General features: G+C 35.3%; 42 protein-coding genes, 3 long non-coding RNA genes, 1 other non-coding gene and 1 pseudogene across 86 annotated transcripts; 24 read left to right on the forward strand and 23 right to left on the reverse strand.

The window, feature by feature from the left end:
* Window positions 1–2491: 2491 nt before the first annotated feature.
* LOC143445362 (5'-deoxynucleotidase HDDC2-like) lies at window positions 2492–8242 on the forward strand. Of its 2 annotated transcripts, none has more exons than XM_076944413.1 (7): window positions 2492–2604; window positions 5088–5158; window positions 5558–5614; window positions 6533–6635; window positions 6874–6942; window positions 7720–7858; window positions 8011–8242. In XM_076944413.1, the coding sequence occupies exons 1-7, from the start codon at window positions 2563–2565 to the stop codon at window positions 8100–8102; spliced, it is 573 nt and encodes a 190-aa protein (XP_076800528.1). In that variant the 5' UTR covers window positions 2492–2562; the 3' UTR covers window positions 8103–8242. The 2 variants fall into 2 exon arrangements, with proteins under 2 accessions (XP_076800528.1, XP_076800529.1); XM_076944414.1 differs by lacking the exon at window positions 2492–2604 and adding an exon at window positions 2680–4483.
* A 7485-nt stretch (window positions 8243–15727) lies between these two features.
* Window positions 15728–24385, forward strand: LOC143445363 (rac GTPase-activating protein 1-like). Of its 4 annotated transcripts, none has more exons than XM_076944416.1 (17): window positions 15728–15872; window positions 16850–16944; window positions 17243–17350; window positions 17422–17522; window positions 17609–17786; window positions 17877–17933; window positions 18038–18176; window positions 18262–18338; window positions 18411–18485; window positions 18664–18804; window positions 18935–19123; window positions 19206–19319; window positions 19471–19668; window positions 20527–20677; window positions 22729–22782; window positions 23441–23537; window positions 23839–24385. In XM_076944416.1, the coding sequence occupies exons 1-17, from the start codon at window positions 15761–15763 to the stop codon at window positions 23894–23896; spliced, it is 1944 nt and encodes a 647-aa protein (XP_076800531.1). In that variant the 5' UTR covers window positions 15728–15760; the 3' UTR covers window positions 23897–24385. The 4 variants fall into 4 exon arrangements, with proteins under 4 accessions (XP_076800531.1, XP_076800530.1, XP_076800533.1 ...); XM_076944415.1 differs by lacking the exon at window positions 23839–24385 and adding an exon at window positions 23656–23832; XM_076944418.1 differs by lacking the exon at window positions 22729–22782.
* A 2228-nt stretch (window positions 24386–26613) lies between these two features.
* On the forward strand, window positions 26614–27495 carry LOC143444887 (heat shock 70 kDa protein cognate 4-like; annotated as a pseudogene).
* Window positions 27496–34560: 7065 nt separating this feature from the next.
* LOC143445965 (coiled-coil domain-containing protein 89-like) lies at window positions 34561–37591 on the forward strand. The gene is made up of 8 exons (XM_076945390.1): window positions 34561–34697; window positions 34830–34985; window positions 35199–35296; window positions 35437–35561; window positions 35646–35788; window positions 35938–36096; window positions 36281–36424; window positions 36987–37591. The coding sequence occupies exons 1-8, from the start codon at window positions 34617–34619 to the stop codon at window positions 37137–37139; spliced, it is 1059 nt and encodes a 352-aa protein (XP_076801505.1). The 5' UTR covers window positions 34561–34616; the 3' UTR covers window positions 37140–37591.
* A 4214-nt stretch (window positions 37592–41805) lies between these two features.
* Window positions 41806–51295, forward strand: LOC143446004 (dipeptidyl peptidase 9-like). Its single transcript, XM_076945441.1, has 20 exons — window positions 41806–42232; window positions 42377–42544; window positions 44295–44463; window positions 44588–44698; window positions 44826–44936; window positions 45198–45259; window positions 45346–45446; window positions 45581–45824; window positions 46818–46977; window positions 47143–47219; window positions 47295–47365; window positions 47601–47682; window positions 47818–47926; window positions 48028–48173; window positions 49025–49171; window positions 49553–49655; window positions 49775–49824; window positions 49960–50102; window positions 50189–50300; window positions 50426–51295. Exons 1-20 carry the CDS (start codon window positions 41855–41857, stop codon window positions 50516–50518), a joined length of 2637 nt encoding a protein of 878 aa, XP_076801556.1. The 5' UTR covers window positions 41806–41854; the 3' UTR covers window positions 50519–51295.
* Window positions 51296–58323: 7028 nt separating this feature from the next.
* On the forward strand, window positions 58324–78747 carry LOC143445360 (uncharacterized). Its single transcript, XM_076944410.1, has 26 exons — window positions 58324–58654; window positions 58739–58838; window positions 59004–59059; window positions 59533–59631; window positions 60426–60501; window positions 60785–60888; window positions 61036–61178; window positions 61532–61709; window positions 61856–61918; window positions 62948–62991; window positions 63115–63234; window positions 63388–63835; window positions 63927–64020; window positions 64124–64247; window positions 64354–64447; window positions 64545–64606; window positions 64723–64820; window positions 65636–65765; window positions 65912–65981; window positions 67881–68014; window positions 68198–68327; window positions 71391–71483; window positions 72201–72252; window positions 75140–75286; window positions 75357–75432; window positions 78117–78747. The coding sequence occupies exons 1-26, from the start codon at window positions 58375–58377 to the stop codon at window positions 78150–78152; spliced, it is 3051 nt and encodes a 1016-aa protein (XP_076800525.1). The 5' UTR covers window positions 58324–58374; the 3' UTR covers window positions 78153–78747.
* A 128-nt stretch (window positions 78748–78875) lies between these two features.
* Window positions 78876–80923, reverse strand: LOC143445361 (gremlin-1-like). Its single transcript, XM_076944411.1, has one exon. It carries the CDS (start codon window positions 80516–80518, stop codon window positions 79781–79783), a length of 738 nt encoding a protein of 245 aa, XP_076800526.1. The 5' UTR covers window positions 80519–80923; the 3' UTR covers window positions 78876–79780.
* A 3855-nt stretch (window positions 80924–84778) lies between these two features.
* On the forward strand, window positions 84779–95880 carry LOC143446183 (small G protein signaling modulator 3 homolog). 2 transcript variants are annotated; one of them, XM_076945710.1, is made up of 20 exons: window positions 84779–85036; window positions 85977–86043; window positions 87040–87146; window positions 88374–88475; window positions 88762–88943; window positions 89098–89167; window positions 90198–90393; window positions 90552–90697; window positions 91962–92057; window positions 92155–92265; window positions 93063–93117; window positions 93260–93393; window positions 93794–93949; window positions 94018–94122; window positions 94205–94263; window positions 94343–94507; window positions 94578–94626; window positions 94732–94817; window positions 94908–95091; window positions 95183–95880. In XM_076945710.1, exons 1-20 carry the CDS (start codon window positions 84932–84934, stop codon window positions 95252–95254), a joined length of 2247 nt encoding a protein of 748 aa, XP_076801825.1. In that variant the 5' UTR covers window positions 84779–84931; the 3' UTR covers window positions 95255–95880. The 2 variants fall into 2 exon arrangements, with proteins under 2 accessions (XP_076801825.1, XP_076801826.1); XM_076945711.1 differs by lacking the exon at window positions 95183–95880 and having other exon boundaries at window positions 94578–94630; window positions 94908–95050.
* Window positions 95881–96890: 1010 nt separating this feature from the next.
* Window positions 96891–108306, reverse strand: LOC143445093 (adenylate cyclase type 10-like). Its single transcript, XM_076943942.1, has 32 exons — window positions 107117–108306; window positions 106918–107037; window positions 106333–106608; window positions 106070–106150; window positions 105685–105918; window positions 105348–105581; window positions 104679–104826; window positions 103497–103577; window positions 103244–103369; window positions 102990–103099; window positions 102709–102781; window positions 102444–102612; window positions 102036–102258; window positions 101704–101807; window positions 101499–101622; window positions 101189–101320; window positions 100990–101058; window positions 100744–100875; window positions 100509–100599; window positions 100362–100416; window positions 100138–100286; window positions 99924–100055; window positions 99627–99775; window positions 99305–99409; window positions 99115–99221; window positions 98816–98957; window positions 98477–98671; window positions 98273–98384; window positions 97924–98145; window positions 97744–97832; window positions 97371–97508; window positions 96891–97269 (listed from the first exon to the last, which is right to left on the reverse strand). The coding sequence occupies exons 1-32, from the start codon at window positions 108257–108259 to the stop codon at window positions 96916–96918; spliced, it is 5619 nt and encodes a 1872-aa protein (XP_076800057.1). The 5' UTR covers window positions 108260–108306; the 3' UTR covers window positions 96891–96915.
* Window positions 108307–108474: 168 nt separating this feature from the next.
* On the forward strand, window positions 108475–109304 carry LOC143445095 (uncharacterized). Its single transcript, XR_013113791.1, has 2 exons — window positions 108475–108765; window positions 109170–109304. It is a non-coding gene; the product is annotated as an uncharacterized LOC143445095 (long non-coding RNA).
* Window positions 109305–112131: 2827 nt separating this feature from the next.
* LOC143445094 (histone deacetylase 4-like) lies at window positions 112132–129051 on the reverse strand. 4 transcript variants are annotated; one of them, XM_076943945.1, is made up of 23 exons: window positions 128850–129051; window positions 128551–128696; window positions 122818–122945; window positions 122242–122319; window positions 122004–122106; window positions 121779–121881; window positions 121365–121480; window positions 120992–121135; window positions 120695–120795; window positions 120484–120600; window positions 120142–120259; window positions 118847–118986; window positions 118579–118733; window positions 118152–118302; window positions 117648–117812; window positions 116901–117171; window positions 116684–116785; window positions 116170–116287; window positions 115747–115954; window positions 115247–115463; window positions 114870–115091; window positions 114586–114711; window positions 112132–114398 (listed from the first exon to the last, which is right to left on the reverse strand). In XM_076943945.1, the coding sequence occupies exons 3-23, from the start codon at window positions 122926–122928 to the stop codon at window positions 114091–114093; spliced, it is 3174 nt and encodes a 1057-aa protein (XP_076800060.1). In that variant the 5' UTR covers window positions 122929–122945; window positions 128551–128696; window positions 128850–129051; the 3' UTR covers window positions 112132–114090. The 4 variants fall into 4 exon arrangements, with proteins under 4 accessions (XP_076800060.1, XP_076800061.1, XP_076800062.1 ...); XM_076943946.1 differs by lacking the exon at window positions 128551–128696; XM_076943947.1 differs by having other exon boundaries at window positions 122242–122277; window positions 128551–129051.
* A 9191-nt stretch (window positions 129052–138242) lies between these two features.
* On the forward strand, window positions 138243–145678 carry LOC143446513 (serine/threonine-protein kinase 17A-like). Its single transcript, XM_076946170.1, has 7 exons — window positions 138243–138557; window positions 142007–142219; window positions 142680–142821; window positions 143407–143533; window positions 143724–143772; window positions 144234–144413; window positions 144579–145678. Exons 1-7 carry the CDS (start codon window positions 138448–138450, stop codon window positions 145252–145254), a joined length of 1497 nt encoding a protein of 498 aa, XP_076802285.1. The 5' UTR covers window positions 138243–138447; the 3' UTR covers window positions 145255–145678.
* Window positions 145679–148195: 2517 nt separating this feature from the next.
* LOC143445079 (amyloid beta A4 precursor protein-binding family B member 1-interacting protein-like) lies at window positions 148196–165863 on the reverse strand. Of its 2 annotated transcripts, XM_076943913.1 has the most exons (22): window positions 164718–165863; window positions 161020–164633; window positions 158283–158367; window positions 157175–157279; window positions 157021–157079; window positions 156718–156891; window positions 156267–156494; window positions 155580–155963; window positions 154069–154146; window positions 153110–153269; window positions 152897–153018; window positions 152734–152802; window positions 152470–152628; window positions 152125–152232; window positions 151939–152037; window positions 151482–151593; window positions 151256–151392; window positions 150990–151106; window positions 150219–150270; window positions 149463–150154; window positions 149252–149367; window positions 148196–148955 (listed from the first exon to the last, which is right to left on the reverse strand). In XM_076943913.1, the coding sequence occupies exons 2-22, from the start codon at window positions 161083–161085 to the stop codon at window positions 148871–148873; spliced, it is 3207 nt and encodes a 1068-aa protein (XP_076800028.1). In that variant the 5' UTR covers window positions 161086–164633; window positions 164718–165863; the 3' UTR covers window positions 148196–148870. The 2 variants fall into 2 exon arrangements, with proteins under 2 accessions (XP_076800028.1, XP_076800029.1); XM_076943914.1 differs by lacking the exons at window positions 155580–155963; window positions 156267–156494 and having other exon boundaries at window positions 164718–165854.
* Window positions 165864–170753: 4890 nt separating this feature from the next.
* LOC143445303 (uncharacterized) lies at window positions 170754–189205 on the reverse strand. 9 transcript variants are annotated; one of them, XM_076944323.1, is made up of 22 exons: window positions 189187–189205; window positions 182335–182440; window positions 182169–182256; window positions 181042–181179; window positions 180787–180891; window positions 180489–180575; window positions 180101–180250; window positions 179884–180009; window positions 179651–179776; window positions 178044–178169; window positions 177767–177922; window positions 177362–177453; window positions 177130–177255; window positions 176785–177050; window positions 176428–176534; window positions 176221–176287; window positions 175106–175996; window positions 174654–174773; window positions 174443–174533; window positions 174003–174098; window positions 173874–173907; window positions 170754–171582 (listed from the first exon to the last, which is right to left on the reverse strand). In XM_076944323.1, exons 2-22 carry the CDS (start codon window positions 182427–182429, stop codon window positions 171523–171525), a joined length of 3147 nt encoding a protein of 1048 aa, XP_076800438.1. In that variant the 5' UTR covers window positions 182430–182440; window positions 189187–189205; the 3' UTR covers window positions 170754–171522. The 9 variants fall into 9 exon arrangements, with proteins under 9 accessions (XP_076800438.1, XP_076800436.1, XP_076800437.1 ...); XM_076944321.1 differs by lacking the exon at window positions 189187–189205 and adding an exon at window positions 188412–188558; XM_076944322.1 differs by lacking the exon at window positions 189187–189205 and adding an exon at window positions 187793–187945.
* Window positions 189206–199080: 9875 nt separating this feature from the next.
* LOC143446334 (serine/arginine-rich splicing factor 2-like) lies at window positions 199081–202533 on the forward strand. 2 transcript variants are annotated; one of them, XR_013113916.1, is made up of 5 exons: window positions 199081–199353; window positions 199565–199780; window positions 201348–201500; window positions 201695–201844; window positions 202104–202533. XR_013113916.1 is itself a non-coding variant. In XM_076945927.1 (4 exons), exons 1-4 carry the CDS (start codon window positions 199205–199207, stop codon window positions 201762–201764), a joined length of 588 nt encoding a protein of 195 aa, XP_076802042.1. In that variant the 5' UTR covers window positions 199082–199204; the 3' UTR covers window positions 201765–202533. The 2 variants fall into 2 exon arrangements, 1 of the variants encoding a protein (XP_076802042.1); XM_076945927.1 differs by having other exon boundaries at window positions 199082–199353; window positions 201695–202533.
* Window positions 202534–205816: 3283 nt separating this feature from the next.
* LOC143446332 (uncharacterized) lies at window positions 205817–207834 on the forward strand. 2 transcript variants are annotated; one of them, XM_076945924.1, is made up of 2 exons: window positions 205817–206162; window positions 206310–207834. In XM_076945924.1, exons 1-2 carry the CDS (start codon window positions 205874–205876, stop codon window positions 206837–206839), a joined length of 819 nt encoding a protein of 272 aa, XP_076802039.1. In that variant the 5' UTR covers window positions 205817–205873; the 3' UTR covers window positions 206840–207834. The 2 variants fall into 2 exon arrangements, with proteins under 2 accessions (XP_076802039.1, XP_076802038.1); XM_076945923.1 differs by having other exon boundaries at window positions 205818–206783; window positions 206906–207834.
* Window positions 207137–211348, forward strand: LOC143446333 (progranulin-like). Its single transcript, XM_076945925.1, has 6 exons — window positions 207137–207264; window positions 209678–209793; window positions 209866–209954; window positions 210319–210422; window positions 210679–210796; window positions 210866–211348. The coding sequence occupies exons 2-6, from the start codon at window positions 209715–209717 to the stop codon at window positions 211085–211087; spliced, it is 612 nt and encodes a 203-aa protein (XP_076802040.1). The 5' UTR covers window positions 207137–207264; window positions 209678–209714; the 3' UTR covers window positions 211088–211348.
* Window positions 207896–209677, forward strand: LOC143446330 (ranBP-type and C3HC4-type zinc finger-containing protein 1-like). The gene is given in 2 exon segments (XM_076945922.1): window positions 207896–208686; window positions 208688–209677. Coding segments are annotated over 2 exon segments (1578 nt in total). The 3' UTR covers window positions 209475–209677.
* Window positions 211349–211430: 82 nt separating the features above from the next.
* Window positions 211431–221503, reverse strand: LOC143446335 (cytohesin-1-like). Its single transcript, XM_076945928.1, has 14 exons — window positions 221295–221503; window positions 218757–218830; window positions 216177–216241; window positions 216017–216083; window positions 215717–215835; window positions 215457–215537; window positions 215210–215322; window positions 214939–215087; window positions 214710–214821; window positions 213245–213321; window positions 213097–213168; window positions 212693–212780; window positions 212510–212579; window positions 211431–211906 (listed from the first exon to the last, which is right to left on the reverse strand). Exons 1-14 carry the CDS (start codon window positions 221317–221319, stop codon window positions 211819–211821), a joined length of 1200 nt encoding a protein of 399 aa, XP_076802043.1. The 5' UTR covers window positions 221320–221503; the 3' UTR covers window positions 211431–211818.
* Window positions 221504–226182: 4679 nt separating this feature from the next.
* Window positions 226183–230975, forward strand: LOC143445728 (beta-1,3-galactosyltransferase 1-like). 2 transcript variants are annotated; one of them, XM_076945018.1, is made up of 9 exons: window positions 226183–227046; window positions 227113–227289; window positions 227558–227730; window positions 227889–227999; window positions 229065–229185; window positions 229617–229703; window positions 230163–230278; window positions 230404–230543; window positions 230846–230975. In XM_076945018.1, exons 1-9 carry the CDS (start codon window positions 226970–226972, stop codon window positions 230894–230896), a joined length of 1053 nt encoding a protein of 350 aa, XP_076801133.1. In that variant the 5' UTR covers window positions 226183–226969; the 3' UTR covers window positions 230897–230975. The 2 variants fall into 2 exon arrangements, with proteins under 2 accessions (XP_076801133.1, XP_076801135.1); XM_076945020.1 differs by having other exon boundaries at window positions 226184–227046; window positions 230712–230848.
* LOC143445729 (centrosomal protein of 19 kDa-like) lies at window positions 230639–232338 on the reverse strand. 2 transcript variants are annotated; one of them, XM_076945022.1, is made up of 6 exons: window positions 232198–232338; window positions 232059–232121; window positions 231811–231927; window positions 231147–231235; window positions 230971–231057; window positions 230639–230885 (listed from the first exon to the last, which is right to left on the reverse strand). In XM_076945022.1, the coding sequence occupies exons 2-6, from the start codon at window positions 232117–232119 to the stop codon at window positions 230829–230831; spliced, it is 411 nt and encodes a 136-aa protein (XP_076801137.1). In that variant the 5' UTR covers window positions 232120–232121; window positions 232198–232338; the 3' UTR covers window positions 230639–230828. The 2 variants fall into 2 exon arrangements, with proteins under 2 accessions (XP_076801137.1, XP_076801136.1); XM_076945021.1 differs by having other exon boundaries at window positions 232059–232229.
* A 27-nt stretch (window positions 232339–232365) lies between these two features.
* Window positions 232366–238600, reverse strand: LOC143445727 (membrane-bound acylglycerophosphatidylinositol O-acyltransferase mboat7-like). Its single transcript, XM_076945017.1, has 10 exons — window positions 238482–238600; window positions 238209–238321; window positions 237991–238117; window positions 235324–235477; window positions 235024–235225; window positions 234357–234518; window positions 234127–234282; window positions 233892–234050; window positions 233704–233784; window positions 232366–233558 (listed from the first exon to the last, which is right to left on the reverse strand). The coding sequence occupies exons 1-10, from the start codon at window positions 238575–238577 to the stop codon at window positions 233429–233431; spliced, it is 1380 nt and encodes a 459-aa protein (XP_076801132.1). The 5' UTR covers window positions 238578–238600; the 3' UTR covers window positions 232366–233428.
* A 2870-nt stretch (window positions 238601–241470) lies between these two features.
* LOC143445374 (polycystin-1-like) lies at window positions 241471–284424 on the forward strand. The gene is made up of 92 exons (XM_076944430.1): window positions 241471–241627; window positions 241741–241880; window positions 242773–242844; window positions 242937–243008; window positions 243174–243245; window positions 243353–243522; window positions 243698–243837; window positions 244105–244230; window positions 244307–244384; window positions 244668–244834; window positions 245129–245289; window positions 245440–245629; window positions 246103–246247; window positions 246373–246457; window positions 246562–246677; window positions 246770–246914; window positions 247001–247122; window positions 247203–247334; window positions 247520–247653; window positions 247749–247908; window positions 248492–248756; window positions 248868–248995; window positions 249134–249256; window positions 249370–249501; window positions 254395–254535; window positions 254698–254877; window positions 255030–255149; window positions 255387–255594; window positions 255740–255978; window positions 256164–256264; window positions 256476–256629; window positions 256894–257068; window positions 260020–260136; window positions 260570–260712; window positions 261034–261249; window positions 261407–261514; window positions 261879–262116; window positions 262188–262381; window positions 262638–262836; window positions 262911–263101; window positions 264879–265022; window positions 265095–265235; window positions 265430–265537; window positions 265979–266191; window positions 266264–266356; window positions 266505–266642; window positions 266804–267034; window positions 267149–267280; window positions 267488–267673; window positions 267843–267980; window positions 268816–268953; window positions 269039–269200; window positions 269314–269438; window positions 269574–269703; window positions 270030–270127; window positions 270221–270368; window positions 270529–270678; window positions 270789–271008; window positions 271324–271501; window positions 271586–271709; window positions 271786–272034; window positions 272148–272304; window positions 273197–273320; window positions 273565–273682; window positions 275123–275263; window positions 275409–275604; window positions 275677–275847; window positions 275983–276129; window positions 276225–276396; window positions 276475–276619; window positions 276702–276860; window positions 277033–277151; window positions 277279–277401; window positions 277506–277660; window positions 277936–278159; window positions 278263–278370; window positions 278548–278819; window positions 278977–279116; window positions 279281–279446; window positions 279526–279696; window positions 279777–279900; window positions 280437–280597; window positions 280966–281101; window positions 281284–281418; window positions 281587–281768; window positions 281972–282116; window positions 282251–282374; window positions 282779–283008; window positions 283101–283203; window positions 283311–283365; window positions 283467–283616; window positions 283756–284424. Exons 1-92 carry the CDS (start codon window positions 241556–241558, stop codon window positions 283871–283873), a joined length of 13788 nt encoding a protein of 4595 aa, XP_076800545.1. The 5' UTR covers window positions 241471–241555; the 3' UTR covers window positions 283874–284424.
* A 3667-nt stretch (window positions 284425–288091) lies between these two features.
* Window positions 288092–298084, forward strand: LOC143445477 (DNA-directed RNA polymerase II subunit RPB2). The gene is made up of 24 exons (XM_076944599.1): window positions 288092–288248; window positions 289502–289577; window positions 290239–290389; window positions 290479–290576; window positions 290694–290928; window positions 291003–291161; window positions 291397–291561; window positions 291668–291864; window positions 292015–292198; window positions 292849–292971; window positions 293087–293230; window positions 293701–293840; window positions 293992–294112; window positions 294188–294330; window positions 294468–294666; window positions 294787–295052; window positions 295212–295360; window positions 295588–295736; window positions 296330–296467; window positions 296566–296667; window positions 296754–296873; window positions 297027–297187; window positions 297356–297560; window positions 297741–298084. The coding sequence occupies exons 1-24, from the start codon at window positions 288224–288226 to the stop codon at window positions 297819–297821; spliced, it is 3531 nt and encodes a 1176-aa protein (XP_076800714.1). The 5' UTR covers window positions 288092–288223; the 3' UTR covers window positions 297822–298084.
* Window positions 298085–298247: 163 nt separating this feature from the next.
* LOC143445478 (uncharacterized) lies at window positions 298248–300870 on the reverse strand. The gene is made up of 3 exons (XM_076944600.1): window positions 300469–300870; window positions 299843–300027; window positions 298248–299757 (listed from the first exon to the last, which is right to left on the reverse strand). The coding sequence occupies exons 1-3, from the start codon at window positions 300504–300506 to the stop codon at window positions 299354–299356; spliced, it is 627 nt and encodes a 208-aa protein (XP_076800715.1). The 5' UTR covers window positions 300507–300870; the 3' UTR covers window positions 298248–299353.
* Window positions 300871–302130: 1260 nt separating this feature from the next.
* LOC143445055 (uncharacterized) lies at window positions 302131–305373 on the forward strand. 2 transcript variants are annotated; one of them, XM_076943871.1, is made up of 5 exons: window positions 302131–302289; window positions 303608–303678; window positions 303823–303982; window positions 304070–304271; window positions 305132–305373. In XM_076943871.1, exons 1-5 carry the CDS (start codon window positions 302283–302285, stop codon window positions 305364–305366), a joined length of 675 nt encoding a protein of 224 aa, XP_076799986.1. In that variant the 5' UTR covers window positions 302131–302282; the 3' UTR covers window positions 305367–305373. The 2 variants fall into 2 exon arrangements, with proteins under 2 accessions (XP_076799986.1, XP_076799983.1); XM_076943868.1 differs by lacking the exon at window positions 302131–302289 and adding an exon at window positions 302533–302758.
* Window positions 305374–334261: 28888 nt separating this feature from the next.
* LOC143445056 (uncharacterized) lies at window positions 334262–346192 on the forward strand. Of its 2 annotated transcripts, none has more exons than XM_076943872.1 (13): window positions 334262–339759; window positions 339893–340003; window positions 340271–340393; window positions 340754–340879; window positions 341068–341181; window positions 341306–341473; window positions 341555–341637; window positions 341737–341878; window positions 342408–342584; window positions 342703–342879; window positions 343953–344153; window positions 344242–344397; window positions 346007–346192. In XM_076943872.1, exons 1-13 carry the CDS (start codon window positions 334275–334277, stop codon window positions 346021–346023), a joined length of 7080 nt encoding a protein of 2359 aa, XP_076799987.1. In that variant the 5' UTR covers window positions 334262–334274; the 3' UTR covers window positions 346024–346192. The 2 variants fall into 2 exon arrangements, with proteins under 2 accessions (XP_076799987.1, XP_076799988.1); XM_076943873.1 differs by having other exon boundaries at window positions 339896–340003.
* A 33-nt stretch (window positions 346193–346225) lies between these two features.
* On the reverse strand, window positions 346226–357145 carry LOC143445057 (pre-mRNA-processing factor 40 homolog A-like). 3 transcript variants are annotated; one of them, XM_076943876.1, is made up of 23 exons: window positions 356320–357145; window positions 354326–354387; window positions 354175–354244; window positions 353916–354031; window positions 352606–352686; window positions 352217–352445; window positions 352052–352132; window positions 351740–351987; window positions 351514–351653; window positions 351011–351220; window positions 350721–350879; window positions 350485–350599; window positions 350234–350384; window positions 349944–350077; window positions 349647–349853; window positions 349414–349530; window positions 347975–348112; window positions 347795–347893; window positions 347560–347664; window positions 347061–347148; window positions 346771–346823; window positions 346570–346629; window positions 346226–346502 (listed from the first exon to the last, which is right to left on the reverse strand). In XM_076943876.1, exons 2-23 carry the CDS (start codon window positions 354365–354367, stop codon window positions 346419–346421), a joined length of 2727 nt encoding a protein of 908 aa, XP_076799991.1. In that variant the 5' UTR covers window positions 354368–354387; window positions 356320–357145; the 3' UTR covers window positions 346226–346418. The 3 variants fall into 3 exon arrangements, with proteins under 3 accessions (XP_076799991.1, XP_076799990.1, XP_076799989.1); XM_076943875.1 differs by lacking the exon at window positions 356320–357145 and adding an exon at window positions 354723–354898 and having other exon boundaries at window positions 347560–347661; XM_076943874.1 differs by lacking the exon at window positions 356320–357145 and adding an exon at window positions 354723–354896.
* A 4631-nt stretch (window positions 357146–361776) lies between these two features.
* On the reverse strand, window positions 361777–362997 carry LOC143446852 (uncharacterized). Its single transcript, XM_076946694.1, has 4 exons — window positions 362806–362997; window positions 362468–362596; window positions 362216–362317; window positions 361777–362080 (listed from the first exon to the last, which is right to left on the reverse strand). Exons 1-4 carry the CDS (start codon window positions 362924–362926, stop codon window positions 361974–361976), a joined length of 459 nt encoding a protein of 152 aa, XP_076802809.1. The 5' UTR covers window positions 362927–362997; the 3' UTR covers window positions 361777–361973.
* Window positions 362998–366384: 3387 nt separating this feature from the next.
* On the reverse strand, window positions 366385–370172 carry LOC143446827 (uncharacterized). Of its 2 annotated transcripts, none has more exons than XM_076946645.1 (5): window positions 370014–370172; window positions 369621–369776; window positions 369331–369405; window positions 368910–369121; window positions 366385–367534 (listed from the first exon to the last, which is right to left on the reverse strand). In XM_076946645.1, the coding sequence occupies exons 1-5, from the start codon at window positions 370054–370056 to the stop codon at window positions 367457–367459; spliced, it is 564 nt and encodes a 187-aa protein (XP_076802760.1). In that variant the 5' UTR covers window positions 370057–370172; the 3' UTR covers window positions 366385–367456. The 2 variants fall into 2 exon arrangements, with proteins under 2 accessions (XP_076802760.1, XP_076802759.1); XM_076946644.1 differs by having other exon boundaries at window positions 369331–369483.
* Window positions 370173–370682: 510 nt separating this feature from the next.
* On the forward strand, window positions 370683–375411 carry LOC143446053 (uncharacterized). 4 transcript variants are annotated; one of them, XM_076945511.1, is made up of 5 exons: window positions 370683–371192; window positions 372043–372109; window positions 372241–372330; window positions 372399–374546; window positions 374645–375411. In XM_076945511.1, the coding sequence occupies exons 3-5, from the start codon at window positions 372273–372275 to the stop codon at window positions 374986–374988; spliced, it is 2550 nt and encodes an 849-aa protein (XP_076801626.1). In that variant the 5' UTR covers window positions 370683–371192; window positions 372043–372109; window positions 372241–372272; the 3' UTR covers window positions 374989–375411. The 4 variants fall into 4 exon arrangements, with proteins under 4 accessions (XP_076801626.1, XP_076801627.1, XP_076801625.1 ...); XM_076945510.1 differs by lacking the exon at window positions 370683–371192 and adding an exon at window positions 371744–371880; XM_076945512.1 differs by lacking the exon at window positions 372043–372109.
* Window positions 375412–375708: 297 nt separating this feature from the next.
* Window positions 375709–378928, reverse strand: LOC143446054 (uncharacterized). Its single transcript, XM_076945513.1, has 5 exons — window positions 378717–378928; window positions 377723–378042; window positions 377016–377205; window positions 376182–376333; window positions 375709–376106 (listed from the first exon to the last, which is right to left on the reverse strand). Exons 1-5 carry the CDS (start codon window positions 378717–378719, stop codon window positions 375962–375964), a joined length of 810 nt encoding a protein of 269 aa, XP_076801628.1. The 5' UTR covers window positions 378720–378928; the 3' UTR covers window positions 375709–375961.
* Window positions 378929–387143: 8215 nt separating this feature from the next.
* Window positions 387144–392224, forward strand: LOC143445379 (ER lumen protein-retaining receptor 2). The gene is made up of 6 exons (XM_076944439.1): window positions 387144–387303; window positions 387616–387716; window positions 387926–388084; window positions 390297–390411; window positions 390549–390686; window positions 391170–392224. The coding sequence occupies exons 1-6, from the start codon at window positions 387213–387215 to the stop codon at window positions 391202–391204; spliced, it is 639 nt and encodes a 212-aa protein (XP_076800554.1). The 5' UTR covers window positions 387144–387212; the 3' UTR covers window positions 391205–392224.
* Window positions 392225–392360: 136 nt separating this feature from the next.
* Window positions 392361–398606, reverse strand: LOC143445378 (muscarinic acetylcholine receptor M2-like). The gene is made up of 5 exons (XM_076944438.1): window positions 398183–398606; window positions 396564–396804; window positions 395772–395966; window positions 393211–393269; window positions 392361–393136 (listed from the first exon to the last, which is right to left on the reverse strand). Exons 1-5 carry the CDS (start codon window positions 398426–398428, stop codon window positions 392588–392590), a joined length of 1290 nt encoding a protein of 429 aa, XP_076800553.1. The 5' UTR covers window positions 398429–398606; the 3' UTR covers window positions 392361–392587.
* A 4693-nt stretch (window positions 398607–403299) lies between these two features.
* On the reverse strand, window positions 403300–415752 carry LOC143446033 (protein PHTF2-like). Of its 2 annotated transcripts, XM_076945479.1 has the most exons (16): window positions 415507–415751; window positions 415116–415248; window positions 407816–408021; window positions 406799–406938; window positions 406397–406491; window positions 406139–406227; window positions 405917–406033; window positions 405719–405853; window positions 405439–405543; window positions 405009–405173; window positions 404792–404878; window positions 404567–404698; window positions 404253–404426; window positions 404050–404127; window positions 403563–403688; window positions 403300–403482 (listed from the first exon to the last, which is right to left on the reverse strand). In XM_076945479.1, the coding sequence occupies exons 1-16, from the start codon at window positions 415537–415539 to the stop codon at window positions 403462–403464; spliced, it is 1836 nt and encodes a 611-aa protein (XP_076801594.1). In that variant the 5' UTR covers window positions 415540–415751; the 3' UTR covers window positions 403300–403461. The 2 variants fall into 2 exon arrangements, with proteins under 2 accessions (XP_076801594.1, XP_076801595.1); XM_076945480.1 differs by lacking the exon at window positions 405719–405853 and having other exon boundaries at window positions 415507–415752.
* Window positions 415753–423155: 7403 nt separating this feature from the next.
* LOC143446059 (uncharacterized) lies at window positions 423156–424594 on the forward strand. Its single transcript, XR_013113884.1, has 2 exons — window positions 423156–424261; window positions 424389–424594. It is a non-coding gene; the product is annotated as an uncharacterized LOC143446059 (long non-coding RNA).
* Window positions 424595–426546: 1952 nt separating this feature from the next.
* LOC143446061 (uncharacterized) lies at window positions 426547–428663 on the reverse strand. The gene is made up of 3 exons (XR_013113885.1): window positions 428432–428663; window positions 427501–427609; window positions 426547–426887 (listed from the first exon to the last, which is right to left on the reverse strand). It is a non-coding gene; the product is annotated as an uncharacterized LOC143446061 (long non-coding RNA).
* Window positions 428664–428991: 328 nt separating this feature from the next.
* On the reverse strand, window positions 428992–444011 carry LOC143446213 (integrin beta pat-3-like). Of its 3 annotated transcripts, none has more exons than XM_076945752.1 (20): window positions 443877–444011; window positions 438809–438938; window positions 438326–438486; window positions 438022–438191; window positions 437748–437809; window positions 437367–437556; window positions 435504–435635; window positions 435167–435316; window positions 434965–435054; window positions 434625–434765; window positions 433745–433853; window positions 433417–433618; window positions 432902–433014; window positions 432629–432822; window positions 432348–432473; window positions 432061–432182; window positions 431687–431817; window positions 430979–431145; window positions 430623–430695; window positions 428992–429816 (listed from the first exon to the last, which is right to left on the reverse strand). In XM_076945752.1, the coding sequence occupies exons 1-19, from the start codon at window positions 443953–443955 to the stop codon at window positions 430630–430632; spliced, it is 2535 nt and encodes an 844-aa protein (XP_076801867.1). In that variant the 5' UTR covers window positions 443956–444011; the 3' UTR covers window positions 428992–429816; window positions 430623–430629. The 3 variants fall into 3 exon arrangements, with proteins under 3 accessions (XP_076801867.1, XP_076801868.1, XP_076801866.1); XM_076945753.1 differs by having other exon boundaries at window positions 430618–430695; XM_076945751.1 differs by lacking the exon at window positions 430623–430695.
* A 7585-nt stretch (window positions 444012–451596) lies between these two features.
* LOC143446452 (pleckstrin homology domain-containing family F member 2-like) lies at window positions 451597–456282 on the forward strand. Of its 2 annotated transcripts, none has more exons than XM_076946083.1 (3): window positions 451597–451864; window positions 452025–452257; window positions 455059–456282. In XM_076946083.1, the coding sequence occupies exons 1-3, from the start codon at window positions 451647–451649 to the stop codon at window positions 455415–455417; spliced, it is 810 nt and encodes a 269-aa protein (XP_076802198.1). In that variant the 5' UTR covers window positions 451597–451646; the 3' UTR covers window positions 455418–456282. The 2 variants fall into 2 exon arrangements, with proteins under 2 accessions (XP_076802198.1, XP_076802200.1); XM_076946085.1 differs by having other exon boundaries at window positions 451598–451864; window positions 455062–456282.
* A 7014-nt stretch (window positions 456283–463296) lies between these two features.
* On the reverse strand, window positions 463297–484173 carry LOC143445812 (receptor-type tyrosine-protein phosphatase epsilon-like). The gene is made up of 19 exons (XM_076945138.1): window positions 483908–484173; window positions 483642–483717; window positions 482864–483051; window positions 476394–476655; window positions 474189–474300; window positions 473698–473796; window positions 473347–473505; window positions 473064–473171; window positions 472726–472875; window positions 469409–469538; window positions 468789–468946; window positions 468400–468500; window positions 466921–467054; window positions 466750–466826; window positions 465713–465842; window positions 465088–465230; window positions 464638–464806; window positions 464123–464292; window positions 463297–464028 (listed from the first exon to the last, which is right to left on the reverse strand). The coding sequence occupies exons 1-19, from the start codon at window positions 484002–484004 to the stop codon at window positions 463801–463803; spliced, it is 2691 nt and encodes an 896-aa protein (XP_076801253.1). The 5' UTR covers window positions 484005–484173; the 3' UTR covers window positions 463297–463800.
* A 2080-nt stretch (window positions 484174–486253) lies between these two features.
* On the reverse strand, window positions 486254–491067 carry LOC143445670 (male-specific lethal 1 homolog). 2 transcript variants are annotated; one of them, XM_076944930.1, is made up of 10 exons: window positions 490486–491051; window positions 489802–489882; window positions 489619–489731; window positions 488849–489411; window positions 488127–488273; window positions 487916–487986; window positions 487037–487104; window positions 486740–486852; window positions 486577–486649; window positions 486254–486472 (listed from the first exon to the last, which is right to left on the reverse strand). In XM_076944930.1, the coding sequence occupies exons 1-10, from the start codon at window positions 490891–490893 to the stop codon at window positions 486457–486459; spliced, it is 1653 nt and encodes a 550-aa protein (XP_076801045.1). In that variant the 5' UTR covers window positions 490894–491051; the 3' UTR covers window positions 486254–486456. The 2 variants fall into 2 exon arrangements, with proteins under 2 accessions (XP_076801045.1, XP_076801046.1); XM_076944931.1 differs by lacking the exons at window positions 487037–487104; window positions 487916–487986; window positions 488127–488273 and having other exon boundaries at window positions 490486–491067.
* Window positions 491068–504358: 13291 nt separating this feature from the next.
* LOC143446847 (serologically defined colon cancer antigen 8 homolog) lies at window positions 504359–510263 on the forward strand. 4 transcript variants are annotated; one of them, XM_076946685.1, is made up of 15 exons: window positions 504383–504399; window positions 504532–504603; window positions 505035–506264; window positions 506437–506624; window positions 506735–506774; window positions 506943–507068; window positions 507240–507334; window positions 507419–507563; window positions 507658–507804; window positions 507957–508134; window positions 508219–508292; window positions 508453–508581; window positions 509177–509309; window positions 509648–509822; window positions 509890–510263. In XM_076946685.1, exons 3-15 carry the CDS (start codon window positions 506121–506123, stop codon window positions 510167–510169), a joined length of 1854 nt encoding a protein of 617 aa, XP_076802800.1. In that variant the 5' UTR covers window positions 504383–504399; window positions 504532–504603; window positions 505035–506120; the 3' UTR covers window positions 510170–510263. The 4 variants fall into 4 exon arrangements, with proteins under 4 accessions (XP_076802801.1, XP_076802799.1, XP_076802798.1 ...); XM_076946686.1 differs by having other exon boundaries at window positions 504359–506264; window positions 509890–510091; window positions 510163–510263; XM_076946684.1 differs by having other exon boundaries at window positions 504359–504603.
* LOC143446848 (uncharacterized) lies at window positions 510086–512731 on the reverse strand. The gene is made up of 4 exons (XM_076946688.1): window positions 512466–512731; window positions 512200–512275; window positions 510748–511609; window positions 510086–510600 (listed from the first exon to the last, which is right to left on the reverse strand). The coding sequence occupies exons 1-3, from the start codon at window positions 512560–512562 to the stop codon at window positions 511408–511410; spliced, it is 375 nt and encodes a 124-aa protein (XP_076802803.1). The 5' UTR covers window positions 512563–512731; the 3' UTR covers window positions 510086–510600; window positions 510748–511407.
* Window positions 512732–514811: 2080 nt separating this feature from the next.
* Window positions 514812–518029, reverse strand: LOC143446235 (male-specific lethal 1 homolog). Its single transcript, XM_076945781.1, has 5 exons — window positions 516474–518029; window positions 515595–515662; window positions 515298–515410; window positions 515135–515207; window positions 514812–515030 (listed from the first exon to the last, which is right to left on the reverse strand). The coding sequence occupies exons 1-5, from the start codon at window positions 516477–516479 to the stop codon at window positions 515015–515017; spliced, it is 276 nt and encodes a 91-aa protein (XP_076801896.1). The 5' UTR covers window positions 516480–518029; the 3' UTR covers window positions 514812–515014.
* Window positions 518030–528735: 10706 nt separating this feature from the next.
* LOC143445655 (serologically defined colon cancer antigen 8 homolog) lies at window positions 528736–534641 on the forward strand. Of its 4 annotated transcripts, XM_076944911.1 has the most exons (15): window positions 528761–528777; window positions 528910–528981; window positions 529413–530642; window positions 530815–531002; window positions 531113–531152; window positions 531321–531446; window positions 531618–531712; window positions 531797–531941; window positions 532036–532182; window positions 532335–532512; window positions 532597–532670; window positions 532831–532959; window positions 533555–533687; window positions 534026–534200; window positions 534268–534641. In XM_076944911.1, exons 3-15 carry the CDS (start codon window positions 530499–530501, stop codon window positions 534545–534547), a joined length of 1854 nt encoding a protein of 617 aa, XP_076801026.1. In that variant the 5' UTR covers window positions 528761–528777; window positions 528910–528981; window positions 529413–530498; the 3' UTR covers window positions 534548–534641. The 4 variants fall into 4 exon arrangements, with proteins under 4 accessions (XP_076801027.1, XP_076801025.1, XP_076801024.1 ...); XM_076944912.1 differs by having other exon boundaries at window positions 528736–530642; window positions 534268–534469; window positions 534541–534641; XM_076944910.1 differs by having other exon boundaries at window positions 528737–528981.
* LOC143445654 (metastasis-associated protein MTA3-like) lies at window positions 534464–545750 on the reverse strand. Its single transcript, XM_076944908.1, has 17 exons — window positions 545215–545750; window positions 542455–542522; window positions 542285–542378; window positions 542003–542126; window positions 540826–540889; window positions 539958–540075; window positions 539447–539549; window positions 537448–537547; window positions 537177–537365; window positions 536919–537052; window positions 536749–536822; window positions 536516–536676; window positions 536193–536406; window positions 535913–536044; window positions 535612–535725; window positions 535126–535258; window positions 534464–534978 (listed from the first exon to the last, which is right to left on the reverse strand). The coding sequence occupies exons 1-17, from the start codon at window positions 545243–545245 to the stop codon at window positions 534822–534824; spliced, it is 2010 nt and encodes a 669-aa protein (XP_076801023.1). The 5' UTR covers window positions 545246–545750; the 3' UTR covers window positions 534464–534821.
* Trnar-ccu (transfer RNA arginine (anticodon CCU)) lies at window positions 538133–538205 on the reverse strand. The gene has a single exon. It is a non-coding gene; the product is annotated as a tRNA-Arg (tRNA).
* Window positions 545751–555798: the final 10048 nt, after the last annotated feature.

The raw sequence follows: 555798 nt of genomic DNA on the forward strand, positions 1-555798 counted from the left end.
TTTTTCTAAGCTCTTTTCCCACATTTTCGATATTAACTGCACAACCGCATACTTTCCGCAACCACACACCCATTTTGAAACACGGCAAACCTTTATCTGTAATTTTAACTTTAAAAGGTGGGCCAAATCAGCACCTTTGATCATAGTCAGATAATTGCAATCTGCACATTTTTTAGGAAAATCCAAATTGTTCCTCACTTTTCAGTCTGGTCTTCATCTGTCACAATTCCTCAGACTGAGAAAAGTGTTATAAGACTTAAATTCAGCGTTAATTTCTCGTTCTTGAGCTTCCGTACTACGAACCATGTTTGTGTGCATTTTATGATTCTTTTTTTAATTTGTCAATCACTTTGCCCGAATTTAAAATTATTCCCAGAAGTAAGGATCAGTACTGAACAGAGAGTAATCTTATAGCTTGACCAAGGAACAATAGTGCTGAGCTGTGTACTTGTATAGAACAAGGACTTTCACATCACTGTAAGTCCTCAGCAGTCCACTGCTCTGCTATCAAGGCGACAAAATATGTAAAATACAAATTACAAGTTGGTAAAACGTGTGTGGGTGGCAAAATGTGAAATTTCAAAAATCTGGAAATGCAGATTGGTTAAACAATAATTAGCCATACTCATTTTAAAACAAATATTTTGTTATGTGGAAAGTTAGTGTTTCAAGGTAATTTCATTTCAAATGACCATAAAAAAGTCAAAATGCAACCCAACAGATTAGATTTTTATGAAACTTGGCAGTCTTATAGATCTTTTTGCCCTGATCACACAAATTATTTTTGAAAATCGGACAATGTCTGAACAAAGCCAAAGTTACAGGTGTTTGAAAATTGTTAGCTTTGTGTTCAGTATGCTTAACAAAATCATCAATGTTCATTGTAAGCTAGTTTTCAAAACATTCTGTATCTTTGGCACATAACATAGTTTTGAAGTATAAGTTTTTACATATGATAGAAGATATTGTAGTCTACCGATTTGCTAAAATTTGACATCACAATTCATTCCCTTTGACCCAAGGTTAAAAAACAATAACCCTTATGATCACTTAAACATGACAATATTTTCAACAGCTAAATTTACTGTGATGCTCAGTTGGTAACATAGCGTGTGATACATCATCAGGAAAAACTTTTCAGGGAGGGTTCAAATCAAGGGCACTAAATTTAACAAATTTTTTTTTATGCAGGTAGTATTTAATATTTATGAGCATTGGTTTTACATAATCAGCTTCCAGTCTTCTAAAAATAAGCACTTTTGTTTACTTATGAGACATGGATAAGTGCAATATTGGTAAACATTTGGAGAAAGATTGCCACAATAAAAATTATAAACATCAAAAGCAAAGCCTACTTTTGATTGAACACGTTGCAGTGAATACCCTAAACTGTATTTAGTGGATGTCCTTGGGCCTAGCTATGTAAAAACGGGTGCCCCTCGAAAAAGTTAGATGCCCAATTCCGGCAAACTAAGCTTAATCTGTCAACAGACATAATCAAACATGTAATTTTTGAAGTCTATAATTTCATGAAAGCTCTGCTCTTTTCTCCCCAATAGTCTGGTCACAATTGCCATAGCCATTTCCTGCAAATACATCTTTTATTACAATCTCTTCATACTGTGCGCAAAGCATAGCTAGGCACAGATCACACCTTAAACAACAATTTTGAAAACATTTGCTCTAACTATAAGAAAAAATATTGAAGATATCAAAGTGAGTCATCTAGTACCAGTAGTACTGAACCAGGAGGTATTCAAGAAATGCTTGAAGCAGAGCAAGCAAAAACTAATATCTAGAATGTAATTCAGAGCTTGTGTAATATTGAAAGATCGCCAGTAAATCTTCACAGCATTGCTTCTTGTAACGAACAGCTTACAAAAAGCAAAAGTTAGCAAAAATTAATAACCTACTAAAGAAGAAAGTGATAAGGAAAAAGAAATTGGTGCATTATTAGAAAATGTGATCTACGTCAAAATATGATACTATATAGTGGAAAATAGAAACCGCATATTTTATAAAATCTTACCTTTCTTACACTGCAAGTGTGCACAAAGTATGTCCACCTACTCCGTATAGAAAATTTGCATTTTATTGTCGTGAAAATTGCATGCCCTTCAAAATTGTAAATTTGGATATCATTTTCCAAATCACAAGCTTTTTATGAGGTTGCTTAGGCAACAAACTGAAAAGTAGATTATTCCAGTTCAATTACAAATTTTTTGTAAAAAAGAAAATTTTTTTGTAGGTTGGTGTAAAATTGCTTCTGAGGTCTGAATTTATGTTTTACAAGCCTTAGTTTAAAATGCTGTTTGGCATTAAACAGCCATAATTCATGCCTTAAGTGTGTTTTTATATGTATATGTATATATATATATATATATATATATATATATACATACTACAAACTAACTAGGAAAAAATTGTGAAGCTGAACTGTGTATTATGTAAACATAGTCATAAGTCAATAAAATATTGATACTAACTATGATCTGTTATATTTAGGGACAGAATTCAAAACTATTTTACATTAGATTAGAATTAGTTGCTGAAGCTCTGAGTATGGAAATGTTAAAGTTCTTGACACTTGTTGGCAAGCTAAAGGTAAATAAGTGTTAAAAAATTGTATTATATGTGTAGTGTATTAATTTTATCGGCTATTAATTCAGTGCTATTGCAGGATGATTTTTTTAACTACATTTAAGTTTAAATCTGTTCAACCTTACTTAGTAACTGGCAAGAAGACTAAAAGTTTACTTTGTAAAGCCCAACTTGCTTTACTTGTACTTTCTAATTTTTGTGATATAAAGTGCCATGATTTCTTTGACTGATGCGATTTGAATAAATTGAAGGAAAATTTAGCAAAACAGAGTAGTTTCATGCATAGTTTGGGTATGCATTTATATACCAATAACAGAAAAGTTTTATAACTGGATGGACTTCAAAATAGCCCAAATAACTGTATTAAAAGCAGGGTTTGCATATCTTTTGTATAGTTAAGTCAATATTCTCTTGTAGCGGCCGTTGGTTGTCTGTTTGTTTAGTCGCTGGTTGGCGCCCTTACAATGCTCCCAGCACGAGTTGATTTCAGCACTGCTCGTTTGTTTTACCACCCATTCCGTTTTGCACCGCTTGTGCACAGGACGCAAGATTGAGTAAAGGTTAAACTCAGAACCTCGTGTTTATTTATTTAATATATGAGCGAAGGAGACAGTGAAAACAGCAACCTTCTGAGTCAGGAGTCAACAACGCAGCATCGAAACAGCAACTCAACATCGCAACAACGCCGCAACGCACCCAACCGACCTTCGCCATATATTCTGGTGAACCCGACGTGATGTTTGAAGATATGTCGTATCTACAACCTATGCAAGGTTTTGGCGTGTCTGAGCCACCGCAGGTCGATAGTGTGGTTGATGATACTTTAATTGACCCCGGATGCGAGGATGACGGCGAAACAGCGCACGCTGAACAATTCACCACACGTGGAAGGCCAGTCAAGAAACCTGCGCGGTATTCGGACACTCCGTGCTGATTTTGTCTATGCGGTTCTTTAATTATATAGCATTTCCATTTTGTTGTATATTTTTTCCCTCAAGCCTACAAAATGTAGCTTGAGTTTTACGTTTAACCTATAGCCTTACACTTCATGAGTCGTGTACTATCGCATAAATTTAAATTCTAACTAGTTCGACCTAGTCTCTTATTGCCCAGTTGTCATTTTGTCGTGCCTGTCAAAGGTTTATTATAACCTTTGACAATTATCGCTCACAATATGGTGTTACGTGTAATAGCGTTATATTGCCGATTGTGCTTATCTTAATGGCCCTAATTGCCACACTTACCGATGGCCTTAATTGCCATGCTCTCTGACGACGAACTCCTGCCGTGGAGAAATATTCCTTTGCGTTCTTTTGTTATGGTGTACACTGTACACATAGTGGCTGTTTTTGGAAAGGTGATGACCTACCCGCTGCTGACGCTACTACACTTGTTCTTGTTTTTGCACGATAGTTTGGCACACTGGCGCTGAGAAGGTACCTAAATTTGTAATATGTAAATTGTGCTTTGATAGTTCACATTATGTTGTTCCTCATCGCTTCCCGCCCCTCTTTTACTCTTGCTGGGGAAGGAAAGATGTATGTAGCGGGCGTTGGTTGTCTGTTTGTTTAGTCGCTGGTTGGTGCCCTTACAATGCTCCCAGCACGAGTTGATTTCAGCACTGCTCGTTTGTTTTACCACCCATTCCGTTTTGCACCGCTTGTGCACAGGACGCAAGATTGAGTAAAGGTTAAACTCAGAACCTCGTGTTCATTTATTTAATATATGAGCGAAGGAGACAGTGAAAACAGCAACCTTCTGAGTCAGGAGTCAACAACGCAGCATCGAAACAGCATCGCAACAACGCAACAACAGCAGCATCGTAACAGCACGACCTTCGCCATACTCTAATTCTTTTTTATTCAGTGAAGGAATTATTCAAGTAATTATGATTTTGTTCTGGCATAATTTTTTTTGCAGATAGAACTAATATAGGTTCTCATTAAATATATCATTTTCAAATGTTTTTTACAAACTGTTTTAAAGGTTATTGTGCACAGCTAAGTATCTTGTTATAGGTAGGCTATGGTATCAGAATATTTATCTTCCAGCTGTGGAAAGTCCTAGCAGGACTAAAACTCCAACTGGTCTTTCTACTACTCCAGCCAGCATCAGTTATCATTGGAGTTTTAATGTTTTGTGTTGTTGCCTGAGCTTCACCATGTAGCTACCAGAACTATTATATAGGAAAAATTGTTGTTAATAATGTCCTGTCCGATGCCTAGGACATGATAAGAACAGTATTGGGCAGCCAAGCATTGAGACTGGATTGCATAACTTTGGGTTTTTTTTTACATATGAGTACATTTGTACCCACCTGACAATGTATTCTACTGGTACTACTAATTTGTAGTCTGGTTCTCTGGCAGCGGAATAATTTCTGATAGTGCTTTGAGTAATGCAGTTTTTATTTGTCATGATACATACAGTATATAAACTATTATCATCAGCTTGTTGTGAATGCCCATGCTTTGTGTCAATTGCAGAGGACCAAAAGAAGTGGTTGGGTTGCTAATGGAATCAAAGATCCAGAATCTGTGAGTGACCACATGTATCGGTAAATATTGAAATCTTGTTTACTTTTTCATATTCTCTAGCTACCATATATGTGAGAATGTGCTAGTATACAATCCTTTTGAATGTAAATAGTTGATGATACAAAACAATTCCCAAGTTTAACTATTATATGGCAACTAGGAAAAATTATATTTTAATTGTCACATATACCATGGTAAATTTAATTTTCATGTTTGAGCTTATGTCATACAAATTCATGTTTCTTGTAACATGGAGCCTATTTTCACTATGAATTTTCTTGTACTAATGGATAGTTTTGTTTCTGACATGTGAAATTTTATACCAGGTACCAACCAATGTTTTTCTGCAAATTTTACATACTTTGTGGCCCAGTAGTACAGTGTGCCGAATTTCTAAACATTTGTTTTGCTTTATCAAGGATGTCCATCATGGCTTTGGTTCTTAATGATTCTTCTGGAAAGTTAAATAGAGATCAGTAAGTACGATAGTGTACTGGCATGAGAAGTTGTCTGTTATGGAAACACATGCAATAGTCAACCAACTAGTGTTTTGCTTGTTTACTCTTGAATTTTTTAGTTATTAATGAATTTTACATGTCATACTTTGTATAAATATTTTTACCGCTCCTCGCCACAGAGCAATGCATGATTGTTAGCTGCCCAGCCACTGATATAGTGGAAGCTCGTTTAATAAATTCTTTTTAAGTCCATATTTCTCATGCGAAAAATGATCTTCAATCCGACCCCGGCAAAATTCCCAGACTATGGTAATACTTAGAGCTGGGCACAAATGCGCTCCTTTTTTAGAAGCATGAGCAACGCTCTTTTTTCAAATTGGAAGCGTGAGTGGGAGAGCGCTCCTATTTTAGGACTAACCGCTAGTCGCTCTTCTTTTGCAAAAACAACACTATGAAAGCACAAAATAGAAAAAAATTTCATAAAAAAATTAAGTTAAATTGAAAATCTAAATTTTTTTCACTGCTTTGAGACTAATGTTATGCTGTGAATAAAGTAAAATTGCTTTGAGACTAACTTAAGGCAATAAACAAGTAACCACATGTGATGATGTTGATATAATAGGGCATATACCTATGATTTGCTAAACAGAGCGGGAGCGGCAAAAAGATGCGTTTTTTCAGCTAGGAGCATGAGCGACTCTCTTTTAAAGAGTGGTTGCCTAGGTATGATAGTAATGTTATCATAACAATTTACAGTATATACTGTACTTACAATTACATACTGCAGATACCTCAGATTTTGGATATCAGCTGAGTTCCGGCTATATTCTTATATTTTGTAGTTTTTTTGGAAACTGTATTTGATTTTATTTATTCATCAGTTAACACGTATAAATACTTTGGTGCATGTAAATTATCGACATTTTTTTCCTGCAGTTGTATCAAGCTTAGCCTAGTTCATGATTTGGCAGAGTGCATAGTCGGTGACATAACTCCTCATGACAATGTGCCACAGGAGGAAAAGCATAGAAGAGAAGTGGTATACATGCTTGCTAAATGTTACCTTGGACCAGAATAATGTTTGGTTTGACTATAAAACTTAAATACTCTAGTACTAAGAGTATTTTGTATGAAAACAGACTTAAAAATCCATTCATTGATAGATTACTCTATAGTTACAAAAAATGTAAGTTAACTTTTTATGAATTACAGGAATTTTTTATGTTTTGATGCTTTACATTAGAATCGAGGAGTTTGATTTCAAACTTTACATTTAGGGAGCAATGCAACACCTGGGAACACTGGTTGATAGGGATGTTGCAAAAGAACTACATGACTTATTTATGGTATGATAAAATATTGTCTATCAACATGCTGTAGTGATGATGTTGCAAGCAACATGAAATTTTCAGTGTAGTCGTTAATTTGACTCGGATTGTGTTTTCAAGTTACTTAACTTGATTCATTTGTCTGAAAAGATGTATACCGTACTAGAATCAAGTCAAATTTGTGTTTTGTATACAAATAGAGGTGGGCAGTCAGTACTTAAAAAGTACTATTGGCAAAAATGTACTGTTTCAAAAAATTAATTTGTTAATTTTTCTGTACTCTGTATAGGTACTTTTTGTAGTAGCAGATCCTGTTGCAAGTGCAATTTTTGCCCCTGTGACATCGCTACAGGTTACTCTAGGTCACAACAGGATCACTGGTACGTGACCTTATGGCTTTACCAGGTATTTATAGATTAAAAAAGAACAGTACAAAACCGCTAAAATTGGTAATAAAAATTTTAAAATTCAGTATTTTTTCAAAAGTACCGATAGTATCTACGTAGATACTAAAAAGTGCCGCAACAGGGTAATTTGGTACTATAGTACATGGTACTACCCACCTCTATAAAAACAGGATATTGCTTTCATGTATAATACCTAACTTCAACCTATTTTATGTGAGATAAGATTGTCACAGCATTGGTAGACAATGATACATTGCTTTTGGTGATGCTTTTTAACGTTAGGAATTAAACTAGGTTGACTTAACTTAAATCAGAAAAAAATGTTTTTGTTATGATTCTGGCTACATTATTAAGGTTGCACAACGAATAATGCTTATTGATAATGTAGGAGTATGAAAACCAAGACACACCAGAATCGCGGTTTGTTAAAGATCTAGATAGATTTGACATGGTTCTACAAGCCCATCATTATGAAGAAGAAGTTAATGACCATAAAAAATTAGAAGAATTTTTTCAATCTGTCAAAGGTAGATAGGGTTTGTATCCCTGGAATTCATCTTTTGATAAGCTTAGAAGTTGCTGTTCCATTAGAAGTACTTAGTTGGTGTTTATTGAGTGTCTTTTGTGTGATAATTATAAGTAATACTGTTACACGTAATGACAAATTAAATGGTTGCAGGTAAATTCACCACGGATGTAGTCAAAGATCTGTTTGAGAAGTTGTCTGAAAATCGAAATCTGAAACAATGTCCTCGTGAAAATTCGTTATGATGACACTCAAAATCAAATTATCATTTTGTCGATTGTGGTTTCTGTTCAGCTGCAATTTAACAAAATTTGCAAACCCTTAACACTGCCACATACTTTTTGAAATGGGAGAAATGTCATTTTTTTAAAATGTCGTGAATTTGTTCAAGCAGTTCATAGGTTTACAAATTGCAGTATAACCTAGCTACTGTATATCTAGGTCAGATATAACCGAGGTTGGAGCCATGTAACGACTTAAAGCAAATTAGGTGTATTAGGAATAAACAAGTCTGAAAAATCTCTAACACTATGAAACAATGTTTGTTACACAAAATACTGTGTTTTGTTTGCCTCAGTCCAAGTAAGCAGTAAAAATGCTCTTTTAGGGATCCTTTAACATAAAAAGCTGATCAACAGGAGAAGATTCTTCACTACAGTATAAAATAAACATTTACGTGGTTGAAGACAAAAGGGGGTATCGGTAGTAAAAAGTACTTTCCACCCATTAGCCTTATTCAAAACATTCTGCAGACTCCATGTTTCTGCTAACTCTTCTCATTTTCACCCCCGAATTTTTGCGATATTTTTAAGGAGTTAAGTTTTTTTTAATTTTTTTCAAAAGTACCGACGGTACCGGAATCGGTACTGAAAAAGTACCACGGTACAGTAACTTGGTACTATAGTACCGCGGTACTGCCCACCTATGGTTATCAGAACTGACGCACTGGGCGTTTTAGTAGGAATGAAGTAATTTGGAAGTAGTCAAAACCGGGTCGTGTATACTAAACACGGCTAAAATATACTACAGCGATTGTTGTTAAACACACGAAACAGAAGACAAATAACATTACATTATCATCAGATCTGCACGAGAATTCCGTAGAAATAAGGGCTAATTATAACAATTAGCACACGAATATATAGGTGGATATATTTCGGGAAAATACTTCTACAATCTCCAAACCAGTGTAAAAGACCGTCTGTTGTTGAACGCACTTAAAGATGATGTGAAGGAAGGGTCAATAGCATTTGAAAAAAAAATCGACAGAAAAATAGCGCTCCTGATCAAGAATGGCTTTGGGGAATCCAATCAATTTATTTAGACATGTTGAGAGATTTAGAAGTTTTTTCAGACAGCATGCAACAGAGAAAAGTGAAAAGATTTTTGTTGATGACCTTATCAACAAGGCATCGACTCTCTAATCCGTTTTTACTTGGCAACAGCATTTATTATAACGTAGCAAAAGGAGTTTTATTGGTTACACTTTCGTTAGAATTAAACAAAAATTCATCCTGGTATATGTGCATATTCATACTCCAGATTTATTACTCATAAAATGAATCCCAAAAAGAAAAATTCTATCCGTGATCTTCATAAAACTCTGACTCTAGGTCAGAGCTTTATTTCATCAATACCAAAGTAGCACATTATCTTGAATTTGTTTGTTACGCGTTAGCGTAGTTTTGCAAGGAGTTCACAATAATAATTGAAAACAAATTTATTAAAATTATTTTTCCAACCAAGTATGCCTTGTCATATTTAATATCAATCAAATCAAAATACATAGAGACAATTCATTTGCCTAAACCCGAATTTAATTATTTATGTATTGTTGTCTTCTCGTTTTAGGAAGTTGTTCATCATTTGGTTCTTGTGGGAGTTTATTTTTCAAAGCATGTACATTTCGTCTGATCTGCTTCAAAGATCGTTGTTGACAAATGAATTGCGCATTTGGGTGACCGCAACGTCGACCTGCCAAGCAGACACATTCTTTATTGGGAGCTAGCCAGCAAGTAGCCTACTGCATCATCAATAAAATAATACTAGTAAATAAAATAATTTCTAAGTATAGGCAGATTTCTGGTTTACCAATTGAACTCTGATGTCCAAAATGTCTCTCAAGGTAGTCCTGATTGATGCGACCCAATCATACAAACTTCATGTCAGTGTGGTATAGCAAATAAGTAACTAGACTGATCATTGAAGGGACAAGTATTTGAATGCCAGCATATGTTGGGTTAGCAATGAAGTTTTTTGGCATCTCAAGCAGCTTTCCATTAATACCAAATATACCAAGAAGTTTGATAACCGTGTGAGCCTTGTATTATTTATATCTTTAAACTCAAAAACACCGATTGATCTTCTAGAGTATTTTGTCTCTATGGTTAAACAAATAACAAAGTTTTGCAAGTCTTATTAAGCGGTTTCGATTATTTCGGTCTTGGCAATAAATGAGGGACCTCAGCTAAGAGTAGGCCTACAGCAAAGTTGTTTGTTTCATCATATTTTAATTCTACTCTTTCGTGTCTGATCATAGAATACTAATAACTAACAACAATTGTTATAAGTATTCTATGGTCTGACCCCTCCAATTTGCAAAGATTTCCGCCACTGGAGGTTAGCATATACTTTTCACCCCCGAGTCCCCACAGTCAAGAACGAAAAATAAACAATACAATAAAATGCCCTTGGGCAAGACATTAACGACGCTTGCTCCTGCTCAATGGACCGGGTGAACTGTTCTAGATTCGAGTAGGAAGGCATAAAATTAAACAAAAAAAAAACAAATACAAAAAATGTGTGGCAATCGGTACTTGCACATAGGCTAGCTCGGTAACCGGGGCTCGAACGGTGAGGAATCGTTTCCGGGTTTAAGTTGTGCATACTTTCTTCAATCCTAGGATAACGATCATCATACCATACAGCATACTATCAACCGCGTTCTGAGATACTGCATTCCTCTGTTTAGCCTGCACGTTGATTAGTTTTCAAGTATATTTCTATGACAACCTCGAATGAAACTAAGTGAAAATAATAGGGTATGACGTCATTGTCCGTGGCGGCTAAATTAAAATCCCTATACCAGCGTAAAGTGCATGGCTACTTCATTTATTCATTTTATTTTTCACCTTAAATGTGAGAGACAAAAAATTATGATGACGCAGATGGTTGCATACGTATTAGCAGTTACGATAATAGTTACCAGGAATTAGATCGGCAAATGCAGCAAGGCCTCGAGGGCAAAAACGTGCATTACGAATAGTATAGGCTAGCCTATAATAAACTAGTACGGAATGTAAATTTTCTTTGCACCGGACAGCATAATTTTAAAGACTGGTGCGCACCAGTAAGCAACAGAAGTGTGCACCGATAGGCCTATGCGATAGTGTGCACCAAATATCGCTGTTTGAACTTTGAAAACAACATTTGCTGTGCACTTAAGATATTCAAGATTGTCATTTTAATCAAACCATGTCACTTTTTATATTTATTTCGGCTATTAATGCCGTGTTTGTAATGCTAGGGAACATGTCCTCTACATTTTCCAACAATGTAGTTGTTTTGTTGTTTGTGTTATTTGGGCCTTAAATTTGTTAAAGTTAGGAATTATTTTGTGGGTTTGGTGGCCATGCTATCCTACCATCTTATAGCACAATTCTATTATTGCTATCTTGCATGTTTTAAGCCCTAAAATTTTGGCTCTTTTTGTTCGTTAAATGTTTGTGAGCATGTGTTTTATGATGTTATAATTACAATGATTAGCATCCTAACTTTTGCTCCGCACGATTAGTAGTGCTAGCATTGATTCTTTTCCCTATTTTTATCCTATAGGACTGTACTTTGCCTGCACAAACACCGGGCAGCCTTGGGCCACGAGTTGCAGTGCACACCAGAATTTTGCTTCTGTACACCCGAAATCTTGGCAAAAACTGCAGTACTACTCTACTAACTACTCTGCAGTCTGGTGCATATCCCTTACAGGAAAATTAATATGATGCAGAAATTTGGCCTTACTGGCTTATGCTCCAATTTTTCAGCGCAGGATTGCTTTTTTGCTCTCTATTCTAACCCAGGTATCTATCAGCCTAATAAGCTTTATCTTGGTGCGGCCTAAATTGTGGCATCACTGAAAGCAAACTTTCCAATAGGGTACATATCTAAAAGTAACATTGAACCTAAAAATCATGTGGGTCGGATCAATTTTCATCGATTCTTATTGAAGGGTTAAATGAGTTTAAAACATTTTTCAAAGTTTATCTATTGACTTTTTCACTGCTATGATTTTTTCCTTATTTTTTGTGCGAAGCGTTTTTGATAAAGAGAATCTTGCCCGCAAGAGTAACAGACAAATTTGCCTGGATATAATCTCTTATCCAGGGTAAATTTAGACTATCAAGCTGCCCTTTGTTTGGCCCTAAGTTAAAACTTATATTTAAAGTCTATTGTGTATAAATTGTATTTGAAAGTGATCTTTAATACCGCTACCACGAAATGCACATCAAACTTTCCATTTTTGAGCACACGATTTCTCGTTGTAAACTTCCATTGTTTCCACTTGGGGCAGAAAGTATAATAGGTTGCAATTCCATACAAACAAAAGACTGATACAAGGCGAATGCAGAAAGCCAATCAAACATCAATTTACAAAAGTATTTTTATTTATTAACTGTGCGAAAATAAAAATACGATGCTAATCCTTGTATAGCATTTAACACTAAAATTGTGCTTTTTTGTGCCAACTCTAAAATGCTTAATAATAATATAAATCTATAGCAAATGGTATTGTATTGACTATTTGACTTTTACAAAGTTGGGAAAGTGTGGGGAGCAAAGTGTCAAGTTAAGAGGCTAAAGTCTGAAAAACTATCTTTTTACTTCAGTTTCCAGTCTCCAGTCTTTCACCAAACAGCCTGGCAGCATTTGTCGCACGAGTCATTCCATGTATAATCAACCAATTTTTTTTAAATTTGTAACCACTACTCTTGGATTTTCATAATTTCAATTTCAAGTTATTCAAATTTGATTTTTTTTCGCCACACGATGGCGTTTGGTTAATGAGCACTGGTCACGCTTTATGATTTTCTTTAATACCTTTATTTCTGAAGGTAGAATAATGAAACAATTGTCGAATTCACCATTTTTGGGGTCAAGGAATTCATTTAAGCACATAAAAAACCTATATCACACCCTCTTCATGGAGTAAATTAAGTTTTTTTCATTAATGTCAAAGTTCAAGTTTACGATGCAATTACAAAAATAGCAATCGCATGGGAAACATAATTTTTGCACTTTTGTGTAGCATGGTTCATTTATTTTCATATATCCAAAAAATTGGAAACTTGTTTTTTGTGCTTTAGGAGTAAAGTTGGTTTTAACAGCAAGCACTATTTTTATGATATCAAGTTTGAGTCAACTTGATTTTGATGAAATGGCTTAGATATTTTTCTGCCAGTTAAAAATGATATAAGGGACCAATGAGCAATTTGGCTAGCCTATGGCAATCTGGCAAAACCTAATACTTTTAGTATATCAGTATTGCAATTGCCTGACCTTCAACAATCATTGGAAAATAGTTTAGAGTTTAGTTTAGTTTAACTAACAATACTCTGTTTAGATTTAGAATCATAATAAAGCATTTATCTGTTATAAATGGAGTGTTGTAGTATTGGTGTTTTGTTGCAGCAAGACTGCCATAAAACCTTATACACAGCAAAAATTGAATTGATACCTTTGGGAAGTTTATGTTCCGCAGACCGAGAGTTACTGTTATGGAGAACTGCTTTGAAAGACAAAACAGAGCAAGTAACTAATTTATGCATGCACCACAAAGAGATCTTTTTGGCGCCAAGATTTGAGCACAGGTTCTAAAATTGTTGTGACATTTATAAATCTCACAAGAAGAAAGCCAAAGGTAGCATTTTAATTACACTTGAAATTGCCAAAAAGATGGAAAAACTCTCAATCTGCGTTAAACCTGGATGGCGCGTTTGTGCGACATGCTACAAAAGATTTCAAACAGATTATAATTGTTTGGGTGATTCAGAAACAAGTTCAAATCCATCTACAAGTGATTCTGACAGCTTAAATTTCAGCTTTGATTGTGATCCAAAATCGCAGTTTCACCAAGATTTAGCAAAAGAAACGTTAAATGAAACTTTTCAATCTGTTGGCGTGTCTCCAGTTGGACCTTCACATAGTCTACCAAAACGACAGCATATTCTAAAAGCAAAAGATAAAGTATCAAAGGTGGCACAAAAATTAGAAAACTCTTTTGCAACTGTTATTGGCACAGAAGAAGAAAATATTACAATTCATGGAAACACTACCATCACTGCAAATGAGATCAAGTTGCTGCAGAAAAAAGCAAATGACCAAGATCTGTTAATGGAACATGTCAAAACAAAGATTGCTGGTGCAAGTTCATATAATGAAAAATTAATGCTCCTCACACTGAAACCCCAATCCTGGTCAATTAAGCAAGCTGCTGCCTATTTTGGTGAATCTGAGTATTTGATTAAACGAGCAATGAAAGAAAAAGAATCTGATGGGATTTTGTCCAAACCAACTATTCCAGGAAGAAACAAAATATCTGATGCCACAAAAGCTGCTGTTTCATCTATGTATGAAAATGATGAATTTACCCGTTTAATGCCTGGAATTAAAGATTATGTAAGTGTTTCCAAAAATGTTCATAAGCAAAAGAGGCTCATTTTGTGCAATTTGAAGGAATTATACGCCACATTTTGTGAAAAATATCCCGAGCTGAAGATTGGATTCTCAAAGTTTTGTTCACTCCGTCCCAAATGGTGTGTCCCCGTATCGTCCAAAGGCAGTCATTCTGTCTGTGTGTGCATCCAACATCAAAATGCAATCCTTCTGGTTGATGCTGCCAACAACAATGAAACATACACAACATATTAAATACATATGGAACTCAGCCAAGGCCCAAGTGTGTAATTAATTATTTATCATTATTGTCATTGTGGAAAGCATGGCACTGCATATCTAAACATTTTTGAATGGATGCTAATGTCAGTTTATTTAGCCCACAGCTGGTTCATCCTATTTTTGTCTGAATAGTAGCCTTCTGAGATTCTATGCTGGGGATCGGATATAGTAGACTTTGTTACTCATTTACCTTCATTTTCTTGTTTCATTCACACAAAACCCACTATCTAGTGTGCAAATAACCCATATTTAACCTGTGAGCGACATAAGTGGCTTATTTACAATATAGTGGAACTGGACCTTTGCTATACCCAAGTGCAGTAAAGCCTAAATATCTACAATATTATATCCATTCTTTTACTTGTTTGTTATATAATTGTTAATTTAATTTGTTGACATAGCCAGCCATTACTATCATTCTATTTTCATTTGAAGGCTTTTAGGTAGTAAAATCTATTAATATATCTATTTAAGTAAAGCAGTTGGGACATAGCACATGCATATCTATTTGCTTCAGTCTAACACTGGGGTCAGCGAGTTAGACTTTAATTCCACATAAATAACTTGTAAAGTAACAATTTTGAAGTTTAATGTCCACATGAAAAGAATTATTGCAGCTAGGGGTTTGCACGTAGAAAAAGATTGGACTAACAAATAAAGTTAGCTGTGCGCAACACCAAAGGAATGGCATATATTGCATAATCGTGTATACAATTTGCGTGTATACAATTTTTTTTTATTTTGGTTTTTAACTCGCACAACTGATTTTATGTAGTTTGTGTGGCTCATAAATCATAATCGAAGATAAATCGAATCTTCCCATAAATTTTGATTTCATTTCCACTGTTGAGTTTTTTCATCACATTATATCATATTTTTTATCATATTATTTGTTATTTGTGAAGTTAGATATAGTTATTGAAAGGTATCAGTTTAACTTGAAGTGTTAAATATGCCAAGAAGTTCATTGGATGAAGAAGCTTTTCGTAAGCTGTCATTGGTTCAACAATTTGATGAAGTTATTCGTACTTACAAAGTTCTCACTGAAAGTAGTTGCGAGAAAGGTATGTTTTTATAAGGTTTTTAGTTAGTTATGAGTTAATTATGCTGAACCATTCTATTGAATGTGAGTCATGCTCAAATCATTGAACAAGGGATTTTCAAAGACTTTAATGTCACATTTTTGTTATAGCATAGAGCTAATTATCCTTTGAAATTGTGTATTGTTTGTACATCAATTGCAAATGAAATTAAGTTGTTGTTGGCTGTTGGCTCGATTAGTTTTGTCCATTGGCAGAGAGCCTATGTATGAATTATATATGATTTCTACAATTGCTTGTTTTTACATCACTGTCTGAAAGCATTGCAAATGAAAAAACCCATGTCAAATGTCGGGAGAAATTTTTGTGGCTGTTATAAGCAACAAACCTTTGCCAAACGAACTTTTAAAAAAAATTTATTAGAAGCAATGTGCACAGTAGCAAAGTTTCCCAACAGCAAAAATTTTTTAGTTGAGAAAAAGTAGGTCATGATTTAACACTAATATCGCAAGAAGCCTGACGAAACTGGAAATAGGTTCTGGTAGTGTGCAGTGGAGGAACTGCATTACTCATAACCACAGAGAAGTCTGAGAAAAATGTTTAGGCTTTCAAATAAGGTAGAGTAAATCTGCATGGGCCGCACGACTTTTTAGTAGCCTGTAAAATTTTGCATAATAATTAGCATTCAAGCGCAGGTTTTTAGCTGCTTCCGCGGCCGCAAAAAATACATTGGTTGAGTGCGGCAATCTATTGAAGACATACTGCTACGACTCAATCGTGCTATCAGCTTTTGATATCGCATTGTGCAAAGATTAGAAGCAGGTCAAAGAAAGTGTAAGACTGCTGGTCTCGCCAGAATGCTTCGCCATGCAAGAGCGAATGTCAAACCGATTTGCGGGACGCACAAAATAATTTTGCGGACCGCATGTTCGTCACCTTTGGTTTACAATATAAGCAAAATTTGTAAGTTGTGTAAAACAAATAATGCTAAATTTTTACAGAATTTCTTCAATTTGCACAACATTTTGAGGCTTGCTGCAAGAAATGGAATTCCTCAGAGTATAAGTGTGCTGAATTACAGGAGAAGTTGACAAAGGTTTGGCCATAGTATTTAAGATAAAAATTTTAAATTGTAATTGAACTATGTATTGTGATTAATTGCAATTCATTAATTTTCTTCACATATGAGAGCATTTCTCAAAATATGAGTCATGACCCAAACTTTGGCTACTTGAATGTACAAATGGGTTGTTACTTGCGAGTGTGTTTTTTTATATGCGACCGTACTTGTTATAATAATTAAATGAGGTACATATATATCCTGTTTTACAAATGAGTTTGGTTTAAGAGCGATGACATACAGTAATCACAAACACACTGCTAACTTGTTTTAGAGCGAAGCGGAGAAGAACGCACTGATGATTAAGCTCAAGCATGCGAGAAGACAGATAGAGGTAGAAATGCGTGGGAGACAACAAGCAGAGCAGGACAGAGATGAACTTGTAAGTAATGTTAACATCTCGTTGCATTAATTTTCTCTTTAGTTGGTTTATTCCCAATGGATATATTTCAGAGTCAACAAATTGCATTGGTTCGTGAGTTGTTGCTTAGTGACACACCATCTGGAACTCTAAGTGAAGAGCAACAGAGAAAACTGGATTTTCTCAACGCAAGGTTTTTGGGGTTGTTATATCTTTTTGAAAACTGGCAATGGTGAATACAAGCAATCTAAATAACTTTTTTTCTGATTTATTTTCCAGTCGTTTTCAGTCACCGAGGGGCAGCTCAAGAGCAGCTCGTAGATTAGATCCAATAGATGAGACTGGTTCTATGTTATCGGACTATTCTGACATTTCTTTTGATGTAACTGAGGATGATCTAGATGGATCTCATTTGCGAAATGGCAAACGATGGAAGCGTGGAAGGCTGGCTGTCCGTGTTAGTACAAAGCATTTACAGTTTATTTGGAAAACTACTTACTGTTAACACAATGGCATAGAAATTAAAAATATGCATTTTGCATGACAGAGAGCATGTGTTGATGATGATCATGAAACTCTTCCCAAAAGAGTAAAAGCAGACATTGTGAGTCTTTAGTTTTAATAGGATATTTTTCATTTTGGCAACATCAATTTTCAGTTATGGCATGAGACATTTCTTTTTTAATCTTGCATCTTGTGTCCATCCAGGCTGCCCATGAATCACTTCATTGTACAGTTGACGGGCCTGCAACCATGTGTATAGAAAAGCTGGAGAAAAGCTTCACTAAACCGAATCCTCATCAAGGCAGACGAAGACCCTCCAGGGAACATCGACGTCGTAGTGCAAGTAAATAAATAACCAGATTTTTATCAAGAGGCGATTTATTTTGGAGCTAGTTAACAAGCTTTTTTTTGTTCATATTTTGTTTTAGCCACATCGGAATCTGAAACACAAAGTGAAGTTGAAACTTTTTGGCCGAAGGTTCCGACTCCTAGTATGAGAACAATGGTAAGAGTTTTTTTACTTTTATCAAGTCTAAAATGTCATTGCTTCCTGAATTATTTGTATTGTTATAAATAGCCAACATCAAGAAGTGCAAATGAACACAAATTACAAATGAAACCATGTGTGATCACAAAAGAAACCTGCAAACCGGTGAGCTGCTTGTAGCTTGGTTTATGAGTTAAAAGTCTGGTACGATACTTAATGTTCTTGATGAGTTGTCATATATCTAACCCTATCATATGGTATATGTATGTGTGTTTAGTATTTATTGTTGTTGCAAGTTGCAACCGACGGTAAAACTTTTTATTAAACAATAATTTATATTTAGTGCGGCAAACGTATTCAATTTGGAAAAAAAGCATTGAAATGTGTGGATTGTCGCTTAGTTGTTCACCCTGAATGTGAAGACAGTGCAAAGAGTTATGTTTGTAATCCTGCTCCAACATCTCCCTCTGCTGCATCTGAAAAGGTATATATCTTTCATGTTGCTGTTTTTCACACATTGGCATTTTACCTCTTCTGTACCAAGATTTTGCTTACTAACATATGTTTTTGATTGATTGCAAAAAAGAAAAGCAACAAATTTGCTTCTTTTGCAGAACACGCTGGAACAATTCTTGGCTTCAGATAAGGCTCCACAAATTCCTCCTATTGTTTACCACACCGTGCAAGAAATAGAACGAAGAGGATTAAATGAAACTGGCTTGTATCGCGTGCCTGGAATGCTTAAAACTGTCAAAGAACTGAGGGAGAAATTCAAAGGAAAATCTATTCCTAAATTAACAGAGGTGCTGTGGTATTTTTATCAATTAAAATAAAAGTATCAAAGTAAAATAGAACGGTTACTGCAGTTAATAGTTTACTTAACAGGTGGGAGACATCCACACATTATGCTCGTTAGTCAAAGACTTCTTAAGAGTTCAGCTGAAAGAGCCTATTCTAACCTTCGAACTTAGACCAAAATTCATTGAAGCTGCAAGAAAAGTACGATTTTCCAATTGTTAAAGGTTTTAGTTACAGTTTTGATCATATTCATAAATGTTAGTTAAGTGTGTCAACAGTGCTACTTCAAGCTGAAGTAACTCGTTGAAGTAGTACTGCTGAAGTAACTTCAGCTTTATTGATGTTTCTCAAGGAAATCGACACTGACATGTATTCAGCACTATATGAGTTGAAAGACGCAAATCGAGACACTCTCATGTTTATAATCCTTCACTTCCAACGCATTATTGCTACTCCTGAGACAAGAATGTCTGAAGAAGCACTGGCAAAAGCAGTTGGACCTTCTGTTGTTGGTTACGCATCAGCCGAACCTTCTTTGGATGATGTGCAAGTAACTATAGTGACCATTTTTATTCTTTAAGTCGTTTCTGTCATCTACTGATCAATTTGTCCCAAAAGTGAGCTATCGGCATATCTTTTTAGTATCTTTAAAGTCTGTTTCTTTAAAGCAGAGGTTCTTTCTTGAACTGGGAGGCGCATCCTTAATGGGGGGAGATGCATGAGGTTCATAGGAGGGGTGTGAAAAAAGACAAACTCTCTATGAGTTATGACTAAACAAGTAAACAAGCTTTCACAATCAAGCTGGACAGTCAATTGATGTCGGTTGTCAAATATTTGGTTTCCAAAAATAAACCACATCCTTCCCATTGATGAAAGTTATATTCAAATGAATTGTTGTTGTTCTGTTTAATAATTTTTATTTTGCAATAGGATGGGGCTCGAGTTTTTTTGACATCGTCAAGGGGGTTCATGTCTCAAAAAGTTTAAGAAACCCTGCTTTAAAGGATTTTAAGCTAATTTATATCACTAATTACTCATATTTTAGGATATATGTTTAACAAAAAATCCAACTCGGTTACTACTTATGAATTTTTTATTAACGCAAATTTTCTAATACCACATATTAAAATTGATGATTTATTAACATTTTCAGAAGTAATCTGTTATTTGCTTTATTTTTTTATAAGAAAGACAAGCCTAGTTTGGCCAGTTTGTACATGTATCGTACAAACTGGCCTACTGTCTAAACATGACTTGTGCATACTCGACTAGCCAGTCCCAATGAAGAATGTTTGTTCAAAGTTCTTGCATAACATGTTATTTTTCATGTTCTAGTCCCCTTAATTCCCTTTTCACCTTGGTTGTAAATGATTGAAGTGACTTGTCTTTTTATTTTCTTGTCTTACAGTCTGCTGCTGCTGATCAAGAACAGGTGTTGAGAAAGTTACTGCAACTACCAGCTGAATACTTCTCAAAAATGTTAGAAAAGGTTATGCTGGGTGATACAGGGACTCCAAGGGTTGAGAGGAAGTTGCAAGCAACACCAGACAGATATAGAAGTAAGATTTTGTGAATACTTTTATAGTTGCAGACAGAAAACCTTACCTTGGCTTTTAACAAAATAGGATTATATTATTAAAATTATTAGTAAAATATAATTGTACCAAGTTTCTATTTTCACTAAACTTAATTGCTTAAGGAGGCAAATGGGTTTCAAAAATTTCTGAGTCAAATGAGTCAATTTCTTAATGTAGTAAAATTATTAAAAATGTAATTACTTGAAAATCGCCCCATGTGGATCCCAGAAATTCTGCATGTGATATAAGCTTGCCTGATACTATCTCATACTGGAATATGGCAAAAATCACGTAACTCTACATCCCGTTACATAGGCTCAAAGTCAGAAGTGCATTTTTGGGCCTAAAAACACATATTTCCTACTTTTTCATTCCAATTTCTATCCGAGTTTTCCAGGCAACCTGGAACTTTGAAATGCACCAACTGCCAAGGGAATTCCCAGGCTAAAAAACAACTCCAGCCATGCTGCCCTCTGATTAATCCAATCAGAGCAGTTTTATTTTTGACCCATATACCTTCTTAACTTGCATAAACATCAATCAAACACAAAGTTTTTGCTTTAAGTCAAACTATGAATGAAGCTGTAGATAAAATATAATACTTTCAATGCAAAGCAATAAATTAGTGCAATGGTCGCAAAAGAAGCTACAGTAGGTATCTTATGAAGCATAATTACATTTCCTTATTGTTTTTTTTTATACTTGAAGCCATACCCATCCATTTATGCACCAGGCTTGGGGCAAATACAGCAAGAAAGTATTCGAATGCAAATACGAATACTTCCATTTTTTTCGAATACAAATACATTTATTTCAAATGCATTTGAATACGAATACTTTACCTACCGCTTTCATGAATACATTCATGAAAACACTGGGTATAAATCAACGTTAGAATTTCACAGTTAATGCTCTATCATATGGGTGTCCAACCTTTTTGGCCTAAGGGCCACATGCGATTTACGAATGATTACGCGGGCCACTTGAGTGTTTACTGCTAATTTCTAAGTAAAACCCTCACACCAAAATTCTAATCTTAGAAATAAAATTTGATGCAATAAAATTAACTTGAACAGTTGTCCACCCCTGCACTAGAGACTATATTATCTATCTATTGCTCTATTATCTATTGCTTTATAGTATAGAGCAATAGACAAAGAAAGCAAACAATAAATGCCAATTTCTCGGAATGTAAGTTCACCATAAATTACATAAGCGAGCCAGTTGATAATTTAAGGCATTTCGAAAAATACCGCGCGGGCCACTCAGAACCTACCCACGGGCTAAATGTGGCCCACGGGTTGGACACCCCTGCTCTATCACAATAGAATCTTGAATAACTAATACAGTACACTCGCATAGCCTATTATAACGGATGCGTGTATTAGGGATAACTTTTCCAGGCCCTTTGAGGAATAACAAGGTTAAATACCTCAGATTGTCACTATTTCACTGGAATAAATAGTACGTTGGAAGCTTCCGATTACTTTGGATACCACGGTCTTGAATATTACGGACCCATTACTTTTGCAAATAAATTGTTGACACTTAACAGCACTGTTGCTATTGAAATGGATTTCTGAAAGCATAATTTGCTGAATGCAAGTGCCCTTTGCTCCTGGCACAAACTCTGCAATTGTAGTACTTCCACTCTTGCATGGCGTAAATTCATATGCAGTAATAGCCTTTGAGATGTCACAGAATAGATGAAATTAAGGTCTACATTTTTTCACGCTTGATTCAATATTTCACCTCGGTGTTAAACAGTGTGGCGAAAAGAAAAGGCAGATCATACAAAGAAAAACTGAAAGTACTTTGTGAATGTATTCGAGTTCTTTGTCAATGTCTACTAATTCTTTACATTTTTACACAATGTTTATGAATACTCTTTAAACTGTATTCATTTGTATTCAAATACGAATGATGCAATATTCGAATACCCAAGCCTGTTATGCACATTGCATTATTGCAAGTGTGAATGTTGATTATATTTCTGCAATTTATTTCTCTTTTGATGTAATATATTAAATCAGAAAAAGATGCTAAAAAGAATACTATATATGGGTCAACATCTTCTCTACATAAAGGTAATTTCCTGCATGATGCAATACCTTTACAAATATTTTCATTTGGCACATGTACTTTAACATTTTTAAATGGCAGATTTTTTTAATTTTGAAATATTTCTGTCTTGTACAAACCATGTGACCACTAAGTTTTGTGCATGGTAGTGGAAATGAACATACAGTAATTTCATGAATCTCTTCTAAGGAATACACTTGCTGTATTATTATTTCTTTAAATGCTTTTTTGACAAATTCTGAAAAATAGATATATTTTCAATTAATTGTTATGCTGTCCCAGTAGTCATGCAGTACATGGCATATTTTCAAAACTATCTGTGGAAATTGCTTGTCCTACTTCATGTTACGCTATGTCATTGGTTTTACAGATCACTAAACCAGTATTATTAAGTGTTTTTGTCATTAACTTAACATCCTGCTTTAATTTTGCCTGCAAGAGCATTACATTCAGTAGGCTGGCAATGGATCACTATGCTTAGTTACTTGTAGTAATTTTTTTTTTTTTTTTATTTTCTTGCTTGGAAGAAAAGTTTTTTGTTTAAATCGTTCAAATGAAAACAGTTTGCATGTAGCTCATACTAACAACAAACATATTTCTGCAATTTTGCAATAAGACTTCAGCGAGAAATAACTTCAACATTAATTTTTTTTCCATTTGCAGCTCCAGAAAGTCTCCTTGGTCCAGTTGGATCTCCGGGAAAGACCCCTTCAAGCAGCTCGCTTGCAGAAAGAGCTAAAAAATATCTTGGTGGTACACCGTAAGTCAATTTATGGTTATCAGATAGTAGTTACTTTTACAGCATATAAGATTAAAATACTAAAATTATTGTAACCCGGTTTATATATATCGTATGTACTCACAATACCGCTTTGTAGAAGGGCGCAAAGCACTGCCAAGAGAGCCAACACAAAACGTTCCCCTATGACCAAACTTTTTGGGCCTATTGTTTAAACGTTGATTTTAACATTTTTCTCATCATCCTGTTGTGCTCATAACATACTACCACTTGCCCTTCCTGCATGAACCTATGTACTAACACTCGTTCTTTATTAATCAAGCTTTGGTCGGGGAAAGCGGAAGGATGCCTCCTACTTCGCTTCACCAAGCCTACACTGAACTCTGCTGATTTACTGGTCTACTTGTCTTCACGTCTTCCTGCATATCAGGCGTACTCTGTGTTTATGTGTGTAGTGTTAGAAATGCGTCTGTGCGTCAGCACTTACCTAGAAAACCAACGGCTAATAGAATAGCTTTTATTTGTTTGCCAAAACTAGATACGATACGCGCCTTGTGCACAGAAGCGACAACTTTTCGCTACAGCGTGCGCAAAGTATATTAGTCTGTTCTTGTCATACTGCCGTGTTTTATCTGTAATGAATTAGAAGCATAGATTTTAGTAACAGCCTATGACCTATACCATTAATTGTCTTGTGATTATATGATGTTAGAATTGCCGCATGCGCATGTCATACAGATACGCCATGTTACAACGATAAATTATTTACCTGGCCATGTTTGGTTTATTGCTTGTGTATTATCCTTGTGTAAACAACATGAAATTGTATATACTCCCCGATGTGTTTATTAAACGGCAAAAAAACTTGAGCATTCAAAATTATTTGGTTTTTATGTTGATATTAAAGTAGGCTTCGTACGCATTAAGCTATTTCCAAAGCAGAACAATACAAAAAGTAAAAGTTGCATATAGAACCCACTTTTGCGATTAATAGCTGGCCATCGCACTCTACTGGAATAGATAGCCAGCCACGGAAGCAAACAGACTTCACGGAAGGAAGGACTTGAAGTTTTATCATTCTGCCATACTCTGCTGTGAATTGAAACAACAACGCACGACAAAGGAAAACTTTTTAACGGATGTATGTAGACAGTTTTATTTATCCAGTGGAGAACAAAGAGTAATTTACTGACCTATTCAATCGTCCAATGCAGTGGTTCCCAACCGCGGCTCTTAGAGCCGCATGCGGCTCCAAGGTAGCTTTCTTGCGGCTCTCAATGACCCCTGAAAATCCCACAAAAAATAAAAAATCTATTTGCAACAATTAGGGCGATTATTTTTTGAGTTGTCAAAAATTGGTCAAAATTTATAGCGTTAGGTCAAAATTGTTTACAAATTTTACATCTTACAGTTACACCTTGTAGCCTACTTCATACTGCTGTGAATGGTCCATTGTCTACTTATTGTGAATCCTAAACCACAATTGCGCCTCGATTTGACAAAGTTGTTAAAGCTCAAAGCCAATGTCAAGTTGGACATTAAATTGATCTGTGTTATTTTTCTTGTTAGTGTTGCTATTCGTTGGTACATGATTTCATGCTTTAAAATTTTCGTTATAATTACTTGAGTCTTTTCATGCGGCTCCATACGTACTATGAAGTTTGAAATTCGGCCCCGACACCAAAAAAGGTTGGGAACCACTCCAATGTTTGTAACTTGCAGCATGGGTTTCCACGAGGATCCATTTTAGTTCTTCTACTTTCCTATTTTATGTAATTATTTTATAAAGTGCTTAATATGTACAAAAATTATTATGCTTGCTGATGATACAAATATTTTTTGCAGGGAAACTGTATTGACAAATTAACAAAAATTGCTAATTGTCCAGCAGTATACAAGTTACAGTAAATGAAAGTAACATGATTACTTTGCAGCACAGTCTCTCATTCGATATCGTATGTTTAGAATTATGGCCAACACACTTCAGCAAAACGTATACAAAAGACATACGACACCTTCTGTAATTAGAGTAATTTTGGGCGCGGCCTCCGACCATGAATCTGATTGCAGTATGCTTCGTATCTGGGAAATTAATTACCTGCTATGTTTTTTTTGAGGCGATCACATTCACGCATAAATATGAAAACAAATTTTTGCAACTTGTATTCAATAACCTTTATGAAACGAACATTTACACACACTCAATAAGGACTATAGAAAAAGAAGCAATCTTTTCCTGCCATAGCACTATTTGATAATAATATTCGATATAAATTTCTGGAGCTAAGCTTTTGCTTGTGCTCCCAGGATCATTAAAAGAATTTAAAACTACCATCAATTTACATGTGTTAAACTTACTTCCAAGTAAACTCCACAAAAAAAATTTCTGAATTACAATTTTACATCTTTCGTAAACTATTATTTCATCTATAACTTCGTAGCCTATTTACCCCTAAGGGAAGGGGTTAAAGGCAGTGGCCGATATCTGTGTAAATTATTGGGGGAACAGCAACAAAAGTACAAAAAGTTGATGTAAAAAATAGAATACAAATTGGCTGATTCCTGTTCTTTGCTACAAACGTCTTGCATTCCATCCACCACTATAGAAAACAAACGATTTTCTTTTTATTTTGAAGCCAAAGAACATAAAATCGAATGGCTAAACATTCTCATCATTTCCTCTTGTCCAAATATAAAATTTGTTGAGCCCTGCAGGTACTTTTCTAAATCTGGCGAGTCATGTGCTCGGAGGTTTAGAAGTTGTACGTGGTTACCATCTTCATCGGAGCAAAGAGATTTAAACACATGTGTAGAAACTTCGGTTTTGCGCATGACGTCATTTTTGTTTCTTTTATTGTCTTGGAGAATTTTCTACTTTCGACACGGTCACGGTTCCCTGCATAACAACAACTATGATGATGACGATAATGATTTTCAGATCTGTTTGCTACCGGAACAACGTCTTATTATTACGGAACGTCTTATTATTACGGTGCAGTTGTCGGGATCCAATGGATGTTAATTTGAAATTAATTTTTGAAATCAGGTGAGCGTTTTAGGTTCAGCAATTAGCTTAGTTTCAGTTCCGTGACCTTATAATGCTGCTATTTTGTCGCTTGGTGTTGTCAAAGATAAGTCGAAACCAAAAGTGAAGGTTGAAATAAAGGAGTGGAGAAAACATTTTCTCTCGAGGAAATCAGCTCGATGATTCTTCATCGAATGAAAGAAACGGCCGAAGCTGATCTTGGATAAATTGTCACTGATGCGATAATTACTGTACCGGCTTATTTTAACGACCGGCTACAAAAGATGCAGGAGCCATCGCTGGTTTGAACGTTCTTCGAATCATCAACGAACCCACCGCAGCCGCTATCGCATACGGCTTGGATAAGAAAACGGTTTCCGAAAAAAATGTTCTCATTTTTTATCTCAGAGGCGAAACGTTTGACGTGAGCGTCCTTACTATTGAGAGTGGACTATTCGAAGTGAAAGCGACGGCTGGAAACACTCACTTGGCAGGCGAAGAATTCGACAATCGCATGGTCAATCACTTTGTCTAGAAGTTTAAGCAAAAGTACAAGAAAGATATTAGCTCAAACAAGAGAGCTCTGTGACGTTTGAGGACAACTTGCGAAAGAGCTAAACGTACTTTGTCATCATCAGCTCAAGCAAATCTTGAAATTGACTCGCTTTGTGAAGGTATCGATTTTTACACGTCAATTACATGAGCACGTTTCGAAGAACGTACTTAACTCGGAATTATTCCGTTCTACTTTGGAACCAGTTGAAAAAGCTCTTGGAAACGCCAAGCTCGGAAAAGATCAGATCCATGAAATGGCGTTAGTTGAAGGATCTACTCATATCCCGAAGATCCAAAAAATGCTCCAAAAATTCTGCAATGGCAAAGAATTAAACATCAATCAATCCTGACAAAGCATTTGCTTATGGTTGGAAATATATCGGGATGTCTATTATCTAAAGAAAGAAATATACCAAGGAAAGTCGACCGGTGGTTGACAAGAAGTAACAAGCCCTATAATCAATATCAAAAAACTCTATATTACTTTAAAACAAAGATATTTTTTTCTATAGCTTGCCAGATATAACATGCTGTTTAAAACAAGAAAAAATTCACTACATTGAATAAAAAGATTCGCTAAAAATTGCCTCGTTGGCGTTGCAAAGTTACTGCAAATGAAGGGTAAAGGCTTTAAAGTATTACGCTTTTCAACCGGAGTTAATAAGCTTGTGTAAAGTAAATGATGGGTTATCAGCTTTGGATATTGAAACATTTTATCACATTCTACATACTAAAGCTTAATTTTTCGTTCATAAAACTTGCAAAGTAGGAGTTAAATTTGTTTCTACTTTTTAGCCTCAAGCATTTGTCAGTCTTCTATTTTGACATTTCACTTCAGTGTTTCGAAATGTGTAGACCATTGTGAATGAGAATTAATGTGTTTCACAGTTTAGTTTTGAAAACGCAGAAAGGCGTTGTATTGTTGAATGGATCTTGCGTTGATTATAATTTAGGTGTTAAGCATCTGTATTGCTTTCCGCATTTGTTCTGTTCTTCCAACATGTTCGTTAAAAACTAGGCTATATATAACATTTATAACTGTCCAACACCATGTTAACTAAACTTGATAGGCGACAGCTGTTGAGGTCAATGTGGCAAATGTTTCTTCATAGAAATGTTAAAATTTGTTCTGGGAAAACTTTTAAAACGCATAAAGCTGAAGCGTAAAGCGTTTTGTTTCTTCAGCACATAATACCTTATTTTCAAATAATAACTTTGTTAACATTGTTATTTTTTTCAGACTTACTTCAAGAACAACAACGTGAAGAAAAATGAAATCTAACGTTCGTTTAATTTTGCTGTAAAGTTTATTTGTGTTTACCTAAAGAAAATTTTAATAAATCGTACAGATTAATTTATTGTTCTTATAATTATAAACTACACAAACCATAGCATCAGTCGTTTTTTTAATTAGGAAATAACGTCATGTATCCAGAAATAGAATGCATATGAAGCGAACGTTGTGTAACTTGTGTTTATTATTACAATACGTACATAGGGAAATAAAAAGCGACAACTGTTTATTGTTATAAAACAACACCAGAACTCGAAAGAGGTCAAAACCAAAAAGCACTGTTTCGAAAAGATTTGTAACAACAATATTGACATGATATTAGCATATTTGTTAGAGTGTGCGACAAAAAAATAACAAAACACCACATAACAAGCTCGCCTTTCTCGTTATAGACAAGCAACAAACAATTAAATTGTTCCGATATCAAATTTATAGTCTTACCAAAAATGCGCAGGGAGACTTGCTTTTCATAAAAATGTTACTCGTTATATTAAAACGTTTGATAACTATGTATCTATCTACGCTTTTATAACGCCTTAACATTTACATTATACTTGTATGTACAGGGTGCGCAAGAAAAACTTACCACATTTGAAATTGTTACTGTGCCAAAGCTGTAGCAGTCTGACAGGAGGTTGAATTGAAATTTTGCAGCAAAGGACTTACCATTTGTGTTTCAGATTTTAGTTTTTAAGTTATAAGTAAATAATGTTTTGTGCAAATTTTTAAAATTTTGTATCTGTATGTAAAATGGCCTGGACTGGCAAACACCGTGCATTTATTGTGGAAGATTTCATTAGAAATGGGGAATCTGTTACTCGAACGCTAAGAAATTTTAAGACTCATTTCAAACTAAACCGTAAATATCCTGGTCTCAATCGAAAATCTGTAATGCTCTGGGTCAAAAATTTCAGAGCTACGGGTTCAGCACTAAAGCGAAAGCCACCTGGAAGGCCTCGAGGGCGCCATCTACATCTCGAGGGCGCCACCTACAGGATGTAATCATTAAAACATAAATACATCAAATGGTAACCTTTTGAGTTTGAGATGAGACAATAAATGTTTTGATTGCTTATAAATTTTGTCTCTTTTTCCTAGTTTGAAATGTGGTAGGTTTTTCTGGCCCACCCTGTATTACTACTTCAATGATAAATGTTTTTGTTGTATAGTTAGTAGACTACTGTTGATGTGAGCAGACTTTTTTATTTGCATACAACAACAATTTTGAAGGAACTTAACAACTTTTTAGTCGTTCTTCAATTTGAGTAGAAAATTAATTTTTTGGTCGCTAATAAGTGCTAAACATTTTCATGTTGTTTTAGTGCTATTTCCAATCATAATTTATTGAACAAACAATGATCTAATTCAACTCACTTTTATCAATTCAATTCAATTTTTATCATTCAACTCATTTTAAAAGTTTAAATCATAATTTGTTCGCATGTTCTTCTTAATTACGTTACGCTAAAACACACGACTAACACGTCAGCAATAACAAACAGACCTACAAGGTTAGTAAAAATTGCCGTATAAAATTCAACAAAAAACTTTTTCTTTAAGATTTAAGCGCTTCCTTTGAATGCAGTACGAAAAACCCATATCACAAGAAACCTATACTGTGCATCTTCTTACATATTTTAATAAGAACCGAGACTTCTTTTTAGCTTGGTCGTTAGTAGGGGCTAAATACTTTTATGAATATTATTTCTCTAGTCCTATATGTTACACCAGTATAGGTTACTAATCTCCAGTAGTGGCTTTGGGCTGAGATGAGCAAGGCTGTCGTCTTCTCCCCATCAAATAATGCCCACTCTGTTTGCGTATATGCGTTAAAAAAGAGCAAACATTGCATACGATATTATTGTTAATTATTCGCTGTAAAATCTTTGTAAAAACTTCTTCCGCTTTTACGATGAACACACTTCTCAGCTACGTCGCTGTCTCTTCAGTTCTGTGCGCAGCCACAGTCCCTGCCTTACCCTACTTCAAGTAAGATCATGTTTAAGTGCTTTTTCGAGTCGTAACGTTTGACTATTATAATCAGTAACTTAAACAAAGCTCTCTATTTTATTGGCAGGGCTTTTGATGCAAAGGTTTCCTTAGAAAGGAACGGTAAGTTGTTCTATGGTGCTGCATATTTTCTTTGCCAATTTTTTTGGCAATTTTGCTTAACATTTAGTTTGCCAAACACAAATATTTGTAAAATTGGTTGTAAGTAAAATAAGTAAAAAATGTTTAAAACTTACTAGTGTGTGTTAGTATATACTCACTCTTGGCGGCTTTAATAGGTATTTGTAGATTTAAAAAAACAACCGCTTAAATTGGCATTGATGTTTAATTAAAATGAATGTTTTAAAAAATATCCCTCATAAAATATTGAAATAATCACTTAAAAAGTACCGCGGTACTGACCACCTAAGCTGAAGATATACTCGAACAGTCGTTATTTAAAACTGGCAAAGCATTAATACAGTATTAGCAGGCTATTCAGCTAAACCAAAAAAATCTCTCTTTTACTCTAATTGAAGGAGCTGTGTAGCAACGGTGTTGAGTTAACTAACAGGTATAGGCTACAAGACCATTATGCCTATCAGAAGGCTTCGATTTGTGCTGAAATAAAACTTAAAGAGTTGATTGTCGGACTAATGCCTGAGTGTTATTACATTACATGTTTGCAATGTAATATGTATGATAACTGACAATAGATATTAATCAAATAAATTAAAGTTAATCTTTAAAAATCTACCAAAGATTTCTAACTACTGAGTACATTTGTGTTTTCTTGGTAATCTTTGGCGTCACCTTACGGGTGCAGTGGCCGTGCTAGTTGTTAAACGGCAATTATTACCCTGATTATTTGTTTTAAGTCTTTTCGGCTTTGTAAATTTTTCCCGTGTATTAGTACATTCTAATAGCAACTGGCTTGATTTTTTTGTCTCCACCACGCTTTTGACGAAAAATAAAATGATTGATGTTCAGCTTTTGTTTTGTTTATGAAATATCTATAAGCGTTTAATTCAAATAAGGGACTTTCCCTTTTATTTGCTTTGTTGTCAAGGTTATAATGGCAAAAACAAGCTGCATTTTCGTTTAAATTTGTAATAAAAGAGTAACTTTAGAGTAATTGAGAAACTGTATTGTTTACTAATTTAACTGTACCTGCAACTTTTACAATAATACTAGACAAGTGAATTTTGTGCTAGTTAACTCGTTCTTTCATTAACGTGGGATGTAAACTATGTGTCATGAACTTATGCTCAAATTGCTTAGTGCTCATTTTCATGTAGTGACTTCTGATCAAAATTTTGCGATATTAATGAATATGTCATTGATTAGGTAAATGGAATAAAAGCATTTTTTTTCTGTTTTTCGTTTAAAACTTTGCAGCATAACATTTTTTACCATTGCTATAGATGTAAATGCTCAGATTGTATACCTTGTAAGCCAGTGGTTCTCAACCGGGGGTCCGCGGACCCCCAAGGGTCCGCGAAACGTTTTCAGGGGGTCCGTGAGAACTTCGAAATTTGCAACATAAAGTACAAGTTTTTAAAAAGTTTTTGCTGTTTATCATTGCTGTTTGGAATAGGCTTGAACATTTGCTTAATTGCTTATTGTGATGGGACAATACAAAAGCTTATTGAGATTTATCACCCGCAGGGAAGGCCTATTGTGATGCAATAGATTGCGAATTATACGAGAAGACAGCTGGATACAGTGATTTTAAGTTGCTGGAGATTGCACATAATCGCTTTCTCAGTTTCTGCTCTCGTTCATATAAAATCGAAGGCACGTAACCAACTAAATGTTGAAGACGACATGCGACTATCGATTTCGAAAACACAACCCCGTATTTCAAGACTTGTTTCTAATATGCAACAGCAAAACTCCCATTAAGTGTATTCGCTTTGAAATAAATAAAAATATCCGCATAGTTTGATGTTATTTTGATTGAATAGCGCAGTTGTGCACCAAGACTATTAAGTAAAACTAAGCAAAGAAACATTTAAGTGCAGTCTCAGAACCCTTAGTTTGCTTAAACTTCAGGGGTCCGCCAACTGCTTTGACAGCACCAAAAGGGGTCCGCCAAGATCAGAAGGTTGAAAACCACTGTTGTAAGCTCTCATGGCCATTGGGCAAGATAAGATAGCCCTGCTGCTCTAGGTCAGGATATACCAGTATTACATCGATAATTAATTAATGAATGAATTAAGCTGCATAACTTAAAACGTCTGCATGTAATAATTACTAGTTTCTTGATTCTAATATTTTATATTCTTCAAATATCCTGCTGTTTCCAAAACTTTTTTAATAAACTCAAAATTTAGACAGAAACCATTGATGTGGTTAGCATATTGAAATAACACAAGTATGTTATCATGTTAAGCAGTAGTAGTAACAATATTTAAGGCACTTATTGTAAAATACAGTCCCTTTTAAGGTTTGACTGAGATTTCACCAAAGGATGCCATGTTTAGAGAACTATGGTGTTTAGTTTTCAGTATAAGGTTAACATGTTTGCTGGCTTGTTCATTACTTCTTTATTAGTTTTGTAGTTACAACAAAATGTAGTTGTAATGTTATCAATCATGTCAAAATGAGTTCATCGCAAGGAGCCTAGTTTCAATCATGTTACTTGTAGTCTGGTGACATAACACTTGCATTTCGGTTTAATACGTATGTGTCTTTAGAGACAATTATATGGAGTTTTGTGTTCTACATGGTCCAAGTTATCCATATTACTAGTGCTGGGAATTTAGCCGTTAGCTTGATGGCATTGGGTGTTAGCTGCCATAGTCATTAATGGCAAGTCACATTGTTAAATGCAGGGCAAAATTACTGTTTATTCTTTAAAAGCATGATGAAAAGTGTTGTATTAGCAGCTTATGTCTCCTTAGACACCAAAGTATATCAAAGAAACAAACTTTTAAAGCACTAAAATGATTAATGGAGCAGCACATTTCTAAAAATCGATGGATTTATTATCAAACTTTTTGTTCCCAATTCTCTCCTACATTTACGTTTTTGGCTAATGGCTAACAAACTGTTTAGTCATTGATTCTGAGCTCTGTTAATGGCTATAAGCCAAATAAATTTTCCCAGCCCTTATTATTACATGCTAATGTTTCCAGTGTTGAAAAGAAGTTAGCTGTAGAAATGTGCGATGTGCACACTACAAACCCTACGTATTTAGAGTTGGCTGTTTTTTTCTACTTTACATGTAGCAGTGACAGTTGTATTTAGTGTTATAACTTCCATAAGTTTAACCTTAATAAGAGTTCTGAACATGTTTAAGAAATTGCTGTGCATCAAACTTAAAATATACAAGAGTTTTTAACTATATGTTGAGCGAAAATTACACACAACGTTTAAGTGTGAAAGTGGGCTTGTTGTTGCGAATCCTATATGTGCTATATGTTGTCATAATCCAATTTTTTTCTTTTACTTTAGATCAGTGGTTCTCAAACTGTGGTACACATACCACTAGGGGTACGCGAGAGTTTTTCAAGTGGTACCGCGTACCGCTGAACATGATTTTCGCTGTGCCGTGAGTAATGTGCTGCCCCGGATAGACAAGCTTGTGCAGAAGAAATAGTTGCATCTATCAAATTAAATTGTGTTTTCTTGCTATTCATTGGTGTTATGGTATAGTAATAACGGTAATAACTATAAATACCGGTACATTTGAGTAAAATAAGTCGTTCAGGAGCCAGGTGGTATGCAGTGTAGTAACAAAAAGAAAGAGTGGTACGCAATCGCAAAAAGTTTGAAAAACACAGCTTTAGATCAACCAAACAACCATTTTAGAAAGTTTAATCATTTTTTGCGTAACTCTATTGATCCTGGTATAATTATACGGTCCTGTAGCATCTTTGATTATTGTGACCATCAGTATGGTCTGGTCACAAGGTGGTCATAATAAACGCAGTTTGCTGTACATGCACTGGATGCAAACGTCACAGTTTTTGATTTTGCTAAGCACTAATATTGCACCATCGCTCACTTTATATCAGGATAAATCCAGGCGGAAATTGTAGACTTGTTTGTGCACAATGCTCAATGATTGACGAATTTAAGCAACTGTATGAGTGGAGCAAACTGTTAATACTACTAGTCTGACTTGCCTATATCAGGAAAAATTAAAATTTTTTAACTTTGTGCATGACAGGTAGTGATTTTTTAGTACTGCTATGTTTGTTTAATTAAAGTAAACTAGTAACCATATTGTATGCTTGAATTTGATTTGGAAATGGCTTCTCCTACAAGAACTCCAAAAGATCTTCGTAACATTATACACACCAATAATGATGTATGTTTTATCTGTTAATATCATTATAAATATTTTAATAATATTAAAAATAAAATAATAAATATAATAATTTTCTTCAATGTGTTTGCTAAAATTTTCTACAAAGTTGATAACCGATTATACGAATGACAGGAAAGCTGTGGCGATGTGAGCAATATTGAGAAGCTTAAGGAGCTTTCATCTGATGATCATTCAGAAGCTGCTATGCTTAGATCTAGAATCGAAGAGCAGGGAAAATTGATATGTTTTCTTAAGCAAAGAGCTGATGAAAACTACAATCGAATGAAAGTACTGCAGCTTTATTTGTAATAATTTTAATTTTCTATTTGTGCAGAAGTATCGTAGAACGTAGGTGATGGATGAATTTTCTATATCGTTACAGAATGACCTAAAGTGCTCAAAATGTTTTCTTTTATTATAATAGAAGTGATCACAAAAACTATGAAATATCATCATGAAATTGTTAAGAGGGAAGTTTATATCTTTTTATAATTATTGCAGGTATTAGAGGAAATTAACAAAGAGTTAGAATTATTAAGAGCAAATGCACTTATGGAAAGCAAAGAAAAAACTAAAACCTGTCAAATGTTGGAGAAAAGGTTTAATTGTCCTTAATATGCTATATGGCAGTGAATAGTTAATTACTGTACTTGTTTTTGTAGTGTTCAATCTAGTAAACTGTTTCCTTTGTTACCAAGTGATTAAACTAATGTTATAGTGTTGTGCTCATACTATTCAGATTTGATGAACTTGCAGAAAATCATGAAGAAATGATAAAAATTAAAGATGAATATAAGCTTAGAAACCACCAACTTACAATGGAAAATAAAATGCTGAAGGAGGAAAATAAAAAACTTTTTTCAGGTTTTAAAAGCTAAACAGACAAAGCTATGTATTCTACTTTAAATGTATATTTGTTTGCATCTTTTATGATTTTTATCTCTTTAGCTGCCATTGAAGATAGAGACGCTGAAATATTGCAGCTTCTAGCCAAGTTAAAAGATCACGAGGAAAAGTTGGAACAGTCTTTGCAAAATAATTCTCATATGCAAGAAGAATTAAATTATTCAGAGCAAAGAAACGAAGTTAATGTACTTAAAATTTTTCTGTTGTGATAACGTTTCTTGAGCATTTATTGTCAAAACGATTTTAAAACTGAAAGTTATTTGGAACTCTCTTCTTGCGTTACAAAATAGTAAGGGAATGCCTTTTAAATTAAAAATAAAATTGATTGTAATAGGAAAAGAAACACATAAATGAAATGCATGAACTTCAGAGCAAGCTTGATCTTGCCTTATCTGATTTGAAAAGCCAGAGGTTTAACGACAATAAGAAGACGACAGACAGCATGAACGCACTTCAACAGCTCAAAAAGGAAAAAGATTCAATGCTCAGTCAGGTAAGTTTAGAAAAAAGCTAAAAAGATTACCTATGAAGAAATCTGAAGCATTTTTTACCTATTCTTACGTAGCTAACTTCACTGTTTGAACTTTATTGCTGCAACAAAAACTTGCGATTTGAGTACGAGAGCTTGGGCCGCTTTACTACAAGTAAGTAGATAATAATTTGTATCTGCTTAATAGGTCATGGAAAGAGGAAAGCTTTTACAAGAAAAGCAATCGGAAATAGAACAAATGAAAACAGAAATTGTAAATAAGGACAGGCAATACCACGACCTACAATCAGATTTCGCGCAAAAGCAAGATCGTGTTAACGCTAATCTGCGGGCAAGTAAACTGTATTACAGAATTTATGGTAAAGTTTTGTAGAAAACTTTTATATTTCTAAAGTTCCTGCACACAAACCGTGCATTAGTTACAAACATTTTATTTTGAACGTCACTTGTATTTGAAGTCTAAGTCCAAGGCAATAGAACAATATTGCTTCACCTTTTCCGATCCTAGCGCCCCTTTAAACAGGTTTGAACAGTTTAGCATCCTTTTGAGACAGGTTGCAGGGTTTGGTAGGTACACAATGGTAAAGTGCGACCTTCTAATTATTTGCTTTCTTCCAAAAAAATCAATCCAACGCCCGTCGGAGTTTAATACATTTACATTTATTAATGGGGAGTTAAAAACCTATTTGTTTAAATAATTTAATCTCCGCGGGCCTATGCATTTCATTCCGAGAATCTGACTTCTTTAGAAGTGGTGTGCTTTCGAGAAAGCACTTAGAAAAATTTGTATTAAAATTGGAGTAGGGTCGCCGACACACACACTTTAAACTGAATTAAGTAAAGTTTTCATACAAATTTTTAAATCATGTAACATTGGGATTCTGTCATTCCAGGTGCAACGCCTACAAGCGGAAAAAGATCGCATCGAAGCGGAAGTCTCGAAATTGAAGATTGAATTTGAAGCATTTCGAATTCATAGCAATAAATTACTAACGCAAGAAAGGGACCTTAACGCTAAGCTACGTAATAACGTATTCGTCGGCTGATGTTACCCCCTCCAATTACTAGTTATTATTATTATTATTTTTGTTGTTTAACTGAGCTGCTTATAGGTCTAATTGAGCAAAGATCGAGATCGATTAGAGATATCTCTGTATCAGAAATGGGATTACCTTGTTATTTCTTAAAATTCATCCTTTTTTACCTAGCACTGTTCAACCTAATTTTTACACAAAACTGCCTTAAATATTTCAAATTTTTTTCTTGCAATTGCAAAAGCCACAATCTTTCTCTTGTTTTACAAACAACAATCGTCCATGTCTTATGACAGCAAGGAATGAATTCCCGAATTTGCTGCTCGTTTCTTCAGGCTGGCAAGCTCGAGGTTATTCGTTTTTGTGACATTTTTTAATATTCGCATGTGTTGTCGCTCTTTGTGTCATATGGTGTTCTTTTTCCATATGTGAATTTTGAATATAATCGATATCATCAGTTACAACTGTGTCATACATCAACTCCACGTCTAAAAGAACCAGGAAAAGTGATAGGAATGTTGTGTAATTGCTGCAATTAAGATTTGGCTACATGTACTTGCCGTGACACTTACAGTCATTTAGATGTAGTGTAGGCTAATATTTACATATGTATTTATATAATATTAATATTTATTTGCTACACACACCCAAAAATAAATCATACAAATTCGTGAAGAATCACGATGTGCATAAAGAAGGGTTTCGGTTTAAATTTAAAAGAATTGTTGCCGGTACGGCGTAACGGTAAGAGTCTTTACCCCAAGGTGTCACAAGAATTGAGAAAACTTCTAAGCAAAATTACGCTACAGTTATCCCTTATCAGTTACATGAAATAAGTTATCGTAACATACAAACTTAATCCGGTACAAGCCTATGGCCTATGACTGGTTTGACATGCTTTGAATCATGGGTTTTCAATCCGAGGATCGCGAGACTTTTGTGAAGTTACTGATTTTTCTTAGAAAGTGTATTAATTTTCTTGAAAATATACACATTCCGAGCTAGAGAACACACAATCGCTTACTAAAACGCCAAAAAAATATAAATTATTACAATTTACTATTACATTCGCCATAATATACTGTAGCTCAGGTTCGGCAACCTTTTTCGCACTACGGTGTCCGGCTTATATCAGGCATTATTTTGCGGACCGGTTTTCAATAAAATAACAAATGTCCATTGCTACGACTACACATCCAATTATGATGATTAAGGCTGTTCACTTGAATTTTTTCGGCAACGGGCCCATGCTTATAAAACATTCTATCTGTGGTACTAATGTATTGTTTCTGCGCGGCTCAGAAAAAATTTCTCGCGGACGAGAATTGGGCCACGGACAGGTGGTGGCCGAGCCCTGTGTAGCTAACAGGTGAGCATCAGCGAAGTACAGTTTTTGACAGTGAAAGTGTAACGTAATAAATTTATTGTTCGATAAAGGATTTGACTCAGCAGAAAACGTGCCCCTATTTAGTGGCTGAATAGTATGATAACGTAACTTTTGCTAATGCATGTATGCTGGCAAACAAAATACCGCATACATGTCACAGATGTTTGCCTACTTCTGTCTGTAAGTTCTTTAGGCTACTTGTGTATAGAGCTTATTGTGTATTCAGTGAATTTATTACGTCACAAAAGGGGGCCAATACTTGGCTGGGGGTCACTATTTGGCACTACACCAGTAAGAAAATTATTCTACTTTCACCACTTCAGCTTACGCACGGATATTGTCAACTTGTATTAATTTTACAGATCTCACAAATCCGAATCCTGGTTGCAAATTTAGGTCGAACGTTTTATTTTACAAAATTTAACCAAAAAATTGCAAAACGTTAAAAATTCCACCTGTTTGGCTCACATTAGCAAAAGATAGAAAGTAAAATGTTTGAAAGTGGTTTTGTAATTCCAAAAACGCAAAAACCAAGTTAATTTCTATCATACACCAATAGCCTGTTTTACCCTATAGGCCTATACCTAGTTAGTCAGTTACACATAACTCGACGGCCAGTCAACTAGGCCTAATGTATTCGCAAGCGGAGGAAATAGGAAAAATGGTGTTCTTTTATATTTCTTCGATTAAGAGTATTTATTTGTACATATGTTCTTCATTCATTTATTTTTGTTCAAAAGCGCGGTGGGGATAAAAGATTAAGCCAGTTGTTACTAATACGCGCCAACGAACAGGAAAAAGTGAGAAAGCCGAAAAGGCTTAAAACGTGCTCAAGAAAAATAACGTTAGTAATTGTAGATATAGTACAGTAGTTAGATTATAGATAGCCTATATGCAGTGACAAAAATATGAATGCTGGCAGCCTAATGCTGAGCGTCTCAAACTTTTTAGTTCTGTGACCCCATTTTAGAAACAAAAAATCTATGCGACCCCTTGATGGGTAGCCTACACTTAAAAGATATTAAAACAATAAACGTCTAATTACAAACCTCAAGTTGTGTTTTTGTTTCTGGCAAAATCATACAAATGCACACAATCTAACAAAGTGCAGTAGCTGTAGCTTATCATAATAAAAGAACCACGTAATGGAAACAGCAAAGCGAATAAAAAATGAACAAAAGATAATTCAATTTATTAAAATTGAATTTGTTTCACGACCCCAAAATTCCATTTTGTGACATTTTGCTGGCCTAATGCACATTGGCTTGGTAGGCAATATTTAATTAGCTGGGTACAACTATTCTGTTATCTCAGGTCATGGGAAAATATCACATGTTCGAAGATTTTTTCAGAGTTTGTTGTTAACCCCAGTAGTAACCTAACCTAAATCTATAAACGTATGTAACCTAAATTCCAATTAAACCTTAAATAGATACCGAGCTTAAAGCCCATATTGGAAAGTGTGACACCTGCACGTATGACGTTCATCAACTTGAACCAAGCTTAATTATCTTTAGCCGATTTACAAAAACTGGTTGTTTGAGTGCCAATTTATAATAAAATAACAAATAATTGTGACTTCAATGTATGCAAAAATTGCATCTTTACACATGATATCTCGTTGAAAACTATCGTACTCTCCAATATCAGTAGTGTGACTTGTAGCCGAAGTCGTGTCGGGTGTGCGTTTGTAAGGAAGTTGCAGCCTTCATACCAGAAAAGGAAGAACAAAAGGTGGTTGATCTTCAGTTTTACAAACCGCTCTTTTCCCACTGAAGAACGGTCTCATAGTTTTAGCCTACGCTGGTTTGCCTGTGCCATATAATTTGTCATAGTGGAAACTCTGGTAGCTGCATGCGCTAAGGATATCAACATGCAAGACAAATTTTTTAATCTCCACACTGATTTATAATAAATAAAGAAAAACTGGTTATTAGAAAGTCAATTTATAATAAATAAACAAAGAATTGAGACTTTGCTGCAGGTCATCACGCCTAAATTTGATTTTTTGGTGGCCGCTTTTAGCGAATCAGTTTATGATGATATTTGTTGAAACAAGATATTTCAAGACTGATTTTGGTGCATCAGGAAGCTGCCAAAAACGAGAGCCCACAGGCTTTGCGTTTAGGCTAGTGTTAATTGCAGATTGCAAAATGCACCATTTTGCACACCAACTTTACCTGTCCTGCACCCGGTCACCCCGATTTTGGACATCCTGCAACCCGAGATCCCAATATTGGTGTAATTTTTGCCATTGTTGCTGTGATTTTACTTACTACTTTACACATATGCCTATAGTAAACTACAGTATAGTCGCATTAAACAATCATCCCAGTATCACGATTCACAACCACTTAAATAAGGTTTGAATTATCTCCAAACTTTGCCATATATAGCATTCTGTTTCACTAACACGACCATTTGAAAACTTTTCTGTGGATGGTCGACTTATTGTGATTTTACTATACATATAAAACATCGTTTTTGGTAGATGCACAGCAAAAATTAGTATGTTCAACATTATCCAAGATTACACTAAGATAGCGTGTCAGAAAAATAATTGTGAAAAAGTTTCCAAAAAAGGTTTATGTATTGCGAAGATACAAAGAATTGAATACCCCAAATGTTTCAGTTAATGCATTTAGTTGTTCTATTGTTAGTTGAACTGTTGTTGACAAAATTTAAGTATTTGCCTCCTCTTTCTTTTAATGTAATTGCGTATCTTAGATTAGATATAGGCTTAGATATAGCCTCACTATTAACACAATCACACGATAAGCTATGAAATCACGATCGAAAATGTGAAGTAATAATTGTGTTGTGCCATTTGAATGCTAACATGGGTTAAGAATAATTGTGGGCTGCTCTTTGTTTGATGATAGAGGTTAGGTTTACAAGTGTTTCTTTTCTTCACTTAATGTTGAAGTTAGTGCAAAATCAATTGCCTAATTCAAAAGAAGAATGTTTTGCCATGTTAGAAATATTTCAATTGTCGACATAGGCCAAATTTATTTGGTGTTATCATTAAATGTCTAACAAAGTTTAGTTTTTTTTACCAGTTGGTTACAATTGTATTGTCACTAATTGACTCGTTTTTTGCCCCTGGTGCGGTCCTCTGGCCGTCAATGAAAAGGTGTTTTTTGTCAGATATCTGATTATGTCTTCTATGAAAATTTGGCGTCTGTACACCCCTTCGTAAAAAAGCTTTTTAGATTTGTGAGGGCATAGAAACTGAGTAAATTGCAGAGATATAATTACATATATACACACTAAATTTAATAAAGTCAGTGCTTATACAAACAGGTGCTTGTAATTTAACATTGCATGTTTGGTCATTGTTATGGCATCTCTGCAGTTTGACAATCAAGGAAGCAATCTCATGGACGTCAAAGATACAAATAGTGCAGCAAACAACACTTCCACTTCTATTACTTTGAATAATCAACGTTCATCATGGCAAGACTTACGACGATCTGTTAGAACATCGAGAAAACTTCATGCCCAGTTTGCTAACAAGATACCGCATAACTTTACTTTTGTTCCTCGGAGTAATGGTGAAGGTGAATCTATTTCTGGCAATGAGTCAAGGGTGCTGTTTCTTGGAGTATTGCAAGGTCAGCGGGAGAATACATTGTTATACATCGATGTTCCAACGATGCACTCCCCAGAATTTTTGGACAAACCTGTTGAATGGAAATCAGCTTTGACATATTTTCAGGTAGAATTGCTGGCAGAAATTCTATTTCTTCTTTAACTGGAAGAAGTATTTATATCCGTTTATTTTAATATGTTGCACACATTTTATAAAATAATAAGAAGCCATATTTCATACCCAATTTTATTTAGAAACATCTTATTGCAGGCTTCTTCTCATTCTGAGAAGTACTCCAAGGAAGAGGAGCTTCTGCGAGAGCGGAAACGTCTTTCTGTTCATGGAATAACAAGTTATCAAGTTAGCACCGATAACAGTCGAGTGTTGTTCCCTGCAGCTGGAAGCTTATTTGTTGTTGATCTGGATCAAATAGGAAGGGTACAGAGAAAGTATTCAATTCGAACTGGAATATATTTAACGGTAGCCAGTTAAAACAAGTGTGGTCACATTCATGGCTACACATTCATTCATGTAGCAGGCTTGCTTTCACTAAGCTGATGCTCATTACCACATTATTCTTGTGAAACATCTTTTATTACTTCACCTTTTTGTTGGGGACCTAATGCAAAAACAAATTTATCAATGAGCACTATTTACTAAAAACTAGTCAAAGAATTTTGAACAAATTTTGAGTGTAGTTAGTAATTATTGGCAAAATATGTTGCAAATTAGATGGCCACTAGTTGGATTCAGCTGAAATTGCTACATCATGGAGCAGAGGTGGGCAAACTTTCTGACTCAAGGGCCACATTGGATGTTTAGTTGTAATAGGCTGGTCAGGTCATGAGCATTTATGGAATCATAATTAGTTTGTGACATCACGTTTCTCATGCCTGCATTGCCACGTCTAAACAAAATTCATTGGTAGCTAAGCTAAAACTTTACAGTAAAATTAAGACAAATCTTATCGTGTTCAGGTAATATGTTGGATATTAACCTTTTAATTGCAACATAAAATAACACAAAACATATGTACATAAAGTTTATAAACATGTTTCATCATGTCTTGCACTTTAAAAACAAAAAGCTTTATACTCCCAAATAAATTAATTCCTGTACTCTTAGATTGTTTAACAGTTATCATTGACCACTGCATAACTAAAAACAAGCATCTTATTGGTATAATAAAATTAACTTGGTTCTCGACATACGAAAGCAACTTGAAATAAACGTTTATGATATGTTATTTCACACATCCAATAATGTAAGGCTTATAAACACATCAATTGCGAGCAATACATGAAAATAAATGGTAACAAAGGCTTTGCATTTCTTATTTTATCTGTTTACAGGGAAAATAGTGTTATTGCTTTTTTCGACCATTATATGCAATACATGTATGCCTGCTACTGTATGTTTATTCTCTCAGTTTTTTCTAATGGATGTTATGCGTTGCTTATTACCGTTTTTGGTTGTCTGAATACCTAATTAAGCATGATCAGTTCTATTGTCTCAGTGCATCCAATGTGCAAGCCAAGCAAAACCTAAGTTCATCCTGAATTTCGGTTCATAGGTTTTTAAACTTGTCTGCTGGCGGCGACTTAGTTGATTGACGCTCATGGCTGAAGTCTAAACTTACATGAGATGGGTTTTTAACCACTACCTTTAATGACCTCTAACTTATTTTGGAGTGAGATCACTGGTGTATAGGACAAGTCATTTGTCCTGAACATTGCTGCAAAGTGTTTGTCACAACTTTGACATTTTATTCTTAGTATGCTGAGCCAACCTGCTCTTTCACCTCTCAACAATGTCCGTGTTAAGTTAATATGTATTATATGACTGAACTGGAACAAGATTATTGGGAAAAGCTCTTATCTTTAATTGTTAATTTCTTAAGGGAGTGTGATGTGTGTAGTTCATGTAAATAGTTACAAAAACACTTTCACAGTCATGATTATTTTATGTACATAACTCCTGATATTTATTAAACACAGTGTGTCAGTATCCATTTAAGCAATCTAGTAAACTTTGATATTTTGTTACATTTGATGCGTGGCTTTCTCATTTCAAACACTTATCCATATCCTAGTATTTATGTCACATGGCCACTATTAACTCACTGGATCATTATTCTGCCGCCTTGTGATTCACATCTGAATATTTGTATATTTCATATTTTTGTCAGTTTGATGGGGTTGAACCAACAGAAATATTATCACAATGCAAGGGAAGTAGAATGGATCCGAAAATGTCTCCTGAAAATCCTAAAGTTGTGGCATTTATCCATGAAAATGATATTTGGGTTACACACACAGAAAGTCACATGGAGAAAAGATTGACATACTCACATAAAGGTGGTACATTATCCAGTGAAGTGTTGAATTATTTTTTTAAACTTAAGCTCTGTTTTGTAACAGTTAAATAATGTCCGAACCGACCTGTAGTAAACTTATAATTATCGCTAATTATGATTTTCAGCTTGCAAAAACAGTATTGATGACACTTTTTCAAGTGGAATAGCATCATACATTGTGCAGGAAGAGTTTGATAGATATACTGGATACTGGTGGCAACCCAACAATCCCCCAGGTAATATAAAATCAAAAGCAATACTGCTAAAATTTATTTAATAAATATACAGTATAATACAATTACTATTACAAAATTAAAAATTATTACAATGAATTAATTATTGGTTACACTATTATGAGTTTAGATAAGCATCGGATTCTGTATGAACTGGTGGATGAAAGTGATGTGGAAGTGTTACACATCACCAATCCTCTTGCTCAGCCTGGCATAGATTCCTACAGATACCCTAAAGCAGGTAATCTGCATCGCTGCAATTTATTTCATGTATATTTTAATGAAAATGATAAACCTGCCACGATGGTAATCCATAATGTTTGCTATGGCATATATATAATGAATTCATTTGTAATTATGTATACATACTATTTAAAGTAAAGTCGTGTTGTAAACAAACAATCTGCCAAGATAGGAATCGAGAATGTTTTTTATGGCATATAATATCTAATGATTTCATATGTGATTATGTATACGTACTATTTTCGGTTAATGTTTGTAGGGACTCCAAATGCCAAGGTGTCTTTACGATTACTTGATTTCTCCACCACCAAAGATGGACAGGTACTACTTCTTTTACTAAAAGACGCTAGAACATTACAGAAATTTTTCAAGATGTGAACGTAAATGAACAGTTTTTCGTGTTATAGATTTGTGATGTGGTTACATGGAAATTATCTGAGTCACTTCATGACATGTTTCCGTGGATGGAGTACATTGTGAGAATTGACTGGCTTCCTAGTGGAAAGGGGTTTGTTTAGACTTTACAACATATCTGTCAAATCCATAAGCTTAGTCTTCTTTGTTGTCATTAAATTGTTTTCAATATGTTATATTACTAAATTTATTGTATATGTACTAAATTATTTTTATGCTGGGTTTTAGAATTTGGGCTCAGTTACTGGACAGGCTTCAGCAAAAAAGTATAATTGTGTACATACCGTTATCACAATTTGATCGTGTTGTGCCAAGCAATACACCAGATGATACCATATCTTGTCGAAATGGCAACGACGTTGAGATGAGTGCAGTAGATGATTGTGGTTCAAGCAGCACTTTACATTCATCATCAATTAGCCAAAATTCTGTGAAGATTCTTTATGAAGAAACCTCATCAGTTTGGATAAATGTGAGATATTTGCGAGTTGTATGCTTTTTTGGAAACTGGTCCTTTTCATGTGGCAAATTATATACCTGAGCTTTTTATGCTGTTGAGTATGGTATATTACTTATGCTGTGTGAGTATTCCTAGTTTGAAAAAATTGATAAGCTCAGTTACAACCTTTCTATGAATTTTATGGAATTTGACACGAGATTCCAACATTTTATACTCAACATAATGTGCCTAATGATTTATCGTAGGTTCTGTCTCTTCATTTGGGATATCCTTATTACAACTGTTTGCATATTTTGAGTAATTCTCGATTACTAAATTTCAGATACAGAATCTCAAACCAGAATTTCAAATAAGTATTGACAAAATAATGATCTTAGGTATATTGAACTCTTATAAAACCAAAATATGGGGCATCATTAATTGAATTTGAATGCCAAACCAAGTTATCAAAATACAGTAAATTCGTGTTGCAAACAACCAACTTGTTTTTTGTAAACTTTTCACCAATTTATGAAGAGAATCAAACCACTTTATAACCTTTTACATCTTTGTATAGAAATAAATTATGGGCTTATAGTATAACTAAATACATGTATGTGGTAATATATGTATTAACTAAAAGATGGTTTGAGAGTTTTGCATTTAATATAATAACGTTAATTACTTGCAGTCTCTAACTAAAAGTTACCTTTCTATTATTAAAATGAATAAGCTATAAAGTACAATCTACCACACCCTAACTGAGCTATCAACAAATCGGATTAAAATATTGATCAAATTGTGGTTACAATTGTACAAAATTAAAAAAAATTGTTTCAGGGCCCTGGCAATTAATGTTAATATGACGGCCAATTAATACTTTGTTACAAAATAACTGCTAAGGATGGTATGTGTGTTATTAATTTGATTTATGTCAAAATAAAGTTTACAAATGTATGGTGAAACCTGGCAAGTGGCCAAATAATTATTTTTTGCTTGGAAATAAACTTTCTGCTAACACTGCAGGTTCATGACACATTTTACTTTTTCCAAAACAATCCAATTGATGAGGTCAATTTTATCTGGGCTAGTGAGCAAACTGGCCATCGACATCTTTATCTAATTAATTGTTATCTGAAACGAGCAAATTGTTCAAAACGACTTAGTACTGGAGATTTGGTTGCAGGTAATGTCACTTGAGCAATCATAACTATTCATATGTAAATATATTTCTACCAACCTGTCATGATTCGATTTGCACATTTTGTGTGATTTCATTATTGTTAATATAACTACACATAATACGGCTATATAATTATTGAAGTTGCAGAAATAAACAACTTTTCTTCAGGTGAATCCAAATATTGCCTTAACACTGTCACTCCGTTAACTTCAGGTGATTGGGAAGTTTTGGAGCAAACTGATTCGGTAAGCAAGTTATTCTGTTTAGTCCAATGGTTTCATAAAACAATCATGATTAGAAAAGTTTATTACTTTTTTTAGCTGTGGGTGGATGAATCAAATCAGCAAATGTATTTCATGGCACTGAAAGACACACCTTTGGAAAGCCATTTGTATGTTTTTATACCCTTCTAATCATGTTATAATAATTGGGCAACTTTTTCTATTCTTGTCTGTTTTGATCGTCAATAATTTTCATACATAATGTAGGGCTGCATAAAGTAAATATGGCACTGCAACAAACACTTGGCTTTAACCTTTATTCTCACCATTTTGCCAATCGTTAAACATTTTTAAGACTTACGATTTTGAAAGTTGATAGTAATTGTTAGTTTGGAAACTTTTAAGGTACCAAGCATCTTATGCAAATCCGGGATCAACAGTACGCTTAACACATAGTTGTTCATCTCACAATGTAGCAATGAGCAAAGTAAGTGACAAAAATATGCATATTTTATGTATTATCAAAATCATTGTCTCTTTGAAAGACACGTATAAACTACCATGATAAACTCATAATGCAGTTACTTTTATTTGAAAATAATTTCACTTGAATGCTTTGCAGAATTGCCAGCAATTTATCACTGTATCAAGCAGTATAAATGAGTTGTACACCGTCAAGGTATATAATCTCTCACCTCGCCCTATAGCTGTTGTCAACATGATGGAGCCAAGTATGGTATTTGTGACTAACTAAAATATTGAAGAATATTTTGATTGTATATAGAACTTTCTTGATACTTTAGTCAATGATTCATAATCGTTATTTATGTAGGTATTTCTCCGGAATATGTTCCTCCAGAGCTTTTTTCTTTCACGAATAGTTCTGGTGATTTAATTCATGGAATTTATTACAAACCGCGTGACATTATACCAGAGAAGAAATACCCTACGGTCTTATTCGTATACGGTGGCCCTCACGTAAGTTGCTCATTTCTTCTACCTCTCGACTTGTCTAGCTGGATGCAAGGCCTTATTCTCAAAAGAATCTTCTAACAACAGCTATAATATGCTAATCTATGTAAAAAGTGGTTCGACTATGCTTTTTCTGAAGAAATTCATTTTCATTTTTGTCTATTTTAACAGCATTATACGGAGCCTTAAGGATGTACGTTGTAGCATAATTCAGTGGTTCCCAAAGTATGGCTCGCGACCCAAACAAGGGTCTCGAAGGCCAAAAAAAGGGTCGTGTTAAGTGGACCATACTACCACCGCTTGTCTGTATTTGTCTGTAGCGCAGGTACTTAAGAAAGGGGTAAATTGCTGACATTGAAAACGAACTTGGCAAGTTACTGCCAAAAATCATCTATACAATGGTTATTTTATGTGTTAAAATGTGCTATTTGAGGCATAGGTGGTGAAATGTTCATCAAACTCGGGTTTGGGTCGTGTTTAAAAAATTTTGGGAACCACTGACATAATGAGTCCTAAGAACAAATTCTCGAAATATCATGTTTTGTAAAACAGGATTCAGTTTCCTGTGAATAGTAAAGTGTTTTTTGTCTACAAGACATTTTTAACTATATTCCTAATTCATCTAATCCCAAATGGTTAGGAATTTTGTCGTATTGTGTTGGTTTGACAATTGTGATCTTACTTGAATCCACCATTAGTTTTTTAGTTCCATTTTAGACATCAAAGAAAATTACTTCAAGAACTTGAATAAGTTTTAAAACTACTCCACAGTTAAATACGATCCAAGAAATCTTGAATAATAATTGCATATTCTGTATTGTACTTTCCCAGCCATACACAACATTATTGCTTCTTAGGTACAGTTGGTGTCAAATTCCTTTAAAGGTTTGAGATATCAGCGGCTTTACACACTTTCATCCCTTGGATATGTTGTTATTGCAATCGATGGACGTGGATCAACACACAGGGGCTTACAGTTCGAAGGTCATCTGAAACACAAAATGGTAAACGTTTCAGCATTGTTTCCTTCAGTTTTGGAATATGTGGTTAAACAGATTAGTGCATTATGCGTGCATGAGATATACACACTCATGACTGATTGTATCTGCGGAATGCAAGATATAGTTTGAAGTATTATAGATTTGTTATTATTACCTTGCACAATGGTTCTTTAACTTGTTGAAGGAATGAAGGTACTGAACCTTGCAAGTTTTGCACATGTATTTGCCAAACCTTTTGTTAAAATCTTGAAACAAATATCACCCACACACACACTTGCATCCTGATCTCTGCTTAACCCTTGGAATTCAATGGAACACAGTTTAAGAACCATTGATCTTGTATGTAGGTACATATTTGTTAACAACACTTTTCTTTATTGATAGGGGCAGATTGAAATAAATGACCAGGTGGAAGGTATACTGAGTCTAGCCAAAAAGGTTGATTTTATTGATCTGGATCGAGTAGCTATTCATGGATGGTCATATGGTAACCTTGTTTAATAATACAAATATGTAGAATTGCACATACACAATATTCAACTAAATCTTGAGCTCTGAATTTTACCAATCATTCTCAATTTAAACTAACTGTTCACTTTATTTTAGGTGGTTATTTGTCTTTGATGGGACTTGCACAAAGGCCAGATATTTTTAAGGTGTGTAGTTTGAAAAATATACTTCATTTTGTCAGCAATAGCCGTATGTATTGTAATTGGGCCTGTGGAAACTGCGTGGTTAAGTGCTGTCTTTTTACTGCAGTTGTTTTCTTCTAACTAAATTGCCTTATGTAGGTTGCAGTTGCTGGTGCTCCAGTTGTGTGCTGGGAACATTACGATACAGGCTACACTGAAAGATACATGGGAACTCCTCAGTCAAATCCAGATGGTTATTTTGATGGCTCAGTGCTAAATTGTCTGAATAAGTTTCCCAATGAGTGAGTAGTTTCGCTCCGCATATGTCAGGTTCTAGTCTTGTGAAATTTCTGTGGTTACTATTTACACATCAAAGTTCTGTTCGCAGACCGAATCGTTTGCTGATTGTTCATGGACTAATTGACGAAAACGTGCATTTTGTACACACTGCGCATCTAGTGAACGCGTTTGTGAAGCATTGCAAGCCTTATCAACTTCAGGTAAGTTGAGATGCATGCTGCATTTTAGCGCAATTGTTAAGATTAAAGCGCTTGGAACTAAAATTAACACCCTTCCAGTGCTGCACAGAAGTTACTTTTCATTGACGTCTTTTTTAAACTTTCAGATATATCCTGGCGAAAGACACGGTATACGAAGTCCAGACAGCAATGAACATTTCGAAGTGGTCGTTATTTCATTTCTGCAACAGTATTTATGATTTTTATTCCCGTTAGTAGTCATCAGCCGCATTGCTCCGTTTTATCAAAGGCTCTGTTGGTGGAATAATGATCAGTTGTAATCGAAAAGAAGTTACTTGACATGTCTTTAATATCTCCCTTTCCAAAAAGATGTGATTAGATTTCATCCTATTTCTATAAGGTTATTATATTTTAATGAATTTCTTAGTTTTTAATTGGGAAAAACAATGCCATGCCAACTTCTTATCCCGTAAGTTGGCCGTTTATTTTATTTTACGCTGGTTCGCTTCAGTAAAAGGATAGTTTTGTTCTTGTCGTGTAATGCTATCGTGGTGTTTCGAAAATTTCTTAAGCAATTTATTTTGCAAAGTTTTAAGTTTTAAATAAGCCGTCTCGTATTACTGCTGAACACCACGATACCTCCACAGATTTTACGTAATATACTGGAGGCAGGCTGCACCGTAAGAGAATATTTATTAAAGTTCTATTTCTGTATCCAGAAGTGTTTTCATTCTCTTGTAAATGCTTGTTGCTCGTTCGTGTTGTGCGCATAGCAAACTATTCCCTGTGCTCAAAACTGTTGCGAGTTTTAAATCCCTTTTCTACTCAATCCTAACAGTATGCGGCAGTTACGTAGTTAAGTGACCTTGTATGTCTGTAATTGCATTTTAAGGAACAGTGTTGCCTATCGCGTTTAAGTTCAAAGAAATAATATGTCTCGTAATAGCGGTGTAAAAAATTGACAAGCACATGTTGCTTATCTTGCATTAAAATATAAATAAAGTGCTGACACATTATCGCGTTAAATTGGTGGGCTCTTTGATAAGCTGATTCGAGTCGATGCTGTGGTATGGAGCAGCTATTTTTTGTTTGCTCGAAATAGTTCTGTAGATGACGTCGTTGTTAAAAAGACCTTTGAGAAATGCGTGTGTTTTCTGATATAATTTCGTATCGCGTTAACTGCTTATTGATCTAGCCAATAGTTTTTAGTTGGTTTATATTGGTTGCGCGTTGTCAATTTTGGCAAAGACTTCTGGACTGATGTGCTTCATTTTTAACAATTCAATTTTCTGGTTAGGCCTACACTTACACCTAGGCTAGTGTATAGTGAGGTCAGGCGGGCCAATTGGCCCTTTCCTGCGAATCATTTCATTGTCAGGTCACCATAAATGGGTCATTTAGTTTGACACAGAAGTTAAAAGGTATCGTACAAAAAATACGAATTTATATGTCTAAATCGAGTATATTCCAGCGACGCCGTAGCTTTGGTCTCCATCTGGACGAGATGGAGCCCCTCTATTTGCGTTCTGGTTTGCATAGAAACTCATTTTGAAGTGTATGAAGAACACAAGGTTCAAATTTGAGTGGGGAAGCTTGACACTATAACCTGCATCTGCATGGTTTTACATTCATGTGAAGTCGATACAAATGAAACCAAAATCTAAAATTTTTTATTTAATCTGATTTTTTTAGTTACACCACGTTATTAACGTTAAATGTTATAAAAACGTCCTTAAAACAAAAATTTTGTGAAACGTTTGCAGTAAGTTATTTATATATAGCTACAGAAGTTTAGTCTTTGAGCAGAAAACGTAGAACCTTTCGATTTTTGTACGATTTTAGCTTGCGCTGGAACAAAGGCATTTTGATTAATGTCTGTATAATGTGTGAATTTATGGTGGTGCTGGCAACGGGTCGTTTACTGATTAGGCCTATGTATCTAAGAAGCCGTATATGCTGAAATTTTGCGTTATCCATGATTTTGTTGGACGTCTTACGTAATGATTAAGGAAGTGTGTTAGAATTAGACTATTCAGAGGCCAGCATTGCTGGTGTTGTTTTTCAATGCCGGGATTACCCTAGCAAACGGCGCGTTAAAAACTTGCAGGTCGCATGTTTAGGTTACCCTAAAATTCCTAAATTGTAGGTGAAATTTGAGTTTTTTGCCCAAAATTGCAGTCTTAACTTTAACATTCTATTGCAAGAGTTAGAGATATGTGATTTTATAAGAATTTCATGAAATAATAGCCTAAGGCATACAAAATTTCAGGGAGCCCCATGCGGGATTTTTCGATTAATTGCATTTTTAATAATTTCACATTATAATAAAATAAACAAAGCAATTAGACCTTTTCACAAGCATATACGGCGCCTTAAGAATTAGTAGCTTACCTATTTGTGCAAGAGCCCAAAGTTACTCGCCTGGGCCCGCATTGCGCTCTACACGTCCCAGCTTAGTGCTTACACCATTCCTGAAACAAGGCAACTCTGCGTAGCCTACTCATGAACATTATAGCACGATGCTTCCAGCGCAACTTGTTTAGTTTGGATACTTTGCGTTTGGAAAGCTAACATTCCAATCTAAGCAACCCTGAATTAATGCAAGTTTCAACACCTATAACCTCGTTTTGTGTAAATGCAACTTTTAGGGACTTACTCTCGAGTCACGGTTGAATGCTTCTAATATTTTTCAACGCTTAGGCTACCTCCAATGGAGACGTCACCTTGTATGTTAATAAGTTGTTTCTATTGGATGCTACCGAGTGTAGATTCCTTAAAACATTGGTGGATAGGCTGAGGTTATCGCAACATTTTTGTGATATAGGCTAGCCTAGTAGTAAAATTCGTTTAGTGACTCCCTCTTTTCTTCTATTTTATTGCAGGAGAAAAGCTAACCGTTACTAAACAAGCTCAGCTCGTTACAATATACAGTCGACTCCGCTTAATTCGGACACTTTGGTTCCGCTCACTTTTGGCCGAATTAAGCGGAGAAACGGCTTTGTCCGAATTAAGCGGAAAATCAATTGTTCGTTTCATGGTCATGCATAAAGGCAAAAAACGCATTTAAAATACTGTAGTGTTGCGTAATAAATGAATTGCAGCTGCGCTATACTGCAGTAACTGGCACTGATCGCATAAAACGTTTTCGTTTACTTTAGTGAGCAATTTCACTTTTTGTGCTAAACTTTTCTGTACAATTTTGTCCTACAAGATGGACGCAATTGTACCGAAGTAAAAGCGACTATGAAGCTGGCACGGCGTTATATGAGTTCATTGTCGATTGTTACTGCATCGATCGTCATTGTTTCACCATAATCACTCATAATGCAATTGAATCTTGTCTTAAAACGAACGAAGTGCTGTTTATTGTGTCATAACCTAACGATGGAATTGCGAACCTGTGTCCGAATTAAGCGGAGAATTGTCCGAATTAACAGGAGTTTTTTACGTTCAATTTTTACTTTTGTTCCGTTCCCGAGCATTTTGGCCGAATAAAGCGGTTGTCCGGGTTATCCGGTGTCCGAATTAAGCGGATTCGACTGTAGTTCTAATTGCGGAAATAATTAGCTTCGTAGTGATTGACAGGAAATTTCACCTGGCAATATAAATCTTTAATTTTCTTTAAAAAGAATTCTCTGGAAACTTTATCGGCTAAGCTTCTTTTTTAATTTGCACAAAAGTTAACGTTCGGATAAATCTAGGAGTAGAGCTCGGGTACGTTAGTGCACTTAAAATTAGTGAGGCTCGTGTTCGGCACATCTGAACTACATGTTTCGTGTTTCTACAGCAAAATTACCCCGATCAAGTTAACTTTAACAGAGACGTTATGATAATTTCTGGACAAGGTTCCTCCCATTTGGGAAAAGGTAAGTTTAAATGATAGCCTACTGCTTTAAAACAACAGTTAGGCATACTACAATCACAGTTAAACGATGAGTTCGTACGCCGTTGAAACGGTCGCCATATCTTCATGCAACGATCCGCCTATGTTACGCAATTTTTATGGTGGTATGGGATTGTTAGCTACTGTTTGTCGCGATAATCTTTATCCGGGGACTAAGGAAAGTCTTTTGCCAGACCTAAACCCGGCGATGAATCCTCATCGCTCGAGCCCTGGTTACCAATTTGTTAGTAATGTAACTTACATTGTAAGTTACATTACCCAACTTCAGGAAACTTTTATAAGTTTTCTTACATTGTGTAAACGTAGTCATCAAAGCCATCTGTTCTACGGAATCCTATCAAACAGTTTCTTAAATAACATAAGGCGGGATAATAAAAAACTACACGATGGCTATGTATAAAAATTGTGGATATCGGTTGAGGCTATCACGATTGGGGCTAATGGTAACTTAGTTGGTACTGTTAGATTTACTAACAGTAACAACACGGATTTAGGTATTTAGCAACATGTACTGAAATAAAACACAAGAAAACCTGCTGTGTAGATGGATCTTAATAAAAGAGCTTATTTGCTCAGCAAAAAGAAGAATGTACAAAAGACAAAAAAGATCCGATGCAATATACCGTAGCCTTATTTCTCTGTTGGTAGGTATAAGTACTCTGCCGCTATCTAGCGGCCAGTTTACAAACTCTGAAACATGTTCATTTAAATCAGGTCATTTCTGCGTTTACTGTAGTTGGCTATGTTTTCAGAATCGGTTTTGTTTGAAGAAAAAGCTGTGCCAGTTGATAATAGCTATCGCACGAGCAATTGTTTATGTTGTTCCCAGCCTAGGCTATATTAAAGGTTAGCTTAGCATGGATAAGAAAACAGAATTTGCAGAAACGCGAGCGAGCTTGCAACCGCGAGCTTGCACTCGTATTACAAGAAGCACAACATTGGTAGCCTATAGTGTGCCCTGATGCTATAGCTAACCCCTTGCCGTTAGCCTTTGTTAGTATTGTGGTAAAAGCTTCAATGCAGCTGAAGAATATTTTAAATCACGATCGATCTCAAGAAAATCAACCATAAACAGACAAGTTAAGTTAAATAATGTTTAAGATTTTTGTAAGCTTGGAATCGGCTAAATACTAAACAGCCAAACACAATTTTTTTGTTAATTTTATAGCCCATAGGCTAAAACCTCATACAAAAAGTATAGATTAATACGAAATTGGATTTCACAAAATGCCTGAAAACCTGAAAGAGCCTAAAAAACTGAAACAAAGAAAATATTGCAGAAGTGCACGTAACCTTGTGATGCATTTTTATACTAGACCCCAGCTACTCAAATTGTGACGTCATTTGCTGTGCACTTATGCACTAGACCCGAAAATAGACCTATAGTTGGAAAACACTGTTTTCAATTTCAGACCTTTCATGCTTTTAGTTGGTTTTATGAAATTTACCTGCACTTCGGTTCAAAGTATTCTAATACATAGCCTATATAGTATTAGCCCACACTTTCTGTATAGTGATATTACTTCAGTCTTGGTTTACTGCTTTAGGTGCGGTTCATGGTAACGAGTCATGCTTTTGCATATTTCTGAAATGATGATTTTTCATTTTTGACAGGAATTTCGGGTCAAAAAGAAACAAAACAACGATAACAAAAAGTAAAAAATCAAAAATTGTAATTGCAGTTTCCTCAGATGAAGGCGAAGCAAATCAATTCACGGAATTTGACATTAAATTGACAAAATACAGATATTACTCGCACACACCATTGTTAGTAATCGCCAGGCTAACCAGAGCTCACTGCGTCGCACCTCACAAAAACGCAGTTTTCGGCGTGTCGCTTTTGGTAGTCCGATTATCTAAGAAAGTAGCAGTGTTTTCTTTATTGCATCAATCAATCAATGTGACGAGTGAAATTGTTTGAATTCGCTAGTAGCAAGATCCGGAAGAAAGTTTGTTTTTGTCGCAACGAGTAAGTTTTTCAAGCTTGTATCCAGCAAGAGGTTTCTGCGAGCTGATTTTATTTGTTTCATTGCTGAGAAGGACTGCTCGCACATATACGTAGTGATGAACATGGATATAATTCGGTTCGTTTCTTTTTTCAAATATGGAAATTGCTCATGATTAAGTTCCTGCCAAAACTGCAAGACAGATGTACTATAATTATCATTGGTATCGCTTTTGGGGGCTTTGCTTTGCAGATTTTCGTCACACTGAAGTTGCAATAGTTCCAGTTGAAATTTAAATAAAGATGACCCCCTTAAAAGTAGCCCAAATAATAGCAATACTAGACTTCACGATGAAATGTGATGCAACAATGAGCCAAAATAAAAACTCTTGGCCCACATTTGGGCCGCGGCCCACAGTTTGCCGACCACTGATATTAAATATGTCTTTTTCTTTTAATCTGAAGATAGTTTTTAAAGATGATTGCGATTGATTGATCGGGTCCGGTGTACAAGTGCACAACCACAGGATGCCTTAGTATACTAGACCCCAGCTACGTAAATTGTGATGTCATCGGGTTGTGCACTTGTATACTAGACCCAATTGATGTATAAAATGTATTAGGATGCTGTTGATGTAGAAAATATGCGGAAAACCTAAATTTGTCTTTCCTGTGACGTGTTATAGACACACATAGATACAAGTATTTTGGCGTAGCAACTGTAGGTTACTTGCAACAGTTGTAGCTTGTACCTTTATAATTTTTCTCACTTAATTTTTTACCTAAATTTGCTTTAACCTTGTTATATAATTGCTATTAATTAGCTACTACCTTATAAAATTTAACTTAACTGTTCGCATTCCCCCCTAACCCAGCCAGCCAGTTCTCGAACAATGTAATCTGCCAGGAAATTCATCACCAATTCATCATATTTATTGAAAGGATCACAACTTGTCTTAAAAACTGTACAAGTGTTGCCTTCTACAGCAGCTTATATATTGCATTTTTACATACATTGGGTTGCCATCTGAGTAGAACAAAAAATAAGCATGCTGTTCTGCGATGACATTGTGATGGTCTCTTGTAAAAATTCTTTATTGCAAGCTTTTATGTATATAATGGTTTTTGCCAAATTCTTTGGTTTTAAACTTTCAATCTGCCACAGTTTAAAATGAAACACTTATAAAGGAGTTTCCTTCTGCTAAGCGTTTACAAGATTAGTCATGTTCAATAAAAAATTAACTAACAGAAAGTAAGTTTTACTTATTAATTTATTTGGTCAAAATAGTAACTAAATCGCTAATATTTTGCACCACCATCAGTGTAGCACTAAGCTGGCAGTTTACTTCACTACATTGCCATAATTAGAAGAGTACTTTGCTATACCAAATGTAAATAGATTGGTTATTACCAACAATCTATTGTTATTTTTGTGGTTGGTAGAATGCATTGTTTTATAACCTGATCAAAAGCCTGCCGTGAAAATTTTGAAAGCAACTTAGTAGCTTTTCAATCTTCGATCAAAGTAACCGAAATGATGAAAATATTTCAAGACAAATTAAGAACACAACTCAAAAATAATCACATTTCTTAGAAGCAAGCACGTTAATATTTTCTAAGACACTGCTTGAAAATAAGCACAAATCATAAAAATGAACAAGGAATGGTAAACCTTTGTATATTTTATATATATATATATATATATAGATATGTTTTCTTTGTCTTTGAGGCCCACTTAATGTTGTTTTTTGCACCCCTAGTATACCTTTCCACACACGCAGTTCAATTCTTTGCACGTCTGAATTTTTAAAGCTGCATACATCAGACCTTGTCAAGAATTACCATACCATCTAGTCTGACCTTGACCTGACTATCTCATTACCTAAAAATCCATACTGCCACTACATTCTATCTAGACATCATACTTAGTCTTTTAGTACATACAGCAGTTAACTTGCGTGTAGAGATTTTAATATCAACTGTAACTATGTGTAGTTATTTGCAAACTTTGCTATTATAACCATACTTTAAAAAAATTAGCAGAAATAAGTGTAGTTTAGTTTATGACAAACATTGTCTAATCAAAATATTAAATGATATATAATATATGAATAATATACTCTTTGTAACATGTTTATATAATTAAACTCTCATGATTGTTAAATGTATAAAAACAAGCTCAATTTAGTGAGTTGTTACAATCCTATTGTTTTGTTTTACAGTATTCCTATTCTGAAAAATCTGTCATGCATAATGAATATTTAGACTGTAATTACTGGTCAATTCCTTTGCCTGATATTTCTAAGGAACTTAGCAATTACAGTCATGAAACTAGCTGCAACTCTCAGCAAGGTAGTGTAGGTGTTAGCATAAGGATAGACCCTTCTTCATGCAACACTGCACTTCAACATATACCTGCAGAAAATGGATTGTTTATAGCAAAAGCATTTACGGCTCTTACTGCAATTCAACCAGAGAGGGATCAATATCGGTTGCCTTTTTCTTCCCTTCTTGCTCAAGACTGTGGTATGCCGATGTCTGCATAGCTGACTTCATTAATATTGATGATCTGAATTCCTTTAAAGCTGAGCTTGTACATTGTTGTTTTAGGCACAGATACAGGTTTAAACCGCATCAAAACGAGTGAGACTTTAACCAATGGGAAACTAAATGTATTGGAAGATATAAACTGGGATAAAAAGCATTCAAGGTGTGACTAGCTGTTGTTGATTATGGTCATTAGTTGAGTGTAGGGAGTTGAATTGTAGTAGGTGTAGAGCATGGTGATAATTTCTGGAGTTGCTTTGTATTTGTTCCGAAATGTATTCATAACCTTGCTTAGAGCAAATTAGTGATTCATTTTTTGCTTTTGTAGAATGGGCAATGGCGACAGCAAATCTTCAAAACATCACCAGAATTTTCATAACAATGGTAATAGGCAAAAACTACAGATGTATGCTACATGATAATTAGATATGATTAATAGTTTGTACAAACTGTGATGTAATCATACTGCCATACCGCTGGGTGATATTTTTAATAGTATCAATTGGCTGACTGTGTAAATTTGCAACTGCTGTGTATATTAACAACCTGTTTGATGTTTTACATTAGGAATAGAAGTATGAATGTTTAAGAGTGAAAATACTTTCCTAGTAAATATGTAACGTTTGGTGAACACAATTACATATATATATATATATATATATATTATTTTTTCATCAGATGTGTTCAAATATGGTTTAGCAATACAGTAGTAGATACGATAAATTTCTATGTAACAAGAATCATGACATGAGTTTTATTTATGTGGCATATTATGCTGCAACACTTCCCTTTTCACATTACGAAAAGAATATTTTTGCTCTTCTTGCGTTGTGAAATGCTATGACATATTTGTTTAGGTCATGGTAAGGAAGTGCAGTCAAAAGAGCTCACCAACCTTCCATCAAGTTGCAGTGCTTCAACAACAACGAAAGCATCTAGTAAATCAAAATTTGCAAGTATGCTTTAGCCGATTATTCCCTGTCATGTTTAAAAAGCTATATACTCTGTAGGCTTATACATCATTTTTAAAGAATGTTTGCATATGAATTGGTTTCATTGTCCAATACTGGTGTTTGTTTTTGAATGAGTTCTTTTTCACATCAAATACATAGAGCACTAAATGTGATATTAATCATGAGCCACACCTTAATATTTATGACTTGCTTAATCATCTGTCATCATTATTGTCATGGAAAGCTTCCTTGATGTATAGGCAGGGTTGCCATACCGTCCTTATTTCTAAGATTTGTCCTTATTTTGAAGGTCCTTGTCTTAGAAAATGTTTTTTTCCTTTTTTCTAAGAAATGTCCTTATTTTCACTTGCGTCCTTATTTTCGTCGTATTTTTAGGGCAGAGGTTCGTATTTTGGGCATTTTGACACCTTTAGTATACCATTTTGTACCAAAGAGATACAAAATTTAAAAATATGCAGATAGTGTCTCGTTTTTTTTTGTTAGGAACATTGGTTGCTTTCTCCTGTTGTGCATTTTTTAAGGTGATATTCGTCTTTCGTTTCCTAGTCGTGCTTATTTTTGAGTTGAGACCGATGGCAACCCTGTGTATAGGATAGGGATGTTAAATTAACCTATAGAAAGAACAACGTAGGTTTAGTAATGTATATAATTGTGTAATACTTACCAATAAGATTTACACAGTATTTATCGTGCCATGCTCTTACCATACTGTTGAATTAGGAAAATATTTTTAAATAATAAACATTTCTTTATATCAAAACTTCATTTAATTGCAGAAGAATCGCATCGCATAAAAAAGAAATCAGAAAAAAAATTGCAAGATGAACAGAAACCAAAGTCCACAACTCACAAGTATATAGCTGTTGTATTTTTCACCATTTTCATGTCTTAGTAAATAAAATGATAACTGTAGAACTTTTTGGGGCAAAGTGTTGGCAGTTACAACTTATACCCAAGACAAACACTAGTGCCAATTTTTTTACTGTCATGGCCATAGTGTTTATCCTGCCTATACAATTTTTGTTTTTTACTATGTCCATATATGTAAATCTGAAAATATGTGTACATATTCCTAAAAATATCAAAAAATTTATTTTTAACTAAGAATAAACTGCACTTGCTTCCATTTATTTAGAAGCCAATCAGCAACAGAAGGTATTGAAAGTAATGAAGTAGAGAAGTCTACACCGTCTTTGCTGAATTGTTTAGAAGATGTGGCATGTCTCCAAGAATTCACTGGTAACCTTCTAATAAAAATGCTTCAAGGAAACCAATCAAAAGGGTTGCTGGAATACTGAAACCCTTCATGTCATTTATGTAATTTTCTGCTAGATATCAAATTTTATACTATCATTATCAACTACAGTTATTTCTATTCGTTGGTAGGAAAATCATTGCTAACATGGTTAACCTGCGGAGTGGATTCTCAAAATCCTGACGTAAATACATTTATAAAAGAATTTTGTGGGTCACTGTTGAAGCTTGGCGTCCTGATAGAACATGATGACAGTGGAACAAATGATATTGAGGTAGAGCATGGGAATAGGGCAGAATGAACCTAATGCAATTGGATTCGCCAAATTACGGCCGAATGGCAAAATCTGCTTTAATAGAAATACATGGCTTTTGTTACAATCTGATCAAATAATAAACAAAGATTACTGATGATATAGTTTTTTTAGTATTGAAACAAATAGGTTTGGGATTTGTTTATCAGGATAGTTGATATCAGTTGATGTTTTTACATATGTTGTATTTCCCAGCAAATTCCCAGTAAACAATGACACAAGATTGCTCTATATTAACAGCATGCTAAGAGTTGATGTAGCAATTCTGTTATTCTATATGAATTTTACCATATTTTAATTTGACACAAACCCAGGCTAATTCCAGTTATTCCTGGCAAGATCCAAGTAAGTGGTACTCAAACTTACCAATCACTGGCAGCACTCAGGCTGATGCCAGACCACCAGTGCTGCCCATGTCCTCGTTTGACGGTGACGAAGACAGCACTATCATCACATTTCGTCCCCGGACAAGAAAAGGAACACGAGCAGCCAGTAATTCTTTATTATATTATATTTTTTATTCTGTTCGCACAGAAAAGGTAAAATTCCTAAAACGCTACAAAAATTGCTTTCCTTTTAATACTAAGGAAATATGAATAATGTCATTTGTTTTCAAGTTAGAAATAATTAATTTTTAGATAACAGGAAAGCTCAAGTTGATCAAACAGAAAAGAAGCCTTCCGAAATGGAGTCCTTTGACTGTAAATACAGTATATTAGTTTTTTTTCTTTATTATGGATACAATAATTCATTAATATATTTATATTAATATTTTTTTATTTGAATTCGGGTATCAGGTCCAGTTAAATTTGCATGCACATTGTGTTTATGCAAGTCATAATTTTTAACTTGTAATATGCATTATATATTAATATATGTGCTTTACCATAACCAAGAAACTGCATTTCTTTGAGTTGTTACTAAAAAACATTCTTTAGCATATTACAAATAATGTTATTTTTAGCATCAGCATATTCAGTTGTATTTGCTTTGCAATGTATTCAAACTGGGAGTTCATAATTCCAATGCACAGTTTAGGAAGCACAAAAATGAAAAATCGCAAATATGATCTTTTTTTCAGCCATAATCACAAAAGCGCTAGTTTGTGTAATGTAGTTTATATTTGTGACAGAATTATTGCATTTATTTTTGAATACAACTAAGAGAAATACTTTTGTCTTAGAAAATCATATTTTCAAAATTTCCAGTCTTTTAAAACACTTTTCTATAAAATTGTAATTGTGCGTATTTGTGTTATTGCAGAAGATTTATGATTTAGTAATACAGTGAAATCCACTTCATATGACCATTTTGGTCCGGTCCCGAATTTTACCATTATAGAATTCTCTGTTTATTGTGACCAGTTTTTGGAGATGATGACCATCTTTTTCAAGTTTTTCTCTCAATTTTTTGTTTTGATTGTTATGCATCATGACAGTGAAAATTGTGCCATGTGTATTCTTAATTCACCTACTAATATCGAATTTCATGTTGCTGCATGATGTTAATGAAATAGATGATGAAATCGATGTTTTTCCTCGTTTCGTGCCTAACTGTATCGATCCTGGTGTAGTTAAACGTTACTGTAGCAGCTGTGGTTATTGTGACTATTCAGATATTTCAACTAAATTGATCTGGTTCCAAGGTGGTCATAATAAGCGAAGTCGACTGTAGCCATTTTAACATTTAAACCAAATAATTATTTCATCAATATATATTTTAAATTTCAGATTGCGATTTGATACCTGAGAATGAACCTCCGTCACCAATTCTGGTATATAAAGTATACTACATATATTAAGTTATGAATACATAAAATATTATGATTGGTATTTTCTATATTTTATAATTTATTGTCATTCCTTTATTTCTCTCATAAACTCGGCTTGTTACGTAGGAAACAAATTTACAAGAACAACCAGATTTTCCATCAGAAAACACTTACTCTAATGCCATGAAAGCACTTCTGGCAAAAGATGTTGCAATCCAGACAACTCCACCTTCAGCAAGGACTACAGTATGTATTCCTAGTGGTTACTTTATGTTAATGCTTTTGAAAATTGTTGTGGTTACAGTAATAATTTTACTCTGTATGTAGTAAAATCTGTTATGAGGTTGCACTGTGAGAAATAATCACACCGAGATACATATAACTGTAGTTTTCATCCAGAGCATGCAAACCATCACATACGAGACAAGAGAGATGTCAGTGCAAACCATACCAGCTGCCAAGACATTAACAGCCTTTCAACCTTCGTCTGATCTTTCATCACATTTAGGCAATGGTGCCTCATTACATGGGGTATTACCTCCATTTGTAAAACACAAGAATTCAGAGAATAGTCAAACACCTCCTCCCCCGCCACCACCCCCACCTCTTGTATGTGTTCCACCATCTCCTCCTCCCTGCCCACCTGTACCCGGATGTCCTCCCCCTCCTCCTCCTCCTCCTTGCCCACCTGCACCGAGATGTCCTCCTCCTCCTCCTCCTTGCCCACCTGTACCGGGATGTCCTCCCCCTCCTCCTTGCCCACCTGCACCGGGATGTCCTCCTCCTCCTCCTGGGAATTTAATTTTATCAAAAAGGGCCTCGGGATTAGAATCGTCCAATCAGTCAGGTAAGAAATTTCTAGAAAAAGCGTTACTCTAATGCTTTTTGTATCAATTACAATGAGGTTTTACAAATTTATCAGTGGGAGATGTGTTTAGGGCTATCGAAAACAATCATTGAACCAGTAAAACCCATGAAACCATTGTACTGGACGAAGATAAAACTCAGTGCATCAGCTGCTATGCCAAAAAGGTTGTGGAAGTTAGCTGAAGTCTGTGGTTGACATTTCACGTACTTGTGTAAAGCTTTTCCTTCATATTGCTGTAATTGCTGAAGCCATTTGTGATATTTTTAGATTAATATGGGAAAATGTCGAAGAAAGTGACGTTAATATCACAGAATTAGTAGACTTATTTTGTAAGTTAAATGTCACAAAAAAGAAACCACTGAGCTCCACCCTTGGCAAGGCAACAAAAAAGGTAATTAGAATCAATCTTGCAGGAAAATTTTGCATAGGAAATTAACGTTTTGCATTTACCTTCTTTTTTATGTCATGCTGGCAATCCATTATTATTTTTCCACCAGAAAAAAGTAGCCAAGATACTGGACACAAAACGTTCTCAAGCAGTTGCCATCTTCACGTCCAGTTTGCATGTGGAGATAGACGATATAAAACAAGGTATAATATAATCACTTGTGATATTTTTCAACCTCAATTTACAAATGCGCACATTTTATTAAATATGATAAGACATCAACGATCCTATCTTTTGTAGCCATGCTAAACGTGGACACAAGTGTAGTAGATATCGAGACCATGGAAGCAATCTACGAACTAGTGAGTGAGATATATATATGTATACATTTTTAAAACCCTTTGTATTCATCATGCGATGGTATTATTTCTTGCAAAAGTCACTTTGACATTTAATGATCAAAACCCTTGACGCTCAGAGGCCACAATCTGGAGAAATGGAATCTATTGAAGCTCACGTAAAAAGGCAGGAAAAGTTGAATGATGAAAAAAAGGAGCCATTGGACAAACCAGAGGAGTAAGCTCTAACCACTTCAACTAATCTAGCTACATTCATTAAGATATTTTATATACACTCGTTTTACAAGTATAAAGTCAAGTTTCTGCCGAATTGACATATCTTAACTTAGTTAAAGCCCTACGTCCAATTTTGTGGTCAATTATTGTAATTGCCTGAAACTTCACTGCGTTAGGCGTCAATTTTATTCAAAAGAAGCTTTCTGATGCCGCACCGGTTTCCAGTTAATAACGCATTACATCACTTTTAGCCAACGATGGCGGTCGGTTGATTGAAAACTTAATTACTTATTACTTAAACGCTGTACTTGAACCTCTAGTGCTGCTAATCTTAGCCGTTGTCAAATTCCATAACGTTTGCATGCTGTGCTTAGCGTGGTTAACTATCAGCTGCTTTCTTAATGATGTAAGCTATTGTCAGTTACAGCGGCTGATCCGATTAAAATGTCGTTAGCCTGCCTTTTTATTAGCATGAAGATTTTTTGCCTTCTGTGAGTGGTGACCGCCCACATCGTTCTCTATTCTATTTTTCCCATTGCAACACACTCAAATATAATTGTACTACGGTAACCTTTCAATGATATATCTATGGCGTTTTGAAGGTTTTTTTGTGCTGATTCTTATCAAGATTTTCAGCACTACTGCGTGAGAATTATTTGTTACGTACGTTATTTTATTACGTCGTTTAAGTAAGCAAAGAAAAATATGTCAAAAACGTGCGATCAGTTTTATCTTACAATGCTTCACTGAACTATATTGCTTCATTTACGTTATTCTGCATTCTACAATATTAAATATATTGTTGTCTTGTTTCAGATTCCTATGGCGACTGTGGCAAATCCCTCACTTTTCAGACAGACTTTTCTGCATCACTTTCACAACACATTTGGAAGAGGATATAGGCGAAATAAATAAAATTTTGAAAGGCATTAACGGAACGTGCGAGGTTAGCTTACATGGTTTTACCGGTGTACGCGTCCGGTATAGTTGTTATCTCAATCAATAATTATAATATCAATAATTATCAATTATTAATATTATCAATTATCTCCTCCATTCATTTTTTACTATAATATTCATATCACTAAATAGACCCTACAAAGCAACTCGATGAAGAAACTCTTTGGTGTGATTCTTGCGCTTGGCAACTACATGAACGGAGGTGAGAATTACTAAATTTCCTCAATTAGGGCAATATGCAACTATAATGGTAGAATGCGGAAACAATAAAGCTGGTTTGCGGCTTAATTAAGGACAAGATTTCGATGCTTACTACCTACAGCCGATTCATATGTGAAATTTGCGACGATCATTTTTCTTCGTGCTAGTTTGCTGCAGTAAAGTGTGATTTCATCGCTTTCTTTTGAGTTATGTGTCAGTTAGCCGAGCGCAACCTATTTTTTGTCTTTGCCACTGTCATTCCATGTTTTGACCAAGAACCCACCAGGTGTGAATGTGTTGCCCAAATAGCTTATGTTTTGGCAGTAATGTTCGATGATATTTGTATGAGGTGATTATCGTCTGATGTCATGGCAATGTAATCGTTTTATGTCATGTGGCTCTCTATTATACCACGCTTGTATATTACGTGGTGTTGCACTTCTTTACTACTATTATGTTTGAAAAACAACATGCCACAGACAGTGTCACAATTCTTTACAAATATCAAATTATGCGGACATTCAGTAGTATAAAATAGCTCTCTGACCGTGTAGAACATTTTTCCACTTCCGTAAGGTGAATTTTTCTGTTTCTTACAACTAATATTTTCGCCTTTAATAATTTCACTTCTAAATATGATTCCAGCATTATTTCAGCAAAAACTTATCGTTGCTTAATGCCCACCCATCTTCGTAAGTCAGTTACGAGTAGATGGCGCTGTCGAGATGTAAGTAGATCTTTGCGAAGTTCCGTCAAGCGTTAGAGACAAATCTGTTATGATGAAGTTTAAATCAGTGTAAAATAGAACAACAACAAACACACAACACACCAAAACCATTCCCCCATACGAATGAAACTTTAAGCTATGTTAGACCCTATTTATGAAACTCATCCTAATGCAATACGGGTTCGTATCATGCTGCATTTCGACGTCACCTTGGAGTCCTTGTTTAGTTTTCTAATTTAGTCATAGGTTCAGACCGAAATTACACACAGATAACATCGGGTTGGCGCTAGACTGGAAAATTGCTTGTAATTACGCAAGGTTGCCTGAGCTTGCAAGTTGGAAAATTTGTTTGTTTGTTTTCAGTTACGACGACACATGAAAGTAGCAAACTGTTGTATAACCGTTTTTATTCCATTAAGGCCTCATTTCAGTCTCGTTTTCCATCGTGTTGGCGCCTGTAAGTTTCATTGTACACATGTGTTTCGCGCGAAATAATCGGCACCAACGCTATAGGTGGGCCACTGTTACTGAGGCTTGTTACGTTACCTCTTCACTTAAGTAAACAACCTACTCACAATACAGGACGACAATTTTCCATCTTTGGTCGTTTATAATAGATTCGAGAGGAGACACACAAGACCCCGTTAGTTGTAAATTGTTATAGTAAACTGCTCCTTTCAAAGTTGACTGACAGGGCACGTGCTATGCTCATTCCCGTTATACGAAGTACACGGCGTAGGCATAAGGCATTGTTTCTCTTCCTCGGCTGACAATTATTTTTTCAGACCCCTTTCTTTTGCCGATTCTTGAGACACAGAAAAAACACAGTACTCTTGTATGTGTATGGTGAGCTGTACAAATCCACCCAGAGAAAATATTTTTCGACAAAACAGTGACTTCGCTTTTCCTTAGCCTAAAATAAAAACCAGTTTGCGTTGTTGTTATTAAACACTACAGATGATTGACCGTGTCATTGAAGCTTTGATCGCGGATATCAATTTAAATTCTCCGCCAATGGGCCGCTGATTGACGTTTTGGGTCTGTTTTTTAGTTCTATAAACACCGCCGTTTGATTCCAATATGTTCCAATGTGGTTTCTCTCGGTGTGGTCTTGGTATAGAGCCGAATAACCACACTTGTTTATCTCAAATAACCGTGTTTATATCGTCACAGGGAACCGTACCCGGGGCCAGGCAGATGGCTTCGCTCTTGAAATTCTTTCGAAATTGAAGGACGTCAAAGCCAACATGGATAACCTTAACCTCCTTTCCTACGTCGCAAAAGTTTACATAAGGTCGTTTAATTGGGTAAGTATTCTTTTGCTTTGATTTCGCTGTCTGTCATTAACGATAATTGCCACGTCACCGGTAATCTTTAACGGAATGTACATGCTGTGTCGTGTTTCCGCACCCCCTTGGTTGCCTGACTCACGGCCGCCATATTTTCGCTAATGGGAACTATGTTTAACCATTTCCTCCATAAACATGCAGAAAGACGGCGCCGATATTCTAACGACCTGCCCATGCCCACTACCGTCCACCATTAGCGTCATGAGATCGTCCCAAGTCAACTTTGAAGATCTGCACAAAGATCTGAGGAAAATCACAATCAAGCTTAAAGGTAACCATGACAAGAATCGCACTGCTAAGTATTACAAAACAATGATTTTTATATTAAAAATAGTTTTTACGAGCCTGTGACGTGCACGATAGTTCGTGTATTTTTTCGTCATGATTTTCGTAAGGCTGTATATGACCAGTCAGCCATGTTGTTGTCTTTATGACATTTACTGTGGTTTCCAATGACTAAACGTAATGTAAGATGAACTATAACATCGTCGTCTTACGACAAGGGAACCCCAGACTTAGCAAAACCGTTCGAGGTGTTGTTTAATGGACAATAAACCGAGCAGTAACTGTTTTATATTGTCGATAAATATTTGATACATCGCTGGCAAATATTTGCTTATTCACGCCTTCAGCTCAAACATCGCACCTTAAAGGCACCCAGCAGACACCTGTGTTTTACCTGTGCTTGACCAAACAAAGTGGCATTAGGCTCGGCAAGCAATTTTAAGCTCACTTAATTGAGGCGTGGGTTTAAAAAACTTGCATATTTGGTTAAAATTATTTCAGCTCCAGTGCTAACAACAATGTATTTGTGAAATAATGAAGCCGATGTCGACCTATTTAGGAAAATACCTTGTTTTTGCCGTGGGAAATCTTGTTTTTTTCCAACGCTGTCTTTGTCCACCGTTATCAGCGTTTCGTCCCGGGAAAGCTTAGTCGTACAGAAAAATAACATTCGCCGCTTTGGCATTAGCATACATCGGCAGGTTTTATGAAATGTCTCGGCGCCTAATCGCAAAATTAGCGGCGTCATTCTTTATCGCTTCCATCATCAAATTATTTGCAAATGTATCCATCTGTCTATTCCCTCAGTAATTTCGCCTCAATTTTGAATCGATCTTCCAACGCGCCCTGACGTCATTTGTGTGTTTCTTAGATGTCTATCTCTTGTATATGATTTAATGTGATCTTATATTACGTTTTCACAGCACAGCCCCACCATTGCTTTGCAAAATCGCTGTGTCTGGTACCCTTCAGAAGTTGATAGATTTACCATTGAGTTATACGATGTTGTTGTGGTATAGCCTAAACCGAATTTGTCGATCAAGATTGCGCATCCCTTTTTGTTTTAGGGAACTGTTAAACATTACAATTAAGTATTGGCCCTGAAAAATCAACTTCTGCATACAAGCAATAATGGAATGAAATGAATGTAATGGTGTCAAGTCGGAAAAAGTTCCCAATATTAACTTTTTTCTGATGTTTATATTGATCGAACGCGAATATTGTTTCGTCGTGATTATTGAAGCAAATTTAATAACCCAACACTGTTTTCCTAGTCTAGTGAACGTGTAGAATTGCTTTGTAACGAAACGGTTTCGAAAATTTTTTATTGACAAAGTTTCTAATTCGAGTTTACCCTCACTTGGTATGGATTCGTCGTTTTGCAATACAAAATATGATGTACAGTCCTAATGGCCGTGTAAACACTGTTTTTCAAATGCTGTAATTATTTTCCCTTTAAAGGACTACTCAGCTATATCCGCTTTAAGAATTAAGATGTCGGTGATGATAAGATAGACGTTATCTGTATTTATATTCGTGAATGGTATTGGTAATATCAAAGCGCAGCCCCCGGCCGTTGAATTTTCGTGCTGTTGCTTTGTAATTTCGATTAGGTCGTTTTGTTTGGCCTTCCCGGTCGCCGTCACCCCTGTAAAAAAAGAAAAGAAATTGTAATTTTCAACAGACCAACATCATCACAAATATTTGTGCAAGTTAATGGTTGGTGAAAGTGGACTATAAGCAAGTGCCCAAGCACCCTTCATCTATTGATTATTATCGAGCGAATTTGGAATTGAGGAATGAAATTTCCAATCGAGCGTTCGCATCATGACGCCGGTAAACACACAAACGGCGACAGACTTGCTGTCTCAAGTTTTTGCCTTGTCTGACGCCAACACATTCTTCCGAAAAGCGTTTGCTGTTTTCCAAACTTTTAACGGTCCGTGTAAGATTTTTTTCGACCTTCATTTAGCAAGGCAATCACTTCTCATTCCACCAACAGCGACCGCGACATTGTGCATTACTCGTTCCCGTCGAAGCCAAGCCAATTGCTCGACAATGTTGCATTCAGCCGCCAATGTCATCAAAGGAGCATGCGGTGCCAACCCCCCGCCGAAATCCTTCATAATTTAGAAAAAAAATATGCCAAGGCGTCGTGATTAGTTTGTAAATATGTCGGCAAGCCCTTGATCTGTCTTCGTGCATCATTGCGCACATAACATGATCTGCTTTTTAAACCAAGAGCTTCAAACTCATCTCCAGATGACGTAGTCTGAGAGCGTTATGTGCATTTTTCAGATTCGTGGGAAAAAAGAGTTTAAATGTAAAGAGTCGAAATATAATCGATTAGGTCAACAGTCAACACTGGTCGGGGCCTCTCTGTTGTAGAAATCTGCGCTAAATGCAAGGTAACACGCGTCTGCCAAGTCACGCTGAGCACCGCAACACGGCCACATTTTAAGTCCTTGTTCGTGGATCTGTTGCCTGCCTGACGCGGATTTGTAGCAAAAACAAGCTTTGACAATCTGACTATACCGGACATTGTTGCAGTTGTCAGTTCAGCACTGTCAGAAATATACTCCGTGTCACAAAACTGCATGGCATTTGAGACAAATTCTTTGTCTTGAGTTTTACGAAAGACGTTGGTATCTCGGATGCAGCAAATCGCTAATCTTATCGCATCATGGTTGACTGTTTACCGCCGTCTTATCCTCTTTTACATGTTTTGCATCGCTACCTCGTTTGCCCAAAACTTCTATATCCTTCTCAAAAGTTATTATTTTGTTTACCTGTAATCCCCATTTGGACACGCGCCGCTTATCTACCACAAAGATATCTACCTGTATCTATCCAGCCAGACTATGGCCCGCTGTCACTTACACGCGCTGTGGGCTGATAGGATCTCTTTCACCAGACATCAACCAGCCAGCCGGCTTCGGCTTAATTCATTGCTAGAGTTTTGGTCGCGAATGTCGTGTCTTCGTTACATTTTTTACCTTGCAACCTTCTACGTTGTTGGATGGTTTATCTGAAATTGTGTTTGTTGTAGACTGCCAGCGACGCGTAAAAGTTATCCTGAAGAATGCAGAAGCCGAAGATGTGCAATCATTTCGACAGTTCATGGAGGAATTTCTTGATAAAGGTGAGTTGAATATCGATGATTCAACCAATATTTAATGGATTATGCCACCGGTTATCCTGGTCCCCAAAATACAAATTGTACCGCTTTGAACGGAATTTTTTGGTGGATAACAGTGCATTGTGTTCCAACCACCTCAAAGCTTTTACCTGTTTACTTTTCTTGTTTTTTCACGATACTGCGTTTGAAGTCTTAGTTTTACGGCAAGTTTTATTTACTCCCAGCAGCGTATGAATGCGATATATAAGGGGGCTCTGATCTGCAAATTAACTTTTAGAATATCAGATTAAGAAATTCACCGCCGATGGTGCACACTTTTATTTGATCGTGATTTTGCGGCAATGATGCCTCTTCTTGCCTGATTCCCATCTTCCTTATTCGGCCGTGCGCCTTATAATTGGCTAACTTTATTTTGATTATTATAATAATCGTCGTGTATGGATATATATACGATCGTAATTTGTATATATATCGTAATTGGACGAGTTTGAAATGATAAAGCGCCTCGGATAAGCTTGTAATATGAAGCATTATTGCCGATTAACGATGGTCCCCTTTGTGTATCTGCTTATTACAGACCTGTAGTCTATAACCGTTATTCTTTCACAGCGTTTGTCGTATCGGGTTTTGTAATTTGACCTTTGCTGACTGCCGATCATCGACATAAATACCTTCAATTAGTTACATCATGTATGTTTGAAATACTTTTCTATTTCACAGCCTTCTCCCAAACTGAAGACACTCAGAAGGCCATCGAGAAATCACAGAAATGGTATACCAAATATGTTCATATAGCCATACTTGTTATTTATTTGAAGCGCAATTACAAGTAAAGTTTAAAATTACGCGGTATCGTCACCTTTCGACCGCGAGCTTTGTTTATGGTTATTTTTTGTGTAAACAAATGTAGACGAGGAAAGTTAAAATACAACGTTGCGGACCTTGCTTTAAATGGTTATGTATATGCTTTTGTTTTAGGAATCAGTCTTGCAGTATCGGCAAATGGCTTTAATATAGCTGTTGCCGCTTGCCCGGCTATAAAGTTCTTTTTGCAGAGATGAAACGATTTCGTTTTCCATCTAATCTTTTCCATTTAAAGAGGCGCCTTGACTTCTGCTCTGTCTCCAATTAGCTACTATTATGAATACCACATAATACTAATCATCTGAATTACCCTCAAAAACATGCGTTTGTTGCTCGAGTTATGGCAGTAAACCCCGCTTTCATGCCCGTCCACAAATGTTTGCGGGCTCATTAAGAAAAATCGATTGAAGCACGTAATTTTACGTCGCGGTAACGTTTTCTCAGACAAAGTTTCGTAAAAAATACAAATGTTTTGCAAGTGGATGTTTTTGGTAAATTTGCAAGAATAATTTTCTCATTATTTGTATTTTACTTTACCGAAAGTAAATCGTATCCGTCGTTTTTAAAAAGCTGTCTGATGTGTTTTGTGTAATTAATTTCTGTCGCACGCCGTTACGTAACGATGTCATCTTAGCTGTTTCCACGAATTTGAAAAATTACCATTCACTCAATCGAGCACTGTTTATTGTTGTAGGGACGCGCCTAATCGACCAACTTTCGTAGTTTTACCGTTGGGGCATTAGTTTGTGCAAGTCTGAGTTAAGAAGCTTTCTGGTTCCGTTGGGCGCCGCAGGCCGAGTCTTTATCGGTTATTGCAGTAATTGTGGCGCCCAACATCGCTTCGCCTGACCCGTTAGTTTTATAACAAAACACGGACACTTTCGCTTGTATAATTTTTTCGTTTTCAAGCAAGTCGTTTTGTTCTATCGACGGTTGCGAAGAATGCCAGATATATCGATCGGCTTTTGGCAATGAAAATGGTGTTTTTCCGCAAAATTTACCTTTAGTCCCGATTTTTCTAATGCCATGGGACCTAATGTATTATACTGATTTGATTTAATAAGCATGAACCATCCGCCGATGCATTAGCATTACAACGCATTTCGTTATTTTTGTCTCTCGGGATCGCAAAATAATATGGGCGTATTGATTTTACGTTATTGCCATGCCATTACAGTAACATGTCGCCAACATGACATGCTTTACGTCTTTATCCAAATAACCATCTAGCTCCAATGCAATGTAAAAATATCGGCTCGTTTGTTTCGAAAATTGACTTTAATTTAAATCCCAGTCGGCGTCTTAAGGTCGAAATTCCTCTTTATCTTTACGTAAATCTAACAAGCGTAACCGTCAAAAAACGTCATTTAGCAAAATGACGAGCTATTTTTTTCCCTGTCGCCAATTGTAACAGCCCCTGTACTCGACTGACGATCGACTTGGAATATAATTTTAAGAGAATTTGGCTTCCAATTATGACAAGAGACGTATCCGTTTGCATTCAGTCACGAAGCTTTTTTATGATCTGTTTTGTCAAAACTATATTAAATTTATGGAGAGATCTTGCATAACGTTAATATAATATCATTAAGAGGTTGCAAGATAAACATGGCCAACGGCATATACAAGAACAAGAATTTGTCCAATACGTTAGTGACAGTATTTGAAACGATGCAAACACAACGACAAAACGATTTTGGGCGTAACTGCATGTGGCAAAGTTGCTGGCCTACATTGCAAGAATTAAAATTGACATTGCAAAGTTACCACCCGGACGTTGATATTGATCCCACTTACAGATCGACATGCCTTGACGCGATTATATGCTTACCACAATGTTAAGCATGTATGGTCGGTAGACGACTGTCGTGCATCTTCAGGAAAGCGATTAGTCGCAAGCCAATTGTCTCTGTAAGTGGGCTTACACTGGCGTCGGATTCTTGTTATCGAATACAATAAGTAAATAGTTAGGTTGTGTTTTATTGAGATTTTAACCTTAAGAACCGCCTTATTTATGCCCAAGCAAAAGAAAATGTCTCTTTAATGGCCCTGGCCTGAATATCGGTTGAACTTTGTATATAACAGTGTACGCAGATAAATAGATTTCCAGCGTTTTAGTAGATAACTTTCATGTGGAAGCCTGTTGATCTCTCGTTCTAGGCTATTTGAAATGCTGATATTTATTCGATTAACATTTTCCCGCACATTGAAGTAAAGTTAAAAGACATTTTACCTCCCGCAGTATATCCCTGACATCTCCGTTGTCGTGGTTATTATGTTTTTGATGGATCAAATCCGTTGTTGCGTAGTCGCCTGTTTTGGTGGAAGCATACTTAGTTGTGGTCAGCACGCTTCCAGTATTAGTTACCCACACACTGTTAAGGGTTTTTCCTCACGCTATACAGACTCTCTGTTGTGTTTTCCTTGTACGATATGTTCGGTCAAGTTGCTTACCTTGTCCTGAAGCAAGATTTACAACTTCAGCCAGCCGATAAGAATTATGAAAACAAACATTGTATTTTATTATCAGATATTCAACAGGCACTTGCAGGCTCCCTGGGTGTATCTTGTCCGCTATCGGAGCTAAGATATGGATATGTGTTTCGCGCGATAATATTTTTAGGAGCTTTATCACTCAAACGGGAGAAGCGGATTCGAAAAAAGCGTTAACAATTTCCATTCAATTTTCTTTTATTAATCCTGGTAAAACGGCACACGCCATGCTTTAGCGAGATGCGGAATCCTTTTGTGTTCTTTTTCTTCCATAAGCAGCCAAAGTTGTTTTTGTTATTTAGTTTCGAATCTACAGCGAACTACTTCAATGTAACAGGCAAGACTTCTAAGCCGGTTTCTCCGAAAGATTTTTTCTCCCTCTGGTTACCATTTACTGCTGATCTTAACCAGCTTTGGCCGATGCAGATCCGGAAAATCCTCCAGGAAATGTAAGTCTTGTCTTCGATTTGCCGTTCTGTATTTTTTGTAATTCTTTTATAATCCGAATGTTGTTGCCAGGAGTCTAGAGGCGAGGAAGGTGGTTGAAGAGAGACAAAAACCCCAGAAGATCAAAGTTCGGACTCAACAGAGTTTGGTAAAGCAAAAAACTTCCTTTTAAAGTTTCTAATCTTAATACATGCTTTGGTGGAGGAATCATTAACATCCATTATCCCTCTCTTGCTCTCTGGGAAGATGTCTCCCTATCTTTTAACCAGAATTGTCTAGGCGAGGGAGAAATTTCGATTTACTTTTAAAAAAGTCAGTTACTGTAAAATGTAGTCACGGGCACGTCGGGCGCCTATGTCTCATAGATAGAATAACGCCCCACAGTGCTGTCGTTGACACGTCGTCAGTTTGCAGGCGGAAGCACAACGTTGTATTTTATGTTTGCTTTTTCCATTTGTGGCACATGTGCGTCGGAATTACACGTGTAGGCGAAACCCTGAAATCAAATCGTGAGCAAGTGACCCGTGTTATCCTATCGTAACTTACCTAACTCGCTGTTATATAAATATGCTTGTACAATTATGTCAATCAAGGGTTTATGCGCCACTTGAGCACAGTAGCGACCATTTTGTGGGAACGTTAGGATGTTGTTGTCTATGCGTATTGGCAATCGACGCGTTGGCCCGTGGCTAGGTCCTGGTAAGATGAGGGTCGCTATAAACAGTCAACTTTCACCTCTGTGAGATTTGTTTATGTCACTTAACACGTAGTAGTGTGATCGCGCGCCGACAAGATGATAAGAGATAGCCGAGACTAAGCATTGTAGTAACCCGCGAACATCATCACAGGCGCCATCGTTGCTTTCCCATCTGTTCTAATTTCATTGACTGCGGTATGGGCCCTTTTGATGTAGCAACAACCGTACACGGAGTCGCTTTTGTCATGACAGGTTTTAGATTTCAACTTGCCTCGAGAAAGCGTCGTACGCTTCCCGCCCACAACGGCTGGCGTTCTCGGATATGATTGTGTTTCTTTCAATCGCAGCATATTGTGGGAAAATTAAAATTCGTTCAACGCGTATATCGCTATATGCCGTCCGAGAAACAAAATGACGTATTACAATGTTCGTTCTTTCCATCGCTTTGTGTCGCTTTAGTGTCCGTTCGCTGACTAATAGTTAACAGGGCGGCCGGGACTGTAATTGCTTACACGGAGTTAAGGCTATCGGGCCATTGAATGGGTAGTTAGACGCCGAAATTGGATCCTTGCAAATACGAGGAGACTCTGCGTCGTCAAACTTCTCCACTTCTGCGATCTGTACTCGGCAGGCGCCGTCATTGGATACTAAACTAATATGGATACGACACAAACAAAGATAGACAACCCAGTCAGCCTTTTCTTTAAGATCAAAAGCAAAATCTCAAACGTATGCCGGCATATGCACGGACGATTTTCTAAAATACAGATACAATAGAAAAGCAGCAAATACGTTTTATTCTTCCCAACGTGGGCTTATGTGCTGTATTAGTCGTACGATAACCGTTGGAACAATGTTTCAAAATCACCCGCGATTTCCGCTTTTGAACGATACAATGATGGACGTCAGGCGGCCTCAGCTGGACAAGTGAAAGGAATCAATTAGGTGGTAGTGATTTGCGGAAACAGAGAAATCAAACAGATTCTTTGTCGTCTAACAAACGTCGTTCCAAGTGTTATTTTAGGATCGACGTCTCTTTGAAAGGCGTGTCCTCGTCTGCGGTCGCGTTTTCGGGATCGTATTTCTGCAGGGAACGAAACCAACAAAATTGCATATTTTCCGCCCATCCATATATCTCGAAGTGACGAATTTAGCTGCGGTATCTTCTAAGATATTCGATACCTTATACCAACTCGTTCGCTGTTTGCCGCCAAGGATGAGCCTATTGTCTTGTTGACAGAATTTAAAAACAGGCGCCAGTAATGTCGTGGCATAAATAACGTCATATTGCGTTGACATCATTTCATTTACGTTCGTTTGTGTCTGTTGTCCTTTTAGTGGCGCAAACCTACCAACTCACAAATGAAGATGGATTTGGTTTTAATTCAGCGTTCACATGAAACAAGGTATCAAGCTGCGACCGTGTGCTTTCGTACAAGAAACCTGCATTAACTACTTCCTGACAGAGTTGTTTCCAAAAGCAGCCCTTGACAGCGACATAGAAAGCGAATTATCGAATTTTCTTACCGCACAAAATCGTCCGCATTAGGACTTTCATAGATGAAAGCGTATGGCGCCCAAAGCCAAGCAAACCACTTGGGAATTTCGTTTTTATTCGAATTTGCTGGCGAAGTAGTTCCACATACCACTCAAGTTCAGCGAAAATATTGAAGGCCACAAAAGTCTCCCAGTGAAGTATTTGTGGTATGCGGGTTGAAATAATGAAACATTCCGTGGGAATTTTTAAATCTTGAGCTTGGTAACTCTAAATTATTCAGTCATCAAGCGCACTATAATTATAGCTGATTGATTCAAACATTATTAGACTTGCCATTTATCTCGTCTTGCCATTCGACAACGAAGCGCTTAATTTGCGACACTGACTAATTTTAAGTTCACGATACTGGGCCCGAATTCAGTAGTTGCCACCAACGCCTTAATTCCAATGCTTTATATTTGTGTGAAGATTAACTATATCATGTATCTCACGCGCTTGGTATTTGCTAGTGACCACCGTTTAACTAGTACGTGATTTTCAAAGCGTATTTTCGCTTTTAAAGTTGGGTTAAGTGTTTTGCGGTAATGGTTTGCATTTGACAATTAAGCATCTAATGGTCGTTATATTATTTTTTCAGAAATCCCGTTTATCCCCGCAAGCTGCTTCTTGTTAAAATTGGAACAAGTTTTTAGCAAAGCCATACTGAAAAAATATTTAGTTTTATCTTCCTCAGATTTTGGTTGGCAATCACGGAAATCTGGATTTTTGCAAGCAAATGAAACACCAACCTTGTAGCGTTAAACTTTGAAGCACTTCATTGGTAGCATTGTTAAACTTTTGTAAAGACTATTCGTGTCGTAAATTCATAATTTATCGTAATCTCCAAATGGAAAATTCCATTCTTCCCTTCTAAATTTTTATGTGTCTTGTATTTTTCTCTAGTGCTTCTATTCTCATGCTTACACGCTATGCTTCCACGAGTAACTTATTTTATCATAATGCTGTACTATACCTTTCTGCTTTCATTTATGGTGGGTTATCTTTACAGTGATTCTGTATTAGTTTTATCTTATGTCTACCTTACCGGCACGTTATGCTGCTGATCTCGTTTCAAATGTACAGTGTTAATTGTAAAGCAGTTTTCTTATTTATCTGTCAGTTGCTGGTTCTGTTTTGCGCAATCATTTTTTATCATTTCCCGCGTGCTAAAAACTACCTATACTTTGCCCTTACTAACATTTCGCAAAAATATATTTTGTTTCCCTGAATCGGGTGGTTGATGGTGATCGTATAAGTGAATCTTTCCATATTTAATTATGTTCACCCTTTGGCCGTCTCAGCTATGCCACGAGCCTATCTTTTATTTATACTGCTTGGGACTGAATGATCCGTCATATTTGTAATATGAAATTGTATTGAGCAACATTTTGTGATAAAGAAACACATCGACAGTGAAATAAAGAAGAAACGATTTTTTAAAGTCTGTACAAATATTTACGCTTAAGAATTTCGTATACACAAAAAAATTACATCGGAACCTCACAAAATACCAAAACTTTCAAAGAGAAAAGCTCGAAAAAACATCTATTTGAAATTCTTTGTGAATTGCAACATTTAGATGTTACCGAATTTTGTAAAGAATAAGTTTCGCTGTGATAACTGCCGAGTTGATAGCTCATAATGTTGACCGCAAAAGTGCGGATGGGAATCAAAACGACATCGTAACCGCTTGCTAACTTACAAAACAACATAATATTTTACAATGTCCTAATTTTAGCATTGCATCATCGTTTAAGATTAACTTCTTTTATCCGATTACTTAGAGCCTTGTGGCTGCATTCAGCAATTTGTAAGTTGATTAGTTTCTGGAAGCACTTGAGTTTGGTGTTATTTTTTCACGGACACTTATAAAATCACTTGTAAATAGCAATTAAAGAAGTACAAAATACACGCATCCGTGTAAAACACCTTTAGAGAGATATTTCGTTTAAAATTGTAGGGAAGAGAGAATAAATAAGTTTGGTCGAGACAGAAATAACGAATTACAACATAATTTTACGCGACATGGAACTGATGTTCAAGCTTATCTTACTCGCTTGGCTTTAACGCCAAGTCTCAGGACAGACAAAGATGCTCGCGAAATTGTATTTGCGAACTAAACAACCCACTGTCCGTCGTCGGACTCCTGAGACTAGCATCTTCCTATCAACCTGCGTTAATCTCGCTTGGATCAATATAGAAGGTCTCTGGCGATTCCTGGACCTCCTGCTCCAGGAGCGTATCATCCAGCGACAGTTATCACTACCGATTGGAAGTGTATCTTGCCGCGATTGAAGTTGCGTTGATTTCGGGACCCGATGATGAGATTACTTCTGGAGATGGCTGCTGCGCCGTTGGAGTCGCGAATTTATCCAGATCTGGAACGGCAATGCACGTGCATCCCTTGACTCTCTTCACCTTCTTCGTGATGTGTTTCGACCGCTTTCTCCCTCTTCCACGTTGGCGCTTACATTTCAAGCGCACTGAGATCCACTCTTCTTTTTTCGGCTTGCAAAAAGAGCAGGATTTAAAGTACTGAGGAATCACGTTCTCTTCTCGTTCGTCAACCACGATGTCCTTCGGGATGTAGAATGAGTTGCACTGGCCGTAGCAGAATTGGTTTACGATGACACCGTGGCAATATTTGGTGCGAATGTGTTGTTTCACTGGTTGCGACTTGCACCAGTCGCTCTTCAAGTATCTCCTCTCGGTGACTATTTTTGCCTTTTCTCCAGTTTTAAGAATGTCTTGATTTCTTTGTCTCCCACCACGGCCTCTCTGGCCAGACTTGGCAGATGTCGCAGGGTTTTCATTTTCTCCCGCCGGATTTGGAGCGTTTGAAGCCTGGGCACTTTCTGCATTTAGGTTGGCATGCTTCTGGGGAGACGGAATTTTTGATTTTCTCCGTCCACCTCTGCTGCGATTGCGCCCGGCAGATGTTGTTGTGGTCAGATTTAAAAGAGCAACTGCACTTATCATAATCAACAATGATAACTTCATTTTAGCATTGATAATGATTCACTTTATAGCTTTTTCAATGTTCGATCCCAGGAACAAGTATAAATTTGAAACTCTCCTGCACTCGGTTCAGAAAACTCAGAGTTTCCTGTATTATGCTGACAGAATGCAACCAACACAGAACTTTTGATCGTGTAAAAAAACTTTGCGCTACGTATTTATAAACCTGCAGAAAATGTAAACTATTTAAATAACCTTATATTTCGTACAACAATAAATTTTTATCTTCATGCCTTTTTACTAATTAATACTTTCATGCAAAGGCTAAACGAAATGCCAGTCCGCATTAACATTCTAACCATAATTCTAATCGGTTATTAAACAGGAAAGCATGCTATACTTGGCTATAAGCGTCCAATGTCCTCATCTTAAGAGTGACCTCTTACAGCAAGTACAGCACTACAATGTCCGTTAAAAACCTTTCTGCCTCGGCTTATAAATACGCTAACAGGACGGCTTTTACGCTTAATAACTGACGTTTTATTTATTCGTCTTTCCTTGAAAGGAGGGAGAAAAAATCAACTGATTAGAGATGATTATTATTTCCAAATACATCTCTTTACCTTTTTCACATTTCCTAGCTAGCTCATTATACGCGAGAATCAACGAGCGTCACGGTGGCGCTCGAAAAACAAACGAATAAAGACGATTTAGACACGCGCCAGTCCGTCTTAAGGTTGACAGGCGACCTCAGGCCTCAGAACTGACGCCAGCGAGCTTGCTGCTGACTATTCATAAGCACAAGTGAACCCCGGGCGCTTTCTTCACAAACAAGGGGTTTGTTTAGACGGCCGACTCCCGAATTTTTTTACAAATAATGCTAAAGAGATTGCAAAAATAATCTGGCATTTTTACAAGAGCTTTAAAATGCCAAGCAAATTCCAAACAGTATCATACCAGGTGCAAAAACTAATAAACCAAACTCATTCAATTGTTGGGGTTGTTGTACTTTTGTCCATGTGTTGACGTTTTCGCAACCTTGCTAAATGCCTTAACTATTCTATTTCATATGTTATCAAAAGCCATGCTTTATTGTTTTATTTGTCTAAGGGTGGCTTAGTTACTTTCAAATATCGTCATTTAGTACACTTTTGATTTGAAACCTGTTTATTTGTTTCCTACAAATTGCATAAAATAACAGCAGCCTGACACTGTATATACCTATGCTGATTTCTCGTTAAAATCTTTTGCATACCACACTCAACATAGCAGCAATGGGAATGGTATACACCACAAAATACAAACCCGTTCATTATGTAACTAATTGCACTCTTTGCCATCGGTATTTTGGTAATGTTAATAGCCAAATAAACGCTTTTTAATTATCAAAAACGCGCTTGAAAACCTGACTAAAGTTCCTTATAAATTTTAATTGAAAAAATAGATATGTTTTAGATGTTTAGCGTGTGGTAGGTGAAACACCAATGACGTTTATTGTGCCTCTAATAACCATTTTCAGTTTTAATTGTATAGTATTCCATTCTGTTCGTAATGATTCGAAAAGAAACCTACACATTATCGCTCGTTCGACAAAGCACGTTTTTAACACGCAAAAGAACAATGTGTGGACTTCACGAAAAACCACATACGTGTTTGGTAAACCGCGTTCTACGATAGATCAGATAGAATCGGTGTTTGAAACTGGCTTGCTGCTGTGTAATAGCCTGCCGCCTTGAGCGTATGGTGGCGACAAAAAGGCTGATGGAACCTAAAATGAAAATATGAATTTAGCTAATGCTAATAACTTACATGAAAAAGGTTTTTGGGCGACTTTTACGTCGGAAAAATCGATTGCTTGTTATACGTTACTTTTTTTAAATCAATCCATAAAATAAATATTTTATGCGGTTGTCTAGACCTATACTGTTACTAATAGTTAATTTGAATTTTAAAAAATAAAATAACGTTTCCCTGTCTCACTAAGTATCAATCCATACTTTTGTATTTTTAATAACTTTTGATAAAAAAAACTCACAAAAACAGTATTTTTTTAGCTTGATATCTGCTGATTATCCCGCGAAGATGAAAACGTGGCAATTAAGATATTTTACTCGCAATTTACGTGCGTCGTATACTCACGTTTAGCGGCGCTTGACAATGCGCATGTTTGTAAAGCAAACCTGCATATAGATAAATAGGGCTTTATAAACGGTATCTTCGAAAAGGCATTTGCATGCATTAAATTATATCAAATTTTCTATTATATTATAATTTTCGATTTGTGTGTTCAATTACAGAATAAATCTCAGGTTGTCCTTGATTTTTACAGCTTGGGTTTTCATTGTTATGTTCATTTCATTTAAAAGTTGTGCTTTTTGTTTTATACGCATTTCACACGAAGCCGTAAATTCATCAAATTGTCTGATTTTATGATCCAGTGTCTTTGTTGTTTCCAATGTTTACATTTACCGATATTAGGCTGCTTGGCATCACCTAGCGGAGATTTAAATTTCTCTCAGTGTGAGATTATTTGAAATTACCCTAATTATGCATTCATTTACACTTCACAATAAACTTACGTTGACAGTGTGAGCGAAAAAAGAACTTTTTAAAGTTAATGCCAGTTTATTGCACCCTTTCTGAATCATCATCAAAGTTGTCATTTGGGTTTTATTACTTTGCTGTTTCAATCGATGAGTGTGTAAAACAACTTTAACTTCAAAGCCAGTCTTAACGTAACTCAGATTGTCTTCAGGATAAAGTTAAATCACGGAAAAAGCACGGGAGACACTGCTATACTGCTAACTGCAGACCTATTAGCAGGGCTGGTTTTAGGCCGATTTCATCGATTTTTTAATATATGGTCCCGCGCCAAAAGAAGTTCGCGTATTCACTCAGGTATAAAATGAAACGATTCTAGCTTGCCTTTTTTATCAGAAAACTTGATTGGTCCTCGAAAACCACATGATAAGCGAGTAATACGGCGTTTGAAAATTGCATGCCATGAATTGGGAAATTCCTTGTCTAGCTTGTTTAAATGAAGCAAGCAGGTTTTGGTTCGATTACATTAATCCAATTGGTTGAAACGTGGTGAAGTAAGATCTGAGCGTGTCATTTATTTTATGGTGTGTTATGGTGTAAGATACATTTGATTAGACGGGTCAAGTCAACACTATAGCTATAACATGTCAAGTGCCAACATAAAAACATATTATATTCGATTCCACCGAGTAAATTACGATCTGTCGAAGAAAAGTAATTTTATGAAATTTACCGTAGCCTACGTTTAAATACAAAAATTCATTTCGAGGCGTTTATAAGCAGTTTCTGGGGCGTAAAATTACAAAATGTTTGGACTACTCTCTTTAACGCAATCCTATCTAAGTTTTAAAGTTTAGCGCAGTGTTTTTCAAACGAGGGTCTATGGCCACCCTGGGGGTGGAGGGTTAAAGTGACCACGAGCAGATGCCTCACAAGTGAGCAACAGTGTAGTAGTAGGGGAAGATGAGACAAAGCGTAACAGAAGTTTCTCACGTTTTTGTGCGTGTGTTTGCTGTGTAAAATTAACGGCGCGAAGACTACTGCACACACAGTAGTGAAGTAAAAAGTGTTTTGCAATCAACAATCTACATTTTATTACTGAGCAGGTGGCCACAGATTTTAAGAGTCGCTGTAAGAGGCGCTACGATCCATGAAAGGTTGAGAACCACTGGTTTAGCGTATTACACTAAAGTAAGAATAGAATAAAACGCCAATCTTCTTCTATTCTAATGAGAGATGCAAGGTAAAATGCTTAAGAATTTGAGTGTAATCTGCGGCACGTTAAACAGGCTTATTTTGTTTGGCATTGGCAAGCAAAGTTTAAAATAATCAACTAAAAATAAACACAAACAGAATTACTACATTCACACGCACCGTAGGTATCAAGCATTTTACGTCGCATGCTTCTCTGACCAGGTATCCAGGCGTCATACCGAACAAGTCCAGTGGGTAGGATTCAAAATAAGAACTAGGCAATATATTTTCGAAATTTTTTCTTTATTGCGTAAAGGAATTCATATACTATTTACCTGAGCAAAATAGTTGCAATCAAAATCCCAGAGCGTTTGTAATTTAAAAAAGAATCAAAGTGGGACGAAAAAATTGGAGGCCGTTGCTCGGAAAAGGTCTATTGATAAAATATGGCTGTACAGTACATCTTATCTGATGCGATCCTTCATGCGTAGTTTCGTAATGGTATGATGTCTATAATTGTGGTTCCGTGATGGAAGCTTGGTGACTTGGTCCCACTTCACATTGACATCGTTACCATTTGCTTACAGACTTATAGGATTGTATAGGTTGGAGTTTTATCAAAATAAATGTGCTGATTTGCTTCTGCATAACGGTTTTATGGACAAGTTCAAACTAAGTTCGCAAAGATAGGTTGATTATCTGAACTTACGAAAGAAGAAAATGGATTTAAACCTTCATTGCGACGTTAATGTTTCAGTAGGTGGTCCATTATCTGCTCTTTTAACGTCTATCCGGCCAAAGTCTGTTTTGGACAAATTGGCACAGGTTCGTTGGGCTTCACCATTATGTCATTTTTTTATATGCTATACTTATATGCTAGAATTTAATAATAAAGTAAAAGCGTGAGAATTCATGTTCAATAGACCATTTCCGAGTTACCGTACTGTCTGGGTAGCAAGATCACCTATACTTAATAATAGAAATGATAGAAAAGAAAAACCCACTTTGATTGTTTTTTAACTTGCAAACGTTTCTACATCGGATTGCAACGATTTCGCTTCGAAGCTGAGTAGCATATGCATTCCTTTACGCAACAAAGAAAAAAATTTGAAAATATGTTGCTCAGTTCTTTTTTTTGCAGTGGTTTGAATCCTACGCATTGGACTTGTTCAATGTGACATCAGGATGCATGGTTAGCGAAGCATACGGCGTAAAATGCTTAAGAATTTGTGTGTTATCTGAGGCGCGTTATATAGGCTAATTTAGATTGGCATGTCGAGCAAAGTTTAGAATATCAACTAAAGGTAAATGAAAACTAAATTACTACATTCACATGTACCGCAGGTACCACGTAAACTTTTACGCATTTTATGTTGCATGCTTCACTGACCACGTATCCAGCCATCATGTATCAAACAGTGCGTAGGATTCAAACTGCCGTAAAATAAAAACTACGACATATTTTCAAAATTTTTTCTTCATTGCGTAAAAGAATTTATATGCTACTCAGATGAACGAAATCTTTACAACCTCATGCTCAAAACGCTTGTAATTTAAAAAAGAATTGAAGTGGTCCAACAATTTTCATTGTTAAGTATACGCGAACGAAAAAATCTTGCCACCAAAAAAAATGGTGTCTGTAACTCGGAAATGGTCTATTAAACCTGTAGCCTACATCACTCAGTTCAAATAACAGCATGTTTAGGTTTTACAGTGTGCAGCATCTGTAACCCATTTTGCTTACGTTTTATACTTTTTTTTGTAGACTGACAAGTCCTTTGAACAACTTGAATATCACTATAATGAGTTTGGGTTTCGGGTGGATAAAGAAGGTTTGTAACTGGGTGGCCTTCCTGCAGAATGCAGATTTGTGAAGTACCGTAGCGGCGTAGCCTATTTAAATTGATTTTCTATGGGCAACCCTACTAATTTATTTGGTAAAAGTTCAGACTAGCTGTAGACCCTAGTCTTATTTTCTTCTTTGATTTTTACTTTCCTGCCAATATTTGGCATAGTTTTGAACGTAAATGAATACATAATCAAAAAGACTTAGTTTTTTTGAATTTTCTGTTTTTAACAAGGTAGGTAAAATTTGCTACAACCTTAAAAATGTTCTGTTTACCAGTGCAATGCATTTTTTTTATATATCAACCTTTTTAAGGTTAAGAATTTTTGAGTTCATCCTAAAATTGCTGTTAATAGGCTGCACTTATCAGTCACTACATGTCCTTAATTAATATGTCCTTTTTTCTTAAATTAATTAATTATTTACCACATGTAGGCAAGTTCGTAAAGAAAACAGCTGAATTGTGTATTAATTGACCCTAGAATTGGTGAGATAAATCATTTATGTTATAACATACTGTAGTTTATATCTTATAAAATTATTCATGAACAGTAGAGTATAGATACTATTCAACCTTAATTAGATAAGTACCGGACCTTTCTACTTACCAAAATGTAGCTAACGTAGCTACTACATACCATAATCCACTAATTAATGCATGTACTATATTAGTTACATTTGCTACATTTTAGTATGTAGAATGGTCCGTAAGTACCTATGCTTCTTTATAAAACTGTAGGTAAAAGTGGTAAAGTAAAGGAATCCCCATATTTTGCAGTCTAAATGTTTGGCAGATCGAAAAATTTTGAAAGTTGTCACCTATGGTTGCTACTTTGCATGAAGCCATATCGTATCAAGAAAGATAGAGATGACAATAACATAGTCTGACCTTTCCGAGTTGGTTTATGGAATTTTATCAAATAGTCCCCAATACCGGGTTGTGATGATTCAACTTTTTGTTAAAATTATAACTTTTACCCAGATGGAGCAGAACCAGATAGCAATAAAATATTGGGTCAACCGTTTGTTGAAGATCACCAACAGAAATTGAAATGGCAAGCTCACCTGGAGTTTACTTGCAATTCTGAGGTAAATGTACTTTGCTGTTATGTGTTAGATGCTACATTAACTGCATATTTTAATAAAAACTCGATATTTGCATACTTTTGCTAATTAAACTGCTCTTACAAACATAAAAATTTCAAAAAAGCTTGCCTGGAATAGACTATCTACACCTTAATGCTGCACAGTTTGATGAAATTGGCAACTTCGGAAGATTTCAAAAAATGCTGTTTTTGTCTACAACAGCGTGGTCCAACTTCTTTTCGTCGCGGGCCAAAATCAGAAAATTTTTTTATTTTGCGGGCCAATGTTTTTAAATTAGAATTGAAGAAATGTGAAATTAGAACTGAAGAACAATGTGACATTGATATTAGAACTGAAAAAAGTTCTTTTTTTTTATTAAAACAACTGAAAATAGAATAGCTCAAAATTTAGCTATTAAATGCTGATCAATGTGACATTTGCGGTCGAGGTTCTTCCTCGACAATAGCGACTATAAAGCTGACAATCAGTTCGCGGGCCAAAAATCGGTGCTCGCGGGCCAACTTTGGCCCGCGGGCCTGCAGTTGGACCACGCTGGTCTACAATATAGAGTAGACAAAATACTGTGAACTATTACTGAAATATGCTTTAATGTTGTTGTCTGAAAGTGCTTTGCCACTAAACGTTATGGCTATTAAATTGTTACTTCAACAAAGGTATAATAAACTTAAAATTTTACAAACATTTCTCAAAATGGGAGAGGCGTTGAGATTATTGTTTTTTTTCTATATTTTTCCAAAATCGTTTAAGTCACACTTGGTTATATTTGTAAACCATTGATTGGGTTGTCTTGTCTGAATCCAATCTTTGATTGGATTGGATTGGCTTGTCAGTGAAATATTTCATACTTTTTGGGAATTGAAATGCATAAAACGTAGTGTTGCATTATTATTTGCATACTTGCGTTATATGCTATCGTATGTCAATTTAAAGCACTGATTCCTTTTGATCAAGAAAAGACTCCAATATGATTGTATGTATGATACATGTTATTCCTATATTAGCACTGCTGACAGATTTTGCAATTTCCACTATATTTTTTAGTTTTTAAGTCCTTTTCAATTTCTGATCATTGTAGCCAATATCTAAAATCTATTGCTAATTTTTAGGAGGTATGAGGTACGTATGATATCCTATACCTGTCTATCTATGATTAATAATGATACCTAAATAATACTTGAATGGTGTTGAAAACATCATATGTTATTAAAGGTGGAAGAACTTACTTGGGACAAAATTGGTCCATCAATTCCACGTTCAGATAAACTTTCACAGCTGGTCAAAGATGGAATTCCACACAGCATGAGAGCCCAGGTTTGTAAATTGTAAATATTAACTTTATTTATGTGTTTTGACAGAAATGGTTTTCAGGGCAAACTAGACTCCTCCAATTGATGCTGATTGTTTTGTTTCTAGTATGTATGCATTTTGTTTCTAGTATGGATATAAGATTGTTCTTTTGCTATATAATACAATATTGTCAATACACTCAAGATAAAGGAACTTAGAAACAAAATTTGTAACCTGCAGCTTAGAGTTATGCTTTTTACATTTTAACAAACCCATTATTGCCAAGTGTCATTATATATTATCTTTTCAGGTATGGATGAGGCTGTCTGGTGCTTTGCAGAAGAGAAACGGAAGCAAAATAACTTACAGTGAAGTTGTAAAAGCGAGCTCCAATACTAACCTTTCTGTGGCAAGAGCAATTGAAAAAGATCTTCTTCGTACCATGCCCAGTAACATTTGTTTTTCTAATTTGGATAGCCCAGGAATCCCAAGGTACTTCAGAATTAGAATGCAACATCTTATTGCAATTTACCAAGAAATGAACGTTTTTAGAAATGTATAGCGTGGCGGTTATCAGTTTAGCTTCCACCTTTAATTATATTGTAACTGGTCAGTTCTAAAAACGTAATTGTTTTGTTTGTTTCAGGCTTCGGCAAGTATTGAATGCTTTGGCTTGGTTTTATCCTGATAATGGCTATTGCCAGGGGACTGGAATGGTAAGACTTAAACTTGTTATTTGACCTTAGTTATAAGGTTTGGTGACACTTAATCACGCGACAATTAATCACGCGACGCTTAATCACCGACACATAATCACTAGGACATTTAATCACGCGACACATAATCACTAGGACATTTAACCACGCGACACATAATCACTAGGACATTTAATCACGCGACATTTAATCACACATTTACAATATTTTTTTACATTTACAATTTACAGCAATGTTATGCATGGAAAATGTAAGCAACTGCACGAAGATAGACTAAAATCTCGCTTGACAGACAACGGTCAACTGTGTTTTGCACGCGCAGTTTCAGTGCCTTGTACCGTATTGGAATAGAAGGTTGAGTACCAGCAATTCCTTGCAGAAACGTTGCACGTTGCATTTGAATGTCTTTTTCAATTCCCCGTATGAAAGTCCACATTGTCGGGTGGCTAAGTACGAGATTGTCTGTAGACTAGACTAGTCGTTATAGATACAAAGAGATGTGGCGGTCGTGATAGTAAATTGTAATAATTCATTCATTGGCATTGTTCCAGAGTTCCAAAACCGACGCTCTGACACAGTTTCAAGTAGCATTGTATTTTATGGTGTAACGTTTTGATGGTACTTTGGTCAAGAGCTTTGGTGACAATACAGTAGAATAATGTTAGATATTACATAGGTTATACTTTCGGACAATATAACAATTAGACTTTATGAAGCTGGTGTTGATTTAAAGAAACATTATAGAAAAAGCCGGCGCAACGGAGTCAAAACAATTGTCGGGGAGTTCTAAAAGAAAGACCAAGGAAGCCTTTGGCAGTCGCATCCAAGTGATTATGTGTCGCGTGATTAAATGTCGCGTGATTACGTATCCAAGTCGCGTGATTAAATGTCCTAGTGATTATGTGTCGGTGATTAAATGTCGCGTGATTAAGTGTCGGTACACCAGTTATAATGTGACCCCCTTTATCTTAAAATTTACCGTTCAAGAATTATAATTTTCTTAGATTAGTCATCCTATCTTATCCCACAGATCGTATCCCACCTGCTTCTCTTTATGGAAGAAGAGGACGTGTTTTGGATGATGTGTGCCATCATTGAAGACCTAATTCCTTCCACCTATTTTGGCCTTGACTTGCTTGGTGTGCACGTTGATCAAAGAGTTCTTCGACAGCTCACAATACAGTTCTTACCTTTTGTTGATAATCTGTTACAAAAGCATGAAATTGGTAAGTCATTTTTGGTAATGATTTTCTTATTGCAGTACTCAAACACATTCCTTCAATTTTTGTTTGTTTGATGTTTATTGCTTTGTTTTAACGTTTACTGTATTTTATTTCATTTCTTGCACTATGCTGTATGTTAACTTCATTGATATCTTTACCAGAAATATCACTTATCAGTTTACATTGGTTTATAACTTTGTATGCTGGTGTGCTACACACAAAGATACTGGTTCGTGTGTGGGACCAGTTTTTCATGGATGGTTCTATCGTTCTTTTTCAAGTTGCCATGGGCATGCTTAAAATGAAGGTAAATAAAGTTTGAAAGTTTCTTTTTGTACGTTTAGTAGGTTTTTATTTCAGTCTTTCTTGTTATTAACATCTTGGCTGCAATGGAGCAGCAGTTTTTAACCTTGGACTTACGGATCTCTTGGTGTCCGTGGAAAGTTTCAGGGGGTTCATAAATATCATAATGAACTTTCAGTAATTGTTAATTAAATAAAAAGTACTTTATCGAACCATGGTCATTATGCTAGTATAGTACATATCAACAATGTGTATTATTGCTTGAATGAATCTAATATATATATGTACATAAGATACAAAAGGGAGTTTGCACTGCAAAAGTAGCACATGACATTTGAATGTTTAAAAAGCTTATTAGGATTTGGCAAAACATTTTATGTAGTGCCCCAGCGATTCTGCATTACACTTACAAATGTGTGCATTTAATGAATTTTGGAATCCTGTATGTGGGAGTCCTATTACTTGAAAAAAAAAATTTTTATGCGGTTCATAGCCAAAAAAAGGTTGAACCACTGGCAGACCAGAGCGACCAGAGCGATTCTTGGACTGTCTTTTTTTAAAGATAGGTATGACTTTTAGCACCCCGGTAGTACAACTGGGATAAGGTTTGTAATCGGCCTCGGTATTGAATACCAGAAGTGCTGTTACATAGTGAACAGCTTCTTTTGTACTATTTTGCTCAGGAGTGAAATGCAGGCCAGGACAAGTGGATGAAGTGGCTTCTGAACATCAGGCGCCATAAACTAAACCCAGTCACAAACACAAATTTATAACCTCTTTCTGCAGTATTACAGGATAGCAGTCGCTATTTCAGGGTAGTAGTTTCAAATCGTCAATTACCAAGAGAATAGAAGTGAAAGAAAGTTACTATGAAAGTAAAAGTGATATCAAATAGTGACTTAGCAAACTATGTGTCTATTCTTTACAACTAACAGTTGCAGCTGATCACCAGTGTTACCAAAATTGAAAAGCAAAAATTGCAAAAGCAGTTGATCATTTTTCATCTAATTGCAGTGCAAATGAATTTGAAGAGATCAATTAAGGCTGGCTTATCTATAAGTGGTGAAGTTACTGTTAAATGTGAAGTTGTATTAATTTCATTGCCAAAATTATAATTCAGAACCCCATATTTGTACCGACGTATCAACTTAGATTGGTTTTGGTAATGTATTTAGGATTTAGAGCAAGTTCGAAAGTTATAAAGCATATTGAAAGAAAAAGTTAAATTGCAGTGGCAATGTTGCAGCAATTTTTTTTGTGTTGTGCAGGAGAACTTACTGACAGAATTGGACAACTCAGCAATGATTTTCAATGCACTTTCAGAAATTCCAACTTTGGTCGATGATGGTGATCAACTATTGAAGGTATGCTCCAGTGGTAAAAAAATCTTTGTTAACTTACAGAACACATTCAAATCTTCACTGTTACACATAACTAAGAACAAAAATCTTTCCTCTCCAGGCATCCAATGACACTGCTGGCTCACTATCAGCAGTAGTACTGGACACACACCGAGCTAAACATCAGGCTTATTTACTGGCTGAACATGGAAGGCATTCCAATGAATATATGGTTAGTGACTTACTGTTGTTTCACTGTTACTTTTCTTCGCAAGTTATATTTTATTGTGACCTAATCTAAGAACTAAAAAGTGTGACTTTGTTCTGTTTGCTGATGTTTGAATATACATATAATACACGCATAAGACCAGCAGCAGTAAAGCATTAACTATGTTGGAATAAAGTTCCGTTAGAAATTATAAAAAGTAATGGGTGGGCTTCTCCAATGGCAAGACTGGCATTTTTAGCCTCATCATACCATAACTGTTCTGGTAAAGAACTAGTGATGCTAGGACAAATAAATTGCTATCCCATGACTACAAATGCGACACGTACCTGTGGTTCGATGAATGTTCTCGTTTTTTCTCTCTTTCTACCTCACGATATTTCACAACGTCTGCCTTTTCAGCCAAAGGTTATCTCGTCATGGCTAGGTCAAGTCCAGGGATACCGATATAGCTAACAACGTTGGCTGTTGGCCTTTTCCGGCAATGTGACGAGTATGACTTGTTAGCAAGCCTTACCTGAAGCATTTTGATAGCATGGCCATGCAATTGAAATTGGAACCTCTCTATTCAATGTAGTTGGGACTCAACATAGAGAAATTTACTGATTCTGTAGCATTACACCCAGAACCCTTCTTTAAAATCCCATTTACCCACCCAGTTTCTAAACAAATTTTGTAAACAAAGTTTCCTCCAGCATAGCTCAAACATTATTGATGCATTCAAACTTCTCTGGTATGACAGGGCACTAGTCCACAATGGAGTGCATTACCTTTCTCTGGAATATTACTTTTTCTTTCTGTAGGCTCCCAGAAAGCAAATGGTTCGAAGACGTTCCTTCATCGGAAAGCTTTTCTCAGGTTGGTATAACTGAACAGAGGTTTATGGTTAACTGCTATGTATCAGAAATGATTACACCAAGTGATGGTTTTGCCTTACTATTTACATGACCAAACTATATTTAAGCGTATTGGGTTTTGTAATCACTCAAGTTTATCTTAGGATCAAGCATTGATGAAGGTTTTGAAAACTTAAAAGCAAAAAATATCAAACAAACCGAGTTAATCTCAGATCTGAAGTCAGCCATCCAGAACATAATCAATCACTTTCGAAAACTTGATCGTGTGAATGAAGCTGTAAGTATTGAAGTAAACCCTTGAACCAGCATGACAAATCCAAACTGAACCTCAAATTAATTTAAGCAGATAAGATACTAAACCAGAACCCAATATTTTAAAATTTTCTGAACCTGAACCATAAATCAGAAGAGGCAAGTCCAAACCCAAACCGGAGTCAAACCATCTTGATGTGTCTCCAATTATTACTTTTAATGAAATTTCCTGAATTAACCTGGAGTGCTACTGGGGCAGTGTAGTTGAATAGAATTATAACGGCAATTGCCTGAAAATGAATTTTTGGAAATCTCAAACTGGATATAAAACATTTTCAACTGGGATTTGATAACTTGCTTGGAACTTTCACAGTTGCATTTTTATGTATTAGACACCAGTAAGATATTAGTTTGTTGTTCAACAGGATTTGATACCAGACTATTCACCGGAAAGTCATATGAAAGACCACGATGATTACATGAATGTAAGCAGGCATAGACATCAGAGAGCAAAAGCAATTTTAGACTTTGAAAGAAACGATGATGACGAGCTTGGCTTCAAGAAAAATGACATCATAAGCGTAAGGACTCTGAAGACAGTTCTCTTAATCTTCTTAATAGTAGACTTAATTGTAACCATGTAATTCAGCTCATTAATATGAGAGATGAACATTGCTGGGTGGGGGAATTAAATGGGCTTCAGGGCTGGTTTCCTGCCAAATTTGTTGAACTCGTTGATGAAAGAAGCAAGACGGTGTGTCCCCTTAATTTTGTATTAATTCTAATACATTAGCTTTTATGGTCAGTTTATGTTTTTAAGAACGATTTTTTAACAGTATTCAACTGCCGGCGATGGATATGTTAACAGCTCAATTACAGACCTTGTTCGTGGAGGGTAAGCTTAATTTTTTGTGCCTTGCCACAATCGGAGAAATCAACTACTTTCCTATTGTAATTTGTAATATGTGGTTTAGGTTGTGTCCTGCTCTCGCTGCCATATTTGAGCATGGACTTCGCAGACCCATGCTGCTTGGAAATGCCTGCCATCCATGGCAGTTTATTGAAGAAGCTGCTACACATGAAGTTGAAAAGGATTTTGATTCCGTATTTTCTAGGCTTGTCCTTTGCAAAACCTTCCGGTGAAAACCGAGTTAAATATTCCTCAACGTTTGTAACGTTTTTGTTACTTCTCTGGTTTATGTGTTACAGACTAGATGAAGATGGAAAGGTGTTAACTCCAGAGGAACTTCTGTACCGTGTAGGTATACATAATTAATGTAGTCTGGTGTTTCCAGTATATTAATGTGTTTCAAGTTTGCCTGTCATGCTCACACGATCCCTCACTCATTAACTCAACGTTTAGTGCATCCAATCCGTCAACATGAGCCACAACAACGCTCACGCTCAGATGGACGTTAAACTTCGATCCCTTGTCTGCCATGGTCTAAAGTAAGCGGGATTTTAATGTTGATTTTTTAAAGCTTAAATTGTGTATTTCCTACGCTGTAAGCTAAATTTTCTAATCTTCATGTTTTCCAGTGAACAAGTACTTCATTTGTGGCTCGAAGCTCTCTGCTCATCACTGCCAATCGTACAGAAATGGTATCACCCGTGGTCCTATCTGCTCTCTCCCGGTTGGGTCCAAATTAAGTGCGAGTTGAGGTTACTGTCGAAATTCACTTTTTATTTACCGCCCGACGGAGAATTGCCAAAAAAGAATAGGGTGAGTCAATATTGTCGTCTCTGTTTCAGTGATGTGTTATCTCTGCCCACATTCTCAAGTCTTCACGACTTGTTTTCTTTTTTTTGTACAGTCGAAGGAAACGTTAAAGGAGGGAGTCCGCGATATGCTTGTCAAACATCATCTTTTTAGCTGGGATTTATAGAACGTCAAACTCGGCCGTTGATGAACGAATATGTGTTTACATGTGTTCCTGGCAATAGTGTGTGGAAACTATTGTTCTTTTTCCTTCATTGAAGTATCTGTAGTATATATTGCGCGAAATGAGTTATGGCATAGGTGTGCTAGATAAGATATTTAGCTAGTCTACGATGGTGGGTGTATTTTTCAAGTGCCCCAGCTACTATTTTGATTATATGGTTGCTGTAAATTCTTCAAGTCTTACGTTTTGTGTCGTTCTTTGTCGATATGTTGCAATTTTTCTCGTATCTTGCACAACATAAGTTTCAGCTTTATAAACAAGCCGCATCAACTTGAACCACATACTCAAAAGTATTTTAACGTTTTTGTGTTCGCAGTCATTGAAACTTGTTAATGTAAATGGTGGAATAACCTTTGAAATACGTCCTCGTTTTAAGCAGGTCGCTTCATCTTTTTGAATCGTGTGTTGAATGCTTTTGCACTATCCTTATTCCGAATATACTTTTTATTTTGCTGTCCGTTTTGTTTTACCACCTGGACCGAATATTAAAATTTTTATTTATATTAGTAGATGTGCAATTGTCTATAGTTTTCAAAAGTGTGTGCTACAATAAAGACGTAAAGACAAGATATCATCTTAAGTTTGTCTGGTGTCAATATCTGACACACATAGTTCCTTCATCAATGTTATTGCACATTGTTTTACGACTTCTTAGAAACGACAAAATAGGCTGTTCTTCATCAAACTAGATTCTGCTAGAAGATGATAAAATAATTAGCCCCGGAATATTAGCAAGCCCGACGACTAAAATCGAGACATCTAGTTATTTCAGTCGCACTGCGACTGTTAGATGAAGCCAACAACTTAGGCATACGGTATAAGTGGGTCTCGTTAGGCAGGCTACTCGTAGAACACAGAGCGGTAGGGAAATCATTAATCAACCCTGCACTTTTCATACCCGATGCAGACTCCCATTGCGTAAAAGGGCCTGTACGGCTTAAAACCAGTTTACATTAATCCTCGTTAGGAAATTTGTGCGCTTATTTGGTTTGCGTCCGACCCTCTTATGCACAGAATAAGAACCGAAATTTATGTGGTTGTTTTTAGCAGTGGTTTTTAGGAAATATATTAGCATCGATATAGTTAATACTTGATGTATAAATCATGAGTTCGCTTTTGAGGCTTTTTAGTGGTCGATGGGACGAATATCTTTCTCAAATTTGATCGAAGTCAGATATTCCGCCAGTAAAGCCACAACATCATGTGACCCTCACCAAGATCAGAACAACTACCAAAAGATCGCGGACGAATTTTTTCGCTGAGATTAACTTGTCTCCATGAGTGTAATAATTCATTACTTCACGATTTTTTTGGATCGGACTGTTAAGCCTTTCGCAGGACCAAGGCTATATACCCGTCGTTTGTGACTATTTTCAAAAACTGATAAGGCCAATATACACATTCCAGCCGTCCAGTAAGTTTATAAGTTGTTGTTGTTAGGATGTTTGCAATATTTTCATTAAGTACCTGAGTTTTTATAACTTAACCTAATTCCATGTCGGTAGGGATTTGTCGTTTATAGTTTTACCGATTTTCATCGAGAAGAATGTTGTACAGTACAAGCAGATTTTGTCGTCTGATCAATTGTTGTATTTAACTAAATGCTATGGAGTAAAAGAGACCGGTTTTAGGCTAAAACAGCGTTCAACGTGATCGTTATTGTTGGGCAATTCCCAATTGGGCATAGATTCACAATTATGTATCCAGTAGTCAGAATCCACTTTCGATGATGGCGAAACCCACAAAGCTTTGTTGTGGAAAGCCCATTGATAATCGACTAAATTTCCGCAGTACCTCGCTAAGTTTATGGCTCGGGTAATAAGTTCCTGGGCTTTCTGGGAATTACCCAGTAAAATTTGATAAAATCCAGTCAGCAGCAACGAACGTGGAGTGAACACAGGAAATTTCTTGCATAGTTTCTGGAGCTGATTGACTGCATCTTTGCAAAGAGTAGAGGCCTGTGAAATGTCATAGAAAAATAAACAAAAAGCACAACATGTAGGGAGTTGAACTAAAACTTTCAGAAAAAATAGGAAAATCTCCAGCTTCTATCCCTCACCAACAAAGTCTCTTTGTCACTGAGTCCATATGTTTCATGACTTTTCTTTAGAGCTAGCAACCTGGCCTCAAGTAACCGGGTGAACGCTCGTACCGCGAGAAAGTTGTCAAAGTGAGTAGGTTTAACCTCTGTGGAGAGCTGTATCAAGACGAATGCATAAGTTATTCGATTATATTGGGAAAAAATCAGTTGGATTTCTTTTTTCCAAATGAAACTTTCGGTTCCATATTGTACTAGAATCCTAGAGCGATTAATTATGGATGAAATTTAAATCTATTTGTTTTTGAAATGTGCACGAGTTGAAGTTGTGTTTGGCCAATCGCTACGTTCAAAAGAAAGTTATGAAAGAACGAGCTGATAAATGACTGCAAACCTTCAGCCAGGCTCTTCCTTTGTCCGCTTCATTTCTTCTGTAGCACCACACTGCCATACTCGTCCTTACGTAGAATCTAGAGATATCTCCTAAAAAAATATATTTTTGAAAAAGAAGCTAATGTCGACTTGTAGTTCGCGTAAAGGTCTGTATATAATACATCTGTCAAAGTTTACTTGCCGATATCAATTGTTTCAGTGCTTTGCATATACTCCACGCAACTTTGCGAGCCTTCCAATGCATACCCTGCGTCTAATATTAAGTCAAGGCAGGAGGAATAATAAGCTGAGATACCAGGTTCATCGGCGTTATGCTTTGAGACGTAAAGTAAAAAACTTAATACTTCAATACAGGCGCGTCCTCTGCCAGTCAACAGGTGAATTTGAACCAGCAAAGGAAGAACTGTGAAATAAACTGGCGTTAAATTGAATCAGACAATTAACGCTAACTTTTGTCATTACCGAAAACTTAGCAGTAGAGTCGTTCTTTCTTCTGTATAACAACTACACTTTCCATGCATACAACTCACCAATCAATTTAATATCCACATCTCCCAAAGTATCTGCAACTTTGTACGCCCGGTAACCAGCTGTTGTGGCATGTGATAACTTCCCCTGGCATAAGCGTACAGAACAGCTTACCTGGAAAGGAATTTTAGCGTAACTGATTGATTACCGTTACGTAAAGGATTTGATTTCTGGAAAAGTTTATAAAACTTGACATTACAATATACCAAATGCAAGTGGCCCGTTATGTACAGATCTGTGCTTGTAAGTTTCTTAGGCAGTTCAAGGCATCTTGCTATGGCTCTGTTCTCATAAAGAGCACTTTTATAAATATCCCCAGCCAGTTGATGAATTTGCATCATACAGGTGTACGCCGTGATCAACTCTCGTAAATCGTCGTCCGCTGCTTCGGCTCGATTTACCTTGGTTGAAATGAATACATTTATAACATAGATTATATAGACTGGTGGTTAGTTTTCATCAGCATCTGTCACAGTCTGTGCAGTGGATTTTTTTCATTCCATTATGTCGTAAAATTCAAATAATTTAATAAGTTTCGTATTTACTTGCATCATTGCCACCAGCTTCGATAACTTCATTCTGTTTGGCATGCATTTGAGATTATGCAGTATTTGCCAGACGTAAGATAGGCAGCGAACTTGCTCCACATACAAGTTGGCTTGACGGCTTCGTGCACTACCAATGTATCTAAAACAAAAACGATTTTTATGGTCAGAACTAGTTAAAACAAACCCACTGCATAGAGTCTGCGACGATTAAGTTGTTCTGCCACAATTTTAGCAAACGGTGTTAAGAAATGTTGAGGTGATATTATAAAGTGTAAACAGTGAACACCGCGCTGCACCTGCTTGGATTTTTAAGATGGAACTTCTGGCGTCTGCATTCAATCCAGGTCCTAAGTGTAATCAGAAAAGAATTTTGGGGCAATTTGCAGCGAAGTAACTTCAGCGCCTGAACGTAACAAATAATACGTAATTAGCGTAAAAAATATACTGGACTGTACAGATCTGGATATGTATAAAATTATTACCAACTTTTAGAAAATGGGTCAGCGACTGCTCTAGTTGGCCTTGTTGAAATAAAACTTGTCCCAATAAGCTTTGAATCTTCGCTTTAACATTTCTGCCAACTGATAAAACCTTAAACAAAGCAAATGAGTGCACATATAGCATATAATTAGGAAAATCTGTAAAATTGATATTTTTATACCGCGTTTATGCTAATACTGCAGTGCAACATCAAAGTTTGGTGCAACGATCGTGTTCAACAGTATATACGAGCGTTTAACTTTATTTTGTGTAATTTGTAAGAACTCGTTAACGTAAAGGTAAGTTTTCTTCATCAAAAAACGTCTACCTTTACGTCGTCCAAGTTAAGGTCGTCATCTTCTGTAAAGTTAGAAACAATATCAAGGCCTTTATCCAAATTATCAACGATTTCACTCGCTTGCTGAAGGTGTCGCAAAGCTGCCCCAAGATTTGAAATCGATATCAATGATTCCGATGCTATAAAGTTAAAAATATGGGTTTTGTTTCATGTTCATAATTTTCACACACATGCCAATTTATGCAATCTACACATTGAGTAACGGTTCATTAACTTAGGACGTTTTTGTAAATACTTATATCTCGTAAGCTAATCATGTTCACCAACCTTTCAGCAAAAATTCAATTGTTTTCTCCGTTTTAGCTGCTCTTCGCCAATGGTGTACCAGTTGGGTGTATAAAAGAGCAAGTATATCGTGGGTTTCAAATGGTGTTTTAAAGAGGTTGCCCGAAGTCAAATCTGCAAAGAACGGGTAGAAAACATCATACGCCTTCATTGTTTATTAGAATTTTAAATTCCCGGATAAGCAAAACCAAACTACCAGAAAGTTTTTTAGCAAGTTCCTCATTGTTAAACAGAACTTTTCCATATGCACCAGATACACCAATTTCCAGCGTCCAAAGGGATTCCAGGGTCATCCTGCGGGCGTCAGAATTACTACGCTGTTCAGCAGCAAATATTGTGGGCAATCTACACGTACATGCCATCATTATTTGTTAGTTTTGGGATATTAACATTCGATAAACTACGACATTTTCTTCTTACGTGGTTTGTTGATTGGGAAGAGAAAGTGCTGAGTCATCTCTATTTGTTTCAAAATCTTAGTAGAAATCAAAACAGGTTAACGGTATGGTAACAACCACTTTCTGTATAATCAATCGCCTATTACGAATAAGAATAATATGATATTACCAGATATAACGATTGCAGGTACAGTTAACGCCTGGGCAGAATTATTATCTGATTGTGAATTCCATTTCGTGTCGAGGGGCATAAGTTCGTCCTGAACTCAAAACAATTGTTAGAACCTTTGAAACTGGTATTGTACAAATTGCAAGTATATTAGCTCAGTATAACACCGTCATCACTCGCTATGAACTGTATTAGCGTTTTTGACTGACATATTAATTTTGTGCTCGTCTGCCACCTTAAATTGCAATGGCTGGTTGACAGACTTTCGAGAGCCAACGCTTTTCTGGGTCATCCGACCGATAACCGAACTGTAAGACAACCGTTGTTGATTGAACCTCGACGTCGTAAGTTCATTCGACGTTGATTTCTAAACAAATAAACATAGAATGATTTCAAGTTTCAACAACCAACGTTTGGTAAAATTCAAGAATACGAGGGGGATATTTGTGCTCAATTCCTTAAAATGCTTAAAGATGCTCACGTTTTTTTCAACTCCCACAGAGGTTGCGGATTCATTTTGCGGACCATCTTGGATGGACGGTACGGATTCCTGCAAAACATGCTGATAAAACGTCAGACTATAAAAGAACCGTTTATAAGCTTATAAACACTATACAAAAAATCATATTATAAAGCATACGACGAAATACAAAGCATTTTATTTTATTTACTTACGTTACCTCATTCCTTAAAACGGTGTAGCTTTTTTGAAACCCTGTAGAATTCGACAACAAGGACATATGTCTTTCCGCAAAACTTGACAAACGGAATTGCGTTGTTATGATGTCATCAGTAACTCCAGTAATTAAGACCTTAATAATAACATTATTTACATGCGTTCAATTTTTAATGGTTTGCGGATACCATTCAATCAGCAGGAACAGCCAAAAGCGTCAGCAATTTATCAAGACTACAAGACTACAAACTAAAATTACCAGACTATAACAGAAAAAAAGATATGGTTATACAGGCACTGGTTGTACACTCAACCTCGTTGATTTTTGCTTCAAGGAAACCAGCGCAGGTTTCATGCAGCGATCTGCATTGATCTTCCAACCAAAGTTTATAGGCAGTCTCTTGGACCAAAGAGTTATGGAAGCGAAACTGCTCACAACTAGAGGTGAGCCAACATATACCGGCTTCAGTAATAACGTTTTTGTTAGTGTTTAAAATTCAAATTAATTTCATAGCATACCCGGATGCAATGTCTTTCTCATTTACTGATGAGCTATATTCCTTAGTTTGCCTTACAATGTTTTTGGCACAATGGCAAGTCACACAAAATGAATGATCACCAATCTGCGTCAAAACATTTGACAAAAATATTAACGTAATATTGTCATAAAATTCTGATCATAGGTCTATATCTGATTGTAGAAAAAGAGATAGAAAAAATAATACTTAAACAAAAGTGACAGAAAAATGCTTCCCCACAGTCCAAAATGGTCAAGGTTATATAACTAAATAAAAAAGTTAGATTCAATTTAGGTTTATTGAGATTTGTCATATATCTAGTTCAGCACAGACCTTTTTTGTACTTTGCTTTTCGTGCAGCTCTCTTTTCTCTTCCATGCTTACCACAGAAGCGCATTCGAAAACTCGTGAAAGCATTAACTCGTAAATGGCTGCTTCAAATTTTTCTTCTTGAAATCCGGGAACAACGGTTTGGAGCATTTTACGAGACATATTCTCTCCTATTACTGCAGCACATTTCACAACAAGTTGTTCAAACGGTTTCATCCTATCCAACCTTGTTACATAATAAAAGTAATGCAAATTTAAATTACGTTTAAGCTAAGACAACGTCGTACAACGTACTGTAGCCTACTTGACTGCTTCACCGCACTATGCAAAACTCAACTTCGGCTACTATTAAAAATTAAGTAAAACCTAACTTAAACAGAGCAAAATATCTCCGAGAAAAGAGCTGTAAACCTTGCCAGGGCCATGCCACGTATGGAAGCCGGTACCGGGAATTTCCTGAGGTCAAAGTTCGGCTTAACGATACATTCCATTGGAATCTCATTATCTTCTGTGGCACTTTTACGTAATTGCAAGGACTCCTTGTCTGTAGCCGGAACTTGCTTTAAAAAGCTTCCAACCTCTGAAGGTATATATATACAAATATAATTCCAGGCAATACTTTTCAACCATATTCATTTTTACTAGAATTTTATTTCAAATCTGAATTTTCACAAACCTTGATGTTTATCCGTGTGCCACTTTATCCTGTTTGTCCAGGATGTCAAGACAGCTCCTTTGGAAGAAAGCTCCTGAACACATAAAAAATTTCACACGAGCATGTTTTTAAATAACGTACAAAAAATCTGATTTAAATTGACTGAGAAGTAAAATTTGTGAAAAGCATACGGGAACTGCAATTATAAAATTTGACAAGAAGGTTAATAAACCAAAAAGTTGAACTAAAAACACAATGAATAATGACTTTTTTTAATCATTGTCTCATATGAAGGGTTTTACCGTTGTTGGATTTTCCTTAATCGTGTCGTTATCAGAAACTTGAATGGTCTTTCTCGCATCCTTGTCGATTTCAGTATTCTCCTGGTCGTTATTCTTGTGTAATTTTGCAACTGCATAAGCAAGCTGATCTATTATACTTTATAAACTCATACTGGAGGCGGTCGCTAGGTGGAAAAATTCCCTTTTTACGCAGTTTTATTCTGTTTATAGCATTAATCGTATATAGGCCTTATAAACGGTTTATTGGTTTGTACCCTGATCTTGATTTGTTTCATAACCAACCGATGTTTTTCTTCTGGTGATGAAGCTTCGATCGACAACACCCACAGCGGGGGATTTCCGGAAAAGGTCACTACCGCTCTTTCGACCACCTCCTACGTCTAAAATAATACCAAGGTTGTGCAGAAAACAAACAACAACTCTTAAACTTGACAAAAATACTTTTTTTACACAAACAAATTGGTCATAATTGTTAAATCCTGGTTTTCAGGTCAGCCAACAGCTTACATTTCAAACCCCTGTCTGAGAGTGGTACAATGAGTAAGATTCCGGCACTCTGCATTTCACGGATAAACTGTTCACACCATACTGTAGACCATGGAATGACAAAGAAATAGTTAAATAAACGAAACAATTATATCTAATGTTTGCAAAATAGTACTAAACTAAAGTGTAGAATCTATGACAACTTACTGTTACAGCAAAACACGTTCACAAACCTTACACCGACATGTAGCTAGTTACCGGTTTTCTGGTTTTTATTCGGTCACTTATTTCCGGTTGAAGTTGATTACCGGTTCATTGATTACTTACGTAGTTACTTATTCAAAACGTGAAGTTGGTTACCGGTTTCGTGGTAATCTATTCGCAGTTATTGTTGTTACCCATAAAATCACTTTCTATGCTAATTAAAAAAGGAATGATTTAAAATATAATCGTAAAATTAAGGCTAATTTAAGTAAATTTATGGCAATTTATTCGGATTCATTTTAATTCATGTTAATAAAAAAAATTGAAACAAATATTTAAAAATCGCAATAAATCTCTATAAATTCTATCTGATTTATAACAAACCAAAGAACGGTTATAAAAATTGAAATGCGTTTAAAAACACTAAACTATATCAATATAAAATCAACAGAAAAAATTGCATTATAGTTCATTTACACTTGATATATACAATTCAGATAAACTGAGCTTGCCCCAAATATTCGGTAATAGGCCTTTTCGCCAAAGAATGAGTTTAAAAAAACGGCCTCAGCTAAAATTGTCGTTACGCAAAAACAACTTTTAATACTTTTATAACTCACTGGTTTATTTACAGGAAACGGCAGCCAACTAATCAAAATTTCTATGTAGCTAAATGGCTGATTTTCAAACCCATTAAACTGTCAAACTCAGGTTAATTATTATTATTCTCTGTTTATTAAATGTTTTAACTCGAATATTTTATTTCGAATATATTTTAGCTTTTTTAAAGTTATTTTGATTTTTTATATAGTTTTTTTCAATTAACACGAATTTTAATTAATAAAATCGGAATAAACTTATTCGATTTAACGTTAAATTTTATGCTGATTTTATTTTAAATCATGGCCTTTAAAAAAATTAGCAAGTGATTTTAAGGTAGGCCTAACTTTACACCATGTAGATACTTGGAATTTTTCAAAACGCGTTTATTAAACTTACGGGGTACATTATGGCTTCTTTCGATTAGAAGTTTTTCGAGTTCAAGGGGAATTCGCTCAACATGAAGTAGCTGGCAAGCAAGCGGAGTGAGGTGCTCCCTCATGAGCCCACGCAACATCACAAAAACTGTCTTCGGATGATAAACGACCTTCAAAACAACAAATATCGTTATAGTCTTTCCTCTAACCTTTTGCCGAGTCCTACTATTTTAAAAGTTTAAATTGCATTAAATGTTCAGAGTGTGTGGGTTTATACAACAGAAGCAGTGGTGGGATTCAAATATTTTAACATCCGGTTCTCTCACTAGCAGCATGCCATATTGACCCGGTGCTGATATACACATAGGTCTATACATATGCTTGTTTACAACTGGTTTACGAAGGTCATTCAAATTCCAAGAAACAGTTCACACGAACTGGTTCTTGGAATCCCACTACTGAAAAGAAGTTATTGAGCCTTGATGGGACCATGCAAAACATCTCAGCAAACAAATCGATGTCAATTGCTTTTACTTTCAATGCAGTACTTTAGAAGTTTCGAAAACTATACTAAAGAATAAAATCAGTTGAGTTTGAAACTCATTATACAGTCACGTTCCATACAAAAGTCTTGGAAAATATTTATTTGAAAGCTTTTATATGTCATCTACTGAAAATTGTTTTGCTGTACTTGTTTTGCAGAGTCACATGGAGGTTTTTCCGGACTAAATGGCCTCATGGTAAGCACGAGCAAGGCTCGGTAATCCTTGCTCAGGGTTGTCAGAAGAGCCCAAGAATCGTTGTCAATGTTCTGCGCATCATCAAGAGCAAAAAGAACGATTTGGTGAGAAGTAACTTTGTGAACTATTCGCACTAAAATTTCGTGGAGCGCTCTTGTTTGTTCGTCAGGTTCCATTTGCTTTACCTGTTAAACAAAATACAAGTTTCTTCTAGTGGAAAAATTTTAAATGTTATGTTACTGATAATTCAATCAATAGAAAACAAAACAACAAAATTCATTTTTATACCTTGAAAGACATAGGAAATTTTACTGTCATAATTTCATTTAATAGACAAAGATCTTCTGTTTCTTCCGAATCAAGAGCTGCCAACAATGCCTGTTCCTTTATTTTGTGATCCTGGCATTTTTCAATGGAGAGAAGGAGCTCAAGCAAACTTTTCACAGCAAAAAAAGGACTGTTGAAATCGTTGATAGAAAAAGTGAACGATGCAACACGCACCCCTTCGCAGGCTGCCCGCCACTGTAAACACAAATCGGTTAAAACGTCACGCATTGATATGAACGTAGATATGAACACTTACTTAAAACGTTAAATTATTATTTTTATAAAGCTCAGCCTATCGCAGGCAACAACAAGTAAGCTGTAAATTGTTGTTAACAACAACAGGCACCTGGATTTCTTTCATCAGTCGGGTTTTACCACAACCCGCTTCTCCTTCATACACGATCACTCTACGCTCATGACCAAAAGCCTGAATTTTTATACGAGGAGGAAAATATTAAAATCATAGATATAAGATATGTGTTTCAGAGTTGAACTATAATAGATAGGCCTACATCAGCCAACAATACAATGTATTCAGACAAACCTCACGGCAGGCCCTTAATACTCGTCCCTGTTTTTTGAATAATTGCCATAGGCCTATATGCGAACCTGTGAACTCTTCAGAGATCTAAGGTCATCCAGAAAGAGCTGAAGTTCTTCTTCTCGACCAATTAATGGATACTCGGGTTGATAAACGGTAGTTGTTCCGACTGGCTGTCTTTCGCCTTCCTTATAACCATACACAATAACATTGCCCACTCCTTTCATTGCTTGATGGGGCAATCTGGTGAACATGTCCTTGGATAGCTTGGAACTGTTGTAGGTTTCAAAATCGCAAGACACGATGTTTGGATAATGCATCATAAAACGCGCAGCGAGATTCACCTGGTACAGCATAAAAATTGTTCCAGAACTTTCTTCTAAACATGAGCACTGATTTTGATTGTAGACTATATATATGCAGTACACTGTAGCCGTAGGCCCACAGAAAACACAAGAAAACATACTGTACCGTGAACTTACGAAGCACTCACGTATAGGGCTATGGCGATGGAATAGACTGTCTGCTATGTATAGGCTTACGTCATTTGATTGTCATTTACCGATGAAACACAATGCATGCTATTTTTAATAAACATAGACATCGATTCACACAATAAAGATCGTAATCTACAATTTTTCTGTGCAACCAACCTTCTGACCAATAACTGTGTATTCATGTCTCTCTTCGTGCCCGATAACACCGCAGAAGACAGGTCCGGTGGTTACACCGAACGACGCTAATGTTAAAGTGGAAAGTTCTTTGTGCAACTCCTTTAAAAGGAAACGGTCATGAGTCCAGCAAGATCCTCACTAAAAATTTAAGAGCATTTAAACAATTGAAAAATGTTACCTGATATATCTTCCATGAGGCTTGGAGGGCATGTGCCGGCTCCTGCTCGTGCTTATCTCCTGGTAAACCAAAGATGATGAGAAAGGTGCAACCTTTGTCAAACATGAAGATCTTATTCAACGACCCTTGCATGTCTTTAGTGTTATTATAAACTATGGTAAAAGCGCTCTGCATGTTGATAGATTGCTTTTCGTGAAATCGCTTCTCCCGTTCGTTGAGATCAAAAGTCAAGTTGACGAACAATATCGAACATTGGCGCATTTCAGATAGGAACTTTAGAGGCTGATGGTCGTCTAATTTTCTTTGCACGACCGGAGTGACATACTTCCTCACCACTTTTTCTCGTTCATCATCTGGACGAATACCAAGAGCTACTCTCATGCTGTATTCCGCGTTTTTTGTGAATTTAAGACCTGAAGGAAAATCAATGTAATCTCTCCATTCTTTTCGGGGCTCACGACGTAAATACTTGACCAGAGCAAATCTTTCCGAAATCGGTTCGAGAATCAGCGCCTCTTTGTCCGATAGTTCTGTAGCATTTGGGGATAAAACTACTAACCCAGCCTGGCAGTATTTTTCAGCCGCATTGACTTCGCGCACCGGCCGACCGGCCATAACAAAATGACAACTTTCATTGTTTCCAACAAAAGTGGCATAAATTTTTCCAGCGCTAATTGCTATTTTTACTCGCAGTTTGACGCCGACGTCAGTGCTTTGGTTGTCGCATTTGTCCTGGATAGCCAAGCTGCATTTTGCTGCTTGGGATACTGCATGCGCAATATCCTGCCTTTCTTTCACTTTCCAAACTGCCAGAATGGCGTCTCCAGCAAATTTTAAAACGTCACCACCAGCTTGTAATATATTCTGTACAATTTTTCCGATGTAATCATTCAACGTTACTGTTAATGCGTCTGTTCCTTTTTCGCTGGACATGGTATACTTTTCTGTCAACGCTGTAAACCCGGAAACATCGGCAAAAAGCAAAACCCCGTCGAATTTGAGGACGTGAGGAATGTTAAAATAGTGTTTGTCAAACACAACCAGGTCTGGAACGTGAGACGTTAGCTTCTGTTCCACGCTTGCATGGATGATTGATCCACTCTCCACGGTCCTTATATGCCTGACAGGCTTAAAATCTTTCATCTTCGTTAAGGTGATGTTACATCTTTTCTTTTCTGTCCAGAATTGATTATTTTATCAAGCGAATTATTTCATAACCTCTGAAATTATGTCGGAATAATCTCAAAAACAAGGGAAAGACAAATCAGATATTATTATGTCATAATTGTTTACAAAAACTTGTTATCAAATACTGTAGAACTTATTTTGCCGAGCATCATCCTAGCACAGGGTTTCTCAACCTGTGGGCCATAGGGAATTTCTAATTGAGCCACAGACACGGATGAAAAATGTGTTGAAATATTGTATTTGTTTCGGTTAAAAATAATTTTTGTTGCATTACTTTGCCTACTCTAATTTAGTGACTGGAGTAGACTGTAGTTACTCAGTTTTGAATTGCCAATTGTGATTCAACAATAACGTTTATGATTTCATTTCGTAGAGTAAAGACGTGGCCTTGCACTATTGAACTAAGTAGGGTTTCTCAAACTTGTTTGTTCTGCGATCCCACTGCATTAACGTCACAAAAGGTGAGCTCGTTACAAGAATGACAATGAGTGGATAAAATAATGTGTTTTGCAGTTTTCGTGTTTTTAAAACCTATTTTGTAGTTTTTCTCTTGTACAATAAAGTTAATGGTTCATAGGCTTTTTCGTACAACGAAAACGGGCCACGTAAGCAAAAAGGTTGAGAACTACTGCTAGCAGTATTCACTTTTCAGTACAGTTAAGTTATAAGCTAATATAAACGGACAAACACCGAAAACCAATGTTGCAGTAAAGTTAACGTAGGGTCGTAGGCATTAGACGAAATGCCTCAAGTATGGCACACAATCCATTGATGTTTCCATCAAACTGATATAGATACAAATAACTTGTAATTTGTTTCCTTAGCAGGCTACAAGTTTTAATCATACTTTCAAGTTTTACTTTAGACAAAGACCCATTCTACAATAGCCTGATGAGCAAAGTTGGGCAATCAGCTAATGAGTATTGCGCGGCTGGCGCAGAGTTTCTGTGAAATTTGCATCACATGTATTTTTGGAGACATTAAAATAATATTTAACAGAGACTATATGCTATGTTTTCCACCAGGCATAATTTCAATAGCAAAAGATGTTCCTCTTGTGTGTGACTTCGTTATCATTTGCCAGCGATTCGCAGGCCCATGCGGACCAACTTCATCAGTGCAGAACAAAAAGTAGTACAGTAGGCTACTCACTGGCTTAATTACCAAGACAAGAGTATATATGATAGCACTCTAGGCAAAGAGTTAACTCGACACATAAGTCGATTTCGCAAATCGCAAGCATCAGCTTGATTCACCGGGTGACTGTAGTATAAGCAGGGTTGGAAGACGCTGTTTCCATTGTCTTCCAAGTTGTGTCGTTATAATTACATTTCTGTTATTTACCGCGCTATTACATAACGTCATAGGCTACTTGCCATAAGTTCAATCTCAGTTCACGGTATAATTGCAGACTTATCGAAGAATAGTTGATTGACAATCAGTTCCGTAAGCATGCTATATACCAGGGGTGGCCAGACCTGCTTCATGCTCGAGCCGCATATAACATATTCCAGTTTTAAAAGAGCCACAACAAAAACACAATAAAAACACGAATTTATTCACTCACAAAAAAGTGTAGCTATTGATTAACATTAGTGTTGCGTGGTGATACTATGACTATGAGTCTCCAACTGGGCTTCACCAACTCTTTTTGCAATTATTATTATAACCGTAACCAAGACTTAAAACTAGGTCAGCCCTGACGTACAGCTTCAATCTGACAGTTTACGTAACTACAGTGTACAAGTTAGCACACTTCTGTACAATAACGTACTTTTTGGAGTGTAATTTGATTATTACTAACAATGAGTCCATTGTTACTACGTGTGATAGAACGCATTGTTTCATATCTAATCAAACAACTCGTCTAGACCGGGAAAATGCATGTCTAATTCATCAACGCAAATTCATTAAAGAGCCGCAATCAAAGGCTCAAAGAGCCGCATGCGGCTCGAGAGCCGCAGTTTGGCCACCCCTGCTATATACATTGAACTTATTGCACTATGATAACCCCATACTTGTCACGCTATTTTGTAGGGATGTGCCGCGAGGACGATTATTCGGATTCGTGCGAAACCGAATATCATGAAGGTCGACACGAACGAATCCCGAATCTATTCGTATTAGAACCAAACAATAAAATTTCATCCAAAAGTTGTCAAGTCTTACTTGTAAAATGACGTAGGCCTAATCGATAAACAAATCGCTTTCTTTCGAAAAATAGTGTTTAAAAAACGATTGAAAAAGCAAAATCGTTAGGAAAACGACCTTCATTGTAAGTACTGCTGACTCTAATTTAGCTTTGTCGGGAAACTATATCATCATTTTTAACAAAATTCAGTAAATTTATCAGTAATATTGTATTCGGGTTCGCCATTGTTGGTATTCGTGTTCGCCCGAATCTTCCATAAAGGCGATATTCAGCGAATCTATTCGGGTTTGGGTTCGTATCGGCTCATCCCTACTATTTTGTAAACATGTTATTTACATTGCATTATGAGCTTGCCGAATTCGAAATAACCCTTATGTGATTGACAACTTAATTGGTAAAAATGATTATCTGCACGATTGATCTCGTATTAACAACATTGTTTTTCTAAAAATAGACAATGTTGATTGACATTTATTTCCCTTTATTGAAAATTCTCTTATTGGAATTATCACCTGACCTGTAAAAACTTCGAGTCTAAAAGTCCAAATCATTTCCTGTTATTGATAAACGCATTGCGCCTCAAGTTGAAATTCTTTTTCTTTATTATCTCCTTTAGTGTATAAATGTATCGTTGCATGCTATGTTTTTATTAGTATTACTTTTAGTTTAATATTAGTTCTTCAGTATTCAGTTTAGAGTTTTAAAAGTTCAATGAATGAGAAGTTATAGATCGTAATATCTCTGTGAACAATTCCTTAAGTCAATATGAAATGTAGAGTGATGTGCTTTGCTTGCTAATTGGTTCTTAAAATCCTTTTTATATAAATAGGCTAATTATATTGTTGAAATATTAGTGTTTGTTTGAAGTAATAATGAAGAGTATTAAAACCGATATTAATCAGATTCTCAGTGTTTAAAAATTATATAAACTATTCAACTGAAGTTTAGGAATTCTAAACAGAATTCGCAACCTTCTAATTGTTCTTAAGAGTCAGATTGCAAAATATTAAATATCCATGGTATGGTATTTACTGTATAAAACAGCAACCACCAGGGTTGCCATCGGTCTGGACTCAAAAATAAGGACGAACAGGAAGCAAAAGAAGAATACTACCTTAAGCAGTGCACAACAGGAGAAGGCAATGAATGTTCCAAAAATGAAAAAAACGAGATACTATTTGCATGTTCTCAATTTTTGTATCTCTTCGGTACAAAATGGTATACTAAAGGTGTCAAAATGCCCAAAATACAAACCTCTGTCCTAAAAATAAAACGAAAGTAAGGACACAAGTAAAACAAAGGACATTTCTTAGAAAAAAGGACAAAAAAATTTTCTAAGACACGGACCTTCAAAATAAGGACGGTATGGCAACCCTGAGTATAAGACTACGGTAAATGTTGTCTTGAACGTTGCTATACCACATCGCTTCGTTCAAGCAAATTGGATCAAAAACTGTTTTAAATGGAATGCCAAAGGATTTAGCATAGATTCGGAATGGGCCGATATTGGAATCTTTATAGCTATTTTACTATTACAAAAACTGGCAATTGGTGTTGGCGCAACTTTTATCATAATAATGGAATCATTTTAGGTATTTTGAACTTATTCCGGTGATGCTATTGGCTTGTTATATACTTGGGGAAACCTCACTTAATTCAGAGCACAAAAACATGGTTGAGATTTAGAAAAACATTTATTGGCAATAAGGTTTGATAAATGCGCGCAAAGATGACATTGAAATTGATGCTTTATATACATCACAACAGTCAAAAACATAAAATATTGGTTGCTGCGTTAAACACGTCGACTTGGTTTACACGCGCAGGAATGCAACAAAAACTGGTACGAAAAAAAATATAGGTACGAAAATGAAAGTGGCATATTTTTCCACCTGAACATGTTTTTTGCTTGTCACTACAAACGAAGCACAGCCAGATCCACAAACAACAAAACCGTAAACTAGAAACTAACGCGTAACGTTGACAAGAATTTCTGAAACAAACGTGAAAATTTTCCACAGACGTTATCCAAGTCAACGCTTACTACAAAATCATGATGGTGTTGTGTAAATTAAGCAGCAATTCCTGCTTTTTCCGCAACCAATCGCTAAAACAGTGAAAACGTGACATTCGCGAATGCAAGAGCTAAAAACTAGACGTACAGGAAAGTAGCAGCACTAATAAAAACCATCTACCGTTTTTCCATACAACAATATGCCGCCAAAGCGTATATTCTCTCTTTACAAAAAGAACTGGTGTTGGTGGATAAACAAAACGTAGTAATAGATCACGATGTTTTCAGTGTAATGTGCATTTAACTTACACAATCTTTAACAACTATTGTCACGGATCGCTCCGAAGGCATATGTATAAACGTTTGCTTCCATAGACGTAACAACTGTGTCCAACAAAAGCTCGTCGATGCAAAGCTAAACACGTTAAAGTGGCTCCCGTATTTCCATAGAGGCCTACATACGCATGACGCTTGTCATTGCAAGTCATTGTATACACCACTACTAAACGTGAATTGCAACAAAGTTTGGTGAATAGACCTGGAGACGCCTCCACAAAATTTCACCAGCTCAAAATTATATCAAAAACACAAAACTCTGATGTTAAATATGGTAATGGAAAGGCTCGGTTCGGCATAATACAGCACAGAAACCATGTAAGGTTTTGATCGGGACAAGTACGCAAACCAATAACTAAATTCATGCCAAATGGAGACATCCTAGAACAAATTGTACACGGAACATTTAGTAGGCTGATTTCACAGAAACTCATCATCATAAATGTAAAAGCATAACAGAACCGATGATGAATTCATAAACGGAACCTCGTATGAAAGAAACTAAATAAAACTCGAAAGCGTTATTTTATTGAGCTGAATATAATCAATAATCGGAAGAGGACTAAAAAGTGCAGGAAAATTTTTGCTGAGCAAAACAATGCCAAAATCTTGGCTTGCCAGTAAAAATTTCATCCAACATGTTTCAACATTTCATTTCTTATGTAGTAAAACTTTGCGAGGCTTCACGGTGCCACAGATTCAAAATGTGGTGTCGGTAATAAGTTCAAAGCACCTTTCAAACTTCGCATATTTTATGATGATAGGTAAAATGGAGAGGTACAACGCTTTAAATTGCGATCTGTTTAAATGGCCACGTCTGATTTCATCGAAACGCCGTAATATGCTTAGTGTTAATAACAAAAATCCTAGACAAGAGCTTATGTTGTGTTACAAAGCAAACCAATCCTCAAGCGCTTACCATTATTGTGCTGATTATGTTATGGTTGGCACTTAGAGAAGTCAAATCATACTGCAACTGTCCCACAAGCGAATTATATTCCATTGCATTGAAACAATAGCTCTTTGAGCTAACCGTGTGTATATGTTGGACGCTGATACTTGAAAATAAAGCATGCAGCCTTATCGAACACCGCCTGTTTGTGTCTCAATCTGATCTTCGGCGGTGTTTTTCGTAATAAACGTACCATGGAACGTATAAAAGAACCATGGACAGTTAGGTCGTGGTCCACTTCAATCTAAAATCAAAACTTAGGAAAAAATTTGCAGTTTGGAAGTAATACTGTGCGGGAACACGTAAGTTGTGGAATGCACTGAATTCAACTTTCATGATGCCTCCTTGCTCATGCATTCCTCTCTATTATTGCTGACGTCATCAATGATCTCATCAGTCCTGTTTAAGTTCGGAACTGAGCAAGGTGATGACGGGTTTGACGTCCCCACGACATCCAGTGGGGAAGATTCAGCGCTCATAGAAATATCTGACGGCGACTTCTCGTCAACGACGAGAACATTCTCATAAAGCGCTTTTGATGTTTCATTGTCTTTGGGAAAGCTTTCACCGCTGGTACCTTTGTCCATGGAGCACGTCCGATGTTCGGAATGCCAAGAGGTCATCCTTTCTCTCATGTTAACTAAAAAAAATATTGTATAATCTGGGCAACAAACTGGAATTGCTGCCTTAGAGCATAACTTGCACGCTGTAAGTAAAACCAAAAATTGGAAAAGGTGGGTAACAAAACACTTGACTAGAATGTAATGTCATGTAATTGTGATAATTAAAATAACTGCCTAATACCTATACAAGTTGCATTAATTTACCATTGTTTTGGGCTTTAACACTAAGAGAAGCCATTGCCCTGACGGTTTCATTCTCCCTGGCTAAACTGGTCCATTCCTGGTGGGACAAGTTCGCCAAACTAACGTCCAGCCATCTCCAATATTTTGCTAATTATTAAAGTATGGAACACGTAAGACGTAACTCAAAAATCGTTGTTTAAGTTGAAAATTAATAAAAAAAAATAAGCACGATGTGCAAGGTACTTAAAAACCAAAAAGAAAAACACTAACCGCTGTGTTAAGTGCAGACAACTTAACTTCCTTACCTTGAATACTTATCACTCTTCTAATAGCAGTCACTGCTAAATTATGAGGCTTTTGTGTAATTGACTCCTCAGGAAGAGATGCAAACTCTGAATCTCCCAACAAAACACGAACACACGCTTCGGAGCAATCACTTAGTGATTGAAGTTCAAATCCTCCCTCTAGTACCAAGACCAACCTTCCATTTGCAAGATGAGATAATGACTGGGTAAGGTAACCAAAACCTGGAAAAAACAAATAATAAAATTAGTCAGAAGATGTAAAGTAAACTGGAAGAAACTGACTACAATAATGTTAATACACTGGGGATATTATTTAAAAGTATTCTGTAAGGTATACAAATATATCTAATTTTCAAGACATTTAAAAATACCCTTACATTGGGGTGAGACTGTGTAGCCACCCAGGGCGGGTGGGTGACCTTTGGCGGCAGAAAAGCCAGATGAAACCAAGACAAAATCTGGGTCAAACTCTTGTGCAATTGGCAGTACAACAGCATGAAATGCTGCTAAATACTCCGCATCACCCATGGGCGGTTGAAGCCCACTATTAAAGGCAATGTTTACGTTGTAACCAACACCACGACCAGCTCCAACCTACAAAAGGTGATGCAAAAAAGGTGTTATCAACAGGATGAACAATGCAGATTGCACATGCATTAAAATTTTGTTGTTTCACTAAATTTTGCGATTAGAATACTTTGTGTGTCTTAGTTGTTCAGATCATGCAGCCTGCTAATTTAAGGTATCAGCTTCAGCTATATACAGTTATCAAATCACATGATTTGCACATCTTGAAGAAGATTTTGTACAATAATTGAAAAAATATTACTTGACTGACATGAGCAGACTGTAGTTTAGTGAGAAAATATTTACCAACCTCTTGTATTGCACCAGTACCAGGGAAGAATTTGCCGTCGTCATAGCGATGCAGAGATATAACCAGGACTGTAGCATCATGATAAAAAATATTTTGTGTTCCATTGCAGTGATGTATGTCCCAATCCACAATTAAGATTCTTCGCATTTTCGCCTCAGCCTGTAGTTTTCTTGCAGCCACAGCCACAGAATTGAAGTAACAGAATGCCCTGGCATAACATCAGTGCGTGTAATAGCAATACTAGGGTTGCCACCAGGCATAACCTACTAACCTACTTGGGTTAGCTTCGGATGATGAAGCTTTGCCCAGAAGCTAACCCAAATGGGTTAATGAAACGTTGGCAATGCATACATTTATAACAATAGTGTTTCACAGAGAAACAAACAAAATTCGAACCCCTGTACAATGCATGTATAAACTTACATTGCAAGACTTTTCTGAGCATGATGTCCAGGAGGTCGTACGAGGGCAAACCCATTTTTGAGCTTATTCTCAGCAACTAAAAGGGCAAGATCCACTGTACATCCGACTGCCATACGAGCTATGTTGAGTAACAACATAATGGTTAATGGAATGATATATCATTCGTGTCTAAACATAAACTAGTAAAATCTTAGTTAATGAGATGGTTATCGCGTAAAACAAATTAAGTAGAAGCATTCCACATTTCTGATCAAACAAAACCATAAAAACATTTTAAATGTAATTACTGAAATACTATTAAAGATATATACATAGTGATAATAAGGACAATAATAGCAGTGTCGTTTTAAAGTTTAAGGAGTGTGGGTATTAATCAGTTGGTTTGCATCCAGCGCAAAAACACAAACATGATGTGTTTATAACGTTTAACGGTTTATAAGGGTGATGTCCAATTCAAGATCTTGACCATATTTATGAAACAACTATCACAACAAATCTTAACATATGAATCCACCTGCATTGATTGTGTCCAGTTCATTCCAAACTGTTTCAATATCGATGCCATTGTCCACTCCCACCCCACCACATGGCAATACAATGAACTTACTACATAAATCTGTAACAAAAACATTGTGCTTGTAATTGTTTTGAGTTTTTAGCTCACAATGTAGCAAAGATCACTGTAATGCCTAGTACCTATATTGAGAAAATTTCACACCAAAAATCCTTACCTAGTTCCTTCCTAGCTAGAGACGTTGTTCCATATCTTAATGTGTGATCTTGTGTGTGGACAAGCTGAAGTTCGTCTGTTGTTGCTTTTCTGGCATCAATTAACTCACACATGCTTTCAGTGTGAGGTTTGTCAGAGACGAGGCCACATTTGGTTAACCTTTCCCAGATGGCTTGCAGTCGTCCTCCATTTTCTATATGGTCATCACCACATGCACAGCCATGTTTAAGCATCACAGGGCTGTAGGCAATGCCTGTAGTACACCGATATTGCTAGAAAAATAGTGTGTGTAATTATACAAAGGAAGTAAACATTCCAATGAAGGTGTGTAATTATAGGTTAATTGATAATTTTTAAATATGCACAATAACTCTGCTTCTGGCAGTTACTCTATGTATGCTTAGCAATGTTAGCATGTAGTATAACATGGGCTGTAATTTGGTACAAGTGATGTTATGTTTGTGGTAACAGAGTTTGCTAAAGAAAATATTACTTTAAAAACTATGGTATTGAACACACCATCTTTAAATTTAAGTATAGGCTCCACAATTCTACTACTCAATTGGAACTTATAGCCTACTTACCTACGGCTATCTTAGAAGAGTTGGTGAATGTTTACATTTAAAACTTTTAAGGTCATTTTGCTATGATTCATTTAAAATCTTAAATGATTTGTTAGAATACTTATGTCGGAGGCATTTAATGAATTTTATGGTAAATCATGATACAAGTAAACCTTCATACATACTTCTTGGCTGAGATCTTTTTTCATGAAAGATGTTACAGGTGAACTTTGAGTACGCAGCAGAGGTTTGTGAGAAAGCTCATGTATTCTTTTCACATATTTTGTTTCTGGAATAGTTTGAGGATAGGAGGAATTTTGAAGCAGATCTTCTTCTTGTACTGTTGAAGGCTACAGAAAAAATAAACCGATTGTCAAAAAGTATCATACTTTGGTGGTGGTCGGTCAATTCAACCCAAGGACTAAATAACCAGCATACAATTAATCCCAGGGCTATTCAACCCACAGATGTAGGTTGGGTCGTTCCAGGTTTAGGTGTCCTGAGTTAACTGGTGCTGGGTTGAATCAACCTAGAACCATACTTTAGTAATGGACAAACATCATACAAATATAAGAATTTTGGAAGACACTTCCTGTGAAACTCTACAAAATTAGTCATTACACGGTAAAATCATCCATCAATGAACATACAAATTGAAGCAGATGTATGGAAAAAATTATTTATCATACAAGGTCAGGTTTGATAAGAAGAGGTATTGGATGGGGAGCAAAATTCACACGATGAACAGAATCATTTCTAGGATAATGAACCTCAGCGTTCTCAGATGTGAATTTCTCTTCAGCAAGATCAGGAAATCGAGCAGAAGCCAAGCCTTTATATCTACAAAAGCAAAGAGATGCCATAAATAAAAAAAAACTTCAACTCAATTTGAACAAAATTTATGCATATTAATGTTTAAAGAGGCTAGTGAGTTGTACAAACAAAGATGAGCCAACATATTTGCATAAATCATAGTTGCAAATGTTTCAGTTTTCAATGAAAATATTTCATCTTACAGAAGAATATTACTTCATGTTGTCTTGTGTTGCAAAGTTATTAATTTAAATTTATTAAATCTATTTATTATCACAAGTGTACAAAACATAAACTAATTACGCTTGGTATTGTTTCAAGTACGATTCTTGTTTGTCATCATTTTCCAAATGAGTAGGAAGAAGATTTGGATATAGATGGGCAAATTCTGGCCGAGTGACATAGCCCAGGTTTTGCAGCAACTTCTGCTGTTGCTGGAGAATTCGTGCTTGTTTCCTCTGGAGAAAGTTTATTTAAGCAATTTAAAACTCCTTTGTGATGAAAATTTAACAAGTCATGGACATAGCCCGTGCATAAAACATAAACATATTTCACTTTAATATCAGTATACCTGCAGAATATGATGCTGCAACTGAGAAGCAGTGGTGGGAGCAGAATGGGTCCTTATTAGGGTCTTGTGGGGCCTGGTAAGATGGGAGGGTCTGATGGGCCCAGGTGGAGAGGAAATCTTTGACGGCGCACAGGATGGGCCTGAAATCCAATTAAAACCATAATCAACACTAACCTTGTTCGAAAAATCAATAGATAACTCTGCATTAAAAAGCTAATACTGTAATAGAAAGCTGCAGCATAGGTAAGAAAACAGAAAATGTGCACTATTTCGTCATTACACAAATATCGATGTCATTTTGAAATCAATTTAAACAAAGTTGTCTGTAAAACACAAACAGATATTTGTAAATGTTTGGTATGTACTGCATATATATGCACAATAATTTAGAATTTATAGATGTTAATCAACTAATACAAGAGTATATTCAAAAAAATCATAATCTACTGCTAAGAGTTTGTAAAATGTAGCGTACGAATAATGTGTTCACTAGTATACTGCTCATTGTTAGTTAACATCATCTATCCGTAACAGAATTATGATTTATATACTGACTAGCTATTATTATATTAACAACTTTGTAGTTTACAATAAAGTGACAAAACAAAACTTATGCTCAATAAGCAAACTAATCAACCTATTTGTTAACTCTAAACTTGGTATTTTAGATCTATACTAACCATGTGCACTTAATCTTAATATAAAATATATGTCACTGCTTTCTTGACAATTGTGTAATAATTAAGGACATACGTACAACCAAGACAACCATATCAAAATCAATAGTTATCATATCTAAACTAAGCTATTATAATATTTCTGATACATAACATGACTAACAACACAATTAACTAAGTATAAATTCAAAAATAGAATTGAATCATTACAAAATAACAATAAATAAATAACTGCTATTTGTATGCCAAACACCTAACCTTATAAGTGGTAGTCTACGTTGACAATGGATATATTACAACTAGTATACCTGCTAAATTTAACCTCTAATAACATACACCATGCAACTGGAATGCATAAAAGGACTTATCTTGTAATCACATAAAAACCTGTCTACCTTGTATTAGAAACTTCTCTATGGTATCTACTCAAAATTATGAATTCAAAATAAATAAAGAAAAAGCTAAACCGTCAAGATTCTTATAATCCAATTCCCATTGGATTTCTATACATAAACCTTAGTTCATGTACTGCCTACATCAAGAAACAGTACACAACAACATAGGCCTATAGCAGCATTCCATGAAAGCAGTGTAAAAGGAAACCAAACCACATCAAACCTGGTGGGGAGTAAGAAAGCCGTTTTGATGTGCTCTGCGTCAATGGTCCTGGCAATGAGGAGGTTCGTGACACCAGTGGACTGAGGTCATGATCTCGTAGCAAAAAAGCACCTTTTTCCTACAGTACATTACACTTTGCTTGAATTTATACTCTCCTTGTAATGTACGTAAATATGTAATCCTTGTAAATATGCATGGAAAGAAGATAACCTTCCCAAAAAACAATAAAAAAATGAGAATGTCATTGTAGGGGGTAAACTGTATTGAGAATTACAAACTATCAATAAGCAAACTAAATGAGTAATCAACTAACGCCACCCATACATGTGATTTCTAACTTACAGATCCGTGCTTTTGAGACATGCCTATTAATATGTTAGGAAGTGATGGAGATGTGTATAAGTCGCCACTGCTGCTCGGGTCCGAAGGTTTATGCAAGTTGAGGCCGTGCAGGTCAGCCTTAGAGAAATACTTTCGTTTTAATTTTTTCCAAACTCATACCATGAAAAAGAAATAAATACTGTGTAAGGTGCAAAGTATTTATCAAACTTACCTCAACATGAGGAATGGCAGAAAGCATAGGAATATCTGCATTAGGAGGGGAACTGGGGGTTGAATTCGGAGCACTATTGCAAGACTCACTGGTTTGGTTCACTAAACAACATTTAAAGACTACATACATCATCTAACCTTATTTACACAAACATTTTATGTGATTGGTATCCAGGCATATGAGAAATATAGCTCTGCTTACATTGGCTAAATGAAAAAAGTACAACTCAATTATATGGGATCCCTACATCATTACTTCACCCGTTGTGATGACCAATCAGCAAACGTCAAATTTTACCTAATTCAGGATTTATTCTCTTTCTTAATCGATTGGCCAAATCGGCTTTGACATCATTTCGTCGAGCAAGAAGCGGGGAGGACCTTTGATCAGTTGATAACTTCTGTTTTAAGCGAGATCTTACCTTCAGGTTTGGTTCAGAAGCTGTAACAAGGAAGCAGAAATTTAATGTATGAACTAATGATAATGATGGTCATCAGATACCAAAATTTCTCTTTTTTGACACAACAACAAACAAAGATGAGAAATATTTTATATATAGCTGTTAATGCAAATGTGTGAAACTAAATTATTAAAATGAATGATATACATTTACATAACAATACTACGCAATTTGATTTACTCAAGAGATATGTTTCAAGCAAAATGTAACCTGTTTTTCTTAATGGAAAGTCATCATATTTATTGTCATAAACACCAGCAGGATAAATGGCATCATGACTGTCTGTCCTCTCATCAAGTGAGGGTGCCCAATGAAGACCTCTTGGCCTTTAAATACAAAACAACAGCAGAGCTTAACATAGGCAGGAAAGAAAACATGCATACCACAATTTTTTAAGAAATGTGGGTTTCTTTTTTCCCTTACATCAAACTATACTTCAATTACTGAAAGGAAAGCGTATGTATTAAAGACATCATTTATAAATATATTTATAAATCATTCCCACAAAAAAGGCATTCGGATCAACAACAAGGAATATAAAATTGAAACAAAAACAAGTCATTTCTTAGTGGAGAACCTTTGCCAGCATCTGACTAATTGGATACAAAAAGACGAAAGACATACCTATCTAATAAACTGCTTGGGTAACTGTCAAGTATTTTCCCCTTCTGTCGGCCAATAACAAATTTCTGCAAATGTTTCTTAACAGCATTCGATGCAACAGCACCTAAAACAAAATATAACCAATTACAACATCACAAAATGGATGAATGAAACAAACATTTCCCAATTGCAATCAACCTCCAAGATTATTCACCAAGTACATGCTTATGCATGTTTGATACTTACTTTCCTTGTTCTTATCTTTGTTTTTAATGGAATTAATCAACTCATTTGTTTTGTTAGCAGCTTTCATTTGATCAGCTTCCTGTCTCTGCTGAGACAACACCATCTACAACAAAGGATGTGTGTAACTATATAAAGCTATAATTAAGTGGTTCTTTTTATAATACTGTTATGAAAAGTCTTCAAATATGACCAAACATCTTCTCAGTAAACATGTACATTAAAAAAGTTGAAATTTTACTTTAAAGTGTTCTTGCAGCTGATGTTCATGTTGTTGCTGTAAAGTAGAATTCTGGAATTGAAACTGCGCCAGTAAAACCTTAACGAACACACACATCAATAGGCTACTTGCTTGAATAAAAATGCAACAAAAATCTCGTAACACTAGCATTAACATCGAATATGAATCAACATTAACACCCATGATCTAATCAAGAATGTGAAGGAGAAGTTGTCCGGAGTCAAAGCAAAGGGAATAAATTATATCTGTTTCACAGTAACTACTGGTAGGTTATGAATATTTTTGGAATTAGTTTTGGGATATCCCTTTATCGCAATTTGATCTCCCTTATTTTCTAATGGGCAGCAACAAATAAATATTCACAGAAAAAGGCAATTTACTAGAATAAATTCATTTAATAAAAAATATAGAAGTCAAAATTAGTGGCACCATAAATAGAGAAGTCGGAGTCAAAGTTGAAAATTTTGTTCACTACCTCAGCAGCACAAACTTTAATTATATGCTAATTTTAGACTTCTCCTGGACAACGAGCATATACATAATGCAATCATTGTGACTGCAACTGTAAAACCATACCTGTCTATCAAGCTCATGCTGTTGTCTCCATGTATGAAATTTGTCGTCCATTTCAGGTGCACGTGATACAAAGTTAGAACTAGTCACAGTCAAATTACCTTCCAATGGCATCCTAAAATCACATTCATCTGCATAAAAACAATAACTTATAAAGTGTATGACACAAGGCAGCAGAAATGAATTGCAGAATGTAACACGCATTCTCACAATTGAGTTGGTTTGAGTGAAGCAAAAGTAAAAAATTCTTGATGAAATATGTCACTAAAAACCATGTTTATTATGGTTTTTGAATTCATATTTTTAATGAAAAATGCAGGAGTTAGGAACAAGTACAGTACCAGTTATCAAATTCTAGCCTAATTGCACAAGAAAACAGTGATTTATTATCGAATTATCACTAATCACTAGGCAACCTAGAATCTGCAAAATCTTTGGTGGCTATATACAGACACAACTGTGCAGTTTGAAACTGAAAGTATAGAATAATTACTTATGTTCTAACAGCTAGTCAAAATCGATCTTGTTGCCACTGTTAAGCATCATGTAACCAATGGCTAACTTCAAATTCCTTTGTTAGAATTTATTTATAGTAGGCATTAAGTAATTAATTTTCTATTTAAAGACTTGTGGAGTACACAATACTCTCAAATGTCAATTATGTGGTCATTTCCTTTAAAAAGCGTACAAACTGAAAGTAACAAAACCTTAGCTAAATAAAGAGGAATTTTATATACTTATGCCTTTCTTTGAGAACATTGCATGTGACAAGTACAGAATTTAAACTCATTTAGGCTTAAGCTTTAGGCTTATAAAAATCCTTCAAGGATTTTATTCATAACATAAGTACTGGTATGTACTGTGAATCCGCGTGGACGTTTTTATCATTATTACTATAATTATTGTAGCAGTGGTGCTATTAATTACCTTATAATCATATGAATAATACAGGCAAATTAATACCAACGCCATTTGATTTGTTTGACATAGCCTATTGAAAGACCACACCTTTTCACTGCCAAAATAAATTTAAAATCTGACTAACCGAAAAATAATATACAACTTATATCTATGTCATATTAATAGTAACAACATCTACAATTATTATTCGAATAACTTGACAATTTAAGCACCAAATTTAGAAAGGCTTTCACAAATGTAAAAAATAATTTTAATACATTTGAAACCGCTTAGCGCTCATGGTATAAGTTGCTAAAAGTACAGTAGTTATTGAACTATCCACAAAAAACATAAACACCTCTACTACCACTGGGAGGCCAAACTGAACAAAAAAGCATAAATATAAATGTAACAATCTGAACCTTCATTGATCAGGGCATTATGACATAAGTGGATTGTTGCAAATGAGGTATGACAACTTCCCTTCTAATTAAGGATAAACATGACATAGGTCTATGAACGGACATGCTGATTTCCGCTCAAAATAAATAATCTGATAACCTACGCTATCAAAGTATGTCCATAAACGTAGAAGTGTTGAACTGCATTATTCTACACAGGTGAGTAAATCCATTGGAATGATAGTTGTTAAAAACGGTACGATTGACGCAGTGAAATGCAACCAGGCCATAATAAAAGTACCTGTAGTTAATTTATTAAGTCTGCTAGACGCAGATACCGAAGCGGATTAAACTTACAAACGTACAGCGATCAACTTGCCCACTTATCGCAAATGGTGACGTTACAAAACGTGCCGCAAACACATTCGTACGCCGTAATATAACGCAATTTGTTTATGACTAGAGATTATAAAATAACGATCAGGTTGTTGATAGAAACAGACCGAAAAACGTAAGCGACCGAAAAGTGGTAAAGGATTACCTCAAATTAAGTGTGCAGCTGCTTTGTAAATGTGCCTCGAACATGCGCAAATGATGTCATTAGAATTGTAGCGTCTTGTTTTGAAATTGATCAATTTCATTGCAAGTTCTTTTGGAACTGCACCATAGCAGGCTTTCACGCTACAAGCGCCCAATATAGATAGCCTTTCTGGAAAGCGCGGCATGCCATTCACTGTAGCAGTTTTGATGTTGTTGCATAATTGAAAGTCCCAATAACCGGGCACTCATAAATGCAGGAAATGCTTAATGCGGCGACGACTTTCTCTGCGTTGCGCTCAACAATCTAGAATATTAATTTTATGATAATAAGCAATTTCGTTACATCAAGCCACACGCGACTGCTTAGCACAACCCGCCTTTTTATAGGTCATAAATAACCGTCTAATTGCAAACTATTAAACATCGTTACTCCGAGGCGCGTTGATAACGTGTGTTGAAGCAAAAATTCGACTACGGTGCAACAAAGGCAATACAAACATTAAAAATGCCATTCATTCATACTTACTAAAGTTCTAAAGTCAAAGAAAAGCGATGCTTTCATCGCCAATTGACGCTAAATATGGGTCGAAACCTTGTTCAAAAACATACGCAAACATTATTAATGCATACGCTTGTGAAATAAACAACGATTAAAAACACCCTATTTTCGAATTGAACAAGTGGGCGTATACATGTAAGAATGATTCTGCAAAATGGGAAGTAGGATCATCGAAATTCACTCTCCGCAATTTCACAATTGAGGTAGGCCTTGATTACAATGTTATAGACATTCATACAACTTTATTGTCATCTATGGGAGCAACGAACGTGAAAATAAACATAAACAATTGAACCCTATCTTGTATGAAAACCAATGCCGGGGAAACAATGAACTAAATGAAAAATACAAGCATGTGATTGTCCTCGCACCTTAAGTTTGCCGTTGGGCTCGTGCTGGCTAAATGCTCGAGTCAACTGCGTGGTGCTAAGTCAATCGCACTAAATGCATCAACCCCAGCAAGAGGTAACGAGCTCGTCCGTTTTAATAAGCGGGGAAGTGGATAGAGAGGTTCTTTTTTCGTTGAAGCGCGCGCGGCCTCCTTCGCTAGTTGACGTCACACAATTTGAGGGAAGATCGCAAAAAACTCAGCACAAGCCACAATAATACAGCTATGACGTCAATGGAATCTATTTATAGCAGCGACGCTGCCCATCACCAGGGTTGCCATATTGGCTCTTTTGACGCCAAATTCTTCGAAATTGGCTCTTTTTATTACTGTTTGGCTCCCAAAATTTTGTTTTGGCTCTTTGGCGTTTTTTGGCTCTTTTAATGAAAATTGAATTTAATTGCATAAATAATAATCCCTAATTTAGGAAGTGTGAAATAAATAATTATCTTATTATTTATAATATTCTTGTTGGTTATTTCTTTAGTAGCCAATTATTATTTTCAAACCTATCATAACAAACTTTACAACAATTTGGTTTTTTGATTTTAATATAGGTTTTACAGATGTTGAGAATATAGTGTTAAAGATGATGTACAGTTGACTCTATAGTGTTAGGTGTATATTTTGGCTTCGGAATTCATTATTTCTTGCTTTTAAACCCATCATCTAGGGTTGAATTGTAATTTTGTGGTTAGTAAAATTATTTGGCTCTTTTTGGCTCTTTTTTATTGTCATCTTGGCTTTATTTGATCACTGGGATCTGGCAACCCTGCCCATCACCTTTCAAAGCGGTTTATTTCTTTGCCGGAGCACATTTATAAACATCTTTTATGCCATTGCCCGTCCCTTATCAATCATAAACGTTTTCACTTGTATGCTACTGGAAAGACCTGCCTTTACAAAATAAATTTGCCTAAGGCAATAAAGACAGTTCAATTCATAACCTGCGCTGAGCGAGAAAAAAAATTAAAACAAATGTACTGCAAGCTTCAATTATATCTTCACAGAAGTGTCCCTTAACTTGTCCTGCTGAGTACTGTTAAATTTTTAACAGTACATCAAAGCAATGATTCAGAAAAGTTTAAATCTACAAAAAACAAAAAGTGATAAATTATATTCATTAGGGATTCGGCAAGTATGCAGAAAGAACTCTTCACACTTTGACTAAGAAAAGTTTTTTTTCTAGTTTGAATGATGATGGAAATACTGGTGGTGGAAAGGTTACAGATTTAGTTTTTTGGCTATATGTTAATCATTATTATTTTAAGTGTTACAAACACTCTTAGGAATTCCACCTAATGAGATGTACAAACCAAAGTTTCAATAATTCCCTATGGTAAACCACAGTGCATTATGTTTTTACAAAATTGTTAATTACTGTTTTAAAATTTGTCTCTAAAATATTGATTCAAACAACCAAGGATTTATGTATAAAATATTTGCAAAAATCTTTTGTTATGTGCAACCACTACGTGCAAATAGTCTATAATATGTTTAAAACTATTCCATTTCTCAACCGATGCAAATTCAAATTTATTGAGTACTGCGACGCATTATGTTCTAAAAATAACCCTTAACATGCTAATATTTGTTATTTTCTAATAAAGAGTTTGCTTGGAGTGTGTTGTCAAAAGAGTAAAATTTGAAAAAACAGAAAGCAACCAAATCATGCATGATCAAGTGCAAAGCTAGTGAATACAATGAACCAAGAAGGTAGACAGGTAGATGTAGGCCAACACAAGATATGGTATCACAACAATAACCCAATTGTGTCAAAGCTGATATACCTATGGTTGAGCCTTGGTCTAAACTCCCCTGGGTAATATCTAAATATAACTACGAGATAAATATATAAAAGGTATATATGTAACCATATTATATCAATAAATAACAATTAATAAATAGATATCAATCACTCAATTTCTATCTTTATTAGTTGGCACAAAAATACTAACAGCATTATTTATATTGTTACAAAAATATATTGAAACAAAAAACAAACATCACACAATTTCAACCACAGCTGTTTCAAGCTTCTTGCAAAACATGAATTTTTTGCCAAAAAAAGCGTTTCAAAATTTTACCAAGATTCGTTTTAAAAATATTTTCTTCATTAAGCACACACCATTTTGTCCCAAAAGCATTTCCCTGGAGTAAAGTTTATAAAAAACGTTTCACATAGTAAATATATTGAATACTGATTACTAAGAATGATAGCTAATTCACTACCACAGAGACCAGCTAACACCAAGAAGTATTTTGTAGCAAAGCCAATACGAAAAGAATTACTAACATCAGTGGAAGCAACCTATAACAAAAACAATCAAATGATGTAATAATTACTGACCAGTGACTACCACGTTGTGAAAAGATGTATGCATTTGGAAAAAACATCATACGCTACCAAATTTTTTTGACACACTCAGACTTTCTTTGGAACAGAAACATTTACTTTATGTAAGACATACAAACCTTTCTCTTTCTTAAGACACTGTTGAAAAACGTCTTCAAAGCCAAATAAGTTAGTCAATAATTTAATGCCAAAACTTTTGACAGTCATGGGAACAGTTGGGCTTGCTGATTTTTAATCACTTTAAATGGCGAGTCAACTGCAAAAGCTGCAGCAGACTATTCTTGAAACTGAACGACAACTAAACAGGCATTATTGTGTACAACAATATAAACTGAACATGGAAGTAAACCCATATGGCTTCATACTAAAAATATTGTGAAAACCACACGGCCTATTCTCTATGTTTTGTAGCACAAGAAGGCTAAATATATATAGCATTATTTATCTGTAATTTTTATAATCTGTAATTATTTTCTGTAATTGTTAAAAAACAATCCCAACAAAAGCTTGTCAATTTAAACTGGCTATCACTAAATATATCAACTAATTGGTCCCGACAAAATGTCAATTAAATTTAAGGTATCAAATATACCTGGCTCAGTGAGAAATCTCAGTAACACCAGCTTATGGTTAACTCAAGCGTTTTGTCTGCTCCAATCCATAGACAGTGCTCATTACCTCAAAATTTGTGAACAAAATCATTTATCATATCATCACAAAGTAGACTCAAATGTGCTGCTGTGCATATGAATATATTATTATGTTTACCATTTACCAATATAATGAAACTTTGCCACCAATGTCACCAACTTCAGATACCAGTAATTCAAACTTTGGCTAACTTAGAGTAAATAAATTAGTCCATTCAACTTTGGATTAATGAGTTCCCACCGTTTCGTGTTTATTCCTGTTCACACATACATCACTTCAAGAAATTAAATCATGCTTTCTGATCAAGTGTCCGGTCAATATCGCACAGATTTCAAACAGAACTTTGGCCTAATGACCAAATCCAATGCTTTGTACTTGTACACTTATACAATTTCTAATTACAAGAGATTCAACATGACCTGCTGGAACGTTGCAACCAAGTTAGTTTAACTGTTGGAATAATACATAAAACCATTAAATCCATTTGGTGTGTGCATGGTCAGAATGCCATGCACATAACATGATACATGAGATAACAAACCGAATAGACACAGTCAGAGATTAAAAGTTTCATGTCTAGACTACAAAAACAAGTAAGCAATGCTCATTTATCAATACCTTAACAAGCATAAACAATCAGCAAATGACACTTTGGAATTGTATACCTTTGAATGCCAGCATCATAACAGGAGGGATCCCTGACAAAAATTTTAATTATAAAATAAAAACCATCATTACATGATTTCAAAGCATGATTAAATTTTTCAAGTTAGATTACCTTTTCCAAAATCTAACGCAAGCTCTGCTATGTTATGCAAACACATATAGGTAGCCTATTTATACGCTATGTACACCTTATTCCTTATTCATATTTTTGGTGCTTGTAGTACAAGCCTTGTACGATCCAAACTATTTCGGTGTAGTCCCAGATTTTCACTTTGCAGTGTGTATGCAAAATAGCCCATAATTTATTTGGAAAATATGTTTGCCTATTAATAATCATTTAAACACACCAGCTCTTTAATACAGCATATATATTGTTAAGGTATTATGTTGATGTGGCCTAAATTTTGGTATTAAATTTGTTGGTGTATTAATCCAGCGCACTGAAAGCATACTTATCAGTCTGAATATTAGGAGTGGGTCAGGGGGGCTTTTTCTATAACATTACAATAGAACTACAACCTTACTAATATTTCATGTAAGAACACAATTTGGGTTTCTTTTACTTTTGTAATCCCACTCCAAACAATTACTGATTTCTTTCAAATTGATGTATTTGTTTAATTTAAAAAAATGGCAAATAATTTCTCTTTCTCCTATATCAGGACCTATTATTATTGAGAAATTATTATGTTATAATTTATTTTCTATTACCTCTTAACTCCTTACCATTGACGTTGGAGTTCAAAAATACAAAAATTTTTTTTTGTCAAATTGACATAGTGCACCTTAATTCGTGACTTAAGTATATTGCACTTGGTTTTGTATTGTGAAATCAAAATTTGTATGGTATAGTTAAAACTTTTGTTTTGGACTAAAGATAGTCTTTGCACGACTGAAACTCAGTGATAATTCCTCATCACTCAAGACCAGGTTAGTGAGCGATAGATGGCGTGCAAGTACCGTCACACACAAATTGCCAAATCACACATTTTATATTCTACATCACACATCATCTACAGCAGGGCTACTCAAACGGTGGATCACGATAATTTTAAATGTCATTATGAAAGCAGACATATTGGATTTGACGAAACGTATAAGTATGAAATTCCATTTCCCCAACCAGCAGAACAATAAATAACACTGACAATTTTTGTTAATAACTATATATTGATGTACCGGATTTTGTATATATATATATATATATATATATCTGTGTAGACTGCATTATATTCTCATTTCATCTTTTTGGTAGAAAAATCCAAGACATGTTATGCTATGCTTGCATGATTTCATGGGAATGACTGTCAGACTGGGCCTCGAAAAAGTTTGACTATTTAAACTGGACTTTTGCTTAAAACACTTGAGTAGCCCTGATCTACAGTCTGAGTAAAATATTTAATGTCTTGCTCAAGGCCATTACAATAGTAGTGCCAGTGATGGATATCAAACATGGGAAACATTTATAACTGCAAGCACAGCCCTTTAAATACTCGGCTACCAAATTGATTGCATGTGCCAATGAAAGCATTTAATTTTGAAATAAAATGGTTTCTATAAGATTCACAAAAAAAATTTGAGAAATGGAATGGAATCTTTTAAGATTGGTTTTTGTTTTAAGAAACTGTTTATAATTGTATAATCTGGATAACGTCAAGTATCCACTTCAGTCAGTACAGAAGTGTGGAAGTAACAACACTAATCCAAATTAGTACGGAAGTAACACTACAAAATTAATCTAAAACTAATTCCCACAAACTCCAACTCTCACTATTCATCACTAGGGTCTAGCATACAAAGACAACCTGTGGTTGTGCATTTGTACTAGACCCACCTAGCCTATTGACTGCAATGAGTGAACATTGATTACGTCTACACTTGGCAATAAAGAGTTAGGACTACGTTAAAGCGCTTAACGTTTCGGTTTAAAATATTTTGGGCCACTTTTACTCGAGCACTTGAAACAGGCTGGACAGACAAAGTTTTAAAGTGTTTGCATGATTTCACTGGGCCTATCACCGGTCACGTCGGTACAACACCGCTACGCTACCCTACCACGCTTATATTCTACAGGCTTATAGCGGCAATGCTAGGCCCAAAGGTACTAAAACTAATCCTAAGCTATGTTACAATAAGCTAACCGCTGATGTCTTACTAATTCTTACAGAATATATGACCTTAGCCTCTAACGGTCTAACCTATACTGAAAAACAGCAATAAGCTTACTTTCTGCACTACTACGGAGTATACAGCCTACTCACCGTTCAAGCCGACGATTTTATGGATTTTTTAAAAGCACCTCCTGATCTAAAAAATTTGGGCCTCGTAGTTTTCATACAAAAATACGATGGAAGTGCAGAACCATGTCGCAGTTAAAGTGGCAAGTGGTGATGTCACGATTATGGGGTAAACTGGCTCACTTTGGCACAGTGTGGCGGCCGTGAAGACTTTCTTATTAAACTGTAGGCTAGTCTATAGGGCAAGATATTTATTTTTTATAAGAAACTTTGGATTAAAGCTACATGAAAATCAAGTTTTAGTTGTTTAAGTTTGAACACAAAGTTTAGTATAGTATTATAGTTCAATGTACTGTAGTGTTGTGCCAACTTAAGTTTCTTTACAATTTTTTTTTAATTTATCAAGACATGAACTTGTTTTAAGCTAAAGTTTACGATGAGGAATTATCGTCATTAGAAACCATCGCTGAACGATGAGGAATTATCGCCAGGTTTAAAAAGTCGTGCAGACTTACGTCTATCCTTGGATAAAGATTATCATACTATAAACTATACCAGAGGTCGGCAACCTTTAGCATTAAAAGAGCCAATGTTCCCAAGTTTATTTAAATTAAGACCTATTCGGAGCCATAACATGTAACTGTCGAGTTGGCCACTAAAACAAAAGGTAATTATAGCCTACACTTCATGCAGAATTTCTTAAAATTTTTGCTTTGTACATGCGAATATTCTGTAATTTCAACAAACAAAACCCGACTATTAAACACAACACTTTCAAATAATCATTTATTCCACCCAGCTAATGCGATATTTGCTTCTGAATTTCACTGCACAGCACATCTACATTAGCTTGATAAGATGACACTTTGATTTTCATCTGGGACTGCAAGCTCTCATATGTTAGGCGTGAGCGTTGTTCATTTTTTAAGTAATAAGTAAGTAAGTAAGTTACGGGAGCCAGAGCAGAGGGCTGAAAGAGCCGCATGCGGCTCCGGAGCCGCAGGTTGCCGACCTCTGAACTATACCATTGTTGAGCAAAGGTCGAATTAGTCGTTTTGACTTAAGAAAGCAACAGAACTGGAGTTTATTGCAAAGTCTGAACATACAGTAGTCTATGGTTAGCCATGTGTGTCAGAAATCGCTTCTTTTAACGCATTCGTCAATTGCGAAGACGTTCACAAATTGGAATAAGGTACCTGTACCGAATAAGGCCCGGTCCCTAATAAGGCCCATTGCTCATATTTCGCAAACCCGTGCAAATAAATGAAAGATTTTGTCCCTACATAAAAACTAATATAAATTCATGATGGTTTACCAGATTTCATCCTTGTCACGTGATCAACCGATTCGCTAGAGCACAACAAAAATTTGATATTTGCAGTTAAGGTGGTTTTGTTAATTTAGAAAAAAAGTAAGTGAGAATTTGGCCGGTTAAATGAACTGTTGTCAGCCGGCTGAAGTTTTCATGTAACAACCAACTTAGTATTGAAAAGGATAATGCACTTTTTTTTGCTAAAATTTTTCTGATGATAAAAATGTGACATTTTTTTCGTGGATGCCACATGCGCCTAATAAGGCCCATACAAGATGCTTGGCTAATTGATGTCCAAACTTCAAGTGTGGTTCCAGTCATCAGTTGGCAAATTGTTGCAGTTACTTTGATGCGCCTAGTGGAATATTTTTAAATGTTTGTACAACTTAAAATGTGAAATTTCTAATAATGTTATATGTTGTCTATTACTATGTTTTGAATCAAAATACTCACAAAATTGGTGGGCCTTATTAGGAGCCTATGCTCCTAATAAGGCCCATTTTTTGGAATTTTTAATTTCTTTATAAAATTTTTTTGAGGGGTTGTCAGGTATTGTGGTTTTAATATGTTGTAGTCATATACCCTCAATAATAGAATACGATTTTTCAGTCTATTCTCATTTATGGTTCTTGAGTTATTTTCAAAAAAGTGTTAGGTGGGCCTTATTCGGTACAGGTACCTTAAAGCGAATTCTGACTCATATGGCTAACCATATACGCGCGTTGGGATATCGTTGTGCACTATATAATTAATTCAACCGAAAATTTGAGCGATTCGGCTAAGAAATCGAGCCGAGTGCCCCCACTTTTTTATTTACTCATATTAAAAACAACTTCTTTACCTTTGCGATGGTACCTTTAAAAGTTAGCTCCATCTATAGAAAAATGTATAAATCTGTAGTTATATAACAGCTACTCGATCAATTGTCATGCACTAGCACTACATGATATAATAGACCGTAATTATGAGCGATACCCCTAAGAAATCGAGCGGAGTGCCCCCACTTTTTGCTTCAAGGGATCCTGTCACGTAACGTGCAAAAATCAAGCCAAATCATAATTGAAATAGAAAGTAGTCGTATGTTAGTTTGTCGAAATATGGGAAATACTTGTTGGTTTAATTGTGTGGCGAGACTTATTTTTTTCTGGCGACGAGTGTTATGACTCTTCTTCTGTTTGAAACTGTAGAGGAGGATTCATAAGTAAATATATTGAAGAATATTTTATTCTTTCAGCTCAGAAATACTGTTGTTCGTGTGAAGATAAGCAGATAATAAACATAAAGTATGTAGAAAGATGTTTTTCAACGTCGGACAAGTATTTATTGCTGTTTTAGCTCGGCGAGACTTAATTACAAGGTCTCTCTGATAAAGTCGTAGTTCCACATAAACGGCTACAAATATTGCTACAACCAGATGTTACAAATTTCATATACGTTTCTGTGCTACTTTAGGCACGGTCAGGGTCGAAATCCTTACGCCACGTATATAATACACGACAAAAAAGTTATTGAGTGCAACGATAGTGTTGTGCGATGCACTGAGTATGATTTAATCCAGCAAAAGGTAGAACGTTTTAGTTACATCTTTTTTTATACGAAACTGGTAGCTAACCTCATTTTAGAAAGCGGTGACAGCAGTGGTGATGAATCGCAATAAGCGAAACCGCAGAAAGTCAGAGTTATAAAGAGACGGAAACGTCCTGCGCTAACTGTTCAACTTCCGGTTATGAAGGCGAAATTATGAATTATGAACGCGAAGGTTTTAATCAATGGAAAGAGCTGTCCAGGTCTATTAAAGTCTAATATTGTTCAGTTACTCATACCAACTGTAAACATGTCTGAGAAAGATGCTCAGACACAAAATTAAGGTTATCTTCATCGCCTTTATCTCCATTCTTCTCTGAGCAGTTAAAATTCTTTTATTAAAAAGTTAAACTTCGTAGATGAAAAGCTCGACGACGGATTTATACAAAATCTTACGAGCTACATTCGTAAAGCATTATGTGGTCAAGTTGTAAAAAGGACCACAAGGAACGCAATCATTTCCTCATTGTTCGTAATATATATTTTAAAAAGACTGTGTTTAGTTAAACGACAATAGTAATTTGGAAAATTATTTTGAAAATTATAAATTTAGTTGTAACGAATACTTCTTATTAGTAATGAATATGGAAACGTTCATTTATTATAGGCCTATAGTGCATACAAACAACATCGATTACGAAATAGAAGCTTCAAAGTTAATTTTTCTCTTATTACGTTTATTTGACCATCAATAGAAACAGGTTTTCTGCTAAAACCCTCGGTTTTATTAGAAAGCATGTAACAACTCGTAACTAATTGAAACAAATTATGCTTTTGTTATTTCAATCTGTTAAAAGAAAGTTACGTATAAAAGGGTTATGTTTCAAAAATATCAGGATTATTTCAACAATAACTTGAAAATGGGCTATCGTGTACCTACTCAAAAGTTAACGGATGGGTGTTTGAAATGATTGGGCCCAAAAGTTTGGAAAATGCTAAAAATAAAGAATTTGCCGTTAGGTTATACAATAATAAATATACATACTTTGAATTTTTTTTTATATTTCGATGCACAAGTGAGAGTTATGACTATAAATAATTTTCAATTTAATTTAACTGTAATTAAAGTAATAACAATAATGATGATAATAATTATAATAGAAATAATAACATTTTCCTTATACAACACGCTTCATAGATAATAATTCACTTTTAATACTTCCTCTGTTACTGTTCAATTAGTTTTTATTTGTGAATGCCTGAGCAATGTGTGATTTTGGTTGCGTTTCATGCTTTTTAACGAACCTCATTTTTGCAATGAAATCTGTAAATGTCTTTAAAATACAGTAATTTGCAAACCGCTGTATTCAAGCTAGTAGAATATCACGATACCGGGGGTTTCCCTAGCACAGTGAAATTTTTAAATGACTCCACCAAATGTTTCTTACTCCATATCATGGGTTCTCGGCGTTTGCTCTATATGTTGGTGTTAATTTATACGCGTAGTTACATCCTGCAGTTATCGTTATATCTACACCTTACTATGTGTGTGGCTACCATAGGGGATATATTATGCGCATGCCAATTGAATACGGTGATTGTCAATAAAATAAAAATGTTAAATTTAAATTTTTACTTAAATTCTATTAGCAAATATAATTGTACTCATTTTAATTTAACTTAATAAAGTCGGTCGCATTATAAAAAATATTCCACAAAAGGCTCTGAAAAACAGAAATCCTGAAATTTTGTTCCAAAATGTGTATATAGACAAAATAGAACCAGGTATAATATGCCTAGTTGGAAAGGTTCTGAAAAAAAACCTAACGATCAAAGGAGAATTGCCTCATGGGAAATTGGGCCTGGTTAGAAAATTGTCAAATGCAAAACAAAACCTTTCTAACAATCTTCTTAACTTCTTCAGGCTTGCAAAAGGTTTCAGTAGAATTAATGAATTTTCACATTTATATCGCTTTAACAAAGTGGTGAAACCTTCGCGTACTTGTTAAATAACTACAAATTTAGACATTTTCCTATGAATGGGGCCAAGTTCTAATAGTAGAATAACCTACAATCGCAATGGTGAGAAAATAATATGGGTAAATATATGGGTTCGTCTGCTTAATTTTCGCCTTTTCAACTTATGTTTTATGGATTTAACTAACTACAAGTTTAGTGACCATGCTAGTTGTTACCAGCCAATATTAACGTTATTTCTCTTGAGCACGTTTTAAGCGTTTTCTGCTTTGTCCCTTTATCCTGTTCATTGGTGCGTGTTAGTAACAACAGGCTTGATTTTTCGTCCTGTTCGTCTTGACGAAAAATAAAATGATTGATTGAAAAAGTGATTTATTGAAAGTTGAAAAAATTGAAAAGATTGAAAAAGTGAATCGCTGTAAATCGTTGCAGCAACGATATAAAGAACATGATGGGTTCAAGTTCTTTATATCGTTGGTTGCAGAATCGCTCAAAATTTTGGCAGATTTTATCATAGAGCGCTCGATGATATCTCGTCACGCAAATTGCGAAGCGAACTAGTATTTGTTAATTATTTTATGCAATGATTACGTTTATTTTAATACCAACAGTGTATATTTTTTTTATATAATTAGCAATTATTCCTTACAATTTTCGTTGTTTAGCTATAGTTCATGCTTTACCATTTGTTTGGATTCATTTCGGTTTTCATCCACAATTGTGCGCATCGCGTGGGTTTTTTGTTGTTTTAGGCTTTATGATCTTGTTAGGAATCTGCCAGAATGACAGTGGAAAAAATACTAAATTAGGTCAGGCCTACCCTACTAGGCTACGCTAATAGTAGTCTAGTACTCTAGTAGAGCGTTAGCAGAAGCCGTTCGCACAATCAGTGAAGCGCTGCAGCAAGTATTCGGACTCGCTGGAGTTAAGCCAAAGGTTACCGGCTTCTGGCTCAGGCTGTTTAGGTTCGAGTTCAGTCTTGTCCGTGCAGTAAGCCGGAGCTACTTGAGTACCGGTACTGCAATGAGCTAGCCTAGTAGACTTAAGTCACTCTAATTTAATGTTGCAGGTATGCAACGACTCGCCAAGTCATCAAGTGTGCACTTATTCAATCTTTTTGACATTGCATATCTAAGAATTACATAGAATTATCTACTCGGCTAGCCTATCAAAAAATCTTATGAGCCGGATAAATTTTCATGGACTTTTATTAAAATTTGGCCTATAGGCCTAATTAATTTTACTTTCATGCAATAAACTGTTGCGAGGTTTTGATCACTTGATTTTTTATTTAGCTTTTTGATCTTTTATATCGTATTTCCCAAATTTAGAACTGTCCACCAGGTTTACTGAGGAGGAGAATGCCTTGCCCAAGAGCATTACAACAGTATATAGTGCTCCTGGGTATCTCGCACTGAACATGAATCTAACAAGCAGACCTGTATGATGGCGATGATTGTACATAGGCCTACTTATTTTTTGATTTTATTGTGTTTTACATGAAAAAATACAATCGAATGATGCTACAATCTTTGTATCGATATAATTACAAAGTCATGAAATCACAGTATGCTTGTTTATAACAATATATATCTATAAATTATCACAACATATTCCAGCAAATGAATTTAGAAATATGTACATTAAACCTAAAGTTTGAATGATTTGTAATTCATTCCAAAAACAATTTAAAATGAAATCAAAGTGATTAGTATATTACTCTGGCGTAATTGCAAAGTAGTCCACTTGCTTCATGATTATTTACAAACCATGTGTCTGTTTTACCTCTAATATATTCGTTATTCAACATATGTTGCTACTTAGTTAAAATAACGCATTAATTGATGATGTTTGCATATACGTTACTGATTCAAATAAAACTGGAATTGGTTAATGTGAAAAAGGTTAATGTTATTATTCACGGAAACCCCAAATTATATTTTTTTCAGCATATCCCAATCACTGCTGAAATAGACACTTGACTTCCAAATTTGTGCAGGATGTGTTGTTTACTATGCACCAGGTTGATTTAACTGTTTAAAAAATGACTGCCAAACTTGCACTACTTTTTTGTTTAAATATTTGGCACTATTGAGTTTGCTTTCTTTTCTGGACTACCGGTATGTCAGTGCCATCACCTACAAAAAGATTAGGAAGTATATCTGATGTACAATCAATTATTCACAAAGAATCCTGGCAAGACCATTTTATTGTTGAAGATACAATTGGAAGGTGAGGGTATGGGTCATCTTGTTTTATTAAAGGTTTTATATTTTGCGACTAGTCAGTGCAAACTTATTATGATGCACGTTTACAATTTAAGCCCTATATAACTTCTGGATTTGACCAGAGCACATCTGTCAGCAGTCACCATACATGGAATTTTGCTTTTAACTTCATTTTTAGTTAAATTTTTAAAATTTAGTATTGCCAATTACACTGGTCATTTTTTATTTTATGCCTGAAGCATGGCTGTATGATATGATATAATTGTATAATAGCTTATGTATAGGTCATTTCATACAAAGTTTTTAGAACTTAATTTGATAAAACAGTGCTTCTTATGAAAAACTTATGATTTAAAGACAAATGTTTTAAAGTTTGAGTCTCAGCATGGGAAATCAAAATTTGTTTTGATTTGAATGTTTTATGTAGCTATTGTTTACTTCATTTATGGCTAAATACACCTTCTGATTGTCAATCTCAAACTCAGATATTTTTTAGTTGATTTTGTACCGATTGATCCATATAATAAAGTATTATATAGGCTATACAGTATGTATAATATTATATAGCATATCATTATATATTCAAAAGATATAAATACTCCTTGTCTTGAACAACAATTCAATGACTTTACATATAAAATCGATTAACTGTATAATATGATATGGCAACCTTAGTATTATGAAGGGTTTGGCTGTCATATTTCTCCTGAAAGTTTTTTGTTCTTTTTCCTTTGACTTTGAAATGAAATCTTCTCATATATTAGATTGATCAGCGTTCCAACTTCCAATCAGTTATTCAAGCCTTTGGTTTATAAATATAATTGTATTCAGTGAATTAAAAAATAGTTTTTTGCATATCACCACTGGAAGTTAATGTTGTTATTAAATGATTCTTTGGAAATCTTGATTTTCACATTCTGTTTTCCTGTAAGCGATTTGTTAACACATTCAATTGCCCGGTAAAGTCTTTAGGTTAATTCCATCATGATGTTCCAAAGTAGCAAAAATTGTATTAACAAAAATGACAATTAAATTATTTTTATATTAGAGTACACGCCTCTACCTTTCTGAAAAAAAAGCAATCTGTATTGTTATACTTTTTGTATTTAAAAGCATTTGTGTATCTGGTATGAGGTCTTTAAATAAAAATGTAAATTTCATCTTTTATAACTTAAATTTTTTCTAAGTAGTTCTTAGTACATAAAAAAATTAGTACTCTTTAGTTTTTTTGCACATATTATGGAAGTAAGTGTATGAAAAAAAACGTCCGCTTAGTTCTGTTGTCCTTTGTCTGGATACAAATTTAAGGTTAAAAAAATAAAAAAGCATTTGTCCCGTCAGTCACAAAAATAGTACATATAGTTTGACAAAAAATGCATTACTGATATTATTGTTTGTCTTTCCACTAGCTATCTTCTTCATTAAACAGGACATTCTCACAACTAAAAAATTTTGGCATATATCTTAACTTTCAATTTGTAGGTGAACAAGCATGATTAAATTTACCAAAATTACTTTCCTGTGTTTGTACAAAACCATTTGTTAAATAAAATTGTCAGTCAAACAAACGATATGCACTGTTTTTAAATATAACACCTGGACAAATTATTTCAGTCAATGTGGTCTTGCTAAGCTGGAGTTGTAGAGCAGCCTGCAGCTTGATAGCTCTTGTAATGGCAAAAAGTTGCGCAGAATGACATCGTCAAAGAAGAGAAAAGTTAAAACAAGAAGGTAAATATGAAGCTTTTAAAGAATACTAAAAGCAGGTTAAAAGACATTCAAGGGACAGAAAGAAGCAGAATACAGAGCCTGAAAAAAGAACTTGTGGTCGATACAACTTCCATGTACATGAAAAGGTCAGCTCTTAATCGTTCTTTGAAGAAGATGCAGAAAAGCTTGCCACAGAACCCACATAAAAGAAATTTAGTTGTAGAAAATTGACCTTGAAATTTGCTCCAGAATCCACAAAACCAGAAGCTAAAACTAAAATAATTCACGAATTATCGGAAGATTTAAAAAAAGCTGTTGAAAATTTCTATGCTCATGATGAAATGTCTAGCCAAGCACCAGGTATGACAGACTTTAAAATAATCCTTCAAAACAGAAAGAAAACCAAAGTTCACAAAAGGTACTTACGACTCACATTGAGAAAAGTGTATCGAGCTTTTAAAGCTGAATATGGTAATGTTAAAATTGTGTTGTCAAAATTTTATGAACTGAGACCACAGCATATCTGTCTTTGTGCTGATACACTAGAAAATTGACCTGCAAACAGTTAACTGCCCTTGTTGATATGTTATTTATAAACTGACTTTACTTGTGTATTGAAGTATCATTTTATCTGGTATGGATAAACTGGACGTTTTGCATGCTTTGTTTCTTTCCTGCTTATATACGACTATATATATACAGTATACACTCTGCAAAAACAACCACAAAAGGTCTTATTAACTTTAAAAATATTCATAAGAGGATGAAAAATGTAAAAAAAGTTGATGAAATGTTTTGTCTGTACATTTTCTTAGTTAGGCTCATTACTTTTCATACACCCCTCGTATTAAGTTCATATTTGAGATACTTTTAAATACTTTGGAAGCACAATGTTTTAGGTGTTCAAACAGGGCAGGTATTAAGCTAAGCTTGGCATACTAACAAAGAGCAATGAGATACAAACACTGGACATTTTGAAACACCACGTTGTTGTTTAGCTATTTGTTCCCTGTCTCTATACTTTTAAAGTTGCAAACGCCATTTAGGCTATTGTTTAAATCAGAGGTTCCCATATAGTGGGTCTTGGGTAGTGAGGCCGAGTCTTTCCTTCCACCTTCCACTTTGGTCGTGGGAAATTTTTGAACAGATTCAGCATGATCGCAAGTCTTTTATATGTTACCATTATACGTTATAGTATCTTCGTTCATCTGCTTATGATTATAATCAACCCTTATGGATCTAACACACTGACCTGACAATGGTGTTCAATTCAAACTACCGGTATTCTGTAAAAACACTCATGCTCACAAAAACGTTTTGGTCATGAAATTTAGCAGCCCCTTGGTTTAAATCAGTGGTTTTCAACCTGGGTGTCGCGACCCCCGGGTGGGTTGTTTGCCTTTTCTCTGGTGGTCGCAAAGACGACAATTAAATACCAACCACTATTATGAGAATTCTAATTAATAAATGAGTATTTTTTTCAACAGAATGGTATTCTAATTTATGTTATTTTTAATTCTATTTTTTTTGCTATTGCGCATACACAAATGTATTACATATGCCTGAATCAAAATTTTTGGAAGGAGGTCGTTAATTAAATTGGGTTGTTAAAATGGGTCGCGTATGAAAAATGTTGAAAACCACTGGTTTAAATCAATCCATAAATGGACAATACAAAGATGCTTCAATAAATGAACCACTATGTCGACCATTCATTATAATTGATTATAAATTTATTTCCAGAGGTAAATTTGCTGTTGTGAAGACGTGTATTGAAAAAGAAACTCAACGCCGATTTGCTGCTAAATGCATCCGGAAAAGGCGTCATTGCCGAGATTGCACTCAGGATATATTGCATGAAATTGCCGTTCTGGAGCTTAGTGAAAGTCATCCTCATTTAATTGATCTCCATCGTGTTTATGAGTCTGCTTCGGAATTTGTTCTCATATTAGAGTAGTAAGTAAAATGTGAATAAATTTAGCTTATCCAATAAACTTTCACAGCTGCAATCCACACAGTTAATCAATTAGTGTGTTAATCCATTACTTTTCTTGTGTGTTCCTTCTGGTCCTTATTGTAATTTAAAACTTTAGGCCTATAGTGCTATGGTCATATCCAAAAAAGGTTTTCGTTGTCTAACTACATTTTGTACTTAATGCCTTTTTCACAACAAAATACTTAGTTTAGCGTGATAAGTCATTGTTAGGTTTTGCCAAGTTATAAATGATAGTCATTTCATTAATTCCTCACGACCTATTTTTATGTAATTATCCTTACATATATGGTATATAGCTGACATCATACATATTTCAAGGAAGTACCTCTGCCTGTTGCCATTGAAACATTGCATGCAATCAGCTATTTATACTGTGTTTGCCTCATATTATGTGAAACATTACTCTGCTTTGTTGACTAGTGCTGCTGGTGGAGAGATATTTGATTACTGCATCGGTGTAAAAGATAAATTTTCAGAGGCAACAACTCGTCGTTTATTTCATCAAATTTTGCAAGCCGTGTCCTTCCTCCATTCAAACAATATCGCCCATCTTGATTTGAAGGTTGTTAAAACTTATTATAGTGTAGTATTAAATGGTATATCAATAATAATGGTATTAATAACAGCTTTGTGGTAATATGATACATGATTCATTTGGATTTCAACATATTAACGCTTTTTTAAGTTCTAATTTTAACAGCAAGCATAAATTTATAATCAAAAGAAGCACACATCACTCATATGAATAATATGCTATTCTTGAAGACGATGTAGTAATATTTTATATGAATCATTTACATTTCAACATACTTATGCCTGATTAAGTTCTAACTTCAGCAGCTAACCTTCAGTAATAGTCAAAAGAAGCACACATCACTCGTATAATACAAATTCATTTAATAGTACTTGTTCTTAAGAAAACTGCTTTCATAAAACGACTGGTGTATGGAAATTAAATTTAAGTACCGACCATTGCTTAAAAATTTTTTAGTTTTGACAATATTGTATTTTTGCTTATTCCATTCCAGTTTGTGTCTATTCTTAATTCAACAACCTGGTGCAGGATGCAGTTCTATATATTGTACAATTTCTGCTGTGATGCATTTGCTAATTAGCAGTTATTCACTTATAATGTTGCTTAACATAGCCACAAAACATCCTGCTGACAGAAGAAGGCATCGAAGGAGATATCAAAATTGTTGATTTTGGCTTGTCAAAGCACATTGCGAAAAACATAGAAATAAGAGAAATATTAGGAACACCAGATTATGTTGGTAAGTGAATGTTGATAAACATTTGTGCAATATATTGTTATAATATGATAAACTGTTTAGTTTAATTTTAAATATGCTACATTATTGTGAAACAACTACTATTTTTCCACATGTTTTGAATTTATTCATCACTAACTATATAAAAGAAAGGAAAGAGGAATGATAGGAAAGATAAATAATTTTTTTTTAGCACCGGAAGTATTGAATTTTGAACCCATCAATACATCAACTGACATATGGTAAGAAAACTTTCAATCAACACGTTTATATATGGAAAATTTTCATCAGGGGGTTAAGTTGTTAAGTTTAATCTCATGATTATAGATGAGAATGTAGCTCTTGCTTTTCACCTGACCAATTCATATGTCATGCTAATGCTTTGTGAATGGTTGAGTCTTATATCAATGTTGATGATAATGGTAATGATAAAGAAAACCAGAGATATACCTACACTGGAATAATCCCACCATACAAGAGATGTCAATTTAAAGATAGAAACTTGTTGATAATTCCTAAGTTTTTAGATAATATTGACAGTTTGGATTAGTTTTCAGGATATTATGGAAGTCTTTGCAAAAAGGTTTTAGTTTTGATTTTAATAATAGAGTTTAGGTTATTCCGGTGTTGAGATTAAGTTAGGGACTCAATAACAACTATACCAGTTTTTCATAGATTTTCTTAAATGTAATATTTATCATAGGTCATTGGGTGTGGTCTGTTATGTGATGCTAACAGGCGTGTCACCCTTTCTTGGAGAAACAAAGAATGAAACTTTGATGAACGTTACCACTGGTTCCATAGATTTTCCAGATGAGTTATTCAATGGCAAGCACTCTGCCTGCAAGGACATGATTTGGAAAATGCTGCAGCGTGAACCAACGTAATTTATCACACTCTGTTTTATGTAATATCTTGCTTCCTGTTTGGACAAAATACTATGGGGTAAATTCGATATGGTCAGGGATTTCCTGTCTTATGCGAGCTTGTGTAGTTTTTGTACTTCTATACAGGAACTTGTGTTTTTATATGCAGCTTTTTTGTTTAGTGAAAGAATCACGGCTGAAGAGATTTTAAAACATCCTTGGGTGTCTGGTCATGTGAGCCCCAAAACTAGTATTCGGTCGCCCGTTACCCCATGTCATCTAGAAAATGGTGATTCCGTTTTCTTTGAAAATAACTTTTTAACTTACGAAAAGGACGGCAGTGCTATTGAAAGCGCCAAATCCATTCACCTTGCGGAGAACGAAGTGAAACCAGAAACCGTTGTTAACGGGTTGCGCCTTGACGGTAAAAACAGCCAAACAAAAGAAAACCAAGAAACTATTGATATTAACGGAAACATATGCACCTCGCCTATGCCTATGACGAAAGCATCAACTGCACCCCCAGTTTCTTTGTTATCGCACCACTCAACATCAGAGAGTTCTCAGGTATCTGCGGTTGTAGCGCGCACCTCGGAAGACAAGGAAAACAGCAGCTTGAACTCGTCGCTGAATAGCGAAAAGAGTCGTTATGAAATTCGCGAGGAGGTTGGTTTATTCTGCAGCATGCACACGGTCGATTGCCGCCAGTGCGGTTGTAAGTTAGATGACATGCACATTGAAATAACTTCGTTGAGAAAACGTAGAAAATTCGACCCCACTTCCCATCATACTTCAACACATATCGAATATAACCTCGCGTGTGTTGATATACTTGAGCCCAAGAAAAAGTTGCCCTAAGTACACTGCCTTGGAAGTTTTTTATACTACTTATTTTTATTCCATTTTAAATCTTCAGTATTTCCCTCTATTTCTCGAACTATATTTCATAAATGTCTATCGGTTAAACTTAGTTCTATGTATACCGTAACGTTCGTAACCTTACTTGCACCGCGCATTTTTAGACCTATTTCCATGTCCTTTTTTTTAGTTGCATTCCAAACGTAATCAAACTTGTGCGTACATTTGCATAGTTATATAAACCAAATGAGCAGGGCTGTCGTTATTATAACAGGTACATTGTGTCACTGTTATTGTCTCTTTTATATCCTTGCTTGTGCCTATTGTAATGTTCTCACATTTAATGCCTATGATCAACTATTTAAGCGATTACGTGTGAACCTTAGCTACGTGTTTGTGTTTAATAAAAAACAAAAATGTTTAATATACCTGATTGTTTAGCCCAAGTGCAAATATTACCCTCACATAATACGACCACAGGCTTGGCAGCGACAACTATAACACGACGTCAAGGTTTGGCTCCGTACGCGGCACCTTGCTGCCCGGCCTTGTGTTTATCGAAGTACAGTAACAGCATTGAATGATAGGACGGTCAATGCTACTGTGTCGGGCTCCGCGCTGCTTAGCACCAAAAGAAAAAAAAAACAATTTACCTTAATTGTTTTGCGCAAATCACAGTGCTGTATTTGTTTTCGAAAGAGAGTGTTTTGGTGAAAATATGTCGCGAAGCACAGCTTTGATGGGAACTAATTTGCAAAGAGTTGATATTTGGTTTACAAGGTTATTGTTATTACTTAAAATCGGCAAGGTGCACGCCATCAGTTCTTGCGTTGGGCCCCACACTTGCCAAGACCGGCCCTGATAGCGTGATATCGAGACATTTATCCCCGCATTGTCATGATGTTGCACTTTTTAAAACACGATTCTGTTTCCAAAAGCACGGCACCCATATATTTTTGGATTATAACTTTGTTAGTTGTTTCACGCGCATGTGGATCACGATTCTAATGTTACAGCTGCCATGCTACTAAATCCAACAACCTGTTGACTCATTTTCTAGGGAAGATAACGTTTCACACAACCCGTTTGCTTGTAATGACTGTTGTCACGCAGGCAATAATATCTGCATGGAAGCGTTGTAACGCTTGGAGAAGCTTTAACATGCGTCAGGCGCCTACATACCACGTCAAATGTTTATCAAAGAAGTCATTGAATTAAAAGCTTCTCTCTCTTGCATAGTGCTTGGTTGTGAAGAGGGTAACACAGTTACCGGGAACAATCTAGGCCTTCAAAAATGCCGCGAAGAGTGACCGATGACAAAAGAACGACACCTCAGCCAATCCGACACTACACATCTGGACATAGACTTTATCAGCACATGCAACTTAATATAAAATATAATTAAGGTGTGGGGAGTTTCAGCATGAACGAATTCATCCACGAACTGTAGTCTTCAACGGTTAATGCACAGCTTACGCCGAACAAAAACTCACTCAATCTGGATTGCCTTGCAGATTCACCAATACCGACCACTTCCTGGGAAACAATAACTATATATCATTCAATGCTGTAATTGGATTACTCGGAATCATTACCAGGAACAGGAAATGACGTAACGACTCAACTTGAATCAAACTGAATTTCATTTTGGGCTGCACACCAGGCCAATTTATATCATGTAGATGTAATTATGGGCTATGTTGGCAATATGTTTTAAGCATTTCAAATAATAAAACTGTACTAAATTTTGTATGTTTAACTTAACTTACTCTCATAATCGATGCTAAGCGCGCATCAAAAAATTTAATTGAAATGAAACCGTTTCAGGTATATGCATGTTGGAATAGCATAATTTATAGATAAAACGTTTTCTTTCTCTCGTGTGGGATGTTGACCACCACAAAGTTTATTGCGTCGCAGTAGAAGCCAAAAATATAACGAACCTTCGTTGCAAACTACTCGGTTCTATTAAATGGAAACTAGTTAACTGGACTTCGGTTAATTCGAAATTTTGGGTAACTTCAAGCAACTTTGAGGGGGACCAAAGAATACCCTGGTTTGGTGATTTCCAGCAAGGCATAAATAGCGTCCGTTATGTTGAACGTGGTTAAATGTCATTCATTGTAACATAAATAAAATGTTGAATTGCTTGGATTACGCGTTAGAAACGCAGAACATTAATTTTTCAACATGGGCTACGAAGAGTAAGTTGTAAATTTAAGCACCAAAGTCGAGGATGTTACGAGCCTGATGTTAAAAGATTATACACCCACTGTATTCAGAAACAAGTGTTCCGCAAATAATTAAAGTAACTAAAACACAAAGTAGAAAATACAGTTACAGAAGCACTGCCAAAGGTCCTCCATGAAAGCGCGAGTTAACTGATTGCCAGAAACGCATCGTTTATCACGTTTTCACGGATGTATTTGCCGCTAATTTCATGAACTACGGATAACTCGAAGGAATCTGACCGGGTTCATCAACTTCAGTTACGAACCTCCACTGTTGGTATACGTTGGACGTAAATCAAGTTGTTCAGTAAAAGCGTCTTCACGAATAATTAATCCGTGATTCTCAAGAACCTTGAAATGGTGATGATCTTTATCAATCCACGTAATTATACTCCCGTTAACGATTTGGGTATTTGCGCGTCTAGCCCTTAAACCAATTAAAGAATACTAACGCATGTTGATTGCTGAGGTGACTTCGCGAAACCGAGCTCCTTATTTTGTTCATTCAAGTAAAGAAATTGACATTGGGCACCGGAACTTAGCCAATAATTTACCGATTCTCAAGACTGTAATTTTGGGCCAAAAAGTCCCATTTTAGCCTTACTTACGCATGCAACTTAAATTTTTTAACACGCCATTTTTAAATCACCATATTCAACATCGGTTGGGATCTTACAGTAGTAAAAAGTTAATAAAAATAAGACAACGTGTAGCAGGCGGTTTACAATTTCATTTACAACTTAAAACATGAAGGAACAATTGGGGCGAGTAACAATTGATTATACGTACAAGTACAAGTCGATGTGTAGGGCACATTGCACTCAGATTAATAAAATTACGACATGCAACGGTCAAATTTGTTTAGGCTTCAGAAACCTCCAAAAGCGACTGTTTAATGGAAAAAGTCAGAAAACTGCGAGTACATTTTCCAAAAATTACACGAGCAACACGAAATAAAAAGTGCAAGGCCATGCATATCAGATGTGAAGCGTAAAGGCTCACTAACGGAGGGCGAAATAAAGCGTACAAAAATATCTATACAATATATTTTTAAAAACACATGTTTTATGCTTATTGAATGCACCAATCGCTGTTGTTAATCTCTTGTTAGAGGGCACTGAGGCCAGCATTAATCGGTACAGTTAATGCTTTATTAGATAAAATACACAATTACACATGACCTCAAACATTCCTATCTACCAAATCGACTCTGCATCAATCATATCAGCATGATAAATACAAAATGATAAAAACACACATGTTAACAAAAATTCAATGTGATAGCTATATCGATATTCTGCGATGAAACACCCATCTTAAAATAAGCAATATCTCAGCAATGATAAAATATCTGACAACGAAAATCAAATCCTTCTTTGTTCATCTTAACGATGCTTGCCTGACAGGCGAGTTTGAGCGCTCCTTCGCGGTGGTGGTGGTATCCTTTTATTTACACTGCCATCGCGATCTCTGGATTAAACAATTACTTGTTTCCAGGCGGTTAGCTTTCAGAAGTAACAAGTTAAGGCCGTATGGGCAATAGAAAACGAAATAGCAGAAAACGCTGTACTACGTACTGCCAAACATTGCAGTCACAAACGAGAATAGCAGGGCATGCTCGTGCTCACACTACAAATATTCTCTGTGCGTTATGTTTTTACGGCTGAGCAAGAAGTATGTATCGGAAAAACAAATTTTTAAAAATTTGTCAAAATGTAATCTCATAAAATTTAAAACATAGAGAAAACCTGCCTAAATGTACCCACCCCTGAGTATTATTCGACTTGATGTAAGAGAACAATGTGTTGGGTGGAGGAGGAAGATTTTCCACCGCCATCATCTCAACGTTACCTGCATTTTTGCTGACAGCGGCAAATGTTTTCTGCAAAACAAACAGTCCGATGGTGGAATCTCAAGCACAACGCGACAACTAAAGAGATGAAGTGATATTAACCATTGCAATTTAGCTTTATTTACCTTTAGGTCATACACAAATGGGGGTGGTGGTGGGAGATCATCCATTGCAAACGTGCTTGCTTTCTGATCCACGGATGGGTTGCCACCGCTATAATAATGAGTAAGCGGAGATATATGATTATTGTTTGCATTTCCGCTTACTTTCTTTGGAGCCTTTTTTGCCTGGACCCTGTTGCCAAGCGAAGCTGACTTTTCAGGTGGTGGTGGTTGAAAAGTTGGAGGAGGGTGTGGGTCTTCCAGAGTAGGACTGTTGTTGTTATTGCTGTAGTTTTTTGGAGGAACTTTTGGTGGCGGTTTTGGGGGCCCCCCCTTATATGGGAGCCCGAAACCAGGCTGAGCTTGGGGTACGGGAGGAAATGACTTTTTTTCGCTATAGTTGGGTACTGGAGGTGGAAGGGGTAGGGGGTCGTCATACTGCATAAATGTGCCAGATGTTTCAGATGGAACATTCGGCTTTTTCCCCATCGGAGGTGGAGGCGGTGGAAAACTCTTTCCAGGTGAGTTTCCTGCATTATAGAAATTCCCAGGAGGTGGAGGCATATCCAAATTGTCAACTAAAAATGAAGGAGCAGGTGGAGGAAGTGGGAGATTATCATCCACAACCATTGGCGGTGGTAGCGAGTGCTCCATTGAGGATAAACTAGCAGAGGGTTTTGATAAGACAGAAGGAGGTGGTGGAGGTGGTGTAGGGCCTGAAAAAACAATAAATTAGTCTCACAACAAAATTTTCAAAATAAATAATCGGTTTGTAATTACCCGGTTTGTCCAAAGAATTGTTTGAACCAAGAGCATCTAAACTTGAAGCAAGCTAGAAGCAAACAAAAAAATACGATAAATCCAGGAAAAGTGTTATATTAAATCATTTTGTATTATTGTATGTAATTATTAACTGCTAGTAACAGTTTGTTAACTGGAAGCAGTTATAACTTATAGCACTACCAGGATATAGAGTATAGACGTTTTGCAGAGACCTGTTATATTACTTTGAGCTATCCTAAATTTTGACTTTTAAAAGTGTGGTTAAGTTAATGAATTTCCACTCCATACTTAAATTAGCTAGTTATTTTTGCAGTAAACTAAAAATAATAAGTACCGGTACTGTCTGATAACTGAAATTTTGACCCAAAATTTTCTGATGGAACCAATGAAATACTTACTCATACAGTACTGCATATCATGTCTACATACATTTTTTATATATTAAAGGTGTTATTATTGGTTTAATTATTGCTATTTACAGTATTGAAGTTATTTTAACCATGTCAGTTCATCGTACCACTTGATTCTTCAGCAAAACCAAACAAAAACTGAAAATATGAGTGTCTATGTGTGCATTAACAAAACCAAATCACCATATAACGGTATAGTTAATAAGTAGTTTAAACAATCATGTTTTTGAATGTATGTTAGTGTGTTTTTAGGTTAAGGTTAGGGTAAAAGATGATCAAAAGAAAAATCTTTAAGAAATTTGAATTTATGAATAAAACTTTCGAATGATAAAAACCATTAAAATGGTAATTGACTTACAGAATTTGTACCACTTGCTGAGTCCTCATCCTGCAAGTCCCACCAATTGGTGGATTTTTTCGTATTTGGTTTCCATACAGATTTATTGCGAGTCATACTTGAATTGACTGACAAGCTCTGTTGAGCCAAACCAATTAAATATGATAATTACTTATCAAATAACAAGATACTGACAAGTTTTTAGAACAAGCTCAGGCCTTTCTTTTGAGGCCCAAAATGAAGATTAGATATAAACCTAAACACATATCTAGATTGATCGTACTTACATCTGAAGTAGAATCAGCAGATTTCTCTTCCTGATTAGCACGCTGCCAGGCACCTTCAAATATATTTTTAACTCCAAGGCCACGTGGAAGAGTGTTTGGACGTCCTTCACCATCAGCAACCCTTGCTGGTGTTCCACCTAAATCAAGAATCAATGATTTGTACGTTTCAGCCAAGGCAAATTGGCAATGAATGTAAACTACTAAACTCAGTTAAAAAATAATTCACCTGCAGACTGGGGCTGCTGGGTTTTTCTGCCATATGACAAGCTTGATAAATTGGATGTGGACTTTGTTTCTTCATTGGTCTTTTCATAGTTTTGTAGTAAATCACTACCATACTGCAATAAATGATGTCAGCTCACTTTAACTTAAACAAAAATTGCATTTAAATTCAATAAACTGAATTTTCAAAAACCATATACTTCACATCTAAAAGTCAGATGAAAACAACAAAAGAACACTTTTTTTCTGTGTCATCTATGCTAACAAGCAGAACAGAGCTAACCACACACCAGCCTGCAATGCATGTCTAAGTTGGCATTTTGGTAACCTTTTCAGACAATTTATGTAACAAACATTAGGCTGTTAGCAATCACGATTGAAGATTATTCCAGTAGTGCACTAAACTATTGATTGGAAACTAAACAAGAAAACATAAAGAACAGCACATAATAAAACTTAACCTTTGCCAAACGTATTCCCACTGTCCAGCGCATGAAAGATTTGAAGTCTTCACATACCAGATATTTAATGTGTTTTGATTTGACTTGAATGGCAGGATGCTAGCACAAAGATGGTGGTTATATTAAGAAGTGTTTATAAATAGTTTAATTAAGGAAACATAGTTATTGCGTGCACGGACAGTTCACCTTCAGCGCAAAGCCATAGTCATATGGAGACTTAAACTTCTTTTTCCATCCACGTCCAAGATAAAGATATATTTGTTCAAACATAACCAGGCATGTTAAATCTGCTAGCTGGAAACACAGAAAATTTTCACTTGACATATGCTAAACACATATAACAACATGACCCTTAATCCAAAACAAGAGATGTGTACTTATTCTGTGTCATGTTTTACAAGAATTGACTTTTATACTTCATGCAAGAAAACAGTTTGTTGTATGATTAAAGCGTGTCACTAATAACAAAAACAACCCCATTAAATGTGCATTGTGCAGACACAAAGCTTAGTTTAGTGCCAATTAACCTACCTTCTTGCCTTTCTTTGGCTCACCACTTTTGCTCACGTAAAGCCCTGATGAACGAAGCACACAGTACTTGCGAGACCATGATTTGCCATCACCTTTAATGTGGAGATAACCTTCTACTTCCGGGACGCTAGAACTTGGGCCTTTGCCAGAAAAAAATTCCTAGAACGGTGATTTAAATTTTTGTTCAGTTATAAAGGTCAACAGTCCATATTTTAGTCATTTCCTGCCCAAAGTTGCACATATGAAAATATTTCACGTATTTACCTCAATCAGTGTTTGCTTTTGCCTCTCCTGCATGTTTTCTTGTTGATCAGTTTGAGCCAGAAGATAGTGCTACAGAAAACAATACAATGTCTGATCGCTACTATATGATCTAATCATACTGCAAAAAGTGATCATAGTAAGTATTTCAAACAAACAACAATACCTGTGGGTTTTTGAACAAGGCATATTTATCTTTTCTCTCCATAAAACGAACTTGGTTGGTTGTATCACGAGTCCAATGGCTCATCAGTTCACATGGTTTCTCATGCTCTTCAAACATTCTTTCTGTGTAGGAGAAGAACAAAATTGTACTTTACCAGTTCTAAACAAAACTTTTAATGTGTAACAAGTAAAACAGTTAAAAGCAAATACTTACCCATAAAAACACTTGGAAGCTCTTCAATTAAAGTCCAGTTGGGAGAGTATTCAAAATGATTTTTCTCGATAAGCTGTTTAATAACAGTTCGCACTGTCATCCTTTCATCTATTACCATAGTTTTGGAACTATCGTCTTTGTTGTAAACTTTCACAACAAGCTAAAAACACAAGTACAAGCTTCAATTAACAACATGAAAGCATTTACAACATTACAACATGAAGAAACAACATTATTTATAGTTACTCAAATTTAAAAGCATTGTTACTATCATTACATCAGAAGTCAATGGCCTAATGGTTATTGCATGGCAATTGTTGGAACCAGGTTCAAATCTCATAATGTACATTGTGCAGTAAAAATTTTCTCTCACCACAAAGCCAGAGTGAAAGAACGTGAGTAGGCATAATGCCGAAAGCAAAAGCAGATTTAAAGAAAGAAACTGGCCACTATGGATGGGCCAATACAAACCCAAACTCGATCAGATTCGCTGAATATCACCTGAATGAAAGATTCAGGTGAACCTGAAGGACAACCTACGCTTTTCAATCGCAATTTAATGAAATTTTTTAAAAACAGAGCTAATCGTTTAGTGATTATGTCATGTTGTAAGCCAAATTCAGTAACATATTGTTAAAATTTTGTAACTTATTGCTGATGCGAATAGATTCAGGATGCGGTCTTCTCGGCCTTTGCAATATTCATTTTTCCTCATGGCACATCCCTACTGGACACTCTACTCTCAATAGCGTCACTGGCTCAAGACAGTGAAAACCTTAACTTCTTTTCTCATCTATGACGCTTGGAGTCAAATAGTGGACTCACAATTACTTTTACTAACATTGCCATTGTGGCGAATAGAACATATCCACTATAAAAATGTTTACCAACGTATGATGGCCAATTGTCTATTTTTATATAACTTTTACAATGTATTTTATTGACGCTACAGTTCTTACCTTCTGAATTCTTGCTTCTTTTAGTTTTTCAAGGGCAATTCTCATTTTTTCTGATTTCAGCCTCTCTTCTCGCTCTTCCTGCAATTACATGCCGATAGAAATAAATCAATCCATCAGAAGTCTTAGTGGTGCAGGGTGAAGCCATTGCCACAGGTTTTATCACCACAATATCATGCAAATGTAAAAAATGAAAGCAACAGCATAATCAGAACAAAACCAAACAGAGGTGATGAATGTCATGCAAGAAATGATATGAAGACAACAAACGGCCATTTTAACGTTTCAGCAATGTGTCAGAAAATATCCACTGGTCAACGCATTTCTGTACAGCCTGCGAAATCAAGTGACTGTTGGTACTTCACATTTCATAGCTAAAATTAGTTATTTAGAAAGATAGTGATTATTGCAGCCTTGTCGAAATACGCTGGCTATAGGAAGGAAGAAATGTGTGTCTTACTGTTCAATAAACAGTCTGCTTCTCATTAAAACCAGGAGCGTTTTCAAGGTAGACCTACATTTCCTTCAAAAATGTACTTAAGTTGAACACCAACCACGAAAAAAAATTAACGTCTACCAATTTTGAGTAATAATTATTATTTATAGTACAATATTTTTGATCAAGTGCAGCAAATATCCATACAAAACTTGCATAACTATATATATAATGATGTTAAACATATTATAATACAGTATATTCAAACTGAATAGCCTAAATTATTGCATCACCATCAATTAATGCCAACCACAGAAAGGAACAAAATAAAATTCACATAACCAATGTTTACCTTTGTCTTTTGTCTTATGATTTTTGAACAATGCTCCCAACTAACAAGCCAAATAATAATAATTACTGACTGATGTACTGTGCTAGACAACAAGGTTGAGCCAAATAAAACTGGAATAGAATTAGACTGGTAATGTACAGCACTGAAATCACATTGGGATGTTGTTGTATACGCGAAAAAACTTGATTTAAGACAATTAAGCGCTTACAAGGTATTACCACAAAATAATTATATCAGTGGGCTGCAGATATGTAAACTTAAGTAAAACCAGATAAATTTATTGAACTAAAAATCCAAAGAGTAAAATGTATATCATACCTTACAGTATGGGCTAAAACCATAATGAAATTTTGAATCAAACTTGGAATATTCACTATTTGGGCTTGAGCAATTTTATGTACAGTACAGCAAAATATATTTTATACAAGTTTTTGAGTTTTTACAAAGACCTTAATGATAATATACTATACAAAGAAAAACAGTGGCCACTAAGTCAACTAAATTGTGTTCATGTGTAATTGCACTCCTGGGTCTAATTTTTTGAACCCTTTTTAACTGGTGTTGTTGCAAATAATATTTTATTGGCCAGATTCTCTTTTTTTTTAAAGTACAGTGCTTTTGGAATGCATATGAATAAAAATTTTTCTGTCTGAGCGCAATTACTTAGGAAGCAGGAAAACAAATTTTTCAAATCATGGCGATTCGGGAATGAATTACATTACATACCTGCGATAAGTTGTTATTGTCAACTGGTTCAGTACCATGAGACAGTGATTGAGAAAACTTTGCAATATCAGCGGTGTCTGTTGTAAAATTGTCTGCAGGTCGATTGACATCATCTGGTGCTAAACTTTGTCTGCTGAGATCATCTGAAATCGTACTGCTCCTGCTGATGTCATCCGATGTTGTGCTCCTCTCACTCTTTGTTATGCTTTCCTCACTTTTTGTTAACCTACTGTTTATTGAGTCTGTTTTTTTAAGCATGGAATGATCTTTATGTTCGAGTTGAAGTTTTATGCTTTCAAAACTATCACTGTGTTTCACTGTGAACCCATTGTGCGATGCGGGTTGTTGATCATCCTTGAAGTCTGCTTCAGATTTCGGTCGTTGCTTTTGATGACAATGACCATGAAATAAAATACATGCAGTTACACAACATCTATTACAGACATTACATGGCAATAACCACACAGACTAAAATGAAGCATGCCTTATAAATTTTAATTCAAATAATATATCTTTGACTTGAGGTTGGTCTTAACTGATAACTTCACATAACTGGTTTGTTGCAATAATATTACTTCACAAGGAAATGGTGTACAAAACTCCAGGAAATGGATAGACAATAATTGTATCATACTCAGGTAAAGCAAACAGCTTAAAAAAGACTGGGTATTTTAGCGCATTACTTACAGCAGAAAGTTGGAGTTTAGGCTTCTGTGACACAGGTGGAGGAACAGGCTTTTCTCTCTTTTCTGTGTGAGGCTTTAGCTCATTATTAACTGTTATCTTTAAGGGCTGACTGAAGTCTTTGTTAGATTGTACAGGTTTTGCTACCGTGGGCAGCTTAACATCCTTATTTGCCCCAGACTGCCCCATAGAAGTAAGGTCATCCACAAGGTGATCTAACTCATGTATTACCTAATTTTACATTGATTAACGAATAATAAAAAAGCAATAGGTTCATTTCCAAAATAAAACAAATTAGAAAAACATATGTTATGTTTCAAAAATAATAAAGTTAAACAAAAACATCACAAGGCATAACTAAACCATTTGCAAAATCAAAACAATTTTAACTAAAACTGCTATGGAGATAAGCAAACCAAATTAAATGAAAGAAAAGATTGAATTTAAAGCACACCGGTGATAATGTAGCGAGTTCCTCTTCTGAAAATGGTTTATGCTTTTGATCCTGGTGAAGATCAATGTCCTTCGATAATGTATCAAGTGACAAATCTTCTTCATCACCATAATCTTCATAATTTGAATAAGAAAGTGCTTGTTGACCCTGGCCAGCTCTTCTCAAAGTGTTGAACTAAAATATCATAAGTTCAAAGTAAATGCAATTTTTTTAAAAATAATAAAGACAAAGCAGCAATATTTTATGACTAAAGAGGACATCAAACGCAGTAGCATAAATTCGTTTGGTATTTGGTAATCAAACCTTTTGTGATTGATCGTCAGGAACAGAAAGGCCAAAGTCAGGAAAATCTTGCGGACCACCTACAAAAATTAATTGCTGGTAAAGTAATTGACCAAACCTAAACACCACAAAATATTAAGATTTTCACGAAATGTGGTTCACATTTGCAACTCACTTCTTTCAAGATTGATTTGGGGCAAGTTTTCTTCAAAGGAACAGAGATCATCAAGCATTGCAGAAAGGTCCACATCCTCTTGTGTTGATATATTTGGGGCTGGGGCTAGAAAAAACAGATTTAAAATGAACAAATAAGTTGAAAATGGAAAAATGAGGCTTACGGTGTAGGCCCACTGCATAATTTCATCACTAATATAATTACCATGTGGTTGCAGTTAAGGCAAAACAGGAGAAAACATATTTATTACAAGTCAACCGAACATGTTTCGGACATAAGCATTCGTCCTTTTTCAGTTTAAATAAAAACCAATTAATAGTGCAAGTAACTCGCATTTTGCAGTAAAAATATAGGTATTTATAAGAGGTGGAAAACAATTGAAAAAGTCAAAACTGCCCAACTAATTTAATAACATTGGCTAGAACTAAATAAACAGTTAGTTTGAATGCTTCAATAATATGCTACAAGCAAGGAACTTTTAATTGTCTTCATCACAAACACCCAAATTTCTTGACACACTGATTGTGACACAAAGCAGCACAAATAACGTATGTATTATAAAATGTGTATGTCATTATAATTGTTGTCATTATAATTGTGTATTATAAAATGTAAAATAAATCAAGCAAATAATGAAGCTATGGCACCATAATACCACTAACTCAACTCTACATTTAGGTGGTGATCGCTACTGTACTAAAATTTACATACTTCAGAAACATATCTGCGTAATTAATCTAACAATTATAACATTGCGTGTACGCTCCCAGTGCATGTTGTTTTTAATTTTATCTTTTAAAAACTTTTGAATAATCGAATAAATCACTTTCAATTTTATTCAATTAAGCGGATTATGCAATAAACCGAAGTATTATCTTTACAAATGATAGGCTATGGTTTGGGATTTGCGCTCTTTATGCGATGAAACGGATTATTCAATTATCCAGAATGCAATTAACCGGATTCAACTGTATATATATAATTTCCAATTCTTTACAGGTTTGGTTCACTTACACACACCAACATGAAGACCTGGATGAGAAGTTTAAATGTCATAATCTTTTAATACTTTATCACGATATTGGCATTATTGAATACAATTTCTTACCAGGTGGAGGGGCAGATGAATAATTTTTTGTGGCAGTAGATGAAGCATTGTTTGAACTGTTGTTGATTGGCACTGCATCTAATTGCTGCACAGTAGTATAAAAAGTAGTATCATATGTTATATGTAATCTTTGTGTTCTGAATTACTAAAAGATACTGCAAGCGTAAACTGCACCTGAGCATTGTATGTCATCAGCAGTGACAGACAAGCAGGATAACTTAATGAAAATCGTGTACAGTATATAAATATTTGCCCCTGTAGTGCTTTAATGATTAAGTATAATTAATTAATATAAACGTCCATATCATTTTCCAAACTTTCACTTTCAAAAAGGCATCACATCCAAAACAAGTTAAAACAAACAGCTATATATATTCGGCACACTGTTAAATACACTGTTAAACACTGTTAAATCCATTACACCCTTTTAAATATACAACACCCTTATTACCCAATATCATTACATATAATATATCATGCAATTTCTTATGATAACTGAAATCGAAACAAAAAACAAGAAATTTTCATTACTTAAAAGATTAAGTAGATATAAGAAACATAACCAACTGGAATAAAAATAAACAGCTGTAGAATATACACCTTCATTTCAAAACAAACCGAACATGATCTAAAGTTTATTTTTATTTTTTGAAAGGTTCTCTCTTAATTACTCCTTGAAACAAATTTTCATTTTCTTCATCAGTCTTTACCTAGATGGGTCATTCCATAGTAATAAACATTTGGATACTACAATTGCCACACTTACTGCCATGGTTTTTTAGAGGATAATTTGATTTAGTGACAAAAGACTAGACATAGTTTACAAGACAGACATAGACGAATATAAAATGCAATTACATTATGGTAGGCCATTTTATAAACAAGATGCGCAAAATAACAGGTATAATAAACAACATTTAAAACAATTAAAAACTAAGCGGTAATATATTAATAAGCTTTAAAAAATAAATTATTACTTGAATATCTCCGATGTGTCTGTTGTGAAGTGTTTTACGCATCAACATTCATGCGTTTATTCAATGACAAAATGCATTTTCTGATGCACAATAATTCGCACTACATAACACAGCCACCAGGTGGTAACATTGCCAAAACAACTGTGTTAAAAATTTTCGTAATAACTGTTCAAAAGTTATATAAAGCTTTATATTTCTTTATCATAGAGAGTGTATTTGAAAGAAAAACAATTTGTGTGGATACTGCCCTTAATGATTTTGAAAAAGTGTGCACCAATTTCTTTAATGTTTAGTTGCACTAGGGTAAAACACACTTAATCTTCAAAACAAATAATTTATTGTTTCTGAAGAGTGCTTTCGGAAATTGCACGAATTCTGAAGAAGTGATTAGTATTCTTCCTAACTTTTTCTATTACTGAAGCTTTATTGCTCTTCGCAAAAACACTTCACACCTATTTGGTTAAAAAGCCTTTCAGTGTGACAATTTGTTGGCTTATTTCCTTTAGGCTTGTTTCATCAGATATGACCTTCATAATTATTATATTCTTTTCTGACAAAAGGCTACAATAAAAAGTCATCGAGAGAAATCATTACAATATAGTTTCACACAAAAAATGATACACCCATCGACAAGCAGTGAAATTTGTTCAAAACTTGAAGTTAAGGTTTTAGTAATTTTCTCTATCATTTTATGGAATGACCCAGATATGACAACATGAATTAAAACTGTTTCATACAACTGTGGAATATAAAACGTTTTATCACAAAAAAATGATTTTTGCAACGAAATCATTTAGCAATGGATATAACTACATGCTAAAAATGCACACAATTTCTTCAATAACTATTTGCAGGTCTTTCTATAATCTAGTTGCATGTATTTTTCAAACCATTTTGGATCCATAACAACAGTTCTACGTCATAAAAGTGTGCTGTTCTATACAAAAAGGATTGCTTTATTATATATTTCTGAGGTTTCTTAAATGTACTAGAAATCTGAAGTTGTTAATAAAGATGGTACATTGATAACAAAGTGGCTTTTTCTTTGATGGAATGCAAAAACGTATTGCAGACATAATATTTTGGAGAACGTCCACCAAATTATGCCCTTTTTATAGTATCTGACCAGCATTAAAGAGAAAAAGTATTTAGTGTCCTATTATGTTTCATATGAAAAAGTAAAGTGGAAATCCCAAAACAAGTATTTATAAAAAATTTAACTTTTCCCCTGACATATCTTTTTTATTGCACCAAACGCAGGCAAAGTAGCATACCGATTAACTACTGTATTGATATTTAATATGTATTTTTGTGGATCCCATTAAAAAAAGCACATCACAATTGATTCCATGGATGTATAGGTAACTTAAAAATTAACCCAAAGAGGTTAGACAAATTTTTTTTTACCTCACTTGACTATAAATAAATCAAAAATTAATTATCAGAGTTAAATTGCAAAAGATTGCTGTAAACGATTTACAAAAACTAAAAACTGCTGTAAACTACAAAATTTTCTACAAAAAAAACTTTTAAATATATATATAATACAAATTCTATGTACATAACTTGTTTCTAAAACACTGTATTTTAATTACTACAGTTTTTTATCTCAATTGAAAACTAATATTAGCAATTCAACTGGTGCAAAACTTCTATTAATTACAAAAAATATAAAACCTGTGAGGACGAAGCTCATTAACATTTATCCAAGTGGACTACAATGACTGTCATCAGGAAAGCACAGTGTTAAGTTATATTACCTGCGTCAGATCATCCAGTTCACCAAGCATTTTAGAAAACATATCGTCAACATTTCCAGGATCCATCTTTCACTTTGTACGAGACAAAAGTATATGGTTGCTAAAATATTTATAATAGCCTTTGCAGTAATATAAATCTGGCATTCAAGAATTTGTTATTTCATTATCTTATAATACACTTACAAAACCTAAAATTAGATAATATCTGATCAAATTTTCCATGTTTTCTGGCTCAAGTCAACATAAAACATACCAGCATTTAAAAAGGCTTGGTTGATTATACCAAGAAGCAATACAGACATTATATGCTGTGAGTGTAAGATGAAAAAAGGAAATGATGTAATCACACACCGAGGCAGGTCATTTAATCAAATATTGGAGGTAGAAACGAACCGCTGACAAGCGATGTGAATACTACACTGCACTCTGACAGCAAATCTGGTTCATACATTATAAACAAATTATGTGAATTACTTGTAAGCAACATGCAGTACATACATATAGACAAGGAAACCAGGAGAACTACAATATAACTGAATCAATGGAAACAACAAATTAATTCAAGATTTCTGTCTGTAGTATTAGACAAGTGCTGGTGCCTTATTTAGCATACACTTCCCAGAAACAGGAAAGCAAAACACACCTCCATTAATGATTCATCTTTTAGTAATTGAGAAAAGGGCAACAATCATTTATAAATGTCATCAGCATGCATTTCATATCGCAACAGAAATACACCTGGTAAAGGCAAATTCCTTTGAAGTAAGCACTATCTGTAGATATGCATTACCCTATAAACAATTAGGTTTATTTTTTTACAAGGTGCAAACAAATTGGGAAGGTTGATCTGTTCACTTGGTGTCAACTGTATGGTTCAATGTATGGAAAGTATATCTTTCTTGTTCCCAAGGCTGTTTAATATAATATACTCTAGGGTTAACATAGCATATATATATATGCTTGGTTAGTGAGCTAACTCTCATGGTTACTAGACTATTCATTATAAATACTCAATGCTAATCCTATTTCAAAGTACAAGTAAAATCTATTTAACATTTTGCAGAAAAGGAAATCATACTCATCAAACATGCAGATTAAGGAACAATTAAACAAAACAGGCATTATACAACATGCCTTCCTGCCTTGGTGCAGCATAGACCTATGGGCCCAAAATCATAAAGTTTAGTTTGTGCAAACATTAAACAATTTGTACAACAAAACAAAATCTCCAACCAAAACCATGGCTAACGCATGGGAAAGGTGAGTAATTTCAGTATTTTTTCAAACAAAGAAATTTCAAACGAAATTTCAACATCCTCAGATACATACGGAGTGCCGGAATTTAACTTTGTTTACTGATTTTTTTCCAGAAGACTACCCATGAATGAAAAACACTTTCATTGAAAACATTCAATTCTTATCATAGAAAAAATGATCAACTTAAAGTAATTCAAGATTTCACATGTTCGTCACCAAAGGGTGAACTGATAAACTCCTCTGCTAATCCTGTCACATGGTAAAGATTTTCATCATACACTTCAATGTGCAAAGTTATTAAGTTATACATGCAAAAATAAATGTTTTAAAATATTTACAGTGGGACCTCGTTAATCCGGACCCCGAACAACCGGAATCCCCGCTATCCGACACAAAACTGCCGGGAACGGATTTCTTCCTATGCATTTTACCCCTTTAATCCGAAAACCCCGCTGTCCGACTCCGACACAAAAGTTTTGGAACAAATGTGCTAAATCAATAGCAATTAAATCCGATAAACCGGATTATTAACAATTAAGCGAAAATGATTCACGATTGTCCTAATACACTATGTACACTGGGTAGTTAGTTGACGAAACAATAGCCGATTAATTATCTACGCATGATAACGTTGCGGTCTTTATTGATTCAAAAGTACAGTACTGTACAGCATTGCGCTTTGTAAAAAATTTTAGCCGCACAGCTTTTTAGTCATACTATGAAATACTGTACAGTATTTTAGAAACGAAAAAATAAATTGTTCATCAACAGTAACAAACAACGCTTCCGCGGTCGCAAAAAAATACGTACAGTACATCGGTTGAGTGCGGCAATCTATTGAAGACATACTGCTGCAACTCAATCGTGCTATCAGCTTTTAATATCGCATTGCGCAAAGATTGGAAACAGGTCAAAGAAAGTTCAAGACTGCTGGTTCCGCCGGAATGCATCGCCATGCAAGAGCGGTTGTCAAACCGATTTGCGGCCGAATGTTCGTCACTTGGAGAGCATTCGTCTTTAATACGGTGGTTTTGGGGTTCGACACTGGGTCGGATCATACAAAAAATATAATTTTATTTTAGTTGCTGTCCAGCCAGAAAGTCGGTACTTAGAATTGGAGTAAGGTGCATACTGCGTTTTGAACACGGTGCTGCATTTGCAAGATTGATTGATTTTTTACTTTCCGATAATCCGGAAACCCCGCTAAACCGACATTTTTTGACGAAACGAAGTGGTCCGGATTAACGAGGTCTCACTGTATATAACTCTAGCTTATTTTTCACCACTAAAAGGCAAATTCATAAAAATCTCATTCAGCATCAACTTCATATGAAAGCACGCACCAATGTGTAATACCTTCCAAGTTTCAAGTCTGGACTAAAAAGTAAGATAAGGTGTGTCATAAAATTTTCACTCTTTCTCCACAAAAAGGTAAAGTTATAAACTACTCCACAAATCATGCACCAGGTGAAAAGCATCGCACATGTGCTTCTTTGTGCAAAGTGGCAAGCCCACACATACAAAAACATTCAAATTAAATCATATAAATCTTTGCTTCAACAATTTTGCTTTCACCACCAGAAGGCGAAGTCTGAAGATCTTTTACCAAAGATTATTACAAAAATTAGTATTTGTTTGGGGAACTACTATGTAGAATAGGCCTACTTTGTCAGTCATATATGAACTAATTACTAAGATGAGCACTTCCATGCAAAGTAAATTGTGATCAGGTGAGTCGTCCGATTTATGGTCATTTTGAACACCATCATCTGATCACTGATTTGTTACAAATTGATTCTATATTATGCAGGTACTGTATATTCTTATTCATTTAACTAAAAAATTATTCCCATAAATTGCAGTTAAATTAAATTGCAACCTTCTATTTCTGCCTTTTGCGGCCTGGCTAAACCTCATATGTGGCCAACATCTCCAGCAAGTTTGCGAACAGGTTTTTGTTTCAGCGACTATGTAAATCCATACACATATTACAAAGAATATAGAGATATAACAGAATGGTATTAATAAGAGTTTACATTAATTAAAAATTAACAAAAAAGGTTTAAATATTGAATCATGACCATCTTCGAATAATGAAATAAGACCATTAACATACAAAGAGAAGATCCTTGTTCAATCAATCTTGAACTATTTCGTTGACTAATGGGTATTCTTCTTCTGCAGTTTGTTTTATAAATGTAAACATCAAATGAGTCCTCGACATACTTCTTGCTTTTTCAAGATGACGTATACATGAATGTGTTCAGCAAGTTCAAGCAGAAACCAGATCAAGCAAATTTAGTTCTGCGAGTTGATGAAGTGAACTATTTCCTTCGAGAAAAATTCGCGTTCTGTTCCTGTGAGTTGCCAAAATGAACTCTCTGTTAGTCAACCTGATAAAGTGCTTTTACATTGTGAAGCCGAACCCCTTAAAAACTAACCTCCTGCTTCTTTGTGAGATTGCGTATCTTTCTCGGTATATAGAATTCTGTATAAGCATATTGACCAATACGAAGAAAAGTAAAATTTTATCGAATAGATGACAAATTGGATGAAAGGTTGAGCTCCTGAATGAATGTTAAACCATAACAACGATTGTGGAATTAGAAAACAAAATAATCAGCACTAAATAACAGAAAAAAAAACGTGAAGAAATCTGTACAGTAACGAAGTTATAGAAAATGAACCATTACATGGCGATAGATCAAATCCTTTTGTCTGAACCATTTATTTGCCTTTAGATGTTGTTGTTGCTAAAAGACAAGAAACTGTTGCAAATTCACTAAATTTTTTGATAAAAACTTCTTTATGTAATTTAAAATGAAAGCCAATGTAAGCTTGTATAAGCTAGATCTTATGTAACTTGCGATGACACTTCAACTTTATATGGAGATACAGTATGTCCGCATACCAAGGCTTTGCCAAAACCGAGTAGGTTGAAATAATAGAAAAAAATCTTCAAAAGTAGTGAAAATATGTCGCCAAATTTTTAGAAGTTTCCTTCTTTAAGGAGAAAGAAAAAGCAGGAGAAATTTGAGCAAAAAATAGCATATTTTTGTTTAATTTATCAGCATTTCCATTATTGGACAAAAACTGGTTTTTGAAGTTGATGGTGTGCATGACATCAGCTCTGGACATGCTTGTGTTTGTTTTATTATAACTGCAGTTATACTTCAAGAAGAAACGTGAATTTTGAAAAATTACTAATCTAAAAAAATATTTGGATTACTAATCAAAATGGACAGCGTTTTGATGCAGTATAAAAATATTTGGGTCTAGTGTACAATTGCACAACCACAGGAAGCATAATTGTATACCAGACACCAACTACTCAAATTGTGCAGATGTCATTTGGTTGCGCACTTCTGCATTAAACCCTGAATTCCTTTACAAGATAAAACAAAAATTGAAAATATGTTATCTAGTTCTTATTTTACAGCGCTTTGAATCCTACGCATAGGTCTTGTACCATACGAACTCAGGTTAGCCTGCGTGGTCAACGTAGCATGCGATGTAGCACGCACAAAAGTTTGCGTGGTATCTGCGAAGCGTTTAAATGTAATAATTCCGTTTTTATTTTTTTCTAGTTGGTTATTTTACACTTTGCTTGACATGAAAAACAAAATCGACCTACGTAACGTTAGGAGTGGGAGTTCATGTAGACTAGGACTTGGGTTGGATTCCTAGGAATTTGTCAACCTAGTCCTAGAGTCCTAGATGAAAGCTCGCAGAAACTTTCTGGCAAACGATATCTGCTAGTTTCATAAATACCAAGCTGGCATAAACTTTGTGGCAGAATTAATAAATCTTACCTTTTTTAACGAGATAACGGTAACATTCAAACGCATTAAAAATATATAACAAAATTCATCAAAAATGCATTATTTCGAAGTCTAGAATTTTTTTGACATCTGACATCCACTTTTGAAAAAAAGTACCGAATCTCTGTACCGATTTAGTTTTTTCAATAAATTTCCGTCGGTCCCGGTACTCGGTACTTTTCACGTGATTATTTCAATATTTTAACAAGTATGTTTTTAAAAATACATGTCAATTACCCTTAATGCCGATTTTAGCATCTGTTGATCTTTATTACTCTAGAAATGTCAAATAAAATTTCAAAGAAGTAACGTCACATATGTTTTGACCTGAAATAACCTTTACCGGAGGCATAATAGCGGCAAATATTGCACTTGCAGCAGCATCTTTTACACAAAAACTACCGGTACCGAGTACCGACAAAGTATTGAACTACTTTTTTAAAATAGTACCGAGTATAGGCCTACCGGAGCCGTCAGTACATTTTTTGCCAAGTAGGCTATCGGTACCACACCTCTGCTTATATGTTGAGTGTTGTCTGCGGGTAGTGTTGGGTGTTAAAAGATTTTTACATAACGACAAGCCAACCTCGACCAACTGCGTTTGACACTTAATAAGCATCATCACATCATGCAATTGTGGCGGTTAATGCCACACAGTCGTGCCCGTTTGGGCACTTCTCTTTAAAAACTCTACGTTTTTATACGTACCGCTAATTGCTTAAATTATGCTGACAACATCGGTTTAATTGCAGTGCTAGTCGAGAATAGCACGGAACTGTCATTGCATGGAGTCAAATCATCTCGCAATCATGACGCCGCTCTCATTTTCTCTCTCCTGTGGCCATTGGCGATGCCCATTAACTATCTTTCAAGTCGTTTCTCAGTTTGCACCCTACGCTTTGAGGAGGGTATCCAAAAGATACTTCGTAATGTTTATATTCGTCGTTCGCCACAAAAAGGTCAAAAGATTTAGTTGGGTAACGATGAATTAATTTTACTATAAATATTATGGAAATTCGAAAAATCGTTTTTTTTCGAATTCATACCGCATATGTACGACGATGTCTGCTGGGTGTTAAAAAACAGAGTCGTAAAGACTGAAGCTGGACACGATTACACGATTCACTTTTTACAAAGACTTGACTTAACTTGAGTCTTTTTGTTTTAGAAAACAAGTTAAAAGACTTGACTTGACTTGACTTGACTCGAATCGATGTATGAAAAGAACTGTTGATTAGATTGCAATATAGCCTAAACATTAAACGAAAAATGTAGCTTGAAATGTAGTTTGTCTAAGTACGCGTTCGGGGCCGCAAAATGAAGCAAATTTCCAAACAGTCTAAACTAACGAAGTCCAACCCGCGGTGTGGCCCCGGTGTTGGTATCGTTGTAAGTTATTATAGGTAGAGTGTATGTGTATGAAATATGTATGAAAGAGTGCCGTTGATTATTATTATTTTATTCATAAACAAACTGCTTGAGGGTCATAACGTCCGTTATTGTGGGTGTTGTTGGTTCTGTGTTTGTGTGGTTAGTAATGTAAGTTATTCACGGAAGCAATGTGCGGGCCGAATTGAACTATTGACGTAATTTTTGGCCCACTAATTTATTTCGGTTGGACATAGCTGTAGCCTACTAGACGTTTCTTGTTGGCGAAAACGGTGTTTTTGCTTTCTTTATGGATTAGGGTCAGAGATCGATTAACTTGACTTGATTTGACTCAAGCCTCATTTACCAAAAAAATAGACTTGACTTAAATCACTTCTTCCAAAAAAAACTCAACTTAACTTGAGTCTTAAACGGTAAAGAAGTTCACTTGACTTGCGATTCGAGTTAAATGGCTTGGTTACGACTCTACATAAACGATTTTACGCAACGGCATACCAGTTGTGTTTAACACTTTAAGTTATAATAAGTGTCCTCACGTCGTGCAATGGTCAAAAAATATAAACTTGACGAAGAATGACTTATACTTTTGCACTGAACTTTATGAAAATTGGAAAAAGCTTTTATCGATTTTTACACTACGGTAAACTGCCACTGTAAATGAAAAAGGTGGTTACACACACCATGGATACGTCTTGCATAGTTGCGTCCGTTCAACCGAGTGGCAAGAGCGCTGGCCTCGCAATGATGGAGCTCGTACGGTTTTCTGGGTGTGATACGCAGTGTCGCTGCCGTTGTAATGCCTTTCAACAAGGCATTAACGACACTTGCTCATGTTCAGTGGACCTGATGGATAGTTCTAAATTCGGCCAATAACCTACGACATAAAAATCTAAAAACCAAATCAAAAATGTCTGACAATTGGAACTTGCAGAAAAGCTATAGCTTGGCAACAGGGGCTAGAGGGATGATGAATCATCGCCGGGTTTAAGTCGTGCAAAAAGATCAGAAAAAAACTTCAAATTTTTAATAATTTTTTCGTTAAGTGTCTATAAAAAAAATATTGAGCCCGATAACATTATCCTACCCAAGTGCACATTCTAATAAAAGAAAAATATTTCAAAATTCCTTTAGCAATTTGGTGAAAAATGAGGAGTTTTTTTGTCTTATCGGTCCCGCACTTCCCTACTATTGTACTTCAAAAGATATTAGCAAGAATTTATTTTCCAACTCGTTAATCTGGTTCAGGTTGGCGTACAAAAAAGATTTAATAATGCCTAAAAGATTACTAAGTATTAAGAAGCAATTATCGATAAAATGGTTTTAAACTTGCTGTGAAACCTTCCTGTTGGCTAATAAGTTAGGTGATAAACGTATTAGCTACTATACCATTGACAAAGTTTATTTTTTTGATATAGACCGATCTCTTTCTGCTGATGTGCTATCGTAGAGCAAACGTAACCTCAAGAGGAGTCAGATTATAATTTTTACCGTAGTCAGCAGACTGTGTCGCTCTCCGCGCTTCAGACAACTATACACTTGGTCAGCTGTAGTCCAAGAATGAGTGAATGAATGAAAAGACAGGTAACAAAATACCCTGAGAAAATTATCTTACTAAAAAGTAATACTGTAATTTAAAAGTTTTGCAGGTAAAGCTATGTGCAATAGTTAGTAGAGAAAAGGTTAACTACATTAGCACAAATTCTGCAACTGGCAACGTAGATCAATCGGAGTTGTAGTCATGGAAAGTGACAAGTCTTTAAGCGGCGAAGGAGAATGCTTAGCAGTGACATAATCGTTGCTCTGACGTTTAGACGAAAAAGACATCACAGAGCGTGTGCTGGAAATGCGTTTAAGAAAAAACACAACAGCAGCTACAATCCTATTTTAAATACTCGTTATTAGAGTTATGTAGCCTATTTCGATACATGAGTTTGAACCATAATCGCTTGGAGCACTATTAGAATGTAGGCCATACGTGTCACACTCCCGGCCCGCGGGCCACATCATTCCCGCTTTACAATAAAACTTGGCCCGCAATGCTATCTTATACATTGAACTATTTCCGGCCCGCGAGATCATTGTACAGTATAACTTACTTTTTTCAAGCAAGAAACAAGATTATAACAAATCGCACAATACAGCAGTTGCCCTACCATACGATAGAACAAATAGATTTATTGTAACGCTTGTAATCTGGGCTACTTTTTTCTTTGATTTTTGTTAATTCTTTAATGCTTTTGCAAGGAGATGAATGAAACATAACGATGTAAGAGAAAAATAGCCAAAAATAGCCCAGTCAAAAATCGTCAAAAACATCGAAAATTTGGTGTTGTTACGCTGCCTGTTCCAATCCATGTAATTGTGTCACGAAACGTTCAATCAAGTTTTATCCTTACGGCCCGCGGCGTTAAATAAGTTTTGCGTTTTGGCCCCTGATGCGATTGAGTTTGACACCCCTGTAGGCTAACGTTCAGTTAAATTCAATGAGAATTTATCAAAACGTTTTATTATTATTTAACTGGACAATTTAAAATCATCACCGGCTGCTCAACCACTGATAATTTTCTCGCTTCCGGTAACAATTTCAAATTTTCACCATGCAGTGAGATAGTCAGCGATCGGCTCCGCCAGCACGAATTATTAAATTTTCATCTAAAAGTTGCAGTGATGATTTTGCAATACTACTGGTGAAGAGATAGAATTATATTAAAATTGGCAGAAGAAAAAACAGAATCAATACACCGCAGAAAATAGGCTGTTTATAAGTTTGAAAGTCACTATGATCGTTTTAACTAGCATAGACAGTACAGCGTTATGGACAAGTATAGGCCCAGCTGTTTTATTGGCAGTACAAATCGAAACGTCTGCCGAACCAATCTGTTCTCCATGAGGCGGTTTGGACAACACAACTGATCTCTTTCGGGACAGATCTTAATGTACACTGTTAATTTCATCATATTGCAGTAATAACGTAGAGAACACCACTTTATCAAAGTGCTGTAACTAGTGAGGCACGTATTTTTCGGCGGGAGAGACTGAAATAACGGGGATTACTAGGTAACAAAGGCTACATTACTTCCGCACTTTTGTTTCGCGTTGTCCTCAGCCGCAAAGCTAAGGCGATCTATGATTATTGTCTGCACAAAGGTTCTTGCCTATCAGCGTACACACCTTTTTTGCGAAAGCGCTCGGAATGGCTGTCGTGAGATCTTGCAAATCAATTGATGTACAGACTACAGATACCCGTTACAAAAATGGAAGGACGCCTCAGGAAACACCTTTTAATACCATGCAACGTCTCAGTATCGAACCTTTTAAACAATGCATAAGTTTCCACACGCATGCTTGAAACACAAAAAAGAATGAGACACGAAAAAGAACTCCCATAACGCCGCATTTACAGCAAAAAATAAAAGTATTACTTGCAATAAGAAAGATGGAAAATTGTTTGTATAAGTAGAATTCAATTCATATTTCAATGAAAGGAAAATCTGAACTTCGGTGAGAAAACGTACTACAAACGATAGGTGCATTTAAAATTGCTGCAAGCCATAAAAATCTTACAATGGCTTCAAATTAGCCAGAGACACAGAATTATTGTACCAAGGAATATTTCAAAAAAACACCGAACTCGGCAAAACAAAACTTCAAAAACGAAGAAAAATCCCCTATCCAGTATAAATACCACAAACATAAAAGCTGTTTATATGCAGATTTTCTCAAAACACGCATGTTATTTCTGGTGAAGTCTGGATAGGTGAGTTTCAACATAAATTGTAACAAATCGGGTTGTTTCAATTAACAAATTTCTGCATCTCCATATGTTTTTTCTTCATGAATTAAATTAATAATCGTAATATAAACTTCTACCAAAACATGTACTTATCCAAATTGCTGATCAACAGCACTGAATTTAATATAGGTATCACGATTAACCTCATAGAAAAGCCGGTTCCAGAGGGTTAGTCGCAGCTAGTTATAAAATAATAATACAAGGTTGATTAAGTGCAAAAGATTAAAGTGGCTCCGTTGTTGGTCACTGCTGCCAGGGAAGCCAACCCGTTGACTGGGGAGAAGCTCTCTGGTCACTCGATTCCTGTACCACAATTCGTTAAATTGTTTACTTGTTAACAGCTTGGTGAAATGTGCACAATTATAGACTCGAACACCGGGTAAACATCTTAATTGAGGAGCAAGTACTAAAACAAGTTCATCCTAAACTAAAGTTGCCAGTTAATTACACAGGAGAAAAAATATTACTATTTAGTGATCAAGCAATTATTGCCAAAAATGCAACTTTGCCATTAATTGTCACATGTGTTACGTCAGAATGTGAAAACAATGTGCATGACGCTGTTATTTGCATTAAATATGAACAGAATCGGGTAGGCGTCAAGAAATAAAGAAAACCTGTAGATCAGGGGTTCTTAAACTTTTTGGCACACGCCCCCCTTGACGGTACCTAAAAATTTCGCGCCCACCTCATTGCAAAATAAAAAAGCATTAAACAAAACAACAATTTATTTTCAATTAACTTTCATTAATATGAAGGATGTAGTTGTTTTTGGTAAACCTAACGTTTAATTCGATGCTTTGTAGAAGATAATGCACATCTAAGGTCGGCTTCACAGTCAAGTTTGTTCCTAGGTTTTGTCTTTATATTCATAAAGATGACGCTGCAAACGACTTGGTCTCAAAACGTCGTTGCTTGGCTTTTCTAAGCATATCACGCATTGCGGTACGACTTTCCCGTTCACTGTGGTATCTATAAAGCCATACTTCAGATAATTTTGGTCATACTTTCTCTTTTTTCCACTCATTTTGTGTCAATACAATTAGTTTAATTACTAAAATACCTGGTTATTAAATCAATACTAAAATTAAGTTTTACTTGATAATATTGACATTACTATTTTTATTATGTGTGGCCGACACTGCACACAAATTTTCAATCGTTAATGACTCGAAAACTATACGTCGTAAACTGATCGGATATTTACAGGTTAGTAGCAAAAACATCTGGCTTCCTGTATACATCATAATTGTAAAACTAAAGAAAATGCATTTAGTGTAAATTTAGTATTTCTACAAGTGATACATTTGTAAAAGTTTTTCTTGTTACGCCGCCCCCCGCTGTGAGAAAAAACAGGTCACCGCAAAAAGAGAACACAAGAGAACTAGTCGAGCTAGGAGTGCGTGAATGAGTAAACGAAAACAATACGCTTCAATGCGGAGAAACACCAAAGATTATGACGTAACAATTGACGTATTTCAGAATCCAAATTTCAAATACAGTATACAATTGCCATCGTGACACACTTTAAAATTTTTGTAAAAATGAACCTATAGCGAAAGTCAAGAAAGCATGTTTAGACATAGCTCATATAATAGACAGTTTGTCATCTCTCGCGCCCCCCTTGTGAATGTTACACGCCCCCCAAGGGGGGCGCGCCCCCCAGTTTAAGAACCACTGCTGTAGATGTTTGTACGTATTTTAGTACAGAACAGAAATATTTGGGGTCAGCTAGGTCTAACCTAACTTGCAGTTGATGTGCTTTTTTGGGTGAAGGTAAGTGCTAAACTACAGCTCACTAAGCTCAGTCTTGGCTGTTTGGGTAAGTGAAATCTGGTAATGGTATTTACCGCAAGGACACGAGTGCTTCACTTGTAAACAAGGGTGTATTCCTGAGGCAAGAAGGGAGGTTTCGCTATCTAACATTTCTTGACATCGCACTGTACCCAAATGCTATTTCCACGACTACGGGGGACGCCTTCAAGCATTGCAAAGCTTTCTTACTACTTTTATCTATATTACTCTTTATTTTTTGTATTTACAGTACATCGTTTTTATAACAATAAGAAAAAACGAATTAAAAATAAAAAAGCAAGGTATGCGCAATTCCTCGTAAAAAGTAAGTGGGCGGACGACGACCCACCCACAAAATACCACTGTCATGTCCATATACTGCCACATCTGATATTTCTACGTTCAAAATACATGACCTGAAGTTAAACCGCCTACCTTCAAGGTAATATTATTTCCAAAACGAGTTAGCTAATCTACCACTCACTACTATCGTAGTCGGCGCCGTACTCTATTCAAAAGCTAGCAATTATACATGCTCATTTCACGTTGTGACGTCACAGCCACCACCACAAATAACGCCAATAACCGCATTAATATTATCAAAAAATTCTTCCTTCGGTATACCTACTGACAACTCACTCTGATGTAAATTACGCAAGTTATGAAGTAAATCATAAGCAGGGGCAAGTGCTATGACCGGTATTGGTAACACTCGCCCCTGCTTATGATTTACTTCATCATACAATATACTTATTAGTTAAACAAAAGTATGTGCCATATCAAGCATTCGTGATGGTTACCTGTCCATTTCTTTGATCGTGAGATGGTCGTGCCCTATAAAACGAATAGTTGAGATACAGTATAAGAATGTAAAAATAACGACAACACACAGTCAGACTGCAACTGCAAGACAAAGGTAACCAACGTACTTTGGCATGACATGCTGCACCAGATCAGGCGTCGCAAAAATATTAAATGGAATATCTGATCGAAAATCTGGTTCTGGACTGGTAGAACGACCTTGCCTGAAAACAACACGTGTGATTGAGTTCATCTGAGTATTTCAAGACAGAAAAAAAACAGTCTGTAATAACCATGTTTAAAACTGTTCTTGCTTTAAATTGCAAGTCGTTCAAAATATTATGAACCGAATAACACATCTGGTTAATTCAAGAAAAGTAATCAAAAATCATGTTTTGATGGAGTAGTAAAGCAAACAGGTGAGTTACTGAAGTCGGCATGAAGTGACGTAAGGGTGAAAAATTGTCAAATCTTAAAATAATTCAGGTACCCATTTGATTATGTTATATACGTCAAACTCGAAACTAATAATGTGGTATTATCAAGTTTTTTAGAATGAGCTAATTACCTTGTCTTTATATCTGCCCCTTCCCAGGTGGCAGCTTTCTTTTGCAGCGAGTTATTTACGCCAGCAATGTACTGGGCATAATCTGGCTCATCTACAACACATTCTTACTTAATTAACGTTTCCAGCTTATACTAACACACGTCGATTAAAATGTAGGATACATTTGCTGGTTTACACAACCAATGTCAGATAATTAATATAATCTTATTACTGTTGGTGGCAAACTTGCCAAAGTTTGACAGTTGTCTGGCATGAGGCCAAGTGTTGCTCCCTTTTTTATTGTCATCTGCATGGGACAAACGTCGAGAAGGTGCAGGGCTGCCAATGGGTCCTGAAAAACGTCGAATATCAAGTTTCACTGTGTCTTACTTAGGCATATACAATAAAACATACGTGTTAATGGTGACGCGACAGTTAATCGAACGACAGCTGATCGAACCGACAGTTGATCGAATCGACTGGGTTAGGGTTAGGGTTAGGACTTATCGTTCGATAAATAGTCGTTCGATCAACTGTCGGTTCGATAAACTGTCAGTTCGATTAATTGTCGTTCGATAAACTGTCGGTTCGATTAATTGTCGTTTGATAAACTGTCGTAGTACCCGTGTTAATATAGATATATCACATATTCTAACACAGATTGCTACTTAAAAGTTTTTTTACCAAAATTATTTTGTTGCGAAGATCCATCACCAATACTGTTTACGGAGGTCATCATCTTCCTCCCCTCTACACCTAAATTCAACTGCTGATGGAGTCCTTGATCTATATCTTTAGCACCATGAGATCCGGATAAGTGTAAATCCATCATTTGATCCATCAGCAACGCGTTCATTTGGTCATTTTGTGGTGTTGAACGCTCGCTGTTTGCCAATTCTGGCAACGTATTGGGGGCAAATTGCTGCATGAGTTCTGCATTGGTGATGCCCTGTTTCTCCGCATATCTATTCGGGTTTTCAAAGTGCTGCGAAATTACACTTGCACCTTGAACAGAATTCACATTCGCCATGCTCATTTCAGAAGATGAACGTAAGATATTTTGAGGTAATTCATAGGCATTGGTACACTGCTGCTGCTGCAAAAGTTCATTTTGTGTTGGTGAAAATGTATTCGGTGACGAAGACTGCGTCAATGGAGGTTGCAAAATCACTTGGTTTGAAACGTGCGACTGAATAAGCACTGGAGAAGAGAAATGGGAAGGATCGGCTTGCATTGTCCGATTTGCTGTATGAAGTACGGAAAATGGCTGCATTTGCGGGTGCTTTACAACGTTTGGCTGTATGTACATTACTGGCTGCTGTTGCACAGTTTGTAGCAGTGCGCTGGAAGTCGAAAACGTTCGTCGTGGTGATACTGCTGGATGAATTACAGTCAGTGGCTTGTTCAGAAACTTAAAATTAGCTCGATCGAAAGCAGAAAAGGATGCAGATTTTGGGTAACGTTGTAAATGATTGTAAGGATTTTTATTAGTATTGCTCGATTGTCTTAATGTTGGAAGTGTCTTGGACTTTGCATGGGATGAAGTCGTTGCTTTGGTCGTTGGTAGTTTTGTTTCTAAAACAAGAAATACAATAAGTTACAAATTATTTTTTAAAAACTTTTAGCAGCCATAAATATTCAGCCAATGCAATGTTAAAATAGTTGGAATTCTTTTCCACTATTTTCGTTGTGATATATTAGCTTAATTTTGAACTTGATTAATCTTCCTCAAAAGTATAATTTCTGACAAAGGTTGGTTACTTGATTTTGATTAAAAGTCGCACAATAATGCTGTTTACCAGAATTTGTTCCTTCTGATAGTGATTTTTCAGGTTTTTCAGGACTAACAGCCTTTTCTTCCACCATCTTTAATATGAGCATTGAAAAAAGAATTTTATTAATATTAACAAAAATAAACCTCAATTTTTATAAAAATTTCTGCAATTAAGCAAACATCAAGGGTATACCCTAATGATAATCTAAATATAATGCTGTTTTAGTACAACCTCTTTGGTTTTTGCTTCAGATTTCTCCATCAGTTTTGCTTTCTTGATGCTGAGACTAACTGAGAGTAGTTTAATTGCATCCTGAATAGCTTCAGATTCCGAGTTTTCTGTTAATACCATGTTGTTGAATAAAGTGTTGTAACTTATATGGATCACTTAATTATCACTAAAAAGCATAAGACATGATTTATGGTTTTGCAAATGGTCTCAGAAATATGCAAGTTACTGACAATAACATTATCATCAACACAACTGTGACCCAACTGCGGGAAATACAGTAACAAATTAAGCAAATGCACCATCAAAATTTTATAAAGAAAAATCCTATAATCCAAATGCAAACTTATTCCAGTTTACCATCGTTCGAGTCAGGTTTATTGTCATCAGACTCTCGTCCCTTTGTTGAACTTGTCCTGGAGGATATTGATGTACTGCTACTGGATTTAGACACATTTGCTCTATTATTTCGGGCAGGAGGACCTGTGCTCCCAGCTGCTGTATGCTGGTCATTGGAATCACACTTCTGCAGCCAGGACACAGGAGCAACAGAACTATCCAATGATTCGTGCGAGCTTAACTTTCCATTCATCAAAGTTACTTCCACATAAACAACTGGCTCTTTTCTGTAAATTACATCAAAAGGTAGCAAAACTGATGAAAACATTGACTAAAAATATGCTATAAAAATGCAAAACAACTCACTTTTTTGCAGAATCTTGTTGCAAGTTGTATGCAGCAACATATCGAACATTAATGTCAAATAGTTTTTTTTCTGGATCAACATTCCTATGAAGCAAAATCATTGTACCGGGATCTTCTTTGATAGACCTGTCAATCATCATTTTATTCAAAATCAAAATCAGATTTCAAAAATTTGTTGCTATAACTAGAGGTACAATGAATTGGTTACACACAATGCACAAAGCAAACGTACCATATAGATGGTACAGATACTATGATAAGAGAGCCTTTTCTTTCAACAGTAGCCCAGTGCTTTGTGTCACTTGCAATTGTGTCTAACACAACCTGCCATAAAATAGTTACAGATCATGGACTAAACTATAACCGAAAACTTGTTTTAATACATTGCCAATTCATACTTTACCACATTATGTATAGCTATCAAATACCATATTATTGTAATGAGTTCAAGCCCACACACCTGATTGAAACAGCAAATATTTCCCACAAAACAATCAAAATTTACTAATTTAACACAAATTCAACATCTTAACCACTGACACTCTATATTTGACTTAGGGTGTGGTTAGGAATGTAGCTACTTATATACAAAAATTTCTTCTAGGAACAGTGTGTATGGTGGACTGCATAACCTTACCAATCCCGAGTTTCCAAACATAAGCTGCAAAACAGCCTTGACATGGCAGCGCCACCTTGCTGGACATAAATCGCCCAAGATTTCGGATGTTATTTCTTCCACTTCTGCTTGGGCAAGTCTGGAACTACATGTCTGAATGAAGAGACTGAGAGCATCCTGTATTGCAAAAACACTAACTTAGTTTTGATATATCGTTAAGTGTTAGCAGTCATATCCTGTCTATTTGGTTAAGTGTAAGTTGTGTGACATTATACTGCCAGTAAAAAACAATCCAAACCTTTTTAAGTTTTGCATTGTCTGTAGAATTGGAAGTGCCTGTTGAATACTTAACTTGGGAAAGCTTGAAATTGGTCAAGGGTAATTCACAATGCAAGAACTGTTTCACTGGTGGACGTTGTATGCCCTTAATTATATAAAGACCATTAAAAACGACTGTCAAAAATGCAGTGTTTGTTTTAGCAGAAAAAATATCTCACATTAGATTTAAAAACACAAGACAAGATTAAAACGTTGTTAAATGTAATTTTTGTGAAAATGTTTTGTAAAGTTTTCAAGTTAAACGTTACATATATTTTAGTTTCTTGTAAAGAACTATACTTTGAAGCAATCTTAGTCTACATACTGAGTATTGCGTTAGAGGTAAAAATCTTAGGTTAGTTACTTGCCTGTTACGTCATTAAACATTGTAAAATATACATACATTTAATCTTACTGAAGGTTTAAAAGCAAGTTTGCATTATGCAATGCTGTTAAACATCGCATATTCTATACTTATAACTAGGACCCACAAAGTCAATAAAGTCAAATATATTTAAGGGAATTGTTCTGCCAGAAATTAGATAGTAACACTGTTTTCAGCTGCTAGGGATTAATTCCCTGGAGTCTCATCCATCAAAATTTTTAACTGAGTTAAAATTTAGAATTAAGTCAAACTTGTTAGTACCTTCACTGTCTGTGATATTTTTATGCAAAGTTATATACTGTAGTATGGTATATAGCATTTTCCTTGCAAACGCATCCAGAACTATTATGTCACAATTGCATCATATCAAACACTAGCGTATAGCCATGGTCACTCCCTTCACAAACCTCAAAATCATTTGAGGTCATTGAGCATTTTTATGCCTTGATTCATATTTGCTGATCGCATTTTCTTGTTTGCAACTGATTATTATTGGCTACAACTTAAACATACGTAATAGGCTGTAATAGGCATCTTAAATTGTTGTGTAGAGTATTACAAAATTGTTCATCATGATTTTTGTATTATGAGACTTAAGAACCCAAGTATTTTATGCTCCGCCCATGTTGAAGCAACTTGGATTAAGGCAGCGATTTTGGCCCCCCCCCCCTTCCTCACAATCCTACATACGCCACTGATATCAACATTTAAAAACAAGAAAACTGTGACTATATCATCATAAATCATAAATAAATTAAACTTCACAAACAAACTAATTCCATTAAGTTAAAAAAAAGTCAAAATTAATAAAAATAGCACAAAAAAATGTTTTATAAAGCAAAAATAGGTCCTACTTAAAAACGGTTAACACCAAAAAAAAGTGTGTATAATATTACATTTAACGATTTCTTTTCCTAGATACAATCCAATCTGGGTGACCCAAACCCTTTTAGTATGCTGTATGTACCATACCAACACTAGGTCACAGGAAACACAGTGATCTCATAAATTAACATTACAGTTTAAATTGCATAAATTAACAAAGTGAAAACAGACAGCATATTAAAGAGTCAAAGCATGACCTGCAGTTGGATACCAGAACAATAAGATACAAAAAAGTGAATAAAACATAACAAGTTATTCAACAAAGCAAATATAGCAAAATACCATTGGTCATAATAACATTTTTTAGCAAAGGACACCTGTTCTATTTCCATTAAATTGCAGCAGTTTGCAAGAACTTCTCTAGCTATTGTCTGATCCAATGAAAATGCTCCTCGTACTGTAATAGTGGGCAGAGCAAGTCCACCCAGAGCTGTTTCATATTCCTGTGATATCAGTAAAACAATTTTACTTAACAATTTGGATTGTGGTTTACCACAGCCAAGTGGTACTTGATGATATGTTCATAAATCAGAGAAAATTTTTTATGAACCTTCAGTGCTGCTGAAATTTTCTGATTAAGCTTGTTTTTGTATGATTCAGCAACCGCATGTGGCTTGAGTAAATTTTGAATTTCCCCTTCTGTTAGCCCAGAACTTTTCCTCAAGCTGTTCGTCAGCTAACAAAAATATATGGCCATTTAATCATACCTCATAAGGTCAAAAGTACGTTTCAAAACTTGATAAGGTCACATGTGTTTTGACACTTACATGTTTAGTATATTTCCACGAGTTAATGCACATCTTCTTATGTTTCATCTGCTTCCATTCCAACTCATTTGTTGATGGTGATTGATTTTCCGGTTTATTGTTGTTTAGTTTCAGCAGATGCTTATCATCAGCTTGATGTTCCTGCACACCCTGAAAATATTAGAAAATGCTGTACCTAAAAATGTCTGTGTACCTCCTTTTGAAGAAGATTGCAATATCTAAATTTTAAAGTAACCTAAGTACCTTACACAGTTAAACGTTGCTTACTTCTGATAAAAAACTAAGGAGCATTATAAAATATTCATAATGTATGAATATATGAGGAAGAAATACTGAACTTAAACCACGAAATAACTCACAGGAACTTTCGCCATCAAATCTTACTTACATTAATTTCTTTTATATCTTCACTATGTGTTTCACCGAACACAGATGAATGAAGCTTTTCTAAACAGAAAATGCACTTTTCCAGAACCTAGATAAAATGTTTGTGAAATCAGAACAGTTAAAATGTCAGTTTTCAACTATGACAAATTTGCAAATAGAGAATCATATTAAAAAGGCCAAATCACAATTTTGGCTTTTTACCCAAACTGCAATGACATTGCGAAAACTTCGTAAGCAAAAAATTTCAAAATCAAACCCCCCCATTTGATATAGCTACTGGTAAATAACATAAAACTAACCTTTGAATTTTGAATTCTCCACTTTGACATAGCTTGGTTGTGATTATTGTTGTTGTGGTTGGGTAGTGTCAATTCCATTAGCAGACGAGCAAGATCATTTTTAGCCTACAAAAAAGTGGACATATGCAATGCAATAAATTCAGTTTTGTGTCTTGAATGTATAATAAAACACCTAAATTGTTTTTGTACTTTTTTTACTAGCAAAAAAAAAACATTACAGGACCAACTTTAGTAGTTCTTTGATTTTCCAAGTACCTGTATGCTAAGTTTAACAGAAATTTCAAACATATTCAAAAATTTCTTCTTCATTTTTGCAGAAGTAAGTTGGCAATCTGTTCCCTCAAGTAGCACAGACAGTGAATCTGCCAACCAGCAACCAGTCTTGCTGACATTCTACGTAAAAAAATTCAAAGTTATTCTTGGGATACTAATACAGTAGAACTCGCCTAAGTCGCCAGTTCGCTTAAGTTGCCGCCTATCGCTTGATCTCAGCGGAAAGCCTGTTGCTTTCTGTAATATCAAGTTTGGCTAAGTCATCTTCGTCTATTCGCTTAACTCGCTACCATCCTTGGTTACAGTGAGAGGAATAATTTGCTTAACTCGCCACCGTTCTTGCTACTATAACAAAATAATTTGCATAACTAGTTAGACCTTTAAATCACTTGTCAGCATGATTACATGGTAAACTTAATCTGATACGACTACACTACAGACATATCGCTCAGCTGTCTGCGATCCTTGTTAACGTAACACAACCTTAATGTACGCCACAATGTATATTTATGAAGGACCGAGAAACCTGTCATTTTAGACTGTTTTTATCAGTTTTAGTTTTCCTACAGTTCGCCAGGCTATAGTCAGGTGAAGCGGCCAAGTTAGAAATTACAGAATGACGTTTTAATAGAAAAAGTCGTTTTTATAGTTTTTGCTATCGAGTGGAGAGTCGTTTTCTGTTTTCATAAAACCATCAAGCAGGTTATGATTGTAGTAGCCTAGGATCGTTATATACGTGGTAGTGCATGTTAAGTAGATTTCAATCAATCGTTTTATTTTTCGTCCAAAACGTGGTGGGGACATAAAAATCAAGGCAGTTGCTCCTAGAATGTGCCAATGAACGGGAGAAAGTGACAAAGCCGAAAAAGTTGAAAATGTGCTCGAAAATAATATAGGTAATAATTGCTGGTAACAACAAGCACGGCCAAAAAACGATTTAGGCTATGAGGCTATTCTAGGTACAAAATTAAAATCAGTAACCATAAGCTGCGTTTACAGCTATAAGTAATTTTGTGTCTTTTTTACCATACAACAATAATTAACAAGAAAAAAATACTGAAAAGATACCAGACGATTGTAAACAATTTAAAGCTATAAAGCACATGTACCTGAACAGATTCAATGTATGCTGAAATTCCTTGCTGAAGGCAAGAAACATAAAGCTCTGGTCGACTATCTGCCAATGACGGTGGCAAACTAAAAAATTTAAAATGACGGTGGTATTTCATGACCTACAGTGATTATAAGAACACAAAAAAAATCTTAAGTATATACTTCATGACTTGACTGCTTCCTTTTGGTGGTTGCAAGGCTGAGTTAATAAGGTTTTGCTTTGTAGTGGCACAACTTGAAAGTGAATTGATCGACATAGCGATTTCTCCTGCAATGAAAGGTAAGCACATAGAACAGCATTTTTACATATCTGCATTACTTTATCATTATCACAAGTTCTATATCCTGAACTAAACCTGCATCTTTAGTAATAAGTATGTAAAAAAATTGTACTTAAAAGCATGCGTGAACTTGTCTCAATAACTTAGTCACTTTTCATTAACTCAAAATACAAGTGGTGACTAAACTATTCCTACACAACCCATTACAGTAGAATTCCACTTGGGGAGCATAATATGTCAAAAACACTTGGAAATAAAATCATTCTGTGAGTAAGATAGACTTTGCTCATAGTCAGGAAATTTGGTGTGGAATGAACGTGAACTCAATATATCATACAGCTCGTTGACTCAACCTCGCTTAATTAAAGTTTTGAGACAGTATAAAGTAACTTAACAGGTTCATGCAATAATAATATCAGTCACACCAACTTCAGATTCAACAGAAAGTTTGCAACGCTCAAAGTAATTTAATGGGTATTCAGCTTCGAGTTAATGAGCATTTACTGTCAGCCGACTAGATAACATTTTCTTGTGGCCTATGATTAGGAAGATCTGTTGACGCTAATGAGAAACAACATAGTGCAAAAATATACATTGCTTTGGTGTTAAAAGGTAATGCTTATTGCGGAGCATGGCAAAACTATGTTCTTGATGTATGCCTGCATATTTTTAGTAGCTTTAAACACACTTCATTTGTATCGATACAAGAATCTACTATTCGTATTCTCATATATCCAATTTTTTTTCAAGCTGGTTAATCCTTGGTTTATGACACAGCTATCCTAATAAAACAAGCCTGTGAAATCAATCAAAACAGTTGTTCAAAATGTGTCAACACATAAAAGGTCGCATTGTCTATAAGGACATGTAACTCTTGTGTAATTTACAGCTAGTAAACTTTAAATTGCAGTTTCGACATACAAAGACACCTGCAGTCCTTATGGTTGGAAACTATGGTTCAAAATAGATCTTACTTCTTTTTAGCACATTCATTTTAGCAGGGACTGCTCTTCTGGATTTCTGGGACCAATTTTGGTAGTCTGTTGCATGATATTCAGGTAATCATGGTTTTGTGGTAACAGTTTAAAATGGATCATACACACCAGTATAATATATACCAAAAATCAGTCACAATTTATGAACAAAGTTGATCATAGACACCCATGATGGGTCGTTAGGTTGAAATTTTTTGCCTAGAATTTATGATATTCTCTTGAAGAAGTAAAGAATTTCTTTTTTTGTATATGATTATTTCCTAAAAAACTACATTACAATAATGTGTAAAGCATCCAGTAGTAAACCGGTCACAGCCATATCTTTAGCCCTTAACTACCAAACAGTTGTTAATTGTCAAAGCAGATTGTTAAAAGCTGGAGTCGACCGAATATATTGGCCATGCTGATTATTGGGGCGAATATTTGGCATTTTGATGCACTGGCCTTTTTTTAACACAACGGCTAATACAAAATCAATCTAAAAGTGGACTTAAGCTTTATTTACCGTTTATAACAACATACAAGCTAGCTTCATAGGAGAAAAATTACAGGTCAAAAAACTGGAAGGACTTTATTCAAATGTCTGACAAAAACATTGAAAAACTCATCGGCCACAATTTGTGTGCGCAAAACAGTAAACATCTCATTATGACGTGTTGTTGAAATTCATTGACCCTCAATTTGATTAAAATGTTTTTGGCCAACATTCAACTTTCGTTACTTGGATTGTAGCATTCTTGGCCTATTTAAGTATGATTTTGTTATTATGTGAATGCAGAAGAAAGCAACACAACCAAACAGTTTGACTAACAACCTGTATGTTAAAATATAGACAGTTATGGCTTACTCATGAACATTTTAAAGTTTCTTGCTTGGTTATTTTTCGACTATGCTTTAAAATGAATTACTTTAATGTGAATAATGCCTCGTTGGTAATGCGGTTAGACTTCTCGCACATCACATCTCAATTGTTTGCGTTGGCTACTAAGCACTGTATGTATTTTCAAAACTTTTTCAAAAAAAGACAAATACTCATACAATGCCATGCATAAAAGCACAGTGCAGAAATGATTAACATCACAATTACTACTTCTAACCCATTGCAATTTAATTGATATGCAAATTTGACAAACTGTCTACAACCAGCCAGGTTGTGGAAACACAAACAAACATTTGTCTTATAGGTGACCACAGTGTTGCACTGCAATCTCACCATCCCAGTAGCAATGTTAGACTCATCAGCTAAAGCTGTTGTCATTTTCATTAGCTATTAGCAAATCGAAGAGGTTTGTAAAAATTAAACAAGTTTTGAGTGAATTCTTTTGCCGTAAAGTTTCAATGCGTGCATTTATTATTAATAGAACATTCTAGGTCCGTTAATAAATGAAAATGTCGAGGCACACAATTTGGAGCAGTGATAAATAGCTGTTTTCTGTTAGATGAAAAACATTTTTGCAGAAGTAAATGCAGAAAAGGTTGAGTTATATTGACCAGCGTTTTCCCATGATGAAATATCAGCCTGAAATATCGATTATTATTGGTCTCTTTGCCTGCCAATAATCAGCATCAATCCTAAAAACAATATGTCGGTTGATCGCTATTCTAGGTTTCATTAATTTCTTTCTTTGTATAGGTATGGTTATCTCTAGCCTTACAATAGCATCCATAAGGGCTTATATAGTATGTGAGTTGTTTTTTAACAATTTAACAAATATAACAGAGTTGAAAATTTAGCCGATCATATCTTTAGCCCTTAGCTGCCAAATAGTGGCTAACTGTCTTAAAGTCACATTTTTTTTATAATCAAGATCAAATTTGTTGTACTGTAATAGCAAAGTATGTCATGCTGAACTCAAATGTTAAGGATGAGAATACAATAAGATACTTAAGCGTTAAAATCGACTTTTTAATTATTGTAGGCTTCATTAAGCAAGAAGCTCCATAGCATTTAACCAGACAGGTTTTTCGAGCCCAAATATACCTGCAGTTCACTACATCAATACAAACAGTTAGGCATAACCTATGTAATTGTTGAAAATTGTAAATAAAGGACACAATATAATACCTCAGCAACAAATTACTAAATCTTGATGATTCATTTAAGATGGAATTGCAAGTACAGCAGCTTTCCTTCAAAAACAACTCTAAAACTTTCGCAAGTTATACAGTTAAACTTTCAAATTACATGACTAACAATCTCATCTGAAAACCATGTTAAAATCTAAAAGTAACTGCATCAACCAACCAGCTAGGTTAACAAGTGTACTTAGCTTAAGCAAAACCATAGTTCAAAAGAAAGCAATGTCATTAATTTTCCTTCGCCATGTAATGCAACATGCATTTGTTTGAAATAATGCCATACGATACGTATATGTGCTTTTTTGCACAAACAACACTGCACCGTTATTTTTATAACTTAACCGATTGACCTATATGCTTGGAAAGTGAAGAAAATTAAATTGTTGAACGTCGGCAAATTTTATAATTCAAGAAGGTGCTTAATACTCTCCTCGTCAATTAATCACTTGTGGCAGGTGGGACCAAAACAAGCTTTTCAACAATGGATTCCACGAATTTCGTATTATTTGCAACAAATACAGTAATGATAAGTATTTATTAAGCTATAATTAGACACACGTTTTACACGAAAAGTTTCCAGTTATTGTGAAATATTTAGAGAAAAAGTCAGGAGTAGTAACTAATAATAATTAGACTTTAGAATTTTGTAAGTATTTTTGTTACAGCCTAACCTACCATGAGCATAGCAGCTTAACTAGATCGTCAAGCTGTGAAAACAATACTGAAAGAATTTTATATATCAGGAAAATGAACATCTTGCTCCTCATGTCAGGTATAAGTTTGCGTGTAAAGCTGACCGCATGGTTTGTGACAAAGTATAGTATACCCATATAAACCTGTAAACTACTGTATGTTAAAATGTATGTTCATGCATGTTAGACAAAAGTTTTTGACAATGTCTCAGACTTCATGTTCTAAATGTTTGGCATACAACCTTTTTATAGTGTCACTCTACCTGTATAGAAAGCTAATATTTTAGCACAGGAAGATTCACTCCAACAAAAAGTTAGGTCTATGTTTTACGCCACGCCAGTATTAAATTCTGCTGTAATTATTTTGCACAGAAACTAATTTTTTATTTAAAAAACGGAACCGAATCAAAATTCTTGACTTTGCTTATCCGTGCCACTGCCACCATCAAGAGATGAAAGTAAGAGAAATTCCACTGCATTCGTAATCTTCGTATGAATGTTTCTTGTCACATTTTGTGAATACATTTAATCTATCTTCAGTGAAATTAGTCATTCTTGTATTTAACAGTAACCGAACAAGTACCTTGCAAAGAAAAATTATTTGTGTAAGTGCAAGAAAAAAATTTAATTCTATTAACGGTTCTGGTTTAGGAAACTATAACTTGAATTCGGATCAAGTCTTCGCCTTGCTGGAGATCTTGGCGTTAAGCACAAAACAGTCATGCCAAATGGCGTTATCCTTTTAACTTTTCGTACTTCTCGGAGCATTCCTTACCAAAGATGGGCACTAGCGCACTCCTTTTTTAGGAGCATGAACGCGCTGATATTTTAGGGCTATCTGCTCATTGCTTTTTAGAACAAGCAACATCATGAAAGCGCATAATAGAACAAAGTTTCATAAAAAAATTAAATTAAATTTAAAATCTAAATTTTTTGACTGCTTTGAGGCTAACTTAAGGCAATTAACAAGTAACCACCTTACGTGATGATTGTGGTGGTGGTGGTTATGAATGTGCTATGGTGCTTATACCTTTGAATTGCTAATAAGAGTGAAAGCAGCAAAGAGCGCAAGCTAGTTCCTCACGAGAAGCATGAGAAACACTCTTTTTTTTAGCGAGTAGCGGTAGCGACACTTTTTTAAAATGAGCGGCTGCCCAGCTATGTTTCTTACATATAATTGGTATTGGCATGGTATATAAATGGTTGTGCTGCAAGACAGAATGTCTTATGTTTCACGCCTGTCAAAATAACAAAATGTTGTTGTAAGTACACTGTTTTACAGTAAGTCCAAAAGTATCAAATGGCATTAGAACGAAACGTCTATCGTCAGTAAAAACAAAGGAAAACAGCGTGCGTTAAGAGAAACAAATGACGAGAGCAAAGGAAGGAGGGAGGGGAGAAAAAATCGGGTCTAGCATTCAAGTGCACAACCCCAGGATGCCTCTATATATTAGACCCCAGCTACGAAAATTGTGACGTTGTCTGGTTGTGCACTTGTGTAGAAGACCAAGCAAATATTTTACCGAAACCACTATCGAAAAAGCGTACCAATATCACTGGTAACCAAACATACCTAGGTCAGTGTATAAACATGGCCACTTCTACCATAGTATAGAAATAATCCGGTACTGCTTATTCTAACTTCCTCACAGAACATGGCAAAATATTTGCATAATAAACAAGATCATTTATACACTTTTCCTAACTTAGCTTTCTAAATTTCTGGCATTTATAAACAAAAATATTGTTTCTTACAACTTCATAAAAATACACTTAAACTACAGCTATACTTGAATTGCAGTGAAACTTTGGGTCTAGCATACAAGTGCACAACCACAGGGTGCGTTTGTGTACTGGACACCTGTTACTCAAATTGTGAAGTCCTATATTTGTGCACTTGTACACTAGACCGGAAATTTTTTTGTAGTTTAAAAGGATATCAGTGACAGAAACTAATTCTTTATCGAGGAATAAATCAGTGTAAAAGCTTTTCGTTTGTCATAACTTTTCAGTTCTTGTAAGCCTATATATAGTACCAGTAGTAATGTAGGCCTAGCTAAGATTAATTGAAAAAGAAGTGATGGACAAGCTTATAGATTTATGTCATAACTAGGAAATTAAAATCTATTACAGTAAGACACTAATTTTATTTACGCTAAGAAAATATTTCATTTTCAAAATTTCCTACTTACAGTATATACATAAAACTTCTCTTCTATTTAAGTCTCTTTACGTCTTTTGTATTTAAGCACTGGGACTTCAAGGCTTGAAGGAGTAATGAGGTAATAGAAAATAATTTATGATGAAACACTTCCTCAATATGGGATCCTGATAAAGGAGTGCAAAAGTAAGCAAGTTCCCTTTTATCTATGGTACTCTACAAAAGGTAAGCCTAAATAAGATTCGGGTATAGTGCACAACCAAATGAAGTCACAATTTGAGTAATTGCAGGATCTAGCATTTAATGTATCCTTGTGCAATTCTGCACTAGACCCAACTGTCGTCCAAAACATCTGTGCTAAAAATTTTTCGGTTTTATACTTGATGGTAGTATTCCCAATGTTTCAGAGTTTTTGTTATTAAGACTACTTGTTTTTTTGTTTTGCAAGTTAAGAAGCATGTAAAGGAAGAAGAAAAAGCGTCATCAACTTTTACTCCTTAAAGTTATCTTAGTTTGAATTTTAACACTAATAAACTAATAATGCCTAACAAAATCCATTGTTTTCAAGGCTGAAGGGGATCTCTTGTTGTCGTAACGTAGAATAAGCGCAATTAATGATAAACAAGACAGAATGACGGATGCGTGTGACAAGAATTGAATATTCAAGGCACTGAATAAAAAGGAGCCTAAGCACTATGAGGTGGCAGGACAGTTTTCGAAAGAGGTACCTTTATTTGAAGTAAAAAGACAATTATATCAGGACTGGAATAAATTCAAAATGAAGAAATTAGTTCTGTTTTTTCCACCTTTTACTAAGACTTTATACAGTTTCTGTCTCCATCCTTTATGATGGTCCAACGAAGAATATGGAATGAGAAGAAACTACTTCCATCACGTGATCCTGTCTTTATTTTTTTATTTCTGCTTCTACTAAGTGACTAAGTCATGCTTGGTCGCACAGCAATAAAAACATATGTTCTGCAGACAACGCTTTACATCGGACATCTCTAAATACCGCTAGAGATATAAGAAGATTAATAGGACTAAGGGAACTAAGAGAACGAGTAAGAGAATGACTAACAGATCGATTAAGAGAACATAGACTACTAAAGTCTGACGAAAAATGTACAAGCTAACCAATGCCTTTATCATACTAATATTATAATTATAAAGGCATTGAGCTAACCAAAGCAATTTGCCCATAGACATCTTGATGAAAAGAAAAAACGAATAGTTTACAAACAAAATAGAACGAAAATGTATTGATTTATAATAAATTTTAAGACTTTGGATTCCTATTGTTATTTATAATTAAATCTTTAGATCTTTTAGCTTTTTTCTAAATGCTACGATTAAATGATTGAATTAACTAGGTTAGATAAGACTGGAATTTATATCGTCTACCACTCTGCCGAATGACATGAAAACCCAATGAACATTGAGCTGCCTGAGCAGATGCACAAGCTACGTGCACACTTAAGGTTCAATGCTTGTTTTGCCTTGTTTGTGAATCTGCATGATCGTAAAACAGTAAGCCACGAACGTCGCGTGCGTCACAACTTCCATTATGTGTTAGGACCTGAGGCTAACACCGTAGTTTAGGTCTAGGACAGGGGTGGGCAACCTTTTTGAACCCGAGAGCCACTTTGGTTGTTAAATTTTTACTGACGAGCCAAGTCATAAGAAATTATGACGTCATAAATAGTTTATGTCGTTTAATTGTTCCATATCTGCATTCCTCAATCGAAAAATATCATTAAATTTGGATAATTAACAACTTGTCATCAATGCTGGCCTAAATAAGGAAAAGAAAAAGAGAGAAACGTTCATAAACGGTACTCTTGGTAGCCTTTACAATGTTTTTGAAATTTTACGATTCGACTAGAAGAGCCACAAAAAACATGCCGGAGAGCCGCATGCGGCTCGCGAGCCGCAGTTTGCCCACGTCTGGTCTAGGATATAAGCAGGGTTGCCATCAGTCTCAACTCAAATATAAGGACGACTAGAAAATGAACGAGGAATACCTCCTTAAACAGTGTACAACAAGAAAAAGCAACCAATGTTCCTAAAAAAAAAAAAAAAATAAAAAAAAAATAAAAAACAAGACACTATCTGCATGTTCATAATTTTGGTATCTCTTTGGTACAAAATGGTATCGTAAAGTGACAAAATGCCCAAAATAAGGACAAAAGTGCCCACCTCCGCCCTAAAAATAAGGACGAAAGTGAAAATAAGGACATTTCTTAGAAATAAGGACAAACATATTTTCTAAGACACGGACCTTTAAAATAAGGACAAATCTTATAAGGACGGTATGGCAACCCTGGATATAAGCCTAGGAATGTAGACTACCAGATTCAAACCTTTGCTAAGTACGGGGAGTAAAAAATTAATAGCGCATATGATGGGGTAAGTATACGTTTGTTTGCAAATCTACCCTAATAAGCTATATAGAATAAGAAATCAGCCTATGTGGAAATTATGGCAGTTTTCGACGAGAAATCGTACGTGCAAAGACGCAAATTTTGGCATGAAATGAAGCCTCAATTCTTTGTTTATTTATTATAAATTAACATTCAAACAACCAGTTTTCTTTGTTTATTATATATTTCACTATGGCCTACCGTACTGCATTTGCAAATCTAAACTAATTTCACCACTAGATTACCATAGTCTGAGAGTATTTATTCATTCATTGTTATTTTTTGTCTTCAATGTGGGGAACGATAAAAATGTGTTGACGCAGGTGGTCGCAAACATATTAGTAGTTATCGACAATAATTTCCACAAATTGGACGGGAAAAATGTCACAAGGCCTCGACGGAAAAACGTTCAATACGGACCAATCAGATAATGTGAAATAATATTAGCGTCAGCACGGCCACCAAACCCAAATTATAAACACATTATTAAAACATAATTTAACACAAAAACACGTAATTTAAACACATTTAATATTACACAAAATTTGCTCTGATAGTTTGGCAGGACATAAGCATTCTGTCACCGTAAAGATAGAGCCGACCTGTATGTCTGGATAGATAAAGAAAAACCCCACTAACATGAACTCCATCCATGGGAATAGTTTCCTGTTCAAGTGGCCTGTTTACGAGGTAAGAATCTTTACACAGGTCGTTTGTGAACGGAAGTAGAAGATGGTCAGACACGTCACTCATGTCCAGCAAGATGGTTTCATCAGTTTGTTTGAATATGCATACATCAACAGTGGTGTATGCATAGTTTAAGTGCCAGGAAGAGATGAACATATCTGAAGCCCGGTTTGATCTTGGAGCAAGCGATCTTGAAAATCCATTTTCATGGTTGGTTCTTCTTTGCCAGGATGTGAGTCACTTTTATTCAATCCGAAGTCTTTTTATTTGTGTTCTGAAAAACAATATTTACAACGCAGGAGAGAGCAATGGACTTTCATTTTTCGACAGCGGTTATTTAGATTGTGACGATTACGTCACGAGTCACGAATTGTTTTGAGATGTTCGTTGTGTAATACTTCACACAAGTAGTGCACAAGCGAATTATTTTTTTGTCATAAATTGGTGCCCTGATAAGTTCGAAATTGCTGAGTTAGTTGCACATTGAGCGAGAAGGAATGTTACCAGCTATTTATGAAGTTTTGATGACCAAGTTTCAACAGCAAGATCAGCCAACTACGAACGCTAGTCAACGAGGAAGTTTTCAGGACATTCCATCTACAATATCAGCAACCAGACTAATTCGGAAACAACAGAACTAATGACATTGATACCTGGTTGATGTGATGAAGTTGTGATCGCCTAACTAACGTGTTATACATCTCCAAGAGCATGAGCAAACTATTGTATATATTTTTTACGCATCAAGAAACAAAGTCCACTGGACATCGCAACAAACTGCATCTCTCTACCGCGAACAAGGCTTGCTACAGCCGCGGAACGACACACGCAGACGTGATCGCTCATTTTTTTACCTTCGACACGCAAATTTGAGAAATGAGAACTCATTCATCGAAGCAGAAGTAAAACAAGTTATCAACCATCAATCGTCCTCGCTCATATTCAAACAATTACCGCCAGCATACGCGGTCATTATGACAGATAAGTTCGTTGTGTAATACCTCACACGAGAAGTGCACAAGCGAATTATTTCTTTGTCATAAGATAATAATCAACATAAAAAAATAGATGTGGAGTGGTATATGATGCAACAAAGAGAGAGAGCAATAACACTAATTTTGATAGAAACAAACGAGATAGTATAGTAGGCTAGCTCCTAAACAAAATCAATTATGTAATAGGCTACATGTACGAAGTGCAATAGCAACAAAAAAAATTGTCTATAAAAGCAAACTCACAGCAGCGAAAGGGAAAAATGGTAAAGGCGTTTACTGTTTAGATTTACAGTTTTATAACTGTCAACCATCGAAGTGGTTGCCGGTACTGCTTACTGAGCATTCTGTCGGCATGTGCATAGCCAGCTCAATTATATCACTAAGTTATTACTTTACTACAGTATAGTTGTTCAATACATATTTTTTTCATGTAACCATGGTTCTTTGATTTTGACATAGCATAGGCGCAAGATATAACTTAGTATTTATTCCGTATAATATTTAACTGATCGATAGACACTGACATTGTTATTAGCGGAATTTTAAAAGTTTCCAGAGGCCAGCAATTTGAAAGACAATAACTGTTCCTCCATGGACAGCGTTTTTGGTGTTGTCGGGAGTGGTTTTAACTCATTTCTTATAGTGTGTCGTACAATTTTAATATTGCTGCCTCTTACTAATTAATATATATATTTACTAATTAATATTGCAGTCAGTCTATAACTCACTCACAAATCAGGTGCAACGTCTGGTTTTTGGAAAATGTCTTGCTTGCTACATCTTACTCTTTTTAATTCTGCTATTGTTTCGGATTGCCAAAAATGCAGCCATTGCTAGAATATTTTTTTAACAAGAAAATAATACTTAGCGAGTGCTTTGAGTTCCTCGGTATTTAACGAGAATAAAAAAGGTATTTAACAAACGAGAAAAAAGTTGTAATCGCTTCAACTCATTTAACGAAATTTTGCGTCATTAACAAATTCGTACAACTTAGCGATTTGTAACCTAGTTTGCAGATTAATCCTGCCCTAGGTAGTCTTAAATTTAAAACAATGGTAAGGTTAGGGAGTGTTTTTCAACTAGAGCAACAAGTAGTCTTTACACTAACGTAATGAACATCAAAATATGTTTACTAGAGCAACACCTTGCTGTGTGAGTAGGACTGTGTAAGAAAGTCGGGCTGGCTGGCGATAGGCCTAATGCACAAGGTGAGTTGGCCGCTTATCTATGGTTTAGGGTGATCAACTTCACTTCAAAGAAATAAATTATATGATATGTTTTAAAAGTGGCGTACAATTCAGAATTAATGGACTACTTTTGTGCAGAAATGACGTCATCGAGAATGGCCACTACCAAATTGACTGCCTTGAGGTTATTTTGCTAAACTTTGCAGCCTCTTTGCATCTTTTCTTGCACAATTTGAATAGATCTGTGTAAGTGTTTTAGGATATATGTTATTTTATGCCGATATATATCATATGTATAACAACATGTCAGATACCTTCAAATATATGACAGTCGTATGAAATATATCATGCCTGACTAGGTTTACCATATTTTTGTGATTGAAAAGCGGGACGCTTCAGAACAACGAGCCCTATCAGACAAATGTGATTCATATTTTACTAGAAGTATGAGACTATTTTGGATTCCTATCGTCAGGGACAACTGAAGTAGTAAGACAACAAGAAAAACTAAAATTATGGATTTTACTAGGAAACAAAACAATTTTCAAGCATTTGTAAATTTACATAATCGTCCAATCATACTTTTCTGTAGACAATACTTTCTTCAAAAAGTCTTTATTCGACTTTATTTTCTCATAAAAATCACAGCAGGAAAAGTCAGTTTTAATTTTGCAGGTGATAAGGGCTTTCACATTCAAATGGTTTTTGCAGAAGAAAATGCAAACAAGTACCGGAACCGTACGAAATAAGTTCTTTCAATAACCTAACTGCAAAAAGATCATCTCCTCCTCCTAGCCTAGTATTACTGAACAGTGAACAAGCGAATGCGCTAACAATCAACTCACCACTGGACCAATTACCCGCTACAATGATGTAACAATTACTTTCACATTTAACACAACGAAACAAGAACACGCATCGAGTATTGCTTTTCAGCAAATTGGCTAAACAAACCAATCACATCATGCTAATATTCGTGTAGTGTAGGGCAATGCTGGCTCAGTAAATGCCAAAGCGGGACTTTTAGTTGACTGACCGGGACGCCGGGACAAAGCCTTTAAAAGCGGGACTGTCCCGGCTAAAACGGGACGTATGGTAAGCCTATGCCTGACGTTTAGTCACTAACCAGGCATTCAGTATATTTCGAGAAACATATGCACTACATAGGCTTATAGCGATATAAAAGTCCAATTATTATATGCAAAACTGTAGTTGCACTAATTACATATTAGAAAAATTTCACTTCAACTTATTTGCAGACGTTTTCCAAACGAACCTCTGCCAAAACCAAAAGTATATTTTCTAGCACTTATTCTTCAGTCGATTAACGCAAATACATTATATCATAACCAATTATAAATCGACACGAATGAAACACGCCATATAAAGATATTGTTTCTGACCAATGAACTTTTGACAGCAAAATTATGTCAGCAAAGAAAAATAAACAAGCAAATGTGGTCAGCGTTACTATCGTTGGTATAACTTCGACTAAAACCTCAACTACTTAGAAAGTAGGCTCTTTTATCACAAGGACGCGCGTCATAGCTTAAAAGGACAACTATCTATAGGCACGTAATACAACACGCGCATATTTTAAATGACACATTTAGCCAGAGAACACACAAACGCTTAATAAATACGCCAATTATCTAAATTATCACAATTTACTATTAAAATCGCCATAGGCTGCGAATTTACTCATGCTTTCCAGCAAATTAGATAATTGTTATCAAAAATTTGCTTATAGTTGTTTTATTCAACTCCAAATTATCATTTTTTGTGCTTATTTATACAGTACAATGATTTATTTAAGCTTAGCTTATTTTTATCGTTATTTCATAACTAGTTTAGATAGTTGCTTTTTGGATATAGTAGCCTTGCTAGTTGTTATCAGTAAGTTACTACCACTGTGATGTTCATTCAAACATTTTTTAATAGATTTTTTTGGCTTGTCACTTTTTCTGTGCGTTACCGCTTGCTAATAACAACTGGCATTATTGTTTTTTTTTCTACAATCCCCAAAAGATAAAATGATCGATAAATTTTTGATGTGGCAACACCGTTCAAACGCAACATTTGTTGGAAAACAGCGAACGCGTTTTTGAGATGGTGTGCCCAGTGCCCTAGCCAAACATTGGCGTTTTTGAATATGCTGTGTACCATCACAAAGGTGAATCTGTCCGTTATTTGTTATCTAACTTGAAAGTAATCTAAATCTATCCTCCAATCTAACTTTAGTATAGGATGGACTATCTTAGCCTAGGCCTTAGGGCAGTTTAACTTACAGCTACCATGCAGACCCAAGTCAACCGTCAGACCGTAGGCTAGTGGTAAGTTTGGCGCACTCGCGAAATTCATCAACGTGAACGCCGAATATTTCAATAGTCACGACGACTTATAATAAAAAAACAAAAATGTATTTTGGACGCCAAGTAATGATAAATAAACAAAAATTCGGGGCTTCCAATCGGTGCACGCTATCACGGCAAAATTTGCCATAATTTCTCGTCGAAAATTGCCGTAGTTTTCAGTCGTTTGAATGAAGTTTGTGTATAGCCTGTACCCAGCCTATGTCGAAAAAAGGGGTTTCAAAGCCTTCCTTCCAAAGAAATAGTTTCTCACTAGTCTACAATACTAGATGAAAACGGCAAAAACTTCCTATTCAGGAAGCAACTTCCCAAAAAGGAAGCTTTTTGTGAAAAATATAACTTAAAACAAAGAAATTGCGAAAAATAATTCTTCCCTAAAAGTTGCGCTCTTTTTTCCCCCAAAGAATTGTGCAACGGTTTCCTCAGAGAAAAACAAAATTTTTCACCTCGTCAAGAAAAAATCTTTTCAGCCTATCAAAAGATATTTGCAGATCTTCTATCTATGGGCAAAATATTGTATAATACTCCTACATCATATGTATATAAAAAAATTATTTTGTCTTAGGGAACACATACCAGGCGAGGAAGAGGGCAAGAATTTTGTTCCAAAAAAGTTGATTAAAAAAGGTTTAATTCGGTAAACAGCTTGCCGGCTATGTATTTAGTATTTTCTTACTTCAGTAAACGGCGGCCAATGAAGTAGACACTTATTTTATCGTCAACTGTTTGCCGAAGCAGGAAAATTTGAACACGATAAACGGCAATTACGCTAGTCAGTGAATTGAAATTTATGCTAATTTTTAACTTAAAATGGCATACTAATTATTCCAAAGTGTAAATTAATGTGAAACAATTGCCCTCTCACCTCTCGTGACTAAATTAGATTAAAACTAAATTTGGACAAAAAACACGAGTGAAACAATAGCAAGATTCGAACCCGAGATGTCCATAATATGATCTCCATCGTTAACCACTGCGCTACCGCATTGCTTTCTTTCCCCAGGCTAAAACTATTTGCCAAATATCTGCCTGTTATCATATTGTGATTCAGCAACTTCTGTAAACAAAGTCGGTGAAAGCGGAATGGATTCCTCGCTGAAAAACAAAATTTTTCACCTTGTCAAGTAAAAATCAGTTTAATCAATCAATCTTATTCTTGCGAAAGCTTGTGTCGAAAAATATAAAGTTAACCTTAACAGTGCCAAACTATATCCTTTTTCTTATTTTGATGGTGAATATGTAAGAGTTTGCGTGGTATCTAACGGCAAGTGTAATAAAATTTATAATTAGTTAGATTTACTGCTGGTCTATTTTTTAAAGTTTGCTTGAAATGCAAGGCAAAATTACATGTTTCACGCACTGCAGATATCACCTAACTCGAACAGTAACTCGAAACAGGTTCTATTGCAGTCTGGTGTTTTTGAGTAGCACCCTGCAATTTTGCAAGAATTTTGTTTGAAAAGAAATATTCCTTCAATAACGGTTTTAAAATATGGGTGCCTCCAAAATATACAGGTTTTCTTAATCGCTAAGTTCACTTAGACTGCTTAGACATGTTGGATCACTTAGGACCACTTAGATCCCTTGTGAATGGTTGGGGTTTGTGCACATTGAGTCAGTCTCAAATCTAGGAAGTGGTGTCAGGGTGTCAAGGCACCTTAGTTTAAAATGTAATCTTATTTTGTTGACGTTGTTTTGAGTATGAGATATGGTGAAACCTAGCTTGCCAATCGTGTTGCAAACAAAGAATACAGTGCAAGCACTTCAAAAAAAGATTAATAACTTGTGCATCAGAATTGAGGTTGCATCACCAAAACTATGGATTGGAAATTTTGTTCTTAATACGTCTGTGTTCACCTGCATCTCGTAGAACATCATTCACTTTCACATAGTTGGCCCGCTTTACAACGCATATGTGAAAAACACACTACTTTTAAACCCTTCGTTGAAGCAGTGTTCTCTTTTTTCATTCTGTTTTTGAAGTGACTATTTCACCAACGTCTGTTCACTGAAGTTGCGAAATCATAATATGATGACCGACAGGTTTTCACTGATAGGTTTATCACTCTCATTTTGGACGAGGGAAGAAAGCAGTTCTGTGGCATAGTGGTTAACGATGGGGTTCGAACCTTGCTATTGTTTGACTTCTTTTTTGTCCAAATTTATTTTTTATCCAATTTAGTCATGAGATGTGAAAGGTTGGGTCGGAAGGTATTAGTTTTAATCGAATCTAGACTTTGGGAAAAAAATTTTTTTAATTTAAGCTTAGTAATTTAATCATGAAAAGTTAAAGTTTGGGTAAATGGAATCTTAGGTTAACTTACACTTTCGAAAAATTAATATGCCTTTTTAAGTTAAAAATTAGCATACATTTCAATTCACTGGCTAGTGTAATTGTCGTTTACTGTGTTTGTTTTTGCTGTCGGTAAATGGTGGCCGGTAAAATAAGTGTTAACTTTATTGGTTGCTGTTTATTGCAATAAAAAGATACCAATTGCATAACCAGCTAGCCATATATCAAAGTAGCTTTTTCCAAATTTTGTAATCGGCAGGCAGTGAAATAGACGCTGCCTACCGTTTTTCTCTTGCTAACTTCTCTTTTTTTCTCTAACTCCTTATTTACTATTTGGTGTTTTTGTGATTAAACTTCTTTTATCAGAGAGCTTTCCGTACTTTGTATGCATTTGTCACTGTTATGTCAGCTGAACTTGGAGTTTTTACTTGTCCTGTGTATAGGTTGACCCCTGCTTTTTGAGGTGAAACTCAGTTGCAAAAATCTCGAGTATATACGGTACATTTTAGTATTAACCCAAGTCGTAAGATACACCAGAAAAGTCAATGCCAACTCCAAAAGTTGCCATGTGACCCGCAAAAGGATCACTACCCCTTGGGGAAGCCCTGATTTACATGATGTGGACAATAATGTAAATAGTCAAAAGTCAATATTTGCAAATCTCAAAGTGCAAAGTGGAAAAGTGACTGAAATTTATCTTAGTTTATAATTTGGCTAGTTATTTTTATTTGTATACAACTAACGTAATTTTCGCCATTAAATCTTTTTCAACTTGTAGCACTAATTGTTGAGAAAGTGATAAACACCTGTTAATTGAGATCGATTGTGTTGAGATTTCCTTGTATCTTGCAACAAACACTCACAAATATGTCTCGAGGTGGGAGACCCCCGTCAGGTGTTGATAATATGGTTTCACTAAAAGTCGACAATCTTACATATCGCACCTCTCCTGAAAGTCTTAAAAGAGCTTTTGAAAAATATGGAGATGTTGGTGATGTGTACATACCAAGAGACAGGTTATTATTTTTCTGTTTGATAGTTTTCAGTTTTGAATTATTACAAAGTTTCATTAGTGTCATGTGTTAGTGTAGTTTGCTATTTATATTGTGTTGCAAATATTATTAATATATCCCTGTAGCCCGTAAAATTACTGAGTAACCCGGAAAGTACTGAAATTAGTTGACTAATGCTATGCGAGATTTAAATCTTTGTATCTTTTCCTTAAAGATACTCCAAAGAAAGCAGAGGTTTTGCATTTGTCCGTTTTTATGACAAGCATGATGCAGAAGATGCCATGGATGGGATGGATGGCAAACTTCTTGATGGCCGGGAGCTTCGTGTGGCAATGGCACGTTATGGTCGGCCGAATGAGCCTCCTGCTCCTCGTGATTATGGAGGCCGCCGATCCCAAGGTTCTTATGGTGGTGGTCGAAGATGGAGAAGGTTTGTGATCAATCGCTTTAACACTCACACATTTTGTGGAGAAAAAATTTTAGTTATATGCATACTATGTTTTGCCTCCCTACCCTTAGGAAAAAACTTTGGGGTATCACAGCTTATGGTGCAGTTTCTGACACAATTAGCGACCACTTGTAACAGCACCTGACAGGTTTCATTGAATTAGAGCTATTACTTGGTATTGCTATACCATATTCATGGTAGAATCTAGAGCTGGGTGTAATTGAAAATTTATTGCATAACTACTTAAGGTGACTAATATAACAACACAGAGGTAACATGTAAATTTTGTAGTCTATGACTATAAATAGTCCCCCATTTCAATTTTCGGTAAGATATTACATCCAATATTATTGTTTTAACTTTAACTGTTCTTAGTTAAATATGGTATTTTGCAGCAAAACATTGTGCGAGAATGTTTATTAGTTGATAGTTTGTTGATCATTTCTTTACCTTAGGCTTTTTTTTAACACAGAGTTTATGGTGTTTTATTCAAATATAATTGTGCTCGGGAAGCTATTTTTCATGGTTAGCTGTAAACCAATATCATATTTGTAAACTCTTAATATACTAACTAATCAATGCTTCAATTCTATTGTAACACAAGTTTAGTTGAATTGTCATCTGTCCTTTGAAGGCTTGTCACTAGTCTCATTGTTTTAGCAATGAGCTGTGAAATTGCATTACCTACTGAGGAGAAAATTATTTTAATTTTTAGGTAACTGTGTTGTTCAATGCAATAGCTCTTGCTGAACAAAAATTAATTATCATTAACAATTAACGATACCAACATCTCAAACTACAGTACTATTTCAATAAAAGTTATAATGTATAAGGCAAACATAAGCAAATAACGCTTAAACAGTTATCACTTATAATTACGTAACAGTGAGTTAGCGATTCCTGGGCCCTAGTGTTAGTAACGTGTAATTGTAATTACTACCTACAATTACAACAGCAATTGAGCAATTCAAACGGGAGAGCACCCAGTTTTAGGAAGTGATGTGTAACGTGTAGCAGTCATATAAGTTTCTTAATGTTTGTAGGGTATGCACTAGGTCTTTTGAGCCTTTCAGATGGCCTGATGCCCTGATTTCGTAGATTTTTTCACTTTCTAAGTTAGCAAAATATCCCACTATGGCCATTTGGTTAAGATTAAGAAATTAAGGTAGTACTTTACCAAAACGCTGAAGATTACTACAAGAACTTCCATCTCATACCAGTTATTTATGACTAACCAAGGCTTTCGTTTTTCATTAAGAGAGATTCATTCTTGTATCTTTACCAGGGATTGCAAAATATCATGAGTATAGTGAATCAATGATTTACAATATGTTTTCCTTCATAAGCTAATGTTTTTACTAAATTCTTAATATTTAAGATAATAAGATAATATTTAATAGAGAATGTTTTTAAAGTGCTGCTGATAAATGTGGAATGTTGTTGAAGTTGTAAGAATGTGGAAGACAACACGTTAAAAAATGAAATCTTACCACCAGCTGTCTTGAAAACAGCTGTCAAAATGATTCCATGAAACCATTATGTTTTGCAGATCAAGGTCAAGAGATCGATCTTACGATCGCAGGAGGTCACGATCTCGCTCAAGATCACGTTCACGTGGCAGAAGGCATTCCAGAAGTCGGAGCAAATCGAGTTCCAGAAGCAGATCTTGGCGCCGTGAAAGACGTCACAGGGACACAAGAAGGTGGGCAAAAGGCGTCTTCTGTTTTACCAAAATGAAACCATAATTAGTTTTATGTCCAGTTGGAAAGTAAAATTATAAAAATTGTATTCTCATTTTCCAATGCACCATATATTATGTCCCTAACTTTGGAAATAAAAAATATTTATATAAATGTGAACCAAAGCAAAAAATTAAAAATGCAATTTTTGTTTCAGTCGCTCAAGGTCCTATGAAAGTAACCATTCTCGTTCACGCTCCAAGTCCCCAGCTGTTAATGGTGACTGAAAAGAGGCATGTTTTTAAGGAACGTTTGATCCGATGCTGATTCTCTACGAAATATATTGCCGCAGTATTATTGCTGCATGGTAATTTTTTGCTTTCTGACGCTTTCAAGCTTTAATCTGCCAACTAAACCCATGTTTTTTACAACTTTGTGATGAATATTGCTGGGCTATCGAAATGCCTTGTCTTTTATATATAGACATAATTTGTTGCGTTTTTCCTGATAGTTGTCTGAAAAATGTCATGTTCTGTGATTAGTTTTTTAATCATTGATAAAATATCCTGCTTTCGGTTACACTTTTCTATACGATCTCATACAATGTAATTCCATGTTATTTTAAGGAACAGGCGGTAAATGTATGCAGTGGTGGCTGAGTAGCAGTGCCGTTTTGTTGCTGTGGAGTAAAGCAGTAGCTGGTTTATTGGCCGAAATGACGAAGTTAGACGTAAAAGCAGGTTGCCGATAAGCTGTCCGTGCGCTGTGCGGCGGTGGGTGCATTGCAAGCTGGCAGATTTCGGCCAGTTGCAGATAAATCTCCGGTCGCTGATTTGCTAATGTGCATCGTGGAAAGTGGATTTTAATTTGCTGTGTATGATGTATTTTTTGTTTTTTTGGCGCGTTTTCCTTCGATATTATGAGGATGGCAATTGCCCCTGCTTTGCTAAATTCTGTGCAAATGCTACTTTTTAAAGAAGCGCGGATCACGGATCAGAAAGTGGTAACTATCTTAGGATCACTGATTTTACCTGTAAATAAAGTTAATCATTATCAGCTGATTTTTATTCTTTTAACATTATCTAAGTTAAAATTTTGAAGAAAATGGGTATAAATCGGTATAGTCCCCTAACCACAACGTACGTTGTAAGTATAAATATAAATCTTAACCTTGGAGCAACGTTACGCAATCGTTGGTCTCCTGAAAATCGATTTCAGTCTTTGTCAAAAATATATGTTTTTAGAGAATATGAAACAAACGGAGTATCTCTTTAAAACTGGTTTTCTTGAATTTACTATTGAAACATACCTTAACTTTATTGTTCTCTAGCGCAAGGCTTCTCAAACTGTGGGTCGCGGCTCCGTTTGGGGTCGTGAAACATTTAATGTTTATAAATTGAATTAATTTTTTATTCGCTTTGTTGTTTCCTATTTGAGATTCTTTTATTACTGTAGGCTACAGTCACTGTACTTCGGTGGACTGTTTGCATTTGTATGATTTTGCCAGAGACAAAAATACCACTTGATATTAGTAATTGGACGTTTATTGTTTTACATCATTAACGTGTAAGCTACCCCTCAAGAGGTCGCATAGAAATTTTTTTTCTAAAATGGGGTTACAGAACCGAAAAGTTTGAGAAACCCTGCTCTGGAGGTTACTTACAAAAATACGTCACCGTAGTTGACGTGGAAAGAAATAAAAGTAAAACATGCCTTACATTATTCTGGGGAAATTTGCAGAAATTCACCACCAATGGAAGCTGTCATGTTAATGTATTGCTACATTTATTAAATCCGTGGTATTCGCATTCATGAAATTTATTGCCATCTTCAAAATGTATACCCTGGTTAGTCTTTAGGCCACACCACGGACATACAAATAAAACTCAATTAATGAAAAAATCATATCATGTAAATTCATATACAAAAATGCAACACAGAGTTCACTGAGCCGAGGTCTTCGTTTTTTTGATACAGTAGAATTATCTTATAAGGATTGCACTCATTCACGACTACCAGCTTAATGAGAAAAAACGAGGTTGGCAGAAGATACAAGACACCTTACAGCAGGGGTGTCAAACTCAATCGCACCAGGGGCCAAATCTCAAAACTTATTTAACACCGCGGGCCGTAAGGATGATAACTGATTGAACGTTTCGTAACTGGACGTGACATGATTGAAGGTTTCGCAACACGAGTACATGAATTGGAACAGGCAGCGAAACAATACCAAGTGTTTGATGTTTAAAGTTCGGTTTGTTATTCTTCTTAAAATACAAGTCAACACGTCGCACTTGATTATATAGTATATACCCTGCCATGAAATAGAATAAAAGCTTACCTACCACAAAGTAGGCTTATTATTGAAAACAGGGCTTTGGGAAAACCAGTGTATTTCATGGAAATTGGGCCGCACAATCAGTTGAAACAACATTAATTGAAAAATATTTTATTAAGTCTGTGCTGCATTGTTCGATGTTTAAAGAAGCCGCTCTCAAATATGAGCACAAAGTAGACTGATAAAATGAATATGTAAAAAATGAATATACGCGGCTTACGGTATGCTATATAACTTTAAGCTCATACGCAGAAATAAGATTCTCTCAAACACGAACGTACTACAGGTAGCCTGCATCAAAAAACGTAAATGAAACCATGCATTTGAAAGTTAAAATTGGAAATTGCATTAGAAAGTTTTGCCGTATTGAAAGGTGCCGTACTATTAGACTTGCCAAAATTAAACTAAGGCTTCTGAATAAGAGCAGTTTTGACTTGGCTATTTTTAATTATTCTTCTGTTGCAGCCCAGGTTACAAACGATAGAATAAATCAACTTATTCTATCGTATGGTGGGGCAGCTGCTGTGCTAGTGTATTGTGCGATTTGTTATAATCTTGTTTCTTGCTTGAAAAAAGTAAGATACACTGTACAATGATCTCGTGGGCCGGAAATAGTTCAATGTATGAAATAACTACGCGGGCCAAGTTTTATTGTAAAGCGGGCCGGATGTGTCCCGCGAGCCGGGAGTTTGACACATATGCCTTACAGGTACACAAAAAAAATCTTGTAACAAAAATATTTACGGTGAAATGTAATTTGCACAGGTCGATAGCCTACTTGTTACGTAGCCTAGCACTAATAGATACTGACTGTTCGTGGCATCACGATTTATCAACGTTTTAATGAACTAAATCTATTTGTCGCTTGGGGCGTAAAAGAGGTACAGTGTTACACAAATCGAAGTTACAGGGCTGTGGTTGGCAAACTTATTACAATGGGCCAAATTTTCACTCATTAGAAAATGAATTCCTTGCATCAAATGTGAAATATACTTAATGCAGTAAACATTACTTGCTATATTTTGTACTTGGCCGTTCTTTTGAACAAAACAATAGCTGAAAGTCATTGGTACAAATACGGTTGACTGCTATAGATATAGATCATATAGGCCTAGATGCTTGGGGTTGAGTGCAGAAGTGTAAAACCACAGGATGCATTTGTGTACTAGATCCCAGCTAATAAAATTTGTGACGTCGTGGTTGTGCTATTATACACTAGACCAGGGGTTCTTAACCTGTGGGTAATTACCCACTAGTGGGGAATTTGAGGATTTCAAGTGGGTAACGAAACCCAATGTTAAATCTGGAATCAGATTTGCGTTGTGCAATCTCAAAAATAGAGCCTGACATTGACTCGATCGTCGCTGAAAAGCAAGAACAAAAATCGCATTGACGTTGTTTGAAACTACGTAAACGTTCTTTAATGTTATTCTTCTCATTGAAATTGTTCTTTTTGTTAAATACCATTGTGCTTTGGGATATGTCACACAGGTCACTAGGATTCATTTTGATTTTTCAGTCAGTTTTAAAAGTATGTGGGGAATATAGGTTTATTAAGTAGCGGAAGTGGGTAATGAAAAGAAAAAGGTTAAGAACCCCTGCACTAGACCCAATTTTTACTATGCTTCCGCCATTTTGCAATCACTGTTAGGAGCAAAAAGGATGGTGCTTACCGTTTGCTAACCCCTTCTCACATGCACTTTCAGTTTTATCCATGGTTTTGTGACCGTAGGCTAATTCAACATAGAAAATAATACAAAAAGTCTTTTTTCATAAAATCAATTTCCATTGAAAACACGATATGGCGAATTATTGACAATGCTTTTGTTCGTAGTATTGATAAAGTTTGTTTTCCAGTTGTAGCATATATGCCTAGTTATTATACAGCAAAGTTATTTAATGCAAGAACAAGGAGATTTGTTTGTATAGTAGTTTCAATGTAGGTGGGATTTGCTATGTTGCAAATAGTTTAAGATGCGTGCAAAGTTGCAGTTTGTACATGTATTATTCTGACTAGGTGTACAATGTTGTTGCAGTTAATTTAGGTTATTGTAGATAATGTCCTATATTCCTGTGGTTGACTTCAAGTCTTGTGGATTATTTGTTGATGATGTGCTTGGAAAGGATTTGGAACAGGCTGGGCATCTGCTTTCAAATGCTTTTTCTGAAGTGGGGTTTGTTTATATAACGAACAGTGGTATAACACAGGAGTCGGTGAACAGAATTAACGATGTAACAAAATTATTTTTTGAAGCTCCTATTGAAGAAAAAAAGCGCTATTCCAGGCTTGAAAATAACTTTGGTTATGTTGGTTTAGAAACTGAGAAAATAAATCCTGCTCGACCAGGTGACTACAAGGAAGCTTTTAATGTCAGTGGCTTTCTGCTTAATGATACTCATACTTTATGGCCTGATGATATATCAGAACAGTTTTCTAATGTTGCCAAAGAGTTTATGGAAAAATGTCGATGCTTAACATTGCGCATTCTTCAAGCACTAGGTGTAGGAATGGAACTGAAAGATCAGCATTTTTTTGAGAAGTGCCACTCACTCATTCACAAACCTGGAAATTCAACTACTTTGAGAACATTATTTTATCCTACATTACCATCCATTTTAAAACCAAATCAAATTCGTCTTGGTGAGCATTCAGACTATGGATCAATCACATTGCTGTTTCAAGACAATGTTGGTGGTTTGCAAGTTCAGAACCTTCAAGGTGAATACGTGAATGCAACTCCTATTGATGATACAGTGCTTATAAATATCGGTGACCTTTTTGAGCTTTGGACTCAATCGAAACTGAAATCGACCAAACATAGAGTTCTTATACCAGAAGATGAATTACGGCGTGGTATACCTCGAAGGTCACTTGCATATTTCGTACATCCAGATGATGAAGTTTTGATTGATTCACAAATAGAATACAAACATTCAACATCAAATGAAAAGTCGGAAGCAGTGAAAGGTAGTAAAACAGCTCTTGATTATCTTAATGAGAGGCTCGGTTTAACTTATAGTTAGTGATCGGAGAAGCTGAAATGATTCACTTTGATACTTTTGTGTCTATGACTAAATTGTCTTCTTGAGGTTGCACTTCATGCCATGCATGTTATGGATGGTTACTATAGCATCTCACTAGATAAAGGAGCCAGTTACTTGCAGAGTTCAACACCTCCAAATGCTGCATGATGTACAAAGTTTGTACTACAAACGTTTCTTGCAAGGGATTTTTGCAGCAGGTGATATATATAGATACAGACTGTTGTTACAATCATTTAATCAACTTAAAGTAAACTAAAATGCATTGATGTTGGTCAGATTTAATAATACCCAAAAAGATGTGGTCAACTTACACTGCGTCATGTGTCAAAAAGCTTTCAAATGCTATATGTTCTTGAACGGCATAGATTTTGTGTTTGTGGAACTTTTAAGGTCTGTAACAGAAAGTAAGTTGCTACAATTTTTCTCAAATTTGCACGAGACTTTTAAAATTGCATTAATTAAGATCGATGATTTTTGCTTGAATGTAATAAGTTATTCAATGTATAGCCCACATTTGGAAAATAACTTCTTTTTTGGCCTTTGAAGTATTTCGATTCTTACTCTCAGTTGAGGATATACTTTGGTGACACACCATTTTACACTCTGGTGGCTTTGGTAACACACCGTTTTACACTTTTGTATTATATGATTTCATTTGGTTTGCAGTCACTCAAATAACCGCACTCAATTTTGAATTTTTGTGAACTTAAGGTGCCAATGATTTGGTTGCTGTGAGAGCGTGTTTAATGCTTTTGTAAATGTAATTGTAAAGATTTTATGCAGTGTTCACAAGCAAAGTTGTATCAAATTCTAAATGCGTCGTAATAAGCGTCTTCCTATTTCTTATCAAAATAAAATAAAATTATATATATCATTCTGTAATAAAATCATCATATTGTCTGTGTGGCAAACTCATATGTGCTGCCTTCGGTTTATCAACAATTTTAATGACTTGATGACGACATTTTATCTAGTTTGATGATACAATATACATATAGTTGTTCATAAGCAAATAGCAATACAATAAATATTAAAATGTCTGACTCAAGAGCAAATGAGCTTTTAATAAAATGTATCACTTTCCGAGAATGCTGTGCCAAGAAAGATTTGCAGTGTTTCTTGAAGTTGGAAAAGAAGGAAGCTCCTTTGTTGCAACTAATAAAATCAAAGCACAACGTGATTACTATGTCACAGGCTGTTAGTTTAATTAAAGTGAAACTTTGCATTGAAACATTATTGAAAGCAAATGAACCGGTTTCATTTTCTTGTGATCCACAGTGGACTGTTTGGACTACAAGACAAATGATCAACGAAAAATACAAAGGAGCATATCCACCAGAATGTCAAGTTTTTTTGTTTAATGGCAAAATTGCACATGAAAGTATGACATTGTATGATTGTGGAGTACAACGTAATAATGACTTTTTATATATCTACATAATGACTGGAAGAGTTGAGACACCAAGAAATGGCCAACATACTTTGCTGCCATTTTTAAAAACAATCCCTATAGTTTCCAAAACCAACACGAATCCAGATGTTGCAGTGAGCTTTGCTGACACTTCCATTTTTCAAAAACAATCTAAAACTGAAACGACTCATGCTGTTTTAGATGATTTTACTTTTGGTGGAAAGAATCAATTACTGGATACAAATGAATGTTCATTAGAAGGCTGGAAATGTAATGTGTGCACTTTTATTAATGAGCCTACTCGACCAGGTTGTGTTATGTGCGCAACTGCAAGACCCAATAGCTATGAACCTCCGCCAGACTACATTCCTTCATTTGAAGAGCAACAGAGGTTAGAAAATGAACATGAAGCTGACACTAACAAAATTAGCTTGTGACAAAAAACAAGCAAAAAAGGATAAAAAACGAAGGCAAAATTATGAGACGTACATGAGTACATTTGACCAGTCTGTCGTTCTCAGTAATGAGGTTCTCACCTGTTCAATGTGTCTTATTGAATCATCAACGACAGTTTGTTTGCAAGAATGCCTTCACACATTTTGTGTTAAATGCTTGGTTCAGCATGTTATTTTGAATAAGGAAACTATGATAAAGTGTCCGTATGTTGATGATAACTATTCATGCTCATCATTTCTTCAACAATATGAAATCCATGCTTTACTAACTCCAGAACAGTACCAAAAGTTCCTAAATAGGAGTTTGTCATTGGGTGAAATGCGTGTTGATAAAAGTTTTCATTGCCAAACTACTGATTGTCCTGGGTTGTGTGAATACGATGATGGTGTAAATATTTTCAATTGTCCTGTTTGTAAGGCTGTCAATTGTTTTACATGTAAAGCAATCCATCAAAATATAAATTGCAAGGAATATCAGGATTCCCTAAAGTTCGTAAATGGTGATGACACTTTTAAAAACAAACTAATGCTGGAAAATCTCATAGAGAAGAAAGAAGCTATGCACTGCCCCCGGTGCAACATTGTTATAATGAAAAAAGATGGTTGTGATTGGGTATGTTGCACAATGTGCAAGCTTGAAATTTGTTGGCTAACAAGAGGCCCACAAGGTAAAGGTGACACATCAGGTGGTTGCCACTGCAAAGAAAATGGAGGAAAATGCCATCCTGATTGTAAAAATTGTCACTAGTCTTTACTGCAATGCAGCAGAAGGAATTCTTTTTTAGTGTAATATTGATTGTAGATATTTAGTTGTGCAATATTTTTATTCAGTTTTACTGACTCACAAATTTATTTGCTTTATATCAAGCTTTCATTTTTTTTGTGGTAGTGATACTGTATATTACTGTTTGAGTTGTATTTTTTAAATATAAGCTTTTCATAACATTATAGTCTTAGGAAAAACTGTTAGAAAAAATTCAGACCCACAATGCCTTGCCAGGCAACTATTAGTATGATATTAATTGCAGTGATATGTTATGCATCAAGCGGTCAAGGAGTTGCTAAAAGTAAGTGGGAGTTTCATTGGATTGTTGCTAATAGGTGGTGTAAGTTTTTTATCATACTGTTTTGTGCAATAGATATTGTGAGGAAAGATTCTGACTTTTGCTATGAGGGCACTCTGTGTAACACATTGACATATCTGGAAAGATGCTGCCCACTGAAACAGGTTGAAAGTTCAGGATTTTCTGAATTAGCGCAATTGTAGTCCACATGTTGTGATAGTTACATGTTTTGGTTGAATTACTTCGTACTATTGTCAACGTATGTTTGTTTGTGAGTGCAGAATATAAATTCAGGAAACCTTAAAACATTTGGTATAACTTAAAACTTTTGTTATAGTATTGTAATGTAATACCAGTAATTGATAATAATTAATTATGTATAAAACATTAAATTTATTTCAATGTATATCGATACATGATAAACTGTAAAAATACATACTGTATTTTATCATGTCTACATAATAGCCCACAACAAACATCTTTTGTTTGAAAAATATTTTAAATAACTGATGTATACTGCACATGCAGGCAACATGCTGTGAAAATGGTCTTCATTGTTGTCCAAGTGAGTACAAGTGTAGCAAGTTTTTGGGTATTTGCATCAAGGAGTCAGTCAATGAAGAATTTTTTAGGTAAATTTGCTTATATGCTTTAGGTAATTTGCAATTTCTGTGAAATTGTTGGTTAAATGAGACTTTGAAATATGGACTGTGGGTTATAGTGTATTTCACTGTCGAATATTTTGTTAACTTTTTATTACATGAGAGTGCCATTCTTATGGTGATGGTATGTAATGATCACTGAACGATAAGCACGCAGAACTAGTACACAGTAAATTATGAAATTACCAACTTGTTACAGCTCTATTACTGCATGTATTTTCATCAGAGTGCAGGAAAAGACCCGTGCAAGATGTACTATGTGTCCTGATGGATCAGAATGCCCAGACTATTACTCTTGTTGTCAACAACCAAGTGGCTACTATCGTTGCTGCCCATATGATCAGGTAAAAATGGTCTATTTGAAAAAGTTTCGTATTTAATATGAAACACGCATTAGGATTTTTTTGTCAAAGGGGGTTTGCTGTCAGGACCATGTCCATTGTTGTCCCCATAATACCTACTGCGATGTAAAGGCTGGAATGTGTAGGACAAAACAGTTTGGCATACCGATGGCTTTTATGAAAACAGCTCCTTTGTCTGATACTAGCGATAATTCCACTGTAAAAAAAATACATGTTGCTGGAGATGAAAAAGATGCCAGTTCCCACAACGTAAACATTGACAGAATCTTTTAAATATTAAAACTTCATTTGTCTTGTATCTTGGCAGTTTCATGTATAACACGCTCTATGCAAATAATTTCCATCTTTGTTTTTGTGATAACTCACAAAAACGTACGTTTTTTTCTTCCAACAGTGTTGTTGTGCCATAATGATGATTATTGCAATTTTAAGTGATCTGTGTGTAGTGCTGGCTAAAGGTGTTTCATCATATACAGTTTTTATCACTTTTTTGTGTTCTATACAAATTGTGAATAAAATTGTGTTTTCACTCAATTTCAGTCAACAAGCAGTCATGTTCTCCAGTAAATGCATATGTAATATGCAGAAAAATTTAAGGATATCATAAAGGACAATATTAAATCCACTGCATATTTATTTCATAGATGAAAGCAAATTTCACTGTAAAAATGTTAAAATGGATTAGGATATGATACCACATTTATATCAACAATGGCATATGTGCAAAACCATTAAATGTAACCATCACTGCCAAATAAAACTCTAAATAACAAATATTAGATGTATAATAAGTTCGCATGGGAATCGTTTCAGAAGGATTACTGGCGTGATTACAAATAATAGTAATTTTATTTCTTATACTACTATCAAAGCATTTTATTCCGAAATTGTATTGATCAGACACTAGTAATACTGTTATTAAAAAACGTAACATAATGGTAACATAAAAGCACTTATTAACAGAACATGAGCAAAGTAACAACCACAGGTTGTAAAAAAACTCATTATGATTGATTCGCTTCATTTGCCTTTCCAACTTTTTTCTTTCTGGCTGCTATCATGTCATAATAAGGGTCCTGACTGATGCTCTTTCTGCAGCAAAGGAATAGAATTTATGTCATACCACAATATATTGCCACGAAATGATAATAGTGTGTGACAATTTATGACTGACAACAATACAATAGGCACACTAAATATTAATAAAATGCTTTGTACCCCAATAAACTAACAAGCAAACACGATTTAAGCCACAATCTAACAAGTTTTCAATACAATATGAATATTTCTGCACTGTTCTTATTGCAACAATTTGGTATGGAAAAGCCATTTCAACTCTCCCCAAGTTATATAATCTAACAATTCAACAACTACTAATACTTTCGTGAAACAATGACTCATTGCAGTAGTAGCCTACTAACATATCAGTGTTATGTGACCTAATGACAATTTTATATGAGTATCCAACGTTTTTGCCATATATGCATAGCATCAAGTGAACCGTGGTGCATTAGTTTTTTATGTGGTTGGAGTATTGTAATTCAGGTAATCAATTCATTAAAACAACATTATCAGTCATAAACCTTTACATAATATACTTATTTATGAAATAATGAGGGTCTCACAATGATTGCATGCTGCTTAGTAAAGGAAAAACCTTATCAAGCATCTTAGTTATAACAACAGTACACCTACCGTATGGATGTTATCCAATCTTCCATTTCAGCTGGTGTTGCTGCAGACATCCTGTAGGTAGTGTGTTTGCCTAAATTGTACAATGTTAATGGTTAACCCTAATTCATATGGTAATATCATTTATTGCATAATTAATTAATAGGTATGTCAAAAACATATAATGTTTCAAGAACTAAATGGTACCTTCCACTACACGGCCTTCAGAATCAGTTTTAGCTGCTTTTATAGTATGAACCATGGCATCTTCAGGCAGATACATTTCAAAACAGTTCTAAAAATAAAACATCCTTAGTATAAAGATCATAATTATCTGCTTGAACCCATGACCTACTTTTTTAACTTTACACAGTGCAATCATGTTTTAGCAAGAAATTTGACAATTATAATTATCATCTATAAGCAGTACAGTAGTTGAACGCACAAAATAAGAAAGATGTCCTAAGAGACAACAATGAAATATATGCAGTTCAGTGCCTTTCCTACTTGAACATGAATTACTTGCATCTCACAATGTATGCATAGCAGATGCATATGTCATATATAGCTCATAGCAAAACCCGGAAAATGAAGAAACTTTTGCCACTTACTGGTTTTCTTTGATCAGTTACTTCCCGAATTTGCAAATTTTCAAGTGGTATAATACCTTTTGGTTCCTTATCCTGCAATTAAGACAGATATACAAAAATAAGGGTTGTTTTTCAATATCTACTCAGATTTCTAAAGGCTGAAACTTACAGATGTATATTCAAAATAATACAAACAATTATCAGCCAAAATGAACCACCGTCGCTTCCACGTTTTGTATCTTCCACCTACATGTAACAACATGGATTGTTTTAATTAAATGTATAACAGGGAACACCTCCTATTTAATTAAACTTTGCACACTGCCATAGCAAGCATTTTTTAATTTCACAAGTTACATGACCCTATATTTAAAAGTAAAAAGGACCTACTTAATTCCACATCTGTAAGTAAATACCTATCTAAAAGTAATTATAAATCAAAAAAGATAAATAAATTCATAAAAGAAAACATATAAACCAAGCTTAAAATGACAAAAATATACCAACATAACATCTGCCATTCTGCCTATATATAAATAAAAAAGCTTAAACATAAATAACTGGCATGCATATTACCATAAGTATACATATTTAACATTGCCTTAAACAACTAACACAGTTGTAAAATTAAATAATGAAAAAGAACATAAAAATTGTCAGAAGGACATTGAAGATTTGCATGCAGATGTGAAAGGTAAATTTTAAAATTATCTTTTATGCTATAACCTGTAACAGCAAAATGCTGTAAGGTTTGTCTGATGAGTGAGAAATCATGCTCTAGTTTTAGAAACCATAATTGGACAATTGCAGTCACTATTTCCTTAATCAGAACAATGGCATTCATCAATTGAACAAGAGGCACGAAACTGACAGAAATAGCATCAACATTTGATTTACATTAAAGTAACATCAATCATAACAAAGAAACATATATGTTCAGAAACTTTTCATTTGATACTGAATCACCACAAAGGAAATCCAAAACACCAGGTTTGAGAGCAAAAAAAAATATCACACCAATATCATACCTCCTTTATACGTATCCAGCAATGCATTGACAAAAAAGTTCATTAGAGCATTATAAATATGATGATATGGGTGTCTTATCTAAACTATTATTTCCCTCATACAAATATTAAAGTTGTTAGAGGCAGTAAAATAAATAAAACTTGATAAATAAATGTGATCAATTTGTTCTTGCATACTAGGTGTATGCGTATGTACAGCACAAAAAGGATGAAGCTATTTAGATATTACATACAGATAATAACAATTCCAAATTTACAATTTTTAAGATTTTTATCAAAATATACATAATAAGGTAAACATTTACAAAAACTGAATCCTATATATACGATAAAGTCATAAAAATTCATCATTATTTACATGGGTTATACACAATGACAAGCCAAACAACGGACTGAAGTACGCACCCAACCACAGACATGAATGGAGAAGAGTTAAGAAAATTTAAAATGCATAAAGCAAATGACTTCTATATGAGTTCTATAGCAAAAGTTTTCGGTAGTTGTAGTCATTTCTACCAGAAAACATGCAACCTAAAGCTGAAATCTAATTCCAAAGTTTTACAAGTAAAGTGATGGTAAAGTAAATCATTAGACTTAGGAACATACCTTGTTTCAAAAGCCAGCCTTCACGATCAGGGTTAAAAAACGTGCTCGTTAAATCATTTCCATCATCCTCTGGAATCTTGAATGGTTCTTTCTTGATACTGTCATACAACATCTACGACAGAAAAACAACTTTGATTATGCTTAATTTTTTCATTATGAAAAAGTGTAATATACATTATAATATACCAAAAACAAATTTATTGTTACAGAATAGTGTACAGGCACTTACAGTTAAAAGCTGATTTGGTAAATCTTTGCCATCATTGATTCCTCTGTTCATAGCAATAAACCTTTCAACTGACGGCTTGTCTTTGACACTTGGATTATGCAAACTTGTGTTCAGCATGATAATAGCAAATGATAAAACATAGCATGTGTCTGCAACAATGTACAGAAGTAACAGGATGTACAAGAAGATGTTTAGTTTGGGGAAATGGAAACGCCAAGATACAGCTTTTAAAGTCTGATAATATTTCAGAAAAGCAATAATCATAATATACCTGGATTACTGAAAACACCGGGGTTACATTCACAATATCTAGCGGCAAAAGCTTCCATCATTCTATCAATTTTCTGAGCTTCACCTGGAAGTCGAAAACTCCACAAAAACTGCCTGTAATAGCATATTAATGATATAACTCAAAGGTAAAAAGTAGAAAACTTCACACATTGACTTAATTCTGTGTTAGCGCTTTACCACAACAAATATTGGACTTTATCATTACACAGTAACACATCAAACCTAACCTTAAAGAAACATCAAGATTTTTTCCACCAAACTGATGAAGCTGCAAAAATTCCTTCAGAACTTCCAAGGTGAATTCATGCCTAAAATTGTCTTAAGTGTAACAACTGCATGTTAATCTGTACCTGAAGGACACAGTTTGTGTTCTATCGTAATGTGAAATTACAAATAACCATTTCAAACTAATTGTGAAAGGTCTTAAATTCCTACATTTTGAAAAATAGCAAAAGGTAAGATAAAATTAGAATGAAGAGTTGTGTACCTTTCACCAAGATAATCACCAATTGCAACTTTATTTAGACCTTCACGACTAAATATAAATTCTGCCACATCCTTTGGTGTGTTTTGCACTAGGGAATGCTCAACAAGGTATTTAATCCCCTATTTTCAAAAAGTTGTGAATAGAAGACAAGCAGATGATTTCATTAGCCTATTTTGACTCATTTGAAAATAACTCGACAGAGAAATAAAATCTATAATATAGGTAATTAAAATTGTTAAATTTTATAAATTTGTTTATAAGCAAGTTAAACATAAATACTTTAAAAGCGAAATTGCTTACCTTCTTTGCATCACTATTAAATTTTTTGCACCCAGTGAGAAGTTGCTTTGCTTCTGTATTCGCACGCCTGAATACAGAAATAGATTAGTGGCATTCACTAAAGCATATTTAACTGTCAATTCTAAGACATATACGCATGTACTAATCACAATATTCTTACCTGTCCTCAACCTCTTCCATTTGCTCTATTTCAACATCTACATCTTTTATTTCATCTTTCAATCTCTGTTGAAAGAAAAATTCCATAATTAAAAGAGTTTTTTGTATATGGACTTAAGCCAGTTTATTCAGGAGTTTAAGCCTGCCGGAGAAGAGTTGGATTAAGTGGGTGGGAAGCTGAGTGAAGCCAATTTTCATGCCCACCTTTAAGCATGTCTTTAAGTGTCTTGCCGAGAAACAGTGTGCACTCAGTCAGTAGTCACGGATGTCAGCCAACCACTCAATCACTAGGCTACACAGCCGACAAGACGATCAGAAATAATATCAACTAACTAAGAAGTGCCGTTTAAGTAATTTCTCAGTACAACAGTAGTTACTGCTACTTAATACAATAGTACAGGTGCAGCTGCGCGTACACTATCATGCATTAACTGCATTCTGCCATCGTACAAATCCAGCAAAGAACAGTGACATAAGGTTTTGGTTTAAGGTTTTAAGCTTCCTGCAATGGTAACGCAATATACAGTATATCAAATCAGAATGGCAATTTCGATGTCAAGAAGTGTGTCGTGTGTGTGATTTGAATGTTAAAATGTCGCAACAATGCTTGCTTGCCAGTTATAGCTTGAAGGCAGGAGTTAGGCTAGTAATTTTGGATTTTCTCACTTGTAGCTGCAGTAAAAAAAAAGCGATTGCATAATTCAAAAAAATGTCTTGCTGTGTTGGAAAAGTTTAATTCCGATTTTTTGCTCTCAAAGGTAATAAAAAATCGAAGGGCGTCACGGCACATCTGGGATCGTGCCAAATATATTTCGAGCATTGTGACATTAAGATGTCACATGACTCAGTGTAAGTTTTCCGCTCTTCCTTGGATATTGCTGTCAGGTTTACGAAAAACCTGCAAGGAAACTCACAAATAAAAAAAATTTACAAACTTATAGAGAAAACAAAGTTTTTGACCAGAAACTTTACACTGCGACAATTTTACATCACAATGCCCGAAACAAATCTGACAAGTCACCAGTATCGGGTTGTACCTCCTGTGAAAATTTGGAACCTGTAAACGCGGCGCCCAAAAAAGCCTTTCCTGTATGTGACTGACTGACAAACTGACTTCGTAAATCGCAGATATATATTTATATATATATATATACAGATGGACAAAATGCAAATGCAATAACAACATTCTAATAGAACTAACACAAAAAAACATAAAAAGAATTTCTTAAAAATTTTAACTTTTTGATGTAAATTCAAATTTATCACTACAAACATCTAACAAGAAAGAGCGAGAACTCAGGGAGCCTTGCATTTTTTATTGTGAATAAAGACTGGTTTGAAAACCTTATGCTACAAAAAAGCCTTGAACTGCACACGAATATTCACTACTAATTCTGTATCAATGATAACAAAATAACTTGGGTTCAACAAAATTCATAACACTGCATCACAATATAATCCATGCAATAAACTTGGTAGACTATATTTGCGTAAGTGTACAAGTACAGCTAATCAAAATAAATCGTTTCTTAATTTAGCAAACCATTATAATAAAATATTTTTAGTAGCATGCTAGCCTATTTAGGAGATTTTTGTTTTTGATATCAACTTAGTTTTTGTTAATATGTATTGCATGGAGTGACCCTAGTGCTTAGTCGCAGGCAGACGATTAGTTTCAGGTGAGCTTATATTCAGCAAGCTGACTTCGATGAGTCAAAGCTTAGCATTTTTCTTTACCAGTAAAAAAGTTAAGTTGGATTAGATCTAACTAAGAGAATATATTAATGTTATGCACTTAAGCACTCATAAACTGTAACTAGTAATTCTTGTCGCTTACAAAAGACAGGATATTCAGGCGTAATCAAACACCAGCATTATTGCACAAGAATTTCACATTGTGACCTCACATTTCACATCAGCTAAGTCGTAATTAGCGGCAAATTTTCATTTTTTACGATACCTTATTACTTAGCAATAATTGTTTAATGACTAAACTTTGTTGAAAACATTTTGTTTAGTGATTGATGGTGATTTGATGGTGACAGTGATGGTGGATTTGTGTTAGCACTTGCCCATCGCTTTAAAGAATGATTCAAAGATAAATACCTGGAAAATTCGCCATTCCGTCAAGCAACAGCTGGCGTTTGTGGAAAATTTACAGAAATACTGATAGTTGTTTATGCGCCCCGTCCCTGAAATCTAATTGTTTCTCTCGCCTTTGTTATGCACACTTACAAAAATGATTTGTATTGCAACCGAAAACTAATGGAAAAGAAAAAACACTCCATGTACAAACCGGGCAACAAAAACAGGATAATTTTACAACTATGGTTCTTGCAGCAGTCAACTCAGAGAAGAATACAAAACATTACTGAACCACAAAAACGCATACAACCACTTTCATAAATTAACACGCCACACAAGCAGCTACCTTAAAGATAATTTGCCTAAACAGAAACACATGATTACAAATAAGTAAATAAACTTTAAGGGAGAAATCGAACTGGTGCCTAGAATTTTACAATATATACTGTATATATATCTTTTCAGGCCTCATGGAGAGCCAATTATGAATAATTACCTGTATCTCCTCCAGGAGTATTGTTTTTCTTCTCCATATTTCTCTTAGTAATTCACGATCGGCATCATCAAGATCTGACACAAAAACAATTAAACTATATCAAGAATTAAATAAAAATTAGATTATATACATACAGTCGAATCCGCTTAATTCGGACACCGGATAACCCGGACAACCGCTTTATTCGGTCAAAATGCTCGGGAATGGAGCAAAAGTAAAAATTGAACGTAAAAAAACTCCCGTTAATTCGGACAATTCTCCCCTTAATTCGGACACAGGTTCGCAATTCCATTGTTAGGTTATGACACAATAAACAGTACTTCGTTCGTTTTAACACAAGATGCGATTGCATTATGAGTGATTATGGTGAAACAATGACGATCCATGCAGTAACAATCGACAATGAACTCATATAAGGCCATGTCAGCTTCATAGTCGCTTTTACTTCGGTACAATTGCGTCCATCTTGTAGAACAGAATGGTACAGAAAAGTTTAGCACAAAAAGTGAAATTGCTAACTAAAGTAAACGAAGACGTTTTATGCGATCAGTGCCAATTACTGCAGTATAGCGCAGCTGCAATTCATTTATTACGCAACAGTACAGTATTTTAAATGCGTTTTCTGCCTTTACACATGACCATGAAACGAACAATTGATTTTCCGCTTAATTCGGACAAAGCCGTTTCTCCGCTTAATTCGGCCAAAATTGAGCGGAACCAAAGTGTCCGAATTAAGCGGAGTCAACTGTATGCGTACTACATTATTTAAGAGATTGGCTAATGATTACTCTGATTATAATGTTGCAATACTGGAAATTTAGATTGTACTGTTTCTTGTGTTTTGTTTAACTGAATTTAAGGTGTACCAATTTCATAAAAAAACTTGTTTTGGAATTCTGATTTATCCTGTTTCTCCTTACATAAAAAAATATTTTAATTTCAAGTGTATTTCATGAAAGTTATGGTATGCAGGAAAATATCAAGCATTACCATTTTCGTGAAAAATTTGGGTTTAACTTTAAAATAAATTAGAAGTATTTGTTCTATCAGTCACAAAAACAACTCAAACAGTTTTAACAAAATACAACTTTACGACACGTTTTGTCAACATTTGCTTATTATATTTTTTGCATTGAGAGTGAAAAAATTTCACAAAAAGGATTAGTCTGCCTAACTCATTTATGAAAATGTGTGTCAGGCAAAGTTGTATTAATGATTCATGAATCATATTCATGATTTTCTAATGCTTTGCCTTAAAAAGCGCAGAACTGCCAACCTAGTGATCGCTTGTTTTTACAGGTTGCTTTGAAGTAGATTCAGGGTTATTTCAAAAGTTTATGAAATCCAAAATGTGTTATTAATATTTACATATTTATCCAAGATGCAAACTTATATGTTGTGTATTTACGTGGGATGTTACGGTACCATACAGTTTTTTTTGGTCATATCTTAATGAAACTGCACAAAAGTTTATTGTAATTGGGTAATGATGACTCCCATGTGTAGCGATTGGGCTCGCTGATCATTTTATAATATCCAAAGAGATGCGGCCGACTCATACCTCGGTAGTTATTATCGTCGAGTATATACACTAATAAGATGCATAGAATTTGCATTTGTGGTGCCTTCTCAAAATGGCAGAGGCAAGCGAGATGCTACATGTGTAGATACAAAGTGTTGTCATTTGCTATGGTGAAATTGGTTAACCAAAGGAGCAATGTTAATACATTGTACATACTAGATAATTGGATTTATTTGTTACAGAAACAATTGCGTGAAACTTGTTGACAAGCAATAATTAATCAATTAGAAAATAATTAAAGATATTTTCTCATCTTTCACTTTCAAATTGTCCTGTCTGTCACATACACATTACAACTATGTTTACATTTTTGCAGTTATTTTTTGTATTTAATTTTCAGGCTCAACGTAAAATTCAGTCTGAGCCAACAATTAAGTTTGCAAGAGAATTTTTCACTTGATCCCAAAATAAAAAAGAAATTAATCATTCTCAGTGTCCTAAAATTGAATGTACATTTCTAACAGCTCAGCCATCACTCTAATATCATAGGCTAGTTATCACTATAGGTAGATAACGGCCTAGTATACTATTTTACAAAAATGTTTATGTGATTTCATAAAATACTACAACATTAACTGTCAGCTCATCTCTTTTTATAAAACTTTGCAAGAAACAAAACACTGCTTTATCCCTCTAGTTTTCTTTTTAAAATTATTACATTTTTGTCTTCTCTCTAACTGGAAAGTACGGCGGTCTTTGAATAGAAATCATGAGTACAAAAACGCAAATTTTGGCATGCTGGCGTGCACTGAAGCCTTAACTCTTTGTATATTTATTATAATTTGGTATGTAAAAACCAACTTTCCTTGGTTTATTTATTATAAATCGGCGTGAAGTTAAAAAGGTTTGACTGCCACATTTTTCACTATAGATTAAGCTCATGTATATGATACTGTAACCAATTTTTTAAAACAATGGCTTAAAAATATCATTTCAGAAAGACAACTTCTACTTACAAGAAACATCCTCAGTCATCTTCATAGTTTTGCCTGTATTACGGCAATTCTTAAACGGACTATATATCAATTTCAAAGCCACATAAATAAAGCTATACAATGTAAAATACGGTAGGGCTATGTAATATAAGCCTATAGTTCAATTAGTACAGCGTTTCCCAACTGGATTTTTCTGTGACAAAAAATCAGTTGTAATGCAGTTTAACATAAAATCATGGCAGCATCTATTTCACCAACTAGCCATTTACCGAATTTGAAAATCGCTACTTCGGTAAACAACTAGCCAGTTGCGTGGTTACACAATTGGTATTTTCTTATTTCGGTAAACGGCAGTCGGTGAAGTAGACAGTTATTTTACCAGCCGCCGTTTACCAAAGTAAGAAAATATGAACACAGTAAATGGTAAATACACTAGGCAGTGAATTGAGTTTGAAATGCAAATTGAAATAAACAGCGTTTTCCAACTAAAAATGACAATTTTTTTCTGAACTCTACATCAATTTCAAAACTAATCTTCTCCAACCCAAACTCCGGGTTTAGTGCAGAAGTGCACAACTGCAGGATGCATTTGTATGCTAAACACCAGCTTCTCAAATTTTGACGCCATTTGGTTGTGCACTTCTGCACTAGACCCCAAACTACCACCTCCCATGACTATATTAAATGTAAAATAAATTTGTAAAAAGAAAAGAAGTCAAACAATTTAGCAAGATTCAAACCCGACACCTCCAGCATACGAGACCCATCGTTAACCACTACGTCTAAAATGAAGATGATTAACCCATCAGCAAAAATCTGCTGGTCACCGTTTAGCAATCAATTACATATTGAATTTGATGTTGGTTGAAATGGAGTAGTTATGTGCGAAATATGGTTTTCAGATTTCTTTTCTCCATAGTTTTATGTCACAATCATAAGTCACATATAGCATTATTGGTATAAATGACGTAGTTGAACAATCTGGCAAAGTTTCAGTACCAGGTTTCTCAAGCTTCAGTGTATTTTCTCGGATCATTGTCAGGAAATTACTACCAAATTTATCAACGAATTGTTATGACCAGTTTCCGATGTGCATGAGAAAAGCATGTCGATTATTGCCGTAGTACGTATATATATTTGTACATTTTGTCAGTATATTCATTCTTTCAGCTATTCATTCATGCACTTGTTCTGATTCCGCTAAGTCAATAGCTATCAAGAATTCAATAAGCTACACTTATCAATATAACCATTGAAAGAAAAGTTTTCGAGTGGAATTAAGATCTATCAGTCATCTTATTATAAGACGCAACCTGATCGTAATTGAAAGTTGACGCTGATATTTCAATATCATCGGATTTGGTCAACTATCTCTACATCAGTAGATGAACCAGGCTGTGAAAAGATATTAACCACTGGAGAATCGAGACTCATTATATAGTCGGTTCATTTACTTACCAAGCTTATAAACATAATATTGGTTGGATTATCTGGACACTTGTGACCAGCAACTCAAGTTCATTACAAGCTTGACTCAATCTATTACAACCGTATTGTGATTCACCGATTTCTGTAAACGGACGTAGGACGCCGGTAAGATAGTCATTTTGTAAAACAATACTGATACCTTTCGGCTACCATAATAACTGAGGAATGAAACAAAATTACACAAACTTTTAGGCCAAATGCGAGTAGGCTAATAAAAGATTGGAAGCCTAGGCCTATGCCGGTAGCCTATGAAAGTTTATCATAAAATATAGGCCTACTCAACAACGCCAACATAGTCTACTATCCAACCGGACATTATACAAAATAAAAGTAAAACCATAAATGCTCTCTCCAGTGCAGAATTAATGGCCGAATATCAGCTTGGTGAACAACCAAGCTAACCAAACTGCATTTCTATCGGACAACACTAATTTACGGAATAAGAAATCTGAGTAACGGGACGCTAATTTCCGAAAAAGATTGTGCTTCGCGCGATCATTTTTCCATGTCTGTTCTCAATTGAAACCTCAATTATACGGGGGCAGTGTTAAGTTATTTAGCGTATACTATTAACTTTTCAAAATTTTTTATCATGTTGCGTTTAGAACTTCTTGTAATCTTTAGAAAACATTTTTGCCAGTGCATTGATTCATTGATTTATTGTTTATTTTCAACTTCTGTCATTGTTTTAGATTTTGAATGCCTTGGATTTTATTCTATTTCACCAAATACATCATGCTAAGTCCATCAAGAATGGCGCAGCTACCAAATATGCATAAGAGATGAGTCTGCACGTAATGCAGCATGACGCGCCAGGGATTATCGAACACGGAACACAAGCCGCATTTTTTGCAAGGCGGGCGCTCAAAACATTCAGCTACCGAGTCAACTCTTTATGTGTAAATTACGATAACATTTATAACATTATATAGTTAACATAATTTCGCAAACATACGATAACATTAGCTTAGCTTCGGTAAGATCTCTTACTTACTCTTCTTACTTTATCCATCAGTAGCTTATGCTTTGTGAGGTGTCGTTTAAAATTAAAAATAAATACTTATCAAATGCTTTCTGCTCATTATGAATGTGCCGCGATGAAAAGTATCAGGGTTTGTGTGAACACTCAACAGGAATATTATGTAAGTTAACAACAACAATTTCCGATTCCATTGCAAACTTATTCGTATCGATAGCAAACGATAAAATTGAACAAGTAGACTATTCTATACATAGCACATTCCTAGTGAGAAAGCGCGCTATTTCTTTAAAAGGCGGTCAAGGACCGAAGGTTTATTTTGAAACTAGGACCTACACTAAGAGTGCGCTATTTTTTTGTAAACGTGACGTCAGTATTTTAGGCTGACAGATTACAGATTTTGTTTCTTTTGTCTGCTAAACGTAGTCTAGCATTGTCTTGCATTTGTTTAATATTGTGATGATATCTCGTCGGGTGTATGCCTTTGTATATGTCCGTGGACATTACTTTGATATATTATAAAATTACTTTCATGCTTATCATATGAAACAGTCGAATCCGCTTAATTCGGACAACCGCTTTATTCGGCCAAAATGCTTGGGAACGGAACAAAAGTAAAAATTGAACGTAAAAAACTCCCGTTAATTCGGACAATTCTCCGCTTAATTCGGACACAGGTTCGCAGTTCCTATCGTTACATCGTTAGGTTATGAAACAATAAACAGTACTTGGTTGGTTTTAACACAAGACGCAGTTGCATTATGAGTGATTATGGTGAAACAATGACGATTAATCGGTAACAATCGACAATGAACTCATATAACGCCGTGCCAGCTTCATAGTCGCTTTTACTTCGGTACCATTGCGACCATCGTGTGCGTTTTATGCGTACTCATTTACTCGTAGCTTAGTCTTGTGCGTTTTATGCGATCAGTGCCAATTACTGCAGTATAGCGCAGGTGCAATTCATTTATTACGCAACAGTACAGTATTTTAAATGCGTTGTCTGCCTTTACGCATGACCATGAAATGAACAATTGATTTTCCGCTTAATTCGGACAAAGCCGTTTCTCCGCTTAATTCGGCCAAAACTGAGCGGAACCAAAGTGTCCGAATTAAGCGGAGTCGACTGTATATTCAATGGAAGTAATCTCAGTGTAATTTCTTCGAGTGCAATAGCTTATGAGAGCGACTGCCTGTAAGCGAAATTGCTAACATGCAATTACGCCTGGACACAATATCCAAGTCATCATCGCCCAGTAACTAACTCATTGGAAGATTTGTGAAGAAGAAGATACAAAACTAGCTGGAGTTTCTTCGCTGCAATTGTCAATAGAACCTACACTTTCATATCTTTTTCCATAACAAAGAGGGTCCATACTCGGCAAGGGGTTTAAATTTGGCACGACACCTGTAAGCAAGCTGATTTAACACTTGTGCAGCAATCCAGTTTATCATCAGATGAAGTAAACAATCACTGTTCCCTAAAATAAAGTATATGACCGAAAACATTTGTTTTTCGTTCTTGATTCTAATTTAAGCTTGAAAATAACAGCTTTGAAACATGAAATCTTTAAGCTAAGCTTTAACCTTGAAAACCGAACATGGCAAGTTTTATATGAGAACTTTACAGAATACCATTATAAGGACAATAAAGATATAGGCGATAATACATAAGCATAACATTTAAAGAGCTTAAAAACTAACAATGTAGGATAAATTTACCGATGTTTCTTAAAATAGGTAGGCTATGTGACTATTATGTCATGACTTGTGGATGGACCGGGACGACCAGTACAACGACAAGCCACGAATCGTCGAAACGCAGAAGATACTGTAATTGCTGCTTTTTTATGTGAACAATGTCGAACGAATTGATGATATATTTGATCGAATTAATAACTAGGCCCATACTCAGCCGCATCGAAAATGAGTTTTAATTATTTATTTTTTGTTAATGACTGTGGGGAGCGATAAACGGTGCTAACTTTGTTATAGCAAAACAATATGAAAATATTCTCATAGACATTCAACGAACGGGAAAAAAATGGCAAAGCCCGGAAGCTTAAAACGTGCAAAGTGTTGATTGTGGAGTGGTGCTATAACGATGGGAGGTTAGCATCGACCACCAAACCCAAAAGCTATACCGTTATATTATATATAATTTTTACGCCAAACGTCTGCAATTAAAGTATTTGTATCTACTCTGCTTGTCCTGGTGTTTTTGCTTTGAATTTCTCAATCTTTCCAAATTTTTCTCCTATATGAGTTGATAATTTAATAATTGTTCCAACAGCAATCCACGTCGCCTTTCAAAGAACGATAGCCCAAAGATTACAAGAAAACTGAAACGTTAGCCTTTTTACAAAACAGACGACAGTTTTTTGATCTCGTTCATGGATTATGGCCACATCTTTTTACTTTAATAGCCTACTATAGATTTTATCGCATTGTGTTCAGAGAAAAAGTGTTAGAAGCGACACTGGAAAAGGAACTAAAAATGATATGTTATACGCAACGGTTTAGTGTTTTCCAAAAAGTTTTTGTGGAAGTTTAGTTCAATGAAAAGTACAAAGCTTTTATTGTGAATGTTGGATGTAGTATCATAAAACAAAGAGACAAATTTGCAAATAAAATAAACAAATAAAACAAAGAGACAAATCAAACAAACAAAACAGAGACAAATCAAACACTTAGACCTACTCTTCGCTTGTAAGCTGTAACATGCGTACTTGCAAATAAAGTAGTAAATGTCTTCAGAGTAGGCTAGTAAAAGTAAAACGAACATTAGTGTGCCATAAAAGTCTGAGAAAATTGGTTTGTTTTGTCATCTCTTGTAGGCCTACGCAGCTTTGTAAAACAATTTAAAAACACAATATGCCTCAGGCTAAACATTACTATCGTAAAATAGAACTTGACGCTTAGCAAATTCTTTCTTATCCGTCGTCTATACTTTATACTCTATAGTCTATAGTCTATACTTTATAGGATGCAAAGTGTTGGTAAATACCTATCACATTCAATAAATAGCAGATATTGTAACTCAGTCAGCAATTTACTAACGCAAGGTCTATAATTTGAAAACTTTCAAAGCGATGTATTAAACTATATAAAGATTGTCATGCTTGGTGAAGCGCTAAACACTATTAAGAGATAGTATTTGAAATGAAAAGAGGATTGCTTGGTTGCTATATAAAATTGACTTCAAGAAAATCTAAGCGCAACACTAATGAGGCACTTGCGAGTAGTATGCGTAATTTCAGCGGTAATGGGCATTGGACTTCTTGTCTATGTCAGCTACAAAGGGTATGTTATAACTTTAAAAAGTATGTAACTAATTCTTTAACTTAACTTTTAACAATGGGTTTATAGTTACGAAAAGTGCCCGCCAATCAACTTGAGTTTTCAAAATCAAGACAAGCATATTAATGAAGATGGAATTTATCCATTGCCTGAAAGACCAAAGTATAAAGTTGAGCGGTCATCAGATTCAGTAATTCCACAAAAATTTTTCCGGAAAAAACCTGGAGTTTCAAGTCATAACTATAAGTATAAATAAAACTTCTCATAATTGAGTGCTGTTTATAATGTTATTTTATGCTGATATAGAAGAGATTAACGGAGATAGTAAGATAACATCTGTAAATGCAACATCCTCGTAAAGATAGTTTGCATAATGTATGATAAACTAAAATATATTTATAAATGCTATAGTCTAAAAGAGGATGTTTGGTAAAGAAAAGGAAGTACACAAATTAAAAAATTTAAAATTGAATTACGAAATATATTTGCTTTAAAATCTGCGCTTAATTATTAGATGGATTTTGAATCCTTACAAAGCGTGTGGTGAAGATGAAAAGGAACCACCTTTCCTGCTGGTAACCATTGCAAGTGCTAGTTGGGAATTTGAACGACGCGAATTGATACGACAGACTTGGGCATCGGTGCGCCAGCCATTTGGAAAATATGTCCAATATTTGTTTTTTGTTGGTATATGAGTTCTTCAATAATTTGTTATTCCGTTTGTATGAAGTCTTATTATTTTTCCACTGAAATTATGCATTTGAAAGTTAACAGTAACAAACATGGTTTTGATATAACCTACGTATAGGCCTAACCTTTGATTAATGTTTTTTTTTTGCTTGTAGCCAAAGATCCTCAGTCAAATAATAAGTTACGCAAGGAATTTGAAAAGTATAATGATCTAATCCAGGAAGACTTCAATGAAACGTATAAAAACTTAACTATCAAAACTCAAGGTATCATTACTACTTTTCAAAAGCGTGTAGCCTTTTTTTTGAAGTTATTTTAAAAATTGTCAATATAAGGTGTTTTGTATACCAAACATCGAGCAGCTGTGGCGCTTTTTAAAAGGTTTGCCGTCTAAAGCTGCAAAATAGAAGCCTTCTGAGATGTTTAGATGATTGTTAATTAAATTTTAAAAACCAATATTTTTTACTCGTTTTTTTTTATCACGGGAAATCTTAACCTGGTAAATATTGATAACGCAAATAAAAATCAGTTGCTCGATGGTAATTCTGAATTAACTTATGACACAAACTACATTTAATAAGTTGAAGTTTAAATCGTATGATTGTGCCTGGTGCTACCACAAGACGTATACCGCACTGTCAAACGTTGTTGCACATGTTTGGGTTTTAGAGGTTTATCTCGTTCTCCTTTTTGAATTTATTACATTTCACTGATTTTGTGACTCGGTCATTGTAAAGCGTACAAGGCGTCGCACCGATATAAACCTCACGGCAAGTTGGCTACATTGAACTAGACATGCAAGTTGGCCTATGACGTATATTGTGGTTTACGTTTACCCCTAGAGGAATATTGCTTAGATTAGAACACATTTTCAAAGAGTTGTTTTAAGAAACCGTTCGTGATCGGCATAGTAATACTTCTGTGTATAGGAAATTCATAGCAACAAGCAATATCAGATTCGGCTCGACTCTGCCACAGCCAAGATAGCTTTGCATAGTAATTTCAATTTCTTTTTCACAAATGCGCACAGAGTGCTAAAAACATCCCGGAGGGCGGAACGCGCAACTTAGAAAATGATAACAGTCAAATAATCACATCAATAATGACTGGTAATCAATGGCACAAAAGATGAGTTTGATTCGTTCAGCAAAATTAAATTTCGGGTCGAATTCAGGCTTCAAATAAATTATCAGGTTAGGGTTAACAATGTAAGGCCTGTTTACAACTCTGCACCATATAAACTGTAGCTGTATTCAGGCCACAATGACGCAAATGTATTTTAAATTACAATTGGTGTGAAGGAAACGAATTACGAATTACATCTTTTAAAGGTCAGCTGAAATGGGCCACGTACTTCTGTCCTAACGCACGTTTTATTATGCATGTGGACGACGATGTTTTCGTTGATATCAAAGAAATCGTAAAACACCTTTCAAGCCAAGCGAAACGCAGGTAAATGACGACGCTAAATGTTTTTGCGCATCAGTTGAAAAGGTAAAGATTTATTGGGTAGTGGGCCTACTAGGCCTATATTATTGGTTATAGACATGATAACCTTAACATGACATCGCTACTATACTGTTGCTTGTGTAATGATTTTGTCAGCGCTGCACCACATCTTGGATATCATTGAAATACAGTATAAATAAATGGTACGCACATTAAAACAATGCAAACATAAATATCTATCCAATTTCATCCAGTTTTAGTCAATCCCTCAACTGTGATAAAAGTATGCACAAAAATAAGTCACTGAAAAAAACGAACATTTGTCTTTTGGTATATGTATATGTACGCTTTCTTGTTTACATTATTATAAACACCGTAACGTATATATTCTTCATAGCCGTCTTTCAAACTTTTTTTCGTGCATTTCTAAACAGAATATTACATTGTGCAAAAGTGTTCATGCCCCAGGTCAGACGAGACGGAAAATGGGAAATGAACGTGAAAGAATACAATGGAAGCAAGTAAGCTTATTCATTAAAACCTACATCAACCCTCTCATTCACTTAATTTTAAACTCAACCAACTACAGTTGGAATTATTAAGGCGCCGTATGCCTATAAAAAGGCTTAATTTCTTTGTTTATTTTATTATAAAGTGAAATTACTAAAAATGCAATTAATCGAAAAATCCCGCATGGGGCTACCTAAAATTTTGTATGCCTTAGGCTATTATTTCTTCACCTACAATTAAGGCTGACCTAAACATGCGACCAGCAAGTTTTTAACGCGCCACTTCCTAGGGTAATCTCCGCACTGAATAAAAAAACACTGGCCACGCTGGCCTCTGATTGGACTAACACACTTTTTTAACCATTACGTAGAACCAAAACCATGAAAATCGCAAAATTATAGCATATAAGGCGCCTTAAGTGTATTGTACTAATTATTACCAACCAACAGAACAGATAGCTTTTAACATAGGTATCCTTTGTCATGCGTTGGTTGGTGTTTTGTGATGTCAAAGGATGTTGTCAGCGACCTTTATTTCACATCGGTTGATACGCACTTAATTCACTTGGAAGATGTAACTTTCACAGGTATTCATTAAACACTTAATTTGAATTTTAAAAGCCGTATTGGTATGGTGGCATGAGGCGAATTTACCGCTGTATACACTTCAGGCATAACTATATTCGTACGTTAAATATATGTTTGTATACAGGAATACTACGAGAGCGTATAGGTAACTTGCAACTTAAAAAGATACCAAATGGTGAAAGCCTTTGTCAGCACAAGGGATGGCCCAAAGACAGGCCAACAAACGACAAGTTGTTAGAGGCATGGACGCAACTGAAGAATCAGGTGATTACCAGATGCGCAATTACAATTAATTAAATAAGATAAATGGTGGACAAATAAATAGACTGGACTGAACAAAAAAATGAATTAAACTTGCCTGCAGCATAAAGTCAATTTATTTGAATGAAAAAAAATACAGAAGCAAGTAATATCCTCTAAAATCATGCACAGTGGTGGAAACGGTAATTACGGTACAAAACAGTTAAACAACAAACAACCACAACGTTTTTACTACAAACGAAATTCTCTATTGCTGGGTGAAAAGAGTGGAAGCAGCATTACTTGATATCAAAATTCATCATCAGAATCCCAACCAGAAGATTCGATTGGTTGCTGGAATTCCACCTATGACGTAATCGAAGAACAGTTGGGACGACAGCGTGGTGGATTTGTGGTACAGCTATTATTAACAGTTAGCAAAACTACGAACCTCTACGTTGTATTCAAATTCAGGGTCATCGGCCTTGATTCTGTGCTGGTTGAAGGTTTCATCCATTATCCTTTTGGCCTTATCCACCTACAACAGTAAATGCAAAATTCGGTGTGTTATGGCAAAACATTATTATGACTCTATTGAACATTGAACTCAACTTTGTTAAAACGAACCTGTTCCGTTTCGAGTTTGTTCAAATCTTTGTCGGGATCAATAGTTAAATCGGATTCTGCTTGCTCTACAGATTCCTCCAAAGACAAACCTGCACATAAGCCGAGGTGTATATTTAGTTATTTACACTACAGTATTATTCAGTCTACTGTGGCATGGTGATCCGTATCATTTTTAACCCCTTACAATATAACGCTAACCGAATAAAATAATCTTAAAACCGTACGCAAGGATATAGTTTACCCGCAGTTCGTTTTACCAACTTTGCTATGGATTCTTGCACGGGATTGCATGGGCTAATTGTGACAAATCATGGGTTTTGTCAAGGCCTTATTTTTAATTATAAATAATTCTTTTTGTCGCTAAGAACTGGAAGAAGTTGGAAGAAGTACGGTTTGTAATTATGATTTACTAGGTATTTTGAAAACTGAAATTAACTCAATTACCCAGCTTTTTATCGTCTTAGTAACTGGGCTCGTTTTTTTTTAATCCCTAGCGTCATTTTTGTCTTTAATGCATTCATACCAATTCAATTCCTTATGGTTACCTCCAGATCTTAACAGATATGGTGAATTTAAAGGTTTGATGTTAATACCAGTTACCAATACAAACTAAACAGTAATATGTTAACTTTGCACCAGAGCCCAGAGGTATGGCATAATTCACCTTTCATGTGTCCCTGTACAACCAGAAGCATTTTTTCTAATTGAAGTTGAGAAATATCACTAAGCAAGGTTCTATGGCGCTGATTTTTCTTAAGTTCCTCTGCATATTGTGAAATATCTGCATTGAAATTTATTTTCCATGAGTTTAAGTAAATGTCATTACTATTTCTGTAGGAATTAAAATTTTAATATACTGTACAATGTTTATGCACGTAATTACATACAAAAATTGGAAAATATTTCAAATACTTGATGTTTCTTTAAAGTTTCTCAATGGCATTTGTCGACATCGAAGTTTTTTGGTCGCCATTTCTACATAAGTCACAACTAAGCATCTAGGTTGTAACTTCACCCCACATTTCATTACACTGTACATTGTGGCAATAACCTGTTGTGCAAACCTTTAAACATCAGTTTACACAATATCTTTCTTTGTCCTGCGAATAATGATTGCAAAGAGCATAACCTGCCTCTGAGAAGTTGGCAATGCTGCACTTTCCAAAATAAATCAGTAAACAATATAGAAAAAAAACAGACATTAAAACCTAACCATTGCTGAAAAATCAGAAATAACATTTCAAACTAGAGCATAATGTCAAGAAATTGTCGAAATGAAATGGCGCGAGTTACAATGTGGCAGAATAGAAATAGTATTAACAAAACTGACAAGCATTTGTACAACTCTATTTGAGTCTGACATAGTTTCTTCACTATCAGAAGACAGCATTTTTAATGTACGATCATGGAATATAAAAAGAAGATTAAAGTAAACATAAAGCATTTTCTAACTGCATTTTCACGTCAAAAATGTGAAATAAAATTTCAAAAATCAACATATATCAGTGTAAAAATTGCATTTTGATCACTATAAGCATCTTCATTTTACCCTCATAAACTTCAATTTACAAATGTGAAACACAGCAGAAACAAAGTATCTTATTAAAATTAATTTAAACTAAAAATACAGAATAATATCCGGAAGGTGTCTTAAATATAACTTTACTAAATTGGGGAAAAGTTATTTCAAAATCTAGAATCTCAAAAACTATTTAAAAAAATTTTTAAAGCCAAAAAATTCAAGTTTTAAAATCAGATGTTTGAACTTGATATTTAGCTATTATTGTTACTTTCATGCACACAATAAAATTATGACATTTGTGAGCGTAATACTAAGTAATAATAGTTACAATTTTAGCCAAGCAGGGCAGCTTTGAAATTTATAACACAGGACTGAGTAATTTAAATCTGGTAGTCACTTTCATGATATTGCGCAGCAATCAATCATTGTTGACACAATAAATTCACAGGCTTGCAATGCTTGTTAGGTGTTTACAGGCTTGCACAGGTCATGGTGTTATGCATTTCACTTGTACTAAAAACATGTTAATCTCTTCAAAGTTATAGCATTTATTTAAAGAAAAGAATAGATTTAAAGAAAAATGGATTCCAGAGTTAAAAATCTTGGATTTAGAACTTATGAGATTTGGTTCTTGATGATTCGTTATTCCTATAACTTCCATACAAATACAAAATAAAGATTATAGAATAAATAAATCCTAATTATACAAGTACATGTACATTGATGGCACAACTGCATAAAACAATTCCTACAAAATTGTTTAGTCCGATTTTCCCTTCATTGGTTTGCTATTACGACGTAGTAAGCTTAAAGCATTCTTTACAATTAAGCAACTGACGATCAAGAAAAAAGATATGAAGTGTAGCCAAAAGTAAGTAGATCTCCAATATCTGAAAATTGTGAGTATTTAGTTGTAATTTGTAAATGTAATTTAACCAACAATATTATATAATCAAAAGTCAAATTTATTACTAGATAATAAATTATTTAGAAAAATGTGTAATTTAATTATGTTAACTGAAAAATATAACAAACCTGTATGTATCATCCAACGTTAAAAGTGCAAATGCCATGTACATGTATTCAAAAGACCGCATCTTTGCAAACCAGTTGCACCTGCATTATTTCAACAACTTTTTACAAAAAACAAAACTTTGAAGAATATGGTTGATTGCAACAGCCTTAAATCCTTCCTTGTAAATTAACTACAAAATAATATTTACCAATCATAGGCATTATGCAACTCTGAAGAAATTTGCTTTTTTATTAAGCTGGCCAACAAATCCTCAGCTGCCATCACAAAAGGCATAGTAAGGAAAGCAGCAAAGAAACCAGGATCTATGCCATGCCAAAATGCACTCACTGCCATAACAGCAGCAACCCTAGGAAAAATATTGTCAAACTGATACTTTAAAGTTTACTGAGCTTTTAACTAAAACTGTTAAGAAGCTAGTATACCTGCAACCCTTCAAACTGGCTGGCCACCTTTTGTGCACATAGTTTGCCAGCCACCATTGCACACCCATATTCCAGTGTCTCATACCCAGCCTCACAGTGGGAGAAAAATCACAATTATATGGATCAATGTTGCGGATTGTTTCAAATACATAATCTCTACAGAATAAAATACAACTGAAGACGGCCTGCAATTGCTACAAACCAAGATCTAACTTCATTAGACGACATACTTGTTATCTTCAGTTTTAACAGTAGGTCCATGACCAGGTCTAGGAGCTGATAGGCGTGGGTAGGCACCCAATGACAGAGTAACAAATGCACATTCAGCCAATAACCAAGCTGAGTAAAATCTCATACGGCCAATGAAAAACACAGGAACCATATACCAAATCCTATAGAAAAATAAAAACAGCATCATTATGAAAATATTCTTATTAACTAGATCAGGGGTCGGGAACCTTTTTGGCGAAAGAGCCATGAAAGCCACATATTGTTAATTTTTATTTCCGTTAGAGCCATATAATATTTTTCAACACTTAATGCAACTAACGTGTGCATTTTTAAGCAAAACCAACTATTTTAGACAACGGTAAATGTCTGAATTTACTCTTTAATAACATGCTAATTACTGTTAATGCGATTTCTGGTGCTGCATGGTACAGAAATTACAAAACTACAAATAACAGAAAAGTTTTATTCGTAACAATTGTGCTAAGAAATGCCAGCTTAGATTTATCTGCGAGCCAGATGCCGTCATCAAAAGAGCCATATCTTGCTCGCGAGCCATAGGTTCCCGACCTCTGAACTAGATAATTCAAAAAATATCATTTTTCAAAGGGGAAAGGAAAATATAGCATTGCGTAATAGGTAATAAATGGTACTCAATGAAAATATTACCTATACCACAAAGGTCGGGAATAAAATTCATCATTTTTAGGGTAATTAACATCAACAATATAAGAAGCGGCAATAAATAAGATAGCACATATTGCTATTTGCTTCAGCCTTGAAAGTATTTCATTCTTCCACGGAACTTGGTCCAAGCTGCTCCGGTCCATCTTTAAGTAGTCATAGTAAGTTCTGTATTTAAAGAACGGTCCTAAACACGAAAACAGAAAATTGAAACAAATAAATTTTATATGACAGCATATTTTCTAACTGCATAATTATTGGAAAAGATACTTCTTATAGGCACACCTGTGAATAATCCCGCATAGCAGTAAGTGAAACAAAACATGTCTAAAACTGTTGGTTCATATTCCAGCTGAAGTTGAAATTTTCCTTCAATTTTATTCACTTTTCCTGCCTTTGCTCTTCTCAGGTCGCTTATCTCGATAGCAACACTCACCAGCTAAAAGCAACAGTTATGTTATATAAAACATACGAACAACGAATGCCGTTTAATGCCATTTTCACTTCAAGGATGTTTTTCTCACTAAATAAATGAACGAATTGTATTTTATGTGTATTATGCGTCAATTGACGCACTTGGTCGTTCTAGGTAGTTTGACAGCGCGGTTGTCCTAGCCTCTTGTTTTATTTGCTCAGCTTATTAAGAACAATTAGCTAACTTTTTAGTTTTAACATCAGCCTTGGTAGCTTACACCTAAGCTTACAATTACAAAATGTAATACAAACCATAACTAATATTGTGTGAATAAGCGTGGTGTATATTCAAGAGCAAATATGGCCTGTAACAATGCCAATTTACTGTGTTATATTTGATGGAAAGAAGTGACACTGATAAGTGTTCTAGTTTTCTAATTGCTGTAAGTAATAACCAAAAAACTAAAATCTGGTAATAAGTTTAACATTTTCTGGTGTAAAAATGTTTTAATCCTTTCAATCAATCACAGGACAAAGCCTGCCTTCAATAGTCAGACATTACAAGTTAACAAGTTATACAAACATTTAGCAATTTTGTCAAAAATCTTTCTTATTATTCTCGGAGGGTAGGGTTTTTCCTTCTTTTTCATCGCAAGAAAAATTAGGCGGATAAAGCCAGCGACATTTCAGTGGGCTTATCAACCAGAAAATTGAATCAGTCTTTCCTTGTATCGTAAACAAACTGTCATTACATTTTGAATTAAACCAAATATATCAAATTAATTATATATATATAATAATAAATTAATTAAATCATATATGTGACTCTGGAGGAATGTTGCTAAGAGATTAATAAGCAAACGGTTATAAAAATGTTTTTTTTGGGGGAGTTAATAACTGATCTGCATTACTTCAAGCTGGAAACATACAAAGTATCGGTAATTTTCAAACAAACTTGTGGTAAAACTTTAAACTGCAAGTGCGATATATTTGCAAATCAGTGTAAGAAAGATTAACAAGAAAAATTACTTTGTTCTTTATTTTCAAAAAAAAAAAAATTTCTTTAGCTTTGCTTTTAACTAACTTTTTTTATTCAGATAATGGTATAAAAAGTACTCTGTTGTTTGAATTAATTATAGCGCTGCATAAAAAGGGTTATTTTGCAGTTTAATTATTAAATGAATATTTGCAACAATTTAAACAAAATTTATTATGCCCTCCTTCTTTAGCAGGTTGCAAACTCGATTTGGCATTGATTCTACCAACTTTTTGCACTTTTCAGCAATTTCTAGGTCTACATACTATAGTACAGGTCTGGCCAACCCGCGGTTCGCGAGCCGCATGCGGCTCTTTGCCCGGTATTATGCGGCTCTTTCGTTCATATCGAACCTCCGAAAGAGAGCATATTTTACCCATTTTAGGCAGATAAACAGAAAAGTAATCTCTACTGGCTAATGTTCAATTGATATTTGCTAAATAATAACTGATTACATCAGATTTCGACCCAGAATAAACATGATGCAACAGAAACAATATCTGATGCAGTATTATGACGTATAAGAAAAATCGTCATAAATCATAATGCGTATGATGTGGCTCATTGCAGTTAACACAGTAAGAAGTGAGGCTCTTAGTCTCTGGCTGGTTGGCCATCCCTGCTATAGTACATCTCAATTATTGCCTTTATAAGCATCCTTTCTGGAGTACAATCACTCTTTAGCAAGCGTGCTTTGATTATAAACCGCTTTTTATCAATCGCATTGAAATCTGGTTAAATCTGGGTTCACTTAAAAACTTTAGGAAAAATTTCACATTTTTTTAAGCATAGCAGGGGCAAGGTCTTACTGATAAATGCCTTCTTCGCTCAGAAATGATTTTTACATCTCTCGAATGAATTTCTTTTTAATGACTACTATGGAGCGTTTAGAGTTCGTCATTTCCTTCAAGAGACTCTAAACCAGGGGCCGGGAACCTTTTTGTCTAAGCCATGAAAGCGACATATTTTTAATTGTATTTCTGTGAGAGCCATATAATATTTTTCAACACTTAATGCAACTAAGGTGTGCATTTTTAAGCAAAACCAACAATTTTAGACAACGGTAAATGTCAGAATTTACTCTTTAATAACATGCTTCTTACTGTTAATGTGATTGCTGGTGCTGCATGGTACAGGAATTACAGAACTGCAAATAACAGAAAAAGTTTTATTCGTAACAATCGTGTTATGAAATGTCAGCTTAGATTTATCTGCAAGCCAGATGCCGCCAACAACAGAACCACATCTGGCTCGCGAGCCATAGGTTCCAGACCTCTGCTCTAAACCTTCATAATCAAAAAATCTTTGAGAGTGTTTGTAAAGAAGGCATTTTTAGCATCACCTTGCACCTGTCACACCACCATCCAAAAATAATTATTAAATCCTGTGTAAATTTTTACAAACCTTTAATAAAAAATTGTACAGGAAATTACAGTACATTTTTTACGCAGCGTTTCCATTAATCAGAACAATACTGAAAATGAAAACATACATATACTCACTTTTAGAGTAAGAAGAAGTTGAATAGCATTGGCGAGAGGAGAGGGTTTGGGAAGCATGAAAAATGTGCAACATCGAAAAAATAACAAATACAAGAAACACCATGCAAAAGATAAAATGGCAGTGTATCTGAAACAAATTAAAACAGGACATGATTTTAGTAAACATTGGTCTTATAACAAATGCAAATAAGAAATTAACCCAAGGTGTCATATCTTACCTTCTACTAAATTTGATAATTAAAATATTTCCAACAAAAGTTACTATTGAGTGTAAAATGTCACACTGACATAATGGCAATGCAATTGCTAATCCAATGCCAGCAGTAACCAGCTGTAATAACAATCATTAGTTTAAATTGTAAAAAGGATCTAAAGATTCAGAAAACTTCACTTCTCTAAAGTGTATCATGCACCTAAGTAGTGAGCTTTAAGCAAACATTGAAGCTTAAATATCACAATAAATGATGGTGTTAAAAATAAGAAAAGTACACCTGCTTAACTTTCGAAGATGTAAGATTTCGCAGTGGAAGACCCACTAAAATGGAAAGCAGCAGCACAGATCCATAAATTATATCATTACTAACCATGACTACTTATACTTAAAAAGGCTAAGCATAAGTCATATTATTTATAACAACACAAGTATTGATGAAGCCAGAGTTTGAGTTTGCTAAGTGTGTGAGAAACAGATTTTTTCTATCTAAAGCTTGTTGAATGTTCAAGCACGTGGACTTGATAAGACCAACGTCCAACATTCTGATCTACTAGTATCATGATCATGATGACTCATGAGTGTATGGGGGTAAGACTGTCAACATAAAGTGAGGTATAGACCTATGGATTGACTATATTGGGCGTTGCATGAAAGCAGAAATTTAATTGAAATTAATTGTCACTATTTTTTCACAAAAATGTTTTCCTGAAACATAATCACCTATGTTTACATTTGGTTCTGCGACTTAATTGTGGTTATTATAAAACTAACTAAACTAAAACTAACAGTTGTGGGGCCTAGTGCACAACTACGTTAAGATGCATTTCTATACTAGACCCATATTAATAAAATTGTGATGTCATTTGGTTGTGCATTTCTACACTAGATTTCGTTACTGTACTGGTGAAAAAAACCAGAGTACTTGGACTTATAACTTATGAATTATTCTTGTGTACCGTAAGTTGACTGTATTGACCAAGCCAGGACTTGCCAAAATATATTCAACTATTTTGTCTCCTTTCGCAAAAAGGAACAGCAGGGAATTGAAGTAAGCGATAGATATTAACCCGTGTCATGCTAAAAATTTCAAGAAATTGTTTTAAATACATAACAATTATAAACACAGTATTTTAATAAAACAATATGTGTGAGACGTTCTTGGTCCTTACGAATTTTATGAATTAAGCTCACGGAGCTTTTTGCTGAGTCCATCCTTTATCAGCCAATGAATTTATTATGTTATAAAGACGGGTCAATATTTGGCAGGGGTTCACTGTTTGGTACTAGACCAGGTCTTGTATAAGAGTGCACAACGAGATGACTATACTACAGTGAGACCTCGTTAATCCGGACCCCGATGAACCGGAATTCCCGCTATACGACACAAAACTGCCGGGAACGGATTTCTTCCTATGCATTTTACCCCTTTAATCCGGAAACCCCGCTGTCCGACTCCGACACAAAAGTTTTGGAACAAATGTGCTAAATCAATAGCAATAAAATCCGATAAACCGGATTATTAACGGTTAAGCGAAAATGATTCACGATTGTCCTAATACAGTACAGTATGTAGTTAGTTGACGAAACAATAGCCGATTATCTACGCATAATAACGTTGCGGTCTTTATTGATTCAAAAGTACAGTACTGTACAGCATTGCGCTTTGTAAAAAAATTTAGCTGTGCTATTCAGTATGCCTTCATCAGAGCCACCATCTACAGTACATCGGTTGAGTGCGACAATCTATTGAAGACATACTGCTGCAACTCAATCGTGCTATCAGCTTTTGATATCGCATTACGCAAAGATTAGAAACAGGTCAAAGAAAGTTGAAGACTGCTGGTCCCGCCGGAATGCTTCGCCATGCAAGAGCGGTTGTCAAACCGATTTGCGGCAGCATGTTCGTCACTTCTGGCTTAGAGCATTCGTCTTTAATACGGTGGTTCTGGGGTTCGATATGATCCGACACTGGGTCGGATCATACAAAAATTATAATTTTATTTTAGTTGCTGTCAAGCCAGAAACTCGTTACTTAGAATTGGAGTAAGGTGCATACTGCGTTTTGAACACAGTACTGCATTTGCAAGATTGATTGATATTTTTATTTTCTGATAATCCGGATACCCCGCTAAACCGACATTTTTGACGAAACGAAGTGGTCCGGATTAACGAGGTCTCACTGTATTTGAGTAGCTGGGGTCTAGTATACAAAGGTATCCTGTGGTTGTGCACTTGTATACTAGACCTGTCTTTTAATAGGTAAAATGTACAAAGAGTAATTATCGTTGCATTACTCATTACATCTTTTTCGTTACTGCTTTAACGCCAACAATTGACCAAAACGTTGCCTGCCTTCTCGGGGTGTCACCATTTTAGCTTTTAAATCAAACTATCTCAAATTTGATAAACTTCTTTACTATAAAGGGGAAACCCCTAATTGAACATCGGTTTTGACTCTGATCAATCTTGGGAAAAGTTTCCTTCCACCTCTTGCGTATATAATAATACTTAAATGTAAAACTTTTGGTTAATTATTTTTTTTTCGGTAAAACATGCTGTTTTTACATGTTATATACAGGTTAGCTTATAGAAAATGATAGGATTCACAGCTTAAACAAGAAATAATATAAAAAACAAGCGCATTAGCGCCATCAAGGCCAGATCTAGATTTTAGCCCAAGGGGTTTACATTCCTATGACAATACCAAGCCAGTGTGCAAGGGTTTGAACAAGTCGGCACTACCTACCGCTATGTTTGGAGTATTTCCTAGTATTGTCCAATAACCTTTATCAGCAGTAACGTTGACTAGCCTATGACGTACTCTAGGCCTATTGTTGTATACAGCGCGTTACATAGGCAAATTCTGTTTTGTATGTCAAGCAAAGTAGAAATTAATCAACTATAAAAAGTTAGTCCAGACTGAATTACTTCATTCACAAGTGGCGCAGATACCACGCAAACTCTTAAGCCTTTTGCGTCTCATACTTCGCTTACCACGTATCCATGCGTCATATTAAACAAGCCCAGTGCTTAGGATTCAAACCGCTGTAAAATAAAAACTAGACAACATAGGCTATGTTCAAAATTTTTTCTTTGTCGCGTGAACGAATTCATATGTTACTTACCTGAGCAAAGTCTTTACAGTATTGTGACAAAAATAATTGTAATTTAAAATATAATCTAAATGGATTGACATTTTAGGTTGGAAAGGGCCTGTTGTACAGACAGTATATAGTAGCTACTACAAACTGATTATATATATGAGTAACTTGATTGATTGATTACAGTTGAGATCAATTAGTGATTACATGTGAAGTTTGAAATTGTTGTTGATGATTACTGGAATGGAAAATGCAGATTACACATATCTTTAAATGGATTTTGTTTATTTTGATTCTTTTTGGATGGTTATCTTTCAGCCAGGTATAAAAATTGAAATTAAACTGTTTTGGTAAAGAATCTGTGAAATATACTTTTTGATTTATAGTTCTTTAGTTTGTTTTGATATAACGACAATTGTCCATATATGTCTTCAGGCAATATGTTCTCCATGTCCGTCTTCTTGCAGCTGTAATCATCTTCCGAGTTCAAGTTTTATTTGTGAGGTGAATTGCACTGGAGCAGGTCTTCTTACAATTCCTGAACCAACAACACTGCCGTTGAATGTTTCATATTTGTAAGTAACATTTTATTAAACGATTGCTTAGTAGTGTAAAAAATAGAACGTCCGACTTATACTTATACTCAAATACATTATTTGACTCGGGTTTCATACCGTTACTTAGCCTACTACAATAGCCTGGTGATGCCCTTGGTCAGGTCATTAACGATGTTTGGTTAGGTTCAGTGATTGTGAAGAATAGTGCTAATTTTGGACAAGACCATAAAAAAATAATTAACTGTATCACTACTTGACATTTGATTCGATAGCATTTTGCTAATTTTCTTTTACTACGATCTGTTTGTTGTGAAAGCAAACACAAGCTATAAGCAAATGTTGTGTGAGTAGACACAAATTTTAATGCTAATACTGGTATATACCTAAGTACTATAATTAAAAATTAATGTTGTAGGCAAAATCTTTGTGGTTAATTAGTTAAAAATTTGCACTGCTTCATTTGTTTATTTATCTAAATGCATAACTTTTTAAGGCTATGTATGTATTTGTGCAATCATTAAAATATTTTGCTGTATGAACGTATGGTGTATATGGTTTTTAGTTATTATGGTTAGTGCACAAGTGTACAGTATATGAAGATTGTATTCTATTTATACCAAATATAATGTTTTTACAAAGAGAATTTTGCTTGATACTATAGTACTGTGTGTAGTTGGTACAAATGTAGTTGATATAAATCAGGTATATTTAAAATGTAGATATACAGGTATTTAAGCTTTATGCTTATAGTATGTATATGATAGCAGAAAATTAATGTTGCTCTTTATCTATCTACACAGGTAGATAAAGAGCAACATCATTCAGTTAACATATATTGATTTTTTTGTGATGTAATGGTATATAATTATTTTTGCACAAGACATTGAAAGCAAAGTTTTTCTGTGTTTAGATATTTGAATGCCAACAATATCACAAAAGTTCCATCATCTTCGTTTGCTGGTTTGGAGCAGCTATATTATGTGTGAGATATTAGACTGCTAGTTGTATATTTTATTGGTAAGATGTAGCCTATAGATAGATTGATTAATTGGAAAAAACATTTGTGCTTTTCAGAAACTTGGCAAAAAATAAAATAGATTTGGTTGAGCAAGGTGCATTTTCTAACTTGTCAATGTTGTCAGAGTTGTAAGTTGACCCTGTAACTATTGTTTGTTCTAGTGTATGTGAATGAACAGTTTTTAGAGAAGCATTTAATCAAACATATACTTGAAAACGTTTAGACATTTACATCATTATTTTATGAGATATTTTTAGTGTTATTTGTAGATAATATTGTTGTTTTTGCTTCAGAGATCTTCATGGGAATTTGTTGAGTGTACTTCCAGGTGATATATTCCTTGGTACAGTGCCACTTGCAAAAATGTAAGCTTTAACTATTAAATCTAAGTTTTTCATGTGATTTTATCATCATGCATAGAGTAAGGTAAACAAAGCAGAAACTCAAAATACTGACAAAAATTTTTTTGCAGACACCTCTCTGGTAACAAATGGAATTGTAACTGTAGTACAGCACAATTTCGAAATTGGGTAATTAGCAACCTTCCAGTTGTACAAGATGAGGCAAGGGCCTTATGTGCTGAACCAATCTACTTGCATGGATTATCTTTAGGCAATTCAACTTTTTATGAAGATATGTGCCGTAAGTTTTGTTTTATCTTTATTCCTATTTATTTATAATGATGTTGTAATAATTAAATTAGTTTGCTACTAGTTTTAAAATATAATAGAAACTTTTGTGGTTCTTTACGACTTAATAATAATAGTATTTTTTAGTATTTGTAAACATTTCATGTATTATAATTTTGAATCTGTAGCTGAAGGGTATATATCATGTGAAGAGGAGAGCAATTTATTTCTACTTTGGGAATTGCCAGACACAAATACAACTCTTATAAAATCCATTGATTGTACTTCATTGTGTTTCCACAGTGGCTTTAACTATGCTTTCTCCAATGTACGCAATAGAGATTTGTTTTATTAAGTACCTCAGTTCAAGTCGTTTTATTTCAAAAGAACCACTTATAATGTAAAGATTAATTCAACACTGTAATGGTATTCATGTGCACTCTGTAGTCTCCGTAACAGCTTTGTGATCACTCAACTGTAAAAGTATTTCTTAAGGTTACAGTCCTGTTGAGTGTTTGAAGTAAATAATATTTGAAGTGACTATCTTCTAATTATTGCCAAATTAGCATCTAAGTTATTATCAATTTCCTTTAAGGGTTCATCTTGCATATGTGCTCGGAAGGGCAGCAATCAAAACACAACTGCTTTGAACTACAATGAAATGAATTTATGCAGTCAAGTGTGCACATCGCCTCAACCAGAATATGCTTGCAATAGAAAGGTTTTTCTCTTAAATTTGTGTAAGGCTGAATTTTAAACATGGTGTTTTGTCTGCAATATGATCTTACTTTATTTAGGTTTTGCAAAATTCTGTGTCTCGTGCATCTCTTGGCCTGGTTTTTAGTGGATTGGGACCATATTTGCTTACTGAAGAGGTGTATGCTTGAGCAGTACATTGAATAAATTTACTCTTCACACTTTTTTACAACTAACACAGCTCTGTTTGCATTATTATACTGACTTGATTTTTTTGCTACAATATAATATTATTTGCTTCAATTTTTTACTGTCAGTTATTTATTAAATGTTTTGTAAATACATATTCACTTTCTTGTGCTTGGTACAAATTACTTAAACCTTTTCTGAATTGTGTAATTGTTCACATCTCAAGTTTCATACACATTGTTGTAAGGTGCTAATTGGCTAATGTTTTAACAGGTTGTGATCACAGTAACTGATAGCAGTGGTATTGTGGAAAACTACATGTGGCAATTTAATGACACAGAAGACGTATATGTTTCTGTGGCTAGACATAAATATGGAGTGTCGGGCCAGTATTGGGTTACAGTTACAGCTCAAAGTGGCAAAGGACTCGAAACATACAGGTATGATATTATGTTTTTGTGTACCTCTATTGTAAAGCTAAATTTAATTTACTTCATTTATATAGTAAAAGATAACAAAAATGTAAGTAAGTTTACAATAATGCAAGCAAAGTCAACATGCTTACAAGTTAATTTTGTTATTTTCACTAACTTTTTTATAGAATTAAACGCCTTAACATCGTTTGTAAATGATACATATTTCAGCAGTGAACTGAGCACGCTAGTTTTACCTACATATACAGACAATAAGCTGTTCTAACACTTTGTTATTTTATTCAACATGTAAATATACAGTTTACTAATAACTGTGGAAGAACCTATTGCTGGTGTTAAACTCCAATGTCCAACAGAGATTGGGTCTGGAGAAACCCTCAACCTCAAAATATCTGTTGATCAAGGAACAAATGCATTGGTGTCATGGACAGCCTTAAATAAACTGAATGTTTCCACACCTGGTACTGGTACATTTATTATTAACTCTTAACTCTTTACAAATATAAATTTCTGGTTTCTTAACATTTACACTTTTAATGGGTTTATTAGCTTATATATTTATTTAAAATTTAATGATGTTAATCAACTCATGCTTAGTTAAACTAATTTAGATGAATCATTTTGCCCTTCCACAACAAGTTATTTAGCTGCATCAAAGAGCTGTTATGAAGTTTTTCATAGTTCATTGCATAACTGGTACAGTGCAAGGCAATCATGTCAGCAGAAAGGTGGTGATTTAGCAGTGATAGATTCTGAAACTGTGCATGAATTTCTGAAATCTCACATGGCTGACAACATCAGGTTTGCTTTCAGCTTTTCTTGAGTAAAAAAAAATCAATGTTTATGTTGTGTTTGTGTATTGTTCAGCAATACGCAGAACATATCTAATCAGATGTAGGATTTTCAGATATGATATATTTTGTTTCCCTTTGTGTTATGTATGCACCACACATTATATCGCCTTATCGACAGACGTTATCACAAGCATATCCATCAACTAGGTGTGGGTGGGTGTGTTTTTACGCTTGGATAAATGACTTGCTATCATTATTCTCAGAAAATACATCTACATTTAGGCTTGGTTAGACTTTGGCATATTTGTTAAATATGTTTTGTCTTCTGGCTTAACATCTGGGCTGTGCAAAAGATTGGCTTTACATTAATTTATTACCCAGTTTTTGTAAACAATGTGCTTTCTTAATATTCAAAGCTTGTTTTTTAACTTAATGTATTTTTTGTTCTACTGTCCATAACTGCATTTCATTTTTTTTCAGCTATTGGATTGGTGTAAGTGATCAAGGCATTCAAAACAATTTCTATTATGTTGATGGTCGAGCTGTGCTTGATTACTATTTTAAAGCCTTAAGTAATCATTCAGAAATTGATATAGATGCCCTCGCACAATCAGCTTCTTCCCAGGTGAAAATGGCCTGACAATGAAGTTGATAATATTACAGTTGTAGTTTAATCCATATTTTTGATTGGTACTTTTAACTGGAATACAGAGTTATTCCATGTTTGGTTCTATTTTCTGTTACTTCTAGAGTTGTGCAAGAGAAATATTTGGACTTTGGATTCCCACAAATTGCAGCAATGAATATGGTTATATTTGCCAATATAAATCACAGGGTAAGAAGCAAAAGTGTGTAAGAGTGATAAAAATGTGACCATTTTTGCAAATATATAAATGTTATGTGTAAATGAATTTATCTTTGATTGCTTTTTTTTCGCAGAAACTGTGGTTGACCCTTCCCATTATGTTGCTGGATATACGATATTTGAAAGTGCTTTTCCGGAAGTACATAATGCTCAATTAGTTAATAGCAGTTCTGCCTCTGGTGCAGAAAAAGTAGGTCACACTTTCATAGACTTATTTTGTTATGCATGCTAAAAGTAAATTTTCATGCATTGTAGCAGTACTGTTCCAAATTTTTTCCCCAGAATTATGTATTGCTGTTTCCTGGTTTATGGCTTGCGAGTGAAGGAAAACTAAGCTCTTGGGAGATTGTTACACACATTGCATCTGAAATTAAACTGCAAGTTTACAGACCTCAATGTCCTGAATCACAGCATCTATGGTTTCCTGGTATGCTTTGCAGACATTAATATCTCTTTACAAAATTATATTGTTGATTTGAATTCAAATTATCTTTAAATATCACTCTAACATAGGTTGTGGTGATCTTGAAACTCCATTTACAGTGTGTGATGATACAATTTGTAATGTACCAGAAACAAGCTGCCCTGCTGGGCAACGATATTGTCAGTTAAGCAAGACAGGATCAAAATGCCAAGTGTGTAATATTACACTAGAAATTGAACAATTGTAACAGCACCACTTTTACACTTTAATGCTCCCAACATTACTTACTAGAGTCAATTACTCCCATGCAGCTTGTATGATGATGATGATTCTAATATACCTTTGCATCATGCTGGTGCAATCCCATCATATTTATTAGTTGCTGATTATTTGGTTAACATCCCACAAGCAGGATTGCATCAGGTAGATATAAGATATGAGGTAGACCTTAATTACAATTATCATTTTTTAATGTTTCTTTATAATGTTTTGTTAAATTTTATCAAGTTTTTGTTCATTATTATTAATTTGTGAAACAGCGTTCTGAAGGCACTATTAACATTAGCAGATAAACTTTTTTCCTCTCTAACAAATGCTACAATATGCAGGTATTTCTTGATGATTTGCGTGAAGTTAAAGAAAACGATGTTATTGGCATTGCATTTTCAAAAGAATTCTTCAATGTTGGTGAAAGCCTGCTTTCTGATATTCCATTAAAATGCAAAAACAGCAATCTCAGCAAGTATGTGACATATTTTAAGTACTTTAAATGCTTGTTGTTATTTTATTTTTCTCGAACATTGTGTTTGTAAAATGTGTTTTGTTTTGTTTTTCTAGCTGGAGACAAAGTGCCATGTTATTTAATTTAACAAATTCCAGCCAGGAACGTTTAAGTGCTGGAGATAGTTATTCTTGGGTTGATTTCATTTGGTGTGATATCAGACTTCACTATTCAAAACCATCTGAAAGCGTGTCGTCGTCGTCTTTTCTAAACCAGGTTGCTTAGTGAAGCAGAAAATGTTTTCTTTTGGCTGTTTTCACAGTAAAATATCATTGTTTGATTTGCCTATTCAATAACCATATCTCACATTGATAAGTTGAGCAAATGTTACACCTAAAAGGAATTATTTGCTTTTGCCTACAGTATTTAATATGTAGTATAACTGTCCCAGCTTTATGGTTTTGTTTGTATTCTGTTATTTTATGTATCATCAACAGGTACTAGTACTGATATTCGTTGTTAAGAATACATATATTGTTTGACAAATTAAATTGATACAAACCTACTAAACAGCATATACTGTTAATGACAAATTACCTATGCAGTATGCATATTTAGTATCAATATCAATTAAGAAGATTATTGTGAAAAAGATAATTGCAAAATGTTGTGGAAATATAAGTGTCAGGTATATAACATCGTATGGAGAGCCATCTGTCCAAATTCTGTTGTGTTAGTGTGTTATCTAAGTATACAGTCATTGTGTTATTTTAGGCCGGTCCGGTTAAATATTTAAATTTAAGTAAAACAAGTCAAACATCAAGTAACATATAGTTTGGTTTTGAAATTGTTTATGAAGCTTCAACCGGGCACTCAGATCCTAACTGCCACTTTGTCAAATGGAATGATGAAGTCAAGTGCAACAGCTCAATGCACTGTTACCATCAAAGATGAGGTACAGAATATCTCATTTCTTTATCCCACAAGCTCCCTGAAGGTTGATGGTATTTCTGCAATTTATGTTGAGAAAAATGAATTTGTGAATTTCACTATCCAAGTACTTGGCGGTGGCAATGAGACTTCTTCAAACTGGACTCTTACCAATACTGGAACTACCGAAACAAGTATTCATAGTGTTTGTAACTTGAATAATATTTCTTACATTCATAACTTATTCATATGTCAGTTAATTAATTAAATCTCAATGTTATTGCAATTAATGATGCTATTTGCAGCAAAAGCGCTATCTACTGATGCTGAATGCTCTGCTGCTACCAGTTATAGTGAGACCTTGGATTCTGATTGTTCCAAAGTTTCATATTCAAACTTAAGGTTTTCAGATATTGGAAATACAACCATTGATGTAAGAAATGGCTTAGAAATAGTGTGTTCGTTCAACAAGATGTGCTTTAAGTTGCAGTTTTTGTTTATGATAATTAGTACTATGCATGCAATTAGTAATTGCTTATAGTTGTTGCTTTTATTTTTGTGAAAAATTTAGATTAGTGCAAAAAATGTCATAAGTAGCCGATCAATACAGCTAAAAGTAATCACAGAAGAAGCTATCACTGGCGCACAGATCAATCCTCCAAATGTCACACGTATTCTAGCTGGTATATCACAGGTATGACAAACACCATCATTATCATAATATGTTCATAAGTTTTGTTGCATGTAACTTTTTGAAAAATATTTTGCAGTTTTGCAAATGATTGTGTAACATTTGTGTTTGTATAGGTATTTGCTTCGTCGTATGAAACCGGCTCAAATGTCACAACAGAATGGGTTGTTGATGACCTCTTGCAATTTAAATTTGTTCAATCAACATATAAGGTTCTTTTTCGCAAACCATCTTCATATCGGCTTACGGTAAAATTGATGTAAAAATAAAAAAATTTTTAAATCCTGAATAGTTTAAAATACGTAATGACGAAACTAGAATTAATCAGAATATAAAACCAAACAGTTGTGGCTGGATTGCTGGGTGATAAGTGCAAAATCAGAATAAATTAACAATTTTGATGAAATTTAGGTGTTATAATAAGTTTAAACCAATTCTTATCATATTCATATAATATTTTTATATATATTTATATTATATTTATCCTTAACCATTAAAGTGAGGGGAAAGTCTGAAAACAAGTTAGCCTTAAATCCAAGAGTAGTTGCCAGTAAACATACTGGCAAACATTTTTATTGATATGTAGTGGGTAAGCAGTTATTGCCAATATTGTATCGCAAATTTGGCCTCTTTTTATGACGAGGAAGGCAGTCACTATGATGTCACATTGGTCACAATGTGGAATTAAATCATCTTTTAGTATTAATTTATAATATTAGGCCATCTCTTGGTATATCTGAAGAAGCAAGCGTATGCTTGCGAAAGCTCATGTAAAAGAATCAAAAATAAGTTAACCTCACAATGCAAACTTATATCTTGTATTAGATATGGTAGTAGTAGTAGGCTAGCTAATAATGTTTGTTATGGTTAATGTTTAAATGAAATTGTTATTATATTCATGAAATTGTTGACCAATGAAACTGTTAGTTTATTCTTGTTATTTTATTTGATTTCCTTCTTTTCTAACTGGCACACCACCTGGTGGGAAACAGCATGCTTAACTTTAATTTCCATTAATTACTATCATTTAATTTAATTACTATTCCCTTTAAGTTTGTGTCGTACCGGTGTCATTCGGATTACCGTACGAGGTCATTCGATTGTACTAGCCGTCGTGTGTGCACGCTCTGTGTGAGCCAATATTCAATCGCATCAATCTATTACACATGTATTGGACGGAATACGCCTCCATAGGTAGGGGATTAGTAGCAGGTATCATATGATTTTCAGCATAGGAATGTCACAAATGACAACACATGAACTGGTAAAGCATTCTTGTTTTTACCGCAGTTACTGGTATACTAGACTAGGCTGGAGCCAACAGCTAAAACTGCCCTGTGCTGTAGTTTAACATCTACATTAACCAGTACAAATATCCCAACAGGGAGCTAGTTTTGGCCTATTTAACACAAAATTTTCTGGTTATGCACTTAAGTATACTTTTATTATTTATTCATACTTGATCCAAATATCTGAGTCATCCCTATTGTTTCTGTTATTATGACCTAATAAGAACGCCATCTTTGTCATAATTAACCAATAAAATTTTGGCTTCTTAAGGCAATAACTGTTTAATCACTACATATTAACACAAATCATTTCTCCAGTATATTTACCGACAACTACTCTTTGGTTCACTAGAAAGGCCGGTTTCTTAGGTATGTATACCTACAACAACTGTAGTGTCCTATTCGACACCAATATTTTAATAGCTAATTTTTCTGAAGTATCATGTAATTGTAAACCAACCAAACATTTCTTCAAGAGAAAATTATATCAATACCAACAAGTTGTGATAATGTTTCGTGGACGTAGACTACATTGGTAAAGCCATAAAAATGTATGATATGAGCTAAACAAAAAGTTGTTATGAATTGCAATTTGTACAAGTAACATATACAGCTCTACTTCTCTCTTTCACACATATTCCAAAGTTTGGTTTGATACACATCTCACATATGGTTACAGTAGCATTCGTGCATTGCTAGCCATGAGACTTCTTTTGTTTATTAGTATGTGATACTGTAGGTAATTTTCAGAAAATGGTTTTTGTGTTGTTTGAGTTGGATTTCGAGCTTAAGTGTACTGTGATATTAGTTCTTCAACTAGCTGCAATATGAATTATATTTGACTTATTACATTGCCGGTTGATTTTTTTGTAAATTATCCAACTATTTAGTGCTGCCACATCCAAAATATTAGCCCACACGCTAATGTCATGTAGAATACAACCTAACCTTCTGGTCAACAACGTCAACAGCAACCTTTTTTTGTCATAAAACAAAACAACATCCAGTTTCTTCTTTTCTCCATCTGAAACGGAATAAGATGCATGTATGGTTGATTAAAGGTATACAGATTTCTTCTCCTTGCATCCACTTTTTCTTCGTCGTAGAGTTTTCTGCGGTATTTTCCACATTTTACATGAACAGTATGTACTTTAGGAAAATGTTTACTGTTGACGTGAACAGTTTCCAATTTGATGTTTCCAGTTGATGTTTCTTGCTTTTGAAATTTTGTTGCAACTTCAAGTGAAGTAAAGTTGTTGTCTTTGATGAAACGGTATTGTTTTTGTGAATTGGTTCAGTGGTTTTCATCACCACGCTCTTTACTAGAGAACGACCTTCCCTGGTTTGTTTTTCTTGAGTTCTCAAGTATGGTTTGATATCCATTACGTATTTCGATTCTACTTCATCTAGCGTCCAAAACTTCATGTCAAACTTATCTGGTTTGTTTGGCGTATATGCAATGAAAGGGCAATGACACTTCATGGGTAAAAGCTGTTCATCAATAGTTAGACTGAAGCTTGGTGTGTTGGTTTTTCTACAATTTTTTGCAAACTGTTCAAAATTTTAATCACTCTACTTCCTTTCTAAGTGAATCTTGGCAGACTTTCTTTGAAAATGGTTGAGCAGTAGGTCTTACTCCAAAAGAAGTCAGCACTGTGTCATTTGCTATATAAACCCCAACCGTATTCTAAACCAAAATTTTCTTCCAGCATTTCATAAGATTTAGTGAGAAAATTGCATTTATATATATAAACCTGCATTTGTTTGCCTTCCCTATATTCCAATAGAATTTGAAGAATAAATTGCACCAGCTTGAGATGTTACTGTAGGAGTGAAATAAGAATTGTTTTCACTTCCAATATCCATATCATTCCTGGAATCTACCAGTGTATCCAAAACCTTATAAGCCATTTACAGCTTCTGCCTTATTGGCAATTTATGATATCTTATTGAAGGCCAGCAAAATTATGACAACACTGCTTTTGCTACAACTAACTTTTAGTTATAGGTTAATAAAAAAGTAGTCAGTAATCCAAGCTTTACTTTCTATTCATCCATTGTTATGTCGATTATTGTGACTGAAGAATTAGATTGGTCAAACCTGAAAAAAATTTGAATTGTTCGTTTTCGACACCATTGTTGTTTTGGGTATAACAACACGAAAACTAAACGAGATAAAAAAATTTTGCAAACTAAATACAACTTGGTATAATGTGTCAAAACACATTATTTGTTAAGGAATCTCAGTAGTTTATTTTAGGAACAAATTAGTAAAATCGGTATTTGAAATATTGCTCGTGTTGTCTTCGACACCACAGCCTTTTTAGTGTTAACACAGACCAGCTTCTTTTTGGACTTGCCCTTTACTTTAAACTATAACTTTCTATGAACCTATCATATTTGTGTTAACAGTTGTAGACGGTGGTAAGTGTAATCAGTTTTAATTGAAGTGCTGTTTTCAATTCAAATGCAAATCATTTTTATTTTATTGTAAAACAAAGGTGACTGGGTTTTGTCACAAATACGAGGTCTGTTCAAAAAGTATCCGACCTTTTGGCATAAAGCTCACAGCACAATGAATTTCACAAATCTTATTTGACCTCCATCAGAATAATCCCGTTGGAGATCCACACACTTTTCCCAGTGCTTCTTCCATTTCTGGAAACATCCCTTGAATTGCTCCTCCGGAATGCTCCATAGCTCTTCCGTCGATTTTTCTATAATGTCTTCTCGTGACTGAAATCGTGTCCCTTTTAGAGTGGTTTTAAACTTGGAGGAAAGCCAGAAATCACATGGTGCCAAGTCTGGAGAGTAAGGAGCCTGACGAACGAGTGGCATGCCGTTTTTGGCCAGAAAAGATTGGATCACATGGGCAGAATAAGCGGGTGCATTGTTGTGGTGAAGGCAAAAATTTTTTGCTGCCCACATATCTGGCCGTTTTCGTTGCACAGCTTCACGAAGGCGTCGTAGAACTTCCAAATAGTACCCTTTGTTGATTGTCTGGGCTTCTGGTGCAGACTCATGATGCACAATCCGCAGGAATAAAAAAATAGGTTTCGTCACTTTCAGATTGCTGCGAACTTTTAGGCGTTGGAGATTCCGCATGCTTCCATTGTGAGGATTGAAACTTGGTTTCTGGGTCATAACCATAAACCCATGTTTCATCTCCAGTAATGATAGTTTCTGGAGTTCCTTCTGTTGCTTCGTCATCAGCTTGGAACGAATTTCGCCGCCACTCTCTGCAGGTGCAAATCCTTGATTACGATGAAATGTTCTGAACCCGTGCTTATTCCCCCATCTGCAACGATTTCTCGTACTGTTAACTGACGATCTTCCAGTACTAATTGGCGAACCTTCTCAATCACCTCCTCTTTTCGGCTTGTGGATGGCCTCCCTGAGTGTGGCTCGCTCTCCACTGACATCTGGCCATCTTTAAAGAGATCAAACCATTCCTTTATTTGAGTTGGGCTTAAGGCCTCATCTCCAAAAACCTGCTAAATCTTTCGAGTCGTTTCAGTTTGACTATCACCAAGCTTTTGTAAAAAATTGATGCAATGCCTTTGTTCGATGCATTCTGTCATTGAAATGCGATTTTGCGTGAAATTTTGCCGAGCACCTGCATTTAATGCTTAACACAGAGAGAATGACATGACCGATCGGCTTGAAACGATTCACACGTATGGAGTAATAGTGACATACATAACAATGCCCCAAAAAACTTGGCGCATGTGGCACTACTTTTGCCGGGAAGAGAAAAGGTTGAATACTTTTTGAACAGACCTCGTACAGGACCAGGTTTGTGCAAATTTTGATATAACACTCATACATTCATTTACTCTGTGTGACTTGCAGATGATGTTGTCAAATCATGTCAGTTCTGCCAACAAGACAATTTTCCTTACTGTGGATACAATGAACAGGCTTAAGAATTTAGAGTTTGTCAACAAGCCAATATTTGTAGAATATGATGTGGACTTCACATTTGAAATTAGTGTAAGTGATGTTATGAAATTTAATTTTTACATTCTTCTGCTATACTTATATGAAACGTTTGGTGTCTGTTATATAAAGTTTGTGTCTTTCTTCATTGGCGGAGAATGTTCTGGGCATAAAGTATTTCCAAATCCACACATTTATTTATCACGTCATGCTCAGGTTGAGATTGATGAAAACATTGATGCTGATGTTGAATGGTATTTTGATGATACACTGGAAAAAGAGAACAATCTCAGCCAACCTCACAATGGTGTCCGACTTACTTCTGATGAGGAACAAGTTCAAGTTAAAACCACTTGTGTCAAAAAGTTTGCAAGTCTTGGTGTAAAAAAGATAAAGGTAGTACAAAATTTGAATGATGATAATTTGATATATTTTTATTTCTATAAAGTTGATAAAGTATCACAATTCTTTTTTTTTTATTGATATATTATTTATCATTGTTATTGTAAGCTATCTTTTATAATCAAAAATGTGTAATACAATTCAAGGTTAAAGTTGTAAATGAATATGATGATATTACAATTGAAGACACAGTTCAGGTACGTGCAGAGCTAACCAATATTACCATGGACCTTCTGTCAGACCCGTTGGCTAATCATGATATTACGGTAAGCCTTATACATTACTTTTATATGTTATAAAATTTATACCTTTTTAAAATGTAGGTTTAGCATGCATTTGTCAACTTGTGAGCTTTGCTGAAATAAGAACTTTCAAAATAGATTTAAGCATCAACTAGTTAAAAACTAACTACTAACTAGTTTGCAATTGTTTTCGATTGATTGCAAATGCCTCCAGGTTTAAATAATAGTAACTTATTTTTTGCTTGTTTATTATTTTATTAGTTTTCTGCCAATGTTATTCCTAGTGGCTTGGGTAGCAACTTCACATTTAAGTGGGGTGACTTTACCAGTCCAACTACAGTAACCGCGACAACGACAGCATCCCACACATTTGCTACTCATGGAACATACAATGTGTCTGTAACTGCTGTTAATGGTGTCAATGAAATATCCACATGGAAGGAGTTTGTAATATATGAAGAAATTACAGGTTTTAAGCAAATACATTTTTGCTTAACTTTTTTAGATTCTCAAACAACAGAATACTCTTTGTGAGGCTTTGTTAGAAAATCTTTTCTTTCTGTTTGTATGAACCGGAAATCTTGTGATGTACAACCAATCTGTTTTAAACCCAGGATTAACTGTCACCACAAATAGTCCAACTGAGTTAGGAGTTCCGTCTGTGTTGAATGTGGATGCCAGTTCAGGGAATGTTAGTGGTACAAGTTTGTCTTTTTTTCTTGGTCACTCATCCACTCCGGTTTGGATAAATCAAACTGATTGGAAACTACAGCACAACTACACTGCCGCTGGGACGTACAACATCACAGTTATTGTTTCAAACCCTGTCAGCACAAAAAGCCAGTCTGTGCAGGTAAGAATTATCAAAATGACACAAGATTTCATTTTTTGTTTTTCTGAAGCTGGTTTTCAGGACTGCTGCTGATTTTTGGGCTGGTGTAATGTTTTTTAATTAAATATATACTGCATTTAGGATGATAATTTTGAAAAAGCTGCAAATTTACTCAATTTATACGCTTATTTCTTTTATGGCAAAAGGTTGAAGTGTATGGTCTTGAGATACTTTTTGTTAATTTGACATCAGAATGCTTTGAAACAAACAAAGAGGTAGTCTTACAAGCTGTAATGGAAACCACCAGGTTGTTATAATTGCTTTTAAGTATTATCTACTCATATAATGTAATATATTGTTTTAATGCGCCATGATTTAGATTTTAGAACATTTCATGTTGAATTTATTACAAATATTGTCGTTTGAGACTTTAATTTAGTGTTTTGAAGAAATATGTGCTAAAATTCTATGGTGAAGTTTGTTGATTATTAATAATGTTATTTATTCTTCATATATAGGTTCATTGACTTGACTTTTGATTGGATGTTCACAAGTGTTGCTTCAAAAAGTGTTGTGGGAAATAATACAGTAGAACACAGTTATGCAAGTGCTGGTAACCATTCTTGCTCTGTGGAAGTACGCAGTTCACAAACATCAAACACTCATAAAAAGGTAAAAAGCAACTATTTGTGGAGGAGCAATTGTGCTTTTTAAGAAAGGAGTGATACTGGTATTATTTTATTTGTTTACTACAAAGGTTTTTCCTAATCTCATTTGATAGTTTTGTAGCAAAAAGGTAAGTTGATATAAATATATATATATATGTTTGTCATATCTGCACAAAGTAGTCCAAAAAAACTTTTTTTGTGATTATGATGCAGTATAAAAAGCAGATTTTTTACACAGTATCCAAGGTTTGTCATTTGTAAATTTTAGGAGTTCACAGTGTGTATCCAAGCACCTACAACTAATCTTTCGCTTTCAACTACTACGATAGCTACAGAAACAGGATTGGAACATTGCTTTAATTATGCAGTTTATGATGGGTCTAATGTTATGGTGACTTTAATTTACGGAGATGAAAATGAACAACAAGTAGCAGACATGATCGGTATGCAATATTTTGCTTTGGAACAAATCTAAACAATCTGGCTAGATGATAATATTTTGAAATGGTGAATTTAGAAAGATTCGTGAAAATATGAATAAATATATATAGATATTTGTTTGATTTTGGATCTGCTAACTTTGTTTGTTTTGCTTTTTTGAAATATTTAAATAGCAGACGAAACATGTGTAAGTTCGTTGTCTTTCGGTTATGTGAACAATTTTCTTTTTTTTTCACTTATATGAAACTACTCGGTAGTAGAAACTTGTACCAATACCACTGTTTTTGTGGTTGGTTAAATACCAAGAGTTGGCAAATCGATTTTTTGCCCAATCCATAAAAAGTATTCCTAGAGTTTTGCAACCCAAATATGTTTTTAAAGGATTTTACGATTTGAAATATATTTATTTTTGCTAAGGACTTTTTTATTATGTAGGACTGGACTTTGGTCAAAGCTTTGTAGAATTCTCCTTTTTCTTCTTAGCTGTTGTACTGTCATAGCTACGATGTATTACTTCACCTAACACTGCTGCTAGGCTAGCAGTCGGATGGCTTAGTAACTGAAGGAGAATTAAAGTGATAAAAACAGTATAAAGTGATTAAATTTTGGAGTTATGAACAAAGTTGTGAGGCATAAGGGTTTATTTCTCTTGACTAAGCATTTTAGACAAATAAGGGAAAAAACTGTAATGTTGTGGTAGCAGAGGAAAAGGCTTGTAATGTAATCCAGCTGTATAAGTTTTAGAATTTGCTTGTGACTCAAATTTGGGGCACAACCGGCTATTTGCTAAATCTTGGATTATATAACCGGAAGCTTAAAGGTTATGACCCAAATCTTCCTACAGCAATTGGATTTGCAAGTATTAAAAAAGGATCTATATCTGTGCAAAATCGTGACGCGACACCTGATCGAAAGACACTTTATCGAACGACACTTAATCGAACGACAGTTTATCGAACGACACTTAATCGAACGACAGCTGATCGAAACGACAGCTGATCGAAACGACAGTTGATTGAACGACACTTTATCGAACCGACAGTTGATCAAACGACACTTTATCGAACCGACAGTTGATCAAAGCGGCAGTTGATCGAATCGACTGTTGCTTCTCCCGCACACAGTCAAAGCAAAACGTGGCGTACAGTTGCATTGTTTGCTGTAGAAAATTAAAATTTGGTGACTTTTCATAAAAAGTGTTCAGCTATCTGTCCATGTTTGTTTGATAAAGTTGGATTTTGTAATTTTTGAGATATTGTGATATTTATATAATTTTGCTCTCTCCGCATTGAAGCGTAACGTTTTCGTTTACTCATTTACGCACCAATAACTTGACTAACTATTCTCTTTTGTTCTCTTCTCACAGCGGGGGCGCGGCGTAACAAGAAGAATTTCTAGAAATGTGTCACTTTTAGAAATACCTAATTTACACTAAATTCACTTTCTTTAGTTTTACAATTATGATGTATACAGGAAGCCAGATGATGTTTCTACTAACCTGTAAAAATCTCATCAGTCTACGACGCATAGTTTTCTAGTAATTAACGATTGTAAATGTGTGTGCGGGGTCGGCCACACCTAGTTTTTTTAGTAAACTCGCGAGCCTGGTTAGGATAGGGTTAAAAGATCCACAATTTATCGAAACAACTGACGATATGCACTGTTAAAAGCACGACAACTGACGAAGTGCACATTTCAATCGCATTCATTTAATTACAAGTTGTGCGCAATTGCTCGAAGATAACTTTTTATGTCAATATTCGTTGAGTCATAATTTTCGACTATGCTCTTCAGCCGTTGGTTGACAGCGTCGTAGCGCTTCTTCCGAGGTGGGCCATCAATTCCAGCACTCAATTGCTCAATTAACATTTCGTTGGAACCTTGTTCCCGCTTAATTTTTTTGACGAGTCTGCGAAGCGTCGAATGGGATATTGAGACACGCTTGCTGAACGCATTGTGCCATCCTTCAATACTATTATTCGTTCGTGGAAGGTCATCTTGAACCCGGTGGAAGACATTCCAACACCGGATAGGAAATAGAGGTTGACAACGATTCCTGCGACACAATCGTCCAATCCAAGTAGTTTCGAAATAGTCAATGTATTCAGACAAGTGCTGCTCATCGTCGTCACTGAACGTGGCCAGGAAGTCCTCGAACCGTTGTACAACGTCTTCAGGCGCAACGAATACCAGTGCCTGGAAGCATTTTATGCGAAGTTCTCGGTAACGGTGTATACGAGTGGCACCGTGCGATTTTCATCGACCAGCGCGTGTATCGTGTACAGCTGGTATCCAAGTGGGGCAACATCAAATGTACCGTCACAAAACCAATTAGCGCAGTTGTTCAGTATATCCAGATTCTTTTGAGACGCAAACATATAGAATTTGTTCTCATCGTCTTCCTCGACAACGAAGGCTTCTCCCCTCGGTGTCACGCGGAGTTCATCCATCAAGCCGTTTCCTTCTGGACATACGCGCTTTCGCTGTATCATCCGCTTTAATGATGTTGCTTTAGGGAGAGCACCAGCGGTATATACATCACAATTCATTAATGTACACCATTACAAAGACCGCACATCACAATGGCTTATTGTCTCAATGTTTGAGAAACACGCAAAAATCTTGCTTGAACTGTCGGTTCGATAAAGTGTCGTTCGATCAACTGTCGGTCTGATCAACTGTCGGTTCGATAAAGTGTCGTTCGATCAGTTGTCGGTTCGATAAAGTGTCTTTCGATAAAGTGTCATAGTACCGTGCAAAATAATCTGATTTGTGTTGAATTCGGCACATTCCTACTATGGTGTAATAGTTCATATTTAGCTGTGTTCAAAAATACAATTGCAGCACTTATATTTTTGTCTATTAAGTTCCATTAATTTCTGATGGTGTTTATTTGAATAATTCAGATTTCAATTATTTAGTTAGGATAAACAATTTCCTGATTTTTATACAGGCTCAGTTTGTCATACATACACAGCAGCAGGGAATTATTCTGCTAAGCTTTTTGCTCAGAATGCTGTTAGTATGGCAGATAAAACTGTGATTGTCATGATTCAAGACAGAATTCAAGGTAATGCATGATGCAATTTTATATATGAGTTATTTGTTTTGCATTGCATGGTATTTTAAATTGACAAACCAAAATTGTTATGCTTTTAATTGTTGCCTTGTGTTGCCATGTCATTTTTTCGTTTTAATTTATTGTATACAGTATATGTATTCATATTTTGTATTTTTTATATTCTTTATCAGCATTGTTTAGTATAATTAAAATACTTTTTTGTTTAATACTTTATATTAGAAATATTTTGTCTATTTTCATGATATATGGGCCACAATTTTCAACACTTTTTTCACAAACTTTGGTGATTTAGAAAACAATCTTGCAAATATAGATGAGAGCTATTTGTCCAATTACATCAAGAAACAGTCTAAATAATTGTTTACTGACAAATACGTTGTAAATTTCACTATATTTTTCTTAAGTTCACTCAATTTTTTAGATGTATCTGTTACTACGAACGTTTCGTATGGATTCAACATTGCTTTAGGTGAAGTTGTGTTGTACACAGCAATTTTCAACGGGACTGATGCAGTTGTAGAATGGTACTTTGGAGATCCATCTGATGTAAAATATGGAATATCGGTAAGAAAAACGGTTTGGTTGTTGTGATATAAAGGTAGGTCAGTTTAAATTATAACTTCTTGCATGTTTTCTGTGGACATATTATTTGCTTGAAAAGATTTTTGTGTGGACTTAGTTTGGAACTTGTAATTGATGTTTTATTAATGTTGCTGGTTTAAGTTGTAACATGAAAAGAAGTTTTAATTATTGGGTCAAATTCTGTTTAAATGTGATTAACATTTACTGATTAACTTGAGTTCTTTAACTATTTATCTTTTATATCAAGCTGAAATTTACAGATTTATGCCCATGCAAAAGTAATTGTTTAACATTTGGTTACAGGTTACTCATGCATATAATGCCATTGATGACTATTACCTAACTGTGACTGTTAGCAATGAAGTCAACAGTGAAGATGAAGAAGTTAAAGTAAGAGTTTATAATCCTGTGAACGGAAGTGCCCTTGCTATCTCTCCAATACCAAGCGTTGTCGCCGTGGGAACAACGACTGACTTCAATGTTATCAGTCAGGGAAATGCAGAGTATTTTTACTGGAATGTACGTAGATCGATTTGATATTGTTGCTTAAAATGAACTACCAGTATTTTTGAATATAGTGTTTCATTTTATTTTTATTTGGTGCTTGTATGCGATTAATTTATAGATCTACTGGTGAAAACTTAAATGTTGCTAGTTTTATGTACACTTCACATAGATCGAACCCAATGTGTTTGGTTGGGACAACGAAACAAGTCAGAAGATGTTTTCACATACTTTTACCCAGTCAGACAAGTACAATATAACTCTGAAGGGTGAAAATGTTGTAAGTATTCGGTGGTTACAATTTTGGAAACAAATTAGTTATGGTTTTTATTTTAGGTTGAGTTAAATTCACCCTTAATACCCAATTTCTACCTGAGTTTAGAAGTTATGGTCAAATTCCAATGTCTTAAACTTAAACAGCCATAACATTTATTAAAAAACAAGTTAAATTCACCCTTAATACCCAATTTCTACCTAAGTTTAGAAGTTATGGTCAAATTCCAAATGTCTTAAACTTAACCAGCCATAACGTATATTAAAAAATGAAAAAATAAATGTTTCTTTACCTGATAACATATTTCGTTATCTAGTAATGTTTTGTGGTGTATTCATAAAAACAAACTTTTTTATTATTTTGTGTTTAGGCAAGCTCATCAACTATATCTAATACACTACTGGTCTCAGAACCTTTGGACAATCTTGTTATTGTGGCTGTTAATGCTACTCCGCTGGGATTTTGGGCCACAAAGGAACCTTTGGAATTTGAAGTTAAAATACGAAATGGGCTTAAATTAAATCCTATTTCTTCAGCCACAGCTGGAGATTTAAGCTATCTGCACTTTGAATGGAAATTTATTAGTAACAAGACTGAAAGCTTTCCCAGTATGTTTTCTTTCACAAGTGTGGGTTCGACTGCAAGTTTGCTTAGATTAAGCAAAAATCTTTGTTATTAGATTCATCATACACAGAAGAGTATCAATTAGATGAACCTGTTATATATACAGCATTTGTCAATGTTTCAAATGAGATTTCAAGTGCAGTAGCTGACAAACAGATCACTTTACAGCATCGAATCACTAACATCACATTTGAAAAGACAGAGCCACCTGCACATGCTACTAAAACTGGGGAAATTGTTTCAATTAATGTTAGACACTTTTCTTCTGTTGTGAATATTTTCAACGACATATTTTAAATTTTGTCGTATTTATAGTTGTTATATTTCGTCTTTTAAATATTTGAACCTTGTTAACAAAACTTGAACAGAAATTTGATAAAATTATTTTTTATTAATTAATAAATAAGTTTTTACTATCACAAATAATTATAGCCAATTTGATTGTGATTTGTTTGTTACATGTAACATGGTTTTTCGAGAATTAAGCTAATTTTTATGTATTTAGGCATCTATTGCTTCAGGAAGTAGCATAGAATATACATGGAAGGCCAATAGCACTTCACATCCTGAAGAATTCCTGAATAATAATCTTTTTACACATACTTATGATACTGCGGGGCATTACAAAATTGTACTTGAATTAAAAAATGAAGTTAGCAACATTGAATCAACATATCAGTTATATGTTCAAGATATGATTAGTGGTAAGGTGCATTCATATGCAGTATTTTACTAGTGTTGATTAGTGCAGATGTTCAAATCGTTTTTGTTCATTCAGGTTTAAGTGTGGAACATGTTAATGCTGTCACTGAATTTTATGTCCCTCATAATGTTGACACCTTGTTTCACGCTGACATTCAACAAGGGAGTGATGTCTACTACAGATGGCAGGGTGTTCGTGTTGATACTGGTCTTAAATCAGATATAAAATATGAGCAACTTAATGACATTCAGTGGAGATTCCCAGAGGTATGTTCAGATGGTCTTGGAAGATTTCAAAGATTTGAGATTTTCCGATTTTTTTGCCTTTACATAGTGTTTATGCATATATATCATTACATGTTATGAGGAAATGTTCAGTTTACAATGTTTGGCCAAAAATTATCTAACATTTGGGCATAAAAACACAAAAGAATGAATTTTACAAACTTTGGTTAGTTTGTTTACAATTCTCTCCTTGTAAGTGCACACACTTTTCCTAGCTCCTCTTCCAATTTTAGCAATACCTTTTGAACTCTTCTGGAATGCTGAGGTTCACTGTCAATCTTTCGATAATTTTTTTTTCTTATTGAAATCTCATTCCTTTGAGCATAGTTTTTAAACAACCAGTTTTTAAACAGGAAACAGCCTATTTCAGGAAAGAAAGTAAATTGCACAGTGCACTGCATTAAAGAGTTGCATAAGTGCCGTATTTTTTGTTAAAAATCCTTTAATCAAATGGGCTGAATGAGCTGGAGCATTGTCATGGTGAAGCTGTCAGTTTTTTCTCTGTCCACACGTTTGGATTCTTTCTTTGCACAGCATTTCGAAGGCGTTGGAAAACCTCACAGTAATACTCTTTGTTGGTTGTTTGGTCTTTTTGTGCATATTCATCATGCACGATGCTGCAGAAATCAAAGAAACAGGCCAGCATTACTTTCACCTCAAGTGATACAAACCTGTCGTGCTTTTTTGGGTCTAGGTAGATTTGGATGCTTCCACTGTGAAGATTGAACCTTTGTTTCTAGATCAAAACCATAACTCCAGGTCTCATCACTAGTCATGATCATGATGTTGTTTATAAATTCTGGGTCATTGTTTGTTATTGCTTGTCTTGGGTAATTTTCACTCTAAGTTCCTTCTGTTGCTTCGTTAGCAGCTTGTGAATTAATTTTTTTGAACCTCTCCGCATGCACAAGTCCGCAGTAAATATGGAATGAAATTATTTTTCCTTTTATGCTATTCTTCAACAATTAGATGTCGATCTTTCATCACAATTCATTGCGCTTTGTCAGTTACCTCCTCATTTCAGTTTGTGCCCAGAATGTGCCTCACTCTCCACAAACACTCGATTGTTCTTGAAGCGATCATACCATTCCTTGAATTGAGTTTTGTGGTCTCATCTCCAAACATTTGTTGAATGATTTTGATTGTTTCAGTCACAATATTGCATAGCATTTCGCAGAACTTGTTGCAATATCTTTGTTTGGGGCATTTTGTCATTTCACTTGTGAACAAAATGAGATGAGCATGCTGCACTATTTAATTCTACTAAATACCTTAGAAAAAGTTAATAACATCAGCTCTCAACTTGAAATTTTTTATGCGTTCGCATGAATAGCAACTTCACAATGCATCATGAAAAATTTGCTGTTGTAGCATTACCTCGGCGGTAGGAGATATTAAGGTTGGGTACTTTTTAAACAGACAAACTTCATGCATATGCAAAGTTGTCACTATTTCCTAGGAAAAATTTGTGTGATCAAGGCTATTTTTCAGAATTTTTTGTTAACCTACCTTAAATGTTATGGCATAGTGACCTACGCTAACCTAAATCTATTTTTAATAAAAAGCTAAACACTGTAGGTAAAATTAACCAAACTGCCTACTTTTACTGGGCTGTATTGACTTAAGATGAAGTAGTCACTTTCTGAATGTAGTGTGTATACTTTATGCATTGTCTGAACGTATTTAATAACATAAGGTATGTATGTATTGTTTAACTATGCTGTGATGTTAGTGGTGTACATTATTATGTGGTTTACAGGTTGCAACTTACATCCTGATGGTGAACGCTTCAAATTTCATTAGTTGGGTTGACTTAAACATAACGGTGTATGTTATGGAACCGGTATCTGGGCTTGAAATTAATTTGCTCCAAAATATTATTTCTACTGGATCAACAATATGGGTATGTCTTATATATAATAGTTTATACCAAAATACATCTTTTTACCTTTGAAATTATGATTTTGCTTTCCAGGTAAATGCAACTATAGAAAGTGGAGTCAGTGCTGAGTTTTTATTGGATTATGGTGATGGTGCTTCAGTTGCTAAAGGTGTTGACAGTTCTCTTTCAAGCTTTAGCCAGAGACATACGTATAATACAAATGGCACGTTCTTGGTTAGTTTGCAATATCAAATATTTATTGTCGTTTGCATTGTGTTACTTAGCTTTATCTTACATTTTCCAGCATAAAATATTACACTATAATAGGTGTTTAATTAATTGTTTGAATTAATTTAGTAGAGTTACAGATAATGTTGGTGTCAGGTATCGGGGTATTTTATGCAGCAGTCTATATTTCCTTTCATCAGATATCGGCTACTGCAAAAAACAATGCATCACTTCTGAATGATACCATCTATTTATATGTTCGAGATAAAATAAGTGGTCTGAAGATTGAAGGCATTGCTGATGGTGGGGTATGTATTCTTAATGACATTGAAGTTAACTTGGATTTCTTTTTTATAGTTTTGTTGAAACAATATGTTTGAAATACATGGCAAAATGTTTAGATCGTAGCGATACTGTATGTCAGTGTTTGATATTAGTGTCACTTAATACAGTGACGACTTGTTTATTTGAAGCTCAATTATCTTAAAAGACATTAAATTACTTTTCAGTAGCTGGTATTATTGTTTTTAGTTAAGGTACTTTCGAACCTGTTAAGATACTTTTGGTTAAGTAAAGTTTTGTTAACAAGCTTTTGCTGCATTTTTAGTTACATGTGTTGATGTACCAGGAAAATGATGTTTCTTTAATAAAATTTCGTATTTCACCTATTGCTATTAGTGATATTAAAGAAGTCATTAGGTTTTAACAGCCGACGGGGGGGGATTGTTATTAATATATTATTATTACAGTACATATCCAGTGATGGATCGCTTACCTTGAGTGCCACAGTTGATAGTGGGTCATTTGTTGTATATAACTGGACTCTCACATATGCTGATGGGAGCATCGAACGTAATGTGGGTTCTTCCTGGACCATTCACACTTCTATACCAGGCCCAGCTTCTCTGCGTGTTGTTGCCGACAATGTGGTTGATTCAAGTATTCTCACTTTATCACTAGAGGTAACATAAAATACCCGGAAGTATCTCCCTTTAAACAAAGTATTTCCAAATAAAGCCCTTTTTTGTTTTAAGGTGCAAGATCCACCAGATTTTACCTTTAACATCATTGATCCTAACAATATTTACATCAATGAAACTGTCAGCCTACAAATAATCAAGAATGGGGTACTTTGTTTATATGTGTTTCTTACTTTTTTAAAACAGTTTTTAAACAGTTCAAAATTAGTGTATGATAACCCAAGTATCAATTACTATTGAATTTTAGGTATAATACAATACACAACCTCTTTTATAACAAAGTTTACAATTGTAGGGAACAGATATTGTTTACAATGTTAGCTTTGAGCCTGGCAATGAAATTGAAAATACATCATCTTTAATGCATACCCATGTGTATACTGACATTGGAGCCTTTCCTGTTGTTGTTACCGCCTTTAATAAAGCTTCCCAGGTGAAATTGAGATTATCGTTAATTATTATTATATACTTCATGTTAATAATTGCTTAGATTGCTATTATTTTGTAAAAGTTTATGTTGGTATATTATTTATTGAAAAGTCAGTGTTGATATTTTCTGGTACTATGGTTCTAGTAAATAGTTCTTGTTTGCAGAAATCTGACAAAAAATTCATCTATGTAAAAAGGCTGCTCTGTGTTGCACCTCATCTGTCATTTGTGGGAAACTTGGCTCAGAAAACAAGGTTTTATCGCTCAAGAAAAGTTTACCTTGAAACTGAAATTGAAAGATATGGTTGTACAACTTATAATGTCAAATACGAGTGGCATGTCTACAAACAGGAAAACTGCTCGGAATCACTTGATCCAGACAACGACATCTCATCAGTAAATTATGTTTTTTGTTTCTTATTTTTGTTCGTCATTTTACTTTATGGCTCATTCAGAGAAAAGCAGAAAAGGACAGCCTTTTTATATGATATTTCTGCGTACTCATTGCAGAATATGACGTTGGCTTCAAATCCGTTGCTGGCAATACCTGCTTTAAAACTTGACATTAATAAGTATTGTGTTACAAACTCCGCTACTTACGTTGATACTCCTCTTTCGGCTACTATTCGAAATAGCTTTGAGGTATTTATGTTACCGGTGAAAGAACTTAAGTACAGTTGTAGTTAACGTTTTTATTAAATTCTAGCGGGCTTGGAATTTGGTTTGTTTTGGCTTTTTGCCATAATTTACATAAAACCCTTGGAAACTGTGTGTAGCTGCATAAATTAAAGTTGCCTTAAAAAAGTATTAGTTTCAATTTTATACTGCCATTATGCAAACATTTTGTAGATTATTGCTACACCACTTGCTGTTGTAATTGCTGGAGGAACGTTTCGTCACATCTCTCAGTCTGAAACGATAGTTCTGGATGCAAGCTCTTCATTTGATCCAGATGAAGAAGCTTTAAATCAAACTCCTCTGGATTATGAATGGCACTGCTCATCAAAGCCAACAACCTTAGCCGTTGCCACAAATGTAAACATTATATAACCACTTTACCAATCCACTAAAGTTACCAAGTTATTTCTCAGCTTTTAATCTAATAGATATTATCAGTTTTATTTTTTTCTTTAACTGCCAAAGGATGATAACTTGATAAGTTTCCATGTATAACATTTTCTAATACATTTGTGTATGTTTGTAGGCAAGTGACAATTGCTTTTCGGTTAGCACTTCCAAAAAAATTGAAATTATGGCATCAAACCTGTTAGTAAATCGTGAATACAATTTCACTGTTCAAGCAAGTAAAGTGGGGAAGATTCCTGTAACAACATGGCAAAGTGTACGTTCTTTTACATTGGTTCTTGATCTTTTTTGGAGCTACCCAAATTTCAAACAATAAAGACCTTAACAGCAAACCCATCTTATCATACCACGTCTTAAACAATTGGTTATTATATATTGTGATATACACACAACTTTCCATCGTTTAATCCCACCAAAAGATGCAAAAAAATAAGAATGTGCCTGCTATATTTAAACAAACCATGTTGAAAAGCTGATTAATTATTATTAATCCATGAACTATTATTTTTTATCACTGTATATCCCGTCATCCTAAATAACCCAGGTGTTTTGTACCTACCTGTACTTGTTCAAGATGGCGATGTTTGGAGTGTTAGTTTATTAACCACTTCATTGATAAACTACATTGTGTTGTTGGCAGCTAGATGGTTATGTATATTATATGTTCTGCTAGGATCAGTCAAGTTTTTTGATAAACAAAGCTTGTACTGTATTATCGTTGCATAATCGTGTTTTGTCATAAACAGTTTATACGATATGGCTCATAATAAGTTTGTAGGAATACACGAGAAAATACTTTGCACTTGTGTATATTGTTGCTTTTTTCTTTGCGGTTTGAGCTAGTTTGTTGTTGTTTGTAACACTTTTTACATGTAAACTATGTGAACCTATTAAATTATTGTCTTATAACCAGTGACAGTAACCAAAGACATAGGCTTAAAACCACCGCTCGATTATCTTTCTTTCATAAATCTGTTTAATATTCCCCATTTATCATACAAAGCATTTAATCGAGAATATTTTCCACACTATTTCTTCAATTTTCAGGTGAAAGATTTTTATATCTTAGCTTAACCTTTGTTTCGCTTTAGGTGACAATCGTTGCTGACCTAATACCAACTGTAACAGTATCATGCTATTCGTGCCGTTTGCAATCAAGTTTACGAATAAGCTCAGCGCATCATTTGGTGCTACTTGGATCATGTGCTTCGTGTTCTTTGAGGGATAAGGTGCAACCTTTGTTAACTTAGGTTTATTTCATCCAAGTTGATATGTCACCATTGTGACCATTGCTGTGGTTTTTTGTTTATGCAGGTTGAATACTTGTGGGAAGCAACTCGCCGTAACACTAGCGATGGTACAGCCAGCCCATTTCCATTAAATACTGACACTACAACTACCGGAAATTCTGGCAGATATTTAGTTGTTCGTGTTGGTGCAATGGCATCTTATTTTGAATATGAATTCAATCTTACTGTAAGTTTACCCTTATGTTTTCCAAGTTTTTAAAAGAACACAATATGCTGTTGAAAGAAAGTGCATAAAACCAAAATAGCCATCACTGTATGAGGCATGTGTTCCTATTATAGATAAAAGTGAACTCAGCAAGTGGACTCTCGAAGCTTATCATGTTTACAAATAAACCACCTGTTGATGGTTCTTGTTCACTGTTATATCCTGGAAGTCAGGCTTATGTTTTAGAAACACTGGTTAGGTAAACATTTTGTGTATTATCTCTATAAGTGAACAAGTAAAACTTGTATTTATTTAAGTAATTGATTGCTGTTGTACTATTTCTTGTCGTGGTAACAACCATAAGACTTTAAAATATTTTTCGTGGCATATATAGTTTTGTTTGTACTGGTTGGAAGGATGAGGACGTATCTCCTCTTATTTACACTATTTTGGCGATGAGATTCAGTGGTGGACAGAAATTTGATGACTTTGTGATATACCGAGGAACCTCTTCGAGTTATGAGGTATTCAATGGACTTGAAGTAACAACAAAAATTACTACTTTTATCATTCAGTTATTATAACCAAAAATAGAGCTTCACCTACTTAAGATGTGGAATGTTATTATGATTTATGAAATAGTTCCCTGGGAACTGTACACATACAAATTTTCTTTGCATGCCAGTGGAAAACACTTGATTTTGATAAGAGATCAGAATGAGATTGGTAAAATTGTTAAAACAGAACAAATTATGCGGATAGGTGCAATCACGAGTAGGAATAGTTTTGTGATTACCTTTTTAAATATGAAACATTATTGGTAATATCCTGACCATGATGTATTTTGCAGGCCTATCTTCCCCTAGGTTTTGAGGATAATGGCTTCGATGTTGTAATACAGATTCATGTTGAAGATGCATTGGGTACCTATAGTATTGGCCTGAATGAGTAAGTTGTTACATCATGTGTGACAGCTTTTGGTTTTATTTTTAGGTTAGGTTCATTCATTTTGAACGTTATAAAACCTTTTGTTCTTTGTAGGACACTGAAAGTCAAACTGAATGCACAAACAAATACCCTCCAGTGGTTAAGCAATAAGACATCAAATGAGCTGGCTGAACTACAAAGATCAAGCAACCCGCAGAGAGTTGCTGATTTTGCAGCTGGTCTTATTACGGTGCTAAACCAGGTTAATGTTATTTTTCGACATAAATCTTGACGTTGTGTTTGTAGGCATAATACAATAAGTTCTGTAAAGGTCTTGATTCCAAAAATAGTGGGAAACTTATAGACAGTCAGACATATGCACGTACTCATATGCGTTTTATTGATGTGAACATTTTTTAAAGGAGTCTCAGATTAATGGAGGTTCCGACGATGATCAAGATTTTGACAGTAGAAAAGAAATCAGAAATAACATTACTCGGACTGTTACTTCACTAAACACAAACTCATTTGATGAGATTTCGCAAATGTCTACCGTTTTCAAGCAGTGTATGGTAGGAGTTCATAAAATTATTTTGTAACTGTATAGTTACACTGTTTATGTACCTGTTGAAATCACCTATGCAGCATCAGTTAACATGGTTAAGTTTGTATATTTTTTCAGAAAATTCCAGCAGAATTTCAAGATACATCATTACAAAATATCAGTGTTTTAAAGCTTGATGAACTTTCTGAACAAATGATTTCTTACATTGATGTTGCCAGTCAGACATCTTTTTTGACAGTGACCACCAATTTAATGGAAGCTGTGAGCTATTTGGTTGAATCTGTTAACTATCCCATTTATGTTTCTGGAGATGCTCTGTCAACCCAAAGTGTAAATGGTAAGAAGTAGATCATTTTTCACACCTTTCCGACTTTAGAAAATATTTAAGAATTAAATTCCTAAATGGTTACAAATCAGTTTCTACGTCATACGTGTTTTGCTTTTTGTTGTATTGAACCATTCATATTACTATTCTGTTTTTATTTCTCATAATTTATTTTCAATAAATAACTATTAATGCCATTCAAAAATATTTTACATATAACATCATCTGTTTCAGTAATACTTGAATCATTGTTTTTTGTTGTTTTGCATAATTTGTCGCATGCTATCAATACTTTTTAAAAACAATTGTTTTGTATTTAAATCTCAGGCGATTCAACACTAAGCACTGAATATCGCATGTCAGTGGTAGAACAGCTGATGTCATCTGCCGTAAAATTAACTGATAATGTATTAGAAGGTCGAGTTGTAGGTGAAGAGCCGGTATTTTTAAATGCTTCAGTTTTTTCAACAATAGCAGCTCGAACAACACCAGCTAATATGAACAAGTAACTTATTTAGAAAATGATATACATATATGAGTGCAATGCGAGTACTCAATTAGATGGGATTTTTTTCTTTACGCTTTGCAGAACTATTGCAAATGATGGTTGTTATGTGGAGCTTTCCCAATATGAATTTCAAAACCTAATTGATGAAGTTGATGAATTTTCCACCGATACGGAGATCCTGTCTATATTTTCTGTATACGAGCAAGTAAGAGTTGAAGCCAGGTTATGTACTTTCATGACAACCATGTATTTTGCCATTAACAATTATGTTTTCTTTTTAGAATCCATTTACATATAAATTTCTGCCTACAACATTGGATCCTGGAATTGCGTATATTTCAACAAGAGTTCCATCATTGCAGTTTCAATTGCCAAACCATACACAATTAGTTGTGGCAGGTTTACGTGATGAATTTATGCAAGACAGATATATAAAATTTGTAATGTCTAACAGTGAGCGGCAGTTCATACCATCACAAGATACAGATCAACTTGCTGATCTTTCTTCTAGTGATTCTTATGCACCAAGGGTAAAGAAATGTATTCTAACGAAATATATTTTTAGTTGTCTGGCTGTGGAATTTTTAAAATAACTCTGTTGTTTCAAAGATGATTATATTAGTATGTTTTGTTTCTGCAACAGAATGGAGTTGCCTTCCACTATCAAGATCTACGTAGTCTGAATTCGGCCCAATTTGTTATCAACAATAATAATACCGATTCCTCGACTGCTGTGTATATAATGGTCGTATATGATTTGCTGTCTTCATTGAACCGTGCTGAGCTAAATCCATTTGTTGGTAAGCTGTTTGAAAAAAATCAGTTAGCATTGCTATCATTCTCTATTTTTGATATGTATTCTATCGTACTCTGTATTGTGGATAAATAGTTCTCCAAAACATTGCGGGCTACACTATGGGCCACTCAATTGTAACATGGAGTCAAACACCACTTCTGTTCTGCTTTACTGTCAGTTTTTTAAAACAGAGTAGTTCAAAATTTGATAAAAAGGCATAAACACGTAAAAACACCTGAATAATGTTATGCATTTGTTATCTGGTAAACCAACAAAATTTTATTTTGATATGAGATAGCTAACATTACCTCGGTTAACCGATATATGGATAGTCCAACCCTACTCTCAAATACCCTTACCAAGCCATATTTTCTTAACCATCCATGCATGAGATACCCTACTCTGCTACACAGAAAATAGATAAAAAGCTTTAGCAGACATGTGAGAGAAACACAAAATGTTGTTTGCGGTTTATTTTATGATTAAAACATTTTTAACACCGGAAAATTGTATTGTTCTTTCTTTGCTTGTTTATTTGTTATTTTTGCTAACTATAGCAATTAGTAAAATATAAACCATTTAATAGTGTCTCTTTTTTCATCAAACATAAACATTAAACATATTGTATCGCCTCCATGATAAACTTACTCTTGACTATAGGCATACAAAAAGACAAAGCAAACAAATATGTACTGCAACAAGTAATTTACAAATGTAAAGTAACTGCACTTATAATAATTTATTGAAATTAGGCCACACAACTCATTGTCAAAAATGTGCGGGTATCTTTAGGCCAATTTGGATTATGTTTTTTGATTGATGTGTTAGGTGTAAGCTAAATGGCAGACGTGTGATGCACTTAATATAAACCATTTCATTTCGCTTTCTTTCTGCAGATGTTTACTTTGATTATGACAGCAAACCCAATGCATCACATAATAGTAAACACTTTAAGTTATATGAAAATGATGTTGGACCTAAAGCTGATCATAGGAACTATACCATCTATCTTGCTCCTGAGTGAGTTGGTATTATCATGACTGTTCTATGTAAACTTTTCTGCTAATTTTTAAGCAAGCAGTTACTGTCGATGCCATACAGTACCATTTCACTTGCACATTTAATAAACTTTTTAGTTTCTTTAAAGAAAGTATTTCTAAAAACCCGCCCACCTAACAAATTGATGAGTTGATAGAGCACGGTGAAAATATACTGAAATATGGTCATTCAGCTTAATTATTAATGACTTTATTATACCTTGCAGAGGAAACCGCAACATGTTGCCACAATACTATTTGAATGTTTCGAATCTTTTTCAACATGTTGATGTTAAAGTTGGGATTGGTGTTTACTACAGTTCTTGTCAGTTCTTTGACACGGAGGTGACTTATTTTGTTTCTTTAATATTGTTTATACCATTATGTTGTCATTTTTTTGAAAATTTTGAGATCAGTAATTCTACATAGAGAAAGGCTTGCCTAACTTATCACTCATATTACACTTTGTAGTTTAAACCACATCTGCCTGATACTTTTTTAGCAGATTCCTTTGGATTTTGAATTTAATGTGATACAGAATGCATAGCAGGTTTACTGCATGGGTGCTTGTATGTTTTTTTGTTACTTTCGACTGTGCTTTAAATGCCCAAGCTGCAAAGCTTTGAAGTTTGAAATAGTATGCTTTATAATATTTCTCCCAACATACAAAGATAATTTGTGAATTTAAATCTCTGTAAAAACCTTTAGTTTGGACATACGAGTATTAAACCATTTTGTTTGCGATGTTGGGTTACGTTTCCACATATTCCCATGGAAGATGCTTTTGATGTTGCTGGTTACTGGTCAAAGTTTACTATTCTAGCTAAATTGGTATACTGTTACTGAACGTTTAAGAAAGAAATATGAGTGATCCTAAAACGTTGATGAACGTTGTGCACCATTTCATGGAATTCCTCTTAAGCAGGGGCGGGCAACTTCTTCGGTCGACGGGCCTGATATGAGAAAATGAAGTTCTTGGCAGGCCGGATTCCTGAATCGATATATTAATCGTGTATTTATCCACCTATGCAAGGAATAAATCGTATTTAATGTAAACTTTAAGTTTTAAGCATAGAGACCAAAAACAGTATTTAATGAATTTATTAACGAATAATGTACTTCAATAGCTGCTGAAGTCAAAACTGAACTGCTGAACTGTCTGCGGGCCGCTCAAAATCCCGTCGCGGGCCGTATGTTGCCGGCCCCTGCTCTTAAGCGTAGACTATAACAATTGTGCAGGTGCACATTATCAAAATTTATTTTTGTGAAATCGTTTATTTTTCAAAACCTTTTAAAAAAGTCAATTAAAGAATACACACATTCACTGCATGAGAATTTTAAACAACTAAGAATAGCTTGAGAATTTTTAAATTCTCATGCTTATCTAAGCACCTGACATATGGGTGTATATATTTTTATATATTGCTGTTGGTGCCATCATTAAAATATGATGTTTTTATACCATCATATAAGTGGTAATGTACCTAACATTCATGGCTATGAAAAAAATGTGCAAATAGACGAAATTTGCATTCAGAAGCAATTTGTAATGTGACCTGATCTAACACCATTAAACTAAGTTGGTGACCATGCCTCAAAGCATCTAATTGGTGTACAAAAAGCACCAGCAATTAGTGGTGTTTTTAAGCAACATGGATAGTTTACTATCGTAATTTATTTTCTTTGAGTTTTTAGTTGGAATAATTAGATTTGAATTTTCTGTTGAGTTGTGTTAAATGGTGTGAAATATATCAAGGAGGCTACATAATGTATTTTTTTTTATAGAAGAATGAATGGAGTAATGAGGGACTTATGACGTCGCATGAATGTTTGCCATCTATTGCTGTCTGTTACTCTAACCATTTAACTTCCTTCGGCTCATTCACAATTAGTCCACCAAATATTGTTGATTTAACCGAAATAGCTGTAAGTGTGTTTTGTTTTTGATACATAATATTTCCAAGTAGTGTCTTTCAGTAGTAGCTGTAAGCCTAACGTTGCAATATTATCATAACTTTGAGATGATCAGAAACAAAAAATTTTAATCTCTGTGTTTTCCACTATTGTTTAGAACATTGACTTCTCCCAAAATCCTGTAGCCTTGATTGTTGTGGTTGTAGTCTTTGTCCTTTATGTGGTAGCTGCTTTGTGGTCATATCGTGTGGATCAGAAAGATATCAGATTTGCCAGTGTTGTGCCTCTCTGTGGGCCGAATCTTCGCCATAAATATGAAATCACTGTCAAAACATCACCTGGCCTTGGAAGTGGTGAGTAAATCAAGGTCATTAACTTAGCGAAGCATTTTACATTTGGCTTCATTGCTTTTTTTATTTATTCAGGGACTACTGCTAATGTTGGAATATGCGTTTATGGCTATGAATCACGAACTGGAGCAAGGCATTTGTACAAAAAGGGAGCATTTCAGAGAGGATTAGTTGATGTATTTCAGATTGCCTCAGAACATAGTTTGGGAACAGTGTATAAGCTAAAAGTGTGGCATGACAACACTGGTAAATAATAACAAACTGCGTGGCGTATTTCGTTGCAGTTTTGCCTGAATAAAACATATAAAAAGATGATTGTTATAGTTAACTTATCAACATAGCTATTTATAGAACAGTAACAGGTCGGTAATGTGATGTTAGGGCTTGATCCAGGATGGAACATCAGCAGAATTATGGTAAAAGATTTGCATAATGGAGCAAAGTATTACTTCCTTTTGGATACCTGGCTGCAGGTTTATCCTGATGACGATGATGAAACATGTTTGCAAAAGACTGTTCGTGCTGCAAGTATGTAACCATGTCATGTCCCCAAAATTACTTCAGCTAATGTTGCTCAGTAAATAATCTTTGAACTCAGTCATCAAATTGAACTTCTAATTCAGGTGATGAAGAAATGTCTGACTTCTCAATGCGTTTTGGTACACAATTATCGTACGGTTGGGAGGATACTCATCTCTGGTGGTCATTGATTGAGCGTCCTCCAAGAAGTCGATTTACGCGAGTGCAAAGAGCTACTTGTTGTGCCACTCTGATTTATACCTTTATGCTATTCAGGTGCGTTATCATATAAACTTGTGTATAAGCTAGTATCTTTTTCGCACGATTTTTATGCACAAAATAATTTTTTTGCAGCATGATGTGGTATCAGAACTATGAGGACGATGAGCAAATTGGTCACATTCGCTGGAGAGATTTTGCTGTTGGTGCCATCGTTAGTATCATGGTTTTTCCTGTCAATCTTATTCTTGTTCTGCTGTTTAAGAAATCAAAATGCAAGGTACACTTTTCAGTCAATATTTTAGTAACCAAGTAATTATGGGAGTTAATGCGTTTACAAATATTTTCATGTTGTCTTCAAGGTGCCAGCTATGAAACCGTGGCATGATAGAGCACAGACGGCTCAGACAGTGGAGATTCTTGATGAGATATTTGATGGAAAGAGTAGAAGATCAGTATTTACATTGTCAGGATTAGGATCACAATCTTCTTTACCTGGACACACAAACAGTGCTTACAAAGTATATAAATTTAATGATAAATTCTGCCCACATTAAGAGTAAAACGATTTTATTGGCACAAAATTCATAACTAATAACAACGAGTAATAATATGAAGTACTTGTAACATAGATGTTTGAGTTGTAGTTAATGTTTTAGGATATAAAAACATTACCATTTATATTTTGCATAGGATTGGCTTAAAAATGCAGCTGGAGATGACATTAGTTTATCATCAAGAGTAACTTCTGATGATACAGGAATATCTACAGCCGGTGAAAGTATTTCTCCAACCGAGCAAGAACCAAATATGTAAATACTTTAAGTCAATGAGTGTCTTGCAATATTATATGCAGTGTTTAGTTAACCTTACAATGACTCTTCCTCCTACAACGAAATTTTCATGTCTATGCTGTTGTCAATGGTATAATTATTTCAGGAAATTACGCCGTCGCAATACTGGTTTACCCCGGTACAACGTTGATTCGGATGATGATGAAGATGACGACTTTTGGGACCCCTTCCTCAGTGAAGAAAGTTTGGATGATGATATGAGCTTACGGTATTATATTTTATTTTGTTTTAGTTCACCATCATAGAACTACTGTATATGATAGTCTGTAAAACTAAAAGATAAATGCATTGTGCATTTGTTTTTTTCTGAAGGCCTACTAACTTACGAAGAACACATAAAGCCAAATTCAATAAAAACCTTTTGGGTATGACTGAAGATGGGAAGGAAGAAAGCGATATTGAAGAAAATGAAGAATTGCCTGAAATTAATCCTGATCACATCAGTCATCGTGATTTGCATTCTCGTGGTATGATATTTGTACAAGTTTCATTTGTATTAGTTGTTTGATCATAACCCAGGCACATTCAGTGAACTGTCCCAACCTGTAATTTACGTTGTATTTTGCATTCTGTTTCAGGTATATTAGTTAAATTCTCAAAATGTACCATTGTGTGGGGATTATTTACTCTGTACTCTTTGACATTCATGCCATATAAACAGTTACTGAAAACTGCCCCTTATTTGTGCATCGAGTAAACTAATAATCCTGTATAAACATAATAGTGTTTGGTATTATTTCAGCTTCAACTACCATTGGCACCAGCCCTCAAACTTCTACAGAAACATTTTTGCTCCCCCATCCTTTTGTTTATTTTGCTTACTTCCTTTGCTTTGGCACTATGGGACTTTCTATTTTTTTCATTATCTTATATGGCAGTCAATATGGAGTGGAAAAAACAACATGGTGGTTGGTCAGCATGCTTGTTGCACTTGCTGAAAGTTTTTTGATTATTGAACCAATAAAGGTAAGCGGGTCAAACGGGTTTGGTTTGTGATTTTTTTGTAATTTTGTTGTATAAATGGAGTATTATTGTTGTATAAATGGAGTTGTTTATTTGTTCATTTTAGGTTATATTTGTTGCAATATATGTGGCCATGTTTACGGAAAACCACACTCCAGAACAAAATGACAATCTGGTGGAAAATCCATTAGTTGAAACGTATGACAATGTTACGGTAAGACTAAGTTTTTTTCTTTTTCACCTTTTTGTCAAATTTACGTAGCTTCTCGGTAACTGGCGGTTTGCTGTCCTTGACCATCTCTTCCCTACGGTATAACGGCGAAGTTTTTTTTTAGCTGAGACTTCAAAAATTCCGAATTGATTCAGATTTCACCATTGTTTTTTTTTATAGAAATCTAGTAAAATACGCCCTCCTGGTGGATTTGCCCTTGAGCAATGCAAAGATCAGGCAAAGAAATCAACAAGAGCAAAAAAACTTCTAGCTCATTTTGTTCTTTACACCCTCTTGTTATGGGCAACAATTATTTTCTGTGTTTGGGATCGCGATTCATCATCATACTGGTCTTCCTGGTCTATCAACAAGTCTCTCTATGATACTCACATGACTGTTTCAGAAAATCAAGCTAATGCTGTCAATAATTCAAACTTCTGGAAAATTAAAACGTAAATAATTTAAATTCTTCGAATGGAAATGTTAAATTTTTAATTCGAATATTTATAAAACGTTTTAGTTTTTGTTGCTACTCCATATTAAGAAATGACACTTACTCTATTGCAAATGCTTCTAAAAAAGTATGCTCAAAAGTGCTTCTCTTAACAGGAATGATGATATCTGGTCTTGGATGCATCAAGTCCTTGAAGTGAAAATATTAAATGTTAATGAGACTGATCTTGACAACAGCAATGTGCATAACCATTTGTTGGGTAAAATTCGTGTTCGCCAACAGCGTTCACTTCCAGGTACAAACTATTCACATTCCACTTCCTTTTTGTAGAATAATTAAAATAGAATAAATGATTTTCTCCTAGAAAAATGATAAATATGTTTGTATGACATTTATTAGTCATTAATTGTTCAATATGTTGTTTTTCTTATTGCCACTTTAATACATAAATATTTTCAGCGGGTTGTATTGCTGCTGGTGTATCCCCCAACATGATACCACCAGGACATACATGCCTATCGCCCAATATATCACCACAGGATAGAAACTTTTATTACTCAGGATGGACAAACACCTTAAGCGGAAGTAATGCAACGTGGTCTTATTCTCCTGCTACTCTCACAGGGTAAGTTTAAACGAATGGTTGCATTACTTCAGTAATAATTGCCGTTCAGTTATAACCATTCTTTTGTATGAACGTTCAGGGTTGGGTATTGGGGTCAGGAGCAGCTGTATGATGACTCAGGTTACTCAGTATACTTGGACACAACGACATTTGAGGAACAACTGTTAAGCTTAGAAATGGGCGGTTGGTTGGATCGTTTTACAAGGGTCTGCTTTGTGGAATTTGCTCAACTTAATCCGGCTACTTACTGGTAAGAATGCCAACATTTTGATTATAAATGCAAAAAAATATTTTTGTCATTCATATCTTACAACATGAACGCTCTTCCAGGATTACTGTGACTACAGTCATGTTTGAAATTGGCACAACCGGAGCTGTTCAACCTTCGCACATAACACAAACAGTGAGGCTTTTTACACCAAGCTCAGCTGTTTTTCTCGACATGATCTTCATTGTGAGTATGAAATATGAATGCTCAGTGCTAATTGTGAGACAAATATGACAAACGAACAAAGTTAACAAATCACAATTTTGGGGACTTTAGATAACTCCAAGTAATTTAGTTAGTCCCTTCAACTTCGAGTTAATGAGCTTTTTACTGTGTTTATAAATGGATACTGAGGTCCATGTTTTGCAATTAAGCAGCGGTTTGGTCCACTGTTCAATTTTAATTTATTGGCAAGATTTGTTTTAAGCGCATTTGGTCATGGTTTTGAAATACGTCTCAAAATTATACTCCATTTTTAATTTTCTAACTCAATAGCAAGCTTGTAGCACTGCTCGATTATATGGTTACTTAGTCTACCGTATATGTATTAGTGTATATACTGCATAATATATGGTATAAGATGCATTAACTTTTATGAGTATATTTACTTAATGATTTGTGATTATCATAAATACTAGTTATGCTCACCTGACAGGAACTGCAATGCTGCATCATCTTACGCTTTTGATGGACAACGTTATTAAAAAATGTATTTTGTTTAGGCTATTATTGGATTGATCTGTATTGTGCTTTGGGCCCGTGAAATTTCCAAACTTTATCACGAAAGGAACAAGACTTTGAGCACCATTTGCAAAAGAACAAACTGGCTGAATATCACCGTGAACCTTCTCACTACAACTCTCTGCATTCTCTTTGTCTACAAGTAAAAACGGCTTCAAGTTCTTACATCCAATTTTAGAAACGACTTTCCTGTCATGAGCGTCTGGTACCATATGCGATACAAGAATTTTAATAAGTATGATGGTATGCTATGGTATGGGAAACTTTACCGTCGGACTGAGGAAAGTCTTTACAGGACTTAAACTCGCCGATGATTTCTCAACGTTCGAGCTCCGATTACTGAGCTTGTCTGTGTGCGCTGTCCAGGGGATGTATTTTTTATTTATCGAACATTGATCCTTGTTTCCATAACTGTAAATCCAGCGTTCTACTGATGCACGATACTCAGTCAAACATGAACATATGTCACTGTATTAATAAGTAACTTTCATGAACTTGGTCGTTGTTTAGAGAAATTTACATGGAGGAAGTGATGCAAAGCTACAAGAGTAACAGAACTGAGTTTACCAATTTCTACAAAATTGCGCTATTTGCTAATTTGGTGACGTATTTGGCCGCAATTCTGCTTGCTGTGCTTATCATAAAGGTAATATTAAGACGCATATATCTTATGATAGCTATTATAAGAATTACGCGTCTGTGCTGAGATATGCATGGTTTAATTGATTGTCTTTAAAATATTTTTTGATTAGTTAACAATAAATGCATAGTTATAAGTAGAACTCCAACTATAATGGAGTTCACAGCATCTCTTATTATCTTACGTAGTCGGTACAGCTATTCCGCTTCTTCAAACGTTGGTCGACATTCGGTGAGACGTTGACGCGAGGCATGAAACACTTTCTGGTTGCCACCCTTGCTTGGCTCGTGCTGGTCTTTGCCTACGCTCAGCTGGGTTACCTGGTACGTTAAATGTATTATCCCTTGGGATCTTGATATTTTATACGCAAGTATCCAGTTCTTGTCTGAAAATCCTAACTTTTTCGTATATCCAGTGGATTTCATTTTACATTATACTTGATGTTTTATCGTTTTTTAATGTAATTTTTTGTACATCGTGTCTCGTTACAGATTTTTGGCTTGAGCAGTATTCACGCAATTACCGACTTCAAAGATTTCCAAAACAGTTTGTATTCCATGATTCGATTAATTCGAGGGAGGTTTGATCCCAAACCCTGCTTTGATATGAGCCCATGTTTTAGCGCATTTTTCTTTCTTTCTTATTATTTTGGCGTATTCATCATAATATGCAGGCGAGTAACCACTGCTTTCATGCAAACTTTTTACCAATTTAGGTGGTAACGTGCACATTCATTAGTTTTATGGTAAACCTATTAACTAATTAAATTTATGATTGATTAATTGATTCATAGTCATACTTTTTCACGCATCATGCGCACATGGCACTGTAATTGTATGATGGGAGCAACTTGTTTATTATTTATTATCATTACAGGCTGTTTGCTGTGATTCTGATCAAAGAATATAAAGAAGCCCGGCTTAGGAACAAGCGTCCGCGATATGGCGTCCATGACCACGACATTTTGAACTACATGATACAAAGAGTGAAAATGCGTTTGGGCATAATCAAACCGAGACAGGTAATTGAAGCGACTGCCGACTTACCTACTGCATGACGCAAGTCGCGTCTGGCTTACGTTGTGCATTGATGCAATATTATCCTGCCAGATCTTGTTAAACACGCTACTTAGTGATACCGTTTTTTGTTTTGCAGTATCGTCCGACTGTGCATTTTGAAGGAATGTCTTTAGCCTCTTCCCGAAGTTCCTTTATTTCTCTCGATTCGCTTGGCACTTGCTTCACACCAGAAAGAATATCGCAGTGTTCAGACGCAAGCGGTGAGTTTCGAATTTACATCACAGAGGTTTCACTTGTGACTTGCTTGAACTACCTATTGCTGTCGTTGATTGCGATTGGGGTGTTCACTTATTGAAAAAGTTACTGATAGTGATAAGTTTAACTTGTTTCTATAATAATTGAGTTAAGTTGGAATTGGATTATAGACAACATGGTTTAGGTTAGTATAACTTTCAGTATAACACTTAACACGTATAACAGAGTAAAACACTTGAGAAAGTGTTATGAGAGCATCTGAACGAGAAAATTGCTTTAAACGAACACTTTCTGCTAGTAAAACTGGCTCTGTCTAACATGATCAGCTTGGTAAAGCATCAAAAACCGCTCTGTTGAGGTATTGCTATCTTCGGGGAGATAAGTCAACACCATCATTGATAATTATCAGGTGTGTCGTCATCCGATTCTGGGCTGGGTACCCCGTCTAACCATTCAATTTCGCTTTTCGATTACCTAACACTGGAACATCCGCCCTTTGAAAAGCCAATGGACGACTTACATCTTGATTACCTCTACGAAAGACTGTCATCTTACTCGGTTGATATGATGCTCAAACGATTCGAGCGCGTTAACAAAGTCTCGGATGATGTGCTAATCATCGAATCCAAGCTGTTGGCCGTACGTATAGACAGTAAAAATATGTAACAGGCAATTTTATGGTGTTTATTATACCTCAGAGTATTAATTAACCTAAACAATTTGCATGATAGATTACACAGCAATTGGAGCAGAGAAAATTATTAAAAAGTCAGTCGAGTGAAATTGCCATGGCAGTGTCGAAAACCACCCTTCCTGAAAGCTCATCCCAGAAAGGTGTATGCTCAGTTTATATTTATACGGTTTTATATTTGTACAACGTTAAGCATTTGTAATGATACCCCTGATCTCGAAATACTAATTTCTGTTTTCAAATTTCACAGCTTCTCCTGCAAAGGAAGGCTCGGCCAAGTCAATAGCCTCTGGCAGTCTGTCAAGGTGTGAACTTGTGTGTGCAAGTGTGCCAAAAACCTGAATTTTTTTTATCATCTACTAGAGTCCAGCAGTAACATAACAGCCATTTTATCATCGTTTTGCAGGCGCACGGCTTCCGAAATGGAAGCGAGGTTTGAAACCGTGCTCAACAGTTTGTATCCTGTATCCAATAGATCCCATCCTGTTCCAAAAAGAAGCACCTCGTGCGCTGGAACAGCACTGATACCTTTAGATTCTTCTGGCGTCGGAGCAAGGTAGGTTCATGTCAATGTATAATAACATGTGTCAGTTAGCGACTTGATGGATGATTAACTTTTTCATTGCTTTGTAGTTAATAAATCTTTTAAGTGGGGTTTTCGGCAAAGTTGTTGGAGTTTTTTATTGATATTACAGTGAGCACCCCGCAGAAAACAGAAAGCGACCTCACAGCGATGAAGGTGTTCGCAACATCGCTCGCAATAAAAATACTGACAACCAGAAATCCATTACGACAAAGAAGAGTGCGTGGTAACGTCATCTTCGGCTCTAAAGTTGCTGTTTTTCTTGCAATGTAACATTTGTAGAAAGTGATCTTCCAGTATTGCTCTTTATACGTTACTTTGAAGATTATGTTACTTTTCTCGTTTCAATTTCTTCTTTCATTGTATTTTATAGAAAATTTTATATAAGCACAGTATGCTGTTATAAGCTGTTTTTAGTGAACATTCCATTCTCTGTACTTTACCATACACAAATGCCTTCACTTTTGTTCAACCAACATTGGTGTATTAGCTACTTCAGCTGTCGCAATTGTGCCTCAATTTATAACAAGTATCGTTTCTTCCATTAACTGCTTAATTCTTCACATCATGTCTTCACTACCTGCATTTTTGAATCGTTTGCTGTTCAATTTAATTCTTCATGTATTTACCTACGCTTTTCCACCGTCGAAACTTTTCATATCTTTTTATGACGTGCAAATATTGTACTTAGCAGTGTATCTTCAGCAATTTTAGTTGTGGCTACATTTGCACTGTGTTTAATATTTTATTGAAGTAGCCTAGTAAATCAAGAGTAGTGAGACATCGAGTGCCATTTATGAGTGGTATTTTACAGGAATGAATAACCTAGTTTTATTGACGAAGTCCAAAGATACGTCTAGCATGCCGGATATAGCAGGCAAGCCTGAAACACTGGTTCCCGTCGATTGTGATTATCGCTGTTGTTCGTTATCGTCATTATCATTACTACCATTTTTAGCGTCCACAGTGGTGTGACCAATGTGTCTTTGCTACTTGTCGCTTAATTTCACCCACACTGGCACTGTCCATCGAAAACTGGTACAGTATAACTCGCCTACGGCTAAATCGCCGCCTATCGCTTGCTCACTGCGGAAAACTTATTGTTTTCTGCAGTATCCACTATCCAGTTTGTCTAAGTGATCTTCGTCTAACTCAGTGCTTCTCGAATGACTTGGCTCACTAAAGGGGGAATTTTTAATTCCAGGGAGGAAATTTTCTCTAGGGAGGAATTGGGGAGGAAAATCTGTAGATGAAAAAAACTTTAATTTTTTAATTTTATTTGTAACAGAAAAATCCTCTCGAAGTTGTTTAGATGTCTACAATAGTGCGCGAGGACAAGCTCCTTAACTGCAGTGACTGACGTTATAAACGTGTCTGTTTGGTTCATAATGGCTATTGTTTTCTCTTTATTGTTAGTAAGGTACTTACAGAACTAGCTAGTAAGCTAGTGATGAAAAAAAGAGGAACACACGATATTTGCGGAGACCTTCGAGCAAAACTCACACGCTTTTCTCCTCGATTTTCTTTATTAACTTCTCAACATGAGGCTCGCGGTTCTCACTAACAATGAGCAACGATTTGTTTGTAAATTTGTTTGGTTATTATGTAAGAGCGTTCTTTTGCAATTTTGAATTTTATTCCTGAGGTAAATCTTCAAAAGACATCATCCAGGGACAATATTCAGGTAGTGTAAAATTTTGGAAATTATTTTTTGTGATGTTTTGGGGGGGGGGAATTGACGGTGTTTTGGTTGGTAAGGGAGGAATCGGAAAAAAACTTTGAGAACCACTGGTCTAACTTGTCTATTTGCTTAACTCGACACCGTTCTTGGTCACAATGAGCGGAATAATTCGATTAACTCGCTACCGTTCTTGCTACAGTGATCAAAATAATTCGCAGTAAGTAGTCAGACCTTTAAAACACTTCTCAGCGTGGTTACATGGTAAACTTAAGCTGCTATGACTACACCTTAACTGTATCGCCCTGCTGTCTACGATGTTTGTTAACGTTACAAAACCTTATTGTATGCCACAATGTATATTTATGAAGGACCTAGAAACCTTGTCATTTCAGACTGGTATTATCAGTTTCAGTTAGCCATGCTATAGTCAGGTGAAGCGGCCTAGCTAGAAATTACAGAGTGACGATGAGAATAACACTAGCTATAGAGAATGTCGTTTTTATAGTTCAGCTTTGCTTTTGCTGTCGAGCTATTTTCTGTCTTCAGAAAATCCTCAAGCAGGTTATGATTGTAGCAGTCTATGGGGCTGTTAGATACGTGGTAGTGTCTGTTAAGTAGATTTCAATCAATCATTTTATTTTCAGTCAAAAGCGCGGTGGGGATGAAAAATCAAGCCAGTTGCTACTAGCACGCGCCAATGAACGGGAGAAAGTGACAAAGCCGAAAGGGCTTAAAACGTGCTAAAAAATTATTAAGGTAATAATTACTGGTAACAATTAGCACGGCCACTAAACCCACTTAGGCTTGGAGGCTATTCTAGGTACAAAATTAAAATCTTAATATCTCGACAAGCATTAAGTTCTTGTTTATTCGTAATATTGAGAAAGTGTACGGTGATTCGTCCGGTACAAAAACTATTTCAACCGTTTGGAAAAAACATTTTGGTGGCAGTACTTGCTTTTCCTGCGCCACCAACCATTTCTGCTGCAGATCTTCTATCTTGGCCCAGCGACTGGAAGAAACATTTCAGCTGGTTCCACAATTTCCTTCACCGGGAAAAATCTATACCATGATAGCGGCTACATCTGCTATCCATTTGCAGCAGTTTTATGACTTACTAGCGGGCCGTGTTGCCAACGAAAATCTGCAAAATGAACAGTTCAAACAGTATTTGCAAAACTTGTTGCTCTCGAAGTTTCCTTCCATGATGTAATTGTATTATCATCTAATTTTCATTCATTTTTCCATAATTTCAATAATTGACTGTTGCTTGTGCATGTAAATAAAGTTAAGATACCCTCATAAGTCAAAAGAGTCTCTTCACTTTAGTCCTCAAATACAGTGCATGGTGGCTTTAGGTTTGGCGGAGGGTGGTCGAGGCGATTTATGGCGTGACTTAAGTTTGTGGACCCTAAAATTACGGGAGACGTAGCAATCTTTCCTAAGAGGTTCCGGTTTATCGCTCCCTAAATTATGCTCAATGTCCACCAAGATCTCGTACCCTTTATTTTTTGTTGCTGTCGAGGTTTTACCTTTGGTTTACCAGGAGAAAATACAAATTTTTTGTCTTGGGATGATGTTTTGAATCACGTGACCGTTTAAGCATTAAGCTATATGAAAACAATCTCAAGCAGGACGTGACTAATTCACATGGTGGTTCAATTTATACGACTTTCCCTCATTCTAAATACAGTTCATACAGCTAATCAGTAATCAATAAATGACTCCTGTCATGAAAAACTGTGAATAGTTAACAATAATACGGATTTCCAATGTTTGTTCTTTGAAGCACGTATACACAAAAAGGAGATCCCCAGGCGACCGCCTCGCACGCCTCTGCCTAACGCCACTACTACTCAGAAGTCAGAGGATAAGGATTGTATATATAAAATCGATTTTTGGCAGAAATACTGGCGTCATGAAAACTTTAACAGTGCCATCACGCAAGATCTGTAACATTCCTCCGATAAAGATTGTTATACCATTCCAAAAAAAACACAATGCCCATGTAAGAGCAATTTTAAACGCTTAAATAATTTAACTTTTTACACACTGTTCGGACGTTGAATTGATTGTTTTGTAGTTTTATTATTCTTTTGCAATATATTAAACAAAAGTTTGTTCGTTTTAATTTAATTTGTTCGCCAAGTTTTATTTGCTTGCTTAGCTTTTTAAAGTAAGATTTTCGAAAATTAGAATGTTTTGATTCTTTAAAGATATTGTTCGCTAGTTTGATTCAGGTCCAGAACGAACGTGTAGTCACGTTGTGCAGTTGGTGCTACATAATTGTAGTGCAGTGTTAGCAGTGCTTGTATAGCCTACGGTAAAGTGATCCACCATTGCAAGTAACCTAACTTCTTTGTGGTTTTGTTTCTGCTTTAGCTGCTTGCCGATTTTTTTTTATAAATTGAGCATAAAAGTCATTAATCCTGTATGGACAGTTTGTATGACGTGAAAGAGCAAAAATCGTTTTATCTGGCGTACCAGTAAATATCAGCAACGGATTTTCTGGCGTAGCTTCATAAAATCGTGTCACAAGACACACTCATACAAATATTGCAAGTGCAATGAAATTCCCTTTAGTTTCTTTTGACAATTGTTACTTTTACTTAGCAGTGGCAGTGGCACGGATAACCAGGGTGAAACCGCAATACTGGCTTGGCGTAAAGCATACAGTAAACCGTAATTGTTTTTTGTGTAACTCTACCTAGATGCTAAAATACAAGCTTTCCATACAAATCATTTTAAAACTACATTATGCTAGGCCTATGTAGCCTAACATTAACAAAGGCATAACAAAATTTTTTGCAATTGATATAGGCCTAGATAGAATTTTAATGTGTAGTAAGGAAACCTTTAGTCTGGATTTTTTTTGGTAAATTTTGCAAATTTCGTCATCATGATGTTCGAGGATGAAGATGGTGGTTAGTTTTTTTAATTAGTTAAGTTAGCTACAGTAGTTAATCTATTTTATTTTTAATGACTGTAGTTACCTTAGCTGCAGGCATCTCTCTGCTGTGCAGTAAAATAGCATTGATACGTACAGTGTTTTTTTTAAGGTGTTTTGGGGGACCGAAACGGTCCCCCAAATTTCTCCAGCGGTTTCCCAAAATTTATACTTACAACTACAGGCTATTTTTATGGTATTTAAATGAAACACTTGCGGTCTCTTAAAACTACTTAGCGGTCACCCAAATCAAACCTTAAAAAAAACCTGGATACGTATACATACAGTATATACTGACAATGATATAAATAATGTAATAACAAGTCATTGACAGCAAAACAAAGATATAATAGATCTTAGGTAAATTCTTAGATAATTAAATATTTTTACAAATCATTTGTAGATATACTGGTAGTCATTTCATGACAATATTTGTTGGAAATGGCCACGGTTTGCATTAACACTTACCAGAAATTAGATGAGTTTTTGTTTTAAGAGTTGTTTATATGTTATGGCCCAGAGCTTTTGCCTAGAATACCCAAAATTTCACTGAATGGTTGCCCACTGGGCTCCCCCTGCTTTTTAATAATATCAATAGGTGACTGGTCTAGTATTTATTATTGTTCTGTAATGCACTTCCATCCATCTAGAAACAATAACATTGTGAAATAATAAAGAAATAAAAGGGCAACCTTTTAAAAACCAACATACTTAACTTTATACAGTTTACAGTTGAACTAAACACAGCAGGTTAGGTGAAGTGGGCAAATTAATTTTATCCCAAAATTCATCCAGTTTGGCCATTTTTACCAATGTGCATTGAGCCCTATGCCCAAACAATAGCACAGTACTCACATAAGTTGCCCACTTAATTATTAGATACGACAAAATATTTTCATGTATGGCATTGTCAATGTTTATGGAAAGAAAAAAAGGATAAAAGTTGTGTGATTGAGTTGATCCAGTAGTGTAAAAGCTTCGAACAACAATTGGATGAACTTGTTAGTTAGTTACTTCCAAGAGTAGACTATTAAAGCTTATGTCTGCCTCGTTCAGCATGTTAACACACTACAAACCCTTTAGGTTGGCTTTGAAATGTGGGTCAGTGCACAAAGAGCATTTCGAATTGAAATTGCATAGGAATTTTTGAGAAGATTTTTGAGTTCTTTTATTTTGTTGTTGTTAATAATTTAATTGATAAATAATTCAACTGTTAAGTTTTGTTTATAGAATTGGGCATTGAAGCTGAGGATGAAGAAGAAATATCACCAGAGTTATGGCAGGAGGCATGCTGGGTTGTTATCAGGTCTGTTTAAAGTTAAATGTTTTTGCTAAATTTAGCTGAGCATATGGTTTAGTTTTCACCTGACTAGTTTCACCAAAGTCTCAGATTTATGGACATATTTGATGTTTTCAGATTTATAGACTTATACTTATACTGGGCTCTGGTGCTTTACAGGGCTTATAATAAGTTTAGGACTACTCTAATTATTTCTAAACTTTATTTAGTATTTTCTGTTTTGGAAACTGGTATCATTTGTATTAAACAAATAACTACTTTCAAATAAAATATGGCCATTCTGTATATATGATAATTAGAAAACTTTAAATTACTTTAAAAAAATTCAGTTTTAGGCAATAGTAAATAGTATAGTAATGGTTGGTGTGATCACAATTATAAAAGAGAGAGCATTCTGTTTTTACAATTGACCTTACATTTTTGGTTATGCTTACAATCATTTATCAAACTTCTCTAATATAAGAGCTTTCGAACTGAATCATTAACAATTGTGAAAAACTGTCAGGATTGAGATTGCAAATGAAATGTCATGTGACCGAGTCGATAAAAAACAAAACAGCACAATCTATCATTTATCATTTATACTGCTGTTACCTTTCCGATGTGAGGGCCATTTATACATTTTATGCCATTTATACTCACTTATACATTTTATAACTTGTTGTAGTTCCTACTTTGACGAAAAAGGATTGGTTCGTCAGCAACTAGACTCATTTGATGAATTCATTCAAATGTCTGTTCAACGAATTGTAGAAGACGCTCCAATAATTGAACTTCAAGCAGAGGCTCAACATACTTCTACTGAAGTCATCACTCCTGTTAGTCCACAATAAACTTTTGCGGCATAATTTCCTGAATGTTTATTTTCATGAAACTAATGATCAGGGTATGTACATTTTGTGATTAGACAAAGTATCTTTTGAAATTTGAACAAATCTATTTATCAAAACCAACTCATTGGGAAAAAGACGGTGCTCCAAGTCCAATGATGCCAAATGAAGCAAGGTACAAATGATTTTTAATTCTTATGTCTCAATAACTCTGAATACCTACGTAGAAAAAAATATTGTGTAAAACACATTTAGCTCACTTAACTGTTTTTAGTAAATATCTTCTTGACAGGTTAAGGAACTTGACATATTCTGCTCCTTTGTATGTTGACATCACAAAGAAGGTGATCAAGCACGAAACTCCTCCCATAGAAACACAACATCAGAAAACATTTATTGGAAAAATTCCCATCATGCTGCGTTCCACATACTGTTTATTGAGTGGCCTCACCGATCGTGATTTAACGGAGTTAAATGAATGCCCTTTAGATCCTGGTGGATATTTTATAATCAATGGATCTGAAAAGGTAATATTATTATAACAGGTTTATCTTGACTTTCTTTTGTTCATATTTTGTAGAAAGAAATGCTTGTTTTGTAGGTTTTAATAGCCCAGGAGAAAATGGCTACCAACACAGTGTACGTGTTTAAAAAGAAGGACTCCAAGTATGCATTTACCAGTGAAATTCGAAGTTGCCTCGAAAATAGTTCAAGGCCAACCAGCTCTATGTGGGTAAACATGCTCGCTAGAGGTGGCCAGGTTTGTAAATTGTTGCTCTTACCATTTGTATTTTTGAGATGGAAATCACTTTGATGTCTAGGTTGGTTTGAAAAGCTGGTGTTTTGTAAGTTTTTTTAAGGTAGTATTTTATCTTTTTTGTATTTTTCTGAGCATGAACTTTGAAAAGAAACAGATACCAATAGCTTGCCTCTTCCATGGTTTCCTTATTTTTTCATGCTACGTAAAAGTATATATTAATTATCTTTGCTTGCAGGGTGTGAAGAAAAGTGCAATAGGACAACGTATCACTGCCATTGTTCCGTACATTCGCCAGGAAATTCCAATAATCATAGTATTTCGTGCTCTTGGTTTTGTGTCTGATCGTGACATTTTGGAGCACATTATTTATGACTTCGATGATCCAGAGATGATGGAAATGGTAAGCATCTTGTTCTATGAGGTTTTCATACAACAGAGAATTTACTTTGATAAGTGGTACTGATAATGATGTTAGTGGAGATGCTTAACTGGTTAAATATGTCTAGGTAAAACCATCCTTGGATGAAGCTTTTGTCATCCAGGAACAGAACGTTGCTTTAAATTTTATTGGTTCTCGTGGAGCCAAACCTGGTGTTACAAAAGAAAAACGAATCAAATATGCAAGAGAAATTTTGCAAAAGGAAATGTTGCCACATGTTGGCATAAGTGATTTCTGTGAAACTAAAAAAGCATATTTTCTTGGGTAAGGCTAAGTGCTAATTTTTTCAGCAAGCCTTTGTTCAATAGTTTAATATGTTCCTGTTTTTATTATTGCCGAAGCTGTGAGTTTTAGGATGTGAAATTCCTGCCAAGAATTTTACTTTCTCAGTCAAATGTATCCTCTTCACTATAGATATATGGTTCATCGGCTCTTGTCAGCTGCACTTGGTAGAAGGGAACTGGATGACAGGGATCATTACGGCAATAAAAGATTAGATCTTGCCGGACCTTTGCTCGCATTTTTGTTCCGGGGTCTTTTCAGAACTCTAATGAAGGAAGTGCGGCTTTATGCTCAAAAGTTTATAGATCGTGGAAAGGTAGGTGCTAGTATGCTCCATTGCTCCTGTTCTGTTGTAATTCATTTACCATTGGACTATGTGTCCTGTAAAACAAGGGTCGGCAACCTTTTTCGCAGTACGGACTGGCTTATATCAGGCATTATTTTGCGGACTGGTTTTCAAAAAAATAACAAATGTGTGGGGCATACAAATTTATTACAACTCGTCAGTCACCATGATATGAACCCTCATTGCCTCAAATAGCTGCTATTAAAAAAACTAGACTACACAATACACATTACTGAAAAACAATGTTCATTGTTACAACTACAGAACCGATTATGATGATTAAGGTTGTTCACTTAAATTTTGTTGACAATTGGCCCACGCTAATAAACAATCCTTCTTTGCTACTAATATATTGCTTTTGCGCGGTCCAGTAAACATTTCTCACAGACCAGCACTGGGCCGTGGTCCAGTGGTTGCCGACCCCTGCCATAAAAGTAATGCATCTGTTATTATTACTGTATTTATCACAAGAAATTTTATTAGTGTTTTACAGATTTTGTTAGTGTGGAAACTGACTAATAATTATTTGTTAACTTTAAAAATGGTTTGTAGGATAAGTCTTCAGACCTTCAGTGCTATATTTCGAATCTTTCACCTTTTCGCATGCATTTTAATTTCAGGATTTTAACCTCGAACTAGCAATAAAAACCCCAATCATAACTAACGGCTTGAAATATTCACTTGCTACCGGAAACTGGGGCGATCAGAAGAAAGCTCATCAAGCTAGGGCTGGAGTCTCACAGGTCAAAGTGTTACTTTTTTGTAAATTAGTATATTGTATGAGAGTGAGATTTTCTTTTTTTTAAGTGCTTTCTTTTATTTCTTCTGTAACATAACTAAATCCTTTGCTGCCAACAGGTCTTAAATCGGTTGACATATGCATCAACTTTGTCCCATCTTCGACGTTTAAACTCTCCCATTGGAAGGGACGGAAAACTTGCCAAACCTAGACAGCTTCACAATTCCTTATGGGGAATGATTTGTCCTGCAGAAACTCCAGAGGTACGTGTCTTCTATTTGGTAAAGATTGTACTGTGTACACCAGTGGTTCCCAAACTTTTTTAGCTTGTGGCACACTAAAAAAATCATAAAATGCTCGCGGCACACTTACAAGAGAAGAAAAGTTGCTTTAAAAAATTTATTTTCACGTGTTAATGCGATGGATGAGTTTATTGGATGGACATGTGCTTATTTATCAGCTATTGAAGCAGTTAGAGCGCTTTTAAGTCGCATATGCTTGTCTGCATGCCTTATTATAAATATTTATCCAGTTCTTTTCCAAAATTCCAAAAAGTTTTGTGGCACACCTGAGAATCTGTGGCGGCACACAGTTTGGGAATCACTGGTGTACTCTTATTGTGAAATCAAGCATATGTTCATTTCTTTTATTCCATGAATATCTTCTGACAGTTTGTTTTCACTTATATATGTGTTGAAAGCTTGAATTTTTATTTGGTAATCCTTTTTTGAAGGGTCATGCTGTCGGTCTTGTGAAGAACTTGGCATTAATGGCTTACATATCTGTTGGTTCTCAACCCAGTCCCATTTTGGAGTTCTTAGAAGAGTGGTCGATGGAAAATTTGGAAGAAATATCTCCTTCTGCCATAGCAAAGTATTAACCTAACATTTTCGAATGTAATCAATAAACATCCTAAACAAACAGCTTTAAACCCAAGAATAGGGTCAACATGATTATCTTATTGACACTTTTGTTGCTTTATGACATTTCATTATTATCTCAATTCACCAATTGCTTTTGGCAGTGCAACTAAGATTTTTGTAAATGGATGCTGGGTGGGAATTCATCGTGATCCAGAACAATTGATGAATACTCTAAGAAAACTTCGCCGTCAGATGGACATCATTGTCTCTGAAGTTTCCATGGTAAGAAAAGCCAAATGTAGTTTTACTGATTTTTTGCATTGCTTTTATTTTCTCGACGTCATCAATTCAAATTAGGTTCGTGATATTCGTGAACGTGAAATCAGAATATACACTGATGCTGGCAGAATATGTCGTCCTCTTCTCATTGTTGAAGACCAGAAGCTGCTCCTGAAAAAGCAACACACTGATTTGTTAAAGGAAGAGTATAACAACTACAGGTAGAACTAGATTCTTCGATAATAATTATTCAAGTTCTGATGTTACAACTTTTTACTTACTACTGCCGAGTTGTTTTCCTACTGGCAAGTAGTTTTGCTATCTGCTATGACTGATTTTTGAAGAATTTGTTTTACAGCTGGCAAGATTTAGTTGCAAGCGGTGTGGTAGAGTATATTGATCCACTTGAAGAAGAAACAATTATGCTGGCCATGTTCCCAGAAGATCTCCAGGATAAGGGAGAGCAATATTGCAGCACATACACCCACTGTGAAATCCATCCAGCTATGATTCTTGGAGTTTGCGCATCTATTATTCCATTCCCTGACCACAACCAAGTAGGTTATGACTTACATAGCTAACTTTTTAGCGTGCCTTTGTGCATTGAAATAATAAATTGCATTATGGAGGCGTATTATCTATTGTTATCTGGCTATTAATGACTTAATCTTTCACAGTCACCCAGAAACACATACCAGAGTGCTATGGGGAAGCAGGCTATGGGTGTATACATCACTAACTTCCACGTCAGAATGGACACCCTTGCACATGTTTTGTATTATCCACAAAAACCTCTAGTTACCACGCGTTCAATGGAGTACCTTCGATTTAGGGAACTGCCCGCCGGAATTAATGCCATTGTGGCAATAGCATCTTATACCGGTTACAATCAAGAAGATTCCATCATCATCAATAAAAGTTCTGTAGATCGTGGTTTGTTCAGGTTGGAATATTTAAGCTACGTTTGTCTACTGCGCTGATCATTGATGACAGCAACATTAACTGGCATTGGTTGAGATCTGGCCTCAATAAATTTGATTTAGTAACTGATTTACAGCCGATTTTAAATGTTTAATAATGATGGTTGTTGATAATGTTATAGGTCAGTTTTTTATCGGTCATACAAAGATGCTGAAAACAAGAGCGCTTACGATCAAGAAGAAACTTTTGAGAGACCTGAGCGCTCCACCTGTACTGGGATGAGACATGCTATTTATGACAAGCTTGATGATGACGGACTGGTGTCTCCAGGTGATTTGCATCTTTTATTGCCGAATATTTCCGGAAGTCTTTCCATGGTGTTTTAAAGGAGCCATTCCAAATACTAAAATGTAGTTATTGTAGCAAATATAGCCAATTTAATTGATGCAACTATTGTAATTAGAAAACAAAAATTGTATAATTATTAGTCATTAGCATTAATTAGTTAGATTTAGGAGGTCCATTTCCAAACAGTAACACATTTCTTTATGTCGTAGGTATCCGTGTTTCCGGTGACGACGTAGTAATTGGAAAGACCGTTTTACTTCCTGAGAACGAAGATGAACTTCAGGGCGCGACGCGCAGATTTCAGAAGAGAGATGTTTCGACGTTTCTTCGGACCAGCGAAACGGGAATTGTTGATCAGGTAACTGGTACATAAGTCAGATTTTTTCAAAGTTTGCATTCAATTTTACTGTTCAATTTCAAAGTCCGTTCATTTGCTTACTTTATTACTACTTCTACGTACGTTATTATTCTATAACTCAGGGGTGGGCAAACTTTTTGTACTGAGGGCCGCATTAGAAAAAATGTTGCAGCCGGCGGGCCGCACACTCTCATTACAAAGTAGGAAAATTTACCCGGTGTGTAAATAAACGCATATTCATATTAAACACAATTTTTGCATTTCATACTCAGTTACGTTTAAAGCTACGCAATCTTCATCACAAAGGCCTACGGTAGCCGCTACCGTATTTGTATTTTATGATCAAACAATGCGTGAGAAGTGTACGGCTAGTTGCTGAAAGCATGTTGCAATACATGCGCGACTGACGTGTGTGTGTTTACGCACTGAAAGTGAAGAGAAAAACACACTCGTAAAGGGAATATATTTTATCATGTAACCTGTTTAATTAAAACAATAAGTGATGAGTAGGAGTTTCTGCAAGTGCAGGCGGCCGCATAAAATGGGACCGCGGGCCGTAGTTTGCCCACCCCTGCTATAACTGATTAATGCAGGTGATGGTTAGCATAAACCAGGATGGATACAAGTTCACAAAGATTAGGGTAAGGTCGGTTCGCATTCCACAAATCGGGGATAAGTTCGCCAGCAGACACGGACAAAAAGGAACGTGCGGAATCACGTACCGAGCCGAGGTAAACAAATTGTGTTTCGGTCAAATCGGCTAAACCTTTGGCCGTATTTTGCTCAATTAAGGTAACTTCATTAACATTAACATATCAATTTGACCCAGGACATGCCGTTTACTTGCGAGGGCGTTCAACCTGACCTTATTGTCAACCCTCATGCCATTCCATCGCGTATGACCATCGGTCATTTAATCGAATGTCTGCAGGTGAGTGGACGCTTAACTCGGGCGTCTCGAATCGATTTTACACCGCTTTAGGCCATCAGTGCCGGTAACTTGTTATTTTCGTTCAGGGAAAAGTTTCTTCTAACAAAGGAGAAATTGGCGATGCGACACCGTTCAACGATACAGTGAATGTACAGAAAATTTCCAATCTCCTACACGATTATGGTTATCAACAGAGAGGCAATGAGGTATTATTATGTTGGTGGGACACCGTCAGTGTTTATCTTTCTCATTCTGTTGAACATCAAGTATATTTTACACCATTGTATTGAGATTTGCAGATTGCAGTAAAGCGTTTGACACCTTACTTGGAATGGCATATCAATTTTTGTGTCCTGCAGGTCTTGTACAACGGTCATACTGGCCGTAAATTAAACACCCAGATATTTTTCGGACCAACCTATTATCAACGACTGAAACACATGGTCGACGACAAAATTCATTCCCGTGCGAGAGGTCCAGTCCAGATACTCAACAGACAACCTATGGAAGGAAGATCAAGGTTGGATATTTCCAGTTTACACCCGAAATTTTTTTTTAAATTTTCAAATTTGCTTCCCATTTTTTCATGCCAACCTTTCTTTTGAAAAGTAGTAAGTGCAACATGAACATAACCAAAGCTCTTCAACGGCCGTCTTTAAAACGTAGTCTGTTGCTATACTCTTAACAGAGATGGCGGTTTGCGATTTGGTGAGATGGAACGTGATTGTCAAATTGCCCATGGAGCAGCTCAATTTTTACGAGAGCGGTTGTTTGAGGCTTCCGATCCCTACCGTGTTCACGTTTGCAATCTCTGTGGTTTGATTGCGATCGCTAATCTCAGGTCGCACACCTTTGAATGCCGTGGCTGCAAGAACAAAACCAACATTTCACAGGTATGACTACGCTACGCTGTGAATGTTTGTTGTGAATAATATCTATGCTCTGTTGTGTCAACATGTATATCAGATATGTATTAATCCAGGAGAAAACTCTAGGGTAAAGTACGTTGATTTTGCTCACAGATCAAGATTTTCAATTCTTTTAATTACTTTCCGCATGTTTTGTTTTCAAAGGTGCGAATGCCCTATGCGTGCAAATTGCTCTTCCAGGAATTAATGTCAATGTCAATCGCCCCGAGAATGATGGTGACGTAAACAACCGTGGTCATTATGAGTAAATCTTACGACATTTAACTGTAAATTGCTGGAAGCTTTTGAACGCCTTTAGGTAAAATAGAAAAACTGCTGATGTTTCTATGTGAGCGTGTTGTTGACCCAATGTTGCCGTCACTGCCTAAACTGGTTCATATCGTAACCATCTATGTGGTGTTCATCGCCGAGTTGCGTAATCGTGCCAATTGTTCAAAAATATTCGCCCGAAAGTCTTGTATTAAACCAACTACTAGTTTTTCACATTATCAAGTTTGTTATAATGGAACACTGTTGACAGAAGGTTTGATAAATTGTTTCATGGGTTTTGTACAGTTCAATTGCTCTTGTGCAGACTATTTTTTTAAAATCCATCTGCCTGGAATGTCCGATGATGATTGATAAGCTGCTTTATACAAGTATAGCACAAAAGCTTTTTTAATTGAATTTATTGCATGTACTTACACCATAACGATATGACCAGCATATCACAGTAGCACCAAGTTCATTTTCACCGAACTAAGCAAAGCGTATCAAACAGTACGTGCATAATACATGGCGAACTGCGTGCAAGTAAAGCTTCTGGAAGTTGGATTTTACGCCTATCCTAAGGTAAGTTAATAAAAAATGTTAGCGTCGCTAATAATTTATGTAATTTTCTGCTTATCTCTGTGCAATGTGTTGAATTCAACCTGGCGGTTTAGCCTGAGGGTGCCGCGTAATTGTCAAACAAACATCGGCTTGTGTACGAAGTATTGCGAATAAAAAGGAACAAATAAAAGCGAAATAAATAAAACCAATCAAAAATTCATGTATAAGCATTTCCAATTCGGTTGTCTGGAATAGTTTTAGCTGAGCGTTAATACAAATTTCAATTTAATGCACGTTTGATATACAAAAAATCAAAATTGGTAATGGTAGATGAATATTTCATTTATGTGTGGCGTTTTCTCCCAAGCTAACGCTGACGCACTTAGTGAAGATTATCGTGTTGTTTACATGACGGAGTGCGTCATGATGCGTTAGTGATAAACAGCTGGGAGCAAATATGAAACAAGAAAACAGTCCATACTTTGGTCTATCTCAATTAAGCTAAAAAAACTATCACACTAAAAGAAACATGTATAACATAACTTCAGGGCTTTTTCATTATATAAACGTATCTTTATGCTATGCAGTTTTTGTCAGTTGGTTGTAGCGTTGTTCTTATCATAAAATGGCCAATTTGTAATTATGTATTGTTGTTAAGATAGAAATAACTTGATTGTTAGTTGATTTATCAATACTTTCAAACAAATTACAGTAAAGCAAAGAGTACAACACATTCCATAACATGAGGTGAAAAAAACGTCACAAGTGATTACAATAGCAGCTTCACTTAGCCGCCGATTACATATATTTTCGAAATATACAAGTGGAACAAATGCGTATGTTGAAAATTCTATGTCATGTCATGACAGTTTTTAAAGCAGCACGGGTAATACATTATATTACAAATACATCAAATGCAGTGTATTGCAGACCCACGTTCTCTGCCGCTAAAAGTTCGAAAGCTTGTTGGTGCTCTTAGCGGCGAAACCCAAGTGGATGTTTAGAAATGGGTTTAAAATTGGCATTGCTGGGTGACTTACCTCGCTTTGTAACATTGACTTGCCTGGAAATGTTGCATTTCTCTGCCTTTGCGGACTTGGCCAACTGATGGACCTATCCTCCGCATCACAAGACATAGTCCTTTTAACGGCGGTATTGTGGGGAGTAAGACGTTTCCTTTTAACTTTCGGATCGACGCCCAATAAATCAGTTGGTGATGAAACATTTGCGTTGAATCTTTGCGTTTCATACGGCTTTGCCGAATCCAGCAAAATTTCTCGGGTGTTTTGAGGAGTCGACGTAATTTTTTCGTTCTCAGATTCTTTGCTGATATTTTCGTTATGTTTCGCTCCTGTAATGCCAATTTCAAACTTTGTCCTAATCTCTATCGAAGTTTTTCAAGTTTTGCAATCTGATAAAAATTGTAATATATTTACCGTAAGTAAGCAGCAAACTCTTTAAAACAATGTTTTCTTGCGCCAAAATTTCATTTCGTATTTGCAGAAGAGAAACTTCTTGTTCTAACCATTGCATCCGGGCCTTTTGTCTGTCACGTGCTCTTTGAGCGGACTCCCGATTCCGTAGCTTTTTCCTAAGTTCCTTGCTTTCTGATGCGTAGATTCTACATAGCAACAAGTTGTTTTCGAGGATAACTTTTCTTTTAACGAAGAGCAGTTTAGAAATAATTGGATTATGAGGAGATCAAAAAAAAATTATGCTGTCCATTTTTGATAAAGCCCAACCTTCAAATACTGAAGAGATAAGGAAAATAGATTGACAACAAAGTTATGAAAAAATGGTTTTGAGTTTAAACAATACCTATGATCGGCTTAAAACGAACTGAAAACGGCTCATCACCGAAATCGATGTTAATCTTAAGCGTTGACATTCACAATATGTAATTTGAGAAGTTTTAATAGTGCTTTGAGGCGTTACAATGTATAAAGTCTCTCAGGCTTTGGAAACACTCAAAAAAAACAATATAGTTGCAAATAATGTCGAAATTTAATTACAATATTGAGGAACAACCTGGTATGTAAACATTACGAAAGATAATACTTACACATCATCAGTTTCATGGTCACTTGATGTTGGACTCATTTTCTAATAAATTCTTTTGGCGACTTTTTATACTGTACAACTAACGGCAAAACTTTAAGCTTCAGCTTTTTTACTTGTCAGTGATACAGGCAGTAGCAAAACGTTTTTTCCAAAAACTTTCCGATATTACTTTCACGTTGATTCTATTTATCAGAAAAAATACGTAATGAGCCTTCAAATAAAACCTAAAATACACTGTCGTCCCTGAAATATGTCACTGGAAATAAACGTAAACACACTGCAGAGAAATACTTCAGGTTTGATTATTATCTTAATTAAGATGTTGAACAATTTTGTAGATGCAGTTAAAGCTCAATACCGGTCACAGCAAGATCTGTCTTTACCTATGTTCAGGGCACCGTAAGGCAAACCGTCAGACAAATTGACCTTTTAAACAAAATTAAATGTGGTCAATTTTGTCCTCAGGCAAAAAGTGGAAAATGAACTCTTTTTATGCCACGTTAATTTTTTTCACTAATATGGCAAATGCACAACAACAGAGCACACAATCTTTGATGCGTTGATCAAATATTTATTTTATTTTTTCCTTTTACTAATTAAAATCCTTTTTCTTTTTGTGCCAAAAGGCATTTGACAGTCATTAGTCAAACACAGTATATTTAGTTTCATTGAGTATATTCCATATATGTAGTTCAACATACAATAAAAAGTTACGATATTGAAGTTATAACTTATTCAAATCAATAATTTTCCAATAAACACCCTTTCCTATTTGTTTTTGGAGAGTTCAGTTTGATGAAATAATAATTATTGATGGTGGGTTTAATTATGAATGTAAGAAACCTATTGCACCATGTTCTGATGCATTGTATTCATTGACTTGTACTATCATTTAATGCCAGCAAGCAATAAATAAATACACAATAATAATAACAACGATGAAATGCGTAAGCATGCAAACATACCAAAATGACCCATCCAGTTCAGCTGTAATGTTGCATAAAGTTTGAAAAAATACTTTAGTTATAAATACCATAAAGCCGCAGTGGTGTATGACGCATCCACGTCCACATCCACGTCGCTTATTACGAGGTTTAGGTGATTTTATCGAAATGTAATTTCCCCACACAAAACAATTTACCGCCAACGTTGCGGAATTACCAAAGATGATGATTCAGATAATGCAACGTTTCTTTCGTATTTAACGTTTTGTTATTGTCTGTAATATGTTTTCGTTTGCAATGTTGCGACGACTAATTAAAACAAACATTCGTTAATAATGCGCTTAGTGTATGACACACAAGATTAATAATTTTATTCCGATGACTAACAACATTTTATACAACACAGTTTTCCGGACGTTTGCAAAGATTTAATTTACTGTAACCCGTTTTCTGCAAACACTTTGACGCATACTTTTCCGGCGCTGTTTACGCCAAAGTCATAAAACAATGGATTACATTCCTTCTGGAAACGATATACTGGATATAGCATCATTTAATTTAACATAGTTGGTTCCCTCGACTGAAATTTTCATGCCTAACAAAAACGTAAAACGGTATTAGTTTAACACTGAGCAAATGCAGAAAAAAAGACATGTATATTGATCTATAATAGAACACCGAAAAATTTTATAATCACATTTTTGCTTTAATTCTGCTTACAGGGACATCGCAATAGGTGTTAACTTTTTATAAATCTGTTTGTGGAGGTATAATTACTTCAAAACTTGAATTGAATATTGCACTTCGTGTTGAATTTGAAAGTTTAATTGAAAGTTGTGAGTTGAAACAAACTGGAGTACAACTGTGGACAATGCAAGGTGGGTAAATATTCATATTTTAACGCACGTAAGCTAGCAATTACTTTCTTGAGAAAACAAACATTCTCTTTTTTGTTTTGCACGTGAAGTAATGAATTTGCTTTTCTCACTTCCATGCTATAACTATCACCCAACATCTATATTTGTATGATTAAAGCTTAAGGACGTTTCAGGCAGTATAAAAGAACGCTACTATATAATACAAAACTATACAGTTATATAGTGAGCCTGGTATGCTGAAATGTGTGTCCATGTAGCCTTCAGCTAACGTATATTGTTTATTTAGATCGCTTTAGTTGCTAAAAGCTAAACAAACAACGTTGCTATTCATGCAAAGTCATAGAATTTTTAAATTTACTTATAAAAATGATACCGAAATGTTTTGCTTTGCACTTCATTTTGAACCTTATTCTGTTGATGGAAGACGTTGCCGAGGCAAGATCACGAAAACAAAGATTAGAAATGTTGCGTAAGTGGTTAAATTTGAAACTTTCATTGCATTAATTTTTGACGAATATATTATTTATTTCAGAATTTTATTGTTGTGGTGGTTTTATAAAGTTTTGTTTCAACCATCATGGCACTTGTTGGTTACTGATCCACAAATTGTCTGGTGGTTGCACAAAAACTTTATATCTTTCATCCCATTGCCAGACAGAAACTGATCTTCATAAAGTAAACCGTTATTTCCCTGCGATTTCCAATCTTCTTTCGCATTCTTCCTTTTCTAGTTCATATAATGCCAAATGATTTAAAATCTTGACCAATGTACATTTTTCAAACAAAAAAGCTAAGATAAATGTTGAATAGACAACTTTTTCATAAAATGTTGTTGCCATGTTTGATGCTCAATGATATAAAACACAGTAGGCACTTAATTAATTAATTGTCTTTCAAAACTGCACGTGATTTTGTTAAACATCAAATCATAAACATTTTACCTCCCAACCTCTGTGAAAAATTATTGTAATGTCTGATTTGTATCCATTAACTTTAGACTGTAGTCTTTGAGTGGATGGTTAGCAGCTGGTCTTAACATCTACGAGTGATGTCAATTTGGCGCATAAGTAGCCTAATAGTATCTAAGTCCTACAACTTTTTCACTTCTTCTTCCCGCTAAATTTTCTCCTAAAACACTTACATTCCTCTCTTTTTGACCCAACTAAGAGCTTGTAACGAAGAGAAGTAGCCTACTCAATTAACGTATGCCAATACAAATACTTTGCTGTGTGTCCTCAATATTTTTTATATCAGTAAAAGCATATATGCAGTAGCTAAATAAGTTTTAAGCTGACATATAGCTATGTTTTACGTTCAGCTAAAGGACCAATCCGCACATGTCGCAAAAGCTGGGAATGTAGATATGGAGCCGATTGTAATGAGAACAACGTTAGTCCATAGATTTACCTGACATAAACTGGCGTTAAAGTTATTTAGCAAAATAACATTTAATTTCTTTTTGTTATACAACATTTTAACTGAAATTAGTAACTTTAAAATACGATTTATGCTATTCAAAGTTATTTTACACAGACTTGCGTTTGCACCCATCATTGCAAAGGGCAGAAGCAATTTCCAGTTTGTGCGAGCAATAGACACACATACAAAAACCTCTGCAAGTTGAAAAAGGCGTCTTGCATGCAACAGCGTCCTATTACCATCAAGTGTCACGGCGATTGTGATACATGCCTAAGTTAGTGCATTAGGCATATCTTAAAACTGTCATAAACAGTCTTTGTTGCTTTGCCGAATACTTACCGAGCGCCATTATCTTTAACAGAAATTTTTAAGGCGAAAACAAGACTCTTTCAAATTGCAAAGGAGAGTAACACCGTTACCCTTTACTGTTGGTTTCCCCCACCAAAATATAGCTTACCATTTTACCAAAAGCGAGTAAAGTGGTTTGTTGAACGTGGCAAGGGCAATATCATTCCAGTTTTGAAGAAGGAATGGTATATATACAGTGAATATGAGTCATACAGGTATTGTTTAAAAGAGTCTAGGACAATAATTTTTCCAATCACAGCTTAATCGAATTTCATACGGAAAGGGATAGCATCATAACTTATGATATTCTATCATCGAATTAAACATTTCCTTAATGAATATCTTAATTTAAATTGACATCCTAAATATCCAATTCCGATAGGCCTACGTCTTCCTTTCCGAAATTTGTTTACATGGCCACATGTTTTTGCTTTATTAAAAAGGGTTTAACCTTAAGTAGATGCCAAATCCCAACAAACATACATCTAAGTAAGGGAACTCGACTTGGTGAATATGTGTTATCGCACGTGGTGGTTCCCCTGTGATGGACAAACGGGCCTTGGGTAAAATAAAAAATAAATTGCAAACATGTGCATCAGCTTCATTGTATGTAGGCCTAAATCTCAACAATTTTTATCGTGTTGACCAGTTCTTCATAATTCTGTCTAGGATGTAGTTGTCACATCTAGGCCTAAACTTTGAATTTTTTAGAAGCTGTTTATGTTAGCTTAATGTCACATGGTATGGTAATGGCATAGCCTGGAGTGATCTTGTTTTAATTTACCCTACCCTGCTACCTGTCAATTACTAAATTCAACCTACTGGTAGTAGCATGGTCATAGTAATTTAATATTTCCTGTAGCATGCAAATTGGCTCAGCCTGTGCACATAGTACATTTTGAACACTTTTTCATACACTCTCATAGACAGTGTTTGTTATTTGTAGAAAAGTGCAAAGTTTTGTAAACAAAGAACACATGTCAGAAGTAGTAGCTGACCATTTTTAATCTTACTTCATAAAATGTTAAGTACTGGTACCGGAGCATAACCTATCTATGCTTCTATAATTGGGTAGAGGTCGCGTTGAACTTTCAGAAGCAGAAGGAAATGCATCCCTGACCATACAAAATGTACAGCTTAGTGATGCTGGGAAATATGGATGCCATGTAAAAGTTGGTGTTGACAGAGACACAGCATATGTTAGCTTAACTGTTATTTCAAAAGGTAAGTGTATGAGCAGTGCTGTAGATAATTTCTTGTTTGATAAAATTCAGTTAAATGTTTTTAAAACTACCAAAAACTCTATCTAAGCTATATTTTGTATGAAGTGTCAGTTTTGCAAATTTTTAATATTTAAGAAAGATGTTAACATTGGTGGTTTAACTTTTTTTCCTGATAGCTTTTGTAGAATGTAGCTTTATATTTCAAATAGTATAAGAACTTTTCGTTGCCAACGAATGAACTATTTCCAGAAAAGGGTTTTGATATGACTTTATCGATACTTTTGCTTAAGATTTAGATCTGTTGCAGGATAAGGTATTATTTGCTTTTATGGAAAGTTGTTAAACTTAAAATAATTTAATCGAAAGTTTAACAATACATGTAGGTGAACATCTCAGGTAAAGGTTAATGTTTTAGGTGTGCATCAAATCTATTGCTGTTGAATCAATAAATTAAGGTTTAGGAATTATTATTTATTTTAACTTTATATCTATCTTTTTATCTTCTAACTTTATTAGGTTCTCTTAATAGCTTAATTAATTTTTAGTAGGGTTTGTGTTACTGAGGAGCTTAAGTAAGATAGATTTATAGCTTAAATAAGATAGATAGATAGATTTGCAAGTAATGAAGTACAAAGTTTTCTTTAGTCATGCCTTACCAATATATATGCAGGTGCAAAGCTGACAACCTCAACAAAGTTTACACGGCTTTCATTGACAACAATTGCTAACACATTTAAAACAGCATCTGCAAAAGTATCTACCCCAAAGCAAATTATTGTACAAATTACTTCTACCGAAACAAATCAAACACTTAAAGAAAAGTTTGTTTCAAAACCTACAAAAACAAAAATTTTATACACAACTATTGAAACTAATGCTGAAAAAATGCATATGTCAACAAAACCAAAAAAACACTACTCGTCACAGAAAAAAACTAGTGCAACTATAGCTCATCCATTCACCTCTCTACACTTCCAGAGCTTCAGTACTATGACCACAAGCATGCCAAATAAATCTGCTACTAAAGAAATTAACATGGCCATCCGTGAAAGTACAACCACAGTACTGACAACTATGAAATTTGTTTCACATGATTTAGAAATTCAAGGAAATAGTACTAAAGTTGCAGAAACTACAACATTGCACATATCACTCAGTTCAATATCCTCAGATAAAACTAAGATAACGCAAAATATCTCTGATTTGTTTTCAATAAAGGCGATGTCGACATTGTCTTTCTTTTACCACAAACAGAAAATACCAACTTCATTTGCACCTCAACTGTCGTCTAAGGCTACTTCCCCCAAACTAACACGACATCCAAATTATCAAGCTACAAGGATAACAACTCAACCCTTAAACAATGATTTAATGTTGACAACAACTCCAAAATCTTTGTCAAGCATCACTACAAATCTAGATAAATCTTTTACAAATACCTTTAACACTTCAGTATTTTCACAATCCCTTTTCTTACATACAGAATTTCCAATGCAAATCAATTCAGTATCAATCCTTCCATGGGGAAACTATTCTTATAAAACTTCTGAAACAAATACCGTTGTATATTTTTCACACATGCCATTTCAACCGACATATGTATATACAAGGATATCAATGTTAGTAACAACCAAAAATTTCTCAAAACATATTACAAAAAGTTATTTTGTTGAAGCATCGGATCATTATATCTTGTCAGAAAAAGATCTCTATAAAGTATCCATATCAACATTAGTGACTTCTTCTTATAAAGCTAGTACATACATTACAGATGTAATATTTAAGCCCTTTATTACTTCACAATCAACAGAAACACATATAATGAAGACAGAGTGGCCAAAAACAAATTCTACACTCACAACAATGCATGAATTACTCGAACCAACTGAAGAATCAAACCATGTGTTAAGTTCCTCTTTGTCCACGATAGAAAAGCATGTTGTGGGTGAAATAGCAATTAATGATTTTTCACACACTCCTACTTCACCTTTACTAGAGAAAACATCATCCTATATTGGATATTCTAGGACAGCGTTAGATGCCATTGAAAAGTATTTCGATGGTTTGAATACAGAAAGTTTAAATACAGCTCAACTGCAAAATTCAACTAAAGAGACTTTAAATGGCACTAAAAAATTTTTTAGTCTAAATCCTGTAACAAAGTTTGTGTTAGTGAGAAAAACCACCACTTCACAGAGCACATCATCTATGCTGCCAAAACATTGCATAGTGGTTTTAAAAGAAATTGTCTGTACAATAGACATTGACTTAGGGATTATCCAAGACATGATTGACAACAAATCAACACAACACTACACCAAATCATCTGAATCCATTACTTCTGTGCAAACAGTCTGGTTGTATACCAGCACTATTTCTATCCGGTCCATGTCATGGGTTACAAGTATATCTGCTGGTACAAGTCGAAATGCTTCTGATAAGTATTTCCAGTTTACTAGTGTAACTTTAAATGCACGTCTACGTAATTCACCCCAAATAAGTGTTACAAATTTTTATTTTCCATATGATTATCAGCTAAAGATGAATACATTATACAACACTACTGTACTTAAAGAACTCACGGAGTATGTGTCAGCAATTTTGCTTGTCAATTTTTCAACAAAGGTTCCAAAAGATACCGCTGTTTTTTCTGTATTATCACTATACACACCTTTAGCATTATCTGTGATTACTATGAATAGCATTAGAAATCAGACAAATAACATAATGTGTGATGGTATGGTAGCATGCACAACATCTTCGCATGTTATTAATAATCAGAATGTGATTGGGAAAATGATGCAAAATACCAAACAAAGTTTAACAGATCATCCTACACTTGTATCACCAGTTTTATTCTTATCTAAAAATCCTGTTGATCTTGAATTTACTGCAACGGTCTTCAGTGGAAATAATGAATATGGAAGGTTAATTGTCACTAACGGCAGCAGATCATTTTACGAAGGTTTACTTTCAACCACATATAGCTATACTTTTGCTTCAGGCATCAGAACAAGCATAAACTCAAAAATCAACTTTTTGAATATCAGTACTTGTTCAATATCTAGCTTGATTTGTGGACAACAAAACACCGTTGTAAAACCAAACACTATCACTCCATTTGGAGATTCTACAACTACTGTCACAGAATACATGAAAACTACATTTTTACATGTCCAGACTGTAATTGATCATGTCCATTTAACAACAGCTGACCATGAGCCATATAGTGAAAATGAACTACCAAAACTTAGTCATACTACATATTCATGTTCTTCTTATTTTACAATAATACAGAAAAACTTTATTCAAGGATGGAACATTTCAATAGTTTCAGATGACATCAGCAAAGTGAAAAAATTAGAAGACGTGGACTTGAAATGGTTGACTGATTTGATTGAAACCAAAGCTTACCATGTTCATGACTATTTAGCATCTGCCCTAATATCATTAAGATATGATATTGAATGGCACAGTTGTTCTGTAGAAAGCTCTATATGGAATACAACTTTATTGGATATGCAGAAAACCACATTGTTTCATCCCATTTCTAAGTCTCAGCTTGCAAATAACACTAAATTGATTTATGCAAATAATAATGGAATTGTTTCGACAGCTATATACACCAGCAGTGCTTTATTAAAAGATTTAAATGATCTGAATATGAGCTTATGTAATATCAGTAAAATGATTGACTATGAGGAGTTTGATAAGTCTGCAAGAAATTATTTTACAGTACACACTTCCACGTTATTTGATAGTAAATCAATTAACAATAACAAAAGCACATTACTAGCAACATATCTTGAGTCTTTGCACATCACTATTAGTAATAACCTACTGAGAACAACAAAAGTATTGTCAAAAGTGAAATCAGTAGACTCACATTTAACAACTAATTTTATTACACTCCTGAAATGCTCATTAAATATTGATTTAGTATTTATACACCAGATGATGGAAAACTGTACAAGCCATATCTTTACTCGGATACAGACACAAATTAATGCCAAAATAAAAAAAGAAATTGCAACAACTGAATATAAATCATACACAATCAAACGAATTGTACCTTATTCTAATACCGTTCCTGGTTTTGCTTTAGTGCATACAACGTTTTTGTATACGAATAATACAAGAATAAAACCCTTTGGAGGTAAACCAGAAAATATAACATTCAACCCTTTGAGGTTTTACAATTTCAGTACCACTGTTTTGTCAGCAAAGCTTTTGATCTACACAACATCAGATCAAACAACTAAGCAAGGAACTTACGAATTAAAGTCTTTGCAAAATACTGTAAATACTAATGCTAGTATGTCTAACGTATATACAAATACCACAGTTAGTATGACCAAAGTGATACCAGCAACTTTAAAAGAAAAATATATACCACTATTGGATAACGTAACAGCTGATGAAGTTTCTGGTTATGGTACTAGTAAAGGTCGTACATCAAATCAATTTTCTAAACATGTAACAGTTTTCTTGACAATGTTTATGTTTCCACACACAACTGACATTCAAGACAATGTAAGATTTGCTACAACTGAAAGAGCTCACATCATTGAAAGTGTAGCATTAGCTACTTTAAAAACAATCCCTGATAGTTTAATAAAGGATAAAACCTTGGAAAATTCTGCTGGCACTAGACAAACAACAAATTGTGTTACACAACATCTCTCCAGTGGCAGAGAAGTGGAAACCATTGACATACAAGAAGCAACCACCCTGTCAGGGTTTTCTCTAACACAAGGTTTTGAAATTTACATGACATTCAAAGCCTTTATGGAACAAAAGCCATCTAGCCATACCCATAACAAGCAGTTAAATACAACATTACCTAAGATTTCAATATCAGTTTTTGATATTTATACTTTCCAGGATTTTTTGGGAGGTGATGTAACTAAAGAATATACAAATATGATTATTTCAGTAAGTGGCAAACATGGAACTGCACATAAAATCAGTGGGAATCAGTTAACTACTACATTCAGTACAAAACAAGTTTCTGATGAACTTAGTTTTATACGTGATCGTTCAACAAACTACAGTGTAGGATTTCAAGTTCCTCAAACACAGTCTACAAAATCAGGAAAACAATTAATACCACTTAATACAACTTCCATAGAAAAACTTTTCCCTGCAAATAGAAAGGTTTCGATTTATACTATTTCTAGTATTGGAGAAGTGACAGATTATACAACATCACAGTTTTCAAGAAGTGGACAATATATATTTGAAAAAGAAAGTTTTATTGAAATTTTTCGGTCTACCGGATTTAATAACACTAAAACACCTGCATTTTTTCCATCAACTTTATATGTATCCACAGACATAAACTTGAATCATTCTGTATTTACCTCAAAACTACATAAGTTTCCTGGTACATCTGTAGGTAATCTGGCAAGTTCAATATTAGGTAGTAGTGATTATGAAACAATTGCTACCACTCCAATAAAAGCTTCATTGTTTGACAGTGCAAACACTGCTTTTCATGAATTCCCTAGAAGCAATGTATTTTACAATGCTTCAATATCCCAGTTTTCAGGAAGTGGCGAGCACACAAGTGAAAAGATAGATTTTGATGAAATATCTTTATTTGCTGACATACAAAGTCATGCATTTCCTCTAACAACGTCATACTTATCAACAATTAAACAGTTGAACCAATCGTTTACCAGATCAAAATTAGATGAGTTTTCTGTTGCATTTCTGGGAGACATTGTAAATTATTCGATGTTGGCTAGTGGTGATTATGAAGTAATCACTACCACTCCAAAAATGAAAATGGTGTTTGTCACTGAAAATACTGCATTTGAAGAAATGTCTGGCAGCAATTTATTTTACAATGCTTCAATATCCCAGCTTTCAGGAAGTGGCGAATATGCGATTGAACAAACAACCTTTAATGAAACGTTAGCAAGTACAAGTTTTCATCAATCTACATCCATCTCAAATGTAACAACTATTGAGAAAGATGTTACAATCAATGAAAGTGATATGGCAGGTTATTCCAGCTATTCAATTTTTGTTGCTGATGATCACGTTCTCCTAAACACAACTTCAGTAGAAAGTTTGTTGTCTTTGGGTGGAATTTCTGTAGATTATGGTGTTTCTTCTGTTGGTTCAGTCCAGGATTATGTTACATCACAGTTTTCAGGAAGTGGCGAGTACACAAGTGAAAAGATATATTTTGATGAAATATCTTTATTTGCTGACATCCAAAGTCATGCATTTCCTTTAACAACGTCATACTTATCAACAACTAAACAGTTGAACCAATCGTTTACCAGATCAAAATTAGATGAGTTTTCTGTTGCATTTCAGGGAGACATTGTAAATTATTCGATGTTGGCTAGCGGTGATTATGAAGTAATTACTACCACTCCAAAAATAGAAATGGTGTTTGTCACTGAAAATACTGCATTTAAAGAAATGTCTGGCAGCAATTTACTTTACAATGCTTCAATATCCCAGCTTTCAGGAAGTGGCGAATATGTAACTGAAAAAACAACTTTCCTTGAAACCTATGCAAGTACAAGTTTTTTTCAATCTACATCCATATCAAATGTAACAACTATTGAGAAAGATGTTACAATCAATGAAACTGATATGGCAAGTTATTCCAGCTATTCAATTTTTGTTGCTGATGATCACGTTCTCCTAAACACAACTTCAGTAGAAAGTTTGTTGTCTTTGAGTGGAATTTCTGTAGATTATGGTGTTTCTTCTGTTGGTTCAGTCCAGGATTATGTTACATCACAGTTTTCAGGAAGTGGCGAGCACACAAGTGAAAAGATAGATTTTGATGAAATATCTTTATTTGCTGACATACAAAGTCATGCATTTCCTCTAACAACGTCATACTTATCAACAATTAAACAGTTGAACCAATCGTTTACCAGATCAAAATTAGATGAGTTTTCTGTTGCATTTCTGGGAGACATTGTAAATTATTCGATGTTGGCTAGCGGTGATTATGAAGTAATTATTACCACTCCAAAAATAGAAATGGTGTTTGTCACTGAAAATACTGCATTTGAAGACATGTCTGGCAGCAATTTATTTTACAATGTTTCAATATCCCAGCTTTCAGGAAGTGGCGAATATGCGATTGAAGAAACAACCTTTAATGAAACGTTAGCAAGTACAAGTTTTCATCAATCTACATCCATCTCAAATGTAACAACTATTGAGAAAGATGTTACAATCAATGAAACAGATATGGCAGGTTATTCCAGCTATTCAATTTTTGTTGCTGATGATCACGTTCTCCTAAACACAACTTCAGTAGAAAGTTTGTTGTCTTTGAGTGGAATTTCTGTAGATTATGGTGTTTCTTCTGTTGGTTCAGTCCAGGATTATGTTACATCACAGTTTTCAGGAAGTGGCGAGCACACAAGTGAAAAGATAGATTTTGATGAAATATCTTTATTTGCTGACATCCAAAGTCATGCATTTCCTTTAACAACGTCATACTTATCAACAACTAAACAGTTGAACCAATCGTTTACCAGATCAATATTAGATGAGTTTTCTGTTGAATTTCTGGGAGACATTGCAAATTATTCGGTGTTGGCTAGTGGTGATTATGAAGTAATTACTATCACTCCAAAAATAGAAATGGTGTTTGTCACTGAAAATACTGCATTTGAAGAAATGTCTGGCAGCAATTTACTTTACAATGCTTCAATATCCCAGCTTTCAGGAAGTGGCGAATATGTAACTGAAAAAACAACTTTCCTTGAAACCTATACAAGTACAAGTTTTTTTCAATCTACATCCATCTCAAATGTAACATCTATTGAGAAAGATGTTACAATCAATGAAACTGATATGGCAAGTTATTCCAGCTATTCAATTTTTGTTGCTGATGATCACGTTCTCCTAAACGCAACTTCAGTAGAAAGTTTGTTGTCTTTGAGTGGAATTTCTGTAGATTATGGTGTTTCTTCTGTTGGTTCAGTCCAGGATTATGTTACATCACAGTTTTCAGGAAGTGGCGAGTACACAAGTGAAAAGGTAGATTTTGATGAAATATCTTTATTTGCTGACATCCAAAGTCATGCATTTCCTTTAACAACGTCATACTTATCAACAACTAAACAGTTGAACCAATCGTTTACCAGATCAAAATTAGATAAGTTTTCTGTTGCATTTGTGGGAGACATTGCAAATTATTCGGTGTTGGCTAGTGGTGATTATGAAGTAATTACTACCACTCCAAAAATAGAAATGGTGTTTGTCACTGAAAATACTGCATTTGAAGAAATGTCTGGCAGCAATTTACTTTACAATGCTTCAATATCCCAGCTTTCAGGAAGTGGCGAATATGCGATTGAACAAACAACCTTTAATGAAACGTTAGCAAGTACAAGTTTTCATCAATCTACATCCATGTCAAAGGTAACATCTATTGAGAAAGATGTTACAATCTATGAAACTGATAAGGGAAGTTATTCCAGCTATTCAGTTTTTGTTGCTGATGATCACGTTCTTCTAAACGCAACTTCAGTAGAAAGTTTGTCGTATTTGAGTGGAATTTCTGTAGATTATGGTGTTTCTTCTGTTGGTTCAGTCCAGGATTATGTTACATCACAGTTTTCAGGAAGTGGCGGGCACAAAAGTGAAAAGATAGATTTTGATGAAATATCTTTATTTGCTGACATACAAAGTCATGCATTTCCTCTAACAACGTCATACTTATCAGCTATTAAACAGTTGAACCAATCGTTTACCAGATCAAAATTAGATGAGTTTTCTGTTGCATTTCTGGGAGACATTGCAAATTATTCGATGTTGGCTAGTGGTGATTATGAAGTAATTACTACCACTCCAAAAATAGAAATGGTGTTTGTCACTGAAAATACTGCATTTGAAGACATGTCTGGCAGCAATTTATTTTACAATGTTTCAATATCCCAGCTTTCAGGAAGTGGCGAATATGCGATTAAAGAAACAACCTTTAATGAAACGTTAGCAAGTACAAGTTTTCATCAATCTACATCCATCTCAAATGTAACAACTATTGAGAAAGATGTTACAATCAATGAAACAGATATGGCAGGTTATTCCAGCTATTCAATTTTTGTTGCTGATGATCACGTTCTCCTAAACACAACTTCAGTAGAAAGTTTGTTGTCTTTGGGTGGAATTTCTGTAGATTATGGTGTTTCTTCTGTTGGTTCAGTCCAGGATTATGTTACATCACAGTTTTCAGGAAGTGGCGAGCACACAAGTGAAAAGATAGATTTTGATGAAATATCTTTATTTGCTGACATACAAAGTCATGCATTTCCTCTAACAACGTCATACTTATCAACTATTAAACAGTTGAACCAATCGTTTACCAGATCAAAATTAGATGAGTTTTCTGTTGCATTTCTGGGAGACATTGTAAATTATTCGATGTTGGCTAGCGGTGATTATGAAGTAATTATTACCACTCCAAAAATAGAAATGGTGTTTGTCACTGAAAATACTGCATTTGAAGACATGTCTGGCAGCAATTTATTTTACAATGTTTCAATATCCCAGCTTTCAGGAAGTGGCGAATATGCGATTGAAGAAAAAACCTTTAATGAAACGTTAGCAAGTACAAGTTTTCATCAATCTACATCCATCTCAAATGTAACAACTATTGAGAAAGATGTTACAATCAATGAAACAGATATGGCAGGTTATTCCAGCTATTCAATTTTTGTTGCTGATGATCACGTTCTCCTAAACACAACTTCAGTAGAAAGTTTGTTGTCTTTGGGTGGAATTTCTGTAGATTATGGTGTTTCTTCTGTTGGTTCAGTCCAGGATTATGTTACATCACAGTTTTCAGGAAGTGGCGAGTACACAAGTGAAAAGATATATTTTGATGAAATATCTTTATTTGCTGACATCCAAAGTCATGCATTTCCTTTAACAACGTCATACTTATCAACAACTAAACAGTTGAACCAATCGTTTACCAGATCAATATTAGATGAGTTTTCTGTTGAATTTCTGGGAGACATTGCAAATTATTCGGTGTTGGCTAGTGGTGATTATGAAGTAATTACTATCACTCCAAAAATAGAAATGGTGTTTGTCACTGAAAATACTGCATTTGAAGAAATGTCTGGCAGCAATTTACTTTACAATGCTTCAATATCCCAGCTTTCAGGAAGTGGCGAATATGTAACTGAAAAAACAACTTTCCTTGAAACCTATGCAAGTACAAGTTTTTTTCAATCTACATCCATGTCAAAGGTAACATCTATTGAGAAAGAAGTTACAATCTATGAAACTGATAAGGCAAGTTATTCCAGCTATTCAGTTTTTGTTGCTGATGATCACGTTCTCCTAAACACAACTTCAGTAGAAAGTTTGTTGTCTTTGAGTGGAATTTCTGTAGATTATGGTGTTTCTTCTGTTGGTTCAGTCCAGGATTATGTTACATCACAGTTTTCAGGAAGTGGCGAGTACACAAGTGAAAAGATAGATTTTGATGAAATATCTTTATTTGCTGACATCCAAAGTCATGCATTTCCTTTAACAACGTCATACTTATCAGCTATTAAACAGTTGAACCAATCGTTTACCAGATCAAAATTAGATGAGTTTTCTGTTGCATTTCTGGGAGACATTGCAAATTATTCGGTGTTGGCTAGTGGTGATTATGAAGTAATTACTATCACTCCAAAAATAGAAATGGTGTTTGTCACTGAAAATACTGCATTTGAAGAAATGTCTGGCAGCAATTTACTTCACAATGCTTCAATATCCCAGCTTTCAGGAAGTGGCGAATATGCGACTGAAAAAACAACCTTTATTGAAACGTTGGCAAGTACAAGTTTTTTTCAATCTACATCCGTATCAAATGTAACATCTATTGAGAAAGATGTTACAATCAATGAAACTGATATGGCAAGTTATTCCAGCTATTCAATTTTTGTTGCTGATGATCACGTTCTCCTAAACATAACTTCAGTAGAAAGTTTGTTGTCTTTGAGTGGAATTTCTGTAGATTATGGTGTTTCTTCTGTTGGTTCAGTCCAGGATTATGTTACATCACAGTTTTCAGGAAGTGGCGAGTACACAAGTGAAAAGATAGATTTTGATGAAATATCTTTATTTGCTGACATACAAAGTCATGCATTTCCTCTAACAACGTCATACTTATCAACAATTAAACAGTTGAACCAATCGTTTACCAGATCAAAATTAGATGAGTTTTCTGTTGCATTTCTGGGAGACATTGTAAATTATTCGATGTTGGCTAGCGGTGATTATGAAGTAATTACTACCACTCCAAAAATAGAAATGGTGTTTGTCACTGAAAGTACTGCATTTGAAGACATGTCTGGCAGCAATTTATTTTACAATGCTTCAATATCCCAGCTTTCAGGAAGTGGCGAATATGCGATTGAACAAACAACCTTTAATGAAACGTTAGCAAGTACAAGTTTTCATCAATCTACATCCATGTCAAAGGTAACATCTATTGAGAAAGATGTTACAATCTATGAAACTGATAAGGCAAGTTATTCCAGCTATTCAGTTTTTGTTGCTGATGATCACGTTCTCCTAAACGCAACTTCAGTAGAAAGTTTGTTGTCTTTGGGTGGAATTTCTGTAGATTATGGTGTTTCTTCTGTTGGTTCAGTCCAGGATTATGTTACATCACAGTTTTCAGGAAATGGCGAGTACACAAGTGAAAAGGTAGATTTTGATGAAATATCTTTATTTGCTGACATCCAAAGTCATGCATTTCCTTTAACAACGTCATACTTATCAACAACTAAACAGTTGAACCAATCGTTTACCAGATCAAAATTAGATGAGTTTTCTGTTGCATTTCAGGGAGACATTGTAAATTATTCGATGTTGGCTAGCGGTGATTATGAAGTAATTACTACCACTCCAAAAATAGAAATGGTGTTTGTCACTGAAAATACTGCATTTAAAGAAATGTCTGGCAGCAATTTACTTTACAATGCTTCAATATCCCAGCTTTCAGGAAGTGGCGAATATGTAACTGAAAAAACAACTTTCCTTGAAACCTATGCAAGTACAAGTTTTTTTCAATCTACATCCATATCAAATGTAACAACTATTGAGAAAGATGTTACAATCAATGAAACTGATATGGCAAGTTATTCCAGCTATTCAATTTTTGTTGCTGATGATCACGTTCTCCTAAACACAACTTCAGTAGAAAGTTTGTTGTCTTTGAGTGGAATTTCTGTAGATTATGGTGTTTCTTCTGTTGGTTCAGTCCAGGATTATGTTACATCACAGTTTTCAGGAAGTGGCGAGCACACAAGTGAAAAGATAGATTTTGATGAAATATCTTTATTTGCTGACATACAAAGTCATGCATTTCCTCTAACAACGTCATACTTATCAACAATTAAACAGTTGAACCAATCGTTTACCAGATCAAAATTAGATGAGTTTTCTGTTGCATTTCTGGGAGACATTGTAAATTATTCGATGTTGGCTAGCGGTGATTATGAAGTAATTATTACCACTCCAAAAATAGAAATGGTGTTTGTCACTGAAAATACTGCATTTGAAGACATGTCTGGCAGCAATTTATTTTACAATGTTTCAATATCCCAGCTTTCAGGAAGTGGCGAATATGCGATTGAAGAAACAACCTTTAATGAAACGTTAGCAAGTACAAGTTTTCATCAATCTACATCCATCTCAAATGTAACAACTATTGAGAAAGATGTTACAATCAATGAAACAGATATGGCAGGTTATTCCAGCTATTCAATTTTTGTTGCTGATGATCACGTTCTCCTAAACACAACTTCAGTAGAAAGTTTGTTGTCTTTGGGTGGAATTTCTGTAGATTATGGTGTTTCTTCTGTTGGTTCAGTCCAGGATTATGTTACATCACAGTTTTCAGGAAGTGGCGAGCACACAAGTGAAAAGATAGATTTTGATGAAATATCTTTATTTGCTGACATACAAAGTCATGCATTTCCTCTAACAACGTCATACTTATCAACTATTAAACAGTTGAACCAATCGTTTACCAGATCAAAATTAGATGAGTTTTCTGTTGCATTTCTGGGAGACATTGTAAATTATTCGATGTTGGCTAGCGGTGATTATGAAGTAATTATTACCACTCCAAAAATAGAAATGGTGTTTGTCACTGAAAATACTGCATTTGAAGACATGTCTGGCAGCAATTTATTTTACAATGTTTCAATATCCCAGCTTTCAGGAAGTGGCGAATATGCGATTGAAGAAACAACCTTTAATGAAACGTTAGCAAGTACAAGTTTTCATCAATCTACATCCATCTCAAATGTAACAACTATTGAGAAAGATGTTACAATCAATGAAACAGATATGGCAGGTTATTCCAGCTATTCAATTTTTGTTGCTGATGATCACGTTCTCCTAAACACAACTTCAGTAGAAAGTTTGTTGTCTTTGGGTGGAATTTCTGTAGATTATGGTGTTTCTTCTGTTGGTTCAGTCCAGGATTATGTTACATCACAGTTTTCAGGAAGTGGCGAGTACACAAGTGAAAAGATATATTTTGATGAAATATCTTTATTTGCTGACATCCAAAGTCATGCATTTCCTTTAACAACGTCATACTTATCAACAACTAAACAGTTGAACCAATCGTTTACCAGATCAATATTAGATGAGTTTTCTGTTGAATTTCTGGGAGACATTGCAAATTATTCGGTGTTGGCTAGTGGTGATTATGAAGTAATTACTATCACTCCAAAAATAGAAATGGTGTTTGTCACTGAAAATACTGCATTTGAAGAAATGTCTGGCAGCAATTTACTTTACAATGCTTCAATATCCCAGCTTTCAGGAAGTGGCGAATATGTAACTGAAAAAACAACTTTCCTTGAAACCTATACAAGTACAAGTTTTTTTCAATCTACATCCATCTCAAATGTAACATCTATTGAGAAAGATGTTACAATCAATGAAACTGATATGGCAAGTTATTCCAGCTATTCAATTTTTGTTGCTGATGATCACGTTCTCCTAAACGCAACTTCAGTAGAAAGTTTGTTGTCTTTGAGTGGAATTTCTGTAGATTATGGTGTTTCTTCTGTTGGTTCAGTCCAGGATTATGTTACATCACAGTTTTCAGGAAGTGGCGAGTACACAAGTGAAAAGGTAGATTTTGATGAAATATCTTTATTTGCTGACATCCAAAGTCATGCATTTCCTTTAACAACGTCATACTTATCAACAACTAAACAGTTGAACCAATCGTTTACCAGATCAAAATTAGATAAGTTTTCTGTTGCATTTGTGGGAGACATTGCAAATTATTCGGTGTTGGCTAGTGGTGATTATGAAGTAATTACTACCACTCCAAAAATAGAAATGGTGTTTGTCACTGAAAATACTGCATTTGAAGAAATGTCTGGCAGCAATTTACTTTACAATGCTTCAATATCCCAGCTTTCAGGAAGTGGCGAATATGCGATTGAACAAACAACCTTTAATGAAACGTTAGCAAGTACAAGTTTTCATCAATCTACATCCATGTCAAAGGTAACATCTATTGAGAAAGATGTTACAATCTATGAAACTGATAAGGGAAGTTATTCCAGCTATTCAGTTTTTGTTGCTGATGATCACGTTCTTCTAAACGCAACTTCAGTAGAAAGTTTGTCGTATTTGAGTGGAATTTCTGTAGATTATGGTGTTTCTTCTGTTGGTTCAGTCCAGGATTATGTTACATCACAGTTTTCAGGAAGTGGCGGGCACAAAAGTGAAAAGATAGATTTTGATGAAATATCTTTATTTGCTGACATACAAAGTCATGCATTTCCTCTAACAACGTCATACTTATCAGCTATTAAACAGTTGAACCAATCGTTTACCAGATCAAAATTAGATGAGTTTTCTGTTGCATTTCTGGGAGACATTGCAAATTATTCGATGTTGGCTAGTGGTGATTATGAAGTAATTACTACCACTCCAAAAATAGAAATGGTGTTTGTCACTGAAAATACTGCATTTGAAGACATGTCTGGCAGCAATTTATTTTACAATGTTTCAATATCCCAGCTTTCAGGAAGTGGCGAATATGCGATTGAAGAAACAACCTTTAATGAAACGTTAGCAAGTACAAGTTTTCATCAATCTACATCCATCTCAAATGTAACAACTATTGAGAAAGATGTTACAATCAATGAAACAGATATGGCAGGTTATTCCAGCTATTCAATTTTTGTTGCTGATGATCACGTTCTCCTAAACACAACTTCAGTAGAAAGTTTGTTGTCTTTGGGTGGAATTTCTGTAGATTATGGTGTTTCTTCTGTTGGTTCAGTCCAGGATTATGTTACATCACAGTTTTCAGGAAGTGGCGAGCACACAAGTGAAAAGATAGATTTTGATGAAATATCTTTATTTGCTGACATACAAAGTCATGCATTTCCTCTAACAACGTCATACTTATCAACTATTAAACAGTTGAACCAATCGTTTACCAGATCAAAATTAGATGAGTTTTCTGTTGCATTTCTGGGAGACATTGTAAATTATTCGATGTTGGCTAGCGGTGATTATGAAGTAATTATTACCACTCCAAAAATAGAAATGGTGTTTGTCACTGAAAATACTGCATTTGAAGACATGTCTGGCAGCAATTTATTTTACAATGTTTCAATATCCCAGCTTTCAGGAAGTGGCGAATATGCGATTGAAGAAAAAACCTTTAATGAAACGTTAGCAAGTACAAGTTTTCATCAATCTACATCCATCTCAAATGTAACAACTATTGAGAAAGATGTTACAATCAATGAAACAGATATGGCAGGTTATTCCAGCTATTCAATTTTTGTTGCTGATGATCACGTTCTCCTAAACACAACTTCAGTAGAAAGTTTGTTGTCTTTGGGTGGAATTTCTGTAGATTATGGTGTTTCTTCTGTTGGTTCAGTCCAGGATTATGTTACATCACAGTTTTCAGGAAGTGGCGAGTACACAAGTGAAAAGATATATTTTGATGAAATATCTTTATTTGCTGACATCCAAAGTCATGCATTTCCTTTAACAACGTCATACTTATCAACAACTAAACAGTTGAACCAATCGTTTACCAGATCAATATTAGATGAGTTTTCTGTTGAATTTCTGGGAGACATTGCAAATTATTCGGTGTTGGCTAGTGGTGATTATGAAGTAATTACTATCACTCCAAAAATAGAAATGGTGTTTGTCACTGAAAATACTGCATTTGAAGAAATGTCTGGCAGCAATTTACTTTACAATGCTTCAATATCCCAGCTTTCAGGAAGTGGCGAATATGTAACTGAAAAAACAACTTTCCTTGAAACCTATGCAAGTACAAGTTTTTTTCAATCTACATCCATGTCAAAGGTAACATCTATTGAGAAAGAAGTTACAATCTATGAAACTGATAAGGCAAGTTATTCCAGCTATTCAGTTTTTGTTGCTGATGATCACGTTCTCCTAAACACAACTTCAGTAGAAAGTTTGTTGTCTTTGAGTGGAATTTCTGTAGATTATGGTGTTTCTTCTGTTGGTTCAGTCCAGGATTATGTTACATCACAGTTTTCAGGAAGTGGCGAGTACACAAGTGAAAAGATAGATTTTGATGAAATATCTTTATTTGCTGACATCCAAAGTCATGCATTTCCTTTAACAACGTCATACTTATCAGCTATTAAACAGTTGAACCAATCGTTTACCAGATCAAAATTAGATGAGTTTTCTGTTGCATTTCTGGGAGACATTGCAAATTATTCGGTGTTGGCTAGTGGTGATTATGAAGTAATTACTATCACTCCAAAAATAGAAATGGTGTTTGTCACTGAAAATACTGCATTTGAAGAAATGTCTGGCAGCAATTTACTTCACAATGCTTCAATATCCCAGCTTTCAGGAAGTGGCGAATATGCGACTGAAAAAACAACCTTTATTGAAACGTTGGCAAGTACAAGTTTTTTTCAATCTACATCCGTATCAAATGTAACATCTATTGAGAAAGATGTTACAATCAATGAAACTGATATGGCAAGTTATTCCAGCTATTCAATTTTTGTTGCTGATGATCACGTTCTCCTAAACATAACTTCAGTAGAAAGTTTGTTGTCTTTGAGTGGAATTTCTGTAGATTATGGTGTTTCTTCTGTTGGTTCAGTCCAGGATTATGTTACATCACAGTTTTCAGGAAGTGGCGAGTACACAAGTGAAAAGATAGATTTTGATGAAATATCTTTATTTGCTGACATACAAAGTCATGCATTTCCTCTAACAACGTCATACTTATCAACAATTAAACAGTTGAACCAATCGTTTACCAGATCAAAATTAGATGAGTTTTCTGTTGCATTTCTGGGAGACATTGTAAATTATTCGATGTTGGCTAGCGGTGATTATGAAGTAATTACTACCACTCCAAAAATAGAAATGGTGTTTGTCACTGAAAGTACTGCATTTGAAGACATGTCTGGCAGCAATTTATTTTACAATGCTTCAATATCCCAGCTTTCAGGAAGTGGCGAATATGCGATTGAACAAACAACCTTTAATGAAACGTTAGCAAGTACAAGTTTTCATCAATCTACATCCATGTCAAAGGTAACATCTATTGAGAAAGATGTTACAATCTATGAAACTGATAAGGCAAGTTATTCCAGCTATTCAGTTTTTGTTGCTGATGATCACGTTCTCCTAAACGCAACTTCAGTAGAAAGTTTGTTGTCTTTGGGTGGAATTTCTGTAGATTATGGTGTTTCTTCTGTTGGTTCAGTCCAGGATTATGTTACATCACAGTTTTCAGGAAATGGCGAGTACACAAGTGAAAAGATAGATTTTGATGAAATATCTTTATTTGCTGACATCCAAAGTCATGCATTTCCTTTAACAACGTCATACTTATCAACAACTAAACAGTTGAACCAATCGTTTACCAGATCAAAATTAGATGAGTTTTCTGTTGCATTTCTGGGAGACATTGCAAATTATTCGGTGTTGGCTAGTGGTGATTATGAAGTAATTACTATCACTCCAAAAATAGAAATGGTGTTTGTCACTGAAAATACTGAATTTGAAGAAATGTCTGGCAGCAATTTACTTTACAAAGCTTCAATATCCCAGCTTTCAGGAAGTGGCGAATATGTAACTGAAAAAACAACTTTCCTTGAAACCTATGCAAGTACAAGTTTTTTTCAATCTACATCCATGTCAAAGGTAACATCTATTGAGAAAGAAGTTACAATCTATGAAACTGATAAGGCAAGTTATTCCAGCTATTCAGTTTTTGTTGCTGATGATCACGTTCTCCTAAACGCAACTTCAGTAGAAAGTTTGTTGTCTTTGAGTGGAATTTCTGTAGATTATGGTGTTTCTTCTGTTGGTTCAGTCCAGGATTATGTTACATCACAGTTTTCAGGAAGTGGCGAGCACACAAGTGAAAAGATAGATTTTGATGAAATATCTTTATTTGCTGACATACAAAGTCATGCATTTCCTCTAACAACGTCATACTTATCAACAATTAAACAGTTGAACGAATCGTTTACCAGATCAAAATTAGATGAGTTTTCTGTTGCATTTCTGGGAGACATTGTAAATTATTCGATGTTGGCTAGCGGTGATTATGAAGTAATTACTACCACTCCAAAAATAGAAATGGTGTTTGTCACTGAAAATACTGCATTTGAAGAAACGTCTGGCAGCAATTTACTTCACAATGCTTCAACATCCCAGCTTTCAGGAAGTGGCGAATATGCGACTGAAAAAACAACCTTTATTGAAACGTTAGCAAGTACAAGTTTTTTTCAATCTACATCCATATCAAATGTAACATCTATTGAGAAAGATGTTACAATCAATGAAACTGATATGGCAAGTTATTCCAGCTATTCAATTTTTGTTGCTGATGATCACGTTCTCCTAAACGCAACTTCAGTAGAAACTTTGTTGTCTTTGAGTGGAATTTCTGTAGATTATGGTGTTTCTTCTGTTGGTTCAGTCCAGGATTATGTTACATCACAGTTTTCAGGAAGTGGCGAGTACACAAGTGAAAAGATAGATTTTGATGAAATATCTTTATTTGCTGACATCCAAAGTCATGCATTTCCTCTAACAACGTCATACTTATCAGCTATTAAACAGTTGAACCAATCGTTTACCAGATCAAAATTAGATGAGTTTTCTGTTGCATTTCTGGGAGACATTGTAAATTATTCGATGTTGGCTAGCGGTGATTATGAAGTAATTACTACCACTCCAAAAATAGAAATGGTGTTTGTCACTGAAAATACTGCATTTGAAGACATGTCTGGCAGCAATTTATTTTACAATGTTTCAATATCCCAGCTTTCAGGAAGTGGCGAATATGCGATTGAACAAACAATCTTTAATGAAACGTTAGCAAGTACAAGTTTTCATCAATCTACATCCATGTCAAAGGTAACATCTATTGAGAAAGAAGTTACAATCTATGAAACTGATAAGGCAAGTTATTCCAGCTATTCAGTTTTTGTTGCTGATGATCACATTCTCCTAAACACAACTTCAGTAAAAAGTTTGTTGTATTTGAGTGGAATTTCTGTAGATTATGGTGTTTCTTCTCTTGGTTCAGTCCAGGATTATGTTACATCACAGTTTTCAGGAAGTGGCGAGTACACAAGTGAAAAGATAGATTTTGATGAAATATCTTTATTTGCTGACATCCAAAGTCATGCATTTCCTTTAACAACGTCATACTTATCAGCTATTAAACAGTTGAACCAATCGTTTACCAGATCAAAATTAGATGAGTTTTCTGTTGCATTTCTGGGAGACATTGCAAATTATTCGGTGTTGGCTAGTGGTGATTATGAAGTAATTACTATCACTCCAAAAATAGAAATGGTGTTTGTCACTGAAAATACTGCATTTGAAGAAATGTCTGGCAGCAATTTACTTCACAATGCTTCAATATCCCAGCTTTCAGGAAGTGGCGAATATGCGACTGAAAAAACAACCTTTATTGAAACGTTGGCAAGTACAAGTTTTTTTCAATCTACATCCGTATCAAATGTAACATCTATTGAGAAAGATGTTACAATCAATGAAACTGATATGGCAAGTTATTCCAGCTATTCAATTTTTGTTGCTGATGATCACGTTCTCCTAAACACAACTTCAGTAGAAACTTTGTTGTCTTTGAGTGGAATTTCTGTAGATTATGGTGTTTCTTCTGTTGGTTCAGTCCAGGATTATGTTACATCACAGTTTTCAGGAAGTGGCGAGTACACAAGTGAAAAGATAGATTTTGATGAAATATCTTTATTTGCTGACATACAAAGTCATGCATTTCCTCTAACAACGTCATACTTATCAACAATTAAACAGTTGAACCAATCGTTTACCAGATCAAAATTAGATGAGTTTTCTGTTGCATTTCTGGGAGACATTGTAAATTATTCGATGTTGGCTAGCGGTGATTATGAAGTAATTACTACCACTCCAAAAATAGAAATGGTGTTTGTCACTGAAAGTACTGCATTTGAAGACATGTCTGGCAGCAATTTATTTTACAATGTTTCAATATCCCAGCTTTCAGGAAGTGGCGAATATGCGATTGAACAAACAACCTTTAATGAAACGTTAGCAAGTACAAGTTTTCATCAATCTACATCCATGTCAAAGGTAACATCTATTGAGAAAGATGTTACAATCTATGAAACTGATAAGGCAAGTTATTCCAGCTATTCAGTTTTTGTTGCTGATGATCACGTTCTCCTAAACGCAACTTCAGTAGAAAGTTTGTTGTCTTTGGGTGGAATTTCTGTAGATTATGGTGTTTCTTCTGTTGGTTCAGTCCAGGATTATGTTACATCACAGTTTTCAGGAAATGGCGAGTACACAAGTGAAAAGGTAGATTTTGATGAAATATCTTTATTTGCTGACATCCAAAGTCATGCATTTCCTTTAACAACGTCATACTTATCAACAACTAAACAGTTGAACCAATCGTTTACCAGATCAAAATTAGATGAGTTTTCTGTTGCATTTCTGGGAGACATTGCAAATTGTTCGGTGTTGGCTAGTGGTGATTATGAAGTAATTACTATCACTCCAAAAATAGAAATGGTGTTTGTCACTGAAAATACTGCATTTGAAGAAATGTCTGGCAGCAATTTACTTTACAATGCTTCAATATCCCAGCTTTCAGGAAGTGGCGAATATGTAACTGAAAAAACAACTTTCCTTGAAACCTATGCAAGTACAAGTTTTTTTCAATCTACATCCATGTCAAAGGTAACATCTATTGAGAAAGAAGTTACAATCTATGAAACTGATAAGGCAAGTTATTCCAGCTATTCAGTTTTTGTTGCTGATGATCACGTTCTCCTAAACGCAACTTCAGTAGAAAGTTTGTTGTCTTTGAGTGGAATTTCTGTAGATTATGGTGTTTCTTCTGTTGGTTCAGTCCAGGATTATGTTACATCACAGTTTTCAGGAAGTGGCGAGCACACAAGTGAAAAGATAGATTTTGATGAAATATCTTTATTTGCTGACATACAAAGTCATGCATTTCCTCTAACAACGTCATACTTATCAACAATTAAACAGTTGAACCAATCGTTTACCAGATCAAAATTAGATGAGTTTTCTGTTGCATTTCTGGGAGACATTGCAAATTATTCGGTGTTGGCTAGTGGTGATTATGAAGTAATTACTATCACTCCAAAAATAGAAATGGTGTTTGTCACTGAAAATACTGCATTTGAAGAAATGTCTGGCAGCAATTTACTTTACAATGCTTCAATATCCCAGCTTTCAGGAAGTGGCGAATATGTAACTGAAAAAACAACTTTCCTTGAAACCTATGCAAGTACAAGTTTTTTTCAATCTACATCCATGTCAAAGGTAACATCTATTGAGAAAGAAGTTACAATCTATGAAACTGATAAGGCAAGTTATTCCAGCTATTCAGTTTTTGTTGCTGATGATCACGTTCTCCTAAACACAACTTCAGTAGAAAGTTTGTTGTCTTTGAGTGGAATTTCTGTAGATTATGGTGTTTCTTCTGTTGGTTCAGTCCAGGATTATGTTACATCACAGTTTTCAGGAAGTGGCGAGTACACAAGTGAAAAGATAGATTTTGATGAAATATCTTTATTTGCTGACATACAAAGTCATGCATTTCCTTTAACAACGTCATACTTATCAACAATTAAACAGTTGAACCAATCGTTTACCAGATCAAAATTAGATGAGTTTTCTGTTGCATTTCTGGGAGACATTGCAAATTATTCGATGTTGGCTAGTGGTGATTATGAAGTAATTACTATCACTCCAAAAATAGAAATGGTGTTTGTCACTGAAAATACTGCATTTGAAGACATGTCTGGCAGCAATTTATTTTACAATGTTTCAATATCCCAGCTTTCAGGAAGTGGCGAATATGCGATTGAAGAAACAACCTTTAATGAAACGTTAGCAAGTACAAGTTTTCATCAATCTACATCCATGTCAAATGTAACAACTATTGAGAAAGATGTTACAATCAATGAAACTGATATGGCAGGTTATTCCAGCTATTCAATTTTTGTTGCTGATGATCACGTTCTCCTAAACACAACTTCAGTAGAAAGTTTGTTGTCTTTGAGTGGAATTTCTGTAGATTATGGTGTTTCTTCTGTTGGTTCAGTCCAGGATTATGTTACATCACAGTTTTCAGGAAGTGGCGAGTACACAAGTGAAAAGATAGATTTTGATGAAATATCTTTATTTGCTGACATCCAAAGTCATGCATTTCCTTTAACAACGTCATACTTATCAACAATTAAACAGTTGAACCAATCGTTTACCAGATCAAAATTAGATGAGTTTTCTGTTGCATTTCTGGGAGAAATTGCAAATTATTCGGTGTTGGCTAGTGGTGATTATGAAGTAATTACTATCACTCCAAAAATAGAAATGGTGTTTGTCACTGAAAATACTGCATTTGAAGAAATGTCTGGCAGCAATTTACTTCACAATGCTTCAATATCCCAGCTTTCAGGAAGTGGCGAATATGCGACTGAAAAAACAACCTTTATTGAAACGTTAGCAAGTACAAGTTTTTTTCAATCTACATCCGTATCAAATGTAACATCTATTGAGAAAGATGTTACAATCAATGAAACTGATATGGCAAGTTATTCCAGCTATTCAATTTTTGTTGCTGATGATCACGTTCTCCTAAACACAACTTCAGTAGAAAGTTTGTTGTCTTTGAGTGGAATTTCTGTAGATTATGGTGTTTCTTCTGTTGGTTCAGTCCAGGATTATGTTACATCACAGTTTTCAGGAAGTGGCGAGTACACAAGTGAAAAGATAGATTTTGATGAAATATCTTTATTTGCTGACATACAAAGTCATGCATTTCCTCTAACAACGTCATACTTATCAACAATTAAACAGTTTAACCAATCGTTTACCAGATCAAAATTAGATGAATTTTCTGTTGCATTTCTGGGAGACATTGCAAATTATTCGATGTTGGCTAGTGGTGATTATGAAGTAATTACTATCACTCCAAAAATAGAAATGGTGTTTGTCACTGAAAATACTGCATTTGAAGACATGTCTGGCAGCAATTTATTTTACAATGTTTCAATATCCCAGCTTTCAGGAAGTGGCGAATATGCGATTGAAGAAACAACCTTTAATGAAACGTTAGCAAGTACAAGTTTTCATCAATCTACATTCATCTCAAATGTAACAACTATTGAGAAAGATGTTACAATCAATGAAACTGATATGGCAGGTTATTCCAGCTATTCAATTTTTGTTGCTGATGATCACGTTCTCCTAAACACAACTTCAGTAGAAAGTTTGTTGTCTTTGGGTGGAATTTCTGTAGATTATGGTGTTTCTTCTGTTGGTTCAGTCCAGGATTATGTTACATCACAGTTTTCAGGAAGTGGCGAGTACACAAGTGAAAAGATAGATTTTGATGAAATATCTTTATTTGCTGACATCCAAAGTCATGCATTTCCTTTAACAACGTCATACTTATCAACAATTAAACAGTTGAACCAATCGTTTACCAGATCAAAATTAGATGAGTTTTCTGTTGCATTTGTGGGAGACATTGCAAATTATTCGGTGTTGGCTAGTGGTGATTATGAAGTAATTACTATCACTCCAAAAATAGAAATGGTGTTTGTCACTGAAAATACTGCATTTGAAGAAACGTCTGGCAGCAATTTACTTCACAATGCTTCAACATCCCAGCTTTCAGGAAGTGGCGAATATGCGACTGAAAAAACAACCTTTATTGAAACGTTAGCAAGTACAAGTTTTTTTCAATCTACATCCATATCAAATGTAACATCTATTGAGAAAGATGTTACAATCAATGAAACTGATATGGCAAGTTATTCCAGCTATTCAATTTTTGTTGCTGATGATCACGTTCTCCTAAACGCAACTTCAGTAGAAACTTTGTTGTCTTTGAGTGGAATTTCTGTAGATTATGGTGTTTCTTCTGTTGGTTCAGTCCAGGATTATGTTACATCACAGTTTTCAGGAAGTGGCGAGTACACAAGTGAAAAGATAGATTTTGATGAAATATCTTTATTTGCTGACATCCAAAGTCATGCATTTCCTCTAACAACGTCATACTTATCAGCTATTAAACAGTTGAACCAATCGTTTACCAGATCAAAATTAGATGAGTTTTCTGTTGCATTTCTGGGAGACATTGTAAATTATTCGATGTTGGCTAGCGGTGATTATGAAGTAATTACTACCACTCCAAAAATAGAAATGGTGTTTGTCACTGAAAATACTGCATTTGAAGACATGTCTGGCAGCAATTTATTTTACAATGCTTCAATATCCCAGCTTTTAGGAAGTGGCGATTATGCGATTGAAGAAACAACCTTTAATGAAACGTTAGCAAGTACAAGTTTTTTTCAATCTACATCCATGTCAAAGGTAACATCTATTGAGAAAGAAGTTACAATCTATGAAACTGATAAGGCAAGTTATTCCAGCTATTCAGTTTTTGTTGCTGATGATCACGTTCTCCTAAACACAACTTCAGTAGAAAGTTTGTCGTCTTTGAGTCGAATTTCTGTAGATTATGGTGTTTCTTCTGTTGGTTCAGTCCAGGATTATGTTACATCACAGTTTTCAGGAAGTGGCGAGCACACAAGTGAAAAGATAGATTTTGATGAAATATCTTTATTTGCTGACATACAAAGTCATGCATTTCCTCTAACAACGTCATACTTATCAACAATTAAACAGTTGAACCAATCGTTTACCAGATCAAAATTAGATGAGTTTTCTGTTGCATTTCTGGGAGACATTGTAAATTATTCGATGTTGGCTAGCGGTGATTATGAAGTAATTACTACCACTCCAAAAATAGAAATGGTGTTTGTCACTGAAAATACTGCATTTGAAGACATGTCTGGCAGCAATTTATTTTACAATGTTTCAATATCCCAGCTTTCAGGAAGTGGCGAATATGCGATTGAACAAACAACCTTTAATGAAACGTTAGCAAGTACAAGTTTTCATCAATCTACATCCATGTCAAAGGTAACATCTATTGAGAAAGATGTTACAATCTATGAAACTGATAAAGCAAGTTATTCCAGCTATTCAGTTTTTGTTGCTGATGATCACGTTCTCCAAAACACAACTTCAGTAGAAAGTTTGTTGTCTTTGAGTGGAATTTCTGTAGATTATGGTGTTTCTTCTGTTGGTTCAGTCCAGGATTATGTTACATCACAGTTTTCAGGAAGTGGCGAGTACACAAGTGAAAAGATAGATTTTGATGAAATATCTTTATTTGCTGACATCCAAAGTCATGCATTTCCTTTAACAACGTCATACTTATCAGCTATTAAACAGTTGAACCAATCGTTTACCAGATCAAAATTAGATGAGTTTTCTGTTGCATTTCTGGGAGACATTGCAAATTATTCGGTGTTGGCTAGTGGTGATTATGAAGTAATTACTATCACTCCAAAAATAGAAATGGTGTTTGTCACTGAAAATACTGCATTTGAAGAAATGCCTGGCAGCAATTTACTTCACAATGCTTCAATATCCCAGCTTTCAGGAAGTGGCGAATATGCGACTGAAAAAACAACCTTTATTGAAACGTTAGCAAGTACAAGTTTTTTTCAATCTACATCCGTATCAAATGTAACATCTATTGAGAAAGATGTTACAATCAATGAAACTGATATGGCAAGTTATTCCAGCTATTCAATTTTTGTTGCTGATGATCACGTTCTCCTAAACGCAACTTCAGTAGAAAGTTTGTTGTCTTTGAGTGGAATTTCTGTAGATTATGGTGTTTCTTCTGTTGGTTCAGTCCAGGATTATGTTACATCACAGTTTTCAGGAAGTGGCGAGTACACAAGTGAAAAGGTAGATTTTGATGAAATATCTTTATTTGCTGACATCCAAAGTCATGCATTTCCTTTAACAACGTCATACTTATCAACAACTAAACAGTTGAACCAATCGTTTACTAGATCAAAATTAGATAAGTTTTCTGTTGCATTTGTGGGAGACATTGCAAATTATTCGGTGTTGGCTAGTGGTGATTATGAAGTAATTACTACCACTCCAAAAATAGAAATGGTGTTTGTCACTGAAAATACTGCATTTGAAGACATGTCTGGCAGCAATTTACTTCACAATGCTTCAATATCCCAGCTTTCAGGAAGTGGCGAATATGCGATTGAACAAACAACCTTTAATGAAACGTTAGCAAGTACAAGTTTTCATCAATCTACATCCATGTCAAAGGTAATATCTATTGAGAAAGATGTTACAATCTATGAAACTGATAAGGCAAGTTATTCCAGCTATTCAGTTTTTGTTGCTGATGATCACGTTCTCCTAAACGCAACTTCAGTAGAAAGTTTGTTGTCTTTGGGTGGAATTTCTGTAGATTATGGTGTTTCTTCTGTTGGTTCAGTCCAGGATTATGTTACATCACAGTTTTCAGGAAGTGGCGAGTACACAATTGAAAAGGTAGATTTTGATGAAATATCTTTATTTGCTGACATCCAAAGTCATGCATTTCCTTTAACAACGTCATACTTATCAACAACTAAACAGTTGAACCAATCGTTTACCAGATCAAAATTAGATGAGTTTTCTGTTGCATTTCTGGGAGACATTGCAAATTATTCGGTGTTGGCTAGTGGTGATTATGAAGTAATTACTATCACTCCAAAAATAGAAATGGTGTTTGTCACTGAAAATACTGCATTTGAAGAAATGTCTGGCAGCAATTTACTTTACAATGCTTCAATATCCCAGCTTTCAGGAAGTGGCGAATATGTAACTGAAAAAACAACTTTCCTTGAAACCTATGCAAGTACAAGTTTTTTTCAATCTACATCCATGTCAAAGGTAACATCTATTGAAAAAGAAGTTACAATCTATGAAACTGATAAGGCAAGTTATTCCAGCTATTCAGTTTTTGTTGCTGATGATCACGTTCTCCTAAACGCAACTTTAGTAGAAAGTTTGTTGTCTTTGGGTGGAATTTCTGTAGATTATGGTGTTTCTTCTGTTGGTTCAGTCCAGGATTATGTTACATCACAGTTTTCAGGAAGTGGCGAGTACACAAGTGAAAAGGTAGATTTTGATGAAATATCTTTATTTGCTGACATCCAAAGTCATGCATTTCCTTTAACAACGTCATACTTATCAACAACTAAACAGTTGAACCAATCATTTACTAGATCAAAATTAGATAAGTTTTCTGTTGCATTTGTGGGAGACATTGCAAATTATTCGGTGTTGGCTAGTGGTGATTATGAAGTAATTACTACCACTCCAAAAATAGAAATGGTGTTTTTCACTGAAAATACTGCATTTGAAGACATGTCTGGCAACAATTTACTTTACAAAGCTTCAATATCCCAGCTTTCAGGAAGTGGCGAATATGCGATTGAACAAACAACCTTTAATGAAACGTTAGCAAGTACAAGTTTTCATCAATCTACATCCATGTCAAAGGTAACATCTATTGAGAAAGATGTTACAATCTATGAAACTGATATGGCAAGTTATTCCAGCTATTCAATTTTTGTTGCTGATGATCACGTTCTCCTAAACACAACTTCAGTAGAAAGTTTGTTGTCTTTGGGTGGAATTTCTGTAGATTATGGTGTTTCTTCTGTTGGTTCAGTCCAGGATTATGTTACATCACAATTTTCAGGAAGTGGCGGGCCCACAAGTGAAAAGATAGATTTTGATGAAATATCTTTATTTGCTGACATCCAAAGTCATGCATTTCCTTTAACAACGTCATACTTATCAACAACTAAACAGTTGAACCAATCGTTTACCAGATCAAAATTAGATGAGTTTTCTGTTGCATTTCTGGGAGACATTGTAAATTATTCGATGTTGGCTAGTGGTGATTATGAAGTAATTACTACCACTCCAAAAATAGAAATGGTGTTTGTCACTGAAAATACTGCATTTGAAGAAATGTCTGGCAGCAATATACTTTACAATGCTTCAACATCCCAGCTTTCAGGAAGTGGCGAATATGCGATTGAAAAAACAACCTTTTATGAAACGTTAGCAAGTACAAGTTTTCATCAATCTACATCCATGTCAAAGGTAACATCTATTGAGAAAGATGTTACAATCTATGAAACTGATATGGCAAGTTATTCCAGCTATTCAATTTTTGTTGCTGATGATCACGTTCTCCTAAACACAACTTCAGTAGAAAGTTTGTCGTCTTTGAGTGGAATTTCTGTAGATTATGGTGTTTCTTCTGTTGGTTCAGTCCAGGATTATGTTACATCACAGTTTTCAGGAAGTGGCGGGCACAAAATTGAAAAGATAGATTTTGATGGAATATCTTTATTTGCTGACATCCAAAGTCATGCATTTCCTTTAACAACGTCATACTTATCAACAACTAAACAGTTGAACCAATCGTTTACCAGATCAAAATTAGATGAGTTTTCTGTTGCATTTCTGGGAGACATTGTAAATTATTCGATGTTGGCTAGTGGTGATTATGAAGTAATTACTACCACTCCAAAAATAGAAATGGTGTTTGTCACTGAAAATACTGCATTTGAAGACATGTCTGGCAGCAATATACTTTACAATGCTTCAACATCCCAGCTTTCAGGAAGTGGCGAATATGCGATTGAAGAAACAACCTTTCATGAAACCTATGCAAGTACAAGTTTTTTTCAATCTACATCCATATCAAATGTAACAACTATTGAGAAAGATGTTACAATCAATGAAACTGATATGGCAAGTTATTCCAGCTATTCAATTTTTGTTGCTGATGATCACGTTCTCCTAAACACAACTTCAGTAGAAAGTTTGTCGTCTTTGAGTGGAATTTCTGTAGATTATGGTGTTTCTTCTGTTGGTTCAGTCCAGGATTATGTTACATCACAGTTTTCAGGAAGTGGCGGGCACAAAATTGAAAAGATAGATTTTGATGGAATATCTTTATTTGCTGACATCCAAAGTCATGCATTTCCTCTAACAACGTCATACTTATCAACAATTAAACAGTTGAACCAATCGTTTACCAGATCAAAATTAAATGAGTTTTCTGTTGGATTTGTGGGAGACATTGTAAATTATTCGATGTTGGCTAGTGGTGATTATGAAGTAATTACTACCACTCCAAAAATAGAAATGGTGTTTGTCACTGAAAATACTACATTTGAAGAAATGTCTGGCAGCAATATACTTTACAATGTTTCAACATCCCAGCTTTCAGGAAGTGGCGAATATGCGATTGAAGAAACAACCTTTCATGAAACCTATGCAAGTACAAGTTTTTTTCAATCTACATCCATATCAAATGTAACAACTATTGAGAAAGATGTTACAATCAATGAAACTGATATGGCAAGTTATTCCAGCTATTCAAGTTTTTTTGGTGATGATCATGTTCTCCTAAACACAACTTTAGTAGAAAGTTTTTTGTCTTTGAGTGGAATTTCTGTAGATTATGGTGTTACTTCTGTTGGTTCAGTCCATGATTATGTTACATCACAGTTTTCAAGAAGTGACGAGTACACAAGTGATAAGATAGATTTTGATGAATTGTTTGTGTCTGCTGGCATCCAAAGTCATGCATTTCCTCCAACAACGTCATACTTATCAACAATGAAACAATTGAATCAATCATTTATCAGTTCTAAAAGAAATGCCTTTTCATTTTCATTTAAATATGATCTTGTAAATCATTCATTTCACTCAATGTTGGCTAGTGGTGGTTATGAAGCAGTCACTACCACTCCAGAAATAGATTTAGTTTTTGTTACTGGAGAAACTACATTTCTTGAAATGTCTGTCAGCAATGTGTTTCACAATGTTGCAACATCCCAGTTTTCAAGATGTGGCAAACATAAAATTGAAGTAACAACTTTTCATGAATCCTATGCGAGTACAAGTTTTTATCATTTTACATCCATCTCAAATGTAATATCGTTTAAAAAAGTTTTTACAGTCTATGAAACTGCTTTGACAACCGTCAGCTCATATTTTGTTGGTGATGATTTTGAAACACCAAATACAACATCAGTAGAAAGTTTTACTTTTTTTAGTGGAATTTCTGTAGATTATGATGTTTTTTTTGGTGGTTCAGTCCAGGATTTTTTTGCTAAAAAGCATTTAGGAAGTGAGGTTTATACGGTTTGCACGATAGGTTTTTATGATGTACATGTTTCTACTGATTACCAGGGAGTATTCGTTTATAAAGTACCATTCTCTTCAACATCTTTTTTGTCAAATTTTGAAGTTTTTGGTTCAGATGTTACTGCCAAAAACAAACATTTTCCCACCATTTTTTCGAATTCACTGAATTATTCACCATATCCAACTTTTGAAATTGGTAGTTATAGACTGCTGCACACATATTTGTCCGAGAATTTATCGCCTCTTTTTTATAACACGGTACCTTATCATGTTTCCAGCAGTGGTGGAGTTTACTTTAACAGAACGGAGCATTTTACTCAACTTGTAGATTATGAGTTTAAAACTATAACGTTGCCTAATCTTTTTGAGTCTACTGGTTTTTCAATCGTCAAATCTCTTGCAGTACCAATATCAGTTTCTTATGCTCCCATTAAAGTCAAATATAATCAGCATTCTACCACCTTATGTGCCAATCAAGTTTCCAATACGTTAAAATCTAATATTGGTAAAAGCCAAGACTATTTCACTCAAGTTACGTTGCTTTCTTCTGTTGTTGGACCATTTTCACAGGCATTTCTGACAATATCTGGAAACACTGAAGCTGACATTCAAACGTTATACTCAGTAACATCTTATGTGTTTCCAGTTGGTGCAATTAATTTCTCACTTTCGTATCTAATTTCTACAGCATTTTATCAAAGCAGTGCTGAGAGTAAAAAGGAAGATATTTACACAGAGGAGACAGCAAAAATTTTCAATGTAAATACATCATACTCAGTAATAACACGGACAATACCTTCATTGACCAAAATAGATTTTACTAGTAATTATTATTTACATGACCAGCTTTATACAACCCTTTCTGCATCGCCTGTAGATGTAATTTTGCATACAGTATCTGCAAGTAAGCATAGTCTTTTTACTAAAAATTCTCAGGAAACAATTACTCACTTTAACACAGCTCTGTCTTATTTTACATTAGTCGAGGCTGACTTTGGGTCAACAGTATTTGCATCTCTTTTAATGAATCGATCATCAAGAGTTTATGGAAGTCGAGAATATGAGCCTGTTTATGCAGCTACCAATGGGTTTTCTCAAATGATTTCTGTTATGCACACATCTACTTTCCAATATGATGCTGCAGTATATGATTTTACTTGGAACTTTGATTCTACATTAGAAAATCAACGGCAAATTTCTCTATTTAAATATACAACTAGTGCATATAATTATACACTATCTTCCATATCTTCAAATGCTGTAGTCTCCTCAAAATTGTATGTTGTAAACACAGTACCTTCCATCACAGTACTAAGTTATAGCCATGTATTTGAATACAGTACTTATTATCATTATGCTGATGCCTCAGAATTTCTTGTTGCTGTTCCTAATATACATACTGTAAATGATTCGTCTCACTCACAGTTGTATTCTATGGTTACTGACCAATCTGCCACTGATTTGTCATCTTTTGCAAGTTCTTTTCTATTTCTAAGAAGTACAAGGTTACACAGTTTTGTTACATTATATACATCCACTGTACATCATAAAATTCCTACAACAAATTCAGACAGTACCACAATTGATATGTCTTCATTCCTTGTACCAGCAATCTCTCTGACCTACCATTTTAATGTTACAAATTATAAATCAATTTTATCTGCAAGACCTTCGACCACAGAAACACTTAAAGATACGCTAAATGTTTCACTCTATACCTTACTTTCTGGTGTTCCTTTATTTATTGTAACTTCGCCATTTTATCTGCCAACAACTAGTTTTCCCAAAATTTCGAAAACAAGAATGTTACCAAGGAATTATTCAGAAGCAGGTTTGCCCACAGCCGTTTCCATTTTGCACTCATTATCTAAAAAATATTATTCTCATACCACTTATTATGATCTGATAATTAACCATTTAAACAATTACACAACTACAGAGTTTGTGTATGTGTCTTCTTGGAAAGAAATATTTTCATTAACAGAGTATTATACTACCATCAGTGCTTACAGGACAAACTCTTTGGCTAGTGTTCCAATTTCTTACAACAACTATAGTGGAACACCAAACCTTTTCTCGTATGGCAACATGGATAATGCATTTACATTTTTCGGAACTACAATTTATAATACTATGTTGGAAAACCTCCCACAAACCTTTGTATTCACGGAAGTTCAAGCAGTGTCAACATTATACTACCTAGAATCAGCAACTAAGCAAAAAACCTTGAATGTAACTATAAAGCAAGAATATTTAAATGTAAAAATTTCTGAAGTTTCACCTTTTGTTACTGGTACAGTATTGAACACAGACAGATTACTTGCTTCAACTGAAATCACAGTTTTAGCATTGCAAACATCAAAAAAACCCTTACATTTAAGACCTTTTGTAAATACAACATTTTCAATCAAGAGATCTTTTCCTGGGTTTATTTCCAGCACCACTGTATATATAGAATTAACAACACTTTCCTTACCCATTACATTGTTTTCTGCCATCAGCTTAACAGAAACACTTACTTTTACTGAACCTGTGTCAGCATTGGTTGTTATAGCTCACAAAATGAGGTCTAGTACATCAAGAGTACAAGTAAGCACATTTTTATCAAAAGCTTATACCAAGATTCAGGCAAAAACTAGACTATCACATATATCTCCTTCAGAAAAAATTGATTATATTCCGGAACAGTATTCTGTAACAAACCATTATGCAGATTTGCTAGCAACAACAACAATCACAGTGCAACTACCCTTCAAAATGACTACTATTGTATATAGCAGCACAATTGTAGCTACAAGTGTACCTACAGACATTTCAACTGTTTTTGAAAATACAACACAGCTAGATCTAAGGAATATTCAGAATACAACAGGGCAATTAGTCTATGGTTACACCACAAGAAAACCTACTCCATATACTATAAGTGGTAAAGTAAAAACGATCGTAGAATTCAAGTTAAGGCCTACATCAACATATCAACCCAGGCTTTCGCAAGTAGCCTTTTCTTTAACAAGCCTGTATGTGGATAATGCCTTAGATATTAGTTCTACACAGACCTCTCCAATATTTAGAAATCTACCTTTTTACACTGAAATTTATAAATATGTCACATCTTCATCTACAAACACAGAAGTTAGCAAAGTATACACAGATAGAGCTACTCTTAAACTGCCATATTCAACTATGGCAGGAACCTACCATATGACACACTCAACAATTTCACAAAGACAATTGGTGGCTAATATTTCCCAGATAATCACAACTTATAACCCGTTTACACTTATTGCAAGGACACCATATTACCTTACAGAATTGACCACTGAATCATTATTCATACCAGTTACAACAATCATAACCACCATTAACAAAATTGGCATGGATGAAGTTCTGTCCACTGTAAAGGATCAAAAAATATATACAGTGTCCAGTTTACTTAAATTTACTATAAATTTTGTTGATTATAATTTTTCAGTGACAATAACAACTGTTCAAAACAACTCTGTAAACACTGAAACAAGGCCATTTAGAGAAACATACACATCTATTAACCTCAATAGATCTAATATGACATCAGAACTTACTGATAAAATGCCAAACAGGTTTGTTACCCAAAAGACAACAAAGGTACCAATTGAAACTTCAATGGAAGGAATACACAGTTTAACATCACATGCCACTAACATAAAAACTACAAATGTAACAACGAAATCACCAAAGTTAAATACTACAAAAAACTCTAAAGTTCAAGCGTCAACAAGGAAATTTATTAAAACTGATCAACCTGAACTTCCCCTGCAATTAACAACTAGAAAAGGTATTTCTACTTTTAAATAGTTAATGACGTTATTCCTTTTGTTGAAAAAGTTTCCATGTATTTTATGGTTATTTGTATGATTCATTGGAAGGTAGCTTATAGCTTCGACATTTACTTTTGTGAATTGTTCTAGAAGAAGATTGTCCACCAAATGCCTGTCTTGGTGGCGGGACTTGTACAATGGATGGTTCTGAATACTACTGCACTTGTCCACTGGGGTTGCTGGGAAAACATTGTGAAATTGGTGACTACTAATGTGATGATTAATTTTACTGAAACACAACAAATAAAATTTGGAACGTTTATGTTTAGCATAGTGATGCTTAATTTGTAAAAATTATTTATAAATAGACTTCAGTTTAGCCAAGTTGAAGTTGGATAAAATGCTATTACTTGTATATTGATCAGTATGCCAGCAAACATCGTTACATTTATTATTGTCATGTGTCTTCCTATTTAGCTACACAATGGTAATTTGTTAGTGGTTAATAATTACATTTTTCTATGTCAGATGATGATGAATGTTTCTACCAGCAAGATTTATGTGATCAACTTTGCTTTAATACATATGGATCATATGAATGCGCTTGCAGAAAGGGTTATGTTCTTGGAGAAGAATTAAAAAGATGCTTTGGTTAGAATTTTTGATAGCAATACATAGTTAAAACTTAATCTTACTGATACTAAAAGGTAAAAATTCATCCCGGTGATTCTGAAAAAGAACACACTGTAAAATACAATAATAATTTATTTCCATTAAAAATTAGTTTTCAAATTAATGTATTAATTACTAGGGCCTTTACATACATCTTTAAATTGTCGTCCTAAGTTTCTATCTATAGCAATACACTAGGCTATATTAGTACCATTGTGTTTTAGGTAGACTACACTTTTATCAAATGTATGCAGATATTGTGTGCATTATTATTCAACCCAAAAACTTATTTATTCAATTTCTAAAGTTTGTGTCATGTTTAACGTTTCCTGATTCCAGATGTTGATGAATGTGTCTTAGAAGAAAGCAATAATTGTCATCAAGTGTGTAGTAATACAGAAGGAAGTTACACCTGTTCGTGTTATGATGGTTATACATTGAGTTCTGATGGAAGAACTTGTGAAGGTTAGTTTTAATGGCAAAAAACTAGAAACCTTACTTAATATGATGAGCGCTTTTATACAATTAAATTTCACAGTCTAAAGATGTTAACATTTTTATTTTCAACCAACTGTGCTTAATGAAGTTTATACCATTAGGCTACTTGTTACATTTTCTATAACTGTCAATTAGGTTATTGCTGCAACTTTCAGATATAGATTTCTGTTTGTCAAATCCATGCTTCAACAATGCACCATGTTTTTCTGCTAAAGGGCGTTATCATTGTGTTTGCCAACAGGGTTGGACAGGGTTTCGCTGTGAAGTCGGTAATGTCAATTTCACAATTTCCTATAATTCTCACTAATAAAACATGAATACAGTAATTATACATGAATTGTTTTTTGTATACGTATAAGCTACATGAACTCCAATGAAAAAATGTTCTTTTAGATTTATCCATCCCATGCAGAGCTGGCTGGCAAAAATTTCGGGGTTTTTGTTATCAGTTCCAACGTGACCAGCAGCTTTCATGGGCCGACGCAGAAGGATACTGCAGAAAGTATCGTAATGCCACATTGGTTAGCATAAATTCTCGCAAAGAAAACAAATTCGTGCACAGTACGTCTAATTAACCTCGTGTTTTGTTATGATGGCTAACAAAATTCTGAGAGTGTGTCTTGCCAATTTTCTTCATTATAGGACTAGCATTTGTCTTTCAATGGATTGGCTTCACTGATAGAGATGAAGAATCAAAGTTTAAATGGAGTGACAATTCACCTGTGGTAGGCCTCGCAACTGTTGTTGCTTTGTGAACTACCAGTATATTTTATCTCATCCAATGAATGGTATTTTTAAATCAATACTTATTTTCATAACGACAGGAGTATGAAAACTGGCTTGCTAATCAGCCAAACGCTGATCTTACTGATGACGATTGCGTTGTGATGATTCCTAGAAAAAATGGCCGGTGGAATGATGTATCGTGTGGTTATAGGCTCTACTTCACCTGTAAAACAGCTCCAAGTAAATAAAAATCACAGACAAAACAAGTCAATTTATAACACAAACATAAATATTATACAATATTACGTAATTTATGGGTCCATATTCGGTACTGCAGAATTAGGTTTCAGAAATTGCGGTATTGTGCGAATGTTGTCATAATACGCGCAATGCCAAAACGTTTTCTTTAATGAATGGGATGATGATATGGCACATGATTGTATTTCTGTCCTCGGACTGAGAAAATCATTGTACGAATTAAACTTCGTAATAATTCCTCAATGCTCGAGTCCTCGTAAGTCGTAACCATTTTTATCTGGATAAACTGGGAATTGTTTGTTCATACCTTTTGTATACTCTTTGCTGAATCTAGTATTCTTCATTATCATCAACAATAAGAGCATGGGTGATAAAAACCTTGCATATTACAACGAGACTTCAAGGATTTATGGCTGCCCAGTTCCACGAGTCTGTGACTTATTTCCGATCTCGTCGCTCTACCTGAGTTAATCCGGATTTTCTTTGGTAACCGCGTTCTGTTATTTTTCAGTCGGATGTACCACTTTTCCTAATGTGCCACACGCAAGTTTGGTAGGTGCGAGAAGAACATATGCAATCGGTGAAATTGTAAGGTATACTTGCAATGATGGGTTTATTTCTTTCGGATCAAATATTATCGAGTGCACAAAAGACGGGCGTTTTTCAAAGCCATCTTTTTACTGTGTTGGTAAGACTTGGTTTGGTACAATATAAAAGTTTCCTTGTCCACTGACCGTTATTAGTGCTAATGATGTACAAAGAATATAGATAAAAGTAGTACCAAACAATACGTTGGTTTCTTTAAGGTGCTTGTCGATCGCCACCCGATGTATCAAATGCTTACATTCCCGGAGTTCGTAACAAGTATGACGTTGGATCAGTGCTAAAATATGCATGCAGACGGGGATACATCTTGAGAGGAAACGCTTTTATAATATGCCAAGATAACCTTGGGTGGTCCAGGCCGAGGCTCAAATGTTCAGGTAATTGTGCAAAAGTAGGTCAACACTGTTGTAAAGCGTAATATTTGAAGGCTGAAGATCGGTGTAAATAAGAGTTTTGCATGTCTAAAGCTAAATCTATTCAGCCTGTTCGTACCTAATCGAAGTTTACATTTACTTGCACAATTGTATCTTTCTAGTTGGGCAACATTTATAGATATACTAATTTCAGTTTTACGCTTTTGTCAAGTAGCGTTACACCCGTGACCCTTTTAAGCGAGAATTCGCCGTTGATGATCTTTTGCCCCAGTCTGCAGATGGTTGGCCAGAACACAATTTTAGCCGTTCTGCAGTATAAAATCTGGCTCCAACTTCTGTCCAAATTCCTTTAAGGTCTGCTCATTGGGCTGTTTCAATGTCAAGCAGGCAAAGCAGACGACGACCTGTTATCGGACCAGGCTTTGTACGCTGCCTCTTCTCGAATAGCTTCTTTAACCCCTTGGGCCCACCATATGTTTCTTTTCTCACTATTCGTCGCCACACCGAGCCGTTACGCCAAAGTAGAAGATTTTCCACCCATTAGCAAGCTGAATACAAAGTCGCGGATCCACGGCATTTTGTTTAAGATATATCTACTATAACCAAGTGATAACGTTTGGCTTCTTTAACTACAGTGTCTGCCTCTTTCCTGTCAGAGACAGGACATTCTGGTTTCCAATTGTTAGCTTTCGATAAATTAGTGAGCGAAAACACGGAGGATCTCCAAGCGTTTAAGTACTCTGCGCTGTTCCCGGTCGCCTCCCCAACCGTGTAGCGAATCCGTTGGCATATTTTCGATTACCGGCTCCTTGTGGGGGGGAGAGAGACTATCGTTTACTTTTTGAACAAGAATCTCTGTCTAAAACTCGAACACGTTCATTGTTAACCCGTGCGACAAACGACGCTGTACGATTGACATTCCTGTGCGTATTCGTAATTTTCGTTTGCGACCACTTCTAGTCTGACCACTTACTTTCGACCTGACTTGGTATGGGTATCCAGGCAGTAGTAGCCCACATAAAGGAGAAATAATATCACATTGTAGCAAAATAAACATTGTGTTTGTATTACTCAAGGTACTTGCGGCAAACCACCGGCTATTGCTAACGCAGTGATCGTTAGAAGAACTGGATTCCGGAGTCGTTTGAGGCCGCTATACAGGCCTGGGGTTACCGTGGAGTATCAATGTAAGCGTGGATTTAATCAAGAAGGCACTAGAACTGCAATACGATGCCTGTCCGATGGCACCTGGCAAAAACAACGGTTTTCTTGTCAAGGTAAACTAACCCGATCTATATTTTACAGTTGTAACTACTGTAAGTATTCATCTGAGATATTTTATAAAGATTTTTTGTCTATATGTAGGTGCTTGCGGTAAACCTCCCGCTATACCGAATGCTCAGGTATTGATATTGCCCAGGGCCGGGTTTTACATTTGTGATAACGGCTACGTACCAATTGGGTCAACTTTACTGAAGTGTAAGCGCGGAAGATGGACTAAGCCGAAGTTTAGATGCATTCGTAAGAACACATAAGTATAACTACCCATAGATATATGAATAACTTTAGTTGGGTTTGATTTGGTAAAGCCATTTTGCCATAATAGCCTATAGAGAAAATATTTCACGGTTGAATATTTTTGGGCCGGTCGAAAACCATTTCTATTTTGCATAAAAGGTAGATAATTTTATATTCATCTATTCAATTCATCAATCCAGACAAAATGAATTTAAAGGTCAACTTATAAGGTACCTGCAGCTAATGAGATCCACCAACTTGTAAATGCGCTCAACTCCATTATCAAATCATATTTGGCTGTTCGGTGGGCTGGGGTCATAACTACAATCCCATTTTCACTTCATCTCTTAGTAGGCCTAACACATCAAAACTCTACGCACTTGGAAAGAACTAGCTTGGTAGTGTGTGAAAACAAACATTCAAGGCAACATAAATCCTTACGTTGCATTTAAAAAGAAAGCTCTCGCATGAATTTCGTCAAGGGCGTCGTGCCAACCAGTAACTGGAGAGAGAAGGAAGCGAAACGTCCCTGAAGATTTTGATTCTAACGTCATAATACAAGAAATATAGTGTGTTGGAATCTAGATTTCATGCACCAATTTTCCATTCCATCTAAATTATCTAGCAAAAGCTTATTAGGTGATTAAGTTTCTGAAGAGTGCGGCGCTCGGAAAGTTATGACACCGGATGAAGATTAAGGAAGGTTGCGTTTCTTCCCAGTGATAACGAGCTGTCCCGAGCGTAGCCTACTTGAACAATCCAGACTCTTAAAAACCCAACTTGTATCGTTGAACTCGCCTGCCCAAACAACAAATAAGCACGATATGTATAGCGAGCAAATACCACGCATAGCAGTAATCAACGCAGACAGGGTTTAAAGTAATATGTCCAAAGGACAGAATCGCCGTATTGTGGCACTGTGGCCGCCACAAGAGTTTCAAGCATCTAAGATTTAAAAAAGTTAGTTTCCCAGCTGAATAAGTGTTAAGTGGTTTAGATTTACATACATCTGGTGGGCCGTTGTTTCCAACAGCATTTGCAGTGCCTACAAAAAAATGGGAAAACTACAAAGAAAATTTTATTCCCAAATGAGCATGTTTTTTATTGTAAAGTTGACACAAAACACATAAAAATCTTGAAAATAGTAGGCTACTTTCTATTCCCATAAAAGACAAAAAGTAGGTCACACAGCCAGTTGTTAAACATAGGTGATTAGGTTACGAGAATTGGTTTGCAAAAAGTTCAATTAAACTATTTAAGGTTTAGTTGAAATTAGATTTAGGTTAGGTTTAAGTTACAATGTCATAACATGTAAGTTGGGTTAACAACTACCTATAAAAAACAACTTTGCCCGTACAATTTTTTCCGGTAAAATTTTGGCAGCCGAAATTTTATTGCGTTCTCTTTCCAAAACTACCTACATCCATCAATTTGAGTTTACCGTGGTGTCTAAAAGTAAACACAATGAAGAATCTACTTCGGTTTTGAGTGAAAATTTCAAGAGGTTGCCCTTGTTGGCTGCAGGTTGCTTATACTGGGCATGTCTTTCTCATTTTTTACATAAGTTTTGCGTACAGCCTTAATAATAGTAATTAAAGTGCATTATGTTTAGGACGATCTCGAGGGTAACCGGTGGCAACCAAAGAGAATGGTTCTGCTAGCAACCCTTCATGAAATTAAACATTTTCATCACAACGCAATGGATCAATAATACATTTGGAAGTTTGCTCTGCTCGAAGCTATATTGTTTTTTGTTCGCCATATAAACACATTTCAAATATCAAGCTCTCGTAACTGAATAAACTGTGAAATGAATAGCAGGCAGTGGGTGTGACTTTCATCATCAACTCTGTATTCTCACACTACATATTACTAAGTTTAATGGTTAGAAATTATACAAAAGTGTCCAACGGAAAGTTGGCTAGCAGCATATTTCTACATTTAAACAAAACTCAATAGTTTTCCACTTCGAATCACTTGACATTGGCAGTGGATATTAGGGAGGAGCAATCAGCTTGATAAAATTAATCATCAATTTTCATTTTTTTGCTTCCCTCTTTCCTTTTTTGATCAATATCATCATCATCATCACTATTAGACGAGTATTCCTGTAAGAACACAAGAATTCATTTCACGGACACCAACCAAACTGAATTATTTTTCTCTAAATTTTACCTTTTCCCTTTTTTCGTGAATTTTCTTCTTCTCAGGAGTCCGTCGTTTATCAGAACTAGACTAACATAAATAAAATTTACAGGCTTGTAATTCATATACATATTCAAAGTTTTAAGGGATCACGAAAACTAATTATCGACTGACTGATTGATGGGAAAAAATAAAAAGTGTAAAAATCAAATGTTACCAAAAAAAACTTACAGTTTTGTTGTGGCGTTTTTTAGATTTCTTTTTTCGTTTTTTCGCTTTTCTCTCTGTTAAGAAAAGAAAGTTAATTGGATGGCAACACCGATTCAGCTGCCGAAAACTATAATCACAAGTGAATTATTATATATTTTAGATGGAAAGAGTACAAATACATTGACAAACACATTTAAGATGAAATACATAACATAATTTGGTTACCTAATAATACCATAACAAAACAGTTGTGACAACACATCTCCAATAACAAAAGACAATCCTATTTTACGTCATGCAGTGAAACTTACCACTTTCAGAGGATGATTCTGATGAAACTGAATGTGCCCTTTTCTTGGTTTTATGGGATTTGGTGTACTCCGCTTCTGAATCGGATTCCTAAATAAAAAACAAGAACTTTACAGAACAGTACAGTGTTGTACGACATCTATCCAAACTTTTTACCAAGTGCTAACTGCTAACAGTCATAGCCTGATAGGTAGGGTTCAATAAAAACAGCTAATCGGCCATGCAATTGACATTTTCTTAAACTGTGGTACTCATCGAGAAACGGCAAGGTTGTTATATGACAAAAATTTAGTGTGAATAATAATATAGTAGAACATGAAAGCGGCTGCAGTTTGCTGCAAAAAAACAGCTGCAAAAACCAACACAAAAATAGCAAGCATATTTTTAATAGTGTAAGTTTAGGTTTAGAACATGTAAAATAGCACATCAAGTCAAGATATTATTCAATGTATTGTACACGCTTGACGTTAATGGCACATTACAATTCTCAATTACACTCACATTTGATGATTGATAGGACTTCTTGTTGGAATGTTTTTTCTTTTTTTTCTTTTTCTTGTCCTTTGACTCTTTTTCTGCCTTAGCCTTACTTGCTTTAGCTGCCTGCTATAAATAACGCAAAAGATCTTAAAAAGAAAATAACAAAAAGGAATTTCACTAAGGGACGTTTGCATGCAGTTTTGGGTACCTATCAGAATTATACCATTTAAAGTTCTTCCGTAGCACTAAAACTTACTATTTGCAGACAATCTATGTGTTCATTAAATAACCTCTTCCTGTCAGCTTCAATTGTGACCGCTTTAAATGCATCTTCGTTTTCAAATCTACTGCGACACTAAAAGATAAAATATTACTAAAGTTAAAAAGTTATTTTAACAGACTGAAAGCCGACAACCAATGTGTGTGTAAGGTTCACCTCATCCCATTCTGAAGAAACATCTAGAGCTGGTGCTGCTTGTTTCAACATATTTCGAAATGCAGATTCAATCCTCTTCTGCTTACGAATTTCTTCTTTGATGCGTTCTTTCTCTCTTGATTCAGCTTTTTCAATAAACTACGTGACACAATATAATATCAAGATGATAATCATGGTTTAATGTTCACTGTAGTTCTCGTTTATTGAGTTAAATAAAGTGGTAATTCTAAGCAGCAGTAGATATTACTGTATTTTGTAAGGCAAGATGTTGTCAGTTATTACTACATACTTAGGGTTTGGTGACAGTTAATCACGCGACACTTAATCACGCGACACATAATCACCGACACATAATCACTAGGACATTTAATCACGCGACATTTAATCACGCGACACATAATCACTAGGACATTTAATCACGCGACACATAATCACTAGGACATTTAATCACGCGACATTTAATCACACATTTACAATATTTTTTTACATTTACAATTTACAGCAATGTTATGCATGGGAAATGTAAGCAACTGCACGAAGGTAGACTTAAATTTCGCTTGACAGATAACGGTCAACTATGTTTTGCACGCGCAGTTTCAGTGCCTTGTACCGTATTGGAATAGAAGGTTGAGTACCAGCAATTCCTTGCAGAAACGTTGCACGTTGCATTTGAATGTCTTTTTCAATTCCCCGTATGAAAGTCCACATTGTCGGGTGGTGGCATTGAAAAAGCACTTGGAGACCAAAATGCCAACCTTCGACTGCATTTGTGGTTCTTGCAATGCAACCTGCCCCGGCTTCGTAATGATTCCAACTTTCGATTGAAAAGATGGCTGAGCCGTAATGTTCACCACGTCCCGGACGTCGTCTGCCTCTGATATATGTGTGTTCGAAATACGAAAGCAGCTCAGGCATCTTCTCGTGATCGGGCATGCTATCAGCTAAGATCAGAAATGACTCGACTACGTCAGAGGAAGGGACCATGGCTAAGGCTGGTAAACACCGAACAGCTGTTCTTAATTCGTCATCAGACTCGTAGTCACACTTCATGCCAATTTCATTCACTTTGCGCAGGACGCTTTGCGTTAGGTGAAAATAACAACTCCTAACATTTGCTGTAGGAAATGCTGTGCGGAAAGCACTTACTGCGGCAGTCTCAAACGGATTCAAAACAATTGTCGGGGAGTTCTAAAAGAAAGACCAAGGAAGCCTTTGGCAGTCGCATCCAAGTGATTATGTGTCGCGTGATTAAATGTCGCGTGATTACGTATCCAAGTCGCGTGATTAAATGTCCTAGTGATTATGTGTCGCGTGATTAAATGTCCTAGTGATTATGTGTCGCGTGATTAAATGTCCTAGTGATTATGTGTCGGTGATTAAATGTCGCGTGATTATGTGTCGCGTGATTAAGTGTCGGTAAACCCATACTTAGTACTTACGCTATTAAAGGCTAACTTTATGTTTCCAGCATCAAGTGTTGCGGCCCGCTTGTCTCCGGTAACAACCACGGCAAATGCATCAAACGTTGTGTGTATATCAACTTCAAAATTTCGATCCTTAAAATATTCATTTACCGTAATTACATTGAAAATAAAATTGGATTACAGATGAGATAACAGTAAGTTTTTTAAGTTACTCAGATTTTATAACTGGGTCAAGTCAACTTTTTTACCTTTAAAATATCTCTAATAATTTTCTTTTCATCATGAAAGCGAGCTTTGAGGTTTATAACATAAAACTTAAACAAATCAAGCGGCGTTGAACCGGGTTGACCAAGCATCTTAGTGAATATGGGACTACTGCTTATAAGTGGATATAATTCCATCCAAGTGGACATGGAGTGAAGCTTACCATCCTCATGAATACCGTCTAGCAAAACCTGTTAGATAATAATCAAATAGCCCTGTGTTATAACTTATTTAGCAGTGCAGTTTACTACGATATATATGACTTATATGTAGAGTATTACATTGAATCTCTCCCTGTTTTTGCGGAAGTGTCTCCTTTCCAAAACCTTTTTTCTCTCCTGTCTCTCTGTGTCTTCTTTTTCGTGATCCTTCACAACCTCTTCAAAACATATCAGTGCATCTTCTTTATCCATATCTGCAACAAAGTAATAAAAAAAATTAATTTGTTGAAAGACGTCTCTTTAATTCCCTTCTTTTTGCAAATGAACCTAACAGCACAAGTTGCTCTAGTTCTAGAATATAACATATACTGTATATATTAATAAATTCTTAGTGTACGTTTTTTACTAACTTTGCAATTCCTCATCGTCGGCAAACATTGCATTGTCCATTAGCATTTGCTGGCATTCGGACCATGTTGTTCTGCATGACAACTTTTCTAAGTTTATTAATATCCGTCTCAACTGCTTCATATTTCGACGTCTTAGCTCTTTGGCATCTTCCTAGCAATACAAAAATTATATTAACAATGAGCAGTCAGCAAACCAGTAAAACTAAGAGCTGACAATCGTTAGAAAAGTGAATTGTGTTTAACTCTCTTGCCTTTTCTTTCTTTGCAAGGAAGAAAAGAACATCTTCATATATTTCTTTTTTATCACGTTCATTGACACATTTCCAAATACTTGTGTCTGCAAAAATTTTGTCTGCAGACCGAAAACTGAAAATATAAAACCACATTATCAAACAACTAAAGTGAAAACATTTTGCCTTAATTTATAGCTCAGATGAAATCATATCAATAAGATTCAACAAAACTGCATGCATAGTTGGATACACACCTAGTAACACTAGTTATTTTGTTCGTAGTTTCCAAGAACTGCTGGAGTTTTTCTTTGTTTTCTTTTGCTTTCTGTCGTTCTTCATCCTTTTCCTCTTTACCCCTCTGTGTTTTGTATTCATTAAATGCTTGTTTCTTTTCACTAAGTCGTTTCAGAGCACTGCAGCAAAAGATAAAAAGTAATGCATTTTTACTGACTTTCTTTCAATGTAATTTGGCTACAAAAATACGAAAACTATATGCAATAAAACAGGAGAGATCTTGTTGCATGTAAAAGGCAGAAGATCTTACGAATATCTGGGGTCCGAGATAATCATTTTCATGGCTTGCTCCCATGTTGAAGCAGCCGGAACAAGTTTTTCTCGAAGAGCTTCTTTAAATGCAGCTTTCGCTTCCTCTTTGTTGCTCCACTCCGGTTTTTCTAGGATCTTCTTGGAAACAGGTTTTTCAGCTGCTTTTGCTTCCTTGCTTTCCTCCTCTGATTCAGCTTCTTCTTCTGATCTATACGGTCACAATGATGGAAGGACATGATGTTAGTAAAAACCAAGCGTTTCTAATGCGATAATTGATAATGTTTAATATCTATATGTAATATACTATACCTTTCAAGATTACATTTCAAAAATTAAGAAACCCATTTACGTCAATAATTTATAGCTTAAAAATAGGCATTTGTATACTGGTAATAGCATCAAAATACAAGTTTAACACCAATGTAAAAGCAAAGCAAAAAAGCAGCAGAAACAAATTAGCACTATAAAATGTTAATTTCAGAATTTCGTCATTAAGCATACTCAGAACTCTGTTGCTTCTTTTCTTGTTTTGCTGCTTTCTTTTTTGCTTTCTTCAATTGTTTGTTTTGCTGTGACATTGCAACCATATGTTGCTGCATCATCATCTGCTGTTGCATCATCATTTGCATCGGATCCATCATCTGCAGGCATTGGATATCATTTAATCTTTATACATGAATTAACTGGACAACAGCACATCTTAAACATGGAATGTATCATATCTTACAGGCATTGGTGCGTTTCCCATAGGCATTGGCATACCACCAGGGGGCATTCCACCTGGAGGCATCCCTCCTGGAGGCATATTACCCGGATGCATACCACCTGGTGGCATATTTCCAGGCATTGGCATAAAATTTGGATCACCGCCACCTATTGGTCCAGGCATGTTTTGTTGATTAGATTGTTGGGATGGTTCTTCGGATTTAGGCTCGTCTACTCCAGGAGCACTTTCTTCTCCAGGAACATCATTGTCTACCATAGTACAGATTATCATTGCTTCAATAAACACATTTGGTAAAAAAACACAGATACATACCCACACTTCCAGCATTATCTTTTGCTTCCTTTTCTTTTTCCTTCTTTTCCTTTGCATTTTCTTCCATGGTTGTAATTTTGTCTGCATGCAATGCAACAAAATATAAAAGTACTGTACTTATTTACGGCAAAAAAGATTTAAGGCAAAATATTTTAGTCGAATTACCCTTCAATTCTTTCAGTTCAGTCGGAATAGTCCAAACGCTTTGTTTTGTTTCTGAGTTGTAATAATAGGATTTTCCAGAATCAGCTTTGAATTCCTTCCAGGGACATTTTGAAAGCATAACCTCTGCCTCAGATTTCAACTCATCAGGTTTTTCCCATTTAGATTGTTTGGTTTTGACATTGTAGTAATATTTTCTGCCATCTGGTGATACATGCTCAGTCCAATCGGTCTATATAAAGAATATAGCAATTTAATACCAGCACCAGCAAAGAATTTTTTGAACATCAAATGCGACTGAAATTGAGAATGTTTTCGCTATACAAAACATAGAGCTTCAAGAATAATTTGGATATCGTGACATGTAAAAAAAGGTTTAAAAAAAGACATACTTTAACTCCTTCTGGAGAAATCAGTTGTTGCCCCTTATTGTTGTCACCAGTGTACCCGCCCCCCATCATACCAGGAGGACCCTAAAAGGCAATAGACTAAAATTATAATACTAGAAAACAACGAAATATTTGCAATTTCATAAAATAATGGAACAAAAGTTATCAGTGTTTATAGTTAACTACATGGCAACTGAATGATGTGTTGACAACCACAGGTGAATAATTTTCTGAATTTCATGGCGACAGTCATTACAGAAGTTGGGGATTATAAGCTGCTTTTTAAATGAAATGTGTTCAGTGAATAAATCATCACCGTAAAGTTGTTCAAACTATTTTGGGACTAGTAGTGTGAGAGTGGGACATAAAAATACATTTTCCTAATTTTCCACAGATGTAGATTGCTCTTCAAGATAACTGTTATCCTGCGAAAGGCAGCATTCAATGAACATCTTCAAGCCAACAAGCTACAACCTGAGCTGAAACAACTTTCTTATGTGATTTGTTTCTCATTTCAAACTATCATGAGAAACTTCAACCACAACTTTCTAGAATCTTCGTAGCACTCATTAAAAAGCTACAACCACCATTTTCACAACCAATTTCTGGAAGAATTATACTGAATTTGTTTTACAACTTAAACAGCACACTGTCATTGTACATTTTTGAAAAAATGTGCGCTTTTGTGCAATGTGTCACAATTTTGTGGTCCTAATAACATAACAAAATGTACAATGATAATATAAATTCCTGGTTGATTGGATATGACTTTAAGCCGAAATGAAATACAGTTTTTAGCCTGGTCAAGGTTGTGTTAGATTTGAACATTAAACTTGTCTGGAAGTTTTGATTGCTTTTTTAGAAAAGAAGTAAATGAAATTCATTGCGTGGTGTTTTGAGAATGCTGTTTGAAAGAGGAAACAATGAAAAGATTAGGATAAATGAAACTTAAGACATAAATAATTGCATTTATGGGGCAGAGAAATTAAAATTCCACAGCAATGCTGCACTACCTGTCTGCAGGAGGTGCTTATGTTGACAACTAAGTTTAAGATGCATCTTAGTAAAAATCCGAAGTTTTAGTGCATAATATTTGGAGCAGTTTGTAAGCTGTAGCAGAAATCAAACAGCCGAATAATGCTTTAATAACTAATGTAATGTACACGAAACTGTTCTCGGTAAATATAAAACATTTGCTGATGCTTTGTACAAATATCCAAAAAGTAATTAATTTAAGCTATATACAAATTAAAAAAATATATATGGTACATAAGATTTCAGCAAACCACTGATATTTAGTCAAACAGAAATACCTGCATCATGCCCATCATTGGAGGTGGGCCCATCCCAGGAGGACCCATGCCAGAGTTGGGCATCATTCCAGGTGGTGGACCAGGTGGCATTCCACCAGGACCACCCATTCCAGGACCTCAAAGCACAACACTTTTTTGCAAATCACATGTAAGGCAATCACACAAAGCTCAGCAAAAGATCATATTAGTGTAGATCCTTGATATGCTTCTATATATTACTTACGTAGACTATGATATCAACTACCATAAGATAAGTTACCTTGCTGCATTGGGGGCCCACCCATCATTGGCATTCTTGGTGGTCCAGAGCCCCATCTCATAGGTGGCATCTAAATTGTGAAAAACATTTGTACAAAACCAATCAAAATTCCTTTTCAAACCATGAACAATTGTCCAAAAATGTTACTTACACCTCGTGGGCCTGGTCCTCCGTAACCAAATGGTGGACGCATTCTGTTCTGAAAACCAGATCCTAAAATAGTGACAGAAAATAAATTTGGCTGAATAAAACAAAATATCAACTAGAAACCTTGGCTTTTAGTGGGAAGAAAATTTCTGGGCAGTTAGTATAAGAAGCAGAACAAAAAACTTAATTAAAAGTCAATATGTTGAAATGTCTTAAATTCAAATCCTCTGCACAGTGGGCAATTATTTTGGTCTGGGAGTGGGACATATCACGGCAATATTTATTTATTTAAATCATTCTAGCAAAGAAGTGACATTTGAAATTAGCACGTTGTGCATTCAAGGTTGCGGTATGTATAAAATAACCAAAAATAACAATAGTCATGACAGTGAGGGCCTTACCCTCATTTGAATTCATCATGTATCCTCATGAAGTTTTTACTTATTCAGAATAAAACAAGTAGAGACTAAGTTCTCACACACAGTTTATCAGCTTAATTACAGATTCTTAATTCTTTAATTACAAATTTTATATATAAGGAAATAAGCAATGACAAATTAAAATTTCTATTCTGTAAAATTTCGAAGGTAAAACACTATTGCCTTATTAACAGTAATACTACATGTAATCAAATTTAATACTGAATTTCATTCGCTTTTTCAAAACCAAGAAAAATATTTTTTAATGTATCAAATACGAAATCCTCTACCAAATTGTACTAGCACCCAGAAAATACCTCTAACTGTTTATAGTGGATAGCACTAGGCATTATAAAAAATGGGTGCCCTCGAAAAAGGTGGATGCCCAACCCTGGCAAACTAAGCTTAATCTGCCAACAGACACTTTAATCAAATAATATAGTGTTTGTTTAGGTCTAAGGTTTCATAAAAGCATCCCTTTTTTCTCTCCAAAGATCTGGTCACAATTGTAAAAGTTATTTCCTGTAAATACATGTCTTCAGTGAATGAGGTTCACTTCACAGTGGGGTCTCTGTATGAAAAGCTTGCATTTTACCACAGGGAGACTCACGCCGAAAATACTAGGGTCTACGCTTTACACTACGCAGGTATCAAAATACTAATTATTTTGCGGTGCAACTGGGTTTTATTTTAATAAATTGAGCCGATTCAAAGACCGTTGGTTTCGCCCTGCTTATCCGTGCCACTACCACTGTCAAGTTACAGCTCTCAAGAGATGGAGCTAAAGGAAATTTCACTCATGTGTTCCATATCACATTTTGTGAACACATTTAATCTATCTGCAATAAAATATGTAATTATAACCGTTATGGTACTTACAGTAATAAAGTACCTTAAAAAAAAATTGTTTTGTAAGTGCGACAATATATACAATTTAATTCAAATACGGGTACTGAAATAGGATAGTAGTCTGTAACTTGATTTCAGGTCAAGTGAATGAAACATGCCAGAAAGGCTGAAGCTTGTATTTACGTTACAGTCTTAACGATATTTGCTTCTTCACCACTTCACTCCTTTCAGCCAAAAAATCGAGTACGTGCACCTGCCACAGGCTACTCTGCAGTCTGGGCTAGGCAATATAGAAAAGTCTATGAAAAAAATTGATCTGCATACTAATGTATGCAATAATATGATACAATTTATGGGCACGATGTTCTACTTTTGCACTCCATTAAAATGCCTGAATGGAAAAAAATAATTTTTCATATCCATAATCTAAAGTAAAATAAGGTCTAGGTCAGATTGCAAAGTTTCCTGTTTTTGGATGAGAAATCCCCCGTGCAGGCAGATGAAACAATAGCCATTTTATACGCAATTAATTTTTATCCCAGCGCATTTAGCAAACTCATCAATCTGGGGTCAATAGACAATAGCCCTAGGGCTTTCTTTTAAATTTGAAGTTAAATTATTGCTGAAGTGAAGTCCAGTGCAAACAATTTATAGCGCTGTAAAACAAAAACTAGAAAAATTTTTTTCGATTTATTTTTGAATGGCTAAAAGAAATTCACAAGCTGCTTACCTGAGTGAAATATTTGCAATCCGATGCCAATGAAATGCTTGCAATTTAAAAAAATTCAAAGTGGGCCAATAATAAATTTTATTGTGAAGCACAGCAGATCGAAAACATCTTACCAGTCAAAGAAAATGGCGACTATAACTCGGAAAGGCTAAAACAGTTGAAAGGGCTTGTCTATGCAGTGGTAGGATTCAGCCGGTTCTTTGAATTTTAATGACCTCTGCGAACCGGTTGTTAACAAGTGTATGTGTAGGTCTATGTGTATATCAGCACCGGGTCAATATGGCATGCTGCTAGTGACAGAACCGGATGTTAAAATATTTGAATCCCAACACTCTGTGTATGTAATAAGCTTTCAGTATTGTAATATCATTTATTAGTGGGCTATGTGTAGGCTTATGCCCTAGATTTAAACGTTGGTTCTAGTGCACAACCATATGACGTCATTTTGTTAGCAAGAGTCTAGTATACAAATGCATCACGCGGGTGTGCATTTCTGCACTCGACCATACATCTGTATCAATAACTGTAGCCTAGCCTAGCCTATATGACTAGGCCGGCCTACGAGTCACTGAGTCAGTCCAACACGTAGGCTAGGCGGCTATAGCCACAATAAACTATGAGTTGTAACTCCCAACATTCTGCTCCTGCTCTTCTAACGTCGGTAAGCTAGCCTACGCCGCTACGGTATAAGCCAATTATTTTATTAAAAGGTGAGTTTATCTCACATACAAAATCATCACAACTGTAAATGAAATACGGAACGTACCATAGAGCCTATTGCTACTGTTAATACAAATGAAAAGCGTTTCTTCAAACTTTTTTGATGGTACCTGACATGTACCAAATAGGTACCAATAACCATAGTGGCGTAGTCCATACCATATGCTGCCATCCAAAGACCATAGAAATCCTTTAGCGATTTAATTTATCAGAATATTGCAAATACTTTGTCCAAATATTTGCATATTGTTAAAATGAGCTACCAAGATAGGTTAAGAAGTTAGTTAATTAAGAAACTCTTTTGCCAAATAGTTGCACTTTTGTCATTTCTTTTCATTTCCAGCTCTGTCTGTTTACACACCACACCAGTGGACGACACGTCATAATTGAAAAACTCAGGTTGGCTTTCTTGTGCATTACACAGAGTGCATGCGACGTGCTAACAATTTACATTCATGAAAGAAGTGCACGCGGAAGATCCACCACCATCTTTTTTTTATGAACAATGTTATTTGGTGAATCGTCATTATATTTCGCCAGATTTGGCTTGTACGTTATCGAGCGTTTTTATCGCTTGGTCGCGCTCGTGGTTAATGTCACCCGATTCGTCTGCTTTCCGCCCATTGAAATGGGTGGAAATGCGGTATTATTTTCCCATTAGAATGGCAGGAAGTATGCCTTTCTTACCCTAGAGTAAAAAATATACATTTGGAATGGGGAGATGTTTACTTCGGCAGAAATATAGTTTGTGGGATATACCATTGCTGAAAGCAGGTCCATTTTAATGGGCGGAAAAATAGACGAATGGGGTTCACAAACCATATTTGTGCCAAAGTAAAATTCTCCCCATTCCAAAGGCATATATCTTACTCTAGGGTAAGAAAGGCAAACTTCCTGCCATTACAATGGGAAAAATTTCCCGTACTCTGGACCATTTTAATGGGCGGAAAGTAGACGAATGGGGTGTTAATGTGGTGCTGCCAATGTTGCGGCCGTCTTTGTTGAGCGCTCATTTAAACAAAAGGAAATAGCAGAGAATTCCTAATGGCAGTATTATACTTTTTACTTGATTCGTACTGTTTTTTCTTTTAGTGCTCTTGTGGGCCTCAACATTGTGCCCTATCTTGCCAACAGTAACGGGACTCCGGTCCATAGGATGGAGTTTCTTTTGTGCGGTTTTCTTTAACCATCCATTTTGTGCACTTAAGACATTCATTGTCATTTTAATCAAGCCATGTCACTTCGTATATTTATTTCGGCTTTCATTCGCTTCGTTTTTAATGTTAGGGAACATGCCCTTTACATAGTATGTTTGCCACCATGCACCAGACATAATTTCAATAACAAAAGATGCTCAGCTGGTAAATTAACTCTTTTATGAACCAACGTTTCGCAAACCCATGTGGGTTAGCTTTGTCAGGGCAGATTACAACACGAGAATAAGAAATATATTTGAAAACTACAAGCACAAACTTACCTAGATACGAGCAATAACAATTAAAGACACGATTATCATGTATGGTATTATGAGGTAAGAAACACAAAATTACACAATAAAGCAAAGGTAAAAAAGTAGTAGTTAAAGGCAAACAAATATAGGCTATACAAAAGGTTTAAGTAAAGTATTGCTAGTATATAGGTGACAATAGTGTGTTTTTTATCTGACAGTTATTCCTGCTTGTTAATTGTTCATGAGCATATGTTTCATTGTGCTATAGCCTAACTACAACGGTTAGCATCCTAACTTTCGCTCCGCACATTAAATAACGAAAACTAAACAATACAATACAATGCAATACAATACAAGCGGGTCTTGTGTTAGATTTTGTAAAGTTTATCAGTTAACTAACAACGAACTGGTAGTTTGTGTATTTTATCGTTTAAATAGAACAGGGCTTCTCAAACTGTGGGTCGCGACCACAGATATCACATGGTCCTATTTTATAGGATATCTATGGTCGCGACCTTTATAATTTCCATTGATTTTTGATTATTTTTGATTCGCTTTACTGTTTCCATTACGAGATTTTTTTATTACTGCAGGCTACAGTTACTGTACTTCCGTGGATTGTTTGCACTTGTATGATTTTCTCAAAGACAAAAATACCACTTGAGATTTGTAATTGGACGTTTATTGTTTTCACATCATTAACGTGTAGGCTACCTCTCAAGGGGTCGCATAGAAATTTCTTTTCTAAAATGGGGTCGCAGACCCAAAAAGTTTGAGAAGCCCTGATATAGACTATACATTTTACATTATAGAAGCGCCGTAGAAAGTTTTAAGTTAGGCCTAATATGTGATAACATTAAATTAAAGATTATGTTACACTTTTATTGGATTTATATGTTGTTATCGGATTGCATTTCAGTGACTTTGTACATATATTTTGTGATTATTATTACCTTTTCGAAGATTTGTTAACTTCTTCATGGTCAATATTCATTCTATACGTATTCATTTTTACACTTATGTAGGTATAACTTATATTGATGATTGTCATAATTTAACCATACCTGGTCCGAAAAAACGTTTGATAAGCAAATGCAATATTGATTTGTGTATTTGCCGCATATAATAGCTGCTGATCTTGTAGGCCTAATAAGTTTTAGTCTGCCTTTTCTGTGTTTCCATACCTGTTGTTTCAATTTATAAAGAAAACCGTGCAGTTTGTATTGAAAGGTGTACCACCATAATAAAATGTCGCTGATACGACCTGCTAAGTGATTCTGAAGAGTGAACCTTGCTTGTCGACTTGTCACCTAAAGTTAGCTATAGGCTCTATACATTCAACAGGCAGTGTGTTTCCTGGATATGTGGCGACTGCACGAGTTTTCGATCTTAGAATCATAAACAGATTCATTTCTTGTGTAGCACCTGGTACTATCGACCAGGGTAGGCAATAGTCTACACTTTCGAGTACACACAAAATGTCAAGTTATTATTCAATACAAATTTTTGGCGGAAGTCTAATTAATAGAATTATCTCTGCATCATCTACAGTTTTTTATAATGTTTTCACCATCACTAGTTTATTGAGTTAAATCATTAATTTTGCATTTTGAAACAAGATAATTAAAGCTGTTTTTGCATTATAGGCCCCCTTTTCAAAGCAATATGTTCACTGCGGTTCCGGCCTCCAGGTTGGATATAAGGAAAACCTAGAAATTTCTCAAATCTGAAGTCAATGCAATTCCAACTTGGCATTTTCCTTTAAAATCCCGCATAACTTATTTTCACAATTTTTGCGTAGACTTTCTGTTAATTGCCCAATTTAGTGTAATTTGTTAGATAAACGCGTGTGTCATGCGAGAGGAGTAAACCCATGTTCAGTTCATTTTATTCGCTTTGGTTTAGCCTACATCTGAAAAATACAACTTTTATCTATTTTTCATTTCGATGGCAATGTTGGCCCTGTAAGCAGTGTTAGCCCAGAACAACATTTATAGGAAATTGGCAGGAGTAAAACGGGGTCATCTGGCAGTCATAACGTTTTTTTTTTTCTTTCTCTCCTGATAGGTTTTCTATAACAGCCCTTCTAAACATTTTCCAAATAGCTTCTAAATAGTTTCCTACGTTTATCACAAGTATATCCGAAGAATGCCTCGTAACGACGTATCTGTTTTTACCCACACAAAAATGAAGGAATTTAAGATATAGATATGAAGCTATAGTCTACTCAAAAGTGCAGAGATGACATTCACTGTGAACTGCTTGAAAAAAAATTCTTAAATCACAGCCTATATAGCAACATGATTAATAGCTTGTATTCATATATACAAGCAGACAAATTCAGATAGCCTACTAGGAAAAGGCTGATCCACTCATGGGGGCATCGGATCAGGTAATAGGCTACAGTTGAAATTGCAACAGAGAGAAACTAGAAAATTCAATGTTACACCGTAGCTGAAACGTGGACCAGACATACCATTTGTTGATGTTGATATATATAGTCTATTTAGATATTGGTTTTGTCATCTAAATTCGATAAAAGGAGTGAGACTATAAAATGGGTTTGAGCTTGGCAAATTTGTAAACTTATCAGTACATTTTACATTGTATTAAATTAACTTCTCCGTATAATTGATTTATTTAATGTTCCAGATAAACCATATCATGCGAAAGATAAAACATCACGTACAAACTCTGTAGGCCTATAGGCTATCTTTACTTCACTAAACATTCTATGATCACCTGATGGACATGTGTTAACATCGGATAGTCATTGTGTCTATAGTAGACACTCGCTTACTATCCGGTACCGGTAGACCCAGTGCAGTCACTCTCTTTTTTTCGTTAGTCCATATGTATTCCGAGCCATCCATCATAGTCAATAGCCAATAAAAGTGATCACAGAAGATCTATTTAAATTGGCCGAGGTAAAAATCAAAATGGCCTATAGACACAAGTTTAAAATGGGCTAGGTTGTTAAAGTCCATTTTCGAGTCACAGAAACTGTTAAAACCTGTTATAGAAATAGATTTGTCAAAAAATTTGTGCTTTACAAAATTTTTAATTGCGCAAATTTATGGTGAACTTTGGCTGCTGTGTTTTGTTCCCTCCTGTTTAATTATGTGATATGTCTATGATAGCAGATTTAGGTTTATGTTGTTAAGCATTTGACAGACACTTTTTTGTTGCAGCCGGCAGTGGTAGCATTTACAGATACTGTACGTGCAATAAAAGTTCAACTCAATAAAATGAGATAACACGAAAACGCAGCAGTAAATTGTATTTGACTTTACCGAAACAAAGAATAAAAAGACTTAGCAAAATAAAATTTCAAGAAAAACACTGCAGACCGAGTAAAAAATTGTAAATTGAAATTACAACAATGAAGAAGAAATAAAAACGACAACTCCCAACGTGAAGAAGTTCAGATCGGTTGTTTTCCTGACATTAGAAAACTTTGGCCGCGACTTACTTGTATTTATACTCACGAAGGACCAACCGAGTTTTTTCTTTGAAACGGAGCGGGACAGCATGTGAAAAATTTTGCTACCCTTCTAAATAGCATAAAAACAGATTTCTTTCTTTTGGAATCTATAAAATGAAACGGATTTGTTATTTTTGGCAAACTTATTCGTATTCTTGTAAACTATTTTTAAATTGATAAGAATTAAATAACATGGGAAAATAAGCCAACAGTTTTTTTATTGTGAACTCGAAATGTGGTACCTGTGTGGTGGGGACGGTTGTTTAAATCATCTTCGTATTCAATCTTATTTAGTGAAACTTTTGCAATGACAGGAGAAAAAGATTTTACCTGTGTCGTCTCATCTGATGCAATAAAAACATTTTCTATAAATAAATTTAATTACTATAGGCCACTATAAGGAAATACGTGGAATAATGAGCATTTACGATAATATAATTTTAGCTTTAACAATGTTTGAAACTTTTATGTAACATCTGGTATAGTGTGCACACCTCGAATTGTTTCGAAGCTTACGTCTTTCATTTCAGGTAAAATTGATTTTACTGCTGTTTGGTTGTTCTTCAAAACAACCAACTTTGAAGACGCTATCACAGCTTCAACAAATTTCTCAGCAAAAGTAGCTGGCAAAATTTAATAGGATGTCACCATATTTCACCAGAAAAAGTTAAATTTTCAAAGCAATTTTTTATTTACTTGTTCTGCGTGTGGTAGATTTAAGTATTTAGAATATAAGTTGCAAATAAGTTTGTGGATTATTGCAGTTGATACCATTTATACTTTATATTATACAGTAAATACTATAGAAATATACAAATATATGCTTACTCACAATAATTTGATTCGTTTGCTGGTAATATTATGACATTCGCCATGACATGACAAGGAGTGCTTCTTTCAAAAATGCACTCAGCATTGTTTATCATCGATTCCTTTCCGGTAGAAAGACTCATTTCTAATAAACAATTTCTAGTATTTCAGCATGTAACAATAAACATTCAATATGTGCAACTATTCAATGTGATTATATTATCACTTTACTAAGCTAAAAATATGCCGAAAATCTCATAGCAACTGCAACACTTAATGAGTGTTTGGTTATTATGACATCATAATTGCATTATTACGATACATATTGAAAAGAAAACACAAACTGCAGCAGAACAAAACAAGCAAACCGCAGCCACAGAAAGTGTGTACAGTACAGTATGTGATTTTCTACCCACTTTTACATTACACCATAAGAAGGTCGCGCAGACCTGATAAAATGGGCGATTAGACCAGATAGGAGAGAGATTGGTAAACGTTGAGTTTAGGTACTTAGAGTGTTAAACTTGATTCAATTCAAATAATAAATTTATATTGGGTCTAAGTTAGAACTTTTAAGTTAACTTAATGAAGAACAGAGAAAAATAATTCAACTGTTTTTGGGCTGTGGTAATTCAGTGTTAGTAGGCTTATGTATGGGTGCCCGTTTCTTCAATCACTTACGTTAACATATTTTCATAAAAGCATATGTTTTATTGTCAATGTGCGAGTAAATATTAAAAGCACGGCTTAAAAAAATTAAGAGTATAAATTTATCCAGTGCATTTAAAAAATTGATTGCAACAGCGCAAAAAGACAATTAAAAATAAGCAACCATGGATATAATTAATAATTACCACTGCAAGCACTGCAAAACAGCGACGCAACTTCCATTCCAACGACTTACCACGATAAAATTCGTTTGTTGGAGAGATGCACTCTGTACTTGTAATAGCCATCGGTTCTTTTATAGAATGTTTAACGTATTCATCAAATATTTTATAGATCGATAGAACACATGTACGATGTACTCAATGAAAGCTTTGGATAGTACTGCATAAGAACAATGATGCAGAGTTGTATAAATTCACGAAAATGTTGGGTTAACCACAATCAACTTTGGTCTGTGTGACATCAATCATAATGCGCTTATGAAGTCTTTCATCATGGCCTCAACATCCCAGCAATCTAATGACCGCAAAACAATTGTCAATTTAAAGCATCAAACAACAGACCTGAAACAGACTTGGTCAAAAGATGGAGCCAGACCACAGAAACGGGTAATGAAATATCATCTGTAGAGGGCATGGCAAAAGACCTTTTGTCAAGTTTGAGATCAGCAACATATTGGTATAGTCTTCTAAGCAACAAGAAACACATGGTTGGCAGATAAGATGAAGATATTACTTTAAAAGAACTGTAGAATCCTGTCAGAGATATGTCAACTGAAACAAAACATTTTTTATTTCGAAGTTACTTGATATATTTTGCGGATAATATATGTTAAAATTTTTAAATAACAACTTGACCAATATCGAGGTTACCGTATATCAAGCTGTCACATTTTTGAGAGCTGGTAAGTCTGGTCAGATTTTCACCTTTATTTAGTTAATGTACAGTAATGGTGATGTTATTCCATTACAAAAAAGGGCATACATTATCTGGTTATATCAAGGAGTGTCTTTTTTGTTGTAAGTTAGTTTATCTCGTACAAGTGTAAGCTACAGAGGTGGGCAGTGGGTACTTTGAAAGTACCGTCGGTAACGGTACCGGTACTTGGCAAAAAATGTACCGACGGTTACGGTATTCGGTACTATTTTTAAAACGTAGTTCGGTACCCGGTACCGGTACTTTTTGTGTAAAAGATGCTGCTGTAAATGTCATGTTTGCCACTATTATGCCCCCGGTAAAGGTTACTCCAGGTCAAAACATATTTGACATTAATCGCTTACAGTTTTACTTGTCTTTTTTAGATTAAAAAAGATCAACAGATGCTAAAATTTGTATTAAGGATTACTTAACATGTATTTTTGAAAACATACTGGTTACAATTATGAAATTATCATGTGAAAAGTATAGAGTACCAGGACCGAATGAAATTTCTTGAAAAAAGTAATTTGGTACAGAGATTTGGTACTTTTTTTCAAAAGTGCCATGATGATAAAAAGGAATGACACAACCTATAGGCCTATAGGGCCTAAGCATAATACAGTACTGTACTAGCAAGGGCGCTCACAGTGTATTTTCAAATGGTACGCACTAAATTATCTTTTACCAGTAATGATACAATTGTATTGTGCTCCATAACTCAACGTTGAACGGGTATTTTTGAAAACTTGGTCTGAAATTCTCGCATACATCAATCCCACCATAAATGGTGAGCGAAAGTTTTGTCTCTTTGCGCCTCAAAAACGCTTTACAGACGCTTATAAATGAAACTTCGTCTCAAATATAAGCGGACGGTTTGAAAACGCTGTACAACATACAGCAATTTTATAACGCCGTATAACTAGCCTATTTTATGTTTTACAAAGATTAACCAAGTTTTTTGATAAATAAAGCTGCTGGTGTTGCTTGTTGCCTGTTATCGTTTTAACGTTACATTTTGCTTGTTAAATAACCACTTGCTTTAGCAAATTTCCTGTTTGCATATGGCATCTCTCACTAGCTGCACATGTGCGTAGGTCTTAGTGACATTCAAGCTTTGCGTAGAGCCGTAGACTATACTAGGTAATCGCTAGTTCGGCTAATAGACTACACAAAATTGTTATATGGTTCTTCTGTTCTTTATATTATGCAACACGAAGCAATGAGTAATTTTGTTTGATAAGAAGACGTTTTAATCAGTGGCGCAGTCTATTTTAGGTTGCGTTGAAGAGGAGAGGGGCCAAGGTTTTTAAATTCTTACGTTTTCCCACCTTGCCCAAACTGCGCGAGGCGCAAAAACTTTGGGGTTTCACGCTTGAACAACGCTTCAAAATGAAATGTATTCTCATATTTTACATACGATAGCTGCCAATTTATAGTTTACAATTTTGAAACACCATATACCTGCCCAGGTTTTTTTTTAAGGTTTGGTTTGGGTGACCGCTAAGTACTTTTAATAGACCGCAAGTGTTTCATTTAAATACCAAAAAATAGCCTGTAGTTGCAAGTCCAAATTTTGGGAAACCGCTGGAGAAATTTGGGGGACCGTTACGGTCCCCCAAAACACCTTAAAAAAAACACTGTACATTGTACATATCACATGTTTGCTTATGAGTGAAAGCCAAAAAGTTATCGTATGCAAACATAAAAGGCCTATACGGCTTCAAAAATCTGAGTTTGTCAAGTGGTCATGGCCCAATGGGCCCCATTAATACGCTAGAAGTTTTACTTATTACGCAATAAATCTTCGATTGATATTATTCACTTTTTGCTTGGTATAGCGCCCGAAAGTGTACTCTAATCGATAGTACCAGGCGCTACACAAGAAATGGGTTTGTTTATGATTCTAAGATCGAAAACTTGTGCAGTCACAACAGATCCAGGAAACACACTGCCTGTTGAAACTAGAACCTATGTAGCTAACTTTAGGTAATAAGTGAACACTGAACAGGCAAGGTCGTATCAGGGACACTGTATTGTGGTGGTACGTCTTTCAGTACAAACTGCACGGTTTTCTTTATAAATTGAAACAACACCTATGATCACGAAGAAAAGGCACACTAAAACTTATTACAAGATCAACAGCTATTATATGCAGCAAATACACAAATCAGTATCGCATTTGCTTACCGGAGGTTTTTCGGACCAGGAATGATCAAATTATGACAATCGTCAATATACTTCGGAGTAACTATATAGCCTACATAAATGTGAAACTGAATACGTATAGAAAGAATATTGACCATCAAGAAGTTAACAAATGCTCGAAAAGGTAATAATCATTATAAAATGTATATACAAAACTCACCGAAATGCAATCCGATAACAACATATAAATCCAATAAAAGTGTAACATAATCCTTAATTTAATATCATCACAAAATAGGCCTAACTTAAAACTTTCTACGGCGCTTCTATAATATAAAATGTATAGTCTATAATCTATATAGTCGTTGTTGGTTAACTGATAAACTTTACAAAATCTACGAAAATATCCGCTCGTTATATGACCTCTGGTTTAATTTAAACAAAGAATTTTCAAAGGCGACAGCACGATTCGCAGCACCACAAAGCGATAAAAAAACACGCGATAATTCACAAGCTAAATCTGGCGAAATATAATGACGATTTACGATGTAACTTAGATTAGCCAGAACAAATCAATAAAATGGAACGAGTAACGTACAAATGATAAATGATGATTACGCAAACATGGTAATTACAAACGACGTATCCTGTCAACGTTGATTAATATGATTCTGAAACCAACACGGTGACAGCCGGAAACCTTTCAAGTCTAATACGCGTAAATTTGGAAAACACATCTGAAAGTGGAACTTCAGACGACATGGAGCATAAATGAAAATGTTTTAAACTTTGAAGCTGGAGTTTATGTTAAACTAATCCAACATGAAAGTACAGTGTATAAGTTATAACATTATTTTTGGAGCGGAGCACACTTTTTTGTGTTGTTGATCTTAAAAATTCAAGTTTATGTATCACACCAATAAACATAGGCCTAATATGAACTACACTCTATTATTCTGGTTTGAAAAGATTGCTAGCGATTCATTGGTTAAAGTTTGCTGGTCCACTTCGTAAGACTTCTGTCAATCAAAAAAAGCACTGTGTTAGCAATTGTAATTTTCGAATTCACTATAATAAACTTCAAACAGATGATTAAAAATTGGCGTAGACGATGTCGCCAACTCATGACTACACAGGTTTCGAAAAGGAGTCGGGAAGTTTTCACTTGTAGCCTACATGTGCTCTCAATAGAAAGCTAAATTAGCAAGGCAAGCACGATTTGGTGCCATTGTTCCGTCTTAAAGCTAAATAATATTGCAAACTTTTACAGGTTGCCTATACTGTGGAAATTGGCGTCCTATCACTAACAGGATACATCGCCAATTATGAAGTCACAACAATATGACGTCGCACGTCGCGGTGCAAACAAAAGCAGAGAACACGAACAGTACAATTATTTGTGGATGAGGAAAGATTTCTTTGACCGTGATTCGATGCGTAGTTGCTACTGTCTTAGTGTGTTCCGTACTTACCTCTTACCAGTTAAACATTTTTGATTGTCAGTTTGAGTCAATTATACGCGTTGTAGCCTACAAATACATGGAAGTTGTTTTTGTATTGTTTGGTTATTTAGTGGCTGAGGGTTTGAAGCGCCGCAAGTGTTCACTGGGAAGACCGCGCATTCGCATTCGCATTCGCATTCTTATATATTTATTGTATCGAATCCCACACTTGCTACCTCAATAAACCAATCACATACGCCATGGAGTGGGGCATTTTGGCACAAATACATGCAAAGCTGGTGGCTAAAATGATCCGCAGCATGCGTGTGTTGAGCAGTGTCCCAGACCGTGGACCATATCCTGTTTGACTGTGAGATCTTTCGCCCTCCCAAGACTGCGCAAAACCTCAGAGTTATGGACGTGGAAATGAAGAACTGGCTCCAGCATCTGGCCGACTACATTTGATGAGCTTACACTCATACGCAAAAAGAAGAGATCCATAGAGATGTGGCCAACTTATACCTCAATAGATAATAAGAGCTGTCGACTTATTGGCTATATTGTTGAGCTGCGTAGATTTTGCGTTTGTGGTATTTTTTTTTTGAAGTGGCTGGCGGCAAGCGAACCGTTACCAGACTATACTTTTTAACTATGCCCGACACATATTTTTGACTGCAGGGAGGATGGATGCAAATTATTTTCCAGGTTAAGTCAAACAACTTTTCTGGGCTCCAAATCCTTATTCGGGCCTAGGTGGGCTACATATGCAATTTTACAAAATAGTCATTTTCTGGAATAATTACCTCTTTAAATTTAAATAAAAAGCACGAAAATATGATACTCTGTGATACAGCCTTAAGGACTTAAGATGTCACAAATTCCACTACAGTCTACAGCCTACTTCCACTACAGCCTACAACCTACAGCCTACATACCCGCTATTCTATTTTACCTTGTATTTCATCGCAATGATGGCCGAATATACGAAGCTAATGGAGATGTTGATTGCAAATATTGGGATGCATACCCATCCTAGATAGAATGAATACCCAAAACGTGTTTCAGCCCAATTGTTCGGATAATAATTGTATGTTGGGGGACATGAAATAATACATCTGGTGTGATGCACCGTGAATACAATTAATCCTACAAGGCAGAGTAGCGCTGAAAAATAAAAGGTAGGCTATTAATTACTTTGTTGTTTGAGTAAAATTTACCTATAGGCTACTCCGGTGCTATTACTCATTGCGATATGCGGGATTATATGCCACAAACTTGTATTTTTTGGATGTCATTGACTCTTTTCAGATGTACACTATTTTCGAAACAGTTCAACGCAAAATCGTCCCGAGAAACAAATAGCTTATACTTACCAGCGAGAATATGCAGCACAGCAGATGCTCTTGCAAACGTTGCCGTAATGTGAAGTTTTCCTCGACTGAACATAACTACCATGGAAATAAAGCTAAAGGTAACAGCTGGAACGACGAGGATCATGCTAAAGAAGATACCAGCTCTAGTGTACACTAAAAAAAAATCTTTGGTAAATAGTGAATGCCTGTAATACTTATGTTCCGATCTATCACCAAGTAGCCTACATCAACTTGGAATTTGTAAAAAATCAGTTCATAGGTGGCCTAAAATAGAATCGTCTTCACTTAACTGCATATTGTGAAGGGGGTAACATCACAGTTTAAGTCATTTAACCCGTGATCCCATAAACCATACGCCTGCGTGGTTTCATTTGCTTCTACCTTGGTAGTCAATAGCCAATTTTGGGTGAAGAAAGCCGCAAACAAGAAATGGGCTGAAACGAGACCTTAACACAAACATAGCATTTGATCAAGAGGGCTGTGCTGCACTGCCATAGGTCTATGAGAGTTCGAAACGTTACAAATATCGCGTCGAGTCCGTGGACTATGCGTTGTGTTTAACAATAAAATTTAAAATTCAAGACAAGTAGCGTAAATTAATTTTAGCTGTAATAACACTAACAAAGATATTAAAATATGCCTTACAGTTTTATTAATAGCTATTTAGGTTTCTTTGTACTTACCCAGAAATAATGTAATGGCGTTTAAAGATGCTATTTTCAACATCCTAGCTATCGATTATGTCCAACATTCCTGTTTCTGAGACACAGATGAAAACGTCTACGTTTTATACTAATCTACCTGGCCTATACTCTTTATTGCGAACAGTGGTGGCATATGTCCGCAGGCGGTGTCTATTGTTACGATAAAGACAGAATAACGTCAGTTCTTAACGATTTTGCTTTTCTACCGACATGAAAAAATTGTGGTATTGCTTGAGTTTATTTGGCAATGTTCAATTTTACGACATATTATGATAGTGGTTGAACCGTGTTAACCCAGTTTATAGTAAAATGCAAAAACAGTTAATAAGGTGGCATTCTATAGGGTAAATACTTTGTGTAGAAGAATTCAATTTAAAAGTTGATCCTATAGAACGCGCGCCACTTTATACTCAGTTTTTATATTTTACCAGATATTATGCAAAACATCATTTTCTATTTATTCAATACTTGTTGTTACATTTAATTTTTGTTAGAAATAATTAGAAAAATTAAACACGTTTTCTCCACTTTTATGCTTTGGTATTACCTATGTTTGTTGCAAAACAGCATTTTTGTAAAACTTCTTTGATAAGGTGTTTATGTGATATCTATAAGGGGAGAGCCAGAAATAGAAAAGAGCGATAAAGGAACAAATAAGATGGAACAGTGGAACTTTGAGTTGCAGTGGAGATTCAGGACTTCAGGAGACTTTGGCTGAAATAAATCACTATCAAACCATTAACGTTCGTTTTCTGAATGCGAACATCTACGGCCATGGTGCAAAATGTAGCACCTGAACCATTTTTTATCTTCACGGAAAGCAAGGCTGTTTTTGACAAGCAAAGACGCAAATTTTGGCGTGATAGTGTGCACTGCAAGCTTCAATTCTTTGTTTATTTCTTGTAAATTGCAAATTGGTGTTCAAACTTCAAACAACTAATTTTTCTTTGTTTATTAAAAATCGGCATGAAAATAATTTGGCATACACGTTGATGAATCTAGTGTGCACATGTGCGACGTTTTCGACGATAGGTTAGGTCTAATGAGTGTAGCCTACATGTACCGTGTGATTTCAGTACGATAGACTGCAGTCTTATCCCGACTGGAAGATATGGCAATTTTTGACGAAAAATAGTTCGTGCAAGGTCGCAAGTTTTGGTGAGCACTGAAACCTTAATTCTTTGTTTGTGTATAATAAATAGGCGTAAAGATATAAAAGTTCGGCGTGGACATTAGCGATTTTTGGTGTGCAAGTGCCATACTTTCCACTAGAAAATTTATTATGTTGTTTAGTTAACTTGCTTCAAAATTAAACCAAAACTGAAATTTTGTGTGAATGAGATATGAATATCTTATAGTGTGCACTCTGCACACAATATATCCAAGACTAAGGGTATAATTAAGCATGAAGGCATGATATGAAGTTGTGTGGCGTAGTGCAACAGCCACCAATGTTTTAGTCTTCATGGACCACTACATCTATCATTTTATGCTGGTAGACCACTTGTATGAATATTTGGAAAAAATAGGGTTGGATAGCCAGTGCACGAAAAATCACTCTATCTTACTGATTCAAACCCATATAAAACAAGTTATAGGCTACTCAACGTACAACAACAAAATTTATACCATAACATGCACTATTTCATCCAAAGGCTTTCTATTACTATTACATTTTTTGCACTGAACATTGAAATTTCATTTTAGGCTTTAAAATCAGGTTTTTTCAAGTTTGACGCGATGAAAGGAATTGTGCATAGAGACTTTGGTATACGGTTAGAGGAAGAATCTTGTTTTCTACCTGCAAAAACTCCATTAAATTAGACGAAACATTAATATTAAATTAGTGAGTTTAAGTATTCATAAGTTAGACTGGAATTTTCTAATTTGCATTAATTGCTTACCTTGTTAGCCGGCAGCTGTTGAAACAGACATTTATTTTTCTCTCTGCCAGTTTCCAAAGTAAAAATACTAATTTCTAAAACACTGGACGATATTTTCTAAACAGATACGTTGTCTGAACTTTAGAAGATGCAGCTGATAAAATAGGAGCTATATATGTTAGCTGTATTAAGGTATTGGCATAATAATTATTTAAAGGATTGTTTCTGATAGGTTATAAGCCTTTGATATTTAATTCTGCTGAAACATTGTTTGAAAAGTCTAGTTATTGATAATATACATAAAAGTTATATTATTTGTAAAGGTGGGGATGGAGCTAATGCACAAATAGGTGACATGAAAGATAAAATGCTTTTGGAAGAAAGTTGTCAAGTTCTGTACCAACCAAGACATGGTAAGATTTCTACAATAAAGAAATACAATAGGGTTAAAAGAAAACCTGATTTTGTATTGAATGTGCAGGATATGTTGAAGATTTCAACTGGAAGAAATGTCCATCTAAGCTTGTTGATGTCAAAAAACGACCAATGATACAAAATAGACTGCAAGTGCGATATTTAAACAGACCCAAGCGAGCTAAATTATGTGAAAGCAATAATCCCACATCGATTGAAACAGCTCCTTTGCAAAATGGCATTTTGTTCAATGGTGTAAACAGGGAAGAAGAATTCAAGATGGTTAATGTTGGCTTCGATAGACCTAGTTTAAGTATGGAAATGGATTATTCCATTGCTCAAAAAAAGGCAATGGTAAAATGTGGATGTAGATATCGTAATAAGCTATGTATCAAGCATGCAGAAATTTTAAAGTACACACCGCCTCCAAGCCCTGTACATCTTAATGGCGGAAGTAACAAAGATGTCAGTAATCAAATCTTGCGTCCTGTAAACAGTGCTTCTGTGGGCAAAATACACAAACCAAGACTTTCATTTCAAGTTCTGCCAAAACTATCTCAACGAAGAATATGCATCAGTAGCAACAACTTTAGATTTTCCGTAGATAAGAAATCATTTTCAAATTGCAGCTATATGAATTTGAAGCCAACAATGTCAAAACAGAATTTCAGTTCCAAGACGAAATATCCACATCGTCTACCTTTAAAAACAGCAATGATGAATCATATTACTTCAAGAGATCAAAAATTTAATGTTGACTACAGAACAGTTGGGCGTAACTCTTCTACTTTGTATCCTAAATGGAGATATAATGATAGGTTTTCTCCATTGGGTCATGTAGCCGATCTAAAAAAGAAGATTGAAACGAAGGCTCAAAATTATTCTAAATTTACCTCAAAGCGAATGGAGCAAAAGCTTAGTCGTATATCTACCCCTCGGACAAAGTGGTCTTCAAAGGATAAATTTCATCATAATCCTCATAATGAGATTTGTGCCTCGTTGGGTCCTCATAGATTTGGCAAAACAAACTTTGGTCCTAGGTTGGAAAAAGAAGATCGATATAATCGAAACCATTTTCATGTGTCGAAACCGAACGCCAGTAGAATGAATAACCATACAAATGCCCATAATATGTATGCTCAGTCCAGAATTGCAGCCCTTCATACTTTTATGTATGACAAACGGAAGAAGGATGTATCACAAACTTCCACAAAAATTAGGTTTCTCGAAGTGCACAACCTTTGTGTCTGCAAAAATTTGCCAAATATGTCCAATTCATTTTCATACCAGCTATACAGAAAAGAATGTGCACAATTTTGGTTGAGAAATGCTTTGGTTTTTATTCTGCAGCATGGATTTTTACCGTGTCCCCTGAAAAAGTTTAAACTTCTAAAAAATGAAAATCCATACCTTCACTTACCAAAAGCTATAAAGGAAAGTGCATCGTTGTGGTGCAAAAGTTTAGGTAGCCATGCTTCAGTTCAAGCAACAGTGAAAAAAGGTGGAAAGTTTTTTGTGGCAAATAATGAATTACCAAAGGAAGCAGTTGCTTACACTGGCTTTGATTATTTTTCATATTTGCCTACTTCTGCCTATAAACTGGTTAAAGATTTTAGATCGGGTAAGACAACGGGTGCTGAAAATACTTCTCTACTTCCTACAGGCAAAAGTCGTTCTGCCATTACAACTTCACCTTTTGTAGTTTTGGACTGCCCAGAAGAAAAGTGTTCTAACGTTTTAGACATTTCTGAGTTTGCCAAGGTCACAGCACGTCTGCCTGAAGAAATAAGTCTTTGTAACACGGGAAAAGAATATCCTATTTCAGTGCATGGAGATGATATATGCTCACCGAATGAATCGTCGTTTGTTGCAAAAAGGGTTTCAACAAGACTGAAAAAAAAGCGTGATTCTGGTGTGCAAGGACCGTATGATGCAGATTATCTAGTTGAGATACCAGTATGCCGAAAAAACAAACGGACAAAACTTGGTCATCCTTATAGCAATCCTAAATTTTGGAACTTCTACAGAGACATCAAGTCTTCACAAATGTGTAAAATGAACATTCGGCGAAGACAATACATTAAATATGGTCAGCAGTGTAATCAACAGACTGAAAATGCACACACAGCTTATACGAGTGAAAATGATTTTGATAGCTTCATTACATTGAATCCGCATTTATTTACATCCAATCCAGTGAATGAAAAATATTCAGGTTTGCGTTTAAAATTTGTGATTTTATAATCAGTTTAAAGCAACCAATTTTGTAAGACGTAGGTTGAAAAGTTATTTATAATAATGTATAATGTTCAGGTGTTGGTTGCACTTCCTGTCATTACTGTGGACGCTCATTCAAGAATTTAACATTAAGCGAACAGATGGAACATTCTGATCGACATCATATTTCACTGAACCAAGACTTCAACTTTCCATATTTATATTCAAAGAAGCATACTACCAAACTACGCAATGCAAGTGAAGACAGCAAAAACAACACTCCACCAGTACAGGCTGATCGAAGGGCTACCAATAATCTTGTTGACAGTTTAACAGTTATCGAAAGTTTTCCCAATCGTAAGTCTCTTTCTAAACCAGTTCCTCATGTTCGTAATCCTTTCAAACGTGCCACGGCACGAAAATCAAATATTGCTTGGTAAATATCATGTTCACTAATGTTGAAAAAATTTATGCGAAGTTATTTTATTAAATCACATTATCTCCTTTTGGTACTTGTCGTACTTTTTTTTGTTTCAGTTACTGTATTACTGTATTGTCATAAAGTTGCGTAGTAGTACAAATTATTGCTATTAACTAGTACAAATTGTGCTGCTCTTTTCAAGATATAAAACAGATCTATTTTTGTATTTTACATTTGAATAGAATTGTTAGCAGAAAGAAGGCTTAATTAGTATTGCTTCCTTAATACTTTTTAACATACCCTTTACTTTGATACCTTTTGCCCTACCTCGTTTACCACTTTCAAGCTAATGCGGTTGACATCAGATACCTTTTTTCTGCAACGTTTTTTAATAGCTACGTGTTTTCCCATAATAACTTCATTAAATGCTCAAACAACGTGATCTCTATCACTCTACTTTTGTCACTTGATGCAGTCTTGTAATAAGCGTATAATAGCCTACCTGGACGTGCCATTGTTGATACTATGGGACGCCAAACAATAAGAACTTTTTGGACAAGGGTTAAAAAACTCTGTTAGACCCATAGTAGGCCAGCATGGTTAATTTAATTCCTTGAATTGCACCAGCAGATGGTATGTGTAGAAAAAGTACTGGTGGGTAACTGGGTATTTAAATTTGTATTTTTTTGTGAAGTTTTATTTAAACTTTTAGAAGCAGTAAGCCATATGGCCTTGAAAATACTAACAGTTTTTTTTAAAACAATTTTATTTTGCTAATAACTTAGGTCAAGGAAAGGTATAAGACTTAAGAACACAGTAATTAGTGTAAACTATTTTTCTTAAACCTTCATACATGCTGTACATCTCGTAAAAAACAATTCAATAATCAGCACAATGCATTCGTGAGGCAGTATTTCGCGTCACAGTATTATTGTTTCCTAATAACTAATTAATGTATGCTGTCGGTGACAAACTGAAATCAATACTAAGGCTCAAAAGGCCTGCTGAGGAGCTTGACCATTTTTCACAAAAACAAGTCTGTGTCTTCGACCATGGTGATCGTAAACGTAGCCTGTTTTCGTCAAGGATTCCGCAAAAGAATCAATCTTTATTCTTGGCGATACAGCAGCATATTTTCTACATAGAAATGAATAGTTGAGCTAAGTACGTTTAATTAAATCACTCATTTGCTTAAATAAAACAAAAACTAACTTGTGAATGTTCGGCACGTATTGTCTTTGCAGAGGTCGTGGGGTGTCTATCGACTGAAGTTTTGTGTTTCCCATTTCCAAGTATTTCTTAGTTTGTCTTGCTGTTTCTACTTCCGTGTCGAGAATAAGTTTCCAAGATGCGTCCATAAGCCTCTGTTGACAAATATTTTTCGTAAAAAAGCATTGAAAGTCAAAGCACAGTCGAAAAATACACTTGATTGTTTGTTTAAAATACCATTGGAAGGTAATCAAATACAGTACACAGATGAATGTTGTCTTGATATTATTACGCGGTTTTCAAAAATAACAGTAAGATCATTTATAGTCAGGGTTGCCATACCGTCCGTATCTCTAAGATTTGTCTTTCTTTTGAAGGTCTGTGTTTTAGAAAATACTTTTTGTCCTTTTTTCTGAGAAATGTTCTTATTTTTAGGGCAGAAGTTCCTATTTTAGGCATTTCGACAACTTTGATACACTTCTTTGTACCAAAGACATACCAAAATTAATAACATGTAAACAGCAAATAGTGTCTCGTTTTTTTTTTGTTTTTTTTTTCTTTTAGAAACATTGATTGTCTTCTAATGTTGTGCACTGTTTAAGGGAGTATTCTTTTTTCATTACCTGGCGTCCTCATTTTTGGGTCCAGACCAATGGCAACCCTGTTTAGGCCTATAGTTCACAACTCGTAAACTATTAGGAATTATAGGTTTTCGTGAAACTACACAAAACTTTGTCTGGCATATTAACTATAGCTTGTCATAGATAGCTGCATAAAAGCGATTTGAGGTTGTTGCATAACAAGAGGAATTTATAATATCTTGCATAAAATAAAAACCTTTGTTTCATGGTCCGAGATACTAGGGGGTGGCGCCCTCCTAATGGTCCTAACAGCGCTTCTCAAAGGCTTGAAGCTTTTCTTTTGCATGTAAGCCGGTCCAGGTGAAGGTTGGGCGTTTGCAAACTCAATACTGAATGTTTGATTTGCATTCCACATCGGATGGTCTACTGTTGCAGCTTGGAAAACTCTTTAAGACAATTTTTGGGCTTAGTTGCAGTACTTATACGGACACAAAAATGTATGTTATTGTACATGAATAATGCCATAATGCAGTGTATCTTAACCTTTTCCGATCCTAGCACCCCTTTAAACATGTTGGAACAGTCTAGCACCCATGTAGACCAAATTCTACAACATAACTTGGCAAGTGCACAATAATCACTTGCTTGTTTCCAGAAAAGTCTTACTCTTTTTTTGAAAGCAGTCTGGCATCTTTTTGCTTGCTTAAAGAGACCGTATATTCCTCACAGCTTCCGTATACTATGCCATGTTATTCCGGCCATGAATTTGTCGATAACATGTTAAAAAGTAATATTTCGATATTTATCTGCCTTCTACTTAGCACTTTTCAGCACTCTCTAAAATTGATTTTGGTACTCCCAATGGGTGCTAAAACCCCAAGTTAAAGAAACGCTGCCGTAATAAAAGAGATAACCTATGTTTGTTTTAATAAAAGATTGAAAAGCAAGATTTTTTCATTTTACTTCCTCAGTGATGTGTTAATTTCCTTTCCTCTTTTCTGGTGGTTTTGCCTTTCTGTAGAATGCTTATACGACTGAATCCTTCCTAACGCGCTTCTAATTTGTGCGTGTGTGAAATGATGTCTCAGGGAAACGTCTTGGGGTGACTGCATAAGCATTGGCCGAGGCAAAAGCTTCGGAAATCCACGTCTTGGTAAATAGGATGGTGACGTATCAAAACCATCTTCTCGTCGCTTCACTTCAACATAAAACTTTAACTTCTTTGCTACCGACGTAACCAAATCTTTGGAAGAGCAAGCTATCTTGTCCGCATTTTGTACTTCCTGAAGCAATTAAAATATTAAATCATTTAGGTATGAAACTATAATAGACATTTTAATATGGTATAGTTATACTAATAGAGTTATTTCAACTTTAAAGCGTGTTTCAACCTGGCATAAAAGTTTATTTAAAGAATTCCAAGCCTATAGCTTTATACAAATAAGCTATGCTTCGTCATTTCTGTCAAGTGTATATACCAATGGGTGAAATGATGTCAACGTTTTATTTGCTTAAAAATTGACGACGGTAGGCAAAAGGAGTTAAATTAAGACAGAGTATAAGTACATTTAGGTAAGTTCTTTGTGCGAAATTTTCACCTACTTGATATACCTCATACGCTACAACATCACGCTTGGCATTGAAGATACAATACATAAGGCGAATACTTTTTATAGGAAGTTTCACTCACTATCTATTTCGGTATTTTTTAGTAAAATTTTAACAGTTCTTTCACAATATAATTTGACCGATAAATTAGAAAAATTTGCTATAATTATTTTAGATATGCCTTGTTTTTTCCTCCTTTACTTGATATTAAATGCCTACAACAAAAATATAAACATATAATGTGATTGCTTCCGCTAAATTGATAAACGACAGCCTGTATATGAAAAATGATAAGCCTATAATAAGATTTATTTATAGCTTAAGTAAAATGGAAAGCAAATGTACATACCATTTTGAGAATTTATCCTCAAAAATCTTCAATTTTTTATTAAGTGGTTTTCAGATTTTTTATCTCACTCTTGTGAGATGTATACGTGAGACTTATTTTCAACACAAAATAGCCTGTTTATATTTAACCTTCTAACAGCAAATATTGTACTACAAAGTAAAATATAAATACACTAAACCCTATCGCCTTTATTACAGTATATTTCTTACAAGTGTCTTTTATTGTGTGGGCTGTCAAGATATCAGGTAAGGGATTAAAATAATCTGATTTGTCGTATCACGTTTCCAAAGTTTCTCTCGCTGTTTGTTGACTCAATAGCGGAAAGGTTGTTGATTCTGAATGTATTGTGTTATGTCATACAAGTTGAAAAAATAAAAAGGATAAAAGAAAAGACGATTACAAAAACTATTTCAAACAGAAAGGGCACGGCATTCATTTGTTCTAAACATGCGGCTGAAATCATTAACTTTGATCGTAAATTTGTATACTTTGTATAACTATACCCCAAATTGCCAGTTCAGAAAAAGGTAAATGTATAGCATTTGGCTATTTTTACAAACCTTTACCTGATGTTTTGATAATACTCACAGTATATTTGAGTGTTATAGCTATTAAATAAGCTATAAAAAATTTAACTTGCGGAAATCTCAACTCACGAATGACTCAATCCACCAACGATTAAACATTGCTTCATTCCACCCTGGCCAATTCTCAAGCCAATGATAAAATAAAAGACAAAATAAAGTTTATATTACTCATTATCAACTTAAAAGTTTTATTTTGCAGCATTTTCAAGCTTATATGGAGAAGTTTTTGAAGGACAGAGCAAACTTAAGCATTGAGCATTTCTTCTTTGATCATTGCTAGTTGCTATGCTGCTGGACTTTTAGCCCATACGCAATATAGGATCGAGTCAATCGATGTGCTGTAACCTACGTTATTTCGATATCTGGCGCATTTCACAATGGTTTTGTTGTAGTAAACTTTCTAAATATTATCTCTAGCCTTCACACAGTCGAGTCACACTGAAAAGCGAACTTACACCATACTGACATTGCGAAAGGCTCAAAACACCAACGGTCGTACTGGTACTGTGCTTGTGTGATTTCGAACACTGTTCGTTTAAAACTGCCTAATTTATGCAATTACACTAAAAAGTCTTGTGTCTTTAATCTTTTTCGAAAAAAATCAAGTTCATTGATCGAATTCTACGACAACTAATAACTAGATTGGCTGAATCTACGTGAAGACTGCCTATACTTGAATCTCAGAATAAGTCACGGGAAAATATGTCACTGGTAAAAAAATCATGGATAAAAGTCACAGCACAAAATAATAAAACTATGTTGACACGTTGATATAAGTTACAGCCAATAATCGGCAACGTGTAGGGTATTATTTTCTCACGGAATATTTGATATTCTGCAGGACTGAGATTAGATAAACTTTCTTGTCGGAACTATAGATCGCAGAAAAAAAAAACCTTGACGTATAAATGCGTTTACTCCATTTTTGGTCTCTGTTTTATGAGGTTCTTAAATTTAAAATACCAAAGGAATCTTTTGATCTTATTGTAGCGACTTCCTTACCACTACCACTCTAAAAGCTGCCACAAGTGTAAAGTATAGGCTACGTTATTTATTGGTATATATAAAAAATCAAAACTCCATTCTTCTACTGAGGTGCGAGATGGCCACCATCTCCATGGTTGTATTTAGCTACACTGGCAGACGCGTTATTGCCAACATATATGTACGATTTTGAATAATGTTACCCCGATAAAAAAGAACGCAAATACTTAGGGGAAAGTCGTCCATATGATGACACATTGCCCAAGATGGGACAGCGTAACAACTCTTTTCAGCCACATTATGGCACAAAAATTACTTTTGGCTTAAGTCCATTATATTGTCACCTTCTTTTTGACGAACAGAACTAACAAACAAACTCTAGCTTACTTTGTGTTTTGAGCCATTTTAAATTTTAAATTCTGCGTAGATTTTGCTGCAGGTTTTAGTTTGACGTTGCAGTTGATTTTCTTTTGTTGTACTAACAAACAAAAGATATAATCTAACATAAGAGATAAGTTAAAAAATTGACAGGCATATAGCGACTTGTTAATTAGAAACGGTTTATTGAGAGTGTAATGGTTACTCAGTACTCTAAAATGCGATATATTGTCCAACTTGAGGAATTACAGCATCATGCTTATACGGATACGGTTCCCAAAATTTTTTAAGCGCGGCCTAAATCGGAGTTTAATTGGTGAACATCTTGTGACCCAAGCCTCAAACAGCGTATTTTAACACGAAAAGAATAATGATTGTATGGATGATTTTGTATGCTGCAAGTTGCTAAGTTCGTTTTGAATGTGAGAAATCTACTCTTTTCTCAAGTACCTAAGATACACACAGACAAGCAGTGATATAGATTGTTGTGTTCACTCACTACGAAACAATGTATTTTGTAACAAACATAGGTTTTCATCGCATTCGAGGCGACCCATTTTTAGATCCTTCTCGACCCTTGTTTGCGTCGCGACCCATACTTTGGGAAAAAATGTATGATGTTGTTGGGAACCAATGCTGATTTCTATATCGTTAATTATATTTTGACTTAGCTTAGCTCAAAGCGTTTGTTCTGTAGTAGGTTACAAATGTTTTGTTGTTGTTTGTTTTTGCCGTTTTGTAACAGTGTAAATTTATCAAAATTTATAATGATATGAACAAACGAAGAAGATAAAAATAAATATAGGGTATATAGGATATTTGTTTATCCGCAATGGTTCACGCGCTTATGACATTTTAGAAATCATCTTACAGAATGGAAAAAAATCAATTAAAAAGGGAATGTCTACAACACAACTAAAGACTTTTTTCGCAGCATCATTAAATGAACAATTTTTCAAAATTAGTTTGTAAACCACGGATGCTAAATTTCAAACAAAAGCAAAATACTTTCACGTTATTTGGCTTAATACCATGCAAACTTTAAGAAAGGTTGCCTAGTTGTAAGTCGCTCAATAAATTACAAGAATATTTATTAAAACTCATGCGCCTAATTTCAAGCAATACCACAATCCATAAAACGTTTACAGCCAAAGTAGATCGCGTAGGTTAGATTAAGTAGATTACTTCATATTTGTTTAACATGAACTATGCCTATTAGTCTTTGATTGATTGTTATACCACAACCAATAGACCGACTGAAACATTTACCTAGATTGCCCGGAATTACAAAAAGGTTTAGGCTGTAACGTATATAGACTACATACAAAACTAGAATCTATGGATTTCTTTTTTGCGACTATCTAGGCTACATCCGATTTATTTTACTGCAAACATCATTCCTGCAATCACAAGGAATCAAGAGTTAGTTATTCTTGAAATTAGCTGTAACCAGGCTATTTAAAACCTGAGCTATACTTGCATATATGTAGTTAAGTACTGATATTTACAATTTATGGTTATAGTATGTATTAGCGCGACGAGAAGGACATTATACTGTAGCCTATAAGTGGGCCTACTGTATATTGTTGAATTGTTTCTCGGCCACAACTGAAGCTAACTTGAGCTTATTCAAATGGCAGGTAACAAAATGTGTCAAAGTACAGGTATAACTTGACGTGAAGAACTGTCTCTAAAGACCATCTGTGCGCCTCCATGACTAAAAGACGACAACCGATGCGTTAAAAAAAGGGAAAACCCAATGATTTATTCGGCTAAATAAAAGTGGTGCCATGCTACCACCTAGCGGACAGAGTGGCGAACGCTACATAGCAGTTTCTTTACTTCAGAAAAGTGAAAACTTGAAAATTTGTGACATGGTCTGTATATCAAATCCGGAGCATTCTTCTATAAATCATTTTTTCCGCTGCTATGATGTTATGTCGAATTTCTGCGGTAAATAAGATGGTAACTAAGATGTTTCTCATTCTTAACATAGAAGAGACAATTTAAACATTTTGAGAAGCCGAACCTTTTCAGTGATCAAAAGTTAGCGATCTGTTAAAATAGTTCCAAGTTTGTTAAAGGCGGCCTTGTCAAGGGCTCTTTTTTCTGCGAATATTTTTTTTACGTTGAGCGTCAGTTTGTTACCAGGGAGCGGAGGTAATTGAATGACGTCATCATCTGATAAATCAAACAAGTTAAAAGTTCATTCTTCTATAGTGTTGTGTCTAGTGTGATACAGAGTCCTGGAATCAGTTGGTGTTGACGTTTATCGGATATTTTTTGCTGATTTCGGCGGTTTTATCGGAAAAGTTCTGTAGACACATCGCCATTGGAGACGTTGATATGAGAACCGTATTAGCCTATTAGCGCAACGGCTATTGTTTATTTTTACACCGTTCATAAAGGATCCCCTCTCATCCATCAGAGCAATAGGGACATGTTGTTGGTTTGAGCTTTTTAATTATACACATAAGTTATTCTTAGCCTACGTAGGTCTATATTGCAACTTTTAATTTACACTAAAAAACTTGACCGACTATAATTTTACTTGGAAACGTTATTGTTTGGTACTTGTGGTGGATTGTACGCTAAGAATTGAAATATTGGCTGTCTGACTTTTACAACATTGGTTTTCTACTGAATATTGTCTGTTTATTTTGGATATGTTTTTGCACTTACTCGAATCTTGTAGCCTACATAAGCTATATTTACACTCTGTAATTAGTAATTTGCTCGTGCGCTCTGGTGGTCTGACCGTATTTTAACAAGAAAGTTATTTCATCTCTAGGTAGTAGTAAATTAGTAATACGTAAATGTAAATCGTAAAATTTGTGTTTTTGGGTTAATCGATGAAATTTCCTTAGTTAAATGTAGTTCAATATGATCTATGCCTAACTATAGCTACCGGTAAGTTATTTTTACAAAGTAGCCCACATAGTACGTCAGTATTGTATTTGAAAAGCAGTGGTACGCTAGGGCTTTCAGTTATTCATTGATTTTTGGGAGCATTTTCTGTGTTATTGTGTGATCACAAGATTAACACACTACCTTTCGTTACCCACATCCCATGGTAAAAATAACCGGCACGATAAAGACACAATTAAAGATCAAGTTGCCAGGAACCCTTGGTGACGTCAAGCCATCGTCATGCTTTACTGGTCGAAATTATTAGCTGCTCTGCTGCGCCGCCAATCAGATCGTTTGAGAAGAATGCCACGTCAGTTCAGTGTGAAATATTATGTTGCCGCATGCGATTTTCATTAGAGCGATTCAAAATTTCGAGATGATATTGCGAACTTTTGCCTAGGAAAGCGCGCAAAAGTTTGAGGAAAGTTTGAGCAAAGATATCGCTTAACAAATGATATCTATACGTTGGGAAATTGATAATGTTTTCAGCTTATTATGTGTTTAGAATTACTGCGTAATGCACTAGGTATTGCCCATTGGAAATTAATTCCGATTCCGGTTATCCGGTTAGTAAATTCGTTGAAGACTTTGGTCTGGTATACAACTGCACAACCACAGGTCGCCTTCGTATGCTAGACCCCAGCTACTGAAATTGTGACATCATCTGGTTGTGCACTTGAACATTAGACCTAAATTGAGTTCTGACTCAGGTTGGAAAATTTGCAAAATTAGTTGCTAAAGTGAATTTTGTAAAGAAAATGTGCAAGTGTATCCCGCTGTTGTAAAGAGGAAACATCTGACAATGTTGCAAAATATTCCAGCAGTTTGAGCAAGTTTTGTGCAAGTATTACTGCAGATAGGATTAAATTGTGCAGTTGATAAATTGCAAGCACTGCATTGCAAACTTCCTGGTGTGGACCATTTTTCAGTTACCTGGAATATTTTAGTTGATCCAATAGAACACTTGACATTCTTAAAGTTTTTTAACAAAAACATGAGGGTTATCACAGGAGTAGAAATTTATGTTTTGTTTTATTGTACAAATGCAGCACCGTGACCCTGGTATTGTAGTTAAAAAGTTTGCTTTTAATGTACCTGGTAAATACATTTAAAACAAAAATTTTTTCAATGTTAACCTAACAAACAATATATACCGACCTCTGCTAACGTTATAGCAGTTAGCACTGAAATTGCAATTGCGGGATCCTGGTTCACTATGTGGTAGTGCTAAACTATATTAAAATATTTATATACCCTTTTAATTCCTTTGAGCAAGACGCTAACAACAAAACAGTACCACACAAAAAATGCATTCATTAAAAATTTTTAACTACGGTAGGGCCTGAGGAATTATTGTTGAGCATACATGGTGTTAAATATTTTGATGTTTTAGCAATGAATATACTTGTAGTGTAAAACTGATCGCAAGGTTTGAATTCTTGCAAAAATATTGCAATTAATTCTTTACTATACGCACTCTACGGCTTAAAACATTCACAGGTACGAACAAAATCTTTATGTTCAATTTTTCATTTTTTTCAATGAACAGTACCATTGCCTACGATTTTTGGCCACTTTTTTAAGCCTCACAAGGCTGTAGGGCAGGATTACAGTACAGTGGTAACCTCTTTATATGTCTATGGGCCGCAAGTAATAATTCCAGCCATTCATAAAACTAAAGTTAAGCCTGTTCCCAATTCGATATGATCCCAATTTTTTGCATTTTTTCTTGGTATAAAATAACCCAAACCAAAGTCTGAAACCCTGTGTTAAAGGCCTGATTTCAAAGCACAATCGCATAAAATTTAGTGCTAATACGATGCAATGATGTTTTTTAAGTATAGTGTGCTATGTCGAATGTAACCAAGCGACGCACCATTTCTTCCCACTTTCTTTAGCATATATATATATTTTTCTGGGCGGCAAACTGAGTTTCTAATCTAAGGGTTGTGTTACAAGCTCAATTATATTATGAATGAGTTTTTTCGTTTTTCAAATCGTCTTTATTTGCAGTTACTGTGGCGTAACTATTGCAGAGATTACTCTCTTTTCCTGACTTTGATTGTAACTACAGTAAGCCTATAGTATATTTCATGTCTATATAATAATAAAACAATTCACACATATGGTTCGTATATGATGTAAGGTCATTTGCTGACATACATTGAACCATAGGCTGAATAACAGTACTTTACCGTATACGATACATCTACCAATTTATGAACAATTCAAGATCTGAATGCTTTTTTGAAAGTAACTTGTTCGTAATTCGGGGATTTACTATACATTGAAAGCATTCATACTTCTGTAATACACTAGATATTACACAAAGGTGGGCAGTATCATGGTACTGAATTACTGAACCACAGTACTTATAAAGTGGTTTTGAGAATTGTAGATTTTTCAAAGCTTCATTTTTATTAAACCCTAATGCCAATTTTAGCACTTTTCATGTTTTCAAATCTACAAATATCTTATAAACTTGCAAGGAGTGAGTTCGCATATTTTTTGTTGTTAAGTAACCTTTAGCAGGGTCATAATAGTGGCAAAAATGGCACTTGCAACAGGATCCGCTGTACAAAAAGTACCAAACTACTTTTTTTAAATAGTGCCGAATACCGGAACTGTTGGTACATTGTTTGCCAAGTACCAGTACTGTTACCAACGGTACTTTCAAAGTACCAACTGCCCACCTCTGATATTACATATCCTTGGTAGAGTAGTGATCAGAGCACTGGACTTTCAAACAAGATTAGCTGCTCGATGGAATTAGGCTTTTGTTGCCATTTCAAGTGAAGATATATATTGGCAAGTTTAAATTTTGCAAAAATCTCTTTTGCTTCAAGGATAAGCGTTTTGATAATAACCTGCCATTATACGATTTGTTCCACGTGGTTGATGGAATAGAACAGGCAGTATGACTTACCAATGACTTCTGACAAAGAAGTGTTTTTTAGAATTTAGTTTAGCATTTCAACATAACTTTTTATACTGTTTTAAAGGAACTGTTTTTACTTTGCTTTGATAAGGCTTAATCCTTCAATTTACAATGTTTAATACGAGATTATGACGTTTTAATAACTTTGTTGCCACCATGATAACAGTTTGACTGGACCACATCAGGATCAACACAAATTTGTTCGATTAAATGAGAAGAATGAAATCTTGCCTTTAAGTGGTCCGCATATGCCACTTTCCACCATTTTTCTTTAGAGCTAAAAGCATTTATTCCTTTAACAGTGCAGTACTGTATTCGGTACATAGTACTTGATTCAGTTAGATAACAATTGATTTAATGATGAAGCATTTGTTGTTACATAGCTTAGTCCAGCGAATGTTACGCGTGTATACTATTTTAGCGGGTATTAAGCGGGAAAAGTTATACAGAAATATAGATTTGGATTCGGGACTGGTCAAAATTGTTCTGATTAGGCAGGTGGACCGTTTAAGACAGGTCGACTGAAGCTAGATTTGCATATATCTATTTTGAATGTCCAAACTGTGCTAAGGATAATAAGAAAGTTAAAATCATTTAATTGTGATTCTGGATGCATACATTCTTTGTATTGATTTTTTTAATTTTGTTGTTTGCAGGCAATTTTTTCTTAAAACTGTCATATATTACACAAGATTCAACATGAACATATTTAGATTAACTGGCGATCTTTCCCATTTGGCTGCTATCATTGTCCTTTTGATGAAAATATGGAAAACAAGATCCTGTGCAGGTAGTTATGAATATGTTGTTTTTGCTTATGGTAATTTTCATTTACAACAGGAGTCGCATGCCCCCTGATACATAATTAATTGTAGGGAGGTTGTGGAAATGTGTCATAAGGTTTTGATAAGCCTAAAAGCAAAGAAATTTATTTTGAAATCTTGAACATTCTTACAACAAGAAAATAGAATCACATATAGCAATATCAATCATGTGTAATACAACTTCCCTTTATATTGGCCTTTATCTTTAAATGTTTCTGTTTTGCAAAGTATATGCTTAATATTTAGGCATAAACTTTTTTTGCTTTGTATCATTTTAGGAATATCTGGAAAAAGTCAACTTTTGTTTGCGTTGGTTTTTACTACGCGTTACCTTGATATATTTACCAACTTTATATCACCTTATAACACCGTGATGAAGGTAATGCAACTAAATTTCTGTGGTTTATAAGCTCGATATACTGTGTGCTATCCTATTTCTACAGAGTGAAGTTTAATGTCATGTACCACATCATAATTATATGGATTTATAAAGGCTATATACATCAACATCATATACAGCTAGTCTTAATCCTTATGAAATTGATTTTACTTGAAAGAAACTTACAGTGAAATTGTTCTCCTTTGCAGGTAGTATATTTGGCATGTTCATATGCCACAGTGTATCTCATTTATGTCAAGTTCAAAGCAACTTATGATGGCAATCACGATACTTTTAGAGCAGAGTTTTTGGTGGTACCTGTGGGCGGTTTGGCCTTCTTAGTAAACCATGAGTTTACTCCGCTCGAGGTAAATTCTTATTACATTTTAATACAAAGTTGATGTTGTCTGAACCATGTTAACTAAATTAAAAGTAAAGCAGGATATAGTTTGGCACTCTGAAAGTTAACTTTATATTTTTCAACACAAATGTTTTTGTGTTACTGGCAATCCTTTGTGAGATCGAATAATTTTAATGATTAGTAGCTTAGAAGTGCTGAGCTATACCATACATCTCTAGACAGGGGCGCCTACTTCAGGAGGTAGGGGTCGCCCACCTAATTATCATAATACAGTTTAGACCTAAATTAACTTTTTATGCTTAATTTAAGACTGTGGTTTGCAAATTGACCGTTTAAAGCCTTGGAATTCTTTCTATTCACTTATATTTATAAAAGAATTTACTTCAAACCTAGTCACGAACTTGATACTATTAAAGTTTTGCCCCCCCCAGATATTTTCAAAAGTAGGCGCCATGTTTCTACATTCATTTGTACGCTCGTCAAAAATTTGTTGCACATGGCGCTTAGTACACATTGTACTCATGTATGCAATCACATTGCTTTTCATATTATTGTCAGTGCTTTCAATGTCATGATGAATGGAGTCGATGACTTTACTCAAATCAGTTTGGAGTTGATCTATGGTGAAAGTTATTTAAAACTTGACTTCTTGCAGTCTTTTGCTTTAAATGTTTAGTTTGTAATCTTATTTTTTCGATTTGTTTATTTAGGCTATGCCTATGCACAATACCTTAAAACATATTTTTTTGTAGTTTAAACTGTTTTGTTTAAACGTTTTGTTGCTTATCTTACGATCCAGTAAGATCTCAGATAAATTGCACCTTGAACCAGAACAGTTTGAGTGAACTTGGCAATTATGGTTTGTAAATACAGTAGCAAGTACAGTAGTATACATAGGCATATTATTTCTATCATAATAATGTATATATCAGCAAAACAGAGGGCGCTGATTAGTAACCATAAAAAACTTGATAAAGGCCTGTTCATATTTAGCCTTGGAATATTTTTTAGTGCAACAGATGCATGTGTGTAATTACATTTTGCAATAATTGTAAGTATATAATTTAATTAATTTTTTTATCTGATATGTTGTTGCCACTTACAGCAATAAAATTCTATGTGGGTGGCAAGTAAAAATCAAGTTGACCTTAAATGAAAGAAGAAATGCCAGGAGCATACATGATAAAAAATATTCAAAACTTTTTATTGGTCAAGAAGATATTGGTTAAACTATACTGCAAATTTGGCTCTAATTATGATGTGGGTTGCAATGATTATAACACCGTGACATGCCACTATATGACATGAACATGTTTGATGGCTTGTGTTTGACTCAAATATTGTAGTAGTTGCAAGCTGGCTATCAAGTGTTTTGGATGGAATATGACCTCACAAGTAGTTGATAAGTTGCAGAAGATATTTGTTGTCAACATGAAGTGTCACAGTATGCATACCCTAGTAGCAAAGCATTTGTATCTTTATGCCAACAACAAGACTGAGCTCAGTGAGCTGTAGCTTACCATATACTTTTACCAGTAAAATTGCTCCAACTGTAAGTTAGGTTAGACCTAAAGCAAAATGTTTTTGTCATGCACTTGAGTACGTTTATACTAGGGCCGGCTAATGCATGCTGGTGGCTAAAAGTTCTTAGCGACAAAAGATTTTGTTAGCCATTAGCTGAAAACGTACACGTTAGAGATAATTTGGAGCAAGTTTTTTTTGGTAATCTTTGTCTGTTAATAATTTTATCGCTTGAATATTCAGTTTTCCTGTTTACCTAATGATGTTTTCATGAGTTTATGAGCATGAGTTTATGAGTTTAGCATGACATTAGTTGTTAATGCAACAATTTTCATCACATTTAAGAATGTGTAGTAAGTTTTGCCTGCAATTAATGGTTTGAATTGGCAATTAGCAGCTATCATGCTAGTTCCTAGCCCTAGTATCAGCAATACCTATTTTTTGTCACCTGCACGAGACGCCCAACTCATACTTAGTGTAAACGCCAGCAGTATTCACATGATTTTCACAAATAGCTTCAAGCTTATATTTTTTTATACATTTTGGCAATTATATTTCTTAACCACTAACTTTTTTTTGTATTTTGTCACTTAAAGTGAACAACTGAACATTCTGCTCAGTTATTTTTTATGATTTATGTAACAGTGAAAAATACCTTTGCAAAGTGTTATGATATGTTTATTTTTCGTATGTTATAGATCTTGTGGACTTTCAGTATCTATTTAGAAAGTGTTGCTATCTTGCCGCAGTTGTTTATGATAAGCAAAACTGGAGAGGCTGAAACCATAACTACTCACTATCTTTTTGCTTTAGGTAAGATCTATTGTATACCATTTCAACAACATAGCTCCAGCAAGCTGATAGGCAAGCTCATGATATGAATTGTTTTAAGACCTCTTTATGTTAAATGTTTTACTGTCAGACATTTTATAATTTTTAACTTTGTCCAGGTTCTTACAGAGCGCTGTACTTGTTTAACTGGGTATGGAGATATTACTTCGAAAAATTCTTTGACCTAATCGCTATTGTTGCTGGATGTGTCCAAACCATCTTGTATTGTGACTTCTTCTACTTGTACATCACGAAAGGTGACATTAAAACCTGTGCTTGTCGATATGCATATATGTTAAAGTTATATGAGTAAAACACCAAGTTGTGATGTGGTATGAGTTAATGATAAAAACAAATGAAAACTGGGAAAAACAATTTTTGTTCGTAGTGTAGGCTAACTTGTCAAGTGATTCTTATGTGTAATTTATAAAACCTTTTATGTAGCCTACTACTTTAGTTATTCATTTATGAAAACCCATTCACTGGAGATTCAAAATTTAATGGCAGCATTTCAAGGAAATGGAATGAACTGTGAATGAATTCCATGGCTATTTTTATCTTTGTATTCAAATTGACCTTCAGTTGACCAGTTTTAGATACTGTTTAAGATCCAAAATAGCATGCTAATTGATAATTAGAATAGTAGTTTTTAAACTTTTGCCAAGGATTGTCATTTTCCCCACAACATTGTTTGCAATGAAGTGTGACACCATAAACTTACACCTTTTTTTGCTTTGCAGTACTTAAAGGCAAGAAGTTGAGTTTGCCAGCATGATCTGGGTGAAAAGATAATACTGACTGCAATAACCAGTTTTAGATTTCAAAAAAAACATTTGATTTGTGCTTACGTAAAACACTTTCATGGATTAGCTGTAAGAAGTCATCATTAGAATGAATGGGTGGATCGTAGATAGTATGTATTATAGTTTATATTAATTCATGCAATCTTACATTATGTTGTATTTGCTTTCCTGCAAATAGTATTTCATTGTAAAGTTATTACGCTGATTTAAATTACTGAAATTTAATGATATCAAAATATGAACAACAACTCATTGTTTTTGCTCTTTCAAGCCTTGTGCTGTTCAAGTTTTATGTCCACATCAATACTAAACGGAACGTGATTGCATATACAGTACTACATGCTTGCATTAATGTAGTATTTGTTGAAGTACTTAATGTTATACATTTATGGCCAATGTCAATTTAGGAAAAACCAACTTCTATAAACTGTTCCTTCCACTACTGATATGTAACGAAGATAAATGTCATGTATGATGGCCTGTTAGCAATAACAGTAATTTAACTTTTGTTGGTGTTGTGTTATACTTTTATATCTGACTCATACTACAAAATTGTGAAGAAAAAAAACGGATAAACCCTGTTGCAGTGTAAAGGTACAACTTACAAGTCAGGGGGGGCTTCCTGTTGTAAAACTTTGAAATGACACTAAGAGAGAAAAATAATTCACTGCAATCCTTGTCATTGTTTTCTTTGTTTTGTAATGGGCAGTTGTTAGAGATTTAAAGGGTAAACACGTCACAATTTCTTTGGTGCTTTATTGAAATGGTGAGTGATTACACAACTGTTGCATTTTTTTGACAGAAATTTGGGTTTTGTAAAATGCTAAAATCAGTATTGCATGTTCTGTCTTATCTTTTAAATCTAAATTGTAAGAATAATTGTGATAGAACATGGAGTTGGTCAAAGTTATTGTACTTCAGTGCTGCTTCTGCCTTTATATTTACCTTGGCAAATGATTGTGAAACAATGTAAATACATACGCATGCATTTACCAGTATTATGATTTCTTTTGTTGCCATATCAAAGTGATGTAATGTTTGCCTTCAATAATTACTACGCAAGACCTTCAAAGTTCAAAACAAAATCAAACTTTTTCTTCCAAAGTGTAGGTAAAAGTCGTTGACATTCGAATTCTGGCAATACTTTACAACCCAACCATCCAAAAAATAAAACATTGTCAGTATGCTGGATGAACTGATGTGCAAATGGAACGGAAATCAGGCTTGAATTATATAATTATCTCTGGCAAGACGGCAAGGAAAACAGCCTTTCACTTCTTGAAAAAGGAGATACGAAAACTTTTAGCACGTCACATGCCAGGAAAATATGTTCTACATGGAATACCAAAATACCATTACTGCATTTCACTCGTGCCCACTCTGGTGCTTCTGTGCACCGTAGACAGCCTTTGGCAACGTATTAAATGGCGAAAGGTATCTCTAAACTCTTGGTCGCACAGGGCATAGCACGCAGGATTTATGGTGGAGTTCATGTAGCAGAGCCAGTAGCTTATTTTCCACAAGACATCGGGCACACAGCTTTCACAGAAGGTTGAAATCACAACCACAATGTTATAGGGCGCCCAGGTGATGACAAAAGCAAGAATAATGCATAAAAGCATTCTTGCTGCTTTATTATCAGAGTTCGCCCTTTTGATATTTTCGATCGAGCGTTTGAAGCTTCTACGAGTAGGCCTACTCGTAAATGACGTGGCCACTGGAAGAAGCGACTTGCTCTCCGTTCTTGTGAACTTACATCCACTTGACGATTCCGTCAGTCGAGGACCTTCCACATTGCTTGTACCAAAGTTGTTCGGGCTTATACCTCTGTTGACGGGCACATTGTCTTTTTCCCGGCCATGCATTAAGTTGCTGAGGCGGCGAGTTCCAAGTTTGCTTGCATTCTAAATTATGTAATGTTGATCAGCCTTTCTATCAACCAATCATATATTTAACTTATCTGATTACGTACACCGACCTGATTATCTTCTTCATTGATTTTACTTTCCTGGGTCCAGGAAGAAGTTTTTGCAACACCTTTTAAAGCATATGAATGTGTGTAAAGCACGGCATAAACATAGCATAGTTTATACAAGGAATGCATTTACAGTAAAATTTCGATTTTGCCTGTTATCCTCCCCTTGCAGTATGTCACTGGTGATGTTGTATAGTGACTGGAGGGCCGGGCTTGCAATTTTGCTAACCGGGTTTGGTGCTTGGCGGCCACGCCGTCCTTGTTTTGCTCTTGGGCACACGCACCATCTATTATTTGCCATATAATCAACAGCGTTTGCTCTCGCTTAGTGGTCTCGGTGAGCCGTTCCAAATTTGGGCAAAACCGTAGTTAAGCTAAAAGACCCAGCAAAAAATCATGTCACTATCTGGACCGTGTAGAACACAACATGGACCCGGGCCAGAAAGTAAATTTGGGCCCCTGCAAAAATTACGTAATCTCGTAATTTTTAAATACATAAATGTGACGAGCACTGATTCATTGAAGATAGAATGCTATCTCAATTGCGAGGGCAATTCTCAGACAGGTGTTGTGTAGTAAGCAATAGTTGAGTATTATATTAGCATGTATTGTTTTCTTCTGATAAGGTAATCGAGACGATCAGATTATATTGCACCCTTGCCAAACTTCGATCCACTGTCAATTTACATTTTAGTCTTTTAGATTTATTCCGGTGCGAATTAAATCCGACAAAAAATCGAAAGGTCACCACACGTTTCTCCATTAAAGACTAAACGTCTTCGGCTATATACTAATAAACTTAGAACTTTAAATGTTTTACAAAATTTTGTTTTGAAAACTTTTTTATAATAACTGACGTTAATAACGTAGTGTAAATAAAAAATGGTTATAAATAAGAATGTTAGTTTTTAGTTTCATCTGTATTGACTTCACGTAAATCTAAATTCACACAAATTAAATAGCCAATCATCCCCAACTCAGATGTTAAAGGTTGTGTTCTTTACACACAGCAAAATGAGAGTTTATATGGAAACCAGAATAGAATTTGAGGGGCCCATCTCGCCCAAGTTAGTGCAAACAAATGCATAGCTACGGCGCTGTTGGAATATAATCGATAAAGACAGAATTTTGTATTTTCCGTACAATACTTTTTAACTTTTGTGTTATTATACTACATGCTTATTTCATGGAGTCGTGACAATGAAGGTCATTTGCGAATAATAGGCCTCATTAGAAGTTGTAGGCACGGGCTAATTGGTAATCCTGACCTGCCCTCTACATTGGCCTGGTCATTATTTCACTAACAAAATTGATCGTTCAAAGCAATTTCTTCAGGTTCCTTAACAAGCTTACTTGAACATTATACAGTGACTTGACTCGAGTCCAACTCAAGTCACGTTTTTCAAAGACTTGACGTGATTCGATTTGGAATGGTGAGTAATCACCGAGTTCTCGTAAAGACTTTTCTCGATTCGAGGATAAATATCCCGATACCGTATTATATGTACTACAGGCTAAGCACGGATAGTAATAGGATGAATAATTTCGTTCCTATTTTCACTAAAGATAGGCCTAAATAAGAAATTTTTGCCCGTTTTTAAAAGTATGTTTCGTTGGCATTTTCAGGTACGTGTATTTATTGTTGATAAATTCTTCTTTGGCCATTATCACAGATATCCATTACATTGTTCCAGTATAGGCCTACATGACTATATCTGTTTTGACTACAGCAATAAAATGCTTATCTGATATATGATAACGCACTATGCTTATCAGCAAAAGTACGTTAACAATGTAGCCTTACAGACATCACGCAAGAATTTTGCCTTGAATGGCCAAAAACTTCCTATAACTTAATGCGATGCCCTTCGATGGTTCCCCTTGTTTGTTTGCAGACAAATACGTACAAGCCGTGCATCGGTTTTAGCCCGATTTTAAGTATTTGTGTTATGCAGTAGGTTCATTGTCTATTCCTCGATGGTTACAACACAACTTTTTAAAACAACATTTAAACTTATGTAGACATTAAGTAATTTATCAACGTAAAGGGTTTCTTACTAAAACCTTCTGAATTACGTCAAAATGGAAAACATATTTATATGACCCCGGATTATGAATCCCATATTCCCATTGACCACGTTAACCGCCTTTTAAAATTCTGTTTTTTGCGGTGCTATCCCATAAGTTATATAGGCTAGTTACACTTTGGTGTCTAGAATGATCAGGCGTGCACTGATTGCTTTATGCTGTGCAGCAAGCGCAATGAGATTACAACGTTTACAAGTTATTAATCATATATAACTTATACTTCTTTACCTATTAATTACCCTCATTACATTTACACAATGTATTAACTTTATGCATAACGTGCACAAAATGCAGAAAGTACCTTATACAGGTAAACCCAATGTAGTTACATGGTATGGAATATAGATCATGGGTATTTTTAGAAAAACGAACTTTAAGGCATTTTGCTTCATCGAATCAATTTTTAGGTTGCTAGGTTTTGACGTCGATTTATACACATTAAAAGCAAGCTTTGACTTGTGGTTATCAATTCTTACTTGAAGTTGTTGACACCTTACGGAACTTTTGGGTAAACTTTTTGTGTTCTTCTTTGACTCGGCAAATATGTCGACTCAGTACTGACATCACAATAACAGGGACGTAAAACGCTATCATCGCCGTGCTTATTGTAGCAGCGGGGCTGGATTCAATTATTTGCATGTAACAATCATCTTCGGGAACTTTTCGGCCACCTCAAAACATAAAACAAGAACTACTGTATGTATAATTACCCAGGGTAAACATATAAATGTAAGTGATTACAGGTATACGAATTTTCGAAGACACATCTAAACATAATACAAAAACGAGACTGGGTTAAACCGTTGATCGATATAAAAACATTTAGTTTTTTCTCTGATCGGCTCATTCTGGTGGACATTATCAATTAATTTACCGTTACTAATCAGTAAAACAGGATTAACAGCAATGCGTTTAATATAGACTTCTTGGTAATTGCTAATGTGATGCTATTGTTTGAATACACCTTAAACAAAACTTACTATGTTTTTCGTAAATTACATCAGAAAGAACAACGGGTTTGCAGCAACTATTTTACAGAGCAATGAGAATGTTGGAATACGAACAAACAAATATGCATAATAAACTTTTTTTTAAATACTCTATCCGTGTTTATTATGCGTGGATTATTGGGAGTTTAGATTAACAAACGTATTCTATACAACGGTATTCAACACTCGAAAGGCGAAAATATGTTACTGAATCATTTTTTCAATTATAACATGCACAGCCACAATTGTTATTCGTAACAAACGTTTCTTTAAACTTACCATCCATTAAGGGCCAAAATAAAATTACAGGGACCCAAACAATGATGCTGATTAACCATGCAGAAGCAATCATTAAACACGCTCGCTTTTTCGTTCGTTTTATTCTGTAGGTCATTGGCTGTGTCAGGGCTAAATAACGATCGATGCAAATTATTAGCAGATTCATCACAGATGCATTGGAAGCCACGTAGTCGACGCACAACCAAATATCGCACACAGCCTCACCTAGCGTCCAACGGCCCTGAAATGTCCATAAAAACGTCATCATTTAATATTTCAACAAAATTTTACGTAATTTCTTATTATCATCATTTCGCTTTGAAGTTTTTCATAATGCCATTAAAACGGTTTGCTTTCACTGGAGTTGGTTAACGCAGTAAGCCAATTTATTGGGCTATGTTTTTGAAAGGCTATAATAAGTGTACATACATGCAGAACGATACAAAAATGTATTTGCAATTATCCAGACTTTAGACTAGAGGATACCCTTTTAAAAGTCCGCAAATGCCGTTACGGCTAAAAGGCAAGTGCTAACCGTCAAAGTCAAAGAACACACATGTGATGTAGAGACACGGATAATGACAATGGTAAAGGAACGTTTGCTCATATACCGAAACGATAAGCATTCAAGCGTTTTTGCAGACTTCTTGGCAGTAGGCTACTACAAACATGTCATGAAAACTTAATCATCGCTAGACGTGTGCAATGGCGCATGCGATTTAAGGCATCCCATTTTGGCTATACGTCGCTGTGTTATACCCTCATTTTTTCTAAGAAGCCATTTATAGGAAACTGTAGAAGCCTCTTTCCATAAAAATGAAGAAACTCTTGTTTGCCCTTTGCTGAGTTAACTTTGAAACTATAGTTCATTTCTTAAATAACTTCGATTCTCTGCAAGAAATCCTTACCGTAAAATCTGTACCCAATCTTTAAGAAACTAAAAGTTAAGTTATCAAAAGTTCCAACCTAGAATTTCTTACTTCGTTTATTGTATTTTGTGAGAAGTAATAACTTATGATATATTGGCACTATACGCGGCAAAGAGAAATTCTCTAGGTCTACATAGCTTGTCACAGCAATAAAACTTCACAATACATGAAAAACAATTACAACATTTAGATTTGTTCCCTTCAAAAGACCAAGCATGTTGGGCAAACTCCCACTATGAACAATCTTTCAATGTAGTCCTCATATGGTGTCATTTTGGCAATGTGTGGCGTTCGCTTGCACTTTTGCGCTAAAAGTCTCGTCTAAAATCGGATAAATTTTCACGCCATTGCTATCGGCGCAGATGTCACCATCGGATTCAGCAGAGTTTTAAATTACCAATACGGAAATAAAATAATCCAATCAATTCCACACGGAATGCTTGAAGCGCATGAGTGAAGCAAGCCGCAAGTATGCCTGCATGCCACAATTAGGCTACCATTCTGAATATCGGTTACGACAGATGAGTAAAGTTATGCAGCATTCTGGCTTTCTTGAAGCGATCAAACATTTTTGATGAGGGTGAAACAATACACTACAATTCTACATTGTTTAGCATTTAAGCAATCCTTTTTAGAAAAGTTACCGTATAATAAAATGGTTAACATAACCTAAAAAAGCATATAACCTACCTGGACAACAAAGATGGTGAATAAATTCATGGAGATCAATCCAATGACAGTATCCGCACAAGCAAGACTGATTATGAAAAAATTCGTGATAGTCTGCAGTCTTGGGTTCATTTTGAAAGCAACGATGACGAAAACATTCGCAATCACAGTAACCAGGCTAAAGCAAACGGCAAAAAAGCAAACCCACAAAGTAGTTTCCAGATTCAAGGGCACCTTGACGGGTGGAATTTCTGTGCTATTTTCCATTTTGTTTCTAAGTAACAATACTTCAAAAAGAAGCAGTCTTTTCTTCAAAATGTACGTTGATCGAGATCATGCCACGCCATATGGTAGTCAGAAGTCCTTCTGCAATGTCATTAGGCCTATACCTTTACAAAAAAAAAACACAACTAGCTTGAATCTGTGACTGACAGAAAACCGATTTATAATATTGAAAAATACCTAATTGCGTACTTCCTACATAGTCATAACACTTCAAATTGAATGTCAGTCAAAATACCATTTCCTGCAATGCTGTCTGGGGAAAGAGCATCATTTGGCTAAATAAAATTGAAATCTATTTTACGACCCTTTGCATTTTTTTCTCCTTACTTTTTTAAATAAAAACTCTTTCTTAAGATATCGGTAACAAATTTTATGTTACTACCGATTTCATGAACTCCACCGATTCCTCCAAACGCAACAATATAAGACAGGGGCGGGCAACTTTTTTGGTCGGCGGGCCTGATATGAGAAAATAAACTACTTGGCGGGCCGGATTCCTGAATCGGTACATTAATCGTGTATTTATCCACCTATGCAAGGAATAAATCGTATTTAATGTAAACTTTAAGTTTAAAGCATAGAGACCGAAAACAGTATTTAATGAATTTATTAACAAATAATGTACTTCAATAGCTGCTGAAGTCAAAACTAAACTGCTAAACTGAACTGCTGAACTGTCTGCGGGCCGCTCAAAATCCCGTCGCGGGCCGGGTCCGGCCCGCGGGCCGTATGTTGCCCACCCCTGATATTAAGAGGTTATCATGATGGTTGCTTACGCTGATGAAATTCTCAGAATTCTTATTCTCACTCCTTTGAGTTTCGTCATTGGGCGGGAAGCTGGATTAGTTATTTACTAAACTGCTGCACACACTTTTTTTTCAGAAAAAATTGTCATATGGACTTAGTGCGATTTCAAACTCAACACGAACATTCTTCAATTTTTAACTATAACAACTAGGCTTCTATGAAAGTTACATACCTAATTTACCGAAACTAAACAATGGGTTGTGGCTTATGAGAACGGATAGAAACAGCTTACTTATACTTTATGTTGATGTGGGAAAGCGATTTTTATATAAACGAAAATCTCCATTTGTAGATGTATATATCTGTGCTAAATTAAATAATCCTATGAGCTTTATTCTCTAATACAGCAGTATTTTAGGCCATTGTTCTCATTTCTTAATTGTCCGTTAGTTTTTATCTAATTATTTTGGGTGTACGAAATAAAATAAGTATTAAATATATTCTTTTTGCATACTTTATATGCCTACAAACAATCAGAATGCGGAAGATTCAAAACTCATTTTTGTTGTTACTGTAGCAGTACCTAAACATAGAGTAGCCGAGAGCCATTCAAGACCATAGCGTCGGCTCTGCAGTTGCAGTAAATTACACTGTGAAGAAAAGTACCTATAACTCATAAATCATTTCTTGTTATAGGCTTCAATCACGGGACTGAAACAATAATTCGCGTAATTTCTATTCCGCGAGTTAAATTCAGGTGATTTATGAGTTGTTATGCAAATTTCACTTCGACATATCTATCTATCGGATACTGTTTATAATTTAACAAGAAATGTTTTTATTTCAATTTTTATAACAAACAATATTTCGCCTTTTCAAATTCGGTATTGTAAAGTTTCTTTCCGAATGTTACGCAGGGCACGTCACACGTTAGGCCTAACCTAAACAAGTGATAATTACTTATTCGTGTCGAGTCTTTACAACACTGGCTTGCGTTCCCAAACTTTTATTTTCCTATACTTTTGATGGATTTTTATGGCTATGTCCAAGGCAAGACCAAACTGAACAAGATATTGACACTACACGTCAGTTTGGCAACAGCAAAGTGCACGTCGACCAAGCTTTCCCAATAAAATCGTCCTTGGGGTATTGAATGCAATGCCCTTGAGCGATGAATAGGTTTAATGAATACGCAAAGACATCATGAATTAAAGCGATAACGTTTGACATAGTGACTCATGTGTAATTACTCTGGCGACACAGCTATATCCTTAATCTTAGTAAAAATTTGTACCATCTTATTAAGCTACGTTCAACTCTTAAGGCGCATGCAGTCCATTTAAACGTTTTCCTTGCTATATGTGCACGATGTAATGACAAACAGGCAAGTTTTAATGAGTTGGGCGTCAATACCTCCAACTGCCAGGCTATGCAAAATAACTGTTTTAACTTGTTCGCTGACAACGAAAGACCACGTAATGTACACAATGGAACGCTCACAATACCTAAGATTACCAATGAAGTAGATTACTAAAACAACAAATTATCATACAAACGCAACTGGAAATAACATCGTAGCCTGGTTACCTAATCCTAATGCGAGTATATAGAGACATTAACAGACTCTGCTACATTACCATTTGGAATGCATATCCAGTAAGATGTCGCATACATTACAGTACTACTAAATGTATAGCTTTGTGATATGCGTTTTTCTACAATGTACTGTGATGATCCTATTAAGATATATTACCTGCATTTAGTCACTTGCCACTGCGTTCTCATCAATTAAAAATAGCATAATTTTTCTGTTACCGAAAAAGAATCAGTTATACTAGCAGCTATCCACATTCACTGTCTTTATGGATTACACGACTCCGTAGAGGCGTGACTAAACTTAGCCCAATCTACCATTAGTAATGGCGATGAGCTAATATACGAGTATGTAATACACATTTTTTGTACGCTTGGGTTCGCTTTCGCTGACTAAATGTTGAAGTTTAGAAGGCGCTATTATGAATTAACTGCATTGGCTACATGTTGCAATATTTTTGTGACGAATGACGGAATAAACGTTTCAAGATGCTCATCAAAAATTAAACAGTATTATGCATAACGAATGACGGTAAAAAGTTTTAGGGTTGATTTATTACTGGCTGCCACTATTTCACCAGAAAAAAAATCGTATACGTTCGAAGCTATTTTTCACAGATCTCTTGCTGACCTAACTGAAATGTTTTAACGCAATACCTTAACCTAAATTTACTTCCAACTAAACCTTAAATAGTTAAAATCAGCATTTTGCATAATCATTCTATAAACGATTTGGTTAGTAACTAACCTTACCACCTATCTTTAACAACGGGCCGCATGAACTACTTGGTGAAGTAGACACTATATGAGTTGTGTGCAACTTCATAGGATACCAATTTTTTTACATGCGCTCCTATAACTGCAGTAAACAGAAAGCTAAACGTGTTCCGTCAAAATTCGTTGCTGTAAGATAATCCGCTAAAAGCGTCTGGTTATAATTTCATATTTTGAAGGAATAATCAATTGGTATATGGGATAGAACGCATTTTGCCAACGCAAGCCCGGACAACTATACAGTATTAACCAGTCGTTTAATTTTACGGGACAGACCATAAACTTCTGTGCAGTTTAAATTAATAGGAAAATAGAAGGTTAATCATAACTATAGGCTACGATCGCATTGTGCCAAAAAATAAACAAAAAAGATGGTTTCATAGTAAACTAGTTACATATGTAAAAATGAAGAAAAGTTAAGAAAAATACGAATCACGGTTAGACTCTCTCCAGTTAGACTATCTTGTAAACCTTGTAATGTCTATGATCAAAGACTAAGAAAAAAATGCAAGTCTCGGTCTACGGCATATGCTTTACTAATCTCACCTGTGCCCAAAAAGTTCAATAAACGCCTTTTTAGAAGAAGACTTTCATGGAATTAAGCAAATATCTGTGCCTATACTCAAGCTTATAGAGATATTTGTTGATGCATTCATTGCCCTGAGGGTCTGTAGGTCGTTCTGCGTATATAGGTCTACAACAAATATGTAGATTTCGAGAAAGCACGTACGAAATCCGTTAACATCTTTAAGACAACAGAATAAGTTTTTTCACATCACAGCTTTTACACTGTTGTTTGGCTTCAAAGTTGCATGGTTAATCACGGATTATTTATTTTTATTTTTGTGCCACGTAATTCCAGATTAATTAAACTCGAACTGTGACGCTACTAAATTGCAGGTGAAAAAATCAACCTTCAATGTTCAACGCACATTCAACACATTAACTTTTACGTTCATATGCACATATTACAAAAATTACTAGAACAAAGTTTTCCAGCATTTGCGTATCCGTAAGTGCACATAATGGGAAGACAAGGATAGTTATAAAGACATTCTATAGGAGTCCAAAACTAGAGTAGGCTACGTTGCCACAGCACTGAGAATTACAAAAGCGGTAACGGAGTAAGTCACTTGGAAAATAAAGTTAAAATGGCTTATTCTGGTAAAGGGTTTGATCGAAATGGATTGAAAATCTATTGTCTATCTAAACTTTTTAAACTATGACCATTATGGAAATCTCTTCCTACACACAAGAACTTTCAGTTAAAGCTGCGTTATAAGCTCACGAATTCTGTATATTTGATCTGTATTCTCTCTGAATTCTGTATCGTATAGTGCAAACACCTACAGTAGGTGACAGTAAAACGTCTCTTTTGCTTGCCATTATGATAGTTACAAATTAACACTTAAAACTTCGGTATGCCTAAGGTCTCCATACTCGATATCGATCTTCGAGGTAACGAGATTTTAAGGTTATCGTTTCAAGGCAATAAGCACTACTGAGAATGGTGGCTATTTTACAACTTTGGGATTAGGTGGAGGTGAGAGAGAGCTATTTAGAAATCGGTACAGGGTGAGATTCGAACCTAAATCTAACCCAACGATTACCAGGCGAGTACCATAACCACTCGGCCTCGCGCCTAGGACATCACTACAAAATAATTTAATCTCAATGTCACTGGCTTCTGTGACCATTCTTGACGATTTATTCCGAAGTTGTAACTTTTTGAATTCTAATTGCATGTACAACTCTATGAGCTTTTTATTGAATAATTTATACTTTAGAATGATCAAAATACATTATTGCTTCAAAAAAGGTTTAACTTTTACACAAAAATTGAGAATCACATTCTACGCAGATGGAAGTCAACGACGCTTCATAAACACACAACCTGTACTTTAGGTCTTTATCTTCCAGATCTAAAACGGTTCAAAGGTGTAAAAAATTGTTACAGACAACTTTTTTATTGGCAGCAGGCAACTGATAAAAAGCTACATACCTTCAGTTTAAACCCAAGCATCTCACTCAGAACGCCAGAAAACGCCGACAGAAGAACCACTCTCGTTATGTTGTATAGAATTGGATTCATTGCAAGCCCATATATGTTGAAAGGCTCCTCTATTTCCTAAATTTGACAGTATTACAAAGCTACATTAAACGGATAACCAGAAAATGTTAATCTATCTACAAGACTGGAATGGGCACCCGTAATCGCAGGTCACAACGAAATAACAAATTATACGAAAATCATCGGGCTAGAAAATTTCCCGTAAGACAGATTACCAAAAACGAAAGTACTCTCTGGAATATTTGTACAAACCTTAATATAAGCTTAATAAATGTGGTTTATGATAACAATAACAAAATTTAAACAAAGCCATTCCAAAACTAACACTTGAACATAAAACAATATAATTTAAAAGTTAAACATTTCCGATTCATTGCTGATTTTATATTGGCTCGTAGTTGAAACGAAAATCACTTACCTTGATGAGTTTAGCGGCGAGCGTCAAAACATTGTTAGCCCTTTGTAATTGTTCTTTTTTATGCGGCTTTCTTTCTGTCTGAATAAGTCAGGTTTTGATTAACTTCTCGCTTCTTACATGACACGCGTACATTAACATGGTTTGATCATTACGTAAAGTATATAACGGCTTAATTTCCAAAGGAGTCACGTAAGATACACTACTTGTAAATGCAGGTTGATCTGTTCGGTTAGAAGAATTGAAATGCAGCTGTATTTTTCGTTAATCTTCACTCCAGTTGTAATAAAATGAAGGATGAAAAGCGCCAGAGCAAGCATTAGAACAACACAGTCGCAACACATCAAAGAAGAGACAAATAAATCCGAAGAATGCATTAACTAAAAAGATAAAAATAAATTGGGACTGTGTTGATCTGAAAATTACTCAAACTTAACCCAGATATCACAAAACAATTGTGTAAAACTGCAGTTAATTAACAAGCTATCTTAATATGAAATTATTCATATAAATCCTGTACCTGTACTGTTACAAAGCATAACAGACATATAAAACAAAGAAACGCTGAAGAAACAATGACATCAACAGATCTCTGAGGCCCTCTTCGACGTAGGTAAGATCTGAGAGTCAACCACACTCTGATATTTTGCACCTGTATGTTGAATAACATTATCACGAAACAACCGGCTTAATATTGTAAACATATGGTTGAAGCTTTATAAGCTAATATTTTACAAAATAGCACCTTATTCAAACGAAAATGTGGTAAAAGCGACTTTTTCGCGCGACGACTTGATGTTAAGTGTGTAAAATACTTTGAATACAGCAGTCTCTGAAACGTATATTGACATATTTTAAACCCTTAGCAATCACCATTACATGCTTGTGATTTGTATTGTAAAATATTCTATTGTAATACGTTACACCGTATGTGGAATGTAGATGAGAGTCTTGGTTGCTACCTTCCTGAATGTTTGCTGAGCTGTACAGAGCATCACAAAAAACATTGCGGTTATGAACAATCGCTGAAGAAAAACCAAAGCTACAACAATTGTCATGTTAATGTTGTTTTCTCCTAGAACAATGGCAATGGCTGAAGCAGGTGATTCAACTATGTCTTCCAACTTCTGCACAATCATAGCATGTAGTAAAATACAAGTCACAAACAATGAAAGATAACATGTGAAAAAATGTAACAGAATCCACAACAGAAAGTATTTAGCTTTAACTTTATTTTGTATGTATGCATGTTAGTGCTGTATAATATTGTATAGTGAAGTAACACTACATTGAAATTAGCCGAAACTCTAAAATCAAAGAAAAGATAGCAAAACACAAAAGAAAACAACTAATCAAAATACACTTGAGGGAAATGCAGCAAATAGACATTACCTTTTGTTGAAACAAACGATAAATTAAAGGAAGTAGAGAAATCAAGACCGAAAAAACCACTCCAAGCACGTAATAATCACTGGAAAACGTATGCATAGGTTGCACCTGCAAAATAACAAGTTAAATAACAAAAATCATCAACTAATTTTGAAGTGGTTTTCAGTACAAACATATTAATTTTCCAGACTTGGTGAACTTGAAATTACCAACACTTCACTCAAAACTTGCTCTCCCCTGCATACCAACTAATTTGCCTTGAAATTTACATTAAACTTTATACCCGCTTTACAATGATGCTTCCTATGTCAAGTAGTGAAGCCCTACATTTCTTCCACTGGCCATCTTCCCATATTCTTACATTGATATGATCAACAGAATTGTTGTCACCTGGCAGTAACGCTGTGGCTGATAAATTCTACAAATAGAATTTTTATGACTACTAATAAAGATACAAAAATTAAATACCAACAAACATTACTTTGTAAGAATCTTTTGCACAAGCATTGCTTGCATTTGATGCTTCAGATCCGTCATCAGAGGAAAACTCACAAGTTTCCTCCTGAATATTCTCCCAAAATGGATCTTCATCAAACTCCTAAAAGGCAAAACATTTCTCCAAAAATTTCCTAAGTTTAATGACTTTTTTGCATTTTCATCTTATTATTTTAAAAATTTCAATCTATTTACAAGTACTCCTCACCGGCGATGCGCAATAGTTCTGAGATGAGTTTGTACAATCTGCATTCTTTGGCAAAGATTCAGTTTCACCTCTGTCGGCTTGGTCTAAATCTTAGTTAAACATCAAATGTGGTTAGTACTTAAATAATATTAAAAGTTTTAAATTCTAGGTAAGTAACTAACTCTCAATAAACAGTTTTTGAAATTATGTAGTTTTGGATGATATATGTTTCCTTTGTTAATGTTTTATTGATTTTCTTGAACTACTATCCAGTCTCACCATTGTCAAATTGCTTTACTTTAGTTTTTACAAATGACAACATCTGTTTGCAATGACCACCTTCTGCTGGTTCCAATAATGCTGTAGATAAAGTCCTGAAAATTAATATTCCGGTATGTCAATGTCATACATTTTAGCTTTTGACTTTAAATTTTGTCTGCTAAGCTAAAAACAATTAAGTTGTAACCCAGCAAAAAATCAAACCTGGCATAAATATCTTTCGATGTAAATTTGTGTTAAAACTTTGTCAAAAGTAACAGTACTGTTGTGAATGAAACTATTACTTATATACCGAAAGAGTGTTATATAAAATAACACAGGGACACATTTTTAATATTTTAATTTAATGTTAATGTTAATAATTGGACGTTAATTTTTTCGTTACTACAATGTGTTCATTACCTTTTCTTTAACAGCTTCAAATGGGTACTCCTCTTGCCATTGTATGGAATAATATAATTAGTAGAAACAACTTGGCTGTGCACTATGCCTAAAACTATCAGCATAAGGCATGGAAGTGCAATTTCACCAACTGGAATACTCTGCAATGAATACTGTTATGAAGGGGAGTCAAGCAGTAAACGCAAAGTCCTTAATTTGGAAATCAGTTTAGGTATGGCCAGTTCTAGAACTTACTTAAACAACAAAGATCAATTTTGAATAGCTTAAATAAGTTTTCAAATATGGATGGAGCAAATTTATTGGTTATCACAACATCCAGTATTTTATTTTATAAGCACAGTTTCTTAGTAACAATGTCTGCAACCAAAAGAGGAACTTAAATTGCCATTTTTACACAGATATGACAGATTTTGATAAATTTGATACTAAGGTGGAAGCAAGGTAGAAAACATTCCAATTTTTTTCCATAAACAAAAACTACTCATTGGATAATTAAAACTCAATCTGAACAAGAGCTAGCACTATGAAGGTTGAGGAGACTATACAATCAATAAAGCTTTAATTTAGCGAATTTAAAGATAAAATGGTTATCAAACAATTAATCGAATAAATTTTGTTATTTAAATGACTGAGAATTGAGTGGAAACAAATATCACCAATAACAACTAATTTAAACAATAATGTTCTGAAAACTAAACTAACAATTGTTATTAAACATCGTGTCACTCTGTCAGTCAAATGTTATTCCCATGTTTTGACCCAAGCAGAACAGTTCGATTTATCAAACAAAAACCATTACAGAGCTATAGTATTCTTTGGTATGGTATGAATATTCTTTGGTATGGTATAACAGATAGCTTTTGACAAACTGCTAATCGATTTAAACAAATATATTTTGTAGTACTGACCAACATTTGTTAAATATTTGGTGGTCTATGGAGCAATTCCTTATTAAATCCAACATCTACCTGTACTTATGAAGCAGATGCTACTGTAATCATATATAATACTACTTACACATAAGTCGTCGTATGCCATTGTGTAGTATAGACCAATGCACAAAATTTGAGAAAAATACAAAAACAAGAGGCCACAAAATATGTAGCAACTGCTCTGCTGGATCCACCATTTACAAAACAAAGGAAGAAATAAAACACGTAAGATACCAATGGACAAAAGAACAACAACATTATGTTGTGGCTTTGTCTTGCTGAAAGTAGAACCTGTAATAATACATATAGTCAAGTGGGGCAAAAAAATGCAAAATTGACAAACTTTTGATTTTCTCGCTAAAAAATGGGCCAAAAAGTCAAGTTTTACCCTCTATTGATCAATATTAATATTCCATTGATGTATCCAAAAAATTGGAGCATTATGTTTATTCTTTTTATTTTTATCGAATATTTTGTGTTGCTTTTTTTTCCCCAGTGTTTGGGGCAATAAAAACCATGCTCGGGGTAAAAAAAAACAATCAATTTCGACAGCAAATTTTGTTTATTAAAAGCAACACAAAGCAGAAGAAATAGCAATATATACAGATGAGGATGAAACTGCAACATCTTGTTCAAACAAACAAAAAAGTTTATGCATTATGAAGTCCATATTTGCTTAGGAACACAAATTTTTCTTTCACTTCCTCTTCTTCGGCAAAACCAAAATATGATTTTGCACGCCCGACAGAAGTTAACACTGCGGTTGAAGGACCTCAAAAACAATTTTCAACGGTGACTATATCTATGTCTTCCTTTGTTTGCCAGTCCCAATACACTGCATCTTCTGAAGTTGATTTCTTGTCCCAAAACTTAAATTCAGCTTGCTCAATTTTTCCATCAACCTCGTCTCTGAAGACCTTCAGAAGTTTTCCCCAATAATATGTTTTTGGCTTCTCCCAAAACACTGCAAAGTACTTTCCAACTTGCTTTTTGTTTATTTCCAATTTAAATGTTCTCTTTTCTTTCTTCTGTTCGTTTACACTTTCTTCAGTTACATCTCTTCTCTCTTCCTCTACATCTTCCATTCTAACAACTGTGTCTTCTCTTGTTTTGTCATTCATTTCTTCAGATTCATCGTCAGACTCTTCTACCATCTCATCCTCTGTATCTACTCTCTTCATGTCTTCATCCATTTGTCTTTGAATTTCCCGCTCCATCCTTCTTTCTATTTCTTCCTCCTCCTCCAAGTCCAGTGAATTTATTTCTTTATCTTCGTCTGCGTTCCTTTTCCTTCTCCCAGCTTTTCTCTTTTTTGCAATTGTTCCATTTGCTTCAAAGTTTTCAACTTGCTCGTTAAATTCTTCATTTGTTAAAATGCTTCCATTCATCTTCACTCTTTTTCTTTTTTTCTTCTTGTCATTTGTTTGTCGTCCCCTTGATTTTAACACACTTTCTATCGAAACCGATTCATCTTTTGACACAAGCCGTATTTCATACTTCATCCCTTCGGGAGCGTGAAGTTGCAACTCATTGATGATGTCCTTTGTTGTTCTGATCCGTGATTGTACCGTGATCGACGGTGTGGAAACAGCTTAAATGTTGCGGATAGATGAGGTGGATGGCATTTCTTCCACATTACTTGACCATTCAGTTTCCTGTGGACTGGTCTTTTCCAAAATTGGATTGCCTTCTTCATCTTTTGGAGAAACACAATGCTACCAGGACTGGTTAAACTACTACTGAACAGAGACTTCTGAAACTGGTAAATGCTTACAAGAAGGTTAAGCTTTTGAATAGCTATTTGGCAGGAGTTCAACAAAGTGGAATGGTACATAAATCAATTAACTACAAAGAACAACACAAAATGATTGGAGAGTAAAACTTAACGTTTAACTTCACTCGCTTAACTTAATTTCAAATGAATCATCAGTACATTAGGATTAATGTATTTACTAGAGATCAGGAAACTGAGACAATGCAAGTAAAGCATTAAAGTGCTAGTTTAATTCCTTATAGCAACCAAAATCGTTCTAAAATGAAAGTTATTAAAGATGGGGTAAAAAAAAACAAGCACTGGGAAAATAAAAACAACTGTCTTTTTTTGCCCCAACACATTGTGTAGTTTTGGGGTAAAAAAAGACAACATAGAATAGAATGAAAGGTTAACAGCAATCAAAATTGAAGTACTGGAGTACAATCATACTAAAATATCATGTAGATACACATAAAAAGATTGTGATTTTTAACCATCGTTTTCGATCCACAAAAAGTTTAGTAAAGAGCAAAAAAAGTTTTTTTGGACCGTTTTTGGGTCAATTTAGTGATTTGCATAGTTCCTGAAGAGTACTTACCTCTAGACCTGTATTGTATGTTAAAAAACTATGCAAATAAATGATGTTTCTAACCATGCAAAGCTTTTTCAAAAAAATCATTCTTAGGGGGAGTTGGGGGGGCTGTCCTTTTTTACCCCAAGTACCCCTATGTTTTTTTTTGCCCCAACTGACTATAACTTTATTTAAGCATTTCAAAATCGTAACTAAATGCAACAAATTGCAAAACCATATATATATATATGTCACAATCAAATGTTTCACATGTAAGGCAGTAAGCCCATGTGTGTTTTGCAAGTATTTGTAGCTTAATTTGTGTGTTGTTTTCATTGCTGAGCTCATTGTTTTTTTTTTGCCTGAAGAGCAACTGATTGGTGTGAAGCAGTGCTTTGCGTGTTTTTGCTTGTTAAGACGTACGTGTTGGTTTTCTGAGGACTCTGGTATCATTCTAGTTTCACATCGTACTGAAAGCTTCTCGGTTTGGTCGCTAGTAAATAAATCATCATAACTAGTAATCAACTCGTGCCACTCTGTGAGCTCATCCAGGAAATCTTTACTGAGATCATTCGTTATTTCGTTATCACAGTGGTCGATTAACCAATTTGGCATCCAAGGTTGAGGCTGAGGAAACTGACCACCCGAAAGGGTGTGCCGAACAGAAGGGGCTAGACTAGGGTGGTCGAAGATTGCCAGCACAAAGGGCAACATGGAGGTTTGAGAAAAACATTGCATTGTGTGTGTCGTTAACCGTAAAAATGCATTGTTACTCCTTAGTAATCGCATATTGACTTGCACTTCAATGATGTGTGACTTATCTCGGGGAAAAAATTTCCTGATTTGCCCCCAAACATGCCACGAGCCCAGAGGTCAAGAACTTATGGCTCGCGAGCGAGATGTGGTTTTTTTAATGATGGCATCTGGCTCATAGATAAAGCTAAGCTGGCTTTTCTTAGCACGGTTGTTACAATTGAAACTTTCTCTGTTATTTTCCATAACGCATTAACAGTACGAAGCATGTTATTAAAAAGTAAGTTCAGACATTTACCGTTGTCTAAAATTGTTGGTTTTGCTTAAAAATGTACATTTTAGTTGCATTAAGTGTTGAAAAATATTATATAGCTCTCACGGAAATACAATTAAAAATATGTAGCTTTCATAGCTCCCTTAGCCAAAAAGGTTCTCGTCCCCTGCACAAGCCCATAAATTTTCAAGAAAATTTATGCAAAAACCGCTAAAATATTAAGGTTTAAAAAATTTCAAGACAGGAATATCCTTTGAACTTTATCTAAATGCGTAAGTAAGTGCGGTAAATTTTACATCTTTAAAGGATGTGCGTCTGCTAGAAATAGCTTTGCTTAAAATTACAGAATAAGTAGAAAAAATTTATCTTTAAGCCCAATTTTGGGCTGTTAGTGTCAGATCACGTGATCTGATGTAAGTATCTGTCCTTGTTTGGATGGGGAGTAAACAGATTAACAATCAAACAAAGTTTCATTGTCGAATCATAAATACTTTGAGTAACGTTAAAGTAAAAACCGGGAATATAAAGGCGATTTCCTATAGTTACGATCACAAGAGGAAATAAATTTTTTTTCCATACATTTTATGACAAGGATAATTAATTACTTCCACAAATTTGAAGAAATTATCCTGACGCCACAAAAAGTATCCAAGAAAACCTGAAATTTTTAGCATTAGCAAAACACAACTCATAAATTGCCCTTTATCTCCTTATCACGTGACCGGACATTATCATAATTATGGCGGTATATTAGGGGATCAAGTAGCTTTAAAGCAGTAAAGTTTGAAAGCAAGGCGACAAAAGATAAAGGAGATACTGTATTAACTGCTGAAAAGTAAATTTTAAAAGTTTTCTTTGGGGATTTCTCAAAAAGTAGTCATGTGATTATGCTCATATACAAACTTGACCAAGATTTTATTAAACTCCGTCTACATACCAAATTTCAAGAACGTCCGATGTTATTTACGCCAGTTACCGCACCAAACACGCAAAATGAGAAGATAAATAAGAATAATCAAATAATTAGAATAACAATGCGTAAAACAATACGTATCGAAATTTTCGATTTAGATCCGTAACAAGCTGCTAAAGAGAAGTCCATCTTAAACGAGAAACCGAAGAGAGAGAAGATTGTGCCAAGCGAGCGGAACTGCTGAGAAAATGACCAGAAAAGAAAAATAATTAATTAAAGCCCAAGGACAAATGCTGAGCAAAATGAGGAAAATGATCCGGCCACCTTCTCACACACCAAGTGTCCTGAGGTACCTGTCGTTGTTGGAGGCAAGGGCAATCTGAGTATTAACTACCTGCTCAAGTTTGAAGGGTACGTCATGTGGGGTAATGGCAGAAACAAATTTTGACCACCCACTTGAGCATGCTCTTTTCTGGACAAGCGCTGGATGTCTAGTCTAGAGGCTTTTGCAAAATGTGGCTCTAGGCTTTGATTGTCTGAAGATGGCACGCTTGCAAAATTATCTTGATAAGTTGGTTAGACTTGCAAACACAGCTTTAGGTGACCAGAAATCTGTCTGTTTACCCAGTGGAGAAAAACCGGGAGACTTTGGGGGTGCTAGTGGCATAGCAGAGCAGTACCTTGTAGCTCTCAACCAGACCTTGATGGGAGGCAACCGACTGCTATGGGACAGAGGAATTTTGAGTCCGGCCAACGAGTATATTTGTGCTGGCATTTGAGTTTCGATATGTTTAACCTGCCAGGGTCTGGACTACCAGGCAGAAAAACATCCATCTCGGTCAAGGAGAAGACGCAACGACAACGGACGGAAATCTGATCATCCTCAGACCATCAGAAGCAACAAGGTGGGATGCCGATCAGAAGATCACCAATGCCAAGCCAGTGGTCGTCAGACACCTATCAGGGCAGTAACAGGTAACTCTGGACCACATTGCAAGAGAGGTGCACTGCAAGTGGAAGGTCCCTCAGAAAGTCAAGAGGATAAAGAATGTTCGGAACAAGATCAGGTGAGAAAATAAAGACAAATAACGCTGTTTATGTCAATTTCACAATCGAAGAACAAATGACCACAGTCGTAGGTCAAGTTGGAAGTAAAGTAGTTGAAATACTGAGAGACACTGGATGCTATGGGGTCATTATGTGAAGAAACTCAGTACAGCATCATCAGCTGACGCACTGGTTTTTTGCGGACTGCAGTGTCATTCTAGTTTTGTGTTTGTACTGAAAACTTCTCCATTTGAATTCCAGTAAATATGTTATTCTACCTAGTAATCAACTTGTGACAATATATATGATATATAAAGTTTTTGTAGTTTGTTACATTACATTATGATTTTGAAATGTATATAATATTTACATTTAATTAACTGTACAACAGGAACAGATATGGAAATAAATTTACAGAACCCAGTTGCAGGCCCATTAATAGAAAAAATACATAAAAATAGGGTAGACAGAATCCATTACATATTGATATAACTGATATAAAATATATTATTCAGTCCCTACTAAAACCCAATTTAGTTAAAAAGAATGTCTTGTAAAATGTCTAATTGATAATAATTGATACCACTTTAAAACATGCTTGCAACTGTTTTAGGCAAATTTTTTCAAATATGTCAACATAATTACTGGACGTGAATAGATAACAATCAATTTCAAAATACCTGACATGTCTTAATTTTTCTGATTGTGAACAAACAAAGACACTGTTTTACCTTACAATTATGGTTTTATCATTTGTGTCAACTTCATGTTTTATTCATATTTTGCTCTTCCAAACTTGCCTGTCAGTATGCCAAACAAGTGTTTTTCAAAATTAAACCACATTTGTTGTTGAATTTTTTGTTATAGAAATGTTTAAGTCAGCAGCAAGTCCAAAAACAAGTTGATCTTAAATCAAGGAATAGTTGCCAGTGAGTCAAACTGGAGAAAGGATTTTTAGTATGCGTTGTGGTTAAGCAGTTAACCACTTGTTATTTCATACTTGATCCAAATACCTGATTCATCCACATTGTTTTTATATTGTGACATAATAAGAGCTGCCATCTTCATCATAGTTAAACAATGAATTTGTATTTTTTACCACCTATTAATGGCAACAACTGCTTAACCACAACATATTAGTAAAAATCCCATCTCCAGTTTACAAACTCTTTAATTTGGTTCCATGACATATGACCGCGAACAAACTCACCGGGGACAACTGAACGTGACGTAAATTGACCGTGAACAAACTGACCGTGATGTAAATTGACCGCGAACAAACTAACCGGGAACAGACTTACCGGAATGAAAATTGACCGGGAGGTAAATTGACCGTGCAAGTGCTGAATTATTGTGTTTAAGTTGATCTCCAACTCTTTTTGCAATTTACAATTATTAGTATAACCATAACCAAGACTTAAAACTAGGGGAGTCCTGACGTACAGCTTCAATCTGACAATTTACTTAACTAAAGTGTCCATTGTTATTGCAATGAGTCCATTGTTACTACATGAGATAGGCTACAACGCATTGTTTCATAATCTCATCAAACAACTCGTCTAGACCGGGAAAATGCATGTAACAATAGGAAATCTATGAATAAAGGTGAAAAACCCGTAGGGTCACCCTACACCCTACAAGGGGCCAAAAAACTCTACGAATGGCAACCTTGACTGCAATACACATACTAAATTGGACAGTGACTAGATAGCGACTAGATAGTGAATTAGAATTTTGACCTTTTGACGGCCAATTTGTCGCCGGTTAATTTGATCGCCGGCCAATTTATCGACGGTTAATTTCATCGCCGGCCAATTTACGTCACGGTTAATTTGATCGCCGGCCAATTTGTTGCCGGTCAGTTGTCCACTACCAGTTGTCGCCGGTGAATTTGTTCACGGTCACTTCACGTGATCCCCTTTAATTTAACCCCACGATATCTGGACTTTACCTTCACTTCAAGTAAATGTTAAATTTTATCTTATGTGTTGACTATAAAATGCAAAAATCACCAAACCAAAGGTAGCTTGCAGCACTGCAGCTAAACCAAGCAGCACTAAACTACTGTATTTACCTCTGACAAGGTCAACATCTATAAATTCTGGTTTCAAATGTGATTCTTGTTTGTTTCTAACTCTCATTCCATTGCAATTTTGCTCTTGTATTTCAACAGCTTTTTCCCAAATCAACAAATCGTATGCACCAATCTAAACCAACATACAAGTTAATTCTGATACATTTTGTAGACAAATCACTGATAAAATATTACATAACATATTATGAGAAATTTTTTATAGTGCAAATTATTGTTATAGTGAATTCTATTAACTACCTGTTAAGATAAAATTAAAACTGAAATTGTAGTAAGAGAATGTTTTTACCATTTTTACACAAAAAAATTGTCAAAATTTGTAAATTTTCTTTGTTTTCAAATTTGGAATATATCACACCTAACGAGGTCCTACCTTTTTCTGATACCAATCAACGGCTTTATTCATTTTACTGTATATATTGCTGTGTGTACATCAATTCATGAAATACACAAAAATTTTCACTTCAATAACATTCACCCCTTCATAATATAAGACCACACTTCAGCATCAGAAACCTATTAGGTTTTATGTTAAAGTGTTATTTTTAATATGTTACATAAGGCTATTCGTAAGATTATATGGGCAGCTGGAAAAAGTGCTGCAATGAATGTACATTATTAGTGTAAAGTTATGTTAGATGCATTCGATTAAGTCAAAATGAAACATTCTTACACTGACTTACTGCAACCTCGTTATAGATTATGCATATTCTTTTTATTTTTATATCTATATTGTTTCCTCTTCAAAGTGCAAAGATTAAATACAGTATTGCAGTAACATTCGCTACTTTCATCACTAAAAAGTCGCTGAGCGATGTTGAGATATATGCAACAGATATGCTTGCACACAAAATCCTGAGATGCGAAAAACCAGGGTTGAATAAATTAAATCAATATGAAAAAACCTTGAAAAGTCAAAAATTTTGGATTTAAATTTGTATGTCAAGTTGGAAGAACAAATTTTTAATATTGTACCAAGGATTCGTAATATTTTATTTTGTTTTCAATAAAATTTTAACCAGAAATTTTATTCTGCCTGATTCGAAAATAATGGAAGTTTTTGACAAGAAATTAAGCATGCAAAAGCACCAGTTTAACCAACCAATTATTTGTTTATTAATTAGAAGTTGGCGTTGAAATACCTAAGATTGCATCGTTTGTTAATTATGAATTAAAGAGAATTTGAAAAAGATTGGCATGCACCTTTATAAGTCTCATGCATGCGTCTGTCACACTTTGTACTACCGTTAGTTTGGAAACAGTGTTTCTCCCCATCAGAACAAGTTTATGGCTCAGCCATGGTGGTTTGATATCACACAATAGGCTCAAAATTTTCATGTTTCCCCTGTTCGGTAAGTTTGCCAAGCACACGAAAAACATGCACATGACAACGATGACACGTTATCTCTTTGTAACTGTATAAGATAAGTGCAAGTGGAACCCTACTAGAAAGTTCCTATGATGTTTTCCGGTGCAGAAAGTTGGCTTCTTCACCATTTTCTGGCGCAGAATTGCCGTTTTACTCTATATTTTATATTATAAGAATTACGTTGGCGTGAAGCAAATTTTACCATTACATTTATCCAGTGTACTGAAAGAAAACTTTCCAGTAAGGATGTAGAATAAATATGGTGCACATAACAAAGTTAACAGCCTGGAGGTTTTACACAAAATTAAGATATTACGATTTTACTTGTTTTACCGGGACCTGTTTGTGAAAGTTGTGACATATTTTATTTCAATTTTGTGGTGTAGCCTACCAACGGTATTGAAGTGACAAATTGGAAAGTTTGCAGTTTTTGGGTGAGAAATTCCCTGCGCAATGAAGATGAAACAATACCCAAAACTATTTTTTATCCTACGTGCATTTATCAAACTTTCCCATCTGTTTAGAATTTTAAAGCTAATTAGCTAGGTTTGCTGAAAAACATAAAAACCAGTCAAGCTGCTTTTTCAACAGTTATAAATTACTGAAATTATAGTTATTTGAAATACTCTACTTGATATCCTACTCATACAGGTCAGTTTGCATGAACCTTCTAAAAATGGGGTCTAGTGCAGAAGTGCACAACCAGGTGACGTCAGAATTTGAGTAGCTGGGGCCTAGTATGCAATGGCATTTTGTGGTTGTGCATTTCTGCACTAGACCCCAAAAATGTACCGATGTCTTACTTAAGCATGCTTTAGTAATGTTTAGCAAGCTCCACGGTACGTCATCAAACTCACAAACCTTTAACTGGTGAACTAGATTTCCAACGTAAAAAATAAAAGTTTTAAGTTAAAATTAAACCTTTAACTTGTCTACTTGTGCAATTTTACCCACATCCTGCAAGAAATACCTTCCGACCTATAGAACAACCATCAACATTATCTACACTAGGCCTAGTCTCTGATTGGTTTAGCTCGTTTTTTTAAATCGTGACAAATAAATATTCAGCATTTTCATAGAAATCGAATTGTTTGGCATTTGAATTCAACTGACCAGTTTTAAAAGCTGTGTTTAGACTTTGATTTCACAACCCTTTTGAATTTGAAAGACACTTTACAGACTACAATTTTTTATTCATTTTTATTCACAAACAGTATGACCTAACGTGAACAGGCACATAGAAATCTTACTGCAACAGAACGTAAACGCAGGGGGCGCTGTAACGTCTAGTGCAGATTCATGATTCAAATTAATTGGAATTAGGTGGTTGCAAAAAATCAACAGACTAACATGCAGTGAAATAACTTCGTAAATATGACAGCAGTAAAATGAATGGCGCACCATCGGGATATTTCCATTTCTTTCATCTCTCTTCCTGTCAATCCATCGCGTCTGCTGCTTGGCAAAAATGAGTTTAAAGCTGCAGGAAGCTGTACAAGTTCAGCAACATCTCAAACATCACGCACCAAGAAGAAGCAATGTTTTTCGTATGAAACCAAGTCACTAGCAGCCGCTGCGTTTGTAGGTTTCAGCCAAGAGCCTAAGACATCTACACTTCTTATGATAACACTGGACAACAGCAAAATTATTCCTCAAATGAAAATAAACTGCCTAGACTAACTTCGGGACGCTGATTCCAAATCTGAAATCAGAATTGGTCTATCACGTCAGGTTTTGAAGATATGAAAATTCACGAAAATTCGGATTTTGCATTGATTGGCACTATATTATAAGGTTCTACAGTACAAGGTATTGTGCAATTTTCTTTCCCAGCGAATTGTTGGTCATATTATGTCACAATGCATGTTATGTAAGATTAATATTGACATTATTTTGTAAATGCAATGTTCTATCTTTTCACAATTAATGCATTCTTGAATGTTCTTGGCCATGACTATAGAGGGGGGGGGTAGGGGTAGGGGGGGAACATATGTGGAGACCTTAAAGTTGTGTCACTTTTGCTCGGATTGCAGTTGGGTTACACCAAGCATATGTGTTTCTCTGTTTGTGGGACAGTCGAGACGATGCAAACCACTATGACACAACTGAATGGCCAATGAGAACGGACTACATTGTTGGAAGATATAATGTTAAGTGCCAACCCCTAATTGATCCGAGCAAAGTGTACTTGCCACCACTTCACATTAAACTGGGCCTGATCAAACAATTTGTGAAGGCAATGGATTTCAATGGAGATGGATTCCTGCATATAAAAGAAAAATTTGGTGCAATACCAAGTGATGCTAAACTGAGAGCTGGAATATTTGTTGGCCCCCAAATACGTGATTTGATCCGTGACCCAGTATTTCCATCCAAACTTAATTCAATTGAATTAAAAGCCTGGAATGCATTTGTACAGATTGTACAAAATTTTCTTGGGAAGTACAGGGCAGAAAATTACTCGGAACTAGTGGACAATTTGCTGGAATCATACCGCGAAATGGGCTGCAGAATGTCGGTTAAACTGCATTTTCTTCATTCACACTTGGAATTTTTCCCGCCAAACCTGGGTGATGTGAGCGATGAGCATGGGGAAAGATTTCACCAAGACATCTCTGTGATGGAATCGCGGTATAGAGGTCGATTTAACCCAAACATGATGGGGGACTACTGCTGGTTTCTTCAGCGTGAAACTGACACTGAACATACTCGAAAGAGCAAGTGTATAAAGCACTTTTGAGGGAATATAATGTTATTTTTGTCTGATTTAATTATCCTGGGTTGTGTTAAATTGTGTAGTATGATAATGCTGTTATTTTCAATAGAAATTAATGGGTTGATTACATGTAATGTTTTGTTCCGCTCAGCCAAAATCACAGTTATGGGTTGTCGTGAGCATATATCATATCTCAAAAACGTGACGTGTTAGAAAAAATCTAAGACCAGATTTGGATTCAGCATTGCAAAATTAGTCTAGGTAAACTTGAAATGAGCGAGGAATAAAAAATAAGTTGTAAATTGTTGTCCAGTGTAATGAAACCAGATCCAGATAATACGATTTCCCATGAGGAGTGAAGCATTTTATTTTTGGTTATTTTTGGTCCCCTCCTTGAACGAGTTAAGTCTTCAACCAAATTCAAGCGAAGCCCTCTACCTTCAGTATGAATGCGAAAAATCCAGTAAAATTTTTGATTCTGGAACCAACTTTACATTAGAATTTTATGAGCTGGCACAGTCATCCGCATTCATGTGGTTAGTCCGTATAGTGGCTAAACAAAACACCACCAGTAACGATGGCAATACATCTTGGAATGATTGTGGTATATGCGGAAGAGTGCTGATTAGACCACTGTTGGTAGTTACTGGCAGACATTGCTAGGAAAATGACGGATTTCGTAGGACGGTTGTGGCGTACGGACCAGATAGTGGCGTACGGACCAGATAGTCACGTGTCAAGATCAACGGAGCATAACCGATTGATTTGGTATCCCGGATACGATGACGTTTACAACCAGCATAACGTTCTTCTGATCAAATTAAAGAACAGATCAGCCTTAACTGAAATGCCGCTTTTTCTTCCCAACCTGAATGTTATCACAGAAACCGGCCGGATTTGTAAGTACGCTGGATGGTATGGAGGTGACGTAGATTTGTTCGCTTTTATGGAGATATAGGTCGAGCTTAAGGATCCCACAAAATGTCAATCGCGTTACTGTGGGCTCAAACATAACGTCAACAATAATATTTGTGACGGAAAAATATCTACACTTTAAACGCTACCAGTGGAGAGCTTTTCCACGGATTATTAGGCAGTCCTCTGATGTGCCATGAGCACAGCCAGCGGGTACGCATTGTTTTCGACTCGTATGTCTTGGATCTGCGACCATTTCGAAGTATCAGACTGGCCACCATGGAAAACCCTCCAACACACACTTTGAATCCGTTCTCTTTTTTCGTTTTATCAGCAGTACAAAACTTGCAATTCAATACCAAATAAGTCATTGCTTGAAAGAGTTCAAGTGCTTATCTTTCAATTGCTGCGTCATATTACCTTTCTATGAGGTCAAAATAGTTGACCTATCTGCTCACACCAAAGCTTCCTATCTGAGTAAACAGATAAGCAAAAGAATAAAAAAAAAACGAAATTGGGATTTTACAAACAGGCCAACAAGATAACACAATAATTGAAAAGAATCCAACAAAAACAAGAAATACTCAAACTGCATTAATTTAAACAGGAATTTGTCAAACCAGAAAATCCTCAACAAGAAAACAAAAACGTCGGTAAGTACCAGAATGAAAATTAATCCAATTCTTGAGGGCTTATTGGTTGTTTATATTTTAGAAGTTTGATAAAGTATTCCTAATGGCTAACAGTGACTCCTTTATCAGAAAGGAAGTGCCTTCCCAGGCAGCACAATTTAATTGCCTCAAATAATATGCTCATGACGGTGTGATTGCTTTCAATTAATTCATTATTCTGTTTGGAAGTTTTAAATCTGTGATTGGAAATTTACGTGTCGGTAAATAGTATTTTCCAGTAGCATTAGTTTAATTGTCCGTCTAATCAGCGCAATATATTTTAAACTAACTTGCCTTGGAACACTTATTGACGGATACCTCAGGTCATTCGATAGTAATTTTGAGCCCTAGGCGTGAGGCTATGCGTGAGAGAGAAATTGTTTGGCAGAAACATTTATTCCCGTTTATTACAAAAGTGTAATGACTAGTTTAACCAAGTATAATAAAAACTTCTCTTAGATGTTGATACAAAGACTTTAGTTTCAACATTTATTTGTTTAATTTTAGTGGTTATTTTTTTGTTTTCCTGAGATGAAGGCGCGTAAAATTCCAACACAGATTTATATATACATTGCGATTACCTAAACAGGAGTAGAACAAATAAACTAAGTTAATTAAAAAGTGGAATTATAAAACAGGAATAATCAAACTGGAAATATTCAAATAAGAGATAAAATAAACTTTAAGTTATTAGTTTGTTAGTTTGTTGTTTTAGTTAGTAATAATAATTGAATTAATAAATAAGAAAACTTAAAAATGTGAGAATGTAGCAGAATAGAATATAAAAATCAGTCTATAGGAGTATAGGCTTCGTTTTTTCACCAATTTTTGAATTTAAAAGAGCTTGGAATATGCCTAGGCGGTGTTTCAGGCACAATGAAGTAATCTGAACTTTTTTTGATTTATGACGTAAAGTTAATTTGCGCTATAAAATTTCAGGACGGCATTAAACAAATTGGGAATTTCCAAACAAGAAAATGAAACTATTTGAAACAATTAGTCAAAAAATTAGCAAACTTCAAATTTCTAAATAAGAATCGAACAAATAGCAATAACTGAAATGCGATTTTTGAAAAGTGATGATTTCAAACAAAAGATAAAAGGCGAAATATGCCAAAACAGAAACAAATCCATACAAATATTCTATGAAAGAAATTAAAATTTTAGATAATTTTATGGAAAAAGAAACTAAACCAGAGGATATCTACCATAAAAATAGCGAAATAAATGAATTTTAAATAAAAATATATAGGCTTACAAAAATCGGAAAATATGGAAATAGAAAAATTCACTTGTCTGCTACACGCAAAATAAAAAATGCATTATGGATTACAGTAATACATTTTGCAACCGTCTGGCAACGTTCACTTATTCTAAGGTGGTAAAAAGTTTAAAACTGTTACAGTTGTGTGTTAAAAAAGTATAACAAGTCACATTGCGCTTCTCCTGTTTTCTTGTTACAACTGATATAGTCTGTTTGTTTGGTGTTTAAGTACTTCCAATTTGGTAATTTTCTCTTTTATTGTTTTAATTTTGTTCCCATTTAGAAAATTTCAATTTGTTTAATTTCTTTCTTTAATTAATTCCTTTTTTTTGCTTGAAATCTTTTGTTTTACTAAACCATAGTCTATGCTTAATATTATGTATGGACTATCATTATTATGTAATATTATAGAAAAATGTTATGTATGTTATATAGACTATCACTAAACTTTGAACTGGTATTATACAATTCCTTGTAGTTTCTATGAAATTAATCTGATTGAGTAGCTTCCTGACCAAAATATTGAATATGAGTGCAGATTACACTCTGCGCCGGAACATTACAAAGATTTATCCGACCCGACAGGCTACTCTCTAAATTAAAGCAATTTATTACTTCTTTCGATCGTATTGTTTATTTTTCGCCATTGCCTGTAAGAGCGAAAAGTGCTGTGTTAACTTCGTTGTAGAGTGGTCAAACATTAAGTACGCTTACAGACAATCCACGAACGGGAAAACGCGGCAAAGCCCTGAGTGCTTAAAAGGTGGAATGTTTGAATTACAGTGGTACGACAACGATGGAAGGTTAGCACGGCCACCAAACCCAGATATTTTCAGTTGGCCTAATTCCTGTTCAATTGCATACAAATCTTTTATTTTTCGGTTTTGAAATTTCTAATTTGTTTAAACTTACACTGGAATTTATCAGCGTCTCGCTGCATATACTTGTGGGTGACTGTTATGAGTACTAAGGCATTTCATACAAACCAACCAACAAATACAATTTACAAATAAAATCGCAAACAATAAAACAGCACTATGCGGAAAGTTCACTTATTTGTGAACTGGTTAGTCTTGCTGTAGACCAGGGCTACTCAACTGGCGTACCGCGGTCCGAATGCGGACCTTTCCAGTGTTGAATTCGAACCTTATCTGTCTCAGCATTTACGCAAATGAAATCGTTCATCATTAGTTTTGTTATTCCTGGTTATTCAATTAATCAGCGAGTGTGTAAGTGGTAGCTCAAACTAGTCTTCTAGCGGTTTTTGTTAATAGGTCGTTTGTCAATCGGGGCAGCCGGCGTTTTGCGCCATGTTTTGTTGATAAAACGATGTTTATACAAGTTTAATACAAAACCACTAAGGAGATGTAGCCTTCGTAAGCGCTGTTTCTGGGTAAATCCCATCATCAGCAAGGCGCTAATTGCAAGCCATAAAGAAACTTTATGAAGTCACAATGGACTTGGACGCTAAGCACCTCATAAGATAATACAAAGACCAGAACTAGAAGGAAATGCTGTGTAGTACCGGGATTCTGCTATTCTAAAAATGGTGTTAGTTAAGATTTACTCAAGAAGATGTTGAATGGTGTTAAGAACAAATTAAAGGTCGCTGCTGCATATCCTCCATAGATCACTGAGCGTATAGGCGAATAACTTCGAATTCCTGCAACAAACATGTGTACATTGTAACAGTAATAGCAAAGTAGTACAGTTGTAGCGGCCATTGGGTGTTTGTTTGGTTTGTCGCTGGTTGGCGCCCTCGTTATGCTCCCAGCACGTGTTGATTTCGGCACTGCTCGTTCGTTTTACCGTCCCATTCCGTTTTGCACCGCTTGAGCAATGAGCACAGGACGCAAGATTGAATAAAGGTTGAACTAAGAAAGCCCTGTTCATTTACTTTAATATATGAGCGAAGTTGGCATACAACTAAACAGCAACCTTCTGAGTAGAGGAGTCAACAACGCAGCATCGTAACAACGCAACAACAACTTACCTTCGCCATACAGTAATTAAAGGCTACCTGGTTTTCGGAAAGAAGTGCTTTGATTGATTTTACCATTTCAATTACACCTTTTCCCTCAATGTGACACTGTAATGTGAAGACACTTAACTTTTCTTAGACATTTGAAAAGAGCCATAAAAGAATATTTTGATCAAGGATAAGCTTCTTCAACTGGAGACCATGAAGTATAAGTAAGAGTGTTTCATTATTACATGTTAACTACTGCATAATATTTCACCGACATAAGACTATACCTCGCACGTTAAACAGCTGATTGCATTTGCAAGTTGAGTATCAGCTTTGGCAGTTATATTGCAGGAGCCAATATGAAATGAAAGAATATTGCTGAGGCAGTAGGCAAGGAAAGGAGCTCCTTCATCGCCAAATGCATTATTTTGGAGATTGAGCACCTGGATCTATGGAAAAAGATTAAATAGTGATTTAGTTGAACAACTCAAAACAACAATTATCACATACAGTAACTTTCCTGTTCCAAATGTAAAGAATTCCATATCAATATAATATACACGATTGCACATCCTATACTTTGTAGTAGTATTGCGATCATAACAGGATTGCCTATATAATAACTAAAAATGTTTACAGGATGTTGCTAAATTGGTTTAGCAAAATTTTTGAGCCCAAGCTTTGTGATACCACATCTTTCAAGGCTGAGTGACAAGATATTTTTCAAAAATCCGGAAAGAATATTTAAGCCTTCATCGTCAATCTTGTTAAAGTTCAGTGAAAGCTTCACCTAAAACGAGAAAACTTACATTTACTTGTTAGTTGTTACTAATAATGCAAGTAATTATTGGTATCTCATATACTGTACAGTTTTAGTCATACTGGATGAGAAAATGTGCTTATTCCCTCAGAAAGTTTTTTAATGCTTTGTGCATTTATATGATAAATGTCACACTGATAAATATCAAGATACTCAATATTATGTAGACAGGAGCAAATGGTACCAATACCACTGATACCGCCAATATTGTTGAAACCTATATTGAATGATTTTATCTGTGTAATATAGAAATATTGGAATAAAATTTAGAAAAGAACAATTTTAACACATCTATTGATGACTTCAAATATTTTATGGTGTCACAAACTTGCATCAAAGTGAAGTATTGAAAAAATATGCCAGAAGGGTACGAGTTTTTATTCAGTTGTAGCTTAACATTTATTTATCAAATAATTATAGGTAGTTGTTTAACCCAACAATATGTCACCATTAGGACTTGCGAAATATGAGGGGAGATTTGGATATTTTAAAAACTGATTGCTTAGCAGCAGAATATAGCATATAAGAAATACTTATGCAACACAACCACAAGAAATATGAAAACAGTACATCTTCCGCAATTCATAGCTTAAATCTAACCAAAAAAACATGGTTCGTTATTTGACAAGAAAATCGACAGTTAACCAAGTGATGCATAAGATGAAAAATTATATACAACCAGCTACGGGACGCTAAAGATTTACAATTTGTCTTGTAATGATTCTCAATCCAGACAAAGATATCTGACAATTCAGAGCTGTCAATGCTTTGATATTTTTGATGCACTGAGGAATTGCAATTGCCCCTTCTTCATCAAACTTGTTTGCACTGAGGTCAAGGGCAGCCATCTTCAAATTAATTGCAATTGCAAAGTCAATTGCAATGCATTCAAAGAAAGAATGTCAAAATGCCGTAGTAATATTATTCATCAACAATAAGGACTCACAGGTTTTTTCAAATATTTTAGTTTTTGAGCAATTGCTGTGATTCCACGAGGCGTTATGTCACATCCAAGCATATAAAGATTTTCTATTTTTGCAATGGCCTCAGTGTTACGGACTTTGTTCCTCACCTGTTGTGTTGTTACTTATCATCGTGTTTTCGTTTGAAGCGTTTTTACCAATCAGCACCTTATACGCTTTTGTTAACTATTTTCATCACGTGATTTGGCACTCTTGTTATATATAAAGATTGTGCGCTTTTTAGGGAGGGAGGGTCTGAGTCGGCGTCTGGCCGAGACCAATAAAATGTGGCTTTTCGAAGATCATCGGTCTGTTTCATTAGCGTGATAACGCTACACAGTCTCACAGTTGAAGGTTACTCACAGTTACGTGCAATTAAAGGTGTCGCGGTAAAATACGCGCTGCAAAATAGAACCTTAAAAAACCTTATTTGCTGCAAAATGGTTATGTTATAATATGTTGATTGAATTTTTTTCACTCATTCAAGACAAAATTATTGTTCATGCCCTAGTCATCCAAACAAATATCCCTTTGAGTTAGTCCAGGTTTCATGTTAATGGGTTATCTTAATTGAAAGAAATTGTGATTAACGAGAAGTTGAGCACGTATTTTGGATTTTAATAATTTTTAATCTGTTATAGTATACAAATAAGCATACAATAAATCAGAAAAGATGTCACATAAATAGTGCATTCAGTTTTAATTAATGACTCAAATACCAGTTAAAAACAATATGAATTAGTTGTTAAATGAAAGTGTAACTCTAATTACGGGCTCCGATCTAGTGCTGATAGCATGTGATATAAGCTTATATTGCACGAAAAACATAGTTTAAGCTTGGAATATCTTCAGAATGAATTGAACCTCTTAGCTTAACTTTTTCATGAAAAACATCTCACACATGTTTAGTGAAATTATTATCAATCTGAGCTTCTTTCAAACAGTGACATACACGTAGCAACGTTGGTGTTGAATCATTTTCCATAACAGCTGGCATTGAATCACCTGCAAGTTCCTTTAAGGTCTTTTTTTTCTTTTACCGATTGCTCTGCTTCAAAAGGAAAGATCCTTTGCAAAGAAGTATAAATTTCAGAGCTGCAAAATCCATACTTATTTTAATTTAATTAAATTCTTAATTTTGCATCAACATAAAATTGCAAGAAAGAATCTTGTTCTACATTGGTGATGCCTGCTTCCAGCAAATCTTTTTCATAAAATATAATCTTTCTTTGTGAAAATTCTATGAAGAAAGTGCCCCTAACAACCAACCCACTTTTCACATTTTTATTCGATGGGTTACAGGAGTAACTATTAAAAAAAATTTCAAAAAACAAATGTTATTTTTGAATGTTTTTAAAAATTCGATAAGTTTTTTATGATAAATTTTACAGGCATGTTCTTTACCTGGTACATAAAATGAAACAACTTGACAGTGCAAATTTGATTGTAAGCTGTTTCTTAATCATAAATTTGTCAGACTCTCTATTAATTAATATCAACATTAATGTCAATACATTTTTTTGGGATTCTGAAGGTGATTCAATTTATGCAAAAGTGTTTTCACTAAAGACTTTTTACCGAAGTAAATAGTTGCAGCAATACTCCATTTAACAATATTAGCTTATATACCAAACAATAATACATACTCAGTCACATGTAGCAAAAACATCATGTTACATACCAGAATGGTTTTGGGAAGGTTGAACTTGCATTGACCTTATGTTTCCATCACCATTATTGCTTCCAGCAAGCACTTCTGATATATTCTGACTAATAGGATCAGAATCAACCTAAAAACAATGAATAATTTAGTAAACTTATTCAAGAATGAAACAAAGTTGTAGAAGAATACCACATCAAATATTTCTTGATATTTGCTTTTCTGCTTTCTGCATATGATTCTGTAGGGATAAGTCAAACTAAAAATATTCAGATTTGTGAATATATATGAACAATAGCTTTCGATAATAATCATCTAAATTAAATCTTAGATCAAATCCACCAAAACCGCTTATTGCCCTAGCCTACCATAATTAATAATGAAAAAATACACTACATACAGTCGTATGTCTACATGTACAACTTATACTTCCGTCACTGCAAATGCTTGCTATTTTGATATTGTCATGATAACGGGTGACTGTAATGGTAGTTATTAGTGCATAAGCATTTTTAAAAAGGAGTCTAAATGAGAATGTCACCTATTGGTTGAATGGCAGAAATTTTATTTTTAATTCATTATTTTTCAACAGCATCATATTACTAACAATTTTGTACCATAGTCGTATTCTTCCATGTCAGTTATATTAATGAAAAATTACAAGCACACCTTTACTGCTATGACACAAAAAGTGATTTTTAATACTGTAATATTTAATCATTTATACTGGTCATAGGACAATATTGATCAATCTTTTATCTTATTTAATTAAAAACGTACTAATTACCTGAAATTCAAATCTACCACATTTAGAAGGCGGTTCAAACGACAGTACACTACATTTTTTAAAATTACATTTCTAATAAAATCATCTCTTTACCAAGACACCCAAGATCATAAATGCAATAAATCCACCAAGTAATTTTACTGTAAAGGAAGCTACCATGTTTACCTGCGGCTTGTTGATTTCCATTTTTCCTCTGTCGCAGGCTTGCAGCTTAGTGTATTACTTTGGCATATCTTCTGTCATTACATCTCTAGTTCAATACAACTTGCATTGCAATTACAATTGTAATCGATTTACTTACATATACATCTTCTTGCTTTGTTTGCTTTTGTTGGACTAGATTTAGTTTTAAGACTTTTTTCTCTTACCCACAACAAACAAAAAACTAAATTTTTAGGCGTTGATACCTGGTGTACATTAGAAGCCCATTTCTCAATTGATAAGAAGTAAACAATGAGCTACTCAAATAAATAACCAATTGCACCATTTTGTTTTTATACAATAACTTTGCTAAGTTCCTCTTTCACTGTGTAAGAGCCCATTGTTTTTTTCCTCTCCAACAAAACCACAGTTATTTCTAAAAACTTCTGTGTCTTTGTTTGCTCTTGTTCATTAAACAATCATATGCGATCTTGTTATGCTTTTGATCATCCTCTCTATCGTTTTAAACTTGAATTTCTTGTAAACATCATGGTTATGCTCAACAATTGCAAATTATTAATCAATCCATTTTCAAGCACTATATTTGCACAAGTAGTTCACAGATCTGCCAAGTGATTGATAATTACTTGGATCTTAGATATACACATTTCGCTTATACGACATCATCAGTAAAAATACAGAAAGAAATACAGAAACAACAAATAATATTTTGAGCAGTTACTTTTTAGTTTTTATAATTATAAAGAAAGTGCCCTGTTATTGTCTAGTGTTGTTGGTGGGATAAGTTACAGTTACGTAATTGCAATCATCGCCATCAGAGTATGCAGTTTACTTTCTAATATCAAGCCATTGAATACCTAAAATATTTTATTAGATCATTCTCATTACCCAAACAATTACATATCGGTTTTAAACAAAAAAGCAGATATCTCCGATGTGGACTTGGTTTTAGTGCAAGCATCAAACAACTGAAGTAAAAAATAAATATAAGCATTTGAATCTTTCACAGGACTTGTTGAATTCACAGGTTTGAATTTATTCTTTCTAACACTGTTACAAATTTAAAATAGTCATACAAATAGTGACCAGGCAAAAAATACAAAATTTACTAAAAATTGATAAGAATCACCAACAATCAAATGACATATAACAAAAGAAAGTAGGCCTACTTAATACTTATATACATTTAATTATATATACAGTACTTCAAAACCCAAAGATTAACAAAGTAATAATTCAATAAATCATTGCAGATACAGCAAAGCAAACACTTCTGAAATACTTTTACTGAAATGTTCTTTATGCATTTCTACATGCTAGTGACCTTCACCACCATATGAGGGATTTTCAAATCTTGACGTAGGCTTCTGGAAAACTGGATTAATGTCCTGTAAAAAAGATTTGACATTATACTAGACCAATCACTACGCCAATTATTAAAAATATAACATCGCATGTACTTTCTGTCAAAAGTTTATCTATTTCATTTTAATCATCCCAAAACAAGGGTTTTTGCTTTGTGTCACAAACGACATAATACTCAGTTAATAGCAAAAGGGTTCAGCATTAACCACATTAACTCTATCTTTGTTGATCGATTTTTTTAAAAGTTAATGCTATAAGTGTGACCTGAGACTCACATTCATTTGGAATTTATGGTGCAAAAAAGTACTGAAGGTACAATTGCCATCTTACGATATGGTTATACTGTACGTCGAAAAAAAAAACGTGAAAAACTATTTTTATGTAGATAGAAGTAAATGTTTTCATCAAGGAGTATAAGGTTAGATAAACAGAGTTTGTCCAATACAGCTGTAAACTTAGGATGTATTTACTTTTCAATATATCAATAACAGAACATTTTATGGTGAAGTTTAAAAAAAGCAACTAATAGAAAAAGTAGTAGTGGTAAGCGATGCAAAGCAAGACAAAAGATTAAGGAAGGCTTCAAAAAGTTAATTCTTACTGGAAATGGCTGATAAAAATGTTCAAACAAAACAAAATAAGCAGAGAAACAAAAACAACTACCAAAATCAGCCATTATATTTTACTTTAGAGCAAAAAAATGAAATCATGTTTATGCACATGCAAAACGCGTGTCAAGTTGTGAAGAACATAATGGTCTCAATATATCAAAAATGACTGAACAAAAAAAAATCATAATAAGAAATTCCAACTGTCAATGTTACCTGACCTTTCTATTAATTTCCATGAAAAGTGGGATTCTCAAAACGCGTGGAAGGTTTTTCAAATATTGGATTTTGCCCCTAATTATGCATAATGTATTGCACATAGTTTAATTGCATTGCGTTGTTCAAAATTAAAAAAAGAAAAACAATTCAAAATTAAAGATCAGTTGTTGCGGCAAATTAAATGGCATTTATATATTGCAGATTATATTATTAAGTTGAATAGCTAAAGAGCGAGCTTTGCCTGAGCATGATTGCAAAAACATGCCATATTAGGTCATATGCATCTGACATGTATCTAATGATTACAAGTTGGGTATAGACATTAGAGTTAAACTTATTTCAACAAGCATGACGATACCTTGGTCCATTTAGATTGCTTCATTTCATTTTCAAAACTCAACCATTCTCGTTTGTCACGCATGGTTTGAAAAATCTTCCAAGCGATCAAAGCCAACAAACCCAATAGTACTATTCCAGCCACAATGGGTAGTACAATCAACAGTGGGTTAATAGGTTGGGGACAATCTAAATATAAATATTAAAAAGATTATAAGAATAACCTAAGCCGTTGCAATTATTACAATGAAAATAGGAATATTTGTAATGTGATTTTATTTACAGGTTAAAAAAAACAAAAACTGACATGTTTCAGACACGACCATTTACAGTAAAATGAAGGTGACTTGGTAATTGCACAATTTATAAAATACTACAGATCAATACCTGTATAAGAGTTTTGATATTTTTTTAAGACAATAGCGAAACTGTAGGAAGCAGATGATGTTAAAGTAAAAAAATTAAAATAATACTTTTAATATATCTGCTTTTGTTGTAATTATTGCAACAACTTGGTATGTTACATCAGTTTTGGCCCTTCCCAAGTTACAATTTGATCACTAAAACTTTGTTTTTGAAAACTAAGCAGATTGCTTCATACTTCATTCATTTACTAACTCCTTCATGGATTATAAAAGCTTAAAATGTACATTTAAGTTATCCTAAAATCTACAGACTAGATGTCACTCTATCTTCTGACATATCAGTGCAATATATTCAAATAACTCACCTTGTGCCTTATCGAACTCTTTTACTAACAGTTGGTAATCATTTGTACTTTTCCTCCACACTATATCAAACTGCACTGTGCATTCACTATTGGCAAGAAACGCCTGGCAGTCTTTTGGCGCAGCAATGTTGCTTCATCATAAAACAAATTACAATAAATTAAATTGGAAATACTTGCCTGTTAGGAATGAATGCATTGCTAGCACCACAGCATGCTATTCAGGAAAATAACTTGGAAACCTTTGAATAGTCTTAATAACATAACACTATCTTTGGCACTGGAAACTAATTGGAAAGCATTGAAAAAAATGCTAAAACGTAAGAGAAAGTAAATACATGAAATAACATGAACACAAAATCATTGGAAATACTTACACATCAATGTCTTCACAGAATTTACTGCAAGAGCTATCAAAGCAATTGGTACAATCGGGTATGCTTGTCAGCAAAGTATAATCAATGTCGGCACATTTATCAAAACATTTTTCATTTTGATTCTGATAAGCAAGATGCAAGTCATGTAAATAGGTTGAGGTATACAGTTTTTTCTTAGATAATAAGTTAAACGTTTTATTATAATTATTTTTGTTATTCATATGCAATAGTAAATCATGGGGAACAAACTCAAATATATAAGAGTACACATGCTGCAGAAAACTTGCCTCTCTCAGTCTCTGTGCTTCATTTACACACTGTGCACATGACTGCATGCTAGTCCCTTCACACTCAACCACAGGTTTACAAACTGGATTAATGCAGACGTCGCAAAATTGTCCACTATAAATAGTCTGACCAAAACATAAGCATGTCTTAAGACCATAGCAAACCACAGTTAATTAAATTGAAAATATCAAAAGGATGCAGTGCAATTTAAAACTTGCAGTTGGAGTTTATAAAGATGCTTGCACATTTTGAATGTCCACAAATATCTATCTATACTTACAGAATCATTAAAGCATTTGCATCGGTTACAGTCACATTCACCATTGCTACTGCAAAGAACATCACTTGTAACATTGGCTTTGCAAAGGTCATCGTGGCAATTGCATGTTTGGATCTCTGGATGCAAAGTCCAGCCATTCTTACAATTACATTTAGCAATTCCATCACAGTTCTCACAGGTTCCTTTGTCAGCACCTATATGAAAACATAATTTTAGAACTAGAATTTAGAATGCACAATGTATACAATTTTATGCATCTAATGATTTTCCTACCTCCACATATTCCATCATTAGAAGTGGGACAGCCTTTGCTGCTACACTGACAAAATTGTCCTCGATAACCCTCATTACAAACACATGTTCCACACTCACATACACCATTTCCCCTGCAATAAAAATGCAGCATTACTAATTGCCTCATAACGGTTTGAAAGAAATTATTTTTCTTGTTTCATTCGCTATTATGCTCTATGCAATGGATTAGAACTGTTATTAAATCATTAGTTTTAAGCGCTAGCAACCGATGCTTATAAACTTAAATCCAGAAGTGTTGTCATATCAGTAGGCACATACATTGTAATATAATGTTATAATAGATATGACAATATGATAAACATGATATAATAAACGCTTTTGTAGTTTTTTTATCACAATAATGTATCACATCTGAACTCGGTTTTCCATTTAAAAACCCCAGTGGGCGTATTTTATCACATAAAGCAGCTAACTAATTGGTAAAGTGATCATACACCAACAGCATTGATGTTGGAGATAAAATATTATCTTACTCGCATATGTCATCATTATTTTCTCCATTTTGCTTGCATTGTGATAAAAGAGAAACATCGGCTTGAGTCTGAATGCATTGACACTGTGCGCCTTCGTGACCAGAATCACATTCACAAACACCACAAACTAAGGATCCATTTGTACTGCAGTTAACACTGCTAACTACGGGGTGTTTTGAACATTCACAGTTGCACAGAAAATCTATAGATTATGACATACATTCTTCATAACATAACAGGTATTAACACCAGTTTTGCATAATGTGTATATAACATAAATGGTAGATATACTTATGTGTTAGTGTAACAAAGGAAACAAATTAGTTACTAAAAAATATTTTGACATCTTCCTGAAGAGAGCTTGAAGTAAAAGTCAAGGGCCGCATTATATTTTGCGATGGACAGCCTTCAGCAATTGCTTCAAATTCGTAGACAATCTAAAAAATTTCAAATTAAATTACAGGTTTACTTCTGTACCATTACTTAAAATAAAGAAATTAAAATAAAGGCTTAATCATTATGGGTAAGCCTTAATGGATAAATTACAGCCAAAATTTTAACATCATGGTTAAGAAAAAGTTTTCTTCGTGCAAATAATAAATTACTCTGTGCGACAACGCATGTAATTAATTATTATTTAATACTGACTCTACAACACTTGGCTACAATAAAAGGGGAACTTCCTGTAAGCAGTAGTTGATAATTAATTAGCTTACATCCATAGGTAATTTCTATGAGGTGATCTTATTGATGATACCACTATGTTCAATAATTGTCAACATGCAGACAAGTTAAACAAGTTTTGATCTAAAATGGCAAAATTACTTTTTAGTAATTACTTAAATCAACTTTAACCACATTACCAAGGTAGCTGCAAAATTGAGATATTGAAGACTTGTTGTGATCCCAATATTTTTACAAATGAATAGAGGCTTGTTGTAGTAGTTAATTTAATAAAACAAGTAAACAAAAGTCTGATTTCATGATTGTTCCTGTTAGATGTATCAAATGATGGTATTTTGTATGTACATGAAAAAACTCGTTCCAAACCAAAAATGTTGAGCACAAAGTAAAACCGTACATCAAACATTAATGTTATATTGGCTAAATTTCTCAAATACAAAAAATTAATATGTGGGAAAACAAAAATATTTTAAATGAATTATTCTAAAAAGTACCATCTTGAAAAACTAACAATATACACATACTTCACTGCCAATTTGAATTTGATCGCAGCTCAAGCTATTGTTTTTCCAGTCAGTGCGGTTAGGGCATAAAACTCTGTAGCGCAAAGAAATCTCTGGAGGAATATTTTCATCAAGAGACATATCTAACTTACCCCTTAGTTGCTATAAAAATAATGGTTTGGAGTTAATAAGTTATTGGTGTTACTTATGTGCACTTTGAACAAGCAATTGACAAGAATTTTCCTAACAAAAATGACTGATAAAGTAAATGGTAGTTTAATGATAACCACATTTATTCTAGTAAATTTCCAGGCAAGAAAGATGATTACTTCATAATAATTATTTTATATTTCTATCTTACATTGTATGCAGCTGATATAATTCCAATGATATTGCTGGAATCATTTGCAAGTTCATCCACATATGAGTTAGGTATGAGTTGCCGTAATTCCTAAACAGAAAGTATCTTATGTTGGATATTTGAAACTGAACTAGAAACACCTTTGTCAAATTATCATAATATTTCCAGTGAAGCTCGCAAGTCACAAGTGCAATGCTTTTACCTCATAGAGACTACGAACTTCTTTAGTTACAGCAAATATAGGCTGGATTTTGTTGTCTTTGAAAGCCGCACGTAACTGCCCAATGGATGGGTAATCTAAGTACTTGCTCTTGTCATACACGGTGTCAGCAGGAAGATTGGGATTGGCACCCTGAACACAGTTGGAATAAATAAATAGGTGGCTTGCTGCAACACGTCTTTTGCAATAATTACTACTTTGAACTTTGTCGATAAAAGTCACTGAAACAAGTTTAATGGAGAATTTCCTACTATAATTTAATTAAAGAAGCACATTAAATACAAAAAAAGCCTTCAAAAGCAATGCAAATTCACTTTACCTTGCTCAGATGGCATTTCATGTCATTTGCCTCCAAGATTGCAGCTAACTTTCCGTCAAGAGCCATATGAAAAGAAGCATCAGTAGTCACGATAACTAAATGTGTAGCATCTGCTCTCCAACCTATTTTATCCTATCAAAAAGTTGAAATGTGGTAAATTCTATTTACTTGTATCTGTCACAGGACATCAATATATCCATATGGGCACTTAAGTTTGGTATAGCAGTGACCTGTAAATAAAGTACTGCTAATATGAAGTGCACTATGATAAACTATATTTGATTATGTTATGAATACATTTAGTGTGTGTACACCGTTTGCTGTATTATAATGTATGTAAAAGTGGGTTTTCCAAGCAAAAGTTGTTAATGATTTTGTACTATGTGCAGAACTTTGTGTTTAATATTTCCTGCAATGTGACTTATTTTTGTTTGAGCTTGTTTCATCTCTGCTATTTATTTTCTAAATTCTTTGGTTGGGCCTAGGGAGTTCAGTATTGCAAGTGCCTCATTGGAAAATATTTCAATATGATCAGGCTCAAGTACTTTATTCTCAGTGAGGATTTGTTTAGGTTGTTAAGATTGGTGATGAAGTTGTTACACACATGACAAGCAATAGTTTTTAACACACAAATATCGTTTGGGTATGATGAGCCATCCTAAGTTTTGCCCTTTTGGAAACCCTGTTGAACCGTAACGTTGGTAATATAGTTTTAATTGCAAGAAACTTGTATAATTTGTTTCTATTAGTGCTACAAATAAATCTGGCATGATGAGCAATTGAGCATGGTTGACTTCAAGCCAAGTGCACCGGGCATGTAAGAAATGAATAATGACTCTTAGATTAAACATGGGCAAACCTATGGCCCATGGACTGCATTCAAACCTCGCCAAAGGATAATAATATGTACTTTAGACGACATGATTTTTGTGAAGCTTTATATCATGTTCAACCCATATATCACTTGGAGACAACCAAAATTATGTCAATATCTAGCCATAAGTCTAAATTTTTCATGGCAATGGAAACTAGAAGCCAATCCATACCATTTATTTGTAAACAAATAACTCTTGATGGTACTGGAGGTATCAGTGTTAGTTTCGAAAGTCCCAAGTGTAAATAGCATCTACGTAGAGTCATCCCACAAGACACCACATCCACAAGACACCAACAGTTTTCAAACTATACAAAATTGCTAGTGAACGTTTAGTGTCCGGCAATACTATAACTGCTATTTAAAATTTGTCCAGATTTTATTTGGACCAGATCAATCAATCAATCAACAATCATTTTACTTTTTTGTCATTGTGGGGTGGGGACGAAAAATCACTACTAGTTGTTAATAACATGAACTAATGCATGGGGAAAAAGTGACAAAGCCTAAAACGTTTATAACATGCATTAAAATACTGATGGTATCAATTTGCTGATAACAGCCACTAAACCCAAAATCAGAAATAAAAAAGAAGCAAAATTTAAAAGTTTATATTTAAAACAACATTGTCCAGATTAAACCACACACGCTGATAGTGTGTTCAAGCAACAGTTTGTTAATTATCACTTCAATGTTGACAAAAGCGGATGGTAAAATATATATATAAAAAAAGCGTAAAAAACATCTTAGGAACTAAATGTCATAACAAACAAATTAGAACACAAAAAATTCTTATAACTGTAAAAATTCAACAACCAATGCAGAATTTAAGTCAAAAAGTTTACCCATCCGAGTTTTTGACCATGTAATTATTCTCAGAAATATTCTGACAGGCACTAAGCCACTAACACTGATCATTGTTTACACAAAAATTCATTTGAACAATGAACAATGATTCATTTGAAAATAAATATGCAAATCCAACTTACACCACACACAGCAATTTGCATAAGAGCGTCAAAAGAACCTTCTGGTGAATCAATATTGCCAGAGATCGTTGTGTTCGCAACACTGGTACGAAACTTCTCCACTTGATCAGATATTGATTGTTGATGCTTAAATCCAAAAGGTGGAGCACAAACATTATCTTCTTGGTTTTTTGCACATGGGTTTTGTAATCTACAACAGGCATGTTTTGAATATCAGTAACAACTTCAGGGAAAAACAGATGTTTTACTTGTGTTGCTGATAGAGACTTCAATACACTGTATGGATACATGTACACACTATATATATAATAAATATTTGAATAAACAAATGACCCTACATATCCTTTATAAAATCAATAGCGCTAATGTCTAAATACATACTGCTCGGTAACAGTACTAGCAAAGGGCATCATCACTTTATCTACAAAAGTCCCAAACCCCATCTGCAAAACAAATTAGTTAATAACTTTAACTTCTTTCAAAGTTCCTGAAATAAAAATATACATCAAGCACGAGAATGTAAATAGGATAAACTTTATAGCTATACTGTTTAAATACAATACTCAATTATTATGTATTTTATGTAGTATTGCATTTTTTCATTTAAATATAAAAATGTGACAGTCGTGTGCTTAATTAACTGTCATATAACAACCTGAATATTGCTCGTAACATTTGTCTTAATATCATCTGCCAGGCTTTGTCCAAGGCGTTGCAAAGTTTTCAAGTCATCCAACATAGAATGAGAGAGGTCCATCAAATAATAAAGATCAACAGGATAATCAGTAACTTTTCTGAATGTGATATTAAATTTAACACGGTCACCTAATAGGAAAAAGGATGCCTTGTTGAGAAAGCAATAAAACATACTTATCAGAACTACACAAAGTGCTCATAGTTGTTAATCACTTTTTGTTATTATAATGAAGAAATAAAAGTAACTTATAGAAAACAATCACCTCTCCTGATATTGATCTGAATGACCTGTGGTTGTAGTTGGACAACAGGCCCCAGTTGTGAAAGGCTTGGTTCTGACAAAGGTGTATCATTCTTTGCTGGAGTAGTGCTCTCCAAAAATTTGATTTGATCCGAAGGGCATTCTCCAAGTTGTTTAAGCTTTCTGTGATACAAAAGTTAATCAGGAATTTTAATCAGGAATAAAAAATATTTCATACAATAGTCATATGGTTCAGTGCTACCATATCTACTATAAACAGATTGCTTGACGTAAATAAAAATAAGCTTTAGTTGAATTTTTATTTTGATATTTAGACCTAAACTTCTGTACAGCTTTTGCAATGGTAAGACTCAGTAAAACTCAAACCAACTGAAAATCTATACACCATGTGATATAGTAATTAATCATGATTGACTGTATATCAAACAATAAGCAGCGCAAAACACTATGAAAATAAGCAAAGCAAATCCATACTTTATTATACCTGTGTGTTCGACATCTTTTAATCTTTGCCCCAGAAAGAGGTACAGCACACCACGCACAGTCTGGATGAGCTTGAATACACTGGTCACAGGTTGCAATATTCAAGTCTTCACATAGTTTGTTGATTTGTGCTGAATTGAAAAAAATGTAAAGCTTTGTTTAATGCTTAACTTTTTTGCTATTTTCCCTATCTACATCCACAAAAAATGCCTGTTTGAACTTGTCAATTAAATCAGTTATAAGCCACATCATTCTACAGCAGAGGTCCATGTAGATATTTTTGCTTATTAGAAAGTATAATAAAGCAATACATCTCTAACTGGGTATATTTTTAACCTTATACTTTGTGCAAAATAATTATTGGAGCATGTGTTATGTCTTGGAAACAAAATGTTCTGCAGTACATGTGTGAACAATTTCTATGATCATGTTTTAAAATTACAATAAAAATCTGATGATGCTGCGAGAAGTAAATGCATAACAAAGGTAGAATAATGGGTCATTCTCAGGTGCTGCATATTATCAGCGTCTAATAATGATTTATTAAAATTTTAATAAGCGCAAACTTATTAACTTGGATCAAACAGTTTCACATTATAACTCAAAGTAACTTAACTGGTCCCAGCAAAATGCCTGTTACAATAGATGTTAACAAAGTATGCTAGCTTGAAGTTCAGACTCTATTTATCTAAAACTTTCAGTTATCACAAAGTGCTTTGTTAGTGCCAGGGAACCAACAATACTTAAATCGAAAGCAGTCCAAAATATTATTGTTCATGTTATAATAAAGTGCCTACAGCTGTCCAAATAATAGGTTTTAAAGTTTAGCTGTTGCAATTATGTAAACAAAATGTGATTCAGTGCCCAACAACCTGAAGTACATGATTTTACAAAGAAAAGATTGCATCTCATTACATGCTTTGCATCAGTAAGCATGCAGATAATTTTATATAAAACTTATATCATTATTTCCACATTTTGACAATCAATGTTTCACCAAAAATAAAAACATTGAACCAGGGCATTTAATAACGAAAGTTGAATTCTTTCTGACGCAAATGTGTGCGAGAGTAATGTTGCGATCACCAGAAGAAACATTAAACAGTATTTCATTAGGGTAACTTTTTAACTCTTAAAAGTCACTGATTTGGATTCATAATTTTTAATGTTTTCGAACGAGCAATGAAAAATTTGTACCACTTCTGCACCAAACATTTGCTTGCAAAGTTTAAAAGTGCACCAAAATCAATATTTTTTCCAAATTTTGGGACATGTTTGTCAGGAAAGAGTGAAAAGTTAATTTTGTTTCAATAAGTTAATTACTTTGAGTTCTTGTCTATTACTTTGGAAAAAGGGTTACCAGTAGTTTTTAGTCTTATTTATTTATAGGGCATAAATTTTAAAATTTGGAAATTTTTGACATAAAGAAATCAAGAAAAGGAAGCCTGGGAACAGTTAATGTAATAATAGTTTACAAAAGTTTATAATTTCCTTTGTGTTTAGTCACCCATACAAACTAGATTGAGAACTTTCCTCACTGAGGTTCAGAACGGCATTCAAAAAACAACTTTTTGTTTATTTATTCATCATAAATTGGGGTGAAGATAAACAAGTTCGGTGTGCATATTGATGAAGCTCGTACGTGCAGATGCCACATATTCCATATATGGACAACATATTGTTTCCGCCGACGTTCTATGAGGCTTTATGATGAAAAAGCGGTTGTTATTAAAAGACTTTGAGAAACATTTAGGATAGCTTAACAAAGATACAATAAACAATTGGTTGAATTTTTGAGAATGAATTAATAAACTCCAAGCCTTCCATCGTCTGTGATTCTGTGCTTCGTAGGGTATAGTAGTGCCAATGTATAGTTAATACCTGTCACGTTTTAAGTTTTCGGGCTTTGCCGCCTTTTTTTTTTCCGTTGATTGTTTGTGAGCATATTTCTTGTTATGTTTTGCGATAATTACCCACAGTCACAGTTGTTGGCGAAAAATAAAGGATAGGAACATTTAAACCAAGGGTCGGCAACCTACGGCCCGCGGGCCGGATCCGACCCGAGACATATTAATTAGTTATCAAAAGAATACGGCCCGCCGTTTCTTATTGAGTTTCAAACTGCAGTGTTAGCACTGTTTAAAAAGTTTGATGTATTGTTAGTTTGTTACGTCATAAATACGTCATACTAGTCTATTGTTACGCCATAAATCTGGTGCGAAGGCGGTAGACTAGTATCTCATACTAAGTACGAGATACTAGTGAGTACGTGGACGCCAATACCATTCCCGAAAAATTTCAAATGGACCTTCTTGAAATGCAATGCAGTGATGAATTGAAGGCAAAATTTCATACAAAAGGCACATCGCTGCTTAACTTTTACAAAAAGTACGTTCTTGCAAGTGGTCTTTATCCAACAATGCAAACGAAATGGCATCGATGTTTGGTAGCACGTACATATGTGAACAAATGTTTTCAACAATTAAATTCACAAAGAGCAAGCTAAGATCACGCATTTTGGACGCCCATTTAGAAAATGTTCTGGTTCTTGCTTCATCTGACTTGTCACCAGATGTTGAAAAACTTTCACAAAGCAAGCAGCATCAAGTGTCACATTAATGCTGTGTTGTTGAAGTGTGAATACATACCGGTATACTGTATTTTGCTCTTTTTGTGATTGGTATGATTCAGATTGCAGCAATATAGCGTAATATACTGAAGTGAGTGTGAATTATAGTATTAATGAAAATTCCGGCCCGCCAAAGAGTTGTACACTCGACATTCGGCCCGTGACTAGCAAAAGGTTGCCGACCCCTGTAAGACTGTAATGAACAATTCATTTCATTTGCGAAGTAGGGTAAATCCCCAGTTAACGAGTGAAATCATGAAAATTCCTAATTATATTGGTTGAGAAACACTAAATTGATTGGTTAAAATAATAATTCGTAGATGAAAAAGACTGATTTTGTTAGGATAAAAATATCTGAGCATTTGGTCACGAACTTTTACCGATGAACAAGTTTCGGCACTTATACCGTTGTCATGTGAGCGATGTTCGTCAGCCACCCGGGTCAGGTCGAGCAACCAGTGGCGGGCGAGGGAGGAAGAGCATCTCACAAAAATCATAGTTCCCTAAAAACCCTTCCCCCATTTTCCATGCGTTTTACCCAGTAAATAAACAAATTGTCGAAGAAATCACTCTTGTATTCAACTTTGTGTTTATAGTGTTAAATCAATAACTTTTTCGGCCTATCTCTTAAACATGCTGGTTATGAAAGTCGTTATAGTTACTAAATTACCATAGCGATGTCGTGGTGCAAATTGTTGTTTATTGTTTTTGGTTTACGGCTCGCAAAAAAGGTAAAGTTATGAGTTACCACCGTATTTGAGGACCACCCTATTAATTATTAATAGGCTAGCCCATCGATGTTTTCAACTAGCCCCACCATAGAATGCTAATAACAATGTTATTAGTATTCTATGATCCAATGTACCAACTTATTTTCTGGCGCCGCCATTGTTGCTATCCAAATTTATTTGGATTTATCTATGACGATCCATAGAGTCACGTGGTTATGGTTCGGTTATGGTTATGATATCGCAACATTTATCCACGGACTGAGGAAAGTCTTTGCACGACTCAAACTTAGCGATGATTTCTCACCACTGTGTAGCGTGGGGAACACGATAGATTGGGCAATCAGGCATGACTTGATCTGCGGTTTGTACTGAAGCACTAAAGTCAAATGCATTTACTTGTTTAAAGCTTGTTTAAGCCTACAATTCGTCCCTTTTGGAGTTATAGCCAATAACTTTCCGTCTTTTTATAACATAAAACAAAAAATATGAGCTACTAATGGCTATTGTTAGACATTTGAACGAACAAAACTAAGCACAAATTATGACTGTTCTTGTTCTAATAGTGTGGTATTTTTTAGTGATGGTGTTTTTACATCTTTACAAAAATATAGCTTTTTTGCAAGTATGCTATAATAGGAATTCATTTTCGGTATGCCCAAACTATATACCCAGCAGTTAAAATGTAATCAACACACTTTTACATAGCTTGGCATTTTGTTTTTCAGAAAACAACTAAGTTAATTAGCCTATTGTTAAGGATTTAGCTACGCCAAATGTTTCTGACTATAGAGTCAAAACAGTACAAAATAGCTGCTTCACTAGCCAAGTCATGTCAGCGTAAAATATGACTAGATTCAAGTCAACTAATAGCCTATATGCCGTTTAATTTATAATGTTTGTTGACTTTGCAATATGCGTCTTACCAATCAGCTGGTTACAAATTGTCAAGGCCATTTACACTTAGTTACATTGATAATAATAATCGGTTTGTTTCCAAAATATTACGGAAACATACTTTTCTATTGTTAGTGTGCAGCGGCTAGGGTGACGTGGCGTATTCTAATAACATTACACAATTTCTTACAATGCGTTTTCAACTGATTAAAATTTATGAATATAGTTTTTTGGAAAAAGCTTATTTCAACTTCCCAAGCACCTCACACCTGTTGTTTACCACGTCGCACATTTCAACTCCCCATCTGCACACTATAAAACCCCGCACTTTTATCAGTGACTAGACAAAGAAAGACTGAGATCGCTGACCGAATCTCCGTCGGACTCGGTGAAAATGAACTCTTGTAAAACTTGTAGAACAGCAGTTTTCAAGATGTGACTCACTTAATTATCTTGTGTTAAAACGTGAATATGATTTCAAATAAGGCCTTCACTTGTAAGCATATTCGTTGCAACCGGTAGCTAACTAACAGCCACAGAGTTTAGTTAAGTATTAAGACTATATGTTATTACGTAGGTCTAATGCAGTGATCTTTTGATAACAGTGTTACACAAACTTGATTCAGATGACATCTGTAGTGATTTAACTACAGGACGTGAGTCGTGACCCGAGTCAAGGGATTACACGACAACAATACCGACTACCGTAGCAAGTAATAGTAAGCCTACGTTAACAACTCCCGAGAACACAGTATCATAATCATAAATAACGCTAATACAAATAATGTAGAAAATTTTGTCAATTACTAACTTACTCTCTGTCAAATCTTCACAAGATACAAATCTTTGAGTAACCAAGAAAAATAACACAAAACACAACGAATAACGCACCATGACTTAAAAAATTTTCTGCAAGAGAAACTAATATAAGCCGGTTATCAGATGCAATACTTCACCTTTATTTCTACTTTTAATTACAACTCAGTACTAAAGCTTTTCCAACTTGATAATAATTTGAGCTCCATATAAGGCATATTGTTCAGCAAAACTGTTAACGGACGTGTTCAAGCTATAGACGTTACAGGTTTATTTGTTTTTAAGGTAAACGATCATAACCATTTGTCCAAAAAACAAATTACATTCGGAAGTGTTCGCTTCATCTTGTTAGGGTTTACGCGAGTAGCAAGCACAAAGTTAGCTGCCATAAGATACGCTATAACTCTACACAATTACCACTTCCTTGTTTTAGTTTTTTGATTCTATAAGCTATAACATACCTATAGTTAAACTTAGTTGGATTGCCGTTCCTATGTCTGGGTTTGCTGTGTTGGTATACCCTCAACCGAATACTTTGCTATTTTGAATATGGAATATTGAGGGTAATCTAATATTGAATACTTAATGTTGAGTCCCAGATGAAATACAATTGATTGCCAAGTTGCCAAGTGTCACTTAAATAAAATGCTTTTCAAGCCAAAACAGGCTACAAAATCGTTAATGTATGCCTGCGGCAAATCAAATTTGACCTCAGAAATATGCACCCTATTTAGGCCTACGTTACAAATAAGCAAAGCGTTAGATATAAGCTTGTCACTAAATTATATTCAAAGTTAACTTATACTTCATTGCTGATTTATTACGTTTTGCTTTCGGAAAACCAAAAATTTCATACTTTGGACTATTTAAGGAAAAATGTTTTCGAATAAGTTAATGAAATATTTTTATTCAATTTCATTCCATATTCTAAAATGGACATTCTACTTTAGCTATAAATTATGGACTTATTTTAACTACAAGACTTCGACTTGTAACATGATAGAAATGTTAGGTAATTTTATATTGTTTTTGTTTGGTAAAAATGGTAATTTTTTTGGCTTCCCGCTAAAACATATAAATTATCCTTGCTTGTATGTATATAAAGTGTGTACACTTATTATAAAGCGTATTGCTTCTTATTAGCTATGTTAAGTTAAGATACTCTGCACAAACTAACATTAATGGCGTCTAACGTAAGAAACTAGAAGTTAACGAACAACTGGCTGAACAAGATAAATAGTGGCTTTTTCTTACATAAATACGGCTGACGCTACATGTATAACTTAATACGTACAAAAACTCACACTTAAAAAAACACAGTAAAACATAAATTTGTATATATGTGTTAACTCTATTACTGTTTACAAACTTAAAATGAGACCCTTTCGCCATTGTGGCTACAAATATGGATATATATGGGTGCGGCTTTTTCTCAACAAGCAAGTTTCAAACTAAATCAAGTGAGACTAGCATTCCATACATACTACCATTTCCCTAGATTAAGCGCATGCGAATAATCCAGAGCGTGGATTGCGACGCATTTCCTGTGATCACTTCCACAAATTCTATATGAGCCATACTGCAAACGCAAACGACTTTTGTTTCTCTTTACATGGCGATGTACATGTACGCGTATGTTCTCTACTTTTACATTATTAAAAGTATTGTGCTTCAGCAGTGAGCCTAAAACATTGACAAATATTATTAAACAAGAAAAAATATTTTGATAATGATGTGCTACTACTACTCTTTTTTAATTTATATTTGCAAAATATCACGAAAAAGAAATGCTTGTAGCATATATTTTGTTTAATTTTTACGTTTCAGGATTTTTAGGGTTTATTATATAGCCTACTCTGATTTCATGTTTCCAAAACAAGACCTGCAATCAACAAATAGTCAGCTGTGCAAGAAATGCTGTTATTAATATTGTTTTTTTCTTTTTGTTGCTTGACTATATAGGCTTTCATATGTTGAATTTTATAGCCAATAAAACTATTTGAAGTTTAATGTTTTATTTCAGTCCGGTGAACCACTATTGCGTAATTTTTACGTCATGGAAAGCTGCTAAAAAATTTATGTAAAAATAAACGTCATCGTTATTAATTTATCAGTAAGTGAAATCACAAATTATGAAATTACTCATTTTGTGATCACGACGTAAATATTTTTGAATCACCTTAACCCTTTGTACACAAATAACACTATAAATACATCTAATAACCTCAAATTAATTGCATCACACATGCTATATTCATCGCACAGGTACTCATCATCTTGACGTATTTTATACATGACGTGCTACAGACAGTTTCATGCTGCTGTTGGCAAACGAGAAAGATTTTAAAACAAAATCAGTCAGAGATTTGACGGCCTATGAATCACTAGAAACAAGATAAAATCCAGCAAGCAACAACTACCTTTTCAAATCGTTTGTTTGTGGTCTTTAAACATTATAACTTTAAAGCTTTACCGTTCAAAATTCCACAAAGTTCCACCTCAGCATAAATTCAGTTTGCGGCTTATATAATTAGGCCTACACTCACTGGTGGTGGTAGTATTAGCTACTACTCTCGTATTTCAACCTGATTTAACAACGCCCGTGGAACTGGGGTGAACACGTCCTGAAAAGAGTCAGATATACGGGGTTTTATAGAAAATACGTCGGCAGATTTACACGTATTAAATCTTGAATACTTTACACTGGTGACCCCGCAAGTCGAGTTAATTTTAGTATATTTTCTGCAGAACAACATGCATTTCATCCATTCACTCGAGTTTGAAAAAGTTCACAGAAATTGTTTAGGAACTTCAGCAAAAAGATGTCTACTTGTTTGGCTCCATTTTCTTCTTGCGATTTAAATGCCACGTGCACACACATAGTAGGCCTACGAACTGTGAGAGCTTAAATTTTTATTTTGCAAAAACAAATGGAAAAGGTAACACGATGATGTCAACCAGAGTAATAAAATAACCCTTTTTTTCAAACATTTCGCTTGACTCGAGTCCCTTTCTAAAAAGTGCATAAATGTTTTGACTTGACTGTATGTATATATCTTAGTCGATATTTAAAATGACTCAACTTGACTCGAGTCGGTTCTTTTTGATTACCTATCAGTATTAAGGTAAAACGAAACTCTATTTTTTCGTCCAAACACCTGAAAGTAAACCTTAAAATGAATGTATTTGTCTTCAAACACGTACGGTGCAACCAATTGGAACAAATGTTGTATTAATCGTAAACGATTCTATTTAACAAAAATGGTATCTTTGCTTTGTGTTTGACATGGTTTCAAATATCAATGGACTCGACTTGACTCGAACCTTTTCGCTACTAACCTTTTCCAAACACTTTTATTTCGTAAGCTCAGCAACAACACTTGTTAAAGAAACCGCGTCTCAATAAAGGTAACAAATGCCTTCAAGCTCATTGTAAAAAGCCACGAAGGAGCAGTTTTCTACCCACAAACGTCGCAACTCGAATACAACGCCAAAAGCAAGCTATGTTGTTATCACACAAAGTTTGGAAAGTTGGCTAGAAACTGCAGAAACAGTTGCAGTTGCAATGTAAAAACAAACAAAGTTGCAACTGCAGAAAACCTTCTTAACGTTTTTTCGACGCAACGACGCTGGTATATTTTTCTTTAAGAGCTACGGTCTGACCCTAAAGTCTCGCCTTTCCGCTAGTCACCTATACCAACAAAATTTGAAACAAAATCTATAGGCATGCCATTACGGCTGTTAAAGCGCAATACAAAAGAACGCAAACTTTTGCCACCATCCTCATAACTTATACCGTTATCCTATCGCGGACAAAAGAAACCAGTTCAGGACACCAATCAGTCGGAAAAGGACTCCGACGTCGTTTGATGTTAACACTGAGGTGAGTTAAGATGCACAGAAAATGTTTTTTCAAGACCCTAGGTCCGTAGACTGCACAAGTACGATATACAGTACAATAATCGGTTGTTACAAAACTTCATTCACTTAAAAATGTGTCGTGAATTTAAGTAACAGCTTTTTCCACAGATTTCTGCAGTCAATGCTACTTAATGCTACAGCCAGCGCAATTAGTCTAACAAATTTTGCTTTTGTTTTTTTGTTTGTTTTGCACTAACTTTTTACAAGAAGGCAGCTTTAGCACGGTGCCCGCTGCAAACGCTATTGACCTACTTCTGCTATCACTTAAATCCGAGTCCATTATTGAACTCGCTAATCGCTATACATATGCCGTTTACGTCTAAGCATAAGCGTAATATGAAGAGGTTAACAGCTATAGGATACTTACAACTTGCAAACGACATTAGTTGTGATTGAAAAACTTAAAAATCACTCGTTAGCAACGTTTCTTCCCCATTGAGGACGGCCAAAACAGGAGAAAAAGTTTGAGTAAACTTTGTTTTCAAAGAGATACTGAGGCGAAATGCAAATACAGGTTGAAAAATAAGGATATAGTCCTTAGGTTATTTAATATCAACGAAATTGTTTATGAACGTTTTCTACAGCGAAATATAAGCTTTATTTAGTTTAGCTACGGACCTTTTCATACTGAAACGTTCAATATGAAAAGTCTATCAGTTATATTATATCAACGAAGTTGTTTACGGACTTGTTTCATGAAAATTTTGTTGATATAATATTCGATGAACGTTATAGTGAACAACTCAGTATGAAAAAGTCCGCAGCTAAACTGAATCATATTTTTTTGTCACTGTAAAAAAAGTATGTAAACAATGTCGTTGATATAGGCATTATAGGGCAAAGTAAGTCAAGTTGTCACTTGGGAAAGTTGCCACTCAAAGATTCCAAATCGAAACCCAACTGTCCTTCCATAAGTATGAACACACACATATATATATATATGAATTCCATCTTTGAACAAAGTCGATTTTGGATACTGTAGAACTCGCCTAAGTCGCCACCTATCGCTTGGTCCCGGCAGAAAGTCTATTGTTTTCTGTAGTATCACGTTCGGATAAGATGTCTTCGCCTAACTCGTCTAGTCGCTTAACTCGCCTCCGTTCTTAGTTACAACGAGCGGAATAATTCGTTTAACTCGCAACCGGCTACTATGACCAAAATAATTCGTTTAAGTAGTCAGAGTTTTAGTTTCCCTTCAGTTAGCCATACTACAATCAGGTGAAGCGGCCTAGCCAGAGATTACAGTATGACGATGAGAATGAGGCTAACTATGGTAAATAAAGATTGTCGTTTTATAGCGTAGGTAGTTACTTTTGATATTGAGTGAAGAATCGTTTTCTGTCTCCAGAAAACTATCAAACAGCTTATGATGGTAGCAGCCTAGGGTTGTTAGATGCCAGGTAGTGCCTGTTAAGTAGATTTCAATTAATCAATTACTCTATTTTTCGTCAAAAACACGGTGGGGACGAAAAATTCTAACCAGTTGCAACTAGCACGCGCCAATGAACGAGAAAAAGTGACAAAGTCGAAAAGGCTTAAAAGCTAAAACATGCTTAAAATTATGAAGGCAATAATTGCTGGTAAGAACTAGCACGGCCACCGATTCTACAAACCCATCTAGGCTAGAAGACTTTTCTTTGTACAAAATTAAAATTTTAATATCTCGACGAACATTAAGTTTTTACCAAAAAAGTTTACAGAGTTATTAATTTAAACGTAGTACTTCAAAAATGTAATAAAAAGTTCGATTTTGTGTTGTTTGCCTAAGTCGCCAGTTCGCGAAAGTCGACATTTTTTCTGTTCCCTTTCAAGTGGCGACTTAGACAAATTTTACTCTGATCAGGATTCAATAGAAATTAATAGATTTATAATATTGTTCGTACGCAGTTGGATTGAAACACTGGGTCGAAATGTGATGATGGAAGTAGGGTTTGTCAATGAAGAATAACAGTGCTGTTTGATTTGCCAGAAAATGTTGCCTTTAGATATTTTTGAAGTTTATGAGTTCGTATTATTCCGTAAATGTCTGTCTTTTACCCATTTTTCGGAATCCGTAACAGTCCTCACAATTTCCGTATTTTACCCTCACCCATTAAACCGCCCTATCACAGAACGGAGTATGAACAATGAACATAGCCTAGAATCCTAGATTACCCTACTCTGAAGTACGGTGATGCATCAATTAATGGGTGCCTCCAAACTATACAGGTTCACTTACAGATCGCTTGGAACGTTTGGACTGTACAATTGAATTGAAAATTTCTTGAAACCGTGCATTTAGTTAGGCGATTTTACAGTATTTTAAACATATTTTTTAAAACTTGATGCAAACGAAGCACAAATTTTCACATTAATGTTTAATATAGGCCTATCTTCCATCTTAGTTAAACACGGTTGTCCGAGATGGCACTCCTCGTATTCGAAAACAGCAGTCATCAACCGGTACGTGGACGGTTTTCAGCCGGGCCGCGAACACAAATCATAAACGGTGAAACGCAATATGTAGCCTAAGCCTACTATATTGCGTGTTACCGTTTATGACTAATGCTCGTTTCTTGATATCAAAGTGCAGGAAAAACGAGCATTTTTGTTGCAGGAAATGCATGTTGATGTTTTCACTCTTGAGTTACTATACAACATGTTATGGTAAAAGAGCATTTATTACTGTAGTACTGCATATTTCGGTAAAATGTTCAGTATAGTTCGGCAATGACACAATGAATAACTAGTTACTTTTTGAGAAAAAAAAACCTGAGTGTCCGACTACAAGCAAGGTTGTAACCATCGGGGTAAGAGGCCCCCTCTTGCCTCCACCTCAATGTTTGACTAGGGAAAGTTTTTGGGAAGGGCTCGGTTTAATGATTAATTTGTGTTTTTAAACTTCAGCTAATAGTAAACCTATAGAAAGGTACTTAAGATCAGTCTCCAATGCTTTTGCATTCTCATAAAAAGATCGAGTACTGTATTGATACACTATTACATCATAATTTTTTTGTATTATCTCATAACTTCTTACTATTTAGAATCTAAAAACAAATTTTAAACTTTAAGGTCTAAATTTTAAACCTTTAACTCGCAGTGCAAAAATGCATAAAAATATTTAATATTTCAATATCTTAAAACATTATTTAAAATTAAGATTAATTTTAAACGTTGAATATGTTGACGTAGAGCCTGCTTCACAAGCTGTTTGCGAAAACAAATCTGCACCATAGTTGATCTTACACGGTCAATGCCCTGATGAAGTAAACTCGTATGGATTAATGAAACATCGGCAGACAATAAAGTTTTGTTTTTCACCATCTGTGCCCAGGGCAGTGTACACTTGTATACTACACCCAATACTTGTGTCTTTGCAATGATTGCGATACCAGACTAGACTAGCACCAATGGCCAACTGAGTACAGCGATGTGAAGCTTAGCATTCGGCTTTCTACCAGCTCGTATCATTCAGATTGGAAAATTTGCTGTTTTGGGGTGAGAAATCCCCCGAGGAACAGTATGGAACGTTAAATAAATGTATGTTAATCCCCCACACACTTAGCAAACATTCCAGTCGGGTGTATGATTACACCAATAATATAAGTTAGGTTAGGCATAACCAAAACAAGATATTGTTGTTAACCACTTAATTAGACTTTAATCATACTTATTTTTGTCATCCTAACAAAACAATCTATTCATTGTTGCTCCAAACATTGAGTGATGCTTATTGTTTTCACATTATGACGTCATAATTTTCCACCACCACGAATATCACAATTTGCACCGACTTTGCACATTCAACATATCTTTTACAAATATTATTATATTACAGCTTTTGTTTGCAGCTCTTTGTAGATTTAGAAATGGTTGAGCGTTTAGCAAATACTGAAGTTAATAGTAGAAGGATTAGTCATGTTGAAACTTGTTTTGGTGCATCTGGAAAATCATTGTTGCAACCATCAAGGGTTCTTGTTGGTGAAGGCGTGCTCACCAAATTATGTCGTAAGAAACCAAAACAGAGACAATTTTTTTTGTTCAATGACATACTGGTGTATGGAAACATAGTGATTAACAAGAAAAGGTAAAATCTGTAAAAATTTGAACTTGTATTAAAAATTATTCATACATATTTCATTTATTGCATGCTTTCAAAATTTTCTGTAATTAACGTTAACGCTTTCTGTAATTACAGTTATCAAGAAAAAAACTTAAAGTATTGCTTACTAATAAGCTATTTTTAGATATAACAAGCAAAACATTTTGCACTTAAAAAATGTGCGAGTGGAACAAATACCAGACAGTGATGCCACCTTGATGGGGAAGGAAGGTCTTGAGGGTGGAGAGACATTACGGAATGGCTGGTTGATTATATCCCCGAGCAAGTCATTTGCTGTATATGCTCAAACTGCAATGGAAAAACAGGAATGGATGACTCATATGACTCGGTGTATTGAAGAAGAACGCAGAAAAGCAGGTTCTGTTGGAATATTTAATTTAATTACTGTGTATGTTTACCTGTATTCACGGGCACCAAATTAAAGAGTGTGAGTGTGGCAGCACACCTGGACAAATTTTTGAGTTTTTCAAAATCCTAAGACATGTTAAAACACTAAATGCTTCTCTAAATCTCTTACTTTACTCGCTTCTTAACATTTCAATGTAAATACAAAGCTTACTTTCTTGAGATCATTTTCTAGCCAACAATGAATAACTTATTTACGATATGGTAACCTATGTAAGCATCTACTATTTGTACTTTTCTATCAGAAAAATGTATGTGGAAATGTCATTTAAGCATAACAAAGCTCACATATTTTTTGCAAATACCGCCATGTAAAAAGTTTTGGTTCATTAATGAAAACTTTTATTTGTGGGTTAAAAATTCTGCCATAGAATAGTGCAGTTACGTCTACACTCACTTTTACATGGCTAGCCCACTTCACAACATGCTGTCTGTGCTTATTTTGAACCCTGCATATTGCAATGCATTATATAAGAGAAGCGTCATATTTTTCCTTCTCTTTAAACCCCTTGGTGAGTGTTATGTTTTCTGCGCAAGACACAAGGAAGATGCCTAATGAAATAAGGTACTTGCAGGTTGCACCTTATTTTGTCAAACAGTTTTCAGTTACTTTTATTATTAGATGTTTAAGCCCATCTCTGCACTTGCATAAACAAAGCACTGGGTTTTAGGGTCAATTAAAATTTCACATAAAAAACTACCAATCAAGAGCTCAATGACATTATTATGGCGTAATACTCTGCACATGAACATTATTTTAGGTACAAAGGCAGAATACATTGTACGTAGCACAGAGTTTATTTCTTTCAGCTATTTCTTATAACACAGTGCACTTGATGAAGTAAGCTCAAGTTTGCAAAATCCCACTCTGAATAATTAAAGGTTTACCCGTAAAATTCTATAATAGGCCTATATTCTGCTGTTTTATTAGATACTGACGTTGACATGGATCAGCGACCATCAACTTTAAATATATCGTTTTAGGTATACCCTATTCAAACATTCATGATTGTCTTTGTAGCCTTGTTCTATATGACATGTGTTGTGTCAATAGTTGTTTCCGTTTTGGGCAAGGGAAGGCTGAGGCCATAACATGTCGTGTTGTTAGCTTAGCTACAGGGTAGCCGTAGCCGTAAGTTAAGATGATACTGGGACATGTCCAATTTTGAAAAATCCACAATTTTCTCCATAACAAAGTTTTGATTGACAATATCCTGACTGTACCTACACTAAACTACACGTCCAAGTCCCAACCAACGGCATTATATAAATTCGGGGTGGTTGATGACGTTTGTCATGTTATTTGCCAATATACCAGTTTATATCATTTCAAACAGCAGCATTTAGCACTATTTTTAGTAAAGTCTTCAAATTAATTTGGACTTACAGGCCCCGCACCAGTTTAATCCGGCCCTGAACACAACAACTACTATTCGAAAAACTTGACGCTCTGCTTTATGCATGGGACAAGTTATGTTACATCATGACAGACTGTGATACCTTAAAGACATCACAGACAAAAGACAAAAATGTGAGCACGCTTGCTGCATTTTGACAGAATGGCGCCTTTCTCTCAACTGCTCGCAAAAAGCTCTGCTTATTCAACAAGTAGTTTTTTCAGCCAATTTATCCTATTCTTCTCAGAACCCAAGTGCAGTTATCTTCTTAGGAAAGCTGTGTGTGGGGGGCGGGGGCAACAATTCTGGACACTCCTTAAGCAAACTGCGATCTTTCGTCATGTCTGCTAATCAAAGGGATACTCAGTATTGATACTCAGCTAGGCTAAAGTTTTTGATCAAGCTTTTGATCTTTTACTGGTCAGTGTTTCAAGCATAACTTGATTTGCAAGTTATTATTATAGCACTTTAATGATATGGCCATATCATTTTTCAATGACCTATCAATGCCAAAAATAGTGCCTTAGCAATCAGAAATTACGTATTTTGGTGCAAAGCATTTGATCTTATAATTTCAAACCATGATTCCTTTTCTGAAGCATACATCAGTGACTCCGCGAGAACACTCTTTTGGTCAATATGCAAGAATTGAGACTATAGGTAACATTTGAGAAGAAAATTGATGTAAACATTGCTTTCCCAGATACTTGAAGTGGATCAACTATTCATACTTCATCCACCAGCTTCATTGTTTTTCTTCACACAATCATCCATCTATTTCAGTGTTTCTCCGCACACTTGCAGTGAACACTGAGCAAGGTTTCTTAGTAGGCAGATCATCTAGGTTTTCATAATACTGATTTTTTGCACCAGATTCGTTGCAAGTTAATTGCAAAACGATCCAGTGTATGTTTGAGATCAGGTTTGGAAGAAGCCAGGATAACCAGAACAACTACGAAAAACATATGTATCATCTACAGCTTCTATCGATGACACACTCTTCGAAAAGCTGTGCTTGTCCATCCAATTCATGTAAACTATAAAGAGGAGAGATGACAGCACGCACCTTTGGCTGAGTCCAACATGCGCAGTGAAAGGGTTTGATTTAACTTTGTTTGAACAGACGCAAACATAGGGACAATTGTCTTACTCCTGTATACTTTCCAGAGCTTATGTTGCGGAACTTATTCATACACTTTTTTAAAGTCAAGAAATCAAGTATAGACATGTTTTGCATATCCCGAGACCCTTCAAAAATTTAATTGAAAACTTTTGCTTTTAGAAATATCATAGCTGTAGCCTGCAGCAACTGTCCTCCTGGTCAAATAACCGAATATAATATAAATTTATTTATAGCAGGTTCTCATGATATTGTTTCTATGTCTGCGCCTGCTTGGATCCCAGACGATGAAGCACCCGAATGCATGCGTTGCAAGAAGACGAAATTCACAACTCTTCAACGTCGTCATCACTGCAGGATGTGCGGCTATGTTGTGTGCCATGCTTGCTCGACCAAGAAGTGCCTGATAGAACATCAGTCGGCTAAACCGTTACGTGTATGTGATACTTGCCACGAAAACTACACGCGTAATGGGTTAAGACCGACAAGTCGTCTACCGCAAAGCAGGTACGCTGGTCGCAGCTCTTTCCCAGTGCAACCGCAATTTGATGATGACGATGATTCATCAGACTCAGATAATAACGCAATCAAGTAGTGCTCTATGTTTTCATTTTTAAGATATTAAATTCAAACCGTATCGTTCATTTTTTAAAAAGATTATATAGCATCATTGTAATTTTGTTAGTATTTTTTAATCTGTAAGCCTTCAATTGAAATATTGTTTAAATTATCAAATGTGGTTGCGTGCTTGTGTTGAATGGTGAACTGATATTGTGATATTTTTAGCTACGTATTTTCGCTTTACTTCGTGCAGGTTAGTGTGAAAAATCAGTTAATGTGACGCTTGGTTACTGTAATAGACCCACTTTTAAATTGCACACTCAATTTATTCGCTCTTCATCAGTGCTGGTTAAATGCCTATCAAGTTGGTCTGTCGTATACCCCGTCATAACGTTATATACCAGGTAGGCAGTCACATCACATCATAGCTACTGTCTTAATCAAACGTGCAAGGCATTGCCTTACTCATTTCCGTGGGTTTATACCCACTGACTGGCCATTGTGCAGTGTTTTATTGCAATTTGACATGACTTTTTGGACTGCAGATGCCATGTCTGAGCATGTGAATACTAACGTGGAAAAAGTATGCTGCGGTAACGTTCGCTTTTTGCAGGTTCGTTATTGCGTGCTTGCTTACTTCAAAAGGTCATTACTTTTTAAGGGCACATGAATATACTATAAATCAACCCAGCGTGTGTTCAAGTTTTGTGTCGTCTGGCGCATATTTATCTGCTTTTGTCTTTTTCAAATCAGTGACATGTGCTAAAATTAAGATTATCAATGGTGCTGTCTTTTTAAAGCCAGTCCATTATTCAGTTCTTTTCATTTTTTGCTTATCGAAATTCCAAACGTCATCTATATAGATTCGTTTTCTTAGCATTACATACGTGGCAATGGTAGTTTCATTGCGAGATGTGATACACAATTTCAAGTTGGTTTGGCCATTAGTGTTAGATAATGTAGAGGAAATAGTGGTAAAGTTAGTATTTTTATTGCATGATTTCTATGGGGCGCCATTCGCAAAAAAAGTTTTTTCCAGAACACGTTTTCCTGAAACAACATTTGACAAATCCGGATGATTTACATTAAATCGAACTGATTTAGTTGCATCCAATCATTTCTCTCCGTTTAAATAAATCGTTACATACTTTAAATGCGTCATCAGTTATATTGTTATTTGGAGATGACGGTATTGGCTGCAAAAGTTTACGATTACGTCGCACAGAAGAGCTATCGCTTTCTACATTGTATGAACGTGGCCCAGTGGGACATGATAGTTTACGAGGCCTAGGAACAATATTATTCTCAACCGTGACTAGGGTTAGTTCGGATATCAATAATTTTTACTATCCGGATAACGGATATATCCGTATATTTGGAATTTATCTAACCGGTTAACCGGTTAGATAACTGCTAAGTGAAACAATCGATTTCACGAGGTTTACATGAAAAATGGATTGTAAAATCATTACACAGTTTTATTGTAGATCTACGCACACGCGCAGTACGAGCGAATACGAGAAAAATCACGCAAACTTAATGTTCACTGCTTCTGCAACGCCCTCCTTATAAGGCACAATGCATCATTCAATCATTCATTATGCTTTCTTTGTGACGTGATAGTAAATTTCACTCGTGCATTTTAGGAGTACCGTAGTTGAAAGTAAAAGACAGGGGTCGGCAAACTGCGACTCTCCGGCATGTGTTTTGTGGCTCTTCTAGTCGAATCGTAAAATTTCAAAAAAATTGTATAGGCTACCAAGACTACCGTTTATGAACGTTTCTCTATTTTTCTTTTCCTTATTCAGGTCAGCATTCATGACAAGTTGTTAATTATTCAAATTTAATGATATTTTTCGATTGAGGAATACAGATATGGAAAAATTAAACGATATAACTATTTATGACGTCATAAGTTCTTATGACTTGGCTCGTCAGTAAAAATTGGGCTCAACCAAAGCGGCTCTCGGGTTCAAAAAGGTTGCCCACCCCTGGTATAAGGCAATAGAAGTGTGAACAAAGGTTTAATTGCGCTCAGAGGGAGTCAGCCTCTACGTAACAAAGAATGTTCAAACTTACTAAAAAGTGTAAAACGCATTAGCAACGATACTCTTTTAGCCGGTTAACCGGCAGAATTATATCCGGATATCAGATAGAAAAAAAACCGCGGTTAATCGGTTAACCGGTTAAACGTTATCCGGATAATCCAACCCTAACCGTGACTCATGCATATGTTCCCGGTAACAAAAACTGTAATTTACGCGCACGGTGACGCTTGTCAGTGTCTTTTTTGTTGATCCTTGATGGAGAGATCTATGAGAACAAACTCGTTGAGATATGTCCAGTCTGGAATAAGTGTGACTGGTGAAACAGGTACAGTGGTCCGTAGTCTTCTTCCCATCAACAATTCCGCGGGACTCCATCCGCACTGCAGTGGAGTTGATAGGTAGGCTATGACAGCAGTGCCAGGTATTTATTAGAAGGCCTTTGGTTGTTTCAACGCCGCGTTCAGCCTCTCCATTGATCTGGGGATAGTGAGGACTACTGGTAGAATGACGAGACTTATACGTTTTTGCAAACTCACAAAACGACGAATACTGTGGCCTGTTGTCGGAAAACATCTAGGCTATTTTGATATCCCATGACGGGCGAAGATAGATTTCAGATGATTGTTCGGAGATGGTGTTGTGTTCCAGTAAGGTTAATTCGATATATTTGGAAAAATAATCTAATACTAGCAGGTATTTACGGTTATCGAATTGAAATATATCACTTGCAATTCTTTGCCAAGGATATTTGGAAAGGTCCGAGCTAATCATTGGTTCTGTATAAGAACAACGGTGTTTTTTGCAAACAAGACAGTTTGTTACGAAAGCTTCCACTTCTTCATTTAGTCCAGGCCACCATACACTAGACATTTAACAATGCCTTGGTGAATCTTGGAGAGTATCTCGTTGCGTAAAACTGCCGGAATGTAAATTCGATTGCCTCGTAATAGCAGTCCTCGTTGGTTCCAGGTCGATTCAACCCACGGACGATTCAACCCCGGACGATTCAACCCACGGACGATTCAACCCCGGACGATTCAACCCCGGACGATTCAACCCACGGACGATTCAACCCGCGGACGATTCAACCCGCGGACCATTCAACCCGCGGACGATTCAATCCACGGACGATTCAACCCGCGGACGATTCAAACCCGGACTATTCAACCCGCGGACGATTCAACCCACGGACGATTCAACCCCGGACGATTCAACCCCGGACGATTCAACCCGCGGACGATTCAACCCACGGACGATTCAACCCCGGACGATTCAACCCCGGACGATTCAACCCCGGACGATTCAACCCGCGGACCTTTCAACCCGCGGACGATTCAACCCCGGACGATTCAACCCAGGACGATTCAACCCACGGACGATTCAACCCAGGACGATTTAACCCGCGGACGATTCAACCCACGGACGATTCAACCCAGGACGATTCAACCCACGGACGATTCAACCCACGGACGATTCAACCCAGGACGGTTCAACCCGCGGACGATTCAACCCGCGGACGATTCAACCCAGGACGGTTCAACCCGCGGACGATTCAACCCGCGGACGATTCAACCCCGGACGATTCAACCCGCGGACCTTTCAACCCGCGGACGATTCAACCCCGGACGATTCAACCCAGGACGATTCAACCCACGGACGATTCAACCCAGGACGATTTAACCCGCGGACGATTCAACCCACGGACGATTCAACCCAGGACGATTCAACCCCGGACGATTCAACCCACGGACCTTTCAACCCAGGACGATTCAACCCGCGGACGATTCAACCCGCGGACGATTCAACCCACGGACGATTCAACCCGCGGACGATTCAACCCGCGGACGATTCAACCCACAGACCTTTCAACCCACGGACGATTCAACCCAGGACGATTCAACCCCGGACGATTCAACCCACAGACCTTTCAACCCACGGACGATTCAACCCAGGACGATTCAACCCGCGGACGATTCAACCCACGGACGATTCAACCCCGGACGATTCAACCCCGGACGATTCAACCCGCGGACCTTTCAACCCGCGGACGATTCAACCCCGGACGATTCAACCCAGGACGATTCAACCCACGGACGATTCAACCCAGGACGATTTAACCCGCGGACGATTCAACCCACGGACGATTCAACCCAGGACGATTCAACCCACGGACGATTCAACCCCGGACGATTCAACCCAGGACGATTCAACCCACGGACGATTCAACCCACGGACGATTCAACCCAGGACGGTTCAACCCGCGGACGATTCAACCCGCGGACGATTCAACCCCGGACGATTCAACCCGCGGACCTTTCAACCCGCGGACGATTCAACCCCGGACGATTCAACCCAGGACGATTCAACCCACGGACGATTCAACCCAGGACGATTTAACCCGCGGACGATTCAACCCACGGACGATTCAACCCAGGACGATTCAACCCCGGACGATTCAACCCACGGACCTTTCAACCCAGGACGATTCAACCCGCGGACGATTCAACCCGCGGACGATTCAACCCACGGACGATTCAACCCGCGGACGATTCAACCCGCGGACGATTCAACCCACAGACCTTTCAACCCACGGACAATTCAACCCAGGACGATTCAACCCCGGACTATTCAACCCGCGGACGATTCAACCCACGGACGATTCAACCCCGGACGATTCAACCCACGGACGACTCAACCCACGGACGATTCAACCCAGGACGATTCAACCCGCGGACGATTCAACCCACGGACGATTCAACCCAGGACGATTCAACCCCGGACGATTCAACCCACGGACGATTCAACCCAGGACGATTCAACCCGCGGACGATTCAACCCGCGGACGATTCAACCCAGGACCATTCAACCCAGGACGATTCAACCTGCGGACGATTCAACCCGCGGACGATTCAACCCACGGACCTTTCACGTACTATTGGCTTAGGTTATCACCAAGTTACTTTGTAGTCAATATTATGTAAGCTAAATAAAGCTAATATATAGGCCTAAGCTAATATAAAGCTTTTTGTGTTTCCTTTTTTTTCTTTTACCACTTCTTGTTAGCATTGGTTGTACATCAAAACACTTATTGTTTTCTGCTTTCCAGTAAAACCTTGAATATTGTTATTTTGCCCTATACAGTACTTTGCGTAAAGGCCTTCCCTCTCTTGGTGGCTTTGGTTCTAAGTAGGCCTCTAATTTGGGGCACTGGAATTGTTTGCGGTACAAGAAAAGAGAAAAACGGAAGAATAATATTACAAAATTACAAGTTTAATAGATTTTGACCTAAAAGACACAATTGACCGTATCTTGACCTAACGAAACAATTGACTTTATATTGGCCTAATAACTTCTGTACTACACGTCGCACAAGACTGAAATTTGTTTTGTGATAGCATTCTGAGCAGGTTAAAAAAAATTGACCATATTGATTGACCAAATTGACACATTGACTGCGTAGACGTTTTTATAAACGGGTTGAATCGTCCGTGGGTTGAATCGTCCGTGGGTTGAATAGTCCGCGGGTTGAATCGTCCTGGGTTGAATCGTCCGTGGGTTGAAAGGTCCGTGGGTTGAATCGTCCGGAGTTGAATCGTCCGAGGTTGAATCGTCCGTGGGTTGAATAGTCCGGGGTTGAATCGTCCTGGGTTGAAAGGTCCGTGGGTTGAATCGTCCGCGGGTTGAATCGTCCGACCACCGTCCTCGTTCAATATAGGGGCCTACAGCTTGTTCGAGATACGTTTAAACAGAACCAATTTATAACAAGCCTTCGACGGCCATTCGGTGATTGCTGAGCTATACGATCGGATGAAATCGCCTTTCAAATATCCTCCAGTTGTTTGGTTGACGATGATATAAAGGACTTGATCACAGCATCGATATGCAAGTCAACTTCTTGTGAAAGTCATTGGTCTTCTGCCGTAGTTTCGAGAAGAGGGCTTCGGGATAATGTGTCAGGTATCACCAGATTCTTTCCTGCGACATGAATAACGTCATAATCATACTACATCAAACGCATACGAAACCTCTGAATCTTTGGAGACAGTTCGTCCAGGTTTTTGCTTCCCAGAAGACTAAGGAGTGGTGTGTGATCCTTCTTTAGCGGGAAGGGTATGCCGATAAGATAGTCGCGAAATCTTTCACAGGCCCATTTGGACGCTAGGGAGTCCTTCTCGAGCAGAGCAAAACGTTTCTCAGTGGCTGACATTGATCTAGAAACATATACAACTGGTAAAAGATCGGCCCCCATCTTTTGATAGAGAACGGTTCCTAGGCCCCAGGAAGAAGAATCTGTTGAAACAACAATTTTCCGGAGCGGGTCATAATGAATTAAGACAGGCGGGCTAGTAAGTAATGCTTTTATTAGCCTAAAGGCGTGGTCGTGTTCACTAGTCCATTGCCACGACTGATCTTTGCATAGGAATTTCCGAAGTGGAGCGGTCAGTACTGCGAGGTTTGGAATGAACTTGTGATAAATATATCAATTAAGGTAATATAAAATTGTATACGACATAGAATTCTCGTCTATCGAATCAGTGAAGCATAACACTGCGTGACGTAATCGATTGTTGCCCTGTGCGTGCATTTTGATTTATTCAGTCCTTTTCATTCGTACGTTCAACGCCGCAACATGTCTTTGTGCTGTTGCTGTCACAATGTTCTATCTTGATTTATTCGTTCAATGAAACGTCAAATATAATCAGATTATACAGTAGTCATTCCTGTGTCATTATTGCTGAAGTCTATCAAAGTTCACTGTTAAGATATACACAAGGAAACAGACTTTGTAGTGTAAGTGGGTAATCCTTACAGGCTAAGGTACCATATACCACTTTTCATTACAAACTTTTAAAGCTGGTTGGTCATGCCCAAAAATCGATGAACCGCTTTGACGCCCTCCGGAGGAAACAGCTTTTGAATGGCTGAAGTTTTTTTGAGGTCCGCTAGAACATCCTGACCATCAATAATATGTCCCAAAAATTTTACACTTGGATGGACTTCGAAAACTCACATTTCTCCGGATTTAGTGTGACTTTGGCGTTGACTAGATTATGTGATATAGTACACAAGCGATCGTCATGCTCGTTTTGTGTAGCTTCAAAAACTAAAATATCGTCCATCTTGCAGAGAACTCCTGGAAGTGCTCCGGAACAGAAGATATTTCGAAAGGAAGTCTGTTAAAACAAAAATCGTGCATAGGGGGTAATAAATGTTGTCAGTATTTTGGAGTCTTCCGCAAGGGATATCTGCCAAAACCCTGAATTCGCGTCAAGCTTAGTAAAGAGTTTCGTATGTTATGTACATACGAATTATGTTCAAATTACACTGCGACGCGGAGCACTGGCCAAGACGTTAAGCTGGTGACCTGCAGCTTACTACTGCATATACAACATACCTTCACCAAGTACGAAAACACAAGGTTAGGCCCAAATATAACTGTTGTGTACCTATGAATGTATAAACTACATCTATTTCTTGTCGCCTACATATTTAAATCAACCTTGGATTCTTGCAACAAAGTTCTGGCAATTAATTATTATTTAATCTTCAAATATTATTGAATCCCGTTTTTCCGGTGTACTTACTGACAACTTTAATTTCAGATCAACTTTTGTTTGTACTTGCCCCTCGCTTTAAGTAGCAACACTCGGGCGCAAGCCGCATCATTCCGTTTGTATTTATTGCCTACGAAAGGGGAACTCAAAAATGATCTCGAAAATTGCAAAAATGCTCGTAGGGATAGTAATTCTGACGTAAACGAAGTGTGTAGTTAAGCGTATATAATGGTCATGGATAACGAGCGGGATTAACCCAGTTATTCCTGATAGCCTACAACAAATGGAAGTTTACTATAACAGACGATCACAAAATGAACTTTTTTTGTAATTGTTATCGAATACTACATGACTTTTTAAACCATCAAATTCCGCTTACTGGAATGAAAACAGTAGCCTAAACACAACCTAACGCAATTAACAAACCAAAATGAAAAGTGCAGGTTACAAAATATTAGAGTAATAAACAAAACAGTAACACATAAAAATTGCTTGCGAGAAGTTCGGTTCCTGCCATAGCCGGCCGATTTTTGCCGAGATAATGGTTACGATGTGAACTAGTACAAAACAACGCAGGAACACAACACCTACGATTCCTAGAATATATTTTCTATACAGAAGCTAACTAATAGATATGACATAAATATGGGCCTACCTACAAGTTTAACTCACAGTGGTTGACCCTACGGAGATGGGTAACAAACCTCAACCATTGTAATAAATCTCTATCGAGGCAAGGTGAATGAATCCTTATTTGGGTATTCAACCACAACCTAACTATAAACTATTTTAGTCAACTAAACGAGAACATGACTCAATCACTGAGTGTTTGTCCATTCTCTTCGTTGACTATTTCAAATTGAGTGGTTTCTGTGATGGGTGAAGGTGGTTCTACAGTGTCACTTTTAGTGTTGCTTTTTCCTGCATTTAAGCCATCTCCTTTTGAGTTCAAGAAACTCAGCTCTTCTTCCTCAGTTGCTTGTTGATTCTCCGATGATTCTGAGGATGAGCTCTTCAGTGATTTGTTACCAGGACTAGAAACCTATGTTTTATAAGAAAACTTTTAACCTCCATACACTGAATTTATTCAGGCAGTGCAAACGAGTACAGAGGAACAAAGTTTTTGTTAAACGAACCTGAGACAAGTGTATAAACTCAAGCATTGACAAATAACAGAAATACAATTGGTCCTGTGTTTGTATCATGTGTGGTCTTTGCTCGCGAAGATATCGAGCTGTACCAAACACGTCAACTACACTATCACTTCCAGCCTGCTCTTTCAAAATTGCCAAGCAACAAAAAACACCTGCAACAATGGCCTGATTAGCAAGAGGATACCAGCATTTAGCTGTTGGCTCAAACCAAATGAATGCCATAACAATAAATGCTACATACACCGGTTAACAGAAACTAAGAGATTTGTTTGATGAAAAAACTTGACTATTTATTGAAATGTTTGTACAAACTAAATAACCAATGTGTATGATTAGTTGTTTACACTGTACATACACATCCAATTTTAATTTAATTTAATCATCAACTTTTTTTCGCGTTTTGTTTTGTATATTCACATATTTACAGTGTGTAATACTCCGAATCCTTTAGTTAACAACTCTATCGTGACAAAATTTAAAAATCTAATCTGCTTAACCTGTTCTACCACCACCACTACTGCAATGCACAATTGTTGGTGGATCAGCCGTATTTGTGCTGCGAATGCGGCTGACAATCTGAAAAAGATTTCTTGCCTCCTTTGGAGGACCAACCTCAGGCCATCCAACATAGTGAAACTGCTGCAGTTTTCTGTCGTCCCCAACAAACTTAAAATAAGCAACATGCATTTAAAATAGAGTACAAAAAATAGAAACTAAAGTGAAAAGAAACATACAAGGGATATAAAATTATGCATCAGAGCATAACATCAATAATATCATATACACAAAGATTACAAGTTCTAAAGTTACCAAATTACTGTTTTAAAATAGTGCGAATGATTTCGATCAGAAACTTAACAAGTGATAGTAATTTTGAGATTGTATAGTAAAACATGGATAAAACCAAATGTGTAAGTAAATCTTACAAAACTTGCCAATAGACTTACCCGTGCATGCTTTAAGGTAAATGATCGAATGATGCAGTCTTCTATATCACCTTTGCTTTCACCAATGAAAGAGATGGTTATGTCTCCAAATACCTTATTTTCTTCTGATTGACAGGGCCAGTACAGGTGGCATGCATTATGACCTGAAAAAAATCTCCATTTAGCACAAACATTTTATTTAATTAAAATGGAAGGGTTGGCAAATAATTTATGACGTGATCATCAAAAAATAATGGTTAAGTCTCACGAACTCCGACCCAAATGTTTCGTGAGCATGGTTATCACGACTAAATGAAGGGAAACGGAAACCGATGTAAATAGTCTTAAATGAAAATATATGAAGGGCATGAAAGAAGTTTGTGATCACAAACGTTGTTAACGTTAACGACACGAGGTTATGTCACACCAGTAAGAATAATTGATAGATAGTCGAAACAATTGTAGTGTAGTGGTAGCAGATTTAAAAAGTTTGCTATGTGATCACACTATCTAAGTTTTAAAACATTCTCACGCAATCACCCCACAACTTTGAAGGCCAAAATAGTGTCACAACCCACTATTTAACGACTCCAGAATTAGGGAATAATTGATGATAATAGAAAGGCTTTGCAAGAAGCCTGTTTACCTTTCTCTTCGAGATTTGTAAGCATTACTATATTCTGGACTCTATTTTCCCAAGCCATTAACCAGAAATCTTCCATTGTATTTTCAAGTGGGCCTTGAGTAGCGATGTATGCTTGTTTTCCAAAGAATCCCTGAATACACACCGATAAAACTTACTTAGGTCTTGGCAACCTTGTGAAATGTGATAACTTCCAACAATGCCTTAGAGCAAAATTAAATCTTAAAAGATAATCATAATTAAATTTTAAAAGTTATGAACTACTGTATGTAAATGGTAAGGTGTGGGGCAACTGTTAAAACAAGTTGACTTTAAATGAAAAAATATTTCTCAGTAAGTATATCAGACAAAAAAAATTTAATAATATTTAGTAGTTAAGAAAATATTGTATTGCTAAAAACATGTCACAATTTATAATAACATTTTTTAAAAAACTAGTGTATGGTGATACCGAATCAAATAGTTCACATTAAATATTCTTGTAATTCTGTTGTCCAAGAAAAGAATGAATTTTTTAAAATTACAACACTATTTAAACATTACACGCCACAAACCCTATTACTTCTGTAGACAGGAACCAAAAACTTCCAAGTCATGATTTAAGCGTACAGGATATTTACTAGATGTGTAACAAATCGTGTTTTTGGATTCAGACTAAAACCGAATTATTTCGGCCGAATCATGCAATCTAAAACTGCATAAATATTGTAAAAGTGAACAAAACAGTGCCTACACACAGTGGTATATATAACTAATGAGATACATTAGTTGAGCTAGCTAATTTAGTTGTAACTTGCAACAGACAGGTATGTCAATGATATGCTCAGATTTCCTGTTACGTGTAACAACAATGACTTCTGCATTTGTTATAGTTTTCTTGAAATGAAATAATTTTCAAGCAAGTTTTTAGAAGTATCTTAACTATTCAGTTTTAGACGGGATTTGGAAATAAATGTGGCCAACAACCGAATTTGGGTATTCCCCATTCAGCGTGCCAAAATTCTGGTGCACCTCTAATATTTATCAGAAACTGTACTTACATCAATATAGGAAGCATTAATGTAATCTGATTTTTCGATTCCAGGTTTCAGTGGCAGCATTACTCTATTGAAGTCATCTAAAACCAGAAATAGAAAACATGGGTTTACCAGTCACTTCTATTTGCTGACGGTAACCTACAAGAAACTTGATACTATACAGTAGCGGCTTACAAGGAATAATTTGCAAAACCCTATTTTTCTTGAGACTCTGTCTCCCACTCCTTAAGTAGTCTTTTTGTAAGGGAAGCTTGACAAGCTTATTAAACTCCAGCTCAACGTGGGTTTCATCATGATGGTTTTTCTCTCTGCAACATACGAAAATAATTTCTCATTATGAATACTGAGAGGCAATAGAAAAACTGCTCACATGTTAGCTTGGTGATTTGAGCTGGAATAACGCATAGCAGGGATGGTTCCACGACATATGGCCGCGGGAAAATGACCGCGAACAAACTCACCGGGGACAATTGAACGTGACGTAAATTGACCGCGAACAAACTGACTGTGATGTAAATTGACCGCGAACAAACTAACCGGGAACAGACTTACCGGAATGAAAATTGACCGGGAGGTAAATTGACCGTGGGAGTCCTGACGTACAGCTTCAATCTGACAATTTACTTAACTAAAGTGTCCATTGTTATTGCAATGAGTCCATTGTTACTACATGAGATAGGCTACAACGCATTGTTTCATAATCTCATCAAACAACTCGTCTAGACCGGGAAAATGCATGTAACAATAGGAAATCTATGAATAAAGGTGAAAAACCCGTAGGGTCACCCTACACCCTACAAGGGGCCAAAAAACTCTACGAGTGGCAACCTTGACTGCAATACACATACTAAATTGGATAGTGACTAGATAGCGACTAGATAGTGAATTAGAATTTTGACCTTTTGACGGCCAATTTGTCGCCGGTTAATTTGATCGCCGGCCAATTTATCGACGGTTAATTTCATCGCCGGCCAGTTTACGTCACGGTTAATTTGATCGCCGGCCAATTTGTTGCCGGTCAGTTGTCCACTACCAGTTGTCGCCGGTGAGTTTGTTCACGGCCATATGTCGTGATCCCAGCAGGGATGCCCCAATACAAACCTAAATAAATTCGCCAAATATCACTGGTGTGGAAGATTTTGGCGAATCTGAATACTAACAATGATGAACCCATATACAGTACTCCTTACACATTGTCAATTTTTTTATAAAGCGATGATCTAGTTTTCTGGCTAAGCTAAAGTAAGATAAGATTCCTTACAATGAAGTTCATTTATATTCATATTAATTTTATTTCTCAATTGCTATTTAAACATTGTTTTTTTTTTATCAATTGGTGCTGATACAAATAGATTCGGGATTTGTTCGTGTGGACCTATATAATCATCGGGTTCACACAAACCCTAATAATCCTCATTGCAAGACATCCCTAGTGAAGAACAATTAAAACTTCAAGCGAAATAAACGTACAACTCCAAAAGAGTCAGCAAAACCTGATCCAATATCATAGCCGAACATATTTTCGTTGTAATTATAACAATAAATAAAATTTTGATATGGCTAAACAAAACACGCTTGCTAATAAAACCGCTTTACTTAGAGCATAGTAGCGCTTGTCAATTAAATTTAATTAATTGGTAAACTTGAACTAACCCTAATTTTTGAACTTGAATCTTAAAGTCATTTGTGGTAACTTCAGTGACACCAAATTTAAGATATTCCACTATAGCTTTGTGTGCAAATGCATACTGCTCCTGTAACAAGAAAGAATACTATGTAATATATTGGTTTCAATAAAATACTAACAACTAAAAACATGATTATCGTACGAAGTACACCGTAATTTAATCATACAGCAAATACTCTAGTAGCGACAGTACATTAGATTACAATATTCCGATAACCGTAATTATCAGAATACTGCTGCGAATATTACACAATTTTTGGGAAGATCACAACAAATGATACATTAAGTAATATGTAATCGGCATCTAAAATATCAAAAACCAGGTGCAGATAAATTCAAAAATTCTCCTTCTTACCACTGTCTGCACTAACTTCATTCTTTGTTCACGAATTTTTGAAAGAAAACTGAACAGGTCTACTTTTCCTTCAGCATCAACCTGCTCAATTGCTGCATCAATTATAATGTATGTACCTGTTCTTCCCACACCTGCACTACAATGGATGACAGCAGGACCTAAAACGCATGTAAAGTTTCCAACATGTACATTTTCAGTATATTACTGTCACTCAATTTTAGTTGTTATCAGCAACCAGTAGAAAAACTATTTAATTAGTGATTAGTACATACTAAGGAACCAGCAAGCCATACTCATCAATGTTTTAAGTGAAAGAAAATCATTTACTAAAGCAGAGCTACCCAGCTGGTGTGACGCAAAGCATAACAAAATGTTACAGTACAATAAGTGAATACTAAAGCAAAGTGGGGCAATCGTGAACCTGAAGGCTATTGTTATCTCTTTTTAAAAAAAATGGATTTTAATTGAACTTGTTTGTATTATGTGACTAAAAACTTTGTCAGCAAAAGTTGGCCATGAGCTTAAAAAGGTTAGGAAGCACCACTAAGGCAACAAAAAATTTATTTAATCATGGTATACATGGTTATAACATGCAATCAATGTTCGTTCAGGCCACTTACCTGAATGTGGCACTAAAGCAGCATTAATTCTACGACGGAATTGCAATATATGTGATGCATTGCTTGGAACACCAAAATCAGGCCATGCAATGTAATGAAATTGTTGTATTGTACGTGCAGCTTCTTGGCCCTGCCAGAAAATAACATCAGTGGTGGTTACTGGTAAAATGTCAAAACAGAGACTTTTCCTGAAATACCGTTTTGACCACACGACAAAATTCCAAATGACAATATTATCTAAACCAGTGCTTTTTCAACCTTTTTGATAACGGTTCGCACTTTTTAGAGTTACGAAAATCTCATGTGCATGTGATACATTCCGAGATGTAACACGTTTGACAGGCTGGTGATTTCGTCATTCGTTTACTTTTTTTGTTACTACTTATTGAAACTAAACATTTTATAAAATAATCAATACCAGAATCCGTATGCGAATATGTGTCAGCATTTCTAAGCCTAATTCAACCCATATGGACACAAATTACAACACACTTAACATAGTCTTGAAACATTACGTGAGAGTTTTACTCTGCTTTAAGTGCTCATTACACCAGGGTTAAACTGCCAAAGGCCAAACACAAGTAGGATTCGATGTCCAGTTGTGCTAATTGTAATTTCTTTGAGCAAGGTGTGAAGGATGCTTACATTTGCTTAGTGGTCTTTGTGAACATCAGTTCCAAATTCGAGTAATACATAAAATAATAAAAAGTGTGTGTACCTATCAGTAACCGATGCTCGAGTGATGAGGAATCATCACCAAGTTTACATTGAGGAAAGACTTTCCTCAGTCTGAGGAGAAAATTTTTGATACCATACCATCAGAACTGGGGAGTCGCTACTTTGAAAGTTCCGTCGGTAACGGTGCCCGTACTTAGCATGGCTTAAATAGTACTGACGGTTCTGGTATTCAGTAATATTTTAAAAAAGTAGTTCGGTACTTTGTCGGTGCTTTTTGTATAAAAGATGCTGCTGCAAATGCAATGTTTGCCTCTATTATGCCCCCGGTAAAGATTCTTCCAGGTCAAAACATATGTGACGTTAATCGCTTGCAATTTTACTTGACATTTCTATATTCAAAAAATCAACAGGTGCTAAAATTAGTATTAAGGATTAATTAACATGTATTTTTGAAAACATAATTTTAAAATAATCTCGTGAAAAGTACTTAGTACCGGGACCGACTGAAATTTCTTGATAAAAGTAATTCGATGCAGAGATTCGCTACTTTTTTCAAAAAGTACTGCGGTACAGTAATTCGGTACCGCCCACCTATGCATACCATGCTAGTTTGTTGGACAGTTTTTTATGCCGTTCATGTTACCATAGTTATGACCATAGCCTAGTTTGAAGGTTTCCTTGCCAATTTCATGGGTTTGTGCACTGGTACATATACAGTGGTAGTGTGTTACAATGGAATGTTACATAGCCAAAACAGTTAAAAATATTAGCAAAAAATTTGTTTTTTTCAACCTTATCCACCTCACAATAGTGCGAAAGTATAGCCTACAGATTACTCCTGGCCAAACAATCCCACCAGCAACATCAGTCCCTAAGATTTCATTAGCGATGTGTGCCTAAAAAGGAAACATTCGCGAGCTGGAAGTTGGCTATAAAGTTAAATTAAATATACACATTTAAAAATATGCAAGAATCATCTTACAGTAAATAGTTTTCAAGATGATACAAAGTTAATGGCCGGATCGCACAAAACCAATGAAAACATATTTTAACAAATTTTATTTCACTCGTTAACCCTAATTTGCTCACTCATAATATCCACGGTGTTCATCATCCACACTATATTTTTTGCTATCGTACTAGTGCATACAATCTCACAAGTTGAAAAGCATTGAACTGTCAATATATACAGGGAGCGACAGGGCTGTGGAGTCATTACCAAAAGCTTCGATTCCGCTATATGTAATAATCACCGTATTTTTTTACAATTTTTTACCGACATGCTAAACAAATGCGATTAATCACTTGCTTAGTTATTGCTGTTTGCACAATGCTCGTTTTAATGTAATGGATAACATTTCACTGTGCCTAATAAGCACGATTCTTCACCTCACTGGAAGTTCTTTTAACTTTACGTTACGTGACGCCATTATTGCCCTTCTGAGGCTACAACTAGAATTGTTGAAAATAAAAAGTTGTAACAGTAGCTTCATTTGCATTATGCATACGCCATGCACAGAAAAACAATGGCTGCTAGAAGATGGTCATATGTGCTCACAGCGCACCTGCAATTAATTAGGTATCACTTATCAATTGCTACATAAACCTTTGGCGGATATGTATGAAATAATACACTAATGGTCATGTTAGTGAAACAAAATGCAAATGTACTATAGGGCTACAATGGCACATTCTAACAGAGAGATATTCCAGATTGTGATTAATTTGTTATTATCAGTTAGTGTTGGAGTCAGAGTCAGGGCATTTTCACAAACTTTGAATCCACTGACCCAGAATTTCTTCAACTCTTCGACTTACATCACATCATTGTACATATGATTCCAACTTTTTAACCAATTCGTATAAAATTTCCGACCAATGCAATCCTTGAATTTTAAATGTATAAGTCCCTAATCACTGATAAGGTGGAGTGGTTGCAATACTACTGCTTGCGTTTTTGGTCTGATCAAATACTTTAAAGGGGGATAAATTACAGAATAAATGTAAATTTTGGTTTTAAAAACATAAAACATTTTCCGTTTGTGAATAAGACTCCAGCAGACAAAGTTGGACTACAGAGTACAGACCATGTTTTTTTAGAAACAAGAATAATTTTTAGGAAACATCTTATAACAACAACATTGCAATAGGAAAGTAAATTTGCACTTAATAATAGTCAGTATCAAGTGCGTATAAAGTGCAGGATAACTTTGCTTATCTGCCTGCATAGGAATTTTTATATCAAGTTCAATCTTGTAAAAAATTTTAAAAATTGAATAATTAAACATTTATCTGCTTTGCAAATGTAATGATAAAACAGAAGACCGCATTCTGATTGCCTACAAGAAACAATATAGCACATTTTGGCAAACATGTGGCACAAAATAAAAACCTTAGCGTAGCATGTTGAAATGCAAATCTGCTTTACCCTATGCTAAAAGCAAAAACAAATTGCAATTATAAATTTGGTTCACTCAGCTTTTATATATAGCATAAGGAAATGGAACATGTTTCCTAATTGTTTTTTTTAAATTTTGATAGTTTATTGTCTAATGAAATATTCACAAAATATTAATATTCTTATGAAAAAATTATGATACATTATGCACAATATATAGTCCACTATAGATGGAACATACGTATTGCAAAGAGAATGTTCGTAAATTGAAAAAATTCCTTTCTTGTGTTTCCAATGATTTGACAGTATAATTTCCATAAGATATTTCTTTGTTGAAATCTGGCCAGTATTGATCACATTTTAATTTTGTTTGCTCTACCAGTCTTGTAAGCTGTTCACAAAATGGTTGAAATAAGAGAATTTCATGGTTCAAACCACTTAACAACAGCAATAAAATATAAGCAAAGAGCAACAATAAATTGTAAGCAAACTACCAGTCTTTGGTTATACCAAAAGAAACAGGGCTATAATCTAATACAAGCAGTATCAATTTCGAAAAGACCAAGAAAGTGTGTTTACCATAATAATCGTTGTTGTGTTCTGCTCCCAAATCATTTGCCAAAAATGTTTAAAAGTTTCCACTTTAGGACCTTGTGATGCAATCCACTTCTTTTCATATTGGTAACCCTTCATTTAAACAAGAAATTGAAAATCTAATAAACAGACTAGCAAGTAATAAGAAATAAATTGCAGTCTTAATGTAATAAATAATACGTTACATGGCACTTGTAGACTAGTAAATTTAAGTAAAACATCATTAAACTTGTAACCTGGGTAAATAAAAACAATGATCTGTACTCACTGACACAAAATTGGCATTTATGTAATCGGCATGCGGATCGTCTTTAGTTGAAAGAACAACACGTGTATGGTCGAAAGGAAGAATGTTATCATAACGATTTTTATGACGGTTTTCTGGTATCTGACTGTCTAGCTTTTCCTGAGTATCATTTGGAAGGGCCTATACAAACAGTAAAACATAATGTAGAAAAAAATTAGATCAACATTATGAACTGTTGTAGTTACGTTTTACGCCACTACCCACTTTATAGATAGGATCAAGTACCATAAACCACATGAAAACTTTTCTTATATATGCCAACTGCAAGACTATGTTCCTTACCTAATAATGCTAATGACATAATATATTTACCAGGAATTCCATCCTAAAAAGTCTGTTGTCATCTGCAGACTTTTTCTGACACTCAGCTGGAAAGTCTTCTTTTGAAATTACCATATTCCCCATGACAAACTACAAAACATTGCTTAACCATGAAGAAAACCATAAACCGAAGCACAATACATTGAGCAACGAAAGAAGTAAATCATAATCTGCGTATGTCTTACCTTTACCACTCTTCAGTTTATATAGTTATGGAAAATTCTAGTATAAGTCACTTTAGGCAAAACATACACCTATTAGGCAATGCAGCAATATTACATTAGCTAAGCGCATATTCAGTTTATTCACTATTAAACATAGTATTGTATATATGTCACCGACAAAAAAGCATACTTTCTTTAAACCAGTATATAAACAGTAAAAATTTTAATAAAGTCAAAGTTGAAAATTTACATTAGAACTTTATTTCATCTCTTGTATTAGCCTTTAATAAATATGAAATGCAAATACCAGTACATTACCTTTTGCTTGTTGTATAAGCTTCTCCGTTTTGTATGTCGCATTGAAACATCTTGATTAAGTGGATTCCTGTCATCATCATTTTTCATAAAACATGTTGGAAGTTTTCCAGTGCTGTGATGTAAATATCATCATTCACGCTAAAGTTACACATTAATTCCTATTGCATGATAAGTATGGCGCTAGGTTTTGTATCTTTCAGGGTTGTGCCAAATCAAACATGAATTTGAATACTACGCACAAACAGAAACCACATAAAATTTGTTATATCATACAAACCATGTCACCAAACATACAAACTATACATGTAGATTTGGGCCAATTCATTTATGTTATTAAGAAAATAGTACCGATAACAAAACATTAAAAAGCTTTTGGTTGTAAGACTGACTGCAAAGATGGTGGAATAATTACAAACATTTTAGTAATTTCAACTTCTTAAAGTACATCTTAAACTTTGGTTTCCATTATTACCAACAAGATGACAAGGTTAATCATGATATCCTTGTTTGTCAACTAGATAATTAATATACAAAAGTTCAGATTTATAAAAATTTCGGAATTTATTTTTCCTTTTCTTATAAACCTGAATCTTTTTGAAATTGGAAATTGAAATTATACAAATATATATCAGGGAAATACATTGATACAGTATATATATTAGGGATGTGCCAAAAGGTGAGAATCTGGTTATACATATACAGTGGAAATCGGTTAATCTCATATCGGTTAAAGGCATAAATCGCTTTATAGCATAGCATTGCATATTCCCAAACCATTCCCATTCACTTGTGAAGAAAATTCAACGGTTAATCGCATAAGGGTTAATCGTATAAATCGGTTAATCGAATAGGAATTCTTGATTGATTTGTAGACTTGTATCACTTAACCGCATATTTCCTTTGACGAAGTGTTAAGTTGCTTAAGATTATACTCACCAATAAACAAAAATCGTCGCAAGATCTCCCATAACCCGCAGCGATTAAATACACGACAAGACACTGAAGACAGCAGTTGTGAATTAAAGACAGCTTCGATTAAATTCACCGCAAGGCTGAAGGCTATAGAGACAGTAGCACGTAAATGATTTGAACAATAAAGTAAAACTTCACGAAAAAAGGCCTTCTCTACAGTGATTATGAACCACAAAAGTACGTTTCATTTAAGGATTGTTACGGATCGTTACATCACAATAGAACAACAAGACTAATTTTTATTTAAGGATTGTTACGTCGCAAAGCGCAACCTTCCGTTTTTATTTCGTGTTGTTTTTGTGTCGAAATCGAAAAGAAGGAAGCTCACTTGTTGCGTCATAATGCATTGTGTCATTCCAAAAATCGGCGGAGGAGCAAGAATGCGTGCGCCGGTGTTTAAAAGAGAATAGCGGAGAAAATGTAGGTAAAAAACGAATACATCGGTTAGTCGCATAAAAAAGCTTGGCAAATTGACTATGCGATTAACCGATTTCGACTGGATATATATAGGCTGAGCTTGTAACCTTATTATTACCTTACGTTATATATGAAACTTCACAATAACTTCAGTGAAACCTCAGTATTACTACTGTAGCAATGATGTTTGGCACAATATCACAATAAAAAATTTTAGACAACGATTTTTTTCTGGTCTTAAATTTTATCTTATCTATATACATTGTACAGCATGCACTGGGGCAAGATAAGCAACCAAATTGATTTTCAAGCAATTATCACATACAGTATTTTTCAAATCCATATATGCTGGATTACTGTGTTTAATAATACCTACCTCACTTATGCGACCATTCATTTTGAATACTGCTGAATACTGGTGAAACATTAAAAGCTCTCAGATGTCAATTTCAAATAATATTAAATATAGAGTCCCTTTTTGTCACTAACGTTACACTACGAGGAGTTTGCCAACATAATATATGGATCTGACATGACAGTCTTAATAGTACCTGGTTGCATCTGGTAAAGAGTTTGCCAAACCAATTTTTGGCCAATTCGTGGTAAAATGCCTACTTCGGTAATGGGAACAGTTTTTGTTAGTACCAAAGGTGGTCACATTACCGAATTTGCAATGTATACCACAAAATATGTCCAGTCAAACTGAAAGTCAACTTTTTTACATTTTCGTAATGTTACAGTATATTTTAAGATAAATTCTACATGCAACATGGCCCTCAATAAGCATACAATTACACATATAATTATTTAACCTACCGGTAGTAATATAATGCGAGAAGAAACGCGATAAAAACAACAGCAAATGCAACAAGGGCTCCAGCAAGAATACCACCAAAGTCTATGTGGGGTTCACGAGAATTTGTAGCTTCAGTGGTTTTGGTATTTTCCTCTGCTTTTGTTGTGCTCACATCTGTGGAAGGGGTATTTTCTACAGATGTTAGTTCTTCTTGAGTACTAGATGTTGTTACTTGAGTGCTTGCCGCAGTAGAGACAGAGATCACAGATTGGGTTGTTATTTCTATATGAACATGAAAAAACACACAAAGTTAATAGTTTCACAACAAAGGGCATACAAGTGCAAATCAAAGTCTTTCTTATATATACAACAGATATGCAACGTAAAAGTCGCCATTTCTTGTGCTCCGGGGGAGCTATAACTTGTATATATGCAAGACGAATAACACATATCATTATGCATTATAAAGCAGTTGGCATAGCACGTCTTTGCCAGGGTGTATTCCGTACATTGCATATGCTGAAGGTCAGTTCAGCATACATTACGAGTATACCAAAGATGCTATGCAAACTGCAATCTCTAAAAAAAGCACTAAGTGCTCTTTTTAGGCTAAACAAGGGAAAAATGGAAACGCAAAGTAAGTTTGCAGTTGCACCAAGATCTGTAGTTGCTTGGTGCCATGCCGAGGTCTCAAACCAAGTTTACGTTGTTTAACAGCAGCTAACACCAAAAATGCCAAAGACCACTCACGTGGAATGCATACTGGCATCTTTGACATACAGGTTGCCTGGAATGGACCCTAGGTATGTAGTCATCAAGCCAACAGACTTATACCATATGTCTAGGCTGTATGATAATAATCTTGGAATGAAAATACTAAATGACTATTTCACCATGTATAGGTCACCCAATCTGTTGTTAAAGACAGGCAGTTAAGTTAAGAGAATGGGTATACAAAAAGGTAAGTTTAGCTATTCATTTAGGTTTCAGATTTGGGTTACTTTGAGTTAGGTTAAGAAGCTGTGACAAATACCTTCAAACGCATGATTTTTTTCGCTGAAATACTTGCAGCCAACAGAATATTTATTCACTGACTGAGGAAATTTATTGCCAGACTGTCAGAATTAAGCAGTGTTGTAGTGCCTTAAAACACTGAATTGACTTGAGTTACATTTTTAGATGGTTTGATTCGAATCAAACCTTTAAAATGATTTGACTTGAATCAAAGTCCAGGATGATTTGGGCCACACTAGCCTATAACAGCTGTGGTGGCAAAATAGAGCTTTGAATCAAAAGAACTGATATTTTTCTGAAAATTTAAACTTATCTAAACTTAGATAAATCTAAAAGAAAATTTTAACCCCATTAATTTGGAAACGTCAAGGTAACTATTGCAAGGCGTTATGCAACGTTACAAATCTTTCAGGGTTTAGGCTTAGGCATTGACTTAACTACTTAGTAAACTTTCAAATCTTGTCCTAAGTTTGTAAGTTAGGCCCGGAAAATCCACAAAGGTCACCAAATCCGCTCACGGATCATCTAAAAATGGTCTGGTTAATTTTTGTTGGCTATTATTGGTAATATTAAGTTGCAAATAATAAATAATATTGTTTAACAGGATTTTAAAAAATTGTTTTTTCATCGCAACCAACACCAACAACGAGCAGGAAAATCCCAGACACAAATCCTTGGGAGGTGTGCTAGATACGTGGAATGTTTCTTGAAAAGACAGACGCCATGTGTGCATAATAAATCATAGCGGGACTAGAAACTAGAATACGACACAAATCAAATTCAGAAATCTGTCGCAATTGCTGTATGTTAAACTTATCGTACTTTTAATGGGAATCAGTTTTAACGTGGTATTAATTATTAAAACCGGTGAATACAAAAAACATCTACGTTTCTGGCTAAAATCGCAATAAAAATGAAAAATGTGGTTTTATAATTAGATACCATTCTTTCTTCATACCAAATCTATTTGCAAACAAAATTAAAACAAATTTGCTTACAGGAACGAAAGAAAATAACCTGGAACAACATTCCAAACTTTTCTCGCACGTAAGACTTGCGAGTACTTAACGCTTCAATCTTACGAGTGAGTTACGGCCAGTCGTTAAGTTAAGCAAAGTTGTTATTCCCAATGTGGAAAATAACCCGGAACGACATTCCAAACTTTTCTTGCATGTATAAGACTTGCGAGTACTTAACGCTTCGATCTTACGAGTGAGTTGCGGCCAGTTGTTAAGTTAAGTAGAGTTAAGTGAAGTTGCTATTCCCAATGCAACCCGTATCTGACTCGCATGTAGTTGACGTAAAAGAGGAATATGTGTCAAAAGGTGGTAAAGTGAGTCGGAGTTCTAACATTGGCATGGGCTTGAACTCAACCCATGGAGTTTCAAAACCCAACCTGCGTAATTTCAAAACCCCAAGCACAAATTAATTAATTAATTCTTGAATATTTAAAATTATGTAACGACTTAAACAACTGCAAAACCCCGAGCTACAAAAAAGCTAAGTATAAACAGCGGTTTATTATGTTTTGTTTTTGTTACGGATTATTATCAACAAGGAATTTTGTCATTTGGCATATTTTGTGTTGAGTTTTTTTTTTCGTATAACCTATATAGGCCTATTGTGTAGCCTGCCCTACATAAAACATTAGATTTTTCTGTTTGGTTATTACAACTTGTGCGTAGTGTCAAACGGGAAAGTGTCCAATATGTAAAGTAAGCTTAGCCTATTATAGGCTACTGTACGGTAAAGCGTTGTCTAGAGTTAGGGTTGCCATACCGTCCGGAAAATTCCGGACATGTCCGGAATGTAGGGTTAAATTTTGCGTCCGGGAGGAATTTTAAAAAATGCTCAAATGTCCGGAATTTTATGATGGGCGTTTTGGGGGAATTAGAATTGCGGGAATAATCCTGTAAATCAGGGGTGTCCAACACGTGGCACGCGACGTGTCTGACCTAGACCCTAGCCTAGGGTTACCATATTTTCGGGGCCTAAAATCCGGACACTCTTTAGTGCCCACTAGCGGTTTTTAGAATGAGGTATGAACACATTGTCTGTCAATATGACGTCACACTAGCAATGCCTCACCTTGATGGTGCGAACAAAACCCGCGGCCCACTTCGAAATCATTAAGAATTAAAAAAACGATAATTTCCTTGGTATTCTAATTTGGTCTGCAACAGACTTCTTATTGAGCTATTTTTCTACTGCTTTCACTGCTTTATAATTTTCTTCAGCGAGTATACGCTCTTATCGTTTCAGACATGTTCTAAATTTTGCAATATCGACCAAGATATAAGGCCTTCAGCTACTAGCCCAGCTACACTCATCCATGTATGATTGTATCCCAAGTAGAGCGCTGTATTGTCGTTAATGACGTAACAATGAAATTATTACCCGTAAGGCGACAAACAATTTAAAAAATTTCCAACCCGATTCGTCTGCTCTGCGCTTGTGGGAAACCCCGTTGCTGAAAGCAGGTCCATTTTAATGGGCGGAAAAATAGACTAATGGCGTTCACAAACCATACTTGTGCCGAAGTAAAATTTTCCCCATTCCAAAGGCATATATCTTACTCTAGGGTAAGAAAGGCATACTTTCAACAATTACAATGGGAAGAAATTCCCGTTTTCTGGACCATTATAATGGGCGGAAAGTAGAAGAACGGCGTGAAATTCCGGACATTTAAGCATATTTTAGCATTTCCCCCCGGACGCAGTTTCAACACTAAAATTCCGGACATGTCCGGGGAAATCCGGACGTATGGCAACCCTACCCTAGCCTAGAGATCACCAGAGGTCAAATCAGAAATAGCCCAATAGCCTAGTGAATTCACGACACTATGTTCAAAAATCCACTCCGGTATACAATGGATAGGCAAAGCATTGCTACTGTGACGTCATATTGACAGACAATGTGTTCATACCTCATTTTTAAAAACCGCTAGTGGGCACTAAAGAGTGTCCGGATTTTAGGCCACGAAAACATGGTAACCCTAGTAGAGTAAACCCATATATACTGTCGATTACTCGTTACGTCCGATCTATTTTATTTATGCTTAAACATCAAGAGCCAACCATTCGTAACACAGTGTTTCTTTATGGATTCAGCAGAGATCATGACTTTGTTGCTTGAGCCATGCTTTTGAATTCCAACAAATACATTGATAAATTCACATTGCCTCTTGATGTTGGCGTGTGATTGTTGATTATGTACAGTACTTGATTAGCTCAGGGCTGAAAGTTTTCCTTATTTGACCCATAAGTGGGCCTTTGTTGATCCGCTTGTTATTCAACGGACGCTATGACTCCAGCCCGTGCCAACGTTCGTCTAACTACTTTACGTATGTAATTATAATTTTCAGCATACTCAGATTTTATAGTCTGCCAACCGCAATTTAAGCTTAATATGATATTGGTAGGCCTACTTGTCAAACAGCTCGTGCAATTGTTTTAAGCTACTGTATATAGGCCTATATCTCAGGCCAACAACTTGAGAACTATTTGGAAATATTCAAATGTCGAATTACTGCATATGAATTATAGCATACTGTACATTCTATAGAATATTTTATGAAGCCAAACCTGTCTTCAATCCAATAAGCACAGTATTATATCAATTATTAAATTGCAAGATTACGAACTTGACATTATTATCAAAACACAAGCGCCACTGAGCATGAAACTGGCGCATTGAGTGCCTTTAAAATGTGTGAGTTTTCCTTATTTTTATTCCTTACGCAGTAACTTTATACTTCAGGTTACTAAAGTATATCTACAGTACCTACGACGTCTCTGTCACTTGCATTCCGACATCAACTCCTACTAGACCTTTTATCGTTATTTTGTTTCAATGAAGACTAAAATTATTATTAGTAACTTTTTAACTATAAGTTAGTTCGGTTAAATATGTAGGCTATAGCCTACTTGAAACGTTTGCAATAGAAATGCCTGCAGCCATTATGGTTTTAAAATTCTTAGTTCGTATTACTCAATTTTTCAAGCATTATTTTTCTGCATGGGACTAATTGGTGTATGAAATTTGTTCGATCAAAGAATACAAATATTAAGTTTTCATCAACATGGGTTTTATTGTAAAAAGGTATGGAACGCGTTTCTATCAAAAGAAAGTGGAGTAATACCTATAATTCTCCCCACCTACACCGGACCAGCCTATAATTTCAAAATGGCAATTCGAACAATTCTATTAAAGTAAAAATTTTTCATATCGTTTACCATACTTAGCGAAATGTGGTCTTGGTCTTATTGTGCTTGGTGATGGTCTCATTTCAATAATTTTATGTGTGCTAATTTTACATTTTTTAAAGAAATGAAATTACTATGGGAGGCTTGGGTGCGTTCCACTACACTAATAGTTTTCCGACACTCATCTTTAAAACCTTCGTCTTTTTTGATACAAACCCTTAGTCTATACGAACTTTTGAAAAAATGTTTATGTTATTATCATTAGGATAGGCCAACTGAATATAACTTACTAATCCGCCTACATTGAAAATCCCATTAAAAATTAAGAGATATAGGTTAGCGATCCAAATTAAAATTTATCAATAATTCTAATATTCCAGGACAATTTTAATTAGAGTTTTTTTGTGAATTAAGCAATAAAATTGAGGAAAGTGCCAACCTTATGTACACATAGCTATAGCTATAGCCCAGGCTACTGCCTAGCTTAATCAGGCTGTGGGATAAGATAAAAATATCCCGGAAAGGTGGGCTACAATTATTCAATACAGTTGGAAAAACGGTATGGACAATACCGCCTATCCAAGGCCGGCGTTATGCCAATTCGAACGATGAGACTGAGTTGGGCCCCAAGCGCTGCATCAAAACGAAAATAACAATTTAGCTTTTATTTTTCACAAATTACAGCGTTATTTCTCAATTTCTTTTCCAAAGAGAATGTGTTGGTGAAAATACTTCAGGAAGCAAAGCTTTGATGGGAACTGATTTGCAAAAAGTTGAAATTTGGTTTACGTAATCATTAAGATGATTATTTCATTATTAAGGTATTTAAAATCGGCAAGGGGCTCCGCCATCAGTTCTTGCATTGTACCCCGCGCTTGCTAAGGCCGGCCGGCCCATCGTATTATGTGCATCTGGACAAAGCTTATGTATCGCTGACAAACACACACTTCATTACACTAAAGCAGTGGTTCTCAACCTTTTTTGGCTTACGGCACCCTGTAAACAACCAAAAGATTTGGCGGCACCCACAGTCAAACCAAAAAGTTTCTGCATTAAATAGAAATCATTTTCGCAACCGTTTTCCTGGACTAGTGATTAGTGCGCAATAACGTGCGGCACCCTGGCGAAACGTAAATGGCACCCCGGTTGAGAACCACTGCACTAAAGGTACAGCTTACTACTTCATTATACCAGCTAAAATTTGGTCATAGACCGAAGAAGAAATAAATCTATCTCAAAATAGACTATATCTAAATGTTAGAGCGGTGTACCGGACAAAGAAGTGGCACTCATCGTGGTCATTATTGCAGTCAATACTTTCGACGTGGTTTGTACCGTCGATGTGGCCATGGCGTGTTCTGGTGTACTGGGTTCAGTTGCTTCGGTACTTGGCTTCGACGTAACGACAACCTGGGTTGTCGTCTGTCCTTCGGTCGACCGGGTGGTACTTACCATGGACCTTAAAACCAAGTTGATTACCACTTTAAAAATATTTGTGCTCTAATTAACTTAAATTTTATAACATTATCCTTCACCCGTCTCCAAACCTGAACAGGAAAAGAATGACCTATACTTACAGTAACAATCAGCAAAAACAGTATCTTGCAATGAAACATTTTTAATGTTTCAACTTGCATGGTTAGCAATGTTAAAAAAGTATGTAATTGGATTTTTGTTTATACCAACTGTGCTGATATAATCATGGCATAGGGTTAACAATGTAGAAGCTAATCGCGTTTATGCATGCTTTTCACCGGAAGCGCGTAATACTTAGTTCGTGAAGACGTCACAGTTTCCATGTAGCCTCTGAATACTACTTTGTTATGTATTGATTCACGCAAAGCTTTATTTCCAGCATACGTTTCAAATAAAAAATTGCCAATAAATATGTTTTGGTAACAAAGTAAGAGTACAGTACAATACAATAATTACAACATAAAAATTAAAACGGTACAAACTATAAAAGCGTAAAAAACTTTTACAAGCCTGATTAGATGGCATTTTTCGATTACAAATATATTCAATATATTAAAATAATAGCCTACTCACTGGGTGACAACAGAGGAATTTGTGCTTTTTGAAGTAGCAGAAGACATCGCAGTTGTGGTGACATTATCACTTGCACCTACAATTGCAAAAGTTTTTGTACGAAAGAGTTTGCAAATTCGTTGTGTAATCTGCTGTGCATGCACAGTACACTTTAGATTGCTTTTGAAATTTACCAATTTGTCACGTTTAACGTATTGGGTATGCGCAAACTACTGTACCGCTAACTCATTTATTTCGCTTATACTTCTAATCTTAGCTCCTCTTACCTTGAAGCACCAGACTGCTCAGCAGGACAACAAAAATACAATTCCTACATATAGACGTCAATTTAGCACTGTTGAACTTCATAACCAGCTCTTTCATTTTCAAACTCCGTACACCATTAGCAAACGACAACACTTTACATATATTTGTGCCTGGACACTTTGCAAGTAACGGAAGTACCTTTGGTTACCATACCAGGGAGTAGGCCTAATATAGTGAATTCTATCTTTGGTAGGTAGCTTAACATCCTATGTATAAAGAAATAAAACCACCCAGTTGAAACTAGTTTTTAGTAGGCCTGCATTATCAGGCAACACTGTGTGCACTTGCTATCTGTTGTAATGGCTGTTTTAGAGCTTAATGTAAAATTTTTAACAAAAAGGTTACAGGAATAACGATATAAAGTCTCACAATCTCGCCCTCATATATTACATTTACGCATTTCTTGCCCGAATATGAGTAAAGGGGAGTTTTCATCATTACATGTATATTACTTCAATTAAGTAGCAAACAAACTGCATCGAAAACACAACTTAGCTTCCTTAACTATTCTATTACTTCACTTCACAAATCAGCTCATGCATTAGAATAACAATCTAAATTGCCAAATATCCGCAAGAGGTTACCTTGTGTCTGCAAAACGGAAGTATTGGAACGCCATGCAAAATATACGTGGTTCATCTGCACGGCTCGCCCTCTCACAGACTAAATGCAAGCGCGTACGTAAAAACTAAAGCTATGTCTTTTTGGCTGGTGTAAAGGTACTAATCTACAACAGTTAAACCAGATTTCCGTGTTAGCAGTGCTCCAACTTGTGGGACTGGTTTTATGCATTTTTCACAATTAGCATACTATGGCGATTTTGATAGTGAATTGTAATAATTGACGTTTTTCATTAGCAATTGTGTGTTCTCTAGCTAGGTGAAATGTGCATATTATCAAGAAAACTGTACTGTCTTTGGTTAGTTATCTCATTCAAACATTTAATTTTTAAAAACGTAAAGAGTCGCCGGAGTTCCATCAATAGATGGTATTGGGAATTGCTTGTAGTACATTTAGACTTTAGGAATTGTTCTTATTGACATAGTTCTGTGACGTAAATAGTGTGGTCCAATTGTTCGTGGACAAAAGAAATATAGTGTGACATATCAATATGTAGAACTAGTGGCCTTAGCTGATTGGCTATAGCAAAAAGGATAAATAGATTTGATCTTGGTTTGATCGTAGTCCTTTAAAAAATCTCTTTTTTCAGAAAATCTTGGTTTGTGAAAGGTCTATCTGAAAAGTGTGTTTGTGGAAATGATACATGATAAATTATTCTGATGTAATTGCGACTACATTTAGGACTATAAGAATTTGGACTTAATGAACATTGTGCTGACTCCAAGAAACAAGAAGACCATATAACCACCTATACCAGGGATGTCCAACCTTTTATTATAGTGGGCCGCATTGTCACTTGAAATAATTGAATGGGCCGCAAAACCTATTAAATTTCAAGAAAAATGGGTACATGAAGTACATACTTTTGGAGTGAAAATGACTAGCGGGCCGCACAAAAATCTCAGGCGGGCCGCAGGTTGGACATCCCTGACCTATACCAACGGAGTCAAAAGTAAAATAGACAAAAGGAGTTCTAAACGAACAATGCCTTTGGCTTTATGCCATCGAAAAACATTAATATAGCCCCCAACATCGCCACAATACAGTAACATTTATTTTCTGCATGTTCTGTTATTTTTTTGCAAGCTAGTGTTATGGTAAAAAACAGGAAATCTCACATTGCATGTACGAGTTTAGCCTTGCAGCAGCTACATAAACCATTTGCATTGGAGTACGTTTATCAACCAGTTCTTGAAAACACCGCCATTTAAGAAATAAACCGGTTTGTTTAAAGCAACTGCCAAGGTTAACCGGCGTCTCCGGTTTCAATAGATCAGGGATATATTGTATCATGTCGCTACAAAGAGTCTGAGTGGTGTGATATCACATATAGAAAGCGATTCCGTTGATCGGATTAAATCGAAGAAATTACTAATAGATCGACACTACAGTACATAACAAAAATATTGGACGATGACGTATAATATGTCAACTATGGTGTGAAGCATGACACAATCGTCAAATGTCTATTTCTCCATAGTATGGAAAGCGAACCATTCACGATTGAAAGCAGTACTGGTCACGCACGTGTACCAATACAATGCGTAATTAAAAAAGAGTATACCTGTATTTATATGCTCTCACAGGCACATGACTTGCATGTCTAAGAAACTTCCCTAGATAAAATTTCAGTTACATCCTCACAGCAAGTGTACAACCTTCCCTCAAAGCAAAAAGTCCACGCCAACAATATTGAGTTATTTAATTTAAAAAACGTTGCCACAGTATACTGAAATGCGACACATACAACACATAAACCATGTAAGTTCAACAAAGTGCTAGTAAATAGTCATGATATGCAAACTATTTAAAAAAATGATCCTAATTCTCAGATCTTCTGAAAATGGATTCAAGAAAAGCTTCGCTGGAGCTTTTCTATGTTAGCTTGCTAAAGCGAAAACTCTCTACAAAATAAATTTCATTGTATTGTTAGTCTGTAAACTACATGTAATCACTATAATGGTTTAAAAGTAAATAGTCATGATTTAAAACAAAATCAAAAACTTACTGAGGTGTTACGGAAGCCAAAGATTGCCCAAAAACATTGATGGGAAGGAAATCCTGAACTTCAACCGCAATGACTGTGAAAATTATACGGTATGTTAAAATGCTTCAAAACAATGCATCAAAACGTATGTCCTTTCTATATCAATAAAACAACTTTTACTCACTGCTGTGAAGGGAAGGTGAAAATGAATCAATTTCAAGAAGTTCGCCAGGTTTAAGTGATTTGTTTCGAAGTTTTTCATTATAACGATATTCACGGATGCGCTGAATATCCCATCTGGAACAGAAGTTCAGAAAACAAAATAGAACTTTTTCTGCTTTTTTCCCAACAAACATTTTAAAAGTTATTTTGTCCAAACACAGCAATTAATCAAATAAATTAACTCTTCATATTAATTTTTTAATCCCACTTGCTATGTCTTGTAGTATGTTAGCTATATGATATGTCAAAAAATTTCCACCTTTTCCTTCTTTTTTCTGCAATTTCAAATTTATTATGACGCTTGAAATATGCTTCATCATCTATTTCCTAAGAAACAATACATAAGTATGCATGCTCTGAGACAAATTGTTATTATTAGTTGTTTATCTAATATCGTACAACTGAAAACCAACAAGTAATCTGGAGATGAATTTTGTTACGTTGCATTATGTTTGGAACAAAAAAAGCTGCTGAATGGAAGTCTGTACTTAGAACACGGTATGCATTTCCATACAGTCCTAGCCCAGTGAATGGAGGCTTTTATGGCAGCGTGGCAAAACTTCAGCATAATGTTTTCTTAAACATAGATTGTTTTTGATTGTGTGTAAAATAGGTGCGAGCAAACTTTGACCCACTGATGGTTTTCATGTGGCCCACCTAGAGCTTAGATGGCAGTTATTAATAAATGATATGTTCATGTCACTCGAGAAACAATTGTTGCTGAACTTTGAACCATTTCGAAAACCAAAAAGAAAACAGGTTGTTACAAATGATTCTTAAGCAAGGCTCTAGTCCTCATGGCACTTTCAGTACAATTCTTCTGGCAGTGTCAAACTTTACTTTCTGGGCAAGGCATTATGCTTTTTCAAGTACTCAGAACACACAAGTGATATTTTTCATGAATGAGATACAGTTCTGGTGAATAGATAGAATGCATTTAGTGATACTTTGGAGGCTGGGGCCGCTAAACAGCATGTTTAATGTTCATCATTGCATTACACAAAGATATATAATATATAAAATCAAGATTTTCTGGTGAAAACTCATCATATGAATCTCAAAACATGCTTTCAGTTTTTCAGTTCAAAAAATTAAGGCAAAATCTGCAAATTGAATTTACTAACAGATCACTATTTACCTCCGTTGAACTAATTGTGGAAGTAATGTTAAATGATTTAGGATTTACTCTATTCACTTTCCACTTTGGAACTGCAAAATAAAAAACAGTGTAAGTAAATAGCATTTTAAGCTCTCTATGCTAACATCAAAGAAACAAAAATTACCACTAGCAGATGTAACTTATTTTAAAATATATTGATTGCGCTCTGTAACTAAAGAAAATGGCTCACCGTTGAGCACATTTTTATCATCAATATTGTCAACTTCAGCAATATTATATGCCTGCGAGTCAGTTACCCAAACTTGCTGATAATACGGATATTTCGTGCGAATCATTTTGTCTGGCACATTGTAATCCCAGCCACTGGTCACATTTCCTTTATAAAAATAATACTGAATTCAACATACATACCGACAGAGTATTTCAGAACTAAACAATGATGACAGTGTTAATGGCCTCAGCAGGAAAACTTTAAACCTGTATGTTTGGTAATGTTTTCTTTAACCTATATGATAGATTTGTGAATAAATTTTCCAAAAAAAATTGGTTTGCACTGTGACATTACTTTCCCATGTAACAGGAAGTTGCATATTGTTATGTCACCACTCACTAGTTAGCACTTTTTGAAAAAATTGTACTAAACATTCTAGCAAAAAGAGCATGAATGATCATAAAAATCAACATTCAATACCATTTTTCACAACACGTCTTACGTGTGGACAATCTTTTTCCGTTAAGTCAAGAAAACTGTGATGACAAGACATAACAAGGGTAAAGCGTCACATTTTGCTAGAAGTTACCAATACTAATGTGTGGTGTTGGCATTGGCAAATTTAAGAGAAATAACTTAACAAAGAAAAAAAAATTCATAACTTGGCATCATTTTAGAAGAATACAGTGAAGTAATACAGTTCACTTCCTGGGCACAGCAATAATTTGATTTACAATTACCTTCTTCTTTGCAGGTTACTAATCCAGCAATGTAAAACATGGTTTCATCCAAGCCAGCAGATGAATCGTCTCTCTTACTAATGGCATTGTCTTTTTTGTCATCAGCATCTTTGGCAATGGTCAGTAATGAATGGATTTCAGTTGCAACAGCAACACAGTTAGGGCAGTGATCACAAACTTTAAGAGCAATTTTTGAATGACTCAAATCTTCTATTAGTTTGGGCGAAAGGTTTGAATGAGTTTTTGAAGGTGTTGTTGGTGAGGTGAGACTGCTGGCATACAGCTGATTTTGGCAACGTTGTATATAAGACACTGGAACTGGTACACAACCAGAGCTACCGGGTGAAAGCTGTTTGACTGGTGTGCATTGAGCCATTGCGAGATCTGGTTTGATCTCAGCGCTGGGGGTAGTTTTAGCAGAAGTTGAACTGTTATCGTTGTGATTCAAAACATCGTTTTGTGATAAAGATTTATTGACAGTTTCTGATTGCTCTTCAACTGATGATATACTAGTTTCCTCCTGTGGTACTCTGCAGGATGTAGGTTCTTTCTTTGCGGAAAATCTGTAATTAATTTAAAATGCTTTCATAACTTGTGATCTTTTGCTCATAAACGTTAGTATAAACATCAGATGCGTCAATTTTATGATTCCTTAAATTGCGTTAAAATATAAGACCGTGATTTAACTGTTTTAACAACGCCATTCAATTTTTGCCCTAAATACGAAAATAAAACTTGTCACAAAAAAAACAAGTTAGCAAAGTATTTACTGTTTTTCTGATAAAAGTTTTTCTTCCTGATGTTTTAAGTGAACATCTTTATTTCCGCTCTGGCGACGAGACAGGGCGATCCTTCGTTCCATTCTTTCCAAACGACTTTTATACTTTAAATAAAAAGAGGTTTGCAAGGCAGAAAGTAACTACAAAATTTAAAGTTTTAATACTTTCTATTACCGACTGATTAGTGGCTTTTAATCTCATAATCTCTTTATCGCGAAGCTTTAGAAGGTCTTGTTGGCGGCTAATAAGAGATACCTAAATATAATCGTTTGATTAGTGATAACAATTAAAACACAGTCAACCAAAGAATTAGCACCATTTTTCATGCTTGAAGTTTTAAACCTACTATTATGTTAGCCAGTGTTGTAACCAAGTCATTTTTTCTAACTCGAGTCAAATTGAGTCAGTTCTAGTTGTGACTCCAATGATGTTGAGCCAATTTAAGTTGTCACTCGAGCTAAGTCGAGACAATGTAAACTGTGACGCAACCAAAGCAAATGCCTGTAACTTACCATATCTTTTTACATCATAATATGCATGTCTGTCTCCAAATTAGTCTAAGTGATATTTTTGTTCAGAGAAGAACAAATATAATTTTTAGAAAAAAATCCATAGATTTCTGTTATTTGAAGCTACATTTTTTGCCATTACAGGCAAATTGAAGCATTTTTGACTTTGCATTAAGTCAGTTTGAGTCTTTTAGAACATTTGACTCGAGTCAAATCATGTCATGGAAAATGTGATTTGAGTCAAGTCAATGACTAAAATCAGTAGCATACAACACTGATGCTAGCGAAGAAATGTGAACAATTTCTTAAAAATAACACACAAGTACCATAAAAGATAAACAAAATTCACCTGTAACATCATTAGTTCTTTTAAGCGCTGCATTTCTGAATCTGTATCTCCAGTTAGAACAGATGACTGACTGATATCAGTATCCATAATATTAATTCGTGGATCATGGTTGATAGATTTCTTTTCCATAGTTTCCACATTAATTGCTTTGAGAGTTTGGTTAAGAAATCTATCACAATGCTCATTAGTTTGAACAACAGTTTCATCATTACCAGAAGGTGCATCATGCTTTAAAATTGTAGATGGTGTTTGATCAGGGGCAAGGCCAGGAAAAGACAACCGCGTCTGACGGACATTTTCATGTGATTTACTTCGGTCTGAAGACAATGGACGCTTTGTACCAGCAATACTAACAACAGGGTTTCCAGACATTCCCGCTCGAATTCGTGGCATTGGTTTTGCAGCCATTTTATGCAATGCAATTAACAAGTGCAGTGCAAGATTTATGCAAAAATAACTCAATTTTATTCAACTCCGCCATTTCCTGCAGGTACAAAAACATGAAACGTAATATCAATTCTTTATTTATCATAAATTGACACTGAGTCATCCAGTTTTTCTTTTTTTACTTATTATAAATTGGCGTGAAGATAAAAAAGTTTGGCGTGCACGACCTCATGCATCCAGGTGCAACACTTTTCACTATGGCGAGTAATACATAAAATAAAAAAGGAGTAGCCTATCTGTCAGACTTTAGAAAAAAGGCAAGCTTGGTAACTGCCTAACTGGGGCTCAAATGGTACAGAATCATCGCCAAGTATATGAGTCGTGTGAATATTTTTTAATCCAATGATAAAAATTGTGATACCATACCATACCATAACGCTTAACCCAAACCTGGGTAAGCCCAGTGGCATAGCTAGAGATGTATAATACAGAATAATTGATTATTTTAGAATAGTTAATTCCAAATCCGGAATTTCAAATCTTATTTCAAATAGCTCAAGTTAAAAAATTTAAGCACTGACATGGCTTTTGTTTTGCCTTTGTAATATAGGTTTACAAAGTTATTATATACGGTTCAAGCAAGTTAAGTAGTTGATAATTGTCAAATTGACATGACACAGTTTAATTCATGACGATTAACACACCCAGTGCATAATATTGGGATGTGAATTAAAAATCGACAACAAGATCTCCTGCCCATGCCAATGAAAACCTTCAATCACAAAATAAAACCGGTTCCTAAGATTTGGAAAAAATACAAAAATTGGTTTCAATTCATTTTTGATTCGGAGTAATTTTTCTAGAATGTGCATCCCTTGACTCTAGGCGTAGCTGCCTGAAATTGCCGCCCCCTTAAGTCCAGTGTAGGCTTTCCTCTGTAGGAAAGTATCATTGCAATAATAATAATGTTGTGAAGGTTCCCACAATACTAAATAACACCATTAGGGATGTGTTGAACTAAAAATGATTCGGATTTGTGAGAATCCGAATATCTTGTTTCAGTATTCAACGAACCTGAATCTAATCGTATCCATTTGCAGTTGATGAAATCTTTCTGTCAATTGCAAGTGCCATTAATGCTAATATGCTCTGCAACTTGTCTTTGCGGCGTTGTTTTTATAACTTAATCACGTAATCCTTGCAAGCAGTATAAAACAACTTACAATCATTTGGGTATCTCAAATGCTTTTCGTTTCATTTTTCTACTTCGTCTGGGTGCGTTGTCAACTTCATTTGGTATGTTTAACGAAACAACTTTATCTCTGATAGAAAGCAGGTTTGTCTGTGAGTAACTTGGCTAACGATATCAAACATTTTTCTAAACTAATTTTCCATTACATCTCATAATGCGTACCTGGTCAAATAATAATTGTAAAATAATTGCAAGTATTGTGTCAGACCCAACCAAAAGTTAATGTAACTATGTCTGGCACTCCACATTGTCACAAGTAAAGCAATAAACTTGGTTAATGCTGCTCCAATTGTTTTTGTATAAGTTTGTCCGCAACACATGACCAGATTTTTAAACTATTAAATGAAAAACAACAGTAAGCAAGGCAGAATTTTGATATAACATCACAGTAATATGGCAGCTTTATTTTGCTAAAAATAGTTGTTTGTCTTGCATAGATGCTAGGCACAGGGCCAAGCACTTGTCTTGTATCAGCGAAGAGCGAATTGAATTGGGTTTATTTGAATGATATGAAAATGGTTGAATTTAAAACTGGGTATGACCAAACACTCGTCGGTATCGTTTCAATAAGTTAACATAATTTTTTTATCTCACATTTACACTTGAAGAAGCAAGTCGTAAGTAGACAATCAATTACAGTTTAAGAAACAACGCCTTAAGAAATAGTAAACAAAAAGAATTTTGTATTCAGAAAATTCTGAACGTGAAGTAACAGTAACGATTACTGTATAATTTCTATGGTATACTGTGCTGCTTTTTAAGTTTTACCACCCCATCAGAGCCTGTCACCCCTGGATAAATCCACAGCGCTGCTACGCCACTCATTAAGTCTAACCTATATGAGGTGATATGGGCAAAGTGTTTCACTATTCAGAATTGGGCTACTAGGTCTAAAACAATCTAAAGGTGTCTTATGCATGAAGGTGAACTTACAGATTTAAATGTATATCTATAGTCTCTTTGCTTTGAGTGTTCGGATAAATGAGCCAATAAATATAACAAGTGGCTACTTTACAAGTGTTAATTAACAGTTGTTACAAAATCACAATACCGTAACCGGCAGATTTCCGCTGGTAGGTTTATTAGCCCACTCTCGTTTTAGACAAGGGAAAAAGGACATGTGGTGGCGCAATGGTTAGTGATTGGACCCAAATGCTGGATTGTGGCATGTATGAATCCTGCCTTTGTTGGTTTATTTTTGTTCGAAGTTATTTTTGAGGTAATCTAATCATGAGAGGTGAGAATTTGGGTCGAAAGAGCAAAAAGAGTATGTCATCTTAAGTTGAAAATAAGTATAATTTTTTCAATTCGAAGGTTACCTTAGTATTTTAATCATGGGAAGTGAGAGTTTGGATCAAAGGAGATTACTTTTAGGTGTCAATGTACACTTAGAAAAAATAAGTATATATGTCATTTTAGTTGAAAATCAGCATAGCATAGCCTACATTTTCATTGACCTAATTGCTATTTTCCATAAGTTATTCATATTTTCCTACTTCGGTAAACGGTGGCCAGTAAAATAACTGTCTACTTCACCGCCCGCCGGCAATCTTAATTGTAAAATATTAATTGCCTCACCTGGTAGCAGTTTTAACGAAGTAGCGATTTTCACGTTTGGTAACCAACCGCCAGTAAAAAACAGATGCTGCCTAAATATTGGAGGCCAAATGCCAAAATGGCCATTAATGCCAAAATTTACGCCATGTCAATGCACAGACATAGACATCCTAATATATATAGAATATAGGGGTCAGGTGGAGAAGTGCACAACCACAATTTGCCTTTGTATGCTATATCCCAGCTACTCAAATTGTGACGTTATCTGGTTGTGCACTTCTGCACCAGACCCAAATATAGGGTAAAACGCCAATTTACAATTGCCATCATACCAACTTTCCACTAGGGTTAAGTCTATCTGTAAATTTGTCAAGTTTGATGACAAATTATTGTACAGGCATACACTTCAGCTTACAGACAAACAAGTATAGTAAGGAAAAATAGAAAAATACATAAACTTCATAGTTCTGTATATATGCCTGTAGGTAGAGGTAGGTTAGATACAGATTCATAATTCGTCACACGGTTTACTCCTAAAAGCTAAATTCAATAATTACATTGTCATTTTGCTACCAGTTATAAACGGACCCAGGGGCGGATGTAAAAAAATTTTGGGGGGGGTGAAAATGGTGATTCCCCGAGATACGAGAATTTTGCCAAGTTTATTTTGCCGCTAGTTAACTTGCTTTGATATACTTATGTTTAGTGTATAGGTTAGTGAGCTAAAAATATTTGTGATTTTTTTAAAAAGGCTAAATTGTTCTGAGTCAAGCTCACTCCACTGTAAGGGTTGTTATTTATCGAAGTGACCCGTTTCACGCAAATCACAGAATGTATGAAAAACTTATTTACAAAAAAAATGCAAGGAATAAAGAAGTGTATATATATTTTTGTATGTAATATTGATAGTTGGGAAATTTTTCTATTTGTGTTAGTCATTTTATATACATAGGCCTACAGTATATATACAGGCTCTCACGGAAATACAATTAAAAATATCTAGCGTTCATGATTACTTAGCCGAAAAGGTTTCCCGACCTTAGTTCTACGTCATACTAGAGTAGTTTTAAACAGCAATACCTCTACTTTGTACTTGTAGTGGAGTAGCAACAACAGGCTACTTCTACTTATGTAACAATAGTCTTTCGGGAGTAAAAATACGCTACTTTTGTTTAAATAACATGTGGTTACTTTGACCAAAGACCACGAGTCACCAATGAAATACAATGTAGCTACTAAATATCAAAATATAGCTGATGTAACTAGTGTAGTTAATAAATTTGTTACCCTGATTATATTAGCTACATTTTGGTATAAAGTAGCTAGGGTAGGCCTATACACTCTGACATTAGTTACATTACAGCATTAGCTTGTGACGATTACGTCACGAATCACGAGTTGTTTTTCAAAATGTTTGAAATTTAATTTAGAATCCCGTAATTCAGTTGTTGACCAAATTTGCGTTTTCCTTAATGACGTCAGATAATTTCCTCGCTTGAACTGGTGTGTCACATGTAAATACTGATGTAATGTTTTCAATCTTTCCTTTTTTACGTGATCGATTTCACTGGTTACTACAGCGCTATGTAACATTCAGTAAGCTTTGCCCGAAGGCGAAAGCCTTTGTGTTATAATGAATAAAATGGGAACTTTATCAGTTAGCAATTTATATAGACAGAAATTAAACAAACAGCAGAAGCAAACCGTTCGGGACATGACAACCATCTCATCGAGTGAGCAGAAAAACAAGATATCAATTCAACCATCATCCTTCTCTTTGTCATAAATTGGTGCCCGAGTAAGTTCGAAATTGCTGAGTTAGTTGCACATTGAGCGAGAAAGACTGTTACCAGCTATTTATGAAGTTTTGATGATCAAGTTTCAACAGCAAGATCAGCCAACTACGAACGCTAGTCAACGAGGAAGTTTTCAAGACATTCCATCTACAATATCAGCAACCAGATTAATTCGGAAACAACAGAACTAATGGCATTGCTACCTGGTTGATGTGATGAAGTTTTGATCGCCTAACTAACGTGTTATACATCTCCAAGAGCATGAGCAAACTATTGTATATATTTTTACGCATCAAGAAACAAAGTCCATTGGACATCGCAACAAACTGCATCTCTCTACCGCGTACAAGGCTTGCTACAGCCGCGGAACGACACACGCAGACGTGATCGCTCATTTTTTTACCTTCGACACGCAAGGGAAAGCGACACTTCTGTAAGCTTATGTCTCATGTTTTGTATTTCAAGTGAAACGGTGTATCGATATTTGTTATATTTGCCGAACTCTGTCATTGTACTGTACTAAATTCTTGTTTTAATGTCCGTGATAAATAATTTAATCAAAGACATAATTTTGTCGAGTAAAGGTTGCCTTCAATTTCATTTCAGGCAAGCTTTACTCTGGGTAGGAAGGCTATGTGACGATTACGTCACGAATCACGAGTTGTTTTTCAAAATGTTTGAAATTTAATTTAGAATCCCGTAATTCAGTTGTTGACCAAATTTGCGTTTTCCTTAATGACGTCAGATAATTTCCTCGCTTGAACTGGTGTGTCACATATAAATACTGATGTAATGTTTTCAATCTTTCCTTTTTACGTGATTGGTTTCACTGGTTACTACAGCGCTATGTAACATTCAGCAAGCTTTGCCCGAAGGTGAAAGCCTTCGTGTCTGATAATAAATAAAATGGGAACTTTATAAGTTAGTAATTTTTATAGACAGAATCAAGCAACTAACAGCATAGTCACGCAAATTTGAGAAATGAGAACTCATCAATCGAAGCAGAAGCAAAACAAGTCACCAACCATCAATCGTCCTCGCTCATATACAAACAATTACCGCCAGCAAATGCGGTCTTTATGACAGATATGTTCCCTGTGTAATACCTCACACGAGTAGTGCACAAGCGAATTATTAAATGTCATAAGCTAGGCCCTTAATCCTACATCTTGGTAGAATGGCCCCTTAAATAAACTACGCATTCGAAAACTGCATTTTCATATAAACTCATAGAAAAATCAAAAATTGTTATAAGATATATTAAGTTATCGGTAGGATTGTCAATGGTGGGTACTGACCAACGCCGTAACGATACCAGGAGGTAATCTCACCGAACATACGGTGCACATTTGCCAATATTTTGGTTCAGTCATAGAAATCTAACAACAAATATTAGCTATAGACATCGTACATATGCATACATCGGTACCACTGATCTCTATAAACATGATGGTGATATAGGCTTACCAAACGTTTTAGCCAGGACAGTCCCGGTGTATATGAAAATGTGTGATATACAGTATTGAAGAAACTTGCATTCATCAGTTGCTTGAACACACCACCTGCTCGTCTGCATAATTTGCGCTTTTTCAACTTATGTTTTATGAATTTAGCTAATTATAGGTTTAGTGGCTGTGCTAGTTGTTACCAGCAAATAATATCGTTATTTTTTTTGAGCACGTTTTAAACCTTTTCGGCTTTATCATTTTTTCCTGTTCATTGACGCATGTTAGTAACAACTGGTTTGATTTTTCGTTCCCAACGCGCTTTGGACGAAAAATAAAATGATTGATTGATTTTTAAGACTTTGTCCTACCGTCCCGGTCAGTCAATTCCGCTTTGGCATTTAGACAGCCAGCATTGCCCTAGACCAGGGGTGTCCAAACTGCGGCCCGGCACCTGTTTATAATTAGCCCGCGGCCATCATCGAGCTCACACGTAACTTTGTATCAAAGATAAAGAAATACAAAACTAACGTTGAAAGTTTAAGTCTAACAAACTTTATTTCAATGTGGTTTACATAAAACTGTTCAACTTCACACTATTCAGATGTAAATTATTTTTCCAATCATTTAGTGGTAATTATTATCTTTCATTCGTTTTTTGTAAGGTGACCTAAGATACAGTACATTATTGAGCAGATATTGTGTAGAAATTTAGAAATTATGTCACAAGAACTTACAATGCCGTATTGTAAATTCTTCTGATCTCACCTGTAACGAGACCCTGTAGTGCCGGTACACTGCAGTTAACTGTTAAGTGCTGTTAAGTAGGCCTATCACATCAAATATGGCATAACCAAAGGAACTTTTCGAATGCACGTACATAAAGCAAAAATCTTCAATGTTATATAAATCTTAATCAAAATTTTCTAAGAACTAGAATATCATCGCATTACTGCTCCCACGAAGAACGTTGAAATATTCACATCCTTTATCCGCCCATTTTGCAATGAAATAAATCATTAGATTAATTCTTCTATGGCTCTTTATTTTATATAGCGCTGGGCGGCGTAAACGTTGCGTTTATGGTACCTGTTAGAGTTGTAGGGCAAGCGAGTCGCTACAGTTGTATGAGTTTTTATTGCTTTGGGTGATATTTTTCTCAGCTTATTAGGCCTGTGACAACCAGGCCACGTGACTCTATGTCACGTCATAGTCTACGTGCGAAAAAGGCATCTGCATCAGAAATGATAATGTGGGGACCTTGATTGAACTGGTTCGGAAATTGGAAAACAAATACGTCAGATGTCAAACTTGGTCAAGATGATGCAACTTTTGAAGAAAAACAACGTACGGACAAAAAAAGATTTATGATAAAAAAATGGGATGGTTTTTTTGCGAGTCTAAGAGGGTTGATGAGATACAAAAAAAAACGAGTGCATTAAAACGTGATTACCAAAATTATATTTTTTGGGCGACTGAAGGCTATAATAAAAGTGTATTCTGTTGCTGCCGGGGTATTCATTTTTTGCAGGCGATTTATCAATAGGTAAGTGTACGTTAAATAACATTTACATATTGATGTAAACCGAAAAATCAAACTTCACGGTCAGAAGTGAGAGGGACTCATATGCCAACCAAGACGATAGCTAAGTCAAATACAGCTATCCATTGTGACGAAACCTAAACGTCATAGGCCTATTTAACATTTTGAGTTAGAAAATTAATTTTGCCGCCAATGCCTTTGTTCATGGTCTTTACGATATTTTGTGCGTAGTGAGTAGCCCGGACATTGGTTAACTTTTTAGTACATGGCCGCCAGTAAAAAAAGTTTGGACAACCCTGCTCTAGACTACACGAATATCAACATGCTGTGATTGATCTGTTTAGCCAGCTTGCTGAAGAGTGATGCCCAGAGGTGGGCAGTCGCTACTTTGAAAGTACCGTCGGTAACGGTACCGGTACTTGGCAAAAAATGTACCGACTGTTCCGGTATTCGGTACTACTTTAAAAAGTAGCTCGGTACTTTGTCGGTTCTCGGTACCGGTACTTTTTGGGTAAAAGATGCTGCTGCAAATGCAATTTTTCCACTATTATGCTAACAGAAAGTGACCTTCTAAAAGATTTCCAAAAAAGTTTGTTAACTGTGGAAGTACTAACGGTACCGGTTACGGTAGAGAAAAAGTACTGCTGTACAGTAATTCGGTACTGCCCACCTATGGTGATGCCTGATGCATGTTCTTGTTTCGTTGGGTTAAATGTGAAAGTTATTGTATTGTTGTATTTAAGTATTGTTACGTCATTCTAGCGGGTAATTGGGCCAGCAGTGGGTTGATTGATTGTTAGCGCATTCGCTAATTCAGTAATAGCAGGCTAGTAGGAGGAGGTGTTCTTTTTGCAGTTAGGTTATTGAAAGAACTTATTTCGTACCGATACATACTTTTTTTCATTCCCTTCTGCAAAATCTAGTTGAATATGAAAGCCCTTATCACCTGCAAAATTAATAGGCTACTGACTTTTCTTGCTGTGATTTTTATGAGAAAACAAAGCCGAGTAAAGACTTCTTGAAGAAAGTATTGTCTACAGAAAAGTATGATGGGCGCCTATGTAAATTTATAAATGCTTGAACTTTGTTATGTTTCCTAGTAAAATGCATTATTTTAATTTTTCTTGGTGTCTTACTACTTTAATTGTCCCTGACGATAGGAATCCAAGATAGTTCCATACTCCTAGTAAAATTTGAACCACATTTATCTGATAAGGTTTGTTGTTCTGAAGCGTCCCGGTTTTCAATTTCTATGGTGAAATGATCAATGATCTCTATATACATCTCTGTTTATAGAGATCAGTGACCCGTACATTGTTAACTGAGTTGTCTGATTAGTAGGATCGTGTCGTTATAGCGAAAGAAACTCACACTAATACGTCAATTAAAAATGTGGGCGTTAAGCCCAAAAGAACGTTGTCGTTTACAGATTAGTTTGCAAAACGTCTTGATTTCGATGCCTGCTTCGGCGTCCTTTTTCTGTCTGTAGGTTATCTCGGTCGTCTGAGTATAAAATCGCTTGCTCTCCTTGTCCTGATGTAAAATACAAAAAGGGACAAGGACGACCAATCAGAATGTTTCCCTTTAAATTTTTTGGGAAAACGTTGCCAGATCCAGAGAAATTTTGGTTTAAACTTGCGTGAGGAGTTAATATTATTAAGTGTGCTATTGGCCAAAGCAGTTAAATTGCTGGACCAAATTTGCTAGTATGTAGGGGGCGCTAAACTTATTAACGCGACATAAAATAAAAATAAGTCTTTTTTCGATGAAAAAGATTTTTATCCTAATGCTTCATTTTGATTCAAACGTCCTACCTTTTTCAGAAAGAAGGAGTATAGCAAGTATCAATATCATATAGTATACGTCAATATAATTATTATCACTACAATTAATGGTTCGAGCGCTGGCCTCTCAATAAATACGGCTCAGGTCACGTGTTCGATACCCAGTGGCGCCATGCATACCGTTGTAATACCCTTGGGTAGGACATTAACGACAATTGCTCCTGTTCAGTGGATCTGGTGGACAGTTTTGAATTTGGGCAATACCATAAAAAAAATCAAAAAAACAAAATAAAAAATGTGTGGCAATCGGAACTTGCACAAAGGGTAGCTCGGTAGCCGGGGCTCGAGCGATGAAAAAACATCGCCGGATTTAAGCCGAGCAAAGGCTTTTCTCAGCCCGAGGATAAACATTATTATAGGCCTATCATACTTTCATAAAGAGAGGAAAATTCGTGCCGCTAGCTTAACATTTTATAAACATGTGTGACATAAACTGACGTTAACGTCCAACAAGTTTGCGCATAAATTTCGAAATAATTAGGCCTAGTAAATTATTAAAAAGTGAATCAGTCAGTTGGGTATTAGCTTTGGTATATACGCTTTGATATAAGCAAAATCTGCATGTATTTGCACTACGCGTCTACGCCCACATTTAGAATTCAAACTATTTTGATGTCTACCTCTTCTTCTTTTTAGCGTCGTCCCGCTTTATATCTGTTGAGTCCTCTATTTTGGATTTCTGGGTCCACTTTAGTCAATCTGTTTGCTTGTATGACTTTTATGCTATGATAACATTGTTAAGTCTTTGTTTATTTTGTCGTGCCAACGTTGTTCAGGGTATACCTCATGGTCTTTTACCACTGATCCACAGATGACAAGCTGTGTTGGCGATAATGCAAGATTCGGCGCGCAGAACATGACGAAACCACTGCAATCGTTATACACGCAATGCATCATCTTTTCAATTAGGCGATAGGCCTACTTGTGTTACACACATTTACACCTATTTTCCCATTATTTGATATGTGGTGGTTGGCGTCCTGTTCCTGCTTCTAACAGAACACAACGCCAATTATGACATTACAAGAATGCAACGTGGCACATCGCTCTGAAGACAGAAACAAAGAACTCACACAGGTAAATTTAGCTGTGGACAAGGACGGCTCTCCCTGGCGTAACTGTTGCTGACTCAGTTTTGACTCACCACTTACCAGCTCAAATTTATTCTTGTCCATTTGGATCAATTATACGCGTTGTACAAATACACGCAAGTTGTTTTTTTCACTTGGTCATTTAGTGGTTAAGGGTTCGAAGTGCCCTGTGTTCATTGGCAAGAGCACACCTTTGCATTTTTATATTTATAAACTAAAATTCAGATATTGTGGTTGTCAGATAGCCTACTTATTCTGAACCACATATTGGTTACCTCGATAAAAAAATCACATAGCTTACGTCACAGATACAATGTTGTATGCTCAATCAAAGGATTTTGATTTCCATGGCGTGAAATGTTTGTTCCGTGATAAACTATGACAATTGTTCAAAAGTTAGGGAAACGTGTCCCCCGTCCCTCTGAAACGAGATCCTTGGACTGAGGAAAAGTCAATTGATAATAATTAACTATTAATTGCTATTCATGAACCCTATCAGCAAAGTCTGGGGATACTTTCCCCGGAAACTCACTTTAGGATTATTACCATCATTTTCCGCGTCTCAGTCCCTGCTCAAACGGGTCGCTAGAAAACACCAATAAAAACAATGCTATAACGAGCAATATCAAAATGGAAATAGCAATGTGGCGGTTAATGCCAGCGTTTCCTAACCAATATTCCACGACATAATAGTGTGTCATGAGAGATCATCAGGTCTCTCCTCAGTTTCTGCAAGAATATATGGGCTTTGTATTCAACTGGACAGGCCCAGATTTCTCACTGAATGAGTATATTTAGAATACATTTTCATTTTATTTCATCATTTGTAATGTTTTGTGACATGTTTGTTTGGTGGTGTGCCGTGTGATTTTTCGAATGTAAAATATGTCCGTGGCTCAGTAAAGGTTGGGAAACATTGAATATGCCTCAGAGTAGTCGTGCCAGTTGGGCACTTCCCTTTAAAACCCCGCATTCTTCACATTTTTATACATACGGCTAATGCCTAATTCAGCGTGTAGGCATATTATATAAACGCGTTGGTCTGAAGAGGTTGGGGCACAAACAGTTTCTTCATTAAAATAACCGGGTAAAAGATCCTATAGTTCTTGCGTGCTGTAAGAATACTATAACATTGTGGCTGTCTGTTGGCTATGAGATTGCAACGAATTTGCTCGCAATTAAGTGAAGGCATTTATTTCAAATTATGTACACATTTTAACACACGATAGTAATTAAGCGAGCCGCATTTTAAAAACTGTCGTTTTACATGTTTTCTAAGAGCCCGTTTTCACTAAGCCAGTCAGAACAGTAGTCCATTCTGGTGATTGGTCGGCTATCTCTGCATCTCTGGTCGCTTATAAAAGTGTGAGCTTTTATTATGTGTAAATGGGGAGTTGAAATGTGCGACCCGATAAGCAACAGGTGTCAGTTGGACAGGTGCATCGAGTGCTGAAAAAAAGGTTTTTCCCCCCAAAAAAACATATACATAAATGTCAATTACAAGTTGGATAACACATTGCAAGAGATGGCGTGATGTTATTGGAAAAGACCACCCAAGCCGCTGCACGTCTTGTGCAGATATTCATTCAGTTTATTTGAGTCAGTTTGCTTTACATCGCTTTTATATCACTTTTGTATCAACGTTTCTCATATTTTCGGCGATAGCGGTCAGCATGCAGTGCTAGCCGAGAAGAACACGGAACCTTTACTGGAATCATATTATTTCGGAGACATGACGGGACTATCTCTCACTCTCTCCCTCTTTCTTTCTCTCCTGCGGTCATAAGCAATGTTTGTTAAGCGTATTCTAAAGGCCCCGTATATGCTTGTAAAATGGCTTAATTTTTTTGTTTATTTTATTATAAAAAGAAATAGCTAAAAATGCAATTAATCGAAAAATCCCATATGGGGTTCGTTTGAATTTTATATGTTACTTTAGTATGCCGTAGGCTAATATTTAACGAAATCCTAAAAAATTCACATTTCTCTTAACTCTTGCAATAGAATGCTAAAATCAAGACTGCAATTTTGGGCCAAAAAAGTCAAGTTTCATCAATTTTCACCAATAATTTAGGCTAACCTAAACATGAGACCTGGAAGTTTTTAAAAACGCCGTTGGTTAGGGAAATCACCGCACTGAAAAACAACACCGGCCATGTTGGCCTCTGATTGGTCTAACGCATTTTTTTAACCATTACGTAAAGCGTCCAACGAAATCATGGAAATCGCAAAATTTCAGCATATACGGCTCCGAAAGTCTCTACTCAGTAAGAACCCTACGGTTTCATTAACTTATCCATGGGATGCTTTGCAACGTTCATATCCGTCTTTCACCACAACCAAAATTGAAAATACCAAACGGAAAATAACTGAATGGAAATAACCAAAACGGAAACAGATAAACCAGAATCTTTAATGTTTTTGAGAGGGATGCATGAAGCTTGAGCATATTTTCTAGTTTAGCGTTTTCTTATTTGTTTTACCAGTTTTGCATTTTCCGTTTTGGTATTTTCTTTGCTGGAGTTTTGAGCGTTCTCGCTCAAACCAATAATACACTAGGTCACTAGTAACACTACGACGTTAAAAAGCAAGGAAAGATGATAAAAACAAAACCAACCAAAACCGCCTAGGCTTTATTAGCATATGCTGAAATAGTTAATGTTTTGCTATAAAAGTAACTCGGAAAACTTGAAATACAACGTGAAGAAATAAATGCAAACTTTGCTATATTAATAAAAATTCGTAGCTATAATTCAGTACCGCTAGTTTTAACGTCAAGCTTGTCACGGACGGATGGATTCAAAGATCATAGAAACCTCAAGCATAGAAGAATTGACCCTATTAAGGGTATCTCATACCCCACCATTTTTGATTCACTTTGTTTACATATGAATTTTAAGCCAAGCGATCTTTTCTTCTCTTTACCTTCCAGACTTCTGAAGTGCCTTTTTGGGACGGGGGTGTCATCCCCGTAACAATCTTTTCGGGTTGTTTTATAGGTCTATAACTAGAGTCATTAGCGTACCGGTATCTCGTACCAAATTCTGGCATAATCGCGTACACTAGAACCTTGTCTTTGTTTATTTTTATTACTTGGCGTTTGCTCAACCAAATTTTTTGTTTTGTTTAAGAAATCGGCGCGAAGACGAAAAGTGTGCAGGTGCTACACTGGCTATGGGTATACTGACCGTGCTGACTGCAAAGTAAGACAGTTTTCGCTGAGAAATCATGCGTATAAAGACGCATTTTTGGCGTGCACTGAAGCCTCAATTCTTTGTTTATTTATTATGAATTGACGAGAAAACAACCAGTTTTTCTTTGTTTATTATAAATTGGCGTCAAGATAACAAAGGTCGGGGTGCTCGTTGATAAATCTTGTGCAAGCCACACTTTCTATTATGGCTGACCGTCACAGGTCACCTCATGGCCAGCTACGAAACCCAAAAGCACATACATTTATACAATATAGAACTTTGTTAATCAGAGTTTGGTATGGTAATGATTATTCTCGGACTGAGGAAAGTCTTTGTACGACGGAAACCCGACGATAAGAATCATCGCTCAAGCCCCGGTTACCGAGCTAGCCTTTTTGCAAGTTTTGTTTGTCACATATTTTTTATTATTTTTTGTATAGTATTGCCCGAAGTTAGAACTGTCAACCCGGTCCACTGAACAGGAGCAATTGTCATTAATGCCTTGCCCAAGAACATTACAACGATATGTGCACCAGATGAGCAAATGGTATGTTCAAGCAACTGATGGTTAACAATCGCTGTATCCCTTAGCCAATAAAAATAGAAAAGGTTGTTGGCCAGGTTAGTAATGTTTGGCGATCAAGGAAGTTGGGCTACCCTACTTCCTTGATCATACGTTTCCAAATCAATTTTTAATTTATTAAGTGGCAGTTGTCTAAGCTGGTCTTCCTAAACCAGCAACAAACTAACAGAACTGTATGGTAAAAATGCCATCAATCATTTATTCAACATATAAATATGGTTTTGGTTTCAAAGTGAAAATGTCTTTCTAAGATGAAAATTTATTTCGATTTTCATAGCATTAATTATAACCATGTCTTTATCATACCCTTTCTTTCGTAATGAATTAATCAGCTACATCAGAATAAGCCTCTATTCATTTTCAACTACAATGTACACATAACTAAGGAAAAATTTAATTATGTAGCGGAGTTTGTGTTCATTAGACCGGGATTTTCCAATGTATTTGAAATGGGAAAATTCCACCACAGGCAAATTGGATTTAATAGACGATGGATTTTATTAAGCGGCTCCTACCATATTCGGAAATCATTAATGAGTTTATGCCGTGTGAAAACATCTCGGTTAGGATAAAAAAGTATTCCAATATCATTACATTTTTCCAAGCATGATTTAAAAAGTTCCTTAGTGTTTGATAACCTTGCTATGATAAAACAAAGTTGTTTTTTTACCTTTTAAAAATTGGATTGATTTAAAGTCATTGTTCACTTTGTACCAACACCAGTAAGTGGCAAAATAACTGGCTCTAAATACCTTCCCATGTTTCCTTTCCCATTCTTGCATGTTTGAGTTTTTGTGGCCCTACTAATTCTCATCATTAGCAAATTGGCAAAGCCACATTTTTAATTTGTTGTATAAATATAATCTAATGTTCATAACCAATCATTTTTAACAATGTTAGGATACCATATAATCGTTAGCGCAGTACACTATCTGTTGTAGTGATGAATAATAATAATTGGACTAAGCTTAACAAAAGTAGTGCAGATGGCAGTTTGGATACTAATGAAGCAACTGCATTAATGCAACTATTGTCACACCAAACTCAGTACATTGACCAACTTGAAAAAGTGAATATGCGTACTCAGGTATACATAACTAAAGTTAGAGACACTTGTGAATTCTTTTTAAAAATTTATATGTTGGGTATCTTGGTTGTCAATTGGAATATAATATATGTTTTTTTTTGTGAAAAAAGTATGATAATGTTTCTTACTGTTTCACAATGGACATTGATCTAAATGGGCATTAATGATACAGGAAGAGCTGCAAGCTTTCAGGCACAAGTTAATGGAGGTTGTTTTTGAAAATCAAGCACTATATGATGACATGCAGTCAAAGGTTGTAACTGAAACTCTTGAACAGTCTCACAATGTCTTGGCTGAAGCCACAACTACAGAAAAAGGCCATGTTCAAATTGCTCCTCCTCCACATTTTTCTCAAACAAGGTTACATCGTAGAGCTAGAATTTTTCATGAAGCGTCTCATACAAAAAATTATCCATAAATATGATACTGTATTTACGTAATGTCTTATAGCTTTTTACTGAATTGCATAGGGAAACATTGCAGACCAGTTTAGCTGAGAAGCAGGAACTTGTAAGTATTTGACATAACTTAGGGCTATATCAAATTACATCTGCATTTGTTTCATTTTCATTTGTAACATAGTTTTATAGATTTCTTCGGTTTCATACACTATTTTAATTTTTTTGTTTACTTCTCTAACTTTTATTAATTGGTCTTCAACATTCTGTCTTCATACAGAGAGATCTGAAAGCTTTGTACTCGGCAAAAATATCTGGATTAGAAGCACAAGTCCTGACAACTAGGAAAGATTTAGAGAGTGCATTATATGAAAACGAGAAGCTAAAAAAGAAATTAGAAAAAAAAGTATGTTAAGAACCTTGAAATGAATGTTTAAATTTTTAAGTATGGTAGGTTATCTTTTGCTTTAATTTATGATGAACCTGTATGCGTAATTTCTCAATGTGTTTGAGCACCTTCAAGTCTAACAAGCAAACATGTAATCTGAAATAAATAATTTATATTTTGTTTATGAAGTTGTCCATCAGTGGAGGTTATGCAGTGGGTAAATCAGACGGCATGGGACATCCAACTTATGAAGTTAATATCCCAATTATTGAGCGATTGACAAGGTAAAGAATACTAAAGATGGTAATTTTCTCCATGCTTTTCATTGTCTTGTTAATGATTTACTTTGTAAATGTTTTTTGTCTTAGGGAACGTGATGACTTGCTAAAAACTTTGGCCTCACTGAGGACAAGCATAGCTGATGCAAAAATAACGGAAGGTGACCTTCGAAAAGATTTCCAAAAAAGTTTGTCAACTGTGGAAGAAATTCAGTTACAGAAAAATCAAGTCATGGTAAATTTTATTACTGTATCAGTACTTGTAGGTACAAGTGTTAATATACATGCTTACATTGTGACCAGCATTATACAGTGCAATGTTTTGTTAGGTTGAAAAAGAACAACTAAAGGTTGATTTAACAAAGCTTCAAGAGAAATATCAGCTTGAAATCACTGAAGGCCATAAACGAACACTAGATGCCGTCACACAACAGAGACTGCTTTGTATGAAAGATCTCACTTACTATGAAACAAAGGTTTAATGCCTATAAATTTTAAACGAATGCCACAAACTAATTATTGAATCTTTGGTGGTATTATCTTTAGCAGTCACTTTTCAATACTTTATTTATAACGTCAAAATAAACTAATCCAAGATTTTCTTTAATCTTGAACATAACTATTGTAGGTAGGAGAACTCATGGCATGTTGCAAACATTATGAAGATGAACTTGAAAAGATGTCAAAGGAAAAGAGTAGTATACTCATTCAATTGGAGGAATCTCGATCCCAGTTATTTCAGGCTGAAAAAGATCTTGCAGCAATGACTGCAGAAGTAAAACATGAAGTTAAATCAGCATTAAAAGGTGAGAAAAAATTTTCTTCGCACTATCACATCGTCTTACGGTTTTTACGTTTTCAGTTAGTCAATGCATGGTATATTTTGGCAGGTTACACCAGTGCAGAAAAAGAACTCCGAGACACCCGTCATAAACTGGAGCAAGACCTTGTCAAAGTCAACCAGGTACAACGTTTTAGCTTGGTGCCCTAATGTGTTTTTCTTGGCTCGATTTCAACCCTGTGTGGTTCTGCTTTGAATACAATTGTCATATATTGTTGAACAGTTTTTGATAAATATATTTCACAATACAATTTATCCTAAAAATTCCTTATTTACACTGAAGGATCGAACAAGGTATCAGGAGGAGGCTCTCCAGGCTCATAATCGCTTAAGAACTTCAGAAAAGCAGGTGATATCTCTCCAAGAGATGAACATTGAACTTACTGAACAGCTAAACAAAGTTAAAGCGAAGGTTAATTATTTTGATTTACATAACCATTTGTCAGACTGTGTTGCATGCCATTGTTAGTAAACGTTATGCGTATATACTCTTCATAGAAAAAGATGCTGCTACAGGCATTATTTATTAAATAACATTAGTATAATGGTAACCGCAGTATTGTACCCATGAGCATAATTTGTTGCGAGGTTACTATTTTTAACTGGTTTAGTTGTAAATATTATCTTGTAAGGCTGCTCATGCTTTGTTATCAAAATCAAACGCATATTGAGTTCTATTATGTCTAAATTTCAAATGGGCCGCGGTGGGATTGAAATATTTTAACATCCGGTTCTCTCACTAGCAGCGTGCCATATTGACCCGGTGCTGATATACACATAGGTCTATACATATGCTTGTTAACAACTGGTTTACGAAGGTCATTCAAATTCCAAGAACCGGTTCGCACGAACGGCCTGAATCCCACCACTGCATATGGGTGGGATTCCAAGAGAACTGCATACAATAATTGCATTATTGGGTTTGCAAAGCAAATCTATATATAAGATTTATACAGTAAGAATACTTATTAATTACACTTACATTGCATTAAACTTTTATTGTATAGTGTCAAAAGATCAACCTGGAAAATTCTTCTTTAAAAAAGAAATTTGCTGAAGAGGTTAATGGTTTAAGAACTTCTTCAAAAGAAGAAATTTGTGAACTCTCAGCTGCACTGAAAAAAACTGAACTTGAATACGGTATTGAGACAAACCGCTACAGTTATAAATGTCATTACAATCCTTGTGAAATAGAGTTTTTTCGCCAAGTTATTCTCACACGTTTGGTTCTAGACCAATGAAGCAATCGCCCAAATCCTTAAAAACTGTTGCTGGTCTTTCACCAAGCGCCCCAAAACATCATTTTGCACGTTTTAACCAGTCACATGCAATTATGTGCATTCAGTAATGGAAACACCTTACTGTGTTTGATAAATTCAAGCTGCGATTGTTTGTTTAAGTATCGACGGTGTTAAATATTTCAGAAATGCTTAAACGCAATGCTGGAGTGTACCTTAAAAATACCCCATGTCTTGCAGAAGAGCGCCTCACTGATCTAGAAGCGATTTGTGCCAAACAATCAAACCTAATACCCCGCCTTAAGGAAGAATGTGCAAATCTCGAAAATGCTCTCGACAAATTAGCCAAAAAATATAGGATTGAAATGGGGAAACGAGGCCAAACTATTGAACAAATGGCGACGCGCTTAGAAAGGTAAGTGCATCGCAATTTGTACAAATCCTTCGGCCTTTCTGCTAGTTTCTTTTCCATGTGTTTGTAGGCTCAATTTAAAAAACCAGGAATTGTCCAAACAATGTGTACAGCACGGCAAAACTCATCGGCAAATGGAGGAACGTTTGTTCGTGTTAAATGAAAGGGCGAATTTATCAGCTACTAAAATTGTGGAGCTGCTTGATTTACACAACAAACATTCAAAGGATAAAGACTTGCTCAACAGAGAAGTGGAGTTTCTGCAGTCCCAGGCAAAGACTTATTTATTTCATTCTCAACAAAGCAAGTTTCGGCAAACAAAATGTTTTATTTTTATAAATAGGTCATAGAAGACAGAAGTTTACAAAATACATGAACCGAACTGCAATTGTTTTATTTTTTTCCGTGTACCTTCTTTATTAAAATAAAGCGCCGTCGACCACGCGTTTCATCTTGTTATTGAGCATAAAACGAGGAAAGAAAAATACTCCTGAACTAGTCTGTCTCTAAGTAAGAACATCTAGGCCTTTGAAGAGAAAGCACCAGTATAGCAGGGTTCCTCGTTCTTCGAGTCGAAGCAACTTTCGAAAGAATCTTCCTAAATATACAATGCGACTGCCATTCTCAGTCGTCGATCACAATAGGTTCAGAATCTGCGGTATTTGAAAATGCTTGCTGACGGAGCAAATGCTTTTCATAGCCCGGCACTGAAAGGACGTGTTTCGTAGGCCGTCTTGCCGCACTTCTCTGAACTGTAGCTTTGAGCTGTTTGCGCACTTCCCTAAAAGCAGAATGTGGTTTTAAAACAATATACAGTACAATTCCTTACAGAATAACGATGTGCAATCAACCGCAATAACAAAAGTAACTGCAGAAAAGGTTTCAGCCTGAAGTGAAACAGATTTAATAAACATTTGAACAGATATACCTGATCTTATCATTGCATACAAACAAGATGTCGTCTGATGAGTCGTTAGAATTCAAGCAACGCTTTTTCTTTTGTGGCCCGTTGCTAATTCTCTGCATCGTTGATCCGTTGCGAGTTAAGTCAGTTACGTGATCTACATGAAAGAGATCGTTACAGGTATGGTATGATAATGTTTATCCTTGGACTGAGGGAAGTCTTTGTACGACTTAAACCCGGCGATGTTTCTTCACCACTCGAGCACCGGCTACCGAGCTACCCTTTGTGCAAGTTCCCCGCGCTTGCTAAGGCCGGCCGGCCCATCGTATTATGTGCATCTGGACAAAGCTTATGTATCGCTGACAAACACACACTTCATTACACTAAAGCAGTGGTTCTCAACCTTTTTTGGCTTACGGCACCCTGTAAACAACCAAAAGATTTGGCGGCACCCACAGTCAAACCAAAAAGTTTCTGCATTAAATAGAAATCATTTTCGCAACCGTTTTCCTGGACTAGTGATTAGTGCGCAATAACGTGCGGCACCCTGGCGAAACGTAAATGGCACCCCGGTTGAGAACCACTGCACTAAAGGTACAGCTTACTACTTCATTATACCAGCTAAAATTTGGTCATAGACCGAAGAAGAAATAAATCTATCTCAAAATAGACTATATCTAAATGTTAGAGCGGTGTACCGGACAAAGAAGTGGCACTCATCGTGGTCATTATTGCAGTCAATACTTTCGACGTGGTTTGTACCGTCGATGTGGCCATGGCGTGTTCTGGTGTACTGGGTTCAGTTGCTTCGGTACTTGGCTTCGACGTAACGACAACCTGGGTTGTCGTCTGTCCTTCGGTCGACCGGGTGGTACTTACCATGGACCTTAAAACCAAGTTGATTACCACTTTAAAAATATTTGTGCTCTAATTAACTTAAATTTTATAACATTATCCTTCACCCGTCTCCAAACCTGAACAGGAAAAGAATGACCTATACTTACAGTAACAATCAGCAAAAACAGTATCTTGCAATGAAACATTTTTAATGTTTCAACTTGCATGGTTAGCAATGTTAAAAAAGTATGTAATTGGATTTTTGTTTATACCAACTGTGCTGATATAATCATGGCATAGGGTTAACAATGTAGAAGCTAATCGCGTTTATGCATGCTTTTCACCGGAAGCGCGTAATACTTAGTTCGTGAAGACGTCACAGTTTCCATGTAGCCTCTGAATACTACTTTGTTATGTATTGATTCACGCAAAGCTTTATTTCCAGCATACGTTTCAAATAAAAAATTGCCAATAAATATGTTTTGGTAACAAAGTAAGAGTACAGTACAATACAATAATTACAACATAAAAATTAAAACGGTACAAACTATAAAAGCGTAAAAAACTTTTACAAGCCTGATTAGATGGCATTTTTCGATTACAAATATATTCAATATATTAAAATAATAGCCTACTCACTGGGTGACAACAGAGGAATTTGTGCTTTTTGAAGTAGCAGAAGACATCGCAGTTGTGGTGACATTATCACTTGCACCTACAATTGCAAAAGTTTTTGTACGAAAGAGTTTGCAAATTCGTTGTGTAATCTGCTGTGCATGCACAGTACACTTTAGATTGCTTTTGAAATTTACCAATTTGTCACGTTTAACGTATTGGGTATGCGCAAACTACTGTACCGCTAACTCATTTATTTCGCTTATACTTCTAATCTTAGCTCCTCTTACCTTGAAGCACCAGACTGCTCAGCAGGACAACAAAAATACAATTCCTACATATAGACGTCAATTTAGCACTGTTGAACTTCATAACCAGCTCTTTCATTTTCAAACTCCGTACACCATTAGCAAACGACAACACTTTACATATATTTGTGCCTGGACACTTTGCAAGTAACGGAAGTACCTTTGGTTACCATACCAGGGAGTAGGCCTAATATAGTGAATTCTATCTTTGGTAGGTAGCTTAACATCCTATGTATAAAGAAATAAAACCACCCAGTTGAAACTAGTTTTTAGTAGGCCTGCATTATCAGGCAACACTGTGTGCACTTGCTATCTGTTGTAATGGCTGTTTTAGAGCTTAATGTAAAATTTTTAACAAAAAGGTTACAGGAATAACGATATAAAGTCTCACAATCTCGCCCTCATATATTACATTTACGCATTTCTTGCCCGAATATGAGTAAAGGGGAGTTTTCATCATTACATGTATATTACTTCAATTAAGTAGCAAACAAACTGCATCGAAAACACAACTTAGCTTCCTTAACTATTCTATTACTTCACTTCACAAATCAGCTCATGCATTAGAATAACAATCTAAATTGCCAAATATCCGCAAGAGGTTACCTTGTGTCTGCAAAACGGAAGTATTGGAACGCCATGCAAAATATACGTGGTTCATCTGCACGGCTCGCCCTCTCACAGACTAAATGCAAGCGCGTACGTAAAAACTAAAGCTATGTCTTTTTGGCTGGTGTAAAGGTACTAATCTACAACAGTTAAACCAGATTTCCGTGTTAGCAGTGCTCCAACTTGTGGGACTGGTTTTATGCATTTTTCACAATTAGCATACTATGGCGATTTTGATAGTGAATTGTAATAATTGACGTTTTTCATTAGCAATTGTGTGTTCTCTAGCTAGGTGAAATGTGCATATTATCAAGAAAACTGTACTGTCTTTGGTTAGTTATCTCATTCAAACATTTAATTTTTAAAAACGTAAAGAGTCGCCGGAGTTCCATCAATAGATGGTATTGGGAATTGCTTGTAGTACATTTAGACTTTAGGAATTGTTCTTATTGACATAGTTCTGTGACGTAAATAGTGTGGTCCAATTGTTCGTGGACAAAAGAAATATAGTGTGACATATCAATATGTAGAACTAGTGGCCTTAGCTGATTGGCTATAGCAAAAAGGATAAATAGATTTGATCTTGGTTTGATCGTAGTCCTTTAAAAAATCTCTTTTTTCAGAAAATCTTGGTTTGTGAAAGGTCTATCTGAAAAGTGTGTTTGTGGAAATGATACATGATAAATTATTCTGATGTAATTGCGACTACATTTAGGACTATAAGAATTTGGACTTAATGAACATTGTGCTGACTCCAAGAAACAAGAAGACCATATAACCACCTATACCAGGGATGTCCAACCTTTTATTATAGTGGGCCGCATTGTCACTTGAAATAATTGAATGGGCCGCAAAACCTATTAAATTTCAAGAAAAATGGGTACATGAAGTACATACTTTTGGAGTGAAAATGACTAGCGGGCCGCACAAAAATCTCAGGCGGGCCGCAGGTTGGACATCCCTGACCTATACCAACGGAGTCAAAAGTAAAATAGACAAAAGGAGTTCTAAACGAACAATGCCTTTGGCTTTATGCCATCGAAAAACATTAATATAGCCCCCAACATCGCCACAATACAGTAACATTTATTTTCTGCATGTTCTGTTATTTTTTTGCAAGCTAGTGTTATGGTAAAAAACAGGAAATCTCACATTGCATGTACGAGTTTAGCCTTGCAGCAGCTACATAAACCATTTGCATTGGAGTACGTTTATCAACCAGTTCTTGAAAACACCGCCATTTAAGAAATAAACCGGTTTGTTTAAAGCAACTGCCAAGGTTAACCGGCGTCTCCGGTTTCAATAGATCAGGGATATATTGTATCATGTCGCTACAAAGAGTCTGAGTGGTGTGATATCACATATAGAAAGCGATTCCGTTGATCGGATTAAATCGAAGAAATTACTAATAGATCGACACTACAGTACATAACAAAAATATTGGACGATGACGTATAATATGTCAACTATGGTGTGAAGCATGACACAATCGTCAAATGTCTATTTCTCCATAGTATGGAAAGCGAACCATTCACGATTGAAAGCAGTACTGGTCACGCACGTGTACCAATACAATGCGTAATTAAAAAAGAGTATACCTGTATTTATATGCTCTCACAGGCACATGACTTGCATGTCTAAGAAACTTCCCTAGATAAAATTTCAGTTACATCCTCACAGCAAGTGTACAACCTTCCCTCAAAGCAAAAAGTCCACGCCAACAATATTGAGTTATTTAATTTAAAAAACGTTGCCACAGTATACTGAAATGCGACACATACAACACATAAACCATGTAAGTTCAACAAAGTGCTAGTAAATAGTCATGATATGCAAACTATTTAAAAAAATGATCCTAATTCTCAGATCTTCTGAAAATGGATTCAAGAAAAGCTTCGCTGGAGCTTTTCTATGTTAGCTTGCTAAAGCGAAAACTCTCTACAAAATAAATTTCATTGTATTGTTAGTCTGTAAACTACATGTAATCACTATAATGGTTTAAAAGTAAATAGTCATGATTTAAAACAAAATCAAAAACTTACTGAGGTGTTACGGAAGCCAAAGATTGCCCAAAAACATTGATGGGAAGGAAATCCTGAACTTCAACCGCAATGACTGTGAAAATTATACGGTATGTTAAAATGCTTCAAAACAATGCATCAAAACGTATGTCCTTTCTATATCAATAAAACAACTTTTACTCACTGCTGTGAAGGGAAGGTGAAAATGAATCAATTTCAAGAAGTTCGCCAGGTTTAAGTGATTTGTTTCGAAGTTTTTCATTATAACGATATTCACGGATGCGCTGAATATCCCATCTGGAACAGAAGTTCAGAAAACAAAATAGAACTTTTTCTGCTTTTTTCCCAACAAACATTTTAAAAGTTATTTTGTCCAAACACAGCAATTAATCAAATAAATTAACTCTTCATATTAATTTTTTAATCCCACTTGCTATGTCTTGTAGTATGTTAGCTATATGATATGTCAAAAAATTTCCACCTTTTCCTTCTTTTTTCTGCAATTTCAAATTTATTATGACGCTTGAAATATGCTTCATCATCTATTTCCTAAGAAACAATACATAAGTATGCATGCTCTGAGACAAATTGTTATTATTAGTTGTTTATCTAATATCGTACAACTGAAAACCAACAAGTAATCTGGAGATGAATTTTGTTACGTTGCATTATGTTTGGAACAAAAAAAGCTGCTGAATGGAAGTCTGTACTTAGAACACGGTATGCATTTCCATACAGTCCTAGCCCAGTGAATGGAGGCTTTTATGGCAGCGTGGCAAAACTTCAGCATAATGTTTTCTTAAACATAGATTGTTTTTGATTGTGTGTAAAATAGGTGCGAGCAAACTTTGACCCACTGATGGTTTTCATGTGGCCCACCTAGAGCTTAGATGGCAGTTATTAATAAATGATATGTTCATGTCACTCGAGAAACAATTGTTGCTGAACTTTGAACCATTTCGAAAACCAAAAAGAAAACAGGTTGTTACAAATGATTCTTAAGCAAGGCTCTAGTCCTCATGGCACTTTCAGTACAATTCTTCTGGCACTTAAGTCCAGTGTAGGCTTTCCTCTGTAGGAAAGTATCATTGCAATAATAATAATGTTGTGAAGGTTCCCACAATACTAAATAACACCATTAGGGATGTGTTGAACTAAAAATGATTCGGATTTGTGAGAATCCGAATATCTTGTTTCAGTATTCAACGAACCTGAATCTAATCGTATCCATTTGCAGTTGATGAAATCTTTCTGTCAATTGCAAGTGCCATTAATGCTAATATGCTCTGCAACTTGTCTTTGCGGCGTTGTTTTTATAACTTAATCACGTAATCCTTGCAAGCAGTATAAAACAACTTACAATCATTTGGGTATCTCAAATGCTTTTCGTTTCATTTTTCTACTTCGTCTGGGTGCGTTGTCAACTTCATTTGGTATGTTTAACGAAACAACTTTATCTCTGATAGAAAGCAGGTTTGTCTGTGAGTAACTTGGCTAACGATATCAAACATTTTTCTAAACTAATTTTCCATTACATCTCATAATGCGTACCTGGTCAAATAATAATTGTAAAATAATTGCAAGTATTGTGTCAGACCCAACCAAAAGTTAATGTAACTATGTCTGGCACTCCACATTGTCACAAGTAAAGCAATAAACTTGGTTAATGCTGCTCCAATTGTTTTTGTATAAGTTTGTCCGCAACACATGACCAGATTTTTAAACTATTAAATGAAAAACAACAGTAAGCAAGGCAGAATTTTGATATAACATCACAGTAATATGGCAGCTTTATTTTGCTAAAAATAGTTGTTTGTCTTGCATAGATGCTAGGCACAGGGCCAAGCACTTGTCTTGTATCAGCGAAGAGCGAATTGAATTGGGTTTATTTGAATGATATGAAAATGGTTGAATTTAAAACTGGGTATGACCAAACACTCGTCGGTATCGTTTCAATAAGTTAACATAATTTTTTTATCTCACATTTACACTTGAAGAAGCAAGTCGTAAGTAGACAATCAATTACAGTTTAAGAAACAACGCCTTAAGAAATAGTAAACAAAAAGAATTTTGTATTCAGAAAATTCTGAACGTGAAGTAACAGTAACGATTACTGTATAATTTCTATGGTATACTGTGCTGCTTTTTAAGTTTTACCACCCCATCAGAGCCTGTCACCCCTGGATAAATCCACAGCGCTGCTACGCCACTCATTAAGTCTAACCTATATGAGGTGATATGGGCAAAGTGTTTCACTATTCAGAATTGGGCTACTAGGTCTAAAACAATCTAAAGGTGTCTTATGCATGAAGGTGAACTTACAGATTTAAATGTATATCTATAGTCTCTTTGCTTTGAGTGTTCGGATAAATGAGCCAATAAATATAACAAGTGGCTACTTTACAAGTGTTAATTAACAGTTGTTACAAAATCACAATACCGTAACCGGCAGATTTCCGCTGGTAGGTTTATTAGCCCACTCTCGTTTTAGACAAGGGAAAAAGGACATGTGGTGGCGCAATGGTTAGTGATTGGACCCAAATGCTGGATTGTGGCATGTATGAATCCTGCCTTTGTTGGTTTATTTTTGTTCGAAGTTATTTTTGAGGTAATCTAATCATGAGAGGTGAGAATTTGGGTCGAAAGAGCAAAAAGAGTATGTCATCTTAAGTTGAAAATAAGTATAATTTTTTCAATTCGAAGGTTACCTTAGTATTTTAATCATGGGAAGTGAGAGTTTGGATCAAAGGAGATTACTTTTAGGTGTCAATGTACACTTAGAAAAAATAAGTATATATGTCATTTTAGTTGAAAATCAGCATAGCATAGCCTACATTTTCATTGACCTAATTGCTATTTTCCATAAGTTATTCATATTTTCCTACTTCGGTAAACGGTGGCCAGTAAAATAACTGTCTACTTCACCGCCCGCCGGCAATCTTAATTGTAAAATATTAATTGCCTCACCTGGTAGCAGTTTTAACGAAGTAGCGATTTTCACGTTTGGTAACCAACCGCCAGTAAAAAACAGATGCTGCCTAAATATTGGAGGCCAAATGCCAAAATGGCCATTAATGCCAAAATTTACGCCATGTCAATGCACAGACATAGACATCCTAATATATATAGAATATAGGGGTCAGGTGGAGAAGTGCACAACCACAATTTGCCTTTGTATGCTATATCCCAGCTACTCAAATTGTGACGTTATCTGGTTGTGCACTTCTGCACCAGACCCAAATATAGGGTAAAACGCCAATTTACAATTGCCATCATACCAACTTTCCACTAGGGTTAAGTCTATCTGTAAATTTGTCAAGTTTGATGACAAATTATTGTACAGGCATACACTTCAGCTTACAGACAAACAAGTATAGTAAGGAAAAATAGAAAAATACATAAACTTCATAGTTCTGTATATATGCCTGTAGGTAGAGGTAGGTTAGATACAGATTCATAATTCGTCACACGGTTTACTCCTAAAAGCTAAATTCAATAATTACATTGTCATTTTGCTACCAGTTATAAACGGACCCAGGGGCGGATGTAAAAAAATTTTGGGGGGGGTGAAAATGGTGATTCCCCGAGATACGAGAATTTTGCCAAGTTTATTTTGCCGCTAGTTAACTTGCTTTGATATACTTATGTTTAGTGTATAGGTTAGTGAGCTAAAAATATTTGTGATTTTTTTAAAAAGGCTAAATTGTTCTGAGTCAAGCTCACTCCACTGTAAGGGTTGTTATTTATCGAAGTGACCCGTTTCACGCAAATCACAGAATGTATGAAAAACTTATTTACAAAAAAAATGCAAGGAATAAAGAAGTGTATATATATTTTTGTATGTAATATTGATAGTTGGGAAATTTTTCTATTTGTGTTAGTCATTTTATATACATAGGCCTACAGTATATATACAGGCTCTCACGGAAATACAATTAAAAATATCTAGCGTTCATGATTACTTAGCCGAAAAGGTTTCCCGACCTTAGTTCTACGTCATACTAGAGTAGTTTTAAACAGCAATACCTCTACTTTGTACTTGTAGTGGAGTAGCAACAACAGGCTACTTCTACTTATGTAACAATAGTCTTTCGGGAGTAAAAATACGCTACTTTTGTTTAAATAACATGTGGTTACTTTGACCAAAGACCACGAGTCACCAATGAAATACAATGTAGCTACTAAATATCAAAATATAGCTGATGTAACTAGTGTAGTTAATAAATTTGTTACCCTGATTATATTAGCTACATTTTGGTATAAAGTAGCTAGGGTAGGCCTATACACTCTGACATTAGTTACATTACAGCATTAGCTTGTGACGATTACGTCACGAATCACGAGTTGTTTTTCAAAATGTTTGAAATTTAATTTAGAATCCCGTAATTCAGTTGTTGACCAAATTTGCGTTTTCCTTAATGACGTCAGATAATTTCCTCGCTTGAACTGGTGTGTCACATGTAAATACTGATGTAATGTTTTCAATCTTTCCTTTTTTACGTGATCGATTTCACTGGTTACTACAGCGCTATGTAACATTCAGTAAGCTTTGCCCGAAGGCGAAAGCCTTTGTGTTATAATGAATAAAATGGGAACTTTATCAGTTAGCAATTTATATAGACAGAAATTAAACAAACAGCAGAAGCAAACCGTTCGGGACATGACAACCATCTCATCGAGTGAGCAGAAAAACAAGATATCAATTCAACCATCATCCTTCTCTTTGTCATAAATTGGTGCCCGAGTAAGTTCGAAATTGCTGAGTTAGTTGCACATTGAGCGAGAAAGACTGTTACCAGCTATTTATGAAGTTTTGATGATCAAGTTTCAACAGCAAGATCAGCCAACTACGAACGCTAGTCAACGAGGAAGTTTTCAAGACATTCCATCTACAATATCAGCAACCAGATTAATTCGGAAACAACAGAACTAATGGCATTGCTACCTGGTTGATGTGATGAAGTTTTGATCGCCTAACTAACGTGTTATACATCTCCAAGAGCATGAGCAAACTATTGTATATATTTTTACGCATCAAGAAACAAAGTCCATTGGACATCGCAACAAACTGCATCTCTCTACCGCGTACAAGGCTTGCTACAGCCGCGGAACGACACACGCAGACGTGATCGCTCATTTTTTTACCTTCGACACGCAAGGGAAAGCGACACTTCTGTAAGCTTATGTCTCATGTTTTGTATTTCAAGTGAAACGGTGTATCGATATTTGTTATATTTGCCGAACTCTGTCATTGTACTGTACTAAATTCTTGTTTTAATGTCCGTGATAAATAATTTAATCAAAGACATAATTTTGTCGAGTAAAGGTTGCCTTCAATTTCATTTCAGGCAAGCTTTACTCTGGGTAGGAAGGCTATGTGACGATTACGTCACGAATCACGAGTTGTTTTTCAAAATGTTTGAAATTTAATTTAGAATCCCGTAATTCAGTTGTTGACCAAATTTGCGTTTTCCTTAATGACGTCAGATAATTTCCTCGCTTGAACTGGTGTGTCACATATAAATACTGATGTAATGTTTTCAATCTTTCCTTTTTACGTGATTGGTTTCACTGGTTACTACAGCGCTATGTAACATTCAGCAAGCTTTGCCCGAAGGTGAAAGCCTTCGTGTCTGATAATAAATAAAATGGGAACTTTATAAGTTAGTAATTTTTATAGACAGAATCAAGCAACTAACAGCATAGTCACGCAAATTTGAGAAATGAGAACTCATCAATCGAAGCAGAAGCAAAACAAGTCACCAACCATCAATCGTCCTCGCTCATATACAAACAATTACCGCCAGCAAATGCGGTCTTTATGACAGATATGTTCCCTGTGTAATACCTCACACGAGTAGTGCACAAGCGAATTATTAAATGTCATAAGCTAGGCCCTTAATCCTACATCTTGGTAGAATGGCCCCTTAAATAAACTACGCATTCGAAAACTGCATTTTCATATAAACTCATAGAAAAATCAAAAATTGTTATAAGATATATTAAGTTATCGGTAGGATTGTCAATGGTGGGTACTGACCAACGCCGTAACGATACCAGGAGGTAATCTCACCGAACATACGGTGCACATTTGCCAATATTTTGGTTCAGTCATAGAAATCTAACAACAAATATTAGCTATAGACATCGTACATATGCATACATCGGTACCACTGATCTCTATAAACATGATGGTGATATAGGCTTACCAAACGTTTTAGCCAGGACAGTCCCGGTGTATATGAAAATGTGTGATATACAGTATTGAAGAAACTTGCATTCATCAGTTGCTTGAACACACCACCTGCTCGTCTGCATAATTTGCGCTTTTTCAACTTATGTTTTATGAATTTAGCTAATTATAGGTTTAGTGGCTGTGCTAGTTGTTACCAGCAAATAATATCGTTATTTTTTTTGAGCACGTTTTAAACCTTTTCGGCTTTATCATTTTTTCCTGTTCATTGACGCATGTTAGTAACAACTGGTTTGATTTTTCGTTCCCAACGCGCTTTGGACGAAAAATAAAATGATTGATTGATTTTTAAGACTTTGTCCTACCGTCCCGGTCAGTCAATTCCGCTTTGGCATTTAGACAGCCAGCATTGCCCTAGACCAGGGGTGTCCAAACTGCGGCCCGGCACCTGTTTATAATTAGCCCGCGGCCATCATCGAGCTCACACGTAACTTTGTATCAAAGATAAAGAAATACAAAACTAACGTTGAAAGTTTAAGTCTAACAAACTTTATTTCAATGTGGTTTACATAAAACTGTTCAACTTCACACTATTCAGATGTAAATTATTTTTCCAATCATTTAGTGGTAATTATTATCTTTCATTCGTTTTTTGTAAGGTGACCTAAGATACAGTACATTATTGAGCAGATATTGTGTAGAAATTTAGAAATTATGTCACAAGAACTTACAATGCCGTATTGTAAATTCTTCTGATCTCACCTGTAACGAGACCCTGTAGTGCCGGTACACTGCAGTTAACTGTTAAGTGCTGTTAAGTAGGCCTATCACATCAAATATGGCATAACCAAAGGAACTTTTCGAATGCACGTACATAAAGCAAAAATCTTCAATGTTATATAAATCTTAATCAAAATTTTCTAAGAACTAGAATATCATCGCATTACTGCTCCCACGAAGAACGTTGAAATATTCACATCCTTTATCCGCCCATTTTGCAATGAAATAAATCATTAGATTAATTCTTCTATGGCTCTTTATTTTATATAGCGCTGGGCGGCGTAAACGTTGCGTTTATGGTACCTGTTAGAGTTGTAGGGCAAGCGAGTCGCTACAGTTGTATGAGTTTTTATTGCTTTGGGTGATATTTTTCTCAGCTTATTAGGCCTGTGACAACCAGGCCACGTGACTCTATGTCACGTCATAGTCTACGTGCGAAAAAGGCATCTGCATCAGAAATGATAATGTGGGGACCTTGATTGAACTGGTTCGGAAATTGGAAAACAAATACGTCAGATGTCAAACTTGGTCAAGATGATGCAACTTTTGAAGAAAAACAACGTACGGACAAAAAAAGATTTATGATAAAAAAATGGGATGGTTTTTTTGCGAGTCTAAGAGGGTTGATGAGATACAAAAAAAAACGAGTGCATTAAAACGTGATTACCAAAATTATATTTTTTGGGCGACTGAAGGCTATAATAAAAGTGTATTCTGTTGCTGCCGGGGTATTCATTTTTTGCAGGCGATTTATCAATAGGTAAGTGTACGTTAAATAACATTTACATATTGATGTAAACCGAAAAATCAAACTTCACGGTCAGAAGTGAGAGGGACTCATATGCCAACCAAGACGATAGCTAAGTCAAATACAGCTATCCATTGTGACGAAACCTAAACGTCATAGGCCTATTTAACATTTTGAGTTAGAAAATTAATTTTGCCGCCAATGCCTTTGTTCATGGTCTTTACGATATTTTGTGCGTAGTGAGTAGCCCGGACATTGGTTAACTTTTTAGTACATGGCCGCCAGTAAAAAAAGTTTGGACAACCCTGCTCTAGACTACACGAATATCAACATGCTGTGATTGATCTGTTTAGCCAGCTTGCTGAAGAGTGATGCCCAGAGGTGGGCAGTCGCTACTTTGAAAGTACCGTCGGTAACGGTACCGGTACTTGGCAAAAAATGTACCGACTGTTCCGGTATTCGGTACTACTTTAAAAAGTAGCTCGGTACTTTGTCGGTTCTCGGTACCGGTACTTTTTGGGTAAAAGATGCTGCTGCAAATGCAATTTTTCCACTATTATGCTAACAGAAAGTGACCTTCTAAAAGATTTCCAAAAAAGTTTGTTAACTGTGGAAGTACTAACGGTACCGGTTACGGTAGAGAAAAAGTACTGCTGTACAGTAATTCGGTACTGCCCACCTATGGTGATGCCTGATGCATGTTCTTGTTTCGTTGGGTTAAATGTGAAAGTTATTGTATTGTTGTATTTAAGTATTGTTACGTCATTCTAGCGGGTAATTGGGCCAGCAGTGGGTTGATTGATTGTTAGCGCATTCGCTAATTCAGTAATAGCAGGCTAGTAGGAGGAGGTGTTCTTTTTGCAGTTAGGTTATTGAAAGAACTTATTTCGTACCGATACATACTTTTTTTCATTCCCTTCTGCAAAATCTAGTTGAATATGAAAGCCCTTATCACCTGCAAAATTAATAGGCTACTGACTTTTCTTGCTGTGATTTTTATGAGAAAACAAAGCCGAGTAAAGACTTCTTGAAGAAAGTATTGTCTACAGAAAAGTATGATGGGCGCCTATGTAAATTTATAAATGCTTGAACTTTGTTATGTTTCCTAGTAAAATGCATTATTTTAATTTTTCTTGGTGTCTTACTACTTTAATTGTCCCTGACGATAGGAATCCAAGATAGTTCCATACTCCTAGTAAAATTTGAACCACATTTATCTGATAAGGTTTGTTGTTCTGAAGCGTCCCGGTTTTCAATTTCTATGGTGAAATGATCAATGATCTCTATATACATCTCTGTTTATAGAGATCAGTGACCCGTACATTGTTAACTGAGTTGTCTGATTAGTAGGATCGTGTCGTTATAGCGAAAGAAACTCACACTAATACGTCAATTAAAAATGTGGGCGTTAAGCCCAAAAGAACGTTGTCGTTTACAGATTAGTTTGCAAAACGTCTTGATTTCGATGCCTGCTTCGGCGTCCTTTTTCTGTCTGTAGGTTATCTCGGTCGTCTGAGTATAAAATCGCTTGCTCTCCTTGTCCTGATGTAAAATACAAAAAGGGACAAGGACGACCAATCAGAATGTTTCCCTTTAAATTTTTTGGGAAAACGTTGCCAGATCCAGAGAAATTTTGGTTTAAACTTGCGTGAGGAGTTAATATTATTAAGTGTGCTATTGGCCAAAGCAGTTAAATTGCTGGACCAAATTTGCTAGTATGTAGGGGGCGCTAAACTTATTAACGCGACATAAAATAAAAATAAGTCTTTTTTCGATGAAAAAGATTTTTATCCTAATGCTTCATTTTGATTCAAACGTCCTACCTTTTTCAGAAAGAAGGAGTATAGCAAGTATCAATATCATATAGTATACGTCAATATAATTATTATCACTACAATTAATGGTTCGAGCGCTGGCCTCTCAATAAATACGGCTCAGGTCACGTGTTCGATACCCAGTGGCGCCATGCATACCGTTGTAATACCCTTGGGTAGGACATTAACGACAATTGCTCCTGTTCAGTGGATCTGGTGGACAGTTTTGAATTTGGGCAATACCATAAAAAAAATCAAAAAAACAAAATAAAAAATGTGTGGCAATCGGAACTTGCACAAAGGGTAGCTCGGTAGCCGGGGCTCGAGCGATGAAAAAACATCGCCGGATTTAAGCCGAGCAAAGGCTTTTCTCAGCCCGAGGATAAACATTATTATAGGCCTATCATACTTTCATAAAGAGAGGAAAATTCGTGCCGCTAGCTTAACATTTTATAAACATGTGTGACATAAACTGACGTTAACGTCCAACAAGTTTGCGCATAAATTTCGAAATAATTAGGCCTAGTAAATTATTAAAAAGTGAATCAGTCAGTTGGGTATTAGCTTTGGTATATACGCTTTGATATAAGCAAAATCTGCATGTATTTGCACTACGCGTCTACGCCCACATTTAGAATTCAAACTATTTTGATGTCTACCTCTTCTTCTTTTTAGCGTCGTCCCGCTTTATATCTGTTGAGTCCTCTATTTTGGATTTCTGGGTCCACTTTAGTCAATCTGTTTGCTTGTATGACTTTTATGCTATGATAACATTGTTAAGTCTTTGTTTATTTTGTCGTGCCAACGTTGTTCAGGGTATACCTCATGGTCTTTTACCACTGATCCACAGATGACAAGCTGTGTTGGCGATAATGCAAGATTCGGCGCGCAGAACATGACGAAACCACTGCAATCGTTATACACGCAATGCATCATCTTTTCAATTAGGCGATAGGCCTACTTGTGTTACACACATTTACACCTATTTTCCCATTATTTGATATGTGGTGGTTGGCGTCCTGTTCCTGCTTCTAACAGAACACAACGCCAATTATGACATTACAAGAATGCAACGTGGCACATCGCTCTGAAGACAGAAACAAAGAACTCACACAGGTAAATTTAGCTGTGGACAAGGACGGCTCTCCCTGGCGTAACTGTTGCTGACTCAGTTTTGACTCACCACTTACCAGCTCAAATTTATTCTTGTCCATTTGGATCAATTATACGCGTTGTACAAATACACGCAAGTTGTTTTTTTCACTTGGTCATTTAGTGGTTAAGGGTTCGAAGTGCCCTGTGTTCATTGGCAAGAGCACACCTTTGCATTTTTATATTTATAAACTAAAATTCAGATATTGTGGTTGTCAGATAGCCTACTTATTCTGAACCACATATTGGTTACCTCGATAAAAAAATCACATAGCTTACGTCACAGATACAATGTTGTATGCTCAATCAAAGGATTTTGATTTCCATGGCGTGAAATGTTTGTTCCGTGATAAACTATGACAATTGTTCAAAAGTTAGGGAAACGTGTCCCCCGTCCCTCTGAAACGAGATCCTTGGACTGAGGAAAAGTCAATTGATAATAATTAACTATTAATTGCTATTCATGAACCCTATCAGCAAAGTCTGGGGATACTTTCCCCGGAAACTCACTTTAGGATTATTACCATCATTTTCCGCGTCTCAGTCCCTGCTCAAACGGGTCGCTAGAAAACACCAATAAAAACAATGCTATAACGAGCAATATCAAAATGGAAATAGCAATGTGGCGGTTAATGCCAGCGTTTCCTAACCAATATTCCACGACATAATAGTGTGTCATGAGAGATCATCAGGTCTCTCCTCAGTTTCTGCAAGAATATATGGGCTTTGTATTCAACTGGACAGGCCCAGATTTCTCACTGAATGAGTATATTTAGAATACATTTTCATTTTATTTCATCATTTGTAATGTTTTGTGACATGTTTGTTTGGTGGTGTGCCGTGTGATTTTTCGAATGTAAAATATGTCCGTGGCTCAGTAAAGGTTGGGAAACATTGAATATGCCTCAGAGTAGTCGTGCCAGTTGGGCACTTCCCTTTAAAACCCCGCATTCTTCACATTTTTATACATACGGCTAATGCCTAATTCAGCGTGTAGGCATATTATATAAACGCGTTGGTCTGAAGAGGTTGGGGCACAAACAGTTTCTTCATTAAAATAACCGGGTAAAAGATCCTATAGTTCTTGCGTGCTGTAAGAATACTATAACATTGTGGCTGTCTGTTGGCTATGAGATTGCAACGAATTTGCTCGCAATTAAGTGAAGGCATTTATTTCAAATTATGTACACATTTTAACACACGATAGTAATTAAGCGAGCCGCATTTTAAAAACTGTCGTTTTACATGTTTTCTAAGAGCCCGTTTTCACTAAGCCAGTCAGAACAGTAGTCCATTCTGGTGATTGGTCGGCTATCTCTGCATCTCTGGTCGCTTATAAAAGTGTGAGCTTTTATTATGTGTAAATGGGGAGTTGAAATGTGCGACCCGATAAGCAACAGGTGTCAGTTGGACAGGTGCATCGAGTGCTGAAAAAAAGGTTTTTCCCCCCAAAAAAACATATACATAAATGTCAATTACAAGTTGGATAACACATTGCAAGAGATGGCGTGATGTTATTGGAAAAGACCACCCAAGCCGCTGCACGTCTTGTGCAGATATTCATTCAGTTTATTTGAGTCAGTTTGCTTTACATCGCTTTTATATCACTTTTGTATCAACGTTTCTCATATTTTCGGCGATAGCGGTCAGCATGCAGTGCTAGCCGAGAAGAACACGGAACCTTTACTGGAATCATATTATTTCGGAGACATGACGGGACTATCTCTCACTCTCTCCCTCTTTCTTTCTCTCCTGCGGTCATAAGCAATGTTTGTTAAGCGTATTCTAAAGGCCCCGTATATGCTTGTAAAATGGCTTAATTTTTTTGTTTATTTTATTATAAAAAGAAATAGCTAAAAATGCAATTAATCGAAAAATCCCATATGGGGTTCGTTTGAATTTTATATGTTACTTTAGTATGCCGTAGGCTAATATTTAACGAAATCCTAAAAAATTCACATTTCTCTTAACTCTTGCAATAGAATGCTAAAATCAAGACTGCAATTTTGGGCCAAAAAAGTCAAGTTTCATCAATTTTCACCAATAATTTAGGCTAACCTAAACATGAGACCTGGAAGTTTTTAAAAACGCCGTTGGTTAGGGAAATCACCGCACTGAAAAACAACACCGGCCATGTTGGCCTCTGATTGGTCTAACGCATTTTTTTAACCATTACGTAAAGCGTCCAACGAAATCATGGAAATCGCAAAATTTCAGCATATACGGCTCCGAAAGTCTCTACTCAGTAAGAACCCTACGGTTTCATTAACTTATCCATGGGATGCTTTGCAACGTTCATATCCGTCTTTCACCACAACCAAAATTGAAAATACCAAACGGAAAATAACTGAATGGAAATAACCAAAACGGAAACAGATAAACCAGAATCTTTAATGTTTTTGAGAGGGATGCATGAAGCTTGAGCATATTTTCTAGTTTAGCGTTTTCTTATTTGTTTTACCAGTTTTGCATTTTCCGTTTTGGTATTTTCTTTGCTGGAGTTTTGAGCGTTCTCGCTCAAACCAATAATACACTAGGTCACTAGTAACACTACGACGTTAAAAAGCAAGGAAAGATGATAAAAACAAAACCAACCAAAACCGCCTAGGCTTTATTAGCATATGCTGAAATAGTTAATGTTTTGCTATAAAAGTAACTCGGAAAACTTGAAATACAACGTGAAGAAATAAATGCAAACTTTGCTATATTAATAAAAATTCGTAGCTATAATTCAGTACCGCTAGTTTTAACGTCAAGCTTGTCACGGACGGATGGATTCAAAGATCATAGAAACCTCAAGCATAGAAGAATTGACCCTATTAAGGGTATCTCATACCCCACCATTTTTGATTCACTTTGTTTACATATGAATTTTAAGCCAAGCGATCTTTTCTTCTCTTTACCTTCCAGACTTCTGAAGTGCCTTTTTGGGACGGGGGTGTCATCCCCGTAACAATCTTTTCGGGTTGTTTTATAGGTCTATAACTAGAGTCATTAGCGTACCGGTATCTCGTACCAAATTCTGGCATAATCGCGTACACTAGAACCTTGTCTTTGTTTATTTTTATTACTTGGCGTTTGCTCAACCAAATTTTTTGTTTTGTTTAAGAAATCGGCGCGAAGACGAAAAGTGTGCAGGTGCTACACTGGCTATGGGTATACTGACCGTGCTGACTGCAAAGTAAGACAGTTTTCGCTGAGAAATCATGCGTATAAAGACGCATTTTTGGCGTGCACTGAAGCCTCAATTCTTTGTTTATTTATTATGAATTGACGAGAAAACAACCAGTTTTTCTTTGTTTATTATAAATTGGCGTCAAGATAACAAAGGTCGGGGTGCTCGTTGATAAATCTTGTGCAAGCCACACTTTCTATTATGGCTGACCGTCACAGGTCACCTCATGGCCAGCTACGAAACCCAAAAGCACATACATTTATACAATATAGAACTTTGTTAATCAGAGTTTGGTATGGTAATGATTATTCTCGGACTGAGGAAAGTCTTTGTACGACGGAAACCCGACGATAAGAATCATCGCTCAAGCCCCGGTTACCGAGCTAGCCTTTTTGCAAGTTTTGTTTGTCACATATTTTTTATTATTTTTTGTATAGTATTGCCCGAAGTTAGAACTGTCAACCCGGTCCACTGAACAGGAGCAATTGTCATTAATGCCTTGCCCAAGAACATTACAACGATATGTGCACCAGATGAGCAAATGGTATGTTCAAGCAACTGATGGTTAACAATCGCTGTATCCCTTAGCCAATAAAAATAGAAAAGGTTGTTGGCCAGGTTAGTAATGTTTGGCGATCAAGGAAGTTGGGCTACCCTACTTCCTTGATCATACGTTTCCAAATCAATTTTTAATTTATTAAGTGGCAGTTGTCTAAGCTGGTCTTCCTAAACCAGCAACAAACTAACAGAACTGTATGGTAAAAATGCCATCAATCATTTATTCAACATATAAATATGGTTTTGGTTTCAAAGTGAAAATGTCTTTCTAAGATGAAAATTTATTTCGATTTTCATAGCATTAATTATAACCATGTCTTTATCATACCCTTTCTTTCGTAATGAATTAATCAGCTACATCAGAATAAGCCTCTATTCATTTTCAACTACAATGTACACATAACTAAGGAAAAATTTAATTATGTAGCGGAGTTTGTGTTCATTAGACCGGGATTTTCCAATGTATTTGAAATGGGAAAATTCCACCACAGGCAAATTGGATTTAATAGACGATGGATTTTATTAAGCGGCTCCTACCATATTCGGAAATCATTAATGAGTTTATGCCGTGTGAAAACATCTCGGTTAGGATAAAAAAGTATTCCAATATCATTACATTTTTCCAAGCATGATTTAAAAAGTTCCTTAGTGTTTGATAACCTTGCTATGATAAAACAAAGTTGTTTTTTTACCTTTTAAAAATTGGATTGATTTAAAGTCATTGTTCACTTTGTACCAACACCAGTAAGTGGCAAAATAACTGGCTCTAAATACCTTCCCATGTTTCCTTTCCCATTCTTGCATGTTTGAGTTTTTGTGGCCCTACTAATTCTCATCATTAGCAAATTGGCAAAGCCACATTTTTAATTTGTTGTATAAATATAATCTAATGTTCATAACCAATCATTTTTAACAATGTTAGGATACCATATAATCGTTAGCGCAGTACACTATCTGTTGTAGTGATGAATAATAATAATTGGACTAAGCTTAACAAAAGTAGTGCAGATGGCAGTTTGGATACTAATGAAGCAACTGCATTAATGCAACTATTGTCACACCAAACTCAGTACATTGACCAACTTGAAAAAGTGAATATGCGTACTCAGGTATACATAACTAAAGTTAGAGACACTTGTGAATTCTTTTTAAAAATTTATATGTTGGGTATCTTGGTTGTCAATTGGAATATAATATATGTTTTTTTTTGTGAAAAAAGTATGATAATGTTTCTTACTGTTTCACAATGGACATTGATCTAAATGGGCATTAATGATACAGGAAGAGCTGCAAGCTTTCAGGCACAAGTTAATGGAGGTTGTTTTTGAAAATCAAGCACTATATGATGACATGCAGTCAAAGGTTGTAACTGAAACTCTTGAACAGTCTCACAATGTCTTGGCTGAAGCCACAACTACAGAAAAAGGCCATGTTCAAATTGCTCCTCCTCCACATTTTTCTCAAACAAGGTTACATCGTAGAGCTAGAATTTTTCATGAAGCGTCTCATACAAAAAATTATCCATAAATATGATACTGTATTTACGTAATGTCTTATAGCTTTTTACTGAATTGCATAGGGAAACATTGCAGACCAGTTTAGCTGAGAAGCAGGAACTTGTAAGTATTTGACATAACTTAGGGCTATATCAAATTACATCTGCATTTGTTTCATTTTCATTTGTAACATAGTTTTATAGATTTCTTCGGTTTCATACACTATTTTAATTTTTTTGTTTACTTCTCTAACTTTTATTAATTGGTCTTCAACATTCTGTCTTCATACAGAGAGATCTGAAAGCTTTGTACTCGGCAAAAATATCTGGATTAGAAGCACAAGTCCTGACAACTAGGAAAGATTTAGAGAGTGCATTATATGAAAACGAGAAGCTAAAAAAGAAATTAGAAAAAAAAGTATGTTAAGAACCTTGAAATGAATGTTTAAATTTTTAAGTATGGTAGGTTATCTTTTGCTTTAATTTATGATGAACCTGTATGCGTAATTTCTCAATGTGTTTGAGCACCTTCAAGTCTAACAAGCAAACATGTAATCTGAAATAAATAATTTATATTTTGTTTATGAAGTTGTCCATCAGTGGAGGTTATGCAGTGGGTAAATCAGACGGCATGGGACATCCAACTTATGAAGTTAATATCCCAATTATTGAGCGATTGACAAGGTAAAGAATACTAAAGATGGTAATTTTCTCCATGCTTTTCATTGTCTTGTTAATGATTTACTTTGTAAATGTTTTTTGTCTTAGGGAACGTGATGACTTGCTAAAAACTTTGGCCTCACTGAGGACAAGCATAGCTGATGCAAAAATAACGGAAGGTGACCTTCGAAAAGATTTCCAAAAAAGTTTGTCAACTGTGGAAGAAATTCAGTTACAGAAAAATCAAGTCATGGTAAATTTTATTACTGTATCAGTACTTGTAGGTACAAGTGTTAATATACATGCTTACATTGTGACCAGCATTATACAGTGCAATGTTTTGTTAGGTTGAAAAAGAACAACTAAAGGTTGATTTAACAAAGCTTCAAGAGAAATATCAGCTTGAAATCACTGAAGGCCATAAACGAACACTAGATGCCGTCACACAACAGAGACTGCTTTGTATGAAAGATCTCACTTACTATGAAACAAAGGTTTAATGCCTATAAATTTTAAACGAATGCCACAAACTAATTATTGAATCTTTGGTGGTATTATCTTTAGCAGTCACTTTTCAATACTTTATTTATAACGTCAAAATAAACTAATCCAAGATTTTCTTTAATCTTGAACATAACTATTGTAGGTAGGAGAACTCATGGCATGTTGCAAACATTATGAAGATGAACTTGAAAAGATGTCAAAGGAAAAGAGTAGTATACTCATTCAATTGGAGGAATCTCGATCCCAGTTATTTCAGGCTGAAAAAGATCTTGCAGCAATGACTGCAGAAGTAAAACATGAAGTTAAATCAGCATTAAAAGGTGAGAAAAAATTTTCTTCGCACTATCACATCGTCTTACGGTTTTTACGTTTTCAGTTAGTCAATGCATGGTATATTTTGGCAGGTTACACCAGTGCAGAAAAAGAACTCCGAGACACCCGTCATAAACTGGAGCAAGACCTTGTCAAAGTCAACCAGGTACAACGTTTTAGCTTGGTGCCCTAATGTGTTTTTCTTGGCTCGATTTCAACCCTGTGTGGTTCTGCTTTGAATACAATTGTCATATATTGTTGAACAGTTTTTGATAAATATATTTCACAATACAATTTATCCTAAAAATTCCTTATTTACACTGAAGGATCGAACAAGGTATCAGGAGGAGGCTCTCCAGGCTCATAATCGCTTAAGAACTTCAGAAAAGCAGGTGATATCTCTCCAAGAGATGAACATTGAACTTACTGAACAGCTAAACAAAGTTAAAGCGAAGGTTAATTATTTTGATTTACATAACCATTTGTCAGACTGTGTTGCATGCCATTGTTAGTAAACGTTATGCGTATATACTCTTCATAGAAAAAGATGCTGCTACAGGCATTATTTATTAAATAACATTAGTATAATGGTAACCGCAGTATTGTACCCATGAGCATAATTTGTTGCGAGGTTACTATTTTTAACTGGTTTAGTTGTAAATATTATCTTGTAAGGCTGCTCATGCTTTGTTATCAAAATCAAACGCATATTGAGTTCTATTATGTCTAAATTTCAAATGGGCCGCGGTGGGATTGAAATATTTTAACATCCGGTTCTCTCACTAGCAGCGTGCCATATTGACCCGGTGCTGATATACACATAGGTCTATACATATGCTTGTTAACAACTGGTTTACGAAGGTCATTCAAATTCCAAGAACCGGTTCGCACGAACGGCCTGAATCCCACCACTGCATATGGGTGGGATTCCAAGAGAACTGCATACAATAATTGCATTATTGGGTTTGCAAAGCAAATCTATATATAAGATTTATACAGTAAGAATACTTATTAATTACACTTACATTGCATTAAACTTTTATTGTATAGTGTCAAAAGATCAACCTGGAAAATTCTTCTTTAAAAAAGAAATTTGCTGAAGAGGTTAATGGTTTAAGAACTTCTTCAAAAGAAGAAATTTGTGAACTCTCAGCTGCACTGAAAAAAACTGAACTTGAATACGGTATTGAGACAAACCGCTACAGTTATAAATGTCATTACAATCCTTGTGAAATAGAGTTTTTTCGCCAAGTTATTCTCACACGTTTGGTTCTAGACCAATGAAGCAATCGCCCAAATCCTTAAAAACTGTTGCTGGTCTTTCACCAAGCGCCCCAAAACATCATTTTGCACGTTTTAACCAGTCACATGCAATTATGTGCATTCAGTAATGGAAACACCTTACTGTGTTTGATAAATTCAAGCTGCGATTGTTTGTTTAAGTATCGACGGTGTTAAATATTTCAGAAATGCTTAAACGCAATGCTGGAGTGTACCTTAAAAATACCCCATGTCTTGCAGAAGAGCGCCTCACTGATCTAGAAGCGATTTGTGCCAAACAATCAAACCTAATACCCCGCCTTAAGGAAGAATGTGCAAATCTCGAAAATGCTCTCGACAAATTAGCCAAAAAATATAGGATTGAAATGGGGAAACGAGGCCAAACTATTGAACAAATGGCGACGCGCTTAGAAAGGTAAGTGCATCGCAATTTGTACAAATCCTTCGGCCTTTCTGCTAGTTTCTTTTCCATGTGTTTGTAGGCTCAATTTAAAAAACCAGGAATTGTCCAAACAATGTGTACAGCACGGCAAAACTCATCGGCAAATGGAGGAACGTTTGTTCGTGTTAAATGAAAGGGCGAATTTATCAGCTACTAAAATTGTGGAGCTGCTTGATTTACACAACAAACATTCAAAGGATAAAGACTTGCTCAACAGAGAAGTGGAGTTTCTGCAGTCCCAGGCAAAGACTTATTTATTTCATTCTCAACAAAGCAAGTTTCGGCAAACAAAATGTTTTATTTTTATAAATAGGTCATAGAAGACAGAAGTTTACAAAATACATGAACCGAACTGCAATTGTTTTATTTTTTTCCGTGTACCTTCTTTATTAAAATAAAGCGCCGTCGACCACGCGTTTCATCTTGTTATTGAGCATAAAACGAGGAAAGAAAAATACTCCTGAACTAGTCTGTCTCTAAGTAAGAACATCTAGGCCTTTGAAGAGAAAGCACCAGTATAGCAGGGTTCCTCGTTCTTCGAGTCGAAGCAACTTTCGAAAGAATCTTCCTAAATATACAATGCGACTGCCATTCTCAGTCGTCGATCACAATAGGTTCAGAATCTGCGGTATTTGAAAATGCTTGCTGACGGAGCAAATGCTTTTCATAGCCCGGCACTGAAAGGACGTGTTTCGTAGGCCGTCTTGCCGCACTTCTCTGAACTGTAGCTTTGAGCTGTTTGCGCACTTCCCTAAAAGCAGAATGTGGTTTTAAAACAATATACAGTACAATTCCTTACAGAATAACGATGTGCAATCAACCGCAATAACAAAAGTAACTGCAGAAAAGGTTTCAGCCTGAAGTGAAACAGATTTAATAAACATTTGAACAGATATACCTGATCTTATCATTGCATACAAACAAGATGTCGTCTGATGAGTCGTTAGAATTCAAGCAACGCTTTTTCTTTTGTGGCCCGTTGCTAATTCTCTGCATCGTTGATCCGTTGCGAGTTAAGTCAGTTACGTGATCTACATGAAAGAGATCGTTACAGGTATGGTATGATAATGTTTATCCTTGGACTGAGGGAAGTCTTTGTACGACTTAAACCCGGCGATGTTTCTTCACCACTCGAGCACCGGCTACCGAGCTACCCTTTGTGCAAGTTCCGATTGCCACACATTTTTTATTTTCGTTTTTTATGGTCTTGACCGAATTTAGAACTGTCCACCAGATCCACTGAACAGGAGCAATTGCCGTTAATGTCCTGCCCAAGGGCAATACAACGGTATGGCGTCAGTGGGTATCGAACACGGAACCTGAACCGCATGTGTGTATAATAGCATTCAAATTTCACGGTGTTGGAAATAAGAGGCAAACCTACTGTCGAGTCCATTCTGGTGAGGTCGCTTAACAGGACCCTGGAATGAGTGGGGGTTGCCAAGAGTTGCTCGCAACTTGCTGTCCGCTATCTTTAAATTATTGTTTAGCAGGGATTCTAGAAACAAATGCCGTTTTTTGCAAGATAACTTTGGAGTAATATATTGAACCATGACAGAACATTTAGTAAGCACATAATTCAAAGTTTATTTTTATCAGCGAGTTGAGTATAAAATATTAACCGTTAGGCGACGTTAAGCAGAACAGAAATCAACATAATCATCTAGTTTCACATTCCAACTAACTCTTGTTTGGCATGGGCTGATTAACTTTCGGAGGAAGCTTTGCTACCCTTTCAAGGACTGTTGAAAGTGACGGCCATTTCTTCACGGCAACTGTAGTATTTACTTGAGGAACCGAAGAAAGTCGAACTTGGCCTGAAGCGAAGATATTATGCGTTTACTTTATAACCGTATTTTGGTCAGTAGGCCTACAACAGCAGTATAGTTTAATTACCATTACGCAGAATCTTAGTACCTATTTAGTGGGGTAAGTTTACCAAAGTACAACTGTTTTTCATCTTACATTCAGCCTTGATCTGGGCAATGCTAATTGGCTCGAATGGTCGTCGACTGAAATGCCTAACTGATAGTATATCGTGGCAGAGACGCCGCGCCAGTCTCGTCAGCTTTGTGGCGTTAAGGAAAAATGCCTGCTTTGTTTTGTGCGAAGCACGCTGCGTTCGTGCTCCCGATATAGGTTGCACACCAAGAGAACTAGGTGGTCGGTACCTAAGTTCCTGGGTACCGAACAATCAATCAGTTAATAGTACTGTGATATTGTCTATTTCAGTAATGTGCAAAAATATAAAAATACTGCAAGTACCAAGCTTTTTAGTCCATATCTACCTTATCTGTGCCTTTTATCTTGTGAATTTGAATTCTTTCTAATCTACTTGAGGGCGGTATTTTTAATCCACCGTATTTTTTCCAGTACGTCCAACATGCAGCACACAACCGACAGCTCATACTGGGAGGGCCCCATGTATACCACTGTACAGAACTTGTGCCTAATAGAAAAAAGAGCGTTAAAATATGGGATAGATAAACACAAGTCTTTTCATTCCAGATTAACGACTCACAGAAACATCCTTCGCATCCCTTTCCAACACTATCCCCGTTGACCATCTTGATCTGGTTGGGATTTGGTTTGTTGCTGAAAATGAACAATGTGTGTTACTTTATACTGCATAAACAAAACGCGTTTTTGGTTCACCCTGAACAGTTGATGTCACGGCGAGAAATTGCTTACTAGTTGGGTATATAGACTTGTTTTAGTTTGCTCTCTGCGTCGGCTGCTTTTAGACGTTTCTGTTGAACGTAACGATCAGAAGTTTTCCACATGTAGTAATATTCCACAATGCTTGCTAATGTTTTCCAAGGGAGCTGCATTACATGAAGATTATTTGGTGAAGGCGCCAAAACAGAACAATTTGTTGTTCTTTAAAACACTGACAAGTCTGAAGTGCCATTACCAATAATTAAGGTTAAGGCGATATGTGTTACTAACAAAATCTTGTTGTATATCCAAGAAATCCTTTCCATATTTTTCAAGAGCTTCTTCGAATAAATTTGCTTCCGAAGGGGACCAGTCTTCCATCTCATCTTTGCACAGAACAGGTCCTCCTTTCGGGACGAGTGTCGTAATTGCATCCGAAAAATTGTAATCGTTGTTATGAAGGCAATTCATGGCGTGTAACTGCATATAAGTCGTGCTTTGACTACATGAAACAGGCATTTCAAAACTGAACAAAACTGTTTGGAAATATAAAAGAACTCACTAAAGTTATATCTCTGGAGGCGGCGGCCGCTGTCATGTGTAAAGCCGGTTGTCGAACGGAACTGCTGCAGTCAAGCGCACGTGCGAATGTACCTACCGATCTACAACAAATACGAATAAAAACATGAATTTTGTAAACGTATAACAGCACTCATTAGTATTGTAAAAGCTATCCACTATCTGTACAAATGCATATTTTGACGAAAACAAAACAGAAGCACAAAGGCATAAACAGAATCTAGGTTGGTTTCGAACACTTATAGTTAATTTATTTATTTAATGCTTGTTGTTATGCAATTGGGTACGACGAATGAAAGTTATCGCGTACAGGAAATTTTAAAATGGCTGACAGCGATGATCAAAAAAGCTTACAAAATGCACTACAACCAACGTGTTTTATCAAGAGTACATCACGTAAAAATATCGTGCAATGTATGGTGCAGTGGATTCAGGCCGAAACCTGTGCTCCCGAAAACACTACCAAGTTCAGTGACATAAATCCAACGTTGTAAATGCAAAATTGGCGAAAATAGTCTAGCTCTAGCAAAAGCCTTACTGCAACAAAACTGATAGAAAGGAAAGTGATATAATGAAGACAAATTCTTCAATAGGATACTAGCTTTTATTTTTCGGTAATTTATAACACAATACTAAATTCAAGCCATCTTACCACAAAAAAAATTGAACACCCCGGATGGGACTCGAACCCACAATCCCTGGCTTAGGAGGCCAATGCCTTATCCATTAGGCCACCGGGGCCGGCGCTTCATTACTGTTAACATGCGGTACTTAACGACAAACTCTGTTAAACGACGCTCGCAACAAAAATGGCGAATTGAAAAGTATATCGTTTAACATGCTGGTTTACATATTTTTCGACCAACTACTTCTGTCGCATAGTTCTGTACGGTGACACACGCAAAAAAACATTATGTATACGCAACGATATACATCTGTGTGCAGCAATGTAAATGTACATTCGAACTTCTTTAACTTAAGAATTGGCGAATTTACCGACCAACATTATTTATTTACACAAGAATAAATTATTCCGGCTTTTTACGATGGTTGCAGATAAACGTGCAGCGCGATTCGCCAATACTGAAAATCAAGACTCAAATTACAAAAGGGTTAGATGAGATGTGATTTCTACAGTAATATATCAAACCCAAACATAGCAAGTTGTGATACTGTGCAAAATATGACATATACAGTATTGCTAATTTGTATAAACTGGCTTTATTATAAATCAAACATGACAAGGAACTGAAAGTGTGGCAATGCCACATGCGCGCAAGTTTTTCAAACGATTACAAATTTTAAGCTGTTTTGAAAATTATTAGTGAGTCGGCGAGACGCACAGTTCGGTGATATCAACATAACAATTCAAACAAATAATTCTAGCCGTCTTGGTCGCTCACGTGACTAATGGTCTTTCATGAGCAAGCAACAAATGAAAAACGTCACAAGCAAGTGCGCGCGCACGCACACACACTCCATGAGATGTAACAAAATGAAATTAGCAATTCACGGCGGAAGAAAACCGAATATGATTTTGACAGTTACGGGATCTTACTAGAAATCACCTGCAAGTTTTACCAAAGCAGAATAAGAGGAAAAAAGCAAAGAAAAATGTTTTGAAAATTTACTTGGACAAATTCTTCATACTAGCATACAAAAAGCCCTTTTTTATTTTTCGTAAGTTGTTTATAATGATGAACTCAAGTACACTTTCTCAGGCGAACTGCTGGGCTGAGTAAGGAGATAAAAGATACCTGTTTCACAAGTGCTGCGACGCAGGATGTATAACATGCACATGGCTAAGCAAATATAGGGCAAGGCTCATTGCAACTAAAATAATCTTACAAATTCCAAACCCAACCAAAAAATGTTGGCCACGTTGAGAAGTGTGTATCTTCAGTAAACTACAGGTTCACCACGTTACAGAAACTAAAATGTCTTAGTTCAACAAAGCAGCATTGAACAAAAATAGCATTTACCTGGATATTACCAAGAACTGGTCAATCTGCTGCTCTGTAAGAGAGTTTTTTGGCTCCCAGACTAAGTCTTCTAAGTCGTTTAAACTCCTGGTATCTTTTTCAGCTGCATCACAAAACACATCAGCAAGTTTAGAGTTTGAACTAGATGTTGCTATGACAATAGCAGTAAATTTAAACATATGTTACATTTGCAAACAACTAAAACTTGCGTATTATAAAAACTAGCTTAGTAAAATAAAATTTTCTGTGATTTGGATTTCAAATTGCAATCATTATAAGTTTCATCAATTAAGCAGCCATAGCTTTGATGTATGAACTAAACTAGATTGTAATATAAGAAATTTACTATAACAGATAAATCGACATGTTCTGATCAGAGAAGGAAATACTTCAAGTTAAACAAATAAACGCAGGCGTATTAAAAGAATGAAGATAAACATAAAATCAGTATCAAGAACAAACAAAAGCAGCAATGAACATGAAATTAAACTGTTCAACAGCATCAACATACGGTCACTTAGTAGTTCGGGAATTTCAGCCTGATATTTTGAACCAACTCTTATTTCGCCTTTATCTGCCAGAAGCGTCTTTTGTGCTGGATCATAAACAAGTGAATAGAAAAAAATATCCTAAAAACAAAACCACATATGAGTAATGGTATAACAGCATGTTCAAAAAGTACTCCTGAAGCTTCCTGTTCTGAAAAGTTTAGGCATATTTCCATGCAGTATTGGTATACAGTTTAATCCACTTCATAAACCCATCATTAACAAATTCACTCACTCATTATCTAAAATTTAACATGAAACAAGTTTGTTTATAAAAAAACACCAATCAACAATTCCAAACTCAGCTTTAAAAACCATGCAATCCTCATAGGTGAAAAACAATTAATGAGAGGAAACAATTGCCAAGTGTGAACAGATAGTAGACAATCAATCCTATGATTTTGGACATTTCAAAATGCTTTCTACTGTAAACAGGTAACTTTCACAAATTAACAATCTTATCATTACATTTATCAATCGATCTCTTGGTATGCAGCATTTCACTCAAACAGGACTTACTTGGCAAATGACAATGTGTACGTACGTCAAGATTTAATGTATACACATACCACATAACTATGTTTGTCTCTTTGGTGCAGTGCAAATTAAGCTATATAGATTAATTTGCAATTCTGGATGTATTTTTGGCATTTTCAGTGTGTCAGTTTATAAATTCGTGCCTGATTATATCCAAAATCACCATGATCTGAGATGGATTTATTAAGCAAATTCTACTGTAATACAATATACTGTACATCACAATAAACTTGCACAATATTTCAGTAACAGCTTCCTATGTTTTTAGCAGTTATCAACCACAAATGAACTCACTCCTTTCGATAAATAAGATTTGAGGTCTTCGGTTTCATTTAATAACGTGACACTGCATTTCCCTCTGTAAAAAACACCATCCAGTAAATCTTAAGATGGTACAATATATTGCAATGGACATGGTTCCTAAAACAAGCAAGGAAAGCTAATCTGAACTAAAAAAATGTATAAGATTCAATTCAAAAATGGAAATCTACCAAAAGAAAAATTAGTGCCACCATGGGCCACATGGTCTAAGTATTCACAGACACAATCTTGAGCAGTGGTTCCCAACCTTTTTTGGTGTCGGGGCCGAATTTCAAACTTCAGAGTACGTATGGAGCCGCATCAAAACACTCAAGTAATTATAACGAAAATTTTAAAGCATGAAAGCATGTACCAACGAATAGCAACACTAACAAGACAAATAACACAAATCAATTTAATGTCCAACTTGACTCCAACTCCAACAGACAAGTCAAAAAATAATCGCCCTAATTATTATAAATAGATTTTTTATATTTTTTGTGGGATTTTCAGGGGTCAATGAGAGCCGCAAGATGGCTAGCTTGGAGCCGCGGTTGGGAATCACCGATCTTGAGTATAAGTACGAAATTCTGTAACATTACATATGTTTTGAAGGTCCTTAGCACTTGGTTTTCGTGATTTGGGTAAGTTATACCAAAATTAGGCACAAGAATTTAAACCCAACGCAATCACAAATGGGATATTATTTTTTGCTTTCTCTTATCTGTTATCTTGTTGCTTCCTAGGTTATACAAAACATAACAAATGATGAAATGAACAAAATATAGCGTTTGAAGTCAACCAATGTCAGTGGCTGTGACAAAACTACTAATACTAACTCCAGTTTTATATTTATTTTGCTAAAGATGTCCAAAGAAATGGGAGACAAATGAAGTATTGATAATGATAAACTCAGAAAAGCTAATGCCACAGGTCCAGCTAACCTGACAGGTCAATTTACAAACCCAATTAGCATTCTCTCACAAAAAATCAAATTACACTAGTTTCTCTCCAAATCATAAAAGAAAGATTCATGTTTCATGATCATGGAAGTTATTTTGAAAGTTCTGTTATTTGTATGAAATAAACAAATAATAAATAAACAGGAAAACCAATTTCACAAATGCCATACAACGACATCTGATCAATTTTAACTTGTATGCATAATCACCGAATATGGGTTGCAGGCAAAGTGTCAAGTTGTCTTGATAAATAAAGTTCCCTATGATTTAGCTGATGCCTTTCAATATCTGATAAATCTGTTGATGCTTCATCCATGTCCTCTTCCATGTCTTCTGCAAAAAAGGACTTTCTTGGTAAGTACAACATCTGTGTGAGATTGTCACAAACATTTACAGTTTTACAATGTATAATTGCAGTCATTGTTGTATTTACAATGCCCTCCAGACATCTATACTGGTGTCAAAACATATATATAGTAACGAATATTTACTTGCGTGCTTATCTGCAAGCATGAGGAGACTGTTGGATATGTCTCGTCTTCTATAAAAGCATATGACTTTGGCTTCAACATTTCCACTTGAGGTCTGCAAAGAATAAAAGAAATCTGTAAAAACTGATGTCTGATGTAAACCAAACATTAGACAAAGAGCACTCACTCACCTTATTTAATTCCTCTATGCGACGAATTAGGTATGGGTTACTGGAGGAATTTTCAAAATAGACATAATCTGCAAAAATTAGACATATGTGACGTTTTCTTCAGCTTAAAGTTTTTACAATGTAGCATAAAATAATATGCATACAATGAACTAACTCTACATACACTAAACTACCATATGAACTAACAACCAAAGTCAAACCACATCACGCACATCATATTTTGAACCTGCAACGCCTAAAATTAGCACCTCAAAATTGAAAGATATAAAAGCTTTACATCATTAACTGTACTTAGTCAACTCTTTAATAGGAATACTTGTTGTTGTATAGACACGCTATGCTATCGTAAACACTTTACAACAATTCTTTGCTTCTTTGTGAAACTAAAAACAAGCATATTTGAGGAATGAATCACATATCTGTAATATTCCAATAAAATTTTCACCAATATTTTTCATGTTTAAAATTACATCGGCTACACATAACAGCACATTCTTAAAAGAAAACTCAGAACAACCAAGACAATTGAACAGAACATGGCAATGGAAAATTAAGAAGACGTTAAATTGTATCTATTGATAATCAAGCAATACATGCTACAAATTTACACATACACATGTGATAATATTTTTTAAATGCATGCCGTCGCACTGGCAGACCAATTATGACGTGAAATTTTTTCCCTATGTATGTTCCTTGTAAACATTGCAAAGAACATGGGACTGTCTGGTCTGTCATTGGAAAATAATAACGTTTTACTGACATACATCAAAGCTTCTCCAACTTTGTTAACTCATGACCGACTCACTCTCTTGGAAAACGATTTTATATGATCCTTTAAAGCGAAAAAAATTTGAAACAACTGACCAAAAATTTATTAATAGGAAGCCGCATGATATTTCTACAGATTGAGCTTTTACAAGAATGCATTACTTCTTGAACATCTTTTTGTTGAAAAAAAACTTTTTCTTTTGTGTTGGTTTTTCTGTGGCTGTACTATGGATAGCTACTATAACCTTGGCCATAGACAAATGGTTTGTTACTACAAGTAGTGGTGACTAGTTGATAAGAAGCATTCTGTTCAAACTAGTTACAAAAGTTTGTAAGTGTGCAATCCCTAAAAATTTTCACACGTTCCACAAGCCCCCAGTTTAAGAAATCCTGATTAAAAATGATTAGGAACTATCTGCGCAAAATGTTTTTAACCTGTTTCAGCATTGTATGTATGATGAGAGATGTTTCACATTGCTCACCATCAATCCATGTACATATTATCAGCATGAAGTTTTAAAGTTAAAATTCACAAGCACATATAATAGGACATCGTGGTCCAAACCCTGGCATGTGGGCCGCGTGTGTCGCACCGATAGATTTTGTGCAGCTCACAAATACTTTCAGAGTTTTGGTATGCTGTATTTTCCAGTGAAAAATCTGCAGTTGTTACAGTAAAATACACTTGCATTTTATTTAAATGAGTTGCATTAGCCACAGCTCGAGATAAGTTACACATCATTGAAGTGCAAGTCAATATGTGATTATTATGGGGTGAAAAGGCCATTTTACGGCTAATGTCACAGTATTGTAACAGCACAGTATTCATGCAATGATTTAAGCTTTTTGTTGCAAGCACAGTCGCAAACATGTATTGAAAGTATCAAGGAGTGTGTTATTAGTGGTGCAACGAAGCATCAAGTTGAAAAATGAAATGAATTCCATTTATGTGGTTGACTATCACTAGTAATATTTTTAACTTACTTTAAGTTAACATTTCTATGAAATTTCAGTAAGTAACCAAACAGTGTCTCGTGTTTGTAATGGCAAGACCAGCATTCCACACAAGCACAGAGTTAATGCACAAGCACTGCAACAGTCCCAAAATAACTCAAATTAGACCACCAAAGCATTGTTCTGTGTACTTAGTCATGATCATGAACTTGCGTGATCTTTAAAATTATTAACAGAACAATGTTAAGGACTTAAATCGTGGAAACAAAGTCAAATCAATAACTATTCACTGGGAGTTAACTTTGTAATGTTTTTTAAGTTTCATTTACTTACTGACTTAATTATCATGACATGGGGTAGTCATAACCAAGCTGGTGACAAGTGGAAATTGTTGAAAACCATGTGTGGCATTCATTTATTCATTGTACACTTAAATTTAAACATAGACGTTTTGTAAACTGTGTTCATAATTACATGACAGTTGTTGTTCTAATACATGCATAGGTCATATACACGCGTAAGGCCCTCCACCCCCAATATAGTAATTAGTTCCAACGCAAGTTCCAAGCATTTTTTGTAAAAGAAAACCTGAATAAGCACAAAACTTAAGTTGTTCAACAAACATGTGCGAATATTTTAAATCAAACTTACACAATAGATTTTCATAGTTGACGTTATTTCAAGTTCGACAAACACAACCATTTAACGAAACACGTTCGTATTCTTCCGCGTCGCTAACCATTATGGATTCGCGGAAACTGCCGTACACACCAGCGTACTATCACTCCACACTACTATGTAAATACTTATAAGTCCAAGTTTTACTGCCATTGACAGTGACTAAATATCATTACTGACAAACTTAGCGACAACCGACCGAAACATCCTTTACAAACAGTTAATGTTAACATACACCTTCCATTTGGAAAGAATGCGTAGACCAGATATTTCAGCTACAATATTAGCATCTACAATACTAGTTAAAATCAATTACTTAGTTAATACTGTCTGCATATTAGCATCTTGGTTGCTTACCTCCAATACGGTACATGTTGCTTGACGCCATGTCTTTATATGTCCACAACACTGATACATATACTGTCGATAACTTTGCTAATTAGTATTTTTAACCAAATAGAAGAGAGGGATAAGGTACCCCAGTCAAAAAACCTGTCTGTCTCGCCGCGCCTGTTTCCTCTAGAAAAAAGAGCGTGACGTCATACGATGGTGCATAGTTCCCTGGGCCAGTAACCAATTTGTAACCTTGGAAGTACACCAATATGGAAAAGTGGCGATTTAGTACAAGAAAGTACTCCAAGAAATGCCGTAAATCTTCGTACGGTAGTAATTTCTTATCTACATAAAGTTAGGGATTCCTTTGGAATACCAATCGCGGTGCGCTCAACAGCTGCTCGAACTGAAATGTTTGCAAATCCACTAAAACAAAAGCAGTTTTAATGGCATTTCTCTAAAGCAAGTGATTACATCTCAATTTAGCAAGCTACATGTTGATGAAGCGTCTTTGGATTTGACGACAACCAAATCATGTGCTTACTCTCACCCTGAAGAGTGAAACTACCCGAGATAAATAAATGCGTAACTACTGTACGTGCCATGAATGATTCGTGATACAATCCGTGATTTCGTGAATGGTTGATGACGCAACCGTGGGTCGGAAACACGTGACCTTATTTCAGCTGGTACGGGATTCTCACGGCGTGAAACGTATTGTCCAAAATAAAGCGAATTGGCAATGTTAATGCTAAAAGAGGAATAACAACGACCAAGTTGCTTTCTTTGTTGATAATCCTGTAGAATGACATTGGATGTTGGTAAAAACAACAATCTAATACAATTTAATCTCCAATACAATGCTATACTCGATGTTTTGAACTTTGATAGCTAATTTTGTTAAAATTATGTGCTGGGGTCTTTGGCAATAGTTCACTGAGTTCAGTTTGCACGAATTTGGAAATTATCATAGGCTCATGTGCAAAGAAACCAGTTTATTTCGGTTTTTGTTTAAAAAAGCCAAATGATTTATTGTGAGTAGTGATGTGAAGACCCATATTCCACCAACATCTTTCAGCGGTTACTCATAAGCTGCGATTTCGGTTAGCTCATGCAAACTTACAATTTCCTTCTTTTATTTATTCAAAGTAGCTTCTTTGCAGATTTGGGGTCTTTTTAGGAAATCAATTTAAAATTTGAAAGACAACCACTGCACCAAGAGAGACGACATTATTTTTTTCAACTTTACAGTTAAACTTCCAAAACCGTTGCTATAAAATGTACATAACACTGTGCGCTGGCCTACGATCTTAACTTTCGAGAAGATGCACAAAAAATTGTCAAAATATTTTTAGAACTTATAGCCAGAAAAGAATTTCCATAAAACTGGAAAAAGTTATCACTGTTCTAAGTGGATTTTTTTGTATAGCAAATTGATTCATCACTATATCCAACCAGTGAACTAGGACTACTTCTCTTTTTAAATGGACCTTGAATGTTAAAAACATAAGGAAAGAAGCCAATTAATAGTTGAGCCAACTTTTTTCTTTTCTCTCTTCACACTTAACCGTTTTTGTTAACGCGAAGTGGTAGCCTATTGCTAAAAACGGCATTCTTTTGTGTTTCCAATTTCGTTAGGAAGTATACTTCAAAACTTTTAAACAGAGTCGTTTCAATACGTTGTAAAAAGGTCAATTGAAAAGCTCAGCAACAGAGACCTGTTTTCTTATCTGATCCAGCTTGCTTTTTAGTTGAGCCACTAAATTTCCCGTACCCGAATTAATAATGTGGACTAGGCCTGCAATTACAGTATATATTAGTCTTCGATAGTAACAGTTACGTTGGAGAAAAGAAAGTTCAACGAAAGTTTGCACTAATAATACCAACATTACTCCAATGCAAAAACAAACACCGTGCTAAGCGAAACATAATCTTGCATAATATAAACGTATAGGCTACGTAGAAAGTTTTTCGTTTTGCCATAAAATTGCATTATAGACTATAATCTTAGTTTTGTAATCAGCAGTGTTTAATGAATAATTATAATTTATAATAATCTTCTACAAACAAGAACATTGACTAATTTAATCAAGTTTTCTCCTTACTATATAATTGACCAAAGATCAAAGAAAAATCGTTAACAATGAGTTCAATCATCGACTTTGTTAATAAAGAGACTTTGTAGTTAACCAGGTGTCTCAACTACGTACGGAACTACAGACTTTTGTAATAAAACCAAAATTACCTCTGTCCATCTAATGCAGCCCTTAACAAACCCTGGCTTTATAAATCACTGGATCTTTGTGCGAAATAACGCTAATACTTCTGTTGCTTTATCAGTTTATCAGCTTTACTTTTCAAGAAAAAACGAGAAAATTTTTTTTTTTTAAATATCATTTGTCTTGTTAAACACTAAATGTACCGGCTCAATAATGGGCATACGGTATACCTTCCACCTATTAACCAAACAGGCTTGGGAAAAGGTCAGATATAGGCTACTTATACCAATCCCAAGCCTGAAATAAGATACATTTTTGTAAATTAAATGTTTTGTTCATTTCATCACTTTTATTCAGTTTTATACTATCGGTTGCCCAAACTAACCCGAACTCTCAAAATTACCCGAATATATTGAATTTACTGGCAATTCTTTATCTAATCACAGCAAATATTTCGGAATTATTTTGCTATAGGCATGTTTACTTCTTCCCATTGAATTTACTATGGTTCTATTCAATATTAGCTGAAGTGTGTTCCTTTTTAGCCTGATGAGCACAATTCGCAAATTTGGGACCGCATAAAATATCAGTAGGACAGCATTAACCAAATTTAATTTTTCTTAAAAGGAAAAAATTGAAATGCATGGCGAGAATAGACAAACTAGATTCCCATAATACAAACAGAGTAAACTAGAATTTTGCAGTTTCGAAATACACGCAATGAAGATGACGAAAATCATAAAACGGTTTTGCATTTTATTCTTTGGATTTTTCCAGCTTGTTTACTTCTACACTGGAATGTTATAATGCCCCGCAAAATTGATTAATTTAGCAGTGTTTTTGCTAAAAAAAGGGTGCAATAATGCACTCAATGACTTGAAATTATCAAACGTAATATTAAAAACAGGCCGATGTACTTTTACTTCAGTTTTATACTTTGCACCGGTTATAATTTTTTTATTGTATGACACCTGAGTTGGAAAGAATTATGTTACCGCTAGGTAGCAATAAACAACCATTCTATTTTACAGTACCTTATATTTGTTATAAACTAGTTAGCCAAACTTCAATCGGATAAAAATATTGTTTAATATTAAAATATCAACTGTAGTCTATAGTAAGAAAAACATCACCATCCCGACAATATCACTTTCGCTAGCACAAGTATTTTGGATATATTTCTGGTTTTGCTTTTACAAAACAATATTGTCCATTCTGCACTAAGTTATAAACAAAAAGAAACTATAAGAACAATGTATTGTAATGGTTTCATTCATTGAATATGCTATTTCTGTTTGAAGTGGCTTGAAAAGTTTGTTTGTTTAAACATTACAGAATTCTATTTTATAGAAACATACGATTATATGCGATGACTTATTTGTATAATGTCAAGACCTGTCAATTGTTTTGTGAATAAAGATTAAGGTGCTTTTTCTTGAAATCATATATGTATGTCAAAGTTAACCACATTATTCAGCATTGCAACTATATCGCATGCTTTAATATTTACAGAATAAAAGATTGACCTATTAGTCTTTAGCAGTTTTAATTGTACTGTCGCCGTTAGATGTCGCAAAACCATCTGAACAATGTAAACAGTTTTATTCTCACTTGTTAGTACGTCGATATAACTTTAAAACTTGTACCGTATTATTCGTCGTAATTTTCATTGCGTAAATTTTCTTTAGGAAATGTCTTCTTTGTCAGTAGATTATTCAACGTGGCTTTGTATTAATGTGCGCGTTATATAAGGGAAGTTAACGACAGCGATAAGGGAAGCCAACCAATTATAATTAATCAAGTAAAATAACGTCTTTTTGTTTTGTGTATTTATAGTATTTATGCTATACCGCAACACTGTCAACGAAAACGATTTCGAATGACTATTGACTGTTTGATTAAACTCGATATCTGTTTATAGTTTATGCATCTCTTTATATTATGTATATACTGTATAGTCTTGAATAAATTTGATCATTTCAAACAATAAAAGCAATTGAATAAGTTATTACATGTATCTTGTTTAGAAATGTGTGGTGTTAGTGCAAAACTCACTCTTACGTTTGTCATTAAAAAAATCTACTTCTTTACAGAATAACTTTAGCAAATTTGTAAAGTCGTGACATTAAAAGTATCATTTAACAGATCAAATACCAAAGTCAATTAAATAACAAAATCTAACGGTATACGTAAAAAGTTATTTGTAAGTTGGATTGACACTTACGTCTGTAGTCTATAAAAGATAGCCACATGTTTGTTTTTTGTCATCTGATAAAACAAATAAACAAATTTGTTATAAAGATAGAGTGTTAACTAAAAGCTAGTGACTGCGCGTAAAAACTTGTTGCCATGGCAATTTCATTGCAGTTTAGGTCATATAAGCGTATATCAATAACATTTATAGCCAGTATAGTACGTCACCTGTACTCACTGAGATACGATAGATATGAAGCTGACGCATAAACTTTGAGAGATCTGAATCAGAATAGCATTATTATAGCCACCGCAGGCTTATAAACTGGAAACTGATATACGTTCAAGGTTTGTGATATAAACAGCATGCTGGAAACCCGTTCTCCCAATTAATACATTTTTTAAGTAAAAATGAAAATAAGCTGTAAGTTATTAAACATGTTCTTATTACCATACGCCTACTTGAAAATGTTATCAACGTTACAGTACCTGCTGCTACCTGATTTAAAGTAAATTTCAAAGTATTGATTGAATTATTATTGTAATTGTTATTATAATGTTATCTTTTCTTTCTTTTTCATTAATGTCAACTACTTTAAATATGAGCATACCAACAAATTTAAAAAGCCTCTGTTTAAAATAAAAACTAGCTACGAAAGCTGAAGTGCTTTAATAAAAGTTCCGTTTAATGTTTAAATCATATCTACGGGAAGCGGAGAGTATGTAGCCTGTTTTCACGTGACATTGCGGTTTCCGCCGGCTCAAAATAACACAACTAGTAAATCGAACTTACTTTCTGGCACATGTGTCGGCTATTTTAAAAATATTGTAGACCTATTTTAAAAGGTTACATATATTTTGCAAAGATAACTCTCAAATGCTATGTTTAGTTTCTTACTATAAATGTGTGTAATCTTACATTTAGAGTTTTTCTAATGTCTTCTGATTATGCATAAACAAAACCATTAAACCTTTTTTTTACTTGTATAAGCCAAAATCTAAAATTTGTGAAAACAAGGTGTAAGTTACACGTAAATTTGATCGTTAAAAACTCAAAATATTTTATCACAGCTTATATGAAGCCGATTGTTTTTATACAGTATTTGAATATTTTAGCGGAATTGTGGTAGAATACAAAATTGTGCATTTCTTCTCTTATCAAGCTAGCATTTGGAATCAGATATAAGTTATGTTTTTTGAAAAAGAATGTACTTTTTTGATTTACATTTTAAACGTGTTGTATTTCTATAAAAACTTTTTACACGCTAAATTTAAAGAAGCCAAAGTGAATTCAAGAGTTCTTATAGACCAGACGTGGGCAAACTGCGGCTCGCGAGCCGCATGCGGCTCTCCGGCATGTTTTTTTGTGGCTCTTCTAGTCGAATCGTAAAATTTCAAAGAAATTGTAAAGGCTACCGAGAGTACCGTTTATGAACGTTTCTCTCTTTTTCTTTTCCTTATTTAGGCCAGCATTGATGACAAGTTGTTAATTATCCAAATTTAATGATATTTTTCGATTGAGGAATGCAGATATGGAACAATTAAACGACATAAACTATTTATGACGTCATAATTTCTTATGACTTGGCTCGTCAGTAAAAATTTAACAACCAAAGTGGCTCTCAGGTTCAAAAAGGTTGCCCACCCCTGTTATAGACTTAAAGTTATAAACAAGATCTTGTTACAGTGATAAATTTTTACTACCAATATTGCTGATACGAGCGTTTGTAGAAGAAAAAGCTGTTGGATAAATATAAAACCTTTTTCCTGCAAATATTGTTTATAAAATGGAAGTATATATGTGCTGTCCAATGAATTTTGTTTCGGCAGAGAGCTAAGTTCCATTACGTAAATGCAGTGTTTGCGTTTAAATGTAAAGGACATGAAGTAATTTTTGTTTCAAAATTTGGCTGTAAGCATATATAAGATGTTGTGTTCAAGAAGTTCTTCCCAACCTCTCGGACTGCTCGTTTCACTCGCAGAATGATTCCGGATTATACAAACAAAGTTGATATATACAGTGGTTTTACCACACCACATGCTTAAGGCGCCTCCAATACGAGCAAGCCCAACATCCTACTAAAAGCTAGTGCAGCATTTGATGGAGTTTGAAAGCAGCTGTGAAGGATTATTATGCTTGTTTGAGCATCAGAGTAGAATCTGCGCAACTGATTTCTTTTCACTTATAGCTGCTGGATGCAAAACACATGACGTCTTCTCAGATTTTCCCAATGGAATAGCATTCACTTACACGCAGCTGCATCCTGAATCGCCTGGAATGGACGAAGCAACAAATGGGCATTTAGGATGATATTTTAACAAAGCAAAGGTTTATGTATATGCAAAACTAATACTACATTCGAAGTGTAGTTCACTATACTATATACTATAGTAACTATACCGTTTACAACTACATCTATATTCTATAGCCTTGCATTCTGGCTATGCCATACGCATTAGCTTATATAATCTTATTAACTTTATCAATCAAAATCATAATGTACAACCATAGTACAGAGTTATAAACAAGCTTTATAATGTAAACTGGAACCCGAAAATTTTATTTGAAGCCCGTTGAAGCCCGAAAGTTAAATTTACTGGATGAATCAACATAATCGTTTGATGCCATTCTTTGACTGTCAATTTTTTTTTCAAATTTATGCCCGAACCCGACCCGACATACAACTCTGTTACAGTACAGTAAAACATTCTAATTATTTAATACAACACAAGGAAACTCATGAAGGTTATCTGCGATTGGAACGCCCTATCTGCCAGCTATTTGTATAGCGCCAATTTTTACGACGCAGTGGAAATCAATATAGGGCAATGCTATTTTGATTGCTTTCGTCATGATATAAATGTACACGTGGTTACAAACAACACTCCATTAGTTTAGTCTGTAGTAATTGATAGCGGAGTTAATCTTAGACGGTATCGTTAGGTATGTGATTATGTAAACTATACGCAGTGAACTTGTAGTCAACATGCAAATTGCAGTGGCGTCTGTGTAAATAGGTTTAAACCTGTTAACATCAACCTGATAAGACACCAAGACTCGTGTTAAAATAATGGCTCATGCACTCCTACGACTTTGATTTTTTATGTGAGAGAATAGCATGACATCCACTGATGTACAGCAGTGAAGCGATTTTTAGTGATTTGTTGCTTGAACACATCAGCTGCCCGTCTGCATTATTAAAGCTTTTTTCAACTTTTGTTTTGTGGGTTTAACCAATTGTGGATTTAGTGGCCGTGCTCGTTGCTACCAGCAATTACTACCTTAATTATTTTTGAGCACGTTTTAAGCCTTTTCGGCTTTGTCACTTTTTCCCGTTCATTGGCGCATGCTAGTAGCAACTGGTTAATTTTGTTCGTTCCCACAGTGCTTTTGACGAAAAATAGAATAATTGTTTGATTGATTGACATGGTTAAACTAAATACAATATTTGTAAAATTGATTTTGGGTTATATGAACCTTCCGATAGATCCTTACACGTCTTTTTCAGTCAACTATTTCACATAAAGTAGAATTGGAATCGAATCGAATATATATTTATTACTTCGATAAGCATCACACTAAATGCTTTTTGTCAGACTAAATCAGTTAATGGTTAGAATAAACGACATTCTATATGAGCCTTGAATATTACTATATAAGCTATATGGCTATATACAGTACTGCATTATTCCATTATAAATAAATACAAGACTGGTGTGGTACACTTGTGGAAGACAACTACGTCGCCCATATAAGAAGACAAACAACAAACAAGTTTCAAACCTCTCCTATACGGTTTCCGCATAATCGTGTTTTGCTTAGAACGTGACCGAACAAAACGACATGGCTTTCTACATGCACACAACGCGCAGCGCATACACACAAGAGTGCAATATCAGATTTGTCATTGCGGTCAATTTTGCATCACTTTTGTTGCGGCCAACAGTCAGAGAAACTGTTTTCTTTTGAGACCTCAGGTAAAATTTAAAGACTATATCATGTTGTAGACTAGAGTGTAGACTTCTCGTAACGATATAGGCCTATAGCTATAGGCAGTAAACACGTTCGAAGCATGATGAAAACCATGTGCCTACAAAAACCGCCCCGTATTAAGTATTCATTTAAAACGGAAAATAAATTGCCGAATAACACAATTTTAACAAGGTTATGATTACAAACTTGTATTTTATTCGTTCTATTTTGTATAGCTTAACGTCCAATTCCAGTTAATAGGCCACATGGCGAGTTATTTCAAAGGTTTTGTTTTGAGTAACTTTTCTCTTAAACGACTACAAATAAAACCTCCTTTAATAGTGCAATTCTCCTCATATCCTAAAAATGAAACATCATAATAAAAAGTCGTTCTTTTCTAAATTAAGTCAAAACCACTACAGACAGACGATAATGGTCGGGAAGGTTGTTAGCTTTTTTTCTCTGCGACTTTTTTCTCTTTACCGTTCACACACGCACAAAACAAAACGGTTTAATAAGAATTGCTGCGATAACGTAGCCTTGAGCTGCTCAAGTGTACGTCACATTGCGTGGTTCTGACGTCAGTGGTGTATGTTTGGCATTAGTGAATCGAATATATTTTGAGATTGCAGTGTTGTCAGCTAAATAAAAAATGAATCCATATAGAATTTCGTAGCGAAATATGAATTAAGTAAAATAATAATTCGGTTATAGAAACTGATTATATCCATAGGAGCTGTGGTTGTAGGTACCATAGCACCGCTTGGATCTGCCACAAAAAATTCCTGCTTACGTAAATAGTAAATACGCTTTACTTGGTTAACTTGCAATCGAAGAAATCCTAACTACCATTGCGATAACAACTTTCAAATCCATGTACTCGTTTCATCCGTAATATTTTATGAAGTAATTTTATTATAAAAGTAGTATATACAATTTCTAGTCATAGTTTGGGCAAATATAGTTAGTTATAAATAAAAAATTTCTCTTCAATTATATACTGTAAAGTTCTGAGAGAAAACAAAGTGTTGCAACGATTAAAAACGAAAAGCGCCTGCGCTGTTGAAATTTTTCCTATTGAATACCATAGGCTGAAAGAAATATCAATCCATATAATTCATATTTTTGTCTGGAAACCATTTATAATTTGGAGTTGAAAAAATGAGCTTTTCCCAACGTCTTCTCTTCTTCAGTGTTTGATATTTGGCTTTGCTACTACCTCTAAATATCCGTATTATTAGGACGTATACCTTAGTTACGCAATACGTTAAAACATTTAGTTGAGGATATTTAAACACGAACTTTCGAGGTTTCGACTTCCAAGACATTCTTAATTAGCTGCATGCTGAAGCAACCGGATTGAACACATTTTATTTACAAAGTGCAATTCAAAGTTAGCTCTTAGGCAATCATCGCATGATAATGTTATTGTACAATGTACATTAAGGAAATGAAAAGTTACGCAAGAAAGTTTGCTGCCACCTTGGATTACGCAAGTTGCTTGTTTTCAGAAGAGGAACATTGGTTTAATGCATTTCCGGGTACTTTGATGGGCGTGTGCTTCTGCTGCTGTGTTAAAAGAGCAGATTTGTTTGTTTAATGCCACAAATTTTTAAACTACAGTGCAGTTGACGTGATATAGTATGTTTTAGGAGAGTTGTAATATATGTATCAGTAATCAGTATATTGTGTAGAAAAAGAGCTTTATAGCTAAACTTTGTTTGTACATAGCCTACTATATACTGCATGTGAATGCGCTGTGGCTCTATGCATGATTAGTCCATAAATAGATAAACTATTGTTTTTGAAACATTGCAAGGTATATTTATAGTCTTGCACTTAACGTGGTATAAGTACAAAGGCCGTTCGAAATTAACCGTGGACTTTCTATGCTGTAACTACCTTGCGCCTGAGAAGAAGATCTTGTTCTTATTCCTCGCAATTGATTGAAAACTTCACAATCAATAACAGAATGAACGCGATAATGAAGTATAAAGCCTGTAGTTCTAAATTTCATTATTGAGCAAGCGAAACTACTACTCAATATACAAGCGCTTCTTACAAAAGTTTTGTTAGAAGGAGGTATTTGCACGATATGTATGAGATATCGGACCGCAGATCGAATTATAATCAAAGCCATATGTTTCTATCACTAGGTTCCGGAATTGCTTTTATTTCATTGCTTAAATAATGTTGTGGAATTTATTTATACAGTACCTACCT

This window comes from Clavelina lepadiformis, chromosome 2 (assembly GCF_947623445.1).
Source record: "Clavelina lepadiformis chromosome 2, kaClaLepa1.1, whole genome shotgun sequence".
NCBI lineage: Eukaryota > Metazoa > Chordata > Ascidiacea > Aplousobranchia > Clavelinidae > Clavelina > Clavelina lepadiformis.

Bases quoted from the DNA above. Each gene is read 5' to 3' on its own strand.
- LOC143445374 (XM_076944430.1), top strand. From the start codon at position 241,556: ATGCAGATTACACATATCTTTAAATGGATTTTGTTTATTTTGATTCTT. The intron at 261,250-261,406 runs GTACGTAGATCG...CACTTCACATAG, and splicing joins CAGAGTATTTTTACTGGAAT to ATCGAACCCAATGTGTTTGG. The intron at 273,321-273,564 runs GTGAGTTGGTAT...TATACCTTGCAG, and splicing joins ACCATCTATCTTGCTCCTGA to AGGAAACCGCAACATGTTGC.
- LOC143446332 (XM_076945923.1), top strand. From the start codon at position 205,874: ATGTCCTATATTCCTGTGGTTGACTTCAAGTCTTGTGGATTATTTGTT. The intron at 206,784-206,905 runs GTAGTAAAACAG...TGTCTTCTTGAG, and splicing joins AAAGTCGGAAGCAGTGAAAG to GTTGCACTTCATGCCATGCA.
- LOC143446852 (XM_076946694.1), bottom strand. From the start codon at position 362,926: ATGAGTCTTTCTACCGGAAAGGAATCGATGATAAACAATGCTGAGTGC. The intron at 362,597-362,805 runs GTGAGTAAGCAT...AAATTTTGCCAG, and splicing joins AGCAAACGAATCAAATTATT to CTACTTTTGCTGAGAAATTT. The intron at 362,081-362,215 runs GTACCACATTTC...TTCATTTTATAG, and splicing joins CAACCGTCCCCACCACACAG to ATTCCAAAAGAAAGAAATCT.
- LOC143445079 (XM_076943913.1), bottom strand. From the start codon at position 161,085: ATGGATCCTGGAAATGTTGACGATATGTTTTCTAAAATGCTTGGTGAA. The intron at 155,964-156,266 runs GTAAGTAATGCG...TGTCATCAAAAG, and splicing joins CTAAACTCCAACTTTCTGCT to CAACGACCGAAATCTGAAGC. The intron at 150,155-150,218 runs GTAATTACAAAC...TTGTTTTTTCAG, and splicing joins CAATTCTTTGGACAAACCGG to GCCCTACACCACCTCCACCA.
- LOC143446513 (XM_076946170.1), top strand. From the start codon at position 138,448: ATGTCAGTGCCATCACCTACAAAAAGATTAGGAAGTATATCTGATGTA. The intron at 138,558-142,006 runs GTGAGGGTATGG...ATTTATTTCCAG, and splicing joins GTTGAAGATACAATTGGAAG to AGGTAAATTTGCTGTTGTGA. The intron at 143,773-144,233 runs GTAAGAAAACTT...TATTTATCATAG, and splicing joins AATACATCAACTGACATATG to GTCATTGGGTGTGGTCTGTT.
- LOC143445478 (XM_076944600.1), bottom strand. From the start codon at position 300,506: ATGAGTCCAACATCAAGTGACCATGAAACTGATGATGT. The intron at 300,028-300,468 runs GTAAGTATTATC...GTTGCTATGTAG, and splicing joins GACCATGAAACTGATGATGT to AATCTACGCATCAGAAAGCA. The intron at 299,758-299,842 runs GTAAATATATTA...TTGGCATTACAG, and splicing joins GAGTTTGCTGCTTACTTACG to GAGCGAAACATAACGAAAAT.
- LOC143445655 (XM_076944909.1), top strand. From the start codon at position 530,499: ATGAATAATAATAATTGGACTAAGCTTAACAAAAGTAGTGCAGATGGC. The intron at 531,153-531,320 runs GTAAGTATTTGA...GTCTTCATACAG, and splicing joins TAGCTGAGAAGCAGGAACTT to AGAGATCTGAAAGCTTTGTA. The intron at 531,713-531,796 runs GTAAAGAATACT...TTTTTGTCTTAG, and splicing joins ATTATTGAGCGATTGACAAG to GGAACGTGATGACTTGCTAA.
- LOC143445728 (XM_076945018.1), top strand. From the start codon at position 226,970: ATGAGGCACTTGCGAGTAGTATGCGTAATTTCAGCGGTAATGGGCATT. The intron at 227,731-227,888 runs GTATATGAGTTC...TTTTGCTTGTAG, and splicing joins CCAATATTTGTTTTTTGTTG to CCAAAGATCCTCAGTCAAAT. The intron at 230,544-230,845 runs GTGATTACCAGA...ATTCATCATCAG, and splicing joins GGACGCAACTGAAGAATCAG to AATCCCAACCAGAAGATTCG.
- LOC143446183 (XM_076945710.1), top strand. From the start codon at position 84,932: ATGGATTTAAACCTTCATTGCGACGTTAATGTTTCAGTAGGTGGTCCA. The intron at 85,037-85,976 runs GTTCGTTGGGCT...TTTTTTTTGTAG, and splicing joins TTTTGGACAAATTGGCACAG to ACTGACAAGTCCTTTGAACA. The intron at 88,944-89,097 runs GTACTTCAGAAT...TGTTTGTTTCAG, and splicing joins GATAGCCCAGGAATCCCAAG to GCTTCGGCAAGTATTGAATG.
- LOC143446054 (XM_076945513.1), bottom strand. The intron at 377,206-377,722 runs GTAAAATGAAAA...ATTGTCTTAAAG, and splicing joins ATTAACACATCACTGAGGAA to AGTTTTCCAAGCTGCAACAG. The intron at 376,107-376,181 runs GTTAGTTTTTGT...ATTTCTATGTAG, and splicing joins TACGTGCCGAACATTCACAA to AAAATATGCTGCTGTATCGC.
- LOC143445093 (XM_076943942.1), bottom strand. From the start codon at position 108,259: ATGAAAGATTTTAAGCCTGTCAGGCATATAAGGACCGTGGAGAGTGGA. The intron at 99,776-99,923 runs GTTGGTGAACAT...TTAACTTTATAG, and splicing joins AATTGAATTTTTGCTGAAAG to CATCGGAATCATTGATATCG. The intron at 98,958-99,114 runs GTGCAGCGCGGT...TTTTTGTTTTAG, and splicing joins CATCTTAAAAATCCAAGCAG to ATACATTGGTAGTGCACGAA.
- LOC143445055 (XM_076943868.1), top strand. From the start codon at position 302,656: ATGATACCGAAATGTTTTGCTTTGCACTTCATTTTGAACCTTATTCTG. The intron at 302,759-303,607 runs GTAAGTGGTTAA...TTTTACGTTCAG, and splicing joins ACAAAGATTAGAAATGTTGC to CTAAAGGACCAATCCGCACA. The intron at 304,272-305,131 runs GTATTGTTTAAA...ATAATTGGGTAG, and splicing joins AGTGAATATGAGTCATACAG to AGGTCGCGTTGAACTTTCAG.
- LOC143446334 (XM_076945927.1), top strand. From the start codon at position 199,205: ATGTCTCGAGGTGGGAGACCCCCGTCAGGTGTTGATAATATGGTTTCA. The intron at 199,354-199,564 runs GTTATTATTTTT...TTTTCCTTAAAG, and splicing joins GTGTACATACCAAGAGACAG to ATACTCCAAAGAAAGCAGAG. The intron at 199,781-201,347 runs GTTTGTGATCAA...TATGTTTTGCAG, and splicing joins GGTGGTCGAAGATGGAGAAG to ATCAAGGTCAAGAGATCGAT.
- LOC143445362 (XM_076944413.1), top strand. From the start codon at position 2,563: ATGGAAATGTTAAAGTTCTTGACACTTGTTGGCAAGCTAAAG. The intron at 5,615-6,532 runs GTAAGTACGATA...TTTTTCCTGCAG, and splicing joins GGAAAGTTAAATAGAGATCA to TTGTATCAAGCTTAGCCTAG. The intron at 6,943-7,719 runs GTATGATAAAAT...TTGATAATGTAG, and splicing joins AACTACATGACTTATTTATG to GAGTATGAAAACCAAGACAC.
- LOC143445477 (XM_076944599.1), top strand. From the start codon at position 288,224: ATGATGTTCGAGGATGAAGATGGTG. The intron at 289,578-290,238 runs GTCTGTTTAAAG...AACTTGTTGTAG, and splicing joins GCATGCTGGGTTGTTATCAG to TTCCTACTTTGACGAAAAAG. The intron at 297,561-297,740 runs GTATGACTACGC...TTGTTTTCAAAG, and splicing joins ACAAAACCAACATTTCACAG to GTGCGAATGCCCTATGCGTG.
- LOC143445812 (XM_076945138.1), bottom strand. From the start codon at position 484,004: ATGAAAGAGCTGGTTATGAAGTTCAACAGTGCTAAATTGACGTCTATA. The intron at 476,656-482,863 runs GTACACCGCTCT...ATGTTCATATAG, and splicing joins GAGTGCCACTTCTTTGTCCG to AAATAACAACCCAATCTGTG. The intron at 469,539-472,725 runs GTATGTTCCATC...ATTTTCTGGCAG, and splicing joins GAACATTCTCTTTGCAATAC to GGCCAAGAAGCTGCACGTAC.
- LOC143445361 (XM_076944411.1), bottom strand. From the start codon at position 80,518: ATGAAGTTATCATTGTTGATTATGATAAGTGCAGTTGCTCTTTTAAAT.
- LOC143445379 (XM_076944439.1), top strand. From the start codon at position 387,213: ATGAACATATTTAGATTAACTGGCGATCTTTCCCATTTGGCTGCTATC. The intron at 388,085-390,296 runs GTAAATTCTTAT...CGTATGTTATAG, and splicing joins ATGAGTTTACTCCGCTCGAG to ATCTTGTGGACTTTCAGTAT. The intron at 390,412-390,548 runs GTAAGATCTATT...AACTTTGTCCAG, and splicing joins TCACTATCTTTTTGCTTTAG to GTTCTTACAGAGCGCTGTAC.
- LOC143446333 (XM_076945925.1), top strand. From the start codon at position 209,715: ATGCCTTGCCAGGCAACTATTAGTATGATATTAATTGCAGTGATATGT. The intron at 209,794-209,865 runs GTAAGTGGGAGT...TTTGTGCAATAG, and splicing joins CGGTCAAGGAGTTGCTAAAA to ATATTGTGAGGAAAGATTCT. The intron at 210,797-210,865 runs GTAAAAATGGTC...TTTTTGTCAAAG, and splicing joins GTTGCTGCCCATATGATCAG to GGGGTTTGCTGTCAGGACCA.
- LOC143445360 (XM_076944410.1), top strand. From the start codon at position 58,375: ATGCATAATGAATATTTAGACTGTAATTACTGGTCAATTCCTTTGCCT. The intron at 63,235-63,387 runs GTATGTATTCCT...GTTTTCATCCAG, and splicing joins CACCTTCAGCAAGGACTACA to AGCATGCAAACCATCACATA. The intron at 75,433-78,116 runs GTAAAGCAAAAA...TTATTTTTTCAG, and splicing joins TTCGGACTCAACAGAGTTTG to AAATCCCGTTTATCCCCGCA.
- LOC143445303 (XM_076944315.1), bottom strand. From the start codon at position 186,744: ATGTATTCACAAAATGTGACAAGAAACATTCATACGAAGATTACGAAT. The intron at 177,051-177,129 runs GTGAGTTGTTTT...TGTAATTTACAG, and splicing joins CAACAAGATTCTGCAAAAAA to AAAAGAGCCAGTTGTTTATG. The intron at 176,535-176,784 runs GTAAACTGGAAT...TGGTATTAACAG, and splicing joins TAAACCTGACTCGAACGATG to AAAACTCGGAATCTGAAGCT.
- LOC143445654 (XM_076944908.1), bottom strand. From the start codon at position 545,245: ATGGCGTCAAGCAACATGTACCGTATTGGAG. The intron at 540,890-542,002 runs GTGATTATGCAT...TGTTTTTTACAG, and splicing joins TTGCCTGCAACCCATATTCG to AGGGAAATGCAGTGTCACGT. The intron at 537,053-537,176 runs GTTAGTAACACA...CATGTAATGCAG, and splicing joins TGGATATACAACAAGATTTT to CTCCCTTGGAAAACATTAGC.
- LOC143445378 (XM_076944438.1), bottom strand. From the start codon at position 398,428: ATGGAAAATAGCACAGAAATTCCACCCGTCAAGGTGCCCTTGAATCTG. The intron at 395,967-396,563 runs GTAAGTTTAAAG...TTATGTTTTGAG, and splicing joins ATTTTGGCCCTTAATGGATG to GTGGCCGAAAAGTTCCCGAA. The intron at 393,270-395,771 runs GTAAGAATTGAT...ATGCTTTAAAAG, and splicing joins TAAGGTGTCAACAACTTCAA to GTGTTGCAAAAACTTCTTCC.
- LOC143446335 (XM_076945928.1), bottom strand. From the start codon at position 221,319: ATGAAGATGACTGAGGATGTTTCTT. The intron at 215,538-215,716 runs GTACACAACTCT...AGACAATTTTAG, and splicing joins GGTGATTATCTTGGTGAAAG to GCATGAATTCACCTTGGAAG. The intron at 215,088-215,209 runs GTATATTATGAT...ACATTGTTGCAG, and splicing joins CGGTGTTTTCAGTAATCCAG to ACACATGCTATGTTTTATCA.
- LOC143446847 (XM_076946683.1), top strand. From the start codon at position 506,121: ATGAATAATAATAATTGGACTAAGCTTAACAAAAGTAGTGCAGATGGC. The intron at 506,775-506,942 runs GTAAGTATTTGA...GTCTTCATACAG, and splicing joins TAGCTGAGAAGCAGGAACTT to AGAGATCTGAAAGCTTTGTA. The intron at 508,293-508,452 runs GTACAACGTTTT...TTTACACTGAAG, and splicing joins ACCTTGTCAAAGTCAACCAG to GATCGAACAAGGTATCAGGA.
- LOC143445363 (XM_076944415.1), top strand. From the start codon at position 15,761: ATGCCAAGAAGTTCATTGGATGAAGAAGCTTTTCGTAAGCTGTCATTG. The intron at 17,787-17,876 runs GTTAGTACAAAG...TTTGCATGACAG, and splicing joins GTGGAAGGCTGGCTGTCCGT to AGAGCATGTGTTGATGATGA. The intron at 18,486-18,663 runs GTGAGCTGCTTG...ATTTATATTTAG, and splicing joins CAAAAGAAACCTGCAAACCG to TGCGGCAAACGTATTCAATT.
- LOC143446452 (XM_076946083.1), top strand. From the start codon at position 451,647: ATGGTTGAGCGTTTAGCAAATACTGAAGTTAATAGTAGAAGGATTAGT. The intron at 451,865-452,024 runs GTAAAATCTGTA...AGCTATTTTTAG, and splicing joins ATAGTGATTAACAAGAAAAG to ATATAACAAGCAAAACATTT. The intron at 452,258-455,058 runs GTTCTGTTGGAA...ATTTATTTATAG, and splicing joins AGAAGAACGCAGAAAAGCAG to CAGGTTCTCATGATATTGTT.
- LOC143446848 (XM_076946688.1), bottom strand. From the start codon at position 512,562: ATGAAAGAGCTGGTTATGAAGTTCAACAGTGCTAAATTGACGTCTATA. The intron at 512,276-512,465 runs GTAAGAGGAGCT...TTGCAATTGTAG, and splicing joins GAGCAGTCTGGTGCTTCAAG to GTGCAAGTGATAATGTCACC. The intron at 511,610-512,199 runs GTGAGTAGGCTA...CTTGGTTTTAAG, and splicing joins AATTCCTCTGTTGTCACCCA to GTCCATGGTAAGTACCACCC.
- LOC143445094 (XM_076943946.1), bottom strand. From the start codon at position 122,928: ATGCCATTGGAAGGTAATTTGACTGTGACTAGTTCTAACTTTGTATCA. The intron at 122,320-122,817 runs GTATGGTTTTAC...GTGTTCGTTAAG, and splicing joins AGCATGAGCTTGATAGACAG to GTTTTACTGGCGCAGTTTCA. The intron at 116,288-116,683 runs GTGGATTCATAT...TACTCAACATAG, and splicing joins ACTGGACACAATCAATGCAG to CTCGTATGGCAGTCGGATGT.
- LOC143445670 (XM_076944930.1), bottom strand. From the start codon at position 490,893: ATGGCTGCAAAACCAATGCCACGAATTCGAGCGGGAATGTCTGGAAAC. The intron at 488,274-488,848 runs GTAATTGTAAAT...ATTTTTATAAAG, and splicing joins AGTAACCTGCAAAGAAGAAG to GAAATGTGACCAGTGGCTGG. The intron at 487,987-488,126 runs GTGAGCCATTTT...TTTATTTTGCAG, and splicing joins TGATAAAAATGTGCTCAACG to TTCCAAAGTGGAAAGTGAAT.
- LOC143445056 (XM_076943872.1), top strand. From the start codon at position 334,275: ATGTTGGCTAGTGGTGATTATGAAGTAATTACTACCACTCCAAAAATA. The intron at 340,004-340,270 runs GTGACTACTAAT...TTTCTATGTCAG, and splicing joins GGGAAAACATTGTGAAATTG to ATGATGATGAATGTTTCTAC. The intron at 340,880-341,067 runs GTTAGTTTTAAT...TGCAACTTTCAG, and splicing joins TGATGGAAGAACTTGTGAAG to ATATAGATTTCTGTTTGTCA.
- LOC143445727 (XM_076945017.1), bottom strand. From the start codon at position 238,577: ATGGTTAGTAATGATATAATTTATGGATCTGTGCTGCTGCTTTCCATT. The intron at 235,478-237,990 runs GTGAGTATATGT...TGTTGCTTTTAG, and splicing joins AACTTCTTCTTACTCTAAAA to CTGGTGAGTGTTGCTATCGA. The intron at 233,785-233,891 runs GTAAATATTATT...GAAATAATGCAG, and splicing joins TTGCATAATGCCTATGATTG to GTGCAACTGGTTTGCAAAGA.
- LOC143446033 (XM_076945479.1), bottom strand. From the start codon at position 415,539: ATGAATAAAGCCGTTGATTGGTATCAGAAAAAG. The intron at 415,249-415,506 runs GTAGGACCTCGT...ATGTTGGTTTAG, and splicing joins TTGATTGGTATCAGAAAAAG to ATTGGTGCATACGATTTGTT. The intron at 404,128-404,252 runs GTAGTGTATCTT...TGACTTATTCAG, and splicing joins AGATCAACCTGCATTTACAA to ACAGAAAGAAAGCCGCATAA.
- LOC143446004 (XM_076945441.1), top strand. From the start codon at position 41,855: ATGGCATCTCTGCAGTTTGACAATCAAGGAAGCAATCTCATGGACGTC. The intron at 44,464-44,587 runs GTGGTACATTAT...TATGATTTTCAG, and splicing joins ATTGACATACTCACATAAAG to CTTGCAAAAACAGTATTGAT. The intron at 50,103-50,188 runs GTGAGTAGTTTC...TTCTGTTCGCAG, and splicing joins CTGAATAAGTTTCCCAATGA to ACCGAATCGTTTGCTGATTG.
- LOC143445729 (XM_076945021.1), bottom strand. From the start codon at position 232,185: ATGTACAGTGTAATGAAATGTGGGGTGAAGTTACAACCTAGATGCTTA. The intron at 231,058-231,146 runs GTTCGTTTTAAC...TTACTGTTGTAG, and splicing joins ACAAACTCGAAACGGAACAG to GTGGATAAGGCCAAAAGGAT. The intron at 230,886-230,970 runs GTTCGTAGTTTT...ATTACGTCATAG, and splicing joins AATTTGAATACAACGTAGAG to GTGGAATTCCAGCAACCAAT.
- LOC143446213 (XM_076945751.1), bottom strand. From the start codon at position 443,955: ATGGTGCGTTATTCGTTGTGTTTTGTGTTATTTTTCTTGGTTACTCAA. The intron at 437,810-438,021 runs GTTGTTATATGA...TTTGTTTTGCAG, and splicing joins ATGTTACGAGCAATATTCAG to ATGGGGTTTGGGACTTTTGT. The intron at 435,055-435,166 runs GTAAAAGCATTG...CTTTCTGTTTAG, and splicing joins AAGTTCGTAGTCTCTATGAG to GAATTACGGCAACTCATACC.
- LOC143445965 (XM_076945390.1), top strand. From the start codon at position 34,617: ATGCTTGAATTTGATTTGGAAATGGCTTCTCCTACAAGAACTCCAAAA. The intron at 34,698-34,829 runs GTATGTTTTATC...TACGAATGACAG, and splicing joins TTATACACACCAATAATGAT to GAAAGCTGTGGCGATGTGAG. The intron at 36,425-36,986 runs GCAAGTAAACTG...CTGTCATTCCAG, and splicing joins GTGTTAACGCTAATCTGCGG to GTGCAACGCCTACAAGCGGA.
- LOC143446827 (XM_076946644.1), bottom strand. From the start codon at position 370,056: ATGTTGAAAATAGCATCTTTAAACGCCATTACATTATTTCTGG. The intron at 369,484-369,620 runs GTTAAGTGAAGA...ATTTTTTTTTAG, and splicing joins TACCCCCTTCACAATATGCA to TGTACACTAGAGCTGGTATC. The intron at 367,535-368,909 runs GTAAAATAGAAT...TTTGATTGACAG, and splicing joins TCATTGCGATGAAATACAAG to AAGTCTTACGAAGTGGACCA.
- LOC143446235 (XM_076945781.1), bottom strand. The intron at 515,411-515,594 runs GTGGAAATTTTT...CTTCTGTTCCAG, and splicing joins GCAGAAAAAAGAAGGAAAAG to ATGGGATATTCAGCGCATCC. The intron at 515,208-515,297 runs GTGAGTAAAAGT...TAATTTTCACAG, and splicing joins TTCACCTTCCCTTCACAGCA to TCATTGCGGTTGAAGTTCAG.
- LOC143446053 (XM_076945511.1), top strand. From the start codon at position 372,273: ATGAAAGATAAAATGCTTTTGGAAGAAAGTTGTCAAGTTCTGTACCAA. The intron at 372,331-372,398 runs GTAAGATTTCTA...TTGAATGTGCAG, and splicing joins TCTGTACCAACCAAGACATG to GATATGTTGAAGATTTCAAC. The intron at 374,547-374,644 runs GTTTGCGTTTAA...TATAATGTTCAG, and splicing joins AGTGAATGAAAAATATTCAG to GTGTTGGTTGCACTTCCTGT.
- LOC143445057 (XM_076943874.1), bottom strand. The intron at 352,133-352,216 runs GTAATTCGACTA...CATTGCATGCAG, and splicing joins TGAACTGAAAGAATTGAAGG to ACAAAATTACAACCATGGAA. The intron at 349,531-349,646 runs GTAAAAAAGTTG...GAATATTTTAAG, and splicing joins TTATTAGAGATATTTTAAAG to GATCGAAATTTTGAAGTTGA.